The sequence below is a fragment of the Ranitomeya imitator genome, chromosome 3 (genome assembly GCF_032444005.1).
Source record: "Ranitomeya imitator isolate aRanImi1 chromosome 3, aRanImi1.pri, whole genome shotgun sequence".
NCBI classification, from domain to species: domain Eukaryota; kingdom Metazoa; phylum Chordata; class Amphibia; order Anura; family Dendrobatidae; genus Ranitomeya; species Ranitomeya imitator.
Genome location: NC_091284.1, coordinates 706,848,206 through 707,424,921, shown reverse-complemented (window position 1 = coordinate 707,424,921; position 576,716 = coordinate 706,848,206). Strand labels below are relative to the sequence as shown.

General features: G+C 43.8%; 1 protein-coding gene across 2 annotated transcripts; it reads right to left on the bottom strand.

The window, feature by feature from the left end:
* Positions 1-224,002: 224,002 nt before the first annotated feature.
* LOC138670889 (electroneutral sodium bicarbonate exchanger 1) lies at positions 224,003-570,458 on the bottom strand. Of its 2 annotated transcripts, XM_069758639.1 has the most exons (25): positions 570,146-570,458; positions 411,631-411,712; positions 368,774-368,920; positions 368,105-368,240; positions 351,669-351,829; positions 322,961-323,149; positions 321,082-321,173; positions 317,090-317,247; positions 306,669-306,756; positions 306,064-306,210; positions 303,855-303,955; positions 296,548-296,722; positions 295,952-296,085; positions 281,783-282,028; positions 277,756-277,861; positions 262,846-263,007; positions 261,308-261,421; positions 259,141-259,302; positions 252,380-252,631; positions 250,401-250,469; positions 240,928-241,101; positions 238,658-238,795; positions 233,121-233,221; positions 231,353-231,454; positions 224,003-227,970 (listed from the first exon to the last, which is right to left on the bottom strand). In XM_069758639.1, the coding sequence occupies exons 1-25, from the start codon at positions 570,188-570,190 to the stop codon at positions 227,958-227,960; spliced, it is 3,294 nt and encodes a 1,097-aa protein (XP_069614740.1). In that variant the 5' UTR covers positions 570,191-570,458; the 3' UTR covers positions 224,003-227,957. The 2 variants fall into 2 exon arrangements, with proteins under 2 accessions (XP_069614740.1, XP_069614741.1); XM_069758640.1 differs by lacking the exon at positions 262,846-263,007 and having other exon boundaries at positions 570,146-570,301.
* Positions 570,459-576,716: the final 6,258 nt, after the last annotated feature.

Sequence of the window (576,716 nt, the reverse complement as noted above, 5' to 3'; positions counted from 1 at the left end):
ATTTGACATTGTCGCAGGAGAAGGCTCAACGTTTCGCTAACCGCCGGTGCTGTGTGGGTCCCCGACTTCATGTTGGGGATTTGGTTTGGTTTTCGTCTCGTTATGTTCCTATGAAGGTTTCCTCTCCTAAGTTTAAGCCTCGTTTCATTGGTCCGTATAAGATTTCTGAGGTTCTCAATCCTGTGTCATTTCGTTTGGCCCTTCCTGCTTCTTTTGCCATCCATAATGTGTTCCATAGGTCGTTATTGCGGAGATACGTGGCGCCTGTGGTTCCATCCGTTGATCCTCCTGCCCCGGTGTTGGTTGAGGGGGAGTTGGAGTATGTGGTGGAGAAGATTTTGGATTCTCGTGTTTCTAGACGGAAACTCCAGTACCTGGTCAAGTGGAAGGGTTATGGTCAGGAAGATAATTCCTGGGTTTTTGCCTCTGATGTTCATGCTGCCGATCTGGTTCGTGCCTTTCATTTGGCTCATCCTGGTTGGCCTGGGGGCTCTGGTGAGGGTTCGGTGACCCCTCCTCAAGGGGGGGGTACTGTTGTGAATTCTGTTGTCGGGCTCTCTCCTGTGGTCATGAATGGTACTTCGGCTGGTTCTGTCCATGGACTTCCTCTGGTGGGTGTTTCTAAGTTTCCTTCCACAGGTGACAAGGTTAATTCGTTAGCTGGCTGCTCTATTTAACTCCACTTAGATCTTTGCTCCATGCCACCTGTCAATGTTCCAGTATTGGTCTAGTTCACTCCTGGATCGTTCTTGTGACCTGTCTTCCCAGCAGAAGCTAAGTTCCAGCTTGTATTTCTTTGGTTTGCTATTTTTCTGTCCAGCTTGCTATTTTTATTGTTGTCTTGCTTGCTGGAAGCTCTGGGACGCAGAGGGAGCGCCTCCGCACCGTGAGTCGGTGCGGCGGGTCTTTTTGCGCCCTCTGCGTGGTCTTTTTGTAGGTTTTTGTGCTGAGCGCAAAGTAACCTTTCCTATCCTCGGTCTGTTCAGTAAGTCGGGCCTCACTTTGCTAAATCTATTTCATCTCTGTGTTTGTATTTTCATCTTTACTCACAGTCATTATATGTGGGGGGCTGCCTTTTCCTTTGGGGAATTTCTCTGAGGCAAGGTAGGCTTTATTTTTCTATCTTCAGGGCTAGCTAGTTCCTTAGGCTGTGCCGAGTTGCATAGAGAGCGTTAGGCGCAATCCACGGCTATTTCTAGTGTGTTTGATAGGATTAGGGATTGCGGTCGGCCGAGTTCCCACGTTCCAGAGCTCGTCCTTTATTATCAGTAACTATCAGGTCATTCCGTGTGCTCTTAACCACCAGGTCCATTATTGTCCAGACCACCAGGTCATAACAGGCCACCCAATCATCCTGATCAGCAGACACAAAGCATCTCAAATAAGTCTCCAAAGTCTGATTAGTTTGCTCGGTCTGGCCATTTGTCTGAGGATGAAATGCAGAAGAAAAAGACAAATCAATGCCCAGCTTAGCACAAAAGGCCCGCCAAAACCTAGAAACAAACTGGGAACCTCTGTCGGACACAATATTTTCCGGAATACCATGCAAACGAACCACATGCTGAAAAAACAACGGAACCAAATCAGAAGAGGAAGGCAATTTAGGCAAAGGCACCAAATGAACCATCTTAGAGAACCGGTCACAAACAACCCAGATAACAGACATCTTCTGGGAGACCGGAAGATCAGAAATAAAATCCATAGAAATATGCGTCCAGGGCCTCTCAGGGACTGGCAATAGCAAAAGCAACCCACTAGAACGGGAACAACAAGGCTTGGCTCGCGCACAAGTCCCACAGGACTGCACAAAAGAACGCACATCATGCGACAAAGAAGGCCACCAAAAGGACCTACCAACCAAGTCTCTGGTACCAAAAATGCCAGGATGACCAGCCAACATGGAACAGTGAACCTCAGAAATCACTCTACTAGTCCATCTGTCAGGAACAAACAGTTTCCCCACAGGACAGCGGTCAGGTTTGTCAGCCTGAAACTCCTGAAGAACCCGTCGTAAATCAGGGGAAATGGCCGAAAGGACCACCCCTTCTTTCAGAATACTGACCGGTTCTAAGACCTCAGGAGAATCAGGCAAAGAACTCCTAGAGAGGCCCATCGAGCCTGTCTAGGATTCAGCCGTTTGGCAGGCTCAAGGTAAATCAGATTCTTATGATCGGTCAAGACCACAATACGGTGCTTAGCTCCTTCAAGCCAATGTCGCCACTCCTCAAATGCCCACTTCATAGCCAACAACTCCCGATTGCCGACATCATAATTGCGTTCAGCAGGCGAAAACTTACGGGAAAAGAAGGCACACGGTTTCATTAAGGAACCAACAGGATCCCTCTGAGACAAAATGGCCCCTGCCCCAATCTCAGAAGCGTCAACCTCAACCTGAAACGGAAGAGAAACATCCGGTTGGCGCAACACCGGAGCAGAAGTAAATCGACGTTTAAGCTCCTGAAAGGCAGAGACAGCCGCAGAGGACCAATTCGCCACATCAGCGCCTTTCTTCGTCAAATCGGTCAAGGGTTTAACAACGCTGGAAAAATTAGCAATGAAACGGCGATAAAAATTTGCAAAACCCAAAAATTTCTGAAGACTCTTCACGGATGTGGGCTGAATCCAATCATGAGTGGCCTGAACCTTAACCGGATCCATCTCTATAGACGAGGGAGAAAAAATGAAGCCCAAAAAAAGAAACCTTCTGCACCCCAAAGAGACACTTAGACCCTTTCACAAACAAAGCATTGTCACGGAGGATCTGAAATACCATCCTGACCTGTTGCACATGAGACTCCCAATCATCGGAAAAAATCAAAATATCGTCCAAATATACAATCAAGAATTTATCAAGATAAGTCCGGAAGATATCATGCATGAAGGACTGAAAAACAGATGGAGCATTAGAGAGTCCGAATGGCATCACAAGGTATTCAAAATGGCCTTCGGGCGTGTTAAACGCAGTTTTCCATTCATCACCATGCTTAATACAAACAAGATTATATGCCCCCCGAAGGTCAATCTTCGGAAACCAACTAGCTCCCTTAATCCTAGCAAACAAATCGGAAAGCAAAGGTAAAGGGTATTGAAACTTGACCGTGATCTTATTCAAGAGGCGATAATCAATACAGGGTCTCAAGGAACCATCTTTTTTAGCAACAAAAAAGAACCCCGCTCCCAACGGTGAAGAAGATGGTCGAATATGCCCTTTCTCCAAAGACTCCTTAATATAGCTCCGCATGGCGGTATGTTCAGGCACAGACAGGTTGAAAAGTCGACCCTTAGGAAACTTGCAGCCTGGAATCAAGTCAATAGCACAATTGCAGTCCCTGTGCGGTGGAAGGGAACTGGACTTGGGCTCATCGAATACATCCTGAAAATCAGACAAAAACTTTAGAATTTCAGAAGAGGAAGAAGAGGAGATTGACATCTGGGGAACATCATTATGAACCCCCTGATAACCCCAACTAGTCACAGACATGGACTTCCAATCCAACACAGGATTATGTACCTGCAACCACAGAAAACCCAACACGATAGCATCATGCAAATTATGCAACACCAGAAATCGACAATCTTCCTGATGGGCTGGCGCCATGCGCATGGTCACCTGTGTCCAAAACTGGGGCTTATTTTTAGCCAAGGGTGTAGCATCAATGCCCCTTAAAGGAATAGGGTTCTGCAAAGGCTGCAAGGGAAAACCACAACGCTTGGCAAACTCAAAGTCCATTAAGTTGAAGGCGGCGCCTGAATCCACAAACGCCATGACAGAAAATGATGACAATGAGCAGATCAGGGACACAGATAACAAAAATTTAGGTTGTACAGTACTGATGGTAATTGAACTGGCGATCCTCTTTGTCCACTTAGGGCAGACAGAAATGACATGAGAAGCGTCGCCACAATAATAACACAACCTATTTTGACGTCTGAAACCTTGTCGTTCCGTTCTAGACAGAATCCTATCACACTGCATTGGCTCAGGAATCTGCTCTGAGGACAACGCCACAGCACGCACAGTTCTGCGTTCCCGCAAGCGCCGGTCAATCTGAATGGCCAGAGACATAGAATCACTCAGACCGGAAGGCGTGGGAAACCCCACCATAACATCTTTAACGGATTCAAAAAGACCCTTTCTGAAAATTGCCGCCAAAGCAACATTATTCCATTTAGTCAACACTGACCATTTTCTGAATTTCTGACAATACAATTCTGCCGCCTCTTGACCCTGAGACAGGGCCAACAAGGTCTTCTCAGCTTGATCCACAGAATTGGGTTCATCATATAACAATCCCAAAGCCTGAAAAATGGAGTCTACATCAAGCAAAGCCGGATTCCCAGATTCCAGGGAAAATGCCCAATCCTGTGGGTTTCCTGCAAACCTAAATACCCCAGTCAGATTTGCAATCAGCAGATACACCTGTCCAGAACTGCAGGCCAGGGACAACTGCATTACCACCTACAGCCACCGGAGGGAGCCTAAAAGCAGAATTCACAACAGTGAGACAATTGGGGGTTCGAAGTGCTCACCACACATCTAGATAAGTTCCTTGGGTGGTCTAGTTTAAAAAATTAGGCCACTTGTGAAGGTTTCCACTGTTTAGGCACATCAGGGGGCTCTCCAAACGTCATGAGGTCTGATCTCAATTCCAGCCAATTTTTGCATTGAAAAGTCAAATGGCGCTCCTTCCCTTTCGAGCCTTGCCATGCACCCAAACAGTGGTTTATCCCCACATATGGGGTATCAGCGTAATCAGGACAAACTGCTCAACATCTTTTGGGGTCCAATTATTCCTGTTACCCTTAGGAAAATAAAAATTTGGGGACAATAAAATCATTTTTGTTTAAAACATATGATTTTTTTTTTTTTATGGCTCTACATTATAAACTTCTGTGAAGCACTTGGGGGTTCACAGTGCTCACCACACACCTAGATAAGTTCCTTAAGGGGTCTACTTTCCAAAATGGTGTCATTTGTGGGGGGTTTCCACTGTTTAGGCACATCAGGGGCTCTGCAAACACAACATGGCATCCGATCTCAATTCCTGCCAATTTTGCATTGAAAAGTCAAACGGCGCTCCTTCCCTTCCGAGCTCTGCCATGCACCCAAATAGTAGTTTACTCCCACATATGGGGTATCAGCGTACTCAGGACAAATTGCACAACAACTTTTAGGGAGGTCCAATTTCTCGGGATACCCTTGGGAAAATAAAAAATAACAGGCTAAAAGGTAATTTTTGTGTAAAAAAAATGATTTTTTTATTTTCACAGCTCTACATTATAAAATTTAGTGAAACAATTGGGGGTTCAAAGTGCTCACCACACATCTAGATAAGTTCCTTGGGTGGTCTAGTTTCCAAAATGGGGTCACTTGTGAGGGTTTCCACTGTTTAGGCACATCAGGGGCTCTCCAAACGAGACCTGTGGTCTGATCTCAATTCCAGCCAATTCTGCGTTCAAATAGTCAAACGGTGCTCCTTCTCTTTGGAGCTCTTCCATGTGCCCAAACAGTGGTTTACCCCCACATATGGGGTATCAACGTAATCAGGACAAATTGCACAACAACATATGGGGTCCAATTGCTCCTGTCATCATTAATCAAGTAAAACAAATTGGATCTGAAGTAAATTTTTTGTGAAAAACAGTTACATTTTTAAACATTCCAAAAATTCCTGTGAATCACCTGAAGGATTAATAAACTTATTGAATGTGGTTTTGAGCACCTTGAGGGGTGCAATTTTTAGAATGGTGTCACTTTTTGGTATTTTCTACCATATAGACCCCTCAAAGTGACTTTAAATGTGATGTGGTCCCTTAAAAAAAATCTGGTAAAAATGAGAAATTCGCTGGTTAACTTTTAACCCTTATAACTTCCTAACAAAAAAAGTTGGTTCCGAAATTGTGCTGAAGTAAAGTAGACATGTGGGAAATGTTACTTATTATTTAAAAAAATCAAATTTGGAAAATTGCGAAATTTTCAAAATTTTCACCAAATTTCCATTTTTTCACAAATAAACGCAAGTCGTATCAAATAAATTTTACCACTATCATGAAGTACATTATGTCTCGAAAAAACAATGTCTGAATCACCAGGTTCTGTTGAAGCGTTCCAGAGTTACAACCTCATAAACGGACAGTGGTCAGAATTGTAAAAATTGTCCTGGTCATTAACATGCAAACCACCCTTGGGGGTAAAGGGGTTAAGGGAATGTGTCAAATACATTTCTTTTAAATGACCATTAATGCCACATAGAAGGAACAAACACTGTCACAACATGGCTGGACCACATATTACCATCTCATAGTGACCGAATACTACAATACTGATCAATAATTTAAAAAAAAACACAATACTAATATTACCATGTGTCATTATACACAAGAGCTCTGTAAATAGTACACAGTGTATAGTGTAAGTGTACAGGTAATAGAGTCACTAACCAGTGACATTATACACAAGAGTTTTGTATATAGTGTCAGTGTACAGGTAATAAAGGGATCGCCAGTGACATTATACACAGGAGCTCTGTATATAGTGTATAGTGTAAGTGTACAGGTAACAAAATTACTTACCAGTGATGTCTGTAGTTGAAGATGTTCATCTTCGCTTTTCTTCTTCATCCAGCTTAGAATGCCATCATTTCTTCCAGCCAGGACTCGCCTCATCACTGAACATAATGTTCTGTGTAAACTGAGGGTCCTGTTCCAATTTTTGTTTTGCCCATTCTGCAAATTCAGCACGCATATTTGGGTCACCCACCATTCCCATTTTATTTAGGTATACCCATATAAATGGTCCACCCTGTACTTTTAACCAATGCAGGAGTTCGTGAAACCAGATGCCGAAATCTTTTTTTTCCCTCTCTGTCGCAGTATCCCCATCACATAATTTATGTTATAGTTCAACTGAGCTTTACCAGAGACTCAGAGTGGTGTATTTCTTCTCCTGCATGGGGTTGATCAAACAAATGCAGGCAGCAACACACATGGGAGAAAAGAACACGCTGTCCTCTCCTCTCTGATCTTTACAGCTACTGGTAGACGCACAGCAGAACGGAGTTAATTATCGTTACAAAACCCTTCCAGATCTCATCTCACGGCAGTTAGTGTGGGGGGGAGGATGTCAGATGACAGCATTATAGATGAGATCTGAAAGTATTTGTAATGGCACATACCTCCAAACTTACTGTGTAGAAATACAGCTGAGCTGAGTTGTTTCAAAACTTTTCCAGATCTTATCTCAGCGCAGTCCATGTGGGGTGAGGGTGACAGCTGACAGCATCATGAGTTAAGATCTGGAAGTATTTGTAATGACACATACCTCCACAGTTACTGTGTGGGGATACAACTGAGCCGAGTCATGTGTCATTGTTATTCCAGTTCTTTTTGCAAGTCTTTGTCATGTCCCACAATTTGGGAATCATCAAGTATTGTATCATCATTGTATTGTTGCTGTTACATTGCTATGGAATCAGGTTTGCTTTTTAGAAGTTTGTTCTGTCTCCATGTAGTCCAGTTTTGATATAAGTAACTTCTCCCTTCTTCCCCAGCTAGTGTTTGTGTAAGAACTGGTCAATACAGATATCCATAGAAATGCTGTCTAGGGAGCCCCACTCTCGTAGCCCAATTATGGCGTCAGAATAGTCTATGTACCATATCTTGCTTTCAAAGGAATTAACAGCCATGTAAGAAAAAAAAATTAAGAATTATTGATAGTAAAGTGTGGACAATCTTGACAGTTTGTGAACCCATTAGAATTTTCCATATTTCTTCACAAATTCAACCAAAAACTACATCAGATTTTCACATAAGTCCTTAAATTAAGTAAGGAGAACCAAATCAAATAAATTAGTAAAAAATATTAGACTTTAGCATTTTTTTTAAAATGGGAAAAATGATGCAGTGTCCCAAATACTGCCTACTTACTGCACACATGACTGGAATGCAACTGTATGGAAAGCAACTAAGTGCACCCCACAGCCAGGACTCCACACTCCTTGCTGCTACCACTCACCATTTTGATAGGCCAGCACGATACCTGCCCTGGTCACACACTAAGGCTACGTTCACATTAGCGTCATGCAACGCAGCGTCGCCGACGCAACGCACGACGCATTGGAAACGCACGCAAAAACGCACCTTTTTTGACGCAAGCGTCGGACGGATGCGTCGTAAAACGCAGCGTTTTTGTTGCGTTTTTGTTGCGTTTTTACAAAAAACGCAGCGTTTTACGACGCATGCGTTGTCAAACACTGATTAGATCTTTACACACAATTTAGTGTCTAGACACTAGATAACACCACCAATGAATAGAAGAGGGTGGGTTTAGTGTCTAGACAATCGATAATGCCACCAATGGGTAGATGGGGGTGGGTATTAATGTAATAGTGGTATATATACCCCGGCATACATTATTTCCAACCATAGAGCATCAAGATGGATCGTCCCATGGAGAGTATCTACCTCACTTTTCAGCTGGAATTAGCCCTTGCTATAGCTTATGCTTTTGCCTGTCATGAACAGAGGAGAAGAGACAAACTACGGAGAAGGAGTCGTCGGCGTTTTTGGCTACACCCTATAGTGGAAGTCCGAGAGAGTCGTGGAGCCTACCATTGTCTGTTTGGCGAATTAAATGAGAACCAGGACAAATACTTCGAATACACCAGGATGTCAAAAGACAGCTTCCGATATCTGCTGCGTCTGGTGGAAGGAACCATTTCCAGGCAGGACACGCAGCTCCGTAAATCGATTTCCCCTGAGGAACGTCTGCTGGTGACTCTACGGTACGTAATGGAATGTGAAGGATTTATATGTCCTTGCCATTTTTTAAAGTAACGTGTTTTGTTTTTGTGGGGTGGGGGATTGTAATTAAAAATGAAAAATTCTTTCATACCAATTTAATTAATTATATTTATTTATTTATCTTCTTGTCAGTTTCCTGGCTACCGGAGAGACATTGAGATCACTGCATTTCCAGTTTCGGATTGGAGTCTCAACACTGTCGGGTATTATTGCCGACACTTGCCGCGCATTGTGGGACAACCTCCGGGAGGAATTTTTACCCATCCCTACAAGAGAAATATGGCTTGCCAACGCCCAAAAATTTGAACAAGTGTGTTCTTTCCCTAACTGTATTGGAGCCGTGGATGGGAAGCACATTAGGATTACCAAGCCTTCAAGAAGTGGATCTCTTTTTTTTAATTATAAAAAATACTTTTCCACCGTGCTGATGGCAATTGCAGGTGCGGACTGCAGGTTTCTCGCTGTGGACATTGGAGCTTTTGGTCGTGCAAATGATTCACGGACATTTAAGGAGTCTGATATGGGCCGAAGATTGTACAATAACAATTTTAATTTCCCCCAGCCACGACCTCTTCCCAACACCGACGGCCCGGCCCTGCCATTTGTTGTTGTTGGTGATGAGGCTTTTCAAATGAGTGGCAACCTACTTAAACCTTACTCAAGTCGTGGGTTGGACCGCACCAAAACTATATTTAATTACAGACTGTCCAGGGCCAGAAGAACTGTGGAGTGCGCCTTTGGCATCCTGGTCTCCAAATGGCGTATCTTAGGATCCGCCATAAATTTGAAAATTGAGACAGTGGATGAGGTGGTGAAGGCGTGTGTGGTTCTCCACAATTTTATTATTGATAAAGAGAGAGTCAACGTGGAACTTGATGAACCCATACCAAATCCATTGCCTGATTATCAAGCTCATCCTCTGCGGACAACTGTGGAGATTGCTCATATGAGGGACCAATTTGTTGCATACTTTGTTTCTGATGTTGGCCGTGTTTCATGGCAAGATCAAATGGTTTAATTCTTCGTGTTATGATGCCATGTAAACACCGTGTAGTCCATGTCATTTAACCATCCTATGTTTGGTTATTGTTATAATGTCCCCTGATTTTCTAATGCGTTGTGTTTTGAAATAAAGTTCTTGTGCCTTTCCGTTTTCACCAAACAAATCTCCCATACAATTTTTCATAGTAATAGAATTGTAAAATCCAATATTGAAAGTAATGTGTGTCACACAAAATTTGTGTGTTCCATAGTTTTGACGTATAATAACATAATCGGCTCCCACCTTGTCAACCATTTTTAATCCTGCAGACTATTTGCATATGGAACCTGGCTTGACAAGGAGGGAGACGATCATGTTTGCAAAACTCTACAGAGTTAACACTATTGTACTCAGGATGCTAGAATTTGTCCAGAGTAAAATAGTGGCGACACTGTGAACATTGCTTCCACCTCACCTGACCAATAATCTTAAGGTACATTAATAAAAGTATTATCCAACGATACCGACCAGTGATACGACTGGATCGAGATCGTTGTTTAGTTGTCGCGTGGTTGCTGGAGAGCTGTCACACAGACAGCTCTCCAGCGACCAAAAAAGAGCAAGTCCCGTGTAATCTGGGTAAAAGCGCTTTGCCATAATCACGATGTTTACCATTGTAAATGTAATTTTAAAAATTACAAAAAAACCTTACACTTCGGTGTGTGAAACGTCCATCGCCGTCAACTTCCCGTACTGTGGCAGCCCTAAAGCACAGCACAGCGTTTATTATTAAGTCAACGGTGTGCTCAGCTTTACGGGCGGTAATCACAGTGTCAGTGTGGAAAGATGACGGCGAGGGACGTGGTAGACACCTTTTTATATTTGTGGGGTATTGTTCACTTTTTATTTGAGTGTTTAAAACAGTGCACTAGTAAACCCAATATTCCCTTGTTTAAAACAAAGACATCGCTGGATTGGTGTCTAGCTCGCCAATCCAACAATGACAGCGTCTGATCAGTTACCCAAAAAAAATTCCAAATCATTCGCTGACACCAAAAAACTCACAGCAGGGGCTCAATCGTTTTACGATTTCAGAAAAGATAACGTTGGTTACACATAAAAAACCAACTTTATCTATACTGAAATCATTGTGTGATGGTACATTGTAAACTTGACATATTGAGCAATGCTGTTTGTGTTTGTAACATCTGAGTACAATGAGCGACAGCCCTATAAAAAAAGGAAAAAAAAATTGATACAATATTGTCACACATTGCACATCAGGTGTTACAAAGACAAGATTTGTGTGTACGGCGCAAGGTGTGATTTGGTGCAAACTTTATTTGAGACAATAAAAACCAAATTTTTTTTGAAAAAATATAACAAATTTATTTAGGGTCCAAAAATAAAATTGGGGAAAATGTTTTTATGGGGTACCAATATCCGCAACTAAAGGGGATTCATATCCCACAGTTTTTTGGGGTGTAAAGGAGAACGAGGAGGAGGACGAGGGGGAAGAAGCAGCATACTCTATCACACTAGACGGGATGCCGACATCAATCCAGGCAGTGGATGGTGGCGAGACTTGGAAAGTAGCAGGTGAGGGAGGAGGAGGGACGACCAGTGTCCTTGGCTGGCTACTCCGGCTCCGGGTCGACCCAGGCTGTGTTGATGGTGTACTCCTCGTTGACCCAGGCTGGGTACTGGGTGTACTCCGTGTAGACCCAGCCTGGGTACTTGGTGTGCTCCGGGTCGACCCGGGGTGTTTTCTGGTGGTACTTTTGGGAGCAGCCATAGCCAAGGATGTAGTGCTTGTTGTCGTCGTCGTCTTCTTCTTCTTTTTCCTCCTCTCTCCCTCTGGGTGGGGGTCGGCTTCCCGTCTGTGTCCCCTTGAAGGCCTGTCAGGCTCAGAACTTTGGGGCTCTGTTCTGTGGTGGCGGTGGCGGTGGCGGTGGCCCTCGGCACGCGGAGCTCTGTGGTGGTGCTCTGCAGCAGGAGTCGGAGTCATGGCAGCCAGCGATGGTACTGCGGGCATATTTGTCGCTGACTGCATGACCCGAGCCTGCTGCAGAGCACTGACATATAAATTGTTGCAGCCCTGCATGAACGAAATCTGGAGTTCCGGCGTAAGATGTTCAACCATGCCGTTGTGAATGGCACTAAAAAAATGTTTGGCCGGCCTCGAGAGATCCGTTTCCATGTTTTCAAGACGCCGTTCGATATTGCACATTTTATCGCACAGCGCCTTGAAACCATTCTGAAATACGGTGCTCAGATGTAAAAATTCGGACATGGGCGCCCTGTCCGAGGCCCGCTGACGCTGTCGGGAAGACCCAAAGGAAGGAGCGACAGAGGCCTCGGCCAGGGGAACATCTGATGGACCGGCTGCCGGTTCGCCAGATTGTGTTGGTGCAGACCTGCTCTCGCTGTGGGATGGCTGCGACTGTTCAGATGGCGCTTCACAAAGGACCGCTCTTGAGGGTCGGATAGTCTCGCGGGTGCTGCTGTGTGTTCTGTGAAAACATAAGGAAACCATTAGTATACAAAATATCACATTTCACATGCGTCATTAAACTTTACCGCCAGGTATCCATTGCCGCCATGAATATTAAACTATTTTTAATATTGACACTGCATATGCACCATCAATATTAAAAAAAAAGGTATTTATTTATTTCTAAATAGTCACCCATGGTTGTGGTTTGCAACGCCAGACAATTATGCTAACGTTGGAACTGCCATGACGTCACGGTCATGTGACCGAGACGTCATCACAGGTCCTGCGAGCTGAGCAACCATGGGAACATAACCTGCCTTGCAGTTGAAGGTATGCCGTATCTATTATATTTTACTTTTTTGTGTATAAAAAATTGTGGATACACATGTATAGCCACTATACTACTCCACTATTAAATATTGGCTGGGCTTGGCCAATCTACTATTTTTATGTATACTTCAGATTTTAGTGAAATTGCTAAAAGTCAAGCTCACCATTGTTGTAATCCCAGAAGGGAGCCGCTGTGTCAAGTGTGAGAAGACCAGAAATGAATTACAAATTCAAGGTCAACGAGGTGTGGAAAGTAAAAACAAAATTCACTTTAATCAAAAGCAGAGGATGAAACATCTGCACAATACAATAAAAACACTATCTATGCGTTTCAGGTCTGATGTTCCCTGTCACCTGAAACGCGTAGATAGTGTCTATTGCATTGTGCTGATGTTTCATCCTCTGCTTATGATTGAAGTGGATAAAAGTATGTATTTTTTACTTTTCACACCTCGGTGAACTTGCCTTTTTTTCTTCACTTCTATACTTGGGACTTGCCAAAATAAATGGCTGGGCAATAAGCAACGTGGCTGGAATGTAGTATGTGAATATGCATGTTGTAAAAACTAGGTGTGTGCATAGGTACTATACTTACTCTCTGCTTTCAAGGACCGGTCGCAAGAACTGCAGTATACGGTTATACTTGTACACCGAGGTCCTTGAAGCGGCAGCACCACTACGAGTCTGTCCCTCCTTTTTCAGGCCCCTCCGGAAGCGGTCCTTCATGGAGCGCCATCTGGTCTTCAATTGTTTAACTGTGTATTAAAAATAAAAAATAAAAAAGGTTTTAGATAATATATTGAAAACGATTACGCAACCGTGTGCAATCCCAATAGAAGACATCACAGACGGTTGTGTAATCCTGGCATGATGGGTCACAGCAGCATTTTGGAAATACTTACGGAAACTAGCTTTAGCCTTGGAGGAAGCGCTGTCGAAGCCATCCCACAGCGATTGTGCCACCTCCAACCACAGACGCCACAATATGCCCTGGTCCGCGTGCTGGGGGTCACAGCTGTCCCAAAACGGGCCCCGTGCTTCTATTGATGCCACCATAAGGTCGATATTAAGTGGCTCATCCAGGGCCCGTTGTGAAACCTAAAAAAAAATAGAAAATATTAATGTTTGAAAGGTAAAAACAATTGTCCCTACCTCCTCCACCGCCACCTACTACACACAACACCACAACCTCCCACCACCCCCCATATCCACAAAAAAAAAAAAAAAAAGGTTTGAAAGAAATACTTACGCTCCGTCCTGCAACCACAGCTTGGCCCCGTGGTCCCTGCTGCTGCTCCCTCTGTTCCTCCTGGTCCTCCTCCTCACTTGAAGAAGCCTGCAAAATAGTTTACCAAAAAGTTGAGTGACCCATCTACAAATGACAGCGAATATAGTAAGCAATAGTAGATCATGTACTCACTGGACTCCTCAGCGGTGGGGTGTCGCTGGAATCACTGCCGCTGGCCATGACTAATAATGCAAATCTGAAATAAAGAACAAAAAAACATTGATACTATGCTCCTATGCACAATCCAGCAATAAATAAAAAAAAAAAAGAAAAGTCATTTAAACCACAAAGAACATTGCACTCCAAAGGTACCTTCACACATAACGATATTGTTAACGATATCGTTGCTATTTGTGACGTAGCAACGATATCGTTAATGAAATCGTTATGTGTGACAGCGACCAACGATCAGGCCCCTGCTGGGAGATCGTTGGTCGCTGAATAAAGTCCAGAACTTTATTTCGTCGCTGGACTCCCTGGAGACATCGCTGGATCGGCGTGTGTGACACCGATCCAGCGATGTCTTCACTGGTAACCAGGGTAAACATCGGGTAACTAAGCGCAGGCCCTGGTTACCATGCTAAAAGTAAAAAAAAACAAACAGTACATACTTACCTACAGCTGTCTGTCCTCCAGCGCTGCGCTCTGCACTCCTCCTGTACTGGCTGTGAGCCGGAAAGCAGAGCGGTGACGTCACCGCTCTGCTTTCCGGCTCCCAGACAGTACAGGAGGAGAGCAGAGAAGCAGAGCGCAGCGCTGGAGGACAGACGGCTGTAGGTAAGTATGTACTGTTTGTTTTTTTTTACTTTTAGCATGGTAACCAGGGTAAACATCGGGTTACTAAGCGCGGCCCTGCGCTTAGTTACCCGATGTTTACCCTGGTTACCGGCATCGTTGGTCGCTGGAGAGCGGTCTGTGTGACAGCTCTCCAGCGACCAAACAGCGACGCTGCAGCGATTCGGATCGTTGTCGGTATCGCTGCAGCGTCGCTAAATGTGAAGGGGCCTCAACTGAACTAACGCTGAGCAAACAACACTGCCACATTGATTAAATTAAAGAAACAATGGCAGAGACAACCCAATGGCAGAGTACAAAAGCCTAAAGATAAGAAAACTAATCTACAACAGACCCAATGTAGTAATCACAAAAAAGGTTTTTTTTTTTTTTTTTTTTTAAAAGTACAGAATGCACGGAGCAACACAAAAAACACAATATTTTTTTGGGAAGTAATACATTAACAACACCCAAAAATTAAGGGCATAAACATTAATAACACACCGTACTTTACAATAAAACAGACAGGGCCGGAGACAATAAAAGGGCATACAACGCCATACATCACAACCATAAACATACAACAATGTCTTTACACAACCACAGTGCTGAACATAATACACATCTTGCAATAAAAAATTAATAAATGTAATAAAAGGGCGCAGAATCATTCTATACTACCATACTTTAATATAAAACCGACAGGGCCGGAGACTATTAAACGCCATTATATAACGCAAGAATAAAACATCACAACTGAATTCAAAAAACACCACCAAACCAAAAAATGGAAACGAAAAATCTATCCTAGAAAGAACAATAATCAAGGCCGCAGACAATGAAACGCCATCCTATACAACGCCATACATCACAACCAGACTAAAAATACCACAATATCTTTAACCACAATGCAGAATATAAAACACAACTTGCAAAAATAATTTTAAAAAACATGTAGAAAATGCAGAGAATCATTCTATACTTACATCTCTGGACAGCGGATGAGAAGACTGTAGTAGGAGTAGATGTACTCTGTAGTGTAGCCTGCAGCAGAAGTGACAAACAATCCAACATTTTCTTTATATATGGGGGATGTTTTTCTCACTGTTTGCACTGTCTAGACACTGTCTAGACACTTTTTTGTTTCTTTTTATCTAACGACGCATGCGTCGCACAACGCACGCAAAACGCACACCCGCGACGCAAGTGCGTCGTCAATACGTTTCAATGGGAAATTATAACGCATTGACGACGCACGAGCGACGCAAGTGCGACGCGCTTTTTTTTTGACGCTACAAAAATGCTACATGTAGCGTCTCCGACACCACCCAGGTGCGGTGAAACGACGCATGCGTCGTGCGTTTTACCGAAAACACACGACAACGCAACGCATGCGTCCCCAATGATAAAGATAGGGGCGCATGACGCATGCGTTGCCGTGCGTCGGCGACGCTGCGTCGCGTGACGCTAATGTGAACGTAGCCTAATACATGCCACATTTTCCCAAGCACCTGAGAGGCACTCTTCTCTACTGGCTTACGCAAGGTAAAGCCAGGCTAGACATACCGTTTTCAGGGTGGTGAGTGCATTTAGAGCTGCAAGAAACAGAGTCCCTAATATTAGATTTCATATATGAAAAAAAGACTAAGATGTTATAAAAAGAGGAAATAACAAAAAGACATACACCAAAAGCAAAACAGTACAAAACAAACAGGATTAAATACAGAAACATCTTATGGATAGGATCAGTAAGATCTACTGCTGGAGGAGATCACAGCAGAAATCAGAACAGATTTACAATTCTCCTGGATCTGACAATGAGTTTCTGTGTGCGGTATATGGTCATATGCACAGTCTAGGGTGACAGTGAAAAAAATGTTGTGCAAATTCTTAGGTCTCCCCCCAGGGATTAAATCCCTTTGGTGTGATTGTAACATCCACAAAACTTCGTAACACTGCAAAATTGTTTACTTGTGACTCAGTCATCACAAAGCTAACAATTATTTGTAATGTCTTGCAACAAAGTAAATGTTAAATTTTACAGTAGTTTCATGGTTTCACTTTTTTATTAATGAAACATGCTTTATTTGGTTTATTTGGACAGTCATGACAATTCTTCTCCACACAGTGAAGAATAAACTGTTTCTGGTTTTCTTGAGTGCTCAGTGACAAATTGAATGTTCTCATGAGTGGAATGGAGTGTTCGGCGGCATCATTCATAATTTTAAATCTGGCAACTTTTTAGGATTCATTGATGTAACTTGCATTAGTGTGCCACAGACAAGGATCTTGATGAAGAAAATCTTGGTGTAATGCTGCTGCAGTGCAGTATAGTGCAACCTCCACCTGGGGATGCTGGTGAGGGAAGAGAGGTTGCCCACACAGCGTAACACTACTGAGCAGCAGCACACGTGCCACCTGGTGGCGAAAGAGTGGTCAGATGAGCCGAGTCAGAAACAGTCAGGACAAGAAGTACCAGAGGTCACAGCAATGCATGTCATCAAATACAAGCCAGAAGTCAGAGCCAGACGGGAGCAGATATAACCGAGATGATAGGCAGTTAAATAGATCAGAAGACAAGTCGGGTCACATTCCAAAAAGTCCAAGAACAGGGAGCGAACACTAAGACAAGCGGGATGGCAGGAAAGGGAAATCACGAGAACAGAGTAAACGGGCAGAGGACAAAACACAGTATCAAGGGGTCAGCTGCTCTAGCCTGGGAGCATGAACTATCACTGACATTGGTCTTTAGGCCACAGCAGACTGAAACAGCCACACCGAACCCAAAATGAGGCAGAGAAGGTTAATCCCCGCAGGACCAGACCGGGGAGAGAATAACAAGAAACAAACCCCGGCCAGGATCATAGCACTTGGTTTATTTCCAGTGCAACTAACAGATTTTTTGTGTTGGTCGACATGAAGTGATGAAACTTTCCATGTGACACAAAGTCTCCAACAAGCTGCACTCAAATTGAGCAGACATTGTTGCCTTCCTTCTGCAGAGTCAGTAACATCTCAACCTTTTCTGAGGTTGGAACTTGTTATGATCCGGTGACCTTGGAGCAGCATGATAACTTTCACTGGAGAAGGTGGTCACTAGGGTTGAGCGACCTTTACTTTTATAGGATCGGGTCGGGTTTCACGAAACCCGACTTTTTCAAAAGTCGGGTCGAGTGAAATCGGCCGATCCTATAAAAAAGTCGGGGTCGGGGTCGGACGAAACTCGAAACCCAATGCAGTGCATTGGGTTTCCATGGTTCCCAGGGTCTGAAGGAGCAGAAACTCTCCTTCAGGCCCTGCGATCCATATTTTAGTGTAAAATAAAGAATTAAAATAAAAAATATCGCAATACTTCCCCTCTGACGCGCCCTGGTACTAATCGGGAACCTTCCTTCCTTAGAATCAGCCTTCCAGGACCTTGCGGTGACGTCGCGGTGACGTCGCGGCTTGTGATTGGCCGCGCGGCCGCCCATGTGACCGCTCACGCGACCTATCACAAGCCGCGACGTCACCGCTGACGTCACCGAAGGTCCTGGAAGGGCTGATTCTTAGGAAGGAAGGCTGTCGGAAAGAAGCAGGGCGCGTCCGAGGGTGAGTATATTCTTATTAGGTATATACTCACCCTCGGACGCGCCCTGCTTCTTTATTTGTAATGAATGTTTATTTGTAATGTGGTTTTGACTTACTCTATTTTTTTGGTAAATAATGATTTTATTATTTTCATTGTTTTGAAGCTTCTTGGCAATAATATAAAGAAGACGCGACAGGACAACACTCGGTGGATGCCATATCTGTGTTTTCAATTGAAAAAAAACTTTCAGTTAACTACTTGCAGGAGAAAGTTTTTGTAGCTGGTGGCCAATTTTTGTACTGTACCAGATTTTTGTTGTATGTGTTTGTTTTTAATGTTAAAATGTCTGCATTTGATATCTCTCCAGTATTTTCTTTTTTATAAGCAAAATACTTATTTTTATATTTTCTGATGTTTTATACCGGAGTGTTCCTCGGGGCACGCTTATAAAGTGTCTTATATATGTGTTTCTAATGAGTCACATTTGTCATGTCTCATGACTTGAGAAATCATTTAATATTTGCATTGCTTGTGTTTGTTCCTTCTTTCTAGGCAGAAGTTTGCCTTTCCCTGTATTTTGTCCCAACTCTCTCACTGTAGTCTTGTGATGTATATTTGTTCTCGCCCTTATTCTCCATTTTGTTATCATTCCTCCATCTGTATGCATCCTACTACATGTCCTCTGTTGAATATTCCTTTTTACCTGCTACTTTCATCATAATACAAGAATTTCAGTTAAAGCAACTCTCTTTTCCTGGAGTCTTCTTACATGAGATCGTGGCTGAGTTAAGCTGTCTGATTAATCGGTATGAACGTGAGTACAGGTGAATACGGAAGCGCCTAAAAAGAAGGGTCTATCCAGGCACCACTACATTCTACATATCCATGAGTCAGAATAACATTATATTTTTTTTCTAATTGTTGCTCTAAGAGATCTCAAAGATTTCATGGTTTGGAAATGATTGTTATGCCTTTACTGTCTTATATAAAAAAAAACTGAATGGACACTTGTCAGCTCTTCTCAGGTGAAATGTTAGCAAGTTCCGTCTGTTGGGCCATTATTCTAGGTCATACCCCCAGATCTGTGAACTGAGCAGTAAGGAAAATTAGCTGGTCTAAGAAGCATATCCATCTTTCCTACTTAAACACTTTCTTCATTGCTACTTAATGTTTTATATTTTAAAGCCATTGTAAGATTTTATAGAAGGAACTGATTGTAATTAGCACCATAGGTATCATCAGATTTTGAGGACAGTGGGCAATCATTCAGCACTTTTTTGTAGGCATACATCCTCTCCCCAGCAACCTGTATGCATTTGACATGACATTATTTGTTCCTGTTATTGCATTACTTTCTTCATTGATTCCTTTTGCATAATTTATATGTAGTTTTAGTGCTGGTTTTGTACTCTGAGCTTGTTGCCCTGTGCACAATATTTTAAGACAGACTGAAATGTCAAGTTTGTTCTGTCAAAAGCAGTAGTGTTTCAAAATAGATAAAAAACAACATAAAGACTACATTCTAGAGCTGCTGTTATACTTATAAAGACAGTAAAATGTGATAACAACTATTAGCAGGTCATCTTTAGTATGTAGGTTTGATGAATCGGTGAGTGGTTGTATTGTATTGTGTGTGGTATTGTTATTAGTATTGTGAACTTTATTAAAATGTTTGCCTTCTGATTCAGTGTTTACTTTTCTTAATTTCCAAAATGCTTGATTTCTTTGAAGGTTGTGTCTTCTGTCTTTACACACTTCTTTCTTAACCCCTTCCCAACATGCGCCATATATGTACAGTGCTGTGGGATCACATGAGCTCACACCAAGCACCGTCACGATCAAATGTGGGTGTCAACTCAATATGAGAGGTGACGCCCTGCTAGCATTGATCGTGGGCGTTTAGCCCCTCTGATGCTGCTGTGAATAGTGACAGTGACAACAATGGGCATCGCAGAGGGTGGTAGCTCCCTCTCTGCTCCCATGATCACAATGCGTATGCCATTGCTTTGTGCCGACGGTCTCCATGGTGACCCCGGGATGAAAGATGGCTGCAAGGTCACCCAGGGACTATGGCCTTGGCCTTTAAGCTCTTTGAGAGTAGGAGCTGAAATGCCTCCTCCATGCCTGCAAGACGCTGATCTGATGCCCTGCAATTTAAATGCATTGCAAAGTATGAGATCAGGAAACATAGATGTCCCATACTGGGACAAGGTAAAAATGTATAGGCTCGTCCAAGGTTGCCTCCCCCTGTTTGATGCGGCGATGAGCCTGCAACTTTTCTCCGATCCACCCATGGCTGTTAACATCTTAAATGCTGTTGTCAATCTCTGACAGCAGCATTTAACATACCTGTGCCGGAAGCGTATCATAAACCCCCGCCCATCGGCATACACGGGCAGCAGTGGTCTGGTCAGTGGAGGTCTAGTGGAAGGAGTGACCGCAGACAGGCCTCAAAGGCCGAACATAAAAAAATTGGCCTTGCTGTAGGCAATTTGAAATTGGTTCCATGGGTTACACGGGCAGCAGTGGTCTGGTCAGTGGAGGTCTAGTGGAAGGAGTGACCGCAGACAGGCCTCAAAGGCCTAACATAAAAAAATTGGCCTTGCTGTAGGCAATTTGAAATTGGTTCCATGGGTTACACGGGCAGCAGTGGTCTGGTCAGTGGAGGTCTAGTGGAAGGAGTGACCGCAGACAGGCCTCAAAGGCCTAACATAAAAAAATTGGCCTTGCTGTTGGCAATTTGAAATTGGTTCCATGGGTTACACGGGCAGCAGTGGTCTGGTCAGTGGAGGTCTAGTGGAAGGAGTGACCACAGACAGGCCTCAAAGGCCTAACATAAAAAAATTGGCCTTGCTGTAGGCAATTTGAAATTGGTTCCATGGGTTACACGGGCAGCAGTGGTCTGGTCAGTGGAGGTCTAGTGGAAGGAGTGACCGCAGACAGGCCTCAAAGGCCTAACATAAAAAAATTGGCCTTGCTGTTGGCAATTTGAAATTGGTTCCATGGGTTACACGGGCAGCAGTGGTCTGGTCAGTGGAGGTCTAGTGGAAGGAGTGACCGCAGACAGGCCTCAAAGGCCTAACACCAAAAAATTGGCCTTGCTTTAGGCAATTAGAAATTGGTTCCAGGGGTACACGGGCAGCAGTGGTCTGGTCAGTGGAGGTCTAGTGGAAGGAGTGACCGCAGACAGGCCTCAAAGGCCTAACATAAAAAAATTGGCCTTGGTGTTGGCAATTTGAAATTGGTTCCATGGGTTACACGGGCAGCAGTGGTCTGGTCAGTGGAGGTCTAGTGGAAGGAGTGACCGCAGACAGGCCTCAAAGGCCTAACATAAAAAAATTGGCCTTGCTGTAGGCAATTTGAAATTGGTTCCATGGGTTACACGGGCAGCAGTGGTCTGGTCAGTGGAGGTCTAGTGGAAGGAGTGACTGCAGACAGGCCTCAAAGGCCTAACATAAAAAAATTGGCCTTGCTGTTGGCAATTTGAAATTGGTTCCATGGGTTACACGGGCAGCAGTGGTCTGGTCAGTGGAGGTCTAGTGGAAGGAGTGGCCGCAGACAGGCCTCAAAGGCCTAACATAAAAAAATTGGCCTTGCTGTAGGCAATTTGAAATTGGTTCCATGGGTTACACGGGCAGCAGTGGTCTGGTCAGTGGAGGTCTAGTGGAAGGAGTGACCGCAGACAGGCCTCAAAGGCCTAACATAAAAAAATTGGCCTTGCTGTTGGCAATTTGAAATTGGTTCCATGGGTTACACGGGCAGCAGTGGTCTGGTCAGTGGAGGTCTAGTGGAAGGAGTGACCGCAGACAGGCCTCAAAGGCCTAACACCAAAAAATTGGCCTTGCTGTAGGCAATTTGAAATTGGCTCCATGGGTACACGGGCAGTAGGGTTGAGCGACCTTGATCTTTTTAGAGTCGAGTCGTGTTTCGCGAAACCCGACTATCTTAGAAGTCGAGTCAAGTGGAATCGGCCGATTATGGCGAAAAGTCGGGTATCGCCCGAAACACGAAACCCAATGCAAGTCAATGGGGGAGCATAGTCGGCAGTGAATGGAGGCCAGGAAAACACCTACACTGCCCATTTTAATGGCAAAAACATCCATCCTTGTTACAGAAGCTTGTCAATCGTAATTTAGCTTATAATAATTGGAAGGCATTTGAAATTGGGGGTCATTTGGCTAAAGTTGTGGGGGGTAGGGCTGGTTCAAGTAATTAGTGGGCCCAGTAAATCTGGACCACGTCACGGCAGTGGAGCAGGGAGAGGTAAGTATTTCAACTTTGCAAGTGCTGTGATCCTGAGCAAGCAGGGGGGGCCCACTCGTTGGCATTGGCACTGGCACAGAGCCCCTCAAAGTACAGCGGTGTGTTTGCACGGCGGGGGCGCCTCCCACCGGCAGCAACACTTTTGCATACTATGAGAGGCCCTGTGCCAGTGACGTCGCCAACTAGTATTCCTCCCCCCACCTGATGAAGGAACCTGCACTTTCATCTGCACTTTCCTCTTTGTCCCCGTGTAAGGTGGTATGGTATGCGGGAAGAGGAACCTGACTTTCAGCAGGGTCACAATCTTGCTGTGTAGCGTGCACGGGGAATTTGGCGTTATGGGTCAATGTACCAGCAGACTCATCTATCACTGGCTGGGCAATTGGCAGGATGAGGAGGAAACACAGATATAGGCCCAAAGAATAAAGTTGGCTAAATGCAGTTCAAAATTGGTAACACAGGACTAACCAGGGGGCATTGCAGTGGAGGACAACTGGAATGAGAGGCTGACACAGAGAGTAGGCCCAAATCAGTAAGTAGTCGAAATGCAGTTCAAAATTGGCAACCGTAGTAAACAGGCGGCACAGCTTTCTTCAGTGGAGGAGAACAGCAAGGAGCGGCAGACACCGATAGTAGGCCCCAACCCAACTAGTAGGCCAAATGCAGTCTAACATTAACAACTACTTAACGAGAGCCTGAAAATGGAATTTCAGGACAGGAAACCAGGAGAACAGCAAGGAGTGGCAGACACCAATAGTAGGCCCCAAACCAACTTGTACGCCAAATGCAGTTGTTCCATTTAACCACAATTTAATGAGAGCCTGAAGATAGACGTTCAGGAAAGGCAACCTGGAGAACACCTTGGAGTGTAACACACCATCTCTCTACACCCCATACCCAATTTGTAGGCCTAATGCAGCGTAGTTTCCAACAACTACTAAACGAGAGCATGAAGATCGAAGCAATGGAGAGAAAACCTGGGGAACACCTTGGAGTGGAACACACCATCTCTCTACACCCCATACCCAATTTGTAGGCCTAATGCAGCGTAGTTTCCAACAACTACTAAACGAGAGCCGGAAGATCGAAGCTCAGGAAAGGCAACCTGGAGAACACCTTGGAGTGGAACACACCATCTCTCTACACCCCATACCCAATTTATAGGCCTAATGCAGTGTAGTTTCCAACAACTACTAAACGAGAGCCGGAAGATCGAAGCTCAGGAAAGGCAACCTGGAGAACACCTTGGAGTGGAACACACCATCTCTCTACACCCCATACCCAATTTGTAGGCCTAATGCAGTGTAGTTTCCAACAACTACTAAACGAGAGCATGAAGATCGAAGCAATGGAGAGGAAAACTGGGGAACACCTTGGAGTGTAACACACCATCTCTCTACACCCCATACCCAATTTGTAGGCCTAATGGAGTGTAGTTTCCAACAACTACTAAACGAGAGCCGGAAGATCGAAGCTCAGGAAAGGCAACCTGGAGAACACCTTGGAGTAGAACACACCATCTCTCTACACCCCATACCCAATTTGTAGGCCTAATGCAGCGTAGTTTCCAACAACTACTAAACGAGAGCATTAAGATCGAAGCAATGGCGAGGAAACCTGGGGCACACCTTGGGGAGGCAGACACCGTTAGTAGGCCCTACCAAAGTTGTACCCCCAATGCAGTTTTAAAATTCCTAGAGGCTGAAAACAAGACTATTGACGCTCAGCTTTTTTCAAAGGAACACAGCTGAATTGAGTGGCGCAGACAGACACAGGTAGTAGGACTTAACCCAAAAATGTGGCTCACTGCAGCTTAAAAAAGTTACAGGGGTACACAAGCAGCAGTGCTCTGGGCAGTGGAGGACAATTTCAATAGTGGACCGCAGACAGACTTTGTACGCCTACTATTAAAAAAAGGATGCTCTATGCAATTAAAAATAGGTTCCAGGGGTCCACGGGCAGCAGTGGTGTGGTCAGTGGACGAGTATTGGAAGGAGGGACTGCAGACAGGCGTAGTATGCCTAACATAACAAAATTATCCTGTAGACACTGTAAAATTGGTTCCAGGGGTACACGGGCAGCAGTGGTGTGGTCAGTGGAGGCCTAGTGGAAGGAGTGACCGCAAACAGGCATCGAAGGCCTAACATAATAACAGATGGCTGTAGGCAATTTTAAATTGGTTCCAGGGGTACACGGGCAGCAGTGGTGTGGTCAGTGGAGGCCTAGTGGAAGGAGTGACCGCAAACAGGCATCGAAGGCCTAACATAATAACAGATGGCTGTAGGCAATTTTAAATTGGTTCCAGGGGTACACGGGCAGCAGTGGTGTGGTCAGTGGAGGCTTAGTGGAAGGAGGGACCGCAGACAGGCTTCGAAGGCCCAACATAACAAAAATGTCAATACAATGGTATTGTCAGTGCCAGGCATTGAAGGATGTCAGCGCATAGACTAAACATTGGTGGAGCTGTGAGAGATAATTTTGCAAGTGGTAGAGCACTGTTTGAGCTGGGGGGGGGGAACTGTCTTGTGGCTGGCGGTACAGGCCCAGGGCCCCTCATATTACAACGGTGTGTCTGACGTTGGGTGCGCACCACCACCGCCAGAGACACTTTATTGTACTATGAGGGACCCAGTGGCAGTGCCGTCGACCAAAAGCGGGCACACCCACCTCTTCAGACAAACAGCACTCTCACGGGTGCTGGCGCCAAGTGGCGATACCACGGCCCCGTGTGGGGAGTTTGGCCATTTAGTGAGGTGTAAACATGTCGTATGCTGGACAATCAGGTGCAGAAAATTACGAGATTGGAAAAGTCATTCAGAATAGTCCACAGGCAAGACCTTTTCATAGGAAAGCTAGGTGTCAGCCGGGCAAGGTGGGGCAAAAGATTTCGAAATCCAGTTGTGGTTCATTTTAATGAAGGTTAGATCATCTACATTTTGGGTAGCCAGACGAGTCCTTTTTTCTGTTAGTATTGAACCTGCAGCACTGAATACTCTTTCTGATAGGACACTAGCTGCCGGGCAAGCAAGCTCCTGCAATGCATATTCTGCCAATTCTGGCCAGGTGTCTAATTTGGATGCCCAGTAATCAAATGGGAATGACGGTTGAGGGAGAACGTCGATAAGGGATGAAAAATAGTTTGTAACCATACTGGACAAATGTTGTCTCCTGTCACTTTGAATTGATGCTGCAGTACCTGTCCTGTCTGCGGTCATAGCAAAATCACTCCACAACCTGGTCAGAAAACCCCTCTGGCCAACGCCACTTCTGATTTCTGCCCCTCTAACACCTCTGGTCTGCTGGCCCCTGCAGCTCGTGTGAGAACGATCACGGGCGCTGTGTGCAGGGAATGCCAGAAGCAAACTGTCAACAAGAGTTGATTGTTTGGTTGCTAATATTATTTCCAAGTTGTCATGTGGCATTATATTTTGCAATTTGCCTTTATAGCGAGGATCAAGGAGGCAGGCCAACCAGTAATCGTCATCGTTCATCATTTTAGTAATGCGTGTGTCCCTTTTGAGGATACGTAAGGCATAATCCGCCATGTGGGCCAAAGTTCCAGTTCTCAAATCTGCGGTTGTGCTTGGTTGAGGGGCAGTTTCAGGCAAATCCACGTCACTTGTGTCCCTCCAAAAACCAGAACCCGGCCTTGCCGCGCCAACAATTTCCAGTGGCCCCGGAAAAGCTTCCTCATTAAAAATATAATCATCCCCATCATCCTCCTCGTCCTCCTCCTCCTCTTCGCCCGCTACCTCGTCCTGTACACTGCCCTGGCCAGACAATGGCTGACTGTCATCAAGGCTTTCCTCTTCCTCAGCTGCAGACGCCTGATCCTTTATGTGCGTCAAACTTTGCATCAGCAGACGCATTAGGGGGATGCTCATGCTTATTATGGCGTTGTCTGCACTAACCAGCCGTGTGCATTCCTCAAAACACTGAAGGACTTGACACATGTCTTGAATCTTCGACCACTGCACACCTGACAACTCCATGTCTGCCATCCTACTGCCTGCCCGTGTATGTGTATCCTCCCACAAAAACATAACAGCCCGCCTCTGTTCACACAGTCTCTGAAGCATGTGCAGTGTTGAGTTCCACCTTGTTGCAACGTCTATGATTAGGCGATGCTGGGGAAGGTTCAAAGAACGCTGATAGGTCTGCATACGGCTGGAGTGTACGGGCGAACGGCGGATATGTGAGCAAAGTCCACGCACTTTGAGGAGCAGGTCGGATAACCCCGGATAACTTTTCAGGAAGCACTGCACCACCAGGTTTAAGGTGTGAGCCAGGCAAGGAATGTGTTTCAGTTGGGAAAGGGAGATGGCAGCCATGAAATTCCTTCCGTTATCACTCACTACCTTGCCTGCCTCAAGATCTACAGTGCCCAGCCACGACTGCGTTTCTTTCTGCAAGAACTCGGACAGAACTTCCGCGGTGTGTCTGTTGTCGCCCAAACACTTCATAGCCAATACAGCCTGCTGACGTTTGCCAGTAGCTGCCCCATAATGGGAGACCTGGTGTGCAACAGTGGCAGCTGCGGATGGAGTGGTTGTGCGACTGCAGTCTGTGGACGAGCTCTCGCTTCTGCAGGAGGACGAGGAGGAGGAGGAGGGGGTGCGAACGGCTACAGCCAACTGTTTCCTAGACCGTGGGCTAGGCAGAACTGTCCCAAACTTGCTGTCCCCTGTGGACCCTGCATCCACAACATTCACCCAGTGTGCCGTGATGGACACGTAACGTCCCTGGCCATGTCTACTGGTCCATGCATCTGTTGTCAGGTGCACCTTTGTGCTCACAGATTGCCTGAGTGCATGGACGATGCGCTCTTTAACATGCTGGTGGAGGGCTGGGATGGCTTTTCTGGAAAAAAAGTGTCGACTGGGTAGCTCGTAGCGTGGTACAGCGTAGTCCATCAGGGCTTTGAAAGCTTCGCTTTCAACTAACCGGTAGGGCATCATCTCTAACGAGATTAGTCTAGCTATGTGGGCGTTCAAACCCTGTGTATGCGGATGCAAGGCTAAGTACTTCCTTTTTCTAACCATAGTCTCATGTAGGGTGAGCTGGACTGGAGAGCTGGAGATCGTGGAACTAGCGGGGGTGCCGGTGGGCATGGCAGACTGAGAGACGGTGGGAGATGGTATTTGTTGCCGCCGGTGCCCTAGATGCAGTGTTTCCTACTACGAAACTGGTGATTCCCTGACCCTGACTGCTTTGGCCTGGCAAAGAAACCTGCACAGATACTGCAGGTGGTGCGCAAAATGGTGGCCCTACACTGCCGGAAGGGATGTTGCGTTGATGACTAGCTTCATTGGCCGAGGGTGCTACAACCTTAAGGGACGTTTGGTAGTTAGTCCAAGCTTGCAAATGCATGGTGGTTAAATGTCTATGCATGCAACTTGTATTGAGACTTTTCAGATTCTGCCCTCTGCTTAAAGTAGTTGAACATTTTTGACAGATGACTTTGCGCTGATCAATTGGATGTTGTTTAAAAAAATGCCAGACTGCACTCTTTCTAGCATCGGATACCTTTTCAGGCATTGCAGACTGAGCTTTAACCGGATGGCCACGCTGTCCTCCAACAGGTTTTAGCTTTGCCACGCGTTTTGGGCAAGATACGGGCCCGGCAGATGGAACCTGTTGCGATGTTGATGCCTGCTGCGGCCCCTCCTCCTCCGCTTCAGAACTGCTGCCGCCTGCACCCTGTTCCCCCAATGGCTGCCAATCGGGGTCAAGAACTGGGTCATCTATTACCTCTTCTTGTAGCTCGTGTGCAACTTCGTCTGTGTCACCGTGTCGGTCGGTGGTATAGCGTTCGTGATGGGGCAACATAGTCTCATCAGGGTCTGATTCTTGATCATTACCCTGCGAGGGCAATGTTGTGGTCTGAGTCAAAGGACCAGCATAGTAGTCTGGCTGTGGCTGTGCATCAGTGCACTCCATGTCAGATTCAACTTGTAATTGGCATGGACTGTTAACTGCTTCACTTTCTAAGCCAGGGACGGTATGTGTAAAGAGCTCCATGGAGTAACCCGTTGTGTCGCCTGCTGCATTCTTCTCTGTTGTTGTTTTTGCTGAAGAGGACAAGGAAGCGACTTGTCCCTGACCGTGAACATCCACTAACGACGCGCTGCTTTTACATTTACCAGTTTCACGAGAGGAGGCAAAAGAGCTAGAGGCTGAGTCAGCAAGATAAGCCAAAACTTGCTCTTGCTGCTCCGGCTTTAAAAGCGGTTTTCCTACTCCCAGAAAAGGGAGCGTTCGAGGCCTTGTGTAGCCAGACGACGAACCTGGCTCCACAGCTCCAGACTTAGGTGCAATATTTTTTTTCCCACGACCACCTGATGCTCCACCACTACCACTACCCTCATTACCAGCTGACAATGAACGCCCCCGGCCACGACCTCTTCCACCAGACTTCCTCATTGTTTTAAAAACGTAAACAAACTAACGGTATTTGTTGCTGTCACACAACTTACACGGTGAGCTATAACTTCAGTATGATTTAGCTACCCCTTTACAGGTGGGTGAGACCACAACGAAAATCAGGCACAATGTTACACACTCTGTTTTTGGTGGCACCAAATGAGAGAGATACCACACACGCAGGACTGTCACTGAAGCACAAATGTAAATATTAATCTCCCACTGTTTTTTTTTTTGTTTGTTTGTTTTTTCAGGGAGACTTTAGAAACAAAATAAAATAAAATGATTTTTTCAGGAAGAATTTAGAAACCAAATAAAATAAAATGATTTTTTCAGGGAGAATTTAGAAAACAAATAAAACAAAAAATAGGCTTTCTATGGCCCACTGAGTGAGAGATGACGCACACAGGAGTCAGGAGTGGCACACAAGCCCAGAGGCCAATATTGTTCTCCCAATGATTGATGTAGTGATTTTTTCAGGTAGATTTTGGAACCCAAATCAAGGAAAAAAAATAATAGGCTTTCTATGGCCCACAATTGGAGAGAGAGAGAGAGATGGCACACCCAGGAGTCAAGACTGGCACACAAGCAGAAAGGGCAATATTAATCTCCCACTGATTTTTTTTTTTTTTTTTTTTCAGGGAGACTTTAGAAAAAGAAAATAATTAAAAAAAATGATTTTTTTCAGGAAGAATTTAGAAACCAAATAAAATAAAATGATTTTTTCAGGGAGAATTTAGAAAACAAATAAAACAAAAAATAGGCTTTCTATGGCCCACTGAGTGAGAGATGACGCACACAGGAGTCAGGAGTGGCACACAAGCCCAGAGGCCAATATTAATCTCCCACTTTTTTTTTTTTTTTTCAGGGAAAATTTATAAACCCAATAAAAAAAATTATAAATAGGCATTCTATGGCCCACTATCTGAGAGAGAGAGATGGCACGCTTAGGACTGGCACACAAGCCCAAAGGCCAATATTAATCTCCCTTTTTTTTTCAGGGAGAATTTATAAAACCAAAAAAAAAATAATAAATAGGCTTTCTATGGCCCACTATTTGTGAGAGAGATGGCACGCTCAGGACTGGCACACAAGCCCAGAGGCCAATATTAATCTCCCACTTTTTTTTTTTTTTTTCAGGGAAAATTTATAAACCCAATAAAAAAAATAATAAATAGGCTTTCTATGGCCCACTATCTGAGAGAGAGAGATGGCACGCTCAGGACTGGCACACAAGCCCAAAGGCCAATATTAATCTCCCTTTTTTTTTCAGGGAGAATTTATAAAACCAAAAAAAAATAAATAAATAGGCTTTCTATGGCCCACTATTTGTGAGAGAGATGGCACGCTTAGGACTGGCACACAAGCCCAATGGCCAATATTAATCTCCCACTGATTGATTTATTGATTTTTTCAGGTAGAATTTAGAACCCAAATAAAGCAAAAAAAAAAAAATAGGCTTTCTATGGCCCACTGAGTGAGTGATGATGCACACAGGAGTCAGGAGTGGCACACAAGCCCTGAGGCCAATATTTTTCTCCCACTGATTGATGTAGTGATTTTTTCAGGTAGATTTTGGAACCCAAATCAAGCAAAAAAATAAATAGGCTTTCTATGGCCCACTGAGTGAGAGATGGCACAGACAGGGATGGCACTCTAGCAGAAATGCCAATCTTAATCTCCCACAAAAAAAAAAAAAAAAAAAGGAACTGTCCTTCAATTACTATCTCCCTGCAGTAATCTCAGCCAGGTATGGCAGGCAGCAATAAGGAGTGGACTGATGCACAAATTAAATAAAAAGTGTGGACAAACAAACAAGATAGCTGTGCAGAAAGGAAGGAACAAGAGGATTTGTCCTTTGAAAAAAGCAGTTGGTTTGCACAGCGGCGTACACACAGCAATGCAGCTATCAGGGAGCCTTCTAGGGCAGCCCAATGAGCTACAGCGCTGAGGAAAAAAAAAAAATGTAGCTTCCACTGTCCCTGCACACCGAAGGTGGTGTTGGACAGTGCAAATCGCTGCAGCACAAGCGGTTTGGTGGTTAATGGACCCTGCCTAACGCTATCCCTGCTTCTGACGAAGCGGCAGCAACCTCTCCCTAAGCTCAGATCAGCAGCAGTAACATGGCTGTCGGCAGGAACGCCCCTTTATAGCCCCTGTGACGCCGCAGACAGCAAGCCAATCACTGCAATGCCCTTCTCTAAGATGGTGGGGACCAGGACCTATGTCATCACGCTGCCCACACTCTGCGTTTACCTTCATTGGCTGAGAAATGGAGCTTTTCGTGTCATTGAAACGCGACTTTGGCGCGAAAGTCGCGTACCGCATGGCCGACCCCGCACAGGGGTCGGATCGGGTTTCATGAAACCCGACTTTGCCAAAAGTCGGCGACTTTTGAAAATGAACGACCCGTTTCGCTCAACCCTAGTGGTCACTATACTGACCGCAATCCTGAACTTAACACAGCAACTAGAAGTAGCCGTGGAGTGTACCTAACAATCCTAGACACCTCGTCACAGCCGGAGGACTAAATACCCCTAAAGATGGAAATAGGAATACTATCTTGCCTCAGAGCAGAACCCCAAAGAATAGGCAGCCCCCCACAAATATTGGCGGTGAGTCGGAGAGTGAAAAACATACACAGGCAGAAAAACAGGATTTAGCACAGGAGGCCACTCTAGCTAAATAGGACAGGATAGGACAGAGTTCTGTGCGTTCAGTATTAAAACCCTTCAAAAATATCCACAGCAGAATATACAAAAACTTCCTACATCTAACTAAAGATGTAAGAGCGTATATCTGCAACTCCAGCGAATACTACAATCAGAGCAGGAATACAAACAAAAACAAGCACACAGCAGTGTGCCACAGACACAAAAAACCAAACACTTATCTTTGCTGAATTTGGCAGCTAGCAGGAGAAGCCAGAAAGTGATCAAACACTTAACAAGGAACATTGCCAACTGGCAAGGGCTAATGAATCCTGCACACTTAAATATCCCAGTCAGAACAGCAATTAGCAGATACGCCTGGCCAGGACTGTGACTCAGAGACCACTGCATTCCCACCTACAACCACTGGAGGGAACCCAAGAGCAGAATTCACAACAGAACTTCATTGTCAGGTTCATCTTGACTATAAGATGCACCCCCCATTTTCCTCCACATTTTTGGAGAAGAAAAGTGCATCTCACAGTCTGAAAAATACGGTAATTTAAAAAAAATACCAGATTTGTACTGTCCCGGCCTGTAATCTTGTTCGGACTCCAGTAGCTGCTGGTTAAAACAGAAACACATGAGCCATGCACATAGTGAGCAGGCCTGTAGGGACACTGTTCACACCACCAGGAGACAAACCACGCAAATAAAGGCACAGTATGGCTGTGTGCACACGTTGCGTTTTTTCACGTTTTTTCGCTATAAAAACGCATAAAAACATATGAATGCATCCCATCAATTATAATGCATTCTGCAATTTTTTGTGCACATGATGCGCTTTTTCCGCAAAAAAAAACGCTTCGCGGTAAAAAAACGCATCATGTTCATTAATTTTCCAGATTTTTCACGTTTTTTCCGCTATTTAATGCTTTGGGAAGCTCTGGAAAAACACATCAAGACGCACAAAAAACGCATCAAAACGCACAAAAAACATGTCAAAAACAAGAGAAAAACTCGAAAAAACGCATGCAGATTTCTTGCAGAAAATGTCCGGTTTTCTTCAGGAACTTTCTGCAAGAAATCCTGACGTGTGCTCATACCCTAAAACCAAAAAATACTAATAAAAAGATGGAAAAACACAGGGTATTTGGTTAATACGTTGTTTGCAAAAATTGTGTATTAAGCCGCTCTACCAAGCGTCAAGGTATACCCATATTAGAGCAGTCCTAACTAATGTATGTAATCCCTATCTGATGTATTTAAAAACCTAGCCATATGTATAATACCTGTATGAGCAGGATTCAGAAAGGTAATGTCCAATGTGGACACGCAGCATAGAATGGCTTTTATGTGCACGGCTCAGTAGCTGTGGATCTGCTGGATCTAGGCAATTTTCACATTTGCATCAAGAGGCAGGCAGGACGTCGGGGTGCAGAAATTAAGACTGCAACAGAGGACCAGGTTGGACTCCAAACCAGGGCAGCACAAATTATTATTATTATTATTATTATTTATTGTTATAGCGCCATTTATATTCCATGGCGCTTTACATGTGAGGAGGGGTATACATAATAAAAACAAGTGCAATAATCTTAAACAATACAAGTCATAACTGGTACAGGAGGAGTGAGGACCCTGCCTGCGAGGGCTCACAATCTACAAGGGTTAGGTGAGAATACAGTAGGTGAGGATAGAGCTGGTCATGCAGCGGTTTGGTCAACACTAGTGGCAATGATGATATACCTTGCTCTAAAAATGTTTTAAATTGTTTGATCATTAACTTGGCGACTAATTGACGGACTTTACATAGAATGTGCACACATTATTTACATACTGATTCACACACAACACATAGAATTGTAAGCTAATTATGCAGTGTTCATTTCACTCAGCAAGATGTAAGTGTTGGGAATTTCATTGATCGGTAGTAAGGCAAGATTCTTCACTTCACATACTTTAGGAACGATTTATAAAGTTGATGACCTGAAGGAATCCAATGCTTTGATAAGCTACAAACAACTATCCCTTTGCTCCATCTCAATGACTGATGCTCCGCAGTTCAAACGTTTCTTAAGGTTAGTTTGTAAATATAACTGAAATGCTTGGATAGATAAGTAGCAGCTTCAATTGACCTTGTAATCTGCATGGAAAGTGATGACCACTGGAGAAATTCGACTAAATTGGAATTCTTTTTTCTCATAAACTATTGGCTACTTATAAATAAAAACCTCAAGGGCCGATTCATCGAGACTGCCATAGCACATGCTCACAATCTCCCAGACTAGATGGAGTACCAGAATGGTCTGCCATTTAATTAATTTGTCACTTCTGGGTGGTGTGCGCCTCCTTGTGCTGTGCCCTAAATGCTAGGACAGTGGGCATGGTCACACACTGTCCCTCCCCAGCTCCTCCTGACGAACTCCACCCATTTCTACAGAACTGATTCCATCTGGCATAAAAATGCTAAACGTTGGAGAATTTTTGCACAACTTCACATTGCATCAAATTATTGCTACTTTTCAAAGCTTTGATGAATCAGCGCCTTAGCGTTGATAATACAGTATGGACTACTGATAATATGTAATAATAATAATAATAATTTTTATTTATATAGCGCCAACATATTCCGCAGCACTTTACAATTAAGCGGGGACATGTACAGACAATAAATTCAGTAAATAGGGGGACACAATTGGTGAAAAGTGCTTGTTATTTCAGGTCTGGCAATTATAATAAATAGGGATTTTCACATAAAGCTGCATGATTCGGTCATCAGCCCGTGCGTTTAAGTGCAATAGTCAAGTATCAAGTGCAGTTATCATGTGCATGGAGGGTGTGGAGACAGATGAATAGTAGGGTGCAGATTCAGATGCAGATAATATTTGGAAGGAGGGAACAGGACAAAGTTAGTTTACTGAGTAGTTGATGTGGTAAGCTTGTTTGAATAGATGGGCTTTTAAAGCACGCTAGAATAGGTCGGGGCTAGGTATCAGTCTGATCATCTGGGGAAGTGCATTCCAGAGAGCTGGCGCAGCATGAGAGAAGTCTTGGAGACGGAGGTGCGAGGTTCGGATTACGGGGGATGCTAGTCTTAGGTCATTTGTAGAACAGAGGGCACGTGTAGGGCGATAGACAGTGATGAGAGAGGTGATATAAGGCAGTGCAGAACTGTGGAGAGTTTTGTGGGTGAGAGAGATGAGTTTATACTGGACCCCGTAGTGAATGAGTAGCCAGTGTAATGACTGGCACAAGATAGAGGCATCGGTGAAGCGGCTGGACAGAAATATGACCCTGGCTGCCACATTCAAGATGGATTGGAGAGGAGAAAGTCTGGTAAGAGGGAGACAGATTAGAAGAGAGTTACAGTAGTCCAGACAAGAATGAATAAGAGCGACAGTAAGAGTCTTAGCAGTTTCAAAGGTGAGAAAAGGTCGGATTCTGGAGATGTTTTTAAGATGCAGGTGACAGGAGCGAGTGAGTGATCGGATATAGGGAGTAAAGGAAAGTTTGGTGTCGAATATGACCCCAAGCCAGCAGGCATGCTGCTTAGGAGTTATGGTTAAACCCTCCAGGGTAATTTCGATGTTGGGTAGAGTGAGGTTAGTAGAAGGGAGAAACACAAGTAGTTCAGTTTTGGAGAGATTTTGTTTCAGATAGAGGGAGGACATGATGTTAGAGACAGCAGAGAGACAATCCTTGGTATTTTGAATTAGGGTAGGGGTGATGTCGGGGGAAGAAGTGTATAATTGGGTGTCGTCAGCATAGAGATGGTATTGGAACCCAAATCTGCTGATTGTTTGTCCAATAGGGGCAGTGTATAGAGAGAAGAGGAGGGGGCCTAGGACTGAGCCCTGCGGAACCTCGATAGTAAGGGGACAAGGAGAGGAAGAGGAGTCGGCAAAAGATACAGTGAAGGAGCGGTCAGAGAGGTAGGAGGAGAACCAGGAGAGGGCTGTGTCCTTGAGGCCTATGGAGCGGAGCATAGTGAGAAGGAGCTGGTGATCCACAGTGTCAAATGTGGCAGATAGATCCAGGAGAATCAGCAGAGAGCAATGACCTTTGGATTTAGCTGTTATTAGATCATTAGAGAATTTAGTGAGGGCAGTTTCAGTGGAGTGTAAAGAGCAAAAACCAGATTGTAAGGGGTCGAGAAGAGAGTTATCTGAGAGATAGCGGATTAGACGGGAGTGGACCAAGCGTTCCAGGAGTTTAGAGATGAAGGAAAGGTTAGAGACAGGTCTGTAGTTAGCAGTGCAGTTCTGGTCCAGGGATGGCTTTTTAAGTAAAGGGGTTATGATAGCATGTTTAAATGAGGAGGGAAAGATACCTGAAGAAAGAGAGAGGTTAAATATTTTAGTCAGTTGAGTGGTGACCACTGGTGAGAGAGACTGCAATAGAGGTGAAGGAATAGGATCACTGTTGCAGGTTGTAGGCCGAGCCGAAGTGAGGAGCTTGGAAGCTTCTTCTTCTGAAACAGGCTCAAAGATGTCTAATGAGCTTGAGGTGCGGCAGGGAAGGGGATCCAGGCACTGAGGAGATTGGGCTGAGATATCCTGATGGATGTGGTTGATTTTTTTCTAGGGCCTGTACTTTAGGTTTCAGGAGGGAGTTTAAGGTTTCAAAAAGTCGTTTGGGGTTGTCGGATAGTAAGGTGATGAGGGTGGTGAAGTAGGATTGTTTTGCCAGAGAAAGGGCATAGTTATAGGTTTTGAGAGATTTTCTCCACAGCCGCTCTGCACACCTTGAGCAACGCTGAAGAAAGCATGTTTGTATAGTGTGCCAGGGCTGCCGTTGTCTGTGTCGGGTCTTTCTGCGTGTAGAAGGTGCTGATGAAAATACAGGATGAACTGCCAACAAGATAATGTGGATAATTTGGGTATGATAATACAGTGTGGATTATTGATAATACATTATGGGCTACTAATTATAAAATATGGACGGATAATATTATATCGGACTTTTTATAATGTATTATGAATTGTTGAAAAGGTAGTATAGATTATTGATAATAGCATATGGCTTTTTAATAAAATAGAACAAGCGACTACTACTGATATTAATATAATATGGGCTATTGTTAATATAGTATGGAATATTGATAATACAGTAAAGGCCATTGGTATTATAGTATGGGCTATGATGGATTTGCGTAGTATAATATGGTCACATGAAAACATAGTATGTACAAATGATAATATAGAAAATACAATAATATGAGTTCTTGATAAACCCATATGAACTTTTGATAAAATAATATGAACTGTGGATAAAATAGCTTGATCGATTAATAATATAGTATAAACTATTGATTATGTAGTTCCATTGTATTTGGATACAATAATATTTACATTTACACTCTATTAAAATGCAATTTTACTTTCTTTGGTTTCTTCTAATATTCTAACTAGCATAAAAATTATTTTTTTTTAATTTATTTAATTGATAAAGGCTTATTAAAAAATCTAAAAATTGGTTTCTGTAATTTAAGATCATTTTCCTACTTCACAGCTAAGGGCTCTATGAAGCTGTCATGCTCCAGTCGGTAGCGCCTCGGACAGTTTGTGCATTGCGCTCCGAGATCAAACCGATTTGCAAGGACGTCTGAATGAGCCCTATCTCTGAAAGTAAGATACTTCGTCAGCGGGTTGGTTTCTAATGCAGTTGGCCCTTGCGTATGTTTGTAAGATTTTGAGAAATTGGTTGTGATTACAAGAAACAATGAAGACATTCGGTGGTAAAATTGAACAAAATATTTTGGTGCTGTAAAATAAAAAAAATAACTTAATAAAAACAGTCATTATTTTCTGTTTAGAGGAATGATTAATATGCAAATGGCCAATGTATAGCATGAGTAGACATTGCATTAAACGGGTTGTCCAATGCTAGGACAAGCCCTTCACAATCGGAATGTTTTCCTCCGTTAAAATAAAAACGCTTATTCTCACCTCCGGTACCAGTATTTGCATTGCCAGGGCTCATGCCCAATCAGTGTTGGCGTCAGTGTCCCCGCCTACGTATAAGTAATCAAGGGGAAGTGAGACCTGCAGTTGGCTGCGCACGCCCTGTTCATTACTTATATGCCTATTTGAGGACAGCACCTTTAATTTTTGTAATTTTTGTAACCACCGATCGACCAAACCACTGCATGACCAGCTCTATCCTCGCCTACTGTATTCTCACCCATCTTTTGTAGATGTTAGGGCAAGTTAGGTTAGGCTATGTGTTGAACTAGATGGACTTAAAGTCTTCCTTCAACCTTAATAACTATGTAATAACTATGTAATGTAATTGTGAGCCTTCGCGGGCAGGGTCCTCTCTCCTCCTGTACCAGTTATGACTTGTATTGTTTAAGATTATTGTACCTGTTTTTATTATGTACACCCCTCCTCACATGTAAAGCGCCATGGAATAAATGGCACTATAACAATAAAAAATAATAATAATATTATTCAGATTTTTCAGACCACCCATCAAGCATTGCGCTACATAACTGTTCCTGATGCTACTTACCAAATAATAAGAATTATATATCCCTCAATTAATAGCAGCCATATGGATAATGTGAAGGGCAAAAAGCAACAAAATGGTCACAAGTCTGGGATAACAGTTCTTCAAATTCCACAAATTCTTCTGAAAGCTGAGCTGGGGACTTCAAAGCACAATGAATAAACCAGAACAACATTGGTTCCATGAAGGAAGAGATAAGAGAATGTTGTTGTATGTGTCTTAACATGATTTGTGCCCTACACATACCAGGCATTTGTAGCAACTAGTATCACTGGAAAAGAAGGGTCAACAACTGGATTTCATCTATCAGAATTGATATTTAGTGACGACATCTTGTTGTTCTTAAAGTTTACAAGTTCAGATCTTTATTTGTAGCTTCTCCACAGAGGACGCATAGGCTCCACGATTTACTGTTAAATATTGCGTGGGGCTGAGGCTTATCGAAAACCACCAACCATTCTCCCAAATGATCCTAATAATACTGCTGCTTTAGCCTAAAATGCAGTGGGGTACGATGACAAGCGAAGGGTGACTTGTGCTGTTTGAGTTGACACATGATAGTAAAATGTTTAACCCTGCCTTGACATATGAAGTACAGTTACGTCATATATCGGGTCCCTGATTTTGTTGCGGGCTTACAAGCCGCTTCTTTCCTGGCAGATGATGGCTGAATTATTCAGCTTCGCCGGCGGTTGTTAACATCTTACATGCCGCTGTCAATCGCTGACGATTCTCCTGTGAAATCCAGCATTTAGATAGCTTTCATAGGAGACCGTGATTTTTGCTATACATAGCACAGGCGATCAGATTATTGCAGCTTCAAGTCCCCTAAGGGGACTATTAAATATAGTAAAAAGTGAGAAAAAAATGTTTTTAAAAACATGAAGAAAAAAATACAAAAATTAAAAATCACCCCCATTTGTCCCATTAAAAATAAAGAAATAGAAAAATACAAAATACACGTATTTAGTATTTATGCCTTTATAAAAAAATCAGACCTATCAAAATATAAAACAAATTTATCCAATCAGTCAATAGCGCAACGAGAAAAAAACATTGTATCAACCTCAAAATTATATCAATAAAACATCAGTTCAGGGTTCAAAAAATAAGCGCTCACACAGCCCCATATCCTGAATTATTTTATTTTTTTGCGCAAATTTTCACATTTTTTTTTCACCACGTGAAAAGAAAAATATGTATGCATGTTTGTGGCCTGCAAAGTTACACTGACCTGGAGAATCATATTGCCAGGTCAGTTTTACCATACAGTGAAAACGGTAAAAAAAAACAAAAAACAAAAGCAATTTCAACGCACTTTGATTTTTTTTCCTGCTTTGCAGTGTACGACATGATAAAATGAATGATGTCACTCAAAGTACAACATGTCAGACAGAAAAACAAGCACATATGGCTATATTGATGGAAAAATAAAAACATAATGGCTCTTGGAGAAGGTGGAGAAAAAAAAAAACGTTAAATAGCCCGGCCATGAAGGTTTTTAATGTTGGCATTCAATGTAAAGATATTTTACCATTTTTTTACCATCTGCTTCACCAACCTTTGAAGCAGATCTGTCATCAGATTGACAATACAGACAACATACATTATTAAATAGATCTCTTAGAACTAGTGGAGCTGGTTAAATTTGACATATATGCAGTATGTCCTATGCGGTAATTCACAAACTGTGATTGTGTTAGATGGCAGCATGTTATCAATGGCAATTTTTTTTACCTATGGTGAAAATACTTATTACATGCAGTAGGACTCTTAAACCTGATGAAGCAGCTGTACTTACCTTGAAAATCCATGTCAGAATGGCTGTATCGTTCTTTATTAAAGTATAAAATCTGTCTCTACCAATTTAGCCTGATTGACAGCTTTTTTGTATCACACCACCCTGCTGCTGCTGAGATCTCATACTGCTCAGTACAAGCTGCCACTGTTAGTCAGGCCTTGCAGGCAGAGGCTGAATATAGTTGGGCTCATGAACATTCTCATTTTTTAAGTGAATTAATAAAATGCTAATTTTATGATCAGGATTATACTGCCATTCTGCCTCATCAGGTCTAAAGGCCCCTTCACATTTAGCGACGCTGCAGCGATACCGACAACGATTCGGATCGCTGCAGCGTCGCTGTTTGGTCGCTGGAGAGCTGTCACACAGACCGCTCTCCAGCGACCAACGATGCCGGTAACCAGGGTAAACATCGGGTAACTAAGCGCAGGGCCGCGCTTAGTAACCCGATGTTTACCCTGGTTACCATGCTAAAAGTAAAAAAAAACAAACACTAGATACTTACCTACAGCCGTCTGTCCTCCAGCGCTGCGCTCTGCTTCTCTGCTCTCCTCCTGTACTGGCTGTGAGCCGGAAAGCAGAGCGGTGACGTCACCGCTCTGCTTTCCGGCTCACAGACAGTACAGGAGGAGAGCAGAGCACAGCGCTGGAGGACAGACAGCAGTAGGTAAGTATCTAGTGTTTGTTTTTTTTTACTTTTAGCATGGTAACCAGGGTAAACATCGGGTTACTAAGCGCGGCCCTGCGCTTAGTTACCCGATGTTTACCCTGGTTACCAGTGAAGACATCGCTGGATCGGTGTCACACACGCCGATCCAGCGATGTCTCCAGGGAGTCCAGCGACGAAATAAAGTTCTGGACTTTATTCAGCGACCAACGATCTCCCAGCAGGGGCCTGATCGTTGGTCGCTGTCACACATAACGATTTCATTAACGATATCGTTGCTACGTCACAAATAGCAACGATATCGTTAACAATATCGTTATGTGTGAAGGTACCTTAAGAGATCTACTTAATATTGTATGCAGTTTATATTGTGAAATCTAGTGACCGCTGCGATTTTAATAGTCTCAGTACAAACAGCCCTAATACACATAGGAGAACACAATAAAGCAATTACAAATCAGATGAGACATGTACACAGGCAATCCTTCACCATAGGTAAAAAATGGAAATAACTGTCATTGATAACATGCTGCCATCTAATACAATCACCATGTGTGACGAGAAGAGCCGAGGACATACTGCATATGTGCCAAAGGTCCCAATTTATTCAGGACTGTCCTGATTTTTCAGAAACCGTCCCACCAAATTTGCTGCACCTGAGGTTATACAAACTCTGTCCACAAATGGTTGTTTTAGGTAGGGTTGGGGTGGAGCTAGGCATTAGATTATAATGTCCTAAAAGGAAATTTCTTACCATGCTTTTGCTACCCCATCTGGAGTAGTATGATGTAGGGACAGACAACCTAATTCCAGCAATGTGTCAATTATTGGGCTGCTTGCTGCAATTTTGATTAAAAATTGTTCTATCTGCTGCACCTCTACTAGTTCCCTGAATGCTGAGCTCTCTATAACCCCGCCCACATCACTGATTGGCTGATTTCTGTGTACACAGTGCGTAGGCAAAAAAGATGTCTGCTGTGGGGGCGGAGTTGGACTACCTGGCAGCAGGTTTACTTGTCCTCCAGTAATAATCACCTGCAGATAAACACAGTGATTTTATAAAAACTACAGCAAGCAGCCCAGTAAGTGACACATCGGTTTGAATTGGGGTCTCTGTCTCTACATTATGCTGCTCTCAGATTAGGTAGCAAAAATCTGGTTACAGATTCCCTTTAAGTTAATAACATGAATGTGAGTAGCTATAATATGCTGGTGTTCTATTCATAATGAATGATAGGAACACAATGGATAATAAATGGACATAAATATTAGTTAATCCATAAATATATACACACACACAAAGCAAATGGGACTTCCTCTTAGTAATCCACTGCTCCACTGGAAAACTTTAGAAATGTCCTCTTTCCAAACTGACGTGCCAGTTTACAGATAACCCTCGCCTGATTCACTTCACTGCATATGTGGCTAGCATAGTTTTAATTAGACTGTATGGCAGGGAGTATGATTCTATACTACCCAGAGTTCCTATTGATAGGGACAGGACTATAATAAGCAATCAGTACTTACCTCCAGCAGAAGAGCTGCTATCATAGCTTAAAGGTGAAATCGACATAAATGCTGTATCGGTATGGCACAATAGTAAGTTGTATCATCATCATCAATCATAGAGATAAACAAGTCAATCCAGTACTTTTGCAATTTGCAGTTTGATATGTAGCTATTTTTGTAAAATTGATTTAATAAAATATAGAGGTTAAAAATTGGAAAATGGAACCTGAAATTTCTTGCAGTGGCTTAAGAGTCTCAAGTGTACAGTCAGTTTTGAGATTAATGTTTATTTTCACAGAGCTTGCGGCTTCAGTTTTTACGGTGGCAATTTGCATCTCGAGATTGTTATTAAGAGTGATCAGGTGAACTGCAAAAACTTGTTAAGTCATAACATTTACTTAATTTCTTAACTTCCATGAAATGACCTGCTTACACATTTCAGTGATCTTGCTCGCTCAGACAAAAGTGTTTACCAAGGACAAGAGAGGTAATATTATGCTGCCATGCTGATTGAAATACAGGTGCTTCTCACAAAATTAGAATATCAACAAAAAGTAATTTATTTCAGTTCTTCAACATAAAAAGTGAAACTCATATAATATGTCATTGCAAACAGAGTGATCTATTTCAAGTGTTTATTTCTGTTAATGTTGATGATTACGTCTTACTGCCAATGAAAAACCAAGTCATTATCTCAGTAAATTAGAATACCGTATATACTCGAGTATAAGCCGAGATTTTCAGCCCAAATTTTTGGGCTGAAAGTGCCCCTCTCGGCTTATACTCGAGTCAAGGTGGGTGGCAGGGTCGGCGGGTGAGGGGGTGAGGGCGCTGAGGCATACTCACCTAGTCCCAGCGATCCTGGCGCTGTCCCTGCCATCCCATGGTCTTCTGTGTTGCAGCGTCTTCCCCTCTTCAGCGGTCACGTGGGACCGCTCATTACAGAAATGAATAAGCGGCTCCACCTCCCATAGGGGTGGAGCCGCCTATTCATTTCTCTAATCAGCGCTGCCGGTGACCGCTGATTAGAGAAAGAAGCTGCGGCCCCGAAGACCAGCTGTGACAGGCAGAGGGAGTCGGACGCCAGGACCAGGTAAGTAAGTAATAGTCACCTGTCCACGTTCCAGCCGCCGGGCGTCGCTCCATCTTCCCGGCGTCTCTGCGCTCTGACTGTTCAGGTCAGAGGGCGCGATGACACATATAGTGTGCGCGGCGCCCTCTGCCTGATCAGTCAGTGCAGAGACGCCGGGAAGATGGAGGCGCCGGGACCGGACACTGGGAGCTGCAAGCAAGAGAGGTGAGTATGGCGTTTTTTTTTTTTTTTACTGCAGCAGCAGCGGCCATGGCAGAGCTTTATATAGGGAACAATGAACGGTGCAGAGCACTGTATGGGGCACAGCTATAGGGAACAATGAACGGTGCAGAGCACTATATGAGGCACAGCTATAGGGACAATCATGAATGGTGCAGAGCACTGTATGGGGCACAGCTATAGGGAACAATTAACGGTGCAGAGCACTGTATGGGGCACAGCTATAGGGAACAATGAACGGTGCAGAGCACTATATGGGGCACAGCTATGGGGCAATAATGAACATACAGAGCACTATATGGCACAGCTATGGGGCAAGAATGATCTATTTTTATTTTTTGAAATTCACTGGTAAATGCTGCATTTCCACCCTAGGCTTATACTCGAGTCAATAAGTTTTCCCAGTTTTTTGTGGCAAAATTAGGGGGGTCGGCTTATACTCGGGTCGGCTTATACTCGAGTATATACGGTAATTAACAAAAAACACCTGCAAAGGCTTCCTAAGCGTTTAAAATGGTCCCTTAGTCTGTTTCAGTTGGCTCCACAATCATGGGAAAGACTGCTGACTTGACAGATGTCCAGAAGGCAATCATTGACACACTTAACAAGGCACAAGGAGGGTAAGCCACGAAAAGTCATTGCTAAAGAAGTTGGCTATACACAGAATGCTGTATCCAAGCATATTAATGGAAAGTTATGTGGAAGGAAAAAGTGTAGTAGAAAAATGTGCACAAGCAACCAGGATAACCGCAACCTTGAAAGGATTGTTAAGAAATAGCCATTCAAAAATATGGGGGAGTGTTGTGAATTCTGTGGGAGAGCTCCCTCCTGTGGTCACAAGTGGTACTTCGGCTGATTCTCTCTGGGAGCTTCCGTTTGTGGAGGAAACTGGTACTGCTGCTTCTGAGTTTCCTCCCTCAGGTGATCTGGTGAGGTCGTTAGGTGCTTCTCTACTTAACCCCACCTAATGCTTTGATTCATGCTTCCTGTCAATGTTCCAGTGTTGGACTTGTGTTTCTCTGGATCATTCCTGTGGCCTGCTGCTCTGCATGGCTAAGTGCTTCTTTGCTATTTTTTCTGTCCAGCTTGTCTATTTGTTTTGCTGGAAGCTCTGGGACGCAAAGGGTGTACCTCCGTGCCGTTAGTTCGGTACGGAGGGTCTTTTTGCCCCTTTGCGTGGTTTTCTTTAGGGTTTTGTGTAGACCGCAAAGTTATCTTTCCTATCCTCGTTCTGTCTAGAATATCGGGCCTCACTTTGCTGAATCTATTTCATCCCTACGTTTGTCTTTTCATCTTACTCACAGTCATTATATGTGGGGGGCTGCCTTTTCCTTTGGGGTATTTCTCTGAGGCAAGGTAGGCTTATTTTTTCTATCTTCAGGCTAGTTAGTTTCTCAGGCTGTGCCGAGTTGCATAGGTAGCGTTAGGCGCAATCCACGGCTGCCTCTAGTTGTGTTTGGAGAGGATCAGGGATTGCGGTCTGCAGAGTTCCCACGTCTCAGAGCTCATTCTATTATTTTGGGTTATTGTCAGATCACTGTATGTGCTCTGACCTCCATGTCCATTGTGATACGGAATTGCCTTTCACAACAGTACAGGAAGCCAAAAGTACTAATGATTCTCAATAGAGGGAAAAAAGAAGTTCTGAGACCATTTTTTTTTTCTTGGCTTTGTGTTTTGTCTTTTTTTTCCCCTAGACATTTGGGTGGTTCAGTACACAGATGTAGCGATGGACATTAGAAGTCTGTCTTCATTTGTGGATCAGCTCTCGGCAAGAGTACAAAAGATTCAAGACACTATTGATCAGAAATCTATGTTAGAACCAAGAATTCCTATTCCTGATTTGTTTTTTGGAGATAGAACTAAGTTTCTGAGTTTCAAAAATAATTGTAAGTTATTTCTGGCCTTGAAACCTTGTTCCTCTGGTGATCCAGTTCAACAGGTTTTGATTATTATTTCTTTTTTGCGCGGCGACCCTCAGGACTGGGCATTTTCTCTTGCGCCAGGAGATCCTGCATTGAGTAATATCAATGCGTTTTTCCTGGCGCTCGGATTGCTGTACGATGAGCCTAATTCAGTGGATCAGGCAGAAAAGAATTTGCTGGCTCTTTGTCAGGGTCAGGATGAGATAGAGGTATATTGCCAGAAATTTAGAAAATGGTCAGTGCTCACTCAATGGAATGAATCTGCGCTGGCAGCTATGTTCAGAAAGGGTCTCTCTGAAGCCCTTAAGGATGTCATGGTGGGATTTCCTATGCCTGCTGGTTTGAATGAGTCTATGTCTTTGGCTATTCAGATTGGTCGACGCTTGCGTGAGCGTAAATCTGTGCACCATTTGGCGGTATTACCTGAGCTTAAACCTGAGCCTATGCAGTGCGATAGGACTTTGACCAGAGTTGAACGGCAAGAACACAGACGTCTGAATGGGCTGTGTTTCTACTGTGGTGATTCCACTCATGCTATCTCTGATTGTCCTAAGCGCACTAAGCGGTTCGCTAGGTCTGCCACCATTGGTACGGTACAGTCAAAATTTCTTCTGTCCGTTACCTTGATCTGCTCTTGGTCATCATATTCTGTCATGGCGTTTGTGGATTCAGGCGCTGCTCTGAATTTGATGGACTTGGAATATGCTAAGCGTTGTGGGTTTTTCTTGGAGTGTCCTATTCCATTGATATTGGTATTGATACTACGCCTTTGGCCAAGAATAAGCCTCAATACTGGACCCAGCTGACCATGTGCATGGCTCCTGCACATCAGGAGGATATTCGCTTTCTGGTGTTGCATAATCTGCATGATGTGGTCGTGTTGGGGTTGCCATGGCTACAAGCCCATAATCCAGTATTGGATTGGAAATCCATGTCGGTGTCCAGCTGGGGTTGTCAGGGGGTACATGGTGATGTTCCATTTTTGTCAATTTCGTCATCCACCCCTTCTGAGGTTCCAGAGTTCTTGTCTGATTACCGGGATGTATTTGATGAGCCCAAGTCCGATGCCCTACCTCCGCATAGGGATTGTGATTGTGCTATCAATTTGATTCCTGGTGGTAAATTCCCAAAAGGTCAACTGTTTAATTTATCCGTGCCTGAGCACACCGCTATGCGCAGTTATGTGAAGGAATCCCTGGAGAAGGGGCATATTCGCCCGTCATCGTCGCCATTAGGAGCAGGGTTCTTTTTTGTAGCCAAAAAGGATGGTTCGCTGAGACCTTGTATAGATTATCGCCTTCTTAATAAGATCACTGTTAAATTTCAGTACCCCTTGCCTTTGTTATCTGATTTGTTTGCTCGGATTAAGGGGGCTAGTTGGTTCACCAAGATTGATCTTCGTGGTGCGTATAATCTGGTGCGAATCAGGCGAGGCGATGAATGGAAAACTGCATTTAATACGCCCGAGGGTCATTTTGAGTATCTAGAGATGCCATTCGGACTTGCCAATGCTCCATCAGTGTTTCAGTCCTTTATGCATGACATCTTCCGAGAATATCTGGATAAATTCCTGATTGTGTACTTGGATGACATTTTGATCTTCTCGGATGATTGGGAGTCTCATGTGAAACAGGTCAGAACGGTTTTTCAGGTCCTGCGTGCTAACTCTTTGTTTGTGAAGGGATAAGAGTGTCTCTTTGGTGTGCAGAAGGTTTCATTTTTGGGGTTCATCTTTTCCCCTTCTACTATCGAGATGGATCCTGTTAAGGTCCAAGCCATCCATGATTGGACTCAGCCGACATCTCTGAAAAGTCTGCAAAAGTTCCTGGGCTTTGCTAATTTTTATCGTCGCTTCATCTGCAATTTTTCTAGTATTGCCAAACCATTGACCGATTTGACCAAGAAGGGTGCTGATTTGGTCAATTGGTCTTCTGCTGCTGTGGAAGCTTTTCAAGAGTTGAAGCGTCGTTTTTTTTCTGCCCCTGTGTTGTGTCAACCTGATGTTTCTCTTCCGTTCCAGGTTGAGGTTGATGCTTCTGAGATTGGAGCAGGGGCTGTTTTGTCGCAGAGAGGTTCTGATTGTTCAGTGATGAAACCATGCGCTTTTTTTTCCAGGAAGTTTTCGCCTGCTGAGCGGAATTATGATGTGGGCAACCGAGAGTTGCTGGCCATGAAGTGGGCATTCGAGGAGTGGCGTCATTGGCTTGAGGGAGCTAAGCATCGCGTGGTGGTATTGACTGATCATAAGAACCTGACTTATCTCGAGTCTGCTAAGTGTTTGAATCCTAGACAGGCTCGTTGGTCGCTGTTTTTCGCCCGTTTTGACTTTGTGATTTCGTACCTTCCGGGCTCTAAAAATGTGAAGGCGGATGCTCTGTCTAGGAATTTTGTGCCCGACTCTCCAGGTTTATCTGAGCCGGCAGGTATCCTCAAGGAAGGAGTAATTATGTCTGCCATCTCCCCTGATTTGCGGCGGGTCCTGCAAAAATTTCAGGCTAATAAACCTGATCGTTGTCCAGCGGAGAAACTGTTCGTCCCGGATAGGTGGACTAATAAAGTGATCTCTGAGGTTCATTGTTCGGTGTTGGCTGGTCATCCTGGAATCTTTGGTACCAGAGAGTTAGTGGCTAGATCCTTTTGGTGGCCATCTCTGTCGCGGGATGTGCGTTCTTTTGTGCAGTCCTGTGGGATTTGTGCTCGGGCTAAGCCCTGCTGTTCTCGTGCCAGTGGGTTGCTTTTGCCCTTGCCGGTCCCGAAGAGACCTTGGACACATATCTCTATGGATTTTATTTCGGATCTTCCCGTCTCTCAAAAGATGTCAGTCATTTGGGTGGTCTGTGATCGTTTTTCTAAGATGGTCCATCTGGTACCCTTGTCCAAGTTGCCTTCCTCCTCTGATTTGGTGCCATTGTTCTTCCAGCATGTGGTTCGTTTGCATGGCATTCCAGAGAATATCGTTTCTGACAGAGGTTCCCAGTTTGTTTCGAGGTTTTGGCGAGCCTTTTGTGGTAGGATGGGCATTGACTTGTCTTTTTCCTCGGCTTTTCATCCTCAGACTAATGGCCAGACCGAACGAACCAATCAGACCTTGGAAACCTATCTGAGATGCTTTGTTTCTGCCGATCAGGATGACTGGGTGTCCTTTTTGCCTTTGGCTGAGTTCGCCCTTAATAATCGGGCCAGCTCGGCTACCTTGGTTTCGCCATTTTTCTGCAATTCTGGGTTCCATCCTCGTTTCTCTTCAGGACAGGTTGAGTCTTCGGACTGTCCTGGTGTGGATACTGTGGTGGACAGGTTGCAGCAGATTTGGACTCATGTAGTGGACAATTTGACCTTGTCCCAGGAGAAGGCTCAACGTTTCGCTAATCGCAGACGCCGTGTGGGTCCCCGACTTCGTGTTGGGGATCTGGTTTGGTTATCTTCTCGTCATATTCCTATGAAGGTTTCCTCTCCGAAGTTTAAACCTCGTTTCATTGGTCCTTAGAGATTTCTGAGGTTATTAATCCTGTGTCTTTTCGTCTGACCCTCCCAGATTCTTTTTTCATACATAACGTCTTCCATAGGTCATTGTTGCGGAGATACGTGGCACCTATGGTTCCATCTGTTGAGCCTCCTGCCCCGGTTTTGGTGGAGGGGGAATTGGAGTATATTGTGGAGAAGATTTTGGATTCTCGTGTTTCAAGACGGAAACTCCAGTATCTGGTTAAATGGAAGGGTTATGCTCAGGAGGATAATTCCTGGGTTTTTGCCTCTGATGTCCATGCTCCTGATCTTGTTCGTGCCTTTCATGTGGCTCATCCTGGTCGGCCTGGGGGCTCTGGTGAGGGATCGGTGACCCCTCCTCAAGGGGGGGGTACTGTTGTGAATTCTGTGGCAGAGCTCCCTCCTGTGGTCACAAGTGGTACTTCGGCTGATTCTCTCTGGGAGCTTCCGTTTGTGGAGGAAACTGGTACTGCTGCTTCTGAGTTTCCTCCCTCAGGTGATCTGGTGAGGTCGTTAGGTGCTTCTCTACTTAACCCCACCTAATGCTTTGATTCATGCTTCCTGTCAATGTTCCAGTGTTGGACTTGTGTTTCTCTGGATCATACCTGTGGCCTGCTGCTCTGCATAGCTAAGTGCTTCTTTGCTATTTTTTCTGTCCAGCTTGTCCATTTGTTTTGCTGGAAGCTCTGGGACGCAAAGGGTGTACCTCCGTGCCGTTAGTTCGGTACGGAGGGTCTTTTTGCCCCTTTGCGTGGTTTTCTTTAGGGTTTTGTGTAGACCGCAAAGTTATCTTTCCTATCCTCGTTCTGTCTAGAATATCGGGCCTCACTTTGCTGAATCTATTTCATCCCTACGTTTGTCTTTTCATCTTACTCACAGTCATTATATGTGGGGGGCTGCCTTTTCCTTTGGGGTATTTCTCTGAGGCAAGGTAGGCTTATTTTTTCTATCTTCAGGCTAGTTAGTTTCTCAGGCTGTGCCGAGTTGCATAGGTAGCGTTAGGCGCAATCCACGGCTGCCTCTAGTTGTGTTTGGAGAGGATCAGGGATTGCGGTCTGCAGAGTTCCCACGTCTCAGAGCTCGTTCTATTATTTTGGGTTATTGTCAGATCACTGTATGTGCTCTGACCTCCATGTCCATTGTGATACGGAATTGCCTTTCACAACAGGGGAGGTTCACAAGGAGTGGACTGCTGCTGGAGTCATTGCCTCAAGAGTCACCACACACAGACATATCCAGGACATGAGCTACAAGTGTCACATTCCTTGTGTCAAGCCACTCATGACCAATAGACAATGCCAGAAGCTTTTTTACCTGGGCCAAGGAAAAGAACTGTACTGTTGCTCAGTGGTCCAAGGTGTTGTTTTCAGATGAGAGTAAATTTTGCATTTCATTTGTAAATCAAGGTCCCAGAGTCTGGAGGAAGAGTGGAGAGGCCACAATCCAGGCTGCTGGAGGTCTAGTGTGAAGTTTCCACAATTAGTGATGGTTTGGGAGCCATGTCATCTGCTGGTGTAGGTCCACTGTGTTTTATGAATTTTACAGCACTTCATGCTTTCCTCTACCAATGAGCTTTTTGGAGATGGAAATGTAATTCTCCAGCCGGACTTGGCACCTGTCTGTGCTGTGAAAAGTACCAATGCCTGGTTTAAAAACAACAGTGTCACTGTGCTTGATTGGCCAGTAAACTCGTCTGACCTCAACCCCATAGAGAATCTCTGGGGTATTGTCAAGAGGAAGATGAGAGACACCAGATCCAACAATGCAGACGAGCTGAAGGCTGCTATCAAAGCAACCTGGGATTCCATAACACCTCAGCAATGCCACAGGCTGATCGGCTCCATGCCATGCCGCATTGATGCTGTAAATGATACAAAGGAAGCCCCAACTAAGTATTGAGTGAATTTACTGAACATACATTTCAATAGGCCAACATTTCAGATTTTAAAATCCTTTTTCAAGCTGGTGTTATAAAGTATTCTAATTTACTGAGATATTGACTTTTGGCATTTCATTTGCTGAAAGCCATAATCATCAACATTAATAGAAATAAACACTTGAAATAGGTCACTCTGTAATGACTCTATATGATATATGTGTTTCAATTTTTGTATTGAAGATAATAATAATAAATTAACTTTGTGATGATATCCTAATGTTGTGAGAAGCACCTGTATAAGCGGAGACTGGTTGATTTAAAATGGGGATGGTGCTTAAAATCGGAGCTTTCTTCTGTTAACTATGGTTACCTACAGCGAATCATGTCCAGTCACCATTGTTTTTCATCAAAAGGGCTTTACAGGCAAAAATATTGCTGCATATAAGCTTGCTCCTAAATCAACTATTTTATCGTAGCATCAAGAACTTCAAATAGAGAGGCTAAGTTGCTGTTAATAAGGTTTCAGAGCGGCCAAGAAAGTCCAACAAACATCAGGACTGTCTCCTAAAGAGGATTCAGCTCCTGAATTGTTTCAACACAACTTCAGAGCTTGCTCAGGAATGTCAGCAGGCAGATGTCACTGAACCGGCATGCACAGCAAGGCGAAGGCTGGCCTGGTGTCAAGAATGGCAGCAAAGCAGCCACTTTTCTTTAAGAAAAATATTAAAGACAAACTGACATTCTGCAGGAAGTACTGTGATAAAACTATATATTATTGGGGCAAATTTCTTCCTCTTTAGACATTGGCATCTGGAAGAATGATTATCTGGAGATGAAAAGATGAGTGCTTCCATGAGTCCTGAGCCATGCCAACAGTAAAGCATCTGACATCATTCATGTTGGGAGTTGGTTTTCATCCAGGGCGTGGACTCACTCATAATTTTGGCAAAGAACACTGCCAAGAATAAAGAATGTTATCTAAACATCCTCCAAGAGAAATGTGTCTCAACAATCCAAGAGAAATTTTATGACGAGCAAAGCATTTTCCAGCATGATGGAGCATCATGTCACGGTGAACAAAACATTGAAATTTTGAATCTATGGAAGAAAACTCCCCAGATCTCAATCCCAGTGAGGGCCAATCTTCTGTCATCAAAATGCGAGTGGACAAACAAAAATTCTGATAAACTCCAAGCACTGATTAGGCAAGAACAGGCTGCGATTAGTCAGGATTTCACCTAAAAGCGGATATCGAGCATGCCAGGCAAATTGACGAAGTCTTAAAAAATAACGGTCAATAATGTAAAAATATTGATCTATTTGCCAACAAAAGTTTAAACACTTATGAAATGCTCATAATGGAACTTCTGTATACTACAGAAACACTTGGTTCTAAGAACACTGAGGAAGCAAACTCTGCGAAAACAAAAATTTGTGTCAGTTTCTAAACTTTGGGCCCCACACTGCATTTTTTGTTACTGCTAGGGATGCTACCATTGAAAATATCAAGGCCCAATATCTTCATCATTAAAATCCTCTACATGCTACCTATTACATACAATACAATCTTGTCTACAAACTTAGGCAAGTGGGAGGGGGAAGAGGGAATGTGTCTACTTATTACTGTACATATATAGTACATATATGTACATATTATTGTAATGTATTATTGCCAATTTTGTAGACACCATTAATTTAGTACAAGTTCACCAGTGTGAGTCCAATGTAATAACACTCTGGGATGGTGATTGTTGATAAATCGGTAATTTTGGGCCACTTTAATGGACTTATTTGCAAGGATATCTGAATATAGGATCATCTATACTCATCTGATGGACAAGCCTTGCTATAGCAAATATTTACAGCTTTACACCTTGTATGATTTTAGTGATAGTTGTACCTATTGTACTTTGCTCCAGCTTCTAAATCTACTATATTTCGACAGGAATAGGTTTGTCATCATTACAGAAATTAACTTTCTTGGTGTGAACAAGTTGTATCTTAATTCCGTGTTTCTATAAAAATACCAGTAGCGCTTCAACCCTGAAGACACTCGGCAGCAAGTAATGATACAATTCCACCTTTTTGTATCGAAATCTATATACAGAAGTAAAAAGCAAGTACGGTAATACCTGCGCTGAGTGACAAAAAATCCTCCAAACCACACGAATTATGTTCTCAATAAAATTTTTTTTTTTTTTTTTTTTTATAGGTTACCATACCAGAATAACAAGAGCATAACCGTGGTGTGGACAAGTGTTCTTATTTCATAAGGTACCAGGAGCGTTTTGGTTGTCAAATAGATAAGTATAACCAATTGTTACCCTTGAATAATCAATAGAACTCACCGGCTCCTTGTGGTGATCTTTACTGAATCATGTCCGTTATATCCATAGTATAGAAGAAACTGGCAGGCTTCCTCCAATTGTCCTATTAGGCTATATCCACTGCGGTTGTAGTCTTCAGATGAAGCCACTCTGGGTTGAGTCCGCTGCGTCCGTAGTTCCGGTGGATTTGGTCCTCGCTGCTCTCCTTAGCCTAGTCACGTGTTTATCCACGTGACCGTGACGTCACGGAAGGTCCTGCTTCGGCAGAGAACCCAGCGGCTACTCCAGCGCTCATTAGTCCTAAGCGGGGAGCGTGCTTTGAGCGTTCTGCCGCCGGCCGGGGCAGCGCACAGAGCGGCTCCACCTGAAGATACACACCGGAACTACGGACGCAGCGGACTCAACCCAGAGTGGCTTCATCTGAAGACTACAACCGCAGTGGATATAGCCTAATAGGACAATTGGAGGAAGCCTGCCAGTTTCTTCTATACTATGGATATAACGGACATGATTCAGTAAAGATCACCACAAGGAGCCGATGAGTTCTATTGATTATTCAAGGGTAACAATTGGTTATACTTATCTATTTGACAACCAAAACGCTCCTGGTACCTTATGAAATAAGAACACTTGTCCACACCACGGTTATGCTCTTGTTATTCTGGTATGGTAACCTATAAAAAAAAAAAAAAAAAAAAAAAATTTTTATTGAGAACATAATTCGTGTGGTTTGGAGGATTTTTTGTCACTCAGCGCAGGTATTACTTGCTTTTTACTTCTGTATCTTAATTCCACCTAAGGGAACAGAAAATATAGTGCAATCATGAAAGCTTAGCCAAAAATGACAGATCTGCTTAAAAGTATCAAGTAAGGAGGTCACTGGATGATGGTGCTAAAAGCAGAATTGTTGTAATTATGTCTTTTATCTCCTCAAATTATCCCTACAAGCCGACATTGATGTTCTTAAACACAAGTGACATATATCCTAAACAATATGTGACCAAATTCTCAAACAGTAACAAGCCCAGTCACAACAGGGCCCATTAGGTTCAACAGAGACGATTCCATTTGCAGTTCCTTTCCAAATTACTTTTGTTCTTATTTCACAGATAACCTGTTAATCTTTAATATTGATCAATTAGTCTATATGACTAATGAGAACAGAACTTACAATACCATAATTGAACGTAGCTAGACAGTAAGCCTTCAAAATAATTTCCTCGGATTGGCCAATAAGCCTCAAACTCTATATAAAGTTTGTAAAGATGAAAATAGCCTGCTCGCCATTGGGGCTTGGACCTCGCCACTGTCATGGTGCACCTTGTCAATCCAAAGAAAGAATTGTTTGACTCCAGAAATGTATTTTAAAATTTTGTCAATGCTTTCTTCCAACCTACATATAATGCTAACCACTATACCAAAATTATAAGGTTTATCTGAGAATGGAAAATCCCGAGTGTAATAATGACTAATATAGACTAGAGATATACCCTGGTCTGGTGTCCTCTCCAGTACTGCATGGCAGTTGGACCAGAGAAATGCACACTTCTATGGATAGCAACCTGGGCATCTTTTCATGCATTCTTATTGATTTTGCATCCCAAATTATCCACTGTAAACTTGTACAGCGTGTGTTTATGTAACGCCGCTGGGTTTATACCTTTTTCTTCGGCGTTACTTTTGCATGTCTCTGCTTTAACCCTTGCTCCTCTCCCCCTAACTTGCAGGGATACTGTTGTCTGTTACCTGTATGGACGCTGCTCATTTCCATGTCCCGGCTGCGTAGCTGTACATGTGGTGTGATGTCTTTGCTCTGCTGCATGGCCACTGGCATGTGCGGTCCCTGGCTGCTGCTGTAGAAGCTAGCCACGACTTGCGAGGTCCTCTGCAGCTAGTGCATGACTTTCCACGTGTGTCCAGGCTAGCATTCGCTGCCAGGTGCCCTAAGCCACAGTTCCTGTGCTGACTGTGCTGTAATGGTTTCTGTTTGTGCTTAGGGTGTGCGCGGCCACACCTACCCTGCTTTTATTAGGGTTTGAGTGTGCACCTGTGTTGCTTCCTCAGCTTATTGCAGAGGAGCAGCTCCTATATAAACTCCCTCTTTCCTGTTTGGCATTGCCAGAGCATTGCATTGTGTTTCTGTGTCTTGCCTTGTGAGGTATCCGGCTCCCGTTCTGTCTGCAGTATATTCTGGGAGAGCTGATACCTGTCTTCCGCCTGTTCTGGGGGCAGAGTACCCAGATCCGCCTATTCTGAAGGCTGTATATCCAGATCCGTTTGTATCTTGTATACCCGCCTGTTCTGGGGGCAGAGTACCCAGATCCACCTATCCTGGAGGCTGCATATCCAGATCCATTTGTGTTTAGTTTTTCCGCCTAATCTGGGGGCAGAGTACCCAGACCCGCCTATTCTGGAGGCTGCATATCCAGTACCTGATCCTGTCTGAACTGTGTCCAATGTGTTGTAGTCCTGAAGTCCTTTGTGTCTGACACCCTGCACCCAGTGACTGAACTTTCAGGGCTCATCTTTTAAAGATGGAGTTCGGTGTTCTTGCTGAGCTTTTACTATGCTGTGCTTAGCCTTCCATGCGGTGCTAATCCTGTCTGGCCCAGTTCCAGTCTGGCGGTGCTTGCACCATCACGCTTGAGTTCCTTCCTAGGTCCGATGCCCGGAGCCTGACGGCCGTAGCTAGGAACCTGATGACCTCTGCTACCTGGTCCTGTGCCATCCATGTCCCAGCCGATGACCTGGGCTGCTATGCCAGTGTCCCGATGTCTATCCGGTATTCCTGATGCCCTTCCTGTGTCCGATGACCTGATGCCCTGGGCTGCCACGCCAGTGTCCCAGATGTCCTGATGTCCTGCCTGTGTCTGATGTCCTGATGTCCTGCCTGTGTCCGATGTCCTGCCTGTGTCTGATGTCCTGCCTGTGACCCGATGTTCCACCGGTTCCCTGGGGTCCACCCTGTGATGACGTCTGTCCTTGGTCTGTGTCTGATGTTTTCCTGCTGAGCCAGTGTTATGCCTGAGGTCTGAGAGAGGCTGTACTAGTAAGCCCATGCCAGATAACCCTGGACTGCATCAACCCGTGATGACCCTTGCCATCGTCAGAAGTCCGTCTGAGGTCGGTGTCTGATGTTCTCCTGCTCAGCCTGTGCTGCGCCTGAGGCCTGAGAGAGAGGCCGTCCTAGCATGCCCGTGCCAGATAACCCTAGACTTCATCAACCCATGATGTCCTCCTGCCTTCGTTTGTTATCATGAGACATGTACTCTACTCTGATGTGTGGAATCAGGATCCTGACATTGTTTTGCTATATAGTGTTTTCATTTGAGTAAACTTTGTTTCTTCATACCTGAAGTTGTGCGGTGTAATCTAGTTCTGCATACCACCATCTTGTCCACATGCTCAGCTGCCACAGACCCTGCTCACTGCCCTTCCCTAGTCTGGGTTAGTTCAGGTAACTATGTGGTCCAGTGGGTCAACATTCCGTTCCCACTAGGGACGCTCGCCCCACGTCGCTATGTCTGGCGATTTGGTGGCGTCAGCTCGGCCACGTCTGTGGTCTCAGCCGTAACAGTTTAACCAACTTAAATGGCAAAATAATTAAGCTATATTGTTAGGGATAAAGAATAATCCAGTTATCAAATTTGCCAAGCCGTTTGAATTCTAAGTTTTGAAACTTTACATTAGAACCTTGAAAACCGAGGCCAATGATGTGATAAAAATGATTCTTGGAATCAGGAACTTCAGACAGTTCTTAAAGACTTATCCTTAAAGAGAATCTGTCATCGGGTATAACAGGTTGAGTTTTTGTTCTTATTTAATTCCTTCTGCTCCTCAGAGCATTCTGCTTTTTTCTTCTTTATCTACATATGGAACAAGAGATATGATTCTTTTCATTTAGCAATAATCTTTATGGTCTAACTAAGGGTTCATTGCTCATAAGATTCTCTGGTGGCATGTTTTAGGCTACTCTATACTATTATCCTGAGCAACACCATCTTGGTAAAAACTATAAAAAGTAGCACTAAATAAAAAGTACCATATCTCTAAAACCAAAAGGTGAAATAAAGAAAAAAACAAAAAAAAATCCAAAATTCTCATACAAGATGCAGGAATAAAAGAGCAAAGATTCCTGCAATAGTGAAAGAGCAAAAACTCACATATCGTATATACTCGAGTATAAGCCAAGTATTACTGGCTTCCTATTGCCCAGAGACTCCAGTTCAAAACCCTCACACTGACATACAAAGCCATCCACAACCTGTCTCCTCCATACATCTGTGACATGGTCTCCAGGTACCTACCTACACGCAACCTCCGATCCTCCCAAGACCTCCTTCTCTACTCCCCTCTCATCTCTTCTTCCCATAACTGCATCCAAGACTTCTCCCGTGCTTCCCCCATACTCTGGAACTCTCTACCCCAACACATCAGACTCGCGCCTACCATAGAAACCTTCAAAAAGAACCTGAAGACTCATCTCTTCCGACAAGCCTACAGCCTGCAGTGATCCTCAACCTACTGAACAGCTGCACAGCCAGCTCTTCCCTCTCCTAGTGTATCCTCACCCACCCCCTGCAGACTGTGAGCCCTCACGGGCAGGGTCCTCCCTCCTTATGTACTCGTGTGCCTTGTTATCTGCTCATGTTTAATGTATTTGTCTATATTTGCCCCGTATTCACATGTAAAGCGCCATGGAATAAATGGCGCTATAAAAATGTATAATAATAATAATAATAATTTTCAGCCCAAATTTTTGGGCTGAAAGTGCCACTCTCGGCTTATACTCGAGTCACGGTGGGTGGCAGGGTCGGCGGATGAGGGGGAGAGGGCGCTGAGGCATACTTACCTAGTCCCAGCGATCCTGGCGCTCCCCCTGCCGTCCCACGGTCTTCGGGTGCTGCAGCTCTTCCCCTCTTCAGCAGTCACGTGGGACCGCTCATTAGAGAAATGAATATGGACTCCACTCCCATAGGGGTGGAACCGCATATTCATTTCTCTAATCAGCGGTAACGGTGACCGCTGATAGAGGAAGCTGCGGCACCGAAGACCATCTGTCCGGGAGAAGGAGCGGGACGCCGGGAGCAGGTAAGTATTACATATTCACCTGTCCACATTCCACCCGACGGGCGTCGCTCCATCTTCCCTGCGCCGCTCCATCTTCCCTGCGTCTCTCCGCTCTGACTGTGCAGGTCAGAGGGCGCGATGACGCATATAGTGTGCACGGCGCCCTCTGCCTGATCAGTCAGTGCGGAGACGCCGGGACCGGACGCCGGGAGCTGCAAGCAAGAGAGGTGAGTATGGCATTTTTTTTTTAATTGCAGCAGCAGCAGCAATGGCACAGCTTTCTATGGTACATCAATGGGGCAATAATGAACGGTGCAGAGCACTATATGGCACAGCTATGGGACAAAAATGAACGGTGCAGAGCACTATATGGCACAGCTATGGGGCAATAATGAACGGTGCAGAGCACTATATGGCACAGCTATGGGGCAATAATGAAAGGTGCAGAGCACTATATGGCACAGCTATGGGGCAATAATGAATGGTGCAGAGCACTATATGACACAGCTATGGGACAAAAATGAACGGTGCAGAGCACTATATGGCACAGCTGTGGGACAAAAATGAACGGTGCAGAGCACTATATGGCACAGCTATGGGGCAAGAATGAACGGTGCAGAGCACTATATGGCACAGCTATGGGACAAAAATGAATGGTGCAGAGCACTATATGGCACAGCTATGGGATAAAAATGAATAGTGCAGAGCACTATATGGCACAGCTATGGGACAATAATAAACGGTGCAGAGCACTATATGGCACAGCTATGGGGCAATAATGAACGGTGCAGAGCACTATATGGCACAGCTATGGGACAAAAATGAATGGTGCAGAGCACTATATGGCACAGCTATGGGATAAAAATGAATAGTGCAGAGCACTATATGGCACAGCTATGGGACAATAATAAACGGTGCAGAGCACTATATGGCACAGCTATGGGGCAATAATGAACGGTGCAGAGCACTATATGGCACAGCTATGGGGCAATAATGAACGGTGCAGAGCACTATATGGCACAGCTATGGGACAAAAATGAACGGTGCAGAGCACTATATGGCACAGCTATGGGGCAAGAATGAACGGTGCAGAGCACTATATGGCACAGCTATGGGGCAAGAATGAACGGTGCAGAGAACTATATGGCACAGCTATGGGGCAATAATGAACGGTGCAGAGCACTATATGGCACAGCTATGGGGCAATAATGAATGGTGCAGAGCACTATATGGCACAGCTATGGGGCAATAATAAACGGTGCAGAGCACTATATGGCACAGCTATGGGGCAATAATGAACGGTGCAGAGCCCTATACGGCACAGCTATGGTGCAAGAATGAACGGTGCAGAGCACTATATGGCACAGCTATGGGGCAAGAATGAACGGTGCAGAGCACTATATGGCACAGCTATGGGACAAAAATGAACGGTACAGAGCACTATATGGCACAGCTATGGGGCAAGAATGAACAGTGCAGAGCACTATATGGCACAGCTATGGGGCAATAATGAACGGTGCAGAGCACTATATGGCACAGCTATGGGGCAAGAATGAACGGTGCAGAGCACTATATGGCACAGCTATGGGGCAAGAATGAACAGTGCAGAGCACTATATGGCACAGCTATGGGGCAATAATGAACGGTGCAGAGCACTATATGGCACAGCTATGGGGCAATAATGAATGGTGCAGAGCACTATATGGCACAGCTATGGGGCAATAATAAACGGTGCAGAGCATTGTATATGGGGCACAGCTTTATATGGAGCATCTGTGGGGCAATATTGAACTATATGGAGCATTATATGGGGCTCCTGAATTAATATGGATATTCAAAAACACTTAACCTACTGATGTCTCAATTAATTTTACTTTTATTGGTATCTATTTTTATTTTTGACATTCACCGGTAGCTGCTCCATTTTCCACCCTAGGCTTATACTCGAGTCAATAAGTTTTCCCAGTTTTTTGTGGCAAAATTAGGGGGTCGGCTTATACTCAGGTCGGGTTATACTCAAGTATATACGGTACCTTTGAACTGGTAACATATCTTTAAAGGGAGTCTGTCACCCCAAAAATCATATCTGAGCTAAGCCCACCAGCATCAGGGACTTATCTACAGCATTCTTTAATGCTGCTGATAAGCCCCCAATGTAACCTGAAAGATGAGAAATAAAGGTTAGATTATACTCACCCAGATGCGGTCCTGCTGCGGTCCGGGTCTGATAAATAATAATAATAATCTTTATTTTTATATAGCGCTAACATATTCCGCAGCGCTTTACAGGTTGCACACATTATCATCACTGTCCCCCGATGGGGCTCACAATCTAAATTCCCTATCAGTATGTCTTTGGAATGTGGGAGGAAACCGGAGTACCCGGAGGAAACCCATGCAAACACGGAGAGAACATACAAACTCTTTGCAGATGTTGTCCTTAGTGGGGCTTGAACCCAGGACTCCAGCGCTGCAGTGCTATCCACTGCGCCACCGTGCTGCCCTGTAGATGGGCGTCGCAGTCCAGTCCAGTCCAGCACCTCCTATCTTCATCCGATGACGTCCTCTTCTTGCAGCGGCTCCAGCACAAGTGTACTTTGTCTGCACTGTTGAGGGCAGAGCAAAGTACTGCAGTGCGCAGGCTCTGGGAAAGGTAAGAGAGGCCCAGCACCTGCGCACTACAGTACTTTGCTCTGCATGTCCTTTTTTTTGTTCCTGTATGTGACTACCCACCAGCACCAGGTGACCAGGTACTCATTGATCTACAAGTTGTCCTTTTCCACAACATCATTGCTGTGCTGCTAATCTTGATCTATGACTTACACTTAGAGAATCCACCTCACCAAGTGAGCCCATAACAGACAGGGTAAGAGAGATAAACATCTCGGTTCTGCTGCATTCTCATGTTTTATTTCATCTAGTGCTGGTTTCACAGCTATACTGTTCAGAACTGCTGAATGACCTCTATGGTGCTGCTGCTTTTGAGCATATGCTACACAAAAAGATAAGGTTCAGGAATACCTAGTGAAACTGTGTACTGTGAATGGGAGACATCATAGCAGCCAATGTTCACACATTAGCTCAGAGACAACTGAAAATTAGAGGTAGAGCCTTAAGGCAAAACTACCAAAAAATACAGGATGTAAATTATAAAATGGCTAGAAATAGTGTTACTCCTCAAATACACATACATAATAGCTTATTCTGAAAAGTTGCCTAAAACAAAAGGTTAATTTTAACTGAATAAAAGTGACTATTTGTATTGGACTTGGATCTCTGCTCAGGCCAGAATAGATAAATGGTGTAGATGTTGCAGCTCCCCAGGTCCAGTGGCCTCTTTGCTGCATAAGAAGACACCAGTGTTATAATAATATAATAATAATAATAATCTTTATTTTTATACAGCACTAACATATTCCGCAACGCTTTACAGCTTGCACACATTATCATCGCTGTCCCCGATGGAGCTCACAATCTAAATTCCCTATCAGTATGTCTTTGGAATGTGGAAGGAAAGCTTAGAACCCAGAGGAAACCCACGCAAACACGAGGAGAACATATAAACTCCTTGCAGATGTCGTCCTTGGTGGGATTTGAACCCAGGACTCCATCGCTGCACTGAGCTAAATAGCATATAGGAAACAGTAACTAAAATTTTAATTTAGGTCCATGGGCTTATCCCCTTCATGACCTTTGATTTATATATACATCAAAGGTCGTGTCCCTGACTTTGATGTGGGTTTGCACAGAATTAAGCTTTTTGGGCCGCAGCAACATTGCAATACAATGCAATAAGACATCATATCTGCTCCAAAATGGTATCAATAAAAACATCAGCTCTTTCAAATTTCTGAATTACCTTTCACCATTTAAATTAAAAAAAAAAACCTATAAATATTTGGTATCTGCATACTCAAACCTACCTGGAGAATCATATTTCCAGGTCAGTTTTACCATATAGTGAACATGGTAAATAAAAAACAAAATGTGGAATTGCACTTATTTTGCCATTTCAATGCACTTGGAATTTTTTTTCTTGCTTTTCAGTTCATCGCATGATAAAATGAATGGTGTCATTCAAAAGTAGAACTCATACCGCAAAAAAAGACCTCATATGGCTATCGAGGCAGAAATATAAAAAAGTTGTGGCTTTTGGAAGAAGGGAAGGAAAAAACAAAAGCGCATAAACAGAAAAGGAAGGGGTTAAGTAACAACACTGACTGTGATCTAGAAAATTAAGAACCAAGAACATTTAAAACTTCTATAAATTCTTATGTGATAATGTGTCCCTATTAAATACACTACTCTCCTTAATTATTATTATTATCAATATCTGAACAAATTATATAGAAACTAGAATGCATTTGGCCTGTTCTCATCACTTTAGTGTCTTCGAAAAAAATATCAGTACTTACATTTATAATGCAAATTAAAAAAAAAAAATTAAAGTCCCAACTCATAGAACACAAATTATATACCCGAGTATAAGCCCATTTTTTTAGGCTGAAATTGCCCCTCTCGGCTTATACTCGAGTCACACCCAGGGGTCGGCAGGGGAGGGGGAGCTGCAGCTGTCTAATAATACTCACCTGCTCCTGGCACGGTCCTTGCAGTCCCTGGTTCTCCGGGCGCTGACAGCTTCTTCCTGTAGTGAGCGGTCACATAGTACCGCTAATTACAGTAATGAATATGGACTCCCATAGTGGTAGAGCTGCATATTCATTACTGTAATGAGCGGTACCATGTGACCGGTCAATATAGGAAGAAGCTGTCAGCGCCTGGAGAACCAGGGACCTGCAGGGATCGCGCCAGGAGCAGGTGAGAATAACGGGGGCATATTCACCTGTCCCGCATTCCACCGTCAGCGCCGCTCCGTCTTCTGCGCCCTCTGCCCTCTGCAGTGGAGCTCAGGTCAGAGGGTGCGATGAACAGTCAGTGCGGAGGACGGTGAATATACAGCGGCGCTCAGCGGTGGAACGGGAAAGGTGAGTATAGCAAGTGCCTGAGCGACGAGAGGTGAGTATGTGATTTTTTTTATCGCAGTAACAGCATATGGGGCAAATATCTCTATGGAGCATCTTATGGGGCCATGTGCAGCGTTATATGGGGGAAAATATAATCTCTATGGAGCATCTTATGGGGCTATGTGTAGCGTTATATGGGGGCAAATATCATCTCTATGGAGCATCTTATGGGGCCATGTGCAGCGTTATATGGGGGCAAATATCTGCCACGTGCAGAGTTATATGGGGCAAATATCTCTGGAGCATCTTATGGGGCCATAATCAACATTTTTGCAGCATTATATGGGGCATATTTTAATATGGAGCATCTTATAGGGCCCATCATAAACTGTATAGAGCATTACATGAGGCGTATTTTGCATGGAGCACCTTATGAGGCTCATCAACTGTATGGAGCATTATATGGGGCTCCTGATTCAATATGGATATTCAAAAACACTTAAGCTACTGATGTCTCAATTAATTTTACTTTTATTAGTATCTATTTTTTTTTTACATTTACTAGTAGCTGCTGCATTTTCCACCCTAGGCTTATACTTCAGTCATTAAGTTTTCCCATTTTTTTGTGGCAAAATTAGGGGTCTCGGCTTATACTCGGGTCGGTTATACTCGAGTATATACGTTAAATGTCCAGAAACAGTCCCAAAATATCCAGTTTTCACCATTTTGTTAGGATACACCCTTTGTGTGGTCAGGTTTGATGGCCTGTTGGCAAGTATGGAAGTATTACCTTTAACAGAAGGCTCTGACATAGGATACTTTATTGATGTACAGTGGCATACAAAGCTAAAATGGAAACTTTTTTGGCTTCCGTTAGGTGATTAATAGTGATGAGCGAGTGTGCTCGTTTTCTGAGCATGCTCAGGTGTTCTCCAAGTATTTTGGGCGTGCTCGTAGATTGTTTGTGTCCCCACAGCTGCATGATTTTGGGCTGTTAGACAACCTGAACACATGCAGGGATTGCTTGGTTGTTAGGGAATCCCCACGTGTTCAGGCTGTCTAGCAGCTGCAAATCATGCAGCTGCGGGAAATCAATCATAATCTACGAGCACACCTAAGATTCTCAGAGAACACCTGAGCATGCTCGGAAAACCGGAGTAACGAGCACACTCGCTCATCACTAGTGATTAGGGCCCTATGGATATGTTTGCCATATACGCCAGGAGCTTTTATGGACTTTTTCTGAAACCCTGGGCTCTATCATAATGTGAGCAGAGCCTTCCACACTATTCTGAATGCTGTCATGCATATGAGCAGGAAACATTTATTGAATAAATACGGATTGACAGATTAGTCAGCCTCGATAGTGGCTTCTGGCTTACATGTCAACATCCTGCAGCTTTAATATATATCAATTTTATATTCCATATACTTTATTTGTTAACCCACCTAATCTCCCATCACTTTATTCTCAATCCAGGATAATAATCAGTTAAACGAGTCATAATAAAAATTTTAGCTGAAACATCCTGAGTATCCCCGTGCAGATGGATTTCATTTATGAACAAATACATGACGCAGCGCTGACTGTTCTCCGATCAATAGCATGTTTTACAAGTAATCCAGTCATACCAGTAAACTGTATTAACATCAACATCTAACATCAAAGCAATTATTAAACCTTCTGAAAGCATGGCTCAGAGAGTGCCTCTAGCAAACCGCAAGCCATAATCCCTTTGCCTCACAGTGCACGGTTTTAAGCACTCTTTTAATCCACCAGAAACAATGACTGCTTCATACTTGGACAAGCAGCACAAAAGGAACCTAGCGATCCGTCAAACAAAGCAGCTGGGCTGGCAGGTAAGAATAGACAGAGGCTTGTGCAACCAGGCAGGCAGAGAGGAGAGCAGGAGTCAGGCAAATGTCTTTCATTTGACACTCATGTTTCAATGTCACACATAAGCACCACACCTGCAACAATGGATTGCTGGGCTGTTGATTACAGTAGGTTTTAATATCATGGGTGTTAGGTTGATTGTTCAGAACTGTCCAAAAAAAAGAAGGTCCAATAAACTAAGAATTGGTGATAATGGAGACATGATATTAGTTTGTCTTTAGTAGTGTTACTTCTATATAAAATGTAATTGGGCTCATAAATTATATGCAACTGTGAAAAAAACATTAGAATTAATTATGCTCTGTACAAATCTATGACAGTAATTCTGTTCTTTGAAAGCCAGGGATGGATCCATCGCCTGGCCAATACTAATGTACCTGACTGACACTTTTGACTTATAACAGGTCACTGTGTTATGGTGTCTGAAATTTTATTAAAAAACATAACGCACTAACTATGAGAGAATCTGAAATGGAGTTTCCAACTCAGATGTGAACTAAAACTTATTTGAGCGAAGACAATTCCACAGAGACCAAATAATTTACCTCAGAAAATCGGAGAGACCACAGCAATCCAATCAGGAAAACTGAGAGACCTCATAATTTCCCTCAGAAACACTGAGACCACAGAATATTCATCTCAGAAAAAATGAGAGTCCACAGAATTCCACTCAGAAACACTGTGAGACAACAGAATATTCATCTCAGCAACACTGAGAGACCACTGAATATTCATCTCAGAAACACTGAGACCACAGAATATACATCTCAGAAACACTAAAGGTACCTTCACACTGAACAACATTACAACGATAACGATAGCGATCCGTGACGTTGCAGCATCCTGGATAGCGATATCGTTGTGTTTGACACGCAGCAGCTATCTGGATCCTGCTGTGACATCGCTGGTCGGAGCTAAAAGGCCAGCACCTTATTTCGACGCTGGATTACCCGCTGACATCGCTGAATCAGCGTGTGTGACGCCGATCCAGCGATGTCTTCACTGGTAACCAGGGTAAATATCGGGTTACTAAGCGCAGGGCCGTGCTTAGTAACCCAATGTTTACCCTAGTTACCATTGTAAATGTAAAAAAAAAAAAACACATACTCACATTCCGGTGTCTGTCACGTCCCCGGCGTCCGCTTCCCTGCACTCCTCCTGCATCCTGTGTCAGCGCCGGCCGTAAAGCCGAGCACAGCGGTGACGTCACCGCTCTGCTTTATGGCTGGCGCTTACACTGGATGCAGGAGGAGTGCAGGGAAGCGGACGCCGGGGACGTGACAGGCACCGGAATGTAAGTATGTAGTGTTTTTTTTTTTACATTTACAATGGTAACCAGGGTAAACATTGGGTTACTAAGCACGGCCCTGCGCTTAGTAACCTGATGTTTACCCTGGTTACCCGGGGACTTCGGCATCGTTGGTCGCTGGAGAGCTGTCTGTGTGACAGCTCTCCAGCGACCACACAAGGACTTTCCAACGATCACGGCCAGGTCGTATCGCTGGTCGTGATCGTTGGAAAGTTGCTGAGTGTGACGGTACCTTAAGAGATCACAGGATATTTATCTCAGAAACACTGAGACCACTGAATATTCATCTCAGAAACACTGAGACCACTGAATATTCATCTCAGAAACACAGAGACAACAGAACATTCATATCAGAAACACTGAAAGACCACAGGATATTCATCTCAGAAACACTCAGACCACAGAATATTAATCTCAGGAAAAATGAGAGATCACAGAGTTCATCTCAAACTGAGAGACCACAGATTTTACCTAAAAAAAAACAACAAATCAAACCAGGAATTGATTCATCATATGATGAATACCAAAATCTGTAATTTTACTTGAAAATATATTTTGTTCTGATAATATTTTGCTTCAATCAGCAACCGTTCTTCTGGGTTTTTTTTTTTTGTTTTGGAAAATCCTAGGGAATCTGAGAGTATCTGTGATAAAGCCTGCAACTTACTTCAGAACTATATGGGACGAGAGTGCACCTCAGATTTTACCTGACTTGCTTGCTCAAAAGCATGAGACCCTGTATTTCTTGTGCCATTAGTCATCATAATCCTGCTAGTAAGACATTTATTTCTGTGGATGTCAGAGGATGCCGCAGGGTATTTGTTTATACAGTGGATAGGGCAGAGCAAGACTTTGCAGGGCAAATTAATATTATCATCTGTAGAAAGCAAAATCTTGAGGGATTCTTAGATTTTTTATTTTACATGCAAAAAGAGCAATGTCAGATATGCCCATCATAATACTATACAATCCTCCAGTGGGCTCATCTTCTGAATTAATAATAGGCTCCAAAGTTCAGCTAAATGCAATTTGAAGTGATTTTGATTTGTGTGATTAAAAAAGCAAAAAGAATAAAGATTAAATTTAAAAAAATGGACGAATAATACAAGATGATAAGTGTAGATTGAAAATAATGGGTAAAGAGTGAGGAATAAAACAGCTGAAAAAAAAAGTCACTTGATCTGTCAGAAGTTTGCCTAAGAAAAACGAAGAGAGAGAGCCAACTATAAAGTCCAATCGTAGTATGGTGAACAAATCAATAGTATTTATCAATTTCCATAATAGACAGGTAGTAATAATAGGAACAACAAATACAGGGGGCACATTAGAATACATGAGTTATATATTAAATAGAGAAGAGACCTAATGTAATTATGTGAAAATCAATCCAAGAATGGAGTAGTAATACTTACAAAGACAATATGGGTCTCACTCTCTTGGATGGCATCCTCCCCTATGCACATTTTGTCCCGAAGGCAACTCAAGTTGTTATCATGTGCTTTCTATACTATCCTAAAGATTATTGATATTCACATCATGGATTTATGTTGAGATTCACGGGAGCTGTTTTGAACCGAAGCTGTTTTTGCACTAAGCGCTTTATTACTTGACCTTTATTCTATACAACTCCTTGTATGCACTTTATCATTATGTGGTTGTTCCTTATCCATTATTTATTTATTTTCATTAATTATAACTTTACATTAATATTGAGATTGGCACTTTATATTTGGCCTGATTACATCCTATTGTTCATGGTCAATTTTTCTTTTCTGTGTGGCCTTGTTTTTAATTCTTTGTATTCTACCTATTATAGAAATTAATAAATACTTTTGATTTTTTCACCATACTACGATTGGACTTCATGGACGGCTTTCTCTCTTTGTTTTTCTGTGGTTTTCCGACTGTCCATATGTGATTACATAAGTCCAGCTTTCCGGTTGAAGGGGTATTATTAAATCCACACGATACGCTTATCGCTGAAACATATTGGCACCACGCCACTGTGAGCATTTCTATGTTTTTGTTTTTTGTTTTATACTCAGAAGTTTGCCTAAGAATAGTAGGCACAGGAGTATTCGTGGTAGCAGGAGCACTGCCATTGTGCAACCCGGGCATCAAAACTAGAACATCATAATTATTCCAGTGTAAAAAAAATTAATAAAAGAAAAATGTATAAAACTTAAATGGCAATGTGTATGAACTAAAAACTGACCCCAAAAGATATTATAATCTGCAAAACTTCAGGCCTCATACAAGTACATCATCTTAAAAAAAAATGTGTGATCGATAGAGGCAAAATAAAAAAAATGTGTTTTGCTCGTAAAAGCTAAGACACTTGTCTACGATAACCTGACTCATAACTTAACCGCATGTATCTGAAAATGTGTGAGGTTATTCATGTGAGTAAAGATCTTGTTAGGGCTAGCGGAACGCACCGAGTAGAAATAGATATTTATTATAAATTGTGCGTTCGCAGCCCGGGGTCCACCGTGCAGGGAGAACCTGTTGCTAGTGAATGGTGGCACTGTTTGGCGGTATAGACTAGCTCTGTTACCTCACAGAGCAGCCGCGAGAGGAAAGCACTGCGCCCTGTTAGCCTCACAGGAGCACAAGCTTACTGCCAAGCTGATAGCAGTCTGTGGTTATACAACATGCAATCTCCTCACCGGAGAAGCCGGTATTCTAGGGGCTTATTTCAGCCGGGTCCCTGAACACTCTCATACAATCTCCTCACCGGAGGTGCCGGTATTCTAGGGGCTTATTTCAGCCGGGTCCCTGAACACACTTATGCATAACCACACTGGCGCAAAGCACATATGACTTGATACTAGCGCATGGCCGTGCGGCCATGCGAGCCTTAAATAGTTGCAGCATGTTTAGGACCTTACAAAGAAGGACCAATGGAGTGCTGCAGCACCTGAGCATGTGACCCTGGATCTCCACTGAGAGATCTCGCCCTGGGCATGCTCAGAGTGCAAAACAGGATTTAGTCCTAGCAGCTACAAGGACCTTAGCTGCAGTATCTGATCATGTGACCCTCGATCTCCACTGAGAGATCTTACTCAGGGCATGCTCAGAATGTGAAAAGCAGGACTTAGCCCCAGAAGCATCCGCTCGCTGCTGCCCAGCACTGACTTCAATAGGAGAAGCAGGAAACGCAGCAGTAACTCTTAGCACAGAGTCAGACTGAGCGAGACGCTGGGATCGACGTCTCCGCTGAGCAGGTTCCACTGCGGCAGGAGAAGAATGGGAGACCGCAGCGGAGATGGCCCGAGATTCCCCCTGTGCAGAGGCAGGAACTCGACCCCTAACATCACCCCCCCTCCTAGGGCCCCCCCTCCTTGGGCCTCGCTACGTTCGAAGGCAGCAATGAGCTGCGGAGCCCGAATGTGCTCAGCAGGCTCCCAGGACCTATCCTCAGGGCCGTAACCCTTCCAGTCCACCAAATACATTTTTTTGCCACTTACCACCTTGCACCCCAAAATAGCGTTTACCTCGTAATCGTCCGTAGACGAACCCGATGTCCCAGCAGATGACTCAGAAAACCAAGACATATACACGGGTTTCAAGAGGGACACATGAAAGGTGTCGGTGATACCCAGGCGTGGCGGAAGGGCCAAACGATAGACCACAGGATTAACCTGTTCGAGGACCTTGAATGGACCCAAGTAGCGAGGAGCAAACTTAGTGGACTCAACTCGCAGCCTGATGTTACGGGCGGAGAGCCACACCAAGTCGCCAGGAGCAAAGGTCGGAGCGGGGCGCCGATGTGCATCGGCGGAAGACCTCATTCTCTCCTTGGAGGCCCGAATGGCATCCTGAGTGCGGTCCCAAATATCCCGTGCCTCCACAGCCCAGTCTGCCACCCTGAAGTCGGTGGAAGACACGGGCATAGGCACAGGTACCCGTGGATGCTGACCATAGTTGAGGAGGAATGGCGTTTGTCCAGTGGAGTCAGCTACGGCATTGTTCAGTGCAAACTCTGCCCACGATAGCAAGGATGCCCAGTCATCCTGCCTGGCTGAAACAAAATGTCGCAGGTATGTGACCAAGGTCTGGTTGGCCCTCTCTACCAACCCATTCGTCTCGGGATGATATGCGGAAGAGAGATTCAACTCAATGCTGAGAAGACAACAAAGCTCTCTCCAGAACCGAGACGCAAACTGGGGACCCCGGTCACTGACAATTTTGTCTGGCATACCATGTAGGCGGAAGATGTGTTTTATGAACAACGCTGCCAAGGCCCGTGCAGAAGGTAACCGTGGTAGCGGCACCAAATGCACCATTTTTGAGAAATGATCGGTGATGACCCAAATGATGGTACAGCCGCGAGACTTGAGTAAACCCACAACAAAGTCCATCCCGACCATCTCCCAGGGCCTATCTGCCACCGGCAAGGGATAGAGTAACCCAGCTGGCCTTTGACGAGGAGATTTATTTTTGGCACAGGAGACACACGCTTGAATATAATCTCTGACATCCCGGACCATATGTGGCCACCAGTACGTCCTCGCCAGTAGCTCAGATGTCCTCTTTGTCCCAAAGTTTCCACCCACCCTGGACGAATGAGCCCAAGAGAGAACCTCCGGTCGCAAATTAATGGGCACAAAAGTCTTGCCGGGAGGCACAGACTCAAGCGAAACCGGCGCTACGGTTCTCAGGCTCTCTGAAGGGACAATAAGCCGAGGCTCCCTCTCCTCCTCCTCAGATGACACAACAGAGCGAGAGAGAGCGTCTGCACGAATGTTCTTCTCCCCAGCGAGATAATGAAGGGTGAAGTGGAACCGGGAGAAGAACAAGGACCATCTGGCCTGGCGAGAATTTAGCCGCTGGGCTGTTTGCAGGTATAACAAATTTTTGTGGTCCGTGAAGACCTGAAAGGGAAAACGAGCCCCCTCCAAGAGATGTCTCCACTCCGAGAAAGCCAGCTTCATCGCTAGCAACTCCCTGTCCCCAATGGAATAATTCCTCTCCGCAGGTGTGAAGGTCTTGGAGAAGAAGAAGCACGGATGCTTCCGACCTTGAGCATCCTTTTGGAAGAGGACTGCTCCTGCACCAACGGAAGAGGCATCCACCTCCATTATGAACGGCTTATCAACATCGGGACGATGCAAGATGGGAGCGCTAGCAAAACGGGATTTAATAGAAGAAAAGGCCCTGGAGACCTCTTCAGACCACAATTTGGGATTCGCTCCCTTCTTGGTGAGGGCTACCAAGGGAGCTACCAAAGTTGAGAAGTGGGGAATGAACTGGCGGTAATAATTAATGAACCCCATAAAGCGCTGCACCGCTTTAAGAGAATGGGGTTCTTGCCAGTCCATCACAGCCTGTAGTTTGGCAGGATCGATAGCCAATCCCTGGGCGGAGATGATATAGCCCAGGAAAGGTAAAGACTCCTGCTCAAACATACACTTCTTCAACTTTGCGTAGAGAGAATTTGCCCGTAAGAGGTCGAAGACTCTGCCAACATCTCTCCGGTGGGAGTCAATATCTGGAGAAAAGATGAGAATATCATCCAGATAGACTACGACCGAGGTGGAAAGCATATCCCGGAAGATGTCGTTGACAAAGTCTTGGAAAACGGCTGGGGCATTACAGAGCCCGAAGGGCATCACCAGATACTCATAGTGCCCATCTCTGGTGTTAAACGCCATCTTCCATTCGTCCCCCTCACGGATGGGAATCAGGTTATAAGCACCCCGCAGATCCAATTTGGTAAATACCTTAGCTCCCCTTAGCCTATCAAAAAGCTCAGAAATCAGGGGCAGCGGATACTTATTTTTAACGGTGATGGCGTTAAGACCCCTGTAATCTATGCAAGGACGTAATTCTCCATTCTTCTTCTGCACGAAGAAGAACCCTGCCCCTGCTGGTGACACTGACTTCCTAATGAACCCTCTTGCCAAATTCTCCTGGATGTATTGGGACATGGCCTCCGTTTCCGGAAGAGAGAGGGGATAGACACGTCCCCGAGGAGGTTCTGCTCCAGGCAAGAGATCTATAGGACAGTCATAGGGGCGGTGAGGTGGAAGGGTCTCCGCAGCCTTTTTGGAGAAGACGTCTGCATAGGACCAATAGTATTTGGGGAGAGAAGAGAGATCTGCGGGTATCTCAGTGGTGGAAACCTGAACGCACTCTTTCACACATCTGCCCTTACAGGATTCACTCCAACCCAATATCCTCCCAGAGGACCACTCAATATGTGGAGAGTGGAAACGGAGCCAGGGTATTCCCAGCAGAATCTCATCCATTCCCTCGGGAAGGACAAGAAGGGAAACTATCTCCTGGTGGGATGGGGACATAGCTAACGTGAGAGGGACAGTCTGGTGTGTGATCTGAGATGGAAGTGTTGACCCGTTCACTACTCTGACAGTCACCGGTTTGGCGAGCATCACCAGAGGTATTGCATGGCGCAGAGCAAAAGCCGAGGACATGAAATTCCCCTCAGCTCCGGAGTCCACACAAAGCTCGACTGTCAGAGAGTGAGAGCTTAATATGATTGTCCCCTTGAAGGACAGCTTGGAGGAAAAAGCCGCTGTGTCTAAAGAACCTCCTCCAAGGGTCACTAGACACGGTCGTTTACCCAACCGCCGTGGACATTTATTGGGTACTCGAGCAGTCCGAGACTTAGGTCCCGCTCGAGAGACCTCCATGGCCTCATGGGAGTCGGACGCCTGAACGGAAGATTCTTGTCAGGTCGCCATTATCACCGCCGTGGCCCCTGCTGTCCGCTTTTACTTACCGCTCCTCGGCGTTCCGGCACGCTCCTGTTCCTGCACCGCCTTCTCTGCTCGCTCTCCCAGCTCCTGCTTCCTGTCGGGCGCGCGCGCACTAGGGTGTCCTGCGCGTCCACAGCGCCCTCTACTGGGAGCACTTGTATGCGCACTCTGCCTTTTTCTTTGGACACTCTTTCCCCTGCTCTCTGTGGTCCTGGAGGACCATGACCCGGAAGGTATGCTGCCACTCTGCATTTAAGGCCGCCTCTTCCTTTTGGCTGTGCCTGTCTGTCATTTGTTTTCTGGCAAATGCCTCTGGCTCCCTCGCTTCCTAGCATACCTTACGTTCTTCCTGCTGCTTGTCTCTGTCTTTTCGTTTCTGTGTATTATCATTAACTGTCTCCGTGCTTCCCTGGCAGCTCTAAGTTCTCCTGTACCTTCGTTTCTTCCCGGTGTTCCAGATCCTCTGCCTAGTCCTTCCGCCATCGTCTCCTGCGCTTCCGTGGTCTCGTGTCTCCATCCTGTCTTCCGGTTTGTCCTTCCATTCTCTGTCTGTCTTGTCAGTTCCCGTTACCCGTTCCGCTTCTCCTTCTTCGTTCTCTTTTCCGCCGTCCCTGCCCTGACCTTTTCCTTTCCTTGTACTTTGGTACCGGCTGCCGTTCAGTAGTCTCCCCTGGGCCTGCTCCTAACGCTCCCTGTATAGGGGGCGGTCCACCTGGTCCACTCGTCCTGGGGAGGTTCGCTGTTTCGGTCCAGTGGGTCCACTTATCTCGCTTTCCTGGTCCCTAAGCGTAACAATTCTAGAGGTCTGGCAAAGGTGGGAGCCAGCCGAAACCTCTGCCTACACTGGGCCCGCTCCAACCTCCGCTCGTTAAAACGGAGGTCGATGCGGGCAGATAGAGAAATAAGCTCCTCCAGTGTGGCGGGAATCTCCCTGGTGGTCAAGGCGTCCTTCACATGGTCTGCCAGTCCTCTCCAGAACACCGGAATAAGGACTTTATCCGGCCACTCCAGCTCCGAGACCAGAGTCCGGAATTGAACGGCGAACTGGCTGACCATGGACGAACCCTGGGTTGTAGCCAACAATTGGAGCGCGGTATCGTGGGTGACACGAGGTCCCAAAAAGACCTGTTTCAGAGCGTCCAAGAAGAGAGGAGCACTCTGTACCACACGATCATTGCGCTCCCATAGCGGCGTTGCCCACTCCAACGCCCTGCCCGAAAAAAGGGATAAAATAAATCCCACTTTCGCCCATTCCGTAGGAAAACGTGCAGCCAGAAGCTCAAGATGTAAAGAGCACTGACTCACGAATCCCCGACATTGTTTACTGTCACCAGCAAACTTGTCTGGAAGCGGGAGACGGGATAAAGTCGGAGCAGGGGTGGCAGAGGACAAACTGGCTGCAGCTACACTTGCAGCCTGAACAGCGACTGCGGTAACATCCACAGCTGAGGTTGTGCGCTCGAGAGCCGCCAACCTACCCTCCAGCTGCTGGATGTACCGCTGTAAACGCTCACCGTCCGCCATTTACTAGCCAGACCCTGGTGCTAGTATACTGTTAGGGCTAGCGGAACGCACCGAGTAGAAATAGATATTTATTATAAATGGTGCGTTCGCAGCCCGGGGTCCACCGTGCAGGGAGAACCTGCTGCTAGTGAATGGTGGCACTGTTTGGCGGTATAGACTAGCTCTGTTACCTCACAGAGCAGCCGCGAGAGGAAAGCACTGCGCCCTGTTAGCCTCACAGGAGCACAAGCTTACTGCCAAGCTGATAGCAGTCTGTGGTTATACAACATGCAATCTCCTCACCGGAGAAGCCGGTATTCTAGGGGCTTATTTCAGCCGGGTCCCTGAACACTCTCATACAATCTCCTCACCGGAGGTGCCGGTATTCTAGGGGCTTATTTCAGCCGGGTCCCTGAACACACTTATGCATAACCACACTGGCGCAAAGCACATATGACTTGATACTAGCGCATGGCCGTGCGGCCATGCGAGCCTTAAATAGTTGCAGCATGTTTAGGACCTTACAAAGAAGGACCAATGGAGTGCTGCAGCACCTGAGCATGTGACCCTGGATCTCCACTGAGAGATCTCGCCCTGGGCATGCTCAGAGTGCAAAACAGGATTTAGTCCTAGCAGCTACAAGGACCTTAGCTGCAGTATCTGATCATGTGACCCTCGATCTCCACTGAGAGATCTTACTCAGGGCATGCTCAGAATGTGAAAAGCAGGACTTAGCCCCAGAAGCGTCCGCTCGCTGCTGCCCAGCACTGACTTCAATAGGAGAAGCAGGAAACGCAGCAGTAACTCTTAGCACAGAGTCAGACTGAGCGAGACGCTGGGATCGACGTCTCCGCTGAGCAGGTTCCACTGCGGCAGGAGAAGAATGGGAGACCGCAGCGGAGATGGCCCGAGATTCCCCCTGTGCAGAGGCAGGAACTCGACCCCTAACAGATCTTGCAATATTCTATCATTTGCTGTTAGCTAGCTATTACACTCTACATCAGTGTTAGGGCTCACTCAGATGTCATTTTTTTATGGATAGCACTTCTACCTATGATAGTCTGTCAGCCTCTTCACATATCAATGTTTGATTGTGGACCATGCACACCAAAATGTGGAGACATGTCCAATTTGGATTTAAATCATGGATCAAACATGCCAATGTGAGTCTATGGGTTTGTGGACCAATCAGACAATATTCAGTGTTTAGCACTGCAGCCTTGCAGCGCTGGGGTCCTGGGTTCAAATCCATCCAAGGATGACATCTGCAAGGAGTTTGTATGCTCTCCCTGTGTTTCCCGGGTTTCTTCCTGGTTCTCAGGTTTCCTCCCACACTCCAAAGACATATTGCTGTTTCCCGGGTTTCTTCCGGGTACTCCGGTTTCCTCCCACACTCCAAAGACATACTGATAGGTAAATCTATATTGCGAGACCCAATGGGGACAGTGGCGATTTTGTCTGTAAAGCGCTGTGGAAATAATGGCACTGTATAAGTGAGTAACAAATAAATAAATACTCAGATGCCATCTCTTTGCTAATTTTTTTTTTAATTAATGGGAGAAATGTGAGAAACTTTCTCATGCAAAAAAACTAATGAAGCTCTGATAGAAAAACTCACACACAGTCCAAACACTGCTGAAAATCTGTTCCAAAACACTGATGAATGTTGGAGCACTTTTTGTGTGCAAGAAAGTTAATTGATGTATGAATGGGGTCTTACTAAATTTTAATGGCCAAGTCCCCAAAACAGGACCCCATAGGTAGAACCTGTGACAAACCCCAATACATTACAAATAATTGTAACACAATGTTAGGTGTCGAGTTCCTGCCCCTGCACAGAGGGAATCTCGAACCATGTCCTCTGCAGTCTCCCATTCTTCCCCAGCCACAGTGGAGTCTGCTCCACAGAGACGTCAATCCCAGCGTCTGGCTCAAGCTGATACTGTGCGGCTGCTGCTCCAGGTTCAGCCTTTGTAACCAGCATTAATCAGCAGCGAGCAGACATTCCAGGGACTAAGTCCTGCTTTTCATCTACTGAGCATGCCTGTGGGACGACCTCTTATTGGAGGTCGGAGTTCACATGCTCAGGTCCTGCAGCAGCTCTGATTGGACCACTGGGAAGGTCCCGGAAGGCTACATCTATAAAATGCTTGCTTGGCCATTCGCTAGTATAAACCTGTAATCGTATGTGTGTAGTTGTATGCCTGTTCTGGCGATTGCTCCTTAATCATTCCCATTTCTAGAGTTGTTGAATGTTCACGAATGTTGGAGCTACCTAACGCCTGACAGTGCTATCCTTAACACAAGAGCACGATCCTTACTGCACCTAACCAGCAGCGACCACCAGTGCGGCGCTGTGCGCAATTAGAGGGTGTAAGGGTGGTTAGTGGCATCTGCCAGTGCGGCGCTGTACGCACTCTGTGCAGTAATCTTTAATTAGTCCTGACAACCGGTCAGTGTAGGGTGGGAACTCCTGCTTGATCTCAGCATCTGACTCAGGGCATCCTAAGGCGCGGGCTCAAAAGGCACCGAGGGTCAGAGCGGGTTCAATTACCAGCATAGTGGGGGTGAATTTCAGGGATCCCACTAGCATCCATCTGCTGCACCCTGTGACTGCTAACAGGGCGCAATGTTTCCGTAGTTTCCGTGTGACTCTGTGAAGCAACAGAGTTCGCATCAGTTCATACCGGGTGACGGAACCCAAGTTTAGTCCATCGTAGTACCGCCATATAGTGCCGCCATTACCTAGCAGCAGGTTCCACCTCTGCACGGTGGGCCCCGGGCTGCGAACGTACTTTTTATTATCTTTATATTTGTTCGGTGCATTCCGCCAGCTCTAACATTATACTAGCGCCAGGGTCTGGCTAGTAATGGCAGACGAACAGCGACTACAGTGGTACCTCCAGCAGCTGGAGGGCAGGTTGGCCTCTCTCGAGCGCACAACCTCAGCCGTGGATGTTACCGCATTTGCTGTTCAGGCTGCTAACGTGGTTGCATCTAGTTTGTCCACTGCCACCCCTGCTCTGACATTATCATTTGCTGGTGACAGTAAGGTGTGTCGGGTATTCGTGAGCCAGTGTGCTATACATCTTGAGCTCCTGGCTGCACATTTTCCCGCCGAGCAGGCTAAGGTGGGATTTATTATATCCCTCCTGTCGGACAGGGCATTGGAGTGAGCTACGACGCTGTTGGATGATCATGTGGTGCAGAGTGCTCTGCGGTTCTTAAGCACTCTGAAACAGGTCTTTTTGGGACCTTGTGTCACCCATGATACCACGCTCCAACTGCTGGCATTGACACAGGGTTCATCCATGGTCAGCCATTTTGCTGTCCACTTCCAGACTTTGGCATCTGAGCTGGAGTGGCTGGATAAAGCCCTCATCCCTGTATTCTGGAGGGGACTAGCTGACCATGTGAAGGACGCCTTGGCCACCAGGGAGATTCCTACTACACTGGAGGAGCTAATAGCAATATCTACCCACATCGACCTTTGTTTTAATGAGCGATGGTTGGAGCGAGCCCAGTGTAGGCAGAGGTTTTGGCTGGCTCCCACCTTCACCAAACCTCTGGAATCTCTAGTCCAGGTGTCTGAGCCACATGAGACCATGGAGGTGACACGAGCGGGGGCTAAGTCCCGGACCACTCGTTCACTCAAGGTCTGTCCTATCTGCCAGCAGCCGGGACATTATGCCAGAAAATGTCCCCAGCGGTCAGGAAAAACGTCAGTGTCTAGTAGTTGTAGGAAGAGGTACACTAGACACGGCGACATTTTCCTCCAAATTGTCCTTCAAGGGGACAATTACCATAGGCCATCCACTCATACGGTAGAGCTTTGCGTGGATTCTTGGGAGGAGGGAAACTTCATGTCTTCTGCCTTCACCCAACAGCACACAATACCCCTGGTGATGCTCGCCAAACCAGTGGCTGTAAGAGTGGTGAATGGACCGAGACTGCCCGCACAGATAGCACACCAGACCATCCCATTTACTCTTTCTATGTCGCCATCCCATCAGGAGATTATCTCTTTACTTGTCATTCATTAGGGAATTAATGAGGTCCTGTTAGGGATACCTTGGCTATGGTACCACTTTGGTTGCGGGGGGTGAGGGTATTTTCTAAGCTTGATCTGCGGGGTGCTTACAACCTGATTCACATCCGTGAGGGGGACGAATGGAAGACAGCATTTAACACCAGGGATGGGCACTATGAATACCTGGTGATGCCCTTCGGGCTCTGTAATGCTCCTGCTGTTTTCCAAGACTTTGTGAACGATATCTTCCGGGAAATGCTCACCACCTTGGTCGTAGTCTATCTGGATGATATTCTCATCTATTCTCCAGATATAGACTCCCACCAGAGAGATGTTTGCAAAGTTTTTGACCTCTTACGGGCAGACTCCCTCTATGCCAAGTTGGAGAAGTGTGTGTTTGAGCAGGAGTCCTTGCCTTTCCTGGGCTATATCATCTCCGCCCGGGGATTGGCCATAGATCCTGCCAAGCTACAGGCTGTGATGGACTGGCAGGAACCCCATTCTCTCAAAGCGGTGCAGCGCTTTATGGGGTTCATCAACTATTATCGCCAGTTCATTCCCTACTTCTCAACCTTGGTAGCTCCCCTGGTTGCCCTCACCAAGAAGGGATCTAATCCCAAATTGTGGTCGGAGGTCGTCTCCAAGGCCTTCCTCTCTATCAACTCACACTTCGCTAGTGCTCCCATTTTACATCGCCCCGATGTTGATAAACCATTTATCATGGAGGTTGATGCCTCTTCTGTCAGTGCTGTAGCAGTCCTTTTCCAGAAGGATGCTCAAGGTCGGAAGCATCCTTGCTTCTTCTTTTCCAAGACCTTCTCTCCGGCAGAGAGGAATTATTCCATCGGGGACAGGGAGTTGCTAGCCATGAAGTTGGCCTTTTCAGAGTGGAGACACTTCCTGGAGGGGGCTCGCTATTCCTTCCAAGTATTCACCGACCACAAAAATTTGGTATATTTACAAACCGCCCAGCGGCTAAATTCTTGGCTAGGCCAGATGGTCCCTGTTCTTCTCCCGGTTCCACTTCACCCTCCATTTTCTCTCCGGGGAGAAGAACACTCGTACTGATGCTCTTTCCCTGTCCTTAGTGTCATCAGAGGAGGAGGAGCCTCAGCTTACTGTCCCTTCAGAGAGCCCGAGAACTGTGGCCCCGATTTCTCTAGAGTCTGTGCCTCCAGGCAAGACTTTTGTTCCACCTAATTTGCGACCGGAGGTTCTCTCTTGGGCCCACTTCTCCAGGGTGGGTGGACATTTTGGGACCAAGAGGACATACTGGTGGCCGCATATGGCCTGTGACATCGGAGACTATTTTTCGGGCGTGGGTCTCCTGCGCCCAGAATCAGTCTCCTCGGCAACAGCCTGCTGGGCTACTTTACCCCCTGCTGGTGGCAGACAGGCCCTGGGAAATGGCCGGGATGGACCTTGTGGTGGGCTTATGCAAACCTCATAGCTGAACCGTTATCTGGGTAGTCACCGACCATTTTTCAAAAATGGTGCACTTGGTGCCTCTTCCACGGCTACCTTCTGCATGGCCCTTGGCGGCGTTGTTTATTAAGCATGTTTTCCGCCTTCATGGTATGCCAGACAAAATCATCAGTGACCGGGGTCCGCAGTTTGCATCTCGGTTCTGGAGAGAGCTCTGTCGTCTACTCAGCATTGAGCTGAATCTCTCTTCAGCGTATCATCCTGAGATTAATGGGTTGGCAGAGAGGGCCAACCAGACTCTGGTCACATACCTGCAACATTTTGTTTCGGCCAGGCAGGATGACTGGGCATCCTTGCTACCGTGGGCAGAGTTTGCACTGAACAACACTGTAGACGACTCCACTGGTCAGACTCCATTCCTCCTTAAATACAGCCAGCAACCACGTGTCCCTGTGCCCATGCCCATGTCGTCCACCGATTCTAGGGTGGCAGACTGGGCGGTGGAGGCACGTGACATTTGGGACCACACACAGGATGCCATCCAGGCTTCCAATGAGAGAATGAGGGTCTCCGCCAATGCACATCGCGCCCCGCTGTGACCTTTGCTCCTGATTACTTAATGTGGCTCTCCGCCCATAACATCAGGCTGCGAGTTGAATCCACTAAGTTTGCGCCTCTCTACATTGGTCCCTTCAAGGTCCTGGAACAAGTCAATCCTGAGGTCTTTCGGTTGGCCCTTCCTCCACGCCTAGGTATCACCGACACCTTTCATGTGTCCCTCCTAAAACCCGTTCACATGTCCCGGTTTTCTGAGTCATCTGCTGGGACATCGGGCTCGTCCATGGACGATTACGAGGTGAATGCTATTGTTGGTTGTAAGCTGGTACGTGGCAAAAAGTATTATCGGGTGGATTGGAAGGGTCTTGGCCCAGAGAACAGGACCTGGGAGCCTATTGAGCACATTCGGGTTCCTCAGCTCTTTGCTGCCTTTGAGCGTAGCGAGGCCCAAGGAAGGGGGTAATGTTAGGTGTCAAGTTCCCGCCCCTGCACAGGGGGAATCTCGAACCATGTCCTCTGCGGTCTCCCATTCTTCCCCAGCCGCAGTGGAGTCTGCTCAGCAGAGACATCGGTCCCAGCATTTGGCTCAAACTGATACTGTTACGGCTGCTACCCCAGGTTCAGCCTTTGTAACCAGCGGCGAGCAGACGTTCCAGGGACTAAGTCCTGCTTTTCATCTACTGAGCATGCCTGTGGGGCGACCTCTCATTGGAGGTCGGAGGTCACATGCTCAGGTCCTGCAGCGTCTCTAATTGGACCACTAGGAAGGTCCTGGAAGGCTATATCTATAAAAAGATCGCATGGCCACTCAGCCATGCGCTAGTATAAACCTGTAATCGTGTGTGTGTGTGGTTGTATGCCTGTTCTGGTGATTGCTCCTTAATCATTCCCATTCCTAGAGTTGTTAAATGTTCGCGAATGTTGGAGCTACCTAGCACCTGACAGTGCTATCCTTAACACAAGAGCACGATCCTTACTGCGCCTAACCAGCAGTGATCACCAGTGTGGCACCATGCGCAATTAGAGCGCTTTCCTAACCCTTGTAAGGGTGGTTAGTGGTGTCCGCCAGTGCGGCGCTGTACGCACTCTATGCAGTAATCTTTAATTAGCCCTGACAACCGGTCAGTGTAGGGTGGGAACTCCTGCTTGATCTCAGCATCTGACTCAGGGCGTCCTCAGACGCGGGCTCAAAAGCTACCGAGGGTCAGAGCGGGATCAATCACCAGCATAGTAGGGGTGAATTTCAGGGATCCCACTAGCGTCCATCTGCTGCACCCTGTGACTGCAAACAGGGCGCAGCTTATCCTTAGTTTCCCTGCGACTCTGTGAAGCAACAGAGTTCGCATCAGTTCATACCAGGTGACGGAGCCCGAGTTAAGTCCGGCGTAGTACCGCCATATAGTGCCGCCATTACCTAGCAGCAAGTTCCATCTCTGCACGGTGGACCCCGGGCTGCGAACGCACCTTTTATCTTTATATTTATTTGGTGCGTTCCGCCAGCCATAACACACAATAACTTGGTAAAGTCTTAAACCCTTCACCCTCCAGCCTTTTTTCACTTTCATAACCAGACCAATTTTTTCAATTCTCACCAGTGTCACTTTATGAGGTAACAACTCTAGAACACATCAACATATCCCAGTGATTCTGAGCTTGTTTTTTCATGACATGTTGTACTTCATATCAGTGGTAAGTTTAGGTCGATATGATTCGTGTTTATTTATAAAAATAACAAAAATTTAAAAAAAATGGAAAATTTAGCAATTTTCACATTTATAATTTTTATGCCCTTAAACCAGATAGCTATAGTACACAAAATAGAAATAAATAAGATTTACAACATGATTACTTGATATCAGCATTCTTTTAAGCATTTTTTTTCCTAGGGAGTTAGAAGAGCTAAAAGTTTGTCAGCAATTTCTAATTTTTCCAACAAAATTTACAAAACAGATTTTTTTATGGACCACTTCCCTTTTGATATGATTTCGAGGGCCATATGTGACTGAAAATATTCAAAAGTAGCACCATTTAAAAAAACTACACCCCTCAAAACCACATTCAAGATGTTTATTAACCCTTCAGGGGCTTCACCAGAATTAAAGAAATGTGGAAGGAAAAAATGAAAATTATACCTTTTCCCACCAAAATATTGATTGGGCACCAAATTTTCAAAAGGGTAACAGGAGAAAATGAGCTAAAGAATTTGTTGTGCAGTTGTGGTGGAAAACTACTGTTTGGGCGCAGGACAGGGCTTGGAAGGGAAGGATCATCATTTCACTTTAGAAACTGAAAAGTGGCTGCAATATGTAGAGGACACCATTTTGCGTTTGAAGAACCTCTGATGTTGTAAAACAGTGGAAACACCCCACAAGTGAAACCATTTTTGGATACTACTCCCCTCAAGGAACATATATAGAGGTGTGGTTAGCATCTTGAACCTGCAGGGGCTTCATAAATAACATTGAGACGTGAAAATAAAAAATCACACTATTCCCACAAATATGTTGTTTTAACTACAAATTGTTTTTTTCACATGGGTAACAGTAGAAAATGGAACCCAAAATATGTTGTGAGTACACGCATACCTCATATGTGAAGGAAAACTACTGTTTGGAAGCACAACAGGGCTTGGAGGGGAAGGAGCACCATTTGACTTTAGAAGCTGAAAAGTGGCTGGAATACATAGAGGACACCATGCTGTGTTTGCAGAACCTCTGATGTGCCTAAATAGTGGAAATCCCTCCCCCAAGTCCCCCCATTTTTGCAACAACACCCCTCAAGAAACTTTTCTAGAGGTTTGGTGAGCACCTTGAACACACAGGTGCTTCACAGAAGTTTATAACATTGAACCATGAAAATGAAAAAAATAATTTTTTCCTCAAAAATGTTGCTACATGTGGGGATAAACTACTGTTTGGGCACACGGCAGGGCTCGGAAGGCAAAGAGTACCAATTGACTTTTGGAGTGCAATTTTGACTGGAATAGATTGCAGATGACATGTAAAAAGTGCCAATGACACGCCAACACAGCACACAACTGACCTCATTTTGGAAAGTACACCTCTTGAGGAATTCATCTAGAGATGTAGTGAGCATTTATAACCCTCAGGCAATTCACAGAATTTTATGACATTGGGCTGAGTCAATGGAAAATTACCATTTTTCCCCTCTATAATGTTGGTTTGGCCCCAAGTTTTCAGTTTTCAAAATGGTTAATAGGAGAAAATGGACCATACAATTTATTACATAATTCCTCCTGAGTACACCAATACCCCATATGTGGGCAAGGACTACCGTATTTTTCACACCATAAGATGCACTTTTTCCCTCCAAAATTGAGAGGCAAATAGGGGGTGCGTCTTAAGGTGTGAACGCAGGCTTACCGGGGGGTTGCGGCAGTGGAATCGGCGGTGGCACCTGAGCAGGCTCCCTTCCTCAGGATGCAGGAAGCAGAAATGTGTCCTCCGCGGCCTGGTGTCCATGCTGCTTTCCAGTGTCCACGCCACGGCCTGGTGTAAACTGTGAGCGCATCACCGGTTTCCCTGCAGCCATCTTTCTGAAGCCATGGACCGCCGGAGGATTCAGGAAAATGGCCACCGGAGACCTCGCGTGTGCAGATTGAGATCTCGGCAGCACTCAGCTTCAGGAAAATGGCCACATGGAAACCAGTAATGCGCTGACCATGGACACCGGACCGTGGCGTGGACGCCGGGCCATGACGTGTACACTGGGCTGTAGCGTGGACACTGGACAGCAAAGTGGACACATTTCTGCCACCGGCATCCTTAGGAATGGACCCTGCTCTGGTGCTCTGCCTCACCGCTGACACCGGACCCGCAGCATCGCACCCCAGGATTGTAGAATTGGCCCACTTCTGCCGCCGCTGGCTTCCGGAGGAAGGGACCATGCCTCCTGTGACCCTGCTGTACCACCAATGGCCCTCAGGTAAGATACCTTAAATTCAGACAATAAGATGGACCTCCATCTCATAAAAATCTTTTTTCTGCTATTTTCCACCCCAAAATTTGGGGTGCGTCTTATGGTCCGGTGCATATTATAGTCTGAAAAATACGGTACTTTTGAGGCTCAGTGGGAAGGGAAGAAGCACCATATTTGAGTTTAAATTTTGCTGGGATGGTTTGAGGGTGCCATGTCATATTGGCAGAACCCTCAATAAGTGACCCCATTTTACAAACTATACAGTACCTCTCCATGAATTCATCTAAGGGTGCAGTGATCATATCAACACTACAGGTGTGCCACAGAATTATTTACCATTGGACAGTAAAGGCAAAAACAGTGTCCAGTACATTGTAGTGCCCATACATTGTAGTACTCAGCCAGTGCTTCTGGAGACATTGACCTCGTAAATTAGGCGGGTTCACTATGCTACAGAAATGCTAAACGAAATCTGGTTTAGGCATAATATGAGTCTCAGAAGGGAGAGGGCATTTGCTTTTGGAAGAGCAGAATTCACTGGATTTCTTTTGACGGTGAGGAGCCATAACACTTTTCCAGATCCTTTGTGCTACTAGTAAATCTCGAAAAGACATGATTCAGAAGAAATACTTGAGGAATCTATTCACTATAATGAGGCAGCAAAGATACTCTGGACTTCGTCTGGCCTCTGTTCAGTGGTGTCCTTTTCGGAGGTGCACAAAACTGTTGCAGACCACACTTTTATGCACACTTAAAAAGACGGACACTGCCAAACCATAGGCCAGAGAGAGTCCGCAGTTTCTCCATCTGCCTCTTTATAAGAAATCTTCCATCTGGGTGTATGCCTAAATCATGTATTTCAGAGATTTACATGGAAACCCTGGTGTAAGTACCCAGCGTAGAGCTCAGGATAAATGTGAGCTGAATGATTTTTGGGAGGCAGAATGAACAAATCAGCAGCAGGTTAAGAACTGGTTCTAATAATTTTTTATGCCATTCCTTGTGCGGTATAACTGTTTCAACGACTTTATTCTTTGTGTTGGTGCGATTATTTTGAGAGCTATAATTTTTCTATATTTCTGCCTCCAGAGTCATGTGATGTCTTGTTTTTTTGCAGGATGAGTTGATGTTTTTATTGGTACTATTTTCGGGCACATAACATTTTTTGATTGTTTTCTGTTCAGACCATGACACATGGGTACATCAAAAGTCATGAAAAGGTTAAAAGGGTTGGCCATCTTTGAGAAAAAACATTTTTTAATGCAAATTAATGTATTTTAGGTTAAAAGTAATGTTTGCAATTTGGTGACATTACAAATGTTTACTTCTGTTGGGGCATGTGCATACATTGCAGATTTGTTGCATTTATGTCAGTTTTTTCTGCTCCGATTTGTCACAAAATCTGAAAGGTTTCCTGTTGGGCACAAAGTGAATGAGAATCCTGAAGTGTCATGCACACGTTGCTTATTTGTGACTTGTAGATTGTCAAGCGATTCACAAGTCTTTGCAGCATGTCAATTCTGTGAGCGTTTTGCTGCAGATTTCACTCATACTAATGAGTGGGGGAAAATCTGCCTGAAAAAAATATGGCAACAACACACGCTGTGTTTTTCCTGCCAAGAGATGCAGAAATTTCTGCACCAAAAGCCTAACTTGTGAACACACGTTAAACGTCAGAGGGAGCTCAGACAGATTCTCAGGTAAAGAGCTTGGCCGCTTTCCTTAGTCCAGCTTTCCTCCATGTATGCAGCATTATATGGGACCCATTATTCTGTATGGAGCATTATATGGGGCCCATTATTCTGTATGCTGCATTATTATATGGGGCCCATTATTCTGTATGCAGCATTAAATGGGGCCTATTATTCTGTATGTAGCATTAGATGGGCCCATTATTCTGTATGCAGCATTAAATGGGGCTCATTATACTGTATGCAGCATTATATGGGGTCCATTATTCAGTAATGCATTATATGGGGCCCATTATTCTGTATGCTGCATTATATGGGGCCCATTATTCTGTATGCAGCATTAAATGGGGCTCATTATACTGTATGCAGCATTATATGGGGCCCATTATTCAGTATGCAGCATTATATGGGGCTTATTATTCAGTATGCTGCATTAAATGGGGCTCATTATACTGAATACAGCATTATAAGGGGCCCATTATTCTGTATGCAGCATTAAATGGGGCTCATGATACTGTATGCTGCATTATATGGGGCTCATGATACTGTATGCAGCATTATATGGGGCCATTATTCAGTATGCAGCATTATATGGGACCCATTATTCTGTATGGAGCATTATATAGGGCCCATTATTCTGTATGCTGCATTATATGGGGCCCATTATTCTGTATGCTGCATTATATGGGACCCATTATTCTGTATGCAGCATTAAATGGGGCTCATTATACTGTATGCAGCATTATATGGGGCCCATTATTCAGTATACAGCATTATATGGGGCCCATTATTCTGTATGCAGCATTAAATGGGGCTCATTATACTGTATGCTGCATTAAATGGGGCTCATGATACTGTATGCTGCATTATATGGGGCTCATGATACTGTATGCAGCATTATATGGTGCCATTATTCAGTATGCAGCATTATATGGGACCCATTATTCTGTATGCTGCATTATTATATGGGGCCCATTATTCTGTATGCAGCATTAAATGGGGCCTATTATTCTGTATGTAGCATTATATGGGCCAATTATTCTGTATGCAGCACCACTTTCTCAAGGGGATGTTGAGAAAGCGGTGCTATATGCACGCGAAACGCGCGTCGGGGTATTACCACCTAGCCCAGGGCACTACTCATCTTGTCTAGGTAAGAACCTGCCCAATATGGGCTCTCTACTTACCTTTCCACTGCAGGATATTATTTTTTGGGTGGTTCTTAACCTTGACTCATTCATTAGCACACTAACACCATTTAGCATCACAGAATGCATGGGATTTGTGCAATATTGATGTATTAGTGGGTAGTTTCTCCATGGGTTCTGTTTCCTGAATGCGGTCATGTCACATTCTAAAAAATTTTTTTGTTAAATAACTCTAATAAAAATGTAAACTTTTTTTATTTAATCCACCGGTGTACTGCTTATTCTCCTATATCTCTCTAATATTTAGCATTTGGAAGAAAGAAAGTCACAAAATATACAGAGATCAGCAAAAACATTGCACAATCTGCTTTTACCCTTCCATTTCCAAATGTTATGATTGAACTATATATTAACCACATAAGAAACACGGATTCATTTATTGAAATACAGTATAATTAGGGAAGCAGAAAATATAGCCATTCCCCTTCCTATACTGCCCCCGGGTGGTGAAAAGTGATATTGTTTTCAGATTGCCATGAATACTAAAAGGAAACTAATTTTTTTTTAAAGTTTTTCTAAATCCATTATTATTATTATAATTTTATTTTTATTTTTTTTGTAAGATGCTATGTAAAAAAAAAGTCACTGACTATTTCGGTAATCCTTAATTCTGTTGTAACCCGATTTGTCAGTACCAACGCAGTGGAATGACTGCTGGAGCACATTGAGAACATCAGTTTATACCCCTGGTAAGTATAGGAAAGTCATGTTTTATATTATTTTAATAGCATAATTGTAAAGCAAAGAAAGGTTAGGAGGAGAAACATTCTGGATGTATTGTTTCAGATGTTTGTTTTAAGTTGATATTTTAATTTTTGTAAAATATATCTTTGTACTAATACAGATGGAGAAATGCGACAGTCCCAGGTTTCCGGATATTCGGATAGGGTCCAACCTCGCAGAATTATAATGGAAAGGCAATCCGGCACTTCAATGAATGAGCTTAAGTAAAGTCCACTAAAAGGGGATATTCAGGACTTTACAAAAAATGTACCTAAGCACTAACAGCCAGGTAATTGCAACTTACCTTCCTGTTGTGCACGGCGCCCTTCTTCTCCGGCACACAGCGGTCTGAGATCGCTCCTGCCGGGGATTCAGAAGCCTTTGCTGACGTCATGTCTACAGAGCTGAGGCTTCTTTTCCGCTCCACTCTGTTGACAGGGCGGGACTTCCGAGGTCATTCTGATTGACAGCTAGATCCCTGCTGCCTAACTGGAGGATCAGTCGGAATGACCTCGGAAGTTCCGCCCCGTTGCATCCGTAGAGGCAGCTGAGTCCCCGGCAGGAGCGGTGTGTGACTGTTCTGTGCCTCTGGAAGAACTGTACCGTGCACAACAGGCAGGTAAGTTGCAATCACCCGCCTGTTAGTGCTTGGATAATTTTTTTGTTATGTCCCAGGTATCCCTTTTAAATCACACAGTCCAATAAGGTGCACAAAAACATGACATTTAGGGCCATATGGCCTTTATCAAACATGTATCGGACTTGCCAGTAAATTAAATGGCGCAGAGAGGAATGCAAACCCTGTTGCTGTGGAAGGTGCCTGTATATAAACTCTCAAAAAAAAAATTTATATATCAAAGTTATTTGGATTAGTTGTAATGTTGGCTCATCAAAAAACTAATACCTATAAAAATTACCTTTTATTGAGTATTTTTTTTTTAATTTATAAAGTGAAAAACCAAACAAGTAGAAAAAGACTAAAATGTATTGGTGATCTGTGACCACTACTTGATACAGCAGCAGGGGTACTCAAAGGCCTATATGACCCTAATTCACCCTAACTGAACCCCTGCCTGACAGCGGAGGTTAGCACCCTCTTGAAACACAAATGGCGCCCCCACTCAACAACGGCTTGCCCTAAATTCCCGAGAAATCCCTATGGTAGGGAAAACCACAACAACCACATATCACAATAGTTTCCCAACCCCAAAAATACCTATGCTTTCGAAACATTAAATATACAGTCGAGGGATTAGAGATGTGGGCCTAAATAGTGATAAGCCACCGTGACAAAAATAACAATAGGTACCAAAGAAACAAAGAAAAACCAAAAACTAGATAAATGTCTTATTAGTGGTTAGTTTGTTAAAGTTTATTAGGTGGAACCAAAAAAGGTGGGGGGGGGGAATGTATATTTCTTACCCTCCATAATCTTTTGAGTACCCATGCTGCTGTGGTCTAGTGGTCATAGATCAGCAATAGATTTTTGTTTTTTTTCTACTTGTTTGGTTTTCACTTTTTAATTTTGTGGTTTTTTTTTTTTGGTTTTTTTTTATATACTCAATAAAAGGTAATTTTTAGAGGTATTTGTATATAAAGGCATATAGGCCAGGGTCTGGATTGAAACAATGCGGAAACCACATGGGGAACAATTTTCAAAGACTGGAATACACTATTCTAAAGAATAAATTGGTAAAATTAACATTGTTGATTGTGTATACAATTACCGTATGTGCATAATTCATAATTATGGTCTTTATGCCTTTTTTCAAACACAATGCCTAGAAGTTAAGATAACAAATTCTAATGACAAGTTTGAGTTCTTATAACACCTCCTTCCCTTTTTAATATAATTTCTGGAGTGTTTGTTGTGGTTTTTACCAAAGTGGTAAAACACTTAAAGAGAACCTGACATCAGAAAATCGCATATTAGCATAACCACAGGCATCTGCTGGCAATTATGGGATAATTACAATAGTGTTTGTAGCTAAACTATGTGTTTGTGGTTTTGCTAGAGTTAGAAATTAAAAACCTGTTCCTCTGTGTGCAAGTCTTTGGGATGGCACAGTATCCTGTCGGAGTCATCTTTTAAAAAAACGACCGTTGCCTTTGATTGATCGCTTTAGTCTGCCGACGACAGCATACATACTTATAGGATGGATGCAGGACCAGAATGCCTCTTTAATGCGCAGTGAGCCACGCAGTACACACTTCAGGCTCACCAAACTTATTGCAACATGACGCTTGAATCCTGTAAGTGTATGCACTGGATTTCATGGACATGTGCATTGATGTCAGTACAGCGCCCCAGGGTCCTGGTCGTTGCAGTAATGTCATTCTTCCACCAGGGGGAGTGATGTTACTTCTGAGGGCAATAAAGGAAATCACCTTACCAGGTATCACAAACCACATAACACACTTCACACTCTAAGCAATTCTAGACTGCCCATATGATGATGTCATGTGTCTGTAAGCTTCTTATAGGTGTTTTGGCAACATCTGAGTTAAATAGAGACACACCTGTGTATGTATTTTAATGCATACCTGGAACACACTGCTTCTTTGTGAGTTTCATGTGAAAGTATCAAGAAATCAGCCAAGAGAATTGAGAACTTGCCCAAGTCGGCTCATCCTTGGGTACAATTTCAAGATACCTGAAAGTGCCTCGTTCATCTGTACAAACATGTTGTGAATTCTGTGGCAGAGCTCCCTCCTGTGGCCACAAGTGGTACTTCGGCTGGTTCTCTCTGTGAGCTTCCGTTGGTGGAGGAAAGTGGTACTGAGGCTTCTGAGTTTCCTTCCTCAGGTAATGTGGTGAAGTCGTTAGGTGCTTCTCTATTTAACTCCACCTAGTGCTTTGATCCTGGCCGCCAGTCAATGTTCTAGTATTGGACCTGTTTCCTCCTGGATCGTTCCTGTGGCCTGCTGCTCTGCATAGCTAAGTTCCTCTTTGCTATTTGTTTGCTGTTTTTTTCTGTCCAGCTTGTCAATTTGTTTTTTACTGCTTGCTGGAAGCTCTGGGACGCAGAGGGTGTACCTCCGTGCCGTTAATTCGGTACGGAGGGTCTTTTTGCCCCTTTGCGTGGTTTTTGTAGGGTTTTGTGTTGACCGCAAAGTTACCTTTCCTATCCTCGCTCTGTTCAGAAAGTTGGGCCTCACTTTGCTAAATCTATTTCATCTCTACGTTTGTCTTTTCATCTTAACTCACAGTCATTATATGTGGGGGCTGCCTTTTCCTTTGGGGTATTTCTCTGAGGCAAGGTAGGCTTATTTTCTATCTTCAGGCTAGCTAGTTTCTCAGGCCGTGCCGAGTTGCATAGGCAGCATTAGGCGCAATCCACGGCTGCCTTTAGTGTGGTTGGAGAGGATTAGGGATTGCGGTCAACAGAGTTCCCACGTCTCAGAGCTCGTTCTTGTTTTTTGGGTTATTGCCAGGTCACTGTATGTGCGCTGACCTCTATGTCCATTGTGGTACTGAATTACCTTTCATAACACAAACAATTATACGCAAGTACAAACAAGATGGGAATATCCTGCGATCATCATACTGCTCAGGAAGGAGATTGGTTCTGTGTCCCAGAGATGAATGTACTTTGGTCCGACGTGCATATCAACCCAAGGACAAAAGCAAAATACCTTGTGAAGATGATGGCTGAAGCTGTTAAGATGATGTCAATATTCACATTGAAAGGAGTACTGTAACGACATTGGCTGAAAGGCCACTCTGCCAGGAAGAAGCCATTACCCCAAAAGAAACATAGAAAAGCCAGATTAATGTTTGCAAATGCACACAGGAACAAAGACCTTAATTTTTAATAATGACCATCTTTACGTTTGGAGGAAGCTTGGAAGCCTAAGAACACCATCCCAACTGTGAAACATGGGGGGTGGCAGCTTCATGTTATGGGGTTGTTTTGCTTGAGGAGGGACTGGTGCACTTTACAAAATAGATGGCACCATGAGAAAAGAAGATTATGTGTCAATACTGAAGCAACATCTCAAGACATCAGCTAGGAATTTAAAGCTTGGGTGGAAATGGGTCTTCCTAACGGACAATGACCTGAAGCATACTGCCAAAATAGTAACAAAGTAGCTTAAGGATAACAAAGTCAATGTTTTGGAGTGGCCATCACAAGACACTGATCTTAATCCTATTGAAAATTCATGGGCAAAGCTGAAAAGGCGGGTGCGAGCAAGGCGACCTACAAACATGGATCAGTTACACCAGTTTTGTCAGGAGGAATGGGCCCAAATTTCAACCAACTATTGTGAGAAGCTTGTGAAAGGTTTATTCTAATTTCATGTCAGATACTGAGAAAAACAAGCATATGTGGCTTTTTATATAGTGTATGTAAACTTCTAGCTTCAACTGTATATACTTTAATACAAGCAATCTGACTACATAGGCCCGGCAACTGAACTAACTGATTACATAGACACATGAACGGAACCAAGATCACTACACAGATATGGGAAAGAAAAGGAGCTTACTACAGAGATATGGGAAGAGAACAGAGCTTACTACAGAGATATGTGAACAGAACAAAGCTTCCTACAGAGATATGGGGACAGAAATGTGCTTACTAAGTCTACTACATGGATACAGCAACAGAGCCAAGCTGCCTACATAGATATGGGAAAAGAACCAAGATTACTGCATACATATGGTACTAGTATCCAGATGACTACATAGATACGGTAACAGAGCCAAGCTTACTGCATAGATATGGTACCAGAACCAAGCTGACTGTTTAGATATGGTACTAACTGATCTTACTATAAAGATATTGGAAAATAACCAACTTACTGCATAGAAGCAGGAGCAAAATCAAGTTACTTATATACAGTACCATAAGCCAGCTCACTACATATTCAAAAGTTTCCTATTGGGGCCTTTTGAACACCATCTTTGAAAAAATACCTTTTGGAAACTTTATTTTCAGTCTTAAAAAATATTTTCAGACTCGGTGAAAGGATATGCCTGTTTACTCTCTGCGCTTGTCACATCACTGCTCCATATGCAGTTTGCAGAGAGGCAATCACATGCCAACCTCTTTCATTTCAGATAAACCCAACTGAAACAATGAGAGAAGCAGAAGAGAAAGTGTTTGTCTCTATAAAAATTGCATATGTAGCGGTGATGTGAAGCCGTGATTTTCTTTTTCATTAAATTTGCAAAAATTTCTATATTTCTGTTTTTTTCAGTCAAAATGGGGTGCAAAGTGTACATTAATATGAAAAAATGAACTTTTTTGAATTTACCAAATGGCTGCAACGAAACAAAAAGTGAAAAATTTAAAGGGGTCTGAATACTTTCCGTACCCACTGTATATGTAGCGCCACTGAAGGTCCAGTCACCACAGAAGTTCTGCATCTCATCCAGAGGTGTGATACTCCAACTCTCTGGTAAGGAGGGAACATTGTACAGAACTCTAACACTCGCACACAACAGACACCAGTTTAGATGGGGCATCTGGGTGCACCCTTAAGGAGGATGGCCTCATCCCAATCTGGATAGGAAAGGGTGTTGGGGAGTGGGTGGAGAAGGTAGGAAATAGGGGGGAGCTAGGCACACACAGTGAGACAGAGGGAGTTGGAGAAACGAAGTGGAGCTGAGCTGACGTAAGGGTCTGCAGCTCCTAACAGGCTGAAGGGAGAAAGCAATAAACTCCCGTGAAGCAAGAAGGGGTTCCAGTGGCACGGGAAGTGCAGAAGCCACCCGTGGGGCCCATATCCAGAAGTGAAGGAACCAGGCCGCAGTAGGGAACCGGCCCCTGAATTAGTGGGAAAACTTCAGGTTCCAGCTAACAATCCGGAGGCTGCTGTGATTGCAGGTGCATCAGCCACATTTGCACCTACTCGCTGAAAAGGTGAACACAGAGGGTCCAAGGGACAGAGTATGTCACCCGGTAAGACCCACATTCCCCGGCTTGGGACACTGGGTGGCAAGCGCAGGGCTGGAGAGGAGATAACCAGCACAGAAAGATGGCCAGGAGAGGCACATAAAAGAGGAGTTCTGGAAAGGTGCCCAACTTTCCAGAGTTTTCTGGACTTCACACCTGGAGAACACAGCACCCCGGCTGGGGAACCTAAATTGTGAGTAAAACCGTGAGAACTGCAACTTGCTGTGTCCTTTCATTTCTTTCCGGCATCACCTACTCTGCTCTTCTACCTGTTACTAGCAACATTGCCACCCACACCACTAACTGCCCTGGGGACCAAGCTCTACCTGTGAAGAGCTATGACTAGGGTTGAGCGAAACGGGTCGTTCATTTTCAAAAGTCGCCGACTTTTGGCAAAGTCGGGTTTCATGAAACCCGATCCGACCCCTGTGCGGGGTCGGCCATGCGGTACGCGACTTTCGCGCCAAAGTCGCGTTTCAATGACGCGAAAAGCGCCATTTCTCAGCCAATGAAGGTAAACGCAGAGTGTGGGCAGCGTGATGACATAGGTCCTGGTCCCCACCATCTTAGAGAAGGGCATTGCAGTGATTGGCTTGCTGTCTGCGGCGTCACAGGGGCTATAAAGGGGAGTTCCTGCCGACCGCCATGTTACTGCTGCTGATCTGAGCTTAGGGAGAGGTTGCTGCCGCTTCGTCAGAAGCAGGGATAGCGTTAGGCAGGGTCCATTAACCACCAAACCGCTTGTGCTGTAGCGATTTCCACTGCCCAACACCACCTTCGGTGTGCAGGGACAGTGGAAGCTACATTTTTTTTTTTTTTTCCCCTCAGCGCTGTAGCTCATTGGGCTGCCCTAGAAGGCTCCCTGATAGCTGCATTGCTGTGTGTACGCCGCTGTGCAAACCAACTGCTTTTTTCAAAGCACAAATCCTCTTGTTCCTTCCTTTCTGCACAGCTATCTTTTTGGTTTGTACACACTTTTTATTTAATTTGTGCATCAGTCCACTCCTTATTGCTGCCTGCCATACCTGGCTGAGATTACTGCAGGGAGATAGTAATTGAAGGACACTCCCTGTTTTTTTTGTTTTTTTTTGTGGGAGATTAAGATTGACATTTCTACTAGAGTGCCATCCCTGTCTGTGTCATCTCTCACTCAGTGGGCCATAGAAAGCCTATTTATTTTTTTGCTTGATTTGGGTTATAAAATCTACCTGAGAAAATCACTACATCAATCAGTGGGAGAAAAATATTGGCCTCAGGGCTTGTGTGCCACTCTTGACTCCTGTGTGTATCATCACTCACTCAGTGGGCCATAGAAAGCCTATTTATTTTTTTGCTTGATTTTGGTTCTAAAATCTACCTGAAAAAATCACTACATCAATCAGTGGGAGAAAAATATTGGCCTCAGGGCTTGTGTGCCACTCCTGACTCCTGTGTGCATCATCACTCACTCAGTGGGCCATAGAAAGCCCTTTTTCTTTTTTTTTTTTGCTTTATTTGGGTTCTAAATTCTACCTGAAAAAATCAATAAATCAATCAGTGGGAGATTAATATTGGCCTTTGGGCTTGTGTGCCAGTCCTAAGCGTGCCATCTCTCTCTCTCAGATAGTGGGCCATAGAAAGCCTATTTATTTTTATTTTTTTTTATTGGGTTTATAAATTTTCCCTGGAAAAAAAAAAAGTGGGAGATTAATGTTGGCCTCTGGGCTTGTGTGCCAGTCCTAAGCGTGCCATCTCTCTCTGTCTCTCAGATAGTGGGCCATAGAAAGCCTATTTATTATTTTTTTTATTGGGTTTATAAATTTTCCCTGGAACAAAAAAAAAAAAGTGGGAGATAAATATTGGCCTCTGGGCTTGTGTGCCACTCCTGACTCCTGTGTGCGTCATCTCTCACTCAGTGGGCCATAGAAAGCCTTTTTTTGTTTTATTTGTTTTCTAAATTCTCCCTGAAAAAATCATTTTATTTTCTTTGGTTTCTAAATTCTTCCTGAAAAAATCATTTTATTCTATTTTTTTTTTTTCCTAAAGTCTCCCTGAAAAAAACAAAAAAAAACAAAACAAATCAGTGGGAGATTAATATTGCCCTTTCTGCTTGTGTGCCAGTCTTGACTCCTGGGTGTGCCATCTCTCTCTCTCTCTCCAATTGTGGGCCATAGAAAGCCTATTTATTTTTTTGCTTGATTTTGGTTCTAAAATCTACCTGAAAAAATCACTACATCAATCAGTGGGAGAAAAATATTGGCCTCAGGGCTTGTGTGCCACTCCTGACTCCTGTGTGCATCATCACTCACTCAGTGGGCCATAGAAAGCCCATTTTTTTTTTTTTTTGCTTTATTTGGGTTCTAAATTCTACCTGAAAAAATCAATAAATCAATCAGTGGGAGATTAATATTGGCCTTTGGGCTTGTGTGCCAGTCCTAAGCGTGCCATCTCTCTCTCTCAGATAGTGGGCCATAGAAAGCCTATTTATTTTTTTTTTTTTTATTGGGTTTATAAATTTTCCCTGGAAAAAAAAAAAAAAGTGGGAGATTAATATTGGCCTCTGGGCTTGTGTGCCAGTCCTGAGCGTGCCATCTCTCTCACAAATAGTGGGCCATAGAAAGCCTATTTATTTTTTTTTTTTTGGTTTTATAAATTCTCCCTTAAAAAAAAAAGGGAGATTAATATTGGCCTTTGGGCTTGTGTGCCAGTCCTAAGCGTGCCATCTCTCTCTGTCTCTCAGATAGTGGGCCATAGAAAGCCTATTTATTATTTTTTTTATTGGGTTTATAAATTTTCCCTGGAACAAAAAAAAAAAGTGGGAGATAAATATTGGCCTCTGGGCTTGTGTGCCACTCCTGACTCCTGTGTGCGTCATCTCTCACTCAGTGGGCCATAGAAAGCCTTTTTTTGTTTTATTTGTTTTCTAAATTCTCCCTGAAAAAATCATTTTATTTTCTTTGGTTTCTAAATTCTTCCTAAAAAAATCATTTTATTCTATTTTTTTTTTTCCTAAAGTCTCCCTGAAAAAACAAACAAAAAAAAAACAAATCAGTGGGAGATTAATATTGCCCTTTCTGCTTGTGTGCCAGTCTTGACTCCTGGGTGTGCCATCTCTCTCTCTCTCTCTCCAATTGTCGGCCATAGAAAGCCTATTATTTTTTTAGCTTGATTTGGGTTCCAAAATCTACCTGAAAAAATCACTACATCAATCAGTGGGAGATAAATATTGGCCTCTGGGCTTGTGTGCCACTCCTGACTCCTGTGTGCGTCATCTCTCACTCAGTGGGCCATAGAAAGCCTTTTTTTGTTTTATTTGTTTTCTAAATTCTCCCTGAAAAAATCATTTTATTTTATTTGGTTTCTAAATTCTTCCTGAAAAAATCATTTTATTCTATTTTTTTTTTCCTAAAGTCTCCCTGAAAAAAAAAAAAAAAAAAAAATCAGTGGGAGATTAATATTGCCCTTTCTGCTTGTGTGCTAGTCTTGACTCCTGGGTGTGCCATCTCTCTCTCTCTCTCTCCAATTGTGGGCCATAGAAAGCCTATTATTTTTTTAGCTTGAATTGGGTTCCAAAATCTACCTGAAAAAATCACTACATCAATCAGTAGGAGATAAATATTGGCCTCTGGGCTTGTGTGCCACTCCTGACTCCTGTGTGCGTCATCTCTCACTCAGTGGGCCATAGAAAGCCTTTTTTTGTTTTATTTGTTTTCTAAATTCTCCCTTAAAAAATCATTTTATTTTCTTTGGTTTCTAAATTCTTCCTGAAAAAATCATTTTATTCTATTTTTTTTTTTCCTAAAGTCTCCCTGAAAAAAAAAAAAAAAAACAAATCAGTGGGAGATTAATATTGCCCTTTCTGCTTGTGTGCCAGTCTTGACTCCTGGGTGTGCCATCTCTCTCTCTCTCCAATTGTGGGCCATAGAAAGCCTATTATTTTTTTAGCTTGATTTGGGTTCCAAAATCTACCTGAAAAAATCACTACATCAATCAGTGGGAGATAAATATTGGCCTCTGGGCTTGTGTGCCACTCCTGACTCCTGTGTGCGTCATCTCTCACTCAGTGGGCCATAGAAAGCCTTTTTTGTTTTATTTGTTTTCTAAATTCTCCCTGAAAAAATCATTTTATTTTATTTGGTTTCTAAATTCTTCCTGAAAAAATCATTTTATTCTATTTTTTTTTTCCTAAAGTCTCCCTGAAAAACAAAAACAAATCAGTGGGAGATTAATATTGCCCTTTCTGCTTGTGTGCCAGTTTTGACTCCTGGGTGTGCCATCTCTCTCTCTCTCTCCAATTGTGGGCCATAGAAAGCCTATTATTTTTTTAGCTTGATTTGGGTTCCAAAATCTACCTGAAAAAATCACTACATCAATCAGTGGGAGATAAATATTGGCCTCTGGGCTTGTGTGCCACTCCTGACTCCTGTGTGCGTCATCTCTCACTCAGTGGGCCATAGAAAGCCTTTTTTTGTTTTATTTGTTTTCTAAATTCTCCCTGAAAAAATCATTTTATTTTATTTGGTTTCTAAATTCTTCCTGAAAAAATCATTTTATTCTATTTTTTTTTTCCTAAAGTCTCCCTGAAAAAACAAAAAACAAAAAACAAATCAGTGGGAGATTAATATTGCCCTTTCTGCTTGTGTGCCAGTCTTGACTCCTGGGTGTGCCATCTCTCTCTCTCTCTCTCTCCAATTGTGGGCCATAGAAAGCCTATTATTTTTTTTAGCTTGATTTGGGTTCCAAAATCTACCTAAAAAAATCACTACATCAATCAGTGGGAGATAAATATTGGCCTCTGGGCTTGTGTGCCACTCCTGACTCCTGTGTGCGTCATCTCTCACTCAGTGGGCCATAGAAAGCCTTTTTTTGTTTTATTTGTTTTCTAAATTCTCCCTGAAAAAATCATTTTATTTTCTTTGGTTTCTAAATTCTTCTTGAAAAAATCATTTTATTCTATTTTTTTTTTTTCCTAAAGTCTCCCTGAAAAAAAAAAAAAAATCAAATCAGTGGGAGATTAATATTTACATTTGTGCTTCAGTGACAGTCCTGCGTGTGTGGCATCTCTCTCATTTGTTGCCACCAACAACAGAGTGTGTAACATTGTGCCTGATTTTCGTTGTGGTCTCACTCACCTGTAAAGGGGTAGCTAAATCATACTGAAGTTATAGCTCACCGTGTAATTTGTGTGACAGGAACAAATACCGTTAGTTTGTTTACGTTTTTAAAACAATGAGGAAGTATGGTGGAAGAGGTCGTGGCCGGGGGCGTTCATTGTCAGCTGGTAATAAGGGTAGTGGTAGTGGTGGAGCATCAGCTGGTCGTGGGAAAAAAAATATTGCACCTAAGTCTGGAGCTGTGGAGCCAGGTTCGTCGTCTGGCTACACAAGGCCTCGAACGCTCCCTTTTCTGGGAGTAGGAAAACCGCTTTTAAAGCCGGAGCAGCAAGAGCAAGTTTTGGCTTATCTTGCTGACTCAGCCTCTAGCTCTTTTGCCTCCTCTCGTGAAACTGGTAAATGTCAAAGCAGCGTGTCGTTAGTGGATGTTCACGGTCAGGGACAAGTCGCTTCCTTGTCCTCTTCAGCAAAAACAACAACAGAGAAGAATGCAGCAGGCGACACAACGGGTTACTCCATGGAGCTCTTTACACATACCGTCCCTGGCTTAGAAAGTGAAGCAGTTAACAGTCCATGCCCATTACAAGTTGAATCTGACATGGAGTGCACTGATGCACAGCCACAGCCAGACTACTATGCTGGTCCTTTGACTCAGACCACAACATTGCCCTCGCAGGGTGCTGATCAAGAATCAGACCCTGATGAGACTATGTTTCCCCATCACGAACACTATACCACCGACCGACACGGTGACACAGACGAAGTTGCACACGAGCTACAAGAAGAGGTAATAGATGACCCAGTTCTTGACCCCGATTGGCAGCCATTGGGGGAACAGGGTGCAGGCGGCAGCAGTTCTGAAGCGGAGGAGGAGGGGCCGCAGCAGGCATCAACATCGCAACAGGTTCCATCTGCCGGGCCCGTATCTTGCCCAAAACACGTGGCAAAGCTAAAACCTGTTGGAGGACAGCGTGACCATCCGGTTAAAGCTCAGTCTGCAATGCCTGAAAAGGTATCCGATGCTAGAAAGAGTGCAGTCTGGCATTTTTTTAAACAACATCCAATTGATCAGCGCAAAGTCATCTGTCAAAAATGTTCAACTACCTTAAGCAGAGGACAGAATCTGAAAAGTCTCAATACAAGTTGCATGCATAGACATTTAACCACCATGCATTTGCAAGCCTGGACTAACTACCAAACGTCCCTTAAGGTTGTAGCACCCTCGGCCAATGAAGCTAGTCAGCAACGCAACATCCCTTCCGGCAGTGTAGGGCCACCATTTTCCGCACCACCTGCAGTATCTGTGCAGGTTTCTTTGCCAGGCCAAAGCCGTCAGGGTCAGGGAATCACCAGTTTTGTAGTAGGAAACACTGCATCTAGGGCACCGGTGGCAACAATACCATCTCCCACCGTCTCTCAGTCTGCCATGTCCACCGGCACCCCCGCTAGTTCCACGATCTCCAGCTCTCCAGTCCAGCTCACCCTACATGAGACTATGGTTAGAAAAAGGAAGTACTTAGCCTCGCATCCGCGTACACAGGGTTTGAACGCACACATAGCTAGACTAATCTCGTTAGAGATGATGCCCTACCGGTTAGTTGAAAGCGAAGCTTTCAAAGCCCTGATGGACTACGCTGTACCACGCTACGAGCTACCCAGTCGACACTTTTTTTCCAGAAAAGCCATCCCAGCCCTCCACCAGCATGTTAAAGAGCGCATCGTCCATGCACTCAGGCAATCTGTGAGCACAAAGGTGCACCTGACAACAGATGCATGGACCAGTAGGCATGGCCAGGGACGTTACGTGTCCATCACGGCACACTGGGTAAATGTGGTGGATGCAGGGTCCACAGGGGACAGCAAGTTTGGGACAGTTCTGCCTAGCCCACGATCTAGGAAACAATTGGCTGTAGCCGTTCGCACCCCCTCCTCCTCCTCTTCGTCCTCCTGCAGAAGCGAGAGCTCGTCCACAGACCGCAGTCGCACAACCACTCCATCCGCAGCTGCCACTGTTGCACACCAGGTCTCCCATTATGGGGCAGCTACTGGCAAACGTCAGCAGGCTGTATTGGCTATGAAGTGTTTGGGCGACAACAGACACACCGCGGAAGTTCTGTCCGAGTTCTTGCAGAAAGAAACGCAGTCGTGGCTGGGCACTGTAGATCTTGAGGCAGGCAAGGTAGTGAGTGATAACGGAAGGAATTTCATGGCTGCCATCTCCCTTTCCCAACTGAAACACATTCCTTGCCTGGCTCACACCTTAAACCTGGTGGTGCAGTGCTTCCTGAAAAGTTATCCGGGGTTATCCGACCTGCTCCTCAAAGTGCGTGGACTTTGCTCACATATCCGCCGTTCGCCCGTACACTCCAGCCGTATGCAGACCTATCAGCGTTCTTTGAACCTTCCCCAGCATCGCCTAATCATAGACGTTGCAACAAGGTGGAACTCAACACTGCACATGCTTCAGAGACTGTGTGAACAGAGGCGGGCTGTTATGTTTTTGTGGGAGGATACACATACACGGGCAGGCAGTAGGATGGCAGACATGGAGTTGTCAGGTGTGCAGTGGTCGAAGATTCAAGACATGTGTCAAGTCCTTCAGTGTTTTGAGGAATGCACACGGCTGGTTAGTGCAGACAACGCCATAATAAGCATGAGCATCCCCCTAATGCGTCTGCTGATGCAAAGTTTGACGCACATAAAGGATCAGGCGTCTGCAACTGAGGAAGAGGAAAGCCTTGATGACAGTCAGCCATTGTCTGGCCAGGGCAGTGTACAGGACGAGGTAGCGGGCGAAGAGGAGGAGGAGGACGAGGAGGATGATGGGGATGATTATATTTTTAATGAGGAAGCTTTTCCGGGGCCACTGGAAATTGGTGGCGCGGCAAGGCCGGGTTCTGGTTTTTTGAGGGACACAAGTGACGTGGATTTGCCTGAAACTGCCCCTCAACCAAGCACAACCGCAGATTTGAGAACTGGAACTTTGGCCCACATGGCGGATTATGCCTTACGTATCCTCAAAAGGGACACACGCATAACTAAAATGATGAATGATGACGATTACTGGTTGGCCTGCCTCCTTGATCCTCGCTATAAAGGCAAATTGCAAAATATAATGCCACATGAGAACTTGGAACTAATATTAGCAACCAAACAATCAACTCTTGTTGACCGTTTGCTTCTGGCATTCCCTGCACACAGCGCCCGTGATCGTTCTCACACGAGCTGCAGGGGCCAGCAGACCAGAGGAGTTAGAGGGGCAGAAATCAGAAGTGGCGTTGGCCAGAGGGGTTTTCTGACCAGGTTGTGGAGTGATTTTGCTATGACCGCAGACAGGACAGGTACTGCAGCATCAATTCAAAGTGACAGGAGACAACATTTGTCCAGTATGGTTACAAACTATTTTTCATCCCTTATCGATGTTCTCCCTCAACCGTCATTCCCATTTGATTACTGGGCATCAAAATTAGACACCTGGCCAGAACTGGCAGAATATGCATTGCAGGAGCTTGCTTGCCCGGCAGCTAGTGTCCTATCAGAAAGAGTATTCAGTGCTGCAGGTTCAATACTAACAGAAAAAAGGACTCGTCTGGCTACCCAAAATGTAGATGATCTAACCTTCATTAAAATGAACCACAACTGGATTTCGAAATCTTTTGCCCCACCTTGCCCGGCTGACACCTAGCTTTCCTATGAAAAGGTCTTGCCTGTGGACTATTCTGAATGCCTTTTCCAATCTCGTAATTTTCTGCACCTGATTGTCCAGCATACGACATGTTTACACCTCACTAAATGGCCAAACTCCCCACACGGGGCCGTGGTATCGACACTTGGCGACAGCACCCGTGAGAGTGCAGTTTGTCTGAAGAGGTGGGTGAGCCCGCTTTTGGTCGACGGCACTGCCACTGGGTCCCTCCTAGTACAATAAAGTGTCTCTGGCGGTGGTGGTGCGCACCCAACGTCAGACACACCGTTGTAATATGAGGGGCCCTGGGCCTGTACCGCCGGCCACAAGACAGTTTCCCCCCACCCCAGCTCAAACAGTGCTCTACCACTTGCAAAATTATCTCACAGCTCCACCAATGTTTAGTCTATGCGCTGACATCCTTCAATGCCTGCCACTGACAATACCATTGTATTGACATTTTTATTATGTTAGGCCTTCGATGCCTGTCTGTGGTCACTCCTTCCACTAGGCCTCCACTGACCACACCACTGCTGCCCGTGTACCCCTGGAACCAATTTAAAATTGCCTACAGCCATGTGTTATTATTTTAGGCCTTCGATGCCTGTCTGCGGTGACTCCTTCCACTAGGCCTCCACTGACCACACCACTGCTGCCCGTGTACCCCTGGAACCAATTTAAAATTGCCTACAGCCATGTGTTATTATTTTAGGCCTTCGATGCCTGTCTGCGGTCACTCCTTCCACTAGGCCTCCACTGACCACACCACTGCTGCCCGTGTACCCCTGTAACCAATTTAAAATTGCCTACAGCCATGTGTTATTATTTTAGGCCTTCGATGCCCGTCTGCGGTGACTCCTTCCACTAGGCCTCCACTGACCACACCACTGCTGCCCGTGTACCCCTGGAACCAATTTAAAATTGCCTACAGCCATGTGTTATTATTTTAGGCCTTCGATGCCTGTCTGCGGTGACTCCTTCCACTAGGCCTCCACTGACCACACCACTGCTGCCCGTGTACCCCTGGAACCAATTTAAAATTGCCTACAGCCATGTGTTATTATTTTAGGCCTTCGATGCCTGTCTGCGGTCACTCCTTCCACTAGGCCTCCACTGACCACACCACTGCTGCCCGTGTACCCCTGTAACCAATTTAAAATTGCCTACAGCCATGTGTTATTATTTTAGGCCTTCGATGCCTGTCTGCGGTGACTCCTTCCACTAGGCCTCCACTGACCACACCACTGCTGCCCGTGTACCCCTGGAACCAATTTAAAATTGCCTACAGCCATGTGTTATTATTTTAGGCCTTCGATGCCTGTCTGCGGTCACTCCTTCCACTAGGCCTCCACTGACCACACCACTGCTGCCCGTGTACCCCTGTAACCAATTTAAAATTGCCTACAGCCATGTGTTATTATTTTAGGCCTTCGATGCCTGTCTGCGGTGACTCCTTCCACTAGGCCTCCACTGACCACACCACTGCTGCCCGTGTACCCCTGGAACCAATTTAAAATTGCCTACAGCCATGTGTTATTATTTTAGGCCTTCGATGCCTGTCTGCGGTCACTCCTTCCACTAGGCCTCCACTGACCACACCACTGCTGCCCGTGTACCCCTGGAACCAATTTAAAATTGCCTACAGCCATGTGTTATTATTTTAGGCCTTCGATGCCTGTCTGCGGTGACTCCTTCCACTAGGCCTCCACTGACCACACCACTGCTGCCCGTGTACCCCTGGAACCAATTTAAAATTGCCTACAGCCATGTGTTATTATTTTAGGCCTTCGATGCCTGTCTGCGGTCACTCCTTCCACTAGTCCTCCACTGACCACACCACTGCTGCCTGTGTACCCCTGGAACCAATTTAAAATTGCCTACAGCCATGTGTTATTATTTTAGGCCTTCGATGCCTGTCTGCGGTCACTCCTTCCACTAGGCCTCCACTGACCACACCACTGCTGCCCGTGTACCCCTGTAACCAATTTAAAATTGCCTACAGCCATGTGTTATTATTTTAGGCCTTCGATGCCTGTCTGTGGTCACTCCTTCCACTAGGCCTCCACTGACCACACCACTGCTGCCCGTGTAGCCCTGGAACCAATTTAAAATTGCCTACACCTATGTGTTATTATTTTAGGCCTTCGATGCCTGTCTGCGGTAACTCCTTCCACTAGGCCTCCACTGACCACACCACTGCTGCCTGTGTACCCCTGGAACCAATTTAAAATTGCCTACAGCCATGTGTTATTATTTTAGGCCTTCGATGCCTGTCTGCGGTCACTCCTTCCACTAGGCCTCCACTGACCACACCACTGCTGCCCGTGTACCCCTGGAACCAATTTAAAATTGCCTACAGCCATGTGTTATTATTTTAGGCCTTCGATGCCTGTCTGTGGTCACTCCTTCCACTAGGCCTCCACTGACCACACCACTGCTGCCCGTGTACCCCTGGAACCAATTTAAAATTGCCTACAGCCATGTGTTATTATTTTAGGCCTTCGATGCCTGTCTGCGGTCACTCCTTCCACTAGGCCTCCACTGACCACACCACTGCTGCCCGTGTACCCCTGGAACCAATTTAAAATTGCCTACAGCCATGTGTTATTATTTTAGGCCTTCGATGCCTGTCTGTGGTCACTCCTTCCACTAGGCCTCCACTGACCACACCACTGCTGCCCGTGTACCCCTGGAACCAATTTAAAATTGCCTACAGCCATGTGTTATTATTTTAGGCCTTCGATGCCTGTCTGCGGTCACTCCTTCCACTAGGCCTCCACTGACCACACCACTGCTGCCCGTGTACCCCTGTAACCAATTTAAAATTGCCTACAGCCATGTGTTATTATTTTAGGCCTTCGATGCCTGTCTGCGGTGACTCCTTCCACTAGGCCTCCACTGACCACACCACTGCTGCCCGTGTACCCCTGGAACCAACATCAGAAAATATAAAAATAAGTATTTTGCTTATAAAAAAGAAAATACTGGAGAGATATCAAATGCAGACATTTTAACATTAAAAACAAACACATACAACAAAAATCTGGTACAGTACTAAAAATGGCCACCAGCTTCAATAACTTTCTCCTGCAAGTAGTTAACTGAAAGGTTTTTTCAATTTTAAACACAGATATGGCATCCACCGAGTGTTGTCCTGTCGCGTCTTCTTTATATTATTGCCAAGAAGATGCAAAACAATGAAAATAATAAAATCATTATTTACCAAAAAAATAGAGTAAGTCAAAACCACATTGCAAATAAACATTCATTACAAATAAAGAAGCAGGGCGCGTCCGAGGGTGAGTATATACCTAATAAGAATATAATCACCCTCGGACGCGCCCTGCTTCTTTCCGACAGCCTTCCTTCCTAAGAATCAGCCCTTCCGTGGTGTAGAGAGAGGGTTTGTTACACTCCAAGGTGTTCCCCAGGTTGCCTTTCCTGAGCTTCGATCTTCCGGCTCTCGTTTAGTAGTTGTTGGAAACTACGCTGCATTGGGCCTACAAATTGGGTATGGGGTGTAGAGAGATGGTGTGTTCCACTCCAAGGTGTTCCCCAGGTTGCCTTTCCTGAGCTTCGATCTTCCGGCTCTCGTTTAGTAGTTGTTGGAAACTACGCTGCATTAGGCCTACAAATTGGGTATGGGGTGTAGAGAGATGGTGTGTTCCACTGTAGAGAGATGGTGTGTTCCACTCCAAGGTGTTCCCCAGGTTTCCTCTCCATTGCTTCGATCTTCCGGCTCTCGTTTAGTAGTTGTTGGAAACTACGCTGCATTAGGCCTTCAAATTGGGTATGGGGTGTAGAGAGATGGTGTGTTACACTCCAAGGTGTTCCCCAGGTTTCCTCTCCATTGCTTCGATCTTCCGGCTCTCGTTTAGTAGTTGTTGGAAACTACGCTGCATTGGGCCTACAAATTGGGTATGGGGTGTAGAGAGATGGTGTGTTCCACTCCAAGGTGTTCTCCAGGTTGCCTTTCCTGAGCTTCGATCTTCCGGCTCTCGTTTAGTAGTTGTTGGAAACTACGCTGCATTAGGCCTACAAATTGGGTATGGGGTGTAGAGAGATGGTGTGTTACACTCCAAGGTGTTCCCCAGGTTTCCTCTCCATTGCTTCGATCTTCCGGCTCTCGTTTAGTAGTTGTTGGAAACTACGCTGCATTAGGCCTACAAATTGGGTATGGGGTGTAGAGAGATGGTGTGTTCCACTGTAGAGAGATGGTGTGTTCCACTCCAAGGTGTTCCCCAGGTTTCCTCGCCAATGCTTCGATCATCATGCTCTCGTTTAGTAGTTGTTGGAAACTACGCTGCATTAGGCCTACAAATTGGGTATGGGGTGTAGAGAGATGGTGTGTTCCACTCCAAGGTGTTCTCCAGGTTGCCTTTCCTGAACTTCTATCTTCAGGCTCTCATTAAATTGTGGTTAAACGGAACAACTGCATTTGGCGTACTAGTTGGTTTGGGGCCTACTATCGGTGTCTGCCGCTCCTTGCTGTTCTCCTGGTTTCCTGTCCTGAAATTCCGTTTTCAGGCGCTCGTTAAGTAGTTGTTAATGTTAGACTGCATTTGGCCTACTAGTTGGGTTGGGGCCTACTATCGGTGTCTGCCACTCCTTGCTGTTCTCCTCCACTGAACAAAGCTGTGCCGCCTGTTTACTACTGTTGCCAATTTTGAACTGCATTTCGAGTACTTACTGATTTGGGCCTACTCTCTGTGTCAGCCTCTCATTCCAGTTGTCCTCCACTGCAATGCCCCCTGATTAGTCCTGTGTTACCAATTTTGAACTGCATTTAGCCCACTTTATTCTTTGGGCCTATATCTGTGTTTCCTCCTCATCCTGCCCATTGCCCAGCCAGTGATAGATGAGTCTGCTGGTACATTGACCCATAACGCAACATTTCCCGTGCACGCTACACTGCAAGATTGTGACCCTGCTGAAAGTCAGGTCCCCCTTCCCGCATACCATACCACCTTACACGGGGACAAACAGGAAGGTGCAGATGAAAGTGCAGGTTCCTTCATCAGGTGGGGGGAGGAATACTAGTTGGCGACGTCACTGGCACAGGGCCTCTCATGGTACGCAAAAGTGTTGCTGCCGGTGGGAGGCGCCCCCGCCGTGCAAACACACCGCTGTACTTTGAGGGGCCCTGTGCCAGTGCCAATGCCAACGAGTGGGCCCCCCCTGCTTGCTTAGGTTCACAGCACTTGCAAAGTTGAAATACTTACCTCTCCCTGCTCCACTGCCGTGACGTGGTCCAGATTTCCTGGGCCCACTAATTACTTGAACCAGCCCTACCCACCACAACTTTAGCCAAATGACCCCCAATTTCAAATGCCTTCCAATTATTATAAGGTAAATTACGCTTGACAAGCTTCATTAAGAAGAATGGATGGTTTTGACATTAAAATGGGCACTCTAGGTGTTTTCCTGGCCCCCACTCACTGCCGACTATGCTGCCCCATTGACTTGCATTGGGTTTCGTGTTTCGGTCGATCCCGACTTTACGTCATAATCGGCCGATTTCACTCGACCCGACTTTTGAGATAGTCGGGTTTCGCGAAACCCGGCTCGACTCTAAAAAGGTCAAGGTCGCTCAACTCTAGCTATGACAACTTAGCTGCATTATCATCTGCCCCATAGGACTGTACAGCAGCATCGGCTAACACCTTTATTTCCGAGTACCACAGGTGACGTCACAAACAATTCCTTTATACAGCCTCCTATATACAGTATGAGTACGGTATTATACACTATAATGGCCACATAATGCTCCATACAGTATATAATGGCTCCATATATTGCTCCATACAGTATATAATAGGCCCATATAATGTTCCATACAGTTTAAAATGGCTCACATATGGCTCAATACAGTATAATGGCCCAATATATTGTACCCTACAATATAATGGCCACATATAATGCACCATACAGTATAATAGGCCCCATATAACGCTCCATATAGCATAATGTGCTCCATATAATGCTCCATACAGTATCTAATTGGCCCCATGTATTGCTCCATATGGTATAATGGTCCCATGTATTGTTCCGTACAGTATATAATGGGATGCATATATTGCTCTATACTAGAGTTGAGCGACCTTTACTTTTTTAGGATCGAGTCGGGTTTCGTGAAACCCGACTTTCTCAAAAGTCGGGTCAGGTGAAATCGGACAATTATTGCGAAAAGTCGGGGTTCGGCCGAAACACGAAACCCAATGAAAGTCAATGGGGAATCAAAGTCGGCAGTGAGTGGAGGACAGGAAAACACCTACAGTGTCCATTTTAATGCCAAAAACATAAATTCGTATTACTGAAGCTTGTCAATCTTAATTTACTTTATAATAATAGTTAGGGATTGAAAACAGGGGCTCTTTTGGCTAAAGTTGTGGGGGCGTAGGGCTGGCTCAAGATTTTCGTGGGCCCGGGAAACATGGAATACGTCACGGCAGTGGAGCAGGGAGAGGTAAGTATTTCAACTTTGCAAGCAGGGGGGCCCACTAGTTGTCACTGGCACTGGCACAGGGCCCCTCATAGTACGGTGGTGTGTTTGACGGCGGGCGGCACCTCCCACTGCCAGAGACACTTTTGCATACTATGAGGGGCCCTGTGCCAGTGCCATCGTGTATGCCCCCCCACCTGATGAAGGAACCTGCACTTTCATCTGCACCTTCCTCTTTGTCCCCATGTAAGGTGGTATAGTATGCAGGAAGGGGAACCTGATTTTCAGCAGGGTCAGATTCTGGCTGTGTAGAGTGCAAGGGGAATGTAGTTTTCTGGGTCAATGTACCAGCAGACTCATCTAGCAGTGGCTGGGCAATGGGCAGGATGAGGAGGAAACACAGATATAGGCCCAAAATAAAAAAGTAGGCTAAAGGCAGTTCAAAATTGGTAACAGGAGTAGACAGGCGGCATTGCTTTGTTCAGTGGAGGACAACTGTAACCAGTGGCTGACACAGTTACTAGGCCCAAATAAGTAAGTAGGCTAAATGCAGTTCAAAATTGGTAACAGGAGTAGACAGGCGGCATTGCTTTGTTCAGTGGAGTAGAAAAGCAAGGAGCGGCAGACACCGTTAGTAGGCCCAACCAAACAAGTAGGCCAAATGAAGTTTAATATCTGAAACAGTGAAAATTGAGGCTCAGCAATGTTCAGTAGAGGAGAAAAGCAAGGAGCGGCAGACACCGTTAGTAGGCCCAACCAAACAAGTAGGCCAAATGCAGTTTAATATCTGAAACGGTGAAAATTGAGGCTCAGCTTTGTTCAGTGGAGGAGAAAAGCAAGGAGCGGCAGACACCGTTAGTAGGCCCAACCAAAAAGTAGGCCAAATGCAGTTTAATATCTGAAAGGGTGAAAATTGAGGCTCAGCTTTGTTCAGTGGAGGAGAAAAGCAAGGAGCGGCAGACACCGTTAGAAGGCCCAACCAATTAAGTAGGCCAAATGCAGTTTAATATCTGAAAGGGTGAAAATTGAGGCTCAGCTTTGTTCAGTGGAGGAGAAAAGCAAGGAGCGGCAGACACTGTTAGTAGGCCCAACAAAACCAGTAGGCCAAATGCAGTTTAATATCTGAAAGGGTGAAAATTGAGGCTCAGCTTTGTTCAGTGGAGGAGAACTGTAATGGGAGGCAGACACAGTTAGTAGGCCTAAATAAGTAAGTAGGCTAAATGCAGTTCAAAATTGGTAACTGGAGTACACAGGCGGCATAGCTTTGTTCAATGGAGGACAGCTGTAATGAGTGGTGCAGACAGACTTAGTAGGCCTAAAATAAAAAAGTAGGCTAAATGCTGTTAAAAATTGGTAAGAGGAGTACACAGGTAGCACAGCTTTTATGAGCGGAGGAGGACAACTGTTATGAGAGGCTCAAACAGACTTAGTAGGCCTAAAATAAAAAAAGTTGGCTAAATGCAGTTCAAAATTGGTAAGAGGAGTACACAGGCGGCATTGCTTTTTTCAGCGGAGGAGGACAACTGTTATGAGAGGCTCACACAGACTAAGTAGGCCTAAAATAAAAAAGTAGGCTAAATGCAGTTAAAAATTGGTAACAGGACTAACCAGGCAGCATAGCTAGGTACTGGGGTGGACTCCTCTGCTGAGTAGCAGACAGTGGTAGTAGGCGCAAAGTGTTAACTGGTCTAAAAGGAGGCCAAGGCCCCTGTATGTTTTAACTATCATCTTTCATTTCAATAAATTTGAATTGGCAGTGCCATTGAAGGATTTAACAGCACAGACTACACAGTGGTGGAGCAGGGAGAAGTAAGTAGTATTGTAAGTGGTAGAGCACTGTTCGAGCTGGGGGGGAACACTCTCTCGTGGGTGGCGGTACTGGCACAGGCCCCTTCATATTACGACGGTGTGTCGGACGTTGAGTGTGCACCACCACCGTCAGAGACACTTCATTGTACTATGAGGGACCCTGTGCCCGTGCCATCGCCCAAAAGTGGGCACACCCACCTGTCCAGGCAAACGGTTAGCGCACGGGTGCTTGCGCAAAGTGGTGACCACGGCCCTGTGGGGGGAGTCAGCCTATTTAGGGAGGTATAAAAATGGCCTATGGTGGACATTCAGCAGCTGTAAATGGAGGAATTAAAGCAGTCAGTAAGAGGAGGCCAAAAGCAAGACATTTTTCAGGCAAGCTACGTGTCAGCAGGGGAAGGTGGGGCAAAATAATTAGAAATCCATGATTGGTTCATTTTAATGAAGATTAGATCCCCAACATTTCGGGTAGCCAGACAAGTCCTTTTTTCAGTCAGTATTGAACCAGCAGCACTGAAGACTCTTTCTGATAGCACACTAGCAGCTGGGCAAGCAAGCTCCTTTAATGCATATTCTGCCAATTCAGGCCAGGTGTCTATTTTTGATGCCCAGTAATCAAAGGGGAATGACCTGTGAGGGAGAACATCGATAAGGGAGGAAAAATAGTTCGTAACCATACTGGACAAATGCTGTCTCCTGTCATTTTGAATCGATGCAGCAGTACCTGTCGTGTCTGCGGTCATTGCGAAATCACTCCACAACCTGGTCAGAAAACCCCTCTGTCCAACGCCACTTCGGAGTTGTGCACCTCTAACACCTCCGCCATGTTGCCCCCTACAGCTCATGTGAGAACCATCACCGCTGCTGTGTGCTGGGAATGCCTGAACCAAACGGTCTACAAGAGTTGCTTGTTTGGTAGCCAATATTTGCTCAAGGTTCTCATGTGGCATGATATTTTGTAATTTCCCTTTTATATCGTGGATCCAGGAGGCATGCCAACCAGTAATCGTCATCGGTCATCATTTATATAATACGGGGGTCCCTTTTTAGGATACGCAAGGCATAATCAGCCATGTGGACCAATGTTCCAGGTGTCAATTCACTGCTTGTGCTGGGTTGAGGAGCACTTTCTTGCAAATCAACATCACTTGTCTCCCGCAAAAACCCTCTACCTGACCTTGCAATGCCACCAGTTTCTATTGCCCCTTGAGAAGCATCCTCCTCCCATAAATATTCATCCCCATCATCATCCTCCTCCTCTTCGTCTGCCCCCTCGTCCAGGAGAGTTCTCTGAGCAGACAATGGCTGACTGTCATCAAGGCTTCCCTCCTTCTCGGCCGCAGACGCCTGCTCCTTAATGTGCGTCAAACTTTGCATCAGCAGACGCATTAGGGGGATGCTCATGCTTATAATGGCGTCGTCGGCACTTACCAGCCGTGTGCATTCCTCAAAACACTGAAGGACTTGACAGAGGTCTTGGAGCTTCGACCACTGCACACTAGACAACTCCATGTCTGCCATCCAGCTGCCTTCCCGTGTATGTGTATCCTCCCACAAATACATTACAGCACGTCTCTGTTCGCACAGCCTCAGAAGCATGTGCAGTGTGGAGTTCCACCTTGTTGCAACGTCGATTATTAGGCGGTGCTGGGGGAGCTTCAACGATCACTGATGGTTCAGCATAAGGCAGGAGTGTACGGGCGACCGGCGGATGTGCGAGCAAAGTCTTCGCACCTTCAGGAGCAGGGCTGGTAACCCCGGATAATTTTTCAGGAAGCACTGCACCACCAGGTTTAAGGTGTGAGCCAGGCAAGGAATGTGTTTCAGTTCTGAAAGGGCTATGGCAGCCATAAAATTCCTTCTGTTATCACTGACTACCTTGCCTGCCTCAAGATGTACACTGCCCAGCCATGACTGAGTTTCTTGCCGCAAGTACTCAGCCAGTACTTCCGCGGTGTGTCTGTTGTCGCCCAAACACTTCATTTCCAACACAGCCTGCTGACGCTTACCACTAGCTGTTCCATAATGTGACACCTCGTGTGCAACAGTGGCAGCTGCGGATGGAGTGGTCGGGCGACTGCGCTCTGTGGACGAGCTTTCGCTTCTGGAGGAGGAGGAGGGGTGTCGAACGACTACTGAAAACTGTTTCCTATACCGTGGGCTAGGCAGAACTGTCCCACTATGGCTGTCCCCTGTGGACCCTGCATCCACCACATTTACCCAGTGCGCCATGATGGACACGTAACGTCCCTGGCCATGCCTACTGGTCCATGCATCAGTTGTGAGGTGCACCTTTCTACTGACTGATTGCCTGAGTGCATGGACAATGCGGTCTTTGACATGCTGGTGGAGGGCTGGGATGGCTTTTCTCGCAAAGAAGTGTCGACTGGGTAGGTCATAGCGTGGTACTGTGTAGGCCATCAGGGCTTTGAAAGCTTAGCTTTCAACCAACCGGTAGGGCATCATCTCTAACGAGATTAGTCTAGCAATGTGGGCGTTCAAACCCTGTGTACGCAGATGAGAGGATGAGAGTCTCTTGTAGGGTGAGCTGGACTGGAGAGCTGCATATGGTGGAACTAGCGGGGGTGGTGGTGGACATGGCAGATTGAAAGATGGTTGGTGATGGTATTCTTGATGTTGGCCTACCTACAGTGTTTCCTACCAAGAACCTTGTGATTGGCCTTGCGACGATACCTCCACATTTGCTGTTGGTGGTGTCCTAACCGGTGGGCTTACAGTGAGGGAAGCAATGTAGCGTTGCTGACTACCTTCATTCTGAGCGAGTGCACCAATGGTACGGGACGTTTGGTAGTTAGTCCAGGCTTGCAAGTGCATGCTGGTTAAATGTCTACGCATGCACATTGTATTTAAATTTTGGACATTCTTCCCTCTGCTAAAGGTCTGAGCATTTCTTACAGATAACTTTACGCAGATCATTCGGATCTTGGTTAAAAAATTGCCACACTGCACTCTTCCTACTATTGAATACCTTTTCAGGCATTGCACGCTTTTCTCCTTTCACCGGGTGGTCACGCTGCCCTAAAAGTGTTTTTGGTTTGTCAAACATTTTTAGCCAGATACGGGCCTGCCAGATGAAAGCGGTTGCGATGTAGATGCCTGCTGCGGATCATCCTCCTCCGCTTCAAAGCTACTGCCAGTGGCACCCTGTTCCCCCAATGGCTGCCAATCTGGGTCAACAACTGGGTCATCTATCACCTCCTCTTCAATGTCATGTGCACCTTCCTCTGTGTCACCGTGTAAGGTGCTATAGCGTTCGTGACGGGGCACAATAGTCTCATCAGGGTCAGATTCTGGCTCAGTACACTGCGAGGGCAATGTAGTGATCTGAGTCAATGGAACAGCATAATAATCTAGCTGTGGCTGTGCATCTGTGCACTCCATGTCCAATTCATCTTGTAATGGGCTGTTAACTATTTCCCTTTATAACCCTGGCACGGTATGTGTAAAGAGCTCCATGGAGTAAACTGTAGTGTCGCCTGCCTCATCCTTCACTTTTGCTTTGGGTGAAGGATACAAGGAAGCGACTTGGTACTGACCGGGAGCATCCACTGATGACTCGCTGCTTTTATATTTTGAACTTTCGGAAGAGGAGATGAAAGAGCTAGAGGCTGAGTCAGCAAGGAAAGCCAAAACTTTTTCCTGCTGCCCCGGCTTTAAAAGCAGTTTTCCTACTCCCAGATAAGGGAGCCTTCGAGGCCTTGTGTAGCCAGACTTTGACGCTGGCTCAACACCTCCAGCCTTAGGTGCTATTTTGCTTTTCCCACTACCACCAGATGCTCCACCACCACCACCATCAGTACCAGCTGGCAACGACCGCCCATGGCCTCTTCCACCAGACTTCCTCATTTTTGGGGAAAATCTAACCAAAATAACAACAGTTATATGTTACTGTAAAACAAGGTAGAAGGTGTATATAAACTTGTTGTTAATTTAAATCTCACTTTTTTTTGGGGGGGAGACTGCAGCAAAATACAGGCCCTGTGTATTACACTACACAATGTCAGTGGCACAACGTGACTGGCAGATATACGACAAACAGAACGGACGTATAGACGCTTGTTGGCAATTTAAATCTCACTTTTTTTGGGGGGAGTCTGCGGCAAAAAACAGGCCCTGTGTATTACACTACACAATGTAAGTGGCAGAAAGTAGCTGGAAGATATATTAAAAAATATAGGGGCTGTAGTACAATTTCAATCTCCCTACAATAGTCAAAGGACAAGTATGGCAGCAATAAAAAGGACTGCTGCACACAAACGTGTGGACAAAGAAACAAGAGAACTGTGCAGAAAGGAACAACAGGATTTTTGCTTTTAAAAAAGCAGTTGGTTTGCACAGTGGCGTACAAACAGCAATGCCGCTATCAGGGAGCCTTATAGGGCAGCCTAATAAGCTACAGCGCTGATGCACAAAAAAACAAACTCCACTGTCCCTGCAAACAAAAGGTGGTGTTGGACAGTGGAAATTGCTACAGCACAAGCAGTTTCGGGGTTAATCTTCCCTCCCTAACTATATCCCTTCTTCTGATGAAGCTGCGGCAACCTCTCCCTATGCTAAGATCGGCAGAAGTAAGATGGCGGTCGGCGTGCACGCCCCTTTATAGCCCTGTGACGCCGCAGAAAGCAAGCCAATCACTGTCATGCCGAGTGACAGTCTGTTCACCGAGACCTATGTCATCACGCTGCCAACACTCTGCGTCCGCCTTCATTGGATGAGAAATGGCGCTGAAAGCGTCATACGAAACGCGACTTTGGCGCGAAGATCGTCAACATCATGGCCGATCCCACACTAGGATCGGGTCGGGTTTCAAGAAACCCGACTTTGCCAAAAGTCGGCGATTTTTGAAATTGTCCGATCCGTTTCGCTCAACCCTACTCCATACATTATAATGGGCCCAATATAATGCCCTATACAGTATCTAATGGGCCCCATGTATTGCTCCATATGGTATAATGGCCCCATATAATGCTCCGTACAGTATATAATGCGATGCATATATTGCTCTATATGGTGTAATGGGCCCATTGTAATGCTCCATACAGTACAATGGCCCCATATATTGCTCCATACAGTATAATAAGCCCCATATAATGCTCCATAAAGTATAATCGGCCCCATGTATTGTTCCATGTAGAATGCAATGGTGCCAGCTTCCAATCTTCTAATATATTTGGGGCAGACACAAACATCTACTATATAATTGTCTAAGGGTCACTTCCGTCTGTCTGTCTGTCCTTCTGTCACGGTTATTTATTCGCCGATTGGTCTCGGCAGCTGCCTGTCATAGCTGCCGCGACGGCCACAGTCCGGAAAAAAATGGCCGCTCCTTCCTCCCCACAGTCAGTGCCCGTCATCCGCATACTCCCCTCCGGTCAGCGCTCACACAGGGTTAATGGCAGCGTTGACCGCGGTGTAACGCATTCGGCTAACGCTGCTATTTACCCTGTGTGACCACCTTTTTACTATTCATGCTGCCTATGCAGCATGAATAGTAAAAATATCTAATGTTAAAAATAATAAAAAAATTGTTACATACTCACCCTCCGGTGGCCCCCCGGATCAGGAACCGGCCTTTTCCGCTCCGCGCGACGCCCCGGTGACCGCTGCATGCATTGCGGTCTCGCGAGATGATGACCTACGGTCTCGCGAGACCGCTACGTCATCATCGCGCGAGACCGCAATGCAAGCTTCAGACCGGACCGCGTGCCAAGCATCGGGAACCGGCCGCTTCGATCCGGAGGCTCCAGGAGGTGAGTATGTAACTATTTTTTATTTTAATTCTTTTTTTTAACAGGGATATGGTGCATACTATGTGACTGGCCAATATACTACGTGACTGGGCAGTATACTATGTGGCTCTGTGCTGTATACTATGTGACTGTGCTGTATACTACGTGACTGGGCAGTATACTACGTGGCTCTGTGCTTTATACTACGTGTCTCTGTGCTGTATACTATGTGGCTCTGTGCGTAGCTGGGCAATATACTATGTGGCTGGGCAATATACTATGTGGGTGGCCAATATACTACGTGGCTGGGCAATATACTATGTGACTGGGCAATATACTACGTGAACTACGTGGCTGGGCAATATACTATGTGGCTGGGCAATATACTACGTGGCTGGGCAATATACTATGTGACTGGGCAATATACTACGTGGCTGGGCAATATACTACGTGGCTGGGCAATATACTACGTGGGCTGTGCAATATACTACGTGGACATACATATTCTAGAATACCCGATGCGTTAGAATCGGGGCACCATCTAATCTAGTTCTATGACTAAAAAATCTCATTATAATAGAAGCCTGACATACTTATGCACAGATTGCAACAGGGCCAAATAAGTCAGGCTAAAGTAGCACAAAAAAGATATATATATATATATATATATATATATATATATATATATATATATATATATATATATATATACTGTATATATATATATATATATATATATATATATATATATATATCTTTTTTGTGCTACTTTAGCCTGACTTATTTGGCCCTGTTGCAATCTGTGCATAAGTATGTCAGGCTTCTATTATAATGAGATTTTTTAGTCATAGAACTTTCATGCACTTTCGAGGTATAATATGACATATTATACTGACCTCTAATGCTGCCTCTTTGCCTTTGGTGGTCCTCAGTTGTTCATATTATTTATATATGTTTCTTCTTATTGCTGTTTTTATTTTCACGATAGTGCTGTCACTCTTGTACACAGTGCCATCTATCTGCCATTCACTTTACAATAAAGGCAATTTTTTTATTTATATATATATGTCCCATAATTTTTTACATTGGCTATCCATGTTCAGTGGTTTTCTTTGGTAATGGAGGTGTGTTTGGCACATGCATGGAGAGTGTTTGGGAGTCTTGTCAGTGTGGACAGATTTCCATGTGTCCAGGCTGGACACTACAGAGTGGGCTGTGTGCAGGGAAGGAGTAGTTTTCCTGCGTGTGGCTTGAGACCAAACATGCTTGCTGGACATTGCACAGCCTGGGTAAGGAGTGCCGGCTAGTCTGAGCCAGAGGAAGGAGGTCTGTGAGATACCTCTGGAGTGGACGGTCTGATAACCATCAGTGATACTAACCGGAATCAGTGAGAAACTGTTTATGGGATACCTCTGAGGATAAGAGGTGTCCAGAAACCTATGTGGCCGACATTAACAGGTAATGGACAGGAATCCGTGTTATGCTGACCGGGATCAGTAAGAGACTGTGTTTCCTATAGGGCTGAATGTTTAACGGACATTGTACTTGCGGTTGCATACTACTTGGTTCCTGAGCAGCAGTTTATGCTGTTTACTATAAACCAAATGGACCTTTTTAAACCCTGAGTGTCCCAGTGTAGCCTCAGCGACCAGCAAAGTGAGTGTCCCCCAACACACTCAGTAAGCGTTGCATCACATATGGTGCTAGACTGCGGGCAACGGTCCAGGAAGCACGTGTGGACGTGATTGCTGTAACTCGGCGGGGTTACAACGTTTGCTGTTGATTGGCGGGTCCACGTAGTTTGTTGTGCAGAGTCTTGTGGAGAGTAGCTGCAGGTGCAGCAAGAGGTTCTGCAGTAGCAGGAGCTGCAGTTGCAACAGCAGCGACTTGTGATCGGCACCCGGAGGTGCTGGTGGTTTGTGGCTGCAGCAGGAGCTATGGTAGTACCAGCAGGAGCTGGTGAGGTATCGTGAGAGGACATTGGTCCAGATCGTGCAGACTCCTAAAGGGTCTGTGCCGGCCCAAAGAGACTTATTGGTGGACTGTGCAAACTGGTGCCTGAGAGTACCATGGGGAGTCCACAGGGTGTACCCCAGGGAAGGAGTGGTGTCCTTAAAAGATGTGGTGTCCATAAAAGGGGGTGGTAACCCAAACAGGGATAGTATCCCAAAAGGGGTGGAATCCCAGGGAATGGTAGTTTCCCAAAAAGGGGCGGAGCATCCCGAAGGGGTGCAGCAGACGAACTATTGCCCGGGGCAAGAGAATTATGTGTGTCCAGTCTGCTATGTGAACTATCCACCCGGCGAGAGTTTATGGGAATGTGCTCCATGGATGCGTAAGAAGGAAATGTGCGGACTGGTGTATTCTGGGAGCCCAGTGACTCTAGTGAGGGTTGCGCCCGAGGGATTTGAAATACCCAATAGGAAGGTCAGGGTCACCTGCATCAATGGACGCACTAAGGACTATTCAGTGGCCAGGGTGGTCCTCAAGACGGCCAGGGACATTGCAATCCATGATGTCGCTATAGTCTCAAACTTAACCTGTCCGGTGATAATAGGCTGGGACTCTGGGCTGTTCTCAGACTTGTGGGAGAGGGAAACTTCTCTACAGCAGGAGAATGGAGGGTTCTCGGCTGGTGGGGTTGCATAATTAAAAGCAGCAATACCTCCCAAAGTTGATGGGTCAGAAGTCGGGTTTACCAGTTGGAAGGGTGCGCCTGCTCAACTTACGGACATGATGTCACCTGATGTGTACAACAAGATGACTGTTAGTGATGTGGTAAATAAAATGTGTGGAGCGGACACCTGGTTAGAAAGCAACTGGAGGATTCACCATGTTGTGGGGTATGAGACAGACTCTGGGGGTGTCTGTGACATGTCATTGCCAGTAGCAATCACTAAAGGTGACAGATACAAATGGCAAGACTTCCTCCCGGCACCGGAGGTGTAAAGGGTGCAAAGAAGTTGAACCAGTTGCACCTTGTGAAGAAAGGAATAAAGGAAAAACAGTGTCTTGGGCTTTTGTTCCAGATATGGATTTTCTTCCAGACTGTACAAGGAAGATGGATGCGTTCATGTTGTCCCTAGCAACCGCTAGGTTGGAGTCGGATGACCGGTCGGTGGAGGAAGTGATAGGAGAAGGAATCCTGGAGAGCGCTGGTGGAGCGAGAGTCCACGAAGGTCACGGAGAACAGACCTGCACTAGACCGATATCTGAGGTGGCAGAAAAAGGTGAGATGATGGAAGATGGTGAAGGCTCCAAAGGTCCAGACACTGAAGAGGGGACCAAACTGCCAGAAAACTCCTCAGAGAAAGCAAGCTCAACTGGTCATGAGGATAGTGGAGCAGGAGTTCCCATATTCACTTAAAGCAGTCCAATAATAGATCCACCGCGAGTGACGCTGGAGACAAAAACAGGGCCATAATTGAAGACTCCAAAAACCCTGAGGGGGAAGAAGTGGATGAAGCCACCAAAGAAGTGGGGCCTGAAGCAGATAACTTCTTGAGTGATGAAAGCTCAACCAATCCAGAGGATGGAGGATCAAGGGGACAGTAGAAACCCTTGAAGCAAGAGAAGATTAGGAGACAGGCTAGTGCTGAGTGCTAAGTGGGTGCCTTGTAGAAAGATGTGTCTGAGCTCAGAGGTCGCCTGGCAGAAAGCCAGTCGATGAATACAGCAGCCTTGAGGAAGATGGAGCAGCAGGTGTCTATCCTGGCCAAACATGTGGAAGCAGGTGACATTCAGAGGAAGATGACCCTGAGAACTGAACAAGATGGGTGTCTAATGACAACAGGAGAGAAAGAGACTTCACTGTTTAAATGCTTGATAGACGTACCTGAAGACCAGAGAGAGGCATGTGGCAGGGTGTCTATGCATGAAAAGTTCAAGAAGGCCATGGGGGTGTGTAAGGTGAACTGGACCCCGGAAACTAGTCAGTTAGTGATACTGTCAACAAATAATGTCACAGAGAAGAGAGTAGCTACCCTGGGAGACATGCACTTGAGATATGTGCGTACAAAGTGGATGATCCAATTGAGGAATGAAGACACTGCTAGGCAGCTGGAGCATGTGAGGAAAGCTTGGAGTCTTCGGGAAGCTATAATACAGGTGCCTATTCCTATGGTGGAAAGAGTCATTGGACGGAAAGGTCAAGCCATGCAAGAGATGGTGGATAAGTCTGGAGTGGTGAGGTTGAAAAATCCAGGTGTCCATGAAGACCAGTTACCCTGGGAAAAGGGTATGGTTCCCTTCTTCGCTGTGAGAACAGTGGAGAGTCTTAGCAAAATACAGACCCTTCTGGAATATCATGTGGCATATCTAAGAGAGATGGAGCAGTTAAGGCTTGAAAGACTGCGCCTTACAGGACTGCTTTGCCAAATCGGTGGAAGATGGCAGCCACCTTCAACCCAAGTTACGGGGAAAAGAATGGGCTCTCCAAGTAATGGGACTGTTGACAGACAAGGACATCTAGCAAGAAGTAGCAGATCTACTGTCAGTACAAAGCTGAGAGACCTGGACAGTAGTCCCTGTAGCGTACTAGATAGGGCAGATACAGACCAGACGGTAGGTTCCACTGTGAGTCTCACGGCCGCACAAACCTTGGGAGGCGATCATGGGGAGAGGTGGTGGCTAAAAAGGGTCTGATGACACGGATAGTCTGTGACTCAAGGGCTGGAGCCTAAGGCCAGACAGTAATTATGTGAGCAAGGGAATTTACCTACAGACCGACCGCTGGGGTAGAGGGAGGCCGAATGCAGTTATGACTCTGAAATGTGAGCCGACAAAGTCCGATAGTGCGTTGGTCACACACAGAAATTTAATGACAGTGTTAGACCACGTCTCAGGAGCTGATGCTCAAAATCGACAGAGAATGCCCTTTCAACTGGTAGGGCAAGGTGACATGGGTACCCGATCTCAGGGCCCCTGGTTTATGACAAATAGATCAGACTGTGTTTGTGGGGCACTTTTGTTGGCATCATACTTTATGTATGGGGGCAATGAAAGGGCAATCTAGGGGCTTCAATATGAGGAAAATTACTATGTAAATCCTGTAAAGTTGTGAGGTATGCTCTTATGTGACTTCACCGAATATTAAGTTTTTATTTTTAGAGGGTGATGGGGCCCAATTAGAACTTCTGTTATGGGATGCCATGATTTCTTTGTACACCCCAGCCTGCAAGGAAACACCAAACGCTCGAGTCATGTGGTCTGTCTCTTAAGATTTATTAATTAAAATGTACTTTGTTTGTGGGACAACCCCTTTAAGTGTGTTTCCATATTAGATTATAAGGAAAAACTTCCTTAATTGTTTTAATTTTGTTTCTCTGTATATTCGAGTTTGACATCCCTGACTTTGGTGAAAAAAAATGTGAAAATTTATAAGGTAAAAAAAAAAAATTAGTTTTGTCTTGTCACCATTTTACGAGACACATAACGCTTACAATTTTTGGTATGTGGGACTGTGTGAGGGCTTATTTTTTCACTCTGAGCTGATGTTTTTATTGATACCATTTTGGAGCAGATACAATGTTTTCAATGCCTGTTATTGCATTTTTTTTGCATTGTCACGGCAGACAAAAAAAATGTAATTCTGGAGTTTCGATTTTTTTCTCATTACATTATTTACTGATGAAAAAATTATTTTATTTTTATAGATTGGACTTTTACAAAAACAGAGATACTAAATATGGGTTGTTGTTTTTTTCCAAATTTTTAATGAGGGAGAAGCGGTGTGATTTAAACATATCATATATTTTTTCCATAGTTTTAAAAACTTATTTCTCACTTTTTACTGTATTTGTTAGTCCCTTTTAGGTCTTAATTTCACTTGTACGATACATAGCATTGCATTAGAACTGCTATGTATAGCTAAAATCATGATCTCCTATAAACACCAGGAGAATTGTCGTGGCAAGCACGGGGGTCTTCAGCAAATTTCCGGCTGTTGTTCAACCCATCAGTGTCCCACAATCACCTCACGGGTGTGCCAGTGGGAGTGTGGGATCATGTGCTCCCTGCCGATGTGTGTTAAATGCTGTTATCAGAGATTGACAGCGGCATTTGACAGGTTAACAATTGTAGATGGAGCTCCGCTGTTAGAGACAGATGATGGCTGTATGTCACACGTTGGGAAGGGGTAAAGGGAACAGGTCACCAGGTTTTTCCCTATATAAACTATAACCACCACCTTTCAGCTACACAAAAAGCTGTCCTGCGAGATCCTAGCCACCCCACAAACCTAAGCAAATATCTCATTCTCCCACACCTTAAGGTAATCTGTAGGGTCCAGTCTGATGAGCATCATGCCATATTGAGTGCCTCCTCTTACCCCACAATTGCCATCCTCCTGCCTTTATTGATGTGGCTGATGCCTTCTATGTTACCAGAAGTCTGTTGCAGCTGCGCAGCTCCTGATCTCTCCCTTCCAGGTGAGAGAATTGAACAAACTGTGGATGACATAGGAGACGTGAGCCATGTCAATCAAGGCACAAGACAAGATGAATTGTCTGGCCAGGCATGTCCTACACGTCTTAACAATGACATTTTACCAGGCAGCTAATCTAAAGAAGAGATCAGATGCTGGACGGTAGAAAGTGGTTCCCAGGACTCCTGTTCAGCGGGCACTTGACTGGGTCCTGATAATTGATTCGCACCAACTCTAGAAGTTTGCTTATAGTGTGTGCTTGAGTATAATTTCATTTTCTAGAAAACTCTAAAATGCACGCTTTATACATGGACATGTTGAGAAACTTAACACAAGGCAGGGTAATGCTGGAGTGGTGGTTTAGGACAGGAAATTCAAATGACAGGTTCCTTTTCATCTGTCTCCTGTGCATGATGCTATTCACTATATTATATTCATTATAAAACAGAGGCCATCAATATGATTTCTATTAGAAAAGCTGTATACTATTTATATTCTGTATCTTCAGGCAGTGCATTTTTGAATACTTTCACAAAGTGACATTTAGGAAAAAAGAATTATCGTCATACTTCCAGTTAATGATCAATTACTACTGACACGTGAACTTAATTTACTACAATCTACACTTATATAAGTGAAGATTAATTGACCTATGCCACCAGAGTATAAATATAGTAATGAGCAAAAAAACTGTGTTATACAGTATATGTACCTGCACTTAGGCAGGCAAAGAAATCTGCATTACAGACTTCATAACATGTAGGACACAAGGAGTTATCTATGTTTTGGAATGCCCCTGTGGGAAACAGTATGTAGGGCGCACGAAACGTCCCCTATATATTAGGATCAACGAACACCTTAGGAACATACGTAACAAATATGACGCACACCCACTATCTAAGCATTTCCTCATTCACCATGAAGGATCTATACGGGGCATTAAAGTCATGGGAATTAAAGTAGTGCAACAGGACTGGCGCAATGGGGACTTTATTAAGCAAATGTCCCGGGAGGAAACTAGACACATTTTCGAACTGGATACATTAAAGCCAAGGGGCCTGAATAATGAGGTGGAACTCTTTGCTTTTAATTGAACCTATGAGAAAGGAGACCATCGCTATAAAAAGCCAGCACACGCAGAGGGAGCCAACCCTGATGAAGGAAACCGAAGCTTTTCCGAAACGCGTTGGTTTTTGGCTCCCACAGCGCACCGTAGCATCATCCAGGGCACCACGTGACTCATGAGCACGTGACCCGAACGTCACTGCAGGTCCTGCACAGCATCGCACAGGACTCCACACAGGCCGCGCGAGCGCTCGTCACGGGCCGGGACGGCGCCTGCATAAGCTGCCTGAGGACTGCTCAAGACAACGCTCAACCAAGCTAAGTAATACGCTTCTACTCTGCTTTTATACTTACAAGTTACGGACATCTGTAGTGCAATCGTCTACCTGATTCCTCCTTGCAGTAACTCACATGACAGGTACTGGACTTCCATTTGTTATACACCTGAAGCACTCACTGGAGTTACGTATGTACACATACTATTTATGTCAGGTAGTACACTGCCTGGGGTGGAGGTTCACCAGCCCCCCCTTATGCTATATAGCTTCATATATATAGGCATTTAACAGTACTGCAGAGCTCAGATTCTTTTCGATTGTGCTTTTAATATTACTATTATTTTATTCTTAGTGGCCCACTATTTTTATTTACGTATTTTGACATATTTTGACATATTACCTTTCTTTGTACTATCTCCCACTCTAGTCCCTGCATACGAGTAACTAGAGTTGAGCGACCTTGACCTTTTTAGAGTCGAGCCGGGTTTCGCGAAACCCGACTATCTCAAAAGTCGGGTCGAGTGAAATCGGCCGATTATGACGTAAAGTCGGGATCGACCGAAACACGAAACCCAATGCAAGTCAATGGGGCAGCATAGTCGGCAGTGAGTGGGGGCCAGGAAAACACCTAGAGTGCCCATTTTAATGTCAAAACCATCCATTCTTCTTAATGAAGCTTGTCAAGCGTAATTTACCTTATAATAATTGGAAGGCATTTGAAATTGGGGGTCATTTGGCTAAAGTTGTGGTGGGTAGGGCTGGTTCAAGTAATTAGTGGGCCCAGGAAATCTGGACCACGTCACGGCAGTGGAGCAGGGAGAGGTAAGTATTTCAACTTTGCAAGTGCTGTGAACCTGAGCAAGCAGGGGGGGCCCACTCGTTGGCATTGGCACTGGCACAGGGCCCCTCAAAGTACAGCGGTGTGTTTGCACGGCGGGGGCGCCTCCCACCGGCAGCAACACTTTTGCATACTATGAGAGGCCCTGTGCCAGTGACGTCGCCAACTAGTATTCCTCCCCCCCACCTGATGAAGGAACCTGCACTTTCATCTGCACCTTCCTCTTTGTCCCCGTGTAAGGTGGTATGGTATGCGGGAAGAGCAACCTGACTTTCAGCAGGGTCACAATGTTGTTGTGTAGCGTGCACGGGGAATGTTGCGTTATGGGTCAATGTACCAGCAGACTCATCTATCACTGGCTGGGCAATGGGCAGGATGAGGAGGAAACACAGATATAGGCCCAAAGAATAAAGTTGGCTAAATGCAGTTCAAAATTGGTAACACAGGAATAACCAGGGGGCATTGCAGTGGAGGACAACTGGAATGAGAGGCTGACACAGAGAGTAGGCCCAAATCAGTAAGTAGTCGAAATGCAGTTCAAAATTGGCAACCGTAGTAAACAGGCGGCACAGCTTTGTTCAGTGGAGGAGAACAGCAAGGAGTGGCAGACACCGATAGTAGGCCCCAACCCAACTAGTAGGCAAAATGCAGTCTAACATTAACAACTACTTAACGAGCGCCTGAAAACGGAATTTCAGGACAGGAAACCAGGAGAACAGCAAGGAGTGGCAGACACCGATAGTAGGCCCCAAACCAACTAGTACGCCAAATGCAGTTGTTCCGTTTAACCACAATTTAATGAGAGCCTGAAGATAGAAGTTCAGGAAAGGCAACCTGGAGAACACCTTGGAGTGGAACACACCATCTCTCTACACCCCATACCCAATTTGTAGGCCTAATGCAGTGTAGTTTCCAAGAACTACTAAACGAGAGCCGGAAGATCGAAGCTCAGGAAAGGCAACCTGGAGAACACCTTGGAGTGGAACACACCATCTCTCTACACCCCATACCCAATTTGTAGGCCTAATGCAGTGTAGTTTCCAACAACTACTAAACGAGAGCATGAAGATCGAAGCATTGGCGAGGAAACCTGGGGAACACCTTGGAGTGGAACACACCATCTCTCTACACCCCATACCCAATTTGTAGGCCTAATGCAGTGTAGTTTCCAAGAACTACTAAACGAGAGCCGGAAGATCGAAGCTCAGGAAAGGCAACCTGGAAAACACCTTGGAGTGGAACACACCATCTCTCTACACCCCATACCCAATTTGTAGGCCTAATGCAGCGTAGTTTCCAACAACTACTAAACGAGAGCATGATGATCGAAGCATTGGCGAGGAAACCTGGGGAACACCTTGGAGTGGAACACACCATCTCTCTACAGTGGAACACACCATCTCTCTACACCCCATACCCAATTTGTAGGCCTAAAGCAGCGTAGTTTCCAACAACTACTAAACGAGAGTCGGAAGATCGAAGCTCAGGAAAGGCAACCTGGGGAACACCTTGGAGTGGAACACACCATCTCTCTACACCCCATACCCAATTTGTAGGCCCAATGCAGCGTAGTTTCCAACAACTACTAAACGAGAGCCGGAAGATCGAAGCTCAGGAAAGGCAACCTGGGGAACACCTTGGAGTGTAACAAACCCTCTCTCTACACCACGGAAGGGCTGATTCTTAGGAAGGAAGGCTGTCGGAAAGAAGCAGGGCGCGTCCGAGGGTGATTATATTCTTATTAGGTATATACTCACCCTCGGACGCGCCCTGCTTCTTTATTTGTAATGAATGTTTATTTGCAATGTGGTTTTGACTTACTCTATTTTTTTGGTAAATAATGATTTTATTATTTTCATTGTTTTGCATCTTCTTGGCAATAATATAAAGAAGACGCGACAGGACAACACTCGGTGGATGCCATATCTGTGTTTAAAATTGAAAAAAACCTTTCAGTTAACTACTTGCAGGAGAAAGTTATTGTAGCTGGTGGCCATTTTTAGTACTGTACCAGATTTTTGTTGTATGTGTTTGTTTTTAATGTTAAAATGTCTGCATTTGATATCTCTCCAGTATTTTCTTTTTTATAAGCAAAATACTTATTTTTATATTTTCTGATGTTGGTTCCAGGGGTACACGGGCAGCAGTGGTGTGGTCAGTGGAGGCCTAGTGGAAGGAGTGACCGCAGACAGGCATCAAAGGCCTAAAATAATAACACATGGCTGTAGGCAATTTTAAATTGGTTCCAGGGGTACACGGGCAGCAGTGGTGTGGTCAGTGGATGCCTAGTGGAAGGAGTGACCGCAGACAGGCATCGAAGGCCTAAAATAATAACACATGGCTGTAGGCAATTTTAAATTGGTTCCAGGGGTACACGGGCAGCAGTGGTGTGGTCAGTGGATGCCTAGTGGAAGGAGTGACCGCAGACAGGCATCGAAGGCCTAAAATAATAACACATGGCTGTAGGCAATTTTAAATTGGTTCCAGGGGTACACGGGCAGCAGTGCCCTGGTCAGTGTAGTAGTAGTTGAAAGAATGGACCGCAGACAGGCATCGAAGGCCTAAAATAAAAAAATTGGGCTGGCTGTAGGCAATTTTAAATTGGTTCCAGGGGTACACGGGCAGCAGTGGTGTGGTCAGTGGAGGCCTAGTGGAAGGAGTGACCGCAGACAGGCATCGAAGGCCTAAAATAATAACACATGGCTGTAGGCAATTTTAAATTGGTTCCAGGGGTACACGGGCAGCAGTGGTGTGGTCAGTGGAGGCCTAGTGAAAGGAGTGACCACAGACAGGCATCGAAGGCCTAAAATAATAACACATGGCTGTAGGCAATTTTAAATTGGTTCCAGGGGTACACGGGCAGCAGTGCCCTGGTCAGTGTAGTAGTAGTTGAAAGAATGGACCGCAGACAGGCATCGAAGGCCTAAAATAAAAAAATTGGGCTGGCTGTAGGCAATTTTAAATTGGTTCCAGGGGTACACGGGCAGCAGTGGTGTGGTCAGTGGAGGCCTAGTGGAAGGAGTCACCGCAGACAGGCATCGAAGGCCTAAAATAATAACACATGGCTGTAGGCAATTTTAAATTGGTTCCAGGGGTACACGGGCAGCAGTGCCCTGGTCAGTGTAGTAGTAGTTGAAAGAATGGACCGCAGATAGGCATCGAAGGCCTAAAATAAAAAAATTGGGCTGGCTGTAGGCAATTTTAAATTGGTTCCAGGGGTACACGGGCAGCAGTGCCCTGGTCAGTGTAGTAGTAGTTGAAAGAATGGACCGCAGACAGGCATCGAAGGCCTAAAATAAAAAAATTGGGCTGGCTGTAGGCAATTTTAAATTGGTTCCAGGGGTACACGGGCAGCAGTGGTGTGGTCAGTGGAGGCCTAGTGGAAGGAGTCACCGCAGACAGGCATCGAAGGCCTAAAATAATAACACATGGCTGTAGGCAATTTTAAATTGGTTCCAGGGGTACACGGGCAGCAGTGGTGTGGTCAGTGGAGGCCTAGTGGAAGGAGTGACCGCAGACAGGCATCGAAGGCCTAAAATAATCACACATGGCTGTAGGCAATTTTAAATTGGTTCCAGGGGTACACGGGCAGCAGTGGTGTGGTCAGTGGAGGCCTAGTGGAAGGAGTGACCGCAGACAGGCATCGAAGGCCTAAAATAATAACACATGGCTGTAGGCAATTCTAAATTGGTTACAGGGGTACACGGGCAGCAGTGGTGTGGTCAGTGGAGGCCTAGTGGAAGGAGTGACCGCAGACAGGCATCGAAGGCCTAAAATAATAACACATGGCTGTAGGCAATTTTAAATTGGTTCCAGGGGTACACGGGCAGCTGTGGTGTGGTCAGTGGAGGCCTAGTGGAAGGAGTGACCGCAGACAGGCATCGAAGGCCTAACATAACAAAAATGTCAATACAATGGTATTGTCAGTGGCAGGCATTGAAGGATGTCAGCGCATAGACTAAACATTGGTGGAGCTGTGAGATAATTTTGCAAGTGGTAGAGCACTGTTTGAGCTGGGGTGGGGGGAAACTGTCTTGTGGCCGGCGGTACAGGCCCAGGGCCCCTCATATTACAACGGTGTGTCTGACGTTGGGTGCGCACCACCACCGCCAGAGACACTTTATTGTACTAGGAGGGACCCAGTGGCAGTGCCGTCGACCAAAAGCGGGCTCACCCACCTCTTCAGACAAACTGCACTCTCACGGGTGCTGTCGCCAAGTGTCGATACCACGGCCCCGTGTGGGGAGTTTGGCCATTTAGTGAGGTGTAAACATGTCGTATGCTGGACAATCAGGTGCAGAAAATTACGAGATTGGAAAAGGCATTCAGAATAGTCCACAGGCAAGACCTTTTCATAGGAAAGCTAGGTGTCAGCCGGGCAAGGTGGGGCAAAAGATTTCGAAATCCAGTTGTGGTTCATTTTAATGAAGGTTAGATCATCTACATTTTGGGTAGCCAGACGAGTCCTTTTTTCTGTTAGTATTGAACCTGCAGCACTGAATACTCTTTCTGATAGGACACTAGCTGCCGGGCAAGCAAGCTCCTGCAATGCATATTCTGCCAATTCTGGCCAGGTGTCTAATTTTGATGCCCAGTAATCAAATGGGAATGACGGTTGAGGGAGAACATCGATAAGGGATGAAAAATAGTTTGTAACCATACTGGACAAATGTTGTCTCCTGTCACTTTGAATTGATGCTGCAGTACCTGTCCTGTCTGCGGTCATAGCAAAATCACTCCACAACCTGGTCAGAAAACCCCTCTGGCCAACGCCACTTCTGATTTCTGCCCCTCTAACTCCTCTGGTCTGCTGGCCCCTGCAGCTCGTGTGAGAACGATCACGGGCGCTGTGTGCAGGGAATGCCAGAAGCAAACGGTCAACAAGAGTTGATTGTTTGGTTGCTAATATTAGTTCCAAGTTCTCATGTGGCATTATATTTTGCAATTTGCCTTTATATCGAGGATCAAGGAGGCAGGCCAACCAGTAATCGTCATCATTCATCATTTTAGTTATGCGTGTGTCCCTTTTGAGGATACGTAAGGCATAATCCGCCATGTGGGCCAAAGTTCCAGTTCTCAAATCTGCGGTTGTGCTTGGTTGAGGGGCAGTTTCAGGCAAATCCACGTCACTTGTGTCACTCAAAAAACCAGAACCCGGCCTTGCCGCGCCACCAATTTCCAGTGGCCCCGGAAAAGCTTCCTCATTAAAAATATAATCATCCCCATCATCCTCCTCGTCCTCCTCCTCCTCTTCGCCCGCTACCTCGTCCTGTACACTGCCCTGGCCAGACAATGGCTGACTGTCATCAAGGCTTTCCTCTTCCTCAGCTGCAGACGCCTGATCCTTTATGTGCGTCAAACTTTGCATCAGCAGACGCATTAGGGGGATGCTCATGCTTATTATGGCATTGTCTGCACTAACCAGCCGTGTGCATTCCTCAAAACACTGAAGGACTTGACACATGTCTTGAATCTTCGACCACTGCACACCTGACAACTCCATGTCTGCCATCCTACTGCCTGCCCGTGTATGTGTATCCTCCCACAAAAACATAACAGCCCGCCTCTGTTCACACAGTCTCTGAAGCATGTGCAGTGTTGAGTTCCACCTTGTTGCAACGTCTATGATTAGGCGATGCTGGGGAAGGTTCAAAGAACGCTGATAGGTCTGCATATGGCTGGAGTGTACGGGCGAACGGCGGATATGTGAGCAAAGTCCACGCACTTTGAGGAGCAGGTCGGATAACCCCGGATAACTTTTCAGGAAGCACTGCACCACCAGGTTTAAGGTGTGAGCCAGGCAAGGAATGTGTTTCAGTTGGGAAAGGGAGATGGCAGCCATGAAATTCCTTCCGTTATCACTCACTACCTTGCCTGCCTCAAGATCTACAGTGCCCAGCCACGACTGCGTTTCTTTCTGCAAGAACTCGGACAGAACTTCCGCGGTGTGTCTGTTGTCGCCCAAACACTTCATAGCCAATACAGCCTGCTGACGTTTGCCAGTAGCTGCCCCATAATGGGAGACCTGGTGTGCAACAGTGGCAGCTGCGGATGGAGTGGTTGTGCGACTGCGGTCTGTGGACGAGCTCTCGCTTCTGCAGGAGGACGAAGAGGAGGAGGAGGGGGTGCGAACGGCTACAGCCAATTGTTTCCTAGACCGTGGGCTAGGCAGAACTGTCCCAAACTTGCTGTCCCCTGTGGACCCTGCATCCACCACATTTACCCAGTGTGCCGTGATGGACACGTAACGTCCCTGGCCATGCCTACTGGTCCATGCATCTGTTGTCAGGTGCACCTTTGTGCTCACAGATTGCCTGAGTGCATGGACGATGCGCTCTTTAACATGCTGGTGGAGGGCTGGGATGGCTTTTCTGGAAAAAAAGTGTCGACTGGGTAGCTCGTAGCGTGGTCCAGCGTAGTCCATCAGGGCTTTGAAAGCTTCGCTTTCAACTAACCGGTAGGGCATCATCTCTAACGAGATTAGTCTAGCTATGTGTGCGTTCAAACCCTGTGTACGCGGATGCGAGGCTAAGTACTTCCTTTTTCTAACCATAGTCTCATGTACGGTGAGCTGGACTGGAGAGCTGGAGATCGTGGAACTAGCGGGGGTGCCGGTGGACATGGCAGACTGAGAGACGGTGGGAGATGGTATTGTTGCCACCGGTGCCCTAGATGCAGTGTTTCCTACTACGAAACTGGTGATTCCCTGACCCTGACGGCTTTGGCCTGGCAAAGAAACCTGCACAGATACTGCAGGTGGTGCGGAAAATGGTGGCCCTACACTGCCGGAAGGGATGTTGCGTTGCTGACTAGCTTCATTGGCCGAGGGTGCTACAACCTTAAGGGACGTTTGGTAGTTAGTCCAGGCTTGCAAATGCATGGTGGTTAAATGTCTATGCATGCAACTTGTATTGAGACTTTTCAGATTCTGTCCTCTGCTTAAGGTAGTTGAACATTTTTGACAGATGACTTTGCGCTGATCAATTGGATGTTGTTTAAAAAAATGCCAGACTGCACTCTTTCTAGCATCGGATACCTTTTCAGGCATTGCAGACTGAGCTTTAACCGGATGGCCACGCTGTCCTCTAACAGGTTTTAGCTTTGCCACGCGTTTTGGGCAAGATACGGGCCCGGCAGATGGAACCTGTTGCGATGTTGATGCCTGCTGCGGCCCCTCCTCCTCCGCTTCAGAACTGCTGCCGCCTGCACCCTGTTCCCCCAATGGCTGCCAATCGGGGTCAAGAACTGGGTCATCTATTACCTCTTCTTGTAGCTCGTGTGCAACTTCGTCTGTGTCACCGTGTCGGTCGGTGGTATAGCGTTCGTGATGGGGCAACATAGTCTCATCAGGGTCTGATTCTTGATCAGCACCCTGCGAGGGCAATGTTGTGGTCTGAGTCAAAGGACCAGCATAGTAGTCTGGCTGTGGCTGTGCATCAGTGCACTCCATGTCAGATTCAACTTGTAATGGGCATGGACTGTTAACTGCTTCACTTTCTAAGCCAGGGACGGTATGTGTAAAGAGCTCCATGGAGTAACCCGTTGTGTCGCCTGCTGCATTCTTCTCTGTTGTTGTTTTTGCTGAAGAGGACAAGGAAGCGACTTGTCCCTGACCGTGAACATCCACTAACGACACGCTGCTTTGACATTTACCAGTTTCACGAGAGGAGGCAAAAGAGCTAGAGGCTGAGTCAGCAAGATAAGCCAAAACTTGCTCTTGCTGCTCCGGCTTTAAAAGCGGTTTTCCTACTCCCAGAAAAGGGAGCGTTCGAGGCCTTGTGTAGCCAGACGACGAACCTGGCTCCACAGCTCCAGACTTAGGTGCAATATTTTTTTTCCCACGACCAGCTGATGCTCCACCACTACCACTACCCTCATTACCAGCTGACAATGAACGCCCCCGGCCACGACCTCTTCCACCATACTTCCTCATTGTTTTAAAAACGTAAACAAACTAACGGTATTTGTTGCTGTCACACAAATTACACGGTGAGCTATAACTTCAGTATGATTTAGCTACCCCTTTACAGGTGAGTGAGACCACAACGAAAATCAGGCACAATGTTACACACTCTGTTGTTGGTGGCAACAAATGAGAGAGATGCCACACACGCAGGACTGTCACTGAAGCACAAATGTAAATATTAATCTCCCACTGATTTGATTTTTTTTTTTTTTTTCAGGGAGACTTTAGGAAAAAAAAAAAATAGAATAAAATGATTTTTTCAGGAAGAATTTAGAAACCAAAGAAAATAAAATGATTTTTTCAGGGAGAATTTAGAAAACAAATAAAACAAAAAAAGGCTTTCTATGGCCCACTGAGTGAGAGATGACGCACACAGGAGTCAGGAGTGGCACACAAGCCCAGAGGCCAATATTTATCTCCCACTGATTGATGTAGTGATTTTTTCAGGTAGATTTTGGAACCCAAATCAAGCTAAAAAAAATAATAGGCTTTCTACGGCCCACAATTGGAGAGAGAGAGAGAGATGGCACACCCAGGAGTCAAGACTGGCACACAAGCAGAAAGGGCAATATTAATCTCCCACTGATTTGCTTTTTTTTTTTTTTCAGGGAGACTTTAGGAAAAAAAAAATAGAATAAAATGATTTTTTCAGGAAGAATTTAGAAACCAAATAAAATAAAATGATTTTTTCAGGGAGAATTTAGAAAACAAATAAAACAAAAAAAGGCTTTCTATGGCCCACTGAGTGAGAGATGACGCACACAGGAGTCAGGAGTGGCACACAAGCCCAGAGGCCAATATTTATCTCCCACTTTTTTTTTTTTTGTTCCAGGGAAAATTTATAAACCCAATAAAAAAAATAATAAATAGGCTTTCTATGGCCCACTATCTGAGAGACAGAGAGAGATGGCACGCTTAGGACTGGCACACAAGCCCAAAGGCCAATATTAATCTCCCTTTTTTTTTGTAAGGGAGAATTTATAAAACCAAAAAAAAATAAATAAATAGGCTTTCTATGGCCCACTATTTGTGAGAGAGATGGCACGCTCAGGACTGGCACACAAGCCCAGAGGCCAATATTAATCTCCCACTGATTGATTTATTGATTTTTTCAGGTAGAATTTAGAACCCAAATAAAGCAAAAAAAAAAAAGGGCTTTCTATGGCCCACTGAGTGAGTGATGATGCACACAGGAGTCAAGAGTGGCACACAAGCCCTGAGGCCAATATTTTTCTCCCACTGATTGATGTAGTGATTTTTTCAGGTAGATTTTATAACCCAAATCAAGCAAAAAAATAAATAGGCTTTCTATGGCCCACTGAGTGATGACACAGACAGGGATGGCACTCTAGCAGAAATGTCAATCTTAATCTCCCACAAAAAAAAAAAAAAAAACAGGGAGTGTCCTTCAATTACTATCTCCCTGCAGTAATCTCAGCCAGGTATGGCAGGCAGCAATAAGGAGTGGACTGATGCACAAATTAAATAAAAAGTGTGTACAAACCAAAAAGATAGCTGTGCAGAAAGGAAGGAACAAGAGGATTTGTGCTTTGAAAAAAGCAGTTGGTTTGCACAGCGGCGTACACACAGCAATGCAGCTATTAGGGAGCCTTCTAGGGCAGCCCAATGAGCTACAGCGCTGAGGGGGAAAAAAAAAAAATGTAGCTTCCACTGTCCCTGCACACCGAAGGTGGTGTTGGGCAGTGGAAATCGCTACAGCACAAGCGGTTTGGTGGTTAATGGACCCTGCCTAACGCTATCCCTGCTTCTGACGAAGCGGCAGCAACCTCTCCCTAAGCTCAGATCAGCAGCAGTAACATGGCGGTCGGCGGGAACTCCCCCTTATAGCCCCTGTGACGCCGCAGACAGCAAGCCAATCACTGCAATGCCCTTCTCTAAGATGGTGGGGACCAGGACCTATGTCATCACGCTGCCCACACTCTGCGTTTACCTTCATTGGCTGAGAAATGGCGCTTTTCGCGTCATTGAAACGCGACTTTGGCGCGAAAGTCGCGTACCGCATGGCCGACCCCGCACAGGGGTCGGATCGGGTTTCATGAAACCCGACTTTGCCAAAAGTCGGCGACTTTTGAAAATGAACGACCCGTTTCGCTCAACCCTACGAGTAACCCCAGCTGTGTCACACATGCCCTAACCGGACTTCCCATTACTCTACTTATCAGGTAATCACCCACCGTGTATGCTTACTACAGCACCCTGTTAGGCTAAGCGCAGGTACATATACTGTATAACACAGTTTTTTTGCTTGTTACTTCCCTCTCTCTCCTCTGTGTGGTGAGGAGCAGTACCCGCAGCTACCGTTATCCATCCCACTAGCGCTGCTAATACACTATTGTATCTAAATATAGTAATGGCTTAATTAAAAAAGTGGCAAGTTATTCATTTTAAACTTCCCTTAGAGAACACAATATGATCGCATGTGTTCTTGAAGGAAATTAATTTACTACCTTACCGGTGCCCTCCGTTCTGCTAATGACCTGATGTTAGCATCCTCAATAATCAGAACCTCCCACTCCCGTCTCCAAGACTTTTCACGTGCTGCGCCAATTCTTTGGATGCACTACCCAGGTGCATACGATTAATCCCCAATCTCCATAGTTTTAAGCGTGCCCTAAAAACGCACTTCTTCAGACTGGCCTACCGCCTCTACGCATTAACCTAACTATCCCTGTGTTGCCCATTCAAAATCTTTACCTTAACCAGGTTCCTCGCATCATGTTCTCACATGCTTTATGCATTTAATAGCCCTCTGTGTCTGTACTGTTACATACTTAGGCTGACAACCGGTTCATGCAGCTTTACATGAACACCCAATTCTTACACTATGGCTGGTCCAAAAAATGAATGCAATTGCTACCATCCACCTTTTGTGTCTCCCCTTTCCTTCATAGATTGTAAGCATGCGAGCAGGGCCCTCATTCCTCTTGGTATCTGTTTTCGGTCTATGTGTTTATTGTAATACTGTAATGTCAATTGTATGCACAAGTCCCCTCTAAAATGTAAAGTGCTGCGAAATATGTCGGCGCTATAGAAAATAAATTATTATTGTTGTTATTATTATAATCTCTCAAAAAATGGATTCTCTGTTAGGGTCAGAGTTAAAGAGAAAGACTCTTTAGCAAGGTAAGGATAGTGCTTGCATATACAGCTCTGGGAAAAATTAAGAGACCACTGCAAAATGTTTTGTCTGATTTTTCTCTTTATAGGTATATTTTTGAGTAAAATGTAAATTGTTCATTTATTCTATAAACTTCTGACAACATGTCTCCTAATTTCCAAGCAATACATTTTGTATTTTTTTTAGGAAGAGGAGAAACAGTCAAAATTAAAAAAAGAACCCAGTGCTTTCAGACTGCAAATAATGCAAAGAAAAGAAGTTCATAATCATTTAGAAACAACATTACTTATGTTTTAGCTCAGGAAGAGTTCAGAAATCAATATTTTGTGGAATAACCATGATTTTTAATCACAGCTTTCATGCATCTTGGCATGCTTTCCACCAGTCTTTCACACTGCTTTTGGAGCAAAAACTTAAGCAGTTCTTCTTTGTTGATGGCTTGTGACTATCCATCATCCTCTTCATTACATTCCAGAGGTTTTCAATAGGGTTCAGGTCTGGAGATTGGGCTGCCCATGACAGGGTTTTGATGTGGTGGTCTCTTAATTTTTTCCAGAGCTGTATCCGTTAGGTTTTTTTTACCAAAAAGAAATCACTTGCACCAAAGGAATAACTTAAAGTTCATGTGCCGAATGCAAAATCTGTAGGGCTCCCAACTCCCATGTTAATTAAAAAAAATAATTGTTTTCTTTGAAACCTGGCCAAAGCTCACCACTGGTTCTAGAATCATCTTGGTCCTACATCTGTTAATCAGAACAAAAAAATATATAAGAAGGTTAAAACTAAAGAAAGAGCAAAAGTGGCAATTGTTTCATGGTCTACACAAGTCAGCCTTTTCCTCCGCTTTCCAGATACTAATTGTCAAGATATTGCAGCCCAGGAAGGTCACGTTAAACCACCTGCAGTAATCTTTGTGTCAAACTGAACTCTGCTGCCACCATTACCTGAACAATTACTCGATTGACTGACGATGAACGGAGGAGGCCGCAGACTGTTTCCACTAATAGGTCAGCTATCAGGAAACTAACAGTAAGTGTATGATATATACACTTCAGATTCCAGTGCATGGAATATATTTATATACCTCCGATACAGTCACTGAAAACTCCATGATAACTCTAGCACTGCAAACAATAGGCAGTGTATATAAAAAATATACCAAAGATGTTACAAAGGGGACAAAACAATACAGCATATACAGTAAATAAAATAAAAAGGAATAATGGAAGAAACTTACTACGCAGCTCACAGAGATGAGTCAACTTAGCTGAAAGAGAGCACTTCAATTTAGGGGACGTTCAGCTAACGTAATTCATGCATAGAGAGTGTATCTCTGCAAGAACTAAAGATCAAAATTTGGCTTGGCTTTTTATCAGTACCTGAGTTACACCCACACACCCCTGTGATGACACCATGTGGGCCGGGCTGTGGGATGTCTTCACCTCTTTAGGGTTTTATGAAATCATCAACTTACGCAATAAATTCACTCCTGATGATCTCAAAAGTTCGAGTTCTTTCCCCAGAGATCAAAAATGACATGCTGTGGTCAGTTATCTTGCCACTAAAGATTTGTGGCTTATAGGCAGGCAGAAATCACAGTTATGAAAAAACATGCATACTCTTCCCCAATTAAGCCTGAAGTCGAAAATGTATGTCCCATCACTATCGGATTTATACAAGTCCCAATATTCATATTTTTTTTATCAGAGCCTCAGCTTCTGCCAAGATGTTTTGATGAAAAGAATGTGCACCTGTGGAGAACAATAGCTATCTCTAAAGGGTGTGAGATTGGAGCTTTAATCCTCTCAAAACTAAAAAGCCTTTTGCTGTTTTAACTATTTGTCCAATCCCCTGAAAAGAGTTATCCTGTCTATTCTAAATCAAAATTATCCATCCAAACTTTACCTCTTTGTCCATGCACAACAAACAACCTCCCTGACACTACAGAGGTGGTCCTTTGCTTCACAAAGGGGCTGCCTGCATGTTGGTTCACTTCTCTTTGTGTCCAATGTAAGTCTATTTTCTAAGAGTATATTTAGTATGTAGTGGCGCTATTGTGGATGCACAAAATCAGCTGCAAGTATAACCCTAAACCACCTAGGGAAATATAGATACTACAAGAAAAAAATCTACTGTACTTACGCTATATAAAATGCATAGATTAAACACCAATGTAATGTGGTTACCTGTAAGATAGGAGTCAGCTTTATGGGGTCAGCTTTTATGAGATTTTGGTGCTAAATAGGTGCGGATAGGGATATGTCGATCTGAAAAAAAAAAAAAAGGACTTAAAATTCCAAATAATGAAAACTAACTAGAAGGTATACTGCTGTATATAGATGGACATATCAAAAAGGGGAGAAAGCAGATGTTGTGGTGAAAAGGTAAATGCTAAGAACTAAAGGATGTGTTCCCCTATTAAAAAAAAAATATATATATATATATATTTATATATATATATAAGGACACGTGCAATGGAGCAATATGGTGGCTAGATATACAGTCTAAAATGTAAAAGTTCAGTACCTGTGTCCAGGCACAAGTGTAGCTCGATCCACAAAATGTAAAAACAACCTTGCTGGAGATGAAAAGAAGGCTTTCATATACTTATCTTCACTTCCTGGGCAGAAGACTGGTGTATGCGTCCTGAGCGCACTGTCCCGGCCGGTGACAGGCGCTCGAGCGGTAGGAAGTGAGGAGAACGGTGCGCGATGCTTAGTTTCACTGCAGCTGGCAGGACCTGTGCAGCGTTCGGGTGACTCAGAAGTCACGTGGTGACTCTGTAAGTAGTACAGAGCACTGTAGGAGCCAAAATACAACCAACGCGTTTTGGAATAACAACGGATTCCTGCATTAGGGTTGGCTCCTCCTGTGTTAAAGGGCTTTATATACCCACAGCTCCACTTGTGGATATCAGTCAAATGCAAACAGTTCGACTTCATTATTTAATCCTTTGGGTTTAAGAGTGTCCAGCTCAAAGATATAGCGGGTTTCCTCCCTGGACTTCTGTTTAATGTAATCGCCATTGCGCCAGTCTCTTTGAACCACCTTAATTCCAGTTACCTTTACTAAATAGATAAGGGATGTTTGTCATTTTTTTTTCTTATATTGTGTAGGTGTTTGTTAATTCTCCTACACAGGGGGCGTTTGGTTCGCCCTACATACATCTTCCTACAGGGGCATTCAATAACATAAATTACTCCCTGTGTAGTGCATGTAATAAAATCTGTGATTTGTTGTTGTGCACCATTTTGGGATAGTACAGATTTTTGTTTTGCCCGATGTAATAGTTTACACATTTTACATTTGTGACATGGGAAGAAGAATAATTTTATTAACTAGATTGTGGCCCGATTCTAACGCATCGGGTATTCTAGAATATGCATGTCCCCGTAGTATATGGACAATGATGATTCCAGAATTTGCGGCAGACTGTGCCCGTTGCTGATTGGTTGAGGCAACCTTTATGACATCATCGTCGCCATTCTGTGCCCGTCGCTGATTGGTCGAGGCGTGGCGGCCTCGACCAATCAGAGACGCGGGATTTCCAGGACAGACAGACAGACGGAAAAACCCTTAGACAATTATATATATAGATTGTCTAAAGGGTCCCACATAGTTGTCAGATGGAGCCGGGTTCTGTACAGTGGGGGCAATAAAGGTGCCCAGATTGCGTGTTTTCTTGAATACAAAGCTCGGATGGTTAGGTAGTTTATCACCAATCACTCTGTCATCTTTCAAGAGTGCCCAGTGTTTTTTGACAATTTTTCTGAGTAATTGGGTATTTGAATTATATTGAGTGATGATTGGAATAGACGCCTTATCCTTATTCTTAGCCAGATACTTGTCATCCTTCTTATGGTCACAAAGGAGTTGTTCCCTAGGGATATCTCTCACATTGTCCCTTGTTTCTATTAGGTGATTATAATCATAGCCCTTATTTAAAAATATTTTACTAAGGGTATCGGCTTCTCTATCGTAATCTAAATTTTTAGAGCAGTTTGTACAGAGAGGATATTCCATTCGGGTTATTCGTCGGGGATGGTCTAAACCATGCAGTAAATCAAGATCTGATTTATTAAAACCAAAAAATCAGTTGCCAACATCGACTACAGTGACATTTATATCATCTTACAATGAGAAGTGGAAATCTATGAGACAAGCCCTCTCTAAATTTTGGCCTATTATCATGAACGATCCAGTCTTGGCCAAGAGTATCCCTACAACTCCAACTATCACATATAGGAGATCTCAGAGTTTGAAGGACATGTTGGTCCATAGCCAATATAAGGGTGTCACTACACAAAACTTTTTGGACTCCAGAGGGACAAAATGGGGATTTTTTCCTTGTAAGAAATGTCTGGCCTGTACAAATATGGATAGGGCTAAGGATTTAAAAAATACACAAGGCAATGCAGTTTTTCAAATTACACATAATATCACTTGTAGCACAGACCACGTGATATATTATACTACGTGTCCGTGCCCTTCAATATATATTGGCATGACCACCAGACAACTCAAAATACGGACTAGGGAACATGTCCGTGATATATCCAATGCTCGTGAGGTCAAAGATTTTGCATCTCTGAAACCAATACCTCGACATTTTAAATCTGTCCACAACTGTGACTATAGCCTATTGAGGGTTATTGGTATTGATAGGATTCTTAAAGATTCAAGAGGCGGCAATGTTAAAACCAAATTTGCCCAACTAGAGACAAAATGGATTTCCAGGATAGGCTCACTTCAACCCAATGGTTTAAACGAAGTTATGAGTTTCACTCCCTCTTTAAAAATTGAATAATTAATTGGGATTTAATGGTGCTTATTTATATACTGCTTCTCTTTTTTATTTTTCTATCTTTTATCTATTAATTGTATAAGAATTATCCTTCTTGCATATACTTTACGTATTCTAATTGTATGTGTTGTCCTCTTTTTCAGTTTTATATGCTTTGCATCCTTGAATTTGTACTGACCAGTTGCTGTATTTCTACTCTTCACTCACGATGTTGCCCTTTTAGGTCTTACTCTTCTACTCAAGAAAAGAACTTTAATATTTTTAATCATTCTATGTGGAATTATTAGGTATTATTTATATATTTATTATAAAAAATTCTCTATATTATATTTTTTCACTATTGTATATTCTATTATATAAAACTAGTTTTTCTCTTTTACTTATTGTGTATTCCAATACAGTAACTGTATATTATATTTAATTTGTTTTATATAACTTTCATGGGTGTATTTTACCATTGTTATTGTACTCACATGCACTTTTAGTATTATTGTATTGCTATTGTTGTATATTTTTTTCTTTTCATTTGCTTCATTAGCCTTCTCACATAGTCTTACATATTCACTCCGTGTCCACCCATCACTCACCATGTTTCATCTCTTGGTCTTTCCACAAAGCCTCACACATTCACTCAGTGTCCTCACCATGTTTCCTCTCAGCATTTCTTGGTCTGTACTTCTTACTTGCTGCGCAGCGCGCTCGCGCCTGCCGGCCTCTCCAGGTTGCCGTGGTAATGCGTCCCTTTGCGTCGTCCTCTCCGTCCCCTCTCCTGACGCGTAGGACGGGACTTGATGACGTGGGACGCTGGACCCGCTGCTTCCTGCTGTGTGCTCGATGGATGCTAGCACCATGACAACCGCTGCATTTAAAAAGCCGGCACTGCGTTCCCCTCACTACCACGACCCCCAGGAATATGCTACGTTGCGAAACGCGCGTCGGGGTTTTCCTCCTCATGGCAATCCATAGGTGTGCAGGTAACAACATGATGCTACTGCCTCTTCAATAATTTCTTCATCTTTAGGTGTCCCCTAATATATTTATATCTATATTTAGTCTAATTAATGCACTTCCACTTTATTAGGACTTATTACCTTATTATATAGATATTATAACTAGCACATGGCACAGTATTCATATACCTTTTAATATGTATATTTTGGAGGCCATATATGCACACTCTTGTGGCTGACATATTTATACTCTATAGGCAGTTCTGTGTATATTCTGTGGAAACCTTCCATTACATCCCAGGGCCTGCTGGTGCACCGTTGCTCCATACCTGTTGCATTATTCGTTCTTTGATTTATATTTGACTGGTATTCTTACTTATGCTATGGATTGCCCTGAGTTCATTCTGCCTTGTTTCAATTCCCTTCTTGTATAATTATGATGATCTTTATTTTTAATTTATTATGAATAAAATATCTTGAATTTTATCTTTTGGGTTTGCACTTCCCTTCTTCTTTGGTTTATGTAATTTTGGAAGTACACCATATGAATTTATTGGTCTATGGTCTTTGGATATTTGCATGACATTTCCTTGTATAGTCCAGAAAAAAAATAATCTGGACTTTTGTAGGACAAATTATGGAGAAAAAAAATAACCCAAGGCTGAATTACTCATGGATGCAACTACTGCAATACTACAACTCTCAGCATGCCCTGCCAGCCTGCAGACAGATCATCAGACGTGGTAATGCCCACAGGCGGGAATCATACTGGCACATGAATAAGGCTAAGCTCACATAAAGCAGCCCGTTCAACACATGCGTTAAACGAGCTGCATTAATGCAAGTGCCGAAATGTGATCGCGCTAGTGCAGATAGAGCTAGGAGATGCGTCCCAGGGTCTGTCACTCAATGACAGCACATCGCTAGCGCACGCCCATTTTGGCTGTGCGCTAGCAATGGGCTAGGGCTTAATGGCGGTGTTAACGGACTGCGTTACACCGCGTTATGCCGCGGTGTAACGCAGTCCGTCTAATGGACTGCCTATAACGTCATGTGAACTTAGCCTGATGCACAAACTCCCAGCGCTGCGAGATGCCGGATGTCATCCTGCTCTTCTCTTATTCCAGCTGCACCAGGGGATTTTATACAGGGGATTAGGGAAGTGCAGGAGAAATGGGAGACTAGTCACATTGTTATGGCTGCGACCACAGACACGGCCAAGGCGACGCCTCCAAGTCGCAAGACATAACGACGTGGGGTGAGCGTCCCTAGTGGGAACGGAATGTGGACCCACTGGACCACATAGAGCTACCTGGACCTACCCAGACTAGGGAAGGGCAGTGAGCAGGGTCTGTGGCAGCTGAGCATGTGGACAAGATGGCAATATGCAGAACTAGATTACACCGCACAACTTCAGGTATGAAGAAACAAAGTTTACTCAAATAAAAACACTACATAACAAAACATAATGTCAGGATCTCGACTCCACACATCTGAGAAGGGTACACGTCTCAGGATAACAGACGAAGGCAGGAGGACATCATGGGTTAATGAAGTCCAGGGTTATCTGGCACGGGCATGCTAGGATGGCCTCTCTCTCAGGCCTCAGGTGCAGCACAGGCTCAGCAGGAGAACATCAGACACTGACCTCAGACGGACTTCTGACGATGGCAAGGGTCATCACGGGTTGATGCAGTCCAGGGTCATCTGGCATGGGCTTACTAGAACAGCCTCTCTCTCAGGCCTCAGGCTCAGCAGGAGAACATCAGACACTGACCTTGGACAGATGTTAGACGATGGCAGGGGTCATCATGGGTTGATGCAGTCCAGGGTCATCTGGCACGGGCTTACTAGAACGGCCTCTCTCAGACCTCAGGCATAGCACTGGCTCAGCAGGAGAACATCAGACACCGACCCAGGACAGACGTCATCACAGGGTGGACCCCAGGGAACCAGTGGAACATCGGGTCACAGGCAGGACATCAGGACATCAGACGCAGGCTGGACATCAGGACATTGGACGCAGGCTGGACATCAGGACATCAGGTCATTGGACACAGGATAGACATCTGGGACACTGGCGTGGCAGCCCAGGTAATTGGCTGGGACACTGGCGTGGCAGCCCAGGGCATCAGGACACAGGAAGGACATCAGGACATCAGACACAGGCTGGACATCAGGAATACTGGATAGACATCTGGGACACTGGCGTGGCAGCCCAGGTCATCGGCTGGGACACGGATGGCACAGGACCAGGTTAGCAGTAGTCATCAGGTTCCTAGCTACGGCTGTCAGGCTCTGGGCATCGGACCTAGGAAGGAACTCAAGCATGATGGTGCAAGCACCGCCAGACAGGAACTGGGCCAGACGGGGATAGCACCGCATAAAAGGCTGAGCACAGCATAGTAAGAGCTCAGCAAGAACACCGGACTCCATCTTTAAAAGATGAGCCCTGAAAGTTCAGTCACTGCGTGCGGGGTGTCAGACACAAAAGTTCTTCAGGAACATAACAGAGGACACAGTTCAGACAGGGTCAGGTACTGGATATGCAGCCTCCAGGATAGGCGGGTCTGAGTACTCTGTCCCCAGATTAGGTGGAAAAACACAAACAGATCTGGATATGCAGCCTCCAGGATAGGCGGATCTGGGTACTCTGCCCCCAGAACAGGCAGAAGACAGGTATCAGCTCTCCCAGAACATACTGCAGACAGAACGGGAGCTGGATACCTAACTGACAAGGCAAGACAAAGAAACACAATGCAATGCTCTAGCAACGCCCAACAGGAAAGAGGGAGTTTATATAGAAGCTGCCCCTCAGTGATAGGCTGAGGAAAGCAACACAGGTGCACACTCAAACCTTGATAAAAGCAGGGTAGGTGTGGCCGCGCACACCCTAAGCACAAACAGAAACCATTACAGCACAGATAGCACAGGAACTGTGGCTTAGGGCACCTGGCAGTGACTGCTAGCCTGAACACACGTGGAAAGTCATGCGCCAGCTGCAGAGGACCTTGCAAGCTGTGGATAGCTTCCACAGCGGCAGCCAGGGACCGCACATGCGGGTGGTCATGCAGCAGGGCAAAGACATCACAGCGCATGAACAGCTACGCAGCAACACAGGGAACTGAGTCTTATCAATACAGATAACAGACTACAGTATCCCTACAAGTTAGGGGGAGAGGAGCAAGGGTTAAAGCAGAGACATGCAAAAGTAACGCTGAATAAACCAGAGCAAAAAAGGGGAGAAGCCAGCGCAGCCTAAGGTTAAGACGCAATACATAAAGTGCAAATGCACATATTAATTTCTAACTGTATTATTAAAATGAGACATTTAGCAAACAATTGATCAATTCTTTGAGCCACCCCGCCTCTTCACGGCAATCTCATATTGGGGCAGTCCTACACTACGTTTTTTATATTCGCTGTGCCATAAAGGCCTCATAAATGAACTAAAAGCAAGACCACATTAAAAGCATGCTGTACCTGGAGCATTACTGAGTCACCCCCATGGCGCAAGAGTAGGCAAGCGAGGATAAAGGTTGACCAGGTCCAGACAGACATTTCGGATCCAACCTCCACACTGCTCATCCAGAGCCACAGATGAAGAGTGAGACAGGCTGAGGAACAGGTGCATAATTAAACAAAGCCTGAGGCAGGGCAGGGCTGCTGTGTGTGTGTACAGCAGCCTATCAATCACTGAGACACAGAAAGAATGGCGCACATAACCAGGCGCGGCGCACGGCAACAGTGGTGGTCAGCCACTTACCAATAACAGAGCAAAAAAACGGGAGAAGCCAGCGCAGTCTAAGGTTAAGACGCAATACATAAAGTGCAAATGCCCCAATATGAGATTGCCGTGAAGAGGCGGGGTGGCTCAAAGAATTGATCAACTGTTTGCTAAATGTCTCATTTTGATAATACAGTTAGAAATTAATATGTGTATTTGCACTTTATGTATTGCGTCTTAACCTTAGGCTGCGCTGGCTTCTCCCTTCTTTTGCGCTGAATAAACCAGGTATAAACCCAGCGGCGTTACACACATCCCGCACCTAATGCCATGTGTGATGCCTTCTGCTACACACCTGTGCTAAATGCAGAAAGTTCTACTCATCACACACATCCCAGAACGGACAACACAGTGTAACAATTCACATGCCAGAACATTGACAGGATGCAAATTCCACCAACAAGTATGAGGGCGCGCACCCTGTGCTGCACCGCCAGGTATGTATGACGGGCACACACTGAGTGCTGCATCAATAAGTATGTATGGTGGGCACACAGTGGGTGCTGCACCAAGAGTACACCGTCCGGCAGCATGGAGCAAACCCACAATCACTGTTTATGCAAAACTGAACAGGAAAGCATCATTTAATTTACACTATGCCTCCTGGCAATGTGCTGAAAATCTGGTATTGCACTGCAGATGGAATAGAGCTGAATTTGTCATCTGGCACAAATTATAGAGCACAACATCGATCAAAGTGCATAATTCTGTATTTTGAATCAGAGTGGCTGATCCAGCTCTGCTACATCCCTGTATCCAACTCTGCTGCAATGTAAATCATGAATAAATGAGACACATACACAACACGCCACTTTGTAACATGATGGAAATCCAGGGATACTCTGCACTATAAGAGTATAGGCACAAAGTTAAATTCCAAATCCATCTCTGCTACATCTGTATGACCCCAGCACACAGCGCTGCCGTGCAACAGCCTCAGCCCTGCTGCTACTAATGCCCAAAGCATGCAGTTACTGCACACAAGGGATGTCAGGGGACGGAACATTGGACAGTCTCACTTGTCGGAGTCTGGAACGATCATGAGCCGGAAGCAAGCCGGGACTGTGATCCGGGGGGGGGGGCTGACTCACTTCATTAGTAGCTGTGACTCGGGGGTCCTGCTCTGAGCGAGTGGTCATGCAGTCAGACTCAGAGATCAGCCCGGGCTGTATAGGCTGCACCGCAGGTATCAGTGCGACCCACAGGGGACCCGGCGAAACGCAGCGTGCAGGTATCAGTGCGCGCTGCGTGGTATCAGGCAGGCCCGGGTGCACTCACTGCAGGCTGGGATGCAGAGCCTCCGTGGCGGCGCTGCATAAGTACCGAATCGCGGCTCTTAATCTCCCCGGTTTGGGGAACCGGCTGCTTTTCTAACAAGCGGTTCCATCGAACCGGGGAGAACCGGCTGAATTCCACCCATGGTTATAGCCAAGTCTGTAGCCTACACCCTGGCTAAAAGTACACTCAGCAACCTGAACAGAAAACTGCAAACCGCCCTTCTCATTTGGCCAGCCCCTCTATCCCCCCAGTCTTTGAAAGCGGTCATAAGTCACATATAGTTCACTGTCAGCTTTGTGATCAGACAAACCATCTATCTTTCCAAACCACCACCAACGTTGTCCGCTGAAACAAGGAATAGCTGCAGCACACAACAATCCTTCCAAGTAGAATAGGCCTCAGGCCTAATTTGTTCACAGGCCAACAGCAGCTCCACACACCTCTTTTGATTCACTCCTGACTGTTCTTGACTTTCCCTCCTTGCAGTCCCTTTGTGACTCTTCACATCAGCGTCATTACTCACATCTTCCCAGCATCTCCTGGCTCTCCCCAGCATCATCCACTATCTGTACTTTCCTCTGCAACAAACAGCCAAGATAACAACAGCAAGCTACTGCATATCGTGACCTGCCATTTGGGATTCTGTAGATGCAAATATATTGAATATCCTTTAAATCAACGAATGGGAGAAGCTTGCCCTGGACAGTCCAGTCTGCAAAGCATGGTCACACCTAGGGGCCTGTGCAGCTGAAGACAGTAGAATCTTTGCAGCAAAACTAAAACGAGATCTGCGCAAGACACAAGCAATTTCTACTGTCCTGACCACATATACTAACTTATGTTCCGTATGTGAGTGAGCCATCAGGCCCGGGATTGGCCTCAGTCACCTCCGGACCTACAGTCACTCATCCTCCTCTAAAACCTGAAGTCATGGTCATCTTCAACTACGAAGGATGAACAAAATCCTGTAAATGAAACCGTATTATCTACACAGCTAACAGAAACAAGATATTTTGCAGCAGCACAGACAAGAGCACAAGCTACTGATCAGTCTTCCAGATAAGCCTAATGAGATTATGGGAACAGGTAAAAATTTAAAGGAAACGTCTTTAATTCAAAATTAGTAGATGGAGGATATATGTTCAGTTCTTTACAGATTTGTGCTTTACATTGTCAAGCAAAACTTTAAACTTATGCCCTGTGTGCTGGATAGAGGAAGTTAGAATTAGTAAAGCTGATACAATTAGAAATTTAAAGAACGGTAACGTTTTTAGTAGTTTATTGTATTTTAACACTATTTTTCATATAACATACTGCTCAACCTCTCTCATGACATTTATCTACGTAATTATATTAATAATCTTTCAAAATTCCTCTGGGGTAATGAGCTTTTGGACATATGCGTCAGTCTGACTAATTGGCTCAACCTTTCGCAGAGGGCTTCAGGGGCTACAGAATGGATTAAACAGAGCAATGGTTGTTTGGTGGATTGATGTCACCTGTATTTATTTTCATCCTTGTTATCCTTATTTATCTAACATACTGATATATTCTAACAAAACTAATGACCATATGAATAAAAAAACAGGAAGCAATTGTATTAGTGTAAGATACCACTTTTTGATATCTCAAGAGTCAGATAGGAACTTTGCTGCTCTGAGAATACTTTATTCATATGTACAGTGTGGGGAAAGTATTTGATCCCTTGCTGATTTTGTAAGTTGCCCACTGACAAAGTCATGAACAGACTATAATTTTAAGGGTAGGTTAATTTTAACATTGAGAGATAGAATATCAAAAATACAATCTAGAAAATCACATTGTATAAATTATGTAAATTTATTTGCATTTTGCACTGAGAAATAAGTATTTGATCCCCTACCAACCATTAAGAGTTTTGGCTCCTACAGACTAGTTAGATGCTCCTAATCAACACTTTACCTGCATTAAAGACAGCTGTCTAAGGCCTGTCCCACACGTCCAGATAATTCCGGTACCGGTAAAATCGGTACCGGAATTATCCGTGTCTGTGTGTCCGTGTGCTTACGTAGCACATCAGTGTGGCACACGTGCGGCAGCCGTGTGCCGCCCGTGTGCCGACTGAGGACCACACGGACCGTGCAGGATACAGCGCTACAGTTAAGCGCTGTCCCCTGCGTGCGGTGCTAAAGCCGGTATTCATCCCTTCTTCCCAGCAGCGTTCGCAGGAGAGAAGGAATTAATAATTTTTATTTTCTTTCCCCTTAAAAATAAAGTTTGTGCGTCCCCTCCTGCCTCCCATCCCCTGTGCGCCCCCCGCTTGCCAGGAAATACTCACTGACACCCAGCTCCAGCGATGTCTCCTCTCAGCGCCAGCAGCAGGCCCTGTGTGAGCGGTCACGTGGTCCCGCTCATTACAGTGAGGAATATGCACACATGATCCCTCTATCTAACCACCATCTACTCACTTTCTTATCCCTGTCCTCCTCACCTGTCACCCATGTCCAGCAACATGCACACCCCCGCAGAAACCTCACACACCTTGACACCCACACGCTCTCTGACTCTATCCTACCACTGGCATCCATATCCTCACTACACGAAACTGCCACTGCCACTAGTTTCTACAATGCCACTCCCGCATCAGCCATCGACTCGGTCATCCCTGTCATGCATAGCAGAGTGGGACAAATCAAGAGACAACCCTGGCACAATAACATAACTAAAAAGTGTTGGCAAGTATCCAGAATTGCAGAAAGGCGTTGGAAGAAAACGCATTCGCAACATGATTTGACTGCACTCAAACAAGCAACACTTGCATTTGAATCAGCGCTCACTTCTGCTAAACAGGCCTACTTTACATCCCTTGTATCTTCTTTATCCCACAACCCCAAACAGTTGTTCAACACTTAACTCTCTCCTCCGTCCACCACTGCCCCCTCTGAGTTCCCTAATCGTTGCCGAGGACTTTGCCACGGACTTCAAAAATAAGATAGACCAAACAAGGCAATTCTCTTCAAACTATCACTAACTTCTGGTACCTTCATCTCTGCTTTCAAGCATGCCAAAATCACACCTATCCTCAAAAAGCCATCCCTTGACCCAAGCACTATGTCCAGCTATCGCCCCATATGTTTGCTCCCATTTGCTTCCAAACTCCTTGAGCAGCACATCCATGCTGAACATTCCTCTCTCTTTGCATGTAACTCTCTCTTTGACAACCTACAATCTGGCTTTCGTCCCCACCATTCCACTGAGACTGCCCTGACCAAAATTACTAACGACCTACTTACAGCCAAAGCTAACAGACAATTCTCTATACTCCTCCTTCTAGACCTGCCCTCTGCCTTCAAGACAGTTGACCACTGCCTCCTACTACAGATCCTCTCTTCCTTTGCTGTCAAAGATTTTGCCCTATCTTGGATCTTCTCATACCTTACCAACTGCACATTTAGTGTTTCCTACTCCCATACTACCTATTCATCTTGCCTCCTCTCTGTTGGTGTCCCTCAAGGCTCTGTCCTAGGACCCTTACTTTTCTCAATCTATACACTTGACCTGGGACAACTCAAAGTCCTATGGCTTCCAGTACCATCTATATGCTGATGACACTCAGATCTACCTCTCTGGCCCAGATGTCACCTCTCTGCTCTCCAGAATCCCAGAGTGTCTATCAGCCATATCCTCCTTCTTCCCCTATAACCCTTCTATATCACTTCCTCAAGCTCAATGTGGACAAATCTGAACTAATTATCTTTCCTCCATCTCGCATATCTTCCCTACCTGACCTATATATCAAAATAAATGAAATTGCACTTTCCCCTGTCCCTGAAATCCGCTGCCTCTGAGTAACCCTTGACTCTGCCCTGTCCTTCAAACCGCACATCCAAGCTCTCGCTACTTCCTGTCACCTCCAGCTCAAAAATATTTCCAGAATCTGTCCTTTCCTCAACCCTCACTCTACCAAAAATGCTTGTGCATGCCCTAATCATCTCCCGCCTCGACTACTTCTACATCCTCCACTTTGGCCTACTTTCTAACACTCTTGCAACCCTCCATTCCATCCTTAACTCTCCTTCTCTCTTCCATGCTTATTCGCTCCTCACCCAATCGCCTCCAAGACTTCTCCCAAATATCCCCATCCTCTGGAATTCTGTGCCCAAACATGTCCGATTATCCACTACATTTGGATCCTTCAAAAGAAACCTGAAAACCCACCTTTTCAAGAAAGCTTACAACCTCTAATGACCACACGGCCACCTTAACACCAGCAACCCCCGACCTACTGTCTCCTTCCCCATAATCCTGTAGAATGTAAGCCCGCAAGGGCTGGGTCCTCTTCCCTCTGTACCAGTCTGTCATAATTAGTTTGTTTACTGTAAGTTATATTTGTATTTTGCTGCAACCCCTTCTCATGTACAGCACCATGGAACGAATGGTGCTATATAAATAAATAATAGTAATAATAATATTCACCAGAGACGTACATAGAAGTCATGTTGCTCCATTGAAAAAGTATAACGCACTCCCCATAGCCCTCCACATAATATAATGTATCTTACAGTCATCCATGTAGTATAATGCACCTCCATTGACATCCATAAAGTATAATGCACAGACCATAGTCATCCATGTACTAGTATGGCCAGTGATTTTTTTTAAATACGGTAAATAGATACTCCCATAGAATGTAAGTCCGCAAGGACAGGGTCCTCTCCCCTCTGTATCAGTCTGTCAATGTAAACCTGCTTACTGTAATCAATATCTATAACCTTATATGTAACTCCTTTCTCATGTACAGCACCATGGAATTAATGGTGCTATATAAATAAATAATAATAATAATAAATAATACTTTTCCTTCACGCATCCTCTTGTGAAGTCGGCAGTTGACTTTGGTATGCGACAGAAATGTGTAACATCACCGCCATGTGCAAGCCAGTGTTAGATGCTTGCCTCTGATTGGATGGCAGTTTGTATTGTGGGGCATGGACCCAATGTGTCTGTGCGCCGCAATACCGAGGATGCACATCCAGTTGAAGTTTCTGCTGGCATCGGCGAGCTGGCACCTGACCATCATTGCACTGCTGGGTGTCAAGCAACTGATTGGGCTACCAAGATATAAACTGTGCAAGGCAAGGACCAAGTAGCAGGCTGACTACTGAACAAGTGTGTGTGTTCTCTACTTTTAAGTCAATAAATACTTTCATTTTAACACTCAATCACAACTTTCCCCACTATGAGAAACTGCGTCACAGCATGTTCCTGGAGCTGCAGATCTTCAGGAGGAGCTGTACTTTTCTCTACCGATTTCTTTCCACATAGGAACTTTCTTATGTTTGAATTTATATGTGCTGGCCTCAACTCAATCTCTATGCTTTCAAAAACTAAAACCGCTTTGCACGAAAAACTTTATTTAACTGAAAAAATTAACAGTCTATTTGAAAACTATGACATTTTATGGTAAAGCTGCATGCTGCATGTTTTGGCCACAGTGTCGCTGCCAATTGTGCATTTTACAGGATATGCCATTAATGCCATCCCTTCACGCAAATGGGGCTCCATGAATTCTCACCCACTGTTTGGAGAATGTGTATATTGGACATTTGTGAATGAGGATCAGGTACTATTTTCATAAAGCTGTAGTGTAGGGCCTTTTAGGGTGTATTTTTTCTTGGGTCCTTTGCACCCCATTTGGCTGAGCAGAATTATTTTCTAGTGGGCCCTTGGCACCCCAGTCTGACACAGGTTACACTCTTGCTTCTATAGCTACACAATTAGACTTATCTTATTTTATATAATTTTTACAGAAGACATTATAGTTTATTCATGTTGTATTGCATTAAAGAGTTGCAGGAAGCAAAATACACAGCAAAAATGTAAGCATCATTTTCCAGACCAACTTTAAAGGGAACTCATAAGCAAGTTTTGCATGTATAAATTATTCACATTATAAACCACACTGTACTGTAAGATAGAGGACAGGGAGAATTGCACATGTGCAGGCTTAAAGAGGTTGGCAACTACTTTTGTGAAGGAACAAATTATGAAAGATTCTCCATTTTGTGCTTTGACTCCATTTTGTTGTTGGTTAAAGATAAATTCTGTTATTTACTTAGGTAGAAGGTTACAGCTGCTATGAACTAACTGTCCTGTTTCTCACGAAGATAATATTTTGTTATTCAGCTAGTCTATGGTTCATAATTGGTATAAAGACCTTGAGTGTTCTAATTGGAGCCGAGCCAGATAAGAGACTCGTGGGGGTATCGCTATACAAGACTGAGGCATCTGTTAATATGTTTTTCTATGCCAAAAAGACACGACCATATCTGTAGTTCCCATTTTTCCTGTATCCTCATGGGTTAAGTTTTTCCTGTATTCTAATAGGTTAAGAACTGTGAACGTGTTCTTATGCTGATTGGTTGAAGTATAATTTCTATGACTATGAAAAGTCAGACAATAAACAGGGGCACAGAGATCTGCTCGATCCCCCACACAGAGGCACGAGTCTCCGTCTGGTCATTTTCAGTTGCCGGCAACTCCCTTTAGATTAATTTGGAAATCACTGAGTCAACCGTGAAGGATCACTTTAGATCCTCCCTCAACAGCTTGGCGCCCGAAAACGTGGGGCCACAACCAGGAACGCCTCTGCCCCCCGGAGGACAACAAGACAAAGGACCCTCGGAGCGGACACAGGCACTGGAAAATTGGGACTGATCATCCCCCACAACAACCACGGTAAGTTGGCAGTTATACTGTCCAGACTGACCGTTTGGTGTGGTTTTCCTGTGTTTGTTGCTGCAAGGAGGATCTGAGGTTTGTCCCCGATGGTGGGTGATTTTTGGGTGGAATCATATAGAGGTGTAGTTCCGTTGGGAGCCCAGTGCTCGAACCGTTCCTCATAAGGGACGGACACCCCGGATTGACCAGTGATGTAATTCTCTTTATAGTCAAAATATCCTGAATTCCTGATCATTGTTAGAATCAGGCGCGGTGAGGTGATCGAAGATTGGGTAGGATACGTAACTCAGGAATATATAGAAGTATACAATATATATATCCAGAGGTATTCGGAGGGATGTCTAAGACGCCCTCCTCCTTTCACTGAGTACCGCGTTTTTGGGTTGTCCCAGTGGGGGACAGGTAAACCTAGTGGAATAGACTATATACGGCCGCTCTGGTACTATGCACGACAAAGTAAGGATATTTAACTCTAAAGGAGAATCATGTTTCCATGGAAGTAAGAGAAGACTTTGAATTTGTGTGTTGAATCTGATATTGTTAGCCCAAAGATGGGGAAAATATTCTCAATCATTGGTTTTTCTAAGGTGGTCTGGTTTTTCATATGAATTGTGTAATGAAGGTTTTGTAGAAATTAATTGAGTCTGAGAACTGCTGTATTCTGTTTCTGTGTGAAATTTGGGATGGGAGGGGTCAAACATCTGCGCTATTGCTTTCTTTTGTGTTGAGGAATGCTGTGATGTTCTTATCTGTGTTTCTGGTATGGAGGGGGCGAGTCGCTGCGTCCTCTCGGAATTTTCTATCCTTGTGTTGTGTAGTATGTGCAATAGTACAATGTTGTATTGAATTAGAAAGAAATATCAAGCTCAAGTTGGAATTTGAAAGTGAAAGAATTGTGCCTATTTTAGAAGAAAACATGTAAGAGATTGTTTGGTTATCAGTGTAAGTGATTGAAAGATTGGTAAAAGATTCACCTGCTTCAAGTTGAGTGGTTGATATATAGCAAATTAAGGATTGACAGAGAAAGTGAATTCGGATCTGTTTTTGTTACGTTGAAAAAAAAAAAAAAAAAAGGAAAGTTGTCTATTACTATGACAAAAAAAAAAAACAACTGGATGTTTGTGGTGCAGGAAGGAACTGAGAAAGTGACTGAGATTAATGTGTTGGGAAAGCAAACAATAAGAAATTTGGTACAGGGGCTCCTGTTAGGTAATATGGTCCCTCCCCAGGAAATTAATTCTCTTCTCCCGACTGTAAGCTCTGTGCCCCTTAACCCCAAGGCACCAATATATCCTAGACTGCCGAGAAGTTCTATGGGCGTCTTATGGTAGTGTTTAAAGATCTGGGGTTTTCACTGTATAATAAAGCCCATTCACACGTTTTTGTGGTAGCTTTGATGTCCGAGTTTTAAATCTGAATTGAAAGAGGCAATAATGTCAGTTAGACCTGACATCGAGAATTCCACTCCGGACGATGCATTAAAAGTAGTACAAAGTTTCCAGAAGAACTTAACCCATTCTGTATCAGCAGCTGCAGCGATCTTTACTCGCTCTCCAGCACCCCCCCGCCCGCCTCCCCCCCTCCGCCCCAGCTGCAAGGACACAGCTCCCAGCTCGGTTCCTTAGCAGTGGCCCAAGCAGAAGATCTCAGCTCCAGCCCCCCCCCCTCCCTTACACAAATCCAGTCTTACGCTCCAATATCTATTTTAACCCTGTGTCTGGAAATCTCCCTCGCCATGTTAATTCTCAGACAAAGACAATATGATGGATGTATAAGTGCACCTGAGCAGACTTAGAGAGTTGGTGAGCCAAGATGATGGTCAAATGGTATTTATGTTATATAACCCCTATGCAGATGAGTATAATGAGATGTGTATCTTACATGCCCTTCCCACGGTTATGATGGCCCTGATAGGCCCAGATTCACCCCAATAATACCTGTAAAACCAGTAAAAGTGTTTCTCAAACCTGGTGCCCCCTTTTCCCAAAGTCCATCAGTACCCTTTGAAACATGATCAGGAGCGGGGCCTCAAGGGGCAAATACAAACGTTATTCGATAATGGTGCCCTGGTACCCTGTGTTTCTCCATGTAACACGCCCTTGATTCCCGTTAAGAAAAAGACCCCACCCGGCCAACCCCCTGTGTACCGGCTGGTACAAGACCTACGGGCAGTTAATGCAGCTACTGTTCTAGAAACTCCAGTAGTGCCTAATCCATATACTCTTGTCCCAGATATCTCAGGATGCTGCTTGGTTCAGTTATCGACCTCGCCAATGCCTTCTTCAGCATTCCATTACACCCAGATTGCCAGTTTGTTTGCATTCACTTATCAGGGACGACAATTGATGTGGACAGTTATGCCACAAGGGGCCCAAAACAGTCCCAATCAGTTTGCAAAAAAAATATGGGCGAGTGTCTTTAACCCTGTCAGTTAGAATATCCCTATGTCACGTTGCACAGACAGAGCAGGAAGCCATTGTTGCCACTGCTAGTTTTCACAAGTATCTGGCAGATCTGAACTGTCGGGTTTCGGCCTAGAAACTTCGGTTCTGCCTTGGTCAAGTGATATTTTTGGGTCACTGTCTCCTTCAGGGTGCCAGACACCTCACAGAAGAAAGAAAAATAGCCGTCAGCTACAAAGGATGAGACTGAGCTCCAGCGTTTCCTTGGACTATGTATTTATTGTTGTCAGTGGATACCGGACACATCCCGCATAATGCTACCTCTCTACAAGGCCCTGAAAGACTGTTCAAGATATGCTGATGATTTTGGCAGATTCCACACCGGATAAGCTGTTACCACGGAAGATACTGTATTGCTCGGAGCTGCACTCCCTCCCTCCCTGTCAGGACAAGAAGCAGAACTTCAGGATCTGTCTACTGCATGTACTTTGGCCAAAGACAGGCGGGCTAATATATACGGACTCACAGTATGCATTTGGTATTGCTCATGATTTTGAAGCCCTATGGACCAATCGAGGGTTTGTTACTACCGCCGGGACTCAGTGAAGAATGTTGAAGCTGTTAAAGCCCTCATGGACTCAATCAAATTACCTACCCAGGTGGCCATTATCAAAGTTAAGGAGCATGGTAATATGGAACAGGCCACAGACTGTTGGTAACACCTTTGCGGATATGCAAGCAAAAGCCGCTGCTCTCCTACCCGTTGAACTGACCATACCAGCTATGGTGACCACACGCTCTCAGCATAAACAGTTACAAGAAACACTGACTCTACAGGAACCTGATGATCTATGCCAGACTGAGGTTTTCTGCCGGACCCCGGGAGACCGCTTAATGACGATGCAGAGAATGTCTCCAAAGGAAGAAGTGAAGCAGTGGAAAGCTGATGGAGCACGTATGGACAATGGTCGCTGGAAAAAGGACCAACTTGTGTGTCTCCCTAAGCGGATGTACCCTGCTATTGCCACGTGGGCGCATGGGCCCACACATCGAGGTATCTGTCAGACCTGCAATCCCGGTCAACTTCAACGTGTAACCCCGAAGCACCTTGCTAAGCCAGACTATCCTTTCCAAAGGCTCCAGGTGGACCTCACGTTGCCTAAGTCTGGAAGGTATGAATATTGTCTGGTGGTTGTCGATATGTTCTCCAGTTGGCCAGAAGTATTCCCCGTTACCAACGTGACTGCAAAGATCACAGCAAAGAAACTGGTAATGGAAGTTATATGCAGATATGGTGTTCCAGAAGTTGTTGAAAGTGACCAAGGCCCGGACTTTTCTTCTCATGTGTATCAGGAGGTTCTGACAATGCTTGGATCTACTGTAGCCCTCCATACTCCGTACCATCCACAATCTAGTAGGAAAATTAAGAGGCTGAAAGGCACACTGAAGGGACAATTGACCAAAATGATGCAGGAGACTACGGCTCTATGGCCAGGGCTCTTACACATTCGTACTACCCCTATTGCAAAACATGGCCTGTCCCCTAATGAGATATTGTTTGGTGCTAGGCCCCCAGTTGCAAATTTCAGTCTCAGTAGTTATCAGAAGAAACTGTCCGTGCTGTTCAATATGTTATTCATCTTAGTAAAAATGTTGCTAACACCCATGTTTTAGTTTCTTCTTCCCTTCCAGATTCAGCAGAAACCGACACTTGTCACAATTTGAAGCCTGGTGGTTTTATGGTCGTGAAAAGCTATGTCAGAAAACACGGACTAGAACCCTTGTATGATGGTCCCTACCAAGTCCTCCTCATTATTCCTATGTCAGTAAAGCTGGAAGGAAGGCCGACGTGGATCCACGTATCGCACTGCAAGCCGGTCAAACAGACTAGTAGCAAATAAGGGGACATAATGTTTTAGTTTTTCGTATTTCCATATAATAATATTGGTAACCGCATGGGACAGCCTAAATTCTCCAACGTCCTTGAATAATAAGTTTGTACAATATCATGAAAAATTAATAGTACAGATGGGTATAGCCAATAAAATTGTCAGTTCTATTTTCATTTACCCTATGATTACACAAATGTGGGATAAATTGGTTAGGGCCACAGATTGTCCAGATGATCAAATTTGGGATATATTGGATATACTTAATACCACTGCCTGTGTTATGAATCTGTTGAAGGGTTTAAAGCCCACTGATTGCTCAGATTATGTCCCACTAATTCATGAAGCACCTAAACTAAAGGTCCCAGGAGGAATAACCGTATTAGCTGATAATTATACCTGTTATAATTCCCACGACACTACAGGTACACCAGTAGGGGTCTTCGAGACAGGTTTCTGTAAAGAGAACAATTCCCTGGATACTGACTTGCTAGCTAATCATACACAGTATATGTACGACATTTATTGGTTATGTGGAAATGGTAAGCTCCGTCCTAGGTTGCCTAATGCCTGGACAGGTCAATGCACCCTTTTTAAACTAGCTATGCAGTTCAAGATTTTACCTTGGGATCCAGAGACACCTGATGAATATACCCGAAAGAGGAGAAGTCTCGATCAGCTCCACATGAGTTATGAAGAAGATCCATTGGTATATGTCAATGGCATTGGAGTGCCAAGGGGGGTGCCTGACCAATTTAAAGCCCAGAACCAGATCTATGCTAGCTTTGCTTTATTAATCCACAAGTGCAGATTAATAAAAATGTTGATGGGATCAATTACATATATTACAGTGAACAAAGGTTTGTCAATTTTACCTGTGATGCTTTCCAAGGTATAGTTGAGGAGTTGAGCCCTAACACTAGAATGACCCTCCAAAACCGACTCGCCCTTGATATGATCTTAGCTGAGGAAGGAGGAGTCTGTGGGATGGTGGGAGAGGAATGTTGTACCTATACCCCTCAGAACTCTGGGGTAAGTGGAAAGACCATGATAGCCCTTAAAAATATAAATGGGTTAGCAGCAGAATTAAAATCTAATGTTGGAGTAGACACATCTTTCTTTTCCGGCTGGTTGGGTGGGCTCAAAGGATTCTTTCAACAAGCTTGTCTGGTACTGATTGCCTTTCTTGTAGTTGGATCGATAATCCTCTGTTGTGTTATTCCCCTGTATAAAAAGGTTATCACTGAGGCAACTCCGACTGGCACCTTCCTCAACCAAGAAGTAGACTCACCAGAGTATGATGGCACTGATCCAGGGGAGATCCCCAAGTACGTCCCCCTCAAGAAGTTAGACAAAACCCCTTACTCTCAGATGATGCTAAGAGATTTAGTTTAGGGACAGCGGGAGAACTCCATGTGAAGCTAGTGAAGGGTTCAGCTGCCTGGAGGCCTCTCGCAAGGGGAGAGCTTCTGAGGTGTCTGGATGAAGCAATCCACCTCCCCTTTCCCTATCACATGGACAGTCTCGAAGGAACTTTCTTTTTAGGGAAAAACTTAGTGTTTAGGGGGGATTGTCAAGTTGAAAATATATATCTTTATACTCTTTTGTACTTTTATATATTCTTATGCTGTGAAACAATAAGTTTTTCCCCTTATGTTTGCTAATGCAAATTTAACTGTATTTAAGATGGCTGCCAGTATTCACATAAGTTAGAAGATATTCAAAGATTTAGAGATTAATATGATAAAGACAATGACCGTAATAAGGACAGTTGGTGGGCAGACACCTTCTCCTTTCTTAATCCAGCCAATTGGTTTGAGGGACTTGCGGCTGGATAGCTGGATTCTTGCAAAGTTTGTTACATGTCACTGCCTTTATCCTTGTCATATATGTAATACTAAAACTTGTTCTTTGGTGTATTTCTGTATGTATTAGGAAATTCTGCACTAAGACAACTAATGATGAAACCAAAAGCGTTGCCACGCCTGCTTTTCTCTACACCGATTTCACAAAGTTACCTGATGAAGATGTTGAAGCCAAGCGCATGGCTATCTTCAAAAGATCCCCACCACTGTTATCAACAATTGTTATTCATAAATTCTAGTATACAGGGGGGACGGGTACGCCGCAACAGCCATGGCTGGTAACATGGCACCAGTCATGTGAAGACCAGTGCCCCTCGAGCTTATAGCTTGGGATAGTACCTCTGATGCTGGATATTAATTAACAAAATTTATCTAGGGGGGAATGTGAAGGAACAAATTATGAAAGATTCTCCATTTTGTGCTTTGACTCCATTTTGTTGTTGGTTAAAGATAAATTCTGTTATTTACTTAGGTAAAAGGTTACAGCTGCTATGAACTAACTGTCCTGTTTCTCACGAAGATAATATTTTGTTATTCAGCTAGTCTATGGTTCAGAATTGGTATAAAGACCTTGAGTGTTCTAATTGGAGCCGAGCCAGATAAGAGACTCGTGGGGGTATCGCTATACAAGACTGAGGCATCTGTTAATATGTTTTTCTATGCCAAAAAGACACGACCATATCTGTAGTTCCCATTTTTCCTGTATCCTCATGGGTTAAGTTTTTCCTGTATTCTTATAGGTTAAGAACTGTGAACGTGTTCTTATGCTGATTGGTTGAAGTATAATTTCTATGACTATGAAAAGTCAGACAATAAACAGGGGCACAGAGATCTGCTCGATCCCCCACACAGAGGCACGAGTCTCCGTCTGGTCATTTTCAGTTGCCGGCAACTCCCTTTAGATTAATTTGGAAATCACTGAGTCAACCGTGAAGGATCACTTTAGATCCTCCCTCAACACTTTTACATTGATGACCTATCGGATCGGCGGGGATTTAGCAACTGGTACCCTGGCCCTGCCGATCAGCTGTTATAGGTGGCTGTGGTGGCTCTCGGTCGTAGGTACTCACTTGCTGAGCTGCTCCATCTTCTGGTAGTGGCTGAGGCTTGGTACTGCACATTCGCCACCTATTCAAATCAATAGGAGGCGGATGTGCGGTACCCTGCACTGGCTACTGTCAGAAGACGGCCAGTTCCACAAGTGAGTACTTTCAGCCTTCAGCCGCCACCGCCACTGATAACATACCAATACTGATAAAATACTGATCAAATACTGAACATGTGAACGTATAACACAGACAATTATTGCATCTCAATACTCGGACTGGCCATCGTCTCTCCTGACCCAAATGTGACAGCATGTATTTCTATGCATCTCTCAAGCTGGGGTCAAGAGAGCTGCTGCAAGTCTGTGCACTGTGATACGATCGTTGTCCACTTCAGGGCTGTGGAGTTGGTAAGACAAACCTATGACTCCGACTCCACAGCACTGCCTCACTACTGAGCATGTACATAAAGTGCAGCACAGACTCATCTCAACTAAAATCGTTAGATCAGGAATAGAATGGCATTTATAGGACATTTCATAATTTTCTCAAATTCTTATGAAAAAAATTACAGCACATCCTGCATTGTACTATTGTACCCAATTTATTAAATATTTTAGGAGTCTGAGTCGGTTCAGTTTATATAGACTCCGACAAAATGGTCACTAACTCCGACTCCACGACTCCAACTCCACAGCCCTAGTACGTGTTAGCCGTAGTCTGACTGCCCCCTTATGAAGGTCAGGTTGATGTTGTAAGGGTCGTTCCCAGGGCCGTAGTCATGGCTGAGGACACCTGGGCATCAGTGTCCTGGCCTCCCCTCACAGAAACATGTTCTCCATTTGTCAGCATACCTGTGCCTTCAGGTCCAGCTCCTTCAATTTCCCTTTTCTGCTGTGGGAGATCCTCTCCAGATGAGTCAGGAGAAACTGAGACACAGTCCAAATCAACTTCAACAATAACATACGATACGATACGATACAATACACTTTATTGATCCCGTGGGAAATTATGGTATCCCAGCAGCACAACTTAAATCATAAAAATCATAAAGGAATTACATAGTTGACATGACAGTTTGTTGACAGAAGAACATTATACATTAGAATAGGACATACACAACGAGTGAACTGAAATGTAGAGAAATAAGTAGACATTCACCTTGGTGGTTTAACCCTAATGTTATTATTGTACATTCCCATAGCAGTTGGCACAAACGATTTCCTATATTTTTCCTTCTTACACCTCAGAAGTATTAGCCGGTTACTGAAGGTGCTCTTCTGTCTGATGAATAGCTCATATAATGGATGTGCATTATTGTTCATAATTGCCATACACTTTTTCAGAGTTCTTCTCTCCACTACCTCCCCAAAAGAGTACAGATTACAGCCCACAGCAGAACTTGCCTTCTTGATAATCTTATTCAGCTTATTAGCATCAGAGGCCCGCACACTACTACCCCAGCACGTGATTGCAAAAAAGATGGCACTTGCCACTACAGATTGGTAGAACATTTCTAACATTTTGCTGCACACATTAAAAGACCTCAGTTTCCTTAGGAAATACAATCTGCTCATCCCCTTCTTGTAGACAAACTCTGAGTGGCATCTCCAGTCCAGTTTGCTATCCAAATGGACCCCCAAATATTTGTAACTCTCCACCTGCTCTACCTCCTGACCAGCAATAGTGATCGGTAAGCATTCCAACTTAATCCTGCTATAGTTGGCCACCAACTCCTTAGTTTTCTTAACATTTAGTTGCAGATAGTTACCATTGCACCAATCCATGAAATTCGACACCACACTTCTGTATTCCTCATCCCCCTGATCCCCCCTAATGCATCCCACAACCACGGAGTCATCCGAAAATTTTTGAAGGTGGCAAAGTTCAGATTTATACTGAAAGTCTGAAGTATACAGTGTGAATAGAAAGGGTGCAAGCACCGTTCCCTGGGGGGCACCTACACTGCTCAATAATCTGCTTGACACAACTGCTCCCATCTGTACAAACTGTGGCCGATCTGATAGGTAGTCAGTTATCCAATTTCTCATCCCCTCCTCAACCTTCATATCAGTCATCTTTTTGTGTAGTAAAAGTGGCTGCAGGGAGTTAAATGCACTCGAGAAATCGAAGAACATCGCTCGCACCGTGGTTCCGTCAATCTCCAGAAATGAATGTACCCTATGTAACAGAGAAAGAATAGCATCATCCACCCCCAATCTATGTCGGTAGGCAAACTGAAGGGGATCGATAAAAGCATTGACCCTTGGTCTTAAGTGAGCAAGCACTAATCTTTCCAAGGCCTTCATAGCGTGAGATGTTAAGGCTACAGGACGATAGTCATTTAGGGTTGCAGGAGAAGAAGTCTTGGGTACCGGCACCAGACAGGAAGTTTTCCATAGCACAGGTACCCTCTGTGTTTGTATACTTCCATTAAATAGGCGCGTAAAGACAGTACACAGCTGGTCTGCACAAACTTTAAGGACACGTGAGCTGAGTCCATCAGGTCCTGCAGCTTTACCAATGTTAAGTGACTTAAACTGCCTCCTCACATCATTTTCGGATACTCTAAAATTAGTCTGCTCATCCTCCAATATCGATGTTGCAGAATTTGCACCCAGGTCCCCTCCACTATCAGTTGGCACATGTACACATGTACTGCTGAACCTGTTGAAATACTCATTCATCTCATTAGCCTTGTCCATTGTTCCTGGATCATTTTCAGGCCTCAGCTTAAGCCCAGTCAGTAATTTCATTCCTGCCCAAACCTCTCTGGTATTATTGTGGGACAGTTTATTTTCAAGTTTAATTCTGAAGGCTTCCTGGGCCTCCTTTATTTTATGCTTCAATTCATGCTGTATCATTTTAATTTCCTCTTTGTCACCTACTTTAAATGCCTTTTTTTTCCTGTTGAGCAAATGCTTCAATTCCTTTGTTATCCATGGCTTGTTGTTTGCAAAACACCTAATCTTTTTAGTCGGCACCAGCATATCAGTGCAGAAGTTAATGTAGTCAGTCACTCTGCCAACCACTTCATTAACATTTGTATACTCGTCCATTGTCCCAAGCAGCACATCCCAGTCTGTAAGATGAAAGCAATCCTGCAAAGCCTGTTCATTTGTTGGACACCACATTCTAACTGATTTAAAGGTAGCCGGCTGTTTTTTAACAACAGGTTGGTAGACTGGTGACAATAGTACAAGATTGTGATCAGACTTCCCCAAGGGCGGCAGGGTAGACGATGAATAAGCATTCTTGACATTCGCATAGAGTAAGTCTAAAGTAATATTGTCACGTGTTGTACATTTCACAAATTGATAGAATTTAGGTAAGGCAGTAGAAATTTTAGCCCGGTTAAAATCCCCAGAGATTACAGTAAGCGAGTTGGGGTGTTTCAGCAGGAGCCGAGCAATGACTCCTGACAGCACTTCACCTGCAGCCTCATGGTTTGCAGTTGGTGGTATGTACAACACTATTGCAGTAACAAGCGAGAATTCTCTAGGAATATAGTAAGGTCTGAGGCCAACAGCTAGCAATTCAATGTTCGGACAACAATGGCGCTCCCTTACTGTCACATGCCCCTGATTGCACCAACCATTGTTTATGTAGAGTATAACTCCACCGCCCTTTTTTTTGCCGCTCTTCATAGTGTCTCTATCCGCCCGGACCATGTGAAATCCTGGTACTGAGACACTTGAGTCTGGGATCTCGCCACGTAACCATGTTTCAGTAAAACACATCAAACTGCATTCCTTGTATTCCCTCTGGGTCCGTATTAATGCCAGCAGTTCATCCGACTTATTACCCAGTGATTGAACATTCCCCATGATGATGGACGGAACTACAGGTTTAAACCGTCTTCGCCTTGCCTTAAGTTTTTTGCCCGCTCTGCAGCCTCTGTAGGGTCGCCTTACCTCACACGGGACATGTGGTCTGCCCACTGCAGGAGAAGACATTAGCCTGCGCAGCTCCAGAAGTCGTCCCCTTGAGTAAGCAACACGTTTATGAACAGACTTAGGGACATCAATCAAAACCTTGCCCATGTTAGTCGCACTAAGCCTGTCCGTGTAGGGAGGCACACAGTGCACTGCTCCAGACATAACTGTACCAATTCCCAGACAGGTAGTGGCCGCCTGGCAGTAGGTGCGTATAATACCAGTCCTAGGTTGCAAGGTGATCACAAATGCACTGTAAATCCAGATAGCTGCGGGTAGCAGCAAACATCCAAGGAAAACCTTCCAGGGGAGCCAAGGATCAGAAGCATACATCCAGAAAGCTGTGGGTAGCAGTATGCATCCAGGGGAAACAAATCAGAGGATCCCAGAAGCAACCAGCCAAGGGGAAATCCAAGGGTTCAGCATAAATCCAAGGGTTCAGCATAAATCCAAGGGAAGCATTCCAGCAGATCCAAGTTCAGAAGGAGAAGGTACTGGGGAAAAGAAATTCCTTAGGAGTACCAAAAAAGCTGAGGTTCAGAAAGAAAGAGGTTCACACATAACAAAAATAATTCCAAAATAAAATAAAGTAAAATAAAACAAAACAAAACAAAACTATTGCTGCTGCAATGGGCTGCCACTAGCACGGCGCCTTATTGTCCTCATCCAGCAGAGAGCAGACAGACACGTCTGCTCTCCTTGGTGTCCAAGGTGGTCACCAAGGTTGTCAACATCTTTACTGGTTCCCTTACACTGCACATCCAAAGACTTCACAATCTTTACAATAGGTTTCACAAAACAATATTCCCTTTCTTTCCCTGCGTTACTCTCGCGATCATAAAGCACGGGCCCGGGTCGGATTATCCTGATGGTTCCTCAGCATTTTCTTTGTGCAGCTCTGCTACGGGTATGCTTCGCCCCAGATACAAGATCATTAATCTCCAGAGTATAAAGCCACTGAAAGAGTACTGCCTTTCTGTTCTGCCTTCTGCCTTTGCACCACGTCTTTACTGTACGTGCTCACTGCTTCCATGGGATCCCTTGACCCCAGTTTTAAGGGTTTCTGCCCAAACTCACATTCTGAGTCTTCAAACTGTTCTAACCCGCTGATTATCTGTACTGTAGCTGTGGATGATGACAGTATCAGTACCTGCTAAAGGGGAAAAGCAAAAGGGAACATAATCCTTCATCCCCTTACAGTGTCATAACTCTTTTCAGCAAAAAGTAAAAGATGAGGCACCCATTTTCTTTGCCGTGGTCTTGTTTGTCAAGGTGCTTAGAATCTATAGTATACTTGTGATGAGGATTTATGCCTTTTAGGCTGGTTTCAGACTTGCGTTTTGATCTGCAGCATTTTAAACGTAAACGCATTTAAACGCATTTGGTACAAAAATGCGTTTAAATGCTGCGTTTTTTAGGCGCATGCGTTTTTGCATGTTTTAATGCAAACGCGGCGTTTTGACGCGTTTACAAGTGTTTATTCCTGCGTTTGCGTTTTTGAAACACATGATGAGAAGTGTGTGACAGCTGCCAATCATCAAAATCAACTAGAATACCCACTATAAACAGAAATACCTAGGGTTAGGGTTAGGATCCCTATTAACCCTAGGGGTCCTAACCCTAACCCTAAAACACAAACTCTAACCCTAACCCTAAAACACAAACTCTAACCCTAAAACACAAACTCTAACCCTAACCCAAACTCTAACACAAACCCTAACCCTAACCCAAACTCTAACCCAAACCCTAACACAAACCCTAACCCTAGGGATCCTAACCCTAACCCTTAGGGTTAGGATCCCTAGGGTTAGGGTCTGTGTTAGGGTCTGTGTTAGGGTTTGTGTTAGGGTTTGTGTTAGGGTTAGAGTTTGGGTTAGGGTTAGGGTGTTTTCTTGTGTTTTTCTATAAAAACGCATGCAAACGCATGTGCTTAAAAATGCATGCGCTTACATAGACATCTGTTGTGAATTCTGTGGCAGAGTTCACTCCTGTGGTCACAAGTGGTACTTCGGCTGATTCTCTTTGGGATCTTCCGTTTGTGGAGGAAAGTGGTACTGCAGCTTCTGAGTTTCCTCCCTCAGGTGATCTGGTGAGCTCGTTGGCTTTTTCTCTACTTAACTCCACCTGATGCTTTGATCTATGCTTCCTGTCAATGTTTCAGTGTTGGACTGGTTTTTTCCCTGGATCATTCCTGTGGCCTGCTGCTCTGCAAAGCTAAGTTTTGCTTATGTTATTTTGTTGCTATTTTTCAGTCCAGCTTGCTTAATTGGTTTTTCTCGCCTGCTGGAAGCTCTGTGACGCAGAGGGACGACCTCCGTACCGTTAGTCGGTGCGGAGGGTCTTTTTGTCCCCTCTGCGTGGTTATTTATAGGTTTTTGTGCTGACCGCAAAGTTATCTTCTCTATCCTCTATTCAGCTAGTCGGGCCTCACTTTGCTAAATCTGTTTCATCTCTATGTTTGTGTTTTCATCTTACTCACAGCCATTATATGTGGGGGGCTGCCTTTTCCTTTGGGGAATTTCTCTGAGGCAAGGTAGGCTTATTTTTCTATCTTCAGGAATAGCTAGTTTCTCAGGCTGTGACGAGGCGCCTAGGTTCTGGTCAGGAGCGCTCCACGGCTACCTTTAGTGTGGTTTGATAGGATCAGGGATTGCGGTCTGCAGAGTTCCCACGTCTCAGAGCTCGTTCTTTATTTTTGGGTTATTGTCAGATCACTGTATGTGCTCTGACCTCCATGTCCATTGTGATTCTGAATTGCCTTTCACAACAGACATCAATACGTTTTTTTGCCGCGAAAAAACGCATGCTTTTTTTGCGGCAAAAAAACGCCGCAAAAATTACTACATGTTGCATTTCTGCAACACAACGCATGCAGAGAAAAAACGCATGCGTTGCAAAAACGCGTCAAAACACATGCAAAAAACGCATGCGTTTTTAATGTTAAATATAGGGAAAAAAATGCATGCTTTTTTTGCGTTTTTTACCGCAAAAGCGCAAAAAAAAAAAACGCAAATGTGAAACCAGCCTTACTCTGAAATATTTAGGACTTTAATTCTACCTTGGGGAGTTGAATTTAATAAGGAACCCATGACTCGATCTGACAACTTCCAATGACCTTTTATCTTGTCTAGTTAATATGATTAGTCTAGCTACTTCTTGTTGATGATGCAAAGGGCCACATTCCCACCCTGTGAAGTGCAGAAGAAGGAGTGGCAATTATAATGACTTGAGGACTAAAATGAGACGTACTCATGACCTACCTGTCATCTGGGAGTCTGGTGACTGCATAAAAGGACAATACATGGAAAGCCGAGCAGACACCATCCACTAAAGGAGAGAAAACCAGAAGAGTCGTAATAAAGCTCTTTACAAGGTAAGTTAATGAGATCATGATGTTATATCTCCAAATCAGTTTTACTATATAGATATGGACAGAAAGTTTACTTTTTTTATAATCTATCTTTTATTTGTAGATGTATTGAAACAAATATGAAAAAAAGTTAAAAAAATATATAAATTTAAAGTCAGCAAATCCTCTTGATAATTTATTTACTATATGTTATGAATACTATAAATATATAATTCACGTTAACTCATAGTAACTATCAAAACACTAAGGACATAATAAAGCTAATAAGTACTCAATATTCATAATCTGCTGATTGTCATACCATATTAGAAAATGTATACTAATATTTTCATGCCTTCAATGCTTTTCCTCAGCTTACCAGATGAAAAAGACACAATTAACATACGTAACAGCTGCAATAATCTTGGTTATGGCTCCAGGAAGTTTGCAGATTTTGGTAAGAGATTCTTCAGATGAAACAAGGTAAGACTGTGTTTTATAAAGAAATATATATAGGTCATTTAACCCCTTAATGACTAGTGGTACTTTTGGTTTTGCATTTTCATTTTTTGCTCCCCTTCTTCCCAGAGCCATAACTTTTTTATTTTTTGGTCAAAATGGCCATGCGAGGGCTAGTTTTTTGAAGGACGAGTTCTACTTTTGAATGACACCATTGGTTTTCCATGTCATGTACTCGAAAATGTGAAAAAATTGCAAGTGCGGTGAAATTGCAAAAAAAGTTCAATCCCACAGTTTTTTTTTAACGAGTTCATAGAAACTAAACATGTATAGGCTCTTTTTTTATTTTAGTGGTGAAAAAAAATTCCAAAGTTCGTTTAAAAAAAAAAAATTGCGCCATTTTGCGATACCCGTAACTTCTCCATATCTCGTGGTCTCGAGTTGGGTGAGGGCTTATTTTTTGCTTGCCGACCTGACGTTTTTAATGATACCATTCTGGTGCAGATGCAAACTTTTGATTGACCGTTATTGCATTTTAATGCAATGTTGCAGCAACCAAAAAAACCTATTACTGGGGTTTTGACTTTTTTTTCTCTTTACGCCATTTAGCGATCGGGTTAATTCTTTTTTATTTTGATAAATCGGGCGATTCTGAAAGTGGTGATACCAAATATGTGGATGTTGGATTTATTTTTTATTGTTTTATTTTTAATAGGGCGAAAAGGGGGTGATTTGAACTTTTATTTATTTTTTATATATATTTTTAAAAACATTTTCTTTTAACTTTTGACATGCTTCAATAGTCTCCATGGGAGACTACACGCTGCCATAACCCTGTTGGCTCTTCTACATACAGGTGATGATCAGATCGCCTGTATGTAGCAGAATTGCTGACTTGCTATGAGCACAGAGTGGCGCTCTTAGCAATCTGCAGTTACAACCATAGAGGTCTGCTGGGGACTAGTGATGGGCGAGTAGCATTGTTGCACAGGTCTCCCCGAGCATGCTCGGGTGATCTTTGAGTATTTTGGTGTGCTCGGAGATGAGGAATGCCTGTTTGTTAGGGAATTCTCACACGTATTCAGCCTGTCCAGCAGCCGTAAATCATGCAGCTGAGGCGAAGAAAATTAAATCACCGAGCACGCCAAAATACTCGGAGATCACCCGAGCGTGTCCGGGAAGACCGGAGCAATGAGTATACTCGCTCATCACTACTGGGGACCTCTGGTTGTCATGCCAACCCATCGGTAACCCGCAATCACGTGATGGGGTCACTGATGGGCGGGATTTCTGGGGTGCTTGCCAGAAGCGCACGTTAAATGCCACTGTCAGAGTTTGACAGCGGCATTTGACTAGTTAACACCCACAGGTAGATCACGATTCCACCCATGGCTGTTAAAGGCATATGTCAGCTGTTGAAAACAGCGCTGGAGCCCACATCAAAGGGAAGGAGTCTGACATCGGCGTACTATTATGCACGTCGGAAAGGGGTTAAAGAATAACTATATTTTCAAGTAACTTTTCAGATTAAGCTGTTATGTGTGCACATGACGTATATCCTAACCAGTTTTTCCCTTTGTAGTCGCTATCTCTGAATTTACAATCGACTCTGAGCTGGGCAGAGGAGATTAGCTGCTATGATGTCTCCCGTGCATGTGTAGGGCAGAATACCGATCGGTGGGTGCTGACAGGGCTGCTGAGGCAGAGCCTGTTGTTGCAGGGGGAAGGAAATTGAAGACAGAAGGGACCCATGACCTGCATAGAGGGGGCGTGGTGAGCCAGGACAGTATAAGGGGTTTTGCATGGGAGAAGAAAAGTAGCTCCTGCCAGAGTGAAGTAATAGTAAGGACCTGCGTCGCACCGCGAATAACGATAGGCTTGCGCGGCAGTGTTAAGGGGCGATTGCAGAAAGGAGTTGGAAACATCATTGGGCATGCAGAGGAATGCATGCCGAGCGGGAGACTGCTGTGAAATACTTTTGGATGCAGAGCAGCGTGACAGACTAGGGGCTCAGCGGGTCAGACCCGTGATTGTCCGCTGCCGCCAGACGTTCAGTAAGATTAGAAAGTTCAGTAAGATCTTCCTATATTTGCCTGTTTCCTTACCCAGCTCCTCTCTCTTCCACCCCTCTCCATGGAGCATAATAGGGGGTGTATCTTGACACCTCACTGTGCTGGCAGTCTGTCTTGTCTTGGGTCCAATACTTTTGGATGCAGAGCAGCGGTCTGGATGCAGACCGGTGACTGCCCGCTGCCGACACAAGAGAGAAGACCGACATATTAGGCGGGGAAGCCAGAAGACCTCAGCACCGGCCTTAGCCGGCAGCCAGCATTCAATCCAAAGGAAGTGACAGTCGCCCGACTCACGCTAAGTGAACTTGACTTACATATAAATTGCCACCTTAAGTTGCTGTTCTTTTTGTATTCCTTAGCTTTAACTTGATTTATCCCCTGTTGCTCCCTGCGAATAGATCTATCCCTGTAACGATTAAATTAAACAATTGCTTTCCCCTGTTAACTCTTGCTCTGTGCCTCTGTGTCGCTGCATCCAATTATTTGTGTTACACATGCACAGCAAGAGATTTCCTGCTCTTCATTCCTCAGGTAGCACACAGACCGAATCAGCAGTAGCATAGAGGAAATGATATAGCAGTACTGGGCACTACAGTTGCTTATCCAGCTATGGGATGAGGTAGAAGACTTGTTAGAAAGCTCAGTATGATCTTTCTGTGTCTGCCTGTTTCCTCACGCAGCTCCTCTTTCTTCCACCCCTGTCCATGGAGCATAATAGGAGGAGCATCTTGACACTTCATTGTGCTGGCACAGTCTGTCTTGTCTTGAGCAAGATGGAGTTGAGTCAATGGTGAGTTCAGGAAGCAAAATGGAGGGGAATAAGTGTCCCATAAGTGGAGAAAGAAGCATGTACTACTCAGTTTTGTAAAATATGTTGAAAGTACAATTATTTTTTAAACTCTACAGATGGGCAATCCATTTCAAGTCTGAAGGATTCAGTTACTAGACATGATTTTAAGCATTTGGTATACAATATAAAGCATCTTATATTGTCCCACTATCAATGAGAGCTTTATATAGTTTTGGTGTCCTATATGGTAACAGAATTCTCAGGCTGTGTCATGCACAAGGGCTTGGATTCAACTGTTAACCGTGCACCCTATATTTGTACTCTTTAACTGTATTTTTACTCTATTGCTGAGCACAAAGCCTGATCTATGTAGTATTATCCAGATAAAATCTGCTGTTTCCATTCATTAATATTAGTTTCAGTTCATTTTCCTTGCAGTCTATTGGCAAATACTAGATACCACATAGCCTGATCCAAATTTTTTATATTTTTTAGACATTTTTTACTACAACACGGAAAAATATATGTTTAAAGTGACATAAAATGTGCCAAATGCCTTGTATTACATTGTACATTTTATATTTTTCCATGATTGTTTGATTGGCTTGATGTATATCCTATGCTAATCATGTACATAAGACGGTAATAATAATTTTATTTTGGACTTACAGTAGCTTTCTACATTACATTATGAAACATTTGGAATATGGAATTCTGATCTATAGTGTGAAATTCATAGTAATTTACCAACTTTAAGATTGAAAATCAATAACTATTGTGTGGGGGGAAAGCTTTAACCCAGTTGCGGACAGCAAATATAGGAAACTTCCAGTGGTGGAACTAGAGTCTGATGGGCCCTGGTACAAGATTGGTATGGGCCAGTAGCGTAGCTATCAGCGGGCAGAGGGGGCGGTCGCCCAGGGCCCTGTGCTCTGAGGGGGCCAACCTGGAGCTATGCTACTGTAACTGCATCGGTGCGCGCAGAATTAATCTCCCTGCTCTGCCGCTATGGGGCCCCTGAGCAGGCGGGGGGCCCGGTGCCAGCAGTGGGCCCCCCGCCGTCATCGCATGGTCAGCTGTATTGGCAACTAGCTGATACAGCTCACCGCATTGATGAGGGAAGGAGCGCTGTGCTGCGCTCCTTCCCCCATCATCCCCCTGTCAGCGTCTGATGTCACTCGCAGAAGCCGACACGGACAGTGGGCACAGTGACGTCACTGCCCTGCGCCCGCTGTCAGGACAAGAGCGGGAGCAGGGAGCACCGCTGGAACAAGGAGGAAGAGAGGTGAGTATTGTGGTTTTTTTATGGGGCTGCCTTATACACTACAGGATCTGCCTATGGGGGGCTGCTGCCTAATACACTACAGGATTTGACTATGGGGGGGGGCTGCTGCCTAATACACTATGATCTGACTGTGGGGGGCTGCTGCCTAATACACTATAGGATCTGCCTATGGGGGGCTGCTGCCTAATACACTATAGGATTTGAGTATGGGGGGCTGCTGCCTAATACACTACTGGATCTGACAATGGGGGGGCTGCTGCCTAATACACTACAGGATCTGACTATGGGGGGCTGCAGCCTAATACACTACATGATCTGCCTATGGGGGTGTTGCCTAATACACTACAGGATCTGCCTATGGGGGTGCTGAATAATACTACAGGATCTGGCCATGGGGGGGCGCTGCTTTATACACTACAGGATGTGCCTATGGGGGGGTGCTGCCTTATACCACAGGGTCTGCCTATAGGGGTACTGTCTTGTACTATATTGGGCACTATCTGGCACATTATACTATATGGAGGTTATCTATGGGGCCATCATACAGTGTGGGGATTACAGTGTTGGAGCCATCAAACAGTATGGAGTCTACTAAGGGGTCAGTATACTGTGTGGGTGGTACTATACAGTTAGGGGGCATTATACTGTGTATAGGGGAGCTGTACAGGGGGAGACTTGGGACATTATTAAATGTAAAGTGGGCACTTATTGTTATAGGGGAACTCGGGTTACTGTGACTATCAAAGGGGCACACAGGGCATTATTACTTTCTAGGGGGTAAAATATGGGCAGTGTTTTCCAGGGCACTTGAACCTGGCATTACTATATTAGAGGGGGTGCTTTAGAATTTACACAGCAGGGGCAGTAATAGGGACACATACGGCAGCAGCGGCTAAGTATTGGGGTATCAGGTGCAGTAATAGGGACACATACGGCAGCAGCGGCTCAGTATTGGGATATCAAGTTGTGAGATCTTTTGGAACACCTGGAGTGGACATGACAATGAACCTCCCAAGGGTGAGCTGACCAGGTAGACCACCCCCTATACAGGGAGCGTTAGAGGCAGACCCTAGGGAGACTATTGCCGCAGAAGCTGGAACCCGGAGACAGGTAGCACGAGGTACAAAATAGAGATGCTGGGCGTAGGATGGACAGAGCGGGGTAAGATGAAGTACAGTTTGGTAAGAGCTGAGTACAGGCGAGACCAAAGGAGCACTGGGAAGGGGAAGACACAAAGGAAGCAGGACAGGACAGAGACACCAGACTAACAGAGTACGGAGCGGACACTGGGAAGGCTGGACTGGACGAGCACACAAGGAAGCCTGGGAAAGGCAGAGAAGCTGAACTGGCTGGACAGAGCAGAGACTCAGAACAGACAGTGCAAAGACAAAGGTGGACCTGAGTCACAGAAGCACAAGTGACAGACAGGCAAGGAGCAGAGGAAGGAATCACCTTAAATACATGGAGTGCTGAAGGACTTCCGGGTCACGGTCCTCCAGGATCACAGAGAGGAGATACAGAGTGCCTGTAAATCAGAAAGAGGAAGTGCTGGACTGGGTGGTGCACATGTCTGTACAGGTAATACGAGGTACAAAATAGAGAAGTTGGGCATAGGACGGACAGAGCGGGGTAAGATGAAGTACAGTTTGGTAAGAGCTGAGTACAGGCGAGACCAAAGGAGCACTGGAAAGGGGAAGACACAAAGGAAGCAGGACAGAACAGAGACACCAGACTAACAGAGTACGGAAAAGTCACAGAGAAAAAAGCAGAGATGTTTTACCTGCTGAAGCCTCCAACCAAATGTACCAGCAGGGCGCAGCGAACCCGATAAATGATGGCAAACACACAGGTGCAAAAAATACAGATGAAACAACCACTTTCAATCCAGTGTTGGCTGTTTGGCATTAGTGCACAAAAAGATAAGAGATACTAGTCTGTATATGGCATAATTCACACACGCAATGCAGAGCATCTGGTTTACAGCCTATTAGTAACGCACATGCTTTTATTCAATGCTTAGCGTTAGGACTGGCAAATTGTAAGGACCCTTGACGTGGGTTGCCAGCTTACGTATTGAGGCCCCGATATAAACGAATACCTTACATACATTGATATGTGGTTTTCTTTTTGCACTTTATCTTGCTGGGCGCAGTCGGACCAAGATGGCTCTGTAAACTATTGGCCCCTGTTCGCACAGCATGCATTTTGTAGCACTGGGCAGCCCGCCTGCATGTGCGTTACTAATAGGCTGTAAACCAGATGCTCTGCATTGTTTGTGTGAATTATGCCATATACAGACTAGTATCTCTTATCTTTTTGTGCACTAATGCCAAACAGCCAACACTGGATTGAAAGTGGTTGTTTCATCTGTATTTTTTGCACCTGTGTGTTTGCCATCATTTATCGGGTCCGCTGTGCCCTGCTGGTGCATTAGGTTGGAGGCTTCAGCAGGTAAAACATCTCTGCTTTTTTCTCTGTGACTTTTTTGAATTTTTTGGAGGATTTTTAAGTCCTCTTTTTGTGTCGGTGAGCTTTTATTTAACAGAGTACGGAGCAGACACTAGGAAGGCTGGACTGGACGAGGAGACAAGGAAACCTGGGAAAGGCAGAGAAGCTGAACTGGCTGGACAGAGTGGGGACTCAGTACAGGCAGTGCAAAGACAAAGGTGGACCTGAGTCACAGAAGCACAAATGACAGACAGGCAAGGAGCAGAGGAAGGAATCGCCTTAAATTCATGGAGTGCTGAAGGACTTCCGGGTCACGATCCTCCAGGATCACAGAGAGGAGATACAGAGTGCCTGTAAATCAGAAAGAGGAAGTGCTGAACTGGGCGGTGCGCACGCTGTTGTGAATTCTGTTGTCGAACTCCCTCCTGTGGTCGTGAATGGTACTTCGGCGAGTTCTGTCTATGGGCTCCCTCTGGTGGCTGTGAGTGAAGCTGCTGCTTCTGAGGTTCCTTACACAGGTGACGTGGTTTATCCTTTGGTTGACTGCTCTATTTAACTCCTCTCAGATCGTTACTCCATGCCAGCTGTCAATGTTTTTGCATTGGTTCAGTTCGCTCCTGGATCTCTCTGGTGACCTGCCTTCTCCTGCAGAAGCTAAGTTCCTGATAGTCATTATTTGTTCACTGTTTTCTTGTCCAGCTGGTTTTCATGATTTTGTCTTGCTAGCTGGAAGCTCTGGGATGCAGAATGGCCCCTCCGCACCGTGAGTCGGTACGGAGGTCTTTTTTGCACACTCTGCGTGGTCTTTTGTAGATTTTGTGCTGATCGCAAAGTTACCTTTCCTATCCTCTGTCTATTTAGTAAGACGTTTATTCTCAGTGAGGTAGGTCAAGCGAAGGACCTCGTATAAGAGAGATGCCGTAAAGTGGCTACGAGGTACACATAAATATGGCCATTTTTATGCGCTAAAAGCTCTCATTTTTCATATTTCTAGTGCAGTAATGCAGTTCAAATTTCGTGTTTTCAAGTTTGCATGTTTTGGCGCTGCAGTGTGCTGCCCTTTTTACTTAACTATATACGAGTTGGCGACTCTGGGTTCAGCACCTGTTCACACTCAGTCTATGTTTGGATGTGCAGGTCAGGTTTTTGAAATGTATTCTTTAGCCTTCTGATCGTGCACTCCCAGCCTCCTAGCCACAGGTGTTTTAATTATAGTAGGTCCAATACCCCTCCACAGAAAGAGAGAATTTGAGTCCAAGAAGAGGTTTCACATGTACCCATTCAGATGGAGACGTTTATTCTCAGTGAGGTAGGTCAAGCGTAGGACCTCGTATAAGAGAGATGCCGTAAAGTGGCTACGAGGTACACATAAATATGGCCATTTTTATGCGCTAAAAGCTCTCATTTTTCATATTTCTAGTGCAGTAATGCAGTTCAAATTTCGTGTTTTCAAGTTTGCATGTTTTGGCGCTGCAGTGTGCTGCCCTTTTTACTTAACTATATACGAGTTGGCGACTCTGGGTTCAGCACCTGTTCACACTCAGTCTATGTTTGGATGTGCAAGTCAGGTTTTTGAAATGTATTCTTTAGCCTTCTGATCGTGCACTCCCCGCCTCCTAGCCACAGGTGTTTTAATTATAGTAGGTCCAATACCCCTCCACAGAAAGAGAGAATTTGAGTCCAAGAAGAGGTTTCACATGTACCCATTCAGATGGAGACGTTTATTCTCAGTGAGGTAGGTCAAGCGTAGGACCTCGTATAAGAGAGATGCCGTAAAGTGGCTACGAGGTACACATAAATATGGCCATTTTTATGCGCTAAAAGCTCTCATTTTTCATATTTCTAGTGCAGTAATGCAGTTCAAATTTCGTGTTTTCAAGTTTGCATGTTTTGGCGCTGCAGTGTGCTGCCCTTTTTACTTAACTATATACGAGTTGGCGACTCTGGGTTCAGCACCTGTTCACACTCAGTCTATGTTTGGATGTGCAGGTCAGGTTTTTGAAATGTATTCTTTAGCCTTCTGATCGTGCACTCCCCGCCTCCTAGCCACAGGTGTTTTAATTATAGTAGGTCCAATACCCCTCCACAGAAAGAGAGAATTTGAGTCCAAGAAGAGGTTTCACATGTACCCATTCAGATGGAGACGTTTATTCTCAGTGAGGTAGGTCAAGCGTAGGACCTCGTATAAGAAAGATGCCGTAAAGTGGCTACGAGGTACACATAAATATGGCCATTTTTATGCGCTAAAAGCTCTCATTTTTCATATTTCTAGTGCAGTAATGCAGTTCAAATTTCGTGTTTTCAAGTTTGCATGTTTTGGCGCTTGCAGTGTGCTGCCCTTTTTACTTAACTATATACGAGTTGGCGACTCTGGGTTCAGCACCTGTTCACACTCAGTCTATGTTTGGATGTGCAGGTCAGGTTTTTGAAATGTATTCTTTAGCCTTCTGATCGTGCACTCCCCGCCTCCTAGCCACAGGTGTTTTAATTATAGTAGGTCCAATACCCCTCCACAGAAAGAGAGAATTTGAGTCCAAGAAGAGGTTTCACATGTACCCATTTAGATGGAGACGTTTATTCTCAGTGAGGTAGGTCAAGCGTAGGACCTCGTATAAGAGAGATGCCGTAAAGTGGCTACGAGGTACACATAAATATGGCCATTTTTATGCGCTAAAAGCTCTCATTTTTCATATTTCTAGTGCAGTAATGCAGTTCAAATTTCGTGTTTTCAAGTTTGCATGTTTTGGCGCTGCAGTGTGCAGCCCTTTTTACTTAACTATTTAGTAAGTCTGGCCTCCCTTTGCTGAAACCTGTTTCATTTCTGCGTTTAAATATAACAGAAAGCATGGAAAGTCTACTTCTAAAGCAGATAGATGAAGCTGCAACCCATAATGAGGTCCTGGTTATGGGGGACTTTAACTACCCGGATATTAACTGGGAAACAGAAACCTGTGAAACCCATAAAGGCAACAGGTTTCTGCTAATAACCAAGAAAAATTATCTTTCACAATTGGTGCAGAATCCAACCAGAGGAGCAGCACTTTTAGACCTAATACTATCTAATAGACCTGACAGAATAACAAATCTGCAGGTGGTTGGGCATTTAGGAAATAGCGACCACAATATTGTGCAGTTTCACCTGTGTTTCACTAGGGGGACTTGTCAGGGAGTCACAAAAACACTGAACTTTAGGAAGGCAAAGTTTGAACAGCTTAGAGATGCCCTTAATCTGGTAGACTGGGACAATATCCTCAGAAATGAGAATACAGATAATAAATGGGAAATGTTTAAGAACATCCTAAATAGGCAGTGTAAGCGGTTTATACCTTGTGGGAATAAAAGGACTAGAAATAGGAAAAACCCAATGTGGCTAAACAAAGAAGTAAGACAGGCAATTAACAGTAAAAAGAAAGCATTTGCACTACTAAAGCAGGATGGCACCATTGAAGCTCTAAAAAACTATAGGGAGAAAAATACTTTATCTAAAAAACTAATTAAAGCTGCCAAAAAGGAAACAGAGAAGCACATTGCTAAGGAGAGTAAAACTAATCCCAAACTGTTCTTCAACTATATCAATAGTAAAAGAATAAAAACTGAAAATGTAGGCCCCTTAAAAAATAGTGAGGAAAGAATGGTTGTAGATGACGAGGAAAAAGCTAACATATTAAACACCTTCTTCTCCACGGTATTCACGGTGGAAAATGAAATGCTAGGTGAAATCCCAAGAAACAATGAAAACCCTATATTAAGGGTCACCAATCTAACCCAAGAAGAGGTGCGAAACCGGCTAAATAAGATTAAAATAGATAAATCTCCGGGTCCGGATGGCATACACCCACGAGTACTAAGAGAACTAAGTAATGTAATAGATAAACCATTATTTCTTATTTTTAGTGACTCTATAGCGACAGGGTCTGTTCCGCAGGACTGGCGCATAGCAAATGTGGTGCCAATATTCAAAAAGGGCTCTAAAAGTGAACCTGGAAATTATAGGCCAGTAAGTCTAACCTCTATTGTTGGTAAAATATTTGAAGGGTTTCTGAGGGATGTTATTCTGGATTATCTCAATGAGAATAACTGTTTAACTCCATATCAGCATGGGTTTATGAGAAATCGCTCCTGTCAAACCAATCTAATCAGTTTTTATGAAGAGGTAAGCTATAGACTGGACCACGGTGAGTCATTGGACGTGGTATATCTCGATTTTTCCAAAGCGTTTGATACCGTGCCGCACAAGAGGTTGGTACACAAAATGAGAATGCTTGGTCTGGGGGAAAATGTGTGTAAATGGGTTAGTAACTGGCTTAGTGATAGAAAGCAGAGGGTGGTTATAAATGGTATAGTCTCTAACTGGGTCGCTGTGACCAGTGGGGTACCGCAGGGGTCAGTATTGGGACCTGTTCTCTTCAACATATTCATTAATGATCTGGTAGAAGGTTTACACAGTAAAATATCGATATTTGCAGATGATACAAAACTATGTAAAGCAGTTAATACAAGAGAAGATAGTATTCTGCTACAGATGGATCTGGATAAGTTGGAAACTTGGGCTGAAAGGTGGCAGATGAGGTTTAACAATGATAAATGTAAGGTTATACACATGGGAAGAGGGAATCAATATCACCATTACACACTGAACGGGAAACCACTGGGTAAATCTGACAGGGAGAAGGACTTGGGGATCCTAGTTAATGATAAACTTACCTGGAGCAGCCAGTGCCAGGCAGCAGCTGCCAAGGCAAACAGGATCATGGGGTGCATTAAAAGAGGTCTGGATACACATGATGAGAGCATTATACTGCCTCTGTACAAATCCCTAGTTAGACCGCACATGGAGTACTGTGTCCAGTTTTGGGCACCGGTGCTCAGGAAGGATATAATGGAACTAGAGAGAGTACAAAGGAGGGCAACAAAATTAATAAAGGGGATGGGAGAACTACAATACCCAGATAGATTAGCGAAATTAGGATTATTTAGTCTAGAAAAAAGACGACTGAGGGGCGATCTAATAACCATGTATAAGTATATAAGGGGACAATACAAATATCTCGCTGAGGATCTGTTTATACCAAGGAAGGTGACGGGCACAAGGGGGCATTCTTTGCGTCTGGAGGAGAGAAGGTTTTTCCACCAACATAGAAGAGGATTCTTTACTGTTAGGGCAGTGAGAATCTGGAATTGCTTGCCTGAGGAGGTGGTGATGGCGAACTCAGTCGAGGGGTTCAAGAGAGGCCTGGATGTCTTCCTGGAGCAGAACAATATTGTATCATACAATTATTAGGTTCTGTAGAAGGACGTAGATCTGGGTATTTATTATGATGGAATATAGGCTGAACTGGATGGACAAATGTCTTTTTTCGGCCTAACTATGTTACTATGTTACTATGTTACTAAGGTAGGCTTTATTTTCTATCTCTAGGGCTAGATAGTTCTTAGGCTGTGACGAGGCGCCTAGGTCTGGTCAGGAGCGCTCCACGGCTATTTCTAGTGTGTGTGATAGGATTAGGGCTTGCGGTCAGCAGAGCTCCCACATCCCAGATCTCGTCTTGTATGAGGTTTAACTATCAGGTCATTCCGGGTGCTCCTAACCACCAGGTCACAACAGCACGCACACCCGACGAGAACCAGGGAGTGGAGAAGAATGAAGGAGAGGATGCGCACCTGCAGGAGGAGCGCGCCGTAGCAGGTAAGTATGAGCGGGGGGAGCGGCAGTGGTCCCGGCAGCAGGCACAACCGCAGGAGTGTCCGTGACACAGGTGCAGGAATAGGGACACATACAGCAGCAGCGGCTCAGTATTGGGATATCAGATGCAGTAATAAGGACATATACGGCTACAGCGGCTCAGTATTGGGGTATCAGGTGCAGTAATAGAGACACATACGGCAGTAGCAGCTCAGTATTGGGGTATCAGGTGCCGTAATAGAGACACATACGGCAGCAGCGGCTCAGTATTGGGGTATCAGGTGCAGTTACAGGGACACATACGGCAGCAGCGGCTCAGTATTGGGGTATCAGGTGCAGTAATAGGGACACATACGGCAGCAGCGGCTCAGTATTGGGGTATCAGATGCAGTAATAAGGACACATACGGCTACAGCGGCTCAGTATTGGGGTATCAGGTGCAGTAATAGAGACACATACGGCAGCAGCGGCTCTGTATTGGGGTATCAGGTGCAGTAATAAGGACACATACAGCAGCAGCGGCTCAGTATTGGGGTATCAGGTGTAGTAATAGGGACACATATGGCACCAGCGGCTCAGTATTGGGGTATCAACATGACGAGGAGTTTGTGCAGGTTTGGAATAGATGATGATGGGGCTGGAATGTGAGAAGTGAAATGTGTCTTTGTTGTTTTCTCTGCAGACGAGTCCTGGCTGGAAGAAGTTGTCATGCCGGTCTTGGCCAGATGGAAAAGATGGGAAAAGTGAACAATTTCATCAGAAAGGATGTCAGCGGTAAGACATTATCTGCAACTGTGCTGTGATCTCTTATATGTTCTGTAGGACTGTATTTACCACTGATCGTATGGTGGTAATATCTATGTTGGTTCTCCTCCACTATTAGGGCGTGTCACCGAATTGTAATCAAGGTTACCTGATTAGGGGCCCACTCAGAAGCTTTGCCCCCCCCCCGAACCAAAACCCTAGCTACGCTTCTGGTATGGGCCCCTCTCTATCCTGGGATATACAGTGGGGAAAATAAGTATTTGATACACTGCCTACATTTTACAACTTTTCCCACCTACAAAGAGTGGAGAGGTCTGTAATTTTTATTGTAGGTACACCATCTGTGAGAGACAGAATCTAAAAAATAAATCCATAAAAATTATTGTTTGATTTTTACATAATTAACCCCTTTATCCCTGAGGGTGGTTTGCACATTAATGACTTGGCCAATTTTCATAATTCTGACCACTGTCATTTTATGAGGTCTAGAACACTTCAACGGATCCTGGTGATTCTGACAATGTTTCTTTGTGACATATTGTACTTCTTGATAGTGGTAAAATTGCTTCAGTATGACTTGCATTCATATGTGAAAAAATGGAAATTTGGTAAAAATTTGGAACATTTTGCAATTCTCCAACTTTGAATTTTTATGCCCTCAAATCACAGAGAAATGTCACACAAAATAGTTAATAAATAAAATTTTTCACATGTCTACTTTACATCAGCACAATTTTGGAACCACCTTTTTTGTTACAAAGTTATAAGTGTTAAAAGTTGACCGTCAATTTTTCATTTTTCCATCAAAATTTACAAAATCATTTTTTTTAGGGACCACATCATATTTGAGGGGTGCATATGATAGAAGATACCCAAAAGTGACACCATTCTTTAAACTGCACCCATCAAGGTGCTCAAAACCACATTCAAGAAGTTTATTAACCCTTCGGGTGTTTCACAGGAATTTTTTGAAAAAAAAAATTAACATTTAATTTTTGTAACAAAATATTTACTTCACATCCAATTTTTTATTTTGACAAGGGTAACATGAAAAAGGATGCCAAAATTTGTTGTGTAATTTCTCCTGAGCATGCCGATACCACATATGAGGGAAACAAACACTATGGGCGCACAACAGAGCTCGAAAGGGAAGGAGCACCATTTGACTTTTTGAATGCAAAATTTGCAGGAACAATTGGCGGATGCCATGTCACGTTTGGAGAGCGTCTGTTGTGCCTAAACAATGAAAATCCCCCAAATGTGACACCATGTTGGAAACTAGACCCCTCAGGGAACTGATGTAGATGTGTAGTGAGCACATTAAACCCTCGGGTGCTTCACAGAAGTTTACAACGTTGAGCCGTAAACATTAAAAAAAAAAATTCCTCACAAATATGTTTTTAGCACAAAATATTGCATTTTCATAAAGGCAACAAGGGAAATTGCACCATACAATTTGTTGTGCGATTTCTCCAGAGTACTCTGATACCCAATATGAGGGAGAAAACTACTGTTTGGGCGCACAGCAGGGCTCGGAAGGGAAGGAGTATCATTTGACGTTTTGAATGTGAAATTTCCTGGAATCATTAGCGGATGCTATATCTCATTTGGAAAGCCCCTGATGTGCCTAAACAGTTAAAACCCCCACAAGTGACCCATTTTAGAAACTAGACCCATCAAGGCTTGTATTTTGATGTGTTGTGAGCACATTGAACACCCAGTTGCTTCACAGAAGTTTATAACGTTGAGCAGTGAAAATTAAAAAAAAATTCACCACAAAAAGGTTAATTTGGCCCCAAATTTTGCATTTTCATAAGGGTAACAGGAGAAATTGCACCATCCAGCTTCTTGTGGATTTCTCCTGAGTACGCCAATACTCCATATGTGGAGGAATACTACTTTTTAAGCACAGTGCAAAGCTCAGAAGGGAAGAGGCGCCATATTGGAGTTCAGATTTTGCTAGAATGGTTTGAGGGTGCCATGTCACATTGGCAGAGCCCCTAGGGTGCCAGGATAAAACCCCCCTATATGTGAATTCATTTTATAAACTACACTCCCCAATGAATTCATCTAATGGTGCAGTGATCATATTGACACTACATGTGCTTCACAGAATTGTATGCCACTGAGTGGTGAAGAAAGATTAAATTACATTTTTACCACTAAAATGTTGTTTTAGCCCCAAGTTTTTAATTTTTCTAAGGGCTAATAGGATTTTTTTTTACAACAAACTGATATCCATTTTTTCCTGAGTGCGCCAATTCCCTACATGTAATCGGGAAATATTTTTCAGGCACAGTGCAAAGCTTAGAAGGCTAGGAGCCCCAGATTTACCATTGGGCAGTGAAGAAAAAATAACTACATTTTAACAACCAACATTTTGTTTTAGCCTCAGATTTTACATTTTCACACAAGAAGTGGGTAAAAATGGCATCAAAATTTGTCCCACAATTTCTACTGAATGTGACAATACCCCATATATGGCTGTATAGTACTACTTAGCCATACTGAGAGACTCAGGCTGAATGGAGAGCTATTTGCCTTCTGGAGCTCAGATTTTCCTAGAACAGTTTGCAGACTCTATAAACAGAGCCCCTAATTACTAGAAGAGCAGAATCCCCCCTCAAGTGACCCCATTTTGGAAACTATACCCCTTGTGGAATTTATCTACATTTATTTTCCCAAAACAAGCAGCAATGAATGTTGCTGAGGCTTCCCCTCCTTGTGGAGTATATCAATGATTGCCTTCTGGACATCTGTCAAGTCCGCAGTCTTCCCCATGATTGTGGAACCTACTGAAACAGACTAAGGAACCTTTTTAAATGCTGGAAATGGAAATTTAATTCTCCAGCAGGACTTGACACTTGTCCACACTGCCAAAAGTAGCAATACCCGGTTTAAAAACAACAGTATCACTGTGCTTGATTGGTCAGCGAACTCACCTGGCCATAATCCCATAGAGAATCTATGGGGTGTTGTCAAGAAGAAGATGAGACACCAGACCCAACAATGCAAGACGAGCTGAAGGCTGCTATCAAAGCAACCTGGGCTTCCATAACACCTCAGCAGTGCCACAGGCTGATCGCCTCTATGCCATGCCGCATTGATGCAGTAATTGATGCAAAAGGAGCCCCGACCAAGTATTGAGTGCATTTACTTATCATACATTTCAGTAGGCCAACATTTTGGATTTTAAAATCATTTTTAAGCTGGTGTTATAAAGTATTCTAATATACTGAGATAATGACTTTTGGGTTTTCATTGGCTGTAAACTATAATCATGAACATTAACAGAAATAAACACTTGAGATAGATCACTCTGTTTGTAATGACTCTATATAATATATAAATTTAACTTATTGTGTTGAATAACTAAAATAAATTAACTTTTTGATGATATTCTAATTTATTGAGAAGCGCCTCTATGTCCCGCATCCTGGCCCTATCCTGGTATATATGTCCCTTTTCCTGGCCCCATATATATATATCCACCATCCTGCAACCGCTGTATGTTACGCCCCTGGTTACATCTATTTTATACCTCACAAAGCAGAGGAACAGGGTGAGTTTTTCTGCCCTAGCACATGCACTGTGGAAATAAAAAAAGATGAATTGGGGCTTGCACTCTGTACAGTAGTGTACGTATGGATTGTGCCTTCTATGCAGTCAAACTCCATTGAAAAGAGATATTTTCCTCTAGATGCAAAATAATCCATATAAAATCAGAGGCATGGGGAGGTAGAGTATAGAGCTCATGCACCTTTAGGGAAGCCCTAGAACAATTTGTCCATGAGCACTAGTTATATCATGTCATTAAACAATTAATTATATTAGTAAATTGTTTTTATTTTTTAACTTTCATTGTTTAATATTCTGGTTACAGGTGGCAACAGTACCAGGCCCAAGTTTTCACATCAAACATTAAGCGGCATGCTGAAGGAACCTTCTCCAGTGACCTTACAAGATACTTGGACAAGAAGAAAGCAAAGGACTTCGTGCAGTGGTTGATGAACAAAAAACGATTCAGGTGAACATATATTAGGAGTTACTCAGAAAATGGTTAAATATTTAGAATTGAGAGTCCTCAGTGGTTGATACCTTTTAATGGCTAACTGAAAAGATGGTAACAAATTGCAAGCTTTCGAGACTACATACGTCTCTTCATCAGGCAAAGACTAAAACAAATTCTGAAGAATCACATACAGTTAGGGCCAGAAATATTTGGACAGTGACACAATTTTCGCGAGTTGGGCTCTGCATGCCACCACATTGGATTTGAAATGAAACCTCTACAACAGAATTCAAGTGCAGATTGTAACGTTTAATTTGAAGGGTTGAACAAAAATATCTGATAGAAAATGTAGGAATTGTACACATTTCTTTACAAACACTCCACATTTTAGGAGGTCAAAAGTAATTGGACAAATAAACATAACCCAAACAAAATATTTTTATTTTCAATATTTTGTTGCAAATCCTTTGGAGGCAATCACTGCCTTAAGTCTGGAACCCATGGACATCACCAAACGCTGGGTTTCCTCCTTCTTAATGCTTTGCCAGGCCTTTACAGCCGCAGCCTTCAGGTCTTGCTTGTTTGTGGGTCTTTCCGTCTTAAGTCTGGATTTGAGCAAGTGAAATGCATGCTCAATTGGGTTTAGATCTGGAGATTGACTTGGCCATTGCAGAATGTTCCACTTTTTGGCACTCATGAACTCCTGGGTAGCTTTGGCTGTATGCTTGGGGTCATTGTCCATCTGTACTATGAAGCGCCGTCCAATCAACTTTGCAGCATTTGGCTGAATCTGGGCTGAAAGTATATCCCGGTACACTTCAGAATTCATCCGGCTACTCTTGTCTGCTCTTATGTCATCAATAAACACAAGTGACCCAGTGCCATTGAAAGCCATGCATGCCCATGCCATCACGTTGCCTCCACCATGTTTTACAGAGGATGTGGTGTGCCTTGGATCATGTGCCGTTCCCTTTCTTCTCCAAACTTTTTTCTTCCCATCATTCTGGTACAGGTTGATCTTTGTCTCATCTGTCCATAGAATACTTTTCCAGAACTGAGCTGGCTTCTTGAGGTGTTTTTCTGCAAATTTAACTCTGGCCTGTCTATTTTTGGTATTGATGAATGGTTTGCATCTAGATGTGAACCCTTTGTATTTACTGTCATGGAGTCTTCTCTTTACTGTTGACTTAGAGACAGATACACCTACTTCACTGAGAGTGTTCTGGACTTCAGTTGATGTTGTGAACGGGTTCTTCTTCACCAAATTAAGTATGCGGCGATCATCCACCACTGTTGTCATCCGTGGACGCCCAGGCCTTTTTGAGTTCCCAAGCTCACCAGTCAATTCCTTTTTTCTCAGAATGTACCCAACTGTTGATTTTGCTACTCCAAGCATGTCTGCTATCTCTCTGATGGATTTTTTCTTTTTTTTCAGCCTCAGGATGTTCTTCTTCACCTCAATTGAGAGTTCCTTTGACCGCATGTTGTCTGCTCACAGCAACAGCTTCCAAATGCAAAACCACACACCTGGAATCCACCCCTGACCTTTTAACTACTTCATTGATTACAGGTTAACGAGGGAGACGCCTTCAGAGTTAATTGCAGCCCTTAGAGTCCATTGTCCAATTACTTTTGGTCCCTTGAAAAAGAGGACGCTATGCATTACAGAGCTATGATTCCTAAACCCTTTCTCCGATTTGGATGTGGAAACTATCATATTGCAGCTGGGAGTGTGCACTTTCAGCCCATATTATATATATAATTGTATTTCTGAACATGTTTTTGTAAACAGTTAAAATAACAAAACTTGTGTCACTGTCCAAATATTTCTGGCCCTAACTGTATTTATGCACAACATAGTATAGAAAAAAAAGCAGAGGGGAAAAGAAAAAACCATGGATAAGCCATGTTTTTTTCTTTCCCCTCTCCTTTTTTTTTTTTCTATACTATGTTGTGCATAAATATGTGATTCTTCAGAATTTGTTTTAGTCTTTGCCTGATGAAGAGACGTATGTAGTCTCGAAAGCTTGCAATTTGTTACCATCTTTTCAGTTAGCCATTAAAAGGTATCAACCACTGAGGACTCTCAATTCTAAATATTTTTCTATCTACTGGCTAACACGGTACCAAGATATATTTCTTTCCTGTATCAGAAAATGGTAAAACTATTTTAATTTTGTATTTTTTGTTTATGTTGCTTGACATATTATTTAACAGCAGACAAAACTAGAATTATTATTTAATAGAAACACACGTGTGCCGGCAGTGAAGCAAAATTCCTCACATTCTCACTAAGGAGCCCCAGAAGCTTTCAGTTGCTCCTCTGCAAATTTGTCACCATGGAGAGATGCTTTAGTTATCCTGTGGCTCCAGAACTACCATGTAGGGAGGGGGTAGTCAGCAGTAAATTCCTTTTACTGATTAATTAAATATCTTTCCAAAAATGTAATGAGGCAGAACCATTACTTTGTTAGAAGAAATTGTTTGGACACTGAATTTTTTTTCACTATGACAATTCTGCAGATTCATATCAACTTCCTTTTATGTGAATGACTGTATTGAAGCTAAAAATTATATTTTGTCTATATTTAATAACTCTTCCAATGGGAAAAAAAGCTGTTTGACTGGTGCCATCAGTTGAAGGTAGTAACCAGTCAATGCCAATCCTTTACAGAACCTTGCTACATGACTTCTTTCTGCTCCTAAAGACCATCATATTCAGGAAGCCGTTTCAGGGTTCTTGGATATTCATTGACTGGGTGAAACCCCTTTGTTGGAGGTGTAGGGGGTACCGTTTCTCCTTGCATTACCTGTGGCATCTTGACTGTCTCTACAATGAAAAATGGCAAATAAAGTGCAGAGCTTGTAAAATTTTACTGTGGAATTTGAAAAAAATGTCCTTGTATTTCATTTTATAAATTGGAAAATATTGCACAAATCCTAACATTGTCTACAACTATTGATTTTTGTCTACAACATTTTCTTAACAGTGATAGCAAAAGGTACATTGGCAGTGACATGAAGCTTCCAGAGCTCCCATCCGATGCTTCCTTTCTTGGGTAAGATTTGTTTATTAATAAATGTTATCAAAGTGATAATATATAGGTATTCTCTTTCTTAAAGGGTTTTTTTTTCTCTGTGTTTTGACAACCATGGTAGAATGATATAATACATTTTTAACTTAATGGGGGAAGTTATTCTTTTGCTCTCAGTGGGAAAACAAGATAATAATCTTGTAGTTATGATAACTTTTAATAGCTAACAAACATTACATAAATCATGTTACAAAGCAAGCTTTCAAGACTTCTTGGGTCTCTTCTTCAGGCAAGTATCTGAAGAAACACAAATATATACACAAAAAAGGAGAGGCATGGCATAATAAATTAACTTTTAAATAAACAAACAAACTGAGCTCAGAGAATGAATACATAATTGGATTAGACTAGTGGTGTCAAAGTTTTATAGACCCAATATAGACCCAATAGCCATGTAAGATCAGAAGCCTGGTGCCCTCACTGTCTCAGGAGCAGATTCCTCAGATTTTGTATGCAAATTAAATTCTATAGACTCCTAGGACTTGAATTCTATAGCACCATCTACTGAAAGCTGCAATTCTACAAGTCATCCTTTAAGGCCATGTTCACACAGTGCGTTTTTTACTGCGGAACCGCCGCGATTTTGCCGCTGCGGCTCCGCAGCTGTTTTTCATGCAGGGTACAGTACACTGTACCCTATGGAAAAAAGGAACCACTGTGCACATGATGCGGGAATCTGGAAAAAAAGCCGCGCAGAATAGCCGCGGTAAAAAAGAAGTACCATGTCACTTCTTTTTGCAAAACTGCAGCGGTTCAGCACCCATTGACCTCCATTGTGAGGTCAAACCCGCAGTAAAACCCGCAGATGAAAAATATATCTGCGGGTTTTACTGCGGTTTGTGGTGCAGAACCGCTGCAGTGTGGCTGCCCCCCGTGCCCCAATCCCACCCCCCCATGCTCCGATGCCACCCCCGAGCTCCGACGCCCCCCCGTGCCCTCATCTCCCCCCCTTATACTTACCCGGCCTCCCGGTGTCCGTCCGGCCGTCTTTTCCCTGGGCGCCGCCATCTTGCAAAATGGCGGGCGCATGCGCAGTGCGCCCGCCGAATCTGCCGGCCGGCAGATTCGTTTCAAAGTGCATTTTGATCACTGAGATATAACCTATCTCAGTGATCAAAATAAAAAAAATAGTAAATGACACCCCCCCCCCTTTGTCACCCCCATAGGTAGGGACAATAAAAAAATTAAGAATTTTTTTTTTTCCACTAAGGTTAGAATAGGGTTAGGGTTAGGGGTAGGGTTAGGGGTAGGGTTAGGGGTAGGGTTAGGGTCTAAAAAACTTCCAAGAAAACACACAGACTCTGCATAGAAAACTGCATCAAAAAACGCATCAAAAAACGCACCAAAAAAGCACCAAAAAAAGGACCTGCGTTTTCTGCCAAGAGCTGCGGTTTTTAGTCCTGAAAAAAAAGGAGGGAAATCAGGAACGTGTGAACATAGCCTAACGGTTCTTGAAATGTGACTTAAAATAAAAGCCCAATCAGAATCCGTGTGTGATCTGCCTCTCCCACCTGTGACAGTACTGTCCTTTAAGTCGCTGTGTGTACTCTGCATCCATATCTATGAGAGTACTCTCCTTTAAGCCCATGTGTGTATTCTGCACCCATATCTGTGAGAGTACTGTCTTTTAAGCTGCTGTGTTTATCTAGACTAGTGTGTTTTTAGTAGACTGGGAAAAAATAATTTGCAGCAGCTGTCTAGTTGCCATTTCTAGGCACAAGAAAATTTTTTTCTCTGGACTAGTGTTTGTTTTATAGGTGTGTGGGAAATAAATAATTGGCATCAACAGTCTCATTGCCATTTCTAGGCAAAAAAAATATTTTTTTTAGGAGCGTGGTGTGTTTTCTTGTACTGTTGCAAATAAATAAATCTACTCTTTGCAAGTACTGTTTAAAAAAAACACTTCCAAAAATGCAGGGAGCATTCAATCGTGGTGGTGCCATCAATGGATTCCGTCTTTTGACAGACAGCGGCAGATCCTGCTCCCATAGGCTTCCATTACAGCCAACGACGGACGGTGTAGGATCCGTTACTGTCTGACTTTTTGACGTACACAAAATACATTACTTTGTCGATTGTCTCTGGCCGACGGACAAAGACATAACGACGGATCCATCAAACGACGGATGAAATGGAAGGCCATCTGTCACAATTCGTCGCTAATACAAGTTAGCAACATTTGCTGGATCCGTTTTTATGTAAAAAAGACAGATTGCAACTGATGGCAAAAAACTGATGTTTGAAAGAGGCCTAAGCCTCTGTGTGCACTCTTCAACACTACCTGTGGGGTACTGTGCCCCATTGTCTGGGTGTGAAATTTATAATCAGCTTTCTCAGGGAAATGTGAAAATATGCTTTGTGGGTGAAATTTGTTATCACTTATCAGCTTATGTGGATGAAATGTGGAAACACTTGGTGAAATTTGTTATCACATTCTATGGGTGAAATGTAGAAGCATGCTCTGTGGGTGAAATTTGTTATATTCTGTGGCATGCAGGAGATCGGTTCACGCGGCTGTCCAGAGAGGTAGACACAGTAACGCTGTCTCTAAATTTTTCACTGGTTTATTTAGGTATACTGTATATAATCTAAAAGGAAATTGCACTGGCGCTTAACACGCCATATATTCACAGCTGCCTAGTTTGGTTAGGAACTACCACCTGTTACCCGGGAGTAAACGTGTGTAAAATATAATTTAAGTAAACTAAAATTTAATTTTTGATTAAAAAATTTGAATTTTGAGTGTAACTTATAAAGGAAGCAAGAAGAGACAAAAATAGGGACTCAGATACACCCTGTATTAGATATAAAGAATGTGTGTAAGGCCCTCCTGTTCAAATTGTCATGTAGTGGTACTCCTAGACTCAAAGGCTATGCATTAAGTGCAAAGCCTGCCAAAAAAACTACAAGCAGGGTCATCCATATACCCTTCAAGGCACCAACTGTACTGCCTTTTTCAACTATAGTGAACAAAATATAGTTGTAGTACTACAACACTCATAAAAGCTCTGGCTCTGCACACAGTGCAAAGTCTGCCTAAAATTATAAGCAGGGTCATCCATACACTCTTCAAGGCATCAACTGTAGAACCTCATTAAAATATTGTTACAAAGTGTAGTTGCGGTATTTGTACGCTCATAAATGTTCTTCAGACAATGCAAAGTCTGCCAAAAAATACAAGCAGGGTCATCCCTACAACCTTCAAGGCACCAACTGTGCTGCCTCATTCAAATATTGTGGACAAAGTGTAGTTGTGGTACTTCTACACTCATAAAAGCTCTGCACACAGTGCGAAGCCTGCCAAAAATTGCAGACTGAGTCATCCACAGACCCTTCAAGGCATCAACTGTACTGCCTTATTAAAATATTGTGAGCAAGGTGTAATTGTGACACTAAAAATTCTCTTAGACAAGATGCTAGAGGCAGGGCAGCACAATGCTTCTAAGGCATAGAGGGACAACTCATGCCAGATATCCAGCTTTGAGACCCAAAAATTGAAGGTCGAAGAGGAATTAGTGAGTACATTGGTTTTGTCGGCCAGGTATTGCTTGACCAGCTTTAAAAACTTTCCCCCTTGACAAAAATACCCGGTAATCAGGCCCTGGACGCTGGGATGGTCCCATGAAAATTGGCCCAGGCCTTTAACAGTGTACCCCTTCCTATGCTGTGTGTCTAGCTTTGGATGATGGGAATTTTTTCATCATATTTTCAACAATAGACTTCTGATATAGCACCATTTTAGAAGACCTCTCCACCTCACAAAGGAGAGATGCTAAATTCTAATTGTAGCATGGGTCTGGCAGGGTGAACAACCAGTGCTTTTTTTTTGGCCAAGATAAATATAATGCTAGGGTCACGAGAGAGGCAGCAGTTCATAAAGTCTGCTATATGTGCCAAAGTCCCTACAGCCAACATTTCTTTGTGTCCACCATGCTGGTGCCTCGGTTTCCTCCTTCTTATGCCCCTCCTCAACCCATCCATGTAGGAGAGACAGGATGAAGGTTGAGTTGGTACTAGCCTCTGTTGCACTAGTAACCAGCTTCTGTTCCTCCTCCTCAACCTCCTCATTGTTACACAATCTTCGTTGAGTAGAAAAGATGAAGCTGGGCTTGGTAATGGCTCCTTGTCTCATGTCTTCCTCCAGCTCCACCTGGTCCGCATCCATAGCTTCATGCTTAATTATGAGCAGCGACTGTTTATGTAGGCACAGAAGTGGAATCATTGTGCTGACTATGGTGTCATCATCGCTGGCATTTGCACGCGTTGCTCCAGCACTGCTGGAACGGCAGTAGCTGTATCCAACTTGCAGAAAGGGCAGTTGATGAGACGCACCTTGACAAGAAGCTTGGGCAAATCTGGGTATGTTTTCAAAAACAGCTGAACTACCAATGTGAGAACGTGTGCCAAGCATGGTACGTGTGTGAGCTTGCCATGCTTCAGAGCTGCCACCAAGTTACGCCCATTATCACACACGAGGATACCTGGTTGGAGGTTCAGTGGCAAAAGCCACAGATCTGTCTGGTCTTTTATTCCTTTAAGTAACTTGGTCACCGTGTGCAGTTTATCTTCTAGACAAATTAGCTTCAGCAGAACCTGTTGCTGCTTCACTGAGGTATTGTTGCAGAGCATCCAGCTGATGTGGATGACGTGCTTTGAGATATACTTTGGAGATGGAGTATGAGGATCAGCAGGAGGTTGTGCACAAGCGCTTATCCACATGTTGGTCGTTGACTGGACAATCCTAGTAACAGCGTTAGTAAGGTCATGGGTGATGTTCCTGGACATGTGCTGGTACAAGGGGGGACGCCACACTGGGAGAAAAAGTGGTGGCTGGGGACCAAGTACCGAGGGACGGCTGCCACCATGAATCAGCAGAAATCCTGCTTGTCAAAAATCCTTAACGACAACATTTCCACTGCAAGCCTGGAAATGTGCCCATTTCACGTTTGGGCCTGAGGGTGGATACAAACTTTCTCTTTCATACCAAGGCCTGGGGTAGGGACAGATGAACACTTTGCTGGGACAAGGATTTGGAAGTGTCTGATGATGGTGCATCAGAATGTGCAAGGACTGGTGTAGGGCAAGAGGCATCTGCACCAGTGTCTTGGACAGAGGATTGGGAAGCACCTAGCACAGAGGAAGAGGGAGATGTGTCAACTGATAATACCAATTGTGGACCCAAGCATTTGGCTCAACTAGCTGGGTGGTTAGATGACATGTGCCTGATTATGCTGATGGTATTTAGGCTCTTAGTGGTCAGGCCTTTGTTGATCTCAGCATGGTACAGGTTGAAAATAACTTTTTTTTTGTCTCAGAACTCTCTTTGAAAAACTCCCAGACTGAGGAGCACATAATTCTTTGATGGAGAAATTCAGGAGTGTCGGTGGTCTGTGGAACAGATGCTCATCTTCTCCCTCTGGTCACTCCACTTCCTGTTTCGGTTCTTCTGATCTTTCCCCCTCAGCACTGCTGGCCTTGCTATGCATGTCAGATTCCCAGGTTGGGTCGGTAACTTCGTCATCCACCACCTCGTTTTCCACCGCTGCACCTAAGTCCTCCTGTCTTAGTGACTTAACAACAACCTGACTTATTGGCAACTGTGTGTCATCATCATTTTCCTCCCTTGAAAAAATTAGCCATTCCCCACTCTCATGTTCTTATAAGTTTTGTGCATCACTAAACAGCATCTCCTTCTGTCCCTCTTAGAACATGCAGGGTGAGAGGCCACAATCAAGAAAGTGGTATACCATGCCTCCCTGCAAAGTGGGACAGGAACCTATGTGTCGTGGATGGGCAGGTTTCTTGTGCTGCAGCAATAGGCGTGGTCTCACCTGTCACACATACTTGGCATCTGTGTGCACCATCATCACTTCCACTTCCTCGTCCCTTACTGCATGCCTTACGCATTTTCTAATTGCCACGTCTCTGGAAAACAAGTTTTTTTTATTGAAACTACACATCTTTAATGAACCAAAAAAAAATGGTCAACTCTAGCAGATCAAGCAGTTTTTAAAAATTTTACACTACTGTAATTTTACACAAAGCACTGTATGGATGACAAGAGTCAATTTTTGGAACCAAAAAATTTGGTCGACTGTTGCAGGCCAAGCCGTTTTAAACATTTTAAACCGCAATTTTACACGGAGCATGTTAAACTTTATGGATATGAACTTAATCCCCCCCACAAAAAAAAAATCTGGTCTTGTGTAGCTGCTATATATTTTGCAACAGTAAAGTCCTCAGCCCTGCCTAGAGCTTTTATTCTACCACTCTCCCTGCGACTGTTCCTACGCTAAATGCAGAATGTATCTGATACAAACAGCAAAGCACTGGATTAGCCCCTAGAAGGTCTGTTAGTATGATGGTTCTGAATCAGCACAAGTGTCAATGCTAGAGGACTCTGATAAGTTCAACTGTGCACACACAGCCCTGGACAAATATTCTCTCCCTTCAATATGAACTGTCCCATAGCTGTGCAATGGCATGAATGTGCTGAGCGCGGTGGCGTCTGCCTTTTATAACTTCTGATGAGGTAATGTGGCCGGCCAATCACAATAATGCCACTAGCAAGATGGCTACGGCATTAGAGTGACAGGCAGGCAATCCCCACCTGTCTATTTGCCATGTAACAGGTGCTACACATGTGGGGTGGGGATAAAAGCATTACTTCAGAGTATCAGACAATGCTCAATGATTGCCGAGCACCCAGATACTCGAGTGATATCCGAGGATCACCAAGCATGGTCACTCAGCCTTAACCTTCTCTATTAAAACTATGTATGCAAGTTAAAACATGATAGGAGTCAGTTCCTTAATATGCACAATTCACAGCCACTTCTATGCAAAAGTAATTGGACACACCATCATTGAAGCTTCAGCCATCTCACAAGAAAACCCTGTAGACCAGGGGTCCCCAACTCCAGTCCTCAAGGCCCACCAACAGGTCATGTTTTCAGGATTTCCTTTGCATTGCACAGGTGATGCAATTATTACCTGGGCAAGACTAAGGAAATCCTGAAAACATGACATGTTGGTGGGCCTTGAGGACTGGAGTTGGGGACCCCTGCTGAAGACCATTCAAAATGTTATAGTTGGCTTTATGAATCCACAAAATGTTTCCACAAGCCATGCTTCTTTTGATAGGACTTTACTTCGCTATGAAAGTCCAAGAAAAAAGGCCAAAAAAAGTGCACTTACCCGTGTTCAGTGGTCACAATATTTATTCGGACATTTTTACCAAAAATATGCAGGGAGGGATGTGAATAAAGCGGACAACGGCCGTTTCGTGCCTCAGCACTTCAATGGGTCCTACCTAGTGTAGGCACCTAGTGTAGGACCCGTTGAAGTGCTGAGGCACGAAACGCCCGTTGTCCGCTTTATTCACATCCCTCCCTGCATATTTTTGGTAAAAATGTCCGAATAAATATTGTGACCACTGAACACGGGTAAGTGCACTTTTTTTGGCCTTTTTTCTTGGACTTTCATGTTGTTCTGCTTAAGTTGCACCCCGTTTTAATATAAAGGAATTCTTTCGGTTCTCTCCTGAACAAAGGGTCGTTTTGATAATAGGGTCTTACCATTGCAGCAGTGCGGGGTATCATTGTTCTGTTTTTTGCCTCTTTACTTCGCTATGCTCCCTTTCCTTCTCTGGAATGTGAGTTTTTTTGAGGGGCTCCATATAATGATGGGGCACCTTAGTATTATACACAATAAACTTTTTGGGAGAAATCAAAGGTTTTACTATGTGCTCAGGAGATTTGTCAATTCTTTCAGGAGTCTACAGTAGGAGCAGTCCACTTTTTTGGATAGTCTCTCAGATGTTACAGGAATTTTATCGAGAATATTCTAGACTCAGTCCTAAGCAAAATAGTTTCCTGTTCAGTGGCCAAGAGGGCACTAAAAAGTCAAAATAAATCAATTAGTTGATTACTCTTCTGGAACTATATTGTGATCCAAGAAGTATCGTTTCTCCTTGCGGAGAGTGACATGATAAGCATGTCGAGGTGAGGAGACTTAAAGCTGCAATGCTCCTCTGGGAAATATGCAAATTGCCAATAGGTGGCACTAGAGTTCTAGTTCTCTTCCTCTCTGAAGAGACAATTTGCATATTTCCCAGAGGAGCATTGCGGCTTTAAGTCTCCTCACCTCGACATGCCTATCATGTCACTCTCCGTAAGGAGAAACGATACTTCTTGGATCCCGGTCAGACGCCTCTCAATCAGCAAAACCAGATCTCCACTTTGCACTGCCGAGGGGCAGTACCCCGAAACACAGTGTCTGCAAATTGAGATTATGGTTTGGCTATTATCCTAAGTCATGTGACAAGGCTCGATAAAGGGTCGACATTGACTGTTAGGATTGCTACTTCCAATAGGTGGCACTAGAGTTCTAGTTCTCTTCTTCTCTGAAGAGACAATTTGGAAATATATTGTAAAATTGTTATGACTGCCAAAGCACATTCACACAGGCAACACATAAACCAGGAAGACAAATACCTTAACTTGACAGGTCCCTGTTCAGACTGGTAACCAAACCTTCTCTGACCCTGGTCTGTCCCTGCCTGACCATGGAGGTTGGCATCCTAAGATAACATTGCCCCCATTCGATGGCTGCTTTCCCTGAATGTCATTAGCAGAACTAGGATCGCTAGGGTAGCAGTTCCCTAAGTAATAGAGAAATCACACACAAAACTACTGCAACCAACACAAACTACAGCAAAGTGAATGAATCCAACAAAGTGTATTACTAGCAGGAAAAACTAGTAAGAGAAGGTAATTTTATCTGCACCTGAAAGGTGATAGTTCAGACAAACAGAATAAATGAAAAACACATGTTACCCAAAACCACCAGAAACAAAGATAACAGAACAAAAACACCCAAACAAAAGGTGTATCTGTTGTGGCTCAGTGGAAAGAGACACCAACCACAAAATCAATGGTTCGAATTCAGAAGCATGACAACAAGTTGTGACAGATTCTTCTTTCTTAGATTGCAAATTAGAATTAGCAAGTGATATCATCATACTTTAGACAAAAAAAAAACAGGACTAGAACCAATATAACAAGAAAAATAGCCGAGCACAGGATATGTGTTGTGAATTCTGCTCTTGGGTTCCCTCCAGTGGTTGTAGGTGGGAATGCAGTTGTCTCTGAGTCACAGTCCTGGCCAGGCATATCCGCTGATTGCTGTTCTGACTGGGATATTTAAGTGTGCAGGATTCTTTAGCCCTTGCCAGTTGTCAATGTTTCTTCTGAAGTGTTGGATCACTTTCTGGCTTCTCCTGCTCAGCTGTCAATTCAGCAAAGATAAGTGTCTGTTTTTTGTTTCAGTGGCACACATGCAGTGTGCTTATATTCTGTGCTATTCATTTGTTTTTCTCTTGTCCAGCTTAGACTGTGTAAGTGTTTTCTCGGACTTGTTGGATTCTCTGGAGATGCAGATATATGCTCCACATCTTTAGCTAGATGGTGGAGTTTTTGTATTTTCTGCTGTGGATATTTTTGAAAGGATTTTTAATACTGACCGCTTAGTATCCTGTCCTATCCTTTCCTATTTAGCTAGTGTGTGCCTCATTTGCTAAATCCTGTTTTCTGCCTACGTGTCTTTTCCTTTACTACTCACAGTCAATACTTGTGGGGGGCTGCCTATCCTTTGGGGTTCTGCTCTGAGGCAAGGTAGAAATTCCTATTTCCATCTATAGGGATATTTAGTCCTCCGGCTGTGTCGAGGTGTCTAGGTTTTGTTAGGCACACCCCACGGCTACTTCTAGTTGCGGTGATAAGATCAGGGTTTGCTGTCAGTATAGTTACCACCTACTCCAGTGTAAGTTTTCATGCTGCTCCAAGGCCACCTGATCATAACAGTACAACTGGCCAATAATGAGTTAAATGCATCTCAGAAGAAGTGAAGAAAGGTCTTGAGCCATTTTTTTTTCTTTAGTCTACTTTGTCTTCTCCTCCCTCTTAATCTCTGGGTGGCTGAAGAGCCTTGTGCTAGCATGAATGTTCAGGAATTAGCTTCTCGTGTAGACCAGCTTGCTGCTCGGGTACAAGGTATTTCTGATTATATTGTTCAGACTCCGGTTTTAGAACCGAAGATTCCTACTCCTGATTTGTTTTTTGGTGACAGGTCCAAATTTTTGAGTTTTAAAAACAGCTGTAAACGGTTTTTTGCTTTGAGACCTCGATCCTCCGGTGATTCCATTCAGCGAGTAAAAATTGTCATTTCCCTGCTGCGTGGCGACCCGCAGGATTGGGCATTTTCCCTGGAATCTGGGAATCCGGCTTTGCTTGATGTACAGGTCCTTCTCAAAAAATTAGCATATAGTGTTAAATTTCATTATTTACCATAATGTAATGATTACAATTAAACTTTCATATATTATAGATTCATTATCCACCAACTGAAATTTGTCAGGTCTTTTATTGTTTTAATACTGATGATTTTGGCATACAACTCCTGATAACCCAAAAAACCTGTCTCAATAAATTAGCATATCAAGAAAAGGTTCTCTAAACGACCTATTACCCTAATCTTCTGAATCAACTAATTAACTCTAAACACATGCAAAAGATACCTGAGGCTTTTATAAACTCCCTGCCTGGTTCATTACTCAAAACCCCCATCATGGGTAAGACTAGCGACCTGACAGATGTCAAGAAGGCCATCATTGACACCCTCAAGCAAGAGGGTAAGACCCAGAAAGAAATTTCTCAACAAATAGGCTGTTCCCAGAGTGCTGTATCAAGGCACCTCAATGGTAAGTCTGTTGGAAGGAAACAATGTGGCAGAAAACGCTGTACAACGAGAAGAGGAGACCAGACCCTGAGGAAGATTGTGGAGAAGGACCGATTCCAGACCTTGGGGAACCTGAGGAAGCAGTGGACTGAGTCTGGTGTGGAAACATCCAGAGCCACCGTGCACAGGCGTGTGCAGGAAATGGGCTACAGGTGCCGCATTCCCCAGGTAAAGCCACTTTTGAACCATAAACAGCGGCAGAGGCGCCCGACCTGGGCTACAGAGAAGCAGCACTGGACTGTTGCTAAGTGGTCCCAAGTACTTTTTTCTGATGAAAGCAAATTTTGCATGTCATTCGGAAATCAAGGTGCCAGAGTCTGGAGGAAGACTGGGGAGAAGGAAATGCCAAAATGCCTGAAGTCCAGTGTCAAGTACCCACAGTCAGTGATGGTGTGGGGTGCCATGTCAGCTGCTGGTGTTGGTCCACTGTGTTTCATCAAGGGCAGGGTCAATGCAGCTAGCTATCAGGAGATTTTGGAGCACTTCATGCTTCCATCGGCTGAAATGCTTTATGGAGATGAAGATTTCATTTTTCAGCACGACCTGGCACCTGCTCACAGTGCCAAAACCACTGGTAAATGGTTTACTGACCATGGTATTACTGTGCTCAATTGGCCTGCCAACTCTCCTGACCTGAACCCCATAGAGAATCTGTGGGATATTGTGAAGAGAAAGTTGAGAGACGCAAGACCCAACACTCTGGATGAGCTTAAGGCCGCTATTGAAGCATCCTGGGCCTCCATAACATCTCAGCAGTGTCACAGGCTGATTGCCTCCATGCCACGCCGCATTGAAGCAGTCATTTCTGCCAAAGGATTCCCGACCAAGTATTGAGTGCATAACTGAACATTATTATTTGATGGTTTTTTTGTTTGTTATTAAAAAACACTTTTATTTGATTGGATGGGTGAAATATGCTAATTTATTGAGACAGGTTTTTTGGGTTATCAGGAGTTGTATGCCAAAATCATCAGTATTAAAACAATAAAAGACCTGACAAATTTCAGTTGGTGGATAATGAATCTATAATATCTGAAAGTTTAATTGTAATCATTACATTATGGTAAATAATGAAATTTAACACTATATGCTAATTTTTTGAGAAGGACCTGTAGACTCCTTTTTTCAGGCCTTGGGATTGTTATATGATGAACCTAATTCTGTGGATCAAGCTGAAAAGACCTTGTTGGCCCTGTCTCAAGGTCAAGAGGCGGCAGAATTGTATTGTCAGAAATTCAGAAAATGGTCGGTGTTGACTGAATGGAATAATGATGCTTTGGCGGCAATTTTCAGAAAGGGTCTTTCTGAATCCGTTAAAGATGTCATGGTGGGGTTTCCCACGCCTTCCGGTCTGAGTGATTCTATGTCTCTGGCCATTCAGATTGACCGGCGCTTGCAAATTCCTGAGCCAATGCAGTGTGATAGGATTCTGTCTAGAATGGAACGACAAGGTTTCAGACGTCAGAATAGGTTGTGTTATTATTGTGGCGACGCTTCTCATGTCATTTCTGTCTGTCCTAAGCAGACAAAGAGGATTGCCAGTTCAATTACCATCAGTACTGTACAACCTAAATTGTTATTATCTGTGTCCTTGATCTGCTCATTGTCATCATTTTCTGTCATGGCGTTTGTGGATTCAGGCGCCGCCTTGAACTTAATGGACTTCGAGTTTGCCAAGCATTGTGGTTTTCCCTTGCAGCCTTTGCAGAACCCTATTCCTTTAAGGGGCATTGATGCTACACCCTTGGCTAAAAATAAATCCCAGTTTTGGACACAGGTTACGATGCGCATGGCGCCAGCCCATCAGGAAGATTGTCGATTTCTGGTGTTGCATAATTTGCATGATGCTATCGTGCTGGGTTTTCTGTGGTTGCAGGTACATAATCCTGTGTTGGATTGGAAGTCCATGTCTGTGACTAGTTGGGGTTGTCAGGGGGTTCATAATAATATTCCTTTGATGTCAATCTCCCCTTCTTCCTCTTCTGAAATTCCAGAGTTTTTGTCTGATTTTCAGGATGTATTCGATGAGCCCAAGTCCAGTTTCCTTCCACCGCACAGGGACTGCGATTGTGCTATTGACTTGATTCCAGGCTGTAAGTTTCCTAAGGGTCGACTTTTCAATCTGTCTGTGCCTGAACATACCGCCATGCGGAGCTATATTAAGGAGTCTTTGGAGAAAGGGCATATTCGGCCATCTTCTTCACCGTTGCGGGGTTCTTTTTTGTTGCTAAAAAAGATGGTTCCTTGAGACCCTGTATAGATTATCGCCTCTTGAATAAAATCACGGTCAAGTTTCAATACCCTTTACCTTTGCTTTCCGATTTGTTTGCTAGGATTAAGGGAGCTAGTTGGTTTACTACGATTGACCTTCGGGGGGCATATAATCTTGTTCGTATTAAGCAGGGTGATGAAAGGAAAACTGCGTTTAACACGCCTGAAGGCCATTTTGAATACCTTGTGATGCCATTCGGACTCTCTAATGCTCCATCTGTTTTTCAGTCCTTCATGCATGATATCTTCCGGACTTATCTTGATAAATTCTTGATTATATATTTGGACGATATTTTGATTTTTTTCAGATGATTGGGAGTCTCATGTGCAACAGGTCAGGATGGTATTTCAGATCCTTCGTGACAATGCTTTGTTTGTGAAAGGGTCTAAGTGTCTCTTTGGGGTGCAGAAGGTTTCTTTTTTAGGCTTTATTTTTTCTCCCTCGTCTATAGAGATGGATCCGGTTAAGGTTCAGGCCATTCATGATTGGATTCAGCCCACATCCGTGAAGAGCCTTCAGAAATTTTTGGGTTTTGCAAATTTTTATCGCCGTTTCATTGCTAATTTTTCCAGTGTGGTTAAACCCTTGACCGATTTGACGAAGAAAGGCGCTGATGTGGCGAATTGGTCCTCTGCGGCTGTTTCTGCCTTTCAGGAGCTTAAACGTCGATTTACTTCTGCTCCGGTGTTGCGCCAACCGGATGTTTCTCTTCCATTTCAGGTTGAGGTTGACGCTTCTGAGATTGGGGCAGGGGCTGTTTTGTCTCAGAGGGATCCTGTTGGTTCCTTGATGAAACCGTGTGCCTTCTTTTCCCGTAAGTTTTCGCCTGCTGAACGCAATTATAATGTCGGCAATCGGGAGTTGTTGGCTATGAAGTGGGCGTTTGAGGAGTGGCAACATTGGCTTGAGGGAGCTATGCACCGTATTGTGGTCTTGACCGATCATAACAATCTTATTTACCTCGAGTCTGCCAAACGGCTGAATCCTAGCCAGGCTCGATGGTCCTTGTTTTTTTCCCGTTTTGATTTCGTGGTCTCGTACCTTCCGGGTTCTAAGAATATTAAGGCTGATGCCCTCTCTAGGAGTTTTTTGCCTGATTCTCCTGAGGTCTTAGAACCTGTCGGTATTCTGAAAGAAGGGGTGGTCCTTTCTGCCATTTCCCCTGATTTACGACGGGTTCTTCAGGAATTTCAAGCTAACAAACCTGACCGCTGTCCTGTGGGGAAACTGTTTGTTCCTGACAGATGGACTAGTAGAGTGATTTCTGAGGTTCACTGTTCCGTGTTGGCTGGTCATCCTGGCATTTTTGGTACCAGAGACTTGGTTGGTAGGTCCTTTTGGTGGCCTTCTTTGTCGCGTGATGTGTGTTTTTTTGTGCAGTCCTGTGGGACTTGTGCGCGGGCCAAGCCTTGTTGTTCCCGTGCTAGTGGGTTGCTTTTGCCATTGCCAGTCCCTGAGAGGCCCTGGACGCATATTTCAATGGATTTTATTTCTGATCTTCCGGTCTCCCAGAAAATATCTGTTATCTGGGTTGTTTGTGACCGGTTCTGTAAGATGGTTCATTTGGTGCCTTTGCCTAAATTGCCTTCCTCTTCAGATTTGGTTCCCTTGTGTTTTCAGCATGTGGTTCGTTTGCATGGGATTCCGGAGAATATTGTGTCTGACAGAGGTTCCCAGTTTGTTTCGAGGTTTTGGCGGGCCTTTTGTGCTAGGCTGGGCATTGATTTGTCTTTTTCTTCTGCATTTCATCCTCAGACAAATGGCCAGACCAAGCGAACTAATCAGACTTTGGAAACTTATTTGAGATGCTTTGTGTCTGCTGATCAGGATGATTGGGTGGCCTTCTTGCCATTGGCCGAGTTTGCCCTTAATAATCGAGCTAGTTCGGCTACTTTGGTTTCGCCTTTCTTTTGTAATTTTGGTTTTCATCCTCGTTTTTCTTCTGGGCAGGTTGAGCCTTCTGACTGTCCTGGTGTGGATTCTGTGGTTGACAGGTTGCAGCAGATTTGGGCTCATGTAGTGGACAATTTGGTGTTGTCTCAGGAGAAGGCTCAACGTTTTGCTAACCGTCGTCGGTGTGTTGGTTCCCGGCTTCGGGTTGGGGATCTGGTCTGGCTATCTTCCCGTCATGTTCCTATGAAGGTTTCTTCCCCTAAGTTTAAGCCTCGGTTTATTGGTCCTTATAAGATTTCTGAGATTATTAATCCAGTGTCTTTTCGTTTGGCGCTTCCGGCCTCTTTTGCTATCCATAATGTCTTCCATAGATCTTTATTGCGGAAATATGTGGTGCCCGTTGTTCCCTCTGTTGATCCTCCGGCCCCTGTGTTGGTTGATGGTGAGTTGGAGTATGTGGTTGAGAAGATTTTGGATTCTCGTTTTTCGAGGCGGAGGCTTCAGTACCTTGTCAAATGGAAGGGTTATGGTCAGGAGGATAATTCTTGGGTTTTTGCCTCTGATGTCCATGCTGCTGATTTGGTCCGTGCCTTTCATCTTGCTCATCCTGATCGTCCTGGAGGCCCTGGTGAGGGTTCGGTGACCCCTCCTCAAGGGGGGGGGGGTACTGTTGTGAATTCTGCTCTTGGGTTCCTGTTATGACCTGGTGGTTAAGAGGCCACACTGAAATGACCTAATGGCTAAAACGCAACATGGAACGAGCTCTGAGAAGGTGGTATCTCTACTGACCGCAGTCCCTAATCCTAACAACACAACTAGAAATAGCCGTGGGATGTTCCTGACACTCCCTAAACACCTCGTCACAGCCTCAGATATAACTACCACTAAAGAGGGAAATAGAAAGCTATCTTGCCTCAGAGAAACCCCCAAAAGGAAAGACAGCCCCCCACAAATATTGACTGTGAAAGGAGATGGAAATGACGAACACAGAAATGAAATTAGATTTCAGCAAAGGGAGGCCAAAACTAAACTAGATCGACAGAGAGCAAAGGATACTGTGCGGTCAGTATTAAAAACTACAAAATCCATGCAGAGTTTACAAAAATGAACTCCACACCGACTCACGGTGTGGAGGGGCAAATCTGCTTTCCCAGAGCTTCCAGCTAGCCTGAATAAGACATAGTGACAAGCTGGACAAAAGAGACAAAATGCAAAGCAATAGAGTCCAAGCAAATGGACAAACAAAACTAGCAAAACGTATCTTTTGCAGACAAGGACTGGCCATATGAGAAATCCAAGGAAAGAAACAAATCCAACCAAGAACATTGACAGCAGGCATGGACTAAAGCCCAGAGCAGGTTTAAATAACAAACCCAGGCAAGGCGATTAGTGAAGGCAGCTGCCACAGCTACCTAAAGGAGCAGCAGTTCCACTTGAAACCACCAGAGGGAGCCCAAGGGCAGAACTCGCAAAAATACCATTAGCAACCACAGGAGGGAGCTCCAGAACGGAACTCACAACAGTACCCCCCCCCTTGAGGAGGGGTCACCGAACCCTCACCAGAGCTCCCAGGCCGATCAGGACGAGCCAAATGGAAAGCATGAACCAAATCGGGAGCATGAACATCGGAGGCAAAAACCCAAGAATTATCCTCCTGGCCATAACCCTTCCACTTGACCAGATACTGAAGCTTCCGCCTCGAAAAACGAGAATCCAAAATCTTCTCTACCACATATTCCAATTCCCCCTCAACCAACACCGGAGCAGGAGGATCAACGTAGGGAACCATAGGTACCACATATCTCCGCAACAAGGATCTATGGAACACATTATGAATGGAAAAGGAAGCTGGAAGGACCAAACAAAAAGACACTGGATTGATAATTTCAGAAATCTTATAAGGCCCAATAAAGCAAGGCTTGAACTTAGGGGAGGAAACCTTCATAGGAACATGACGAGAAGACAACCAGACCAAATCCCCAACACGAAGCCGGGGACCAACACACCGACGACGGTTAGCAAAACACTGAGCCTTCTCCTGAGACAACGTCAAATTGTCCAACACATGAGTCCAAATTTGCTGCAACCTGTCCACCATGGAATCCACACCAGGACAGTCAGAAGGCTAAAGCTGCCCTGAAGAAAAACGAGGATGAAAACCAAAGTTACAAAAAAAAGGCGAAACCAAGGTAGCCGAACTAGCCCAATTATTAAGGGCAAACTCGGCCAACGGCAAAAAGGTCACCCAATCATCCTGATAAGCAGACTTGAAGAATCTCAAATAGGTTTCCAAGGTCTGATTGGTTCGCTCCGTTTGGCCATTTGTCTGAGTATGGAATGCAGAACAAAAAGACAAATCAATGCCCATTCTAGCACAAAAGGACCGCCAAAACCTAGAAACGAACTGGGAACCTGTCAGACACAATATTCTCCGGAATACCATGCAAACGTGAAAAAATAATGGAACCAAATCAGAAGAGGAAGGCAACTTAGGCAACGGCACCAAATGGACCATCTTAGAAAACCGGTCACAAACCACCCAGATGACAGACATCTTCTGAGAAGCAGGAAGATCAGAAATTAAATCCATGGAAATATGCGTCCAGGGCCTCTCAGGAATAGGCAAAGGCAAAAGCAACCCGCTGGCACGGGAACAGCAAGGCTTAGCCCGAGCACAGGTCTGCACAAACGAACGCACATCCCGCGACAAGGAAGGCCACCAAAAGGACCTAGCCACCAAATCTCTGGTACCGAAAATCCCAGGGTGACCAGCCAACACCGAACAATGAACCTCAGAAATTACCCTACTAGTCCATCTATCAGGAACAAACAATTTCCCCACAGGACAGCGGTCAGGTTTATCAGCCTGAAACTCCTGAAGTACCCGCCGTAAATCAGGGGAGATGGCAGAAAGAATCATCCCCTCCTTGAGGATCCCAGCCGGCTCAAGAACTCCCGGAGAATCAGGCAAAAAACTCCTAGAAAGGGCATCAGCCTTCACATTCTTAGATCCAGGAATATACGAGACCACAAAATCAAAACGTGAGAAAAACAAAGACCACCGAGCCTGTCTAGGATTCAACCGCTTAGCAGACTCGAGGTAAATCAGATTCTTGTGATCAGTCAAGACCACCACGCGATGCTTGGCTCCCTCAAGCCAATGTCGCCACTCCTCAAATGCCCACTTCATAGCCAGCAACTCCCGATTGCCGACATAATTACGCTCAGAAGACGAAAATTTTCTGGAGAAGAAGGCACAAGGTTTCATCAAAGAGCCATCAGAATTTCTCTGAGACAAAACGGCCCCTGCCCCAATCTCAGAAGCATCAACCTCAACCTGAAAAGGGAGAGAAACATCTGGCTGACGCAACACAGGGGCAGAAGTAAAACGACGTTTAAGCTCCTGAAAGGCCTCAACAGCCGCAGAGGACCAATTCACCACATCAGCGCCCTTCCTCGTCAAATCGGTCAGAGGCTTCACCACACTAGAAAAATTAGCAATAAAGCGACGATAAAAATTGGCAAAGCCCAAAAATTTCTGAAGGCTCTTTACAGATGTAGGTTGAGTCCAATCATGAATGGCCTGGACTTTAACAGGGTCCTTTTCAATAGCCGAGGGAGAAAAAATTAAACCCCAAAAAAAAAACCTCTGAACTCCAAAGAGGCACTTAGACCACATCACAAACAACACATTAGTACGAAGGACCTGAAACACCATCCTAACCTGCTTCACATGAGACTCCCAATCATCGGAGAAAACCAAAATATCATCCAAATACACAATCATAAATGTATCCAAATAATTCCGGAAGATATCATGCATAAAGGACTGAAATACCGATGGAGCATTAGAGAGCCCGAATGGCATTACAAGATATTCAAAATGGCCTTCAGGCGTATTAAATGCTGTTTTCCATTCATCACCTTATTTAATACGCACAAGATTATACGCCCCTCGGAGGTCGATTTTAGTAAACCAACTAGCACCCTTAATCCGAGCAAACAAATCAGAAAGCAAAGGTAACGGATACTGGAATTTGACAGTGATCTTATTGAGAAGGCGATAATCTATACAGGGTCTCAAGGAGCCATCCTTCTTGGCAACAAAGAAAAATCCCGCTCCCAACGGTGACGAAGACGGGCGAATATGCCCTTTCTCCAAGGACTCCTTTACATAACTCCGCATAGCGGCATGCTCTGGCACAGACAGATTGAAAAGTCGGCCCTTAGGGAACTTACAGCCAGGAATCAAATTAATGGCACAATCGCAGTCCCTATGAGGAGGCAGGGGACTGGACTTGGGCTCATCAAATACATCCTGGAAATCCGACAAAAACTCAGGAACTTCAGAAGAAGGGGACGAGGAAATGGACATCAAAGGAATATCACTATGTATCCCCTGACAACCCCAACTAGTCACAGACATAGATCTCCAATCCAGCACTGGATTATGTTCCTGTAACCATGGAAAACCCAGCACAACAACATCATGCAAATTATGCAACACCAAAAAACGAATATTTTCCTGATGTGCTGGAGCCATGCACATGGTTAACTGTGTCCAGTACTGAGGTTTATTCTTGGCCAATGGTGTAGCATCAATCCCCCTCAAGGGAATAGGACTCTGCAAAGGTTCCAAGGAAAAACCACAGCGCCTGGCAAATTCTAAGTCCATTAAGTTCAGGGCAGTGCCAGAATCCACAAATGCCATAACAGAAAAGGACGACAATGAGCAAATCAGGGTAACAGACAAGAGAAATTTAGGCTGCACAGTACTAATGGTAACAGACCTAGGGGCCCTCCTAGTACGCTTAGGGCAGTCAGGAATAGCATGAGCTGAATCACCACAGTAAAAACACAGGCCATTCTGACGTCTGAATTTCTGCCTTTCTGCTCTAGTCAAAATCCTATCACATTGCATAGGCTCAGGACTTTGCTCAGAGGACACTGCCATATGGTGCACCGCCTTACGCTCACGCAAGCGCCGATCAATCTGAATAGCTAGAGACATAGATTCGCTCAAACCGGTAGGCGTAGGAAAGCCCACCATAACATCTTTAAGGGTTTCAGAAAGACCTTTTCTGAAAATAGCAGCCAGCGCCTCTTCATTCAATTTAGTGAGCACAGACCATTTTGTAAATTTCTGGCAATATAACTCTGCCGCTTCCTGACCCTGACACAGGGCCAACAGTGTTTTCTCAGCATGCTCTACAGAGTTAGGTTCGTCATACAGCAATCCGAGCGCCTGAAAGAATGCATCTACATTCAATAATGCCGGATTACCTGTTTCAAGAGCAAATGCCCAGTCTTGAGGATCACCACGCAGTAAGGATATGATGATTTTCACTTGCTGAATGGGATCACCAGAAGAACGGGGTTTCAAAGCAAAAAACAATTTGCAGCTATTTTTAAAGTTCAAAAACTTGGATCTGTCCCCAAAAAACAAATCAGGAGTAGGAATTCTGGGCTCTAAAGCCGGAGTCTGGACAACATAGTTCTGGATACTCTGTACTCTTGCAGCAAGTTGATCCACATGAGAAAACAAACCCTGAACATCCATGCCAAAACATATATCCAGCACCACCCAGATATCAAGAGGAAAAAGAAGACAGAATAGAGCACAGAAAAAAAAATGGTTCAGAACTCTTCTTTTTTCCTTCTTTTGAGATGCATTCAATTCTTTCTTGGCCTGCTGTACTGTTATGACCTGGTGGTTAAGAGGCCACACTGAAATGACCTGGTGGCTAAAACGCAACATCGAACGAGCTCTGAGAAGGTGGTATCTCTACTGACCGCAGTCCCTAATCCTAACAACACAACTAGAAATAGCCGTGGGATGTTCCTGACACTCCCTAGACATCTCGTCACAGCCTCAGATATAACTACCCCTAAAGAAGGAAATAGAAAGCTATCTTGCCTCAGAGAAACCCCCAAAAGGAAAGACAGCCCCCCACAAATATTGACTGTGAAAGGAGAGGGAAATGACAAACACAGAAATGAAATTAGAGTTCAGCAAAGAGAGGCCAAAAGTAAACTAGATAGACAGAGAGCAAAGGATACTGTGCGGTCAGTATTAAAAACTACAAAATCCACGCAGAGTTTACAAAAATGAACTCCACACTGACTCACGGTGTGGAGGGGCAAATCTGCTTTCCCAGAGCTTCCAGCTAGCCTGAATAAGACATAGTGACAAGCTGGACAAAAGAGACAAAATGCAAAGCAATAGAGTCCAAGCAAATGGACAAACAAAACTAGCAAAACTTATCTTTTGCAGACAAGGACTGGCCATATGAGAAATACAAGGAAAGAAACAAATCCAACCAAGAACATTGACAGCAGGCATGGACTAAAGCCCAGAGCAAGGCGATTAGTGAAGGCAGCTGCCACAGCTACCTAACGGAGCAGCAGTTCCACTTCAAACCACCAGAGGGAGCCCAAGGGCAGAACTCGCAAAAATACCATTAGCAACCACAGGAGGGAGCTCCAGAACGGAACTCACAACAGGTTCCCTCCAGTGGTTGTAGGTGGGAATGCAGTTGTCTCTGAGTCACAGTCCTGGCCAGGTGTATCCGCTGATTGCTGTTCTGACTGGGATATTTAAGTGTGCAGGATTCTTTAGCCCTTGCCAGTTGTCAATGTTTCTTCTGAAGTGTTGGATCACTTTCTGGCTTCTCCTGCTCACCTGTCAATTCAGCAAAGATAAGTGTCTGGTTTTTGTTTCAGTGGCACACATGCAGTGTGCTTATATTCTGTGCTATTCATTTGTTTTTCTCTTGTCCAGCTTAGACTGTGTCAGTGTTTTCTCGGTCTTGTTGGATTCTCTGGAGATGCAGATATACGCTCCACATCTTTAGTTAGATGGTGGAGTTTTTGTATTTTCTGCCGTGGATATTTTTGGAAGGATTTTTTAATACTGACCGCTTAGTATCCTGTCCTATCCTTTCCTATTTAGCTAGTGTGTGCCTCATTTGCTAAATCCTGTTTTCTGCCTACGTGTGTCTTTTCCTCTACTACTCACAGTCAATATTTGTGGGGGGCTGCCTATCCTTTGGGGTTCTGCTCTGAGGCAAGGTAGAAATTCCTATTTCCATCTATAGGGGTATTTAGTCATCCGGCTGTGTCGAGGTGTCTAGGTTTTGTTAGGCACACCCCACAGCTACTTCTAGCTGCGGTGATAAGATCAGGGTTTGCGGTCAGTATAGTTACCACCTACTCCAGTGTAAGTTTTCATGCTGCTCCAAGGTCACCTGATCATAACATATGCCTACATGTGAAGGCAGGCAGACATGGTCACCTGGATTACATCTTTTTGTCGGCTGCTTGAGCTACATCTAAAAAAGCAATGGTTTAAATAGCAATCTGGTGTTTTTGTACCTGTGAGCAGGAGAGCCACGATCAAATCAGCTAAGCTGTACCAGAGAGAAACAGAGGCCATGGCACATGGCAGGGAATGCAATTGCCTAGTAAATGACAGTACAGGAGCAAACAGTAGTAACAAATAGAAAATGTTTTTGGAAATTGTGATGAATTGCAACCATGATGTATATTAGAGAGTTGTATAACTCTTCATGTATACAGTAGCTATATCTAATTTTACATTGAATGGAAAGCATATTTAAAATGATTGTATGCGAAAGGAAAAACATGTCTCTTATTCTCCAAAAACAGCACCACTAATGTCAATAGGCTGTGTCTGGACTGCTGCTGAACTCCAGACTAGTGATTTAAATTCAGTTTTGCAGAACCATTAAGCAGCATAGGCGCTGAGTGGACTCTAAAACAAGCTGACAAACTGTATCAATACCTTGTGAAATCTGGCATTAAGGGATCTTCCAAGATTATTAATTCATATGAATGGGCCACAACGAATGATGTAATGGGCCACAATGAAGGATGGAGGAGATATAGTCACTGCAAAAAGGCCAGCACTGGAGTAGAATGTAATTCAAAAAGTAATGTTTATGTCCTCATTATATTTAATTTTCCTTGCTAATATATATATGTCGACCTGTCATTGGCTACAGCAGAACAAAGTGAGGGTTCTGGAGTGGCCATCTCAGTCTCCTGACCACAATATCATTGAGCCACTCAGGGGAGATCTCAAGAGCGCAGTTCATGCTAGACAACCCAGCAATTTACAGGAACTGGAGGGTTTTTGCCAAGAAGAGTGGGCAGCTTTACCATCTGAAAAAAATAAAGAACCTTATCCAGAACTACCACAAAAGATTTCAAGCTGTCATGGATGTTAGAGGGGGCAATACACGGTATTAAGAAATGGGGTATGTGAACTTTTGATCAGGGTCATTTGGATGTTTTGGGTTGTCATCATGATTTAAAAAGAGAAAACACAATAGTTTGACAATATATGGCTACATCCAACAACTAACCGTGAGTGGAGAAAAAGTTTTGGTATTATCATTCATATTCTCTGAAATAAGGCCAAGAAAGCAAACATTCTGCCGAGGTATGTAAACTTTTGAGCACAACTGTATACTTAAAGTCTATTAAATCTCCTCCAATCTCACAGAAAGCAGAAAAAACATAAAAGATTATATTACAGTATATGAACTCAGCTACAAATACTGATGTAAAGGTTATACAGTATATACTTGGTGTACTCCAGGGTAAGGCTATGTGCGCACGTATTCTGGTCCACTGCGGATTTTTGCGCAGCGGATTTGATAAATCTGCAGGGCAAAAATGCTGCGTTTTTGCTGCAGATTTACCGCGGTTTTCACTGCGGTTTTACAACTGCGGTTTTTCATAGGAGCAGCTGTAAAACCTCTGTGGAATCTGCAGGAAGAAGTGACATGCTGCGGAATGTAAACCCACTGTACATCTGAATAAAATATACCCCATCTATGTGAAGAACAGGGCCATAATCATTCACTGTTAGGGAACTGCTCAGTTCGTTTGATTCAATTCTATGTAGGCTCCATAAATTGCTGAGCAAGCATGGTCCAGAGGAGAGAACCACTAAGTATTTGCCTATTCTCTCTCTGCCCTGTAGGGTTGGGGTAACTTCAAAGATTTGTCAATGCTCTTCATACACTTACTAATTTATTTCTTCCGTGCAGCATAATATATAATAGAAAACTACCTCCCTGCAAAACAATTGTATTACTATATTTGAATAGTAATATATAAATATATATACACTGCTCAAAAAAATAAAGGGAACACTAAAATACCACCTCCTAGATATCACTGAATGAAATATTTTAGTTGCAAATCTTTATTCATTACATAGTGGAATGTGTTGAAAACAATAAAACAAAAATGATCACTGTAAATCAAAATGAATATTCCATGAAGGTCTGGATTTGGAATGATCATTATCAAAGTTGAAAATCAAATGATAGGCTGATCCAACTTCAGTGTCAATGCCTCAAGACAAGGAAATGATGTTCAGTTGTGTGTGCATTGCCTCCATGTGCATGTATGACCTCCCTACAATGCCTGGGCATGCTCCTGATGAGGCAGCGGATGGTCTCCTGAGGGATCTCCTCCCAGAACCTGGACTAAAGCATCCAACAACTCCTGGACAGTCTGTGGTGCAACACGTTAGTGGATGGTGTGAGACATGATGTCCCAGATGTGCTCAATCAGATTCAGGTTTGGGGAACGGGCGGGCCAGTCCATAGCTTCAATGCCTTTATCTTGCAGGAAATGCTGACACACTCCAGCCACATGAGGTCTGGCATTGTCCTGCATTAGGAGGAACCCAGGGCCAACCGCACCAGCATATGGTCTCAAAAGGGGTCTGAGGATCTCATCTCGGTACCTAATGGCAGTCAGGCTACCTCTGGCGAGCACATGGAGGGCTGTGCGGCCCTCCAAAGAAATGCCACACCACACCATTACTGACCCACTGCCAAACTGGTCATGCTGAAGGATGTTGCAGGCAGATGGCTCTCCATGGTGTCTCCAGACTCATGTGCTCAGTGTGAACCTGCTTTCATCTGTGAAGAGCACAGGGTGCCAGTGGTGAATTTGCCAATCCCGATGTTCTGTGGCAAATGCCAATCGTCCTGCAAGGTGTTGGACTGTGAGCACAACCCCCATCTGTGGACGTCGGGCACTCAGACCATCCTCATGGAGTCGGTTTCTAACCGTTTGTACAGACACATGCACATTTGTGGCCTGCTGGAGCTCATTTTGCAGGACTCTGGCAGTGCTCCTACTGTTCCTCCTTGCACAAAGGCTGAGGTAGCGGTCCTGCTGCTGGGTTGTTGCCCTCCTACGGCCCCCTCCACGTCTCCTGGTGTACTGGCCTGTCTCCTGGTAGCACCTACAGCCTCTGGACACTACGCTGACAGATAGCAAACCTTCTTGCCACAGCTCACATTGATGTGCCATCCTGGATGAGCTGCACTACCGGAGCCACTTGTGTGGGTTGTATAGTCTGTCTCATGCTATGTTATAAGGTAATTCAGTACCACAATGGACATAGGAGTCAGAGCACATACAGTGACCTGACAATAACCCAAAAACATAGAACGAGCTCTGAGATGTGGAAACTCTGCTGACCGCAATCCCTAATCCTCTCCAACACAACTAGAGGCAGCCGTGGATTGCGCCTAACGCTCCCTATGCAACTCGGCACAGCCTGAGAAACTAGCTAGCCTGAAGATAGAAAATAAGCCTACCTTGCCTCAGAGAAATACCCCAAAGGAAAAGGCAGCCCCCACATATAATGACTGAGTTAAGATGAAAAGACAAACGTAGAGATGAAATAGATTTAGCAAAGTGAGGCCCGACTTTCTGAACAGAGCGAGGATAGGAAAGGTAACTTTGCGGTCAACACAAAACCCTACAAACAACCACGCAAAGGGGGCAAAAAGACCCTCCGTACCGAACTAACGGCACGGAGGTACACCCTCTGCGTCCCAGAGCTTCCAGCAAGCACGAGAAAACAAATAAGCAAGCTGGACAGAAAAAAACAGCAAACAAAAAGCAAAAGCGGAACTTAGCTATACAGAGCAGCAGGCCACAGGAACGCTCCAGGAGGAAACAGGTCCAATACTAGAACATTGACTGGAAGCCAGGATCAAAGAACTAGGTGGAGTTAAATAGAGCAGCACCTAACGACTTCACCACAACACTTGAGGAAGGAAACTCAGAAGCCGCAGTACCACTTTCCTCCACCAACGGAAGCTCACAGAGAGAATCAGCCGAAGTACCACTTGTGACCACAGGAGGGAGCTCTGCCACAGAATTCACAACATGCTACGAGTGTGAAAGCACAAACAACATTCAAAAGTGACCAAAACATCAGACAGAAAGCATTGGTACTGAGATGTGGTCTGTAGTCCCCACCTGGAGAACCACTCTGAGTGTGTCTTGATAATTGCCAATAATTTCCATCTGTTGTCTATTCCATTTGCACAACAGGATACAAAATTGTTTGTCAGTGTTGCTTTCTAAGTGGACAGTTTGATTTCACAGAAGTTTGATTTACTTGGAGTTATATTCTGTTGTTTAAGTGTTCCCTTTATTTTTTTGAGCAGCCAAATAAAAAAACCGGAGGAAAGATCCTGGATAGCAGGAATGCGTCACCAAGGCGGCTAGCCTCGGTGATGTAAAGTCTGTACCAGTAGTACTAGGTTTTTATTTGACTGTATTTTGGATTCAGGATTTAGGAGCAACCAAAAGAGCCTAAGAGAGAAAGGGCGCTCTTATTCTCCAGTCTGGATCTTACAGGTTTAATAGCTGGCAGCTGGGTTAGCAGAGTGTGTGGTGTTGGAGCTGGAGAAAGACCGTCGATTTTGGACAGTCTATGCAAGATTGAGAATTGCCTGTAAATCCAAGTTGGTGAGACTGGTTTGATTTACTTTGCTTTACCCAGAGAAAGGGTTTTGTTATTCAATTGTGCTGAAGAAAGGACCGTTTGTAATGCATTTGTGCTGCAGAAAGGCTGCTTTCAATTTGGAGCTGTAAAGTTTATGAAGGGCAATAAACTTTATTCTGTTTTGATATAAACATTCTGTGCCTCTGTGTATCCAAGTGGCTACTAGAGAATAGAAATCCCCCACAATATACAGGTCCTTCTCAAAAAATTAGCATATAGTGCTAATTTTCATTATTTACCATAATGTAATGATTACAATTAAACTTTCATATATTATAGATTCATTATCCACCAACTGAAATTTGTCAGGTCTTTTATTGTTTTAATACTGATGATTTTGGCATACAACTCCTGATAACCCAAAAAACCTGTCTCAATAAATTAGCATATTTCACCCATCCAATCAAATAAAAGTGTTTTTTAATAACAAACAAAAAAAACAACAAATAATAATGTTCAGTTATGCACTCAATACTTGGTCGGGAATCCTTTGGCAGAAATGACTGCTTCAATGCGGCGTGGCATGGAGGCAATCAGCCTGTGACACTGCTGAGATGTTATGGAGGCCCAGGATGCTTCAATAGCGGCCTTAAGCTCATCCAGAGTGTTGGGTCTTGCGTCTCTCAACTTTCTCTTCACAATATCCCACAGATTCTCTATGGGGTTCAGGTCAGGAGAGTTGGCAGGCCAATTGAGCACAGTAATACCATGGTCAGTAAACCATTTACCAGTGGTTTTGGCACTGTGAGCAGGTGCCAGGTCGTGCTGAAAAATGAAATCTTCATCTCCATAAAGCATTTCAGCCGATGGAAGCATGAAGTGCTCCAAAATCTCCTGATAGCTAGCTGCATTGACCCTGCCCTTGATGAAACACAGTGGACCAACACCAGCAGCTGACATGGCACCCCACACCATCACTGACTGTGGGTACTTGACACTGGACTTCAGGCATTTTGGCATTTCCTTCTCCCCAGTCTTCCTCCAGACTCTGGCACCTTGATTTCCGAATGACATGCAAAATTTGCTTTCATCAGAAAAAAGTACTTGGGACCACTTAGCAACAGTCCAGTGCTGCTTCTCTGTAGCTCAAAAGTGGCTTTACCTGGGGAATGCGGCACCTGTAGCCCATTTCCTGCACACGCCTGTGCACGGTGGCTCTGGATGTTTCCACACCAGACTCAGTCCACTGCTTCCTCAGGTTCCCCAAGGTCTGGAATCGGTCCTTCTCCACAATCTTCCTCAGGATCCGGTCTCCTCTTCTCGTTGTACAGCGTTTTCTGCCACATTGTTTCCTTCCAACAGACTTACCATTGAGGTGCCTTGATACAGCACTCTGGGAACAGCCTATTTGTTGAGAAATTTCTTTCTGGGTCTTACCCTCTTGCTTGAGGGTGTCAATGATGGCCTTCTTGACATCTGTCAGGTCGCTAGTCTTACCCATGATGGGGGTTTTGAGTAATGAACCAGGCAGGGAGTTTATAAAAGCCTCAGGTATCTTTTGCATGTGTTTAGAGTTAATTAGTTGATTCAGAAGATTAGGGTAATAGGTCGTTTAGAGAACCTTTTCTTGATATGCTAATTTATTGAGACAGGTTTTTTGGGTTATCAGGAGTTGTATGCCAAAATCATCAGTATTAAAACAATAAAAGACCTGACAAATTTCAGTTGGTGGATAATGAATCTATAATATATGAAAGTTTAATTGTAATCATTACATTATGGTAAATAATGAAATTTAACACTATATGCTAATTTTTTGAGAAGGACCTGTATGTAAGTACATGTAGAGGTATTGACAGTCATCATGTGTTATTAAATTGTCAAAATTTATCTTTTAAATAATAAATATATTAGTAACATAGAATAAATTATATATTTTCAGATATGACTGATAATGGGACGGCGCCAGAACCTTTTTATAGGTAAAATAAAAGGAACAACAAATCCGATCCTACAATCCACAGTGCTGTGCATATTATATCCTGGAATTGAAGGGGATTATTTCCCAGTATTGTACATGTTTTATAGCTTCCAATTGTAACTACTCACCTTTATTCAAAGTCAAAGGACGTATTGTGTCTAGGTTATCGTATATTATCTTCCACCTGAAAGCTCTTTGACTAATGAATATTACCGTATGTGTTGCGTATTTAAAAAAAAAAAAATCATTATATATGCAGATGTAAACCTTACTTGCAATGTAATAAAAGAATCTTATGTCTTCTGATAGTACAAAAGTATTTAATTATTGCCTATGCTATATCTACTTTTTTAATGTATTTTTAGTTGAAATTACATGTACAAATGCCCAGGCTCTTAAGTTTATCACTAAAGATAGTGTATAAAAATAAAAAAAGGAGGCATAATTAGGAGATAATAATAATTCCGGTTATTTCAAAGTACGGTATTAGCTAAGCAAATGAAGAGCATTCACTTATAGTTAATCTAAAGCCATAATGGAGATTGTGGTTCCCTTCCGCACTTCATTATTACCGGTTTCAGTCATTATTGTTTAAAATATAAATTAAAGGGACACTGTCACCTGAATTTGGAGGGAACAATCTTCAGCCATGGAGGCGGGGTTTTGGGGCTTTTGATTCACCCTTTCCTTACCCGCTGGCTGCATGCTGGCTGCAATATTGGATTGAAGTTCATTCTCTGTCCTTCATAGTACACGCCTGGGCAAGGCACACCCATCATTCATCTGCACTGCCCCATTGAATAACATTGGTCCAAGTGCTGTTCGTTTTTTTTCACAGATAGCACTTGGACCCAAAATACGGTCATGTGAACAATCCTATAAGTTGTTGAATCTTTATCTTTATTCTTCTTCTCATCAAATTCATCACTGCTTATAAGTCCCAAGTACTGAATAGCTGTGTTTTGTTGCCAAATAAAAAAGCCACACATTGTCAAGTTTTGTCTATTTATTAAATGTTGCCAATCATTTTATATTATGCACCCTCAACTAAAGTACACAGTGTATGCGAGTAGTGTTGAAGAGGCAAATCCCGAACTTATACATATTGGTCTCCCACATGACAACTGCCTCAAGAAGTCATCATTGTGAAGGTCAATGTCTGCAAACACCCCACTAAGGAAATGGAGGTCCTTCAGCTAGCATGAGACTGATGTCCGGTTTGACTCCTCATTAAGAGTAATTCTCTGTCTTCTTATGAAACGGTGGAGTCAGGTGGTGGCTGTTGTCACAGACGTTCTCAAATAATTTAAGCATTAAACAAAATTAAATAATTGGTGCCACCCACTAGTTGCAAAGAATTTCACAGGTCTACTAAAATGATCAAAATTGACCATTTATTCCACAAACAGATAGTTCTTGTTGTATTAGCTGAGATTATAAACTACTGTAGACATTTTTCTGTCTTCATTACATCAAGAACAATGCACAGAACAATAAAATAGAGAGTGTACTGTATTATACAATTATTTGAAAGCCTGTCAAGTCTATACACAGTCATCACACATGTGCTTTGCTGGTACCCTAGAACCTGCCCAAAGTGAAACAACATTTCTGATTGTCACACACGTAGGAAACAAGTATAATGTATTATTATACGGAGACAACTTTTGTAATACTCATACACACTGAAATCACTGCAATATTTTGTTAAGGATTTGTCTCTTCACATTACACCAACAGATGGTACATTACATACATGTTTTTTTTTCTTTTTTCTTTTTTTACTTGTACTCAAGAAAAACAACAGTTACACCCAACTCCGACAAAACTTGGACAGTGGAAGACACAACCACAACCACTTGCTAAGTATGAGTGAGAGACAGAAGAGCAACCAGGTTCAGGAAAAGTGTTTTAACGTGTGGAAGAACTTAGGACATCTACTGTTTGGTCAACTCTCCAATATAGGGTTAGGCTCTCTGGAAACATCTTGTAGAAGGTTCAATGATGGCCTTTCAGATCAAAGACTTCTGACTCTTCAGGTAATGAAAAGATTAACATTTTATCTATGCATAGAAGGCTAACCATGGTGGACTAATTTCAAGAGAGAGCAAAGGACTAACTACTATGCCATGATCACACGTGACAGTAGTATATAATGCCTCATTACGTAACCTGGTTGTTCAGCTATGAGTAGACACAGTGTTTGGAGAAGAATGGCTAAAAGCACATATCTGCATCTTACCAACACCTCAAGGGAAAAGTAGAATAAAAAAAACACATTGCTTTTACATCACTCACAACAAGAATTGTTTCTACAGTCTTTAAAACAAAATAAATATATTTCATTATCTCTAAAACAAAATAATCTATATTTCTACTAGTGGTTAAGGAAGAAACGCTCATTGTGCCAGCACCATATTTGTATTCCTTCCTTATTAAGGGACCACCAACCTGCTCGAGTGAAGAGGTAATCTTGTGGGGAGTGGGACAAAGACCTGCCTTGACATGGATGTCTACATCTGAGCGAGAAGGTTTTTATATTTCATAGTGGCTTTGGTAGGCAGAGTGCCTTAAGTTCCCTTCACTGAGCTCAGCTCAAGAAGATCGAGTAGTAATTTATTATAAAAGATGTGTGGAGGCTATTTAGTGTTTAATCATACTCAGCTACTAAAGTCAAGAGGGAACAGGGCACCCGTCTGGAGGAGACGAAAGGTTCCTCACAGTTCAACATTCTGTGTTGAGTGAATAGATTAGCTCCCAACACTGGTATCAATATACATATGTCCAAATCTTGATCCATATTTATTCACCCTATAACCCAAGAACGTTTTAAATGTATGAAGACATGAAATAATATAGTTGTAATATTGCTGATACTTTGAAAAAATGACCTAATGTATGGTACACAGGATGTCGGCCTAAAGTCTCATCATCCTTATCCACCCAGTCTACTTATATCTAATAGAGTTGTTTGTTTCAGTCAGCTAAATCTTACCCAAATGTTACATGCTGAAGACTATTGACAGGGCATTAAAAAATAAAAAAAGCAATGGCTTATTGAGCTTAGTTCATAGTAAAAGAGAGTTTAACAAAAAAGTAAATTAAAAGAATATTGTTAATTTATTTTTAAATTTGCCATGGATTTGGGTACTAGACATGAGATCTGGGCTTGCCTAAGCGTACACAAGTTCAGCTAGCGGAGTGTACTTAATCATAGAACACCTTTACTGGAGATAAGAAATCTACTCACTTGCCATAAATATCTAATTATTTTCCCTGATATAAATGCTGCCATTCTCCAGAATCTTGCGTCTTTCTTTTGTTCCTGCGCCCCTTTATTCCGGCAGAAGCTCCGGAACAAAAGATAAATTCTCCCCTTTTTAAAAATCTGGTCTCAAAGTTTCTATAGAAAGGAATTAAAGGGAACCTGTCACCCCCAAAATTGATGGTGAGGTAAGCTCACCGTCATCAGGGGCTTATTTACAGCATATTCTGTAATGCTCTAGAAAAGCCCCCGATGTTACCTGAAAGAGGAGAAAAATACGTTAGATTATACTCACCCAGGGGTGGTCCCGCTCCGATGGGTGTCGCAGGTCCGATCCGGGGCCTCCCATCTTCATTCCAAGACGTCCTCTTCTGGTCTTCATGCCGCGGCTCCGGCGCAGGCGTATTTTGTCTGCCCTGTTGAGGGCGAGCGAAGTACTGCAGTGCGCAGGCATCGTAAAGGTCAGAGAGGCCCGGCGCCTGCGCACTGCAGTGCTTTGCTCTGCCCTCAACAGGGCAGACAAACTACGCCTGCGCTGGAGCCGCGGCGTGAAGACCAGAAGAGGACGTCATGGAATGAAGATAGGGGGCGCCGGAGCGGACCTGAGACGCCCATCGGACCGGACTACCCGGTGAGTATAATCTAACATATTTTTCAGGAAACATCGGGGGCTTATCTACAGCATTACAGAATGCTGTAGATAAGCCCCTGATGACAGTGAGCTTACCTCACCATCGATTTTGGGGGTGACAGGTTCCCTTTAAGGACTAAGCGCTCTTGACTAAAAAAAACTAGATTTATATACAGGGAAGATAGGGCCATATTTCACTAGAACAAAGCCAGGTTAATGAGAACACTGGTATTTACAAAAAAAATAACATTTATGGCAAGTGACAGGTCTGCTTTAAAGCAATCGTATCAAACTATTGTGAAACTAAAATTACCAGCATGCCCTCACAGCTGGTGATTGGTTGGAGGCCACTGCCTTACAAGGGAACCTGTCATACTGAAAATAGTACTTGATCTGATAAATAGTTTTACACCTTTTTGGTGAAAAGCTTTAGTAAAACGTGCATTTTATTAATTGGTGTTTATCTGCCAGTGGGCGGTCCTATTCGGTGCATGCAGAGATAGCTGTCAATCACTGGTAGGACCGCCCACTGGACACATTCATACATTCACCAAGGATCTTAATGAAAAAGATACAGGTAATTCTGAATATTTTCCAACAAACCTGTATATCCTTCCCCTCAGCTTCTCCCTCTCTATACCATGTTGTCCACATATCAGACTGCATGTACAACGTGACAGGTTCTTTTTAATAAGAATATATCAATATGAAAAACTAATTAAAAGAAAGCCATCAATTTGACATTGTAAAAGAGTAATGATTAAGAGTGTAATTTCACGCACCGAGCTGCCCCTAAATGCCAATCAGGAGGGCTGAGAACAAGGCATTTCCGTATTGTATAAAGCTATGTCTGGGGTCGTACGATGTCTCTCAGGCAGCCAGTAGCAGTGAAAAGGATCAGGACACACAGATGTGTCCTCCCTCACCTTTCTGTTAATTTTGTTAAGGAAGTCTCAGTAAGTTTTTCTTCCCTAAACCCTCCTAATTATGCATGTGATGTGGTGCAAGTGTATGACAATTCTTACCGATCACTGTCTCCTCTGGTCCTCTTCTGGCCCACAGAAGCTCTAGAGCTTTGCCAGCTTGCCATATGTGAGGCAGTCTTTTTTTCAATGTAAGCCTATGAGAACCAAAACGCGGTTACCTAGACTTACGTTGAGAAAGCCACACATTATCCCCCCTCTGGTATCCTGCCAATCTATTTTCAGGTCTCATGGGCCAGAAGAGGACCGGAGCAGCAGTGGAAATTGGTGACAATGGCAATCAGTAAGCACAGTAACACTTCCACTGCATCACATACATAATTAGGAGGTTTTAGGAAAAAATAAAATTACCGAGACTTCTACTTTAAAGACTACGTAAACCTTGAATGCTATTGAAGAGAATGAAAAATTACAAGCAGATCAGTCGGGGGCCGGGATTTAAGACCCCCACCTATCATTCCAAACACACCATGTGAGCTGAACAGCTTAGGAGACAGGTGCTGCCTGAGCATGCTTACAGAGCAGAGTTTAGGATTCAGTAGACAGCATGAGCTTCAAGCTTGCTATGAAATCCGTATTCTACTCTGTGCGCGCACTCAAACAGCTGTTGGGCGCTTCTGTCTCTTGAGCTGCGCAATTGACAGAAGTGAGTGTGTCAGGAAGCGGACCCCCACCAATCTGCTTGTAATTAAGGGGACACAAAATGTAAAAAAAAAAAAAGGTATAAAAAGGTTTAGTTACTTTTTAAAAGGTTCCAAACTCTCATGACATTAAATCCTCAACAGGGTGCAACTCGCACCCTAACCACTGGGTGGCCATACATAGAAAAAAGATATAGCATAATCGTCTCCTGACACAGTATCACAAGATCAAATGAAAAGCTGATCGTCTTGCACCACTCACTGCAAGATATCTCAAGACAAAAGAAAAGGACACATCTTTACACTTGATTTAGAAACTAGTGTCAGATCGCATCTCATAATCCCTTTCAGAGCTCCAGACTGACTGAAGATCGCATGATATTCCTTGTTTGGCTTCACAAAACCAAAACATGCTTTCTCTTACTACTTTAGGACTAGTGCATGATACTGATGCCCTTTTTAATAGTTCTGTTCTTTAATAGTGTTCCATCTCAACGTTTGAATCAAGAATTGTGTGAAGTGTTAAGCCGTGCCCCTGATCCGATTAACTAGTTAGTCTACTAATGTGTAGTCGCACAAGCTCTGCCCCCGCTGTGACCCAGTTCTATAGACAATCTCACAAAACATGAGGTTATTGGGAGGAGTATAGAATGTTAATGTACAGAAAATGAATAATTAACAGACAGTCAAGCAACTTCACCTTATATTGTTTGTTACTTAGAACATCAACTAAAAATATAACAGTAGTAAACTGTCACAAACCAAGTCGAGTAATAAAAATACAAGTACATATTTACAAATCCATATGTAAATGACATAACAATAAAATTAATTAAAAAAAATAAAGGGACTGTGGCATCAGAAAATAATCTATTAAAATCAAGAGTTTTTCTTTTCATTTTCTGCATCAAAAGTATATAATGTATGGAAATGTATTGCATATTATACATATATATATATATTATGAAAAATGCAATTTCCACAGTGGCCACAAGGCATTATACTAGACCGTTCAAGGAAGACGCTTGCAGGGGCAGCGCTCATCTCTGCATGCTGGGTATTTATTTTTTTTTACAATGCACACTGACAGTGCGCTCTCTTCATCGCTTCTAATCAGAGCCAGAGAAAGAGCGCACTGTCACTGCGTACATTGCCCAGTGACAAAAATCTACTGAGGATATGTTGGATCTGACAACCATCGCATGCTCAGTAGAGCAGAGACTAGCTCAGCCCCTGAAACGGAAGACACTTATGACGCTTCTTTTCAGAGAGGGGGCATAGGCTGCGGCAGTGACCCCAGCCTCTGCCCCCTGATGACACCGAGTATCCCAGCTTGCACTGGGATACTGAAACGAAGCGTCATAAAAAAGGAAGTAGGAAAAAAATATAAATAAAGCAGTTATTATATTTAGGGAACAGTAAAGATTTTTTTTTATTAAAGTAACGGTATGTTAGGGAATAGATCTCGGCACTAAATCGATAGGCATTTAGGATGGAAATTAATTTGTTTCTGGACCACTTTTAGTGGCAGTGTGAAAATTACTAAAATTTCTGCATTTTTTTTAATCTAGGTAGTGATATAGAAAATTGAAAAATTATGCATTTAACATAACCAACCTGATTTAAACAGTCATTTTCGGAAGACACATTCCCTCCAATTGCTAGCAAGACAGAAGAGAGCTGCCACTTAATATAAGCAAATAGAGGACTTTCTTTGAAAAAAATTTGATTGTTATAGATATTAATTGCTGTTATTTAGTTATTCTGCATTCTGTGACTGTTCTCAGTTACATGTCCAGTAAATGGAGTTTCTATATCTGGGATTCTTCGCTAAGGGGTCAGGCATAACTTGGTAAAAGAGGGGGACAGTTATGTAATTTGTAATTGTTATTATTCCGTGTAAATCTGGCAGATGATGGGTGTAGTGTTGCTTCAGTTGCACAGTTCTGGTCACCTGAACCTGCTTTAAATTATTTTAACAAAACTATAGCAACTCTTATTGCATACAGAAAAATACTGTGAAAATCAAGGACAATTTACGTAGAATTTTTAAAATAAAAATCTAGATTTCACCGAAATTGTAAATCACAACAACTTGTGTGAGTGCTAATTTGCCTATAACTTTAGGTTGAAATGCACCCACAGTGATACACTATGCCAGATGTCCAATTTATACACGGCCTACAGATGCACAGATATTCACGTAAGCATGTGCCATAGACAACACCAAGAGCCTGTGACAAATAACTGCTGATTATATATATTCATCTCGGTCTAGAATCCCTCGGCTAATGCTGGTAATAGGATATATATTTACAGGACACCGTGGCCACATGCCTAAAATGCAGGGTAAAGAACACAAAATATTAAGAAAAATAGCTTCAAAAAGAGGCGAACAAAAACAACATTAGTCTCTGCACTCTTATTGCCAAGTCAGTAAAGAGGAAAATAAAAAGAGGGGGCACACGAAAACTAAAAATATATATAGTCTATTACTTTGCCACTAGGTGCAAAATTAATTATTTACTTCACCAGTTTAAAATAAAAGCAGCAACCTGTCAAATGTTAGAGTAACGGCCATCTTGGAACCATTTTTTTTAATTGCCCTAATGTTCTACCATTTTGTCTGCAGCTCCAATGTACTTATTCGTCTCCACGGTAACAGACTACAAAGTCTGTGTAGTCTGATATTGTAATCCCTCTTTGCTTTGCTTGTTGCTAGCATACATTTTTTAGGTTGTCAAGAAGAACGGGACAGATAGATGCAAGTAAGACTGTAAGAGCAAACTACTGGTCAGGTGTGTTAGTGGTCTGTAACCATGGAGACCCATAGGACTACACACACAAGACAGGAGAAGATTTTAATCACTATAGCTATAGAAAAAAATTGGGTTGCAAAGACGTAACTAGCCTAAGCTCAGATGTAGAAGGGCTGAAATTGTCATCAATATTCTGGAGATTTCACCAAGATACAGATAATCTAGAAGCGTACTTTGACCAAAATCGCTGGATCTTTTAAGCCCCCCATCAGGATTGCCCTCAAAACAGTAAGGGCACTCCTTTTTTTTTTTTTTTAACAAGCCCCCCTACCCCTCGAATAGGCCGGCATGCTGCACAGCCCAATGAAAAAAGCACTATTGGATAGTATATAGTTTTTCTGCAGCCCTATGTAAAACCACAGGTATTAAATACATTGTAATATCATGGCACAACATCCTTAAAAGAAAAATTGTCATCAGGAAATTAGCCCCCTAACTAAAGGCAATTTTGCAAATGCCCCATAATGCTTATTAAATGCATACTTTCACGTAGTATTTAGTTTGGAAATCAAAGAAGAATCCATGTCTGAAGGGTTAATCACTGGTGCAGTGGGCGGAGAGTGCACATTCAACTCTCATACTGGTCTCATTTTCCAGCCCCGCCACCGGCCTCGTGTCTTTGACCGACAGGTCACTCTTCTCTCGTCCCCTACCAAGATTGTGTGCAGGTGCCGAATCATTGCCAGTAGTCGTCTCATGAACACACCAGTCGTCACCGAGAGCCGACTCATCGATCTGCGCATGCACTGCCCCCTCTGATGAGATGCCTCCAGGCAGTAATTCTGGGCAGGTGCCTAGACAATCTCAAAAGAAGGTGGTGGCACATGCGCAGATTGTTTGACCGGCTCTTGCAACATCATCAGGAGCTTACTGTATGCGCGCAGCAATGACTAATGAGGCAACCCTGGGCAATGATTCAGCGCCTGCGCAGAATCTCGGGCAGGGAAAGAGAGAACAGTAACCTGTCAGTAAAAAGCTTAAGGCAGGCAGGGAAATGAGATAGGCAAGAGATGAAGGTGCACTGTCTGCCCACTGCACTTGTCATTAAAACTTCAGTTATGGATTGCTTTACAATTATCAAATTGAGGCCCAATGGAGGGCCTTTACATACATGCCTTTAGTTAGGGGGTCTAATTTTGTGATGACCGATCCCCGTTAATGACAAATTCAACACTACTAAATCTTCAGGCTTCATTCTCTATCTGAATGAGAAAAATGCTGTAAATCATAGACATCCAATATACAGGCAGATCCCATTATAGCTGTGTACTGATTGATTATAGCAGAGTACACAACCCAAGGTCAAGCCGCTACCTGCGGTCTAGATGTGGTGAACCTGTATTCTACAAGTCGACCAGCCAATTACCGCCTCTGTGAATAGATTTTGTTGTACAAAGCCTTAGAGTATACTCGTGTAGTAGCAGTATATAGGAACACTTGTCTTTTAGATGGCAAATACTAGAATTGATAATATACAGTCTGAGTGTAACCCCACACTGGGGTGAGCGGATATTGTGAGATTCTCAGAACCCTTCTTGACAGGCTTTCACTGAATCCATGTAAAGTGCCAGGTCTACATTGCCATGGCGGATACTCAGTCTTTCCATGTGCTCTGATGGCACCGGATGATGCCAACTCGTTAAAGCACACACTGAAAATAAATTAGAAAAATTATATATCTATATAAGAAAAACATCTGATGGCTTTAACATGGATCCTTCGTGTGAAGAAAATATAGGGAACTCCTTTCAAAAGCAGTATGCCACATTTGGGTCTTGGCCTTTCCCTGAGTCATCACGCTGTCCTTCACATGCCAAGACGTCTATTTAAAAATGCTGCAAACAAAACAGAAATTAAACGATTAGAAATAGCAAAAACTAATTATCATGTAAGTAGTAATTTTTATACAAATATGACAATCCTGATGGAGGAAGGCAGTACTAATGTCATTTCTAATATCAGGTAGGTGGCGATCAACACGTCAGCTTAAAAAACAAACAAACAAAAAAAAACATAAAAAATAAATTTGTAAAAGTAGATCTTTTAAGGTCTATTTCCATATTTTGATGAATGAGAGTTCATAATTATTCTCATCATCGGTCCATGTAAACATGCCCTGATACTTCATATAGACCAGCCCCGATACCTCATATAGACAAGCCCCGATATTCCTTGTAGACATGCCCCGATACTCCATGTAGACATGCCCAGATACTCCATGTAGACATGCCCCGATACTCAATATAGACATGCCCAGATACTCCATGAAGACATGTCCCGATACTCAATATAGACATGCCCCGATACTCAATATAGACATAACCCCGATACTCAATGTAGACATGCCCCGATACTCTATGTAGACATGCCCCGATACTCAATATAGACATGCCCCGATACTCCATGTAGACATGTCCCGATACTCCATGTAGACATGTCCCGATACTCCATGTAGACATGCCCCGATACTCCATGTAGACATGCCCCGATACTCAATATAGACATGCCCCGATACTCCATGTAGACATGCCCCGATACTCAATATAGACATGTCCCGATACTCCATGTAGACATGTCCCGATACTCCATGTAGACATGTCCCGATACTCCATGTAGACATGCCCCGATACTCCATGTAGACATGCCCCGATACTCCATGTAGACATGCCCCGATACTCAATATAGACATGCCCCGATACTCCATGAAGACATGCTCCGATACTCCATGAAGACATGTCCCGATACTCCATGTAGACATGCCCCGATACTCAGTATAGGCATGCCCAGATACTCCATGAAAACATGTCCCGATACTCCATGTAGACATGCCCCGATACTCAATATAGACATGCCCCGATACTCAATATAGACATGCCGCGATACTCAATATAGACATGCCCCGATACTCAATATAGACATGCCCCGATACTCCATGTAGACATGCCCCGATACTCAATATAGACATGCCCCGATACTCAATATAGACATGTCCCGATACTCCATGTAGACATGCCCCGATACTCCATGTAGACATGCCCCGATACTCAATATAGACATGCCCCGATACTCCATGAAGACATGTCCCGATACTCCATGTAGACATGCCCCGATACTCAATATAGACATGCCCAGATACTCCATGAAGACATGTCCCGATACTCCATGTAGACATGCCCCGATACTCCATGTAGACATGCCCCGATACTCAATATAGACATGCCCCGATACTCAATATAGACATGCCCCGATACTCAATATAGACATGCCCCGATACTCCATGTAGACATGCCCCGATACTCAATATAGACATGCCCCGATACTCAATATAGACATGTCCCGATACTCCATGTAGACATGCCCCGATACTCCATGTAGACATGCCCCGATACTCAATATAGACATGCCCCGATACTCAATATAGACATGCCCCGATACTCCATGAAGACATGTCCCGATACTCAATATAGACATGCCCCGATACGCCATGTAGACATGTCCCGATACTCCATGTAGACATGTCCCGATACTCCATGTAGACATGCCCCGATACTCCATGTAGATATGTCCCGATACTCCATATAGACATGCTATGCTACTCCACATAGACATACCCCGATACTCCATTACACCATATAGACATGTCCCAATACTCCATATAGACATGTACGATATTCCACATAGACATGCCCCGATACTCCATATAGACAATCACCGATACTCCATGTAGACATACCCCGATACTCCATATAGACATGCTATGCTACTCCACATAGACATGTCCCGATACTCCATATAGACATGTCCCGATACTCCATATAGACATGTATGATACTTCACATAGACATGCCCTGATTCTCCACACAGATGGAGCGCCTGCTAGGACCGTGGGGTGGGGTACTCGGGCCGTGTCAGATAGTTCTTAAAGGGGATGTGTCATTGCAGCAGTGACCCAGTCCGTGGCTCTGGGCGTCCAATATTAGAGTCAATAAAATGGGAATAAAGTTTATGGGAAAAGGGGAATTGTTTGTGACGCCACCTGTGGTATTCGGCAAATAGGAGATGTTAGCCGATGCTGCTTGAAGAGATCGCTGGGGTTGATGATGATGCAGCAGTGTTGTTACAGCTCTCCACAGGTAGAGCTACATCCCAGGGCAGTGATGGTGTTAAAGGTGATGATGGTGGTTGTAGTGCAGGGTAAGAGACACAGTAATAATTCAGAGGACACAGAAGGGTGCAGTTTCCACACGTTTACTCAGTTCTTAGTTGTAGTCCCCAGCCTGGGTGCTGTGTCTTCTAGGTCTGTGGTCCAGCCAGCTCAAGTAAATTGGGTGCACCTTACAGAACCCCCTTTCTATGTTCCCTTCCTAGCCGTCTCGCTGCGCTGGCTCTCACCCTTCTGCCCTGCGCCTTTACCCACAGTGCCCCAATTCAGCAGCCTCAGATCTTGTCGGGTGACACTCTCTGTTGGTCCCCTGGATCCTATGTGGCTGCCTTTTCAGTGAATGTGTTGGAAGTGGCTGCAGCACATGCAGATGATGCAGCCTCCGGCTGGCTAGCTGAGTCTTGTAGTCCTCCACTAGTCTTTGGGGGCCGGTTCCCCACTGCGACCTGGTCCCTCCACCTGGCTATGATCAGCGTGGATGCGGGCCCCACGGGTGGATTGCTCACTACCCGTGCCCCTAGGAACCCTTCTTTCTCTTCTGAAGCTTCTTTCTCTCTACTCTTCTATCTCTAGCTCCCTCTGACAGGAAGCCTTTTTCTACACGTCTCACTCCTTCTACTTCCTCTCACAATCTCCCTCTAGCCCCCTCTGACAGGGAGCTCCTTCTTAGCACATCTTACTGCTTCTCCGTCCTCTCACGATCTGACTAACTTTCCCTCCTAATTAGCGCCTCCCCTACTCTACCTACCCCACCCACTCCTCCAACACCCTTTCCTATCCAGCCTGGGATGAGGCCTTCCGCCCCAAGGGTACACCCAGATGCTCCGACTGAACTGGTGTGTGTTAGATGTGAGTGTTAGAGTCCTGGGTATTGCTCCCTCCTTACCGGAGAGTGGAATACCACACCTCTGGGTGAGGTGCAGCATCTCTGTGGTGGCTGGACCCCAAGGGCGCCACATAGACATACCCCGATACTCCATACAGACATGCCCCGATACTCCATATAGACTTTCAGATCTCCCACAGTACATGAGGGATCTAAGGATTTTTCTCACCTTCTCTCCTTTGACTTTGAGCTTTCAGTGTTCATGCTAAGAGCTTTCCACACAGTAGTTTTAGGCATCTCATCAGAGATATTAATATCAGATGGATCGCATCTAAAAAGGAAACACAGGAGGTAATGGGAACATCAACAATAGGTTTTACTTTGGGAACGGAACCTGCTACCTGCCTCTCACATCATGACTTTATACGGGTGAAGAAAAAAAAAAAAATTTTCCTTTTTCAACATTTTTCACCACAAACGGCATGTGCTTTGTAAAAATAATAAAATCAACTGCACTCCCCTTCTCCTACTGCACCAATGGCCCTCAATTACCAGAGCCAGTAAGTAATCACTGGTAGTAGTGTGACCGCTGCATCCAATCACTGGGGCCATCGACATCGGAACCAGTGCTGAGCCTATAGCAGAACCAAGTAGCTACAAAAGGGATTTGTGAATATTTAAATCCTAATAATGCCAATTGCTGTCGAGACAGATGCCTATTTCCACGGTGAGTTTGAATGATCCACAAAAAAAGTGCAAAATCCACAAGTGCATAAATCATCAAAAAGAAGAAAAAAGCACTATAAACTTCTGACACTTCCCATTATGATGCCCTTGGTTCCCTGCCACTATCTATATCCTGACGGCCAGCAATAAGTCATATAAACATGTGGCTGCATTATCGCTGGAGACCACTATACAGAGACAAGTGTGCACTAGGAGGAGGGGCAGAACGTGAATACAATGATTTTTTTTGCTCAGCAGTTTGTGTCAGCTGTGGAAAACGTACAACAAAATCAGAACAAATCAGCGCTGATTTTCTAGCAGATTTTCGATCCTATTTGATCCTGCATTATTCAAAGTAAATCTGACCCATGTGAATGTACCAATCTATCTCTCTTCTCTTAAAGGGAATCTGTCACCAGATTTTTGCTACCCCATCTGAGAGCAGAATGATGTAGGGGCAGATGCCCTGATACCAGAGATCTATCACTTATTAGGTTGCTTGCTGCAGTTTTGATAAAATCATAGTTTTATCCGCTGACCACACCACTCATTGGCAGTTTTCTGTGTACACTGTGCACAGACGGAATTCTGTTAACCAGTGGTGGGGGGCGTGGTTATAGAGCCCTCATAAATATGGAGGACTGCCTGGCAGCAGGTTTACTAGTCCTCCAGTGACAATTTCATGCTGATAAAACAGTGATTTTATCAAAACTACAGCAAGCAGCCCAGTAAATGAAACATTGTTAAAATCAGGGTCTCTGTCTGCATATTATGCTGTTCTCAGATTAGTTGGCAAAAAACTGGGGACAGATTCCCTTTAAGTGGCAACTCTTATCTATCCAGGGACCTTCTATACCTGTCACTCAGAGCAAAAGGGAGGGTTTGGGAGGATTCATAGCAGAAAGCTCAGGACACCTCTAAGTAAGGGAAGGCACGGCAGACACTTTGCATCATGGGACCAAGTACATTGCAACCTTTTTTGTAGGGTCATACGACTAGCATGACTGCCCACTAGGGTGGGTTTTAACTGCTTTACATCAGCGCTGTCAACAGTATTAAAGGGTCAGAAATACTGCAAATTGTCTTCAAGGGAACAATTATACTGAACGTCTGTTACAATCTATTACAATAAAATGGCATATATAATGAGAACGTTAGCTAAAGACATGGCAGCTGAAGATTGTTTTTTTTTTTTCTAGATTTTTCCAAGAAAAAAAAAAAAACACCAAAAAAAAGTGTAGGGTAGGTGGGGTGGGATTGTGGCGGCTTACCTTGAATTATTGTTTTTTCCAGGGCTGCCTAATAATTTTCTGGTTTCTAAGGGAAGCTGTACTCCTTTGTCATCCGAAGCCTGCAACATCTTCTCGGCTTCCTATAAAAAGTTTGCAGTAAATAATGACGTGCATTATGTATGCCTTATATTTAGGAATGTTGGACTATAGATGTATAGGTGTCACGCACGCGCCCAGACTGGTTGGCGCGGGCATACGGGGGTGTGGCCCCACTGGACCACAGACCAAACTTCCCTGGAAGGGGCGTAACTAAGTAGCTTCCTAGGTGTTCGCTGGAGCCTCTGATGGTGAGGTCAGACTTGTGCAATAGGAAGCTACCAGGTGCCACTCCAGGGTGATGTCTGGCTGTGGCTGCTGATCCCACTAAGGAACGGAGCGGGCACGGCTGGCACTCTGGCTGACAGGCGGGCACAGCTGGGACACAGGCAGGCAGACGGGTACAACAGAGACACTGGCGGGCAGGCGGACACGGCTGGGACACAGGCAGGCAGACGGGTACAACAGAGACACTGGCGGGCAGGCGGACACGGTTGGCTCTCTGGTAGGCAGGCAGGTACGGCTGGAACATAGGAAGACCCGGTAGGGACCGGTCTGCAGGCAGGTATGTGAAACAGGATGGAACCTGTTCAGACAGGAGGACTAAGTAACAAGTAGAAGGTGGAACTAAGAGAAGAGAAGGAGAAGGCAGAGCCAAGGGCGGAGCCGCAAGAGGCGGAGCCAAGGGCGGAGACGCTGGAGGCGGAGCCAAGAGCGGATACGCTGGAGGCGGAGCCAAGAGCGGAGACGCTGGAGGCGGAGCCAAGAGCGGAGACGCTGGAGGCGGAGCCAAGAGCGGAGACGCTGGAGGCGGAGCCAAGAGCGGAGACGCTGGAGGCGGAGACGCTGGAGGCAGAGCCAAGAACGGAGACGCTAGAGGCAGAGCCAAGAGCGGAGACGCTGGAGGCGGAGCCAAGAGCGGAGACGCTGGAGGCGGAGCCAAGAGCGGAGACGCTGGAGGTAACGCCAAGAGCGGAGACGCTGGAGGTAACGCCAAGAGCGGAGACGCTGGAGGTGGAGCCAAGAGCAGAGACGGAGCCAAGTGCAGAAACACAGGAGGCGGAGCCAGATAGAACCGCAAAGAGCGGAGCCAGATAGAACCGCAAAGAGCGGAGCCACAGAGCAAAGCCAGAGAGTGCGAAGCAAGGACTGAGTGCAGAGCCGCAAGAGTGCGGAGTGTAAGCAGACTGAGAACACAAGGAAAGACAAAGCTGGGAAGGAAGCCACAGAAAAGGAGACCGATAAAAGACAAAGTACAGACAAGGCAATGGAACAAGACACAGGGACAAAGACACAGGGACCAGGATATTCTGCCTCCTGGAGGGCGGACTACAAGATCAAGGCAATAGCACAGAGAAAAGCCTCCAGAGAGGGAGTAACTCAGAGCAAGGCCAGGCAAACTCAGCAGCTAAACACTAACTGAGCTAACACATTGCACAGGCCCAGACCACAGGGTGGAGCTGCACTATATACAGGAGGCCTCTTGGTAATTGGTCAGGAACTGATTAGACAGATGCACCTGATTCCTATAAGAACCAGAGAGTTCAGGCGCCGGCCCCCTATACACATAGCCATGAGGCATGCAGAGAGCAGAGACACAGAACATGGAGCTGGCATGAAACAGAAACCACATCATGACCTGGAGCAGTGGGTAAGATAGTGTGAGAGATGTGAGGCCATGACGTGATGCCAGCAGAGTTGTTACAATAGGATTAGTTGGGATCCAAGACGTATCGTTTCTCCTTGCGGAGAGTGACATGATAAGCATGTCGAGGTGAGGAGACTTAAAGCCGCAATGCTCCTCTGGGAAATATGCAAATTGTCTCTTCAGAGAGGAAGAGGACTAGAACTCTAGTGCCACCTATTGGAAGTAGCAATCCTAACAGTCGATGTCGACCCTTTAACGAGCCTTGTCACACGACTTAGGATAAAAGCCAAACCAGAATCTCAATTTGCAGACAGTGTGTTTCGGGGTACTTGTCATGTGACAAGGCTCGTTAAAGGGTCGACATTGACTGTTAGGAGAGAACAGGGAGAAGGACTTGGGGATCCTAGTTAATGATAAACTTACCTGGAGCAGCCAGTGCCAGACAGCAGCTGCCAAGGCAAACAGGATCATGGGGTGCATTAAAAGAGGTCTGGATACACATGATGAGAGCATTATACTGCCTCTGTACAAATCCCTAGTTAGACCGCACATGGAGTACGGTGTCCAGTTTTGGGCACCGGTGCTCAAGAAGGATATAATGGAACTAGAGAGAGTACAAAGGAGGGCAACAAAATTAATAAAGGGGATGGGAGAACTACAATACCCAGATAGATTAGCGAAATTAGGATTATTTAGTCTAGAAAAAAAGACGACTGAGGGGCGATCTAATAAACATGTATAGGTATATAAGGGGACAATACAAATATCTCGCTGAGGATCTGTTTATACCAAGGAAGGTGACGGGCACAAGAGGGCATTCTTTGCGTCTGGAGGAGAGAAGGTTTTTCCACCAACACAGAAGAGGATTATTTACTGTTAGGGCGGTGAGAATCTGGAATTGCTTGCCTGAGGAGGTGGTGATGGCGAACTCAGTCGAGGGGTTCAAGAGAGGCCTGGATGTGTTCCTGGAGCAGAACAATATTGTATCATACAATTATTAGGTTCTGTAGAAGGACGTAGATCTGGGGATTTATTATGATGGAATATAGGCTGAACTGGATGGACAAATGTCTTTTTTCAGCCTTACTATGTTACTATGTTACTTCCAATAGGTGGCACTAGAGTTCTAGTCCTCTTCCTCTCTGAAGAGACAATTTGCATATTTCCCAGAGGAGCGTTGCGGCTTTAAGTCTCCTCACCTCGACATGCTTAACATGTCACTCTCCGCAAGGAGAAATGATACTTCTTGGATCCCGGTCAGACGCCTCTCGATCAGCCAAACCAGATCTCTACTTTGCACTGACGAGGGGCAGTACCCCAAAACACAGTGTCTACAAATTGAGATTCTGCTTTGGCTATTAGGATTGCTACTTCCAATAGGTGGCACTAGAGTTCTAGTCCTCTTCCTCTCTGAAGAGACAATTAAGATTAGTTGAGAAGTTAAGAAATAACTTGAATGTGTGACATTACTAGAGTAACACCATTACTGGAATCTTTACAGCTTTTATTGCACTGTAGTGACATCTGGTGGTAGAAATGGGTAGTACCTTTAATAAAAATTGAGGGAATTCATCACAATAGGAATTACTGAAGTCAGTTTTGCTTGAGGCTGGGACACAGTTATTTGCACAAAATGTATCAAAAAGTTTAACAATGTTTGATAAATCTGATTGCCTCATTAGATACTTCTTCCCAGAACAGATATTTCACACTTTTTCCACCACCCCTTATTGGAATAAGTTTGTAACTTAAAAAAGTAAACACAAAAATGGAAAAATGTTGCACATTTTTGCGCAAAAATAGCATGCTGCAAAATTTGAGTCCTTCTGATGTAAAAAGATTTGCCAAAACTCGGGATGAATTTTCCAGCTTTTATCTTGAGACCAGTGTTGGAAATGCATCTATAACCACTGAGGAGAAACGGTGTGTGGTGTACATAAAGGAAACGGATTCACAAGCAAAACTGGATTAAAAAATTAATCTCATGAGAAATTCTCCCCACAGTGTACCAGAACCAGAGTAATGTGAATTCAGATCATGTGCCTCATGTACTGTCACCAGTGGAGTAACAGGAGTCCGAAGGACCCCAGTACAAAATTTGGACATGGCCCACATGTTAATCAGATATATGGGCCTTTGTAGTGTTTTAAATCCTATAGAGACAAACGTGTTGACCTCCGTTCCCCATTATGTAGCAATGGCCCCATCCTGGCTGGCATATATGCCCCTCATCCTGGGCCCATTCTGGTATATATGTCCCCCATCCTGGGCCCTTTCCTTGTATATACAGTGGGGGAAATAAGTATTTGATCCCTTGCTGATTTTGTAAGTTTGCCCACTGACATGAACAGTCTATAATTTTAAAGGTAGGTTAATTTTAACATTGAAAGATAGAATATCAAAAATAAAATCCAGAAAGCCACATTGAATAAATTACATAAATTTATTTGCATTTTGCAGTGAGAAATAAGTATTTGATCCCCTACCAACCATTAAGGCTATGTGCACACGTTGCGGATTCCCTGCGGATCCGCAGCATTTTTTGAGGTACAGAAACGCTGCAGATCCGCAATTGATTTACAGTACAATGTAAATTAATGAGAAAAAAAAATGCTGTGCACACTTTGCGGAAATCCGCTGCGGAAACGCTGCGGTTTAAAAGAAGTAGCACGTCACTTCTTTTTTGTGAATCTGCAGCATTTTTGTACCCATTCCATTATAGGAAACCGCAGGGGTAAAAAGCGCATCAAATCCGCAAGAAAACTGCAGCAAAAACGCACAAAAAACGCTGCGGAACTGCACAAAAAAACGCGACAAATCCGCAGGTGCGTTTTCTGCCAGGAGAGGCAGAATCCGCACCAGAAATTCCTAAGCCTAATCCGCAAAGTGTGCACAAAGCCTAAAAGTTCTGGCTCCTACAGACCAGTTAGACGCTCCTAATCACCTCATTACCTGTATTGAAGGCAGCTGTCTTACATAGTCACCTTTATAAAAGACTCCTGTCCACCCATCCTGATATATATGTCCTTCATCATGGGCCCATCCTAGTATATAGGTCTCCCATCCCCGGATGCATATCCCACTGAAATCGGTCACCAACCTGCGCGCGCCCGGTCGCAGTCGCACTCTCTGCGACCACGATCATTATGCCCTTGATTGTCATATTGAATGAGTAATGGAAGCAGACTACTGTGCATAGGATATGCAAAATATCCATAAAAATTCTTGGAAAGTGAAATTGTGTATAGGTTTAGGCAATTCAATGACAGCCTTAGACCAAGTTTACAGCTCGACCAAAACACACTCACGTTATTTAATATGCAAAGCTATTGAGAAGTAAGCCGAACGTTGTAATCCAAACGCCTTCATTTAGACTCATGACAATTTTCACATATATAGTGCATGAAGTTATACAGGTTCTAATCTGGTACAGGGTCCTTTCAGCTATGCAGTCTACAACTGCATGCCCAAAAATAACAAAAACGTGCCAGGATTAAAGGAAATACAATTATTTATTTTAATACAATTAGTTTTATTGAATAATGCAAACAAATCTATGCATATTCAGCAGGTGAAATAAGTATTGGGCACGTCACCAATTTCCTAAGTAAATAGATTTCTAAAGGTGATATTAACATGAAATTCTCACCAGATGTCGGTAACAACCCATCCAAACTACACAGGCAAAGAAATCAAACCATAGATGTCCATAAAGTAAGTTGTGTAATGATGAGAAATGACACACGGTTGTGCCGCTGGGAGCTCCTGAACACCCTAGCGTCGCCATTCTTTGTATCTCATGTGTTCTATTTTACAAGCCTCCATCCCTTACCTCCAGCTCCTTGGCTTTGTTTTTCGCATCTTCCAGCTTCTTCTTCTTACTTTCCGGCATCAGGTCGTCCAGCCAGCTCAGCTCCCGGTTAGTGAAGCAGAAATCCATTACTTTGCGGACGAACACCAGAGCGAGGACCTGTCACAGGCAAGCAGTCACCGGCATTACTAGAGGCAGGAACGTGCAGCAGGAATTATACACGATATTTCCCAGGCTCCGAGGGTGTTGCACGTACATTGCCCAACATGTCATTATCACTATGTTACACAACACCGCCACACTCACACCTAATAATCATCATATCAGACGTGACACGTTTTCTTTTAACTTCAGTTCTATGGGAAAGCTTCCAGATAATTCCTTTGTTTAGGTTTCTGTACTTGGACAACAAACAAACGTGCCAATTAGAGTCCTTGTCCCTGTACAGACGTGTCCTGAGTGTAAACAGGACATTAAAGCGCCGATTGGTTCTTGTTTATGGGCAGAAATCCTCGGGCGATATAAGAAGCAGTACTGATACTGACAAAGGTTCACACCCAGACACAAACCTGAAGGATCCCAAGTAAGGGCTCGTCTACACGACCCTAAAAATTGGATGAGTGCTCTTTGTCGTATTGAGGGCTAGCAGTCATCCCACTGTTATTCTATGGGGCCGCGCACATTTGATTTTTTTCTCGAACTGACAACATGCACGAGTTGCGTACGATTATCCGATTGCACCCAGCCACTCACGTCTATGGGTCAGTGAAAAAAACAGACTGTACTCAATGGAGAAGATAGAGATTTTTTTTTATTCTCCTCATCTGAGAAAATCGTATCACACTCTGATAAAATTCTGATTAGCATAATCAGACCGATTATCTCAGATGAGAGACAATCGGTCGTGTGACCCTAGCCTTAATGTGATCTGTCAGGATTAGTGAAAAGCGAACGTGGTCAGATAAGGTGTTATCCAAGCACGCTCATGTGCTAACCGAGTTACTTCGGGGGCTCGAATAATATGTTCGAGTCCCCATACCTGCATGTCTGATAAGCAGGAAATCCCTGCATGTGTTGCGGTTGTCGAACAGACACGAGACATGCAGCCGTGGGGACTTGAACAGATTTTTCGAGCACGCCGAAGACACTTGGTTAGCACCCGAGCATGATCGGATAACGCCTTATCCAAGCGCGTTCACTCATCACTAGTCAGGACCAATAATACCATAATATAAACTAAATATACATGAATATACGCAGAGACTGACAACTTATTTATGAAGCTTCTAGGGAAAGAAATAAAGTAGTTATCTGGTAACACCCCAATTATTTATTAGGTTTCTCCCCAAGGAGAAGCTCCAGGGAAAACTAAACCTTCCTTTGTTTGCTGGGAAGTTCTTCAGTATGACTGAGCCCCGGCCTGGCAACAGACGCCTCAAACAGTGAGAATTTGGGAGCGGGTGACATGCCACCAGAACTTGTAGCCTTAGCATTTCTCAGGGTAATAAGGAAATTGGGGAGAGGTTGTTTAATCGGTGGTGGGAGATTTTGGGAATTGACTTCTTACATAAAGAATTGACAGAATTGAGGAGAGAGAGCGAGGTTTGAGGAATGGGATTTGTCGTTCTCGTTTGTACGTTTTATAAAAAATGTTCAATGATTAAAGAAAACCAACGTCTTTTTTAGAAACTAAGGGCTCAGGCAAGACAGTATCACAGCTTAGTTATGTATGGATATGTAAGAGGACAGCAACAGGGGTATAGAGATTACATCTGGTATAATAAAATTGCTGCATTTTTCCATATCGGGAGCTATAACATTGCAATAGTAGAGAATATCCCTGTATAGTTCCCTATATGGTCCTACAGAGCCTCTAGACCGGCTCGGACTGGCTCACAACAGAATCGGTGAATTCCCCGGTAGGCCCCCATCTGTTATGTATTAGTATCAATTGGCATAATGAACTTGATTCACTATGTACAGTCAATGGCAGCATCTCATCATTTATCAAAAAAACTGTCCAGAATATTATTATATAGAAGCAGATGTACATCTGTGAATGAGGAAAATGTAATATTTGCATGTACCTAAACAGTGGCCCCCAGAGTCGTGTTACCGGTGGGCCCTTGGCACCTCAGTCTGACACTGCCTGTAGGAATATAGTTATTGTCTCTATGCTTATGAACGGTTAACAGTTCTGTGCCAGTGTGCATGAGCCCTAAAATTTACTACAAACGCACATTTAAGCAGAAAAGTCAGCTGTTTTTCCAAAATATCAAGACATATTTTACCATCATAGGAAACACAATTGCAGCTGGAGAAGCCTTAATAACCCAAAGTAGAACCAGACACGTGAGCTGGATGATCGTGAACAGATGGACTTTGCGTAGAGGAACGTGCCGCAGGTAGATGAAGTCCGGCTGGTGTTTGGCCGGCATCGCAAACAGAAGGAGACGGTCGAAGAACTGCAAATAAAGAAAAATCAAACATGATATAATCCATTCTCCAAAGAAACAGCGATCTGATACTTCGGAAATATGTCTTATTAATATAGTAATTTTATGTCAGTCTCTGTAGCAGAAACAGATTTTCCTTGGATTCAGCAGCTGTCTTATTTTAGCAGATCATAGCTTTGATTACTAAAATAGTTTTTTTTTTTTTACCTAAAAATATGTTTTAATTTAAAATGCTTCTATTTTTCCAAATATGTTTTCTACTAGTGTATAATATTGGAAAACAATGACTATGTTACTAGCGCCACACATATCCGTAGGCTCTGTCTGGTACTGCAACTCATCCCATTCACCTGAGCGGAGCGGAGTTTCAACACTATAAATTTACCTTGGGCAAGACTAGAACAGCTCCTGGAAGACAGGAGATTTAGGCTGAGTATTCACAGTGGATTTTACATTGAATTCTGCATGTAAAATCCATTCATATTATTCAGAATTTTTTATATGCCTTTTTTGCTGTTAAAAAAAACATGAAAAAAGGAATCAAAACAATTCCAGGTCAGTTTATTAACCTGCGGATTTAGGGTATGGATTGACTAACAAAGGGGCAATCGTTGCATGTGTTGCAAATGTCAAATAACTATGAGACATGCAGCTGCAGAAACTCAAACATATTATTCGAGCATACCGACGACACTCGGATATCACGCAAGCATGCTCGGATAACACCTTATCGCTTCTTGAAGTATGTTTGAGGTCATTGGAAGACTCATGACCTAGGACACAAACACAACTTTCTATAAGGCTTCTTTCACACTTGCGTCGGTACGGGCCGTCGCAATGCGTCGGCCCGACGTACGTTGTGCAAATTCGGCACAACGTGGGCAGCGGATGCAGTTTTTCAACGCATCCGCTGCCCATTCTATGTCCCGGGGAGGAGGGGGCGGGAGTTCCGGCCGTGCATGCGCGGTAGGAAATGGCGGACACGTCGTACGAAAAAACGTTACATTGAACGTTTTTTCGTGCCGACGGTCTGCCAAAACACGACGCATCCAGTTAACGACGGATGCGACGTATGGCCATACGTCGCGATCCGTCGTCAATACAAGTCTATGGGGAAAAAACGCATCCTGCGGGCACATTTGCAGGATCCGTTTTTTCCGCAAAACGACGCATTGCGACGGATCTACCACGACACAAGTGTGAAAGAGGCCTAACACTGGGCACTACACTGGGACCCAAAATCCTTTGGTAATGTCCAGGTTTCATGATGCTTTGCACACAGTCAAAGCACCCAGTGCCAGAAGCATCATAACAACCCAAAACATCTTTGAACCTTGCTTACCCAGAAGGATTTTGGCTCACTCATTTACATTTTGGAAAACTGTAGCCTAGCTTTTGTATGTGTCTGTGAGCAGTGGAGTCCTCCTGGGTCTCATCCAATAGAATTTAATTTTAGGAGAGTGTGATTTCTTTGGAACTTGATGGGGGTGCTTATACACCATCCAGACTATCCTGTGTTGCAACCTTTCATCAATTTTTCTATGCCAACCATGTCCAGGGAGATAAGCTACAGTACCATGAGTTGAAAACTTCTTGATTATGTTGCTCACATAGGATAAAGGAATATTAAGATCTCTAGAGATAGATTTGTAACCTTGAGATTATTGATATTTTTCAACAATTTTGGTTTACATGTTCTCAGACAGTTCTCTTCTCCTCTTTCTGCTCTCCGTGCTTAGTGAGGCACACGCAGACAGACAATACAAAGATTGAATCAACCTCTCCCCTTTTAATCTAGTTTCAGGTGTGATTTTCATATTGCCCATACCTGTTACTTGCCACAGGTGAGTTTGAATGAGCATCACATGCTTGAAATAAAGTTGTTTACGCACAAGTTTGTAAAGGTGCCAACAATTTTGTCTGGTAAATTTTTGGGGTTTTGTGTAAAATTCATGTCCAATTTGCCTTTTTTTTCCAGTGTTTTTTTTGTGTTGTTCCAATACACACAAAGGAAATAAACGTGTACAACAAAACATGTATAATTACAATAATTCTCTGGGAGAAATACTTCATTTTCTGGAATACTTTCGGTTATAACTGTATAAAATGCTATCTTTATTCTAGAAGTCATAAATATATGAAACAGTTTTTACAAAAGAATTATTTAAAATTCTGATAGCCAAAGAAAGCGGTGTACAGGCTTATTTTTAGTAGCATAAAGTTTGTATTTTTATACTTTGGGGTATATATAACTTTTTGATCACACTTTTTTTTTGCTTTGGAAGGGGGTGGGGGGGAATGAACAAAAACCTTGTTAGACAGTGGGACAGAGGGGATGGTGTTTTGAGGATGAAGTGCAGTGTTAGTTTTCCGCCACACACATCGCAAACTAGGATGAATCTACACAGACACACAATCAGGTATGAAATGGACACGCCATTTCTCTGGACCTGGACATAGTATGACAGATTTAAAAGTCTTAATACTAAAAGGTCGTTTTAAGGATGACAGGGAAAGAAAAAATTGGGAATTCAAACTAATGAAGATGTTCAATTCTTTGACACTAGGACTCAATTGAACACCTGGATTTATGAGTCACTACATGGATATAATTCACATCTCCACGAGACGGACTCCAGACAACTAAGAACATTCCCACTGCCTCTCCATTTGTAAGAAAATGCCTAATTTGATTTCCTTGGCTTATCTTTAGAAGGCATCGCACTTTCCACCTCCCTGAACAAATGTCCTACTGTAGTATTCTTTAAATGTTGTGTTTTTTTTATTAATCTATTTGTAATCTTGCCTGAAGAAGGAGCCACTGTGCTCTGAAAGCTTGCAAACATATTATTTTCTGGTTAGCCAATAATGGTATCACTCCTAGAATACTTTTGTCATCATTGGGAAGAAAAGTATTCACACCTATTTTTCTGGCTAACACTGTACCACAATACAATTTGTTATTGATTTATCCCAAAAAGTTTTACTTTGGTCTCAGATGACCAGAGCTTCAAAGCTTCTTCCACATGCTAGCATCCCACAATCAAACATGGTGGTGGCATCATCATGTTTTGCGGATGCTTTTCTTCAGCAGGGACAGGAAAGCTGGTCAGAGTTGATGGGAAGATGGATGGAGCTAAATACAGGGCAATCCTAGAGGAAAACCTAGTCTGCAAAAGACTTGAGACGGGGGCCTATGTTCATCTTCCAGCAGGCAAACACCATGAACATACTGCCAAAGCTACAAGGAATGGCTTAAATCAAAGTATATTCATGTGTGTTAATGGCCGATTCACAGTCCAAACCTAAATCCCATTGAGAACTGGAGGCAAGACTTGGATGGAGCTGTCTGTGAACAGCAATTTTCAACTTCACTGAAGAATGGACAAACATTTCAGCATCTAAATGTGCCATACCGGTAGAGACATACCCCAAAAGACTTGCTGCAGTAATTGCAGCGAATGGTGGTCCTACAAAGTATTGACTCAGAGGGACTGAATACAAATGCATGTCACAAATTTCAGATTTATAATTTTTAATTATTTATAATATATATATATACATATATGGATATATGTTGCATTTCGCTGGCCATAGCTCCGAGTTTGGCCCTGCTAGCTATGGAGGTAATGAGCAGCTGTGCAGCTAGCTAGAGTGTAATGTATCTTACTGGAGACTTTCCAAGAGCAATTACTCAGACACTAGGGACCATTTACCTGCAGGAGGGAATAATGGCCTGCCAATCTTCCTGAGCCATGACAGACATAATCCGTCTTTCCTCCAATAAAGACAAAATGTGCTGCCTCTTGATCTCCTGTGAGCTGATGCTCCATGTAGCGCACTAATGTATGTGTGCTGGCGTGCAAGCTTGCTGGATACAGCAGGATGAAGAACAATAAAGAGAATTTGGCAGAAATTCCAGCAGGGTTAATTATTAAAGATGATACCGCTATAAAGAGATTCACAATGTACCCTCGGATGTCCTCTGTTTTTTTTCATGAAGCTCAAATATCTGCATTAGTCTGGGTCTTACACATTTATTAGGCAGTTATTAAGGTTCCACATACAATGAGCCTGCACAGAAATACATAGTCCCTTAAACTATGTACTACGCAGCCAGAAGCGTTCAATGTGCTGCCTTATCATCCAGTAACATTCCCCTTTAATGGTACGGACATCTCTGCTCGTTGTTATCTGCTGCCTATCATCCTGCAACATTGCCTTTAATGTACCTGGTGAATGTTTGCTAAATTCATTTGTTGCACTGTATTACTTACTGCTGAACATCCATGCCGAGGTCACAGGAGATATTATCGTGTTTAAGGTGTTAGAGCATATGGTTGCAGCCAGGCTCAGTGCCTTTGGTCATGTAACCTCCCCTGGGGTGTTGGACAATTGCTAATGTATCCCAAATAAGGACCCACAGTCCCTCTCACCTGATCCTTTACTCAGTCCTATAAATTTAGAAACATCTTAAGGGGTGCACGCGTGTGGGGTCAGGCACGCCGCGCATTCCTGCAGCAAAGCATTACGCAGCTAAGCATAAAGACGCCGCAGTTACTTCAATGGCCGTTAGTCACGGCATGAGTCAGGACTACACTCTAAGTATCTGTCTCTTTTGGGTATGTCTGTGTAAGCACTTCTTATTACTTGGACCTAGCTTTTCTATTAACCCATCTTACTCCTTCACCATGTTTACCCATGCCCTTACAGTGTTTGCTCCACTAATCCTCTCTCTCCTTCGCTATCACAAACCCCAGTACTCTCTAACCTAATAATCATCTCCCCTTCCCTCTTACCTCCCCACCTGTCCTCCTCTGCTGACCTGCTCCTCAACCTCAAATCTGTCCTAATAAAACATAAAACAAGCCGGCCACTCTCTTTCTCCCACCTGCTCTCCTTTTCTCTGCTTCTCCTCACTGCTGGAGACATATCTCCCACCACTCATACCTCCCATTACTACCCCCTCCTTCCGCTCCCTATCTAATATGAACTACCGCAATCTTTCCAACATAAAACCCATGCCCCTGACGCCAACCCCCCTGCTCCCTCTCTCTTGGACCACTCTGGAATGCCCGCTCAATCTGCAATAAGCTTCATGTGAATCACAACCTTTTTCCCTCTCGCAATCTTGCCTTCCTCGGCCTCACAGAAACATGGCTAACACACTCTGACACCGCCTCCCCTGCTGCGCTGTGTTACGGAGACCTCTACTTCACCCACACCCCTCGCCACGGCAACAGACATGGTGGAGGAGTGGGTCTTCTCCTTTCTTCAATCTGCACCTTTAACACAATCCCAACTCTTCCCTCCCTTATCCTCCCCTCTTTTGAAGTCCACTCTGTCCGCATCTACTCTCCCTCCAACCTCCAAGTGGCCATCATATACCAACCTCCAGGCCCGGCCACTGCCTTTATTGACCAATTCTCCACCTGGCTTCTTCACTTTCTCTCTGCTGACATTCCCACCATCATCATGGGTGACTTCAACATCCCCATTGATACCCTTCAGTCAACAGCCTCCAAACTTCTGTCCCTTACTTCATCCTTTGGACTTACTCAGTGGTCCTCCGCAGCCACCCACACAGACGGACATACACTAGACCTCGTCTTCACCCGTCTCTGCACTCTAACTTCACCACTTCCCCTCTCCCTCTATCCGACCACCATCTGCTCACCTTCTCATCCCTGTCCTCCTCACCGGTCACCCATGTCCAGCAACATGCGCACCCCCACAGAAACCTTGCACACCTAGACACCCACACACTCTCTGACTCTATCCTACCACTGGCATCCATATCCTCACTCCACGACACAGACAGTGCCGCTGCGTTCTACAATGCCACTCTCGCATCAGCTATTGACACGGTTGCCCCTCTCGTCCATGGCAGAGTGCGACGTATCAATAAACAACCTTGACACAATAACACCACTAAAAAGCTCCGGCAAGTGTCCAGGGTTGCAGAGCGGCGTTGGAAGAAAACACACTCGCAAGATGACTTCACTGCATTCAAATTCAAACAGGCAACACTCGATTTTAAATCTGCTCTTTCCTCTGCTAAACAGACCTAGTTCACAACCCTCATATCTTCCCTATCCTACAAACCCAAAGTTATTCAAAACCTTTAACTCCCTCCTCTGCCCCCACTGCCCCATCAAACCTCCATCATATCTGCTGAGTACTTTGCCACACACTTTAAAAATAAGATCGACCAGACAAGGCAAGTCTTCATTGTTCAACCACCACAACCCCTTTGTATACCAGACCAATGCCCAAACCCCATAACCTCCCTACCCAACATCACTGAAGGGGGGCTTAATTGTCTCCTCTCTGAATCGCACCCCATCACCTGTGCGCTCGACCCCATCCCATCCCACCTCCTCCCCAACTTCACCACCACACTTATCCCATCCCTAACCCACCTCTTCAACCTATCACTAACTTCTGGCACCTTCCCTTCTGCTATCAAACATGCCACAATCATGCCTATCCTTAAAAAGCCAACCATCGATCCAACTGCTATGTCCAGCTATCGCCCAATATCGCTGCTCCCATTCGCTTCCAAACTCCTGGAGCAGCACGTCCACTCTGAACTTTCCTCCCACCTCTCATCTAACTTGCTCTTTGAAAATCTACAATTTGGTTTCCGCCCCCATCACTCAACTGAGACAGCCCTGACCAAAATCACTAACAACCGACTTACCGCCAAAGCTAAAGGACAATACTCTGTACTCCTCCTTCTAGACCTGTCCTCAGCTTTTGACACAGTTGACCACTGCCTCCTACTACAGATCCTCTCCTCCTTTGGCATCAAAGGCCTCGCCCTATCCTGGATCTCCTCGTACCTTTCCAACAGCACATTCAGCGTCTCCCACTCCCACACTACCTCCTCATCCCACCCTCTCTCTGTTGGAGTCCCCCAAGGCTCTGCTCTAGGAACCCTACTCTTCTCAATCTATACACTTGGCCTGGGACAACTCAAAGTCCCATGGACTCCAGTACCACCTCTATGCTGATAACACTCAGACCTACCTCTCTAGCCCAGACGTCACCGCTCTGCTGTCCAGAATCCCAGAGTATCTATCAGCCATATCCTCCTTCTTCTCGCTTCCTCAAACTCATTGTGGAAAAATCTGAATTCATCATCTTTCCTCCATCCCATAGATCTTCCTTACCTGACCTATCTATCGCAATCAACGACATAATGCTTTCTCCCGTACCGGAAGTCCGCTGCCTCGGAGTAACCTTTGACTCTGCCCTGTCCTTCAAACCGCAGATCCAAGCTCTGTCCACCTCCTATTGCCTCCAGCTCAAAAATATCTCCATAATCCATCCTTTCCTCAACGTTAATCTACTAAAATACTTGTGCATAAGCTCATCATCTCCCGCCTTGACTACTGCAACATCCTTTTCTGCAGCCTCCCTGCTAACACCATTGCTCCTCTCCAGTCCATCCTTAACTCTGCTGCCCGACTAATTCATCTCTCCTCGCTACTCCTTCACTTCTCCCCTCTGCAAATCTCTTCACTGGCTCCTATTCCCTCAGCGTATCCAGTTCAACTTACTAATACTGACCTACAAAGCCATCCATAACCTGTCTCCTCCATATATCTCTGAACTAATCTCCCAATATCTTCCCTCACGTAATCTCCGATCCTCCCAAGACCTCCTTCTCTCCTCCACACTTATTCGCTCCTCATCCAACCACCTCCAAGACTTCTCCAGAATATCCCCCATTATCTGGAATTCTCTGCCCCAACACGTCCGACTATCAACCACATTCGGATCCTTCAGACGGAACCTGAAAACCCATCTATTCAGGAAAGCCTACATCCTGCACTGACCACGCTGCCTCCTCATCACTGCCGGAGATACTGCCTCACCAACACCGGAGCTCCTGCAACCCTCAACCTATTGTCTCCTTCCCCTTAATCCTGTAGAATGTAAGCCCGCAAGGGCAGGGTCCTCGCCCCTCTGTATCAGTCAGTCATTGTTAGTTTGTTTACTGTAAGTGATATCTGTAACTTGTATGTAACCCATTCTCATGTACAGCACCATGGCATCAATGGTGCTATATAAATAAATAATAAATAATAATAAATATCATAGAATGTTAAGAGTTGGAAGAGACCACCAGGGTCATCGTGTCCAACTCCCTGCTCAATACAGAATTCAATAAATCATCTCAAACAGATGTCTGTTTGATGATTTCCATTGAAGGAGAACTCACCACCTCTCGTGGCAGCCTGTTCCACTCATTCATCACCCTCACTGTCAAAACGTTTTTCCTAATACCTCATCTGTATCTTCTCCCTTTCAGTTTCATTCCATGTCTTCTTGTGTTTCCATGTGCAAATGAGAATAAGGATGATCCCTCTACACTGTGACATCCTTTCAAATATATGTAGACGGCTATTAAGTCTCCTCTTAACCTTCTTTTTGGCAGGCTAAACATTCCCAGATCTTTAACTGCTCCTCGTAGGACATACTTTTCAGTCCGCTCACCATCCTGGTAGCTCTCATATTGTTCAGTTTTTGATATTGTTTTTAAAAAGCGGTGCCCAGAACTGGACACAGAATTCCAGATGAGGCCTCACCAAGGAAGAGTAGTGGGGGTTTATTACTTCACTTGGTCTAGACTTTATGCTTCTCTTAATACATCCTAAAATTGTATTTGCCTTTTTTGCTGCTCCATCACACTGTTGACTCATGTGCAGTCTGTGATCTTTAAGTATACCCAAGTCTTTTTCACATGTGCTGATACTTAGTTCTATTCCTACCATTCTGTAGATGTAATTTTCATTTTTTTATGATGACTCCTTCTCATACCACATTACATATCTGAGAGAAAACAACATCCGATCTGATTTTTGTCATAAAGTAGAGATCCATTGGTTATTACTCTATACAATCCGTCACGTGAACATAAAGAGGTGCAGCTCCGCTTTAGTGTGTCCCTTAATGTCTAATTCCATGCTATTGTTCTTCCTTGCCTATTTATATTGTATATAACATATCTGATAGGAGCCATGTAGAGTATATTGTTATAAAGCACCAGGAAAGTAAAACTTCAATGGAAAATCCTGGAAGCTTTTCTAATCAACTTTGGCAAGACAATGTTGACTGCTTTTTTTTATATTTAAAAAGTCCCTGGCTCCTTGACCTAAAAAGGTTACTTACTAATAAAAAAAACCTAATGCAGGTTACATAAGAATATGGATGTCCTTCCATCAAATCTGTGCAGAGAAAGCTCTGCTCAAAACACTTAACAATATTAATAATGCTGGTAATAATTAAAGTACATTTACCTGAATGCCTCTTAACGACGACACCCCCATATACAAGAATACTCCATAGAGTACTGGCATCGGTATAAACTGGAAAACAAGGACAAATGATGGAAAATGTAGTATTTTTCAGTGGTTTAAAAATATTACAAAATATACGGATTATGTTTTTTTGAGCTGCGTTCAAGACCAGAGTATTTTCAGCCCATGTGGCAAAAAAAAAAAAAAAAAAAAAGAACGGCTGCAAACAATATTTTAAATGTACAAGACCCTTTACAGTTTTCCATGTTACAGAACTGCAAAGTATCCGCGAAAATTGGATGTTATATAGTGCCGCATGGGATCGGATTCTTTTCACACACAGGTAGACATACTTGGACGAATCTTATCTGACACATTGAAGAAACGAGTGCATGTTGGGGTTTTTTTCAAATGCAGATTCAGTCCATGGAAAAAAAGCTAATTTGCACTGTCCCATTGAATAACATTGGCCTGAGTGCTGTCGATCTTTCACTGGCAAGACCAAAAATACGGTTGTCTGAACTTGGCCTAACTGGGATTTTCATAATGAGACTATATATTACTATCAATACGTTAAACATATCATATTTTCCAGCACCAACTTATAAGAGTCTGTTCACATAATGCAATATTAGTGCAACAATTAGACCAGGAACTCAGAAAAGGATAAAAAAAGAACTTTATTGTCTTCTACCCATTTACCCATTTGTAATTTTTACCAAAAGTTTAGTTTGAGATAATGAGAGGTCATCATTGTGATCATTCTAGCCAGTATTATTAGTATATCCCTACAATATCCAGTACTACACAAGAACCGTGCACACTGCACGGTGTACAAACTGATAGTCTCACCGTGCAAACAACTCTATGTCTAATAATAATCATTTTATTTATATAGCGCCAACATATTCCGCAGCGCTTTACAAATTATAGAGGGGATTTGTACAGACAATAGACATTAGGTCAGTGATAGTGATACGCAGAGACTGGCCCCTAATATCTTATAATAATTGTTTGGGTTATAATTTTTATTTCCTCGACACCTTATACCGCTTATAACAAAATTATAATGCATCTTTAGTCCAGCAATATGGAAAGAGCATGAAATCTTTATTGAATAAAAATTTGTTACATCAAAAAATGAGGTATGGAGTCTACTCGCTTCGAAAAGGTTATCCCGCTTTTAATCATGGCATGGTGTTACTCTGTTATAATATGTTTTAATCAATATTCAATAAAGAAGATGTTATGCTCTATCCTTGTGATTGGACTAAAGATTCATCTCGTATTTTCATTGGCAGGAGCATGGTCCGTGCCTTGGATTAAGCCTATCCATACTTGATGGCCCACAAATTAGGCTTCTAATCCCAAAATCCTCTATGATGGAGGAGTAGTAGGGGGGACAAAAATACATTGAGGATACCAGACATTTTTCGAATAAAAGTGTGTTCTTAGACTTAGAAATTCAAAAATACAAAATACAGGAAACAAAAATCCTATGTTGATTTTTAACTCTTCAGGAAAGAAGACTTCATGACTTTAAACCTCGTCTCTGTGAACTGTGGATCTGCAGCTGGATCAACTTCTTCCATCCCTGTGTCTAACTAACGGCACGCGGTGGTGTGGATTCTGTGCAGATCAAGCGCCATTGAGGGGTGATCTGGTTTTACCCTTTCTTTCTATTCATATGAAGAAGGGAACAAGATCCCTATGGCTTTTATCCTGTGCAGCAGCTTTTACATTTCTATGCCGAGCAGAGAACTTTATTCTGTTCCGTTCACGTGCGTGATGCGCTGAAGCCCCTTCATTCTGAGGACTGGGGATGGATCTAGTAAGTCAGACCCCCAATAGTTAGACAGTGATGTACTAAGGTCTATTTCATAGGAATCTAATTAGCCATTTTTAGGATGTGAGGGAACCTATGCAAGCACTGGAATAATGCAAAATGCGTGGAGACATTGACATACTCAATAATTTACCTTCAGCACAGTAGTCATAAACACAGAGCAACCCATAAGCACGAAGATCATCAAGCCGGTCACTCTCTGTTCCCTGATACCAAGAAATTTGGGCTGTTCTCCTGGAGCAGAACATTCAGATTCCAATTTAAGACTATTAACATGGGTAATGGAGAGGACGGTTGCAGCCACAAACCATGGTAATCCCATGATAGAGCAGATTCCCAGCATCAGCCCCACCATCAGCAGATCCAAGTGGTAGCCACATCCTTTCTGTGAAATGGAAATAATATGTACGAGCTTTAGTAATGTAAGGCAAAATATATCCCATCATTTACATAGTACCTTACACTGTATATCATCGTTACTTAGCATGTTACGTTAATGTTGCTTTATGAACCATACCAGTGGTATCCTTGGCATTAAAGAGTATTGGGTCTGAAAAGTACTTCAATCACAACACCAACAGAACTTTGCACTTTTTTTTCCCACCATCTATAAAATGCCTAAAGAGGAAGTCCGCTATTTTAAAAGATATCCTTAAAAGGGTCATCCAATAAACAATAGATATTAAAGGGAAGGTGCCATTAAAAAATTTTTTTTCAGAAATTGTAAAAATGTAAAGAATTAATGATTACATTTTCTTAAAAAATATTATCATTTGTTTATAATTTAGTAAAATATGAAAAATAATTTGAAAAGTTTTGGAATTTCCACTTTTCAACACTAGGGGGAGCAGCTACTGAAATTTCAGAAAAACCTAGTGTACAACTAGCTCACATTACTGCACTGCAGTAATTATGGGCGGAGTCTGCTGACGTGTGTGATGTCTCCTCTCCTCCCCTTCTGGGTGTTTGCTAAGGGATTAGAGAGGATGATAGTCAGGAACCCAGTGAGCAGCCATTTTGTTGGTGACTGCAGAGTATGGCTGCCGTCACACTATCAGTATTTGGTCAGTATTTTACATCAGTATTTGTAAGACAAAACCAGGAGTGGAACAATTAGAGGAAAAGTATAATAGAAACATATGCACCACTTCTGTATTTATCACCCACTCCTGGTTTTAGCTACAAATACTGAGGTAAAATACTGACCAAATACTGATAGTGGACGGCAGCCTTAGGCTACTTTCACACTAGCGTTGTTGGCTGTACGTTGCAATGCGTCGTTCAGGAGAAAAAACACATCCTGCAAAGTTGTCTACAGGATGCGTTTTTTACCCATAGACTAACATTACCGACGTATTGCCACACGTCGCAACTGTCGTGCGACGGTTGCGTCATGTTTTGGTGGACCGCCGCCACAAAAAAAGTTACATGTAACGTTTGTGCATCGAGTCCACCATTTTCGACTGCGCATGCACGGCAGAAACTCCGCACCATCCTCCCCAGACCTTACAATGGGGCAGCGGAAGCGTCGTAAGACTGCTTCTGCTGCCCACATCGGACATTTCTTTCACAGCATGCGTCGGGCCCGTACCGACGCTAGTGTGAAAGCAACCTTATACTGACAAGTAGACGGTCACCGAGGATGGCAGGCAGCAAGGATTCTGGGAGATATGTGGTGGAGGGAGCAGGGTGACAGCAGCACAGAGTATTTCAGGAGAGCAGTGTGCTGGTCTATGGGGGCCCCCTGTTCGGTGTGCGGAGCAGCCAGGGATTGTACATAGAGCGCTGTCTTTTATACACATGGATGGACCATCTGCTTCACAGAAATCCAGGAAACATTTCTGCCGATTGATGGCCTGATCTGATCCAGACTTTGCATGCAGACCCCATTCCCCTCCTCAGATCCTGTCTTCTCCATCCTGTCCTGGCAATATGTGAAAGCGAGGCAACAGGCGCAGTCTGGGGTGACGCTGGGAAGGAAATGTAGCCATATAGTAACGATAAAAATGAGACCCCTCTCTTCAGCTGCCTCACCAGCCCTGACTGCACCTAACTGGAGGTCATGCTGCCCCCTCTATTACCCCAGACCCGCGTGCAGGTGCTCAGCCAGAACCACCATAGAATGGGTCCGCTTTCTGAAGATAATACTGCCATGGTGTTCTCACATAATACCGCCATATAGATCACACACAATACTATCAAACAGATCACACAATACGGTCATACAGTTCTCACATAATACCACCATATAGATCACACATAATACCGCCAGTGTTCTCACATACTGCCATATAGATCACACATAATACTGCCATAGTGTTCTCACATAATACCGCCATATAGATCACACATAATACTGCCATAGTGTTCTCACATAATACCGCCTTATAGATCACACAATACCGCCAGTGTTCTCACATACCACCATATAGATCACACATAATACTGCCATAGTGTTCTCACATAATACCGCCATATAGATCACACATAATACCGCCAGTGTTCTCACATACCGCCATATAGATCACACATAATACTGCCATAGTGTTCTCACATAATTCCGCCATATAGATCACACATAATGCTGCCAGTGTTCACATAATACCGCCATATAGATCACACACAATACCACCATATAATTCTCACAATACTGATCAAGCATAATACCACCATACAGATCACATAATACCGTCATATAGATCTCACATAATGCCATAATACAGTATGACGCCCGCAGATCCTGTTATCACACGCATTGAGTTGTGTGTGCAATGGGGAAAGATATGCAGGGGGGAGAGGAGTGCATAGAAGTGGATTAGATACACGGTTCACCAGACAGTATCACACAGGAGAGGATTAGATACACGGCTCAGCAGACAGTATCACACAGGAGAGGATTAGATACACGGCTCACCAGACAGTATCACACAGGAGAGGATTAGATACACGGCTCACCAGACAGTATCACACAGGAGAGGATTAGATACACGGCTCAGCAGTCAGTATTCCACAGGATTAGATACACAGGTCAGCACAGGATAGGATTAGATACACGGCTCAGCAGACAGTATTACACAGGAGAGGATTAGATACACGGCTCAGCAGAGAGTATCACACAGGATAGGATTAGATACACGGCTCAGCAGTCAGTATTCCACAGGAGGATTAGATACACAGGTCAGCACAGGATAGGATTAGATACACGGCTCAGCAGACAGTATCACACAGGAGAGGATTAGATACACGGCTCAGCAGTCAGTATTCCACAGGAGGATTAGATACACAGGTCAGCACAGGATAGGATTAGATACACGGCTCAGCAGACAGTATTACACAGGAGAGGATTAGATACACGGCTCAGCAGACAGTATCACACAGGAGAGGATTAGATACACGGCTCAGCAGTCAGTATTCCACAGGATTAGATACACAGGTCAGCACAGGATAGGATTAGATACACGGCTCAGCAGACACTATCACACAGGATAGGATTAGATACATGGCTCAGCACAGTATAGTGATAGATGCACGGTCTGATGTCCTGTGAGGAGCTGCAGTGAGAGGTCGAGCAGCACAGAGCCTCCCCATCCCCCTCTGTTACCTCTCTGCAGCTCCTGATAAGAGAACATCAGACCACAGCATTCCTTCACCCTCTCTAGCGATTCTAGAGATTCAGCCACACACCAGGCAGCAGAGGACAGGGTATGGCCGCTGACAGTGTGAGGGGAGACAGATGTAGCTGCCCCTCCAACAGCGCAGCTCTCAGTCACAGTGGAGCTCACAGTCAGGTACACTCCACTGTAGGCTGAAGCAAGATGGCGCCGATCTCCTGCCTCTGCTGTGATGTGGAGACAGCCCAGGGGGCGTGGCCACATCAGAGCAGAGAGCAGACAATGCTAGCTATGGGGTCGGCTCCCGACTGCAGATGTCTATGTCCAGGGCTGCCGTATGTGCAGACTGTAAGTGTCGTGCAGCTACACTTACAGTCCTGCAAATGAAAATGGCGGCGCCCAGTGGCAGAAAAAAAAATGAATAAAAAAAAAACAATAAATACTATGCACTTGAAAATAACTTATAAAAATAAGGAATTAAAGAGTTTTTTTTTTTTTTTTTTTTTTTACAATATTAAAACGCGGCACCTTCCCTTTAAATATCCAAAGCATAGGTGATAAATCTATGGTTGCTGAGAATCTGACCACTGGGACCCCCATTATCCAAGAGGAGGGGGGTTTCAAAGTCCCCAATGTGAATGAAAAGATGCTGAGCATGTGCGGCAACTTCTCCAAAGACAGTTAAAGGGAATCTGTCAGCAGGTTTTTTCTATGTAATCTGAGAACAGTATAATGTAAGTGTTAAAACCCAGAATTCAGCAATGCGTCTTCTCCTAAATCACGCTGCTCTCCGATGAGGGAGCAAAAACCTGCTGACAGATTCCCTTTAGTGATGAACCGGTTGCACATGCTCAGTCATGCTCTCTTCAAGAAGTAGCTTACCCCTCTCCTTTTCTCTGGATCAGACGGTGTTTGAGCAGCTGTGCACCCCACAATCCTACATTTACCCTGTGGATAGGTGATAAATGTTGTTCATGGGACAACCTCTTTAAAAGGCCCAGGTGGGTGCAGGAAAGGAGCTTCTCCTTCACGCTCAGTACTGGCACCAACATCCGGAGGGGAACGTCATGTGCTCGCTGCAGCCAATCAGCAGCAGTCGTCACATTCTGTCTGAACAGGAAGAGATGTTTCATATTGTTTTGACAGAATGTGAAGGCTGCAGCCAATCAGCTGTCTAGTCGTAACATTAAAAATGGAAAATTCTCAGTAGGAATTTCAGACAATGTATATTGGCAAGTACGGTAATTTATCTCCTAATTACGCACTTTAATTCCATACTTCTTATAACCTAGACAACCACTCTAAGGCCTCATGCATGTGGCAGATCAGCATGCGGGACGCTGTACAGAGGAACATGCAGTCCCTGCAGGTCAGTTTTATAGATCCATAGCTGTATCTTCACGCTGCACTGTATCTGCTTTGTACAGTAACATATTACGGAATAATCCTCATCTAGAGGTGAACATAGGAGAACTGGCCATTCCATGGAATCCAACGGAACAAGCCATACATATAGAACCCAACAGAAAAAATTCTATATCCCGCTGTATAAATACAAAAATAAAAATAAACTTGGAGGTTATACAACGCCGTGATCAGTGCTTGTGCATAAACCAAGTAAAATCAAACCATGTAGATGTATCCTGGGGAGAGTAGGTCAACGTTCGTTATATAGGACCTGTCACTTGTCATAAATAAGTCATTTCTTTTTACTACGGTTATCTTGAATCTGCTTATGTTTTGTTCCCGACATATGGTCACCTCTTTTCTATATATAAATCTAGTCTTGTTATCCACCTGGGTGTGGTCAAGATCAAAGAACAGTGAAAGCCCACTAGGCCATATCTAAGGAACGGAGATGCCCAGGAATAGAAGAAAAACATTGCAAGATTCTGGAGAACAGCAGCAATTGCAGCAAGTAAGTTAGAAATTTACATATTTATGGCAAGTGACAGGTGCTTTTTAACCCCTTCATGACCTTGGGGTTTTTCCGTGTTCGTTTTTCACTCCTCTCCTTCCCAGAGCCATAACTTTTTTATTTTTCCGTCAATTTGGCCATGTGAGGGCTTATTTTTTGCGGGACGAGTTGTACTTTTGAACGACATCATTGGTTTTAGCATGTCGTGTACTAGAAAACGGGAAAAAAGTTCCAAGTGCGGTGAAATTGCAAAAAAAAGTGCAATCCCACACTTGTTTTTTGTTTGGCTTTTTCGCTAGGTTCACTAAATGCTAAAACTGACCTGCCATTATGATTCTCCAGGTCAGTATGAGTTCATAGACACCTAACATGACTAGGTTATTTTTTTATCTAAGTGGTGAAAAAAAATTCCAAACTTTGCTAAAAAAAAAAAAAAAAAAAAAAAGGCGCCATTTTCCGATACCCGTAGCGTCTCCATTTTTCGTGATCTGGGGTCGGTTGAGGGCTTATTTTTTGCGTGCCGAGATGACGTTTTTAATGATAGCATTTCGGTGCAGATACGTTCTTTTGATCGCCCGTTATTGCATTTTAATGCAATGTCGCGGCAACAAAAAAAACGTAATTCTGGCGTTTTGAATTTTTTTCCCGCTACGCTGTTTAGCGATCAGGTTAATGCTTTTTTTTAGTTGATAGATCGGGCGATTCTGAGCGCGGCGATACCAAATATGCGTAGATTTTATATTTTTTTTATTGATTTATTTTGATTGGGGCGAAAGGGGGGTGATTTAAACTTTTATATATATTTTTTTTTTTTTTTACATTTTTTTCAACTTTTTTTTTTTAACTTTTGCCATGCTTCAATAGCCTCCATGGGAGGCCGCTGCTATGTAGCAGAAATGGAGGTGTGCTGTGAGAGCCGACCACAGGGTGGCGCTCACAGCCACCGGTCATCAGTAAGCATAGAGGTCTCAAGGACCTCTATGGTTACAATGGAGACGCATCGCCGACCCCCGATCATGTGACCGGGGTCGGCGATGACGTCATTTCCGGCCGCCCGGCCGGATGCGGTAGTTAAATGTCGCTGTCTGCGTTTGACAGCGGCATTTAACTAGTTAATAGGTGCGGGCAGATCGCGATTCTGCCCGCGCCTATTACGGGCACATGTCAGCTGTTCAAAACAGCTGACATGTCCCGGCTTTGGTGCGGGCTCACCGCGGAGCCCTGCATCAAAGCAGGGGATCTGACCTCGGACGTACTATCCCGTCCGAGGTCTGATAGGGGTTAAACACAAAGGATAAATCTCCCATAAAGTACATGTTTTACCTAAAAGCACCATGCTCCAAATAATATTAAGCTATAAATTACCTTAAGTTTATGCTCCTTTCTGTTGATAATCACAGCAGTAATCTGTTGGTCCATGAATATTAAAATGGTGCACAAGAGGGCAGGGATTACTGTAGGGAACACTGTCCACCAGGGGTTTGTTCCAATAGGGTTAACAAACCAACCTCTGTCGTCTCTGGTTGGCTATAATAGATAAAAAAAAATTATACATAGCTCAAAAAAATAAAGGGAACACAAACAACAGAACATAACTCCAAGTAAATCAAACTTCTGTGAAATCAAACTGTCCACTTAGGAAGCAACACTGATTGACAATCAATTTCACATGCTGTTGTGCAAATGGAATAGACAACAGAAGGAAATTATTGGCAATTATCAAGACACCCTCAATAAAGGAGTGGTTCTGCAGGTGGGGACCACAGACCACATCTCAGTACCAATGCTTTCTGGCTGATGTTTTGGTCACTTTTGAACGCTGGTTGTGCTTTCACCCTTGTGGTAGCATGAGAGGGACTCTACAACCCACACAAGTGGCTCAGGTAGTGCAGCTCATCCAGGATGGCACATCAATGCAAGCTGTGGCAAGAAGGTTTGCTGTATCTGTCAGCGTAGTGTTCAGAGGCTAGAGGCGCTACCAGTAGACAGGCCAGAACACCAGGAGACATGGAGGGGGCTGTAGGAGAGCAACAACCCAGCAGTAGGACCGCTACCTCAGCCTTTGTGCAAGGAGGAACAGGAGGGGCACTGCCGAGCACTGAAAAATGATCTCCAGCAGGCCACAAATGTGCATGTGTCTGCACAAACAGTTAGAAACTGACTCCATGAGGATGGCCTGAGTGCCTGACGTCCACACATGGGGGTTGTGCTCTTCACAGATGAAAGCAGGTTCACACTCAGCACATGTGACAGACGTGACAGAGTCTGGAGACGCCGTGGAGAGCGATCTGCTGCCTGCAACATCCTTCAGCATGACCGGTTTGGCAGTGGGTCAGTAATGGTGTGGGGTGGAATTTCTTTGGAGGGCCGCACAGCCCTCCATGTGCTCACGAGAGGTAGCCTGACTGCCATTAGGTACCGAGATGAGATCCTCAGACCCCTTGTGAGACCATATGCTGGTGCAGTTGGCCCTGGGTTTCTCCTAATGCAGGACAATGCCAGACCTCATGTGGCTGGGGTGTGTCAGCAGTTCCAGCAAGATGAAGGCATTGGAGCTATGAACTGGCTCACCCGTTCCCCAGACTTGAATCCAATTGAACACATCTGTGACACAATGTCTCGCATCATCCACCAACGTCACGTTGCACCACAGACTGTCCAGGAGTTGGCAGATGCTTTAGTCCAGGTCTGGGAGGAGATCTCTCAGGAGACCATCTGCCACCTCATCACGAGCATGCCCAGGCGTTGTAGGGAGGTCATACAGGCACGTGAAGGCCAAACATACTACTGAGGATCAGCCTGTAACTTAATTTTCCACTTTGATTTTGAGCATCATTCCAACTCCAGACCTCCGTGGGATATTAGTTGTGATTTACGTTGATCCTTTTTAGGTTTTATTGCTTTCAACACATTCCACTATGTAATGAATAAAGATTTACAACTGCAATATTTTATTCAGTGATATCTAGGATGTGGGATTTTAGTGTTTCCTTTATTTTTTTGAGCAGTGTATATACTATATACTGGTTTGTTACACACTGCTACTCAATGCATGAAATGTAAAAATGTATATCGATGGGATTTCAAGGAACAGAATACCATAATTATCCGATATTTAATTAGCTTTTTTTTTTCCAAGAAATAGTGCCACTCTTGTCCATGGTGTGTGACAGGTATCGCAGTTCAGCCCCAATCAAAGTCATGAGTCTGAACTGTAATACCAGACTCAGCCCATGGACATAGGAACAATGATGGAACGCAAAACATCTACAGCCTTTAACATATCCCAGTGGTATTATGTAAAACACATACTCTTACCATACCGCTATCCTATAGAATCCTATCTTTATCCAACAGATGGAAGAAATATAATACAGGCCCAGCCTAATATTATCTACTAATCCGTCAGAAAGTAAATGGATCAAGCTTCCTTCCTTAAACAGATGTGGCTGAAACGTTAAACGCCTCTGAGTTAGAATGAAGGAGGAAAATTATAAAAAAAAAAAAAAAAATGATTTCCTTACACAATTACCTTAAATACATTTGGAACTTGAAGCTTTGGTGAGGGCACTCCAATTAAATAATCCAAAATCACCATGGTCAAGATTGTGAGGAACACTGCAAAGTCGCTGACCATCGATCGCACCTAAGTACGAAAATGTACAGTTTTATTATTAGAACAATTTTAGAAATAAATTATTTTTCTGTCCAGAAATGGACTTGCTAGTTGCTACGGCACAAGAAAACAAACCATAGCAATATGTTGTCTGTGATAATAGGAAATACGGAGGGCACCACACACTGATTAATCAGCCAGAGAGTTCACCATGGGCTTGGAAACAACATGAAAAGACATAGAAAAAACATCATGCCCATATATTGGGAACACCTCAGATTATATAAAAGTCAAAAAAGCTTTATTGGTAGGAATACACAGCACAAACAACAAACACTAAAATACAAACAGATACCTATGCAAGAAACCATACCCTAGTATAGGGGAAATGATGACTAGCACCTAGAGTCCCCTTCCCCCCTTATTTTTCACACAGAAAACAATATGCAAATAATGTGCAAAAAATGCAAACGAGCAAAATATGTGGCAAATACTGGCTCCTAAGTAATGAACCATACAGGTCTCAATATGCATATATCCAGACACAATGTGCAGATGGAAAATATATACGCCTAAACCGATGTTAAATAACATCCTTGCAAGGAAAATGCAATGCATAATCTGAGGTGTTCCCAATATATGGGCATGATCTTTTTTCTATGTGTTTTCAATATGTTGTCTGTGGGTACATGTATCACAAAGACGCTAAATGACAGCTCTGCCAAGGAGGAGAAGAAGAAGAAGTAGGAGAAGAAGAAGAAGAAGGAGAAGAAGGAGGAGGAGGAGGAGAAGAAGAAGGAGGGGGAAGAGGAGAAGGAAGAGGAGAAGGAAGAGGAGAAGGAAGAGGAGAAGGAAGAGGAGAAGGAAGAGGAGAAGGAAGAGGAGAAGGAAGAGGAGAAGGAAGAGGAGAAGGAAGAGGAGAAGGAAGAGGAGAAGGAAGAGGAGAAGGAAGAGGAGAAGGAAGAGGAGAGGGAGGAGGAGAAGCAGAAGAAGAAATTTGTGTAGTTATTCAGGACAGGTCCATTACAGATGGATTGTAGACTAACTGAGTATACCTATATGCAGTTGTAGACAAAATGGACCATATTGCTTCCTTCCAAATACCAATAATCTCTATAGGTTGTTATCTAGACTGGACACTTGGAGACTTCTCACGTTAGATTTCACAAGGGTAAAGCTACCCAACAGCCATCTCTCCTGACTCCCTCATACACATGAGCACTTAGCTTAGTATGAGCATTCATGTGTTGTCAATGGGAAGAGAGGAGGAACCTATTCCTGGACTTTTCTCTCCCTAAAAAAACTAAACAGAAAGCTCATCCATCTCTCAGGGAAGGGTGGGTGGTTCTAGGGGTCCCCATACACATCAGATGTCAAATGTGTATGGGGCCTTAACAATCTTCTCATATGGTGCAATTACGCAGTTACAGTTAGATATAAAAAAAATTACCCACCTTGGTAGGAAAGTAGCGACTTGTTTTAAAGGTTTTCAACATGCCGGACAGTGCAAATGTGGTAAAAAACAGAATGCAGGACCAGAAGAGGACATCTGGAGTGTACGGTCCATGTTGTCCGCAGGCAGGACCCACAAACTCTCCATGCATCATTTTACAATTCTTAAAAATAAATGTAAGAGTACTCTCAGACAAGCTATCTCATTACAGTCTTTATTTTAGGTGGAGGGGATTGTTCTTGATAAAACAACAGCACAATAGTGTATATATTCAGTTGGGTCCAGAAATATTTGGACAGTGACCGAATCTTTGTGATTTGGGCTCTGCATACCACTATTTTTTATTTAAAATTAAACAACTGAGATGCAATTGAAGTGTAGACTTTCAGATTTAATTAAAGCGATTCAACAAATTATCTTGTGAAATGTTTAGGAATTGCAACCATTTTTCTACAAAGTCTCAGCTTCAGGGCTCAAAAGTAATCAGACAAATTAACTTTATCATAAATAAAATGTTCATTTTTATTACTTTGTAGAGAATCCTTTGCAGGCAATGACTGTCTGAAGTCTGGAAGCCATGGAAGTCACCAAACGCTGGGTTTCCGCCTTTGTGAAGCGGTCAGGCTTTTACTGCAGCTGACTTCAGTTGTTGCTCTTTTGTGAGTCTTTCTACTTTAAGTTTTGCCTTAAACATGTGACATGCTACTCAATGGGGGTTGAGATGGGGTGATTGACTTAACCATTGTAGAATATTCCACTTTTTTGCTTTAAAAAAAAAACATCTTGGGTTGTTTTCGTAGTATGTTTTGGATCATTGTCCATCTGTACTGTGAAGTAGCATCCAATCAACCTTGCTGCATTTAGCTGAATCTCAGCAGAGCTTATATCACTGTGCACTTCAGAATTTATCAGGTGGCTTCTGTCTACAATCACATCATGAATAAACACTAGTGACTCAGTGCCATTGGAAGCCATGCAAGCCCATGCCGTCTCACTGGGTCCACCATATTTTTTTTTTTTTTATTCGTTTATTTATTAAACATAGAATGAAATTACAGCATACATATTTGTCCTTGTCGTTAATCTGAGTGGTTACATTACAGGGATTGAAAAAGACAGAACATACATATGCCAATCATTTCACATATAGAAAACGTATGTACTAAATTATGAAACAGTCAGAACATAGGGTTCTTAAACTACAACCAAACTAAACCTCCAGAACTACTAAGCTGCCACTTAACCAAAGTTGAATACATTATTTATTTTGTTCCTTTCCCATTGCGCAATATTTGCAGATCAAAAGGACCAGGTAAACCACATTTCTCCCAATTAGTCAGATCACAGAGTGAGATGAGAGGCGTTCCATCTATCCCAAATTTTGCTGAACTTAGACGGGCAGCCCCTATTTTGATAAAGAGTGCGCTCATAGGGGACAACTGCATTTACCAGTTCAATCCAGGACCTAACGGAGGGGGGTGAGTTCCCCATCCACCGCAGAGCTAGTAACTTCCTTGCCAAGAAAAGTGTTTCTCGTAGAAAAATCCCCGTATAGTGTTCCCAGGCCTCCTCGTCCCACACTCCAAACAGGCAAATTAAGGGTTCAAGAGGAATCGGAATTGACAGTATTGAAGCTAATAATGACGTCACCTCCCTCCAGTAATGAGAGACTATGGGGCACTGCCATATCATGTGCGTAAAATCAGCGTCAGGTGAGTGGCAACGCAAACATTCCGACGTCGAGTATCGACCCATCCGACAAAGTCTCAACGGAGTCAAGTATGACTGGTGGATTATATATAATTGGGTCATCTTATTATTGGCTGATGGGGAGACTCTAAGGGGGGATTCCAAAATATCCTCCCATTCCTCACTTTGCATATCAGGAATAAGCCCCTCCCATTTGCCTCTCACCGAATCCACAACAGAGTTCGTTCCCGCTGATAGCAGATATGTGTATAGGGACGAGATAAGACCCTGAGGTCCCTGGGACTTAAGAATACCTATCAGAGGTAAAGATGAGATGTTACGGTTCATCCCCTCATTCCTGACAAATGACTGAACGGCAGATCTGAGCTGCAGGTATCGAAAAAATTGAGACCTTGGAAGGTCATACTTATTTTGTAGTTGTTCTAAGGACAAAAAAAACCCCTGATCATATAAGTCTCCCATCAAAAGAACCCCGTAGGAAACCCAAAATTTTGTAGATGGGTGATTCACCAGCGTCGGGAAATAACTATTATCCCACAGAGGCATCTCGGCCACAATGTCTCCAAATCCAGTAACTTTTTTAATTTTCTTCCAAGTGGATCGCGCCAATCGAATCATGGGCAGCAAACTAGGAGCACTTATTTTCCCCGATTCCAGAATACCCAACGGACATTTAGCACCAACAGAACTAACTAAGTGACTTTCAGAATTAGGGAGATAGTTATGAGGCATCCATTTACATAATGCTTTAGCCTGTCCCGCCAAATAGTATAAAAAAAATCTGGCACTGCCGCTCCCCCCTCCTGTTTAGGTCTTTGCAAAGTAGTTAGTTTGAGCTTGGGCCTGCTTTTCCCCCACACAAATGAAGTAACGTGAGAATTTAAACTGGTAAAGAAGAATTTTGGTACAGTTACTGCACTATGTTGAAGGCAATAGTTTAATTTAGGGAGCAAAATCATTTTTATGAGATTAATGCAGCCTGCTAGGGACAGTGGAAGCTTAGGGTACCGTCACACTATAACATTTCGATCGCTACGACGGTACGATTCGTGACGTTCCAGCGATATCGTTACGATATCGCTGTGTCTGACACGCAGCAGCGATCAGGGATCCTGCTGAGAATCGTACGTCGTAGCAGATCGTTTAGAACTTTCTTTCATCGCTGGATCTCCCGCTGTCATCGCTAGATCGGTGTGTGTGACACTGATCTAGCGATGCGATCCAGCGATGCGTTCGCTTGTAACCAGGGTAAACATCGGGTAACTAAGCGCAGGACCGCGCTTAGTTACCCGATGTTTACCCTGGTTACAAGCGTTAAACTAAAAAAAAAACAAACAGCACATACTTACATTCTGGTGTCCGTCAGGTCCCTTGCCGTCTGCTTCCCGCACTGTGACTGCCGGCCGTAAAGTGAAAGCAGAGCACAGCGGCTGTGCTTTCACTTTCACTTTACGGCCGGCAGTCACTGAGTGCGGGAAGCAGACTGCAAGGGACCTGACGGACACCAGAATGTAAGTATGTGCTGTTTGTTTTTTTTTAGTTTAACGCTTGTAACCAGGGTAAACATCGGGTAACTAAGCGCGGTCCTGCGCTTAGTTACCCGATGTTTACCCTGGTTACCCGGGGACCTCGGCATCGTTGGTCGCTGGAGAGCTGTCTGTGTGACTGCTCCCCAGCGACCACACTACGATTTACCTACGATCACGGCCAGGTCATATCGATGGTCGTGATCGTAGGTAAATCGTATAGTGTGACGGTACCCTTACTCCAAGATGCAAATTTCAATTTAGTGTATTCCAACAGGGGGAGAACATTGAGCTGTAGATCCGACCCACTGCACTGGGACATGTAAATACCCAGGTACTTAAATTCAGACACTATGGGCAGTAAAGAAAGAGTATTAAGATTGGGTGCTGGGAGTTGAGATAAAGGCAATAGGGCAGATTTATCCCAATTAATATATAGGCCTGAGAACCCACTAAATTTATCTATGGTAGCAATTATTTTTGGCAACGTTTCTTCTGCCCTATCCATGAATATTATCATATCGTCAGCATATAAACCAATGATGTCGGTGCGGTCCGCTATTCTAATACCATCAATACCAGGGGTTGAGCGCAAACGCACAGCCAATGCCTCTATTGCTAGAGCAAATAGGGCCGGAGAGAGGGGACACCCTTGACGGGTTCCCCTATATAGTGAAAAAGGTTCAGACATAGAGCCGTTGACAACTATACGGGCCTTGGGCTTCAGATACAACACACCAACCCATTTCAAAAATTTCTCCCCAAAGCCATATTTCTGCAGACAAGCGGACAAAAAGGGCCATTCAAGTGAGTCGAACGCCTTGGCTGCGTCCAGCAACGCCAATGCCCAGGCACTGTCTGGTAACAAAGAACTGTACTGAATCACCGACTGGACCCGTCTAATATTTATGGAGGTGCTCTTACCGGGTATAAAGCCAGTTTGATCTGGATGTATAATATCTAGTATAATGGAGTTCAACCTGGTAGCCAGTATCTTAGCAAGGATCTTGTAATCCACATTTACCAAGGATATGGGACGATAGGATCCGCATTACAAAGGATCTTTCCCCTCCTTCTTAAGTACAATAATATGTGCCTCATAAAAAGTATCAGGTAGACACCCTCACTTCCATATCTCTTTAAATACTTTCAATAAAAGCGGAGCCAGTATCCCCCGGTATCTCCTATACAACTCTACAGGGAAGCCATCTGGCCCAGGGGCCTTCCCAGCGGCCATATCTGTTATAGCTTGCTCCACTTCCTCCAGGGTAAATTCAGCGTCCATAAAGGTCCGCTGGGCGGAACTCAGCACAGGGAATGTTATATCGGACAAATATCCCAGACAATCGGAAACACCAAAACCGCTCTTAGATTCATACAGCCCCTTATAATAGTTATAAAAACATTGAAGTATTCCCTCAGTAGTGGAATTCAATGAGCCGTCCGGTGAGCGAATTTGTAATATCATGTTAGATGTGTTGTGTTGACGCACCAAGTAGGCCAGAAATTTCCCCGCCTGATTTCCCATTTCAAAGTACGATTGTCGCGTAAAAAACAACTTACGCTTAGACTTGGTGTCTATGTGTTGGGCGTATAGTCTTTGCAGAGTCAACCACTCAACCCTATTATCATTAGTCTGGTCAGCTGTATATGCTGCCTCAGCATTTCTCAAACGTTGTTCAATCTCATCGTCCTCCCTCGATGTTACCCTTTTAATATATGAGATTGTAGAAGACAGACAGCCCCTTAGATATGCCTTAAGTGTATCCCAAAATAAATTAATATTCTGAAGTTCTGAGTGGGACTGAATGAAGCAGTTCAGCTGGTCAACTGTCCTATCGTCCGAATCCATTAGTTTAAGCCAAAAGGGATTCAATTTCCATACTCTACCATTATTCAATGTCCCAAACACAAGTTTAAGAATAATCGGACTGTGGTCTGAGGTCCCTCTATTACCGTGTTCCACACTATCCACCCACCGCACTAGGTCGCCGGACCCGAAGATATAATCTATGCGAGAGAGGGAACTTCTAGTGGATGAGTGGCAGGTATATCCCCTCTCCCCGGGGTGATGCATCCTCCATAGATCTATCCAGCCGCTACCTTCCATGAACAGTGCCAACTGAGTCGGGGTCGAGGAAGAAGAAGAAGACAAAGGTTCCCCAGGCGACCCATCTCCCAATCGCATTCTATCTAAATTACTGTCCATAACTAAGTTGAAGTCACCCATACAAATAACATGTGCGTCTGGGTAGCTTAATGCAAAGCTCATTGCCATCTTAAGTACTGAAGTATTAGCCGGGGGGGGGGGGTTATATATGCATAGTATGACGTATTCGCGGGAATTAATTAATGCATGGACAAAAACAAAACGTCCCTCTAAATCTCGCCGAGACGTCTGGGCCTCCCATTGGACATCTTTGTGTACCAATAGTGATACCCCTCTCGAGTAGCTAGTGTGAAACGCGTGAGCATACCACTGTACCCAAGGTTTCTGTACACCTCTGGCTGTATCTCTGGTCAGATGTGTCTCTACCAGGGCCACAATATGAGGATGATATCGTCTAATTTGAGAGAACACCTTGATTTTCTTCCGGGGTGATTTAATACCCCGTATGTTCCATGTCATGTATATCAATTCAGACCCCATATCCAGCCATTAAAAAACATGGTATGCATTGATGGTGAGAAAAGTCCGCTAATTACGCATGGGAAGTCATAATGGCTTTGGAGGCGGCTCTTACCCAAATACCTACTAAAACTAATTAAATCTAACAAAAAAGAAAAACAACAACTTAAAAACTGAACAGTAGAGGAGTAAGATCCTATACTCCTACAGTCAAATATAAAAGGGGATACCCTCACTGAATCCAGCGTCCGGTATTGTTAACAACCTCAGCACCCACTTAGAGAGCTCCATTTATGTTACCATTAGACAAGGAGCATAAATTAGGAGTCTTTCACATTAGACACCCCGTGAGACCGCAACCATTCGGCCGCCTCCGCCGGATCCGTGAAGAATAAGGTGGAACCATCATGAACAATGCGCAGTCGAGCCGGATAAAGCATGGAGTAGATGATACTCTTATCTCTAAGTTGTTTCTTGATGTCCATGAACCGCGCCCGCTGTTTTTGGAGTTCCATGGAGAAATCTGGAAAAATCGATATGGTAGCATTGTTGAATTTAATAGGGCCCTTCTGTCGCGCCAAACGAAGAACAGCATCTCTGTCCCTACAGTTGAGAAGACGTGCCAGGAAGGGTCGGGGTGGAGTTCCAGGGGGAAGAGGTCTCGTTGGGACCCTATGGGCCCTCTCCACTGCAAATGTTGAAGAAAATTCGCCCCCCAGGGAGGCCTTAAGCCAGTCCTCCAGAAATTGTTTGGGTTGCTGACCCTCCGAACGCTCCGGCAGACCGATAATTCGAATATTATTGTGACGCAATCTGTTCTCCAGATCATCTGCCTTTTGTTTCCAGGCGTTTACAGAGCCAGCGGCTTTTGTCAACTTAGCCTCCATAGGGGTGATGGTATCCTCTATGTGAGACACTCTTGTTTCAACCTCCGAAATACGCCCTCTCATAGCTTGCATATCATGCCGCAGACGACCCATCTCAGTATGCACATCCTCTATTTTTTCTGTGAGAGATGATCTAGTGAGGGATATAGCTTGCATTAGCTGCTCTGATGCCTGTTTAAGAGTCAGTTCATCTTGTTCTCCCTCCTCATTACTATCAGAAAGACGATTTTTACGCTGGGTCTGTGCAGGGTTATTTCTGAGAGTGCGTGCATTATCAGAAGGATCCTCCCTGGCGTACTTCCTTAGTTTGTCAGCAGCCCCTGTTCCCTTAGAGTGATGCATGGCAGGCAGCTAGAAGGGCTCCACTGGTTAATTGCAGTTATATACGTATATAGTGCACTCTCCAATTCCAGTCACAACAGAGTTAAATGTAGGGCTATATTCCAGAGAGACCACTAGATAGGCAGCTGGGATATTGAGAGTGATATAGGCAGCAGTTTTAATATGCACCCGGACTCTGTATGTTAGAGCAGATCCACAGTCTACACAGGGGGAACAGCAGAGCGAGGGGGGGGAGGGTTAACCCCTCTAGAGTTATGGCGCTGGCAGTAGAAGTACTTGTATGGCAGGGGGCACGGGGCCCAATCTTTCAGGGCACACACACCGCGCCACCTCATTATTTCAGGCTAGTCTCTCACCTCCTGAGCTGCGCCGCAGATATGACTGAGAGCGCCGCTTCCCCACTGTCAGGGCGCGCGCTGCAGTGATGCGCCCCCCGCAGACACCGCCGTCCACCTCCGGTCTTCCTGCTCCTGCTCACCGGTGCTCTCCAGCGCTCACCGCTAAGGTCCGGAGATCGCCGACTCCAAGAGGGAGGATGCCCGGCACCAAGAAAAGCCGGCGCTGCGTCTGGTCCTCTCAGCGCGTGCACTCAGAAAATGGCCGCCGCTGCACGTGGAGTCTGCCGCCCGTCCAGGCCACCACAGCTCCTATCGTCCCAAACCTTCACAGTGGCCATCCGAAGGGTCCACAGGGTTCCTGAGACTATGGGGTACCAGTACCAACCGGCACAGTATGTCAATTAAGGGTCCAAATGGCAGGATAGGCTCAGGATTGCTGGAGCTCACATAAGGTGCGTCTTTCCTCCTCAGTTACATAGCCACACCCCCCTGGGTCCACCATATTTTACAGAGGATTTGGTGTGCTTTGGATCATGAACCGTTCCAAGACTTCTCCATACTTTTTCCTTATCATTCTGGTGTGGGGTGACCTTCCTTTCAGCAGTACAAAGAATGCTTTTTCAGAAGTGGGCTGGCGTCTTTAGAAGTTTTTTTTGTCAAAGTCTAATCAGGCTTTTCTACTTTTAACGCCGATTAATGGTTTGCACCTTGTGATGAACCCTCTGTATTTGCGGTCATGAAGTCTTCGCTTTATGGTAGACTTAGATACAGAAACACCTACTTCCTGCAGAGTGTTCTTCACTTGGTTGAATTCTGTGAAAGAGTTTTTATTCACCATTGAAAGGATTCTGGGATCATCCAGCACTGCTGTCTTCTGTAGATGTCCAGGCCTTTTTGAGTTCCTAAGCTCATAAAGTGCCCTTTTTTTCTGCAGAATGTACCAAACAGTTGATTTGGCCACTCCACCATTTCTGCTATCTCTTGATGGATTTCTTTTTTTCATCTCTTACTCTTCCATTGAGAGCTACTTTGACCACATATTGTGGGTTCACAGCAACAGCTTACAAGTGCAACACCTGGAATCAGCTCCAGACCTTTTATCTGCTTAGGCAGAACAATAATGTGGAAAAAGACGAGGTCACCAACATTATTAATTTAACCCAATGAGGGTATACTCATATGTAGAAAGAATGGGACCAAGAATAGGACAATAATGGACAAACTGCAATACTAAAGACCAAAAACAACCAAAGAAAGGAAGCAGCAAACAGTCCAAATATATGAAAAATTGCAAAAAAAACTTTATTAACAATAATGCCAGATAAAAACATGACAGAGGGAAAACAATCCCCGCGCTACACATAGCATGCACCTGAACGGGCAGGGGATAGGTGCCTACAGTACAAAAAAATACATACACTTACTAACCCTACAAAAAGACTCAAAAGGAATCAATAATTGTGTAGGACTTGCCTAATGTGGCTAAATATACACAGAACAATATAGTCCATAATTTTGTAACAACACCCATGCACAATGTATAGTGTATGTATACAAAAAAAGGCATCAGCCGAAACGTGCGTCGGGGTGAACAGGGGTGTGGTGCCAGTCCATACTTGGGATATTTCTAAGCTACCCGGTATGTATACACTATAGATTGTGCATGGGTCTTGTTACAAAATTATGGACTATATTGTTCTGTGTATATTTAGCCACATTAGGCAAGTCCTGCACAATTATTGATTCCTTTTGAGTCTTTTTGTAGGGTTAGTAAGTGTATATATTTTTTATACTGTAGGCACCTATCCCCTGCCCGTTCAGGTGCATGCTATGTGTAGCGCGGGGATTGTTTTCCCTCTGTCATGTTTTTATCTAGCATTATTGTTAATAAAGTTTTTTGCAATTTTTCATATATTTGGACTGTTAGTCCGGTTCACTATGTATTGATTTAGGCCTTCGCCGGATTTTTTTGGAGAGTCTGAAAACTATACATTTTTGGAAAGGTTATAGTATAAGCAATACGAAAAACAATGTTTCCATTTGCCCCGAGTCCCACGTGACCGCCATATTGGATTTGACAAAATGGCTGACGTAAAACCAATTTTCGTTAATATCTCAGCTTATAAATAACATAAAAATAAAATTTGACAGCTAAACATACATTTTAGGGCTAAGAAATGCAATATTACTAGTTGCAGATGTGTTTTAGATATTTACTACAGCAGTTTTTTATAATTAATTAGTATTGACATAATAATACATAATGACAGGAATCACATGTTTTTTTTTTCTTTTATTACAGGAGTTGAACATGACAGACAAACCACAAGCTACTGAAGTCACTTGTGAAGGTGAGGCACCTATCAACTGGAAGCTATGTATGCTCTGTCAGTCTTCCAATGGCAATGAGAAGTTGGTGCAAAATCCTCGGATACAGTCTTACCAGCGCGTTTTGGACATAGTAGCAGAGAGGGCAAGTTTACAAGATGGCAACTATGTTGATATCCATCGACGGATTAGCAACAGGAAAGACACAATCGCTACACATCAGGCAGTCTACCATCGAAGTTGTTACACAAATGCAATTAACAACGACCAAATACAACGAGCCCGGGACCGTTATGCACATGCATTAGCTACTGGTAGCCACATTACCAAGAAACGAGGATTAAAAAGAGGACGTGCTGAAATGGACGAATCAGGTTCATTAACATCTGACTCTTCATCACCATTCACGAGGTCACATACAGTGGGGCAAAAAAGTATTTAGTCAGTCAGCAATAGTGCAAGTTCCACCACTTAAAAAGATGAGAGGCGTCTGTAATTTACATCATAAGTAGACCTCAACTATGGGAGACAAACTGAGAAAAAAAAATCCAGAAAATCACATTGTCTGTTTTTTTAACATTTTATTTGCATATTATGGTGGAAAATAAGTATTTGGTCAGAAACAAAATTTCATCTCAATACTTTGTAATATATCCTTTGTTGGCAATGACAGAGGTCAAATGTTTTCTGTAAGTCTTCACAAGGTTGCCACACACTGTTGTTGGTATGTTGGCCCATTCCTCCATGCAGATCTCCTCTAGAGCAGTGATGTTTTTGGCTTTTCGCTTGGCAACACGGACTTTCAACTCCCTCCAAAGGTTTTCTATAGGGTTGAGATCTGGAGACTGGCTAGGCCACTCCAGGACCTTGAAATGCTTCTTACGAAGCCACTCCTTCGTTGCCCTGGCGGTGTGCTTTGGATCATTGTCATGTTCAAAGACCCAGCCACGTTTCATCTTCAATGCCCTTGCTGATGTAAGGAGGTTTGCACTCAAAATCTCACGATACATGGCCTCATTCATTCTTTCATGTACCCGGATCAGTCGTCCTGGCCCCTTTGCAGAGAAACAGCCCCAAAGCATGATGTTTCCACCACCATGCTTTACAGTAGGTATGGTGTTTGATGGATGCAACTCAGTATTCTTTTTCCTCCAAACACGACAGGTTGTGTTTCTACCAAACAGTCCAGTTTGGTTTCATCAGACCATAGGACATTCTCCCAAAACTCCTCTGGATCATCCAAATGCTCTCTAGCAAACTTCAGACGGGCCCGGACATGTACTGGCTTAAGCAGTGGGACACGTCTGGCACTGCAGGATCTGAGTCCATGGTGGCGTAGTGTGTTACTTATGGTAGGCCTTGTTACATTGGTCCCAGCTCTCTGCAGTTCATTCACTAAGTCCCCCCGCGTGGTTCTGGGATTTTTGCTCACCGTTCTTGTGATCATTCTGACCCCAGGGGGTGGGATTTTGCGTGGAGCCCCAGATCGAGGGAGATTATCAGTGGTCTTGTATGTCTTCCATTTTCTAATTATTGCTTCCACTGTTGATTTCTTCACTCCAAGCTGGTTGGCTATTGCAGATTCAGTCTTCCCAGCCTGGTGCAGGGCTACAATTTTGTTTCTGGTGTCCTTTGACAGCTCTTTGGTCTTCACCATAGTGGAGTTTGGAGTCAGACTGTTTGAGGGTGTGCACAGGTGTCTTTTTATACTGATAAGAAGTTTAAACAGGTGCCATTACTACAGGTAATGAGAGGAGGAAAGAGGAGACTCTTAAAGAAGAAGTTACAGGTCTGTGAGAGCCAGAAATCTTGATTGTTTGTTTCTGACCAAATACTTATTTTCCACCATAATATGCAAAAAAAATGATAAAAAAACAGACAAAGTGATTTTATGGATTTTTTTTTTCTCAGTTTGTCTCCCATAGTTGAGGTCTAACTATGATGTAAATTACAGACGCCTCTCATCTTTTTAAGTGGTGGAACTTGCACTATTGCTGACTGACTAAATACTTTTTTGCCCCACTGTACATGGCCACTGGATAAGGAAAAATGTTTCTTTTGTCAGAACGATGAGAATGAGAAGCTTTATAATGTGAGGACAGTCAACGCAGGGAAATCGTTGAAACAAGCTATTGAAACATCAGATAATTTAACACTGAAAACAAGACTGAACACATGCATTGCACCAGGGGATGCACATTCTATTGACGTCCGGTACCACAAAAGCTGTTGGACAAAGCATGTTTTTCATGGACAACGAGAACGTAGTACCAACAGAACAGACCACAAAGAACCCTTATTACAACGTGCAAGTCTGCTAGAGTTGATAAACCTAGTGGATATTCAAACACAGAACCAATCATATCTATCTATACAAGATATCGAAACCACTTATTTGAATATGCTTGGTATAGAAGGCGTGGAAAATCACAAACCTACATTCACTAGAAAGTGGCTCAAAGAAATTATAATGAATGCCTTGCCACATCTGAAATCCTGTCTTTCAAAAAACAGAAGGGAATCAGCAGTTCTTTATTCACCAGAAGCCTGTGAGGAAATCATGGTTAATTCTGCAATGGAATGTCGTAGTGATGATGCAGACAACATGCAGACAATCTACAAAGCAGCACAGTTAATTAGGAAAAGCATTGCTAATTTTACAACGGAAGTCAATGATAAAAACACCATAACGGTCACTAGTGACATAAACGACGTTCCAGCAGAATTATATTCCGCTATCCGTTGGATCATAACAGGGCCGATTGACAGCCTTGAAACTCAAAGAAGGACCAAAATTGTTGACCGAGCAGCACTCACTATGAGTCAGAACATCATGTATGAATTCAAATCAAAAGCTTTCGACTGAAAAAGAAGTGAGCAAAACTATGTTGTCAACTCTTGCTACCTTCGTATGTTTTGCTTACTCTCCAAAAGGCATTTTTATTAAGAATATTCCCGAACTGCGATGGCATCTATTTTGCAAGCATATGGCAGAAAGTGACAGGTTACCTCCTACACTCGGAGCTCTAAAACAACATGTCCTCAGAGTCCATATCCAAGCCAGAGTGTGGGGACAAGCTAACATTGCTTTGCAGGATTCTCAGCTGGATCCCGAGAAGAATGGCTATCACAAAGGGTTGGATGGACAGTTGAAACCAACCATGACAGATGTTCTTCCAGCTCCAAAAGCAATAATCGAGATGATTAGTTGTCAATGCAAACATGACTGTTCTTCTTCAAGGTGTTCGTGCCGAAAAAATAACTTATCCTGTACCGATCTTTGTCAGTGTGACAGCGAGTGTATGAATGACGAGGACACTCAGACCAAATATGAAACTGATGATGACAGTGATGGTGGCGATATGTAAAGACACTCTGGTTGTTCAAAAGTTAAAAACATTAACTCTCTGCTTTTCGAGTTCGAAAATTTGTTCAAATATAAACCGATACAATTTGTAGTCGTATATAGAGTATTTATTTGGATACCACTGCATTTCTTAGTACTCAAAATGTATGTTTAGCTGTCAAAATTTAAGTTTTACGTTACTTACAAGCTGAGATATTAACAAAAATCGATGTAAATCAGCCATTTTGTAAAATCCAAGATGGCGGCCACTTAGGACTCGGGGCAAATGGAAACATTGTTTTTCTTATTGCTTATACCATAGCCTTTCCAAAAATGTACATATTTGAAACTCTCCAGAAAATTCCGGCGAAATTACATAGTGAACCGGGCTATGTTTACTGATTCCTTTCTTTGGTTGTTTTTGGTCTTTTATCTGCTAACAGATGATGGATTAATGAGTGAATAGCCCATGCAGCCCATTAAAGAGCTTTTGAGATAATTGTCCAATTACCTTTGGTCTCTTTAAAAAAGGGCAGCTTCATATTAAAGAGATGTAATTCCTAAACCCTTATTCTAATTAGGATGTGAATACCCTTAAATTAAAGCAGAAAGTCCTTTATTGATTATATTCCTGTATCTTAAATATGTTTTGCTAAACAGATAGAATTACAAAACCCGTGTCACTGTCTATATATTTCTCGACCTAACTGTATATTGCTCTTCATTTGCAAAGTATAATATTATGAAGATGTGGGTAGGCTAGTGCCTTTTACTAATCAATTTGCAAGCCACAATAAAGACTAATCTTACAACACTAGGCAAACAGTTAAAGAATTAGCAATTAAGGATTGGCCAGGAAGCAACTGATAAAATGTATATCAGGTCAATTGTACAAAGGGTCAGACCTTTAACATGACAGACCAAAGTGGAAGGTCAGAGGGGTACTTTAAATAAAAAAGGAGAAACAGAATGGGCTTGAAAAAAGTGGCCAAGTTCACCGGATCATGTAATGTACACTTCCATTTTTCACAGACAATAACTTTTTTAATGATGGATGGTTAGCTGACATCTATGTTATGCATTTGTTGGACAAACGATGCTTTGGCCGATTGTCCAGCTGCCATAACTCTCAGCCGACTCTCCCATTACACAGAAGCGCTGGTTCGGCCAAAGGCTCCTGTGTTCTCTGAGAAAGTCACTGACAGACATGTTGGCTGGCAGCTTATCTCTTGGAGAACAATACCTGATTGAAATATCCCCCTACCGAATGTGAATGGGGCCTTCAGCCCAAAGAATAAGTGAACTTAGATTTCGGTTCGGGTGGTCACTTTACACAAATCCATTTATATGGGAGATACATTGTGGGGACTAAGACAACTGAAAAGCCATGCACACTTAGCTAAACCGAGCATGCATGATGGAGGTGTCAGGGGGAATAAGTAGCGGCAAAGACTATTTTACAGCTCTATTCTGTCTCTGAAATCTGTAGAAAAGTGATGTTATGACTTCTTAAGAAAACTGCCAGGTATTAGTTAGGTCTGCCCCAAATTCTTGATATTGACATGCATCTGACCTCAAAGGCTGATGTGATCTTATAGAATCTATCCTCAAGTTAAAGACCATGCTTGATGGAGAGACCCAAGTAATCTCTAAATCTTGCTACCTGACACTTTTCACTTAATAATTAAGACATACATACTAACCACTGAGGAGTCTCAGTTTGTATTTTATCTATTGACTGACACAAAACAAAGATAATTGTCTGTACAGCAAATGATCAGTGTAATACTACGTTATGTACTTACACTAACTGTGAGGTTGGCCCACTGATCTTCAGAAAGGCTGATGTTATTTTCCCTCCAGAACATCAAGGTCTTGTTAGATGGAGCTTCTGGAGCAGCACACTTACAGCTAAACACAAGAAATATGGAGGATGTCTAACTTTTTTTCCTGAATAAATTAATTAATTAATGATTATCAATAACACATCTCCGATCAATCAGATCTTACATTATTGTCTTAAAGGGTTGTTCAACTTTGGTTCCCACTGCGCCTACACAGATCAAAGTAAACTAACTGGTTTCCCTAGGATATGTCACTGGCATGAAGGTGAATACAGAGGCGTATAATGCTAGCATCACACCCTGCACAAGTACCAACAAGTGCAGTATGCAGAGACTGGACAGAGTACAGAGGAAATACGTTCAAATACCCACAGTCATGTCCACCGGTGGACACAGATAGAAGAGGCAATGTGCCTCAAGTAAAAGATTGCTGTGAAGTCCTGTCGTAATTTACAAAACGTTTTTTTGGCAGAAATTATGATGAACCTGTTGGCCCTTCCTAAGCAGCACCCACTTTTCAAAAATTTGGCAGAGCTGATAAGGTGTAAAAACGCCAAAAGTTGTAACATTTTTGCACACCTACAGGTTGTACTAACGCTTTGTGACATTTCAAGCAGTTTTAAACTACAAAACTGGCTAAAACTGCTGGATGAATTGGGGACCTTTAAGTATGCTATTAATTCTGTTGCCCCAATAACATCTGTTCCAAATCAAGGAACATATAGTATATGAACATTTCTATCCTCTAAAGTCTCACAATCCTCTTTTCAAACTATCCCGTAAACCACAGAGGTGGGACGGGTGAATACTAGAGGGTCCATATTATGATGATCGCCTGCAGTATCTAATTTATACTCCCGTTCAATAAGAGGGGGTCAATACATTATTGTCTTTGCAGCTTTATTTGCAGTAAAAATGGTTCTGATAGTGACTTTTTTAATTTATTTCTGCTGTGGTTTTTTGTTATCCAGATGTTTCAGCTTAATTCATTATTTGCAACTTTTTCAAAACGTCTCCAAATTTTTGTACAATTGTATTCCAGGACCCTCTGCAACCGTCTAATTTTTTTGCACATTTAAAGACATTTTAATTGTTTATTGAAAGATTTTTTTGCCCAAAAAGCAATAAAGAGCAAAAAAAAATAAATTTTAATTTGTGCCAGTTCATTACACGCTGTCTGCTCATTTTGATATATTTGGCACAAAATCACCCAGTGCAAAAAAGTAAGATAAAAAAAAAAAAAAAAAAATGAAAAGCGCACCATGATGAATTGGGGACTAGCTGTATAGATCAATATGCCTCCTTTCTCTCCTTAGAAAATTCGATTATTTGCGACCATTCCTCTAGAATCTGCTGTAAAACAGAGCGACATTTGCAGACGGCTGTTACAGGGTTCTTGGCCACCCTCAGTACAGAGTATAGTTCGGATTGGCTACGTAACAACCATAGAGACTGGGGAAGTAGTGCCGCTCCCTAAGGCCGGGTGCAGAGGATCCGGAAGTGGCAGCATGTTCGTTGCGTCCAAAGCGCTACTGTCTATTGAACGTAGGTGAATCCGCATGTGATCACTGAACCGTGCGGATTCACCGCGTCCCATACATTCTATGGGTGACATTTCTCTTGCAGAGGCTCGCGTCTCCACAAGAGAAATTGACATGCTGTGGTCTGGAAAGACGTGCCGCATGTCTGTCTCCGTAGGTGAGCAGCGGATGTCTGTGAACGCATAATGGGAATGGGATTTCTTGAAATCCCATCCACTATGCCGTAGCATCTGGACACTGCACAAGTACGCAGCATCCAACCCGCTGCGTTTACTGCTCGTCTGCACCTACCCTAAGGAGCCTGCTAGTTAGCAGATAGGTGTCCTACATTTTGGTTTGGATTATTTTCTTAATTATGTTGCAGGACAATTTAAAAAGATGGACAGTGACCAATAAGGTAACATAACATAGTAACATAGTAACATAGTTAGTAAGGCCGAAAAAAGACATTTGTCCATCCAGTTCAGCCTATATTCCATCATAATAAATACCCAGATCTACGTCCTTCTACAGAACCTAATTGTATGATACAATATTGTTCTGCTCCAGGAAGACATCCAGGCCTCTCTTGAACCCCTCAACTGAGTTCGCCATCACCACCTCCTCAGGCAAGCAATTCCAGATTCTCACTGCCCTAACAGTAAAGAATCCTCTTCTATGTTGGTGGAAAAACCTTCTCTCCTCCAGACGCAAAGAATGCCCCCTTGTGCCCGTCACCTTCCTTGGTATAAACAGATCCTCAGCGAGATATTTGTATTGTCCCCTTATATACTTATACATGGTTATTAGATCGCCCCTCAGTCGTCTTTTTTCTAGACTAAATAATCCTAATTTCGCTAATCTATCTGGGTATTGTAGTTCTCCCATCCCCTTTATTAATTTTGTTGCCCTCCTTTGTACTCTCTCTAGTTCCATTATATCCTTCCTGAGCACCGGTGCCCAAAACTGGACACAGTACTCCATGTGCGGTCTAACTAGGGATTTGTACAGAGGCAGTATAATGCTCTCATCATGTGTATCCAGACCTCTTTTAATGCACCCCATGATCCTGTTTGCCTTGGCAGCTGCTGCCTGGCACTGGCTGCTCCAGGTAAGTTTATCATTAACTAGGATCCCCAAGTCCTTCTCCCTGTCAGATTTACCCAGTGGTTTCAGATACTTCCTTAGATAGCAGTCAGGGTTGTCAAACTGATTTTTTTGGGGGGATAACTTATCAAAAAAACATGGGATAACCAATATTTTTTACTGACACTTTGCAAAACCAAAATAAACCTTTAAAAAACTACACCATTTTTTTCTCATGTGCTATGTATCATGTTTATGAATGTAGTTTGTTTAGTCAGATACTCGCCGTCCACTGTCTTCTCGCGGTATCAGCTCCGCTCCGAGACTAAGTCATGTCTTTTATGAACTGATGAATCACACAGTCCTGGCTGTGAGGAGCAGAGGTCACTTTATGAACATTCTCAATGTAAGTCTGTGTGAATTCACTACCAGGCTCTGTAGCTTCGTTCGGAGTACCGTAGCCTTTGGCTGGGATCACACATGCGAGAAATACGGCCGAGACTCGCATGTTAATACCCGGCATTGCCGCCGTCACTCAGGAGAGGCGCGTGCAGCCGCATAGCAATACATGCAGCCGCACGCTCCGCCTCTGAGTGACAGCGGCAATGCCGGGTATTAACATGCGAGACTCGGACTTAGGCCGGGGTCACACATTTCCCGCATGTTTGATCCCGGCCTTACACTGAGATTGTTACTTACGTTTTAAAACACTCATCTGCAGGTTTCGGAGTCTGTCACGTGACGCCGGAGCACGGCTGATATGGGAGAACAAGGTGTTTGGGGAGTATGTTACTACACTAACTACTATCACATGATAGCTAGCACAAGGGAAAATAAAAAAAAATTCACCGGAGTGGTAATTTAAGGTTTGAAGTGGTGCCATATTCATTAAGAGGAGCACGCCACTTAATTCAACGACTCTTCTGAGCGACGTGCACCAGAAATGCTACTACAGTCAGGGACTCCACTAACATTTCTGGTGTACGGCAGATTTGATGAATCTGGTGGGTGCGTGTGGCCACGCCCTGTCAGGTCCACCTATTTTAGAGTAGCCTGGGTGTGAAAACACAAAAAGTATATACATTTTTCAACTTTTCAAAGCTTTTAAGCCACTTTAGGTCTACAGCTCATAATTCTGATATGAACACATTACCTACACTGTCTATGATTTGAAAAATGATAATTACAGTCATAACAATCTGTCTCCAATAACAAAAAATAAATCACAAACACATCAAATTACCATTTTGGACAAGGTTAAAAAAGTGACTTATTTTTATAGCCTTTCCAGGAATTTCTGGAAGGGAGCTAATTTGCATCTTGTTCCCCAACTCACATCATGAGATATGTTATGTACATTAGCAGAAAGGTAAAACACTCACTAATAAAGAGTTAGTTCGTCCAGTTGACTGTGCATGTGAACAGGATAGGTCTCTCCCAAATGTATCAGCTTCTCTATGGCTTCATAGATAAAAATAATACAAATCAGCGAGGCGAAGGCTTCCTCTGTAAAGCGTGTGATGTAACAAACCAAAGAGCTGGCATCGGTGGCGACCAGAACAATGCAGAGGAAAGCTGTCCACAGCCCAATGCACGCTCTCAGTGATAGATAGGACAGGTCATGGTCTCTAGGAAAGAAGCCAGGCAGATAACAGTTATTATAATGGGAAGAGGCAGGCGGCACTTGCTCACAGGGTGAATAATTATAATAAAAGACAAACATGCTCATGAATCAGGTAACATTATGTCTGGAAGAAAGTGGCAGTAGAGCTCTGAAATTTGTAGGGAATTGCTATTCAATCCAATGGAGATTTCCCCTTCAAAAGGAAATCGAGTCATTCTGATTATGGTCCCGTCTGATATATGGAATCGTTCTGTACTTTGTTGTGATCCTTTCAAAAACCAAACAATGAAATATTCTAGTAAGGACACAAAAGACTTCAATACACACAGCTGAAAACAAAAATGACATTTTAAAGGAGATGACAATTGATCCAGATATTACTTTGTGGATTTTTCACAGAAGAAAAATATCAAATATCTAAAGGAAAAAGAAAACTTCTACATCTCAGGAAAAATACACATTTATATTAATCAAAGGTGGCATTATGTGTTACATAAAAAAGACGTGATGGCAAAGAACAAGGAAATGGAAATATCAATGTTATGTTTCCTATTAGGGACAAACACGTAAGTCAATGAGCAATTTAGAAGAGGACTAGTGATGGTGGGAAAGAAACACAGTGTCTATATCAACAATGGTTCTGCCCCATAATGCAAACAACCGTAGGAGGGTGATTGTTCCCCTTTGACCAATAGAAAGATTATTATGATGTTCTGCTCAATGCACCGTCTTCTCAAAATCTAAAGATCAAGATAGTACATACTGCATTGTTACAAGCAGAAGCCAACAGCTCTCATTCACTGACATCCAGAACCACACACCGTGCACACATTCTTCCATAAAACAGTGTTATCATATGGAGCCATTTCAAGCAGCACATGGTATCATCTGCTGAATTCTGCATTGTGATGCTCTAAGTAAGCATTCAAGTGCATAGCCATATTAACCCCTTCTCACAGCAGTCATTTATTGTTTCCTTTTTGTCTTCCATGAGCCAATATGTATCCATTAAAGAGAATCTGTCATCAGGATTTCACCTTCCAAACTATTCACATGTGCATGTAGCTCTTTCAAAATCAAGTCCAGCAATACCTTTACATTGCCAGTCCGTTCCACCATTACTGGGAAATCAGTGTTTGAATTAATATACAAATGAGGCCGTAGATTTATTTGTTATTCTGAAGCCTCTGTCACTTCAGCTCTATTCTCTGCGCAGTGCTGCTTTCTCCTGGTTTACTTATGGCTCCTTTGCCTGAAGTCAACAGCATAGAGGCGGTCAGTGAAGCTGGAGGAGGCAGCGCTGAGCAGAGAGAGCTGGAGTGACAGAGGCTTTAGATCTACAAAAGTCTTTCAGCCTCATGTGTATATGAATTCACTTGCTGATTTCTCAGTAATTGAAGAACGGACTGACCATATAAAGGTATTGCTTAATTTGAAAGAGCTTCCATGTAGTAAGTATTGAATTAAAGCTTACCCCATAAAGGCTATTAGCCAGTGAAATTAATCACTATAATTCTCATAAGGGGAGGAATTGAACAATACCTTCCCCCATGTGAGACTGCCTATTTAACAACAGACTTAAACAAAAACAGGGGAGAACTTGCTTAATAATTACCCCCGTCATAATAGCCCTCAGCAGTGGAGAAAGAGGGGGGGCTGTAATGGGCGCAGCTTGATGGAAGCCCCCACATGACTGTGTTGCCGAGAGGGGGGTTTGGAGTTTTGAATGAAAACAGGGATCGTAAGGGGATTGGTGGGAATTTTGAATAGGGGGTGTTCTTAGTGGAGCAAGGAGGCGGGGGCTGGAATAAGTGCAGGAAGGATCACTTGTGCGGTGAATCACGAGGAGAGAAGACCTGTCACAGCTACTCACCATGTCCTCCATAGACAGGCTCGTGGAGCAACTGCGCAGGGAATCCAGGTCCAGGAGCGACGGATGGCTGGAGGAGCAGCTCACCAGGCTGCTGGGCGACAGCGGGAGCCGGGGCAGCAGGACCAGGAGGACGCGGCCCCCAGAAAGGTTGTCCCCAGAGATTACACCGCGCGGCAGGCGCAGGCTGCGGAGCCCCTCCGGGGACCCTGCGAGGGCTGTGGGACGCGGCGCGACCATCCCGCCCGCTCCCCCCTCCAGCAGGAATCCACCTGGCGGCTCTGCCGGCGCGAGTCGGCGGCGTGGAGCGGGGACCAGTCAGGCGCGGCCTGAGGCCAGGGAGCAGAGGAAGTGCGGCGCCCTCTCAGTGGCGCTAGGAACAGCCGGAGCACAGCGCGGGCAGCAGCGGCAACAGCGACAGGGGGAGCAAGGAGCCCAGCGACGCCAGCGGTGATCGGGAGTTCCAGGGCAGCGGGTGCAGCGGCGGGCTCACCTCCCCCAGGTGGGCCTGGCAGAGGCACCGGACGGCAGAACAGGGCGACGGGCAGGCTGGCATCGGCGGTTCAACTGGGCTCGGGACGAAGAGGTCGTGTGGCGGGTGCCGGTCGGGCCAGTATTGCAGGAGGCCGAAGTGGATTACAAACAGCCGTCAGGTCATGATCCGCCAGGAGGTCCAGCAACAGGAGCGTTTCGCCAGTCTCGGTCCCCCCTGGTGACGTGGAGGCCAGGGGCGCGGGCCTGGGGCACCTCAGCGGCAGCGACGACCCCGGATCTGGGAGCGAGCATCCAGACGATGGCGAGCAGCGGGATTCCGGAGACACAGCTGGTGGGGACACAGCACCTGCGCAGCCTCGTGAGTATATGTCTATTCCTCTTTCGGTGCTGGGTACGGCGGGGTTAGTGGAAGGGGTAGGGGAGGCTGGTTCAGGGTTTCCTGGCGTTAGAGAGCTTTTGGCGGGTATGTCGCATATTTTGAGGAGATTGGACGCAGCAGGCAGCGTGGGAGGGTCACCCGCGGGGGCTTGGTTGGTGGATTCTGGTAACACAGCCGGGGGTGGGGGGCCCTGGCGAGTTAGCGAGGTCTGGGGCTGCCACGTCGGCTCAGGCAGCTGGGGTGTCAGTGTCGGTTCAAACGGAGACGGGTAAGAAGGATGAGGTAAAATTAGACGATCGGGCAAAAGGGGAAGTTTACGTGTGTTTTGAGGGTCCCCTCGGTGCCCATCTAAAGAAGGAGGTGAAGGAGAAGATTTGGAAGGACGAATTTGTGGAGATTTTCTCCCTCCTCCCTTTGGAAAAATTTAATTTGGACAAAGGGAGGAAAGATGATAGCAAAAAGGAGGAGGAAGAAAAAAGGCGTTGGCACTCGATTCCGCAAACGTTTGTAAATTGGCAACAGGCTTTTGCTATCTTGGCCAGTGTGAGAGGAGAAAAATTCCCGGAGAATTGCTCGGGTCTTTTCTGTTATTTTGATTCTATTGGGGAGGCACATCGTACGTATGGGGGCCAGGCTTGGCTGCATTACGATGAGCAATTTAGGCAGCGGAAGGCGGTTAGGCCCGAGATAAAATGGGATCAAAAGGACATTGGATTGTGGTTGAAGGTGATGGCCCCTGTGCGGTACGGGCAGTCTTTTCAAGGGGGTGGGGGGTAGTAGTCAGCAGTCAGGACAAGGGGGAGGAGGAGGACAGGGATCACAGGGGGCAAAAGAAAAAACGGGCACATGCTGGCAGTTTAATGACGGCCAGTGCAAGTATGGCAATACCTGCAAGTTCAAGCACGTATGCTCCCATTGTAGCGGAGCCTCACACGGGGCTTCAAAATGTTTCAAAAAAGCAAGGGGCAAGCCAGCGGTGGGTATCGGTCATGGGGGTGACGCCGGTGAGGCTTCAAAAGATGGCCCCTTATCTAAGTAGATATCCAGACCGGTTGAAGGCGGTGGTTATTAGGGACGGTTTTGCTGAAGGTTTTAGGATTCCTCGCCCGAATCATGTGGTCCCCTTTTCTACAAAAAATCTGAGGTCAGCAAGTTTGCATGCGGATGTTGTTTCGATTAAGTTAGCAAAAGAGGTGGAGTTAGGGAGAATGGCGGGCCCGTTTAGTTTGCTGCCTATGGAAGGGGTGATTGTTTCTCCATTGGGGGTGGTGCCCAAGAAGGAGCCGAATAAGTTTTGTTTAATTCAGCATCTGTCGTACCCGAAAGGTTGTTCGGTTAACGATGGCATTGCGGAGGAATTATGCTCGGTTGTATACACGTCGTTCGACGCGGCAGTGCAGTGCGTTCGTATGTACGGAGCGGGGGCCTTGATGGCAAAGACAGACATCGAGTCTGCCTTTCGGCTTCTGCCGGTGCATCCGGAGAGCATTCCGTTACTAGGTTGTTTTTGGAAAGGAGGTTTTTATTTGGACAGGTGTTTGCCGATGGGCTGTTCGATTTCTTGTTCGTTGTTTGAAACTTTCAGTACTTTTCTGGAATGGGTTGTTAGAGACATTTCTGATGTTCCTTCGGTCATTCATTACTTGGATGATTTTTTGTTTGTGGGTCCCCCGGACTCTGCGGTGTGCGGAAATTTATTGGCCACCATGGAATGGGTGGCCGGGCATTTCGGGGTCCCTTTGGCGCAGGAGAAAACAGAGGGCCCCTGTACGGTTTTAAGTTTTCTCGGGATTCTTATCGATTCTAGAAAAATGGAATGCAGGTTGCCTGATGACAAATTGTTGTTGCTGAAGCAGGAGGTGTCCAGAATCGGAAAATTGAGGAAAGTGACGTTGAAGGGGTTGCAGTCGTTGCTAGGTCGCCTGAATTTTGCGTGCCGTATCATGCCTATGGGCCGGATTTTTTGCCGAAGGTTGTCCAGGGCTACGGCGGGAGTCCGTGCAGCTCATCATTTCATACGCTTGAGCAGGGAGCACAGGGATGATCTGTTGGTTTGGCAGCGTTTCCTGGAGAATTATAATGGCAGGGCATTGATTCAGCAGGAGGATTTGAGGAGGATTTGAATGCCTTTGATTGTGAAATTTATACGGACGCAGCGGGGGGAGCCGGTTATGGGGCCTACTGCGGAGGCAAATGGAGCGTCGGAGTGTGACCGTAAGAGTGGCGACGAAACGGGCTTACCAAAAATTTGGATTATGAAGCTGCATGGGAGATGTGGGAAGGTTGGTTGGTCCAATGCGGCCCAGTTGAGTCTGACGGCGATAGGACTATGGCTTTGCTGGCATTGATGGGTAAGGCGGCCAAATGGGGATGGTCCGTGTCGAGGTTAAATAAAGTTATTGCGGGTCTGGCCTTTGGTTTTCGTTTGCAAGGTTCAGCTGGTGTGACAAAAGATTTTTTGATAAGGCTTTGAAGGGTTTCAGGAAAGGCAATGTGTCTTTTGATAAGCGCAGGCCGATTTCTTTTGGGATGCTGGAACGGCTCGGGGAGGCTTTGGGCGGTATTTGTAGTTCTCAGTTTGAGGTCTTATTGCTTCGGTTAGCTTTTTCTTTAGCGTTCTTTAGGGCTTTGCGCTTGGGGGAGCTGGTGTCCCCGAATAAAGATAAGGCGGGTGGTCTGTTAGCGGAAGATGTTGATTTTTGGGCAGAGGGTATTGTTTTTTGGATCAGGCGTTCTAAGACTGATCAGCTCGGTAGGGGTAGGCGAGTGGTGCTGGGAAGAGTTGGCGGTAGCGGGATGTGCCCGCAGCACTGTTTGGAGTCTTACTGGGGTCTGTAGCCACTGAGGGCAGGCCCTTTGTTACGACACCAGAACGGGAAATTCTTGTCGCGCTTCCAATTTACGGCGCTATTGAAGAGGGGTTTGGGATTGCTGCGTGTTGACCCGAGGAATTTCGGGTCGCACCCGTTTCGAATTGGTGCTGCGTCCGAGGCTGATGATCTGGGCTTGGGCGCGGATGTGATCAAGAGAATAGGCAGATGGAGTTCGAATCGTTATCTGTCTTATGTTAGGCATTAAGTCTGGGGGTAATGGTGGCGAGTTATGTTATGGTGTTAATCGTTGTTATGTTTTTTCAGGTCGAACCTCCCTCCTGGCCTGGATTGTCGGACATTCATTTGGTCACTGGGGTGCGCTTCGGGCGGACGCTAGGCCAAATGGTAGGCAATTAGGCTTTGTACGGGATTCTGTGGTTATTAGATGGTTGGGCTTTCGGCGTATGTTATAAGGGAGGTTGTTGGCGGAAGTTGCCAATGCCGCCAGACTTGATCGCCCCCCGGACATTTTGGTGGTTCATCTTGGAGGAAATAATTTGGGAATGAGGCCAGTGAGGGAATTGATTTGAGACATCCGTTTCGATTTCCTAAGGTTGTGGGTATCTTTCCCGGGTGTTGTGACGGTTTGGTCGGACATTGTGCCACGGCGGAAGTGGCGGAATGCACGTTCCCATAAAGGGATTAATAGAGCCCGGGTGAAGCTGAATAGGGCGGTGGCGAGTTTTGTGTCTCGGAACGGGGGTACGGCCGTGAGACATTTGGAGCTGGAGGCTGGGGTTGGCAATTATTGGAGGGATGATGGAGTGCACCTTAATGATGTTGGCATGGACTTATGGGCGCTCGGTCTACAGGAAGGAGTGTAAAGAGCTTTGGTGGTGGTGGGGCACTCACGAGCCTGAGGTGGTCAGGGCTGTTCGTGTGTGGCGGGGGGTGGGGTTCTTGGAGTTGGTGATGACGTTTTATGGGGTTGATCTGGCTTTTGTTTACGGGCTCTGGACGGGGAGTTTACCTTGGGAGCTTTGGGGTTTGGTTTGCCCGAAATGGGTTACAAGGTGCCCTTGAGCTGGTGGTTACGGCTGAGGGTAAAGAAGTGTTTGGTTTTTCAGGTTTGGTGGTGGCTTTATGCCTATTTTTGAGCCAGATTTCTTAGCCCCAAGAACCCTCCCCTCAAGGTTTTTACATATGGTATACATGTTGTTATTCATGTTATTGTTTGTTTTAATAAAATGGCCGCTGTGGCCAAATTATCCAAAGAAATTTACGTGTTGTGTCTTAATTTTAATGTTTAGCAAGAGGAGGGGAGAATGGTTCCTGGGTATGGGGGGTTAGGAAGATTGGGTACGGAGAAGACCCAGTTTTGGCGATACGCGGTCATGTATCAACAGTTACACTGCATGAAGAGGAGATATGATCACTTCATATGACTAATATATTAAGTTAGGACATCATAAGTTTACGTGCACTCTGTAATTTTAAATAACCACTATTACGATTATTATAATTTAATCATTAAAAGTTATGTTTTATCAAATCTCAGAATCATTAGTTAGGGTTTATTTGCCATTCAACAATTTGTAAAATGTATTTCAAGGCAACAAAACTTGTTTTGTGGCTGAGAGCCAAGACTTTTCTATTTTTCCATTGAGGTTTGTTTTTTTTTTTTGGCAGGTTGAGTTGTAATCATTATTGAGACCATTCTGTGGTCCGTGCTCCACCATGCACGATAAATACGGTAATTTTAATAGTTCACACCATCACTGCCAAAGTTTTACCAGTTATATAGCTTTTATGTTGTTTATATTTTTATGCATACTTTTTTTTTTTTACTATTTTACTCACCTCTAGGGGACTTTGAACTGTGAGTTATGGTATAATATTTAGCAAAATGTCTGTATTGTAATATGATATCCAGTCAGTGTTATCCTCTGATTAAAGAGGGGGGGGGGGGGGTATACAGTGGTGTGGACGAATAGGAAGAATGGAAGGTAGCCCTTCAAAGCATTTATTGATAAAAAAGCTGGACGTATCCTCTGGATGGCAGACCTAAGGTTTTTTTTTTTCTTAAACTCCTGGCTGCCATAACAATCCATCATGCCCCCAATATAGGTTTGCGAGGGGTATGACTATGGCATGTACCGGTAATTCAATCCCACCTGTTGCAGCGGAAGCCCATCTTGATATTACATTTGACTCCCAATGTGTATGGAGTAAGCCTGCTCCATACAAAGTTTTCTGACTTCCTACAGTATATGTTCCATAGATTTATTTTTATATGGAGCATTCATAAAGCAATTGTTGAGGGCCTTACAGTACCTTTCTACACCTTAAATTTCTTATGAAGAAACACAAAGATTTAAAGGGAATCTGTTTAGTAGGATCAACCCTCCTAAGCTGCCTATATTGATCTATGGGCCAGACATTGATCTGCATGAGCATCAGCCTCCAGGGATTATTCTAAATGAAAATGACTGACAGTCTTCTCTCCTGCTCTACATGTCTCACAATGTTAACGCCTCCTTTCATTTATCATAAGCTCTGGAGGCAGATTCTCAGGGAATCAGTGTCCGGCCCATAGATAACAGCTTATTTACATATTAATAAAAATGTGGATTTCTCTGGAATAAGAAATCGGATCTCAGATATCAAGGTTTCATTTTATTCATCTTCCTATGACCTGCATGCCCATTTAGACAGCTTAGGAGGGTTAATCGTACTGACAGATGGCCTTTAACCCCTTTCTGACATAGGATGTACTATCCCGTCGAGGTGGGGTGGGCCCCCATGACCACGGACGGGACAGAACGTCCAGCGCGATCGGCGGCGCTCACGGGTGTCAGCTGTTTATCGCAGCTGACATCCGGCACTATGTGCCAGGAGCGGTCACGGACCGCTCCCGGCACATTAACCCCCGGCACACCGCGATCAAAGATGATCGCGATGTGCCGGCGGTATAGGGACGCTTCCCGCAGGGAGGGGGCTCCCTGCGGGCTTCCCTGAGCCCCCCGCAGCAACGCGATGTGATCGCGTTGCTGCGAGGGTCTCACCTCCCTCCCTGCTTCCTCCAGCCCCGGATCCAAGATGGCCGCGGATCCGGGTCCTGCAGGGAGGGAGGTGGCTTCACAGAGCCTGCTCAGAGCAGGCACTGTGAAGGCTGCAGCGCTGCATGTCAGATCAGTGATCTGACAGAGTGCTGTGCACACTGTCAGATCACTGATCTGTGATGTCCCCCCCGGGACAATGTAAAAAAGTAAAAAAAAATTTTTCAAAATGTGTAAAAAGAAATAAAAAAAAATATTCCTAAATAATGAAAAAAAAAAAATATATATTATTCCCCTAAATACATTTCTTTATCTAAATAAAAAAAAAACAATAAAAGTACACATATTTAGTATCGCCGCGTCCGTAACGACCCGACCTATAAAACTGGCCCACTAGTTAACCCCTTCAGTAAACACCGTAAGAAAAAAAAAAAAAAAAAACGAGGCAAAAAACAACGCTTTATTATCATACCGCCGAACAAAAAGTGGAATAACACGCGATCAAAAAGACAGGTATAAATAACCATGATACCGCTGAAAGCGTCATCTTGTCCCGCAAAAAACGAGCCGCCATACAGCATCATCAGCAAAAAAAAAAAAAAAGTTATAGTCCTGAGAATAAAGCGATGCAAAAATAATTATTTTTTCTATAAAATAGTTTTTATCGTATAAAAGCGCCAAAACATAAAAAAATGATATAAATGAGGTGTCGCTGTAATCGTACTGACCCGAAGAATAAAACTGCTTTATCAATTTTACCAAACGCGGAACGGTATAAACGCCTCCCCCAAAAGAAATTCATGAATAGCTGGTTTTTGGTCATTCTGCCTCGCAAAAATCGGAATAAAAAGCGATCAAAAAATGTAACGTGCCCGAAAATGTTACCAATAAAAACGTCAACTCGTCCCGCAAAAAACAAGACCTCACATGACTCTGAACCAAAATATGGAAAAATTATAGCTCTCAAAATGTGGTAACGCAAAAAATATTTTTTGCAATAAAAAGCGTCTTTCAGTGTGTGACGGCTGCCAATCATAAAAATCCGCTAAAAAACCCGCTATAAAAGTAAATCAAACCCCCCTTCATAACCCCCTTAGTTAGGGAAAAATTAAAAAAATGTATTTATTTCCATTTTTCCATTAGGGTTAGGGCTAGGGCTAGGGTTAGGGCTAGGGTTAGGGTTAGGGCTAGGGTTAGGGCTAGGGCTATGGTTAGGGCTAGGGTTAAGGCTAGGGTTAAGGCTACAGTTAGGATTGGGGCTAAAGTTAGGGTTAGGGCTATGGTTAGGGCTAGGGTTAGGGCTACAGTTTGGGTTGGGGCTAGGGTTAAGGCTACAGTTAGGGTTGGGGCTAAAGTTACGGTTAGGGTTTAGATTACATTTACAGTTGGGAATAGGGTTGGGATTAGGGTTAGGTGTGTGTCAGGATTAGAGGTGTTGTTAGGGTTACTGTTGGGATTAGGGTTAGGGGTGTGTTTGGATTAGGGTTTCAGTTATAATTGGGGGGTTTCCACTGTTTAGGCACATCAGGGGCTCTCCAAACGCGACATGGCGTCCGATCTCAATTCCAGCCAATTCTGCGTTGAAAAAGTAAAACAGTGCTCCTTCCCTTCCGAGCTCTCCCGTGTGCCCAAACAGGGGTTTACCCCAACATATGGGGTATCAGCGTACTCAGGACAAATAGGACAACAACTTTTGGGGTCCAATTTCTCCTGTTACCCTTGGGAAAATACAAAACTGGGGGCTAAAAAATAATTTTTGTGGGAAAAAAAAGGATTTTTTATTTTCACGGCTCTGCGTTATAAACTGTAGTGAAACACTTGGGGGTTCAAAGTTCTCACAACACATCTAGATAAGTTCCATGGGGTCTAGTTTCCAATATGGGGTCACTTGTGGGGGATTTCTACTGTTTAGGTACATTAGGGGTTCTGCAAACGCAATGTGACGCCTGCAGACCATTCCATCTAAGTCTGCATTCCAAATGGCACTCCTTCCCTTCCGAGCCCTCCCATGCGCCCAAACGGTGGTTCCCCCCAAATATGGTGTATCATCGCACTCAGGACAAATTGGGCCACAAATTTTGGGGTCCACTTTCTCCTGTTACCCTCGGGAAAATACAAAACTGGGGGCTAAAAAAATAATTTTTGTGGGAAAAATTTTTTGTTTTATTTTTACGGCTCTGCATTATAAACTTCTGTGAAGCACTTGGTGGGTCAAAGTGCTCACCACATATCTAGATAAGTTCCTTAGGGGGTCTACTTTCCAAAATGGTGTCACTTGTGGGGGGTTTCAATGTTTAGGCACATCAGTGGCTCTCCAAACGCAACATGGCGTCCCATCTCAATTCCTGTCAATTTTGCATTGAAAAGTCAAACGGCGCTCCTTCCCTTCCGAGCTCTCCCATCCGCCCAAACAGTGGTTTACCCCCACATGTGGGGTATTGTCGTGCTCAGGACAAATTGTACAACAATGTTTGGGGTCTATTTTGTCCTGTTACCCTTGGTAAAATTAAACAAATTGGAGCTGAATTAAATTTTTTGTGAAAAAAAGTTAAATGTTCATTTTTTTTTAAACATTCAAAAAATTCCTGTGAAGCACCAGAAGGGTTAATAAACTTCTTGAATATGGTTTTGAGCACCTTGAGGGGTGTAGTTTTTAGAATGGTGTCACACTTGGGTATTTTCTATCATATAGACCCCTCAAAATGACTTCAAATGAGATGTGGTCCCTAAAATAAAATGGTGTTGTAGAAATGAGAAATTGCTGGTCAACTTTTAACCCTTATAACTCCCTAACAAAAAAAATTTTGGTTCCAAAATTGTGCTGATGTAAAGTAGACATGTGGGAAATGTTACTTATTAAGTATTTTGTGTGACATATCTCTGTGATTTAATTGCATAAAAATTCAAAGTTGGAAAATTGCGAAATTTTCAAAATTTTCGCCATATTTCCGTTTTTTTCACAAATAAACGCAGGTAATCTCAAAGAAATTTTACCATTGTCATGAAGTACAATATGTCACGAGAAAACAATGTCAGAATCACTGGGATCCGTTGAAGCGTTCCAGAGTTATAACCTCACAAATGGACAGTGGTCAGAATTGTAAAAATTGGCCCGGTCATTAACGTGCAAACCACCCTTGGGGGTAAAGGGGTTAATTGGTTTTCATTTTCTTTTTTTATATTTAATTTTTTATATCAAATGGTTCCATGCAGCCGAAGGTGCTTTTCTACGGTGCCTCCATGTGGCACCAAATTCTCCAAAAGAAGCAATGTTTCCGTAGAAGAATGTCTGCATAATATAACATTTGAAGGAACAAGCTGGAATTTTGTTTTATCACAGCTATCTTATGAATTCAAGCAAAAATATCTTTACACCATGTTCCAAATTATTATGCAAATTACATTTTTCTCGGACTTTCCTAAATGGTCGGTGCAAATGACAGTCAATCTAATAAAAGTCATCACCCGTTAGATACAAATTTTATTGAAGAAACTTCCCAATGATAACAGTATAATCTCCAAAATGAATAAAAACTCAAAATGCACTGTTCAAAATTATTAGGCACAGTAGAATTTCTATACATTTGATATGTTTTAAAGAACTGAAAATGCTCATTTGTGGAATTTGCAGCATTAGGAGGTCATATTCACTGAACAAAAATGCTATTTAACTCCAAAACATCCTAAAAGCCAAGTTACATGTTAACATAGGACCCCTTCTTTGATATCACCTTCACAATTCTTGCATCCATTGAACTTGTGAGGTTTTGGAGAGTTTCTGCTGGTATTTCTTTGCATGAAGTCAGAATAGCCTTCCAGAGCTGCTGTTTTGATGTGAACTCACTCCCACCCTCTTAGATCTTGTGCTGGATGATACTCCAAAGGTTCTCTATAGGGTTGAGGTCAGGGGAAGGTGGTGGCTACACCATGAGTTTATCTCCTCTTATGCCCATAGCAGCCAATGACTTGGAGGTATTCATTGCAGCATGAGATGGGGCATTGTCATGCATGAAGATGATTTTGCTCCTGAAGGCACGTTTCTGCTTTTTATACCATGGAAGAAAGTGGTCAGTCAGAAACTCTATATACTTTGCAGAGGTCATTTTCACACCTTCAGGAAACTTAAAGGGCCCTACCAGCTGTTTCCCCATGATTCCGGCCCAAAACATGACTCCTCCACCTCCTTGCAGACGTCGCAGCTTTATTGGGACATGGTGACCATCCACCAACCATCCACTACTCCATCCATCTGGACCATCCAGGGTTGCTCGACACTCATAAGTAAACAAGACTGTTTGAAAATTAGTCTTCATGTATGTCTGAGCCCACTGCAACCGTTTCTGCTTGTGAACACTGTTTAGGGGTGACCGAATAGTAGGTTTATGAACCAAAGCAAGCCTTTGAAAGATCCTACACCTTGAGGTTCGAGGGACTCCAGAGGCACCAGCAGCTTCAAATATCTCTTTGTTGGTTTGTAATGTCTCTTTAGCAGCTGCTCTCTTAATCCGATGAACTTGCCAGGCAGAAACCTTCCTCATTATGCCTTTATCAGCACGAACACGTCTGTGCTCAGATTCATCCACAAATCTCTTAACAGTACGATGATCACGCTTAATTTTTCAGGAAATATCTAATGTTTTCATCCCTTGACCAAGGTATTGCACTATTTGATGCTTTTCGGCAGCAGAGAGATATACTTTTTCTTTACCACGTTACTTGAAAACTGTGGCCTGCTTAATAATGTGGAACATCATTTTTTAAGTAGTTTTCCTTTAATTATAATCACCTGGAAAACTAATTATCACATGTGTTTAAGATTGATTTCAGTGATCTATTGAGCCCTGAGACACAATACCATCCATGAGTTTATTTGAAAAACAAAACAATTAAATCTTTATGACACCTAAATCCAATCTGTATAATAATTTGGAACACAGTATATATGCATGTGTGATATTGGAGGTACAGTATGGGGCCCATTTACTTGTACAGGGCACCGTGTTGCCAGTCTATCCACACAGACCACAAATGCAGGACATAGACAAAAATATAGAGTCGTAGCTTATTAACATGAAAGCACTTTGTGGTCCAAATGGTTTAAATTTATGTGCTGTGTTCGATACGTCATTAATCCTTAGAACACTGACCGAAAAAGGAACATAATACATAATATATGACACATGAGGGTGAATACTCCATATTTTTTATTCTGTGTACGATTACGTTCTTACTAAACTGTGCATAATCTGATTTTATTCCAGAATCAGACTTCAATTCTCTAATATATCAAACATGAGAAAATTCCTCTTACTTGCAAAACTTGAAAAGAATTTTCTCGAACACCAAGACAGGTCCTGTGCTCCCCAAAATGGTGAGGGGTTGTCCAGCAAACAAGGAATAGGCGATTCCGGTCATAGAAGCACCAAACAAGGATTCTATTGCACTCTGTAGGGGCACAAACACCAGTTTATTCGGAGTACATGGTGGACAACACGTCAATACAAATCTAATGTAAAAGACACATAAAACAGCGGTGAGGATGGGGAGATGGGATTGAATTGCTGCAATATATTACTAGAAGTGATTTGCCCACGCTGGTAAATTAAGATTGTTATGTATCAGTGTCACAGTGACATAATTGGGAATATTCATTAATCTGTATATTACAACCAGCATTAAGATTGTGGAGAAAGCTAAGCTGTAAAGCCATTAATTGGTCATTACACAGAACGCAGATCCGTTCGGTGCTTAAAATAAAGCCAAAGATCGGGATTATCCTGATTAGAGGTAAGTGATGGCAGTTTAACAGCTGATCTAATGAGCAAGGTTTTCTAGGCGGGCTTGTAATCAACATGAAGATAGGTGAGGATGGATCTAGTCAGAATTAGGCACATGGAATTTCCTTACTATTCGACCTTCTGTCGCTTCTCCAAGTAAACCCCCAAATGTGATGACCGGAGACATGCAAGCACAGTATAGGAAGAGGAAAGAAGCCACACACTGCAAGCTCAGCGCATCCCTGTAGTCACTCCAGTACCAAGGAGCTTTCCTTTTTATGTCTACCACCAGACCGCCAAATAGCCTGCAATGAATAATAGAGAGGGGGCTTCACTGCCAGGCAGATCACCGGGGGCAAAACTATACTGTGGAAAGGCTGGAATCTGAGAAGAACCCTCCTGTCATCGTGCCCGTCACTGGCGGAGGCCATACACAATGCTACTAATCAAATGATGGGCCGAGAGCAACTGGGGGCCATCACATAGGCCTCCTGCACTCACTGTACTGCATGTATGTATGGCATTTATAGTCACGGCAACGATACATCATAGAAATACATTGGTAATATACTCAGATTCTTAGAAGTGGAACATTTTCTGACTAAAAAGTAGAGATTTTTTGCCTTTTTTCTCTATAGTTATGGCTCATCTCTTCTCTCTAGGTACAGTAACTAATATATACATACACATTATCACTAATATCAATATACAAGTACACATGTACAGACGTGTCTCAGTGATATCGCAGCCACAGTCACTAATGAACCTCATCTGTAGGCAGCACATATGTGGGTGAGCCCAATGAGCCAGATCATGAATCAGGCCTAGATCATTCCCCACACCTCAGTGTCCTAGACCGATGAACATGGGACAGGCACTAAAGGCCTCATTCAGACGTCCGTGTCGCACATTCATGTGCTGTCCGTTTTTTCACAGACAGAATGCATACCCATTATAATCTATGGTGCTCTTCACAAGTCAGTATTTTTACATGGTCCGTGTAATTGTGCAAAACCGACAGAGGTATGTTTGTTTGTTTTTTTTCAAGCATCATGGATGAAAAGGGCCAATATAAGTCTATAGATCAGTGAAAGACACATACAGCACATGGATGACATTAGTGTACAGTCTGTGTGCTGTCCGTATTTAACACTGCAAAGGATAAGATTGGTAATTTATTTATTTATCCATCTGTGAAAATCACTGAGGACACACTGATGGTAAAAACAGACCAAACACTGATGACATACTGATGGTAAAAACAGACCAAACACTGATGACAAACTGATGGTAAAAACAGACCAAACACTGATGACAAACTGATGGTAAAAACAGACCAAACACTGATGACACACTGATGGTATAAACAGACCAAACACTGATGACACACTGATGGTATAAACGGACACACGGTCCTTACACCGATGACATACTGATGGTAAAAACAAACTAAACACTGATGACATACTGATGGAAAAAAAGAGACCAAACACTGATGAGACACTGATGGTAAAAACAGACCAAACACTGATGACACACTGATGGTATAAACAGACCAAACACTGATGACACACTGATGGTATAAACAGACCAAACACTGATGACACACTGATGGTATAAACGGACACACGGTCCTTACACTGATGACATACTGATGGTAAAAACAAACTAAACACTAATGACATTCTGATGGAAAAAAAGAGACCAAACACTGATGAGACACTGATGGTAAAAACAGACCAAACACTGATGACACACTGATGGTATAAACAGACCAAACACTGATGATACACCGACGGTAAAAACAGACCAAACACTGATGATAAAAACAGACCAAACACTGATGACATACTGATGGTATAAACAGACCAAACACTGATGACACACTGATGGTATAAACAGACCAAACACTGATGACACACTGATGGTATAAACAGACACACGGTCCTTACACTGATGACATACAGATGGTAAAAACAAACTAAACACTGATGACATACTGATGGAAAAAATGGACCAAACACTGATGACACACTGATGGTAAAAACAGACCAAACACTGATGACATACTGATGGTATAAACAGACCAAACACTGATGACATACTGATGGTATAAATAGACCAAACACTGATGACACACTGATGGTATAAACAGACCAAACACTGATGATACACTGATGGTAAAAACAGACCAAACACTGATGATAAAAACAGACCAAACACTGATGATAAAAACAGACCAAACACTGATGACATACTGATGGTAAAAACAGACCAAACACTGATGACACACTGATGGTATAAACAGACCAAACACTGATGACACACTGATGGTATAAACAGACCAAACACTGATGGTATAAACGGACACACGGTCCTTACACTGATGACATACAGATGGTAAAAACAAACTAAACACTGATGACATACTGATGGAAAAAATGGACCAAACACTGATGGTAAAAACAGACCAAACACTGATGACACACTGATGGTATAAACGGACACACGGTCCTTACACTGATGACATACTGATGGTAAAAACAAACTAAACACTGATGACATACTGATGGAAAAAAAGAGACCAAACACTGATGAGACACTGATGGTAAAAACACACCAAACACTGATGACACACTGATGGTATAAACAGACCAAACACTGATGATACACCGACGGTAAAAACAGACCAAACACTGATGATAAAAACAGACCAAACACTGATGACATACTGATGGTATAAACAGACCAAACACTGATGACAAACTGATGGTATAAACAGACCAAACACTGATGACACACTGATGGTATAAACAGACCAAACACTGATGACACACCGACGGTAAAAACAGACCAAACACTGATGATAAAAACAGACCAAACACTGATGACATACTGATGGTATAAACAGACCAAACACTGATGACACACTGATGGTATAAACAGACCAAACACTGATGACACACTGATGGTATAAACGGACACATGGTCCTTACACTGATGACATACAGATGGTAAAAACAAACTAAACACTGATGACATACTGATGGAAAAAATGGACCAAACACTGATGACACACTGATGGTAAAAACAGACCAAACACTGATGACATACTGATGGTATAAACAGACCAAACACTGATGACACACTGATGGTATAAACAGACCAAACACTGATGATAAAAACAGACCAAACACTGATCATAAAAACAGACCAAACACTGATGACATACTGATGGTATAAACAGACCAAACACTGATGACACACTGATGGTATAAACAGACCAAACACTGATGACACACTGATGGTAAAAACAGACCAAACACTGATGATAAAAACAGACCAAACACTGATGACATACTGATGGTAAAAACAGACCAAACACTGATGACACACTGATGGTATAAACAGACCAAACACTGATGACACACTGATGGTATAAACAGACCAAACACTGATGGTATAAACGGACACACGGTCCTTACACTGATGACATACAGATGGTAAAAACAAACTAAACACTGATGACATACTGATGGAAAAAATGGACCAAACACTGATGACATACTGATGGTAAAAACAGACGAAACACTGATGACACACTGATGGTAAAAATGGACCAAACACTGATGATAAAAACAGACCAAACACTGATGACATACTGATGGTAAAAACAGACGAAACACTGATGACACACTGATGGTAAAAATGGACCAAACACTGATGATAAAAACAGACCAAACACTGATGAGACACTGATGGTAAAAACAGACCAAACACTGATGACACACTGATGGTATAAACAGACCAAACACTGATGACACACTGATGGTATAAACAGACCAAACACTGATGACACACTGATGGTATAAACAGACCAAACACTGATGACACACTGATGGTATAAACGGACACACGGTCCTTACACTGATGACATACAGATGGTAAAAACAAACTAAACACTGATGACATACTGATGGAAAAAATGGACCAAACACTGATGACATACTGATGGTAAAAACAGACGAAACACTGATGACACACTGATGGTAAAAATGGACCAAACACAGATGACATACTGATGGTGGAAACGGACCTTACACTGATGATATACTGATGACACACTGATCCAAAGCACTGACGGTACAAACAGGCACACGGATCGCACACTGATCCATAACACTGAGGAAACTGGCACCAATTTTTCATGTAGGTGTTTAAATAAGGACGTGTGAAAAAGGCCAAGAGAGTATATAATATTGGGGTCAATTGAAATTAGGATTTTCAGATTTTGAGTGGCGAAAGGGCACATTTCTATGTAGTTGTTGTATCAAGCTTTTATCAGTTTGTTTGTTGTGTGCCTGTTTTTACCATTGGGGTGGCATCCACTTTTTATGTACGCAAAAAAATAAAGGTTCCATACGTCTCCTATCCATTAGATCCGTGTTTCCCAAACTCCAAACCTCACGTCCCCACCCCCCAACAGATCATGTCTTCAGGCTTCCCTCATTGCACAAGTGAGAACCTGCGATCATCTAATTCACTGATTATAATGCCATCACTAAGGAAATTGAGAGAACATGATATGTTGGCGTGAGGGGGGCTGTGAGGACTGGAGCTGGGCAACACTGTACTATACAGTAAAAATCAAACAGCCCTAGGAGGCTACACTGATGACATCCGTGTCATGCCCGATTGTTTTTTTTTTTCTTTTTCCTTGACTCATTGACATGAATTGGCAATGTGTGATTTGCATGTTGAATCGAAGTCTGACATGTCTCTATTTTTTTAATCAATTTTATGTTTTGAGTCTTGTGAGATTCTAGACTAGCAATGGACTATAATTACTATCCAATATACAGTGTGTCCATAAAGTCATGGTGCACTTTTGCCCAGTAACTGGAAAGCAACAAATAATGATAGAAATGTGAAATCTGCTCCAAATAAAAGAAAAACTCTCCCAGTTTCATACTGTTAAATATGCTTATTTTGCACATTTACTTAAATCAGGACTCTTTACCAGCTGCGTTACTCTTAAAGAAAAAACTGTCATGATATTTTCATAAAAAACGTAGTGGTTTATTGAATTGTCCACAGAAAAAACACATTGCAGCAAAACACAAAAGAGGTAAAATAGTTACAAACAGTTTGTCCATTTGTTCCTCATTTTTCTTGAAATGGTAAAAAGCGTCTTTCTGTCATGGAGTAGAATTCATCATGGCTACCAGTTGCTCATTTCTTCTGTGTTGTCTGATGTCCATGGAAAATGATGGAGAAGCAGGCAAGAGGTGACCCCCACGTCACAACCCCCTCCTCCTCCTAAGGCTGCCGTCACACTAGCAGTATTTGGTCAGTATTTTATATCAGTATTTGTAAGCCAAAACCAGGAGTGGGTGATAAATGCAGAAGTGGAGCATATGTTTCTATTATACCTTTCCTCTAATTGTTCCTGGTTTTGGCTTACAAATACTGAGGTAAAATACTGACCAAATACTGCTAGTGTGACGGCAGCCTAAGAGCTGTGATTATAAATGTGTCCCACACACCACGTGTTCTCTCTATATGGTATTGACTTATACTCTGAGCTATATATACAGAAATAGCTTTTTGTAATGTGCTCAGTACAGAATTGAGAATAAGAATAATTCAATTAATATTTAACACATACCTATTCAGTACAGTTCGATGTGGGCTCCAATTGTTACCCTACACATATCCAAATGATAACATAAGCTTGTGGTTGCATGATGTCACAGACCGGGCAGTGTATTAATCAGAGTTCAGTTTATCAGGGGTTAATCTGACTGGAGGCTCAGCAACAGCTTAAAATAGTTTGTGTGGTTTGATTGGTTCTTGTTATCTCTCCTCATGAACAGGTCAGATATGATTGGGCTGGGCCAGAGAAAGGGTGCCAAAATGTAAACTATAAAAGTGCACCATGACTTTACGGACACACTGTAGTGCCGGATTAAAGGAATTTTTCTTTACTACTTGAAGCAATGTGGTTTTATGTAAGAAATAATAGGCAATAACGGCCCCGGGGTTAGAATCAGGGAACTGCTTGCCTCTTGACTCAATTCTGACTTTATAGATAAAGACATACGGTGGATAAGATGTTATTGGAGCATGCTCATGTGCTAACCGAGTGTCTTCGGCGTGCTGAAATAATGTTTGAGTCCCTGCGTCTGTATGTCTCACAGCTGTTCGTCAGCCGCAACACATGCAGAGATTGCCTAACAAACAGCCGTGGGGACTCAAACATATTTTTCGAGCACGCCGAAGACATTCGGTTGGCACATGAGCATGCTCCAATAACATCTTATCCCATCACGTTTGCTCATCACTACAATCTACCAATGACAAGGTGACATAGTAAATGAGCTTATACACTTTTGATCAAAATTGTAAACCAAGTACTTCATTTTTCTATAATATAAACAATAGTGGAATTCATGCATTCATTAATTGCAGAGTGAGGTTACATCATGTTTGTACCGATAGAGGTAATGAGTAATGCTGCACTGCTTTAATTTAGAAATGGAGTATTAGGGTAGGTGCACACGGTCAGTAATTGGCAGCGCAGTGGACGCAGCACATGTCCACTGTTGTCCAAAGCGCTGCTGGCTTTTGAACGCATGTGATCACTGAACCGTCCACTGCATGGCTGACATTTATTTTGCGGGAGACTCACATCTCTGCAAAATAAATAGACATGCTGCGGTCTGGAAAGACGCACCGCATGTCCGTCTCCACAGGTGATCTGAGGATGTCTGTGCACGCATAGTGGACATGGGATTTCATGAAATCCCATCCACTATGGTGTAAAATCTGGACGCTGCGGATGTATGTAGCTTCCAACCCACAGCGTTTCCCGACAGTGGGAACATACCACAACATTGGGAAGATTATATTACCAAGAATTAACAATTCTGGATCACCTTTCCTTAGAACTTTGTATTGTGCTATCCCTCTGCTATTCCTCCAGGAAAGAATCAATATACTGACAACTGGGCATTGACGTTTGCCTTGTAGATAGGGAATGATGCCACATAAGACTCCTAGAACTGAGCAAATAAGTTATATAACCCTATGACAAGCGGAATAACTGAGGATTAGCACAATGCAATTACTATTTTATGAAGAATGCAAAGATATAAGAAGAAATTCATTTACAGATTGAAGATGCTGAAACTTCCACATATTTGATGTTACATAGAGTTTGCAGATTGAGATGTGTGCGGCATTTCATAAAAATGTCACCTCTGCGCCCCCATCACATCTATCCTGCAGATTCTGGCTGCCATGTACATCCTGATTCTAGAAGACCCTTGTAATCAGAACACAGTGTATGGCCGAGTCGGCCCGTGACCCTGCTCTCCTGGGTGTACGCGGGGCTTCTGCCGCTGGATCACAATACTACACCCCACACTCACTGACCTCCCCGTGCGCTGAAGTTCAGGTCCGCTGTGCTCTTGCTCCGGCTCAGGATCCACATGGCAGACATTTCCATTGGGGACCCCCGGCATCTTCCTTTTCTCCTGAAGGATGATTATGCAATAAAACCTTTTACAGTGAGATGCAATGATGGAGGAACACATCGCCGCTTACCCAGTTACCGTTGTGTGAATAGCACATTGATTAATTATACGCAAACGGTCAGGGGTTTTATAGAACTGCAACGCAACCTCGGTTCATTACACGGATAGATGAGCAACCCCATTGCTATAAAATATGGCATAACGATGCCGGCTAAATCATAGATTTCTCTTGGATAGATGTAGCCAGGGCAAATTCTCCTGTTTTTTGAGGCAATACACCTTGCACATAATTTTTGATTTTATGGGTTGCTTCAAGTGTTAACATTTTATCATGCAAAGGCTACCAGAGGGTTAAAGCAATAAATGGACATGGTACTCAACTTTTTCTGCACCATCATCGGCTCTCCATTGCGGCCATAGTTTCCTTTACAGACTATGACATCATATCTACAGTACGCATCACCGATGCAGCCAATCAATAAGCTCAGCATTTCGTGCCATCTACATTGGCTGAGATGATGAGGTCAGTGATTGACTGCAGTGGTGATGTGCACTGTAGTCATAAGTTGACTGTCGCAGCCTGTAAACAGACACTGGGGCAGTTGCAGAGCGCTATTGGGCTGTATTAGCCCAATTTATTGTTTTAACCCTCTGCCAGTCTATGGATGATAAAATATTAAAACCAGAAAAGCCCTTTAAGCAACTTTCTAAATAGTTTTTATTACAATTGTTCTACTGTTTTGCTGCCTCAGACTTTTGCAAGTCCTTTTCAAGGTGAGTGCTTTTGCAAAACTGGTACAAATCTGTCAAATCTTCTCGCTGGATCTCTCTACCCCCCTTTCCCTCTCTGTGTTAGAGATAGCAGAAGGGAGATAGAGGGGTTGTACAAAGATTTGCAGCAGAGAGAGGGAGAGTATCTTGGAGGGCACAGAAAACAGGCCATCTACTAGGGGAAAAGCACGGAGAGGAAATTCAAGTGGCAGAGCAGTGCTGACACACCAAAGGAAGTGAAGACAGTAGTACTGTGGATACATCCAGACCTCACATCCAGCCTATATTACTGGGAGAGACACTCCGACAACAGAAAAATCTGAAGCTAGGATCTGGCTGAAAATTGCATATCAGGGGCTCCTGAAATGAATGACGCACTGAAGATTGCAGACTGAAGCTTAATGAAATGTTACCTTCAAGGAGTTGTCTAGGACTATCTTGTTTTGATTTTTTAACTATGGGCTTAAAAACTAACAGGCAGGTAATTGCTAACCGAGGCAACTAACTGGCTCTTCTACGCGGCTCCGGCTCACCCTCTTCCAGCATGCGTGACTGCTGGCGTCATGCTGTTTGGTAGCCGAATCCTCAGTTAGACAAAGGGGATCCGGCTGTCAATCAGCATGACGACGGCAGTCTCTCCCCATTTACGGAGCACAGTGGAAGAGAAACTGCTGCTCTGACAACGTGATGTCAGTGGAAGCAGCTTATCGCCGGCAGGAGTGGTCTGTGATCCCCCTCTACCGGTAGAGAACAGCGCCAGATACAACTGGCAGGTAGTTAGAAACTACCTGCCTGTTAGATCTTAGGCTCATTGTAAAAAAAATAGTCCTGGATAACCATGAACATAGGTATTTTTTGTTTCTATGGCCGTTAGGCTTTTTAACTCCTCTATAGCACTTAGGAGAAATAATCTCTGTGCATGTGATAAAAAACTGGAAACAAATGGGTTAATTTGCGCTGCCGTTTAAGAATGACGAGATCTAGAATCCAACTGTAAGCGGTTTATTGGTCAACGGGTTTCAAAATTTTACAACTTCTTGATCAGGACAAACCACAATATCAAATATCATATTGTGGTTTGTCCTGATGAAGAAGATGTAACACTTTGAAACGCGTTGACCAATAAACCGCTTACAATTGGATTCTAGATCTCGTCATTTCCAGTTTTTATCCTGTATGAGGCGGCAATTAGTTTCAAGCTATGGATCTATAGGTGATTAAGCCTCGATATATCTATAGAGGACCAGTGATGCTTTACACCAATTATGTTTGCACTTTCTGGATGTTACAGTAAATGTTTTTCAGCACGATGAAGATCCGGTCATGCTGACACTCACTTGAGAAGGAACGTTCTTTGGTGGCTCGATTCTGATGGATGGGTCCCATTCTCCTGGTGGGAGCACAGTTACTTGATCCAAGAACTCGTCAATCCCAGCTAACAAGTCTCCTCTGTCCTTCGCTTTGTAAGCAACATCATGGAAAATCTTTAAACGCATTAATAGTTTATGACGGTAATTGGCAAGGATGCCGGTTGACATTTTATACAATCCTGCCATCAGGGTCAGATTTGGCTTTTAAAACCTCATTATAATACATAACTCAGGCTTCTCTGCGCCATTCATGATGCCCTTTCCTTAGTAGCCACAACCATATGATTTAACTCACTTTGAGGCATTAAGGACACACACACAGTATTACATAATGATTCTGAACAATTAAAGCATTTTTTGCTCAATTCCAATCAAGTAAATAGGTAAATATAGAGCAAAGACTGACCCTGGTGAGAGGCTCTTGTCAAAACCAATGAAACTAATCATATAGAACAATGCGTTATCAAAAGAAAGAAATATTATGCAACATATGCCAGATTACCCAAAACTTCACCCCAAGCTATGTTATCCTCACATATAGACACATTAGGTTAACATACAGAATACCATACCTCATCTGTCATTATGGTAGCCATTGATCGGCCAATCTCATGGTATTGTTGTGCTTTTCCTACTGGCCCCAGCAAGATAAATAAAAATCTGAAAGACAAATGGTGAAACAGAAGAAAATGACAAACATTGCCAAATCTTTCAGATTAAAGTGGTATTCCTATTTTGTCCATTTATATCCTATCCATATCTATGCCATAAATGTATATTACATGCATCATTCTAAAGAAGAGGGCCCAATGTGTGCCGCTGTCTGTGGAGACGTGGTCGGAATTGTCAGTCATTTATAAGGGAATTCCAACAACCTCTCCACTGAACACAAAGCATGATTGGGTCCCGCACCTGAAATAGATGCTGGTCCCATTAGTTAGACTTGGATCTACTGTACTTTTATGGTATATCCTGTATATACGTGAAATGTATAAGATGGAAGCATCCTTGTCACGAGTTTACCGCAACAGAGAGGAGCCAGAAGACCGCAGTGTTTGATTTCTCCTACTCCTGATTGGAAGTACTTTACCTTCACATTAAACAGTGCAAGTTTATTTTAGCAGTGCAGGGGTTAATCTGCATTGTTGAGAATTCCTGAAGGATTTCCTGTGTTAAGGCTCAGCTGTACATTGTTAGCCATTCCCATTTACTATATAATCTAGGCCCTGGCTAGCACTCATTGTCAGAGTAGCTTATGCTGCATAGCTGGAGGTTGTTGGAGGTTTGTTATTGGAGAAGGTGTGTGATGGCTTTATCTGTGACTGTTGCAAGGTTTGGAGTGTGTGATAGTTCCCCTCTTCCCTGGGTGTGGAAAGGGTACAGACTGAGGGTGGACTAAGGAGCTAAGGCAAGGTACATGGCTCTGGCGTCTTCACCATCAGAAGTAATCCGGGGAACAGGGCAACGACAGAGTTGTGACAACCCCATTATTTTAGTTCTTTTTAAGCTCTGTTCACACCCGCACTTTGAGAACTGGTTCTCCATTTTTCAATTTGGAAACCTGCTGTGATTTTTGTTTTGTTGAAAAAAATGGAACTAGACAGAAGCCAGAAAGTCAATGATCAGTTACTTCGTGCAGTTGAAAAAAGATAAAACTACATCAAGTTCAAGCTCCACAAAACAGAACATCGAAAGGGAATTTAAAAATGCTGGCGTGAACATAGCCTTACATAAATAATTTAATTTATTTTGGGGATACTACATTTCCAATTTTCTTTTACTTTGCAATATAGTTTACAACTGAATGCTAAAATGAATCCACAGGGGGCGTGGCTACTAAGAAAAAGCCTGAGCGTGCGTGTAAGCAGACAGACTTGACGGGAAGAAGCAGCGCGTGGCAGGGACCAGAGAGTGCTCTGACTCTTGAGCACCAGAATAGCGCAGGCCCTAGCTCAGGCTCCCTGCAGTAACTCAAAGACTGTGACCAGAATTTTGCCGTGTGCCCGCTGGCTCCTGCGAAGCAAGGTGCCAGGAGCTTCAGGCCTGTGAGTGACTCAGGAAGGATCTGGTGACTTACCATGAAATGTGCTCTGATTCCCTAATGTACATCTGTCGAGCCACATTGGGCTCCGTTATTGTTGTGGACTGTACTGCACCCTGTGCAGCAAACCCTGGACCAAGGAACTCGTTAAAGACGCCGAGGACAAGCCGCCACCATCAGGATTCGACAAAAGGACACTCACAGAACTACACCTGATCCACCCCACGTGGACTGTGTTGGCGCCACTGTCGACTCTTCAGTCTGGAAGCAGTCAGATCGCTAAGTTAACCCTTGAGAACTGTTGATATTTCTATTCCTTACTTTACCCACATCCCATATACCAACTGTTAAAGCCCTGTTTATCCTATCTCCTCCATGTGTGGAGTATACCCCTGTTTCAGTAAAATTAAGTTAACTCTTGCTCTGTCTCCTGCCAGTTACTGCATCCCGCAACCTGCTCCCACTCGGCATAGTTGGCAGGATGCAGTCCAACAGCATGGAGGCAGCAGAGCAAGCAGATGGGGAGCCCCAATGTTCAGCAGATCCCTGGGAGCAATGTTAAATAATCTCCCGAAATTTTCTGGAAGCAACACTCTGCTTTGGGGCTGGAATGAGCGGGTCAGGGGAATGATGAGAATGCACCCCATGACCCCGGCGTTAGAGGCAGAGGTTGCCATGTTGGCTCTGGACGGAGAAGCGAGCAATTCTGTTATGCTCAGACTTCCCCGAGAGCGGGACAATTTTGACAAGGTGATTCAAATACTTAAAGAAACACATGGAAACCCCACGGATGTAGGGGAACCGCGTATGCGGTTATTTAACCATGTTCAAAGAGAGGGGAGATTGTGACCCAGTACATGAATGTGCTACAGGAGATACTGCAATCAAGAAGACAGTGTAGGCATAGGGTCTACTGACGTAGTATTGTGAGATCAGTTGGTGACGGGCTTGAGAGATGCACTACTGAAACAGGCTTTGCGGGAGCGCTTGCAGGTTAAACCCATGCATGACCTTTCTAGAAGTGGGGAGCCAAGTGAGCGCGTGCAAACAGGAGCAGGGGTTTACGGTCCTGACGAAGAAGGTCTGGAGCGGGGAGGTATCTGTGACCATGGTCACTGAACCAGCATGGGTAGAAGAGTTGCGGAAAGAGATCCAGGATATACGAGAAGAATTGTCTGAGCCAAAGAAAAAACCCACAGCATCATCCAACTTGTCCAGGGGCAGAACTGGCCCTGAGCCCCGTCGGGAAATGAGGACGTCCTGCAGAGAACTGCCTACATGCTACAACTGTGGTGAGACTGGACATTTGGCTCATGGTTGTGTACGACGGGGGCGACCCCTCCAACACCGTCCGTTAAACTAGGAGGCTCCGTGGCTGGGGGATGCCGCCCGGAGCCTGAACAGTGAAGAATGAGAATTAGAAGTCCCACAAGTCTAGTTTCCATGCGTCATCTCATTTAGGCTAAAATGGATGGCTGGGCTATTCCCTGTTTGGTTGACACCGGCTCTCCAGTGACCGACGATGCCTGAGACATACCTCAGACGACACTTCCCCAAAACGATGCGGCCAGATATTAAAATTGGCGGCTGCTAATCATTTTCCCATCTTGGTCGAAGGGGTGGTCTGGATGCAAATCACCATTTGCGGCAAAGACCTGGGTCGGAAGGGAGTAGTGTTGACCGGCGGAGATGCAGGCAATTTATATAAAAAATAAAGATTAATTGTCATGCTGTCACTCTGGGGATGAACGTATTGAAGGAACTGGGGAGTCTTCTTATCAACGAGCCAACGGATGTGTTCTTGAAACAGTGGAGCCCTCGTACTCCTCAAAGGAGAGTGTTGCAGCAATTGATTCGTATGGCCCAAGCCCAAGAAACCTCTAGTGATGGGAAGACGATGGGAAAAGTGATCGTTCCAGCCGCAGCCAACCTTGTTCTGCCACCGGGCCAAACTGTGTTCACCCTGCCCGTCCGAGCTTGCACTACCTTGGAGGGAGTTGAGATTCAGATAGAGCCAGCTTTCATGGAGCAGCTACTTCCAAGCAACCTCCAGGGCTCCTCATGCGCGAGCTGTGCACGATGGAACTGTACCTGTACGATGTGTTAACTTGGGGGAAGGTAACCTCATGCTTCCACTCAGGAGTGAAGTGGCACAAATTCTGGGCATGCCGGAAGAACTTTTACCACCACAGGCTGTTCAACTAACAGTGAAACAGGTAGATCCGTGGACATATCTACTGAAACAGAACCCCAGCACCTACAGGAGGTAGGAAAAAATGCACGCTGAACTCATGGAAATTTCACATCAACAATGGGTGGAAGCTCTGCTAGGGCGATATCAGGACGTATTTGCCCACCATGATTATGATTTCGGCTGCACTGCGGCAATCACTCATGAAATTCCCACTGGAAATGCCGCCTCTATTAGAGAACGAGATCGACAGATCCCACCACAAATGTAGCAAGAGGTAAAGGGGATGCTGCACACATGCTAAAGAGTGGTGTTATTCAAGAAAGCCAGAGTCCATGGGCGGCTCCCATTGTGCTGGTGCGGAAAAAAAGGTGGGACTCTGCGTTTCTGTGTGGACTATCGGAAATTGAATGCCTGCACTGCATGAGATTCATATCCCCCCGGAACCTTTCAGTGACTCATGCAGAGGTGTCTAGGTGATTTAAATTTGAGGCCACTCTCATCGATCTGGACAATATCATTGTATACGCTGCTGTTTGAGGAACATCTGCAAAGGCTGGAACAGGTGTTGAGTTGTCTTCAGAAAGATGGCCTGAAAGTGAAGCCTCAGAAGTGTCATATGTTTGGCACTCAAACTGAATATCTAGGCTGATTCTCAGTCTCAGCTGAAGGGGTGAGGCCGTCTTGTGAAAAGGTCGCAGCGGTACAGGAGTGGTCCACTCCCAAGACTGTGAAAGATGTTCGGGCATTCCTGGGGCTTACCGGGTACCATCGGCGATTTGTAAAGAACTTCACCCACATTGTGAACCCTGCTGGAACTGCTGAAGGAGTGCTATCTGGTGCGAAAAACAAGACAATTCAGTGGGGAGAACGCCAGGAGGGGGTGTTTCGAGCTTTGAAGATGGTTCTGACTGAGGCACCGGTGCTGGCCTACGCAGATTTTTCCCTACTATTTATACTCCCCACCGACGGAAGTCTGAGTGGGATCGGAGTGGTGTTATCGCAGATTCAGGGTGGAAAAGAGAGAGTGATCGTCTACGCGAACTGGTCCCTCCATGACTCTGAACAGAATCCTGATAACTACAGTTCATTTAAGCTGGAGCTGCTGGCATTAATGTAGGCCATGACTGAGAAATTTGTGGAGTACTTGTCCGGGTCCAAAGTCCTGGTCCGCACCGACAACAACCGTTTGGCTCACTTGGAAAACGCAAGGCTAGGGGCCATGGAAAAGCGCTGGGTGACTCAGATGGCGAAGTATCAATATAGAATCGCCTACAAGATGGAGGCAGCGAACACTCACTCCTTATCCTTTATGAAGAACTAGACGCTGAAGAAATCCTTGAGTTCTGTGATTCCACCAGGATGATGGCGGCTACGCAGGAACAGATTCAGACAGCCTTACGAGAAGGCATTCTGGGATAACTCTGATGAGAGGGTTCGACAACAGGAAGTTATAGAATTTGCTCAAATGAGACAGTGGATAAGCTTAAACAACTACCCAGTCAGAGAGAAAGAGACACACTGTCCCTACGGACTCTGCAGATCCTTCGATACTGGGAAAGGCTCCACCTCAAAGATGGACTGTTATATCCGAAGAGTCAGCTGCAAGAAGAACTGGGAGTTACCTGGCAAGTGGCGATTCCTGAAACGCTGCTGCATAAGGTGGTCACGAAGGCATTTCGGTCAAGAGAAGATCTTCCGGTGGCTACAAAAGCTAGTCTACCACCCTCAACTAAAAGCGGTGGTGGAAGAAGAATGTCGGAAATGCAGAAGCTGTGACTTAGCTAAACCTCCTGAAGATTGAGGTCCCACGCGGACCATTGTGACTTCTTCCCCCCTGGAAGTATTAATGATAGATTATCTGACAATAGGTCCAGTCTCCCATGGATATCAACACTGCCTGGTGATGACTGACCACTTCACCAAATTTACTGTTGTGACTCCAGCTCAGGATAAAACTGCTGAATCAGTGGCACAAGCCATTTGCCGAAATTTCATTCAAGTGTACGGCTGCCCGAAGAGAATCCACACCAATCAAGGTGCCTGTTTCCAGGGGCGAGTGATGGAAGCTTTACAACGCATATATCTGCTTGGCAAGTCCCGGACGAGGCCCTACCACCCTCAATGAAATGGAGCCTGTGAACGGTTCAACTGTACTCTGATTCAGATATTGAGGATGCTAGAGGAAGACAGAAAGGCCCGTTGGCCTCAATTCGTAGCTGAATTAGTTTGGGTATACAATAACATAGTATATCGCACCACCAGGTACACACCACATACCCTGCAATTCAGACGACCAGGAAGAGAGACTACTGAGCTAGAATTGGATCCAGAAGAGGACTACCCGCAGACGGGCGGGGGCCACCTTGGTTCGAGAATGTCGTCACCGGCTGCAGACATTACACCAACTTGTGCAGACTAAGTTTTGGGAACTAGAGCATACAGAGACAGCTCCTCTGCGAGGGACAGCTCTTCATTTTAGAGACCATGTGTTGGTCTGAGACAAGCTAGAGCACCAATGGGAAAAAACTGTGTATCGAGTAAAACGAAGGATCAGTACTGAAGGTCCAGTCTTCGATGTTCAATCTGAGGGAGAGAAAGATACCTCTAATCGAGTGGCCCATCGGAACATGCTACGTCCTTGCTTCTCAAGAGATCTTGATCAAGTGGAGAAGGTGCAGAGTGCTCCCGAAGAACCTCCTCCAGCAGATGTTGATTGTGAAGAAGAAGAATTCCCAGAACTACTACAAGTAGTCACAGAAGAGGGGCAGGCACCTGAAGTTCCTGAAGTAGCTCTGTTCGGATCAGGCGCGTCCCCACCCTCACCTATTCAACCTGACTCGACTACTCAGCCTGATTCGACTACTCCATCTGACTTACGGCACACTGAATGAACAACGGCCGGAATACCTCCTAACAAATACAACCAAGACCAATTTATTTGGCAAAGGATCGTCCAAGGAATAGGGAAATGTCAACGCTTGTTATGAGGAATGGCGAGCAAAAAGAGGGAGTGTAAGAAGAAGATCCGGAACGGGGGTACCTCTCTTGTGCTGGGTCCAGAACTGTCGGAGCTGTCTCCTCTGTTTTCCAGGGAGAAGTGTAGAGACCCATACTGACCTTTGCATGACGGAGCAGAGGATGTGACTACTAAGAAAAAGCTTGAGTGCGTAAGCAGACAGACTTGGCGGGAAGAAGCAGCGCGTGGCAGGGACCAAAGGGTGCTCAGACTCCTGAGCACCGGAATAGCGCAGGCCCATGCTCGGGATTCCCTGCAGTAACTCACAAAAACTGTGACTGACCAGAATCTTGTTGTGTGCCCGCTGGCTCTTGCAACGCAAGTTGCCAGAGGCTCTGGGCCCATGAGTGACACACATGCACCGCTCAGGAAGGACAGGGTGAATTACCGTGAACTGTGCTCTGATTCCCCGGTGTACATCTGTAGAGCCACGTTGGGCTCCGTTAGTGTTGTGGACTGTACTGCACCCCGTGCAGCAAACCTTGGACCGAGGAACTCGTTAAAGACACCGAGGACAAGCCGCCGCTGTCATGATTTGACTTAAGGACACCCACAGAACTACACTGGATCTACCCCGAGCTGACCGTGTTGGCGCCATCATACCCACTGTGGACTCTTCAGTCAAGAAGCCATTGGACTGATAAGTTAACCCTTGAGAACTGTTGTTCTTTCTATTCCTTACTTTACCCACATCCCGTATACCAACTCTTAAACCCCTGTTTATCCTATCTCCTCCCTTTGTGGAGTATACCCTTGTTTCAGTAAAATTAAGTTAACTCTTGCTCTGTCTCCTGTTTGTTACTGCATCCCGTAACCTGCTCACATGACATTTATCAGTCTCTCACATCATTCGAAAGAACTTTTGAGCCCACTGTACTTTACAGCAATCCTTTAAGGGGTTGCCCCATAAATAAAGTGCATTTTAATTTTATAGCTTTTGGATAGATGGCATCACACTTGACTCTAGACTATTTTAGTATAATGAGGAGTTCATGGTCAACTCAATACTGCAAGGTGCCTAGGTTCAGTGGATGCACAACGAACCTAAATTATTACCAATCCACCACTGTGCTTCACATTTAGCATGAGATGTCTGCACTGATATGTTATCTTTAGATGGCATTATAATCAAACCCCTCAATATTTGTTTTGTCTGTCCAAAGGACATTGCTCCAAACAGGCTCTCCATACATGTGTTGTGACTGTCACACAGCCGAGACACATGCAGCTGCGGCGCCGGACACCTGATTATCGGAAGCACTCCAGGTACCCCAGTTCCCGATGCAGCTATTTGGGAAGGGCTATAGCTATTTGGATAACCTCTTATCTGATGCTATTCGATCATCACTACTGACAACCCTTCCAAAGCCATACTTGTCAATTTTTTCTAATTGTGCAGGTATGAACTCGAACATTTAACATGCTAATTGAGGCCTTTAGATCTGTAGTTCTTGATTTTTTTTTTTACATTCTCTTTTCTCATTGCATTGTCTGATGTAGGGGTGAATTTACTAGGACATCCATTCATGGGAACATTGTCAAATGTCTTGAATTTTTTCCACTTGTGAATAACCTTTCTCAGAGCAAAATGACAGACTCCAAATAGTTTGGGAATGGCCTTCTAACCCTTCCCAGATTGATGGGAATCAACAATTGTTTGTCTAAGGGTTTGCTCACACGAGCGTATACATCGGAGGAGTGCTATCCAATGTTTTATCGAATAACACTTGGACCAGTGTTATACTATTGGGCAGTGCTGATCAGCATTTTTTTTTCTCGTGCCCATTGGATATGAGAAAAAAAATTGCAGCCTCTTGTGAGTTGATGCGCAAATCGGAAAACAATCAACCATTCAAGTCTATGGGTGCATGTAAAACATCGAACAACACTTGGATGACATTTGAGTACGTCCGATTTCCGCAGACTCACAGAATGGAGAAGATGGAGACATTTTGTTCTCCACACCTGTGATACTGTTCACTTATCCGAGAGAATCAGATCACACTACGCTGACAGTCTGATCAAACTCTCATCAGACTATCATTTACATAATAGATCCGATTCTCTCGCAGAGAGAATCAACGCTCGTGTGACCATAGCCCAAGTTCATTGCTGAGGTTAAAACACACCTGAATATTCCAGGCCCACAAAATGCCAACATTTCACCTTTTACAGCAGCGGTCACATTTGCTGATGAACAATTTAATCAAAGTAATTTGTTCTGCGGCATCTGGCTGCTACTTACCCTCCTAATTCCTACAAAAGGCATTAAGGGTGCACTTAATTATGTACATACTGTGTCTGCATTTTAGCCGAGTTTTTGCAAAATAAATAATGACAGGGTAATTTATCATGTACTACTGTTCATCTGAGGTTACATTTACCTAATTTGAAGACCTTATAAGGACCACATTTTTTTTAAAATATGTCCCGATATGGAAAACTGTAAAATTCAAAGAGGGTCTACTACGTCTGAGTGTTCGCCTCCAGTAGGTGTACACACCTGAAAATGATGCACGGCAGAGCACATGTTGACTTTGTCAGCACCATTATCGTCAATGGCCCCGTCAGTGCATACACCAGAAACCCCTTTTACAGGGGTTCACATGCAAACCTACGACGGGACCACTGAACGAGGGCAAGCACCATAACACCATGTGAGTCAGATCCTCTCCATCTAAAGTCTAATATCAGTTGTTCTTCATACTGGTTCAGCCTTATATGTTAGAGTTGGAAGGGACCTCATGGGTCATCGTGTCCTACCCCCTGCTCAATGCAGGATTCACTAAACCGTCTCAGACAGATGTCTGTTCAGCCTCTGAAGACTTCCATGTAAGGAGAATTCACCACCTCTCGTGGCAGTCTGGTCCACTCCTTGATCACCCTCACTGTCCAAAGTTTTTTTCTAATATCTAATCTGCATCTTCTCCCTTTCAGTTTTATGAAGGAAAGAGGCTTCCCATTGTGTGACAATTTTCTGTGAAGATCAAGTCTTCGTTAGAACTGGCAGATGAATAAAGTCACTTGCCATTTTCAGTGTATATAGCCCCCGAGATGTAATTGCCCATTTAATGTCACCTTAAAGGGACAAATTTCTTCCAATCCACAGATTATCCCTAAACAACTTCTTTTTTTTATATATTTGGCAAAATATAAACTTAATTAATCAGAGTTTATCTTCCAACCTCAATATGTACGTAATTATGTCATAAATAAAAGGGTAATTTGGCAGCTTGGTACGGGATAATGAGACTGTTTGGCTGGAAGAATGCAATGAAAGTGGAATTAGATCTCAGCAGCGATAGCCTAACAGAAAGAGAACAAATCAAATATATCAGTCAGGAGCTGGCACGAAACAGGCAATTAGGATGGAAATAAATGAAACTATTTTTGTGAACCTGCTAGTAAGTCATATAAATAGGTACAATAGGAAATAGACAAAAAGATCGCTCCTTTATCATGCATCTAGAATAGTGAGTGCTTGGGTAGCGGACACTGCCATGTTATGTTAGCGCCTGCTAAGAATTAGGAAGGGACAGGTTTTCACTTGCCTCTTATTTTCCGTAGCCTTTATGATGATGCCCTAAAATGTGGCAACAAAGCGTAATTCTCGGTTTGTAGAGGCATTGTATTTGTGAATGCACAAAATATAAATGTACACCTCATGACTGTCATCAGATGCTTCCTCAAGAACCAACTCATGAGTGATCGGTTATTTGATGGCACGAACGGTCTCTCTTACCTAGTGGGAATAGGGACTTCTGTCAGTCCAGTAAGAAGAACTGCTGGAGATAGACGGACAAAGGCTACGATTGGTCTTTCTAAGAAATCCAGTTCTCCAACAAGCACGTTGGAGGCTTCTGCTCCGGTAGGTATTTTTTTCATAAAATGAAGATCCACCTTGAAAAGTCACAAAATTAATACAAGATCAACAATATAAACACCAAGAAATATAAATTATGATTATAATAAATATAGGAATTCTTCATTTTTCTTTTTGTCATGCGCTTTGGAGAACAGTCAGTGTATACATTTCGGTAAGGAAGTACCGAAGGAAGTAAAACCAGTACACTGTGTAAAGTTAAAGGGAACCGGTCACCCCCAAATTCGAAGATGAGCTAAGCCCACCGGCATCAGGGGCTTATCTACAGCATTCTGTAATGCTGTAGATAAGCCCCCGATGTATCTTGAAAGATGAGAAAATGAGGTTAGATTATACTCACCCAGGGGCGGTCCCGGTTCTGTTCTGGTCTGATGGGCGTCGCGGTCCGGGTCCGGCGACTCCCATCTTCTTACGATGACGTCCTCCTCTTGTCTTCACGCTGCGGCTCCGGCGTGCTTTGTTTGCCCCGTTGATTGCCCCGTTGAGGGCAGAGCAAAGTACTGCAGTGCGCAGGCGCTGGGCCTCTCTGATCTTTCCTGGCGCCTGCGCACTGCAGTACTTTGCTCTGCCCTCAACAAGGCAGACAAAGTACGCCGGAGCTGCAGCGTGAAGACAAGAGGACGTCATCCTTTGAAGATGAGAGGCCCTGGACCGGACTGCGACGCCCATCGGACCGGACCGCAGCGGGTGAGTATAATCTAACCTCTTTTTCTCATCTTTCAGGTTACATCGGGGGCTTATCTACAGCATTCTGTAATGCTCGTGTGAGCATTCTGTAATGCTGTAGATAAGCCCCTGATGCCGGTGGGCTTAGCTCACCTTCGATTTTGGAGGTGACAGGTTCCCTTTAACCAGTTAGCCACCAGCAGCGAGGCGCGGGAGCGCCACAGAGATACACCAGCTACTAGGTCCCCAACCTGATTGGACATTATCCAATCTATCGAATACCATTATCTCTATACAACAGCAATTCCCACATCCCTCGGGGATCTTTCAATCTACATATTATTTCTATTTCCAAGGGAGGGTCGAAACGTCAATATAATTTTCAGTCACTTACTGCATATTTGTTTTGTTCCCCTACTTCTGTTTTGTGAATAAAACCTTATGATTTGCATAGAAAATCCTATATAGAGTGTGCTGTGTATTCTAAATTCCTTCTGTATGAAATGAAAGGCACCACTCCTTGCGGGGTTTTTTTTATAGCAGTACTGGAGTGGTGCAACTAATCTAAGTTCCCTGCCCCTAGTCTCATACTTACTAGCTGCCGTCTTCATCTGTTCCCAGCAATGATTTGGTCGGTCTTCTGTAGTTTGTGACCTGCCGGATGGCTCCAGTGTTTGCTGGGCTAGTCGCAAGTTACAACTCAATGTAGGTCTACGAGAGCTGGAAAGAGGGTCTTGTGACTGTTCCCTCTGACTACTGGTCAGTCAGAAGTTGTGGTCACAAGATGGCAGATTGGCATCAGAGTGGCGTGGGGAGGAGCTGAAGATGGCGGCTGGTGAGTATAATACTGGGGTCACGGAACTTAGAATAATGGCCCCACTACAGCTGGAGTGGTGCTTTAAAGACGTATGGTATAGAATTTAGAATTTTTTACTAAGATCTTTTTAAAGAGAGCACAAAATACTCACACTGCAAGGACAAGGGCCCCGGCAGAGAAGATGGTTGCCTACAGAGCCACTAAGGGATGTAAAGCAATTTATAGATAAAAAAATAAAAGTTTTTGATCCATGAGTTGAAGCGGTAAGGGAGGAGATGAAGGGAAATGAGAATTATTATAAATAAGAACGCAATGGATTGGTGCAAGCTAGTGGGGATATTATAAGGTCACGTGTAAACAGATTTTTTTGAGATGTTTCTTATGGAAATTGCTTTAGGAAACACTCCTTTTTTGCTGAGTATTTGGAGGAGTTTTTCATTTCCTGAGCAGGATTGGAGGAGATTTAGAAGCAGTTTTAAAGAGCCTTTTTCCAAAGGGTATGAGCACACGGCATCTCATAGACGACAGCACACCTGCATAGCTGTCGAAGCAGAAGATGCTTTCAGAAAACACCGGTGGTTTTTCCTGAAGCATTGTCTTTGTCCTATTGATACTTTTGCAGTGGTTTTGCCGCTAGCGTCTTTTTTTTCCTTATATATAGAATAGTAGCAACTTACAAGTGGAAGCCACCTTAAAAATGGCCAGGTCAATTTTTTTGGCCACTTCATGGCTGTGGATGCCCAAATCAGTTAAAAGAAGTCGAAAGATATGGATTATGTGCACAGCAAGTTGTTTTGACATGATCATTGTTTTTAATATTCATTGAGCTCCTCTCCAACTGGGTTCCAGACGGAATTCGCCTAAATAAAAGGTCACATGCACAAACTCTAAAAGTGATTTTTGCAGCCTTTCGATGGCACAGTGGGAGGAATGGAATTCATCAGGAACTTACTTAAAAAAGTGACTTGTACTCTTTTTCCCTACAAGGCATTTTTTAAAACCTGAAGTGGAATACAATGCTCAAAACACTGAACATATGACAAGCAAAGTGACTTTACAACAGAAATGAATGGGAAGGGTCTTTCAAGCGTTCAAGCAATTTTTTAGGTGTTTTTTGGAGCAGACCCGTTCCAAAAAAAAAGCATGTGCACATGCCCTAAGAGTGATTGGCCACTCAACAGCGATCCTGCTTTACCTCAGGTCCTGAAGGTAGGAGGGTCTTTCTGAAACTTCTCATAAATATATAGAAGATTTTTCAGGAAGCAGTAACATAAGTGGGACTTAGACCCAGCAGACTGGCGCTACAAGGCTGCGCCTGAAATGCTAACCAACAAGATTGCTAAATATATTCTAAGACAAAATAGAAGATATACAATAGAAAACAGAGGAACCTTTATTGTAAACTGTTTATTTTGATTCTACCTCTTCAATATTCTTAATCTCAGCTTTGTTTTAGTCTTTTGATCCAGGGGGACCAGGCAGTGCAAGCACTTTGTCTGACAAAGACATGCAAAAGTGCTGCACTCAGGGTTTTCTCAAATTGACAAGACTGGTCAACTGTTTAGATAAAGGCTTCAACAACACAGGGAGTATGTCATGAGGTATCCAGGGTGTTAGGGGTAAGACAAAGGAAATGGGGGCAGACGGAACTGCAAGAATAGAAAGTCCGCTCTGGCGTTCATCTGGCAGCACAACATCTGTCACCACCCTCACAATGAACTATGATTTCCAAAATGAAAAAAACACAAGAGATCCAAACTTTCATTCTTATTAGCTCAATGATATGCACACATACCTCCCCTTGATGAGCTCATGTCGGGGATGGTTGTGGGATGTGCTAGGTCTTTCAGAATTGTATGAAAGCTCCAACTATTGGACAGTTATTGAGTTGGAGGGGTTAGAATGGCCATACGGTGGTGATTGAGTGAATTTGTTATTTCCATCCCTTCGGAAATATATCTCCCATAAATACTGGATCAATGCAAAATCTCAATATTCATATTTGGACACTGGAGACAGTGTATAACTGCAATTGTCCAGTTTTTCTTTGAAGAGAACAAGAGTCACCTCTGAAGGTGTTAGATTTACACTTCTCTGCCTCTTGAATATAGGGATCTGAGACTTCTGCAAAGCATTTCTATGCTGTAATTACCTGATCATTGCAAGGGGTTCCAACTTCAAGGAAGGTTTGAGTGTCATTTCTCTCTCTTACTTAAACTGTTTTAATTATTTTTTCTCTCCCCTAGGTATAATTAGTTTCTCTATTTCCAGCTATAATTAATTCCATATGTTCAATGTTAGGGGGACATGTCATCTCCCTGGAGTTATACAAAATCTTCAACCTGGACGTGTAACAGATGATACCCACCTTGCTAAGATCAACAGCACTGCTGTTGTCATGGTTTCCTCCATTTTTAACATCTAATGTAGAGGGGGTAGGTTGTGGAGAAACTGACAGAGCTGTGGGACAATAATAGTTATGTTAATAACATAGACGGGGAACACAGAAAATGTATTAATGGTTGTTCATACACATTTTTCATGGGTTTCCAGCATTGAGCCGTGACTCCCATTCACAGCCAGCAATGTGTTTTCTTTTAAACAGCATCTGTCATCTTCAATAATCATGGCGTCACCTCCGGATAAGCGCTCGCTCTAACCGCTGCTGCCGGCTTATGAGATCCTGAGCAATGCTGCACGTCCTCACCTCTGCTACTGCCAATGTGTCAATGATACAGGAAAAATAAAAGGGCTGTCCACTTATAGACATTTTTTTCTTCCTTTGGGCTACAAAAAATATTTTTTTCAACTAGTTTCACTAAAGCACCTCTCCAGGTTTTTTTTTATTATAGCGCCGCAGTGATGCTACTAATCTACGTACCCTACCCCTAGTATTATACTTACCAGCCGCCATCTTCATCTGTTCCCAGCACCGCTCCAGTGTTTGCTGGACGAGCCGGAAGTCACTACTCAATCTGTGAGAGCCAGTACGAGCGTCTAATTGACGTATACGTGTCCGTCAGTAAGAATTTGTGGTCACAAGATGGTTCTATTGACTGGAGTAGTGCTGGGAACAGGTGAAGACGGCAGATGGTAAGTAGAATACTAGGGTCAAGGAACGCTGATGTAGCACCACTCCAGAGCTGAAAACAAACAAAAAAAACTGGAGTGGTGCTGTCAACATTTTGTGCCCTTTTTGCTTTCTATAGTCTCTGTGTTGCACTGTCTATTACTGGCTGCAAAATTAACTGAGAATCCACCGGTGAGCTCATTCTTACAGTCTAACAGGAAAGTTTGTAACTCTTTTATATATCTTTTTCTGAACGCCTCTCTGCTGATTTTTGACTGCAGACCACATCAAAATTGAAAGTGCAAAGAAACAGTCTGCAAAAGCAAAACATTTTGTAATGAAAACCAACTGTAAAATAATTTTTAGCCCCAAATACATGCACATTTGAGAAAAGCAAAAAAAAAAATTGCCCTAAAGGGCGGACCACTCCGTCATTTCCCCCACAAAAATGTCTCCTGTGCTGCACCTACACTGTAACACTTCAGACTAGAGATGGCCATACACACAACTAGAAGATCATTTTTACCATTTTGGATGTTTAGATTTTCTCCATTATTCACTGGTATTGGCACGTGTGGGGATGGTTTTAATTTCCTAATCTAACTTCCTAATCTGGCAGTTTAGTCTAACGATCCGACGTAACAGTCTGTGAAAGCTCTACGGATGAAATCACTTTTCTTAAAGGGTATTCCCATCTCCAAGATCCTATCCCACTATGTAGTAGGTGTAATAATAATAATATTAGAAAATACCTCCATTTAGAAATATAGTATAGTTCTTCTGATTTGCTATGTTTCTTTCCCCATATGCAGGACCTTAGATATCCATTGGTTACGACCACTAGCAACCAGCTGTCACTTTATCAGTGGACATAACCATGGATACCTAAGGTCCTGCAATGCCTGCACATGAGGAAAGACACAGTGAATCAGAAGAACTATACTACATGTCTAAGTGAATTTATATTTGCTAATATTATTACTATCGCATCGACTATATATTGGGATAAAATCTTGGAGATGGGAATACCTCTTTAAAGACAAACCCAACGTCATCTGCTCAATTGTGATGGTTAACGGCTACATGTTTTATTACTGTAAAATCCAAATGCTGAGCTGAAATCCATCCAGGCTCGTGATCCGTGTAGAATTATTACAATAACCGGCCGGTTACTTACTATTTTTGTCTAGTAAATGAGGCTCCGACTGCTTCTTGCCAACTTCTGCGAACGAGCGCACCATAGGAATGAGATTGTTACGTTTCTTCTCAATTTGATGATGATGTTTTTTCAGAAGTGCTTCCTTTATTTTTACTCTCATATTGTCTCCCATTTCCCCAGCGGAATCGTGATGATCCAAGATCATATCTGATGGCATAGATGATAAAGAAAGCACAATGGGTACGGCAGTGAAAACACCAGAGAACTTCATCATATTTCTTACATAGATCCACCTGTGTTCTTGGGCTGATCACATTCCAGTACTCAATGATGCAGATCGTAAATGACTCTAAGGCTATGTTCACACTGTGTGTTTATGCTCTGCTTTTTTTCTCTTGGCAGCAAAGAAGCTGCTTACAAAGAAAACATATATAATATAATATTATATATATATATATATATACACCAAAAAAGAAAAGGAACAGCACAGAAATACTTATCTTCAGGTGCAGAGCCCCAAGACGATCTGTCCAGCGATCATCCACATTTATAAATATCCAAAAATGAGGCAGCACTCCGTAGCAAATGTCAAAAAACGTGCAGGGTTTAATATACCCACATGTTGTGGCGACGTTTCAGCTCGCAATGAGCTTTTCTCAAGCAGTGAGTAAGTCTCTGTGCCCTATATTTATACATGGCTCAATCATCCTTAATTGTGTTCCACCTTATACATTCAGTTCAGTGTTTCTCAATTATAAAGTGCATACGTGCAATATATCTTGTGCAATTAATACATATACAGTACAGTGCCTCTTACTTTGCTCCGTGGACACATGCTCTGCGTGGAGGACGCCATTCTCTTCAGCGTCTCATAGTATCAACTGCGCATGTCTGGCTACGTCACTACTACAGAATAGACGGCCGGCCAATCATCTAGTCTGTACGGCACATTCACAACGCGCCTGCGCGAGTCAGCGCCATCTTTGTTGGGGCTTGTTTCCACAGTGCTCTTTGTAGGAGAGCACTCAGACTACGCATGCGCAGATAGCTTGCTGAAGATTCTCACATCTTCCCATATATTCGTTCACTTCGCTATAATCCTCACAGCAGGACCCAGGTTAAACAAACCTTTTCAATATATTATGTCACGCCATATGGACCTATGTACAGGTGCATCTTCCCACCCTGACCCTCCGGACGGCACCTTACTCAGGCTGTCTCCGGGGGTCATGCGCTACAGCGACCCAGCGACTTAACCCTTTAAGGCCAAGCCGCTGCAGCCACCCACGCAAAAGGTGATAGCACCCTAGTCCTGGCTACCGCTTTACTTCTATATGTCCCCACGTGAAGAAGCGACAAATGGCAGCATATTTGATTGGCATGCCATCTATTCTCCTATATAGATAAAAATTAGAAAGATATAATTGTTTCACAATGATTTATTGAAATAATAATGTACATTAAATTTATTCTAAGTGTATATACTGAATTTGATTATCCTCCACACAGTCATGTTCCACTTGGCATCAATTTTCATATCTCGGTGCATCTAAAAAATAAATAAATAATACAGCAATGAATAAACATATACAAAAAACATGCAATCCTTAAAAATTGGGTATCTCAAAACTAAACAGAAACACCAACATATCTACGGAACTTCATATTATACTGTTAGATTCAGCAACCATACTAAGATATTCATTCATATGCTCCCATGTATACTAAAATCTACATTTAACCCCTTTGGTTTAAGGGTGTTCAACTCATAGATTCACATGAGCTCCTTTTTCTTCAACATCTGTTCCCTGTCACCCCCTCTACTCTGTGACACAAGCCCCAACAAAGATGGCACTGACTCGCGCAGGCGCGTTGTGAATGTGCCGTACAGACTAGATGATTGGCCGGCCGTCTATTCTGTAGTAGTGACGTAGCCAGACATGCGCAGTTGATACTATGAGACGCTGAAGAGAATGGCGTCCTCCACGCAGAGCATGTGTCCACGGAGCAAAGTAAGAGGCACTGTACAGCTATGTATCATGTATATGTATTAATTGCACAAGATATATTGCACGTATGCACTTTATAATTGAGAAACACTGAACTGAATGTATAAGGTGGAACACAATTAAGGATGATTGAGCCATGTATAAATATAGGGCACATAGACTTACTCACTGCTTGAGAAAAGCTCATTGCGAGCTGAAACGTCGCCACAACATGTGGGTATATTAAACCCTGCACGTTTTTTGACATTTGCTATGGAGTGCTGCCTCATTTTTGGATATATATATATATATATATATATATATATATATATATATATATATATATACTAGCTGAAGAGCCCGGCGTTGCCTGGGCATAGTAAATATCTGTGGTTAGTTATAGCACCTCACTTCTCTTATTTTCCCATCACACCTCTCATTTTCCCAATCACATCTTAAATTTTCCCCCTCACATCTCTCATTTTCTCCCTCACACCTCTCATTTTCTCCCTCACTCCTCTCATTCCCCCCTAACACTTGTCATTTCGACCTCACATCTGTCATTTTCCGATCACTCCACTATTTTCCCTCGCTCCTCTCATTTTGCACTCACACCTTTTCATTTTCACCTCACACCCCTCATTTTCACCTCAGTATATACATGTTTGCATCTCCCTTATATATAGTATACACCTGTATGTCATCTCCTGTATATAGTATATACCTGTATGTCATCTCCCCTGTATATAGTATATACCTGTATGTCATCTTCTATATATAGTATATACCTGTATGTCATCTCCTCCTGTATATAGTATATACCTGTATGTCATCTCCTCCTGTATATAGTACATACTTGTAGGTCATCTGCTCCTGTATATAGTATATACCTGTGTGTCATCTCCTCCTGTATATAGTTTATACCTGTATGTCATCTCCTCCTCTATATAGTATATACCTGTGTGCCATCTCTCCTGTATATAGTATATATCTGTGTGTCATCTCCTCCTGTATATAGTATATACCTGTGTGTCATCTCCTCCTGTATTAGACCTCGTTCACACGTTATTTGCTCAGTATTTTTACCTCAGTATTTGTAAGCTAAATTGGCAGCCTGATAAATCCCCAGCCAACAGGAAGCCCTCCCCCTGGCAGTATATATTATCTCACACATACACCTAATAGAAAGGTCATGTGACTGACAGCTGCCGTATTTCCTATATGGTACATTTGTTGCTCTTGTAGTTTGTCTGCTTATTAATCAGATTTTTATTTTTGAAGGATAATACCAGACTTTTGTGTGTCTTAGGGTGAGTTTCGTTTCTCAAATTGTGTGTGTTGAGTTGCGTGTGGTGACATGCATGTAGCGACTTTTGTGAGATGAGTTTTGTGTGGCAACATGCGTGTAGCAACTTTTTGTGTGTCGAGTTGCATGTGACAGGTTAGTGTAGCAAGTTGTGTGCAGCAAGATTGCACATGGCGAGTTTTGCGCATGGCGAGTTTTATGTGTGGTGCCTTTTGAGTATGTGCAAGTTTTGTGTGAGGCAACTTTTGCATGTGTTGCAACTTTTGTGCATGTGGCTATTTTTCCGCGTGTGCAAGTTTTGCGTGTGGCGAGTTTTGCGTGAGCCTAGTTTTTGCATGTGGCGAGTTTTGCGCGTGGCGAGTTTTGAGTGGCGACTTTTGTGTTTCGACTTATGTGGCGAGGTTGGTGTATGTGTGGTGAAATGTGTGCTGAGGGTGGTATATGTGTTCAAGCACGTGGTAGTGTGTGGCTCATTTTGTGTGTGTGTTCATATCCCCGTGTGTGGTGAGTATCCCATGTCGGGGCCCCACCTTAGCAACTGTACGGTATATACTCTTTGGCGCCATCGCTTTTGTTCACATCTGGCAGCTGTCAATTTGCCTCCAAAACTTTTCCTTTCACTTTTCCCCATTATGTAGATAGGGGCAAAATTGTTTGGTGAATTGGAAAGCGCGGGGTTAAAATCTCACCTCACAACATAGCCTATGACGCTCTCGGGGTCCAGACGTGTGACTGCAAAATTTTGTGGCTGTAGCTGCGACGCCTCCAACACTTTTCCTTTCACTTTTTTCCCCATTATGTAGATAGGGGCAAAATTGTTTGGTGAATTGGAACGCGCGGGGTTAAAATTTCGCCTCACAACATAGCCTATGACGCTCTCGCGGTCCAGACGTGTGACTGTGCAAAATTTTGTGGCTGTAACTGCGACGGTGCAGATGCCAATTCCGGACATACATACACACACACATACACACATTCAGCTTTATATATATACTAGCTGAAGAGCCCAGCGTTGCCTGGGCATAGTAAATATCTGTGGTTAGTTATAGCACGTCACTTCTCTTATTTTCCCAATCACATCTTTAATTTTCCCCCTCACATCTCTCATTTTCTCCCTCACACCTCTCATTTTCTCCCTCACTCCTCTCATTCCCGCCTAACACTTGTCATTTCGACCTCACATCTGTCATTTTCCGATCACTACACTATTTTCCCTCACTCCTCTCATTTGGCACTCACACCTTTTCATTTTCACCTCACACCTCTCATTTTCACCACAGTATATACATGTTTGTCATCTCCCTTATATATAGTATACACCTGTATGTCATCTCCTGTATATAGTATATACCTGTATGTCATCTCCTCCTATATATAGTATATACCTGTATGTCATCTCCTTCTATATATAGTATATACCTGTATGTCATCTCCTCCTATATATAGTATATACCTGTATGTCATCTCCTTCTATATATAGTATATACCTGTATGTCATCTCCTCCTGTATATAGTATATAGCTGTGTGTCATCTCCCCTGTATATAGTATATATCTGTGTGTCATCTCCTCCTGTATATAGTATATACCTGTATGTCATCTTCTATATATAGCACATACCTGTATGTCATCTCCTCCTGTATATAGTATATAGCTGTAGGTAATCTGCTCCTGTATATAGTATATACCTGTGTGTCATCTCCTCCTGTATATAGTATATACCTGTATGTTATCTCCTCCTGTATATAGTATGTACCTGTATGTCATCTCCTCCTCTATATAGTATATACCTGTGTGTCATCTCTCCTGTATATAGTATATATCTGTGTGTCATCTCCCCTGTATATAGTATATACCTGTGTGATCTCCTGTATTATACCTCGTTAACACGTTATTTGCTCAGTATTTTTACCTCAGTATTTGTAAGATAAATTGGCAGCCTGATAAATCCCTAGCCAACAGGAAGCCCTCCCCCTGGCAGTATATATTAGCTCACACATACACATAATAGACAGGTCATGTGACTGACAGCTGCCGTATTTCCTATATGGTACATTTGTTGCTCTTGTAGTTTGTCTGCTTATTAATCAGAATTTTATTTTTGAAGGCTAATACCAGACTTGTGTGTGTTTTAGGGCGAGTTTCGTTTGTCAAGTTGTGTGTGTTGAGTTTTGTGTGGCAACATGCGTGTAGCAACTTTTTGTGTGTCGAGTTGCATGTGACAGGTTAGTGTAGCAAGTTGTGTGCAGCAAGTTTTGCGCATGGCGAGATTTGCGCGTGGTGAGTTTTATGTTTGGTGCCTTTTGAGTATGTGTAAGTTTTGTGTGAGGCAACTTTTGCATGTGTTGCAAATTTTGTGCATATGGCAATTTTTCCGCACGTGCAAGTTTTGCGTGTGGCGAGTTTTCCATGAGGTGAGTTTTGCACTTGTGGCGAGTTTTGCGTGAGCCTATTTTTTGCATGTGGCGAGTTTTGCGCATGGTGAGTTTTGAGCGGCGACTTTTGTGTTTCGACTTTTATGTGGCGAGGTTGGCGTATGTGTGGTGAAATGTGTGCTGAGGGTGGTATATGTGTTCAAGCACGTGGTAGTGTATGGCGCATTTTGTGTGTGTGTTCATATCCCCGTGTGGTGAGTATCCCATGTCGGGGTCCTACCTTAGCAACTGTACGGTATATATTCTTTGGCGCCATCGCTCTCACTCTTTAAGTCCCCCTTGTTCACATCTGGCAGCTGTCAATTTGCCTCCAACACTTTTCCTTTCACTTTTTCCCCATTATGTAGATAGGGGCAAAATTGTTTGGTGAATTGGAAAGCGCGGGGTTAAAATTTCACCTCACAACGTAGCCTATGACGCTCTCAGGGTCCAGATGTGTGACTGTGCAAAATTTTGTGGCTGTAGCTGCGACGGTGCAGATGCCAATCCCGGACATACACACACACATACACACACATTCAGCTTTATATAGTAGATATATATATATATATATATACACAGTTAGGGCCATATATATTTGGACAGAGACAACATTTTTCTAATTTTGGTTATAGACATTACCACAATTAATTTTATACACAACAATTCAGATGCAGTTGAGGTTCCGACTTTCAGCTTTCATTTGAGGGTATCCACATTAAAATTGGATGAAGAGTTTAGGAGTTTCAGCTCCTTAACATGTGCCAACCTGTTTTTAAAGGGACCAAAAGTAATTGGACAATTGACTCCATGGCTATTTCATGGACAGGTGTGGGCAATCCCTTCTTTATGTCATTCTCAATTAAACAGATAAAAGGCCTGGAGTTGATTTGAGGTGTGGTGTTTGCATTTGGAAGGTTTTGCTGTAAAGTAAACATGCGGTCAAAGGAACTCTCCATGCAGGTGAAACAAGCCATCCTTAAACTGCGAAAACAGAAAAAACCCATCCGAGAAATTGCTACAATATTAGGAGTGTCAAAATCTACAGTTTGGTACATCCTGAGAAATAAAGAAAGCACTGGTGAACTCATCAATGCAAAAAGACCTGGGCGCCAAGGAAGACAACAGTGGTGGATGATCGCAGAATAATCTCCATGGTGAAGAGAAACCCCTTCACAACAGCCAACCAAGTGACCAACACTCTCCAGGAGGTCGGCGTATCAAAATTCAAATCTACCATAAAGAGAAGACAGCATGAAAGTAAATACAGAGGGTTCACTGCACGGTGCAAGCCACTCATAAGCATCAAGAATAAAAAGGTTAGACTGGACTTTGCTAAAAAACATCTAAAAAAGCCAGCACAGTTCTGGAAGAACATTCTTTGGACAGATGAAACCAAGATCAACCTCTACCAGAATGATGGAAAGAGAAAAGTATGGTAAAGGCGTGGTACAGCTCATGATCCAAAGCATACCACATCATCTGTAAAACACGGCGGAGGCAGTGTGATGGCCTGGGCATGCATGGCTTCCAGTGGCACTGGGTCACTAGTGTTTATTGATGATGTGACACAGGACAGAAGCAGCCGAATGAATTCTGAGGTCTTCAGAGCCATACTGTGTGCTCAGATCCATCCAAATGCAGCCAAACTGATTTTCGTCATTTCATACTACAGATGGACAATGACCCAAAACATAAAGCCAAAGCAACCCAGGAGTTTATTAAAGCAAAGAAGTGGAATATTCTTGAATGGCCAATTCAGTCACCTGATCTCAACCCAATTGAGCATGCATTTCACTTGTTAAAGACTAAACTTCAGACAGAAAGGCCCACAAACAAACAGCAACTGAAAACCACCGCAGAGAAGGCCTGGCAGAGCATCGAAAAAGGAGGAAACACAGTGTCTGGTGATGTCCATGAGTTCAAGACTTCAGGCAGTCATTGCCAACAAAGGGTTTTCAACCAAGTACTAAAAATGAACATTTTATTTAAAATTATTGAATCTGTCCAATTACTTTTGGTCTCTCTAAAAACAGGATGGCACATGTTAAGGAGCTGAAACTCCTAAACCCTTCATCCAATTTTAATGTGGATACCCTCAAATGAAAGCTGAAAGTCTGAACTTCAACTGTATCTGAATTGTTTTGTGTAAAATTCATTGTGGTAATGTCTATAACCAAAGTAAGAAAAATGTTGTCTCTGTCCAAATATATATGGACCTAACTGTATATATATATCCATATTACGGCGCTGTATTGCACAGTGCTGCTTGAATAGGGCTGCCATAGAGGTGTATGCCAACTCTTCTGTATCTAAGCCTCTAATTTCATACTACAGACTACAGAGGGGTTCTGGATGAATCCAACTGACACAAGCTCCTGGCATACAATATCAGATGCCACATGTATGGGGTTTGGAGTCTGACAGAGCACGATCGGCACTGCAGTTCACCAAGGCAGAACACAGAGGTCAAACATGTGCATAGGACCAGCAAGGTCCGCCTCACCAAGATCAGCTGGTGAAGTTCACCCAGAATGTGTCCACCAAGAATAATTGAAGGGGCATGGCTAGGGTCTTAAAGTGGTTGACTCAAGCTTGGAAGTTATTCCCTATCCACAGAATAAGGGATTACTTCCTGATCGCTGGGGGAGATGAACACTGGGACACCCACTGACTATGAGAACTGGGTGGTCTGAAGTGCCCCATGTGAACGGAGTGGTGGTCAATCATGCACACTGCCCTCTATTCATTCATAATGGGAGTGCTGGGGATAACTGAGCACTACGCTCCACTGGTCTTCGGCACTCCCATAAGAACGAATGGAGAGCAAACCACCATTCCAACCATCGGGAAATTATTCCCTATCCAAAAGATAGGGGATACTTCCCAAACTTCAGAATGCTGCGCTAAGATATTCAGTGGCTGAAGTCTTAGGACATATTGCCTGTTTTCCAATAAATATACATATGAATCCTACCTATCGACCAATGGCCAGTACGGTTAGTGGAAGTGCAACTTCTTCTAGTTTTGGGAGGGACATTTGCGAGTAATGGAAGTTTATGAGATTTTTGCTATACAGCAAGATTCGATATTCATAAACTTTTGCTGAGTGTTGCTTATAAAGAATGTTTTTTCAGATGCTCAAGTCATATCTGACCTGGATGGTCACATTTATTTTATTTTGTTATGGGCTCAAAAGTGGCCAGTTTTTGATCTTAGTTTCCACTGAAACTCTGCATTTTCCAGTTTTTTGTTCAATCTGCCATATGATTGCATTTTTTGTTCTTTACCAAGGGGGTAAACTACGGAAGAATACAGAGCAGCCTAAACATGTGCTCCCAGAGATTCCTGTGAGCCGTGCCCCCTTTGTAAACACCTTAAGAATTAGTAGCTAAAGAAAATTTGAATACTCAAGGGATCAGGACAAAAACAAGAGCAAAAATTGGCCACTTTTTACATGGTGGCAGGCCCCTTTAAAAAAAAATTGTAGTCTTTTTTCTGAAAAATCTCTTAAAAGTGCTAGCCACTAGGTGTCTACCCTCTGTATAACTTTCTGTCCACTGCCTGCTGTAAAGTGTAATCCATGTCTATAGTCAGACACCCCCGAGATGGTGGAAAGGTCTTTGTCAGTAAGCTCTTCTGTCTCCAAATTACACATGAGCAGCACAGAGAGGTGTGCTTCTAGTTTGGGGAAGGAATAATACATTGTTGGGAAGTGAGGTTGAGGAAGTTCCTGCACCTGTAATGCTGGTAGAATGCAGATAAGTAGTAACAACCAGCTCAAAACATCAAGCTACAAAACATGAGAACCATTACAGATCATAGACATATTAGGTTGGTGGGTGCAGTTTTAACTTATAGGGAGGGGTGAAGGCAGCAAGGCCATGCTTTTCTACAGGTGCTGTGTGAAAGGACAGGCTTTTTAACCTAGCACTGCAGAAGACTCTTCCACTGACTAAATCCTATGACTGCCTTATGTACCGAACTCTTACAGAGAGAATACATTGTAATAATCTCACTCCTGATTGCGTCTAATGCGGATTTCTAGGCACAAAACGCATAAGGGAAAGTAATATTGTCCGTGACTTCAGATGGAGCCATTTAATGAGGCAGCACACAGCGACCTCCGCGATTCTATGCTAACCATGTCCTGTGCCTGGCTGCGGCTCAGACAGAGCTTCTTAGGACCCGATCCAAGCCCTCGGGGTGATCTTGGGTGTTCGTGCATTTACTTAGCTAATTGCAGCAAACAAGTCATTTGCTCTTCCTTATACATACAGCCTTCATTAGAATGAAGCACATCTAATGCTACGTTCACATTTGCGTTGTTGGGCGCAGCGTCGTCGACGGATACCGACGCATGCATCATGCGTCCCTATCTTTAACATGGGGGGGCACATGGACATGCGCCGGTATGCGTTGCAATGCGTTTTACGACGCATGCGTCATTTTGACGCACCAGACAGGGCGCGGACGACGCTACTTGTAGCGTTTTCCCTGCGCCGAAATTCCTGTACTTTACGATTTTATGACAACGCATGCGTCAAAAAACGCTGCGTTGTGTATATACGTTGTGGGTTGCGTCTACGACACTGCTCCCAACAACGCAAATGTGAACGTAGCTTTACCCAACACCATGATGACTTTATTATCAGGCGGCAATGTTTGCTGGCTACAGACACCAGTACATACTAGCCACAGCTGCCTACCATCGGCACTGGGGCCCCTGCTGAGTTGACATTTGCACGTTAGCCATAAAGAAACCTAACAAATTGTAAAACTGCTATTCCCACAGGTCAGTAGAGAAAAATGCTAATAGGAGTTACAATTCATCAGAGAATAGTTGTCACACGAGCACCAATTTCTGCACAGAAATTGTTTTTTCCGACGCAAATTTCCTTGCACCGTCCCATCCGCTTTGCTCAAAACCTGCAACTGTCCCCTTAGTATTCTGACATTTCTATCTATTAACTCCTTACCATGATTCACACACCTCAGGTCCTTCACATACAGACATTACTGAAAGTAAGTGTATATCTCCAATATATTCACCACCAAGAAATATTAACTTGTCATTTAAAGGACATGAAAATCTATTACATCGCTTAAAAAAGAAAAATTCTATGTTAGAATTATTAGCTAAAGATTATCACTATCTTCATTCACTTTTAGTTTGAATCCTGAATTTTCTCTTGTGGGAGTATCTCTCTCTGTAATACAGGCTGGATGTGAGATCTATGCATAGACAAGGTGCTGAAATCTTTATTTTATTTCGGACTTGACCAAAAAGCTAACTATAATGATTCCCACCTTTTATATTTTATATATGGAGCACTGCCTTTTACAGTATGCAGTGGGGAAATTAAGTATTTGATACACTGACGATTTTGCAAGTTTAACCCACCTAAAAAGAATGTAATTTTTATTGTAGGTACAATTAGTGATGAGTGAGAACTAGGGTTGAGCGAAACGGGTCGTTCATTTTCAAAAGTCGCCGACTTTTGGCAAAGTCGGGTTTCATGAAACCCGATCCGACCCCTGTGCGGGGTCGGCCATGCGGTACGCGACTTTCGCGCCAAAGTCGCGTTTCAATGACGCGAAAAGCGCCATTTCTCAGCCAATGAAGGTAAACGCAGAGTGTGGGCAGCGTGATGACATAGGTCCTGGTCCCCACCATCTTAGAGAAGGGCATTGCAGTGATTGGCTTGCTGTCCGCGGCGTCACAGGGGCTATAAAGGGGCGTTCCCGCCGACCGCCATGTTACTGCTGCTGATCTGAGCTTAGGGAGAGGTTGCTGCCGCTTCGTCAGAAGCAGGGATAGCGTTAGGCAGGGTCCATTAACCACCAAACCGCTTGTGCTGTAGCGATTTCCACTGCCCAACACCACCTTCGGTGTGCAGGGATAGTGGAAGCTACATTTTTTTTTTTTCCTCAGCGCTGTAGCTCATTGGGCTGCCCTAGAAGGCTCCCTGATAGCTGCATTGCTGTGTGTACGCCGCTGTGCAAACCAACTGCTTTTTTCAAAGCACAAATCCTCTTGTTCCTTCCTTTCTGCACAGCTATCTTTTTTGTTTGTACACACTTTTTATTTAATTTGTGCATCAGTCCACTCCTTATTGCTGCCTGCCATACCTGGCTGAGATTACTGCAGGGAGATAGTAATTGAAGGACAGTTCCTTTTTTTTTTTTTTGTGGGAGATTAAGATTGGCATTTCTGCTAGAGTGCCATCCCTGTCTGTGTCATCTCTCACTCAGTGGGCCATAGAAAGCCTATTTATTTTTTTGCTTGATTTGGGTTCTAAAATCTACCTAAAAAAATCACTACATCAATCAGTGGGAGAAAAATATTGGCCTCAGGGCTTGTGTGCCACTCTTGACTCCTGTGTGTGCCATCTCTCAGTGGGCCATAGAAAGCCTATTTATTTTTTTGCTTGATTTGGGTTCTAAAATCTACCTGAAAAAATCACTACATCAATCAGTGGGAGAAAAATATTAGCCTCAGGGCTTGTGTGCCACTCCTGACTCCTGTGTGTGCCATCTCTCACTCAGTGGGCCATAGAAAGCCTATTAATTTTTTTGCTTGATTTGGGTTCTAAAGTCTACCTGAAAAAAATCAATAAATCAATCAGTGGGAGATTAATATTGGCCTTTGGGCTTGTGTGCCAGTCCTAAGCGTGCCATCTCTCTCTCTCAGATAGTGGGCCATAGAAAGCCTATTTATTATTTTTTTTATTGGGTTTATAAATTTTCCCTGGAAAAAAAAAAAAAAAGTGGGAGATTAATATTGGCCTCTGGGCTTATGTGCCAGTCCTGAGCGTGCCATCTCTCTCACAAATAGTGGGCCATAGAAAGCCTATTTATTTTTTGGGTTGATTTGGGTTCTAAATTCTACCTGAAAAAAATCAATAAATCAATCAGTGGGAGATAAATATTGGCCTCTGGGCTTGTGTGCCACTCCTGACTCCTGTGTGCGTCATCTCTCACTCAGTGGGCCCTAGAAAGCCTATTTTTTGTTTTATTTGTTTTCTAAATTCTCCCTGAAAAAATCATTTTATTTTATTTGGTTTCTAAATTATTCCTGAAAAAATCATTTTTTTTTGTATTTTTTTTTCTAAAGTCTCCCTGAAAAAAAAAAAAAAAATCAAATCAGTGGGAGATTAATATTGCCCTTTCTGCTTGTGTGCCAGTCTTGACTCCTGGGTGTGCCATCTCGCTCTCTCCAATTGTGGGCCATAGAAAGCCTATTAATTTTTTTGCTTGATTTGGGTTCCAAAATCTACCTGAAAAAATCACTAAATCAATCAGTGGGAGATAAATATTGGCCTCTGGGCTTGTGTGCCACTCCTGACTTCTGTGTGCGTCCTCTCTCACTCAGTGGGCCCTACAAAGCCTATTTTTTATTTGTTTTCTAAATTCTCCCTGAAACAATCATTTTATTTTATTTTGTTTCTAAATTCTTCCTGAAAAATTCATTTTTTTGTATTTTTTTTTCTAAAGTCTCCCTGAAAAAAAAAAAAAAATCAAATCAGTGGGAGATTAATATTGCCCTTTCTGCTTGTGTGCCAGTCTTGACTCCTGGGTGTGCCATCTCTCTCTCTCCAATTGTGGGCCATAGAAAGCCTATTAATTTTTTTGCTTGATTTGGGTTCCAAAATCTACCTGAAAAAAATCACTAAATCAATCAGTGGGAGATAAATATTGGCCTCTGGGCTTGTGTGCCACTCCTGACTCCTGTGTGCGTCCTCTCTCTCACTCAGTGGGCCCTACAAAGCCTATTTTTTTTTTTATTTGTTTTCTAAATTCTCCCTGAATCATTTTATTTTATTTTGTTTCTAAATTCTTCCTGAAAAATTCATTTTTTTGTATTTTTTTTTTCTAAAGTCTCCCTGAAAAAAAAAAAAAAATCAAATCAGTGGGAGATTAATATTTACATTTGCGCTTCAGTGACAGTCCTGCGTGTGTGGCATCTCTCTCATTTGTTGCCACCAACAACAGAGTGTGTAACATTGTGCCTGATTTTCGTTGTGGTCTCACCCACCTGTAAAGGGGTAGCTAAATCATACTGAAGTTATAGCTCACCGTGTAAGTTGTGTGACAGCAACAAATACCGTTAGTTTGGTAACGTTTTTAAAACAATGAGGAAGTCTGGTGGAAGAGGTCGTGGCCGGGGGCGTTCATTGTCAGCTGGTAATGAGGGTAGTGGTAGTGGTGGAGCATCAGGTGGTCGTGGGAAAAAAAATATTGCACCTAAGTCTGGAGCTGTGGAGCCAGGTTCGTCGTCTGGCTACACAAGGCCTCGAACGCTCCCTTTTCTGGGAGTAGGAAAACCGCTTTTAAAGCCGGAGCAGCAAGAGCAAGTTTTGGCTTATCTTGCTGACTCAGCCTCTAGCTCTTTTGCCTCCTCTCGTGAAACTGGTAAAAGTAAAAGCAGCGCGTCGTTAGTGGATGTTCACGGTCAGGGACAAGTCGCTTCCTTGTCCTCTTCAGCAAAAACAACAACAGAGAAGAATGCAGCAGGCGACACAACGGGTTACTCCATGGAGCTCTTTACACATACCGTCCCTGGCTTAGAAAGTGAAGCAGTTAACAGTCCATGCCCATTACAAGTTGAATCTGACATGGAGTGCACTGATGCACAGCCACAGCCAGACTACTATGCTGGTCCTTTGACTCAGACCACAACATTGCCCTCACAGGGTAATGATCAAGAATCAGACCCTGATGAGACTATGTTGCCCCATCACGAACGCTATACCACCGACCGACACGGTGACACAGACGAAGTTGCACACGAGCTACAAGAAGAGGTAATAGATGACCCAGTTCTTGACCCCGATTGGCAGCCATTGGGGGAACAGGGTGCAGGCGGCAGCAGTTCTGAAGCGGAGGAGGAGGGGCCGCAGCAGGCATCAACATCGCAACAGGTTCCATCTGCCGGGCCCGTATCTTGCCCAAAACGCGTGGCAAAGCCAAAACCTGTTGGAGGACAGCGTGGCCATCCGGTTAAAGCTCAGTCTGCAATGCCTGAAAAGGTATCCGATGCTAGAAAGAGTGCAGTCTGGCATTTTTTTTAAACAACATCCAATTGATCAGCGCAAAGTCATCTGTCAAAAATGTTCAACTACCTTAAGCAGAGGGCAGAATCTGAAAAGTCTCAATACAAGTTGCATGCATAGACATTTAACCACCATGCATTTGCAAGCTTGGACTAACTACCAAACGTCCCTTAAGGTTGTAGCACCCTCGGCCAATGAAGCTAGTCATCAACGCAACATCCCTTCCGGCAGTGTAGGGCCACCATTTTCTGCACCACCTGCAGTATCTGTGCAGGTTTCTTTGCCAGGCCAAAGCAGTCAGGGTCAGGGAATCACCAGTTTCGTAGTAGGAAACACTGCATCTAGGGCACCGGCGGCAACAATACCATCTCCCACCGTCTCTCAGTCTGCCATGTCCACCGGCACCCCCGCTAGTTCCACGATCTCCAGCTCTCCAGTCCAGCTCACCCTACATGAGACTATGGTTAGAAAAAGGAAGTACTTAGCCTCGCATCCGCGTACACAGGGTTTGAACGCACACATAGCTAGACTAATCTCGTTAGAGATGATGCCCTACCGGTTAGTTGAAAGCGAAGCTTTCAAAGCCCTGATGGACTACGCTGTACCACGCTACGAGCTACCCAGTCGACACTTTTTTTCCAGAAAAGCCATCCCAGCCCTCCACCAGCATGTTAAAGAGCGCATCGTCCATGCACTCAAGCAATCTGTGAGCACAAAGGTGCACCTGACAACAGATGCATGGACCAGTAGGCATGGCCAGGGACGTTACGTGTCCATCACGGCACACTGGGTAAATGTGGTGGATGCAGGGTCCACAGGGGACAGCAAGTTTGGGACAGTTCTGCCTAGCCCACGGTCTAGGAAACAGTTGGCTGTAGCCGTTCGCACCCCCTCCTCCTCCTCCTCCTGCAAAAGCGAGACCTCGTCCACAGACCGCAGTCGCACAACCACTCCATCCGCAGCTGCCACTGTTGCACACCAGGTCTCCCATTATGGGGCAGCTACTGGCAAACGTCAGCAGGCTGTATTGGCTATGAAGTGTTTGGGCGACAACAGACACACCGCTGAAGTTCTGTCCGAGTTCTTGCAGAAAGAAACGCAGTCGTGGCTGGGCACTGTAGATCTTGAGGCAGGCAAGGTAGTGAGTGATAACGGAAGGAATTTCATGGCTGCCATCTCCCTTTCCCAACTGAAACACATTCCTTGCCTGGCTCACACCTTAAACCTGGTGGTGCAGTGCTTCCTGAAAAGTTATCCGGGGTTATCCGACCTGCTCCTCAAAGTGCGTGGACTTTGCTCACATATCCGCCGTTCGCCCGTACACTCCAGCCGTATGCAGACCTATCAGCGTTCTTTGAACCTTCCCCAGCATCGCCTAATCATAGACGTTGCAACAAGGTGGAACTCAACACTGCACATGCTTCAGAGACTGTGTGAACAGAGGCGGGCTGTTATGTTTTTGTGGGAGGATACACATACACGGGCAGGCAGTAGGATGGCAGACATGGAGTTGTCAGGTGTGCAGTGGTCGAAGATTCAAGACATGTGTCAAGTCCTTCAGTGTTTTGAGGAATGCACACGGCTGGTTAGTGCAGACAACGCCATAATAAGCATGAGCATCCCCCTAATGCGTCTGCTGATGCAAAGTTTGACGCACATAAAGGATCAGGCGTGTGCAGCTGAGGAAGAGGAAAGCCTTGATGACAGTCAGCCATTGTCTGGCCAGGGCAGTGTACAGGACGAGGTAGCGGGCGAACAGGAGGAGGAGGACGAGGAGGATGATGGGGATGATTATATTTTTAATGAGGAAGCTTTTCCGGGGCCAGTGGAAATTGTTGGCGCGGCAAGGCCGGGTTCTGGTTTTTGGAGGGACACAAGTGACGTGGATTTGCCTGAAACTGCCCCTCAACCAAGCACAACCACAGATTTGAGAACTGGAACTTTGGGCCACATGGCGGATTATGCCTTACGTATCCTCAAAAGGGACACACGCATAACAAAAATGATGAACGATGACGATTACTGGTTGGCCTGCCTCCTTGATCCTCGCTATAAAGGCAAATTGCAAAATATAATGCCACATGAGAACTTGGAACTAATATTAGCAACCAAACAATCAACTCTTATTGACCGTTTGCTTCTGGGATTCCCTGCACACAGCGCCCGTGATCGTTCTAACACGAGCTGCAGGGGCCAGCAGACCAGAGGTGTTAGAGGGGCAGAAATCAGAAGTGGCGTTGGCCAGAGGGGTTTTCTGACCAGGTTGTGGAGTGATTTTGCTATGACCGCAGACAGGACAGGTACTGCAGCATCAATTCAAAGTGACAGGAGACAACATTTGTCCAGTATGGTTACTAACTATTTTTCATCCCTTATCGACGTTCTCCCTCAACCGTCATTCCCATTTGATTACTGGGCATCAAAATTAGACACCTGGCCAGAATTGGCAGAATATGCATTGCAGGAGCTTGCTTGCCCGGCAGCTAGTGTCCTATCAGAAAGAGTATTCAGTGCTGCAGGTTCAATACTAACTGAAAAAAGGACTCGTCTGGCTACCCAAAATGTAGATGATCTAACCTTCATTAAAATGAACCACAACTGGATTTCGAAATCTTTTGCCCCACCTTGCCCGGCTGACACCTAGCTTTCCTATGTAAAGGTCTTGCCTGTGGACTATTCTGAACGACTTTTCCAATCTTGTAATTTGCAGCACCTGATTGTCCAGCATCCGACATGTTAACACCTCCCTAAATGGCCAAAGTCCCCACACGGGGCCGTGGTATCGCCACTTGGCGCCAGCACCCGTGAGAGTACTGTTTGTCGGAAGAGGTGGGTGTGCCCGCTTTTGGTCGACGGCACTGCCACTAGGTCCCTCATAGTACAATAAAGTGTCTGGCGGTGGTGGTGCGCACCCAACGTCAGACACACCGTTGTAATATGAGGGGCCCTGGGCCTGTACCGCCGGCCACAAGACAGTCCCCCCCCAGGTCAAACAGTGCTCTACGACTTGCAAAATTTTTTCTCACAGCTCCACCAATGTTTAGTCTATGCGCTGACATCCTTCAATGCCTGGCACTGTCAATACCATTGTATTGACATTTTTCTTATGTTAGGCCTTCGAAGCCTGTCTGCGGTCACTCCTTCCACTAGGCCTCCACTGACCTGTCTACTGCTGCCCGTGTTCCCCTGGAACCAATTTTAAATTGCCTACAGCCAGCCCAATTTATTATGTTAGGGCTTCGAAGCCTGTCTGCGGTCCCTCCTTCCACTAGGCCTCCACTGACCTGTCTACTGCTGCCCGTGTTCCCCTGGAACCAATTTTAAATTGCCTACAGCCAGCCCAATTTATTATATTAGGGCTTCGAAGCCTGTCTGCGGTCCCTCCTTGCACTAGGCCTCCACTGACCTGTCTACTGCTGCCCGTGTTCCCCTGGAACCAATTTTAAATTGCCTACAGCCAGCCCAATTTATTATGTTAGGGCTTCGAAGCCTGTCTGCGGTCCCTCCTTCCACTAGGCCTCCACTGACCTGTCTACTGCCGCCCGTGTTCCCCTGGAACCAATTTTAAATTGCCTACAGCCAGCCCAATTTATTATGTTAGGGCTTCGAAGCCTGTCTGCGGTCCCTCCTTCCACTAGGCCTCCACTGACCTGTCTACTGCTGCCCGTGTTCCCCTGGAACCAATTTTAAATTGCCTACAGCCAGCCCAATTTATTATGTTAGGGCTTCGAAGCCTGTCTGCGGTCCCTCCTTCCACTAGGCCTCCACTGACCTGTCTACTGCCGCCCGTGTTCCCCTGGAACCAATTTTAAATTGCCTACAGCCAGCCCAATTTATTATGTTAGGGCTTCAAAGCCTGTCTGTGGTCCCTCCTTCCACTAGGCCTCCACTGACCTGTCTACTGCTGCCCGTGTTCCCCTGGAACCAATTTTAAATTGCCTACAGCCAGCCAAATTTATTATGTTAGGGCTTCGAAGCCTGTCTGCGGTCCCTCCTTCCACTAGGCCTCCACTGACCTGTCTACTGCTGTCCGTGTTCCCCTGGAACCAATTGTAAATTGCCTACATCCCAATTTTTGTTATGTTAGGCCTTCGAAGCCTGTCTGCGGCCCGTTCTTTCCACTACTACTACACTGACCAGGCCACTGCTGCCCGTGTTCCCCTGGAACCAATTTTAAATTGCCTACAGCCAGCCCAATTTATTATGTTAGGGCTTCGAAGCCTGTCTGCGGTCCCTCCTTCCACTAGGCCTCCACTGACCTGTCTACTGCCGCCCGTGTTCCCCTGGAACCAATTTTAAATTGCCTACAGCCAGCCCAATTTATTATGTTAGGCCTTCAAAGCCTGTCTGCGGTCCCTCCTTCCACTAGGCCTCCACTGACCTGTCTACTGCTGCCCGTGTACCCCTTGAACCAACATCAGAAAATATAAAAATAAGTATTTTGCTTATAAAAAAGAAAATACTGGAGAGATATCAAATGCAGACATTTTAACATTAAAAACAAACACATACAACAAAAATCTGGTACAGTACTAAAAATGGCCACCAGCTACAATAACTTTCTCCTGCAAGTAGTTAACTGAAAGTTTTTTTCAATTTAAAACACAGATATGGCATCCACCGAGTGTTGTCCTGTCGCGTCTTCTTTATATTATTGCCAAGAAGATGCAAAACAATGAAAATAATAAAATCATTATTTACCAAAAAAATAGAGTAAGTCAAAACCACATTGCAAATAAACATTCATTACAAATAAAGAAGCAGGGCGCGTCCGAGGGTGATTATATACCTAATAAGAATATAATCACCCTCGGACGCGCCCTGCTTCTTTCAGACAGCCTTCCTTCCTAAGAATCAGCCCTTCCGTGGTGTAGAGAGAGGGTGTGTTACACTCCAAGGTGTTCCCCAGGTTTCCTTGCCATTGCTTCGGTCTTCCGACTCTCGTTTAGTAGTTGTAGAAAACTACACTGCATTAGGCCTACAAAATGGGTATCGGGTGGAGAGAGATGGTGTGTTACACTCCAAGGTGTTCCCCAGGTTTCCTTGCCATTGCTTCGGTCTTCAGACTCTCGTTTAGTAGTTGTAGAAAACTACACTGCATTAGGCCTACAAAATGTGTATCGGGTGGAGAGAGATGGTGTGTTACACTCCAAGGTGTTCCCCAGGTTTCCTTGCCATTGCTTCGGTCTTCCGACTCTCGTTTAGTAGTTGTAGAAAACTACACTGCATTAGGCCTACAAAATGGGTATCGGGTGGAGAGAGATGGTGTGTTACACTCCAAGGTGTTCCCCAGGTTTCCTTGCCATTGCTTCGGTCTTCCGACTCTCGTTCAGTAGTTGTAGAAAACTACACTGCATTAGGCCTACAAAATGGGTATCGGGTGGAGAGAGATGGTGTGTTACACTCCAAGGTGTTCCCCAGGTTTCCTTGCCATTGCTTCGGTCTTCAGACTCTCGTTTAGTAGTTGTAGAAAACTACACTGCATTAGGCCTACAAAATGGGTATCGGGTGGAGAGAGATGGTGTGTTACACTCCAAGGTGTTCCCCAGGTTTCCTTGCCATTGCTTCGGTCTTCCGACTCTCGTTCAGTAGTTGTAGAAAACTACACTGCATTAGGCCTACAAAATGGGTATCGGGTGGAGAGAGATGGTGTGTTACACTCCAAGGTGTTCTCCAGGTTGCCTTTCCAGAGCTTCGATCTTAATGCTCTCGTTTAGTAGTTGTTGGAAACTACGCTGCATTAGGCCTCCAAATTGGCTATGGGGTGGAGAGAGATGGTGTGTTACACTCCAAGGTGTTCTCCAGGTTGCCTTTCCTGAGCTTCTATCTTCAGGCTCTCGTTAAATTGTGGTTAAATGGAACAACTGCATTTGGCGTACTAGTTGGTTTGGGGTCTACTAACAGTGTCTGCCGCTCCTTGCTGTTCTCCTGGTTTCCTGTCCTGAAATTCCGTTTTCAGGCGCTCGTTAAGTAGTTGTTAATGTTAGACTGCATTTGGCCTACTAGTTGGGTTGGGGCCTACTATCGGTGTCTGCCACTCCTTGCTGTTCTCCTCCACTGAACAAAGCTGTGCCGCCTGTTTACTACGGTTGCCAATTTTGAACTGCATTTCGACTACTTACTGATTTGGGCCTACTCTCTGTGTCAGCCTCTCATTCCAGTTGTCCTCCACTGCAATGCCCCCTGGTTATTCCTGTGTTACCAATTTTGAACTGCATTTAGCCAACTTTATTCTTTGGGCCTATATCTGTGTTTCCTCCTCATCCTGCCCATTGCCCAGCCAGTGATAGATGAGTCTGCTGGTACATTGACCCATAACGCAACATTCCCCGTGCACGCTACACAACAACATTGTGACCCTGCTGAAAGTCAGGTTGCTCTTCCCGCATACCATACCACCTTACACGGGGACAAAGAGGAAGGTGCAGATGAAAGTGCAGGTTCCTTCATCAGGTGGGGGGAGGAATACTAGTTGGCGAAGTCACTGGCACAGGGCCTCTCATAGTACGCAAAAGTGTTGCTGCCGGTGGGAGGCGCCCCCGCCGTGCAAACACACCGCTGTACTTTGAGGGGCCCTGTGCCAGTGCCAATGCCAACGAGTGGGCCCCCCCTGCTTGCTCAGGTTCACAGCACTTGCAAAGTTGAAATACTTACCTCTCCCTGCTCCACTGCCGTGACGTGGTCCAGATTTCCTGGGCCCACTAATTACTTGAACCAGCCCTACCCACCACAACTTTAGCCAAATGACCCCCAATTTCAAATGCCTTCCAATTATTATAAGGTTAATTACGCTTGACAAGCTTCATTAAGAAGAATAGATGGTTTTGACATTAAAATGGGCACTCTAGGTGTTTTCCTGGCCCCCACTCACTGCCGACTATGCTGCCCCATTGACTTGCATTGGGTTTCGTGTTTCGGTCGATCCCGACTTTACGTCATAATCGGCCGATTTCACTCGACCCGACTTTTGAGATAGTCGGGTTTCGCGAAACCCGGCTCGACTCTAAAAAGGTCAAGGTCGCTCAACTCTAGTGAGAACTAAAAAATACTCGGAGGACACTGCTCGGGAAAACTCGAGCAACGAGTATACTCGCTCATCACTAGGTACAATTCAACTGTGACAGAATTTAAAAATAAAAAAACAAAAAATCACGTTGTGTGATTATTAAATAACTAAATTGAATTTATTGCATGGAATACGTATTTAATCACCTACCAACCAGCAAGAATTCTGGCTCTTACAGACCTGTTAAGTTTTTGTTTAAAGAAGTCTCCTGCTCTACACTCATTTCCAGTATTAATTGGACCTTTTTTAACTCGTTACCTGTATAAAAGACACTTGTCCACACAATCAATCACATTCCAACCTCTCCACCATGGCCAAGATCAAAGATCTGTCTAAGGACAGAAGGGACAAAATTGTAGATCTGCATAAGTACAGGACAATAGGCAAGTAGCGTGACGAGAAGGCAACAACTGTTGGCACAATTATAACAAAATGGAAGAAACACAAGATGACTGTCAATCATCCTCAGTCTGGTTCTCCATTAAAAGATCTTGCCTCGTGGGGTAAAGATGATACTGAGTAAGGTCAACAATCAGCCCAGAACTACTCAGGAGGGCTAGATGACAAGAAGAGGGCTGGGAACACAGTCTCAAACATTACTGTTAGTAACACACTACTGGATTAAAATCCTACAGGGTACGGAAGGTTCCCCTGCTCACACCAGCACTTCTCCAGGTCCATTGGAAGTTTGCTAATGACCATCTGGATGATCCAGAGGAGGCATGGGAGAAGGTCATGTGGTCAGATGAGACCAAAATAGAACTTTTTGGTATCAACTTCACTCGCCATGTTTGGAGGAAGAAGGCGGACGAGTACAACCACAAGAACACTGTCCCAACCGTGAAGCATGGTGGGGGAAACCTCATGCTTTGGTGTTGCTTTTCTGTAAAGGTGACTGGACGACTGCACCGTTTTGAAGGGAGGATGGATGGGGTCATGTATCGCGAGATTTTGGCAAACAACCTCCATCCTTCAGTAAGTGCATTGAAGAGGAGTCGTGGTTGGGTCTTCCATATCAATGACACAAAACACACAGCCAGGGCAACAAAGGAGTGGCTCTGTAAGAAGCATTTCAAGGTCCTGGAGTGGCCTAGCCATTCTCCAGACCTGAACCCAATATAAAATCTTTGGAGCAAATTGAAAATCAGACTTGGTCAAGAACTACAGGAAACGTCTGACCTCTGTAATTGCAAACAAAGGTTTCAGCACCAAATATTAAGTTCTGTTTTTCTATCGTATCAAATACTTATTTCATGAAATAAAATGCAAATTAATTATGTAAAAATCATACAATGTGATATTCTGGATTTTTTTTTTAGATTCCGTCTTTCAAACTTGAAGTGTACCTACGATGAAAATTACACACCTCTCAATTCTTTGTAGGTGCGAAAACTTGAAAAATCGTCAGGGTATCAAATTGTATATGCTTTTTTTTATTTTTTATCAGACAACGCTGTTTTGTGGGATCACACAGGTCTAATAGACCTGACAGAATAACAAATCTGCAGGTGGTTGGGCATTTAGGAAATAGCGACCACAATATTGTGCAGTTTCACCTGTCTTTCACTAGGGGGACTTGTCAGGGAGTCACAAAAACATTGAACTTTAGGAAGGCAAAGTTTGAACAGCTTAGAGATGCCCTTAATCTGGTAGACTGGGACAATATCCTCAGAAATGAGAATACAGATAATAAATGGGAAATGTTTAAGAACATCCTAAATAGGCAGTGTAAGCGGTTTATACCTTGTGGGAATAAAAGGACTAGAAATAGGAAAAACCCAATGTGGCTAAACAAAGAAGTAAGACAGGCAATTAACAGTAAAAAGAAAGCATTTGCACTACTAAAGCAGGATGGCACCATTGAAGCTCTAAAAAACTATAGGGAGAAAAATACTTTATCTAAAAAACTAATTAAAGCTGCCAAAAAGGAAACAGAGAAGCACATTGCTAAGGAGAGTAAAACTAATCCCAAACTGTTCTTCAACTATATCAATAGTAAAAGAATAAAAACTGAAAATGTAGGCCCCTTAAAAAATAGTGAGGAAAGAATGGTTGTAGATGACGAGGAAAAAGCTAACATATTAAACACCTTCTTCTCCACGGTATTCACGGTGGAAAATGAAATGCTAGGTGAAATCCCAAGAAACAATGAAAACCCTATATTAAGGGTCACCAATCTAACCCAAGAAGAGGTGCGAAACCGGCTAAATAAGATTAAAATAGATAAATCTCCGGGTCCGGATGGCATACACCCACGAGTACTAAGAGAACTAAGTAATGTAATAGATAAACCATTATTTCTTATTTTTAGTGACTCTATAGCGACAGGGTCTGTTCCGCAGGACTGGCGCATAGCAAATGTGGTGCCAATATTCAAAAAGGGCTCTAAAAGTGAACCTGGAAATTATAGGCCAGTAAGTCTAACCTCTATTGTTGGTAAAATATTTGAAGGGTTTCTGAAGGATGTTATTCTGGATTATCTCAATGAGAATAACTGTTTAACTCCATATCAGCATGGGTTTATGAGAAATCGCTCCTGTCAAACCAATCTAATCAGTTTTTATGAAGAGGTAAGCTATAGGCTGGACCACGGTGAGTCATTGGACGTGGTATATCTCGATTTTTCCAAAGCGTTTGATACCGTGCCGCACAAGAGGTTGGTACACAAAATGAGAATGCTTGGTCTGGGGGAAAATGTGTGTAAATGGGTTAGTAACTGGCTTAGTGATAGAAAGCAGAGGGTGGTTATAAATGGTATAGTCTCTAACTGGGTCGCTGTGACCAGTGGGGTACCGCAGGGGTCAGTATTGGGACCTGTTCTCTTCAACATATTCATTAATGATCTGGTAGAAGGTTTACACAGTAAAATATCGATATTTGCAGATGATACAAAACTATGTAAAGCAGTTAATACAAGAGAAGATAGTATTCTGCTACAGATGGATCTGGATAAGTTGGAAACTTGGGCTGAAAGGTGGCAGATGAGGTTTAACAATGATAAATGTAAGGTTATACACATGGGAAGAGGGAATCAAAATCACCATTACACACTGAACGGGAAACCACTGGGTAAATCTGACAGGGAGAAGGACTTGGGGATCCTAGTTAATGATAAACTTACCTGGAGCAGCCAGTGCCAGGCAGCAGCTGCCAAGGCAAACAGGATCATGGGGTGCATTAAAAGAGGTCTGGATACACATGATGAGAGCATTATACTGCCTCTGTACAAATCCCTAGTTAGACCGCACATGGAGTACTGTGTCCAGTTTTGGGCACCGGTGCTCAGGAAGGATATAATGGAACTAGAGAGAGTACAAAGGAGGGCAACAAAATTAATAAAGGGGATGGGAGAACTACAATACCCAGATAGATTAGCGAAATTAGCATTATTTAGTCTAGAAAAAAGACGACTGAGGGGCGATCTAATAACCATGTATAAGTATATAAGGGGACAATACAAATATCTCGCTGAGGATCTGTTTATACCAAGGAAGGTGACGGGCACAAGAGGGCATTCTTTGCGTCTGGAGGAGAGAAGGTTTTTCCACCAACATAGAATAGGATTCTTTACTGTTAGGGCAGTGAGAATCTGGAATTGCTTGCCTGAGGAGGTGGTGATGGCGAACTCAGTCGAGGGGTTCAAGAGAGGCCTGGATGTCTTCCTGGAGCAGAACAATATTGTATCATACAATTATTAGGTTCTGTAGAAGGACGTAGATCTGGGTATTTATTATAATGGAATATAGGCTGAACTGGATGGACAAATGTCTTTTTTCTGCCTTACTAACTATGTTACTATGTATGTTACTATGTTACATTACTGCGGATGAGCGAACCATTATTCATTCACTTGAAATGCATTTACATGAAACATGGGGACAATGCGAGTTTTAGGATTCAACTACACAATCGCAATACTCAAGTGAGTCTTCAAAGAAGATGCTGGATCACATTAAAGGATTCAGATAATCTCCCTATGGCCACTTAATAATGTCTCCGAGCCTAGAAAGAAGCAATCACTTGTTTAGCTTTGATAAATGTGTGTTTCTATCCTGTGCACAAAATACCAACGACACTACCTCCTCTTCACAGAAACATCAAAGTGCACCTCCATACTCCCGCCATGCTGTAACAATATAAAGCGAGATGCACATCGAATATTCATCTCACACATTCCATAAACTTTGATTTGTCACCTCTCCCGACACATCTGTTCTGGTACTGCGCTGTACAATCCATAAAATAACAATTCTGGGGCATCTTTTTTTCATAGAAATAAACATCGTACTGTTCCCCGATTAGAAATATATGAATAAACTGACAATTAGGTGTTACCATTCCCCATACCTGTGGGACATGACCCTATACAATCTGATACCGCCCAGTCAGTGACACATAATATTCCCAAGGAGGATTTCCAAGAAGAACAATAATATGCAAATTGCCTTTTCAGAGAAAAAGAGGACTTGAACTCTATAGCGCCACCTGTTGGAAGTAGCGATCCTACAAGTCACAATCAACCCTTTAACGAGTCGTGCAATATGACTTAGGATAAAAGCCAAATCAGTATCTCAATTCGCAGACACGGTGTTTCGGGCTGTTGGCCCTCGTCAGTGCAAGGCATGCGAACTGACTTGGCTAAGTGAGAGGCTCTGGACTGAGGTCTAAGGCTACTTTCACACTAGCGTTAACTGCAATCCGTCACAATGCGTCGTTTTGCAGAAAAAACACATCCTGCAAAAGTGTTTGCAAGATGCGTTTTTTCTCCATTGACTAACATTACGCGACGCATTGCGACTGATTGCCACACGTCGCAACCGTCGCGCGACGGTTGCGCCGTGTTTCGGCCGACCGTCGGCCGCAAAAAACGTTCCATGTAACATTTTTTGCAGCCGACGGACCGTCTTTTCCGACCGCGCATGCGCGGCCGGAACTCCTCCCCCACCTCCCCGCACCTCACAATGGGGCAGCGGATGCGCTGAAAAGCAGCATCCGCTGCACCCGTTGTGCGGCGGAGGCAACGCTAGCGTCGGTAACCTCGGCCCGACGCACTGCGACGGGCCGGGCCCGACGCTAGTGTGAAAGAAGCCTAAGGCGTAATCCTAAGTCATATTACAAGACTCGTTAAAGGGTTGATTATGACTTGTAGGATCGCTACTTCCAACAGGTGGTGCTATAGGGTTCAAGTCCTCTTTTGATCTGAAGAGGCAATTTGCATATTAAATTTCCCAGAGGAACATTGCACAGCGAATAAGCCTCCTTACCTTGACAAGCCAGAGTTGGTATGTCACTCTCCTCAAGGAGAAACCTTACCCCTTAGATCTCAAGAAGAACAGGACAAGGAGAAGTTGCTCCAGAATTGCTATTTCTTGGAGGAACACAAGTATTGTCGGGAATTATACAGTATTGTATTATTACTGTTATACTCCTTGGCAATCAGGTTTGCTTTTTGAAGTTTGTGCTGTACTCTAGCTCTGACATAGATAACCCCCTCCATTCTTCTTGGTTAGCATGCAGTCAGCCATCATTGTCTCATGTCGTCCTCTGTATATCTCTGGCTAAGAATCATCTTTTCACCTGCAGCTTTTTATCTATTATGCATAATACAAGAATTCAGCTTGAGAATAATCCTTTTCTGGAATCTTCATGCGTTCCTCTGCAGTCGAGTTAAGCTATCTGATGAAATTCTTGGTGTGAGTACTGGCTAAAGACAGAGATCCATAAAAACCCAATTTAAGAAGCCCCACACTTGTGGCCCAGACATGAAGTCATAGCAAGTATCCAATAAAAAAAAAAAAGACGTGTCCGAAGACCTGGCGGGTCCATTTTAGACTTCTTTGACTTTCAATTTCATCTAAACCTTCTGCCTGATCATTTGGGATAACTTGCTATATTTTTGTTGTTGTAAAGAGGCAATGTATACTTGTCTAAATTCATGATGCGCCACTTTATTTTGGATTCACGAATGTAAGGATTCAATGCAAATGGTTTATATCTCTTATGTCTAAATAGCTGTACGTAGCATTCTCAGTGTAAAAGTAAAATATTCCTCCTACTCTACCTTCCACAGAAGTTACTTTTCATAAAGTAGTATGAATAAGCCTTTATCACATTTCGCTCTTCTATTAACATTAGGCGACATGCTCAATTTTGAAAAACAAAGTTAACAAACAATGCTAAGGTCGCTAAACCAATGCTCCTTAAAAATGCACTTGGTAAGTGCTCGCCTCAAAATCCCAATAGAGAAGGTCTTGATGTCGGACTAGAGGTGGACTTGGCTGACCTGCTCTAGATTGTAAAGTGCTATAAATTGATAAACTGATTAGCGCTGCTGGACGCACTATTAAAGGGAATCTGTTTTGCTATTTAATCTGAGAGCAGAATGATGACAGAGCCAGATTCCAGCGACGTTTCTCTTACTGGATTGTTTGGTGCAGTTTTGATAGAATCCCTGTTTTTTCTGCTGTAAATGTAGCAGTAGACAGAAAGCTGAGCCATGTATAACCCCATCCCCAACCCGAGTGGCAGCTAACCATGTACACTCTAAATTGCCAGCAAGCTTTACACAGATTACACAGATAAGCAGGACTGGCTTGCACATGACACCTAGTCCTGCAGTGATGATCTCCTGCTAATAAAACGCTGACTGTATTGAAATGACAGCAAGCTGCTGAACAAGTGACATATCCCTGGAATCAGGCTCTCTGCCTCTAAATTACGCTGCTATCAGATTAAATAGCAAGAAACCTGCTTTTAGATTTCCTTTAAAATACAGGGTACACAATGTTTTTAACCATCAAATGCCATATTGTTTTTCAATTCTTTCCCATGCCGTGCACACAACTAGCACAAGAGAAATAAAAAGTTGGAACTTCCGACACAAGATAAGTATTATACCTGCTATTTCCTCTATGGTGTTTGCCCGCATGTCCAGCTGAACCGTTCCATTTATAATACAGCTCCTCAGTTCAAAAAGGCTATGTAGAGAGAGAGTGGCGACATACGGTTTACTCCAGCGTTCTCCTCCATCTTCTACGTCTTCCTCAAACTTTAACCACCTGAAGTTACAAGGAAACCGAAGATGCATGTAAATTAGTAAAAAGTCAATTTTCCACTATTTTTAGAAAAAAAACAACTTTGGCTGACAGCACGGGAAGGACTCATTCACATATCAGTGTTTCTCATAAGTCTGCTGTCACTTAGGGAAAAACACTCGACACTCGGAAATTAGAGAATATTTTGAATATATTTTTTTTAAAGTGAAGGGAATCCAAAAAGTCAAGACGTTTCTGTCAAGTGACCTTCATCACTGCAAGTGACAGATATTATGGCCATGCGTGTGGAAATGTTGTGAAATTAGAAGCCAAAGAATTTTGCATCCGATAGTGGATTTATGCTTAGAAATGAGATCCCGCATATGTCGGGTGGTTTCCCCAACATGCGAGACCTGACGGGCACTTAATTACGTAAACAACAAAAGAAGAGTCACATGAAAAATAATCGATTGGATAGGTTTGTAGGTGGTGGATCTTATCGCCTCTGAGAATATTGTTCCATTGACGGCTATGTGAACAAGGGAAGGTACCTCATTTGGGTACTTATTGGGTTTCATGGTTGCCATTACTCGCAGCTCCTGCGTGCGCCAAAAAACCAATGTATACATGTTCACCATCGGGGTTACAAGCTCCAGGGACTTTCCAGAAGTTTTCTCTTTCAGATTTTTACCACGCTGTATCAGTTCTGGCAAAAATTAAGTGACCACTGCAAAATGTCCAGTTTGTCGGATTTTTCTCTTTATAGGTATATTTTTGAGTAAAATCTAAAATGTTCTTTTATTCTATAAACTTCTGACAACATGTCTCCGAAATTCCAAGCAATAAATTTTGTATTTTTTTTCTGACAAAGAAAAATAGTAAAAATTAGAAGAAGAAAAAACCCAGTGCTTTCAGACCTCAAGTAATGCAAAGAAAAAGTTCATAATCATTTAGAAACAACAATAATAATGTTTTAACTCAGGCAGAGTTCAGAAATCAATATTTTGTGGAATAACCATGATTTGTAATCACAGCTTTCATGCGTCTTGGCATGCTTTCCACCTGTCTTTCACACTGATTCTGGCGCAAAAATGTAAGCAGTTCTTCTTTGTCTGATGGCTTGTGACTATCCATCATCCTCTTGATTACATTCCAGAGGTTCTCAATGGGGTTCAGGTCTGGAGATTGGGCTGCCCATGACAGGGTTTTGATGTGGTGGTCTCTTAATGTTTACCAGAGCTGTTCATGTATAAGCTTCTGATGCAAATTTTCTCTATAGCATCACCCTTGTCTTACTGAACCTGATATTATCTGGGCTTTTTTGAGGACTGCTCCCACACAAAGACAAAGCAGTCATCAAAGTAAAAGGTGGCTTCTTTGAAGAACCTAGAATATAAGACATATTTTCAGTTGTTTCACACTTTTTTGTTAAGTATATAATTCCACATGTCTAAATTCATAGATTTGATGCCTTCAGTGCAGTGTGAATTTTCAATTTTCTTAGCCATGAAAATACAGAAAAATCTTTAAATGAGAAGGTGTGACCAAACTTTTGGTCTGTACTGTGTATCCATATAATTTTTGCTCTAGCTATATGAACTGTTCATTGGGTTATTCATTATATTTTTTAAAAGCCAGCATATGACAGATATGAATGCTGGTCTCTGTTGGGACTCTACTTTCAGTATATGTACTAAACCTGAAGCCAAAATGTAATATGTATAGATAGCGAGTGACTTTGATTTTTATGTATATGAAGACTTTATGTCAATTCTAAAATGATTTTCACATATTAGGATTCTTTATCCAAACTGTCTCGAATTTATTCTACAGTAATCAAACTGTTTGCCTCGTTCTTATGAAGTCATCTAGAAATCAGGCTTAAGAGATATGGAGCAGAGGATCCCATCTGTCTGTCGCCCTCATCTCGCCTCCCACACAACTATATTTATTACATTGTTCTCTTATGGGTTGGAACATAGAAGTTTCGTTTCTATTTTTTACCCTGGCGCTCAGGAATTCTCTTCTTAATGAGATCAATGTGATAATTGCTTCGACAATTGAATTCTGCAGAGCTGTAAGTGCTCTCATTTTCGTGATACCATTTGGACTGTGCATAAGTGTCAATGACACCACTGCTAAATAAGCGCTAATAAAAAAAGGTGTTCCCGCCTAGTGTTTACAATGGTGAAGTGTGTAGTGAACCATAGCGGATATCATTTAGGTTTCAATTAGCTCTCTGTCATACCAGGTGTAAAATATAAGAAATCTCAACATAATTTGATACTACAAGGCATTTATATGTTCAAGGCTAAAAGCCATATATTAATCCCTACCAGAATTAGGAAGTTAATCAACTTCCTGGGAAAGCATCGGCTTGTGTGAAGGGAGCTTCAGTCGCGTCTGTTAACCATTTAGATGCTGCTGTGAATTTCTGACATCAGTATTTAAAAGGAACGTGAGCTTGTGCTCAGGCGCATCAGCTTCCACTGCCACACCAACCTCCCCGCAACACTATCGCAGAGGAACGATGTGTTATCATGACAGTCAGGAACCTGTCGAAGGGCCCATAGCTGCTAACATGGTATTCCTATTCATTTCAACCACAGGCAGAGAGATATAGGTGTCTAAGACACTACATACTGCAATAATGTGGTTCACAGGTGATACTGTAACCTCTGGACTTCATAGCCTTATCCTCTTATCCTGAAAAATCCACATATTGCTACATGAATAATAGATGAAATGAAATTAGGCCATAGGTATGATACACAGCGATGACCCAAAGAAAGGATAATACACATTATATCTATGTACAAAGGTTTAACATTAGGGTATCAGCACAGAAATACTCAGTTATGTCAAAGAACAAGTATAAAAATATTAAATGGTTATTGCACACACTATATCAGGATAAGTATAATTCATACAGTGAGTGACGTCACAGTACTGGTATAATGCACACTGATATCACAGTACAGAGTTGTCGAGCACACGGATATCACAGTACAGAGTTGTCGAGCACACTTGTGGCACCCCAGGAATCCGGATGCCACAGTGGTACTGCCTGCCTCCCGGGGAGGGTGATGCCATGCCTGGAAGTGAGCAGGAATCCCCTTGGCAGGTAACACTTACATACAACACTTTTCTGACTCCAGGCCAGAAGGGGGTGCTCTAAACTCGGTCTCAGGGAAGCTTCCCTATAAGTTCTGGTCTGGAGGAGAAGGTAAAGTCAGTCTGTGTGAGACAGTGAAGGGAGAAGAAGCTAAGGAGAGAGAAACTGGGAGTGGAGCTGCGACTGAGCTCATCCACAGGATTAAGCGCAAGAAACTGGACATCGGGGTCCGAGGTTGTGTGGGAACTGTATGCCCCACAGCTGAAACTGGAGGGCAGGGGATTGCCGGTCTTCTGGCCCATCTAACACCCGAAGGCACAGCAACAGATTAGAGCCTGGAGTCACCAAGAGAAAGGGACACCTGTAAAAAGGCTCGAGCTGCCTGCCATGTGGGTAGTGTCCCACCTGAGGGGCAGATTGAGAGAGAGGGACTTGAGGAAAGCTGAGGCATCAAGAACCTAGAATTCAGTGCAGAAGGGAAGGCTTCCAACCCCACCTGACTAGGGGGATTCCGAACTGCTTCCAGGCTGCCCGAATTTCAAAGATCACCTGTAAACTGTACCCCGGACTGCACTGTCAATTAAAAGGTAAAGAGACTGTGAATCCTGTGTCCTCCAATTATTTCCTGCATCCCAACATCTACAACCCCTCATAGACTGTCCTGGTAGCCCTGGGGCCTCTGCTCCACCTGTGGGGAGCGAAACCATCTAAGCTGCATTACCATCGGCCCCAGCAGATCCCTTTAAGCAGTGTTGGCCATCCCTGGCCGAGTACCACAGGTGGCGTCACGAACATTACTACATTAGACTTTATTTCCCACTACACTTTATCTCCTTTTATTGGATGCCCAGGGCCACGGACCGGGTCACTGCCGACGTGACTTCCCCTTTAACCCCTTCCCGACTTTCACCCGATCTGCAGGGACAGGGGGAGTGGTACTTTAGCCCAGAGGGGGGCTACGATCACTCGGATTTTTCAAAAATCGTGGGGAAAAATCTCACACAAATTCGCAACGTGGGCACATTGCCTTAGGGATAGGGTTGGAATTAGACTTAGGGTTGGAATTAGGGTTAGAGCTGGAAATAGGGTTAAGATTAGGCTTGTGGTTAGGGTTATGGATAGGGTTAGGGGTGTGTTGGGGTTAAAGTTGTGGTTAGGGTTGGGATTAGGGTTAGGGTTGGAATTAGGGTTAGGATTAGGGTTGGGAATAGGGTTACGGGTGTGTTGGGGTTAGGGTTGTGGTTAGGGGTGTGTTGGGGTTAGTGTTGAAGTTAGAATTGAGGGGTTTCCACTGTTTAGGCACATCAGGGGTCTCCAAACGCAACATGGCGCCACCATTGCTTCCAGCCAATCTTGTGTTCAAAAAGTCAAATGGTGCTCCCTCCCTTCCGAGCCCCGACGTGCGTCCAAACAGTGGTTTACCCCCACATATGGGGTACCAGCGTACTCAGGACAAACTGGGCAACAACTATTGGGGTCCAATTTCTCCTGTTACCCTTGCGAAAATAAAAAATTGCTTGCTAAAACATAATTTTTGAGGAAAGAAAAATTATTTATTATTTTTATGGCTCTGCGTTATAAACTTTTGTGAAGCACTTGGGGGATGAAAGTGCTCACCACATATCTAGATAAGTTCCTTGGGGGGTCTAGTTTCCAAAATGGGGTCACTTGTGGGGGGTTTCTACTGTTTAGGCACATCAGGGGCTCTGCAAATGCAATGTGACGCCCGCAGACCATTCCATCAAAGTCTGTGTTTCAAAAGTCACTACTTCCCTTCTGAGCCCCGACGTGTGCCCAAACAGTGGTCCCCCCCCACATACTCAGGACAAACTGGACAACAACTTTTGGGGTCCAATTTCTCCTGTTACTCTTGTGAAAATAAAAAATTGCGGGCTAAAAAAATTATTTTTGAGGAAAGAAAAATGATTTTTTATTTTCACGGCTCTGCGTTATAAACTTCTATGAAGCACTTGGGGGTTTAAAGTGGTCACCGCACATCTAGATTAGTTCCATGGGAGGTCTAGTTTCCAAAATGGGGTCACATGTGGGGGAGCTCCAATGTTTAGGCACACAGGGCCTCTCCAAACGCTACATGGTATCCGCTAACGATTGGAGCTAATTTTTCATTCAAAAAGTCAAATGGCACTCCTTCCCTTCCGAGCCCTGCCGCGTGCCCAAACAGTGGTTTACCCCCACATGTGAGGTATCAGTGTACTCAGGAGAATTTGCCAATAAATTTTAGTATCCATTTTTTCCTGTTGCCCATGTGAAAATGAAAAAATTGAGACTAAAATAATTTTTTTTGTGAAAAAAAAGTACTTTTTCATTTTTATGGATCAATTTATGAAGCACCTGGGGGTTCAAAGTGCTCACTATGCATCTAGATAAGCTCCTTGGGGGGTCTAGTTTCCAAAATGGGGTCACTTGTGGGGAAGCTCCAATGTTTAGGCACACAGGGGCTCTCCAAACGCGACATGGTATCCGCTAAAGATTGGAGCCAATTTTTCATTGAAAAAGTCAATTGGCGCTCCTTCCCTTCAGAGCCCTGTCGTGCGCCCAGACAGTGGTTCCCCCCCACATATGAGGTATCGGCGTACTCAGGATAAATTGTACAATAACTTTTGGGGTCAAGTTTCTCTCTTTACCCTTGGGAAAATAAAAAAATTGTTGCTAAAACATCATTTTTGTGACTAAAAAGTTAAATGTTTATTTTTTCCTTCCATGTTGCTTCTGCTGCTGTGAAGTACCTGAAGGGTTAATAAACTTCTTGAATGTGGTTTTGAGTACCTTGAGGGGTGTCGTTTTTAGAATGGTGTCACTTTTGGGTATTTTCAGCCATACAGACCCCTCAAACTGACTTCAAATGTGAGGTGGTCCCTAAAAATAATGGTTTTGTAAATTTCGTTGTAAAAATGAGAAATCGCTGGTCAAATTTTAACCCTTATAACTTCCTAGCAAAAAAAAAAAAATTTTTTTTCCAAAATTGTGCTGATGTAAAGTAGACATGTGGGAAATTTTATTTATTAACTATTCTGTGTCACATAATAAAAATTCAAAATTTGAAAATTGCAAAATTTTCAAAATTTTAAGCCAAATTTCCTTTTTTTTCACAAATAAACACAAAAATTATTGACCTAAATTTACCACTAACATGAAGCCCAATATGTCACGAAAAAACAATCTCAGAACCGTTGGGATCCGTTGAAGCGTTCCCAAGTTATTACCTCATAAAGGGACACTGGTCAGAATTGCAAAAAACAGCCAGGTCATTAAGGTCAAAATAGGCTGGGTCATGAAGGGGTTAAGAACTGTGCCGACCTGGTACCGAGTATCCCACGTTCCTAGCGGGTGCTCCACACTGATATCACAGTACTGACATAACACTGCTCTTCCTTTTAGTGTCAGATTGGCCATTGGGCCTCTTATGGCTTTAGGGCCTAGGTGTAATTGTATAAGGTCATTCGCTCCCTACTATTGAATTTGTGGCTATTGCAGAACTGTGACTTACAATATTACATCACAGAATCATTTATTCGGGGTACAGTAACATAAGATTTTTGCTTTTTCTTCCCTACAGTTCTTGGGGCTTTCCAGACTGAAGAGTTAAGTCGGTCGTGACTCTATGTGAGTGCAGACTGCCGAATCGGGACACTGCGCAATGCATACACTGCCACGATTCCCCTTCAAAGTGCGGCTGGGCAGTCACATGACGGCCTGTATGTGACTTCAACCTGGAAATCCCATTTACTTTGGAGCTCACTAGCAATGAAATGTTTAAGTGAAAGATCCTGCTTCCTAAAAAGCCAATTAACCCGTCAGTATGTTTTCGGAATGTAGAAGGAAAATGTATGAGCGCTGAGTCATCCTTATCTTAAAATAGTAGCTGGCCAGTACATTCTGCTTTAGATACATCAGCAACACATTCATCAAGGTGATAACAAACAATTTTAAAGCATTGTCTAAATCTACAAGATAAAGAACAATGCACTGCGAATTTACCATGTACAATATTAATAATGAAAGATGAGCAAAAATAATCAACAATTGCATTTAGCAGGAGGCATAATGGATACATAGGTAATACAGAGCGAGACTTGACATTGTTGTGTTTTACCTAATATTCAGGGTCTAAAGAGGAATATTCCTTGTGGAGTATGCGAGGACGAAGTAAGGAGACTTAAAGGTCATGCAATATTTCTCTGTGAATTTTAATAGGCAAATAACCTACAGAGAGAAAGATCACTAGAACTCTAATGCCACCTATTGGATGTAGCAATCCTAAAAAGTAAACATTAACCCCTCATCCCCTTTACTCCCGAGGGTGGTTTGCACGTTAATGACCAGGCCAATTTTTACAATTCTGACCACTGTTCCTTTATGAGGTAACAAGTCTGGAACGATTCAATGGATCCCGGTGATTCTCAGATGTTTTCTCGTGACACATTGTACTCCATGATAGTGGTAAAATTTCTTTGATATGACTTGCTTTTATTTGTGAAAAAAAATGGAAATTTGGTGAAACTTTTGCAATTTTCCAACTTTGATTTTTCATGCCGTTAAATCACACAATTCACACAAAATACTTATAAGTAACATTTCCCACATGTCTACTTTACATCAGCACAAATTTGGAAACAAAAAGGTTTTTTTTGTTAGGAAGTTATAAGGGTTAAAAGTTGACCAGCGATTTCTCATTTTTACAACACCATTTGAAGTCACTTTGAGGGGTCAATATGATACAAAATACCCCCAGTGACAGCAATCTAAAAACTGCACCCCTCAAGGTGCTCAAAACCACATTCAAGAAGTTTATTAACCCTCTAGGTGCTTCACAGGAATTTTTTGAATGTTTAAAAAAAAAATGAACATTTAACTTTTTTTCCACAATATTTTTTACTTCAGATCCCAATTTTTTTTTCCCCAAGAGTAACAGACGAAATTGGTTGTGCAATTTGTCCTGAGTACGCTGATACCCCATATGTGGGGGTAAGCCACTGTTTGGGCGCATGACAGAGCTTGGAAGGGAAGGAGCGCCGTTTTCAATGCAAAATTGGCTGGAAATGAGATCGGACACCATGATGCCTTTGGAGAGCCCCTGATGGGCCTAAACAGTGGAAACCCCCCTCAAGTGACACCATTTTGGAAACTAGACCCCCCCCCCCACAGGGGGCTTATCTAGATGTGTGGTGAGCATTTTAAACCCCCAAGTGCTTCACAGAAGTTTATTATGTAGAGCTGTGAAAATGAAAAATCATATTTTTTCCACAAAAATGATCTTTTCACCCTCAATTTTTTTAATTTAACCGAGGGTAACAGGAGAAATTGGACTCCAAAAATTAATGTGCAATTTCTCGAGTACACCTATACCCCATATGTGGGGGAAAACTACTTTTGAGGCACAGTGCAAAGCTCAGAAGGGAAGAGGCGCCATACTGGAGTTCAGATTTTGCTGGAATGGTTTGAGGGTACCATATCACATTGGCAGAGTCACTGAGGTGCCAGAACAACAGAAACCCCCTATATGTGAACTCATTTTACAAACTACATTCCCCAATAAATTGACCTAGGGACGCAGAAATGCCTCACAGAACTTTATACCACTGAGCGGTGAAGAAAAAATAAATTACATTTTTACCACTAAAATGTTGTTTTAGCCCCAAGTTTAACATTTTTCTAAGGGCTAATAGGATTTTTTTTTTTTTTTTTACAACAACCTGAGGTCCATTTTTTCCTGAGTGCGCTAATACCCTACATGTAATTGGGAAATATTTTTCAGACACAGTGCAAAGCTCAGAAGGCTAGGAAAGCAAGATTTTAAGGTTACGGTTTGCAGGTGCCATGACCCACTGGGAGAGCCCATGAGGGCCAGAACAGCAGAACCCCCATAAATGACCCCATTTTACGAATTACACCTCTCAATGAATTCATATAGGGGTACAGTGATCATATTAACACCATGGGTGTGTCACAGAATTTTATACCATTGGGCAATGAAGACAAAATAACTACATTTAGCGAAGTCTCCCTAAGCTAGAAGATCGTTGGATACAGCCGGGACCAGCTGCTTCGAAAGCATCACCAAACCAGGGATTCAAGCTTCAGGAGGCTAATTTGCATATTCCAGGTGCCTTCTGGGAGAAGCGAAGTCTCCCTAAGCTAGAAGATCGTTGGATACAGCCGGGACCAGCTGCTTCGAAAGCATCACCAAACCAGGGATTCAAGCTTCAGGAGGCTAATTTGCATATTCCAGGTGCCTTCTGGGAGAAGCGAAGTCTCCCTAAGCTAGAAGATCGTTGGATACAGCCGGGACCAGCTGCTTCGAAAGCATCACCAAACCAGGGATTCAAGCTTCAGGAGGCTAATTTGCATATTCCAGGTGCCTTCTGGGAGAAGCGAAGTCTCCCTAAGCTAGAAGATCGTTGGATACAGCCGGGACCAGCTGCTTCGAAAGCATCACCAAACCAGGGATTCAAGCTTCAGGAGGCTAATTTGCATATTCCAGGTGCCTTCTGGGAGAAGCGAAGTCTCCCTAAGCTAGAAGATCGTTGGATACAGCCGGGACCAGCTGCTTCGAAAGCATCACCAAACCAGGGATTCAAGCTTCAGGAGGCTAATTTGCATATTCCAGGTGCCTTCTGGGAGAAGCGAAGTCTCCCTAAGCTAGAAGATCGTTGGATACAGCCGGGACCAGCTGCTTCGAAAGCATCACCAAACCGCGCGCCTTACGGCGCGTGAATTTTTGCCTGTAGGACATTATTGCAAGAGAGCTTGGCTGAGTAGATTACACAAGAAGGAAAACACACAGCAAGTCAGCAGGATCTAGGAGCAACATGGCAGATGTGACAACCTACATGGTGAGCTGCAGCATGTGCTACATGTTCACAGATCGACCAGAAGAAGAATCCAATTTCACCTGTCAGAAGTGTAGACTAGTGGCCCTTTTAGAAGAAAAGGTGCGGGGTCTGGAAGAAAGAATAGCAACTTTGAAACTCATCAAAGAGAATGAAGACTTTCTAGACAGAACAGAAGCATCTCTACTGGTCACAGAAGGTGCAAAAAGTGTCAGAGAACCTCCAAAAGCAGATGAGTGGAAGCATGTGACCAAAAGAAGCAAGAAGACCATGGAGAAATCACCAACCACACAACTGAAGAACCGATATCAAATCTTTGTAGAGGATGAAGATGGCACACCTAAGAATGAAGCAATACCAGCAAGCAAAAAAGAAAAGGGCACACAGCAACAAGTGACAGCAAAAAGTACAGCCAAGAAGCAACGAAGAGTGGTGGTGGTGGGAGACTCACTACTGAGAGGCACCGAAGCAGCCATCTGCAGACCGGACATAACTGCAAGAGAAGTATGCTGCCTTCCAGGTGCGATGATCAAGGATGTGACCGATAGGATACCAAAGCTCTTCAGCTCCAAGGACGTCCACCCATTTCTTCTGATACATGTTGGCACCAATGACACGGCAAGGAAGGACCTACCGACAATCTGCAAGGACTTTGAAGAGTTGGGGAAGAAAGTAAAGGAACTGGATGCACAGGTAGTTTTTTCTTCTATCCTTCCAGTAGACGGGCATGGCACCAGGAGATGGAACAGGATCCTTGATGCAAACAACTGGCTAAGACGATGGTGCAGACAACAAGGATTTGGATTCCTGGACCACGGTGTGAATTACTGGTATGATGGACTCCTCGCCAGAGACGGACTACACCTCAACAAACCTGGGAAACACACATTCGCCAGAAGACTCGCTACACTCATCAGGAGGGCGTTAAACTAGAAGAAGAGGGGACGGGAAGAAAAACATTAGACTCGAACAAAGACGACCCAGGAAAACATACTCAGAAGGGAGGTAAGAACATTTCTAAAACAATCCACAGTGAGGAGATTGGAACAAAACAAAATCCTCTAAACTGCATGCTCGCAAACGCCAGAAGCCTGACAAACAAGATGGAAGAACTAGAAGCAGAAATATCTACAGGTAACTTTGACATAGTGGGAATAACCGAGACATGGTTAGATGAAAGCTATGACTGGGCAGTTAACTTACAGGGTTACAGTCTGTTTAGAAAGGATCGTAAAAATCGGAGAGGAGGAGGGGTTTGTCTCTATGTAAAGTCTTGTCTAAAGTCCACTTTAAGGGAGGATATTAGCGAAGGGAATGAGGATGTCGAGTCCATATGGGTTGAAATTCATGGAGGGAAAAATGGTAACAAAATTCTCATTGGGGTCTGTTACAAACCCCCAAATATAACAGAAAGCATGGAAAGTCTACTTCTAAAGCAGATAGATGAAGCTGCAACCCATAATGAGGTCCTGGTTATGGGGGACTTTAACTACCCGGATATTAACTGGGAAACAGAAACCTGTGAAACCCATAAAGGCAACAGGTTTCTGCTAATAACCAAGAAAAATTATCTTTCACAATTGGTGCAGAATCCAACCAGAGGAGCAGCACTTTTAGACCTAATACTATCTAATAGACCTGACAGAATAACAAATCTGCAGGTGGTTGGGCATTTAGGAAATAGCGACCACAATATTGTGCAGTTTCACCTGTCTTTCACTAGGGGGACTTGTCAGGGAGTCACAAAAACATTGAACTTTAGGAAGGCAAAGTTTGAACAGCTTAGAGATGCCCTTAATCTGGTAGACTGGGACAATATCCTCAGAAATGAGAATACAGATAATAAATGGGAAATGTTTAAGAACATCCTAAATAGGCAGTGTAAGCGGTTTATACCTTGTGGGAATAAAAGGACTAGAAATAGGAAAAACCCAATGTGGCTAAACAAAGAAGTAAGACAGGCAATTAACAGTAAAAAGAAAGCATTTGCACTACTAAAGCAGGATGGCACCATTGAAGCTCTAAAAAACTATAGGGAGAAAAATACTTTATCTAAAAAACTAATTAAAGCTGCCAAAAAGGAAACAGAGAAGCACATTGCTAAGGAGAGTAAAACTAATCCCAAACTGTTCTTCAACTATATCAATAGTAAAAGAATAAAAACTGAAAATGTAGGCCCCTTAAAAAATAGTGAGGAAAGAATGGTTGTAGATGACGAGGAAAAAGCTAACATATTAAACACCTTCTTCTCCACGGTATTCACAGTGGAAAATGAAATGCTAGGTGAAATCCCAAGAAACAATGAAAACCCTATATTAAGGGTCACCAATCTAACCCAAGAAGAGGTGCGAAACCGGCTAAATAAGATTAAAATAGATAAATCTCCGGGTCCGGATGGCATACACCCACGAGTACTAAGAGAACTAAGTAATGTAATAGATAAACCATTATTTCTTATTTTTAGTGACTCTATAGCGACAGGGTCTGTTCCGCAGGACTGGCGCATAGCAAATGTGGTGCCAATATTCAAAAAGGGCTCTAAAAGTGAACCTGGAAATTATAGGCCAGTAAGTCTAACCTCTATTGTTGGTAAAATATTTGAAGGGTTTCTGAGGGATGTTATTCTGGATTATCTCAATGAGAATAACTGTTTAACTCCATATCAGCATGGGTTTATGAGAAATCGCTCCTGTCAAACCAATCTAATCAGTTTTTATGAAGAGGTAAGCTATAGACTGGACCACGGTGAGTCATTGGACGTGGTATATCTCGATTTTTCCAAAGCGTTTGATACCGTGCCGCACAAGAGGTTGGTACACAAAATGAGAATGCTTGGTCTGGGGGAAAATGTGTGTAAATGGGTTAGTAACTGGCTTAGTGATAGAAAGCAGAGGGTGGTTATAAATGGTATAGTCTCTAACTGGGTCGCTGTGACCAGTGGGGTACCGCAGGGGTCAGTATTGGGACCTGTTCTCTTCAACATATTCATTAATGATCTGGTAGAAGGTTTACACAGTAAAATATCGATATTTGCAGATGATACAAAACTATGTAAAGCAGTTAATACAAGAGAAGATAGTATTCTGCTACAGATGGATCTGGATAAGTTGGAAACTTGGGCTGAAAGGTGGCAGATGAGGTTTAACAATGATAAATGTAAGGTTATACACATGGGAAGAGGGAATCAATATCACCATTACACACTGAACGGGAAACCACTGGGTAAATCTGACAGGGAGAAGGACTTGGGGATCCTAGTTAATGATAAACTTACCTGGAGCAGCCAGTGCCAGGCAGCAGCTGCCAAGGCAAACAGGATCATGGGGTGCATTAAAAGAGGTCTGGATACACATGATGAGAGCATTATACTGCCTCTGTACAAATCCCTAGTTAGACCGCACATGGAGTACTGTGTCCAGTTTTGGGCACCGGTGTTCAGGAAGGATATAATGGAACTAGAGAGAGTACAAAGGAGGGCAACAAAATTAATAAAGGGGATGGGAGAACTACAATACCCAGATAGATTAGCGAAATTAGGATTATTTAGTCTAGAAAAAAGACGACTGAGGGGCGATCTAATAACCATGTATAAGTATATAAGGGGACAATACAAATATCTCGCTGAGGATCTGTTTATACCAAGGAAGGTGACGGGCACAAGGGGGCATTCTTTGCGTCTGGAGGAGAGAAGGTTTTTCCACCAACATAGAAGAGGATTCTTTACTGTTAGGGCAGTGAGAATCTGGAATTGCTTGCCTGAGGAGGTGGTGATGGCGAACTCAGTCGAGGGGTTCAAGAGAGGCCTGGATGTCTTCCTGGAGCAGAACAATATTGTATCATACAATTATTAGGTTCTGTAGAAGGACGTAGATCTGGGTACTTATTATGATGGAATATAGGCTGAACTGGATGGACAAATGTCTTTTTTCGGCCTTACTAACTATGTTACTATGTTACTATGTTACTATGTTACATTTTTACCACCAAAATTCTGTTTTAGCCAAAGATTTTACATTTCCACACAAGAAGTGGGTAAAAATGGCACCAAAATCTGTCCCAAATTTCTGCTGAACGTGGCAATACCCCATATGCGTCTGTACAGTACAACTTAGCCATAGGGAGAGACTCAGGAGGAACGGAGGGCTATTTGCTGAATTAAGTGAATGGGTCTGTGCACATGTGAGTGTGTTCCCACGGACCGTGTGTCCATGGGCAAAACACGCTGACATGTCCGTTTTTAATGTCAGCATGGGCTGCAAAAGGTCCCACACACATGCACACGCATAACACACATGGATGTCATCCATGTGACACGCATCAGCACTGGGGAAGAAGCGTTACAGTAAGCGCTGTTCTCCGGCACGGAGTGCTGAACATGGCTCTCATCCTTCTCCCTTGCTCTGCTGGCGATCGGCGTGAGCAGGGGAGAATGATGAGTTACATTTACGTGATAACAGAGACTGCAGGCCGCCTGCGCTATAAATAAATAAATGAAAAAATTGGCGTGGGTTCCCCTGTATTTTCTATAACCAGCCAGGCAAAACTCTCAGCTGGGGGCTGCAACCCTCAGCTGTCAGCTTTAGCAAGGTTGGTTATAAAGAATAGAGGGGTCACCATGCCAATTTTTTTAACTATTTAAATAAATAATAAAAAAATAAATGGCTTCGGTTCCCCCCCATTTTTGACAGCCAGCCTAGCTAAAACTCACAGCTGGGGGCTGGTTTTCCCAGGCTAGTAAGGGGCCATGAATATTGCCCCCCCCCCCTCCCAGCCTAAAAATAGCAGCCTTCAGCTGCCCAGAAAAAGCACATCTATTAGATGCGACAATTCCCACTTGCCCTGTAGCTGGAAAGTGGAGTTCATATTTGTGGGGTTGAAGTCACCTTTGTATTGTCATGTGACATCAAGACCACGGCTTAGTAATGGAGAAGTGTCTATAAGACGCCTATCCATGACTAATCCAATCGTTGCATGGTAAATAAAGACACAGCCAGAATAAAGTCTGTTATTAGAAATAAAACAAAACACAGTTTTCCATTTTTATTTCACAATAACAAACACAGTTATACTCACTAAAAGCCTATTCCACCGAAGCCCTTGTTCTCCTGTAATAAACCAAAAATAAAAAAACAACAATATCCCTCACCTATCTGTAGTTCTGTCCCATGCCATAATGCATGTCTGGGGAATAATTAGTTTCAACCTGGATGGTGCCAAGATGCGACCGCCCAGGCTGAGAACCACTGGTGGATGAGAGCGCACCGTCAGTGACCGGTGGTAACATCATAGAGGTTACTTCCGGTCATGGAGGATATGTTCCCAGCCTCGACGAGCTGTGCCGAGATCCCTGCTAGCACTGTGAGCGCAAAGGTGACATCGTGAGCGATCATCAATGCAAATCAGGTCTCATTTGGCTAAATGAGAGGATCATGTGGCAATGTTCGCTGAATGGGTTAATTTCCACTATTAGGATAACTAGATTCAATAAGTGCCACTAGAGCTCTAGTCCTCTTTCTCTTTGAAGAGACTATTTGGATATTAAAATCACAAGAGAAGCATTGCATAGAATTATGTCTCCTTACACTGGCTTGGCACCCTCCACAAGGAGAAATGTTGTCTTTTAGACCCTGTCAGAGGTCTCTTACTTAGTCAAATCAGATCCCCTGCTTTGATCAGATCCACTGATGAGTGGCAAGCAGCCCTAAACATGTGTCTGCAAATGGAGTGTATGGTTTAGCTTCTTATCCTAAGTCATGTGGCAAGATTGATTAAAGGGTCAATAGTGACTTTTAGGATTGCTACCTTCAGTTAGTGACACTAGAGTTCTTGCCCTCTTCCTCTCTTAAGAGACTATTTGTATACTATCTAATACTGTCGCTATGTCCAGTGTAGAATTAAAAGGTTTGTCCAGGACTTTGATAAAGATGATCTATCCAAGGGAAAGACCATCAATATATTTAGAAATGCAGCATCGGTCACCCCTACTAATTAGCAATTTGCAGCTTGCGCTTTGACCGGGTGTAGACAGTGTATGGAGCTGGAACAGCTCGGCTCCATACACTGTGTAATAGCTGTTCTCAGGTAAAGCTTAGCTCTTATTGAGGTGGATGGCACAGAGCTGCAATATTTTACAATGGCCACTACAGAGTGTATAGAGCCTAGATCTTCCAGATCTGTACACTGTCTATATCCAACTATAGTGGGATCTGCCAACAGATGATCATGGGCGGGAGTGTCAGATACCCACTAATAATATCCTACAGCACCTGTAGAAGGTAATATTTTAGATCGCATAATACATTATTTACTTGCGTGATTCTTAGTTATTTTTACCTTGCCGTCTCTTTCCATTCAGCATCCTCTCCATCTTTAACACAGATTTCATCCAATTCTGTAAAAAGCTCATGGGGCACATGTTCTTCATCCTCTTCTGTCCCAAGGATGAACTGCACTCTTTGGGATGGTGTGTCTACAAGAATGATAAGGGTATACTTTTTTACTTTAGCCATTACTTATATTCAGGGAGACACCAGTGATATTCACATTCTCTCTTGTGAAGGCTTGGAAATATAGCAGTCGGCTAACTTTTTCTCTGGTGCTGTTGGAAGATATTTGGTGTTAACTCTCTGATTCTGCTCAAAATAAGTTGCTTCCCCCTTGTTTGTCACCCTTCTTCTCTTTAGTGTACAGTGGAGACTGACCAGTGCTCATCTCCCCCCACTTAGTCTTCCAACACTTGCGTGACAGCGGGCCATGTATACCTGGATTGGGGAAATATATCTACCAGGATGGGGAATATTAGTACAGAATTTAACACTTTTTTTGCTTCAATTTTTTTTAATTTTCCTCCTCTAAAACCTAGATATGTCTTATGGTCCGCTGCGCCTTATAGTCTGAAAAATGCAAAATATAACTATGTAGTCCAACTATTCAAAGACAAATGTTAATACGTCTGATCAGAAGAGGCTAATCTGGTTATGTGATTGCAAAATGACTACATACCATGAGCTAGTGACTCATCATGGCCTTCCTCTTGTATAACTCCCTTCATGCGGTCTCGTTTTCTGTGCTTCTGTCCATGAGTTCGATGATGTCTATGGCTTTGCCGACCCAGTGGCATCCGAACGCCAACATACAATGTTCTGTGCCCTAAATACAGAATATGAGATAATATTTAATACATTAATTCTTATTAACAGGGTCCCCAGCTACTATCAAGCTCTATCATTATTATATGTGCAATATCTTAAAAACATTTAATGTATTGGTTTCCAGAAGACCTTTATGAGTAGACCAATCAGACAAACAGTCAACTAAGGCTAGTTATATACATTAAACAAATGTCAAATGCTTTCATCTGATAATTATTTTTAGGCTTGCATATTTGTTGAAGGGGAACAAGACACTGCCAGATCTCTTGCCAGCTGTTTACTTCCCGTAAGAGCAAAGATTTTGGCAAGTTTAACACACCAAATCCTTCTGATCTTAAAAATCTGCTATTAGAAGAAAAGTGCACATCTACCAGTCCAGTTGAAGCCTTTTAAAAGTGATATTTGCACTACCTCCCCTGTAGGTGGGTCTTTTAACATTGTGGCCATTGCTACTTGTTTTACCGCCTTTGGATGAATTTTAGAAAAATTGCCTAAATCATACGGGCTGTTGAAATTAGTTGTACTGTTCAAAAACATTCAATGTAAAAAATGAATGGTATTGATTTAAACTACTTTAACATTGATAACCTATCCTTAGGATAGGTCATTCAAGTATGATCAGTGGGGTGCCGATAGTTGCTGATAGTTGTCAGAAGTGCTCATAGTGTCCAACCCCCTCCTCAATGCAGGATTCACTAAACCATCTTGGACAGATGTCTATCCAGCCTCTGTTTCAACACGTCCATTGTTCTAACTTATCTAGATCCTTCTGAATCCTTTGTCTTCTCTAGTGTTAAGGTACCGTCACATTAAGTGACGCTGCAGCGATATAGACAACGATACCGCTCGCTGCGTCGCTGTTTAGGTCGCTAGGAGACGTCAAACACTGTAACAGCTGAACGATGCAGGAGCGATCCAGTGACGTACTTATCGTTCTCGCTGGTTGTTCGCTCCATGAAAAACCATTGCAGGCATCTTTGCTTTTGCTGTCAAACATGACGAATCACGCCAACCTGACGACCAAATAAAGTTCCGGACTTTCAGCTATGACCAGCGATATCACAGCGGGATCCTGATCGCTGCTGCGTGACAAACACAACGAGATCGCTATCCAGGATGCTGCAACGTCACAGATCGTTGTCGTTCTCGTTGGTAAGTTGCTTAATGTGATGGTACCTTTAGCTATCCCTCCAAGCTTTGCATCATATGCAAATTTAATCAGTTTACCTTCAGTTCCCTTATCTAGATCGTTTATAAAAATATTGAACAACACTGGGGCCAGGACAGAGCCTTGTCGTACTCCACTTGAAACACTCTTCCAATTGGATGTGTAACTCTTTGAATATGATCACTGAGCCAGTTATGAATCCACTTAAACTGTAGCCTTGTCAATCCCATACTTTGTCATTTTTTCAATAAGGATAGTATGAGATACTTTATCAACCGCTCTGCTGAAGTCGAGATATGCTAAATCTACCGCATTTCCCTGATCCACCCAGTCAGTTATTCCATCATAGAAGGAAATTAATTATTCTAGCATGACTGGTTTGCTACAAACCCATGGCGGCTCTGGTTAACTACTATATTATTATCCAAGTCCTTACATATATGCTGTTTAGTAATTTGTTCAAATTTCTTTCATGGAATAGAAGTAAGGCTCACTGGCCTGTAATTTCCTGTCTACTTTCCTTAATTGAAGATAGGGACAACATTTTCCCTTCTCCAATATTCTTGGACTTCTCCTGTTTTCCAGGATTTTTCAAAGATTCTGGCTAAATATTCTAACTCTTTCAATACCCTAGGATATACAATGTGTACCAAATTATTTTGCAAATTGGATTCAAGGTTCATAAAGATTTAATTATTTTGTTTTTCAAATAAACTTGTGGATGGTATTGTGTTTCAGGGATCAATGGATCACTGAAATCAATCCTAAACACATGTGATAATTAGTTTTCCAAGTGATTCTAATTAAAGGAAAGCTACTTAAAAATTATGTTCCACATTATTAAGCAGGCCACAGGTTTCAAGCAATATGGGAAATAAAAAGCATCTCTCTGCTGCTGAAAAGTGTTAAATAGTGCAATGCCTTGGACAAGGTATGAAAACATTAGATATTCCACGAAAACTTAAGAGTGATCATCATACTGTGAAGAGATTTGTGACAAACAGAGCACAGAGAGTTCATGCAGATAAAGGCATATTGAGGAAGGTTTCTGCCAAATTAAATGGATTAAGAGAGCAGCTGCTAAAATACCAATACAAAGCAGCAAACAGTTATTTGAAGCTGCTGGTGCCTCTGGGGTCCCTCGAACCTCCAGGTGTAGGATCCTTCAAAGGCTTACTGTGGTGCATAAACCTACTATTCGGCCACCCCTAAACAGTGTTGACAAGCAGAAACTGTTGCAGTGGGCCCAGACATACATGAAGAATAGTTTTCAAACAGTCTTGTTTACTGATGAGTGTCGAGCAACCCTGGATGGTCCAGATAGATGGAGTAGTGGATGGTTGGTGGATGGCCACCATGTCCCAACAAGGCTGCGACGTCAGCAAGGAGGTGGAGGAGTCATGTTTTGGGCCGGAATAAGGGGAAACAGCTGGTAAGGCCCTTTAAGGCTCCTGAAGGTGTGAAAATGAACTCTGCAAAGTATATAGAATTTCTGACTGACAACTTTCTTCCATGGTATAAAAAGCAGATACGTGCCTTCAGGAGCAAAATCGTCTTCATGCATGACAATGCACCAAAGAATACCTCTGAGTCATTGGCTGCTATGGGCATAAAAGGAGATAAACTCATGGTGTGGCCACCATCTTCCCGGAGAACCTTTGGAGTATCATCAAGCAAAAGATCTATTAGGGTGGGAGGCAGTTCATATCAAAACAGCAGCTCTGGGAGGCTATTCTGACTTCATGCAAAGAAATACAAGCAGAAACTCTCCGAAAACTCACAAGTTCAATGGATGCAAGAATTGTGAAGGTGATATCAAAGAAGGGATCCTATGTTAACATGTAACTTGACAAACATAGAGATTGGAACAGCACCAGGGCTCGCCTTCTGGTTCTATGCCCCTTTGCTTATTTCACCGATATATACCAATTGCGTTTTCCAGATAAAGCTACTGGATACGGTGCTCTGCTCAATAAGTAACAGTAAGCTTCATATCTCATCAAAGGATAATAAAAGAAGCGGCACTCACCAGTTTGCTGAAAAAAGTTTCTTTAATGCAGCCTTAATCCATGCTTACAGGCTATTCAGACACGTTGCAGGTGATTCACAATCACCTGCAACGTGTCTGAATAGCCTGTAAGCATGGATTAAGGCTGCATTAAAGACACTTTTTTCAGCAAACTGGTGAGTGCCGCTTCTTTTATTATCCTTTGATGAGATATGAAGCTAACATGTAACTTGGCCTGTTAGGTTGTTTTGGAGTTAAATAGCTTTTTTGTTCAGTAAATGTGAACTCCTAATGCTGCAAATTCCACAAATGAGCATTTTCAGTTCTTTAAAACATATCAAATGTTTAGACATTCTACTGTGCCTAATAGTTTTTATTCATTTTGGAGATTATACTGTTATCATTGGGAGGTTTCTTCAATAAAATTTGATGTATAATCTAACAGGTGATGACTTTTATTAGACTCACTGTCATTTGCACCAACCATTTAGGAAAATCCGAGAAAAATATAATTTGCGTAATAATTTGGAACATGGTGTAATTCATTTAGGTAAGATAAGTGTTCCCTCATCATCTCTCTTTATAGATTGTGTGGATTCTTACCGAGTATAAGCCGACCTGAGTATAAGCCGACCCCCCTAATTTTGCCACAAAAAACTGTGAAAACTTAATGACTCGAGTATAAGCCTAGGGTGGGAAATGCAGCAGCTACCGGTAAATGTCAAAAGTAAAAATAGATACCAATAAAAGTAAAATTAATTGAGACATCAGTAGGTTAAGTGTTTTTGAATATCCATATTGAATCAGGAGCCCCATATAATGCTCCATAAAGTTTACGATGGCCCCATAAGATGTTCCATATTAAAATATGCCCCATATAATCCTGCATAAAGGTCAATAAAGGCCCCATAAGATGCTCCATAGACACATTTGCCCCATATAATGCTGCACAAATGCTGATTATGGCCCCATAAGATGCTCTATAAAGATATTTGCCCCACATAGTGCTGCACAAACCTTGATTATGGCCCTATAAGATGCTCCATACAGACACTTGCCCCATATACCGTAATGCTCCACAAACGTTAATTATGGCCCCATACAGACACTTGTCCCATATAGTGCTGCACAAATGTTATGGCCCCATAGATGCTCCATACAATCACTTGCCCCATATAGTGCTGCACAAACGTTATGGCCCCATATAGTGCTGCACAAACGTTATGGCCCCGTAGATGCTCCATACAAACACTTTCCCCATATAGTGCTGCACAAACGTTATGGCCCCATATAGTGCTGCACAAACGTTATGGCCCCATAGATGCTCCATACAAAACACTTGCCCCATATAGTGCTGCACAAACGTTATGGCCCCATAGATGCTCCATACAGACACTTGCCCCATTTGCTGTTGCTGCGATAAAAAAAAAAAAAAAAAATCACATACTCACCTCTCCGTCGCTCAGACCCCCGGCACTTTCAATAGTTAAATGCTCCTCGTTCCGGCGCCACTCCATGTTCAGCACTGACGTTCAGCAGAGGGCGCGCACTAGCCACGTCACCGCGCCCTCTGACCTGAGTGTCACTGCTGAAGACAGAGCGGCGCCGGACGAGGAAAGGTGACTATCGCGCAGCGCAGTGCTCCCCTCCCCGATATACTCACCTGGTCCTGGCGCTGTGCAGGTCCCTGCTTCCCCGACCCCGCAGCTTCATCATGTACTGAGCTGTCACCGTTACCGCTCATTACAGTAATGAATATGCGGCTCCACCTCCATAGGAGGTGGAGCCGCATATTCATTACTGTAATGAGCGGTACCAGGAAGAAGCTGCTGCAGGGACCTGCAAGGACCACGCCTGGAGTAGGTGAGTATTATTAGACAACCCCCGCTCCCCCTCACCTGCCGACCCCTGGGTATGACTCGAGTATAAGCCGAGAGGGGGACTTTCAGCCCAAAAAAGTGGGCAGAAAATTTCGGCTTATATTCGAGTATATACGGCATATTATCTTGATGACACCGCAAAAATCAGTTGATGTTACATTTGCTTTCTTAGAGAACACAGATGCACAATAGGAACTTAAAAGTTTGGCTTTCTCAACATAATTTTTGACCAATTCACCTTCTTCATCCTTTAAAAATCCTATAGCAAAATCCTTTTTACTGCTTTTGGTCTCCCTTGCAAGCCTCACTTCATTACTGGCTTTAGCTCTTCTAACACTTGCTCTGCATTCCTGCAAACAGCATTCTTGTTTAGATATGGCCCCCTCATTCCATTTAATATACATTTCTTTTTTTCTTTTTAACAAATGATTAAGTTCTGTGTTCATCCATCCAGGTCTCTTTAAATGTTTCCACTCCATTCTCCTTTTCGGGATTGTTACCGATTGTACAGTGAGAATTTCATTTAGCAAAATCTCCCATCCTTCTTGGACATTTCCGTCCTTTAGAACATCCAGCTTTGAACCTTCCCCTACCCTCTTTTCGAGTCGATTAAAATCTGCTCTGGCCTTCCTTCTTTTCTAATCTAAAATTAAATGATAGCATGATTGCTGCCTCCTAAATTACCAGCCACCTTTTTACTTTCTCAACCATTTCTTCCCAGATGGTAAGAATTAGGTCCAAGATTGCAGATCCTCTTGTTCAGCTTCTACCTTTTCATAAATAAAGTTGACAGCCAGAGAAGATAATAATTTTCTGGACCCAGTACATTTGCCTCACTGAGATTCCCAACAAATATCTGGATAGTTAAAATCTGCCATGATCACTTTGTCGCACATTTTTGAGAACAGAGACATCTGATGTAAAAAATAGTTCATCCATATTTTCAGTCTGTCCAGGTGGCTTATACTAAACACCTAAAATATTGTTCTTTCTGTTCCTCTCTCCTTGTATACTCTGATCCTTGGTTAAAGGGAATCTGTTACCCCCAAATCATGGGTGAGGTAAGCCCACCAGCATCGGGGGCTTATCTACAGCAATCTGGAATGCTGTAGATAAGCCCCCGATGTATCCTAAAAGATGAGAAAAAGACGTTAGATTATACTCACCCAGGGGCATTCCCGTTGTTGGTCCGGGTCTGGCGCCTCCCATCTTCATCAGATGACGTCCTCTTCAGAAGGCAGAGCAAAGTACTACAGTGCGCAGGCGCCAGGCCTCTCTGACCTTTCCCGGCACCTGCGCACTGCAGTACTTTGCTCTGCCCTCAACAGGGCAGAACAAGTACGCGTGCGCTAGAGCTGCAGCGTAAAGACCCAATGAGGATATCATCTGATGAAGATGCGAGGCGCCGCACCCAGAGCAACAGTGGGAACGCCCCTGGGTGAGTATAATCTAACGTCTTTTTTTCATCTTTTAGGATACATTGGGGGCTTATCTACAGCATTCCAGAATGCTGTAGATAAGCCCCTGATGCCGGTGGGCTTACCTCACCCGCGATATTGGGGGTGACCGGTTCCCTTTAAACAAAAGCCTTTTAAGGCCGCAATCAGACGTCAGTGTTTTTGAAGTGGATTTTTGAGTGGATTCACCCCCACCCCACACTCAATGTGAACATAGCCTGAATCCATCTCTGTCAATTTTTATTTTTTCTAATCCATAAAAGACAATTTCTTAAAAGGGAGTGCCTCATGAAGACCATACAAGGGGTTTTTCTATAAAGGAGAGCAAAATTTCTTTTTTTTTTTCTTAGGGGTGTTGAAAGAGATTCAGCTGATTGCCCCAATCATTCAGCTGATTTTCTGAAGTGAAAATCTCTTCAAATTGGCAGTTTTTGTTCTCCATCAGGGCTCATATACATGGCCATCTTTGGATTTGTACATATACAGCTGTATATAGCGCTGTGCATGTGTATACATTTAATTTCATATAAAAGGTACATAATAGTTTGTACCCAACACCAAGGAAAAAAAAAATCAAAACATGCTCAATTATATGCCCACATAACCCCATAATATGCCGTATGGAGAAGTGACAAAGAGAACCTAACGCTTCATATACAACTATGACCATGACTTCTTGGTCTTCATTGCACAAATACATTCAATTACAAGAAAGGAAAAAATGTTCACACACTTAAAATTTGACCAAATCAACTATAAACTACAAAAATCACGCCAACAGCAAATAAAAAAAGGATGATGAATGCAGATAACTTACATCTATTCTAACCCTGAGCTCATTTAAAACTGTCCACTTTCCACTTGATAGAAACTTGATTTATATCAAGTTTATCATTAGTGAAACACAACATGAGGCAGAGGAAGCCGGAGAAGGAAGGACAGAATACACTGAGCTGTCGGGAATGGAACATTTTCCATCTGTCCAAAAACTGCAAGCAGAGATTTTCAAGGTTAATTGTTTTTTAAGTTGTTTGTCAATTTGAAAGCTGTTGTGACACATTAGATAATTACAGTAAATCCAAAGTAGGATGTTTGTCCTGGGAAAGGGATTTTTCCAAAACAGCTAAATGAATAACTAACAAATGAAGTTTTGGGCAGGGCTGCCAACAAATTTGACATCTTGGTAGTTTAGTCAAAACATTTACAATAGATGGAATACTTTAAAGGGAATCAGTCACCCACCGGGACGTATATGACCTATTCATATGGGCATACAGGTGAAAGAAATGTTACACTAGTCTTACCTGTATGCCTCATATTAGTGGTCTTGTTCTTGAGAAATCTTATATTCTTTCCTCATGCTAATAATTTCTTCCAGGCTCCGGGGCGCATGGAGCCTGGAAGAAATCCCTGCCTCCTGTCTTCATTGTAATACTACCCCCTCCCATGCACATCAGTTGTGGTGCCGACATCCCGCACCTGCGCCCTGTACGGTTTTCACAATATGTACCTTTTCCAACCTTCTGTGGGCATTGCATTCAGGGATCTTCTGCACAGATGCTGCCGACTTCCGGTCCACTGACCTCCGGAGTGTGCAACGATAAGGTGCTCTCCCCACTTCCTCTCTGCATAGTCATGGCTACGTACACATGGTTCCTAGCGATGACTAACAGTCATCGCTAGGAACCATGTGTACATAGTGATGACTATGCAGGGAGGAAGTGGGGAGAGGAACTTATCATTGCGCACTCCAGAGGTCACAGTGACTGGCATACGCAGAAGATCCCAGAATGGAGTGCCCATAGAAGAGAGTTAAAGGTATGTATTGTGGAGGGAGTGTAGAGTGCAGGCACGGATTCTGACCCCAGTACTGACGTGCATGGGAGGGGGATGATATTATAATCAAGACAGGATGGTTTGGGGTGAGCTGGACCGCAGAGTGAAGGCAAAAGGGCCAACAAGTGATAAGCATCTCTGGGAACACCTCCAAGATTGTTGGAAGACCATTCCCAGTGACTACCTCTTGAAGCTCATCAAGAGAATGCCAAGAGTGTGCAAAGCAGTCATCAAAGCAAAAGGTGGCTACTTTGAATAACCTAGAATATAAGACATATTTTCAGTTGTTTCACACTTTTTTGTTAAGTACGGTATATAATTCCACATGTGTTAATTCATAGTTTTGATGCCTTCAGTGTGAATTTACAAAAAAAATCCCCCCCCCTTTTAACACATACCCCGATTTATGATGCACAGATACGGCAGAGAAATGTATAGTACAATGCCAGATTTCACTTCTTACATGAGTGACAGCTATTGTAAATTCTGCAGTGTATATATACAGGAGAGGTGCTGTGCAGTGTATATATACAGGAGGAAAGGTGCTGTGCAGTGTATATATACAGGACAGGAGGAGTGGTACTGTGCAGTGTATATATACAGGAGGAGCGGTGCTGTGCAGTGTATATATACGGGGGAGAGGTGCTGTGCAGTGTCGTGAGCAGGGCGTTGTTGTATCAGAAAATCTTTTCTGTTTTGAGTTTTTCTATGAAACAAAGACTTTTCTACATAAACGTTGTTTGGTTTTGCGGCCCTAACAGATCTGTACTACAAAGTAACAGGCGGCTCGGGCATTAATGAGGGACCTGATGCTGAATCCTTTCCACAAACCCTAATGACCCAATTAGTGCCCCATCATTAGAAGCTCATTAAACGCCTCCCTGTCCCGAGCAGTCATGTACAGTATGGGGGGATCCTGCAGCCCACCCCCTGACTGCTTCATACCATACACTGCCCTCTGTCGCGCTCACTATTTTCCTGTGCATTTCTCCTTCATCGTTACCCCATGTTACACTTGTCACCCCCCACTACAGAGTAGCAGGGCAGCTAATGTCACAGGTCACCCCCTCCCGGACCCTAATGGCAGCAGGAAATGTCTGCTCCTCTATTGGGTTGGAACCTGATTTAATCAAGGAATAATGTGGATTTGTTGCCGATGGCTGCAGGGGAAGGGTTAAATGATGCCATGTCCGTGGTGGGAGCAGTGGCAGCTGCTGGGACCTGGACAGACACAACCAATGTTGCTGTGACTGCACAGTGTGACCTGGAGGAGAGAAGCTGAGACTCCGGAGCAGAAATCACCCACATGCCAGCACTGGGCAGAGTCCCGCCACGGGGCCCCAACGGACAGCCAAAGCTCAGTTTTATCCATGGCAGCAGCTCCCCTTCCTCCTGGCATCTGGTTAACCCCATTTATGCGGGTCGGATTGTTATCTTTAAGGTTTAGCAATAACCTTCATACAGATGGGAAGGGGCTAAGCTTCTTCCTACCCCACTGGTGCAGGTTTGGTGCAGGCAGCATGCATGTATTCTGGGAGATCTGGGTGGCTGCAGGTTGCAGGCTGCACCCCACCAGCTGCTCCTCCAGACATCACCCACATTTTTAGGCAGCGGAGACAGACAGCAGCAGACTGAGCCACAAGACCAACTGCAACCACTGCTGGATACCTTTGCACTCACTCAGGCACTGATAGGAGCTCCTCCGGAATCTGCCTGATAAGTTCAGCTCAGCACTGCAGCCAGCCAGGGGCGGAGATCAGAGCAGGAGAACGTGCTCTCCACACCCACAAGCAATGTCACACTGGCTGCCTTCTCTTAACCCCTATGTGTGACTGCCTGGCTGCACTGACTGAGTGAGAAGATGCTTGTGTCAGAGCTGGCACATAGGGGTTAAGAGAACGCAGCCAGCAGTGACATTGTGGGCGGAGAGAGCATGTTCTTCTGCTCTGCTCTCCCAGCTGTATCTATGACAGTGTGAGTGGGCCCCCCTCTCTCCCCAGGACCCCGGCATTTGCCCAGGTGCGCCGGGTGCTGACGCCGGCCCTGACCCTCCTAATTAGGACCAGAGTAGTACCACACCTATTTTGGGCCAGTTCTGCCAGGTATCTATTGGCCAATACTACTACGGGCAGATGAAGGATGCAGGAGTGAAGTGAACCATAAATAGTAGCAAATTATATATATATATATATATATATATATATATCTATATATATAGATATATATATAGATATATATATATATATATATATATATCAATATCAAATATTGGTGATGCTCTTAGAAACAACAAGGGACTAATCAAATCAGAGTCTTAGCAACACAACCTGCCCAGAGCGGCAAAGGAATGACAAGAGGTTGTCCCCAGGAAAGTATCTGTTATCCTTGTACTAATTAGGTGTTAATGTGATGTGCATACAACACGAAATCAACTAAGGGTACCGTCACACTATAACATTTCGATCGCTACGACGGTACGATTCGTGACGTTCCAGCGATATCGTTACGATATCGCTGTGTCTGACACGCAGCAGCGATCAGGGATCCTGCTGAGAATCGTACGTCGTAGCAGATCGTTTAGAACTTTCTTTCATCGCTGGATCTCCCGCTGTCATCGCTAGATCGGTGTGTGTGACACCGATCTAGCGATGCGACCGCGCTTAGTTACCCGATGTTTACCCTGGTTACAAGCGTTAAACTAAAAAAAAAAAAAAAACAGCACATACTTACATTCTGGTGTCCGTCAGGTCCCTTGCCGTCTGCTTCCCGCACTGTGACTGCCGGCCGTAAAGTGAAAGCAGAGCACAGCGGCTGTGCTTTCACTTTCACTTTACGGCCGGCAGTCACTGAGTGCAGGAAGCAGACTGCAAGGGACCTGACGGACACCAGAATGTAAGTATGTGCTGTTTGTTTTTTTTTAGTTTAACGCTTGTAACCAGGGTAAACATCAGGTAACTAAGCGCGGTCCTGCGCTTAGTTACCCGATGTTTACCCTGGTTACCCAGGGACCTCGGCATCGTTGGTCGCTGGAGAGCTGTCTGTGTGACAGCTCCCCAGCGACCACACTACGATTTACCTACGATCACGGCCAGGTCATATCGCTGGTCGTGATCGTAGGTAAATCGTATAGTGTGACGGTACCCTTAGAGTCTCAAATACTGACACAAAAACATCAAGCTGTTTAGAGAGGCATAGGATGCAGAGCATACCCCAGGGCAGGGATGTGACTGCTGCTCCTAGCAACAATTAGTATTAGGAGTAATGTGACTATACATAAGAATATTAAGGGGTTGTCCCATGAACAAAGTTCATTTTAATCAACAGATCTTAGAATAATAATAACTTCCACAATTGTATGTGTTTAACCCCTTAAAGACAGTGGGATTTTCAGTTTTTGCGTTTCCGTTTTTTGCTCACTGTCTTCCCAGAGCCATATCTTTTTATTTTTCCGTCAGTATGGCCATGTGAAGGCTTGATTTTTGCAGGACGAGTTGTACTTTTGAATGACACCGTTGATTTTACAATATCGTGTACTGGAAAACGGGAAAAAAATTCAAAGGGTGGTGAAATAGCAAAAAAAAAGTGCAATTCCAAATTTTTTTATTTTTTTATTTTTTAAACCATGTTCACCAAATGCTAAAACTGACCTACTATTATGATTCTCCAGGTCATTACGAGTTCTCAGATACCAAACATGCATAGATTCTGTTTTACTTAAGTGGTGAAAAAAAATCAAAAGCTTGCAAACATAAAAAAATGCCATTTTCCGAGACCCATAACGTTTCCATTTTCGTGATCTGGGGCTGGGTGAGGGCTTATTTTTTGCGTGCTGAGCTGACATTTTTATTGATACCATTTTGGTGTAGATACAATGATGTTACTGTATTTTATTGCAATGTTGGAGCAATAAAAAAACCACCAAAATTCTGTCATTTTGAATTTTTTTCTCGTTACGATGTTTACTATTCGTATTATTTTTCTATTTTGATAGATCAGGCGTTTCTGAACGCGGTTACACCAAATGTGTATTTTTGATAGTTTTTAATTGTTTTATTTTGAATGGGGAGAATAAGGGGCAATTTAAACTTTTATACAATTGTCCTCAAAACTTTACATACCCCAGCAGAACTATTGCTTTCTTGTCTTTTTTTTCAGAGAATATGAATGATAACACCAAAACTTTTTCTCCATTCGTGGTTAGTGGTTGGGTGAAGCCATTTATTGTCAAACTACTGTGTTTTCTCTAATCATAATGACAACCCAAAACATCCAAATGACCCTTATCAAAAGTTCACATACCCCATTTCTTAATACCATGTATTGCCCCCTCTAACATCAATGACAGCTTGAAGTCTTTTGTGGTAGTTGTGGATGATGTTCTTTATTTTCTCAGACGGTAAAGCTGCCCACTCTTCTTGGCAAAAAGCCTCCAGTTCCTGTAAATTCCTGGGCTGTTTAGCATGAACTGTGCGAGGCTGCTAAAGGCAACAAATGCACCACTGGGTGTGTTATGTTATCTATCCTTTGCCTCTGTAAAACACATTCATGGTTTTTGATGCAGTGTTTGAGATTGAAATTTGACTTAATGATGTATACCCAATCAGACTGACTCAAAAGACATTTGGTTTGTAAGGATACATTCCTGGTTACGTGACAATTCGCTTTTCTAAGGCTACTTTCACACTAGCGTTTTTTTGCAATACATCGCAATGCGTCGTCTATGGGAAAAAACGCATCCTGCAAAGTTGTTTGCAGGATGCGTTTTTGCCCCATAGATTAACATTAGCGACGCATTGCGACGCATTGCCACACGTCGCAACCGTCGTGCGACGGTTGCGCCGTGTTGTGGCGGACCGCCGGGAGCAAAAAAAACGCTACATGTAACGTTTTTTGCTGCCGACGGACTGCTTTTTCTGACCGCGCATGCGCGGCCGGAACTCCTCCCCCACCTCCCCGCATCTCACAATGGGGCAGCAGATGCGATGAAAATCTGCATCCGCTGCACCCGTTGTGCGGCGCAAAAAAACGCTAGCGTCGGTAACCTCGGCCCGTCGCACTGCGACGGGCCGAGCCCGATGCTAGTGTGAAAGCAGCCTTAGCCGTGTCCCGATTTACTCCAAATCTACAAAGTAATCTATAGACGAGTTGTAGATCTTTTCAAAATGGTGTGCTATGCGTTTCCCAGATCCTAATAAGGAGGGCAGTTCTCGTGCAACACTCGAACCTCATTGGAGAGAAAACAAGGAGAGCTGCTACCTTGGATCTAATCCTCAGAAACAGGGAGGAAATGGTTGAGGAGGTAAGAGTGGCTGGGTCCCTAGGAGGTAGCGACCATGCTATTTTAGAATTTTGGATATCTAGACCTGTGAAGACTCAGACATCAAGGTTAGATTTCTGAAAGGACAGATTATAAGGGACTCAGAAATAGAATTGGAGGGATCCAATGGCTGGATATCCTTAAGGACAAAAATGTCCAGGAAGGATGGGAAATCTTGAAAAATGAGATTCTCAAAGCACAATCATTAACAATTCCGAAAAGACGGAAGAGTAGGAAGCATTTAAGGAAACCAGGATGAATGAAAACAGAACTTAAACACATGCTAAAAAGGAAGAAAAATGTTTATCAACTGGAAAGAGGGAGGCATATCTAAAGAAGAATATAATGCCGTCTGTAGAACCTGCAGGGCACGAATCAGATTATCTAAAGCCAATAATGAATTAAGGCTTGCAAGAGCTGTCAAAAGCAATAAAAAAGGATTTTGGGAATACGTCAAAAGAAAAAGAAAAGTCAAAGATGCTATAGGATTTTTACAGGATGAAAATGATGAAATGGTAAGAAAGGATATTGAGAAGGCCGAACTTTTAAATTCCTATTTTGCATCTGTTTTCTCTCAGAAAGAAAATGTATCATCAACTGATTTTCACTGTTCTATTAAGGGAATAGAAGAATCCAGGATATCTATAAACAGAAAGATAGTGAGGAGAAAATTAGCTAACATAAATGAATTCAAGTCTCCAGGTCCAGATGAATTACACCCCAGAGTATTGAAGGAGATAGCAGAAGAAATTTTTGAACCACTCTCCATAATCTTTGAAAATTCTTGGAGAACAGGAGAAGTCCCAGAAGACTGGAGAAGAGCAAATGTTGTTCCTATCTTTAAAAACGGGAAGAAGGTGAACCCAGAGAACTATAGGCCGGCGAGTCTGACGTCTATACCAGGAAAGATCTTTGAACAAATTATTAAACAACATGTATGTAAGTAACTGGATAAGAATGAAGTGATTAAACAGAGTCAGAATGGGTTTGCAACTAATAAGTCATGTCAGACTAACTTAATTTCCTTCTATGACAGAATCACTGACTGGGTGGATCAGGGAAATGCTGTAGATATAGTATATCTTGACTTCAGCAAAGCATTTGACAAAGTATCTCACACAATCCTTATTGAAAAAATGACTAAGTATGGAATGGACAAGGCAACTGTTAGGTGGATTCATAACTGGCTTAGTGATCGGACCCAAAGAGTATTCGTAAATGGCTGCACATCCAGTTGGAAGAATGTCTCAAGTGGGGTAACACAGGGCTCTGTCCTTGGCCCTGTATTGTTCAACATCTTTATCAATGATTTAGATGAAGGAATTGAGGGTAAACTGATTAAATTTGCTGATGACACAAAGCTAGGAGGGATAGCTAATACTAGAGAACAGCGAGAGAGGATTCAAAAAGATATAAAAAACTGGAGCAGTGGGCAGCAATTAACAAAATAATTTTTAACAGGAAAAATGCAAAGTGCTACATCTGGGTAATAAAAATGAAAAAAAAAAATACAGAATGGGTGGAACAGGGCTAAGCAACAGCACATGTGAAAAAGACTTGGGTATACTAATAGATCACAGACTAAACATGAGTCAACAGTGTGATGCAGCAGCAAAAAGGGCAAATACAATTCTGGGGTGTATTAACAGAAGTATACAGCCTAGACCACATGAAGTCATTATTGCCCTCTACTCCTCTTTGGTCAGACCTCATCTAGAATACTGTGTCCAGTTTTGGGCACCACATTTTAAAAAAACATCAACAAACTGGAGCAAGTTCAGAGAAGAGCAACCAGAATGGTGACCGGTCTGCAAACCATGTCCTATGAGGAACCTTTTCAGGATTTGGGAATGTTTAGCTTGCAAAAAAGAAGACTGAGAAGAGCGTTAATAGTTGTCTACAAATATCTCAAGGGCTGTCACATTGTAGAAGGATCATCTTTATTCTCATTTGCACAAGGAAAGTCTAGAAGCAATGGGATGAAATTGAATGGGAGGAGACACAGATTCGATATTAGAAAAAACTTTTTGACAGTTAGGGTGATCAATGAGTGGAAACGGCTGCCACTAGGGGTGGTGAGTTCTCCTTCAATGGAAGCCTTCAAACAGAGGCTGGTCGGACACCTGTCTGGGATGATTTAGTGAATTCTGCTTTGAGCAGGGGGTTGGACCAGATGACCCAGGAGGTACCTTCCAACTCTAACATTCTAGAATTTATATTGTTTGTGTGATATTTACTCCATTGAGCTTATTATATTCCGCATTTAATTAAAAGTTATATATTTGGGAGTTTTCTTCCCAGGTTCCAGAGGCACATTCTCTGCATTGCGGGAGGGGGGGGTTAAGTGGTCAAACCCCCCAGCGAATAGCATGCTATACCTTATCCTAGGATAGGAGATTACTATTAGGATTGACCCTTTAACAGAGTCCTTTGTTTGGTACCATTATCTATTAACCCAAGTCAAACCATGTAAAATTTAGTTTCTCCTGTGATAGAGATTCAAAAAAATTTCAAATTGTGTTCTGGTTCCCCCACAAATCGAGGACATGTGAGTAATGTATTATCTGAGGATATCTTCTTTTAAGCTTCTAATAATGCAGATGTAACCAGGGGGTATTTAGTGGTCTTTACTGTAGACAATTTACAGAAATCTTGACTGGCAGGAGATTCATTCTGCCCAAACTGCGAGCTGCATGCATCAGACACGAAGTACGTTACTGCAGCAATGTACGTTTTACTCTGAAACGCTGCGGCATATCAGAGAGAACATTATCTGATAAACTGCTTGTCGACAATGCATTGTGGATAACCTATCCGAGGCAAGTCTCATGTGGCTTCTCTCCATCTCCCCTCACTGCCCCTTGCCAGTTATTACTCAAAGAAAACCTGTCATATCCCCAAACTTTTAACATGCAGATATATTATAAATCTGAAGCTTAATAGGGTTAAAATGCTGCTAGACCTCCTCACTGAAAATGTGGCTACTCGGAGAAATTTAACTTAATTTTTCCTGGGAATCGTCCGCTTTCGGTCATATAGGAGTGACATGTTCGTTTTTTCTGGTGTCACGGATGAAGAGGGTCAATACAAGTCTATGGGTCATGAAAGACACGTACAGCACACCATCGGAATCCATGTACAGTCCATGTGCTGTATGTGTCCTGTTCGTGTTTAACATTGCAAAGTATAGGAGAAGCTTTGTAATTTATTTTCTCTATCCACGAAAAACACTGATGACTCGGATGGTAAAAACGGACATACTGATGTACAAGACCGATGAAACTAGTACCATTTTATGATGGATGTGTGAATGAGTCCTTAATAAGAGTAACTTCCAGGCACATGTGATCCTTTAACAATATACCTATAGAAGCCTACAAAAGGAGAACCAGCCATTGATGCCCCACAAATGCCCCCAAAGAAGAAGTGTGACAGTCAGATGCTCTCTAAACAGTGAGATACCTATAAATGCCCCTAAAAAATGCCCAACAGAGATGCTTCCTAACATGGCAACTAAACAGGCCCCAACCCTACAATAATTCTGTCTACGGATTCCACCTGCCAGCCACGTTCTCTGAATTTACCCACCATTTACCCACCAATGGATATTACTTGGTGTAGCGCTGCCTCTGGCCAGTGATGGTAATCCACTGGTCAATAGTAGTGACTGCCATTATACAGTCCCTCAGCTAAGCTATAAAATGATGGTCCAAGGAAATTCTACTCTGCAAGAAGAGCCTAAATGCCTTCCATCATATCATATAGTGTATAGCTTTTATATGACAAAACCTAAGATGGAAACAAAATAGCATATACCCTGTTGTAAGTAAATAGTAATGGAAATAACATAAGGTACTTAGTAAATTCTGTTTTTGATTAAAAAAAAAAAAACACATAAAAACCATCCCACCGCAACAAGGTGTACCCAATCGGGATGGTCCTAACAGTCGAATAGCTTTTATATGTCAAAATATAGAACCCAACATGCTGTTCCCTGTTCAATCCAAAAGAATCACCTCTGTGGGAAATGAAATCTAAGTGTGAACATAACATTTACAAAAAGACTACATCCAATAAGACAATGCCTCTAAAGAAAAAAAGGCGATATTTACTCTCCCTCTAAATTTAGAAATACTGCAGACTGCGGAAATAACGATTACATTTAATGTGCCGCCGTAAATAGTGGAATAAACGAGAATAAAATCCTCTTAGCAATAAAATGCTTGTTGAAAGCATTGTGCTGCGGGAAATGACCTAGTGTTCATTTCGCTGCTGCTTTTCTTCTGCGCAGGGTTTTAAAATAGTCAGAGCTAAAGAATAATCATCTGTCAGTAGGACGGGGATAAAAATGTGTCACTGAAAGTCTAAATCCACCCAGAGATATATTCTGCACTTACTGCTTAGTCTGCCATGTACTTGGTGTTACTGGATGTATGAAAATGTTTATGTAACCGGCCGATCTCTGCAGGAAGGGCGGCTATTATTAGAGATCAGTCTATAACACAGGCAGCTCAATAGCTTGGAGAGGTGGAAAATAGCACATTAATCGCTTTGATTAGTTATACAAGACGTGGGAGTAATGTGCTCGCGTCACTCCGATCCCACGGTAATGACGTGTAGAGGACATCAGGGTGTACAGACCAAATGCACAGAAGAATAGAAGCTTAAACGTGGGGATACAGATGTAGAACATGAGACAGTGTTGCAACTAATAAGGTGATATTATGGGGATTTTCTAGAATTAATGGAGTTGTCCAAGAGACGCACTGCAGTACTTGGTAGCGGCTGCAACATAATGTACGTAGCGATGCACCCCGCCACTGCCAAATGTGAAACCAGCTGGTTGGTCCGGTGTCGAGAATCAGACTCCCACTGATCTCATATAGGCTAGGTCATCAATGTGTTAGTTCTGGATAACTCCTGTAAATTACTTTTACGGTACTCCCCCAGACTTGGCAGCTGTAAAAGTAACAAAATGAGCGTTACTAACCACCGTCGCTCCAGCACTGCCTTTCTGCCGCTGCACATGGCAACATCAAGGCGACTCCACATGTGGCCGCTGGGCTCAGTGGTCTCGTGCCGACTAAATCCGCATCACCACTGAGCCAAGATTGGCTGTAACTGACCTGTGCTGTAGATGGGTCATCACCGCTGCAGCCTGTCAATTAACACTAGGGGATGCAGCAGAGGGGCAGCACTGGAGCTGCCGTAGGTTAGTACAGTTCATGCCCCAACCAGGGAAGTACAAAAAGTTAATGTTGGGAAACTCTTTATTTTGTGGGCTTGTGCACACAGAGTTTTGGAGAGAACACATTATACATCAAATATTCATTGTGGGAACGTAGCTTTTAAGGGAACCTGTTACCAGGAATGACGCTGTTGACCTGTAGATATAGAGTTAATCTGCAGGTTAACAGCGTTATCATGCTGCCCGGCGCCTGCACGCGGCCAAATGCCGCAGGGAGAAAATGATCTTTATTCTCCTCATCAGCATTCGTTATTCAGTCATAGGGGCGGCACCGGTTCTGTCACAGAGAGGCCACTGTAGCCATGCGGCCGGCCGGCAGTCAGGGCCGGAGGCGCGGTCACAGTGGCCGCTCAGAGCGGTGACTGTACCGCCGCCGCCCTCATGACTGAATACCGAATGCTGGTGGGGAGAATAAAGATCATTCGGCAGCATGAGATAGGCTTTTTTTTTTTTAGATTATTAAGAAGTGATTAACTCAAAGTCACATTTTCTTACCAACAGACTGGGGACACCCCTGCGGCGATAATTAGGGACCCCCAGTGTTACAAAGCTCCGATATACAATAGCGGCACAATATGATAGAATATGCCTTCTGCAGCTATGCATTATTTATTGCGGCCAATTGGCTTGGCACTATGTCAAGCTGTGTTGCCATGGAAACATAAATAAACAATAATGCAAAGTCAGACAATGCCACAATGATTTCCTGAAAGGTCTACAGTAAGTCGCAGTAGGAAACAGCGAAATACAATAAATCGTTGGAGGAGGGGAACAACAGAAAACAATCAATTCCTAAAATGCTGCTATGTAAATGTGTTCTTCAGCAAAATAAAAAAAAAATATATGTAAATGCCTCCAAATTGTCCAAATTTAAAAAAAAACATTTCACAACGGATTGGTTTTAAAAAGGTACAGGTTACCGCAACCAGGCCAATGTTTACGCTTTAAAATCATCTTAAAGGAATTGTCCAGGCATCCAATACTAATGACCTATCCATCAATATCAGATGGGTAGAGTCCGACACTCGACAACCCAACCAGCTGTGGCGGCTGGATGTAAACATCGAACACAGATGTAAGGCACAGCGCCGATCAATGGGTATCAGCTACGGACAAGAACAGCACATCAGCTGCTTGTCAAGAAAACGGTGTGCAGCATCGTCTATACGTTGAATGGAGATCTGCTGTACAGCTCTGTTTAAGGTTTACATCTGGCCACTGAAGAAGCCAACAACAGCTGAGAGGTGGGATCATCAGGTGTTGGACCCCTGCTTATCTCATACTGATGACCAATCCTAAGGATGTGTTATCGATAGGAGATGCCCAGGCAGCCCCTCTAACTCATCTACACCTTCGTCAGGTTTCACATATCCGTGTCTTGCAGTCTGTACTCGGACCGTGATGCACAGACTGACCTATGATATAGGCCTAAGAGGCAGCACAGGTTAGGTCAGGAGACCTGTGGCCAGGCCGCACATCGTTGTCCAAGTACCGACTGAGGAACAGATGTGTGAAACCAGCCTTAACGTGAGTCTGTCAGCCCAAAACTCAAATCATTTATACATTCATATAGGGGGCCCTAAGTCCCATAAAATCATATCTGTAGTGAAGATTTTACTTTTATATACAGTATATAAAAAACAAACAAAAAAAAAAAAACATTTTATTTGATATAAAAATAATGGGGCTTTGCTGCACCAAGAGGTCAGTGTACCTTTCCGCCTCTCAATTACAGTAATCCGCTGCTGCCCTTATGTTGACTGACTTCACTTGCTTTGGACCGCTGCCTGAATAAAATCCTCAGCCCGGAACACATTGACACTGCACTGTCCTCATTCCCCTTTCCCAACTTCAGAAGCCACTTGCTGCACATAGGATCACACAATGGCAGGCAGCTGATACTGACCGGAGACAAGGATAAGAGCGTGAACAGACTGACACTGTGTGCAACTCTTTCTCCTGTCAGCATCAGCGGTCCAGTACGGTGTGATTTTAGGTGTAGTGAGTAACCGCTGCAGAAAGGTGAGGCCTGAGAAAGCACTGGCACTGTGATTGCACTCAGCTCTGGCAGAGTCAGTGTGTGCATTCCTATCCCTCTCCTGTCAATATTGTCCATCTGCTACTGTGCGATCCTGTTAGCAGCAAGTGGAAGATAGCAGACACAAAAGATATGATAATATTCTTGCACACACTGTCACTATATGGGCTCTCAACTTTTGCATGGCTAAAAATTCAATTCAGTCAGCTCTACAAAGTGAATACTGTCAATCAACATAAGGAGAGGTTCAGATGATTACTTTTGGGAAGACAGAAAGCTGCACTGTTGGGGGGACCCAAAAAAATGACATGGGGTCTCGCCTATTTTAATAACCAGCAAAGGCAAAGCAGAGAGCTGCGGACTGATATTAATAGGCTGGGAAGGGCCATGGATATTGTCCCCTTCCTAGCCTAATAAGACCAGCCCTGAGCCACCACAGAAACGGCGTATCCATTAGATGTGCAAAATCTAGTAGTGACATCACCGCTCATCAGTCCATTGGCCTTGTGAGAATCGGCCACTGTGAACTGGGGTAACCTCATCGACATCACCTCAGTTAACATCTGCCAAGTCTCGCCAAGTACAGTGTCTGGTGCAGCAGCCGCTGCAGGGTCTGTCTATGGAGCTGCACTCTCTGAACGGGCCTCTACAGACTGGACGAAGAAGACGGGGATCATCATGACACCTACATTTCGATTGCGGTGGACCCCTGAGGATTTTTTGTTTGTTTTGGTAATAAATGGGTAAAGAGGAAACTTGTAGGGGAATGCCTTTTTCAACTAAAATACTTTTTTGTGTATGCATATATTTGTTTTGACTACAGTTTTAGTAATGGGGGTGTCTAGCAGACAACTCTCCATTATTAACCCCTGGGCTTGATGTCAGCGGAAATTACAAAACTGACATCAACCCCAAAACTATTACCCCAATTGCCACGGCAATCGGGAAGAGCCGAGGCTAAGCGCATATAATGAGGCGGTTAACGACGGCTCGTATTATGCTGGGAAGTGACCAATATCCATGGCCCTTTCCAGCCTATTAACATGAGCCCTCAGCTGTCTGATTTGCCTTATCTCATTATTAAAAATAGGGGAGACCCCATATCACATTTTTCTTACGGTCCCCCCATTTTTAACCCCTTAACGACCAGAGGTAATTTTGGTTTTGCATTTTAATTTTTTGCTCCCGTTCTTCCCAGAGCCATAACTTTTTTATTTTTTGGTCAAAATGGCCTTGTGAGTGCTTGTTTCTTGCTTGATGAGTGGTACTCTTGAACAACAACATTGTTTTTAACATATTGTGTACTGGAAAACGGGAAAAAAATGTGGTGAAATTACAAATAAAACTGTAAACCCTCAGTTGGTTTTTGTTTTTTGTTTTTTACCATGTTGACCGAACGCTAAAACTGACCTGCCATTATGATTCTCCAGGTCATTACGAGTTCATAGACGCCAATCATGCCCAGGTTTTTTTTTATTTAAGTGGTGAAAATTTTTTCCAAAGTTTGTTAAAAAAAAAAAAAAAAAGGTGACATATTCCGATTCCCCTAGCGTCTCCATTTTTCGTGATCTCGGGTTGAGTGAGAGCTTATTTTTTGCATGCCGAGCTGACGTTTTTGCATTTTAATGCAATGTTGCGGCGACAAAAAAAAGACTAAATTCTTGCGTTTTTACTTTATTTCTCTTTATGCCGTTTGGCGATCGAGTTAATTATTTTTTACATTGATAGCTCGGGCGATTCTGAATGCGGTGATACCAAATATGTGTATGTTTTATTTTTTTTATTGTTATATTTTGATTGGGACGAAAGGGAGGTGATTTGAACTTTTATATTTTTCAATTTTTTTTTTAATATTTTTAAACATTTTTTTTATTTTGGCATGCTTTAATAGTCTCCATGGGAGACTAGAAGCTGCCATAATCTGAGCAGCTCTGCTACATACAAGCGATGTTCAGATCGCCTGTATGTAGCAGAATTGCTCACTTGCTATGACTGCCGACCACCGGACGGTGCTCATAGCAATCTGGCAGTGACAACCATAGAGGTCTGCAGGAGACCTCTGGTTGTAATGCCAACCAATCGGTGACCCGAGATCACGTGACAGGGTCACCGATAGGCGAGATTTCCGGCGTGCTTGCCAGAAGTATGCGTTAAATGCCGCTGTCAGAGATTGACAGCAGCATTTAACTAGTTAACAACCGTGGGTGGATCGCGATTCCACCCGCGATTGTTAGTCACATGTCAGCTGTTCAAAACTTGCCCCTTTCCAGTTTAATAAAACCAGATCATAGCTGTCTGCTTTCTCTTGGCTGGTTATAAAAATAGGGGGGCACCTAACATTTTTTTATTTATTTATTAACAAGTACAGTAAAATACACATGCAAGGCACTGCTACACTCCTCCACTGGGACCTCAACCTCGTGGTTCAAAATTGTCTTTTCTTTTTTTATTCAATGCTATTTTAACCCCTTCAAGACCCAGCCTATTTTGACCTTAAAGACCTTGCCGTTTTTTGCAATTCTGACCAGTGTCCCTTTATGAGGTAATAACTCAGGAACGCTTCAACGGATCCTAGCGGTTCTGAGATTGTTTTTTCGTGACATATTGGGCTTCATGTTAGTGGTAAATTTAGGTCAATAAATTCTGCATTTATTTGTGATAAACACGGAAATTTGGCGAAAATTTTGAAAATTTCGCAATTTTCACATTTTGAATTTTTATTCTGTTAAACCAGAGAGATATGTGACACAAAATAGTTAATAAATAACATTTCCCACATGTTTACTTTACATCAGCACAATTTTGGAAACAAAATTTTTTTTTGTTAGGAAGTTATAAGGGTTAAAATTCGACCAGCGATTTGTCATTTTTACAACGAAATTTACAAAACCATTTTTTTTAGGGACCACCTCACATTTGAAGTCAGTTTGAGGGGTCTATATGGCTGAAAATACCCAAAAGTGACACCATTCTAAAAACTGCACCCCTCAAGGTACTCAAAACCACATTCAAGAAGTTTATTAACCCTTCAGGTGCTTCACAGCAGCAGAAGCAACATGGAAGGAAAAAATGAACATTTAACTTTTTAGTCACAAAAATTATCTTTTAGCAACAATTTTTTTATTTTCCCAATGGTAAAAGGAGAAACTGAACCACGAAAGTTATTGTCCAATTTGTCCTGAGTACGCTGATACCTCATATGTGGGGGTAAACCACTGTTTTGGCGCACGGCAGGGCTTGGAAGGGAAGGAGCGCCATTTGACTTTTTGAATCAAAAATTGGCTCCACTCTTTAGCGGACACCATGTCACGTTTGGAGAGCCCCCGTGTGCCTAAAAATTGGAGCTCCCCCACAAGTGACCCCATTTTGGAAACTAGACGCCCCAAGGAACTTATCTAGATGCATAGTGAGCACTTTGAACCCCCAGGTGCTTCACAAATTGATCCGTAAAAATGAAAAAGTACTTTTTTTTCACAAAAAAATTATTTTAGCCTCAATTTTTTCATTTTCACATGGGCAACAGGATAAAATGGATCCTAAAATGTGTTGGGCAATTTCTCCTGAGTACACCAATACCTCACATGTGGAGGTAAACCACTGTTTGGGCACATGGTAAGGCTCGGAAGGGAAGGAGCGCCATTTGACTTTTTGAATGAAAAATTATTTCCATCGTTAGCGGACACCATGTCGCGTTTGGATAGCTCCTGTGTGCCTAAACATTGGCGCTCCCCCACAAGTGACCCCATTTTGGAAACTAGACCCCCCAAGGAACTAATTTAGATGCCTAGTGAGCACTTTAAACCCTCAGGTGCTTCACAAATTGATCTGTAAAAATGAAAAAGTAATTTTTTTTCACAAAAAAATTATTTTCGCCTCAATTTTTTCATTTTCACATGGGCAGTAGGATAAAACGGATCATAAAATTTGTTGGGCAATTTCTCCCGAGTACGCCGATACCTCATATGTGGGGGTAAACCACTGTTTGGGCACTCGGCAGGGCTCGGAAGAGAAGGCGCGCCATTTGACTTTTTGAATGGAAAATTAGCTCCAATTGTTAGCGGACACCATGTCGCGTTTGGAGAGCCCCTGTGTGCCTAAACATTGGAGCTCCCGCACAAGTGACCCCATTTTGGAAACTAGACCCCCCAAGGAACTTATCTAGATGCATATTGAGCACTTTAAACCCCCAGGTGCTTCACAGAAGTTTATAACGCAGAGCCATGAAAATAAAAAATAATTTTTCTTTCCTCAAAAATGATTTTTTAGCCTGGAATTTCCTATTTTGCCAAGGATAATAGGAGAAATTGGACCCCAAATATTGTTGTCCAGTTTGTCCTGAGTACGCTGATACCCCATATGTGGGGGTAAACCACTGTTTGGGCGCACGGCAGGGCTCGGAAGGGATGGCACGCCATTTGGCTTTTTAAATGGAAAATTAGCTCCAATCATTAGCGGACACCATGTCACGTTTGGAGAGCCCCTGTGTGCCTAAACATTGGAGATCCCCCAGAAATGACACCATTTTAGAAACTAGACCCCCAAAGGAACTAATCTAGATGTGTGGTGAGGACTTTGAACCCCCAAGTGCTTCACAGAAGTTTATAACGCAGAGCCATGAAAATAAAAAAAAAAATTATTTTCTCAAAAATGATCTTTTAGCCTGCAATTTTTTATTTTCCCAAGGGTAACAGGAGAAATTTGACCCCAAAAGTTGTTGTCCAGTTTCTCCTGAGTACGCTGATACCCCATATGTGGGGGTAAATCACTGTTTGGGCACATGCCGGGGCTCGGAAGTGAAGTAGTGACGTTTTGAAATGCAGACTTTGATGGAATGCTCTGTGGGCGTCACGTTGCGTTTGCAGAGCCCCTGATGTGGCTTAACAGTAGAAACCCCCCACAAGTGACCCCATTTTGGAAACTAGACCCCCAAAGGAACTTATCTAGATGTGTGGTGAGCACTTTGAACCCCCAAGTGCTTCATAGAAGTTTATAATGCAGAGCCGTGAAAATAATAAATACGTTTTCTTTCCTCAAAAATAATTATTTAGCCCAGAATTTTTTAATTTTCCCAAGGGTAACAGGAGAAATTTGACCCCAATATTTGTTGTCCAGTTTCTCCTGAGTACGGTGATACCCCATATGTGGGGGTAAACTACTGTTTGGGCACATGCCGGGGCTTGGAATTGAAGTAGTGACGTTTTGAAATGCAGACTTTGATGGAATGCTCTGCGGGCGTCACGTTGCGTTTGCAGAGCACCTGATGTGCCTAAACAGTAGAAACCCCCCACAAGTGACCCCATTTTGGAAACTAGACCCTGAAAGGAACTTATCTAGATGTGTGGTGAGCACTTTGAACCCCCAAGTGCTTCATAGAAGTTTATAATGCAGAGCCGTGAAAATAAAAAATCATTAATTTTCCCAAGGGTAACAGGAGAAATTTGACCCCAAAAGTTGTTGTCCAGTTTCTCCTGAGTACGCTGATACCCCATATGTGGGGGTAAACCACTGTTTGGGCACACGTCGGGGCTCAGAAGGGAAGTAGTGACTTTTGAAATGCAGACTTTGATGGAATGGTCTGCGGGTGTCACGTTGCGTTTGCAGAGCCCCTGGTGTGCCTAAACAGTAGAAACCCCCCACAAGTGACCCCATTTTAGAAACTAGACCCCCCAAGGAACTTATCTAGATATGTGGTGAGCACTTTGAACCCCCAAGTGCTTCACAGACGTTTACAACGCAGAGCCGTGAAAATAAAAAATTATTTTTCTTTCCTCAAAAATTATGTTTTAGCAAGCATTTGTTTAGATTCACAAGGGTAACAGGAGAAATTGGACCCCAGTAATTGTTGCGCAGTTTGTCCTGAGTATGCTGGTACCCCATATGTGGGGGTAAACCACTGTTTGGGCACACGTCAGGGCTCGGAAGTGAGGGAGCACCATTTGACTTTTTGAATACGAGATTGGCTGGAATCAATGGTGGCGCCATGTTGCGTTTGGAGACCCCTGATGTGCCTAAACAGTGGTAACCCCTCAATTCTAACTCCAACACTAACCCCAACACACCCCTAACCCTAATCCCAACTGTAGCCATAACCCTAAACACAACCCTAACCGCAACACACCCCTAACCACAACCCTAACCCCAACACACCCCTAACCATAACCACAACCCTAATTCCAACCCTAACCCTAAGGCTATGTGCCCACGTTGCGGATTCGTGTGAGATATTTCCGCACCATTTTTGAAAAATCTGCGGGTAAAAGGCACTGCGTTTTACCTGCGGATTTTCCGCGGATTTCCAGTGTTTTTTGTGCGGATTTCACCTGCGGATTCCTATTGAGGAACAGGTGTAAAACGCTGCGGAATCCGCACAAAGAATTGACATGCTGCGGAAAATACAACGCAGCATTCCTGCGCGGTATTTTCCGCACCATGGGCACAGCGGATTTGGTTTCCATATGTTTACATGGTACTGTAAACCTGATGGAACACTGCTGCGAATCCGCAGCCAAATCCGCACCGTGTGCACATAGCCTAATTCTAAAGGTATGTGCACACGCTGCGGAAAACGCTGCGGATCCGCAGCAGTTTCCCATGAGTGTACAGTTCAATGTAAACCTACGGGAAACAAAAATCGCTGTGCCCATGCTGCGGAAAAACTGCACGGAAACGCAGCAGTTTACATTCCGCAGCATGTCACTTCTTTGTGCGGATTCCGCAGCGGTTTTACAACTGCTCCAATAGAAAATCGCAATTGTAAAACCGCAGTGAAATGCGCAGAAAAAAACGCGGTAAATCCGCCATAAATCCGCAGCGGTTTAGCACTGCGGATTTATCAAATCCGCAGCGGAAAAATCCGGAGAGGACCAGAATACGTGTGCACATTCCTAACCCTAACCCTAGCCCTAACCCTAACCCTACCCCTAGCCCTAACCCTAGCACTAACCCTAGCCCTACCCCTACCCCTACCCCTAACCCTACCCCTAACCCTAACCCTACCCCTAGCCCTAACCCTACCCCTACCCCTAACCCTAACCCTATTCTAACATTAGTGGAAAAAAAAAAATTTCTTTATTTTTTTATTGTCCCTACCTATGGGGGTGACAAAGGGGGGGGTCATTTATTATTTTTTTTATTTTGATCACTGAGATAGATTATATCTCAGTGATCAAAATGCACTTTGGAACGAATCTGCCGGCCGGCAGATTCGGCGGGCGCAGTGCGCATGCGCCCGCCATTTTGGAAGATGGCGGCGCCCGGGAGAAGACGGACGGGACCACGGCTGGATCGGTAAGTATGATAGGGTGGGGGGGGACCACGGGGGGGGGGGGGATCGGAGCACGGGGGGGGAATCGGAGCGCGGGAGGGGTGGAACGGAGCGCGGGGGGCGTGGAATGGAGCACGGGGGGGCTGGAATGGAGCACGGGGGGGTGGAACGGAGCACGGGGGGGGTGGATCGGAGTGCAGGGGGGGTGATTGGAGCACGGGGGGGTGATTGGAGCACGGGGGGAGCGGACACGAGCACGGGGGGGAGCGGAGCACAGGGCGGAGGGGAGCCGGAGCAGTGTACCGGCCAGATCGGGGGGGTGGGGGGGCGATCGGAGGGGTGGGGTGGGGGCACACTAGTATTTCCAGCCATGGCCGATGATATTTCAGCATCGGCCATGGCTGGATTGTAATATTTCACCCGTTATAATGGGTGAAATATTACAAATCGCTCTGATTGGCAGTTTCACTTTCAACAGCCAATCAGAGCGATTGTAGCCACGAGGGGGTGAAGCCACCCCCCCTGGGCTAAACTACCACTCCCCCTGTCCCTGCAGATCGGGTGAAATGGGAGTTAACCCTTTCACCCGATCTGCAGGGACGCGATCTTTCCATGACGCCGCATAGGCGTCATGGGTCGGAATGGCACCGACTTTCATGACGCCTACGTGGCGTCATGGGTCGGGAAGGGGTTAAGCTATTTTCCGAACCACATTTGTTTGCAGGGCAATCCTCCTGCTCTTATCCCCATTTTGCTTCCTTTTGAAGCCACCTAGTACTTATTACAACCATTTTACAGCTCCAAAAAGATTTGGTCACCATTGACTTCTGGTAGACGGGTTCCCATTGTTTTAAATGGAATTTGGGTTCTAGTTGAGGTTTGGGTACAGTTCTGGCACTTGAACCGAACTTTAGAATGAAGTCCAGTTTGGTTCCAGAACCCAAAATTCCACAGGTCCGCTCATACTTATCCACAGGTCCACTCATCCCTAACCAAGACCCGATCAAAGTGCTGATCCTTGGCTGTCCAAGTTCAGGGACCTTCACCAGCTTTAAACTGTAGAGAACCAGGAAACCTAGCAGTTCCATCATTGTAGGGCAAATTAAACATTATAAAATTACCCTTTGGACAGACCTCTGTGTTCTTAAGAGCCAGAGATGATCTATGTTTGCTGTTTAAATAAGGGACAACAAGGGATTCCCACACAATAGGTAAGAAAATATAAATAAAGAAGTTAGAAACTTGTAAATTCCTAAATTATTGTCAGCAGTTTTGAAGACATTGAAGAGCATTCTGTGGTCATTTTGTTAATAAACTAGTATACAAATAAGTTAACTGCCGGCTGTTATAAACAGAAGCGGTCTTGAAAATATTGAGTACAACAAAAAAATTATTAGAAGATTGCAGAACTCTGCATTATACAATTATTAAGCATTCTTTACATGCTTTAAAGACACTTATTGTAAGCAATACCATGTTTTAATAAATTTATATAAAACATGTCAAATTACGGACTCCCGATAAATTTGTAAAAAAGCAGCAGACTACAGTTTTCTGTACTATTGAGTAAAATCTAATGTATACGACCCCAAAAGTGGTCAATGAGACTCTCCAGATCTGGCCATGTTGGTTCAGGAGACAGTTATACATGTGCACTGAGAGTTGAGAGTTCATGTGTTTTCTAGAGGCAAAAAAGTGAAAGCTGATGCCAGACTCCTTTGGCAGGGGCTTACCTCCATTGTCAAACAAAATGCTACATGGGCAACGAAGATAAATATCACAAAGTGTCACAATATTGTATATAAAAGGATGTTGTAGCTTTGTCCTTCAGCTCACGCTGGGGGCTAAACCACCCCTTTTTTCTCTCTGGCTCGCTTTGTCTCTTTGTGTTGAATGTATGGTAGAAGAGGGTTTTATTGCCGGGCCATAAATTCCAGGCTCGACGAAAGTCACTCGCCCCCTCCCGACTGCACGAGCTGGAACTGGTAAAAATGGCTCCAAAATCCATGGAAGTCCTTTGTTCCATTATGATAAGATATTGGGCTAATGTGTTAGGCTAGAAAAAGGAAAAATATATATTCTTTACGTCCCTCGGCGGATCTATCCGCCACTCTAAACATGAGCTTCTAACTCCATCAGGTAAAAAAGTAGGGATTTCTCGGTAATTATGCATCACAAATAGGACATATTTGATCTCATTAGAATGCCAATGTTAAGACGAGATGAATGCTGGGTTTGTTATGTCTATGACATGTTCTGTAGCGGAGTTACAAGCATTAGACAAATTTAGGGTAAAGTTAGTTAAACTAAAGAGGTAGGAGGGATGGGGTAATCCAACCCCTTTTAGTGATGTCACCAGGTTGAGCTATAAGTGTTTTGCCAGACCCCAGCAGTGAGGCTGTCTGCTGGAAGCCATGTGAGTCTGACCTGAAGAGCTGTTCCTAATGCACTGGGACAGATGGAAACCCCCACTAGCCTGGTTGCCTGAACTGATCTGAACACATGTAAGTGTTAATTCTCATTTAACCCGTGTATTTTATAATTACATTGTACATATTTTTTTCAATTGTCTCATATTGTAACATCTTTTATAAGCACTGCCTAATTTTAACGGAGTAAAATATATAAATTACTAGTTCGTTCTTCCTGTTCTAAAACGTACCCTAAGTCTCCTGAAGGGAATTACGCTACTGTTTTGGGTTAGCTTCGGACCCGTTTATTCGAAGCTGGTGGCAGCTTACCGTGTGCCGGCCTTTGGGTGTTGTTGTAGTGACTGCGGCATTGATAATTATTGTTCCTGCCTGAGTGGGAGTAGTTTATCGCGTCGCTGCAGCGTGCCCAATAACCAGTACATAGCAGGCAGCCTTTCTGGCGACTAATTACCCCAGGTGCAGTACCTAATCTGACCTGAGAGTAAGGGGGGCACCAGAGAGCTGCAAGTTTTAAATGGAACTGTATGCGGGATATACATAAATCCCTGCAGTTCGTGGTATATTGAAGAGCAGTGGGATACCTAGAATAAGCCCCTGCTGTAAACTAAGAGGTCAATAGCCTTGTGTGTGTTTTTTCATCACATTGTGGAGTGGAGGGATAACTAAGATAAGCCCCCCTGCACATGTGATAGCCATGTGTTGGCCTAAAGTCACCCCGATCTGTGACGTGGGGGTGACGGTCACGGTGTGAATCGTGACATATTGGTGGCAAGGCGGTGGGATCTTAGAGCATTAGTGATTTGGTTTGAGCGATCATTCCTCTCACTAAAAACTTGCAAAGTTCTTGTGAGAACTCTGCGCAAATAAGTTTGGAGAATGAACTCAGTGTTTATTAGTCCTGAGACAATTGTGTGTATTGGTAATTATCCCTTCCCTTTCTCTTTGTTTTTCTGTCTTATCTTTTATTTGGCAACCATGGTTGGGCTGGGAGAAACCTTTTATGAACAGCAGACCAGAGACACCCTTATTGCCTTATGCAAGTCACAACACTTTGACTTTGCAAGCAAAAACAAAGCCCAACTGGTCGCAGACCTGGTGCAATGGGAAGCCGCTCTAGACAACTCTCAGAGCCCAGTGGCCGCAGAAGCCAGCACAAGCGAACATGGTGCTGCATCAGAGGTCCAACCATTGAATACGGGCCCGACTAGCAACCAGGGCGAATTGGACCCCCACCTGCAGGCGGCCTTGAAAGAATTCCCCACTGACGACCATGAGGAACGTCGGCAGCTGATTCAGCAATACCGGCAGGAGGCTGAGAGCCGAGCGAGAGGCCCACCGAGCCGAGCGGCAAGCGGAGCGGGAGTACCAGCTGCAGATGGCCCAACTGCAAATGCAGGGGTCGTCCCACTCCAGCCGTGAGCCCAGCAGCGCTCAGACACCGAAGCCCCGGCCCGAGCACTTTCCTGTGATGGAAAAGGATGGGGACTTGGACACGTTTCTGCGGGCCTTTGAGAAAGCCTGCAGACAGTACCGGCTGCCTACAGACCAATGGGCACGATAGCTGACACCAGGGCTGAGAGGCAAAGCTCTGGAGGCATTTGCTGCCCTCCCTCAAGAACAAGATGGAGACTATGAGGCCATCAAGCAGGCCCTGATAACCAAGTACCAGCTTACACCCGAATTGTACCGTAGAAAGTTCCGGACCCTCCAACATGGCCCACACGACAGTTACAGTGATGTGGCACATGGGCTGGGGACCCACTTTGACCGGTGGACCCAAGGACTGTCAGTGACCACCTTTGCACAGCTGTGAGACCTGATGATCAAAGACCAGTTCTTACATCTTTGCCCAGCTGAGGTGCGACAGTTCGTGATGGACAGAGAACCCAAAGACGTGACGAAAGCAGCGCAGATTGCCAATGCCTATGAGGCCAACCATAGATTGGAAGTGCGGAAGCCAGTCACCACCAGCTGGAGAGGGGGTAAGCCTGCAACCAACGCCAGTACCCCTGCCAGCCAACTCCCCAGAAGTCCTGTCCCCGTGGCCAACAACACCAGACCTACCACCGAACCTCGCCACTGTTACCACTGCAGTCGGCCTGGTGATATCAGTACCTACTGTCCAGACAAGCTGAAGAACCCCCCAGCCAAGGCCCCAGGGCCTAATGCAGCAGTTCTTTTGGTGGGTGGTGTGGTTGGGTGTGTGACAACGTACAGCACGTCACAGTGGGAGGCCATGTTGCTACAGGCCTCAAGGACACCGGGGCTGAACGAACCCTCATCCGACCCGAACTGGCGGCCCCTGAAGAAATCATTCCGGGGAAAACCCTAACTGTCACTGGGATTGGGGGCATCAGCTGTCCCTTACCGATGGCCCGGGTTTATGTTGATTGGGGTGCCGGGAGCGGGGTGAAGGAAGTGGGGCTGTCTGATAATTTGCCCACTGATGTTTTGTTGGGGACTGATTTGGGGAGGATGGTTGCATACTACGTTCCTGACACCCCTCCCAAATCTACTAATGAGGGTAAGGTTAACCCTGATGATGATGATGATGATGATGATAATGATGATGGGAAATCGCATGTGTTACCTGACCATGCTTTATCTTGTAATGATGCATCTAATAACCATTTTTTCCCTAGGATTGATGGTGAAAATGTTGTACCTGTGCCAACTGAACCTGATAACCATTTTTCTGCAAAGGTTAATGTGTCCATAGGTACAGGCGTGCTCAGCCACGTCGCTCTGCGGAGTGAGACGGCTGAGGAACCCCTAGCAGTGGCAAGTGTCGGTGCTACAGGAAATGGGGAGATGCATGGGAACCGTGAGAAAGGCAACGCCATGAAATTGACCAGTGCCACCGAGGAAGGAAACTGGCCCATAAGTAGCACTGACCCTGAAGTGTTGGGGGTGGATGGGGAGGTAGAGCCCATACCAGCACCGGCTGATGGGTCTGTAGAAACCCCCGGGGAGACAGCCTACGTAGCTGCTGTCACCCGCAGTCAGAGTGCCCGGAAAGCAGATAACTGTCTGCCTTCCGGACCCTCCTCAGTCATCAGTGTGACTGAACCAGAGTTGGACCCAGAGCAGGTCCAGGAGGGTTCCCGTGGGGAAGAGACCCTGACACCGCTTCTGGCTTCCCCTAGCCAGGAGTTTCAGGCCACTCTGCGCACAGATGCGAGCCTAGAGAGTTTGAGACAACTCGCCGAGACGCCCACCTCCGGGACTGAGAAGGAGAGGGTGTTCAGGGAACGAGGAAGGTTGTACCGGGAGACAGTACCCGGAGAATCCCATAAGGAGTGTTTGAGAGTAAGACAGCTGGTCGTCCTGCAGCAATTCCGGGGTGAGTTGTTACGGATTGCCCATGAGATCCCGTTAGCTGGACACTTGGGGATCAGCAAAACTAAGGCCCGGCTGTCTCAACACTTCTATTGGCCTAAGATGGGGACAGATGTGTCAAACTACTGCTGCTCCTGTATCACTTGTCAAAGAGTGGGGAAGGCGGGGCCTGCTCTTAAGGCTCCCCTGATCCCTTTACCAGTGATAGAGGAGCCTTTCGAGAGAATCGCGGTGGACATTGTGGGCCCGCTGGCCGTCCCCAGCAGCTCTGGAAAGCAATACATCCTTACTGTGGTAAACTACGCTACCCGGTACCCAGAGGCAGTAGCTCTGTCGTCAACTAGGGCAGATAAGGTGGCGGATGCCCTGTTGGCCATCTTTTCACGTGTAGGATTTCCCAGAGAAATGCTTACTGATCAAGGGACCCAATTTATGTCTCGCCTAATGGAGGCTCTCTGTAAGAGAATGCAGGTGAAGCACCTGGTATCGAGTGCGTATCACCCACAGACCAATGGCTTGTGTGAACGCTTCAATGGTACCCTCAAACAGATGCTACGCATGCTGGTTGAGACCCAAGGGCACGACTGGGAGCGGTACCTCCCACACCTGCTATTCGCTTACCGAGAGGTTCGGCAGGCCTCGACGGGGTTCTCCCCCTTCGAGCTCCTGTACCGCAGGCGAGTCCGGGGACCCCTTGGGTTGGTAAGAGAATCCCCGGAAGAGGAGCCGAACCCTTCTGAAGTGTCCATAGTGGGGTATGTCATGCGCTTCCGCGACAAGATGCAGACCTTGACGCAGTTGGTGCATGACATGACGCAGGCTCAGGCTGACCAGAAGCACTGGTACGACCAGAACGCCCGGGAGCGGACCTACCACGTCTGTCAAAAGGTGTGGGTGCTGGTCCCCGTACCAAAGGATAAGCTTCATGCAGCATGGGAGGGCCCGTACGTCGTCCACCAACAGCTCAACCCGGTCACCTACGTGGTCACGCTTGAGCATGCTCGGGGTAGGCGAAAGGCCTTTCACGTCAACATGATGAAGGCTCATCACGAACGTGAGCCTTTCGTCCTACCGGTCTGCAGCTTACCCGAAGACGGGGAGGAAGACACCCTCCTGGACATGCTGGCCCAAGCCAAGGCCGGTGGGTCCATCGAGGACGTGGAGGTAAGCGCCTCGTTAACTGAACCCCAGCGGTTGCAGTTGCAAACCACACTAAAACCCTTCCGGGTCGTGTTCTCCAACCGACCTGGGAGGACTGAGTTAGCAGTCCACGAGGTGGACACCGGGAATCACGCCCCACTACGGCGAACACCCTATCGAATCTCTGACCAGGTGCAGCAAATTATGCGCCAGGAGATCGATGAGATGTTACAGCTGGGGGTGATTCGACGGTCAAAGAGCGCGTGGGCCTCACCTGTAGTTCTCGTGCCAAAGAAGGACCGGACCACCCGGTTCTGCGTGGACTACAGGGGGCTCAACGCCATCACAGCCTCTGACGCGTACCCAATGCCGCGCATCAAGGAGCTGCTGGATAGGTTAGCTGGCGCAGATTACCTAACAATAATGGATCTGAGTAGAGGATACTGGCAGATTCCCCTGAGCCCCGAGGCGCAGGAGAAGTCCGCCTTTATCACGCCCTTCGGACTGTACGAGTCCACGGTCATGCCCTTCGGCATGAAGAATGCCCCTGCCACTTTCCAGCGGATGGTCAACCTCCTGCTTCAGGGACTGGAGAAATACGCCGTGGCGTACTTGGATGACATTGCCATCTTCAGTTCCTCCTGGGATGAACACCTGCAGCATCTCGAGGTGATGTTCAGGCGAATTCACCGAGCAGGACTGACTATCAAGCCGGGAAAGTGCCAGATGGGCATGAGGGAGGTCCACTACCTGGGGCACTGGGTAGGCGGAGGCACCCTAAAGCCAGAGCCTGAGAAAGTGGAAGTGATCGTGAACTGGCCCACCCCCAGGACCAAGAAACAGGTGATGTCCTTCCTGGGCACTGCAGGGTACTCTAGGCGCTTCGTACAGCACTATAGTAGCCTGGCAAAACCCTTGACGGACCTCACCAGGAAGAAGCTACCACATCGTCAACTGGACCGACGGCTTCCAGGCATTGAAAATAGCACTGTGCAACGCCCCTGTGTTGAAAGCAGTCGACAGCAGTCGACCGTTCTTGGTGCAGACCGACGCCAGCGAGTTTGGCCTTGGCGAATTTGGCCTTGGTACTGTGCTCAGCCAGGTTGACTCGGAGGACCAAGAGCACCCCGTGTTATACCTGAGCCAGAAACTTTTGCCGAGGGAAGTGGCCTACTCCCTCATCGAGAAGAAGTGCCTGGCCATAGTCTGGGCCCTGCAGCGCTTGCAGCACTACTTGTACGGTCGCACCTTCACTGTGGTGACAGACCACCACCCTCTGCGCTGGCTAAACGCCATGGGTGGAACCAACGGCAGGTTGCTACGCTGGAGCCTTGCCCTTCAGCAGTTTGACTTCACCATTGAACACAAAACCGGCAGGGAGCATGGAAATGCAGATGGACTGTCCCGCCAGGGTGAACCTACTGAGGGGTTCTACCTCCGTAGCGCACACCAAAAGGGGGAGATGTCACGATATTGTATGAAATATAAAAGGATGTTGTAGCTTTGTCCTTCAGCTCACGCTGGGGGCTAAACCACCCCTTTTTTCTCTCTGGCTCGCTTTGTCTCTTTGTGTTGGAATGTATGGTAGAAGAGGGTTTTATTGCCGGGCCCTAAATTCCAGGCTCGACGAAAGTCACTCGCCCCCTCCCGACTGCACGAGCTGGAACTGGTAAAAATGGCTCCAAAATCCATGGAAGTCCTTTGTTCCATTATGATAAGATGTTAGGCTAGAAAAAGGAAAAATATATATTCTTTACATCCCTCGGCGGATCTATCCGCCACTCTAAACATGAGCTTCTAACTCCATCAGGTAAAAAAGTAGGGATTTCTCGGTAATTATGCATCACAAATAGGACATATTTGATCTCATTAGAATGCAAATGTTAAGACGAGATGAATGCTGGGTTTGTTATGTCTATGACATGTTCTGTAGCGGAGTTACAAGCATTAGACAAATTTAGGGTAAAGTTAGTTAAACTAAAGGGGTAGGAGGGACGGGGTAATCCAACCCCTTTTAGTGATGTCACCAGGTTGAGCTATAAGTGTTTTGCCAGACCCCAGCAGTGAGGCTGTCTGCTGGAAGCCATGTGAGTCTGACCTGAAGAGCTGTTCCTAATGCACTGGGACAGATGGAAACCCCCACTAGCCTGGTTGCCTGAACTGATCTGAACACATGTAAGTGTTAATTCTCATTTAACCCCTGTGTATTTTATAATTACCTTGTACATATTTTTTTCAATTGTCTCATATTGTAACATCTTTTATAAGCACTGCCTAATTTTAACGGAGTAAAATATATAAAATTACTAGTTAGTTCTTCCTGTTCTAAAACGTACCCTAAGTCTCCTGAAGGGAATTACGCTACTGTTTTGGGTTAGCTTCGGACCCGTTTAATCGAAGCTGGTGGCAGCTTACCGTGTGCCGGCCTTTGGGTGTTGTAGAGACTGCGGCGTTGATAATTATTGTTCCTGCCTGAGTGGGAGTAGTTTATCGCGTCGCTGCAGCGTGCCCAATAACCAGTACATAGCAGGCAGCCTTTCTGGCGACTAATTACCCCAGGTGCAGTACCTAATCTGACCTGAGAGTAAGGGGGCGCCAGAGAGCTGCAAGTTTTAAATGGAACTGTAAGCGGGATATACATAAATCCCTGCAGTTCGTGGTATATTGAAGAGCAGTGGGATACCTAGAATAAGCCCCTGCTGTAAACTAAGAGGTCAATAGCCTTGTGTGTGTTTTTTCATCACATTGTGGAGTGGAGGGATAACTAAGATAAGCCCCCCTGCACATGTGATAGCCATGTGTTGGCCTAAAGTCACCCCGATCGGTGACGTGGGGGTGATGGTCACGGTGTGAATCGTGACACAAAGTAATATGAACACCTGTAACAATCTGAAAAGGAGAAAAAAAATACATAATTTTTTGTCTGGATTCCAACACAGTATTTTTTATTTTCTGGAAGAAAACCGTGACAAGGTATTTGATGCGAGTAGGAGAATTTTTTTTAAGAAAAATTAGAGCAAAAAGTGGAGCAATGGCAGTGGCTCTTATCTGGACTGTGGGATGCATACAAGTTAAGGAACAAAAAAAAAAAGGAACAAAAAAAAAAGGAACAAAAAAAAAACTTCCCTTATTCGTCAAAGCCAATAATTGGGTGGTTTGGGGTAGTGTATTTTATCTTGATAATCTAAGGTAAAAATGGGAATTTTTTTTCTAATTAGACAAAGACTCTGTTGGCCTTGGGTATGTCGGTGGGGTTAACATACTGTTCCCTGATGGTCTAGTATAAAATATTAAACCCCATTGACTGTAGACTATTAGACGGTGGAACTATTTTTTTGCTAAATAAAAAGGGAGTATTCTATGCTTATACAACCCCTTGCAAAAATTATGGAATCACCGGCATTGGAGGATCTTCATTCAGTTGTTTAATTTTGTAGAAAAAAAGCAGATCACAGACATGGCACAAAACTAATGTCATATCAAATGGCAACTTTCTGGCTTTAAGAAACACTAAAAGAAATCAAGAACAAAACATGTGGTAGTCTGTAATGGTTACTTTTTTAACCAAGCACAGGGGAAAAATTATGGAATCACCCTGTAAATTTTCATAGCCAAAACCAACACCTGCATCAAATTAGATCTGCTCGTTAGTCTGCATCTAAAAAGCAGTGATCACACCTTGGAGAGATGTTGCACCAAGTGGACTGACATGAATCATGGCTCCAACATGAGAGGTGTCAATTGAAACAAAGAAGAGGATTATCAAACTTTTAAAAGAGGGTAAATCATCAATGTTGCAAAAGATGTTGGTTGTTCACAGTTAGCGGTGTCTAAAATCTGGACCAACTAAAAACAACTTGGGAAGGTTGTTAAAGGCAAACAAAATGGTAGACCAAGGAAGACATCAAAGCATCAAGACCGGAAACTTCAAGCCATATGTCTCAAACAGGAATTGCACAACAAATGAGGAACGAATGGGTGGAAACTGGAGTCAACGTCTGTGACCGAACTGTAAGAAACCGCCTAAAGGAAATGGGATTTACATACAGAAAAGCTAAACGAAAGCCATCATTAACACCTAAACAGAAAAAAACTAGGTTATAGTGGGCTAAGGAAAAGCAATCGTGGACTGTGGATGACTGAATGAAAGTCATATTCAGTGATGAATCACGAATCTGCATTGGGCAAAGTGATGATGCTGGAAGTTTTGTTTGGTGCCGTTCCAATGAGATTCATAAAGATGACTGCCTAAAGAGAACATGCAAATTTCCACAGTCATTGATGATATGGGCTGCATGTCAGGTAAAGGCACTGGGGAGATGGCTGTCATTTCATCTTCAATAAATGTATAAGTTTATGTTGATATTTTGGACATTTTTCTCATCCCTTCAATTGAAAGGATGTTTGGGGATGATGAAATCATTTTTCAAGATGATAATGCATCCTGCCATAGAGCAAAAATTGTGAAAACATTCCTTGAAAAAAGACACATAAGGTCAATGTCATGGCCTGCAAATAGTCCGGATCTCAATCCAATTGAAAATCTTTGGTGGAAGTTGAAGAAAATGGTCCATGACAAGGCTCCAACCTGCAAAGCTGATCTGGCGACAGCAATCAGAGAAAGTTGGAGCCAGATTGATGAAGAGTCCTGTGTGACACTCATTAAGTCCATGCCTCAGCGACTGCAAGCTGTTATAAAAGCCAGAGGTGGTGCAACAAAATACTAGTGATGTGGTGGAGTGTTTTTTTTGTTTGTTTGTTTTTCATGATTCCTTAATTTTTACCTCAGAATTGAGTGACTCCATAACTTTTTCCCTATGCAGGTTAAAAAAAGTAACCATTACTGACTACTGACTTTTGTTCTTGATTTCTTTTAGTGTTTCTTAAAGCCAGAAAGTTGGCATTAGAAATGACTTTAGTTTTGCGCCATGTCTGTGATCTTTTTTCTACAAAATTAAACAACTGAATGAACATCCTTTAAGGCCGGTGATTCCATAATTTTTGCCAGGGGTTGTATTACCTTATTGGCTGCTGGGGAAACCTTATGTTGTGCTGTTTTCATCTCAATGTGGTATTTTTATGGCTTTTCTACCTATGTTCTTCCAATTATCAAAGACAATATCACATACCACAATCACAGAGTATGTTCTTTGCAGACTGTTTGTGCAATTTTGGGGGTCTTGTAAAATGACAAGCCTTTATCCATTTAAATTATACAAAAATTAAGATTTTAAAAGCCTCTTTGGTTGTCCAGTTGAACTGGATTTCTAATCTCAAGAGTCTGTACAGCTCTGTCTGGGATGTTAAAGCTCACCAAACATATAGGCTGCACCTTGAAGGGTATTCTGGTAAGTCATCGCCTATTCACAGGATCAGATAAGAACTTTTGGGTCGTGGGGGTCCAACTGCTGGGCACCCCCCTCCAATTGCCGAATGGGGCACTTTTATCCTGATTAGAAATAAACGGCAGTGATCATGATCGACAACAGCTCCATTCATTTTCTATGGTCCTGCTGTAGAACTGCACTTGGTTTTCTCCGGCAGTCCCATACATAATGAAAGGAGTGGTGGTTGTACATTTCCACTCCACTCTAACTTGGGATACAATTCTGATGATTGATGGAGGTCCCCAGTGGTCAGCCCTTACTGATATAGAAGTTATCCCGTATCCTGTGAACAGGTGATAAAGCGGTATTTTAGTTGGAAAAACTTAAGTCATGTATAGGGTTAAACGTGTGCCCACTTGAACAATATAAAGTAGCATATTGCCCCTCTGTGCAATCCCACCCAGTCCCCAAATCAGTGACCTCACCAGCAGAGCACTGTAAGTCTAATTAACATACAGTACAGACCAAAAGTTTGGACACACCTTCTCATTTAAAGATTTTTATGTACTTTCATGACTATGAAAATTGCACATTCACACTGAAGGCATCAAAACTATGAATTAACACATGTGGAATTATATACTTAACAAAAAAATGTGAAACAACTGAAAATATGTCTTATATTCTAGGTTCTTCAAAGTAGCCACCTTTTCCTTTGATGACTGGCGGCCATCTTCCCGAAGCCGAGTGCTGCCGAGATTTCAATCTGCGCACGCGCGGCTTCCATTTTCCTGAAGCCCACGGCTTCAGGAAGATGGCCGCAGGGAAATCAGTGATGCATTCTGCTCACCGTGGACACCGGGTTGCAGCACCACCACATTTCTGCCACAGGTATCCTGAAAAAGGGACCCTGCTCAGGAGCACTCCGCACCGCCCACCATCGCAGCATCGCCACACCTCTGCCGCAACCCCCCGGTAAGCCAGCGTTTGCAATATAGGACGCACCCCCCATTTTTCTCCCAAATTTTTTGGGGAAAAAGTGTGTCTTATCGTCTGAAAAATTCAGTAAGTGATACATTGCTGGAATAGGCCTCTCTCTGTCCCTACTTCATGTACCATCAGCTAACATGGCAAAAGCCTTCTGACCGATTCCCATTAATAGGTATTATTCCCATTAATAGGTATTCACCATGTACCATATTGCAGTGATATGTAAATTTCCCCTTAGCAGGGTCCATTCCACCAGGTCTAAGTCCGGGTTCACATTAGCGTTTCTGTGCGCAGAGCAGGATCCGCATACATCCGCATGCGTCATGCATACATATTTAACATTATGTATGCAGGGACAGGCTTTTGCATGCGGATGCGGTTTCGCGGTGTGCGGCGGTGTCCAGCGAACGCAACAGATTGCATTTTTTGAGGCCTCAAATATTGAGCAATCATGCGCATACGGATGAATGCGGATGAGTGCGTCAAAAAAATGCATTACTGTCTATGGGAACGCATTGGTACGTAAGGACATGCATTCACATGCGTTCGATACGCATGAGTACTTTATACTGCGCATGTCCAGAAAATGATGTCACTGCCTCCACCATGTGTATAAAAAATGCAAACGCATGTACACACAGCGTTTTTGTTGGTGTCATGTGCAAGATGATGCGCAGGTGTAAGCATGCTTTTTCATGCATTTTGGCATAAGTTTGCGCATGCAGATGATGCGCTGCGCACAGAAACGCTAATGTGAACCTAGCCTGACTACAGACATAGGTCTACTTTGACAACAAAAATAGGTAGAAGTGGTTACTGCGCTCAAAGCTGTATGCAGGCTTCGTTATGTGTTACTTGTTGCAGAACCGTATAGATCCTTGCTGTGAACAAAAGCAGAATTCGACTAAAAACGCAGCAGTGTTTGCAACATGTACCTTGGAGTCTGCCATTATGTCTGTTTTTAAGATGATCCTAAACTACTGTGCCTATTGGTGAATTGGGCCCCGATGTATATTGAGTATTTCAGCATGGGATTTCAAGGCTTTTGGTTTCTATGTCATATAAAGCAACCTAAGCAAAAGGCTCACTCTGCTTGAAAGTAGTAAGAACATTTTTAACCATCATGCACAGTTACCACGAGGACACATGATGTGTAGAGGGTCTCCGTGGTCTTTAAATGGAAATCTGATGTACAAAGTGAGAATATACTAAAGCCACCATCTGCATAATATACTTGGTCACATTTTCTTGCATTTTATCTCACCTTCAAGCTCTTCTTTTTCATAATGGATATTGAGGATGGAGCTGGTTCCACCTTGGTCCACAACAGCTTCTTCATCAGATCTCTGTAAAATAATAAAGTGTCATAATTAAAATAACATGATGTAATAATATAGTACAAGTACATACGTCATGATAATTGTTGTCTTTAACTTAGAGGTTATTATACATTGAAAACGTACAGTGAAATTTGTAAAACTACAAGAGTAAATAATCCCAGCGTTTTATGGTTATTGACAGTTCACCATAACATTTTTATGAGATGCCATGGTTTTCTAATCCTGTACAATCCTTTTAATATGTGGCACCAGCACTTTAAGCATGGGGAAGAAGAACTCCAGTCCTAAGGGCCCGAACACAGGTACGTCGATAAAAAGGAAAATTAAAAAAAATTATTAAGGGGTTATCCACAACTATTTAATGTTTTTTTTATTTCGACTATGGGCCTAAATGAAACAGGCAGGTACTTGATAACTACCTGTCTGCTCTTCCCATCGCTAACTCAGAGCAGTCACCGACTGCTACTGCCAGCAATTCAGTTGCTTCACGTCAACAGAGCAGCTCCTCCTCTTCCAGGCTGCTCTGTCGACGGTGCGTCACTGCAGACGTCATGCTGATTTGACAGAGGACTGCCCACAGTTAGGCAATGGGGAGTTGGCATTCAATCAGCATAACATCGGCAGTCATGGCCTGCAACAGAGCAGAGTGGAAGAGAAGCAGCTGCTCTGTTTGACAAGATGTCTGCATAAGCCACTGAATTGCCGGCAGGAGTGGTCTGTTACCGCTCTGTGCCGGCAGAGATCGGTGGTGGTCAAAACAAGCAGGTAGTTAGGAGCTACCTCCTTGTAAGTTTTTAGGCCAATAGTAAAAATGGAATATTTAATAGTCCTGGAAAAACGCTTTAACTAGTAGAGGTGTGATAGTAGAGACTTTAACTTTCAAGATAAAATAACTGATTTACAAATATATACGGTACCTTCTTTAGCCACTGAAACTGAAGCACATTTCTTAAAAAATAAACAATTTTTAAAAAATAATCCACATAATATTCTACATTTGTTGAACTCTGTCATAGAAAATTAATATAATTGATATGTAATCATCCCTTAGCAAACGTAGCAAAGCCGACATCTGTGTCGTGTAGTTACGGTAAATTTGAGAAGTATTTAGACATGATTATATCTCAATAAAATGGAAAATGCGCTGCGATAACAAGACGTCGCATGAAGCAGTCCATATGAAATCTGGAAGATTAATAAGCTATACTAAAACAAAAGAAGTACACCGAACGGATATGAATGCCCTGTACACAGTAGATTTCTCCCTGACAGATGCTACAATACTTTCTTTGATGTTTTTAATGGATTGTTAAAACCTCACATCGGGACCCAGATCTACTAACTACCAGCCAAACCTTGGCACTTGGCAATCAGGCAGATTTATCACCTCTTGCAGACAACCATATTTCTGTTCTGAGTGAGATCCAATAAAATATCAGATCACACTCGGACCAATGTTATTTAACATTAGATCACACTCAGACCAATGTTATTCTACATCAGATCGCAGTCAGACCAAAGTTATTCTACATCAGATCACAGTCGGACCAATGTTATTCTACATCAGATCACAGTCAGACCAATGTTATTCTACATCAGATCACAGTCGGACCAATGTTATTCTACATCAGATCACAGTCGGACCAATGTTATTCTACATCAGATCGCAGTCAGACCAATGTTATTCTACATCAGATCGCAGTCAGACCAATGTTATTCTACATCAGATCGCAGTCAGACCAATGTTATTCTACATCAGATCACAGTCAGATCAATGTTATTCTACATCAGATCGCACTCGGACCAATGTTATTCTACATCAGATCACAGTCGGACCAATGTTATTCTACATCAGATCGCACTCGGACCAATGTTATTCTACATCAGATCGCAGTCAGACCAATGTTATTCTACATCAGATCGCAGTCAGACCAATGTTATTCTACATCAGATCACAGTCGGACCAATGTTATTCTACATCAGATCACAGTCAGACCAATGTTATTCTACATCAGATCGCAGTCAGACCAATGTTATTCTACATCAGATCACAGTCGTACCAATGTTATTCTACATCAGATCACAGTCGGACCAATGTTATTCTACATCAGATCACAGTCAGACCAATGTTATTCTACATCAGATCGCAGTCAGACCAATGTTATTCTACATCAGATCGCAGTCAGACCAATGTTATTCTACATCAGATCACAGTCGGACCAATGTTATTCTACATCAGATCACAGTCAGACCAATGTTATTCTACATCAGATCGCACTCGGACCAATGTTATTCTACATCAGATCGCAGTCAGACCAATGTTATTCTACATCAGATCGCAGTCAGACCAATGTTATTCTACATCAGATCACAGTCAGATCAATGTTATTCTACATCAGATCGCACTCGGACCAATGTTATTCTACATCAGATCACAGTCGGACCAATGTTATTCTACATCAGATCACAGTCGGACCAATGTTATTCTACATCAGATCGCAGTCAGACCAATGTTATTCTACATCAGATCGCACTCGGACCAATGTTATTCTACATCAGATCGCAGTCAGACCAATGTTATTCTACATCAGATCGCAGTCAGACCAATGTTATTCTACATCAGATCACAGTCGGACCAATGTTATTCTACATCAGATCACAGTCAGACCAATGTTATTCTACATCAGATCGCAGTCAGACCAATGTTATTCTACATCAGATCACAGTCGGACCAATGTTATTCTACATCAGATCGCACTCGGACCAATGTTATTCTACATCAGATCACAGTCGGACCAATGTTTTTCTACATCAGATCGCACTCGGACCAATGTTATTCTACATCAGATCGCACTCGGACTAATGTTATTCTACATCAGATCGCACTCGGACCAATGTTATTCTACATCAGATCACAGTCGGACCAATGTTATTCTACATCAGATCACACTCGGACCAATGTTATTCTACATCAGATCGCAGTCAGACCAATGTTATTCTACATCAGATCGCAGTCAGACCAATGTTATTCTACATCAGATCACAGTCAGATCAATGTTATTCTACATCAGATCACAGTCGGACCAATGTTATTCTACATCAGATCGCACTCGGACCAATGTTATTCTACATCAGATCGCAGTCAGACCAATGTTATTCTACATCAGATCGCAGTCAGACCAATGTTATTCTACATCAGATCACAGTCAGATCAATGTTATTCTACATCAGATCGCACTCGGACCAATGTTATTCTACATCAGATCACAGTCGGACCAATGTTATTCTACATCAGATCGCACTCGGACCAATGTTATTCTACATCAGATCGCAGTCAGACCAATGTTATTCTACATCAGATCTCAGTCGGACCAATGTTATTCTACATCAGATCTCAGTCGGACCAATGTTATTCTACATCAGATCACAGTCAGACCAATGTTATTCTACATCAGATCGCACTCGGACCAATGTTATTCTACATCAGATCACAGTCAGACCAATGTTATTCTACATCAGATCGCACTCGGACCAATGTTATTCTACATCAGATCACAGTCAGACCAATGTTATTCTACATCAGATCGCACTCGGACCAATGTTATTCTACATCAGATCACAGTCAGACCAATGTTATTCTACATCAGATCGCACTCGGACCAATGTTATTCTACATCAGATCGCACTCGGACCAAAGCTATTCTACATCAGATCACAGTCGGACCAATGTTATTCTACATCAGATCGCAGTCAGACCAATGTTATTCTACATCAGATCGCACTCGGACCAATGTTATTCTACATCAGATCACAGTCGGACCAATGTTATTCTACATCAGATCACAGTCAGACCAATGTTATTCTACATCAGATCGCACTCGGACCAATGTTATTCTACATCAGATCACAGTCAGACCAATGTTATTCTACATCAGATCGCACTCGGACCAATGTTATTCTACATCAGATCGCACTCGGACCAAAGTTATTCTACATCAGATCGCACTCGGACCAAAGTTATTCTACATCAGATCACAGTCGGACCAATGTTATTCTACATCAGATCGCAGTCAGACCAATGTTATTCCACATCAGATCGCACTCAGACCAATGTTATTCTACATCAGATCTCAGTCGGACTAATGTTATTCTACATCAGATCTCAGTCAGACCAATGTTATTCTACATCAGATCGCAGTCAGACCAATGTTATTCTACATCAGATCTCAGTCGGACTAATGTTATTCTACATCAGATCTCAGTCAGACCAATGTTATTCTACATCAGATCGCAGTCAGACCAATGTTATTCTACATCAGATCTCAGTCGGACTAATGTTATTCTACATCAGATCTCAGTCAGACCAATGTTATTCTACATCAGATCGCAGTCAGACCAATGTTATTCTACATCAGATCTCAGTCGGACCAATGTTATTCTACATCAGATCGCAGTCGGACTAATGTTATTCTACATCAGATCGCAGTCGGACCAATGTTATTCTACATCAGATCTCAGTCGGACCAATGTTATTCTACATCAGATCTTAGTCGGACTAATGTTATTCTACATCAGATCGCAGTCGGACCAATGTTATTCTACATCAGATCTCATCTCAGTCGGACCAATGTTATTCTACATCAGATCTTAGTCGGACTAATGTTATTCTACATCAGATCGCACTCGGACCAATGTTATTCTACATCAGATCGCACTCGAACCAAAGTTATTCTACATCAGATCACAGTCGGACCAATGTTATTCTACATCAGATCGCAGTCAGACCAATGTTATTCTACATCAGATCGCAGTCAGACCAATGTTATTCTACATCAGATCGCAGTCAGACCAATGTTATTCCACATCAGATCGCACTCGGACCAAAGTTATTCTACATCAGATCTCAGTCGGACTAATGTTATTCTACATCAGATCTCAGTCAGACCAATGTTATTCTACATCAGATCGCAGTCAGACCAATGTTATTCTACATCAGATCGCAGTCGGACCAATGTTATTCTACATCAGATCACAGTCGGACCAATGTTATTCTACATCAGATCACAGTCGGACCAATGTTATTCTACATCAGATCGCAGTCAGACCAATGTTATTCTACATCAGATCACAGTCGGACCAAAGTTATTCTACATCAGATCACAGTCGGGCCAATGTTATTCTCCATCAGATCACAGTCGGACCAAAGTTATTCTACATCAGATCGCAGTCGGACCAATGTTATTCTACATCAGATCGCAGTCGGACCAATGCTATTCTACATCAGATCGCAGTCGGACCAAAGTTATTCTACATCAGATCACAGTCGGACCAATGTTATTCTACATCAGATCGCAGTCGGACCAATGTTATTCTACATCAGATCGCAGTCAGACCAATGTTATTCTACATCAGATCGCAGTCGGACTAATCTTATTTTATTGGACCATGCACATGTCTGATTTTTACCTTGGACCAAATCTGTCTGGGGAAAAAAAACTTGGTATGCAGGATTTGCATTTGTAAATGTAATCGATCTCGGCCATGCAAGTCAATAAGTCCGTGGGAAAAAATCAGTTCACACTCGGATTTCCATCTTCTCCTCATCTTAGAGAATCGGATCAAACTGTGATCAAACTCTGGTTAACATAATGGGATCGATTTTATCGGACTAGAGGGATAGGGCGAACCTAACCTTTGTGTCACAATTCGGTTTCTCCTTCAGTACAGCAAGTGTTTTTCCATTTTGATCAAAAATCAGTTAAATGTATTTAGCCAAATGGTCAAATCAAAATCTATGTACAAATCAAGTGTGCAGACTATAGTAAGAGGGGTTATGCAAACCAAGAAGCACAGCAATTGGGGCTTAGGATCGCCCGGGATTAGGAGAGGAACAGGTATGGAACATGTCTGGTTATTTATGTTGAAAAGAGCATACGGTGATACGTAAAGGGGTTATCCAGGACTTGTTTTCCACTTATTGGCAGGCAGCTGCTAACTGGCTGTTCTGCCCTGCGATGATATCTGTGACTGCTCCTGTTGGCGATTCTCCTGCTTCTAGTGACATCACGTCGACAGAGCAGTCAGGCAGCGGGGAGCCTACATTGAATCAACGTGATGTCGGCAGTGACGCCCTGTCGACACACTTTGCACCATCATAGTATTATACTCCTGTAGTTTAAAGTGTTGTTTCAGATGAAAAATCTGGCATCTATGCGTGATAACAGTGTATCTGATTATTATATGACTTGCATCCTGCACCACTTAGTAGTTTCCCCTTCTGCAGGTTCCACACCCACCTGTAAGTTTTTCATTGTGAGCGGAGATTTAAAAAGAGGCAGTCCCATATCCTATCCCAATATGTAGTAGGTGTAATAATAATAATATGATCAAATACCTCCAATTAGAAATGTTCAATAGTTCTTCTGATTCTCTATGTCACTTACCCCATGTGCAGGGCATTGCAGTTACTTAGGTATCCATGGTTACGATGACTCAGTTACCTTCTAGTGGTCGTAACCATGGATACCTAATCTGTTGCAGGAAAAAACAAAATCCAGCTCACCATACCGACATTCCCAAGAGCTCGGAGCACGGAACCGCTGTGTCAGGGCGTAGACGAACAGGAAAGAGAAGGAGATCCAGCTCAACGAAATAGTGAAAAATCCATAGTTTATTTCACTTAAAATATAGTGAAAGGACAAAACATCAGCATACAAAAAAATATTATAAAACCAAGGTCAACGCGTTTCCGGTGACTAAGCACCCTTAATCATGATCAAGGGTGCTTAGTCACCGGAAACGCGTTGACCTTGGTTTTATAATATTTTTTTGTATGCTGATGTTTTGTCCTTTCACTATATTTTAAGTGAAATAAACTATGGATTTTTCACTATTTCGTTGAGCTGGATCTCCTTCTCTTTCCTATACCTAATCTGTTGCAATGCCCTGCACATGGGGTTAGGGACATAGCTTATCAGAAGAACTATACTACATTCTAATTGGAGGTATTTGCTATTATTATTATTATTATTATTACTATTATTACACAGGGCTCTAAAAGTGAACCCGGAAATTATAGGCCAGTAAGTCTAACCTCTATTGTTGGTAAAATATTTGAAGGGTTTCTGAGGGATGTTATTCTGGATTATCTCAATGAGAATAACTGTTTAACTCCATATCAGCATGGGTTTATGAGAAATCGCTCCTGTCAAACCAATCTAATCAGTTTTTATGAAGAGGTAAGCTATAGGCTGGACCACGGTGAGTCATTGGACGTGGTATATCTCGATTTTTCCAAAGCGTTTGTTACCGTGCCGCACAAGAGGTTGGTACACAAAATGAGAATGCTTGGTCTGGGGGAAAATGTGTGTAAATCACTGGCTTAGTGATAGAAAGCAGAGGGTGGTTATAAATGGTATAGTCTCTAACTGGGTCGCTGTGACCAGTGGGGTACCGCAGGGGTCGGTATTGGGACCTGTTCTCTTCAACATATTCATTAATGATCTGGTAGAAGGTTTACACAGTAAAATATCGATATTTGCAGATGATACAAAACTATGTAAAGCAGTTAATACAAGAGAAGATAGTATTCTGCTACAGATGGATCTGGATAGGTTGGAAACCTGGGCTGAAAGGTGGCAGATGAGGTTTAACAATGATAAATGTAAGGTTATACACATGGGAAGAAGGAATCAATATCACCATTACACACTGAACGGGAAACCACTGGGTAAATCTGACAGGGAGAAGGACTTGGGGATCCTAGTTAATGATAAACTTACCTGGAGCAGCCAGTGCCAGGCAGCAGCTGCCAAGGCAAACAGGATCATGGGGTGCATTAAAAGAGGTCTGGATACACATGATGAGAGCATTATACTGCCTCTGTACAAATCCCTAGTTAGACCGCACATGGAGTACTGTGTCCAGTTTTGGGCACCGGTGCTCAGGAAGGATATAATGGAACTAGAGAGAGTACAAAGGAGGGCAACAAAATTAATTAAGGGGATGGGAGAACTACAATACCCAGATAGATTAGCGAAATTAGGATTATTTAGTCTAGAAAAAAGACGACTGAGGGGCGATCTAATAACCATGTATAAGTATATAAGGGGACAATACAAATATCTCGCTGAGGATCTGTTTATACCAAGGAAGGTGACGGGCACAAGGGGGCATTCTTTGCGTCTGGAGGAGAGAAGGTTTTTCCACCAACATAGAAGAGGATTCTTTACTGTTAGGGCAGTGAGAATCTGGAATTGCTTGCCTGAGGAGGTGGTGATGGCGAACTCAGTCGAGGGGTTCAAGAGAGGCCTGGATGTCTTCCTGGAGCAGAACAATATTGTATCATACAATTATTAGGTTCTGTAGAAGGACGTAAATCTGGGGATTTATTATGATGGAATATAGGCTGAACTGGATGGACAAATGTCTTTTTTCGGCCTCACTAACCATGTTACTATGTTACACCAACTACATATTGGGATTGGATCTGGAGATGAGAATACCCCTTTAACTACTGTGACATTTTTCAATCTACTCTGGGGGTTCTTAGATGCGTGCAGTTACATAATAACCTAGTTTAGCAGAGCATGAAGTCTCATTATCTTGATAATAATGTCTCATTTCTCATAAATTCTGCAGTTAGACAAGGATACAGTCCACACTAATGAGACTGAAGCTTACAAAGCAAAATAATAATTAATGTCAGTAGAAATGTTGCCACTATTGGCCGGAGGATAAAGAGCCCAGTATTCACTTACTATTCTGCCACTACAATTAGCGTCAGATCCAAGGTGGTGGTGAAGGATTTGTCTGAAAGGGTAACCGTGCTTACAAGTAACTATTAAGAGTAGGGTGCCCTACATGAGGAATATCACCAATATATGACTTGGGCACATCCTGCATTCTCACCAGTTTTCCCCTCGCCATGCTTTATCTGTAATTTACAATCCATTGGTATCGGGGGAGAGGAGCTGCTGGGATTTCTATCATAGACCGCACAGAGGGGGGGAACTTCGCCTGCTCTTCCATATAGGCAAAAATTCACAGAGAAAGTCACATAAACGATATAAGGGTATCCAAATAGACATACATATGTAGTAACAGAAAAATGACCAGTTCAATGATTAATGCATCTTTAGTAGATCGCTAATTAAAAATACCCAAATACCACAAAATTATACATATAAGCAGGGAAACAAGAGGATCCCCTCAAAAATCAATACGGTAGGACATGAAAAAGGCAGCTATGTATCACTGTAAGACCCTGATACTTAGTTGCCTGGGGCATGGATGTTGGCACCCAAAAATTGGGTAATGGCGCCCACTCTCAAAGTAGGCTAACCTCTATTATTCCCTGAAGAGGCTAGAAAAGGCAAATTAGTAATAATGACATATTGATAATCCTCCAGGAAAAACACACCGGACAGCATACAGTATATAATCATATATAGGAGTATACCTCCATAATGTAAAAAGGAGTACGTTCTGCCATTACGTGGCAGTGGGCCCCATCAGGCCTTGGACGCAAGTGTGACGGCCCAAGAAAATGACCATAGATGCAACAAGCAGTTACAGAAGAAATCACAACACATAAGCAAAAACTATTGATCTTACAGATAAAACACTGGAGGTCCAAATAATAAGACGATCGCCCTATTATTTAAGTTCAAAGGGAGAAGTCATCTTTACCGATGATACATAAACATCATGTTAGACATAGTATTGATAAAAAAAAAAATCTGTGTTTACAGGGATTTCCCCTTCAATTTTTCAATCCAAAATCCTTATACCGCTTTAAAAATAAACCTGTTACACCCCTCCCCAGGTCCAGTGCGTCAATGCCCAGTGAACATCTCTGCAGTAAATCACTGGTCTCAGCAGCCCGTGCCGTATCAGCAGAGCCTCTGAGCGCGGTGTTTTGCTGCGGCGGTGTTCTGATAGCACAGGAGCAGCGGTGCAGATGCACCGTTGGGCCTGGGTTGGACTCCGTTTTATTATTTGCAATACAGGAACCTGGATTATGGAGAGAATGATGAAAGGGGAAAGTTTCAGTTGTTAATAACGTTCGTAGTTCAAATCCCACCAATAGTTTATATGTTCTCCCCGTGTTCTCCGGTTTCCTCCAACACGCTAAAGACATATTGATAGGGAATCTAGGTTGTGAGCCCCAATGGGGACAGAGATGACGATGTCTGTAAAGCGCTGCGGAATATGATGGCGCTGTCTATATAAGTAACACTTAATAATAGTAAGAATTCAAGATACGGTACTTTAAAATGAAACCTTTCTGCTCTTTTTTGGTGATCACCTCTTGTCTATAGGTTAGAATGAAACGTGACAGAGGGAATGGAGAAAAAAAGCTTTGAAAACTAACAACATTTTTGCACAAATTCTAAGGCAGCACAAAAAAATTGATGACTTTTGGCATTTTCACGCCATTTTTTCCCAGCACCGATAGAGTGGGTGGAGCTGGGCAGAGTATAGAGGCGTGACAGGGCTTGGAGACTCCCAGTCATCAAATTCATAAACATTGCTGTTCCTTAGGCCACAAATCTAACTCCAGCTCAGACTGTGGTCTGAGGTAGGCACTCACACCACTTTGTGGCTCGCCTGATTCATTTAGAGACGTGAGCCTCGTAAATAGTCAAGCGCTTCGTGCTCCAGCCTGCCTACGAGAATATCGTCGGTCTCGATGGATCAGGCCTGACCGTTTTGTTTGAACTTTTAAACCACAGACATGTCGGTCTGCAGAGGAGCTGAATACACAAATATAGGATTGATCCTTTTTATGTTGGATGCTTTGGAGCCAGAAAACACATGGAAGAGTCAACTAATTGGCATAAAGACATCGCAGCTCCCATCTCCTGCAAGTCCAAGGAGATGATTCAATTTATGCTCCTGGGTATTCACACTATTGCCTACACATTGTAGTAGTACTCCGAGAAAATACATTATATTAAAATACAATGATAATGATGGTAAAACAAGTAAATATATGAGATGAATTGTTAGGCCGGGGTCACACTTGCGAGTGCAATGCGAGAAACTCGCATGAGTCTCTCGCCTCAATACCCGGCACTGCCGCCGGCACTCGGGACCGGAGAGTTCAGCTACATAGAAATACATGCAGCAGCAGACTCCGGTCTTGAGTGCGGGCGGCAGTGCCGGGTTTTGATTCGAGAGACTCGTGCGAGTTTCTCACGTTGCACTCGCAAGTGTGACCCCGGCCTTAGGGACAGACTTTTTGGAGGTTGATTTGTAAAAGTGGATATTTGCCATTTCCTAAAAGGGTGTTTTGTTCTTTTCAGTACAAAGGCAAATTTCTATTACCTTATTGAAATTCCCATTACACTGTACGTCTAACCTGTATTGTAGCTATAACTAAATAACTTCTGTACATAATCGGGCAAGGCAAAAAATGCAGAAGCTTAACTTTGTCCTTTAAGCAGACCCAACATGGATACCTTTACAAATTTCTTTGCCTTCTTTCGAACGCGACCTTCAACTCATTGCCACACAAAGAAAAAGGAAATCAATTGCGCTCGCCTTTTCTGCAAATCATTTCCAATTACAGCTTCCTCGTGCCGAGATCAAAGCCAAGCGGCATCATTGTGGAAAGGGCCTACGTAGGCCTGACTTCAGTGTCGGAAGGTTTCCAAGCATCTTTTATAAAGGCCATTCTACTATAAATGGAGATAAATGTGTTCAAATTACCGTAGTTAAGCAATAGTGATGAGCGAACGTGCTCAGATAAGGTGTTATACGAACATGCTCATGTGCCGAATGTCTTCGGGGTGCTCGAAAAATACGTTTGAGTCCTCGCAGCTGCATGTCTCACGGCTGTTCGACAGAAGCAACACATACATGGATTCCCTGCTTGTTAGACATTCCCTGCATGTGTTTGGGCAGTCTAATAGCCACGAGACATGCAGAAGCGGGGACTCGAATATATTTTTTGAGCACGCTGAAGACACTCTGTCTTCATACTCCGATAACATTTTATCCGAGCACGTTCACTCATCACTATTAATCAACCTACTACTACTGACCTAATGACCAACTATAGCCTCAGTTCCTGGGCCCTAGAACATTTTCTTCAGGTTTCAGTCATTGGATGAAGAAGGTCATGATTCGGGGCTCAGGCCCATATGTGATATTCACACATGGAAAAGTGATGAAGTCTCTTCAAGTTTAAATTTGCAATTGAAAACGTTTTTTTAAGTTCTCTATGTGCTTGAAGGACTCAAGTTTTCTCAAGGGCATGTGCTATAACATGGCTATATTTTTAGCTCCGTCTTACGGTGCATCAGCTGTATGTAAAGACATAAATTGATTTTCAGTTAAATATATCTCTGGTACAGCAGTTTATAGATTTTACTTCACATCTGGATATATAACACTTGACATTGAATGTCACCCGAGTTATCTGTATAAAAGGAACCTGACAGCAGGCATTGCATATACCTCATATAAATGCATGAAATCAAGCAAATCAACATGCTCAATTTTTAAGCACAGATATTATTGGCATTAGAATGGGAGAAAATATAGAAAAGGCTCAGTTCTTAAAGAGGTTTTACAGGATTTTTTTCTAATATTAGAAAATTACAACACATGATATAAAATAATAAAATAGGCATTACCAATCTATTAGAACCCCTGCCATTCTGGAATCATACCATCTCAAATGGTCCAACATCAATGATACCACGTTTATCATGCTTACGAATGTAATTACTGGCATCAGGGGCGTACATAGAAATCATGGGGCAACATAGCACAAGTTCTAATTGGCCTCCGCACACAAAAAAAAATAATATTCTGTGGGGTGGGAGAAGAGCATATCTTACAACTGTGCAAAGTCATTTTGTTTCTATGGCAGCAGCTTAATATCCCCATGGACTAAAATACCCCTTTAATGGCGTTCTTAAAGTAGGACGCCAACAAATGTGCCCCCCAAATACAGTAAGATTCCCCCATGGTACCCTCAACTCATAGTATGATGACCCTACAGTACCCCAAGCAAAGTATGATACCTCCACAGAGACCCCACACATGGTATGAGGGCCCCGATACATAACTCCACACAATGAGGACCCTGACACAGCCTTCCACACGGTATAATGGCCCCACACAGCTCTATACACAGTATAATAGCCCTCCATAAGGCATTGTGGCTCTCCATATAGTATAGTGGCCCCCAAAACTCTCCACACAGTATGCTGGCCTTCACATATTGTAATGGCCCCCACATAGCCCTCCAAACAGTTTAATGTCCATCCACACAACCCTTAACACAATATAATGGCCCCCACACAACCAGTCACGATGTATAGCAGCCTCCTCATAGCTCTCCAAAAGGTATAGTGTCCCCCACGGAGCCCTCCAAATAGTATAATGACTCTCACATAGCCCTCCATCTAGTATGATAGCCCCTCACATAGACCTCCAACTAGTATAATGGCCACCAAAATAGCCAACAAAATAGTATAATAGCTCCCCAAAGAGCCCCGATCTCTGCAGTGTATGATCTAAAGGTTTGCACTGCTGGGCACAGCGGTTGTGATATAGTATTTTCATCAAGCCCGTTGCGATGAGCGATCAGACGCACATAAAAACTGATGGAGGGGTAAGCTATCGACTCGGTCTTCCATTACTGCGTTCAACTGTATCTGCATCCAGGATGCGGATGCACAATTGAAAAATGCGATGCCGGGCACTGGGGCTCCCCAACTCACAGACCCATTGCAACCACATGGTCTGCCACTATTAGCGGAATGCCTCTGACTGGCAAGTTATTTTCACATGGATAGCAGGAGGAATTGGACCCCAAAATGTGTTGTATAATTTCTCCCGAGTATTTCAGAAATTTACACTGAAAATCCAGTGTAGACACTCGGGGTAGAGCATAGGATAAATATAAGTTTATGTTCTGTCTGGAAGTATTCGAGTGCCATGTTCCATAAATGATTCATTTAAAAGCAACTACACCCTTATTATGGTGTCATATAGTAACACATGCCACTGCAGTATGTGACCCTACCTTGTGCTCTGCCCCGTGGGTAAATATTGGAAGCAGATAAATCTCTGTACTGCACAGCTGTTCAACCGTAAAAATATATTTATTCAGGAACAAAGGTAACACAGCTTACAACTGGTATTTTCACATAGCTTAGGATCTTAGCATCTTGTTTGTCAGCTTTTAAAATGGGAAAGTGAAAGCGTGCTTCAGCTACACACTAACTAGAAACTTCCTGTTTTTTCATTTTATTTTTAACAGTGAATTATTGACAATATAATACTATTGCTGGAGACAAACATATGTACTATTAAACAGTAGTAAATAGTAGTTGATAGAATATACCGTATATCAGTGTTCCCCAAGTTCGGTCCTCAGGAGCCACCAACGGGTCATGTTTTCAGGATTTCCTTAGTAATGCCCAGGTAAGAACTCCATAATCTAGATAGGCATCAATTCCATCACCTGGGCCAAACTAAGGAAGTCCTAAAAACACGACCTGTTGGTGGCTCTTGAGGACTAGAGTTGGGTAACACTGCCGTATATACTCGAGTATAAGCCGACCCCCCTAACTTTGCCACAAAAAACTGGGAAAACTTAATGACTCGAGTATAAGCCTAGGGTGGAAAATGCAGCAGCTACCGTTAAATTTCAAAAATAAAAATAGATACCAATAAAAGTAAAATTAATTGAGACATCAGTAGTTTAAGTGATTTGAATATCCATATTGAATCAGGAGCCCCATATAAAGCTCTATACAGTTTATGATGGCCCCATAAGATGCTCCATATTAAAATATGCCCCATATAATGCTGCACAAATGTTGATTATGACCCTATAAGATGCTCCATAGACACATTTGCCCCATACAATGCTGCACAAATGTGGATTATGGCCCCATAAGATGCTCCATAGAGATATTTGCCCCATATAATGCTGCACATGGCCCCATAAGATGCTCCATAGAGATATTTGCCCCATATAATGCTGCACATGGCCCCATAAGATGCTCCATAGAGATATTTGCCCCATATAATGCTGCACATGGCCCCATAAGATGCTCCATAGAGATATTTGCCCCATATAATGCTGCACATGGCCCCATACAGATATTTGCCCCATATAATGCTGCACATAGCCCCATAAGATGCTCCACAGAAATATTTGCCCCATATAATGCAGCACATGGCCCCATAAGGCTACTTTCACACTAGCGTCGTACTCGGCCCGTCGCAGTGCGTCGGGCCGACGTACCGACGCTAGCAGTGAATGCGCTGCACAACGGGGGCAGCGGATGCATTTTTCCAGCGCATCCGCTGCCCCATTGTGAGTTGCGGGGAGATGGGGGCGGAGTTCCGGCCGTGCATGCGCGGTCGGAAATGGCGGACACAACGCTGCAAAAAACGTTACATGTAACGTTTTTTGCTGCCGACGGTCCACCACAACACGGATGCATTTTTCTCCTAAACGATGCATTGTGACGTGCAGTGCATGACGCAAGTGTGAAAGTAGCCTAAGATGCTCCATACAGATATTTGCCCCATATAATGCTGCACATGGCCCCATAAGATGCTCCATACAGATATTTGCCCCATATAATGCTGCACATGGCCCCATAAGATGCTCTATACAGATATTTGCCCCATATAATGCTGCACATGGCCCCATACAGATATTTGCCCCATATAATGCTGCACATGGCCCCATACAGATATTTGCCCACATATAACGCTGCACATGGCCCCATAAGATGTTCCATACAGACATTTGCCCATATGCTGTTGCTGCGATTAAAAAAAAAAAAAAATTCACATACTCACTTCTCAGGCCCACTTGCTATACTCACCTTTCTGGTTCCACTGTCGACGCCGCTGTGTCTTCCCCGTCCTGTGCACTGAAGTTCAGACAGAGGGTGGCACGCACTAATCGCGTCATCACGCCCTCTGACCTGAGCATTACTGCAGAGGACACAGAAGACACAGCGGCACCGACGGTAAAACGGGGAGCAGGTGAATATCGCACACTGCGTTATACTCACCTGCTCCTGGCACGGTCCCTGCACGTCTGTTCCACGGCAGCTTCTTCCTGTAGTGAGCGGTCACATGGTACCGCTCATTACAGTAATGAATACGCAGCTCCACCCCTATGGGAGTGGAGTCCATATTCATTACTGTAATGAGCGGTACCATGTGACCGCTCACTACAGGAAGAAGCTGTCAGCGCCGGGGAACCAGGAAGGTGCAGGGACCGCGCCAGGAGCAGGTGAGTATTATTACCCAGCTCCGCTCCCCTGCCGACCCCAGGGTATGACTCGAGTATAAGCCAAGAGTTACTTTCAGCCCAAAAAAGTGGGCTGAAAATCTCAGCTTATACTCGAGTATATACAGTATACAATAATAAGCATTATTCCAACACCCCCACTCAACAATTACTAGTCCTGTTAGTCCCACAGTGGTTCTGAATTCTACAAACTTGGCTCTTGGAAGTGGCTTTGTCATAACATCAGCTGTCATATGGTCAGTCTTGCAAAAACAAACTTAATTATTTCACGTTCTATCAAATCATGCAGGCGATGATGTTTAACATCAATGTTTTTGGTCCTCACATTGATTTTTTTCACTGCATGCCAATTTAATGCATCCTTGGTTGTCTTCATAAATAATAGTCGGTTGAGTTGAGGGCTTAGCAAGATTGCCTAACAATTGGTTTAACTAATCTGCGCTCTTGACTTGAGTGGGCTGCAGACACATACTCTGCTGCTGTAGGTAAAAAGGCTACCTACACACACCGGTTTTCTGCTAAACCAAGAAATTGAACTTTCTCCAAGCTTAAACACGTAGCCGCTTGTCGATTTATAATCGCTTAAGTCACCAGCCCAGTCTGCATCCACATAGCATGTAAATTTTAGATCCCAAATTGCAGATGTATTTCTTGACTCACTTTCAAATATTGAAGAACTCTCTTAACGACATTCCAGTGTTTTTGAAGTGTTTTTTTTTCACAAATCTGCAGAGAATTCCAATTGTTGCTGCAATATCCGGTTGAGTCATAGTTTCTATCTATAGAAGTGCCCCCACTGCCTCTCTGTATTTCTCTTTGGATCTAGATTCATAGATAATATGTCACATTTCCAAGGTCTTAGTTTCAAGATGCTGATTCACAATATTAGTCATATATGCAATTTCGGTTTTCTCTTGATAAACCATAATCACATAGTTCACATATTGGAGAATATACATCCACTTTCCATCTGTACATTGTGTGTATAAACATGGATCTGCTTAACCTCTTAAATCTTTCTTCTAATAACACTGTCCATTTTGGTGCTCCATGCTCTTACCGATTTCTTATGACCATAGATTTTTGTAGTTTGCAAACGAGATTCTCTTCACCATCTTTGAGATAACTCTCAGGTTGAGTCATTTACAAGTCCTCTTCAATGTCACCATTTAAACAGGCAGTATTGATGACCAAATGTGACAACAGAATATAACTCCAATAAATCAAACTTCTGTAAAATCAAACTGCCCACTTAGGAAGCAACACTGTTTGACAATCAATTTCACATGCTGTTGTGCAAATGGAATAGACAACAGATGGAAATTATTGGCAATTATCAAGACACACTCAAAAAAGGAGTGCTTTTGCAGGTGGGGACCACAGACCACATCTCAGTACCAATGCTTTCTGGTTGATGTTTTGGTCACTTTTTAATAGTGGTTGTGCTTTCACACTCGTGCTAGCATGAGACGGACTCTACTACCCACACAAATGGCTCAGGTAGTGCAGCTCATCCAGGTTGGCACATCAATGCGAGCTGTGGCAAGAAGGATATCTGGGTCTGTCAGCGTAGAGTCCCGAGGCTGGAGGCGCTACCAGGAGACAGGCCAGTACACCAGGAGACATGGAGGGGGCCATAGGAGGGCAACAACCCAGCAGCAGGACCGCTACCTCAGCCTCTGTGCAAGGAGTACCAGGAGGAGCACTGCCAAAGCCTTGCAAAATAACCTCCAGCAGGCCACAAATGTGCATGTGTCTGCACAAATGGTTAGAAACAGACTCCATGAGGATGGCCTGAGCGCCGTCCACAGATGGGGGTTGTGTTCACAGCCCAACACAGTGCAGGACGCTTGCCATTTGCCACAGAACACCAGGATTAGCAAATTCGCCACTGGCGCCCTGTGCTCTTCACAGATGAAAGCAGGTTGACACTGAGCACATGTGACAGACGTGACAGAATCTGGAGGCACCGTGGAGAGTGATCTGCTGCCTGCAACCTCCTTCAGCATGACCAGTTTGGCAGTGGGTCAGTAATGGTGTGGGGTGGCATTTCTTTGGAGGGCTGCAGAGCCCTTCATGTGCTCGCCAGAGGTAGCCTGACTACCATTAGATACGGAGATGAGATCCTCAGACCCCTTGTGAGACCATATGCTGGTGTGGTTGGCCCTGGGTTCCTCCTAATGCAGGACAATGCCAGACCTCATGTGGCTGGAGTGTTCCAGCAGTTCTTGCAAGATGAAGGCATTGAAGCTATAGCCCATTCCCCAGACCTGAATCCGATTGAATACATCTGGGACATCATGTCTCGCACCATCCACCAACGTCACGCTGCACACAGACTGTCCAGGTGTTGGCGGAGGCTTTAGTCCATGTCTGGGAGGAGATCCCTCAGGAGACCATCCGTCGCCTCATCACGAGCATGCCTAGGCATAGTAGGGAGGTCATACAGGCACGTGGAGGCCACACGCACTACTGAGCATCATTTCCTTGTCTTGAGGCATTTCCACTGAAGTTGGATCAGCCTGTAACTTCATTTTCCACTTTCATTTTGAGCTTCATTCCAATTCCAGACCTCCGTGGGATATTAGTTGTGATTTACGTTGATCATTTTTAAGTTTTATTGTTCTCAACACATTCCACTATGTAATGAATACAGATTTACAACTGGAATATTTCATTGAGGGATATCTAGGATGTGGGATTTTAGTGTTCCCTTTATTTTTTTGAGCAGTGTACTTTAGCAAGATATATTTCAAGTTTCTCTGGAACTTCATCTTTGCTGTGAAGCAGATAGACAACTGTATATCTTGAATAATCATCAATAAACGTGAGAAAATAGCTCTTCTTTCCAGGGGTTTGAATACTATTTGGATAACAAACATCTGTGTGTATTAAGTCCAGAAGCTGTTATGATTTTGTAGTACTATTCTTAGGAAAGGATTTTCTTTATATTTTCCCTTTAAGACAGATAATGAAATGCACTCGGACTACATAGATCAACTGTAACACCATCAAAAGTTGTTTTTGAACTATCTTTCTTATTGCTTCTGGGTCTCTATGTGCAAGATACCTATGCCATGCATGGATACAATTCTTGTGCTGTTAATGTTTAGTAGTGCATACACTTTCCCTGCATGTTAGCTGGTACAACTCATCTTTGACTTTACCTTCTGCTTGCGTGACCTTTTGAGATGACAGATGTCATCTTTACATGTAACTTTATTTACTTGTCTTGTGAGTTTCTTCACAGATTAGAGATGGCTTTCAAGACTAGGGACATAGAGCACATCCTTTTCTGTGATCTTTCTGCTTTGTGTTGGGTATTCATCTCCTATTCCCTCTGAATCTTACAGAGTCTATATATCAGGCATGCTTTGATGTACTTGCATTAACAGTAAATGCAGTTGCAGTACTTGAAGTGTCATATTCTTCAGTAATGGCACTTTTAACCCTTTGATGATTATTTTGCTTTTTCAGTTGATTCATTCTAGCTTTCCAGACTCTGTAGTCAGCTTTTAGGTGCCCTGATCTGATTTTTGCAGACAAAACAATCACGTTTCCTTTAAATTACTTTTATTTTTGGGTAGATATTGGGTTTTCAAGCGTATTCTACTTTGGATACCCCACTGCTGCTTAACACTTTATGTCTTTCACTTTTACTCATCTACAAGCTTTTCTCTGACATACTCCACTGTAAGCTCACAATCTGGGCACGCATCTAGTGCAGTTACAAGTGTGTCATAGCTTTCTGGTACACCGTTTAGTAGTACTGCAGAAACATGGAAATCCTTTAGATCTTCCCCAATGAACCGCAATTGCTCCACAATTTTTAGAGTATTTCTTATATAATTCTGCATATCTTCGCCCTTATTTAGCTTAGACTGATTCAGCTTTCTCATTAAATAGAGCTTATTGCTGAGATTTATCTTTTCATGCACTTTCTGCGGTTGTTCTCACATTTCTTTTGCAGTTTCACATTTACATACATGCTCAAACTGATCAACATCTATACTAAGGGAGATATTTTTTTTTTTAACTTTCTCTACCCAGTTTTCTGGTATTGGGTCAGGACTAGATTTCTGCGTGGATTTCCACATACCTTCTCTTAGCAGCCTCTTTACCTTGAATTTTCAGGATTGGTAGTTCCATGTTAGTCAGATATGGCACTGTGAACTTCATACAGCTGCTGCTAGTGGCCATCTTTGCTTCTTCTTAGTACATGGTTGTTCTTTCTCCGTTCTCTGGTTCTTTGGGATTCTGGGCCCATAACTTGTTGGCAGCGGATTCATCTCTGTACTGTCCAGCCGTTCATCAGTGAATATATATTTATTCAGGAAGAATGATAAAGTTTACAACCGATATTTCTTGCAGCCTAGGCGCTTAGAATTTATCTGTCAGATCGCAATGTCTGCTCCAGCTACACACACACACACACACACTCTAAGAGAACAGGAACTTCCTGAGATTTTTTCTTTACATTGAATTTTTGGCAATATAACCCTATTGCTGGAGAGAGGAACTCATGCACTATTAAACAGTATTAAATAGTAATTGATGCCATATATACAATAATAAGAATTACTTCAAAAGTTAAGCAAAAAAAAAAACCTCTCTATGCCCAAATAATAAGTGGACTCTGTCCATAAGCCCTCTTTACTCCCCTTCAGGCTATGCATTAGTGAATATGTAAGAATTACCGTAAGCCAGTGATACACCCTCAATCCTTTATTGCTAAATAAATAGAAAACTTGGGTGACAAACTATGTTCCTGTGTAGAGTATCTCATTCCTGTCAGCCTCGTTTCTTTTTACACTATAATTGTATGATTACTGAACATTTTTCGAGCAGAAAGTCGGTTTTGTATTAGTAGCAATACAAGGTGACAGATTTAGCGGTACATCTTGAACAAAGCACAGCACGCCGCAGCACAGATTTTCTTTCCTTTCAGCCTGAGCGGAGAAGCTAGATTACTGAACATTTGGGAACTGCACTAAAAGGCACAGCAAGATGCTAAATAGTTTGTCAAAGAGTAAATGTAAGGTTTGCCCAGTGATCAGGAGCAGCAGATAATTCCACAGGACTCCGGCAAGTAGGATTTGCTATAGCCCTGGGGAGCACTACATAATTATCACCCAAAGTAAATTTAGATATAGTACAAGGATTGCCAAAAAGAGACGCTCTAATAGCTTGCAAGGAATGGAACATTCTGATAATTACAGCAATTATATTGGGTTTTCTTCTCAAGACGAGGATGGGAGATCACTGGTTAAGAGGTCTGTGTTCTTTAAGACATTCGCCTCGTAATCTGTCACTAAAAACAAGATTTTAGGATGTATAAAAAAAGAATGAAAATCCAGCGATCCTAACGTATTATTACTCAATCACTGGTGGGGCCACATCTAGAATATGGGATCCAGTTTTGGGCTCCAAAGGATATTCAGAAGTTAGAGTCAGTTCAAAGGGGGACAACAAGATTATTACATGGGATGGAAGGCCTGTAATATGACAGGTTGGAAAAGTGATGCTTGTTTAGCTTAGAAAAAGGAGGTATCATTTATATGTATAACTATATGTGTGGCCAGTACTAAGGATTGGCATATGACTTATTCCTTCCAAAGATAATACTAAAGACCAGGGGACACTCATTACAGGTGGAAGAAAGGTGATTCCGACAGCTACGGTATTTTTCAGATTACAAAATTTGGGGGGAAAATGGGTGTGCGCCTTATAATACGGATATACCTTACCGGCCGCGGTGGAACAGAGTCCCAAGGTCGCTGCTGGAGGAGGCAAAAGTGGAGCATTGCTGCCGGGGGCGGCGCATTCGCAGATGGAAATCTCGGCACCAAGATCTCAGGAGATGAGATCTCTGCGCTGAGATCTCATCTCCTAAGATCTCCATCTGTGAATGCGCCGCCTCTGGCAGCCATTTGCATGAAGTTCACCGCACAGAGCCCCCACACCACCGAACACCCGCAGCGGCACACATCGGAACACCCCCTCATCTCAGCCTGTGGCCTACAACAACGCTCCACTGTAAAACACTGCATTTCTTCAACAAAATGACACAAGTAACATCACGTGTGAACATATAGTTACAGAGGTGGCTGCAAGTGAACCAACTTATTGCATTATTTCAGTTCTGAAAAATACGTGCAACTATATAAAAAGCTATAAAAATCCTACACAAACCACTCACAGCTACCCTCAACATCATGCAGCTATTATGTCTTTTCCTCTTCCCTTGGGAACAGCTGTCACCTTCCTTGGGATTACACCATTAATAATAAAAAGGTACGGCATGTCCCAAGTGGTCTCTGTTTTCAGCAGCATGACTGCATATGACGTAAAAGAGCTTGGAAGAAAATATGGAAAAGCAAGAAAAAAAGCAAAACCTGCTTAACATCAAATATGGGAGCATGGTAATTGAGCTGTACAGTAAGGGTGGTCTGCACATGGTTAATGCATCTGTCGCCAGACACAAATCACAAATGATAGCCGGCTCTGTCCTCCTGGACATAAGTAGATAGGGCATGCTGAAATACATTTTCGGCATCTGATAATTTTTGTACTAACTGGATGGCAAGAAATGTAAAAGAAATATCAGAATATTCTACAAGGCTGAGTACAGGGGACGTCTGAGGGTAGCCCTTGGTCATGGCAGCTGATCCATGGAGGTCACAGAAGTCAGACAAAGAGGATCACCTAGCCAACTTTCACACTTTGACTCAGTTTTTAGGAATGCTCGTTGGCAACAAAGATTTTTTTTCTTTGCAACACACCATTCAATTGAATAGGACCTTGCAACAAAAATTGAGAAGCGGCCACATCAAACCTACACTTATCAATAACGTATGTTGACGGCACTCTGCATTACCAAAAAGCAATTAAGATCTGCCGAAAGCAAAAAAAAAAAAAAAAACATACTGTATGTAAAACTACACATGACTATATCAATACACTTGTCAAAGTCAAATACCAGAAAGTACCAAAAACAAAGCAGCTTTATTTAACATCTGACATACTAAAAATAGGCAAAAACCACAGCATTAAAGACGTGATAAAAATGCAAGTAATCAATGCTGCAAAAAATCTACAGTATCAAAAATTCACCAAACACTCGGCGTGGGAACATTTCGGTGAAATAACGAAATGCGATTCAGGCCTAATACAGTAGTTTGCAAAAGTATTCACCATCCTTGGCTTTTTTTGTGTGTTTTGATACCTCACAACCTGAAATTTCACTGGGTTTTTTTTGAGGGTTTACATCAGTTCATGTAAAGAACATGCCTACAACTATGAACATTTGGTTTTCTTTTTATTGTGAAGCAAACAGCAAATAGGACAAAATAACTGAAAACTTAAGTGTGCATAACTGTTGACCCCCCAAAAGTCCCCTGCAAACTTCAATTCTGATCACAGATTCTCAATTGGATTAAGGTCTGGGCTTTGATTAGGCCTCTCCAAAACATTTACATGTTTCCCCTTAAACCACTTGAGTGTTGCTTTAGCATTATGCTTTGGGTCATTGTCTTGTTGGAAAGTGAACCTCTGTTACAGTCTCAAATCACTGACAGGCTGAAAAAGGTTTTGCTTAATGCCTGTATTTTGCACCATCCATTTTCCCCTTGAATGGGACCATTTTCCGCTGCTTCTGCTTCCAAAAAACATCCCTACCGAATGATGCTACCACCACCATGTTTCAACTTAGGGATTGTGTTCTTGAGGTGATGAGTTGTTTTGGTTTAGTGCCAGGCATAGAATTTCCCTTGGTGGCCAAAAAGTTCAATTTTGGCCTCATCTGACCCCAGCCCCTTCCTCCATACCTTTTGGGAGTCTGCCACATGTCTTTTGGCAAACTCAAAATGAGCCTTACAATTGTGAGTAACTAAAGTTTTTTTTTGTGCCCACTCTTATATAAAGGACCACCTCTATGGAGTGTACAGCTTACTGTGGTCGTGTGGACAGATACTCCAGTCTAGGCTTGGGAACTCTGCAACTCCTTCAGGGTTACCTTTTGGTCTCTGTGCTGCCTCTCTAAATAATGAAAAATCACCGAAACAAAAATACTCCAATGTACTATATAAAACATAACTTTTTAATATTTTCAATAAATTAATCCAAAATGAATAATAAACACCATCAAAGTGTCAGAGGACACTTATAAGAACAACTCAGGAGGTGCCTATCTCTACACTATCCTACAGTTACCCTACCTGACTGCGGAGGTTGGCACCCTAGATCCTGCCCAATGGTGCCCCCACTCGTCGATGTTTCACCCTGCTGGCCCTGTTTGTGATGCAGGGGAAATAAAAAGATGGTAAAAGAAATGAAAAAAAAAGAAGATATTTGGTTTGTAATATATTTAAATATCAGGGTCCAATCACTTGGCTATTATGGACAGATTGCATATGTAGACATATGTTGTAATCAGCTTATCCCTAGTCTTAAGCTTCCTGTAGAGGAAATTATTGCTTTATCTGAGGCAGGAATGGATTACCTGCTCATTCATAGATTAATAGATTATCTATCCCTCGATGAACAGGAATTAGCTTAATGGTACAGTGAATTGGCTTGATAGTACAGAAAATGTGTTAGAGTGTTTCAAGCTAGAGGTGGATGAGGTAAGAAATTACCACACATGGTTTCCAAATCACGCCATAGATTTTAGGTGGATAACAAGTAAGTGGTCTATGATGATATTCTATCAAATCCAATGCATTAGTCAAGGTATCAGTTTTTCACATAAATATGGTGCTATGTAATAACTTATAGGTTTGATGAATAAACTTTATCGGTAGCAGAAAATGGCCACTTTGGTAGTCAGCGCTGAAATAGGGAAAACATAGGATCATAATAACAGTAAATAACCAAAAACAGACAGGATTAAAACTTATATTTTATATAGTACATTGGAGTATTTTTGTTTCGGTGAATTTTCTAGTTTATGTGGATACTCCCCTACCTTCTTCTTCTGTGAAATCAGATTTATACAACAGCTCTCTGAATAATGTCCTCCTTTCCCGGGCTGAGAGTTTTGGTGGGCGGCCCTCTCTTGGCAGGTTTGTTGTGGTACCATGTTCTTTCCATTTTATGATAGTGGACTTTATGGTGCTCTGAGGAATCATCAGCAATTGGGATATATTTTTTTTTATTTTTCATAATCCAACCCTGACTTGCATGTCTCAACAACTTTGTCCCTGACTTGTTTGGAGATCTCCTTGGTCTTCATGGTGTTTGGTTAGTGGTGACTCTTGTTAATGGTACTGCAGCCTCTGTGGCCTTTCAGAAAAAGTGTGTATATACGGAGACGCTGTGACCCTTTGATTACACAGAGGTGGACTTTCTTTCATTAAGCATGTGACTTATGAAGATAATTACTTGCACCAGAAATTTTTAGGGGCTTCATAGCAAAAGGGTGAATACGTATGCACATGCCAATTGTTAGTTATTGTATCCCATAAATTTTATTTATGCCTATATTTTTCTCACTTCACCAACTTAGACTATTTACTGCAGATGCATCACATTCAAATCGGATTGCAAATATATTTAAGCACAGGTTGTAAAGTAATGGCAAAAAGACAAGGGGGTGAATACTTTTCCAAGGCACTATACATCATTATTTCTTGGAACTGCTTCCTATACAGGCAAGAACAACCTGATAAGTACTGGCATTCAGCAGTGTTTAAAAAGCTTTTCTCTTCAACATAAATTGGTAAAATTGCGTGGTTTTAAAAAATAGTATTTCAATTTACCTCTCTAAAAAATCCTCTGTTCTCAAAAAACAGTGGGATTACTCATTTATTTTTAGAGCACCATTAATTCCATGGTGATGTACACGAAAAGGGGTTACATACAAAATACAAATATAAATTACAGTGAGCAGACTCACCATGAAAAACAGGTGCAGAGGGGGAGAGGGCCCTGTTCTTGTGGGCTTACAGGGTAATGGGGAAGGAGACAGTAGGTTGGGGGTTGAATCAGCTCATGTGGAGGAGAGGTGACAGTGGTGTCTTGCAGGCTGTAAGTTTTCTTGAAGAGATGAGTTTTCGACTTCCGTCTGAAACTTCCAAATGTGTTGGATAATCGGACGTGTTGGGGCACAGAATTTCAGAGGATGGGGGAACTGGGAAGACGTTCTGAAGGCAATTGGGTGAGGAACGTATAAGTGTGGATGAGAGAAGGAGGTCTTGGGTGGACCAGAGATTATGCATTGGAAGATATTGGGAGATTAGTTCGGGAATATACGGAGGAGACAGATTATGGACAGCCGTGTAAGTCAAAGTTAATAGTTTGAATCGGATACGTTGGGGAAATGGGAACTAATGTATGGATTTTCAGTGGTGAGAAGTAGAGGTGTATTAGTTGGGCAGCACAGATGAGCACAGAATGGAGAGTAGTGTTAACAGGGAGGCCCCAGAGGAGGATATTGCAGTTGTCGAGGTGATGATGAGCGCATGCACTAACATTTTTTAGATTCAGAATTAAAGAAAAGGACAGATTTTGCAAATATTTTTGAGCTGGAGGCGGCAGGAGATGTTAAAAACTGGGATGTGCGGTTTGAAGGATAGGGCAGAGTTGAGGGTTACTTCGAAGCAGCGGACTCCTGGTACAGGGGGAAAGGATGATGTCAATTATATTGTTACTGCTCGATGCCTAGGTTACTAACCACCTCTGCAGTTTATCTGAGGTGGCCCGTTTCCTGGGCAAGGAGCACGAACTTGAAATCTCTTTGCTATAGAGAATGCAAGCATAGCTCTAATTTGGCCGGAAAGGAAGATGCAGCCAACATCAATCTCCATATGTTCCTCTAAAGCTGCAGAAGCAAAGCAGCATCTGCTTGCAACATGATAGAGAGTACAACTTGGGGGCAGCCATGCCACTGGTCCGGAATGTCAATCGTTAGGAGCGCACCACCCCTCAACAAGCAAAAAGTTGGAAGACAGGGGAGCTGTGTGCTCCTGAACTGCAATGATGAGAATAACAAACTCAAGGGGTAGCTTTGCAGAATGCAGTCTGCAGCTCAGAGCATCCTATACATTATACACAGCGCTGGAAATACAGGTGGTCATGAAATACTTATTATTTGCTGACAACGCTACAGGACATCCCCAGGAAACCTGAAATCTCCCACAGCCCTGTTATTATGAAAGACTTCCAAATAAAAGGGAATAATATTATACCAGGTAATTTCTAACAACACAATCAAAAAGGTGGACATGTCTCCTGATATTTAACGTTTGGCAAATACATTAACACGTATTAAAAAGAAAACAGATGGTTTTAATGCTTTTGGAACAGAATTTCTGGTTTATTGTTTCCGGATTAGGTACAGAACACTCAATAAGTAAAGAACATAATAACAAACAAAACAACAAGAAAACGTCAAAACATAAAATGGATCTTTAATTATAGGTTATGACTAATACATTAATAGGTTATCTGGCCCAGCTCCCAGATTTTATATCAGCATTTAGCATTGAAGGTTTTAGAATTAATGAAAAGCACTTAAAAAGATTAATCTGAGTAATTCTAGAGAAGAGAGGCAAATCCTACATTACCATGTTCACTCAAATCAATACAGCAGATCGGATAATTTACCCTTTATTTTGGCACTTTACATTAATAGCTAGAGAGGATTTTAAAAACACGGTCTGTGAATTCTTAGCGACAAACCTGTCATCAATTTGAAGTACAGTTATATGAAAAAGTTTGGGCACCCCTACTAATCTTAAGCTTAACGTTTTATAAAAAAAAATTTTTTTTTTTGCAACAGCTATTTCAGTTTCATATATCTAATAGCTGTTGGACACAGTAATGTTTCTGCCTTGAAATGAGGTTTATTGTACTAACAGAAAATGTGCAATCTGCATTCAAACAAAATTTGACAGGTGCATAAGTATGGGCACCCTTATAATTTTCTTGTTTTAAATACTCCTACCTACTTTTTACTGACTTACTAAAGCACTTTTTTTGGTTTTCTAACCTCATTGAGCTTTGAACTTCATAGCTAGGTGTATGCAATCATGAGAAAAGCTACTTAAAGTGGCCACTTGCAAGTTGTTCTCCTGTTTGAATCTCCTCTGAAGAGTGGCATCATGGGCTCCTCAAAACAACTGTCTAATGACCTGAAAACAAAGATTATTCAACATAGTTGTTCAGGGGAAGGATACAAAAAGCTGTCTCAGAGATTTAACCTGTCAATTTCCACTGTGAGGAACATAGTAAGGAAATGGAAGAACGCAGGTACAGTTCTTGTAAAGGCCAGAAGTGGCAGGCCAAGAAAAACATCAGAAAGGCAGAGAAGAATGGTGAGATCAGTCAAGGACAATCCTCAGACCACCTCCAGAGAGCTGCAGCATCAACTTGCTGCAGATGGTGTCACTGTGCATCGGTCAACTATACAACGCACTTTGAACAAGGTGAAGCTGAATGGGAGAGTGATGCGAAAGAAGCCGTTTCTGCAAGCACGCCACAAACAGAGTCGGCTGAGGTATGCCGAAGCACATTTGGAGAAGCCAATTTCTTTTTGGAAGAAGGTCCAGTGGACTGATGAAACCAAGATTGAGTTGTTTGGTCATACAAAAAGGAGTTATGCATGGCGGCCAAAAAAAAACACAGCATTCCAAGAAAAACACTTGCTACCCACAGTAACATTTGGTGGAGGTTCCATCATGCTTTGGGGCTGTGTGGCCAATGGCGGCACCCGGAATCTTGTTAAAATTGAGGGACGCATGGATTCCTCTCAGTATCAGCAGATTCTTGACAATAACGTTCATGAATCAGTGACAAAGTTGAAGTTACGCAGGGGATGGATCTTTCAGCAAGACAATGATCCAAAACACTGCTCCAAATCTACTCAGGCATTCATGCAGAGGAACAATTAAACTGTTCTGGAATGGCCATCCCAGTCTCCAGACCTGAATATCATTGAACATCTGTGGGATCATTTGAAGAGGACTGTCCATGCTCGGCGACTATCAAACTTAACTGAACTGGAATTGTTTTGTAAAGAGGAATGGTCAAAAATACCTTCATCCAGGATCCAGGAACTCATTAAGAGCTACAGGAAGCGACTAGAGGCTGTTATTTTTGCAAAAGGAGGATCTACGAAATATTAATGTCACTTTTCTGGTGGGGTACCCATACTTATGCACCTGTCAAATTTTGTTTGAATGCAGATTGCACATTTTCTGTTAGTACAATCAACCTCATTTCAAGGCAGAAACATTACTGTGTCCAACAGTTATTAGATATATGAAACCGAAATAGCTGTTGCAAAAAAAAAAACAATTTTTATAAAACATTAAGCTTAAGATTAATAGGGGTGCCCAAACTTTTTCATATAACTGTATATATGTGTATATATATACATATATATATATATGTGTGTGTATGTATGTGTGCATGTACCTGTATATATGTGTGTGTGTGTATTGTAAGATTGCTCTCACTTCGTGTATTGGGGGACACTCGCTTGGCACAGGATTAACGTAGTCAGGCACAATTTTTCGCTTAAACACAGTCTATACGGTTTATTAAAGTGTCATAAACCGGGTTGTGCACAGTTCACTTTATACATTTCATCAAACACAATAGGCACCAACTGGTGATATTAACTTGCAGCTTTGTCTTAAACACTTCATTTACGGCTTTGTTTCACAGACACTAAACATGCTGGACCTCTCACTTCGTCCAGTTAACATGGGTGTCTGTACGCCGTACTCTTCACCAATGTCCCAAGTCACATACAGCGCATATGACACTGGGTCGCGGTCTCTAAACACGCCGAACCTCACTCCGTTCAGTCACTGTGGGAGACCACACAGTTCATGAAATATCACAAGCACCAACAGTCTGTATAGGTACCTGAGTGGAGCTCCTGCTCCACCTGCTGACTCTTTGTCAGTCCACTCCTCCGGGAAAGCTGCCTCACAGGGATCACCAACTTGCCTGGGCGGCATATCTTAGTCAGTCCAGACCCACCGAAGGACGGTAGCTTCCCCAACATAGACCATCCAGAATCAGAGTCTTACTGTGCGGTATTCAGGGATCCGGTCCTACTCCCAGAACCTCCCGACACACCAGCATGACCTCTTCAGGACTCCTACTCCCAGGACTTCTAACACATGAACCGCACATGTGACCTGTCCAGGTGCTATTCAGGACCTCGTCCAACACCCCAGGCATATGACCTGTGCAGGTACTATACAGGACCTCGTCCAACACCCCAGGCATATAACCTGTCCAGGTGTAATTCAGGACATCAGTCCAATACCCCAGGCATATGACCTGTCCAGGTGCTATTCAAAACGTCAGTCCAACACCCCAGGCCACTAGTAAGTCCAAAGCCCCACCATGTGCTCTTCGGGACTCCTACTCCCAGGAAATCCAACACAGGTTGTTCAGTGTGCTATTCAGGACTCCTACTCCCAGGAACTCCAACACATACTTCCAGGACCTTCACCACTCAGGTCCAAACACTGGAACCACACAGGAACATGTGACCCACACCCTGGTCACATTATATACCCTTAACCACTCCCCTGGGTGGGAGTGTGGATGTGTGGCTAGTTTGTCCTGCCCATCTCACACAACTAGCCTAGTAAGCAGGGGTGTCAAACTGCATTCCTCGAGGGCTGCAAACAGGTCATGTTTTCCTGGTACTGCACAGGTGATAATTTAATCACCAACTCATTATTTGTGTAGGTGATTAAATTATCACCTGTGCAGTACAAGGAAATCCTGAAAACATGACCTGTTTGCAGCCCTCGCGGAATGCAGTTTGACACCCCTGCTAGTAAGTCTCCCTTACAACTACACCATACATATACACACTCTTGAGAGACTACAGGTCCCAGAACAACAACATTGCATCAGACTTACCACGCAGACTCCCTCTGTGACACATATCGGCCATTCACAACACAGCCAGTCACTGTTTCACGATTATCACAATAGATATGCCTCCATGCACATCCCAAGGAGCACTCACAGCGCCCCCTAGCTGTCACCAGACAAACGTGTGAATGCTAAAGCCAATTGGGCGAGTATAATAAATATATATTTTTTTTTTTTTTTAATTTATTTCTTGGCCATGCTGGAGGCTTTTTTTATTTTAGAAAAATTCAACTCCATCAATGCTACTGACCGAGGAGGTAAGTGGCTAGATGTACCTCTATTTCAACCAATAAGTATATACATACAAAACTACAACTCTGCAATATTGCTCCAGAAAGTATACAAACAACGTAAGAATCACTACAATGAAACGATGTGTGCCAGTGCAGAAAATAAATCACAACTAGTTTACAAAGGAATCTCTCAACTGTATGTGCGCCTCTCTGACTATTGAAAAAGCTGGAAGCACAAAACATACAACAAATATACCGTAGCTCAAATCCTTATGGCACCCTGACATAATAGTAAATCAAGGTCCTCGGCTTGTTGAGGCACCATGAAGTACAATAGTGCCAAGGTGAATAAGCAGCCAGTGCCACAGTGCCCACGCAATCACTGGCAGGAGCCGAGCCCTACTATAGTCCTGGAGAAAATGCTAATCCTGGCTGCTGGCCGTTAACTCGCTCAGAGCTGCGATCAAATCTGATCATAGCACTATACAAGGGGTAGAACCCCTTTATAGCCATTATAGCCAGGTACATATATCTATGCACAACGACAATATTCTCTATGCAGTACAGTATGATCAGATATTGTAACAAATGATAGTAAATAAAAGCCGCTTTATGAAAATGCATAAAGATATAATAAAGTCAAGAAATGAATAAAAAAAATACAAAGATTCCACTTATTGGGCTCATCAGAGGACTGGCAAACCTGCCGCCAGGTAGTCCACCATATTCATGAGCTGAATGACCCCGCCCACACCACTGATTGGCAACTTAATCATTCATCATGCCAGTAGATTTCCATTTCTTGGTGTTTGCACAAGACCCAGACACAATATAGCTCATAATGGGTACGTCGCGTGGAAAAACAGACAGATCATGGATGTGAAGTACGGGCGTGTGAATGAGGCCTTACCATTCAATGCGCTCGTATTCTGCTGATCCTTTGCCAAGTTACCATCGGCACATAAGTATCTCAAATAGTCTATTTCTACCTGTAGTATGTAACTCCGGGTCTAGGCGGCATATATTAATCTTCATACCATATGTACATTCTAGGATAATTCTTTATCACTACTTTAACCTTCAGCCAGATTGTTTCGAAGACCTAAAAAAATGACATTCAAAACTATATACCGGTAATTACAGTAAAACATGGTGTATATAAATGGATATCCATCTGTTTCCTTTGTGATACCTTCTATGTGCTCTCTAGCTAACAGACTTCTCTTTCTGAAGAACAAGAAATGGTTGCCAATGGTAACTATCCAAAGACATGAAGGAGGAAGAGGCCACGACACGTGTTCTTAGGGCAGAATATAGCTAGTTATCTATATACACAGCAAGCATTTTGGATTAACAATGCAGACAGACCCATTTTATCTTTTCATACTGACTATGCTGTCATCGGAGCTGGAGAAGTTTTGAGCCTTTGGGTACAAATTGCAACAGCTTTTCCGCAAGGATCTGAGCATGGACAATCCACAGCTGATTTCAATACCAGCCGTGTGAACGCGCTGGTTACCCGCTACAAACAACCGTTAGGCAGATTTTTAAATCTGCAGTATGTCATTTCTGATGAGGAAAGAGCAAAGATTTGAGATGGATTTTCCCTATTTACTTGAGATTACCCACAGATCCACTGCACATCTGTACTCCACGCTTTACAGATCTCGATCTTGCACCTTAGTGATACATACTATGTGCTGCCACCAGAAAAATGTACACCCGTCCCATCATCACTGGGGGAAGGATAGAGAGACCAGCAAGGAACCAGATAAGGGTGAGCACTAAAGCTGACCAAAAAGACCCTGGCTCCATGGCTGCCGGACCAGAGTACGCCTCCTACCTGAGGCACCCTTAGCGCCTTTTTCTGATAGATTTGCCCTGCGCCACTACACCGTTGCACATCCGTAATCTTCTACCCCAATACTGCTCTACACCCTACTGACTTATGAGAAACACTTGCAATTTCTGTTTTTGACTGAGGGTAAACTGATGTTCGAAAGCAGAAAAACAGCCTGAAGAATGATCTGCCATTGCCTGGCGGCAAGTGGTCGTGGTTTTGGCTGCATCAGACTACGATGGTTAACACCTTCCCGACCTGTGACACAGCGTATGCGTCATGAAAGTCGGTACCAATCCGACCTGCGACGCATATGCTGTATCACAGAATGATCGCATCCCTGCAGGCCGGGTGAAAGGGTTAACTGTAATTTCACCTGACCTGCAGGGACAGGGGGAGTGGTACTTCAGCCCAATGAAAATTGGTGAAATATTACAATCCAGCCATGGCCAATGCTGCAATATCATAGGCCTTGGCTGGAGACCGCGATCTGCCCCCGCCACTGATCCACCGCCCCCCACCTGTCCTCCGCTCCCAGAGAACTAGGATTAGGGTTAGAACTAGGATTAGAACTAGGGTTAGAACTAGGGTTGGGGATACCACTAGGGTTAGAACTAGGGTTAGGGTTAGAACTAGGGTTAGGGTTAGAACTAGGGTTAGGGTTAGAACTAGGGTTAGGGTTAGGGTTAGAACTAGGGTTAGGGTTAGAACTAGGGTTAGGGTTAGAACTAGGGTTAGGGTTAGAACTAGGGTTAGAACTAGGGTTAGAACTAGGGTCAGGGTTAAGACTGAGGTTAGGGTTAGAATTAGGGTTATAATTAGGCTATGTGCACACGGTGCAGATTGGGTTGAGGATCCGCAGCGGATTGGCCGAGGATTGGTGAGGAAAATACCGCGCGTTGTATTTTCCGCAGCATGTCAATTCATTGTGCGAATTTCGCAGCATTTTACACCTGTTCCTCAATAGGAATCCGCAGGTGAAATCCGCGGTAAATCCGCAGGTAAAACGCAATGCGTTTTACATGCGGATTTTTCTAAAACTGTGCGAAAAAATCCTCACACGAATCCGCAACGTGGGCACATAGCCTTAGGGTTAGGGTTGGAAATAGGGTTAAGATTAGGGTTAGGGGTGTATTGGGGTTAGTGTTAGGCTTGTGGTTAGGGTTATGGTTAGGGTTGGGATTAGGGGTGTGTTGGGGTTAGGGATGTGATTAGGGTTATGGCTAGAGTTGGGATTAGGGTAGGGGTGTGTTGGGGTTAGTGTTGGAGTTAGAATTGAGTTTAGGCACATCACGGGTCTCCAAATGTGACATGGCGCCACCATTGATTACAGCCAATCTTGCGTTCAAAAAGTCAAATGGTGCTCCCTCCCTTCCGAGCCCTGACGTGCGCCCAAACAGTGGTTTACCCAAACATATGGGGCATCAGCGTACTCAGGAAAAAATTGCACAACAACTTTGGGGGTCCTATTTATCTTGTTACCCTTGGGAAAATAAAAAATTGCGGGCTAAAAACTTATTTTTCTGGGGAAAAAAATGATTTTTTATTTTCACAGCTCTGCATTATAAATTTCTGTGAAGCACTTGGGTTCAAAGTGCTCACCACACATCTAGATAAGTTCCTTGAGGGGTCTAGTTTCAAAAATGGGGTCAATTGTGGGAGGTTTCTATTGTTTAGGCACATCAGGGGCTCTGCAAACGTTAACATAAAGTCCGCACACCATTCCATCAAAGTCTGCATTCCAAAACATCACTACTTCCCTTCCGAGCCCTGACGTGTGCCCAAACAGTGGTTTACGCCCACATATGGGGTATTAGCGTACTCAGGACAAACTGGACAACAACTTTGGGGGTCCAATATCTCCTGTTACTCTTGTGAAAATAAAAAATTGCGGGCTAAAAAATTATTTTTGAGGAAAGAAAAATTATTTTTTTATTTTCATGGCTCTGTGCTATAAACTTCTGTGAAGCACTTGGGGGCTTAAAGTGGTCACCGCACATCTATATTAGTTCCTTGGGAGGTCTAGTTTCCAAAATGGGGTCACTTATTGGGGAGCTCCAATGTTTAGGTACACAGGGGCTCTCCAAACGCGACATGGTGTCCGCTAACGATTGGAGCTAATTTTTCATTCAAAAGTCAAATGGCGCTTCTTCCTTTCAGAGCTTTGCCATGTGCCTAAATAGTGGTTTACCCCCACATGTGATGTATCCGTGTACTCAGGAGAAATTGCCCAACAAATTTTAGGAGCCATTTTATCCCGCTGCCCATGTGAAAAAGAAAATATTGAAGCTAAAAGAAATTTTTTGTGAAAAAAAGTACTTTTTCATTTTTACGGATCAATTCGTGAAGCACCTGGGGGTTCAAAGAGCTCACTATGCATCTAGATAAGTTCCCTGGGGGGTCTAGTTTCCAAAATTGGGTCACTTATGGGGGAGCTCCAATATTTAGGCACACAGGGGCTCTCTAAATGCGACATGGTGTCTGCTAAAGATTGGAGCCAATTTTTCATTCAAAAAATCAAATGGCGCTCCTTTTCTTCCGAGCTCTGTCGTGCGCCCAAACAGTGGTTTCCCCCCACATATGGGGTATCGGCGTACTCAGGACAAATTGTACAATAACGGGGGTCCAGTTTCTCCTTTTACCCTTGGGAAAATAAAAAAAATGTTGCTAAAAGATCATTTTTGTGACTAAAAAGTTAAATGTTAATTTTTTCCTTCCACGTTGCTTCTGCTGCTGTGAAGCACCTGAAGGGTTAATAAACTTCTTGTATGTGGGTTTGAGCACCTTGAGGGGTGCAGTTTTTAGAATGGTGTCACTTTTGGGTACTTTCGGCCATATAGACCCCTCAAACTAACTTCCAATGTGTGGTGGTCCCTTAAAAAAAAATGATTTTGTAAATTTTGTTGTAAAAATGAGAAATCGCTGGTCAAATTTTAACCCTTATAACTTCCTAGCAAAAAAAAATGTTGTTTCCAAAATTGTGCTGCTGTAAAGTAGACATGAGGGTAATGTTATTTATTAACTATTTTGTGTCACATAACTCTCTGGTTTAACAGAATAAAAATTCAAAATTTGAAAATTACAAAATTTTCGCCAAACTTCCAGTTTTTTCACAAATAAACTCAAAAATTATCGACCTAAATTTACTACTAACATGAAGCCCAATATGTCACGAAAAAACAATCTCAGAATTGCTAGGATCCATTGAAGCGTTCCTGAGTTATTACCTCATAAAGGGACACTGGTCAGAATTGGAAAAAAACATGTTAAACATGTGTTGATCTATCAGAAAATACACTGCTCAAAAAAATGAAGGGAACGCTTAAACAGAATATAACTCCAAGTAAATCAAAGTTCTGTGAAATCAAACTGTCCACTTAGGAAGCAACACTCTGACACTCAATTTCACATGCTGTTGTGAAAATGGAATAGACAACAGATGAAAATTATTGGCAATTATCAAGACACATTCAATAAAGGAGTGCTTCTGCAGGTGGGGACCACAGACCACATCTCAGTACCAATGCTTTCTGGCTGATGTTTTGGTCACTTTTGAATGTTGGTTGTGCTTTCACACTCATGGTAGCAGGAGACGGACTCTACAACCCACACAAGTGGCTCAGGTAGTGCAGCTCATCCAGGATGGCACATCAATGCGAGCTGTGGCAAGAAGGTTTGCTGTGTCTGTCAGCATAGTGTCCAGAGGCTGGAGGCGCTACCAGGAGAGGCCAGTACACCAGGAGATGTGGAGGCCGTAGGAGGGCAACAACCCAGCAGCAGGACCGCTACCTCAGCCTCTGTGCAAGGAGGAACAGGAGGAGCATTGCCAAAGCTCTGCAAAATGACCTTCAGCAGGTCACAAATGTGCATGTGTCTGCACAAATGGTTAGAATCTGACTCCATGAGGATGGTCTGAGTGCCTGACATCCACAGATGAGGGTTGTGCTCACAGCCCAACACCATGCAGGACGCTTGGTATTTGCCACAGAACACCAGGATTGGCAAATTTGCCACTAGCGTCCTGTGCTCTTCACAGATGAAAGCAGGTTCACACTGAGCACATGTGACAGAGCCAGAAGACCCCGTTTTGGCAGTGGGTCAGTAATGGTGTGGGATGGCATTTCTTTGGAGGACCGCACAATGCTCCATGTGCTCGCCAGAGGTAGCCTGACTGCTGTTAGGTACCGAGATGAGATCCTCAGATCCCTTGTGAGACCATATGATGGTGCGGTTGGCCCTGGGTTCCTCCTAATGCAGGACAATGCCAGACCTCATGTGGCTGGAGTGTGTCAGCAGTACATATTTAGTAGGGATCCCTTTGGGAACCTAAAGTGCAGGCTCTTTTTATTGAGTGGAGGCAAATGATCCAGATCACCAAAAAACAGCCGGACTGCCCATCACTACTACTAACAGGAAGCTATTGTGAATAAGGCAGGATGTAATCAACCCAGAAGCAGTAATCTGTGACAGATCAATTCTGCCAGTATAGTGGTGCCCAGGCCATTGGTTAAATGTCACTTTACCAGAAAGATCCAAAAATTTAAAGCACTACGCAAATATACTCAGTGGACATTTTCATTTGCAGGAGGCATAAAATGGTTAGGAGGCATACATTTTTTTATCCAGTAGGTTTTCAATGCACATAACAATGGGAAGATTTCCAGTAGCTCGGTGCTGCCATCTACAGCAGAGTAACTGTGTTTTTCATCATTTAGATTTTTACAGTTTTTAAGTTACCATGTGCAATCCAATATAAAGGGGAATACCACCAGCTACTTTCCGACCAATTACACCATTAATTAAAAGTGTCACTCCCACTTTCATAGATGGGTGTATTATCAGAAAAAAACAAGCCGTTTTGTATTGTATTAATATTTGCTGCCATTTTTTAGATTGTGTATGTTCAGCTATAGTGTTCGACTACTACTGAACTGGCGGTCGGTCTCCCGAGCTGTAAAGCAAGGAAAAGTGCGAATATTTCAAGAATGGATGAAAATGCTAATAAGCAGCAAATGTCAAAAAGTGCTCGTATTAACAAGCTCTATCAAACAACACCCGATTATGAAGATGGGATTACCACTTCATTAGTGACCATATAGCACAGCGACAGCACGACTGTTGTGAATCACAAAGCTGAACAGAAGGACACAGATGTGAGTGCAGTTCAAATGGTGAACAGACGCATCGTGCGAGTCTCATTTAGCCCAATTTACGGTAATTAATCAAGCTATCTTCCATGGGACTCAGCCGGATAGTACGTGCAGACACACGGTCTTCATATGAATTGCGCCATTTACAATTAACAAGTTCATGGGGAACAATATAGACTAACAAAACAAAAATTCATTCATGAACCTTCCTGCTGCTACTGCACAGCTGCTCTGTCCCTCTCAATATTGGAAGTCATGACCTTCTATCCATCAGTCACCTGATGTAGTGTAGTGTTTCAAGGAATCCAACCCAAACGGTTAAAATCTAATATGTTTCAGACCATAAACTTAAAGGTGTTTTCTGGTATTTTTAGCAAAATTCCCATGAGGAAGAAACAGTATAAAATAGAAGTAAACTAGTCTTAACCAAATCAAAGGATTTACCCACTACTAGGACAACCTTTTTGCAATCTGAATTTTGCCCCATAAAAATAAAAATACCTATACCCCCCACCGATGCCAATGCTGATCCGGCGGGGTCGGCACTCGCATTCCTGAAGCTCACGCGAGGTTGTCATGTTGTGATCCCTGCCCCAATCAGCGCTGGCATTACTGTCTCTGCCTTCAGACGTATAGGTAATCAAGAGGAGATAAGCAGCCGCAGGTCTGACTTCCTCTTGGATTACTTATACGTACAAAGGCTGAGACGATAACGCCAACGCTGACTGGAGGCATATATCACGTGACATGACCTCACATGAGCCCCTGGAAAGCGAGTGCTGACACTGCTGGAATAGCGCTGCAGGTGACTATAGATGTTTTTATTTTAACGGTGGCAAACATTCAGATTGAAAACGGGTTGTCCTAGTAGTGGACAACCCTATTAATACCTTCTGGTCTAGCAGTAAACTTCCTGCAGTGGTTACATTTGAGATCACTAATTGGTCAGCACGTCAGAGGTGCAGGAAGTATGCAGGGCATAAGCATGTGAATCCAATGAGGGGGCACTGGAGCCAGTTGGGATAAAAGGGAAGAGTACAAGTTACTTATTTTATAACTTTTCTTCCTCATGGGCAACTTCACTAGATTCTGGAATAATCAACCGTTTTGTTTTCTGGTAAACAACTCCACTTTTGTCCAAAATCTACCTCACAAGGGTGTCACATGCCCCTGGAGGACTTGGAGTTAGACGGTCACGTTGGGTAATGAATCGCAGTCCTTTTTAGACAAGGTGTGATTACTGTCCTAATTTAAATGGATTTCCCTTTCCTTCAGTGCTATGAGGGTTAAGAACTCTTTCCATGCTGTCTGAGACAATATAGCCTGCTTGTTCTCAACTGCAACTGCTTACCCTTTACTCCCTCTATAAATTCAGACTCTGGGTGGGTCTGTGTGCTAAAGCTTAGTAGTTGAAGTTTGGAATTGGAGTTGTGGTGTTCTGTAGTTCTCTGTTGTACATGTGTGTTTATCTCCTGTTCCCTTTTCCCATTCAGTTTATTCCTCCCTGTCCCTAACCTCCTCCCTATTTTTGGTTACTGCTTTTGTATTATAGAGGTTTTCAGTTATCTCTGTCTCGTCTGTCTGGTTTACCTTTCATTTCTGTCCCATGCCTCATGGGGTGGGGGAGGGGACAGATTAGGGTTTTTACAGGAGCATAGTAAGGTGGGAGACTTGGGCCTCTCTACCTTTCAGAGTACCCCTGGGGTAGGGCTAGTTAGTGTCCCAGCAAAAAGGGCAGTTTGAGGCTCCTCTTCCTTATTGAAGACCATTACAGTGTGACAATCCAATATTGAAGGTAGGCCAGTTCAATTAACTGCTCTTTCAGACATCAATTTTTTGTATGTATGCTATCTACTAAATCATGGATCTATTGCAGATTGTTCGCAAAAAAAAAAAAAAAATGATGGAAACATCCCTTACTTTGATGCACACTAAGGATCAAACTCACCAGTCACTGGCCCCGTGAAAGAAAATGAATGGCCTACACATGTGATCTGTATTTTACTGTTCAATGGGCATAAGAAGCTAACAAGTTTTTATTTTCAAAAGAATTGTTAAAACTGAAGTTTAGACTAAAAATGGATCCAGCACACTGAAAAAAAAATCCACTGTTTACACATGAGAAAAATAAATGTTTTGCGAAACTAGCCTTTTAACATATCAGCCAAGCGAAAACAAGGTAAAAGAATAGGTAGAAGGTAAAAGACATACCTATATGGGCCGATCACTAGCCTGCAGGGTCTATTTCTTAATTATCAAATATCCCATTAGATTTTACTGATAATTCGGTGTGTGCAAAGATAAAAGTGGACGTGAAAGGGTTCTGCTCCCTCCCAGTATCCTTGTCCTTTACTGGCCTTGAAAATAGCAACATCTGCTTTGAATTCGGTAACATACTGCCCCAAAACAATCTTTCCATTAGAGAGGAAATATGAGATTACCGATTTGCACAACACACATTTATATCAGAAAACGGTATTTTAATCAGGTTTGCATCTAAGTTAAGCTAAAAAGAGCCATTGTGGATTAAATATGGGGATTAGCAGGGGTATTACTGAAATATCGTTAGCAGTGCACAACATAAGCTTGGCGATATGTCTCATGCATGTTGGAATGCTTCACAGAACAGGACTTTCTAAATGCATTCATTTTAAAGTCACGTTTTGAATCTTGTTGCTCTATTTTCTTGGGCTTTGTCTAAGTACTCACAATGCAAAAATAAAAAATGTCTCATTTATTATATTTACAGACATAAACAGAATTGTTGGTATCCTTCTGTTGAACTAAGACAAATCAGGCCATTTTTCTTAGTTTTTTTCAACATTTATCTGTTGAACCAAAATTCAAAAGCAATGTTTGATTTTCATTAGTTGATATTCAGTATAGAAATTGAAAATAAAAATTACTTGTCAATTACAAGTTATTTCAGTGACCAATCTGGGTTTTCCTTACTGAAGAAGGGCACAAACACTTTTATCCACGTCTGTAAATTTAATTAAATAGATGCAGAATTGAAGGAATACTACAACTATTATTTTTAGGAATATACTGAGGGGCACCATATTGGAGACTACCTTCCTGTATTGTCTGCAGAGAAGTAGAGTCGGGTTAGGGCAATTTATTGTACCCGCAAAGAAAAATGTTATACATTAACCTCTTTGTGACATCGGGCGTATATTTACGCTGATGTCGGACTCCCTCCCGTTGATGTGGGCTCCGGCGGTGAGCCAACATCTTTCCAGACATCACGAGCCACCCGCGGCTATTAACCAATTAAATGCCGCTGTCAAACTCTGACAGCGGCATTTAACAAGCGCTTCCGGCAATCGTGCCGGAAATATGCCCACCATTGACCCGCGTCACGTTATCATGGGTCACCGATGTGTTGGCATGACAACTGGAGGTCTCCTGGAGACCAATATGGTTATCAGTGTCATATTGTTGTGAGAGCCGACCACTGGGTGAGTAATTCTGCTATATACAGGCGATATGATCATCGCCTCTATATAGCAGAGCCGATCGGGTTATGGCAGCTTCTAGTCTCACATGGAGACCATTGAAGCCTGCCCTTCCCCCAAAAGAAATGTGGAATATGCGCATATTCCTCACTGTAATGAGCGGGACCACGTGAACGCTCACACAGCACAGGCTGCAGCCGCTGAGAGGAGACATCGCTGGAGCTGGGAGAGTATTTCCCGGCAGGCAAGCGGATGGGGGGGGGGGGGGGCCACAGGGGATTGGAGGCGGGACGGGACGCAAAAACTTTATTTTTAAGGGAGAAGAAAAAAAAAAGATTATTCATTCCTTCTTTCCAGCGAACACTGCTGGGAAAAAGGGATGAATTCCGGCTTCAGCACCACACGCGGGGGGCACAGCGCTTACAGTAGCGCTGTCTCCTGCACGGCACACGGACAACATCCGTGTGCAGTGCGTGTTTTACACGGACCCATTGACTTTAATGGGTCCGTGTGATCCGTGCGCTCCCACGAACACTGACATGTCTCCGTGTTTTCCAAACGGACACACGGTCCGTGAAAACACGCAGACATGTGCAGAGACACATTGATTTTAATGTGTCTACATGAGTCAGTGTCTCCGGTCCATGAGGAAACGGTCACCTCACGTACTGGAGCCACTGACGTGTGAAACCGGCCTTACAAGCAAAATGTGAAATTGTTATGTTGGGTAGAAAACCAGCCCCTAGAATTCTTTAGCGAAACGGCCATATCTGTGGTTCTATGAAAAAAAATCAATGGGCGTAGCAAAGGAGGTTAATTCTTCAATGATGTGTCCTCCTTTTGTTTTGGACACAGTGATAGCCAGAGATTGGTCTGGAGACGACATGGGCAACGCTATGAAGAGACCGTCACAAGAGGTTGTTACACCAGTCCTACTCTTAGGATTATGACATGGGGTGGCATAATGTACGGTAGCCAGGTATTCTTCATTCCAGGTATACTAACAGCTCGGTGCTACATTGATTTGGTGAAACCAGTGGTACGGCCATTTCTCCAAAGTATTACATGAGTTATTTTCTAACAAGAGATCAACAGCCCACATGTTGCTTTTGCCAGTATGAGCAGCCTCTATAGCCTAATCAAACTACAATGGCCGCCTGTAAGATCTCCTATTAAGCACAATTGGTATATTGTTGGGCAGCAATTGCATTAAGAAGTGCCAGCAGTGGATCTTGATGATTTGCCTAAGTGCATTCAGGTTGATAATACCTACCTCAGACAACCTTTAAAAGCACCACTCCAGTGTTATGTTTTTTTCACCGCTGGAGTGGCACTTTAAATGCAAATCCCCTGTATCCGGTCATATACTCACCCTCCGGTGTCTTCATCGCTTTTCAGCGCCACTCCGGTCCTGTGGCAACCTCCTGTGAGCGCAGCTTCTGACTGTCCGGAAGTCTGAAGCTACATTACAAGCTCTCAATGCAAGTCAATGAGAGCCAGAACGGGGCTCTCATAGACTTATATTGATTACTGACGTCCACCTCGCACCACATCCGCGTGCAGTACGTGCTTACATGGACCCATTGACTTGAATGGGTCCGTGTGATCCGTGCAGCTGCACAAAAACAGAAATGTCTACGTGTGGGTCACTCGGACACAAGGTCTGTGAAAAAAAACACAGACATGTGCGCAGACCCGATCATTTGAAAGGGTCTGCGTGTGTCAGTGTCTTCGGTACGTGTGAAAACGGTCACCAAACGTACTGGAGACACGGACATGTGAAAGAGGCCTAAGGCTGGGAGCTGAGGTGTGCAGTAAGAACCTTGATCTCACAAGGATCCTCACAGGCAGGTGCAGGCAAGAAGACTCTTAGCCACCAGGGTCACCTGTTGCCTGGTAATGCAGGGTGTACGCCCCTGAATTAAACATTGATTACTGAAAACAGAGTTGCAGGAATGACCCCTCACTGGAGTCTTACAACAGACTGTAACCATGGCCTGTGATTGGGGGTTTAGATATAGTTCATAGTTTTCTTTGACAATTCTATTGCTACTGCCATGGGCATGTTACTATCACACACATGCATCAACATAAGTCACATTTTAACCCCTTAGTGAACCAGCCAATTTTGTCCTTAATGACCAGACCAAATTTTCTACAATCTGACCGGTGTCACTTTATGAGGTAATAACTGGGATGCTGAGACTTTTTTTTTTTTTTTAGACATATTGAACTTCATGATAGTAGTAAAATTTGTTCGATAGGACTTGCGTTTATTTGTAAAAATATGGCGAAAATTTAGAAAATGTCGCAATTTCAAACTTTTAATTCTTATGCCCATAAATCAGAGACTCATGTCGCATAATAGTTAATAAATAACATTTCCCACATATTTAATTTACAACAGAATCATTTTTTAAACATTTTTTTTTGTTAGGACGTTATAAGGGTTAAAAGTTGACCAGCAATTTCTCATTTTTCCAACAAAATCATTTTTTTTTTAGGGACCACATCACATTTGAAGTGACTTCGGAGGGTCTATATGACAGAAAATACCCAAAAGTGACACTGTTCTAAGACCTGCACCCCTCAAAGTCCTCAAAACCACATTCAAGAAGTTTATTAACCCTTCAGGTGATTCACAGAAACTAAAGCAATGTGGAAGGAAAAAAATCAAAATTTTACTTTAACCCCAATTTTTTTTTTTTCACAAGTGTAACAAAATAAAATGGACCCCCAAATTTATTGTGCAATTTCTCCTTAGTACTTCAGTACCCCATATGTGGGGCAAAACTATTGTTTGGGCGCACAGCAGGGCTCAGAAGGAGCACTGTTTGACTTTTTGAACTAAAAAAATTGATGGAATCGAGAGCGGACGGCACCATGTCGCTTTTCGAGAGCCACTGATGTCCCTAAACCAGTGGTCCCCATCTCCAGGCCTCGAGGGCCACCAACAGTGCAGGTTTTCAGAATTTCCTTAGTATTGCACAGGGGTTGGAATCATCACCTGTGCAGATGATCACATTACCACCGATGCAATACTAAAGAAATCGTGAAAACCTGCACTGTTGGCGGCCCTCGAGGCCTGGAGTTGGGGACCCCTGCCCTAAACAGTGGAAACCCCCACCATTTTGGAAGCTACACCCCTGACGGAATATATCTAAATGTGTGCTGAGCACCCTGAACCCCCAAGTGCTTCACAGAAGTTTATAATGTAGAGCCATGAAAATAAAAAAAAGCACATTTTTACCACAAAATGTAGTTTTAGCCCCAAATTTTTTATTTTGACTAGGGTAACAGGAAAAAATTGATCCCAAAATTTGTTGTGCAATTTCTCTTGAGTGCACCAATACCCCATTAAAGGGGAAAAACAATTGTTTTGGAGCACGACAGGGCTCGGAAAGGAAGGCGTTTTGGAATGCAGACTTTGATGGAACGGTCTGCGTGCATCATGTCACATGTGGAGAGCCCCTAATGTACCTAAACAGCAGAAATGCCCCACAAGTGACCCCACTTTGGAAACTATACCCCTCAAGGATTTTATCCAGGGGTGTAGTGAGCATTTTGAACCCACATGTACTACACAGAATTTGATAACATTAGATCGCCATATGGAATTTTTTATTTATTTTTTTCACAAAAATTTAGTTTTAGCCCCAAATTTTTAATTTTCACAATGGGTAATAGGTGAAAACGGACTGCCTAATTTGTTATGCAATCTTTCCTAAAAGCAATGATACCCCATATGTGGTCAAAAACTTGGCATGGCAGAGCTAGGAAAGGACAGAGCGCTATTGTCTGGAATAGATTGTGAATACCATGTTGCATTTGGAGAGCCCCATGAAATGCGAAAACAGGAGAACCCCCCCCCCCACACACACACACACACAGGTGACCCCATTTTGGAAATTAGACCCCTCAAGTAATTCATCTAGGGGTGTACTGAGCATATTAACCTATAGGTGATTCACTTTATAACATTTAGATGTGAGGGAAAAAAATTATTTTTTTTCCACTAAAATACTGTTTTAGAACCAAATGTATAATTTACACTTGGGGTAACTGGAGAAATTGGACCCCACAATTTTTTTTTTTGCAATTTCTGCCGAATGTGGCAGTACCCCATATGTGGTTTTACACTTCTGTTGGAGCACATTGCAGGGCTCAGATGGGAAGTAGTTTTTTATCATCGCCATATTTTGAGAGTTGTAACTTTTTTATTTTGTGGCGAACAGAGCTGTATGGGGACTTATTTTTTACGAGACGAGTTGCAAATTTTAGTGATACCATTTATGGGAACATAATATTTTTTGAGCGCTTTTTATTAAGATTTTACAAACACAGAAAATCAGCAATTTGGTTATTGTTTTTATTTTTCGCGCCGTTCACTGTGCAGTAAAAGTGATAAGACCCATTGGTTCATTGGGTCGTTGTGAATACAGCAATACTATATTTATATTGGTTTTTTTTAATGCTTTGCTACTTTTATAGACTCCTGTGGGTATTTGTAACCACTTTTGTTTTTAAATGGTTTAAAAAAAAAATGCTTTTGTGGTTTTATGTGTCCCAATAAAATTTGTTAATTTTTGGTGATCCCTGCTTTTTGGCTTTTTTCTTGTCTTTGGTTAGATTATTACTTTTATAGACTAAAAACAATATTTTACAAAAATGAATTTGTTTTTGCATCGTCATATTTTAAGAGCTGTAACTTTTTTATTTGATTACCGAATGAGCCATACTGGGACTTGCTTTTTTTAAAAGCAGGACGATTTGGTGTTCTCATTTACACTATTTTTTCATTTATATAATTTTTTCTTATCGCTTTTTATTCACTTTTTTCTGAGTCACTATGATGAAAAAAGCAACATTTTTGGTGTTTTAGTCTTATTTTTTTTAGGTGTTCGCCATACTGAATAAATAACGTGCCAGTTTAATAGAGCGGGTCATTCCAAACGCAGAGATACTAATTGTGTACGTTTTTTCCTTTATTTTTGTTTCATTACAAATGTTGCATTTTGAGTGGCAAAATACCTTTTCGCAATTTGTGTGCTTTTTTCGTGTGGTTCTTTCTTTCAAACTTTTTTACATATTTTATTTTAGTAAAATAAAATATTAGCAGCTCATTCACCAGTGGTTTTCAGCCAGGATGGTCACATTTTTACACCATCCAGGTTGAAAACTATTTAGTCCCCAGACATGGATTACAACGTGGCACAGAACGACGGACAGGCAGGGTTGTGGAGTCGGAGTTAGTTTTGGTTGGAGTCAGAGTCGGTAGAAATGTACCGACTCCAGCTTTAAAAAAAATGTATTAATATTTCATAATTGAACTTTCATATGAATTTTATAAATGTTACTCAAATATATGGTCTATCAAACTATGAACAACAGTGATAGGCAGTTCTGCTGGAGATAGAGACATTTCTTACTTCTTGTGTATCACTGTTCTCCACTGCCCTTATCTAATCTTATACTTGGTTAACCTCATGCTGCCCCAATCCCCCTGCTTACAATGTATGAAACTGAAAGTGAAAATGTGTTGCAAATTCTTAGTAGTAAAGCTCCTCCTCTAGACTAGATGTTTGGTGTGCGTCTTCCAAGCATCTCACAGCTGCTACTCAGATGAGGAAGACTGTAAGAAGTATTATCCTTTCAACAAACTTTGCATCAGTTAACTGCGAGTACATGAGGAATAACAGTATTACTGACCACTATATCAGTTGTACGACCCGGCAATAATTTTGTACAATTGTTTTTAGGAAAAACAATTGTCATTTGGATTGTGAATGCAGAATTAAAAACCTGAGGTTGTTCTCTGCTCTCAAAATGATTAGATCAGATTTGAGGGCATCCATGAAAGAGGATCTGACAGAGGCAATACTTTTTCTGAGGACAAATTTATAGATTTCTTCTTATTAACTGCATAACAGTGTTTATTGCATATTTACTTACAAGAGTTTAGAAAAGTTTATAAAAGTTATTTGCTATATTCTAATTGTATTCTAATAAACATAGTTTTTGCTCTAAGTGGTCTGATTACTTATATGATGGTGAGAAACTGAATAAGCACAATGTTAATATTTGACAACAGAAAATTTATTGTTACAAATTGGCCATTTATGAAGGAGTCGGAGCCGGAGTCGGAAGCTGATAAAATCCAGGAGTCGGAGTCGCAACTGTGGCTTACCGACTCCACAGCCCTGCGGACAGGTATGGTATATTGTTGCTTTTTTATTTTATTTTTATTACAGGAGATTGAGGGCGTCGGGGAATTAGGCCTTGCAGTAAGTATGGTTTAATTTAGAATATTAAAGGAGTCTGTGTAATTTTGTTAAAAAAAGGATTTTATTCAGTCTTTAACATCCTGTATAGGATTAGTAATTTATAGGTGTCTTGTAGACACCTCTCCATTACAAAGCCGTGTGTTATGATCCGGTGGTTTGGACAAATAATGGACCTGATTGTTTCAGATAATAAGGACGAGCTCTGGGACGTGGGAACTCTGCTGCAATCCCTAAACCTATCAAAACACACTAGAAATAGCCGTGGATTGCGCCTAACGCTCCCTATGCAACTCGGCACAGCCTAAGAAACTAGCTAGCCCTGAAGATAGAAAAATAAAGCCTACCTTGCCTCAGAGAAATTCCCCAAAGGAAAAGGCAGCCCCACACATATAATGACTGTGAGTAAAGATGAAAATACAAACACAGATGAAATAGATTTAGCAAAGTGAGGCCCGACTTATTGAACAGACCGAGGATAGAAAAGGTTACTTTGCGGTCAGCACAAAAACCTACAAAAAACCACGCAGAGAGTGCAGGGAAAAATACCTTCCGCACCGACTCACGGTGCGGAAGGCGCCCCTCTGCGTCCCAGAGCTTCCAGCAAGCAAGGCAATATTGACAAAAGCAAGCTGGACAGAAAAAATAGGAAACAAGCAAAATAGCACAGAGGAACTTAGCTTCTGCTGGAGCAACAGGAACTCAGAACGATCCAGGAGCGAACTAGAGCCATAGTACAACATTGACAGCTGGCATAGGGCAAAGATCTAAGTGGAGTTAAATAGAGCAGCCCACTAACGAATTAGCCTCGTCACCTGTGGAAGGAAACTCAAACACCCACAGGCACCAGAGAAAGTCCATGGACAGAACCAGCCGAAGTACCATTCATGACCACAGGAGGGAGCCTGACAACAGAATTCACAACAGCCGTGTTGATGTCATTTGACATTACAGAGGTGACATCAACCCCACAAATATGAACCCCACTTGTCACAGCTACAGGGCAAGTGGGAAGAGCCAGGCAAAGCGCCAGAATAGGTGCATCTAATAGATGTGCCTTTTCTGAGCAGCTGTGGGCTGATGTTTTAAGGCCACTTACCAGCCTGCAACCCTCAGCTGTGAGCTTTACCAAGGCCAGTTGTCAAAAATGAAGGGGAACCCACGCCATTTTTTTAAATTTAATTAAATAATTTAAAAAACAGCATAGGGAACCCTCTATTCTTGAGAACCAACCTTGCAGAAGCTGACAGCTGAGGGTTGCAGCCCCCAGCTGTGAGTTTTGTCTGGTTGGTTCAGCAAACCAGACATTCATTTCGTTAGATCGCTGATGGCGGCTGTGGAATACGCCGATCATCAGCTCCTGCTGTCACTGTTATTAGTCAGATGATGGGGGTAAGAGTCCCAAAATCCCCCACCTGCTGTCATCATTCGGGCTTTATTATAACTCATCGTTCTCCTCTGCTCGCGCCGATCGCCGGTAGAGCAGGGAAGAATGATGAGAGCCGGCTTCAGCACCTGCACCGGGAAACAGCGCTTACTCTAAAGCTTCTTCCCCGGCGGCCGTCAGTGTAGTACTGATGCGGCACACGGTTGCCACATGTGTGCCGCAAGTAGTACACACACAGACACGGATATCTCCGGTACTGGAAATATCAGGACACGTGAAACCGACTTTACGCGATCTCTACCCAACTGATACAGACTTCACCCAGATATATCTCCAGTAATGTATTGTGACTTCAGAGCTTACATTCCAGAATTAAAACTCAATTGCCTGGATAATTCACCGACAAGTTAAAATACTCAAACTTAATGTAATGTACATAAAATAAAGCAAGAAGAGCAGAAAGTTACAAATCAATAAAGTACGGTAATTTAGTACTATTCAGTATCAGAGTAAAATACAGTCTGCTCCTTGGTTGGCAAGAACTGTTTAAAAACAATTCCTAAATAATAAATAATTGAAAGCACATAGCTATTATGATCAAATGGCTTATTATTATAGATGATGCCACATTTTAGACCCGCTGTCAGCAATTGTTCTACCAAAATCTGCCATTGCTGTCTATAGCAATGTGCAGTGATGTCATTGGCAGCTACGGGAAATGCCAATATTTTTGTTTAACTCAATATACCTGTAGACAAACCGTGTATATAAGTACAGGACATGATTTCTGCTTTTCACAGCTTTTCACTACCAACAACAAGGATCAATAGGTTTTCTTGTTTTCCTCGCAGACTAGAGGTATAAAGCGTCAAATGTGACCCGATGTGATTTGTACCATCAAGGCACAAGGCAAGAATTTGGAATATACAAAATATTACAGGATTAAACGTTGTCTCATGGATAAGGGACACAGGAAAGCTTGATTTGAGGAGCAGAACATTAAAGCAATTAGGAATGGAAGTTTGGTTAATAGCTTGGGTTTTCTGTTCACTAATGTTTAAATAGAAGCTACAAATTTCAATGGGCACTATAGAGAAGAGGACTCTTTTTTTAGCAAGCATGATGTTACAAAGCGTTCCTATTCAAGAGTGCTGAAAATGGGTCCAAGACCCACAAATATTATGGTATTTTGTGATTTGATACCTCACTGTTTTGTGCTGAACTGCCCAGGACTGTGTTATTTGAGGCTAATTAGTATATGTTTCCATTAACCTCACATCAGTGGAGATGGTACTTGTGTCCCAAGTTACTTTTTTTTGATTGTGCAAATGTCATGTTTATTATTGTGCCTTCACTGGGTGGTGGGTGGGATTACTAGGGTGCCAAATGGTTGCTAAAGTGAAAGTCTAAGGCTACTTTCACACTAGCGTTTTCTGCAATCCGTCACAATGCGTCGTTTTGCAGAAAAAACGCATCCTGCTTGCAGGATGCGTTTTTTCCCCATAGACTTGTATTGACGACGCATTTGCGACGGATTGCTACACGTCGCATCCGTCGAGCGACGGATGCGTCGTGCTTTTGTGGACCGTCAAGAGCAAAAAACGCTACATGTAAAGTTTTTTGCTCCTGACTGACCGCTTTTTCCGACCGCGCATGCGCGGCCTGAACTCCGCCCCACCTCCCCGCACCTTACAATGGGGCAGCGGATGCGCCGGAGAAATGCATCCGCTGCCTCCATTGTGCAGTACGTTAAACGCTAGCGTCGGAATCTCTCCCCGACGCATTGCGACGGGGAGATTCCGACGCTAGTGTGAAAGTAGCCTTAGGTGTTGCTCTTCAAGTGCGAGGTATAAGTTGCGAAAGTGATCACAATTGGTTAGCAGCTCCTTGGGAGTTACAGTGGCATGTAGACGTTTGAGCAAACTTGCTCAAAATTACTGTTATTGTGAACAGTTAAGCAAGTTGAAGATGAAAGGCCTAAAGTTAAAGAGGTTGCTCAGTCCAAATCAATAAGTTTACAATCACTCTGTATGACTGCTAACTTATGGATTCCCCCAGCACGTGCACAGTCCATTGAGGGGATTCGCTGGTTTCAAACCTGGGACCGGAGAGTATGTATAAGTTATACATATACCCAGCCAGTGGGTGTGGCCTTGCCCTGTTCACTTGCATTGAATTAGGCCACGCCCCATGTAGTGATGCAGCCGGACAGTGGGCGTGGCCGGCTTGAGGCTTGGCTACCCAAAATATAAGGATATGCAGAGTGAGGCCTTGCCAACTGCCTGGGAGTATGAATAACTCATACATACTCTCCGGGACTGAAACTGGCGAATCTTTGCAGTTAAAAAAGAAAATAGAAATAAATTACATAAACATAAATATTTGGAATTTTTAACATTTTAAAAACTTACAAAAAGAAAAATGGGCTGATTCAAAAGTATGGCTACTATTGGAGATTTCTGTGCTCAGATAACTTTGACCAAGGTTGAAGACCTTAATTAGCCTGTTTGGGTTATGGCTTGTTCACCATCATCGTTAGGAAAGGCCAGGTGATGCATATTTCCCAGCTTTATAAAAACCAAGCCTCCTCTAAGCAACTACCTAGCACTCTGAAAAAGAAAATGGTGGAGGCCCACAAAGCAGGAGAAGGCTATGAGAAGATAGCACAGCGTTTTTAAGTTGCCCTTTCATCAGTTCAAAATGTAGTTAAGAGATGGCAGTTAACATGTACAGTGAAGGTCAAGTTAAGGTCAGGAAGACCATGCAAAACCAAGATTTCAGTCATAGCAGATCACAGGATTTCTAAAGAGGCAAATCAGAACCCTCACTTGACAGCAAAAGACCTTCAGAAAAATTTATCAGACTCTGGAGTTGTGATATATTGTTCTACTATTCAGAGACATCGGCACAAATATGGCCTTCATGGAAGAGTCATCAGAAGAAAACCTCTCCTGTGTCCTCACTAGAGGTGAGCAAATTTGTCAATGTTCGGTTTACGATCGCCGTCGATTATTGTATGTGCAATATTTGCCAAATATAGCTTAATGCCATTAGAGTCAATGGGAGTAGAAATGAGCAAATATGTTCGGAAACAATCATCAACCATAAATTTGGTACAAAGAGACTACAAATATTGCACTAATATGGCAAATTTGGATTTGTGATCACTTTCAAACATATTCGGTTATCTCTAGTCCTCACCAAAAAAATTTAAAAAACCTGATGCATTTTGGAAACAAGTCCTGTGGACCAATGAGTTTAAAAAAGAACTCTTTGGCCACAATGATCAAAAGTATGTGCGAACAAAAATAAGAGCAAAGAATTTCAGAAAAAGAATATCTTGGCAACCATTAAGCATGGGGGTGGATCAATCATGCTTTTGGGGTGTGCTGCAGCCAATGGCACAGGGAACATTTTACGGGAAGAGGATGGAATAGATTAAATGAAATTTCAACATATTTTTGATGCAAACATAACACCATCTGTAAAAAAGCTGAAGTTGAAAAGAGGATGGCTTCTACAAATGAATAATGATCCTAAACATATGTCAAAATTCACCATAGGATACCTCAAAAGGTGTAAGCTGAAGGTGTCAGAGTGGCCCTCACAGTCCCATGATCTGAGCATCATTGAAAATCAGTGGCTAGACCTCAAAACAGTAGTGCATCCAAGACGCCCCAGAAATCTCACAGAACTGGAAGAATTTTCCAAGGAAGAATTTATGAACATCGCTCAAAGAAGAATTGAAAGACTCTTGGCTGGCTATAAAAAGCGTTTTTTATAAGCTGTGATACTTTCACAAGGGGGTGCTACTAGGTACTAACCTTGCAGGGTGCCCAAACTTTAGCATCGGCCCATATTCCTTTTTGTAATTTTTAAAATATAAAAGATGACAATACACTACCGTTCAAAAGTTTAGGGTCACTTAGAATTTTCCTTATTTTTGAAAGAAAAGCAGTGTTTTCCAATGAAGCTAACATTAAATGATTCAGAAATACACGCTATACATTGTTAATGTGGTAAATGACTATTCTAGCTGCAAATGTCTGGTTTGTAATGCAATATCTTCATAGGTGTATAGAGGCCCATTTCCAACAACTATCAGTGTTCGTATGGTACTTTGTGTTTGCTAACTGTGTAAGAAGGCTAATGGATGGTTAGAATACCCTTTAAAACCCTTGTGCAAGTATGTTAGCACAGCTGAAAACAGTTTGGCTGATTAGAGAACCTAAAATGAACAGAAATCCAGTCTGGTGTCGGCACTCCAGAAAATTGTAACATGTGATAGATCGGCTTATTTAAAAACAAAAAAAAATTTTTATTCTGAAGTGTACAAAATAAAAACAACGCGTTTTGGCTTAAAAAAAAAGCCTTCATCAGGTAAAATATACTGGTAAACTGGGAGATTTATACAAGGTAAAAGATTTTGAATAAGGAAGGCTATCACTCCATTTTGCAATGCCATACCTTGTGGAGAGCGCTTGATTGAAGCCAATTTCATCCTGCAACAGGACAATGACCCAAAGCAGACCTCCAAATTATGCAAGAACTATTTAATTAAGAAGCAGGCAGCTGGTATTCTATCTGTAATGGAGCGGCCAGCGCAGTCACCAGATCTCAACCCATTAAGCTGCTGTGGTAGCAGCTTGACCACATGGTACGCACAAAGTTACCATGAAGCCAAGCCAACTTGTGGGAAGGGCTTCTGGAAGCATGGGGTGAAATTTCTCCAGATTACCTCAGAAAATTAACTGCTAGAATGCCAAAGGTCTGCAATGCTGTAATTGCTGAAAAGGGAGCACTCTTTGACGAAAGCAAAGTTTGAAGGAGAAAATTATTACAAATAAAAATCTTTTTTGCGAACCTTGTCAATGCCTGGACTAGATTTTACATTCATTTGGCAACTCATTTGATTAATAAAAGTATGAGTTTTCATGGAAAACATAAAATTGTCTGGGTGACCCTAAACTTTTGAATGGCAGTGTATATACGGTACATTTTCTTTTGCGTAAAATACAAAGGAAATGTGTAATTTTTAACTTTAGGCTTTTTAGAGCTTATTTAATCTTCAACTTGCTTAACTTTGAAATAACAGTAATTTTGCCAAGGAGTGCTTTTGCACGCAGCCCATGAGTCAGTCACAAAAAGTATAAAGGCTTCAGTCTTCTCTTCTCATGGGTCAGATGTAGAGGGTATGTGGGCAAGAACGAGCCATATTACTGCTTGGTTAACCAGAGTTTCAGAAAAAGTGGGGATCAGAGCACCTCCTAATTTGTGTGACAGCGTAGGGTAAATAAAGAGTAATGGAAGCCATCAGCCCTGCATTACTGAAGCCCTTACTTGGCGTAGCAGAAGAGTAAGACCAAACCAGCTATAAAATGGAGGAAACTAAGCAGGTCAAGATTGCGTATGACTGTCTGCCAGCTAGGTGCATTAGCTCCAGGTCTAGCAAACAGGTATGAAGAGTGCATCTCAAAATGGTGAATATTTGAGTAGCCCTGCACAGAAGAGCAGATCTGGATGCACATATACTGGTCTAAGGGGTTTAGAGATGTTTTAGGTATGGGGGATGATATTACCTGTTAGAGGAGGTTCTTGAACCTGGATGCCACAGTGTGTTGGGAGTCCTTGATGAGAGAATACTGAATTGGAGCATTGTGGTAACCCCTGGATCTCAGTGTACTGCTTTTGGAGTGATTTCTGTGGAAAAGCTTCGGTAATCATTATACCCATATTGGGGGCTTTGGTTGACACTACGTTGAGGGGGACAAGAGCAGGAGGTTGTCCATGAGCCCCTCTCAGTGCTGAATGTGGCTCTCTAGGTCAAAAAGGCTGGGGACCGCTGGTGTATGGGCAAGGAATCCATAGATTCAGCAGTGCCTGCGAAGCGTGTGAGAAAGAGTTTCACTCATATAAAGCAATGAGTAAGTGCAAAAAAGCAGAATGTTGCCATCAGTTTTTTTTTGTGTGTGGAAAAAAAGCAGGCCCAGTAGGATGTGAAACCCAATTATTTTTGTGACTTTCTCAAATTTACCCCCAAATGCCTGTTTCCTCACCTGAGGAAGGCAATTAGTATTAATACAGTTCAATTTAATGAGAAAAAGAGGTTAGATTATACTCACCTTGTGGGGCGGTCCGGTCCGATGGGCATCGCGGTCCGGTCTGGGGTCTCCCATCTTCATTCCATGACGTCCTCTTCTGGTCTTCACGCTGCGGCTCTGGCGCAGGCGTACTTTGTCTGCCCTGTTGAGGGCAGAGCAAAGCACTGCAGCGCGCAGGTGGCGGGCCTCTCTGACCTTTCCCAGCGCCTGCGCACTGCAGTACTTTGCTCTGCCCTCAACAGGGCAGACAATGTACGCCTGCGCCGAAGCTGCAGCGTGAAGACAAGAAGAGGATGTCATTGTAAGAAGATAGGAGGCCCGGACCGCGATGCCCATCGGATTGGACCGCCCCCTCCAGGTGAGTATAATCGAACCTCTTTTTCTCATCTTTCAGGATACATCGGCGGCTTATAAATAGCATTACAGAATGCTGTAGATAAGCCCCTGGTGCCGGTGGGCTTAGCTCATCTTCGGGGGTGACAGGTTCCCTTCAATTAGTGATATGTATTAAAGTAAACAATGCCAGACCAATGTCTGAACAGTACCTGACCAACTCAAGGGCAGACCAATGTGTGAAAGCAGACAGTGCCTGACCTACAAAATGCACTGCCAATGTCTTAGGTAAATATTCCCAAGCAAGTTAATGTTTCTACATTTTCAATTGTGTACTTTTTCATGAACTTTTTTGTTCAGAATGGTCACTATTTTTTCAGACATAAAAATCTTTTTCCACTAAATAATTTTATCAAATTGCCCTTTTTTCCAAAAATGTTTTATATTTTCACATAAGTCTTGCACTGGTGTCCTAAAACCTTGTATTGTTCATGCTTGTATGGCAAAAGTAAAGCTGAAATTTTGGATCCTAAAAAGCCCAACAAAAAAAGCAAACAAAACCTGTTTTTGCCTGCAGCTTTTTTACTGCCAAGAGATCAGATGTTGGCTGCAGAAAAAAAAACGGCAAAAAAGCAATGTGTGAACATAGCCTACAGCTCCAAGTGACTTATTCTATGTTTTGCCTGCACCACCCTGTTTGGAGAGACAGGCTACCTAAAGTATATTAAATTAATCCTATTAAATTAATGACTGAAAAAACAAACAATTATAAAGAATTGTATATAATGTTCTCCAAATTAAAAAAATGCCTCACCTGGTTGTGATAGCAGTTAGCAGCAAATATAGTACAGTACTATACACAAAGTCCCCACTACATATTACACCCTCTATAATTAAGCACACAGTGACTTATCTATCTGCGGTACGTCCATAGAATGAATTATTAACATCCAATTTTCATTTACGACTTATTCTACAGAGTAAATCCTAGCCAAGGAACAGAAAACTCACTTACAGCGACACCATCGCAGGAGAGTTCTTCTTTTATAAAACATTGATGCAACAAGTCTGACGAGGCATCTTGAGAGCATGAGTACACGAAATTTAACCCATCTCTTCTTCTGACCAAAGATGTGGGTTCAGATCGAGATGGACAAGTAAGAACAATTTGTTCATATATTATTTATCCCAAGGATACAAATGTAATTGAAGGCCCTTAGAAAAGAACAAATATCTGAACTGGAGGTAGCAAAGGTTTAAATAATGGCTCATATGTTATTCCTTCCTGCATTGCAGCCTTGGGTGAACTCTAGAAAATAATAGTTTATAGAACAGCTTTGATACTAAAAAGAGCTGCCTTTTCAGTTTAGTTCTAGCTCCGCCATGCCAGGCTCGCTAGTGAATTTTAATTTCTATAGCACACCAACACGCATGCGTAGTAGAACAAATCCACCACGCATCCACTCAGGAAGCCTGGCTACTCCTCGGGCACATTCGTCATTGAATGTACATAACGTCAGTTATGGAGTCGCATACATTGCCAAGACTGGAAAAGAAGGCAGACTTCTGAACAGGATGTCAAAAGGAAATTGCAAAACTGGAGCGTCAAGTCATTGGCATGGGATATCTGGCAATTTAGGGATGTGGAATGTCTTACCCTGTTCTTGCCCCTGAAGACAACAACTGTGACATGTGTATGGTGTCATGTAGTTTTACATATAATAGTGATGTGCTCTTATGTACCGTATATACTCGAGTATAAGCCGAGACCCCTAACTTTGCCACAAAAAACTGGGAAAACATAATGACTGGAGTATAAGCCTAGGGTGGAAAATGCAGCAGCTACCGGTAAATGTCAAAAATAAAAATAGATACCAGTAAAAGTAAAATTAATTGAGACATCAGTAGGTTAAGTGTTTTTGAATATTCATATTGAATTAGGAGCCCCATATAATGCTCCATGCAGTTCATGATGGGCCCCATAAAATGTTCCATACAAAATATGGCCCATATAATGCTCCAAAAAGTCCTGCATCAGAAGGAAACCAGCGCCCAGTGCACCTGCATATGGTCTCACAATGGGTCTGAGACACTCAATCCCAGTACCTAATGGCAGTCAGGGTACCCCTGGCTGGCACAGAGGGCTGTGCGGCCCTCCAAAATAATGCCTCCCCACACCATTACTGACCCACTGCCAATCCGGTCATGCAGGAGCAGAATGTTGCCATTTCCAGACTCTGTCACATCAGTCACATGTGCTCAGAATGAACCTGCTCTCATCCATGAAGAGCACAGGGTGCCAATGTTGAATTTGCCAATCTTGTTCTCTGACAAATGCAAATCACCCTGCACGGTGTTGGGATGCAAGCACAACACCCACTTGTGGACATCGGGTCCTCATACCACCCTCATGGAGTCGGTTTCTGACAGTTTGACCAGACATGGATGTTAGTGGCTTACTGAAGGTGTACAGGCCTGTCTCCTGGTATCTGTTCCATGATCTGGACACTGTGCTCATAGACACAGCTACCCTTCATGCCACAGCTCACATTGATATACAATCCTGGATGATCTGCATTACGTGAGCAACTTCTGTGGCTACTGTACTTTAGGTGTGAGAGCAATGACAAAATGCAAAAATGACCAAAACAACAGCCAAAAAGGATGAGAACAGAGAAATGGTCTGTGGTCACCCCCTGAAGAATCACTCCTTTATAGGGGTGTCTTGCTAATTGTATATCATTTCTACCTGTTGTCTGTTCCATTTGCACGACAGCAGGAGAAATTGATTCCCAATCAGTGTTGCTTCATAACTGGACACGGTGATTTCACATTAGTGTGACAGACTTGGAGTTGCATTGTGTTGTCTACGTGTTCATTTTGATGGGAGTGCTTCATTAACATAAAAACTGGATTTAACAGTAAGCCATTTTCCGATGACACATTCCCTATAAAGGACACCTGCAATCAACCAGTCTTATGACAGGTTTATGTTTCAGTGTTAAGTAGTTGGTTACTAAGAAGATTAGGAATTTGTACTAGTGAAGGCAATTACCCTCCTTGGCAAACAAAGCCGGAATATAGACCGGACGTCAACGTCATGCAATATGAACAATATGAAGAATTTCCATCTGCATTGTGTGCAGCAGAGAACAAGAACAGGCTGCAATTGTCTCCAAATTTATGTGAAAAATACTCTCCAGTTTGCAGAAAGCACTTGGGCATGCGACTATTACATGGAGGTTGCACGGCTATTTTCAGATCTTCCTGTGTCGCTGATAGTGAAGAAGGTGCTGTTGGGACCTTCAGAGCAATTCTGTCTATAAGGCTATGTGCACAGGTTGCGGATTTTTCACATTTTTTCAGCAGTTTTCCGCTGCAAAAAAAGCTTAAAAAACGCTTACATTAAGCATCCTATCATTTTTAATGCATTCTGCAATTTTTGTGCACATGTTGCGTTATTTTTCCACAATAAAAACGCATTGCGGAATAAAAAGCAGCATGTTCATTAATTTTGCGGATTTCCTGCAATATTATTGCATTGGGAAGCTCTGGAAAAAAATTCGAAAAATCTGCAAAAAAAATGCACAAAAAAAAACGAGAAAAATACGTGTGCGGATTTCCTGCAAAAGTAGTCTGGATTTGCTCCGGAAAATTCTGCACACTTTCCTGAACGTGGGCACATAGCCCAATACTCCTATCATCAAATAGTATTACCTCTTTGTTCATATGCAAACTGCCTCTTCAGAAAGGAAGAGGACTTGAACTCTAGAGTGCCACCTGTTGGCAGTAGCGATCCTACAAGTCATTATGGACCCTTTAACAAGTCTTGGAATAGGACTTAGGATAAAAGCCAAATCAGAATCTCAATTTGCATCTCTGAAGAGGCAGTTCGCATATTAAATTTCCCAGAGGAGCATTGTACGGCGAATAAGCCTCCTGACATTGGCATGCCAGGGCCGGTATGTCACTCTCGGCAAAGAGAAACATTACCCCTTAGTCCTATTTCTTAAAAAACTTTAATCAGTAACAAAGTATTTCTGCTATATCACAGGTTTTCTTTACCCTAAAATAATGACAATTGCTCCAGAACTTCATGTCGATGAACATGACTTGACTGGGCTTTTGGTATTCCACTTTACGAAAATGGACCGCCCAGAAGTTGACATCAAATCCAAACTTTTGTCAGATCCCATATTGTGTATCATGAAATTAAATGCTTTCTTGGTTTTGGTGTAGCCTAAAAGACTTAATTTTTTTTCTACTGGAATTTTCACAAACTTGGGAATGTCTACACTTTTCCAGAGGTCCATGATAAATATTAAAATATATTTAACTTCAGCTTTTTGTAATGTATTGTACATAGTCTGTTAAGAGTCTTGTGCTTGGGTGCGAGGAAGACACAGGAGACAGAGGTTTAGTTATAACTTGCTTGTATTACTTCATACAAGTAGGTCACAGGGAAAAGGGCTTCACACAATTGCAGGTACACAGGCAGGAGACACGGCAGATGGCACGGCAGGTCGGAGTAAACATTAACCCCTTCCCGACCCATGACGCCACGTAGGCGTCATGAAACATATTCATTAATGATCTGGTAGAAGGTTTACACAGTAAAATATCGATATTTGCAGATGATACAAAACTATGTAAAGCAGTTAATACAAGAGAAGATAGTATTCTGCTACAGATGGATCTGGATAAGTTGGAAACTTGGGCTGAAAGGTGGCAGATGAGGTTTAACAATGATAAATGTAAGGTTATACACATGGGAAGAGGGAATCAATATCACCATTACACACTGAACGGGAAACCACTGGGTAAATCTGACAGGGAGAAGGACTTGGGGATCCTAGTTAATGATAAACTTACCTGGAGCAGCCAGTGCCAGGCAGCAGCTGCCAAGGCAAACAGGATCATGGGGTGCATTAAAAGAGGTCTGGATACACATGATGAGAGCATTATACTGCCTCTGTACAAATCCCTAGTTAGACCGCACATGGAGTACTGTGTCCAGTTTTGGGCACCGGTGCTCAGGAAGGATATAATGGAACTAGAGAGAGTACAAAGGAGGGCAACAAAATTAATAAAGGGGATGGGAGAACTACAATACCCAGATAGATTAGCGAAATTAGGATTATTTAGTCTAGAAAAAAGACGACTGAGGGGCGATCTAATAACCATGTATAAGTATATAAGGGGACAATACAAATATCTCGCTGAGGATCTGTTTATACCAAGGAAGGTGACGGGCACAAGGGGGCATTCTTTGCGTCTGGAGGAGAGAAGGTTTTTCCACCAACATAGAAGAGGATTCTTTACTGTTAGGGCAGTGAGAATCTGGAATTGCTTGCCTGAGGAGGTGGTGATGGCGAACTCAGTCGAGGGGTTCAAGAGAGGCCTGGATGTCTTCCTGGAGCAGAACAATATTGTATCATACAATTATTAGGTTCTGTAGAAGGACGTAGATCTGGGTATTTATTATAATGGAATATAGGCTGAACTGGATGGACAAATGTCTTTTTTCGGCCTTACTAACTATGTTACTATGTTACTATGAAAGTCGGTGCCAATCCGACCCATGACGCCTATGTGGCGTCATGGAAAGATCGCGTCCCTGCAGATCGGGTGAAAGGGTTAACTCCCATTTCACCCGATCTGCAGGGACAGGGGGAGTGGTAGTTTAGCCCAGGGGGGGTGGCTTCACCCCCTCGTGGCTACGATCGCTCTGATTGGCTGTTGAAAGTGAAACTGCCAATCAGAGCGATTTGTAATATTTCACCTATTATAACGGGTGAAATATTACAATCCAGCCATGGCCGATGCTGAAATATCATCGGCCATGGCTGGAAATACTAATGTGCCCCCACCCCACCGATCGCCCCCCCAGCCCCCCGATCTGGCCGGTACACTGCTCCGGCTCCCCTCCGTCCAGTGCTCCGCTCCCCCCCGTGCTCTTGTCCGCTCCCCCCGTGCTCCAATCACCCCCCCGTGCTCCAATCACCCCACCCCCCCCGGTGCTCCGTTCCACCACCCCGTGCTCCGTTCCACGTCCCCCGTGCTCTGTTCCACCCCTCCCGCAGTCCGATTCCCCCTCCCCCCCCCCCGTGCTCCGATCCCCCCCCCCCCCCATCATACTTACCGATCCAGCCGGGGTCCCGTCCGTCTTCTCCCTGGGCGCCGCCATCTTCTAAAATGGCGGGCGCATGCGCAGTGATAGATTATATCTCAGTGATCAAAATAAAAAAAATAATAAATGACCCCCCCCTTTGTCACCCCCATAGGTAGGGACAATAAAAAAATAAAGACATTTTTTTTTCCACTAATGTTAGAATAGGGTTAGGGTTAGGGGTAGGGTTAGGGGTAGGGGTAGGGTTAGGGGTAGGGTTAGGGTTAGGGGTAGGGTTAGGGTTAGGGGTAAAGTTAGGGGTAGGGGTAGGGTTAGGGGTAGGGTTAGGGGTAGGGGTAGGGGTAGGGTTAGGGTTAGGGGTAGGGTTAGGGTTTGGGTTTCGGTATGTGCACACGTATTCTTGTCCTCTGCAGATTTTTCCGCTGCGGATTTATGGCGGATTTACCGCGGTTTTTCTGCGCATTTCACTGCGGTTTTACAACTGCGATTTTCTATTGGAGCAATTGTAAAACCGCTGCGGAATCCGCACAAAGAAGTGACATGCTGCGGAATGTAAACCGCTGCGTTTCCGTGCAGTTTTTCCGCAGCATGGGCACAGCGATTTTTGTTTCCCGTAGGTTTACATTGAACTGTAAACTCATGGGAAACTGCTGCGGATCCGCAGCGTTTTCTGCAGCGTGTGCACATACCTTTAGAATTAGGCTATGTGCACACTGTGCGGATTTGGCTGCGGATTGGCCGCTGCGGATTCGCAGCAGTGTTCCATCAGGTTTACAGTACCATGTAAACATATGAAAAACCAAATCCGCTGTGCCCATGGTGCGGAAAATACCGCGCGGAAACGCTGCGTTGTATTTTCCGCAGCATGTCAATTCTTTGTGCGGATTCCGCAGCGTTTTACACCTGTTCCTCAATAGGAATCCGCAGGTGAAATCCGCACAAAAAACACTGGAAATCCGCGGAAAATCCGCAGGTAAAACGCAGTGCCTTTTACCCGCCGATTTTTCAAAAATGGTGCGGAAATATCTCACACGAATCCGCAACGTGGGCACATAGCCTTAGGGTTAGGGTTGGGTTGGAATTAGGGTTGGGATTAGGGTTAGGGTTGGAATTAGGGTTGTGATTAGGGTTATGGCTACAGTTGAGATTAGAGTTAGGGGTGTGTTGGGGTTAGTGTTGGAGTTAGAATTGAGGGGTTTCCACTGTTTAGGCACATCAGGGGTCTCCAAACGCAACATGGCGCCACCATTGATTCCAGCCAATCTCGTATTCAAAAAGTCAAATGGTGCTCCCTCACTTCCGAGCCCTGACGTGTGCCCAAACAGTGGTTTACTCCCACATATGGGGTACCAGCATACTCAGGACAAACTGCGCAACAATTACTGGGGTCCAATTTCTCCTGTTACCCTTGTGAATCTAAAAAAATGCTTGCTAAAACATAATTTTTGAGGAAAGAAAAATGATTTTTTATTTTCACCGCTCTGCGTTGTAAACGTCTGTGAAGCACTTGGGGGTTCAAAGTGCTCACCACATATCTAGATAAGTTCCTTGGGGGGTCTAGTTTCTAAAATGGGGTCAATTGTGGCGGTTTCTACTGTTTAGGCACACCAGGGGCTCTTCAAACGCAACGTGACACCCGCAGACCATTCCATCAAAGTCTGCATTTCAAAAGTCACTACTTCCCTTCTGAGCCCCGTCGTGTGCCCAAACAGTGGTTTACCCCCACTCATGGGGTATCAGCGTACTCAGGAGAAACTGGACAACAACTTTTGGGGTCCAATTTCTCCTGTAACCCTTGGGAAAATAAAAAATTCTGGGCTAAATAATTATTTTTGAGGAAAGAAAACGTATTTATTATTTTCACGGCTCTGCATTATAAACTTCTATGAAGCACTTGGGGGTTCAAAGTGCTCACCACACATCTAGATAAGTTCCTTTCGGGGTCTAGTTTCCAAAATGGGGTCACTTGTGGGGGGTTTCTACTGTTTAGGCACATCAGGGGCTCTGCAAACGCAACGTGACGCCCGCAGAGCATTCCATCAAAGTCTGCATTTCAAAACGTCACTACTTCAATTCCAAGCCCCGGCATGTGCCCAAACAGTAGTTTACCCCCACATATGGGGTATCAGCGTACTCAGGAGAAACTGGACAACAACTTTTGGGGTCCAATTTCTCCTGTAACCCTTGGGAAAATAAAAAATTCTGGGCTAAATAATTATTTTTGAGGAAAGAAAACGTATTTATTATTTTCACGGCTCTGCATTATAAACTTCTATGAAGCACTTGGGGGTTCAAAGTGCTCACCACACATCTGGATAAGTTCCTTTCAGGGTCTAGTTTCCAAAATGGGGTCACTTGTGGGGGGTTTCTACTGTTTAGGCACATCAGGGGCTCTGCAAACGCAACGTGACGCCCGCAGAGCATTCCATCAAAGTCTGCATTTCAAAACATCACTACTTCAATTCCAAGCCCCGGCATGTGCCCAAACAGTGATTTACCCCCACATATGGGGTATCAGCGTACTCAGGAGAAACTGGACAACAACTTTTGGGGTCAAATTTCTCCTGTTACCCTTGGGAAAATAAAAAATTGCAGGCTAAAAGATCATTTTTGAGCAAATAATTTTTTTTTTTTATTTTCATGGCTCTGCGTTATAAACTTCTGTGAAGCACTTGGGGGTTCAAAGTCCTCACCACACATCTAGATTAGTTCCTTTGGGGTTCTAGTTTCCAAAATGGTGTCATTTCTGGGGGATCTCCAATGTTTAGGCACACAGGGGCTCTCCAAACGTGACATGGTGTCCGCTAATGATTGGAGCTAATTTTCCATTTAAAAAGCCAAATGGCGTGCCATCCCTTCCGAGCCCTGCCGTGCGCCCAAACAGTGGTTTACCCCCACATATGGGGTATCAGCGTACTCAGGACAAACTGGACAACAATATTTGGGGTCCAGTTTCTCCTATTATCCTTGGCAAAATAGGAAATTCCAGGCTAAAAAATCATTTTTGAGGAAAGAAAAATTATTTTTTATTTTCATGGCTCTGCGTTATAAACTTCTGTGAAGCACCTGGGGGTTTAAAGTGCTCAATATGCATCTAGATAAGTTTTTTGGGGGGTCTAGTTTCCAAAATGGGGTCACTTGTGGGGGAGCTCCAATGTTTAGGCACACAGGGGCTCTCCAAACGCGACATGGTGTCCGCTAACAATTGGAGCTAATTTTCCATTCAAAAAGTCAAATGGCGCGCCTTCCCTTCCGAGCCCTGCCGAGTGCCCAAACAGTGGTTTACCCCCACATATGAGGTATCGACGTACTCGGGAGAAATTGCCCAACAAATTTTATGATCCATTTTATCCTACTGCCCATGTGAAAATGAAAAAATTGAGGCTAAAAGAATTTTTTTGTGAAAAAAAAGTACTTTTTCATTTTTACGGATCAATTTGTGAAGCACCTGGGGGTTCAAAGTGCTCACTATGCATCTAGATAAGTTCCTTGGGGCGTCTAGTTTCCAAAATGGGGTCACTTGTGCGGGAGCTCCAATTTTTAGGCACACGGGGGCTCTCCAAACGTGACATGGTGTCCGCTAAAGAGTGGAGCCAATTTTTGATTCAAAAAGTCAAATGGTGCTCCCTCACTTCCGAGCCCTGACGTGTGCCCAAACAGTGGTTTACTCCCACATATGGGGTACCAGCATACTCAGGACAAACTGCGCAACAATTACTGGGGTCCAATTTCTCCTGTTACCCTTGTGAATCTAAAAAAATGCTTGCTAAAACATAATTTTTGAGGAAAGAAAAATGATTTTTTATTTTCACCGCTCTGCGTTGTAAACGTCTGTGAAGCACTTGGGGGTTCAAAGTGCTCACCACATATCTAGATAAGTTCCTTGGGGGGTCTAGTTTCTAAAATGGGGTCAATTGTGGCAGTTTCTACTGTTTAGGCACACCAGGGGCTCTTCAAACGCAACGTGACACCCGCAGACCATTCCATCAAAGTCTGCATTTCAAAAGTCACTACTTCCCTTCTGAGCCCCGTCGTGTGCCCAAACAGTGGTTTACCCCCACTCATGGGGTATCAGCGTACTCAGGAGAAACTGGACAACAACTTTTGGGGTCCAATTTCTCCTGTAACCCTTGGGAAAATAAAAAATTCTGGGCTAAATAATTATTTTTGAGGAAAGAAAACGTATTTATTATTTTCACGGCTCTGCATTATAAACTTCTATGAAGCACTTGGGGGTTCAAAGTGCTCACCACACATCTAGATAAGTTCCTTTCGGGGTCTAGTTTCCAAAATGGGGTCACTTGTGGGGGGTTTCTACTGTTTAGGCACATCAGGGGCTCTGCAAACGCAACGTGACGCCCGCAGAGCATTCCATCAAAGTCTGCATTTCAAAACGTCACTACTTCAATTCCAAGCCCCGGCATGTGCCCAAACAGTAGTTTACCCCCACATATGGGGTATCAGCGTACTCAGGAGAAACTGGACAACAACTTTTGGGGTCCAATTTCTCCTGTAACCCTTGGGAAAATAAAAAATTCTGGGCTAAATAATTATTTTTGAGGAAAGAAAACGTATTTATTATTTTCACGGCTCTGCATTATAAACTTCTATGAAGCACTTGGGGGTTCAAAGTGCTCACCACACATCTGGATAAGTTCCTTTCAGGGTCTAGTTTCCAAAATGGGGTCACTTGTGGGGGGTTTCTACTGTTTAGGCACATCAGGGGCTCTGCAAACGCAACGTGACGCCCGCAGAGCATTCCATCAAAGTCTGCATTTCAAAACATCACTACTTCAATTCCAAGCCCCGGCATGTGCCCAAACAGTGATTTACCCCCACATATGGGGTATCAGCGTACTCAGGAGAAACTGGACAACAACTTTTGGGGTCAAATTTCTCCTGTTACCCTTGGGAAAATAAAAAATTGCAGGCTAAAAGATCATTTTTGAGCAAATAATTTTTTTTTTTTATTTTCATGGCTCTGCGTTATAAACTTCTGTGAAGCACTTGGGGGTTCAAAGTCCTCACCACACATCTAGATTAGTTCCTTTGGGGTTCTAGTTTCCAAAATGGTGTCATTTCTGGGGGATCTCCAATGTTTAGGCACACAGGGGCTCTCCAAACGTGACATGGTGTCCGCTAATGATTGGAGCTAATTTTCCATTTAAAAAGCCAAATGGCGTGCCATCCCTTCCGAGCCCTGCCGTGCGCCCAAACAGTGGTTTACCCCCACATATGGGGTATCAGCGTACTCAGGACAAACTGGACAACAATATTTGGGGTCCAGTTTCTCCTATTATCCTTGGCAAAATAGGAAATTCCAGGCTAAAAAATCATTTTTGAGGAAAGAAAAATTATTTTTTATTTTCATGGCTCTGCGTTATAAACTTCTGTGAAGCACCTGGGGGTTTAAAGTGCTCAATATGCATCTAGATAAGTTTTTTGGGGGGTCTAGTTTCCAAAATGGGGTCACTTGTGGGGGAGCTCCAATGTTTAGGCACACAGGGGCTCTCCAAACGCGACATGGTGTCCGCTAACAATTGGAGCTAATTTTCCATTCAAAAAGTCAAATGGCGCGCCTTCCCTTCCGAGCCCTGCCGAGTGCCCAAACAGTGGTTTACCCCCACATATGAGGTATCGACGTACTCGGGAGAAATTGCCCAACAAATTTTATGATCCATTTTATCCTACTGCCCATGTGAAAATGAAAAAATTGAGGCTAAAAGAATTTTTTTGTGAAAAAAAAGTACTTTTTCATTTTTACGGATCAATTTGTGAAGCACCTGGGGGTTCAAAGTGCTCACTATGCATCTAGATAAGTTCCTTGGGGCGTCTAGTTTCCAAAATGGGGTCACTTGTGCGGGAGCTCCAATTTTTAGGCACACGGGGGCTCTCCAAACGTGACATGGTGTCCGCTAAAGAGTGGAGCCAATTTTTGATTCAAAAAGTCAAATGGCGCTCCTTCCCTTCCAAGCCCTGCCGTGCGCCCAAACAGTGGTTTACCCCCACATATGAGGTATCAGCGTACTCAGGACAAATTGGACAACAACTTTCGTGGTTCAGTTTCTCCTTTTACCATTGGGAAAATAAAAAAATTGTTGCTAAAAGATAATTTTTGTGACTAAAAAGTTAAATGTTCATTTTTTCCTTCCATGTTGCTTCTGCTGCTGTGAAGCACCTGAAGGGTTAATAAACTTCTTGAATGTGGTTTTGAGTACCTTGAGGGGTGCAGTTTTTAGAATGGTGTCACTTTTGGGTATTTTCAGCCATATAGACCCCTCAAACTGACTTCAAATGTGAGGTGGTCCCTAAAAAAAATGGTTTTGTAAATTTCGTTGTAAAAATGACAAATCGCTGGTCAAATTTTAACCCTTATAACTTCCTAACAAAAAAAAATTTTGTTTCCAAAATTGTGCTGATGTAAAGTAAACATGTGGGAAATGTTATTTATTAACTATTTTGTGTCACATATCTCTCTGGTTTAACAGAATAAAAATTCAAAATGTGAAAATTGCTAAATTTTCAAAATTTTCGCCAAATTTCCGTTTTTATCACAAATAAACGCAGAATTTATTGACCTAAATTTACCACTAACATGAAGCCCAATATGTCACGAAAAAACAATCTCAGAACCGCTAGGATCCGTTGAAGCGTTCCTGAGTTATTACCTCATAAAGGGACACAGGTCAGAATTGCAAAAAACGGCAAGGTCTTTAAGGTCAAAATAGGCTGGGTCATGAAGGGGTTAAAGGGAACCTGTCACCCCGTTTTTTCAGATTGAGCTATAAATACTGTTAAATAGGGCCTGCGCTGTGTGTTACTATAGTGTATGTAGTGTACCCTGATTCCCCATGTATGCTGAGAAATACATTACCAAAGTCGCCGTTTTCGCCTGTCAATCAGGCTGGTCAGGTCGGGTGGGCGTGTTCACAGCGCTCTTTTCTTCCCCAGCTTTCCGTTGGTGGCGTAGTGGTGTGCGCATGTCCAATTTCCGAATTCCCTGCGCCCACGTGAAGACACAGCGCGCGATCTGCGCTGTCATCCCTTTCATCGGTGGGGGCGGCCATCTTCCTGGGGCCGCGCGTGCGCAGATGGAGTGCTCTGCTGCACGGGGCTTCAGGAAAATGGCCGCGGGATGCAAACTCGGCTTTGGGAAAATGGCCGCCGCGATCTCTTGTGCGCACGCGCGGCATCCCGCGGCCATTTTCCTGAAGCCCCGTGCAGCAGAGCACTCCATCTGCGCACGCGCGGCCCCAGGAAGATGGCCGCCCCCACCGATGAAAGGGATGACAGCGCAGATCGCGCGCTGTCTTCACGTGGGCGCAGGGAATTCGGAAATTGGACATGCGCACACCACTACGCCACCAACGGAAAGCTGGGGAAGAAAAGAGCGCTGTGAACATGCCCACCCGACCTGACCAGCCTGACTGACAGGCGAAAACGGCGACTTTGGTAATGTATTTCTCAGCATACATGGGGAATCAGGGTACACTACATACACTATAGTAACACACAGCGCAGGCCCTATTTAACAGTATTTATAGCTCAATCTGAAAAAACGGGGTGACAGATTCCCTTTAAGTCCAACATTTAGCACAAACTGGTTCCAAGTCTCTCTGTTACTTCCCTTGCAAATGTAGATCAGCATGCAGCAGAGCTCCAGTGTCCAGAGATCCTCAGTAGTAGATGGAGAGTCCAAGGCTTCCAGGAGCAGGTCACAGGCTGACTGCAGACATGATTCAGAAGCACTGATTGAACAGCTGAGGCTGCTTAAAAAGGCAAGAGGCTGAGAACAGGGCGGAAACACAGAAGCTAGAAACTCCATACTGACTCAGGGCAAAGTAGCTGCAGCAGGACAAAGCAAAATGGCCGACGGAAAAACCAGGTTACAATAACAGAAAATCACAGCAGATATAACAAAGACCGAGAACCTTACATTACTCCCCCCTTAGGGACAGCCTCTGGATGACCTCAGACCAGGCTTGTCTGGGTACCTCTGATGGAATTGGCGGAGTAAGCGAGGAGCATTGATGTTATCAACCGGTTCCCATGAGTTGTCCTCAACTGGGTAGCCCTGCCATTTAATCAGGTATTGTAGCTGATTTCTATATAACCTGGAATCCAGAATCTTCTCCACCACAAATTCCTCCTGACCATCAATCAGCACTGGATCAGGTTGAGGAGAAGAACGTCCAGGAAACGTATTAGGTACTGCTGCCTTTAGTAGAGAAACGTGAAAGACAGGATGAATTCTCATAGTTCTGGGCAGTTGAAGACGACAAGCAGCGGCACTTACAATCTTATTGATCTTGTAGGGTCCAATGTACTTATGTCCCAATTTGGACGATGGGATTCTCAATTTAAGATTTTTAGTTGATAGCCAGACAGAGTCTCCTACCTTGAAGGTTGGTGCGGGTTTACGAAATTTATCTGCTGCTCTCTTATACCTTTCCTGAGCCAATTCCAGATTTTCCTTTAGAAGAACAATATTCTGTTGTAAAGACTTGATTCTTTCAGCCTCAGCTGGCAATGGCGTATCTATGGGAAATTGAGGAAGAATGTTAGGATGATAACCAAGATTAGCGTAAAAAGGAGACTGTTTAGTGGAAGCGCTCTGAGAGTTATTATAAGAGAACTCGGCCAGTGGAAGTAAATCCACCCAATCATCCTGTAGGTGGCAGATAAAGCAGCGAAGATACTGCTCCAGGGTCTGATTAGTCCGTTCTGTTTGTCCATTTGTCTGGGGATGAAAAGCAGAAGAAAGGTTTATTTTAATGTCCAATGCGGCACAGAAATTCTGCCAAAACCTTGAAGTGAATTGCACCCCTCGATCAGAAATAACTTCATCCGGTACTCCATGCAAGCGAAACACGTTTTGAATCATTAAATCTGATGTCTGTTTAGCAGTGGGTAAGCCGACGCAGGGAATAAAGTGAGCCGCCTTTGTTAACCGATCTACTACCACTAAAATGGTGTTCTTCCCTTGAGAGGTTGGTAACTCCACAATGAAATCCATGGAAATGGATCCCCATGGACGGGAAGGGGTGGGTAGGGGTTGCAATAGACCTGTTGGCGAGGAACGTTGTGTCTTGCATCTCGCACAAACTTCACATGAGGTGACAGTTTAGAACGTCCTTTCTGCAAGTGGGCCACCAAAAGAAACGTGAAAGAAATTCCTGTGTCTTTAGAATTCCTCTATGCCCAGCAATCTTAGAATCGTGGATGAGTTGCATTACTCTTAATCTGACCGTTTCAGGAATATACAGGCGTTGCCCCTGAAACCACACACCACTCTTATAAACAAGGCTTACGTCTCTAGGAGGTTGTGCCAGCAAAGAATCTGAATGGTATGCGTCGTTGATGTCCTTAAGTAGGTCTTGATTATGAATCACTCCCAGGAATCTAGAATCAGGAAGAATAGTCTTAGGAGGAGTAGATGGACGGGTCTCCGTTGAATGGATCCTAGAGAGTGCATCAGCCTTTCCATTGCGTGATCCTGGCCTGTAAGAGATTACGAAATCAAATTGGTTTAAGAAAAGATTCCAACGGGCCTGGCGAGGAGTCAGGCACTTAGCCGACCTTATAAATTCAAGGTTGCGGTGGTCAGTTAGGACGACTATTTGCTGTGCAGCACCCTGAAGAAGGTGTCTCCATTCCTTGAATGCGGCAATAATAGCTAGCAATTCTCTATTGCCTACATCATAGTTCCTCTCAGCCGCAGATAACCGCTGGGAAAAGAAAGCACAGGGATGCAAGACACTCTTCTCACCTGTTCTCTGGGAGAGTATAGCTCCGATGGCACAGTCTGAGGCATCCACCTCTATTATAAAAGCAAGTTCAGGGTTGGGATGCACTAGGATAGGTGCTGTGGTGAATTTATCCTTCAGACTGGAAAATGCTTCTTGGGCTTCAGGGGTCCAAGTGAAGCTAACCTCTTTCCGGGTAAGTTGTGTGATAGGTTTCACTACCTCAGAAAAATTTCTAATAAAACGCCTGTAGAAATTGGCAAACCCGATGAAGCGCTGCACTTCCTTCACATTCCTGGGAACTGGCCAATTCTTGATGGCTTGGGTTTTGCTTTCATCCATACTAATTCCCTGTGTAGACATTACATACCCCAGAAATTGAATTTCGTTCCAATGGAATTCACACTTCTCCAGTTTAATGTAAAGATGGTTCTGTCGTAGACGTTCTAAGACCATTCTCACGTGTCCATGATGCTCCTCTGTGGAGTTAGAAAAAATTAAAATGTCATCCAGATAAATCACCACGAATGTATCTAAGAGATCCCTGAAAATGTAATTCACTAAGTGTTGAAAAGTGGCTGGGGCGTTACACAGACCGAACGGCATAACTAGATATTCAAAGTGTCCGTAGCGTGACCTGAATGCAGTCTTCCATTCATCCCCAGGTCTAATACGGACCAAATTATAGGCCCCTCGGAGACCCAGTTTAGAAAAAATCTTGGCATGCCGTACTCTCTCCAATAGCTCAGGGATCAATGGCAGTGGGTAACGGTTTCTAATAGTGACCTTATTGAGTTCCCGATAATCTATGCAGGGTCTAAGAGATCCATCTTTTTTCTTCACAAAGAAGATGGGTGCACCTGCAGGAGATGAAGAGTGGCGTATGAAGCCCTTGGCTAGATTTTCGTCAATATAGTCCTTCAACGCCTTTAGTTCGGGCCCTGCCAGAGGGTAGATTTTACCAAAGGGTATTCCTGCTCCGGGCAATAATTCAATCGGACAATCGTATGGACGATGAGTGGGAAGCTGGTCAGCGTTCCTCTTGTTACATACATCCGCATACTCCTGGTATATAGCTGGTAGTTCAGAGTTTGACGTGGGTATCTTAGGAACCGAACAAGCTGAAACTTTGGGACCCATCTGTTTCTCTGGAAAATGCAGCTCCTTGGTCTCCCAGTTAATTGTAGGGTTTTGAGCCTGCAGCCATGGTAGCCCTAGAATAATGGGGAAGTGAGAAGAGATGAGCAAAAAAAGACAGCCTCTCCTGATGATCCTTACCCATAAAGACCTTCAAAGGCTCTGTTTCCTGATCCACTGGCCCAGAGGTTAGCAGCGGACCATCCACAGTCTCCATCTGTAAAGGGGTAGCCTTCTTCACTGAGCGTATCCCATGTTTCTGGGCAAAGGAGATGTCCATAAAATTACCGCTTGCCCCTGAGTCAATCATAGCAGAGCTAGACACCCAGACCGAGTCAACCCAGAGCTTGATGGAAAGAAAACAATGAGACTTGTTCTTCTTACAGCTCAGCTGGGACACTGCTGAGGAAACTTGAAAAACTGCGGCATTTACACAGTCATCAGAATCTGAAATAACGGAGTTTAAGTCCGAGAAATCAACGTCTATAGCTGCAGACCTTTCTGGAGCCTGAGGTTCGGACATGACTGATCTCCTTTCGCAACACTCACAGTGAATGACTGCTGCAGTAGTCTTACGAGAACGGCTGGGGCAGTTTATAATGAAGTGCCCTGACTTACCGCAATAGAAACACAGATTTTCTTTTAGGCGATGTTCTTTGCGTGCATCACTAACCCGTCTCTGTAAAGAGTCCACCTGCATGGGTTCAGGTTCTGGTTCCCGTGTGATCCTGCTCAGAGGTTCCCTAGCTGGGGAGGAAGGTAGGAAATGGTTAATGCGATTACTTTCAGACCATCTCTCCTGTCTGCGTTCAGTAAGACGGGCATCAATGCGGATGCAGTAGTTAATAAAGTCACCTAACGCATTGGGAGGGTCAGCACGCGCAAGTTCATCCTTAATCATGGGAGACAGCCCTTTCCGGAAGATAGATTTTTTGGCGGAACTGTCCCAAGTGGTATCGAGGGCCCATCTCTTGAAATCCAAGGCATATTCGGCTACTGAGCGCTTACCTTGGCGCAAAGTTAACATGGCTGCTTCAGCTGTCGCACCTCGGTTAGGGTCATCAAACACCTGCCCCATGGCTAAAACGAAAGCATCCAGATTATTCAAGCACTCATCTTCAGTCTCAATCAGGGGATTTGCCCACATCAGAGCTTTGTTAGAGAGCAGCATGATTATAGTAAGCACTTTGGATCGTTCTGAGGTAAATTGCGAAGCATGTGCAGAAAAAAAAAAGTTTGCATTGGTTTATAAACCCCCTGAATTTTTCACGTTCACCACCAAAACGAAAAGGGGGTAACTTGGGAAACCCAGAACCTGGAGGTGGGGATGGTGCCTGGACTCGTTCCTCCAGAGCCTCAATCCTGGCTCGTAAATCCTGGGTATTTTGTCCGAAAACTTGCAGATTGTGATTGTTAAGATCCTGTAGACTTGTAAAGCGGGTCTTTAAAGCCTGTATATCCACAAGGATTGTATCGGTGACTTCACACAATTCCTTTACGCGAGCCTCCATCTTTCCAGATCCTTTAAGGCAGAAGTGCTAGAAAAGAAAAAGGCGCACATTAGTGTTTACCCGTGGTAACACACCTGACTGGAAAGAAGTGAATGCGCTCACCTGAAATGGTTGTGAGAAGTCACAACCACTGTCATCACAGAAGGAATATACAGATACACGGTCCACAGCAGACTCGGCGTCATCAGACCCAGCAGACTCTAAAGTTGGCTTCTGAATCTTGTAATGTATTGTACATAGTCTGTTAAGAGTCTTGTGCTTGGGTGCGAGGAAGACACAGGAGACAGAGGTTTAGTTATAACTTGCTTGTATTACTTCATACAAGTAGGTCACAGGGAAAAGGGCTTCACACAATTGCAGGTACACAGGCAGGAGACACGGCAGATGGCACGGCAGGTCGGAGTAAACATTAAGTCCAACATTTAGCACAAACTTGTTCCAAGTCTCTCTCTGTTACTTCCCTTGCAAATGTAGACCAGCATGCAGCAGAGTTCCAGTGTCCAGAGATCCTCAGTAGTAGATGGAGAGTCCAAGGCTTCCAGGAGCAGGTCACAGGCTGACTGCAGACATGATTCAGAAGCACTGATTGAACAGCTGAGGCTGCTTAAAAAGGCAAGAGGCTGAGAACAGGGCGGAAACACAGAAGCTAGAAACTCCATACTGACTCGGGGCAAAGTAGCTGCAGCAGGACAAAGCAAAATGGCCGACGGAAAAACCAGGTTACAATAACAGAAAATCACAGCAGATATAACAAAGAGACCGAGAACCTTACATTTTTAGTGTACTTTTGAACACAAAATAATAGTAAAATGGAAGTAAATTATGTTGCTAAACCAGAAGGGCAAAGCAACATACACTCCTGACAAAAGTGCCTTCTGCTTAGCTGGAATTGTGGATTCTGCACAGAAGCAGTAAGTAATTACCCCCTTATAAAATAACATAAAATAGAATGAAATGCTAAAAGATAGTGAACACAATTCTATTTGTTCCTCATTAAAGGGAATCTGTCACGATACTCATATACGATTTTTGGAGTATCTGTAAAGCTGTAGATAAGCCCCTGATGTAACCTGAAATATAAGAAAAACAGGTTAGATTATACTCACCAAGGGGAGGTCCCGCTGCGGTCCAGGTCCGATGGGCGTCACTGTCCGGGTCCGGCGTCTCCAAGCTTCATACGAAGACGTCCTCTTCTGGTCTTCCTGCCGCGGCTGGGAAATGTCAGAGAGGCGCGGCGCCTGTGCACTGCAGTACTTTGCTCTGCCCTCAACAGGCCAGAAAAAAATACGCCTACCCCGAGGCCGCGGCAGGAAGACAAGAAGAGGACGTCATCGTATGAAGATGCGAGGCGCCAGACCCGGACCACGATGCCTATCGGACCCGGACCGCACCGGGACCGCCCCTGGGTGAGTATAATCTAACCTGTTTTTCTTAGTTGTTGCTGTTTTCTTGTTATAGCCTATAGGTCCTGCAGTGATTAGCTTCCCTGACCTATCCCCTCTCTGAAGGTGGTTTGTTAGGTAGCTCCTCCACCTTGCCTGAGCTTAGCTTTTGTTGGAGGTAGCAACTTGTGCTCTGGCTAGGTGTTGTTTTGCTCCGTTCATCCTGTTACTGACATGGCTTGTCTTCTCAACCTGTCTGATCTTTCTGAGCCTGAGCTCGGCTATGTATCATGAGCTTCTGCTGCCACCCCCGACCTCGGCCTGACTACACTTCTGTGTATGCCCCGCTGTACTCCACATTCCTGCCTTGACCCTTAGGTCAGCTACTGCAAGTCCAAGGACTACCATGGAGTGGCATATGGTGACTACCTGTGGCCCAAGCCTATCCTCACCATCGGAGGCTCTAGTGAAAACCGGGTAGTCACTTAGTCACGCCCCTCCAGGACAAGTCCGGACCATGTCGCAGTGGGTCCACACCCACCATCATCACAAAGGGGTTATCCAGTCATCTTACAAAAGTCTGCAGTCACTATGTGACTTCTGAATCCTGACAGCAGTACTGGTATTGCCTGTGAGGGCAGGCGATCAAGTGAATGTAAGTATGTGATTTGCATATATATACAGCCACATTTCAACTAGATGTGCCTGGCTTCTCTCAATACAATTGCATTGAGAAAAGCAGGGCAAGTCTAGTGAGAAGCACATGAGCGAATGTATGCAAACTTTACAATTGCTGCAGGTCCAACCGCTCGGATCCCCAATGATCCTGAGAACCAGGGCACTGAAGAACCCTATGTGAATGAAGCGGTGGTGGATCATGCAAACTGATGCTATATTCATTCTTATGGGAGCACCAAAGACTAGTCAAAAATGTAGGTCATAGGAAGCTGAATACAATGAAAACTTGATATTAGTGATCCTATACCTTATTTCAGAAAAATCCATGTTTTTCTGATACATAAATTAGCGGTTTAGGTCGACGGGCTGGACACTGATCTGAATGATAATCTGCCTCCAGAGCTTTTTTTTTTTTTTTACATGAAAGGGGGAAGTTACCAGTGTGATGTATAATGGCCCCTCTCTGCTCTCCTGATCTCACTGCAGAGCTGTGTGGGATTATAACACATCTGACACATCTGTAGGTTCCTCTCAGCTTCAGCTTCCATCTTACAGGCAGCTGGTGTTGCAATGCAGAGCTGTGAGAGCTGCAGCTGCTAACGTGTTTGTTCTGAGACAAAGTTCAGTTCTACTATTGTGTGTCCTTACATGTCTCACACTGTTAACACCTCCTTTCATTTACAATAAGCTCTGGAGGCAGATTCTCAAGGAGATCACTGTCTAGACCACAGTCATGAACAGCTCAATTACATATGAGAAAAAACATGGATTTATCTGGAATAAGACATCGGGTGGCAGATTTCACTTTCTTCAGTTAACTATGGCATACATTTAGATGGCTTGGGAGGGTTGATCCAAGGTGACCGGTTCCCTTTTGGGGAACCTGTCACCACCAACAAAAAAAAAAAGCTATTTACCTGCAGATAGGGTGGTACTCTGCAGGTAAGTAGCGTATAATCATATCTGGATGGTTTACTGGAGCAGCAGCTACAGGGAGAAAATGAAGTTTTATTATCTTTGAAGCTGCTCACTTCCGGTCATCAGGGCGGTGCAAGGGCTGTTACAGTCACCGTTCACTAAACTGTAAACATGCTGTAATCATTCCCTGACACACTGATTGACAGCCTGAGTGTGTTTAGGATGCATTTGTAGAGGTATTTGTAGTGTGTGTACAGAGCAGGCTGTCAATGTGGCGGGGAGTGATTACCGCCACGCTCTCTATGTAGTGAGAAGTGACTCCAACTGATACCTAAATAACGCCAATGACTGGAGACATCAGAGGATGTAACTTAACTTTCTCCCTATAGCTGCTGCACTAGTAAGCCTGCTAGATATGTTTACGGTACATGCTGCTTACCTGCAGATTACCTACACTGTGTTCCAAATTATTATGCAAATTATATTTTTCTCGGATTTTCCTAAATGGTTGGTGCAAATGACAGTCAGTCTAATAAAAGTCATCACCCGTTAGATTATACATCGAATTTTATTGAAGAAACCTCCCAATGATAACAGTATAATCTCCAAAATAAATAAAGACTCAAAATGCATTGTTCCAAATTATTAGGCACAGTAGAATTTCTAAAGAACTGAAAATGCTCATTTGTGGAATTTGCAGCATTAGGAGGTCACATTCACTGAACAAAACAGCCATTTAACTCCAAAACCTCCTAACAGGCCAAGTTACATGTTAACATAGGAGCCCTTCTTTGATATCACCTTCACAATTCTTGCATCCATTGAACTTGTGAGTTTTTGGAAAGTTTCTGTTTTATTTCTTTGCATGAAGTCAGAATAGCCTCCCAGAGCTGCTGTTTTGATGTGAACTGCCTCCCACCCTCCTAGATCTTTTGCTTGATGATACTCCAAAGGTTCTCCGTACGGTTGAGGTCAGGTGAAGATGGTGGCCACACCATGAGTTTATCTCCTTTTATGCCCATAGCAGCCAATGACTCAGAGGTATTCTTTGCAGCATAAGATGGGGCATTGTCATGCATGAAGATGATTTTGCTCCTGAAGGCACGTTTCTGCTTTTTAGACCATGGAAGAAAGTTGTCAGAAACTCTAAATACTTTGCAGAGGTAATTTTCACACCTTCAGGAACCTTAAAGCGTCCTACCAGCTGTTTCTCCATTATTCTGGCCCAAAATGTGACTCCTCCACCTCCTTGCTGACGTCACAGCCTTGTTGGAACATGGTGGCAATCCTCCAACCATCCACTACTCCATCCATCTGGACCATCCAGGGTTGCTTGACACTCACCAGTAAACAAGACTGTTTGGAAATTAGTGTTTATGTATGTCTGGGCCTACTTTAACCATTTCTGCTTGTGAACACTGTTTAAGGTTGGCTGAATACTAGGTTTATGCACCACAGCAAGCCTTTGAAGGATCCTACACCTTGAGGTTCGAGGGACTGTAGAGGCACCAGCAGCTTCAAATAACTGTTTGCTGCTTTGTAATGGTATTTTGGCAGCTGCTCTCAATCCCATGAATTTGTCTGGCAGAAACCTTCCTCATTATGCCTTTATCTGCATGAACTCTGTCTGTGCTCTGTTTCAGTCACAAATCTCTTCACAGTATGATGATCACTCTTAAGTTTTCGTGGAATATCTAATGTTTTCATACCTTGTCCAAGGCATTGCACTATTTAATGCTTTTCAGCAGCAGAGAGATCCTTTTTAGTTCCCATATTACTTGAAACCTGTGGCCTGCTTAATAATGTGGAACATCATTTTTAAGTAGTTTTCCTTTAATTAGAATCACCTGGAAAACTAATTATCACATGTGTTTAAGATTGATTTCAGTGATCCATTGAGCCCTGAGACACAATACCATCCATGAGTTTATTTGAAAAACAATTAAATCTTTATGACACTTAAATACAATTTGCATAATAATTTGGAACACTGTATATCTGCATGTAAAGAGCAATTTTGTAGTTGACAGGTTCCCTATAAAAGGAAATTTCCGTTGAATAACGCTACTTTTAGTTTGAATAAGTCGGATGCTTTTCTAAAGCAAAATTAAATTTTTTCCTACTAAATATAATTATCGCCTACATATCGGAAATTTGATAATTCTATTACTGCGAAACTGAGGTCTCGAATTTCTGTGACTGAAGCCGTAGTGTGCACACTTGATCAGCACTCAGGTAACTTCCATGCTACTAACAGAAATGGCTACCATTACCATGAAAGTAAATGGAGCAGTGGTCACGCATGCACACTACTCCTCCATCATTTAGCCAGTTAACTAAAAACCACAGCCTTTTAAAGCCAGGTACCCACGATCCGAAACTAGCAGTTCTTTGGACGCAGGGCATGTTTGATGCGTCCAAAGCATTGCCATTTATTCAACGCAGGAGATTCTGCATTTGCTCACTGAACGGTGCGGATTCACTGCGTCCAATACATTGAACGATGCACTTTTTCTTCCATTCTAAAAACTGTCACATAATGGGATCTATATGGACCCAATCATAATCCACAAGGACCGTCTGCTTCTGTTTACATACAACGAATACATCTTGGACATTAATTCTGATTGTCTGAACAGCCAAACTAAATGTACAAAAGCAAGTGTGAACATAATGTACTGAACCTGATGGGATAGACACCAACTCTTGGTTTCTGTGGTTTTCAGCTTGGACGGTCACATCATGGCACCATCCAGGATGTAAACCACATATCGCAGATACGGATTACGGCTAGTGATGAGCGAGTGTGCTCGTTTCTCGAGTATTCCATGCATGCTAGGGTGTTCTCCGACTGTCTTGGGCATGCTTGTAGATTATGTTTGAGTAACGAGCACACTCACTTATCACTAATTACGGTGTCTTCACTTCAGACAGGTGAGGAATATGGGTGTTTATTATTTTTCCTTTTTTACAGGAGTAAAAGGGCTTTAATGGAATGGGCATAAGGTAAGTATTTAGTATAAGGTGAGGATTTTATTCTGGCGGTGTCTTTTTTACAATCTAACTATGAGGTTAGTAATGGAAAGGCGTCTTATAGACGCCTCTCCATTACTAACCGGTGAGCTTGATGTCAACGGCCATAAAATAGCTGACATAAACCCCACAACAATTACCCCACTTTCCACTGCAACAAGGCAAGTGGGAAGAGCCGGGCAAAGCGACAGAATTGACGCATCTAATAGATGCACCTTTTCTGTCAACTGACAGCGTGGGAACCGCAGCTCTCTGACCGGCGGTAAGAATCTTACCGCTGATCAGAGCCGCCAGTGTTTCTCTCGCTTATATTCAAAGAATAAACAATTCACAGCACCTCATAGCAAATAAAGGGTTAACTATTACCCACAAAAGAGGCACAAGTCATTTCCAGAGAGTCCTTCCAGGAAAACATCCAAACATTCAAATAGAAAATGAAGACCGCGCCCCATACGTTGGTGAAAAATCACAGTTCCTTTATTCTGCCCTCTGTGGCGACGTTTCGATCTACATCATCTTTTTCAATAAACGTCGCCACAGAGGACAGAATAAAGGAACTGCGATTTTTACCAGCGTATGAGGCGCTGTCTTCATTTTCTATTTGAATGTTTGAGTGTTTCTCTTGCTCTCATGCAGATGACCGTATGGGAAACACCTGATTTTCGGGGTGCCGAACAAGAACAGTAACATGGACTTCCTGGAGATGTCAGTGTTCGTAGTGTCCATGCCCGAACACTAGGTGTTCGGTACGGACCATGAACTTTACTGCTCAGGTTTGCCTATCTCTAGTTGTGACCTATTAATTGACCAAGTTTGGATTTTCCAATACACATCTGACATCCACTGTGTACTCCATGTCATAAATGTACATGAGACCAAGAGGTATAAGTGTTTCAACAAATGAAGGTTAGGTGAAGGACACACAGGTGCAAAATACAGATATAGTGTGAGGGGGGGGGGGGATTTATCATTGCCCCATGACTTTTCTGTGGTAAAAAAGGTGAAAATTATAGCACTTGCCATGTTTATGCCATAATTTGCAACTCTTTGGTCTCAATTCATCAGTGTTTATGCCAGTAAACATTTTGTGAAGTCGTAAAGTTTTTGTGCAATACAAAGTTCCATGTACTGTAGATATTGCGGATTTTATCATTTTCACGCAAAATTCAGGCAGCTCTCCCAAAATAGATGGAGCCTGGGTGAAATTGGGTATGGTCACTCATATTTATTATTATGATTGCTTATAGAACACCATCATAATCCGCAACCACTTTACATATACTATCATCACTGTCTCCATTAGGGAATCTATTTGATCGTGAGCCCCATCAGTAAGTCTTTGGAGTGTGGGAGGAAAGCGGAGAACTCAGAGGAAACCCACACAAACACAGGGAGAACATACAAACTCCTTGCAGATGTTATCCTTGGTGGGATTTGAAGCCAGGAACCCCATCATCGCAAAGCAACAGTGTTAACCACGGAGCCACCATGCTGCCTATGCTACTCTAATTTACAACGAGTGCATACCTTGACTGGCTAGGCAAATGGAGGTGCACGCCACTTTTAAGAAGCACCTCTCCATGAATCAGGGGCATATGACTCCACCACAACAGTTATTTTTTTCAGCCGCTTATGCCAGTGTTTAGACACGCAGGTGGAGCTTAGTGGAGGTCGTGAGGCCACGAATAGCACAAACACAATTACTATAATTCATGCCATGCGTAGATTTGATTTTCTGCTGTCCACACAGCAAAGAATGCTCCCCATTTAGTAAGAGACGAGTGTCTCTTAATAATTTAGGTATAGCTTACTCTTAACACTTGCGTAAAAACACTAATTTTAAGAAATCCCCCCTACTATATGTATCAGACCTGTGTCTTGTAAAGAGCAAAGTCCCTGCTTGCTAGTCACTTGACTATGACAGATTTTGAAGATCTTGAAAACCATGAGAAATGAATGCAAAATGTACATGGGTCCTTCATACATGGACAAAATGAAAAACCCCGATGTGTCCGATAGTGGTTTTAGGCCACGTTCACACGTTCAGTATTTGGTCAGTATTTTACCTCAGCATTTGTAAGCCAAACCCAGGAGTGGAACAATCAGAGGAAAAGTATCATAGAAACATGTCACCACTTTATTCCTGGTTTTGGCTTACAAATGAGGTAAAAAGCTCATCAAATACTCATCGTGTGCACGTGGCCTTATTTTGCAATGGTCCGTAAACCCGTTATTTGAACATCCCTAATGAATCAAAGTGGCTCGTGTGGTATCAGATTGTAACGGCGACTGACATGTATGTAAAATACGAGCCCTAAGATGAACCTTTCCCGATCTCCATAACAAGCTTTGTGTTTCCTACTACACGGCTAAACCTGCTACAGATACCGTAGAGAAGAAATATCAAAGATTTAGCTCAGTGATGAAATATTTAGAGCATGTATGAAGTAATCATGATACAGCAGCAACAACAGGAACAAGAGAAACACAATATATATGTGGGAATCGTGCGATTATTTAATGCTCATCTAGAACAGACCACGAGGTGGATCTACTGGGTAATTCTTCCAAGAAGCAGCAGATCTGCCCAGCAACAAGCTGCACCAATACAGCCCTACAGCTGGCTCTTATAGCCACTTCTGCTCATACTCAACACTTTCTGTTAGTTATATTGGCAGAAAATTAATGGTTCACAAGAATAGATAGAAATAGTAACTGCACAATGTGTCTCGGCATTACCAGGATTCTGCTGCATCTCCTGAATGTTAAGCAGCTGCATTGCACAGAGTGATCCCAGAATACGACCCGCTGCGGCTCTGATTGCCATCACGGATGCACTGCTACAATAATATTTGCTCCGCTGACAACTAGGATTTACACTGAAGGAAAGCAAACAATCCGCCACTGATGATTTGGGGCTCTACATGCTGGGAGTTGTGGTTCATACACAAGTTGTTTCATGGTTAAGCTACAAAGAAATATGATGAATAAAACAAAAGTTCTGAAGATGACTGGAAGGTCAGTGTGATGTCAGTCACTACTCACGGATAAACCATGAGGATGGGAAGTCAAGAGGTCCGGGGTCAAAAGCCAAGAGAGTACGCCAGATAGAAGGGTTGTCAGGAAAGAGTACGAGGTCAGAATTACAAGAAGGTAGCGGATGACGACAAAAGGGCTAGGCAAACAAGTGGTCAAGACAAATCCAAGGTCGAGCAGCAAAGATCAGAATACCAGACAAGGAGCACAGAGCAAGAATACACCTCATGAGCAAAGCAACAACTGGCAGAAATCAAAGGCAGAGAGCTGGTTAAATAGCCACGTAATTACACTGGACAAGAACATGCATGGATGAGGCCCCAGCATACCCCGGTCCTGACTGGACGGCTAAATGGTCACTCCAGACATTGACAGCTCAACATGCCCCAGCATCCGATTAGGCGGCTGAGCTGTCCACCACCATACTGACAGCTCAGCACACTCATTCCTATATTGGACAGCAGAACTGTCATTCCTTGCGTCCAGACATTCTGATGAGGAATCGTGACAGTTGGTTAATGACTAAGGGACGAACAACATGGCTAGGAGCACAGTAGGCCAGCGTTTTCAGGATACTGATGTCACTTCTTGTTATTGACTGGTAGACATCACAGCAGTTGGCTTCAATTTCTGTGGTGAGACAACCTCTTTTGTGAATACACTGTATGTACAGTTGTGCTCAAAAGTTTACATAACCCGGCCAAATTTTTGCTGTCTTGGCCTTTTTTCAGAGAACATGAAACAACACCAAAACTTTTTCTCCACTCATGGTTAGTGGTTGGGTGAAGCCATTTATTGTCAAACTGTCATTGGCTACAGCAGAACAAAGTGAAGGTTCTGGAGTGGCCATCTCAGTCCTCTGACTTCAATATCATTTAGCCACTCTGGGGAGATAAAGTGCGTAGTTCATACTAGACAGCCCAGGAATTTACAGGAACTGGAGGCTTTTTGCCAAGAGTGGGCAGCTTTACCATATGAGAAAATAAAGAACCTTATCGATAACTACCACAAAAGACTTCAAGCTGTCATTGATGTTAGAGGGGCAAAACACGGTATTAAGAAATGGGGTATGTGAACTTTTGATCAGGGTAATTTATAGGTTTTGGGTTGTCATTATGATTTAAAAAGAGATAACAGTAGTTTGACAATAAATGGCTTCACCCAACCACTAACCATGAGTGGAGGAAAAGTTTTGGTGTTATCATTCATATTCTCTGATAAAAGACCAAGAAAGCAAAAATTCTGCCGGAGTATGTAAGTGCAGCGCCCCAGAGTCCTGGTCGTTGCAGTAATGTCGTTCTTCCACCAGGGGGAGCTAAGTAACATCTGATGGCACCAAAGGAGTTCACCCTGCCAGGTATCACAGCCACACACACATTTCACACGCCAGCCACCAGGGCGAGCTAAGGGTTCTATCTATTAGGCCACTCCTCACACTTGGGTAAAACTGGGGGTTTGGTTAGGAAGTGAGTTCAGTTGGAGTTGGAGCCAGGAGGAGGAGATGAGCAGACTGGGCTTGGCCCAGGAAGGAAAGAAGGACACGGAGCTGCGCCTGCGCCTGATTGCGGCAGCTTCCAAGGAAAGGACAAGAAAGGAAGTGTGTCGTAGTGAGTGAGAAACGAAGTCGTAGCAACAGGAGTATAACACCAGTGGGAGACCAGCTAGAAGCAGGCTGCCTCCCACTGAGCGCAGATCCGGTAGCCGGAGCACCGAGGGAGTAATAGACTCTATGCTTTACTTCAGAGACCGGCAGGACAGTCTATTCCAAGTCAGCTGCCCGATCTAAGAACCTAAGCAGACAAGGTGGCAACGCGGAGGAGGGGCGACGCTAAGGTCCCTATAAAATAGACTCAGGCCACCACCGTCATACGGGTTGGTCCTATCGATCTGGGGGACCGAGAGAAGAGTAACAAGAGTGAGGACCCTATGAGAGCTAATGCACATAGGGACCTACTACGTTACTGTGCGCAAGGGGAAGGCTACTGATTTCCACCTGGATAGGGGGACTCTGGAATTGCCATCAGACCGGCCAGACTCTGCCTTCCCGGTCATCCGGCACCCTGGACTGTGGATGCTGAAACCTTCAGTAAAGGTAAAGAAACTGCACCCATTGTGTCCTCATTATTCACAGCGCCTTGCACCATCCACCATCAACATCTACACTTCTGGAAAGCCCTGGGGATATACTTCACCTGTGGGAAGGTATACCATCTAGCTGCGGACCCCTAAGCAGCGTCGGTCACCCTGACCGAATACCACAGGTGGCGTCACGAACACTTGACAAACTTACATCACCTTTAATTGGGCGCCCCTCATAGGGCCACGGTCCGGGTCGGGCCACCGCGACATCCCCGCTGGAGAAGGGAACTGAAGGACCCGGTACCGAGTACCCCATTGCCCTGCGCCTGGGGGCGATCCATAAACTTTTGAGCACAACTGTACCTTGTGATAAGAGATAACTTTCTGATTAGGTTACCCTTCAGCCAGGACTCTAAAGAAAATAGAGTTAGGTTTCATGGAGCCGAGTTCAAGCACTTAGTAACATAGTAACATAGTTATTAAAGGGAACCAGTCAATCCCCCTCCCCCCACAAGCGTTTGTAACTAAAAGAGCCACCTTGTGCAGCACTAATGCTGCGTTTGGACAAGGTGGCTCTTTTAGTTATGCTCCTTGCATGCGCTGAAAAACACACTTAACTTATAAAATGTGCCCCCTCATACCGTGAAATCGCCAGAGAGGCGGGACTTTCCTCATCAGACACAGCACAGCCGTCATTCATACCCCCTTGGCGCCGGGCGCCGCCTCCTCAGCGTTATTTGAATCTGTCCCGGAGCCTGCGCTGTTATGTTATCCCTTGGGCATGCGCAGTTAGTGCTGCCCGTCTTCTGACATCATTTGGTGTCAGGCTGACTGCGCCTGTGCGGCCGCGCTGCCCGTGATCCTGCCCCGCAGTGTCTTCTGATTTATTCACACTGCGACGCTGGGATTCATGGGCATGCGCAGTGCATATCTTCGCCTCTCACTCATCTCCCTCCGCCTTCTTCAGACTGTGCGGCATCTGCTGATCTCTAATCACCGTGGCATGTAATTTGGGATCAGCTGACGCCGCTAAAATGTATCCAGTCCCCTCAAATTTAAGTAATGAATCACTCATTACAACATCATATGGCAGAGAGTTCCATAGTCTCACTGCTCTTACAGTAAAGAATCCGCTTCTTATTATGCTTAAACCTTCTTTCCTTCAGACGTAGAGGATGCCCCCTTGTCTCTGTCTCAGGTCTATGATTAAAAAGATCATCAGAAAGGTCTTTGTACTGTCCCTTCATATATTTATACATTAACATAAGATCACCCCTTAGCCTTCGTTTTTCCAAACTAAATAGCCCCAAGTGTAATAATCTATCTCGGTATTGCAGACCCCCCAGTCCTCTAATAATCTTGGTCGCTCTTCTCTGCACCCGCTCTAGTTCAGCTATGTCTTTCTTATACAGCGGAGACCAGAACTGTACACAGTATTCTAAGTGTGGTCGCACTAGTGACTTGCATAGAGGTAAAATTATGTTCTCCTCATGAGCATCTATGCCTCTTTTAATGCATCCCATTATTTTATTTGCCTTTGTAGCAGCTGCCTGACACTGGCCACTAAATGTGAGTTTGTCATCTACCCATACTCCCAGGTCTTTTTCATTGACGGTTTTGCCCAGAGTTTTAAAGTTAAGCACATAGTTATACATCTTATTACTTCTACCCAAGTGCATGACCTTACATTTATCCCCATTAAAGCTCATTTGCCATTTATCAGCCCAAGCTTCTAGTTTACATAAATCATCCTGTAATATAAAATTGTCCTCCTCTGTATTGATTACCCTGCAGAGTTTAGTGTCATCTGCAAATATTGAAATTCCACTCTGTATGCCCCCTACAAGATCATTAATAAATATGTTAAAAAGAAGAGGGCCCAATACTGACCCCTGTGGTACCCCACTGCTAACCGCGACCCAGTCCGAGTGTGTTCCATTAATAACCACCCTTTGTTTCCTATCCCTGAGCCAGCTCTTAACCCACTTACACATATTTTCCCCTATCCCCATTATTCTCATTTTATGTATTAACCTTTTGTGTGGCACCGTATCAAAAGCTTTTGAAAAGTCCATATACACTACATCCACTGGGTTCCCTTGGTCCAGTCCGAAACTTACATCTTCAGAGAAATTGATGAGATTAGTCTGACAGGAACGGTCCCTAGTAAACCCGTGCTGATACTGGGTCATGAGGTTATTCCTTTGTCAGATTGGGACAGCCGTTGAGAAACTTGTGAGCTCATTTACATAGTCTTAGGTTATAAAAGGAATCTGTCAGCAGGTTTTTGCTGTGCAATCTGGCAAAAGCATGGTGTATGGGCTGAGACTCTGATTCCAGCGATGTATCACTTAGATTACTAGGTGAAGCAGTCATGATAGGTTCAGTTTTCTCTGAGGCAGACTGAGCAGAGCTCAGTTGTTGATCTGTGTATAACCCACACATACCACAACTTTCTGTGTACAATGTACAGTGACAGAGTTGCAAATCAGTGGTGCAGGAGTGGTTGGACTAGAAGGCACGGGCAGCTAGTCCTGTAGTGATAATCTCCTGCTAATAAAACATCGATTGTATTGGAACAGCAAAACACTGCCCAGTACGTGACATCACTGTAAACAGACTCTCTTCCGCTACATTATGATGCTGTCAGATTATATAGCAAAAACGTGTTAAGCAGATCCCTTTTAAACATTTTTCCTTATCTGATGCTGTAGACGGTTTACTAGGCATAAACCATCTGAGACACACACAGGCAGACAATGAAAAAACATCTTAATTAACGGTGCGATGCTTATAAAATAATACATGGGCTCTAGCTGTCCATAAAAGGGTTATTACCAGAATCAAAAGTTATTTCCTATTCAGAGGCCAGAGAAAGTATAGTACAGCACGCGGCAATATCCGGCAAGCACAGACAATGAATGAAGCTGAGGGCGACCATGCGTACCTCCGCTCCATTCAATACAGGGCTTTGCACAGCCCAGTTCTCAGGATCCATAAGATCCCAGCAGTTTGACCCCGAGGATTCAGTAAATTAACTTTCATTTGATAACTTTTGATACTGGGAATAACGCTTCAAAGACACAATCAGAATGGTAGTTGTAGCTTCCCAACATCATAAGTTGCAGACCTCAGCCATAAATCATGTCTGTAGCCACCTCAATATACAGGAGCCTTTCCTCTAAATACAATATCATGACACTTTTGTACTTAAAAGGGAATCTGTCACCCCATTTTTCGCCTATAAGCCTATAAAGTATAAGAAGCCTGGCGCCTGCGCACTGCAGTACTTTACGCTGCCCTCAACAGGGGAGACAAAGTACGCCGGAGCCGAAGCCGAAGCAGGAAGCAAAGAAGAGGACGTCATTGCATGAAGATGGGAAGCCCCGAACCGCCCCTGGGTGAGTATAATCTACCGTACTTGTTTTTCTTATCTTTCAGGTTACATCGGGGGGCTTATCTACCTCATTCCAGAATGCTGTAGATAAGCCCCTAATAGCAGTGGCCGCAGCTTATAGGCGAAAAATTAGGTGATAAGGCCCCGTCACACATAGCGAGATCGCTAGCGAGATCGCTGCTGAGTCACAAGTTTTGTGACGCAAAAGCGATCTCAGTAGCGATCTCGCTATGTGTGACACGTAGCAGCGATCAGGCACCTGCTGTGAGATCGCTGCTCGTGTCGGAATGGCCTGGGCCATTTTTTGATCGTTGAGGTCCCGCTGACATCGCTGAATCGGCGTGTGTGACGCCGATTCAGCGATGTCTTCGCTGGTAACCAGGGTAAACATCGGGTTACTAAGTGCAGGGCCGCGCTTAGTAACCCGATGTTTTCCCTGGTTACCATCGTTAAAGTAAAAAAAACAAACGCTACATACTTACCTTCCGCTGTCTGTCCCCGGCGCTTTGCTTCTCTGCTCTGGCTGTGAGCGCCGGCCAGCCGGAAAGCACAGCGGTGACGTCACCGCTCTGCTTTCCGGCCGCTGTGCTCACAGCCAGAGCAGAGAAGCAGAGCGCCGGGGACAGACAGCGGTAGGTAAGTATGTAGCGTTTGTTTTTTTTACTTTAACGATGGTAACCAGGGTAAACATCGGGTTACTAAGCGCGGCCCTGCGCTTAGTAACCCGATGTTTACCCTGGTTACCGGGGACCTCGGGATCGTTGGTCGCTGGAGAGCTGTCTGTGTGACAGCTCTCCAGCGACCAAACAGCGACGCTGCAGCGATCCGGATCGTTGTCGGTATCACTGCAGCGTCGCTAAAGTGTGACGGTACCTTTAGATTCCCTTTAAGGAATCTGTCAGGTTTTTGCTACCTCACCTGAGAGCAGCATAATGCAGGAAAAGAAACCATGAATCCAACAATGTATCACCTTGTTTACTGGGTGCAGCAGTTATGACACAAACAGACTTTTTAGATGTATCATGTAGCAGGGCTCAGAAAGCAAACCCCGCAGACACCAGGCTCTCCATGGACATAGTCTATTGACAGTGAGCTGCTTATCACAGGAGCTGGCGTAGTCAGTAGTCAAGTCTAGCAGTCGTGAGATCTAGTCCAGCATTCACAAGACCTAGTCCAGAAGTGATAATCTTTCAGTGATAAAACCTTAATTGACTTTGACTGATTTTAATTGAAATTGACTTTCCTCTTTAAAAGAAATCTGTCAGCAGGTTTCAGCAATGTAATCTGAGGACAGCATGATGTAGGGGTTAAAACTTACAAGTAAACAAAACACGGCCTGATAAGTGATGTATTGCTGAATTCAGGGTTTTAACCCCTACATCATGCTGTCCTCAGATTACATTGCTGAAACCTGCTGACAGATTTCTTTTAAAGAGGAAAGTCAATTCGGAGTGCCCATTTTCTGTCACGTTTGATCTATAATCGGAGCAGAAAGCCGTGTGACCGGATACATATAAATATACACATCCTTATAGATACACTCATTTTATCCAATTCAGACAGTGCAGCTAAATACAAATGATTGACCAGTAAACACCAATAAAAAAAAGTCCCAACCCTTATAGGAAATGCAAATAACCCATATGCTTGATGATTTTCAATATTTCCAGATGTTTCAGTGCAAAGGCTTTAAAATAGTAATAACTCGGAGACGTTCTTGTCCCTTTTAAAGTGCAGGTGAATAGAACACCTCGTACCAGACTTTATTATTGTCCAGTGGTATGTGCACACGTTCAGGATTTGTGGCAGAAATTTTCTGCCAGAAATCCGTATGCGTTTTTACGCGTTTTTTACAAAAAAATTTTGTTTGTTTTTTCTCCAGAGCTTTCCCAATGCATTAAATAGCGGGAAAAACGTGAAAAATCCGTAAAATTAATGAACATGCTGCTTGCTTTTTTTTTACCGCGATGCGTTTTTTTCGCGGAAAAAAACGCATCATGTGCACAAAAATTGTGGAATCCATTATAAATGATGGAATGCATATGTATGCGTTTTTATCGAGTTTTAATCTAAAAAAAAAAAAAAAAAAACGAAAAAAACGGAAAAATCCTGTACGTGTGCACATACCCTAACAATAAGGCTGTGTGCACATATTGCGTTTTTTCACTATAAAACGCAATAAAAACGCATAAAAAATGCAGACATGCATCCTATCATTTAGAATGCATTCTGCAATTTTTGTGCACATGATGTTTTTTTCCGAGAAAAAACGCATCGCGGTAAAAAAATGCAGCATGTTCATTAATTTTGCGTTTTTTTCGTGTTTTTCCCGCTATATAATGCATTGGGAAAGCTCCGGAGGAAAAAAGCGCAAAAAAACCCACGGGAAAAACGCAAAAAAAAACGCATGCGGATTTCTTGCAGAAAATGTCCGTTTTTCTTCAGGAATTTTCTGCAAGAAATTCTTACGTGTGCACCTACCCTAAAAGCTATTAAATAGTCTCCATCTTTAGAAATCTTAAAATATGAATATAAAAGAATTTGCCTTTTATTTCAATTACAAGCCTAAAAACGCGCTTACCAGTCAGGCACAATTGGGGAGACGTGTGTGTGCTTTTTTCTAAACGGTCAGGATTTTGCAGGTTTTCCCACCTACAATAATGGAGAGATCTGTAATTTTTATTGTAGGTACATTTCACCTGTGAGACAGAATGCTCACAAGGCTGATGGCTTCAGATTTTTCTTCTGAGACTGGATGACCCTTTTAACCCCTTCACGCCACAGCCCATTTTCGCTTTTGCATTTTTGTTTTTTGCTCCCCTTCTTCCCAGAGCCATAACTTTTTTTGTTTTTTTTTCCATCAATATGGCCATGTGAGGGCTTCTCTTTTGCACGTCGAGTTGTACTTTTGAACAACGCCATTGGTTTTATCAAATTGTTTACTGAAAATGGGGAAAAAAAAATTTCAAGTGCGGTGAAATTGCAAAAAAAAAAGTGCAATTCTACCTCAAACCGTTCTTCTGTTATTCATCCTGGAAATTTACACTTACAAGAGTGTAAAAAATATTTTCCTTGTCAATGAATCAGTACAGATTGGCCAGTGTCAGAATAAGGCCGGGATCACACATGCGAGAAACACGTCCGTGTCTCGCATGTGAAACCCAAGCTCTGGTGCCGGCACTTGGGAGCGGAGCGTGCGGCTCCATGTGTTGCTATGCGGCCGCACGCTCCGCTCTGGAGTGCCGGCGACAGAGCTTGGTTTTCACATGCGAGACACGGACGTGTTTCTCGCATGTGTGATCCCGGCCTAGGTAGGAAAATTGTCTCTTCAGAGAGGAAGAGGACTTGAACTCTAGTGCCGCCTATTGGAAATAGCAATCCTACAAGTCAATACTGACCCTCTAATGAGCCTTGCAAAAGGACTTCGGATGAAAGTTTCTATTTAGAGTCCTGTCTGAAGATACAATTTGCATATTTATTTTCCCAGAGGAGCATGCATGACATACAGTATATTAGTCTCCTCATACTGGCATGCCAGACCTAGAATGTCACTCTCCACAAGGAGAAACCTTACCCCTTAGATTTGTTAATAAGTAGGGACACCCAACTTACTAGTAACACCCAATTGTCAATTTATTCATAAATACCTAGCAATGTTTAGAATATTTAATCCAACCTCTCAAATTTATAACTGCACTTTACAGCAATAATTATGCAATGAGTGCGATTTCCATAAAAAACATTGCTAAAAGGAGAGTGTGATGTAATGTAACGAATAATGACTCCCCCATAGCACATGTTCATTCTCGGAGAAGCCCACAAACAATGGTGCACAGTCACAAACAAGCTACTTTGAAGAATAATCAAGGCCGCACTAATATGTTCTGAACGATGTCCATGAACTGGAAAGAAGAGAAAACAAAACCGCAATGTACGGGAAGAACAGGTGCCCCAAATAGCAAGAAACAGAGACAATGTCACAGCTAAAGGTATTGGGATGGGAAGCACAGACCTTCCACCAAGATCATGGAGAAATACTAATCCTGTTATCCTAAAGCTAAACCCCATGTGATCTTGTCTCATCACAAACACAAGGGCATATGGACATGTCATAGGGGTCCCTTGTACGGTACCCACAGTTTTGTGTCTGTAAGAGCAGCCATCCGTGAATTACATAGACTTCCACATCAAGACGCATTTGTTCAGACTGGCCTACCGCCTCAACGGATTAACCTAACTAACCCTGTGTGGCCCATTCAACAAACTTCAACCATAACCAGGTTCCTCACATCATGTTCTCACACGTTTTATGCAGTTAATAGCCCTCTGTGTCTGTACTGTTACATACTTAGGCCAATAACCGATTCATCCAGCTTTACATGAACACCCGATTATTACACTACGGCTGGTCCGAACAACGAAACAATTGTTACCATCCACCTCTCGTGTCTCCCTTTTTCCTCACAGATTGTAAGCTTGCGAGCAGGACCCTCACTCCTCTTGGTATCCGTTTTGATCTGTGTTTATGGTTATACTGTAATCTCTATTGTCTGTACAAGTCCCCTCTATAATTTGTAAAGCGCTGCAGAATCTCATAGATGTACCTTTTCTGGGCAGCTGCGGGCTGCTATTTTTAGGCTGGGGGGGCCTATATCAATGGCCCTTTACCAGCCTGAGAATACCAGCCTCCAGCTGTGAGCCTTAGCAAGTCTGGTTGTCTAAAGGTACCTTCACACATAACGATATCGTTGCTTTTTGTGACGTAGCAACGATATCGTTAAGGAAATCGTTATGTGTGACAGCGACCAACGATCAGGCCCCTGCTGGGAGATCGTAGGTTGCTGAACAAAGTCCAGAACTTTATTTTGTCGCTGGATCTCCCGTGGACATCGCTGGATCGGCGTGTGTGACACCGATCCAGCGATGTCTTCACTGGTAACCAGGGTAAACATCGGGTAACTAAGCGCAGGGCCGCGCTTAGTAACCCGATGTTTACCCTGGTTACCAGCGTAAAAGTAAAAAATAAAAAAAACACGTCACCGCTCTGCTTTCCGGCCGCTGTGCTCACAGCCAGTACAGGAGGAGTGCAGAGAAGCAGAGCGCCGGGGACAGACAGCGGTAGGCAAGTATGTAGTGTTTGTTTTTTTTTACTTTTACGCTGGTAACCAGGGTAAACATCGGGTTACTAAGCGCGGCCCTGCGCTTAGTAACCCGATGTTTACCCTGGTTACCCGGGGACTTCGGGATCGTTGGTCGCTGGAGAGCTGTCTGTGTGACAGCTCTCCAGCGACCAAACAGCGACGCTGCAGCGATCCGGATCGTTGTCGGTATCGCTGCAGCGTCGCTAAATGTGAAGGGGCCTTAAAATGAGGGGACCCCATGCCGTTTCTTTAAATTATTTAAACAATTTAAAAAAAAAAAGCGTGAAGACCCCTCTATTCTTGATCACTAGCCTTGCTGAAACTGTATGTTAGAAGGGTCTTTTAATGGGGTTTTCTTCTAACTGGCTAAATGTGATAATATCCGCTCATTATCTCTCCTGCAGCAGCTCTTCCTACTTCTTAACTGACTTGCAAGATTTATATACATCTCTACATATCCAGTGAATGTACCGCATATACTCGAGTATAAGCCGACCCGAGAATAAGCCGACCCCCCCTAATTTTGCCACAAAAAACTGGGAAAACTTATTGACTCGAGTATAAGCCTAGGGTGAAAAATGCAGAAGCTACCAGTGAATTTCAAAAATAAAAATAGATGCTCCATACCGTTCATTATGGCCCCATAGCTGTGCCATATAGTGCTCTGCACCGTTCATTATTGCCCCATAGATGTGCAATATAGTGCTCTGCGCCGTTCATTATTGTCCCATAGCTGTGCCATATAGTGCTCTGCACCGTTCATTATTGCCCCATAGCTGTGCCATATAGTGCTCTGCACCGTTCATTATTGCCCCATAGCTGTGCTGCACCGTTCATTATTGCCCCATAGCTGTGCCATATAGTGCTCTGCACCGTTCATTATTGCCCCATAGCTGTGCCATATAGTGCTCTGCACCGTTCATTATTGCCCCATAGCTGTGCCATATAGTGCCCTGCGCCGTTCATTATTGCCCCATAGCTGTGCCATATAGTGCTCTGCGCCGTTCATTATTGCCCCATAGCTGTGCCATATAGTGCTCTGCGCCGTTCATTATTGCCCCATAGCTGTGCCATATAGTGCTCTGCGCCGTTCATTATTGCCCCATAGCTGTGCCATATAGTGCACTGCGCCATTCATTATTGCCCCATAGCTGTGCCATATAGTGCTCTGCTCCGTTCATTATTGCCCCATAGCTGTGCCATATAGTGCTCTGCGCCGTTCATTATTGCCCCATAGCTGTGCCATATAGTGCTCTGCGCCGTTCATTATTGCCCCATAGCTGCCATATAGTGCTCTGCACCGTTCATTATTGCCCCATAGCTGTGCCATATAGTGCTCTGCACCGTTCATTATTGCCCCATAGCTGCCATATAGTGCTCTGCACCATTCATTATTGCCCCATAGCTGCCATATAGTGCTCTGCGCCGTTCATTATTGCCCCATAGCTGCCATATAGTACTCTGCACCGTTCATTATTGCCCCATAGCTGTGCCATATAGTACTCTGCGCCGTTCATTATTGCCCCATAGCTGTGCCATAGAAAGCTGTGCCATTGCTGCTGCTGCTGCAATTAAAAAAAAAAAAAAGCCATACTCACCTCTCGCTGCCACAGCTCCCAGCGTCCAGTACCGGCGTCTCTCTGCACTGACTGATCAGGCAGAGGGCGCCGCGCACACTATATGAGTCATCGCGCCCTCTGACCTGAACAGTCAGAGCAAGAGGACGCGAAGACAGAGCGGCGCCCGGCGGGTGGAACGCGGGCAGGTGAATACATACTTACCTGGTCCCAGCGTCCGGCTCCTTCTTCCGCACAGCTGGTCTTCGGTGCCGCAGCCTCTTTCTCTATCAGCGGTCACCGGCACCGCTGATTAGAGAAATTAATATGCGGCTCCACCCCTATGGGAGGTGGAGCCGCATATTCATTTCTCTAATCAGCGGTCCCATGTGACCGCTGACAGGAAGAGCTGCAGCACCGAAGACCGTGTGACAGGCAGAGGGAGCGTCAGGACCGCCGGGACTAGGTAAGTATGCCTCAGCGCCCTCTCCCCCTCACCCGCCGACCCTGCCGCCCACCGTGACTCGAGTATAAGCCGAGAGGGGCACTTTCAGCCCAAAATTGGGCTGAAAATCTCGGCTTATACTCGAGTATATACTGTATACAATTGTGGTCACTACCAAGCATACCTTTCACTTGTGTGGTCTAATGATGGTGGCATTACATACTAGCAGAGTAAAAAGGGGGATGTGGGATAAACAGTATAATAATAAAAAAGCAAACTATTTTTTCCTTTTTTGTATGTATATTAGAATCTGCTACTATTCACGCTAGAGATGAGCGAATTTGCTCGGGTTCCCTCTTTTTCGGCAAGCTATGGTGCTCATCTCTAAGTCACACATATATTTAGTACACTGCATGTTTTGTCTTTTTTTACCAGATGCCATTTCATGGAGTAGCACAGTTCTCAGACCAAGTTTCACCAGCAATTTTTATCTGAGTTTCCATCACAGTTTGGTCCGATTCTCATCAGTTTTTCTCATATGTGAAATAAAAAGTTTCTCCACTTTATTTTAACAGTCCATGGAAATCCGACCACACAGGGTATTCAAATCTTGTTTTACTCATGAACCCATAAACGTGTGTGACGACAGAGCATTTTATTTTAATTAACCAGATGTCCAGTTTAAGTAAGCTAGGAGGAAGCTGACTTTTGAATTCATCTATTTCTTTTTGGTTGGTCAAGAAAACACAGACTTTTGTGAGTATAAGCCTGTAATATTGACTTTTAATTTGTCATTTGTCGTAACATATTGTGCGGTTTTCCAGGATGACTAAACAATGTTTGTTGATATTTTAAGTACACATTGTCCAGGCCAACTAGCTTGTTGACTTGCAAAACAGAGGAGTAAAAACAAAGCAAATTGATTAAAAAGTTAAAAAATGCAAGTCAACCTCATCACATCTTTCTCTTCACCTCTAGATGTTGGCTTGAAGGACAGTTAACTATAAGACCGGTGTCACACTCAGTGTAGGGAAATACGATCCGTATTTTACATGCGTAATACACAGAAATTATCCCAAAACAGTAATCCATATGTCATCTGTAGGCAGGGTGTGGCAGCGTATTTTGCGCATGTAAACCTCCATATGTAATCCGTATGGCATCCGTACAGCGAGATTTTCTCGCCGGCTTGCAAAATGGACATAGAATGGATCCATGGGCTCAAATATTCGTGAAAACATATATACAGTCTAAATACAGTCTAAATATATATACAGTCTAAATATCTATCTATATATATATAAATATATATATAGATAGATTAGTGAAATTAGGATTATTTAGTCTAGAAAAAAGACGACTGAGGGGCGATCTAATAACCATGTATAAGTATATAAGGGGACAATACAAATATCTCGCTGAGGATCTGTTTATACCAAGGAAGGTGACGGGCACAAGGGGGCATTCTTTGCGTCTGGAGGAGAGAAGGTTTTTCCACCAACACAGAAGAGGATTCTTTACTGTTAGGGCAGTGAGAATCTGGAATTGCTTGCCTGAGGAGGTGGTGATGGCGAACTCAGTCGAGGGGTTCAAGAGAGGCCTGGATGTCTTCCTGGAGCAGAACAATATTGTATCATACAATTATTAGGTTCTGTAGAAGGACGTAGATCTGGGGATTTATTATGATGGAATATAGGCTGAACTGGATGGACAAATGTCTTTTTTCGGCCTTACTAACTATGTTACTATATATATATATATATATATATATATATATATATATATATATATATATATATATATATATATATATATATATATACACACATACATATACATATATATATATATATATATATATATATATATATATAGCGCTAGGTAGCAGAAATACGTACGCTACTCACCTGGTAGCAGTGTTTTTTCAGGAGCCATGACAGCACAACGAGAGAGGGGATCCGCCCTTCAGGGACAGGAAACCGACAGACATAAAAGGGCGATACCTCTCTCCCACGTAAGTTGGTCCCAGAGCATGAGAGGACCACCTTGGTTAATAACACAGATGCAGCATATAAACAAATACATTTTATTATGTAAGTGAACATGTAATTTTAAGGAAAACCGAAAGGGTGTTGAATCATCCAAAAAATAGGGTAGGGAATCTAAGGGTGCTGTCATGGCTCCTGAAAAAACACTGCTACCAGGTGAGTAGCGTACGTATTTATTCAGTCGCCATGACAGCACAACGAGAGACTTTCAGAGAAAACAAGGAAGACTAGGGGGGATAATAGCTTCCAGCACCCTTCTCCCAAACGTAAGGTCTGAGGAACTACCCAGATCTAATCTGTAGTGTTTAAGAAAGGTAGAAGGAGAAGACCATGTGGCCGCCTTACATATGTCTTCGATCGATACTTCTGACCTCTCTGCCCAGGAAGATGCTACAGCCCGCGTGGAGTGTGCCTTTATACCATCTAGAACTTCGTTGCCACCTGCTGTATAAGCGAGAGAGATCGCCTCCCTGATCCATCTGGTTAGAGTGTTTTTAGATACTCCAAGACCTTTCCTCCCCCCTTGATAGGCTACAAACAAAGAGTTATCTTTTTTCCAGGCATCTGAAACTGCAATATATCTAAGGAGGCATCTTCTTACATCTAAGCAATGAAATTTACGTTCTTTATCATTAGCAGGGTTGGAGCAAAATGAGGGTAGGACTACCTCCTGTACCCTGTGGAATTTTGACGCAACTTTTGGAAGATAGAGGGGATCGGGTTTCAAGATTACTCTATCCTCCCTGAACTGTATGTATGGTGGATGTCTGGAAAGTGCCTGCAGATCACTAACCCTTCTAGCAGATGTGAGTGCAACCAAGAGGGCTGTTTTGATTGAAAGGATTTTTACAGGAATGGTATCGATAGGCTCGAATGGGGCTTGCGTTAGGGCTGAGAGAACCAGATTCAGATCCCATGGGACTAACCTTTGTTTAATGATTGGTCTGGACCTAGTGACTGCTTTGAAAAATCTGGATATCCAGTGATTACTGGCTAAGTTAAGATTGTATAGTGCCCCCAGAGCCGACACTTGTACTCAGAGTACTTGTGGCCAAGCCCATCTCTAGTCCTTTCTGTAAAAATTCAAGAATCTGGTTTATACATGGTTTCTGGTCAATTTGAGCCCCTGAACATGATAGAAATTTTCTCCACACTCTAACATAGATGTTCATTGTAGAGTGTTTCCTACTTTTAAGGAGTGTATTTACTAAATTCTGAGAGAATCCCTTCCCCCTCAGTAAAGACCTTTCAAGTTCCATGCCGCTAGGTGTAAGTTGGCTACTCGTGGATGGAGAATTGGGCCTTGGGAGAGTAGATCTGGCAGTTCTGGGAGAATCCATGGTTGGCAGACAGACATCTTCCTCAGCCAAGGAAACCATGGCCTCTTGGGCCAGAATGGGGCTATCAAGATTACCTGGGCCCTGTCCTCCCGAATCTTCCTCAGAACTAATGGTATTAGGTTTAGAGGGGGAAAGGCATATGCGAGACTGAAGCGCCAAGATATTAGTAGAGCGTCCACAGCATATGGGTTGTCTTTTGGATTTAGGGAGCAGAACTGGTGCAATTTTTTGTTCCCCCTGCTGGCAAAAAGGTCTATCTCTGGACAACCCCATAACTGAATGATCTGCTTGAAGACGGCTGGATTTAGCGACCACTCTCCCTGTCTGAGTCTGTTGCGGCTTAAGTAGTCGGCTTTGGTATTGATACTTCCTCTTATATGAAGAGCCGTCAGAGAGAGAAGATGTTCTTCGGCCACCTGAAAAATATGATTTGCGACCTTCATCAATGAACTGGATCGTGTACCACCTTGACGATTAATGTAGGTCACGGTTACCCGATTGTCCGATAATAGTCTGATGTGTCGACCCTGTAGGGGTACAAGGAATTTATTTAAGGCATGTTTTACAGCCAACAGCTCTTTTAGATTGGAGGAGGAGTCCTCTTCAGACTGAGGCCATAGCCCCTGAACCCAATCCTCCCCTAAGTGAGCCCCCCATCCCTTAGGGCTAGCATCCGTAGTCAATACTCTAGAAACATGATTTATCCAAGGGACCCCCCTATGTAGATTTGAAGTGTGAGTCCACCAAACAAGTGAATGTGTAGTCTCCGCAGAAAGTGTAAATTTACTATCGAGGTGAGCCCCTAGACGACGGGAATTGTGTAAAACGTCCCATTGTAGTGTCCTTGTGTGGAACTGGGCCCAGAGGACCGCCGGGATGCAAGACGTAAGAGTGCCCAAGAGAGACATTGCACTTCTAACCGACACTAAGGGATTGCCAATCGCCCCGGTGACCAGCCGTTGAACCTTAGCTACCTTTGCGTCCGGCAGGCGACACTCCTGCCGACTAGAGTCTACAATAAATCCCAGAAACTCTTGTATTTTTAGGGGTTGAAGACGTGACTTTTTGAGATTGATTATCCAGCCCAAGTCGTTCAAAGCTCTCATCACTTTTTCTAGCTGGTCCTTGCAATGTGATTCTGATTGACCCACATTTAGTAAATCATCTAGGTATGGGATTACTAATATGTCTTGTTCATGTAAGTGCGCCATAACCTCCACCATGATTTTTGTGAACACCCGGGGTGCAACTGCGACTCCGAAGGGAAGTGCCTGATATTGGAAATGTTCTATCGTGCCAGCTAGTGAAACCGCCACCCTAAGAAACTTTTGATGATCTACATGTATTGGAACATGGTAGTAGGCGTCTTTGAGATCTAAGACAACCATAAAACAATGGTTAAAGAGTAACTTTATTGCCGTTTTAACCGACTCCATCTTGAAGGAGGGAACCAACAAAAAATTGTTCAGGCCTTTCAAATTAATAATAGTGCGATATGAACCGTCAGGTTTTTTGATCAGGAATAGAGGGGAATAAAACCCCCTACCTTCCTCTCCTGTAGGGACTCTGACCAAAACTTTCTTTTGTTGAAGTTCCCGGACCTCAGACTCCAGCGCCAACTGCTCTGTAGAGGAGGAACGAACAGGTGTCAACATAAACTTGTCCCGAGGAATATGGTGGAAGTCAAACTTTAGGCCTTTTTCCACGATGCCTAGAATCCATGGGCTACTCGTGATCCATACCCAGGCCGGGTAGAAGGCCGAAAGCCTACCCCCCACCTGGTCCGCCAGTCATTGCGGTTTCTTAAATTCTCGTGAAGGATTAAACATAAATCCTTTACCCCTCCTTCTGTTGCTGTCGTATCTGGTAGATTCCCTGTTAGAATCTCTATACGGCCTTCTACGGCTAGACCATCCTCTATTGTAGTCCCGTCTGTAAAAGGGTCTTCCTAGGAAAGGGAAGCGTTTTTTATTATCCCCTGCTTTTCCAATAATTCATCTAGGACCGGTCCGAATAAGTGAGCTCCTTCACAGGGAATGCTACATAACTTTGTTCTGGCCTGTAAGTCCCCTGGCCAGCATTTTATCCATAGCGCTCTCCGGGCTGCGTTAGATAACGCTGAGGACCTGGCGGCCAACCTGACCGAGTCTGCTGATGCGTCCGAAAGGAAAGCTGCCGCATCCTGGATTATAGGCATAGAGGATAATATTTCAGTTCTGGGAACCTTATCCTTGAGCTGATCTTCGAGGTGTCCTAACCATACCATCAAGGACCGGGCTGTACAGGTGGCTGCTATAGCTGGTCTCAAGGACCCAGCCGAAGTCTCCCAGGCTCCTTTAAGAAAAATATCAGCTTTCCGGTCTAATGGGTCCTTTAGGTTCCCCAAGTCGTCAAAGGGGAGAGATGTTTTCTTGCATGCTTTGGCGACTGCCGCATCCAGCTTCGGAATTTTATCCCATGAGGATGAAGCCTCCTCCTCAAAGGGATATCTTCTTTTAAATGCAGGCGGAAGTGACCCCTTTCTCTCGGGTTTCTTCCATTCTTTTGAAATTAGCGATTTAATCTTGTCAACCACTGGAAAGGCTCTACGGGACTTCCTCTCAATACCTTTGAACATAACATCCTGAATGGAGCATTCCGACTGGGCGTCCTCTATCCCCATTGTACTGTTAACTGCTTTAACAAGATGGTTAACCCTATCCAGGGACAAACAGGCCCGACTAGACTCCAGATCTTCAGAGGAGGAGGAAGACGGGAGGGACCCAGAGCTCAGCTCACCCGAGTCCGAATTTACATCAGATAAAGGGGATGACCTTTCAACTTCCGTCACCCGAGACCTGGACTTTACAGAACTTCTCACTTCATGTCTAACCATCTCTCTAATTGTGGAGGTCAGATCAGGAGCCTCTTCCTCCAGCAAACGTTGTATACATGTTTTGCACAATTTCTTTAAATGCCCGTCCGGAAGTGGCTCTGCACATTCGGCACACTGCCTATGTTTGGCCTTAGTTAAACGTTTCCTCCCCTAATAAGGAGAGAGGGAAAATAAGGGGAACAAATAATCACTAAGTGAACTTTCACGAAGATCACTTACCCCGCCAGTAATGAGTGGCACCGTAGATGGGGGGTCCTTCGCAGCTGGCAATTCCTTACGGCTTGAGGACTTTGGTCTTAAAATCTGAGCCTCCTTAGCTCCACCAGCGCGGCTACTGCCACTAGACCGACGCTGGGAGCTCCTCCGAGGCTTCTCTGACTGCTGAAGCTCCTGCTGCTGCTGCTGGTGCTGCTGCTGCTGGCTGCTCTGTGTTCCTTCTTGCGACTCCATTACGGAATGGAATAGGAACACCAGCCACAATGTGTGCAGCGTTAAAAAGGCCCCCAGGGTACCGCCCCCGATGGGGGTTAGCAGGGAATCCTAGGTGCCGCCTTAATCGATGAGGGACCGCCACCGCTCCGTGCTGCGCCGCCCCCGCCCGACAGAAAAAATTCCGTCAGACCATCCCCGAAGCCCGGACTGCCCCCAGCTGGGCGCCGCCATTGGCCGGGAAAAACGGCGCTACTGCGGATGCCCGGCCACGTCATTCGGCCGCGCCGCTCGCCGCGTCATCCGGACACGCCCCTTCCGGACGCGGCAGCGGCGCCAAGCAGACACGCGGACCAGGCCAGCAGCAGACACCTCACCGGACCGATACCGACCCCCGTCAGGCACAGACGGCTTCCGAGGACCCAGCAGCCGCACCGAGCGTAGACTCCCACTACTCCAGATCCTCCACAGGTACCCCTTTGCTGCGGACACCACAGAAGCCAGCCTATATGTCTGAGGCTGCTTCCTCCTGCTACCACCTACACCAACAGTCCCCCTGCCGTGTGGTGCTTCCTGCCCCCTGATCAGGCCGAGGTAGGGGGCCCCCGCTACCAGTATCGGCCTGCCAGGGGTGGGGACGTGTCATACCTTCGACCTTCTTCACAGGCCTGTCTGAAGAGGTTCCGCTGTCAGGGACAGGAAACCAACTGACGTGGGAGAGAGGTACCGCCCTTTTATGTCTGTAGGTTTCCTGTCCCTGAAGGGCGGATCCCCTCTCTCGTTGTGCTGTCATGGCGACTGAATAAAAGCCGGTAATTCAATTGCCGGCTTTTGCCATCTCCTTCCCAAACCCGACATGATATGAGACATAAATAAAGGGTTAATGCCACCTTGCTATTGTAAAGTGACATTAAGCCAGGGTAATAATGGAGAGGCGTCAATAAGACACCTATCCATTATTAATCTAATAGTAGTAAATGGTTAATAAAACACACACACAAACCCAACAGGATATGAGACATGGTTTACATACAGTAAACCATTTCATATCCCTTTTTTTTTTTTGGCATATTCCTCACTACTGATGTTAGTTGTGTGTGTGCAAAATTTGGGGGCTCTAGCTGTTAAAATAAAGGGTTAATTCACGGAAAACAAACTGGCGTGGGTTCCCGTGCAATTTATTCCGCCAAAGTGGGAAAGCCAGTGACTGAGGGCAGATGTTAATATCCTAGAGAGGGACCATGGTTATTGGCCCCCCCGGCTAAAATCATCTGCCCCAGCCACCCCAGAAAAGGCACATCTGTAAGATGCACCTATTCTGGCACTTGGCCACTCTCTTCCCACTCCCCTGTAGCGGTGGGATATGGGGTAATGAAGCGTTAATGCCACCTTGCTATTGTAATATTCGTGAAAACATATATACAGTCTAAATATATATATATATATATATATATATATATATATATATATATATATATATATATATATATATATATATATATATATATAGCGCTAGGTAGCAGAAAAGCCGGTAATTCAATTGCCAGCTTTTGCTATCTCCTTCCCAAACCCGACATGATATGAGACATAAATAAAGGGTTAATGCCACCTTGCTATTGTAAAGTGACATTAAGCCTAGTTAATAATGGAGAGGTGTCAATAAGACACATATCCATTATTAATCCAAAAGTAGTAAATGGTTAAGAAAACACACACAAAAAAATAACTCTAGCATGAGAAACTGTTAAGAAAAATTCCCACGCTAGAGTTCATAAGAGTTTATACCAGCAGGGGGCGCAGCACCGCAAGTCTACGATGCTACGTTCCCCTGCTTCCCATTCATTCCCCAGTTTTCACTGCAAGGAGCAGCTGCATTAGCAGAGCTCCTGGCTGTAAAAATTTTTAACCCCTTCAGATGGATTTACAGCATGGGACGTGACTGAGCGATGGAATGGTATGGGATATTGTTGCTTTTTTCTTTTTTTTCTTTTACAGAACGAGGGGCGTCATTTGGATTAAGAGTATAATAAACTATTACAACACCCTGTGTCTTTATTTCAATAAAATACTTGTTTCTGAATGTGTGTGTTTTATTAACCATTTACTACTATTGGATTAATAATGGATAGGTGTCTTATTGACACCTCTCCATTATTAATCAGGCTTAATGTCACCTTACAATAGCAAGGTGACATTAACCCTTTATTACCCCATATCCCACCGCTAAGATGCCAGAATAGGCGCATCTTACAGATATGCCTTTTCTGGGGTGGCTGGGGGCAGATGTTTTTAGCCAGGGGGGGGTCCTATAACCATGGTCCCTCTATAGGCTATTAATATCTGCCCTCAGTCACTGGCTTTCCCACTCTGGCGGAGAAAAATGCGCGGGAGCCCGTGCCAGTTTTTTCCGTGAATTAACCCTTTCTTTTAACAGCAAGAGCCGTGTGAGACTGCTAAGTCATCTGGGTAATTTCGCAATGCATCCTGGGAACGGAAGATGGCGGCAGCCGCGCGCTCATCGCCTGCGCCAGATCTGAAGGTGAGTATGTTACAACTACAAGGCGCCCTCGGATCCGAAGGTAAGTATGTTTATTTTTTAACCTGTGACATACGTGGCTGGGCAATATACTACGTCACTGTGCAATATACTATGTGGCTCTGCGCTGTATACTACGCCGCTGTGCAATATACTACGTGGCTCTGTGCTGTATACTACGTAGCTGGGCAATATACTACGTGACTGGGCAATATACTACGTGGCTCTGTGCTGTATACTACGTCACTGTGCAATATACTACGTGGCTGTGCAATATACTACATGGCTGGGCAATATACTGCGTGGCTCTGGGCAATATACTACGTGGCTGGGCAATATACTACGTGGCTGGGCAATATACTACGTGGCTGGGCAATATACTAGGTGGCTGGGCAATATACTAGGTGGCTGGGCAATATACTAGGTGGCTGGGCAATATACTAGGTGGCTGGGCAATATACTAGGTGGCTGGGCAATATACTAGGTGGCTGGGCAATATACTAGGTGGCTGGGCAATATACTAGGTGGCTGGGCAATATACTAGGTGGCTGGGCAATATACTAGGTGGCTGGGCAATATACTAGGTGGCTGGGCAATATACTAGGTGGCTGGGCAATATACTAGGTGGCTGGGCAATATACTAGGTGGCTGGGCAATATACTAGGTAGCTGGGCAATATACTACGTGGCTGGGCAATATACTACGTGGCTGGGCAATATACTACGTGGCTGGGCAATATACTACGTGGCTGGGCAATATACTATGTCACTGTGCAATATACTACGTGGCTGGGCAATATACTACATGGGCTGTGCAATATACTACGTGGACATGCATATTCTAGAATACCCGATGAGTTAGAATCGGGCCACCATCTAGTGTGTGTGTATATATATGTATATACATATGTATATATATATATATATATATATATATATATATATATATATATATATACATACATATATATACACACACGCACACACATATACATATACATATATACACATATATATACATACACTATGTGTAGACATTTATTCTATCTATTCCATTCTAACCTGTCAGTGTGATTTTACTGTACACCGCACTGAATTGCCGGCTTTTCTATAGAACACCGGTGCGTATTTCTCGCAAGTCACACTGATGGTCCGCGTGTAATCCGTATTTTTATCGCCCCCATAGACTTTCAGTGGCGGATTTTTTGCGCAATACACTGACAAACACAGCATGCTGCGATTTTCTCAGCCCGTAAAATACGGCAGAGAAATATATGACAGATAGGAGCTGCCCTATAGAGAATCATTGGTCCGTGTGCAATGCGTAGTTTTTGCGCCTCTCAGTCTGTAAAACTCTCTAGTGTGACGCTGGCCTAAGGAGAGGATATGCGCCTCTATAACATAATACATCCTGATATCCAAGAGATCCAGGGATTTTTTACAAAACCACAACCAGGAACACTCTACAGGATAGCTGCCAGATCATGACTATCACGAAGGGCACAGATTTGACATTCTATAGGATGCCAGACTATGGCCCCAGGTGAAATAATACAGATCTGTTCCATTGACCATCATTGAACCATGGATATATTTGGGTTAGTCAGGATTTGGACTAACTGGTCACCTGAACCCAGGGCTGGACTGGGACTAAAATTCAACCCTGGCATTTGAAGTTACACAGGCCCACTTGTCGCATGGTGACTGTGTAATATCTTAGTACACTTGTAGGTCACAAGAAGTAAAGGGAGTGTAACACGACTATATAACATATAATCACAGCTGTATCGAGCATTACAGCTCAGCCCCATAGAATGTAATGCAGCACAGCCCCCATAGAATGTAATGCAGCTCAGCCCCCATAGAATGTAATACAGCACAGCCCCCATAGAATGTAATACAGCACAGCCTCCATAGAATGTAATGCAGCTCAGCCCCATAGAATGTAATGCAGCACAGCCCCCATAGAATGTAATGCAGCCAGCCCCCATAGAATGTAATGCAGCCAGCCTCATAGAACGTAATGCAGCCAGCCCCCATAGAATGTAATGCAGTACCGCCCCATAGAATGTAATGCTGCACAGCCCCCATAGAATGTGATACAGCACAGCCCCCACAGAAAGTAATGCAGCACAGCCCCCATAGAATGTAATGCAGCCAGCCCCATAGAACGTAATGCAGCACAGCCCCCATAGAATGTAATGCAGCCAGCCCCATAGAACGTAATGCAGCCAGCCCCCATAGAATGTAATGCAGTACCGCCCCATAGAATGTAATGCTGCACAGCCCCCATAGAATGTAATACAGTCAGTCCCCATAGAATGTAATGGAGCACAGCCCCATAGAATGTAATTCAGCACAGCCCCGATAGAATGTAATAGAGCACAGCCCCATAGAATGTAATACAGCACAGCCCCCATAGAATGTAATACAGCACAGCCCCCATAGAATGTAATACAGCACAGCCCCCATAGAATGTAATGCAGCCAGCCCGCATAGAACGTAATGCAGCCAGTCCCCATAGAACGTAATGCAGCACAGCCCCCATAGAATGTAATGCAGCCCCACAATCCAATTATCACTCATTGATATATATATATAATAAAAATTAAAAAAAACACTCTACTCACCCTTCCTCTTGCCCAGCGCTGCTCCTGGCTCCGGTCTCAGCTGCTGCAGTCTGCCCGCCCCACACACAGCAGGTGAGCGATGATATGACGTCATCGCACACCTGCTGTGTCAGAGGCAAAGCAGGGAATGATGGGCAAGGGAGCGTCAGCAGACGCTCTCTCCTCCATCATTGCATTCAACTGTACCGGCGTCTATGATGCCGGTATAGTTGAATGCGGGGCGGGGAGTGTGCCGACAGCTGGGGGAGTGTGCAGACAGCTGGGGGAGTGTGCAGACAGCGGCACACTCGAGCGACCCACTACTTCCACCGGCCCTTCTGGCATTTGCCAGAACTGCCCGATGGCCAGTCCGGCCCTGCCTGAACCCCATGGATACGTTTGGAGCAGTAAGGATTTTAAACCATCGGTCACCTGAGCCCCATGGATACATTTGGGAAAGCCAGGAATGGGACCCACCGGTCACCTGGCTCCACAGAGAAATTCGTAAAAGCCAGGCTGTGACCCTCCAGTCAACTGGCCTTGTACCTCAATAGACTGTCAGCTTCCTAAGCTTGTCATTACCTCCTCTCTGTACGTGCCAGAAGTGGAGTAGTTGGTCCTGGAAGCTCTGAAGTCACAGCTGCTCTTATCCTGGCGAGTCAGAGGAAGGGTGATACTCTGTAATATGCACCATCTTGGGTATTTTGCTGGGACTGTTCTATGTGTTATTTGCCTGTTTTGTGGTTCAATAAAGTATTGCCATGCTGTTTTACACTCACCCTGTGTTGTCTGAGTAGCATTATGACCACGGTAAAAGGAGAGATAGGCCTTCGGTGGCCGATCCCTGGTCCATGCGGTTTTGGCTAGAGGACAAGGGCGCCCACTGACCCCCGCGTATCCACAACGTGGATTGCTGATTTTCATCTGACAATGGGATCACCATCAGACGTCTCTACAATTTTGTGCAGACCGAGAAAAATAACGGACATAAGAACAGCACCATTCTCAATTATAGATACAAGTGTTTTCAGGTAAAAACTCAAGACAGCACTCATCGGCAAAAAAATGACATGTGAATGAGCCCTTAGCGTTAAATAATATCACTGACCCTCTCTGGAACCAACAATATAATAATTAGGGAAAATAAGGTAAAAAGGGAATTTCCTCATAAATTTTAAACTTATCTACAATGTACAACAGATAACCTCACACACGGATACAAAGTATCCAAACACACCACTCACAAAATGAGTGTTAAAGAGATAACAAATTTCCCCCTTGAGAAAGCGGTACGCGAAACGCGCGTCGGGGTGCTTGTGATACTGAGGACGGGCGTACTATATGGGTATGCGTCAGCTATTATATATTCATTGACTTATCTAGGCATTTGCACTGTGCACTTTATGGCCAGCTCGGCCAGGCTTTATACAATGCATGTTGATGTGTTAGCGTCTTTACATGAAGCACATGATCCCAGAGCCTGGATGTATTCTCTTTATCCTATTTTGTGCAATATACTCGGGTAAAAACTCTTTCCTCTTACTTAGTACTGTGACATGTTATTTATGATATTTCTATCAATTATACTTCTAATAAAATTTGTTATCTCTTTAAAACTCATTTTGTGAGTGGTGTGTTTGGATACTTTGTATCCGTGTGTGAGGTAATTGTAAGTCTACACACCCCTATACCTTTATGCTTCTTGGGAAGTCTTTCCATGGTGAAGGTCCCTATATATTAGCATTAATATGTTTATGGACACTTTTGTAAATGTACAACAGATGTAGGTCCCTTCGCTGGGACACACATTTATCTTGAGATTGGGCTCGGTCATTAAAGTGGTAGCCATACACTACCGATCAAAAGTTTAGGGTCACTTAGAAATGTCCTTATTTTTGAAAGAAAAGCACAATTTTTTCCAATGAAGCTAACATGAAATGATTCACAAATACACTCTATACATTGTTAATGTGGTAAATGACTATTCTAGCTGCGAACGTCTGGTTTGTAATGTAATATCTTCATAGGTGTATAGAGGCCCATTTCCAACAACCATCACTCCAGTGTTCTTATGGTACTTTGTGTTTGCTAACTGTGTTAGAAGGCTAATGGATGGTTAGAATACCCTCAAAAACCCTTGTGCAAGTATGTTAGCACAGCTGAAAACAGTTTGGCTGATTAGAGAACCTACAAACCTGACTTTCCTTTGAGCTAGTTGAAAATCTGGAGCATTACATTTGTTGTTGGTTACATTAAACTCTCAAAACGGCCAGAAAAAAAAAGAACTTTCATGTGAAACTTGACAGTCTATTTTTGTTCTTAGAAATGAAGGCTATTCCATGAGAGAAATTGCCAAGAAACTGAAGATTCCCCACAACAGTGTGTACTACTCCCTTCAGAGGAGAGCACAAACAGGCTCCACCCAGATTAGAAAGAGAAGTGGGAGGCCCGCTGCACAACTGAGCAACAAGACAAGTACATTAGAGTCTGTAGTTTGAGAAATCGACGCCTCACAGTTCCTCAACTGGCAGCTTCATTAAATAGTACATGCAAAATTCCAATGTCAACTTCTACAGTGAAGAGGCGACTCCGGGATGCTGGCTTTCAGGGCATATCTGAGACTGGCTCATAAAAGGAAAAGATTAATATGGGCAAAAGAACACAGACATTGGACAGAGGAAGATTGGAAAAAAAAGTGTTAAGGACAGACGAATCCAAGTTTGAGGTGTTTGGATCACACAGAAGAACATTTCTGAGACGCAGAATAACTGAAAAGATGCTGGAAGAGTGTCTCACGCCATCTGTCAAGCATGGTGGAGGTAATATGATGGTCTGGAGTTGCTTTCGTGCTGCTAAAGTTGGAGATTTGTACAAAGTAAAAGGGATTTTGAATAAGGAAGGCTATCACTCCATTTTGCAATGCCTTGCCATACCCTGTGGACAGCGCTTAATTGGAGCCAATTTCATCCTACAACAGGACAATGACCCAAAGCACACCTCCAAATTATGCAAGAACTATTTAGGGAAGAAGCAGGCAGCTGGTTTTCTATCTGTAATGGTGTGGCCAGCGCAGTCACCAGATCTCAACCCCATTGAGCTGTTTTGGGAGCAGCCTGACCGTATGGTGCGCAAAAAGCGCCCATCAAGCCAAACCAACTTGTGGGAGGGGCTTTTGGAAGCATGGGGTGAAATTTCTCCAAATTACCTCAGCAAATTAACTGCTAGAATGCCAAAGGTCTGCAATGCTGTAATTGCTGCAAAGGGAGAATTCCTTGACGAAAGCAAAGTTTGAAGGAGAAAATTATTATTTCAAATAAAAATCTTTTTTTCGAACCTTGTCAATGTCTGGACTAGATTTCAAATGTATTTGGCAACTCATTTGATTAATAAAAGTATGAGTTATCATGGAAAACGCACAATTGTCTGGGTGACCCTAAACTTTTGAACAGTAGTGTATATGTGTGGCCCTCTCCATTTAACCCCTTTCTGACATTGGGTGTAATAGTATGCCCATGTCAGACTACCCATTTGATGCAGGCTCCGGCGCTGAGCCAGCACCTTTCCAAGCACATGACAGCTGATCTATAGAGTTGACATGTGCCCGCAACAGCCGTTGGTGGAATTACGATCCACCCGCGGCTGTTAACTAGTTAAATGCCGCTGTCAATTTCTAACTTGTGCTTACCGGAAGTGCATCACTAATCCCACCCTTCCCATCGCGGATCACCAATGAGTCAGCATGACAACCAGAGGTCTGCAGCAGACCTCTATGGTTGTCATTGCTATGAGTGCCGCCCCGTTTTTGGCGCTCATAGCAAGTGAGCATTTCTGCTACACACAGGCGATCTGATCATTGCCTGTGTATAGCAGAGGTGATCAAAGTACTGCAGCTTCTAGTATCTCATGGAGACTTTTGAAACATGCAAAAAGTAAAAAAAAAAGTTTTAAAAATATTTAAAAAAAATATATAAAAGTTCAAATCACCCCCCTTTCGCTCCACTCAAAACAAAATAAAAAAAATGTAATTAAATATACACGTTTGGTATTGCCGCATTCAAAATCGCCTGGTCTATCAATATAAAAAAAAAAAAAACAACCCGATCGCTAAACGACGTAACGAGAAAAAAAATTCAAAACATCAGAATTACTTTTTATTGGTCGGCGATGAAAGGATCGTATCTACACCAAAATGGTATCAATAAAAACATCAGCTCAGCATGCAAAAAGTAAGCCCTCACCCAACCACAGATCCTGAAAAATGGAGAGGCTACAGGTCTTGGAAAATGGCGTTGGTTTGTTTTTTTTAATTTGGATTTTTTTCACCACTTAAAAAAGAACCTAGCCATGTTTGGAGTCTATGAATTCATAATGACATGGAGAAACAAAGGCAGGTCAGTTTTAGCATATAGTCAACATGGTAAAAAAAAAAACTGTAGAATTGCACTTTTTTGCAATTTCACAGCACTTGGATTTTTTTTTCCCAGTACACGATCTGTTAAAATCAATGGTGTCGTTCAAAAGTACAACTTGTCACGCAAAAAACAAGCCCTCACATGGTCATATTGACCGAAAATTATAAACGTTATAGCTCTAGGAAGAATGGGAGCGAAAAACGGAGTTTCAAAAACGCAAATACCCCTGGTCGTTAAGGGGTTAATTCTGTGGGAGTTCCAAAAATTGAATAGACAATTCTAAAGAGACAACATAACTGCGGACCACCCAACAATACAGAAGTAGTAGTAGTGTCCAAGTGCATCCATCACTCCAATGCACAGTGTGCACAGTCACTGAACTAGAGAAAAAGGACATTTCTGTATACTCAATAGCCAATCTGCATCATTATTTCCTCTAAAGCAACAGACACCATAATCACATTGACCCCATTACAGGTGCTTTCTGGTGCATGTTTCATCCATTATATCATAGAGCCATCTTTCGTAGGAATTTTGGAATGACAAAATGCAGGTGTGAAGAATTACTTGCTCTCCATCAGATCCTGACCACTAACGTGCACATTGAGGACATCCATGATCTTCAAGAGTTGCCACCAACCCCTTCCTTCATCCCTTGGCCTCCCTAACTGTAAGACTATTAGGCAACTTTAATGCATTCCATCTTATCAGAATTTCCAAAACAGTGAGGGACTATTTCTGTACGTGATTTAACAATATGGTTAGAAATAGATTAAAATGCTACAAGCAAAACAGCTGGTAGAGTAATTGTTCCGGATAGGACTATGTCTGGGCCTTCTCAGAAGTGCCTATGAAGTGACGCCAAGTACGATAAGCTCTGAGTGGGGATCATTTTATCTCCACAAAGGAATCCTTGTACTTCAATGTGAAGATGCCAGACAACCAGCGGAGGTCACAACAAGTGTCTCCGAGTAATTGGATCTCTGCTATTGAAGGGTGCAGCTTTCTCTGTCGCAATGTAGTGGATTTGTTTCAGGCTACAAAAGATTCGTCCGATGAACTTCAGCCTAGAGGTGAGAAAATGAGATATGAACAGTACCAAGCTTATTTGAAATGAGACAGCCTTGATGGCTGCTATAGCTGCCAGGGCATTGTTGTAGGTGCAAAAGTCTCCCTATCGTAGAGGCAGATCATGTCGTAGCCTTGGGGCACATGGAGAGAGGGCATCCTGGCCCTTCACTACTGATGGGTGAGAACCTGTGTAACTCTCGCTTCCAGAATAACTACCGTATATTGCTAGTAACAAAAGGAAACAAGTACCACATATTTCAATGAAATGAATAAACTGCATTATAGTCTGCATTCTGCACTGTAGTCTAGATGCTGATACTGGAGATTTATGAGGTTTGCAGCACTATACATATTGGGCCAGAATGGCGTAAAAAGCTTTGAAAAGTCACAGTTTTGACACATCTGGAGATTGCACTATAATGATGTGACTTTTGGTGTTCACACACCGTTTGCACCCAGCTCCGGCAAATTGGGCAGAGTTGGGGTGGGATGGGAAGTGACAACCGCCACTTGTCAAAGTCATGGCAAGTGGCGGCATTCGCTACACCACAAATCTTATTCTGGCACAGCCTGGAGTAATATTTCTTACGAGGCACATACAGAAGTGCATGCCACTCGCATCTCCTCATCAAGACCAGCGTGAACAACGCTGGTTTTGATATATCGGGCCCATTGTTTTTGCACAGGGTGGCACAACCAGAATAATTATGGTTTGTCCATTCTCTTTCCCTCTTTCATTTGTCCTTTTTCTGCAAACAAGTAAAATCACTGACATCTGAATGAAGCCTTACTCGGGACGCGACTAGTTCGACACGGTCCCCAGATGGCTTCTTCCCCCACTGCTCCCGTTGATTTACAGTTCTCTCTCTAAGTACACACACGTGAGAATCTGTCAATCACCTGGATCATGGTGGAGAGAAGCTGGCCGGGGGGCCGCATCACACTTGTCAGGTCTCTCCCTATAGTCTCCAGCTAACTATGTATTAATTGAAAGGATGCAGTGTTTCAGAATAAAACATACCTGGCTCCAATAGCGCATCCAAGCTCCAACCACGTGCATAAACAATGGATCTACTGCAGATTACACCAATAAAATAGCTGCAAACTTGTGGCAATGTGTTACATGTGGGTTTTTCTGCAAATTGTGGCCGGGGGAAGGGGAGAGCCATGCATACCAGGACAGGACGTGGGTGAGCCATCCATACCAGGAGAGGACGGGGGAAGCCACACATAGCAGGACTGGATGGGAGGCGAGCCATGCATAGCAGGACAGGACGGGGAAGCCACGCATACCAGGACAGGACAGGGGAGCCACGCATACCAGGACAGGGGAGCCGCGCATAGCAGGACACGACAGGGGAGTGAGCCATGCATAGCAGGACAGGACGGGGAACCCACACATAGCAGGACAGGATGAGGGAACAATGCATACCCAGCTTATACTTGAGTTTTCCGTGGCAAAATTTGTTGCCTCGGCTTATACTCGGGTCGGCACATACTAGAGTATATACAGTAGGTTATTACTAATGTGCCTGGGTTAGGATCACGGTGGGCTAATATATGATATGTGCATTTCCAAAACTTGATTTGGATTGGCGGTCCTTCGTTGCATTACAAGGGTCTAATATTTATATGCTTTTGACAGGTTAATGCCACGCATTTAAGATCTTGTTTGTAACAACACTATTGGGGATGTCTTACCATAGTCTTGGGAGTTATGTTACGTGTCTAACCACTAACGTTGCTTTAGATCATTACATGCCAGTCCTATATTGCCTTTGCATATACCTCTACAATCTCATCTATTATCTGCCTTATTTTTTTATTAGTTGGTGTGTATTTGCAGTTGCTGTGGTCCGCCGTCCGCCCCTGGCACAACCATAGGACAAAAGCACACTTTTTCTGTACTACTGGTCACTTACCTTTTTGACCTTCTTTTCCTTATAAAGTCTAATAGGGCCAAATAGAAAGAGATGACGTCCAAGCCAAGGCGCCATTGTGCAGATGTAGGGGTTAGTTATTTCGATATAGGGTACGGATTCCGCTTCCCTTACATGAGCGACTTTTATGGCACACTGGCTAATTTGGATGTTTGTTTGTTATATATATTATGCAACTCCTATATGGGGTTTAGTTGAATCTTGGGTTGTTATTAGCATTTCTCTAAGGAGATTATTGATGAATATAGCCTCTACCTTACTTCCTTCACCTACTAGGGTCCTACCGGGTCAGATAGGGAAAGTCGACGTCCAAGCGGGGGGCGTCATTGCTTAGGTTAAAGGGACTGTCACCTGAATTTGGCGGGCTATGTAAATGCCCTGTGTCCGGTCCGATGGGCGGTGTTTCCTCTTCTTTCATTCACCCCTTCCTTTCCTGCTGGCCGCAATATTTTTTTGAATTTGAGTAGGTTTCCTCCGTAGTTCACTCGTGCGCAAAGCAATCTTGCCTTGCGCACGCGCAGTATGCTTTGCCCAACTGCACGCAAAGCCAAAAAGCATTAGTGTGCATGCGCCGGCACACTATGTCCCGGAAGTATTTCGCTGTGTTCCGTGACATAGTGCGGTGGCACAAAATTTACAAAACCATTTTTTTGGGGGACCACCTCACATTTGAAGTCAGTTTGAGGGGTCTATATGGCTGAAAATACCCAAAAGTGACACTATTCTAAAAACTGCACCCCTCAAGGTGCTCAAAACCACATTCAAGAAGTTTATTAACCCTTCAGGTGTTTCAGCAGAAGCAACATGGAAGGAAAAAATGAACATTTAACTTTTTAGTCACAAAAATGATCTTTTAGCAACAATTTTTTTTATTTTCCCATGGGTAAAAGGAGAAACTAGACCTTGAAAGTTGTTGTCCAATTTGTCCTGAGTACGCTGAAACCCCATACAGTACAGACCAAAAGTTTGGACACACCTTCTCATTTAAAGATTTTTCTGTATTTTCATGACTATGAAAATTGTACATTCACACTGAAGTCATCAAAACTATGAATTAACACATGTGGAATTATATACTTAACAAAAAAAGTGTGAAACAACTGAAATTGTGTCTTATATTCTAGGTTCTTCAAAGTAGCCACCTTTTGCTTTGATGACTGCTTTGCACATTCTTGCCATTCTCTTGATGAGCTTCAAGAGGTAGTCACCGGGAATGGTTTTCACTTCACAGGTGTGCCCTGTCAGGTTTAATAAGTGGGATTTCTTGCCTTATAAATAGGGTTGGGACCATCAGTTGTGTTGTGCAGAAGTCTGGTGGATACACATGTAGCCGATAGTCCTGCTGAATAGACTGTTAGAAATTGTATTATGGCAAGAAAAAAGCAGCTAAGTAAAGAAAAACGAGTGGCCATCATTACTTTAAGAAATGAAGGTCAGTCAGTCTGAAAAATTGGAAAAACTTTGAAAGTGTCCCGAAGTGCAGTTGCAAAAACCATCAAGCGCTACAAAGAAACTGGCTCACATGAGGACCGGCCCAGGAAAGGAAGACCAAGAGTCACCTCTGCTTCTGAGGATAAGTTTATCCGAGTCACCAGCCTCAGAAATCGCAGGTTAACAGCAGCTCAGATTAGAGACCAGGTCAATGCTACACAGAGTTCTAGCAGCAGACACTTCTATACAACAACTGTTAGGAGGAGACTTTGTGAAGCAGGCCTTCATGGTAAAATAGCTGCTAGGAAACCACTGCTAAGGATAGGCACCAAGCAGAATGGACTTGTTTGGGCTAAAGAACCCAAGGAATGGACATTAGACCAGTGGAAATCTGTGCTTTGGTCTGATGATTCCAAATTTGAGATCTTTGGTTCCAACCACCGTGTCTTTGTGCGACGCAGAAAAGGTGAACGGATGGACTCTACATGCCTGGTTCTCACCGTGAAGAATGGAGGAGGAGGTGTGAGGCTGTGTAAGGGCTATCTGACCAAGAAGGAGAGTGATGGGGTGCTACACCAGTTGACCTGGCCTCCACAGTCACCAGAGCTGAACCCAGTCGAGATGGTTTGGGGTGAACTGGACCGCAGAGTGAAGGCAAAAGGGCCAACAAGTGCTAACCATCTCTGGGAACTCCTTCAAGATTGTTGGAAGACCATTCCCGGTGACTACCTCTTGAAGCTCATCAAGAGAATTCCAAGAGTGTGCAAAGCAGTCATAAAAGCAAAAGGTGGCTACTTTGAAGAACCTAGAATATCTACTATATAATTGTCTAAGGGTCACTTCCGTCTTTCTGTCGGTCCCGGATATTCATTGGTCGCGGCCTGTCATGGAATCCAAGTCGCTGATTGGTCGTGGCAAAACGCCCACGACCAATCAGAGACAGCCACAGTCCGGCGGCAATATGGCCGCTCTTTACTCCCCGCAGTCATTGCCCGCTCCATACTCCCCTCCAGTCATCCAGTTACCCCTCACACAGGGTTAATGCCAGCGTTACCGGAGCGCGGTGTAACGCACTCCGGTTACGCAGCTATTAACCCTGTGTGGCCAACTTTTACTATTGATGCTGCATATGCAGCATCAATAGTAAAAAGATGTAATGTTACAAATAATAATTAAAAAAAACTTTATTCTCACCCTCCGACGTGTCACCCTGTCCTCGGCAGTGCAAGCGGCAGGTTCCGGTCCTAAGGATGGTATGCGAGAAGGACCTGCCACGACGTCACGGTCGTGTGACCGCAATGTCATCACAGGTCCTGCGCTCATACCAACCCTGGGAGCGAAAGCTGCCGAGTGCACCGCACACAGGCGACAGAACTACAAGGGGCCCTCAGAAGGTGATTATGTTTATTTTTTAACCTGTTACATACCTGGCTGGGCAATATACTACGTAGCTGGGCAATATACTACGTGGCTGGGAAATATACTACGTGGCTGGGAAATATACCACGTGGCTGGGCAATATACTACGTGGCTGGGCAATATACTACGTGGACATGCATATTCTAGAATACCCGATGCGTTCGAATCGGGCCACCATCTAGTAAGACAATTTCAGTTTCACACTTTTTTGTTAAGCATATATGTAATTCCACATGCGTTAATTCATAGTTTTGATGCCTTCAGTGTGGATGTACAATTTTTATAGTAATGCAAATACAGAAAAATCTTTAAACGAGAAGGTGTGTCCAAACTTTTGGTCTGTACTGTACGTAGGGGGGACCACTGTTTGGGCACACGATAGGGGTCAGTAGGGAAGGAGCGGCATTTGACTTTTTAAATGAAAAACTGGCTCCAATCTTTAGCGTACACCATGTTGCGTTTGAAGAGACCCTGTGTGCCTAAACATTGGAGCTCCCCTACAAGTGAACCCCATTTTCGAAACTAGACCCCCAAGCGCTTCACAGAAGTTTATAACGCAGAGCCGTGAAAATAAAAAATAATTTTTCTTTCCTCAAAAAATTACTTTTTAGCCCGCAATTTTTTTATTTTCACAAGGGTAACAGGAGAAATTGAAACCCAAAAGTTGTTGTCCAGTTTGTCCTGAGTGCGCGGATACCCCATATATGGGGGTAAACCACTATTTGGGCACATGTCAGGGCTCAGAAGGGAAGTAGTGACGTTTTGGAATGCAGACTTTGATGGAATGGTCTGCGGGCGTCATTTTACATTTGCAGAGCCCCTGATGTGCCTAAACAGTAGAAACCACCCAGAAGTGACCCCATTTTGGAAACTAGACCTCCCAAGGAACTTATCTAGATGTGTAACATAGTAACATAGTAACATAGTTAGTAAGGCCGAAAAAATACATTTGTCCATCCAGTTCAACCTATATTCCATCATAATAAATCCCCAGATCTACGTCCTTCTACAGAACCTAATAATTGTATGATACAATATTGTTCTGCTCCAGGAAGACATCCAGGCCTCTCTTGAATCCCTCGACTGAGTTCGCCATCACCACCTCCTCAGGCAAGCAATTCCAGAATCTCACTGCCCTAACAGTAAAGAATCCTCTTCTATGTTGGTGGAAAAACCTTCTCTCCTCCAGACGCAAAGAATGCCCCCTTGTGCCCGTCACCTTCCTTGGTATAAACAGATCCTCAGCGAGATATTTGTATTGTCCCCTTATATACTTATACATGGTTATTAGATCGCCCCTCAGTCGTCTTTTTTCTAGACTAAATAATCCTAATTTCGCTAATCTATCTGGGTATTGTAGTTCTCCCATCCCATTTATTAATTTTGTTGCCCTCCTTTGTACTCTTTCTAGTTCCATTATATCCTTCCTGAGCACCGGTGCCCAAAACTGGACACAGTACTCCATGTGCGGTCTAACTAGGGATTTGTACAGAGGCAGTATAATGCTCTCATCATGTGTATCCAGACCTCTTTTAATGCACCCCATGATCCTGTTTGCCTTGGCAGCTGCTGCCTGGCACTGGCTGCTCCAGGTAAGTTTATCATTAACTAGGATCACCAAGTCCTTCTCCCTGTCAGAATTACCCAGTGGTTTCCCGTTCAGTGTGTAATGGTGATATTGATTCCTTCTTCCCATGTGTATAACCTTACATTTATCATTGTTAAACCTCATCTGCCACCTTTCAGCCCAAGTTTCCAACTTATCCAGATCCATCTGTAGCAGAATACTATCTTCTCTTGTATTAACTGCTTTACATAGTTTTGTATCATCTGCAAATATCGATATTTTACTGTGTAAACCTTCTACCAGATCATTAATGAATATGTTGAAGAGAACAGGTCCCAATACCGACCCCTGCGGTACCCCACTGGTGACAGCGACCCAGTTAGAGACTATACCATTTATAACCACCCTCTGCTTTCTATCACTAAGCCAGTTACTAACCCATTTACACACATTTTCCCCCAGACCAAGCATTCTCATTTTGTGTACCAACCTCTTGTGCGGCACGGTATCAAACGCTTTGGAAAAATTGAGATATACCACGTCCAATGACTCACCGTGGTCCAGCCTATAGCTTACCTCTTCATAAAAACTGATTAGATTGGTTTGACAGGAGCGATTTCTCAAACCCATGCTGATATGGAGTTAAACAGTTATTCTCATTGAGATAATCCAGAATAACATCCCTCAGAAACCCTTCAAATATTTTACCTACAATAGAGGTTAGACTTACTGGCCTATAATTTCCACGTTCACTTTTAGAGCCCTTTTTGAATATTGGCATCACATTTGCTATGCGCCAGTCCTGCGGAACAGACCCCGTCGCTATAGAGCAGGGTGGATAAAAATCAATGTTTTTTTTTTTAAAAAATAAAAAAAATAAAATAAAAAATCGGATTTTTTTTTTATTTAAATCGGATTTTTTTCAATAAACTGCTTTTTGAGGAAAATATTTTACCATCCAAAGGTTCTTCCTTCATGAGATAAAGCTGAGTTGTTTAACTCAGTAGAATAAAGGCTGTATATGTGTAACATTCACAATGCCATGCTCTTCCAGAGGTTTCTGTAGGATTAGTGGGCAGTTTCTCTCCTATATTATCACAGACGCTCGCTTTACTTACGCAGTTCTCAAAACTGAATTTGACTCCGCAGAGGTCCCAGCCTCATCTTCATCACCGCACTTCTCATGATGTTGCCTCATTCGCACCACCAGGCCTTGCATCTCTTTGTTGCATCGTTTGCATTTTGCACGCATGCCTGCCTTACCGATAGGCGAAGGAGCTTCATTAAAATATTCCCAAACTGGGTCTCTTTTACGGCCTGCTGCCATTATAAGGAAAGAATGTAATAAACCTCAGATCGTACACACAAACAGATCCAGACTTGTCTGTCTGTGGCTATGCTGCAGTATTGTGCTCAAAGTTTCACTTTCATTTTCTTGTCTGCTTGCCCTTCCTCCTCCTCACACTTAGATTCACATTCTTCTTGTGTTGTGCAGATCTATTCCACTCCAAACAATCAGAAACATATTGTCTAACTTCTTGGACTTGGCACTGAAGGGGTTGATTCTGTATTCATAGGTTTGTAGAACAATAGGATTAAGGTCTTTTTCTCAACTCTGTTCATGTTGCAACATTTTTGCCGTGAAGAAGAGGCTGGGACCTCTGCGGAGTCAAATTCAGTTAGGTAGAAACTTTGATTTAAATCCCTGCTATAGAGTCCCTAAAAATAAGAAATAATGGTTTATCTATAACATTACTTAGTTCTCTTAGTACTCGCAGGTGTTTGCCATCCGGACCCGGAGATTTATCTATTTTAATCTTATTTAGCCGGTTTCGCACCTCTTCTTGGGTTAGATTGGTGACCCTTAATATAGGGTTTTCATTGTTTCTTGGGATTTCACCTAGCATTTCATTTTCCACCGTGAATACCGTGGAGAAGAAGGTGTTTAATATGTTAGCTTTTTCCTCGTCATCTACAACCATTCTTTCCTCACTATTTTTTAAGGGGCCTACATTTTCAGTTTTTATTCTTTTACTATTGATATAGTTGAAGAACAGTTTGGGATTAGTTTTACTCTCCTTAGCAATGCGCTTCTCGGTTTCCTTTTTGGCAGCTTTAATTAGTGTTTTAGATAAAGTATTTTTCTCCCTATAGTTTTTTAGAGCTTCAATGGTGCCATCCTGCATTGGTAGTGCAAATGCTTTCTTTTTACTGTTAATTGCCTGTCTTAAGGTACCGTCACACTAGACGATATCGCTAGCGATCCGTGACGTTGCAGCGTCCTGGCTAGCGATATCGTCCAGTGTGACAGGCAGCAGCGATGAGGCCCCTGCTGTGATATCGCTGGTCGGGGAAGAAAGTCCAGAACTTTATTTCGTCGCTGGACCTCCCGCTGACATCGCTGAATCGGTGTGTGTGTCTTCGCTGGTAACCAGGGTAAACATCGGGTTACAAAGCGCAGGGCCGCGCTTAGTAACCCGATGTTTACCCTGGTTACCATCGTTAAAGTAAAAAAAACAACCACTACATACTTACCTACCGCTGTCTGTCCCCGGCGCTCTGCTTCTCTGCACTCCTCCTGTACTGGCTGTGAGCACAGCGGCCGGAATGCAGAGCAGTGACGTCACCGCTCTGCTTTCCGGCTGCCCGGCGCTCACAGCCAGAGCAGAGAAGCACAGCGCCGGGGACAGACAGCGGTAGGTAAGTATGTAGTGGTTGTTTTTTTTACTTTAACGATGGTAACCAGGGTAAACATCGGGTTACTAAGCGCGGCCCTGCGCTTAGTAACTCGATGTTTACCCTGGTTACCGGCATCGTTGGTCGCTGGAGAGCTGTCTGTGTGACAGCTCTCCAGCGACCAAACAGCGACGCTGCAGCGATCCGGATCGTTGTCGGCATCGCTGCAGCGTCGCTTAGTGTGACGGTACCTTTACTTCTTTGTTTAGCCACATTGGGTTTTTCCTATTTCTAGTCCTTTTATTCCCACAAGGTATACACCGCTTACAGTGCCTATTTAGGATGTTCTTAAACATTTTCCATTTATTATCTGTATTCTTATTTCTGAGGATATTGTCCCAGTCTACCAGATTAAGGGCATCTCTAAGCTGGTCAAACTTTGCCTTCCTAAAGTTCAGTGTTTTTGTGACTCCCTGACAAGTCCCCCTAGTGAAAGACAGGTGAAACTGTACAATATTGTGGTCGCTATTTCCTAGATGCCCGACCACCTGCAGATTTGTTATTCTGTCAGGTCTATTAGATAGTATTAGGTCTAAAAGTGCTGCTCCTCTGGTTGGATTCTGCACCAATTGTGAAAGATAATTTTTCTTGGTTATTAGCAGAAACCTGTTGCCTTTATGGGTTTCACAGGTTTCTGTTTCCCAGTTAATATCCGGGTAGTTAAAGTCCCCCATAACCAGGACCTCATTATGGGTTGCAGCTTCATCTATCTGCTTTAGAAGTAGACTTTCCATGGTTTCTGTTATATTTGGGGGTTTGTAACAGACCCCAATGAGAATTTTGTTACCATTTTTCCCTCCATGAATTTCGACCCATATGGACTCGACATCCTCATTCCCTTCGCTAATATCCTCCCTTAAAGTGGACTTTAGACAAGACTTTACATAGAGACAAACCCCTCCTCCTCTCCGATTTTTACGATCCTTTCTAAACAGACTGTAACCCTGTAAGTTAACTGCCCAGTCATAGCTTTCATCTAACCATGTCTCGGTTATTCCCACTATGTCAAAGTTACCTGTAGATATTTCTGCTTCTAATTCTTCCATCTTGTTTGTCAGGCTTCTGGCGTTTGCAAGCATGCAGTTTAGAGGATTTTGTTTTGTTCCAATCTCCTCGCTGTGGATTGTTTTAGAAATGTTCTTACCTCCGTTCTGAGTATGTTTTCCTGGGTCTTCTTTGTTCGAGTCTAATGTTTTTCTTCCCGCCCCCCCGTGTGGTGAGCACTTTGAACCCCCAAGTGCTTCACAGAGGTTTATAACGCAGAGCCGTGAAAAAAATAATTTTTTAGCCCCCAATTTTTTATTTTCCCAAGGGAAACAGGAGAAATTAGACCCCCAAAGTTGTTGTGCAATTTTCCTGAGTATGCTTATGCTCCATATGTTTGGGTAAACCATTGTTTGGGTGCACATCAGGGCTCAGAAGGGATGGAGCACCATTTGAACAGAAGATTGGCTGGAATCAATGGTGGTGCTATGTCGCGTTTTGAGACCCCTGATGTGCCTAAACAGTGGAAACCCCTCAATTCTAACACCAACACTAACCCCTCACACACACCCCTAACCCTAATCCCAACACACCCCTAACCCTAATCCCAACCCTAACCATAACTACAAGCCTAACTAACTACAGCACACCCCTAACCTTAACCCTAATTCCAACCCTAACCCTAACTTCAACCTCAACCCTAATCCCAACCCTAACTCTATTTCCAACCCTAACCCTAAGGCTATGTGCCCACGTTGCAGATTCGTGTGCGGATTTTTCCGCACAGTTTTTGAAAAATCCACAGGTAAATCGCACTGCGTTACCATGGATTTCCTGCTTTTTTGTGAGGATTTCACCTGCAGATTTCTATTGAGGAGCAGGTGTAAAACATTGCGGAATTGACATGCTGTGGAAAATGCAACGCAGTGTTTCCGCACGGTGTTTTCCACACCATGGGACACAGTGGATTTGATTTTCCATAAGTTTACATGGTACTGTAAACCGAATGGAAAACTGCTGCAAATCCGCAGAAGCCAATCTGCTGCGGATCCGCAGCCAAATCCGCACCGTGTGCACATAGACTAATTCTAACCCCAACCCTAATTCCAACCATAACCCCAATTCCAACCCTAACCCTAATTCCAACCCTAACCCTAGTGGAAAAATAAAAATAACTATATTTTCTATATTTCATTATTTTCCTTACCTATGAGGTGATAAAGGGGGAATATTTACTATTTTTTTTTTATTTTGATCACTGTGATAGGGTCTATCACAGTGATCAAATTGTACCTCGAATGAATGAACGAATCTGCCGGCTGGCAGATTTGGCGGGCGCAACGCGTAGTATGCTCCTGCCATTTTGGAAGATGGCGGCACCCATCGGAGAAGGACAGATGGACACCGGGAGGGACACCTGGACTCGGGTGGTACAGGGGGTGGGATCGGAGCACGGGGAGCGGAGGACAGGACAGAGGGGAGAGGAGTGCAGCAGAGGACAGGACGGAGGGGAGGAAAGACTGATGGCGGCGGCAGATCGCCACCGTCAGTCGGTGGTGGGGGCAGAGAGCGGTCTCCAGCCGTGGCCGATGATATTCCAGCTTCGGCCATGGCTGGATTGTAATATTTCACCAAGCTTCATTGGTGAAATATTACGATTGGCTGTTGAAAGTGAAAGAGTCAATCAGAGCTCCCCCCCTCCCCGGGCTCAAGTACAAGTCCCCCTGTTCCTGCAGGTCGGGTGAAATTTCAGTTAACCCTTTCACCCGACCTGCAAGAACGCGATCATTCTGTGACACAGCATATGCGTCACAGGTCGGATTGGCACCGTCTTTCATGACGCATACGCTGCGTTACAAGTTGGGAAGGGGTTAAGTCTGTGACCCTGCTATGTGCTATGTAATGGCTGTGTCTGATTGTGCAGCGACATGGTCTGATCATACAGTGGCATGTAAAGTTTGAGCACCCCTGATTAAAATGACTTATGAACAATTAACACTAGAACTACCGAATGTTTCATAATATCTATAACGGCCATTAGGGGCCATTTTGACCCCCATTCAAAAGTACTAACTCTCGAGTAAAAATAACTTTTGCCAAAAAAATTAAAGAACATTTATTTTTACTTAGTAGGAACAGTGATGAGATCCAGTACATCAGTTTATTATTATTATACATTTTTATAGAACCATTTATTCTATGGCGCTTTACATGTGAAAAGGGGGCAAATGTAGACAAATACAATAAACGTGAGCAAAAAACAAGGCACTAACAGGTACAGAAGGAGGGAGGACCCTGCCCGCGAGGGCTCACAGTCTGCAGGCTTTAAACACATTTTCCTCTTAAATGGTAGCATCCGGCATCCAACAGTTAACACAAACGGTACCTTTTTCCACTTTCCCAGTTCATTTACCACAGACTGGTTTGTTACAGCTTGCACAAGTTTCAATCATTTTGTTTTTGTTGCATCTTCCAACTGCACATTTTCGACACGTACTGATTTCTTGTCTTGTTGTCCAGACATTGCAGATGAAGGGCCACTTCTTGATTCCAAATGATTCTTGCAAAGCTCTAATGCCAGCTGAAGAATTCACTCCTGTCTGCTAATTCGACTCCCAGCTTCTGTTCCATAGAGTGTTCTTGCGTTTACAGCTGCCAGATCAGGTATATTACAAAACACCTGAACAGGCCATCGGCAGGCTCCAGATTGTGTGGTGTACTTTAGAGCCATCTGGTCTACTGTGTCCACTCCAACCTTTGTTTTATTGTAAAAGGTTACTGTTTACGGGGTATTTTTCTTGTCGTTTCCAACTTCTACATCTGGGTGAAGGCTTCTGAGCAAAATAACATTATTTGGCTTACCTTGGTAAACTGTACAATTGTTTTTTGCCAAAGCTGATATATCTATCTATATAATTGTCTAAGAGGTACTTCCGTCTGTCTGTCTGCAACTTCCGTAACGGAAATCCCGCGTCGCTGATTGGCCGCGGCCGGCAGGCCACGACCAATCAGCGACAGGCTTAGTATGGCAGCGAATTGGCCCCTCCCTACTCTAGTCAGTGCCCCCTCCCTACTCCCGTCCAGTCAGTGCCAGTGTGTCACCCCATCCCGGACCAACTTTTTACTATTGATGCTGCCTATGCATCATCAATAGTAAAAAGATATAATGTTAAAAATAATTTTAAAAAATTAAAACATTGTGCTATTCTCACCTTCCGTTGTCCACCGATGCGCGCGATGCTGCAGCCAGCTTCCGTTCCCAGTGATGCATTCCGAAATTACCCAGATGACTTAGCGGTCTCGCATCATTGCAAACGGAAGCTGGCGGCAGCATCGCGTGCATCGGCACAGCTTCGCTGGACGCCGGAGGGTGAGTGTATAACTATGTTTTTTTATTTGTTTTTGTTTTTTTAACAGGTATATGGTGCCGACAACGCTATATACTGCGTGGGCAGTGTTATACATACTGCGTGGGCAGTGTTATACATACTGCGTGGGCAGTGTTATACATACTGCGTGGGCAGTGTTATACATACTGCGTGGGCAGTGTTATACATACTGCGTGGGCAGTGTTATACATACTGCGTGGGCAGTGTTATACATACTGCGTGGGCAGTGTTATACATACTGCGTGGGTAGTGTTATACATACTGCGTGGGCAGTGTTATACATACTGCGTGGGCAGTGTTATACATACTGCGTGGGCTGTGTTATATTTTACGTGGGCGGTGTTATATACACTGTGTGCAGAATTATTAGGCAAGTTGTATTTTGATCACATGATACTTTTTATACATGTTGTCCTACTCCAAGCTGTTCAGACTTGAGAGCCAACTATCAATTAAGTAAATCAGGTGATGTGCATCTCTGTAATGAGGAGGGGTGTTGTCTAATGACATCAAAACCCTATATAAGGTGTGCTTAATTATTAGGCAACTTCCTTTCCTTTGGCAAAATGGGTCAGAAGAGAGATTTGACGGGCTCTGAAAAGTGCAAAATTGTGAGATGTCTTGCAGAGGGATGCAGCAGTCTTGAAATTGCCAAACTTTTGAAGCGTGATCACTGAACAATCAAACGTTTTATGGCAAATAGCCAACAGGGTCGCAAGAAGCGTGTTGGGCAAAAAAGGCGCAAAATAACTGTCCATGAATTGAGGAAAATCAAGTGTGAAGCTGCCAAGATGCCATTTGCCACCAGTTTTGCCATATTTCATAGCTGCAACGTTACTGGAGTAACAAAAAGCACAAGGTGTGCGATACTCAGGGACAAGGCCAAGGTAAGGAAGGCGGAAAAACGACCACCTTTGAACAAGAATCATAAGACAAAACATCAAGACTGGGCCAAGAAATATCTTAAGACTGAGTTTTCAAAGGTTTTATGGACTGATGAAATGAGAGTGACTCTTGATGGGCCAGATGGATGGGCCAGAGGCTGGATCCGTAAAGGGCAGAGAGCTCCACTCCGACTCAGACACCAGCAAGGTTGAGGTGGGGTACTCGTATGGGCTGGTATCATGAAAGATGAACTTGTGGGACCTTTTCCGGTTGAGGATGGAGTGAAGCTCAACTCCCAGACCTACTGCCAGTTTTTCAAGCAGTTTCTGGAAGACAACTTCTTTAAGCAGTGGTACAGGAAGAAGTCGGTATCGTTCAAGAAAAACATGATTTTCATGCAGGACAATGCTCCATCACATGCCTCCAACTCCTCCACAGCGTGGGTGGCCAGTAAATGTCTCAAAGAATAAAAAAATAATGACGTGGCCTCCTTGTTCACCTGATCTGAACCCCATAGAGAACCTGTGGTCCCTCATAAAATGTGAGATCCATAGGGAGGGAAAACAGTACACCTCTCGGAACAGTGTCTGGGAGGCTGTGGTGGCTGCTGCACGCAATGTTGATCGTAAACAGATCAATCAACTGACTATACTGCGTGGGCTGTGCTATATACTGCGTGGGCTGTGCTGTATACTATGTGGTTGCTATATACATACATATTGTAGAATACCCGATGCGTTAATACAGGCCACGCAATATATAACAGTAGCCACACAGTATATAACAGCCCTGTACTATATAACACAGCCCACGCAGTATATAGCAGCTACGCAGTATATAACACAGGCGACGTAGTATATAACACTGGCCACGTAATATATAGTACAGCCCATGCAGTATATAGCAACCACGTAGTATATAACACTGCCCATGTAGTATATAACAGTGGCCACGTAATATATAGCACAGCCCACGCAGTATACAGCACAGCCCACATAGTATATAACACTGCCTATGTAGTATATAGCAGCCACGCGGTATCTAACACAGCCCACGTAGTATACAGCAGTGTGGGCACCATATCCCTGTTAAAAAAAATAATTAAAATAAAAAATAGTTATATACTCACCCCTGGGATCCAGCGAAGCTCCGGCGATACGCGCACGGCTGCTGCCATCTTCCGTTCCCAGGATGCATTGAAAAATTACCCAGATGGGTAATTTCGCAATGCATCGCCGGGAACGGAAGATGGCGGTCGGCGCGTGCGGCTCGGCGGACTATGGAGGGTGAGAATAGCAGTTTTTTTGTTTTTTTTATCATTACATTTCATTTACTATTGATGCCGCATAGGCAGCATCAGTAGTAAAAAATATCTATCTATCTATTTATATATAACAAGAAAAAGTTAGAGCAGCACAAAAAAATAACAAATTAGGATGAAAAGCCCCTCTGGCATTGGCCAGACCTTAATTTAGAAATCCTCAAAAAATCGGAGGCAGAACATCATTCAGAGTGAATAAAGGAGCTTCTGTTTATTAGCCCATCACTGCGATGTTTCTGTTAAAAAAAGAAAGAACCTTTTTCAACCTTAAAAAAGGTTCTCATTTATTGAACCGAAACGTCGCCATGATGGGCTAATAAACAGAAGCTTCTATAAATATACATACCGTATATATTCAAGTATAAGCCGACCCGAGTATAAGCCGACCCCCCTAATTTTGATACAAAAAACTGGGAAAACTTAATGACTCGAGTATAAGCCTAGGGTGGGAAATTCAGCAGCTACCGGTAAATGTCAAAAATAAAAATAGATAAAAGTAAAATTAATTGAGACATCAGTAGGTTACGTGTTTTTGAATATCCATATTGAATCAGGAGCTCCATATAATGCTCCATAAAGTTTATGATGGGCCCCATAAGAATTATTCTTTTTTGCAATTTCACCGCACTTTAATTTTTTTTTCCCGTTTCCAGTACATGATATGCTAAAACCAATTATGTTGTTCAAAAGTGCAACTTGTCCCGTTAAAAAACAAGCCCTCATATGGCCATTTTGACTGGAAAATAAAAATGATATGGCTCTGGGAAGAAGGGAAGCAAAAAATGAAAACGCAAAAACAAAAATACCTCCAGTCGTTAAGGAGTTAATATAAGGCTATGGACACACTGGCATTATGGCTTCAATTTTTCAAAAGCCACCTTTAGCTATAATCTACTTTGTGACAAATCCTGACATCCTTTGACTGAAAAGAACCTACAACAGATTTAACCTTTCTTAAAATGGCAAAGATTTTGCAAAACAACAAGTTAGGCTACTTTCACACTGGCGTTTTTTTTAATACGTCGCAATGCGTCGTTTAGGGGAAAAAACGCATCCTGCAAAGTTGTTTGCAGGATGCGTTTTTGCCCCATAGAGTTACATTACCGACGCATTGCGACATATTGACACACGTCGCAACCGTCTTGCGACAGTTGCGCCGTGTTGTGGCGGACCGCCGGGAGCAAAAAACGTTAAATGTAACGTTTTTTGCAGCCGACGGACCGCTTTTTCCGACCGCGCATGCGCGGCCGGAACTCCGCCCCCACCTCCCCGCACCTCACAATGGGGCAGCGGATGTGCCGGAGAAATGCATCCGCTGCACCCGTTGTGCGGCACAACAAACGCTAGCGTCGGAATCTCGACGCTAGTGTGAAAGTAGCCTTATAGTGATGCAAAAAAGTGAAACTGGACACCAAAAACAAGAGCTATTGAACATTTAAAGTTAAAGGGAATCTGTCACCTGTTTTTTGCTAAGGAATCTGAATGAAGTGTGATGTGGTGACAAAGACCCCGTTTCCAGTGATGTGTCACTTACTGGTCTGCATGTTGTCATGTTGACGAAAATCACTTTTCATAGCAGTAGATCTACCAGTTCTCCAAATGCTGAGCTCTGTATAACCTCGCGCACACCACTGACTGAAAGCTATGTACACTGTGCATAGGCAGAAAGCGACCAATCAGTGGTGGGGGCGTGGTTACACAGTACGAGGACTACTCTGTAGCGACAACTAGTCTTCTAGTGGTAATTATCCTGCTGATAAAACACATTAAATTGAAACAACAATGTACAGTCTTGTAAGTTTCACATTGTTGGAATCGGGGTCTCTGCCCCTACATAATGCTGCTCTCAGATTCAATAGAAAAAACTACTGACAGATTCCCTTTAAGTGTTAAGGATTAGGCCGGCTTCACACTCAGCGTATGAAAATACGGTCCGTATATTACGGCCGTAATACGCTGAAAAGTCCCGAAAATAGTGGTCCGTAGCTCCTCCGTAGGCAGGGTGTGTCAGCGTCTTTTGCGCATGGCATCCTCCGTATGTAATCCGTATGGCATCCGTACTGCGTGGTTTTTTCTCGCAGGCTTGCAAAACCAACATACCGCTATAGAAGTGATCCATGTGTCCCAAAAAGAAAAAAAAAAATTATATATATATATATATATATATATATATATATATATATATATATATATATATATATATATATATATATATATATATATATATATATATATATATATGTCAGTGAGACACATATATGTATATATATTAATATTTTTTCCAGCGCTATACAGCTTGAAAGCCGGTAATTCAATTACCGGCTTTTTCTTTCTCCTTCCTAAAACCCGACATGATTTGAGACATGGTTTACATACAGTAAACCATGTCTTCTCTCCTTTTTTTTTTTGCAGATTCCACACTACTAATGTCAGTAGTGTGTGTATGCAAAATTTGGCCGTTCTATCTACTAAATTAAAGGGTTAAATGGCGGAAAAAATTGGCGTGGGCTCCCGCATAATTTTCTCCGCCAGAGTAGTAAAGCCAGTGACTGAGGGCAGATATTAATAGCCTGGAGAGGGTCCATGGTTATTGCCCCCCCCCCTGGCTAAAAACATCTGCCCCCAGCCACCCCAGAAAAGGCACATCTGGAAGATGCGCCTATTCTGGCACTTCGCCACTCTCTTCCCATTCCCGTGTAGCGGTGGGATATGGGGTAATGAAGGGTTAATGCCACCTTGCTATTGTAAGGTGACATTAAGCGTAATTAATAATGGAGAGGCGTCAATTATGACACCTATCCATTATTAATCCAATTGTAGTAAAGGGTTAAATAAAACACAAACACATTATTTAAAATTATTTTAATGAAATAAAAACAATGGTTGTTGGAGTATTTTATTCTACGCCCAATCCAGTCACTGAAGACCCTCGTTCTGTAAGTAAAAAAACATAATAAACCAACAATATCCTTACCCTCCGCTGATCTGTAACGTCCAACGATGTAAATCCATCTGAAGGGGTTAAAATATTTTGCAGCCACGAGCTTTGCTAATGCAATGATGCTCATGGCTGCAAAAACCCCGGAAAATGAAGGTAAAGTAGGTCAATGACCTATATTTAGCTTCATTTGCGGTGAGGCGCCCTCTGCTGGATGTTCCTAGATCGTGGGAACTTTCCTAGAAAGCTCCCAGGCTTTCTAGGTAAGTTCCCACGATCTATGAACAGCCAGCAGAGGGCGCCTCACCGCAAATGAAGCTAAATATAGATCATTGACCTATATTTACCTTCATTCCCTGGGGTTTTGCAGCAAGGAGCAGCCTGCATTAGCGGAACTCCTGGCTGCAAAATGTTTTAACCCTTTCAGAAGGATTTACATCGTTGGACTTTACAGATCTGCGGAAGGTAAGTATATTGTTGGTTTATTATGTTTTTTCTTTTACAGAACGAGGGTCTTCAGTGATTGGATTGGGCGTTAAATAAAATATTACAACAACCATTGTTTTTATTTCATTAAAATAATTTTTAATAATGTGTGTGTGTTTTTTTTAACCCTTTCATTCAATTGGATTAATAATGGATAGGTGTCATAATTGACGCCTCTCCATTATTAATTAGGCTTAATGTCACCTTACAATAGCAAGGTGGCATTAACCCTTCATTACCCCATATCCCACCGCTACACGGGAATGGGAAGAGAGTGGCGAAGTGCCAGAATAGGCGCATCTTCCAGATGTGCCTTTTCTGGGGTGGCTGGGGGCAGATGTTTTTAGCCAGGGGGGGGGCCAATAACCGTGGACCCTCTCCAGGCTATTAATATCTGCCCTCAGTCACTGGCTTTACTACTCTGGCGGAGAAAATTGTGCGGGAGCCCACACCAATTTTTTCCGCCATTTAACCCTTTAATTTAGTAGATAGAACGGCCAAATTTTGCAGATACACACTACTGACATTAGTAGTGTGGAATCTGCAAAAAAAAAAAAGGAGAGAAGACATGGTTTACTGTATGTAAACCATGTCTCAAATCATGTCGGGTTTTAGGAAGGAGAAAGAAAAAGCCGGTAACTGAATTACCGGCTTTCAAGCTGTATAGCGCTGGAATAAATATTAATATATATACATATATGTGTCTCACTGACATTATATATATATATATATATACCTATTCTATGTGTACACATTTATTCTACCTATTCTACTGTAAGCTGTCAGTGTGATTTTACTGTACACCGCACTGAATTACCGGCTTTTCTCTCTAACAGCGCTGCGTATTTCTCGCAAGTCACACTGCTTGTCCGTGTGTAATCCGTATTTTTCACGCTTCCATAGACTTTCATTGGCGTATTTCTTGTGCAGTACGGTGACAAACGCAGCATGCTGCGATTTTGTACGGCCGTAGAAAGCCGTATAATACTGATCAGTAAAATACGGCAGATAGGAGCAGGGGCATAGAGAATAATTGTGCCGTATTTTTTGCGAGTTTTACGGACGTAGTTTCTGCGCTCTTACGTCCGTAAAACTCGCAAGTGTGAAGCCGGCCTTACCCGTCATCACCCCAAAAAGTGATTATTGTTTGCTCTTATTTTATTTCTTCTGCTCCCCTGATTCCTGAGGGGGTTTCTTTAACCCATATGGTTCTAGAGATACAAGTTTTTTATTCAGTGTCAATTTTATGGTCTTTCCAAGAGGTTTTGTTCACAGGGTAATAATGCAGAGCAGCCTAAATCCACCAGAGAATCCTGTGAGCAACAGCACTTTGTAAAGACAGTAAAAATTAGCACCAAATAAAAAGGCCCCTATCTCTGAAACCATATGGCAGATTTATAAGGGAAAAAAGGATTACTAAGAGGCGATATAGGAATAAAATAGTTGCAAAACAATCCACTTTTTCACAGGTTTTCTTAAGAGGTACTTTTTTGGGGGGACTGTAAGACGCACCGGACCATAAGACACACCCCAAATTTTCAGAAGGAAAATGTGGGGGGAAAAAAAATAATGTGTCAAATGGGAGTCCGTCTTACAGTCCTGAATTCAGCTTACCCGGGGGTACGGGGGATTGGCAGCGCTGGTGGAATCACAGGGGGTGTTTTGTGGTCCAGCGATAGGACCCAGACTGGGCAGATTTGCAGGTGCTCGGCAGTGAGGGGGGCTACGGCTACATTTTGTGAAAGCCTGAAGCCCCCACACTCCTATTGCCTCGATGCAGTGGCCTCCGGGAAAATGGAGCATGCGCAGATTGTGATCTCGGCAACAAGCTCTCGTCCCGAGATCTCGGGAGCCGAGATCTCAGTCTGCACATGCTCTGCCTCCGACGGCCATTTTCCCAGAGGCCAGATTGATTCCCCAGGCGCAGACTGAGTTCTCAGTAACGAGCTCTCGCCCAAGATCTCGGGAGACGTGATCTCGGAGCCGAGATCTCAATCTACGCATGTGCCGGCCATTTTCACGGAGGCCACAGCATCGACGCAATTGAAGTGCAGGGCCTTCGGTCTTTCACAAAATGTCGCCCCCCCACCACCACCACCGCGCACCACCGAGCACCGCCAAATCTGCCGCACCAAGCTGGGATGGGAGCGAGATCATCGCCCTGCAGCGTCGGACCACCGAAAGAATCGCCCGACTCCTGCTGCCACTACGCTAACTGTAAGTACATTCCAACTAGAAGACGCACCTCCTTTTCCCCAAAAAATTCTTTGGGAAAAAAGTGTGTCTTATAGTCCGAAAAATACGTTAACTTTTTGAAAAGTGATATCTGCCTTGTGTGATTGTATCTATATGCATCGGGGATGGACACATCATTGGGGCCCAAAAGATAAGGGGGCCACTTCGGCCTCCAAAGCAGGTGGAACTGCGCAATCTGATGAACTATTAGACTGCAAAGGGCCCATATATTGTTCTTGCACCAGGGGCTCCATCTGTCCATGTCCGCCATCGGTATGCGTGCATGATCATCAGGATTTCCAAATCCTTAGAGCTTGTCATTTTATGAAGTTCACAGGAGCATGCACATGAGCTTTCATAAAATTGCATCCACATTGCTGCTTCAGTAATCGGCATCGCATTATCCTTTGGAAAATAGGCTGCGCGGGCCCTCCGGGGGCACGGACCCTGAAGGATAGAATAGAACTAGGAGTAACTATTAGTCAAATCCACAATCTACGCAATATGCAAAGCTAGGCTTCAAAATACCAATAACGGACTGTATATGTCTCCCCTAACACCTGAAATGGCTTTCTCCATCATCTGTCCTTCCACGATGCACACGAGCCAGGCAGCACGGATACGGCTTTGGCTTTATCCACTGCCGTTAGTGGGTTAACGACTCACATTAAAATGGAAACTGATAATACATGTGACACGTTTAAACGAGGTCATGGGAATGTATTAGAATATATTATTTATACTTATTATTCTAAGCAAGTGAGCCGTCATCCCCGGGGTAAAGGAAGGTCACATTCCCGATACAGATCCCTTGTGTGTCCTTCCGTCATGTTCCCATCTCTCCACACAATCGGGGCAAGGATAGGAAATGGCAGGTGCGTGTCATACCAGATATACGCTATTACAGTCACATAACACTCAGGGCATATCACAACATCGGAATGAAAGGTTACAACATACAGTATTGGGCAAAAGTTATAAATAGGTGTAGAAAAAATGCTGCAAAGTAAAAAAAAGTTATAAAAAAATAAAATGTTAATTGATTTAATTGATGAGAAAAAATAAACTATTAACACAAGTGAATGAACGAAAGAGAAATCTATATCAAATCAATATTGAACGAAGTTGGGTATTTTAGAAGTTTATAATCAGGTGTATTGCTAATCAATTGTACCAAATGTGAGGCAGTGACCCCTGTTACAGCTAGGGGGCGCTGATTGTGCTCCCCAGAATGCGCACAGAGGCGTATGAAGGCCATAGGTTGTGCATGGATTTCCAGTCCGGGTTTTTCATGTGGCTGAAAGCCACAGATTTGTTTGCTAAAAACCCTGCAGTAAAGGGTATGGGTGTTTCAGGTGTGAGGTGCAACATCAGTGTCAGTCTGGTGTGTGCTGGTGTGCAGAGCAGAGGCCTGCAGAGCGCTAGCTGAGTGCATGGAAGCAGCACAGGCCAGCGGAGCCAGAACTCAGAGCAGCTGAATAGCCTGGCACCCGCAGCGTATACAGTGATACAAATTGTCCATGGCACTGGTCTCGGATGTGGACAGTCCTGTGCCTGGAGGTGGATGTCAGTGCCCGAAAGAGGACTCATGGGTAACGATTGCAAACATGTGGATATGGTGCCCAGCTGCTATCTCGAGGATATCCTGGACTGTGTACGGCTGTGTGAGTAGAGAGACCGTGATACAGTGATGAAGGACACCCATGGGAACACGTCAGAGGAGGTCTGGCGTGTGTAGTGTCTGCAACATATGAGGCAGAGTATGGAGACTAATATGGCGTGCGGTCGCCCCACGGATATTGGACAAGGAGAGGTCCGACGTGTTTAGGGACTGCAATCTAAAAGCCATATGATATGTAGTGCTATGAACTGGTGTGAACTGAACACTGATAATATACAGTACACTGAAGTTATATGCATTTGTGTAAATTGGACGTTAATGCTGTGAAGAAACACATTAAAGAGACTTTGTGTTGGAACTTTGTGGGTCACTGCCTCTTCACTGCGTACGGTGCTACCGCAGCATCACACAAGCTAGTAATGATGATCATCATTTTCAAATGTAGGTTGAAACACCGTCATTAACTGAAACTGAACTAATGAGAGAAAGCCAAACTCTGCTACAAAGGTGAGGTTGTGGAAGACAGTTTCATGTTACACAATTGCAGATAGAACACAGCAACAAGACACAAGGTAGTTATACTGCATCAGCAAGGTCCCCCTGAGGCAAAGATTTCAATATGTGCTGTTCAAGTTTTTTTTCAGGACGCACCAAGAAATAGGCAACATTGATGATCGCAGAAGCAGTGGTCGGCCAATGAAACTTGGAAAGATGTAAGATACTGAAGTGGTTTTCATGGAATAACTGTGGACAAAAGCCTCCCCCCCCCACCCAACAAATCTTCAAAATGGAAACAAGGCTAAGTGACTCAAACTAGGCACAGAACATAGGAACTGGGGCACAGAAAAATGGAAGCCGTTGCACTGTACTAATGTCAAAATTTGAGATAGGCCTCTGAAGAACTGGAGTTGGGGATTTGTTCAGGATTTATGATGTCCTCAATGCTAAGAAATACAAGCAGAAACTTATCCACCATGTAGGATCATTAGCGAGATGTCTGGTTCAAAATGTATTCTACAGGAGAACAACGACCCCAAATACACAGCCAATGACATTAAGAAATATTTTCACCATGAAAGGTCAACAAAAAATCCTGGAAGTGATCATACGGCCCCACAGAGCCCTGACCTCAACATGGAGTCTGTGTGGGATTATATGAAGAGATAGAAACATTTGTGCAAGCGACATCCAGAGTAGATCTGTGGTTAGTTCTCCAAGCTCTCGCTGTGTGAGCAAAAGCCTCTTAAGGGTTCGTGCACCCAACAGTTTTTTGGTCCCAGTCCTGTCCTTGGAAAAAAAATGAAAAGCACTCGGACCAATGTTATTCAATGAAGCAGTGCAGAGTGAGTGATTTTTTTCACAGCCCAAATCACAACATTGCTCTAGTTTCTTCCAGAAATTGGATGAGACTCACCCAATTCAAGTCTATGGGTGGTTAACCCCTTCATGACCATGGGATTTTTCGTTTTTCCGTGTTCGTTTTTCACTCCCCTCCTTCCCAGAGCCATAACTTTTTTATTTTTCCGTCAATTTGGCCATGTGAGGGCTTATTTTTTGCGAGACGAGTTGTACTTTTGAACGACATCATTGGTTTTAGCATGTCGTGTACTAGAAAACGGGAAAAAAAATTCCAAGTGCGGTGAAATTGCAAAAAAAAGTGCAGTCCCACACTTGTTTTTTGTTTGGCTTTTTTGCTAGGTTCACTAAATGCTAAAACTGACCTGCCATTATGATTCTCCAGGTCAGTACGAGTTCGTAGACACCTGACATGACTAGGTTATTTTTATCTAAGTGGTGAAAAAAAAATCCAAACTTTGCTTAAAAAATAAATAAAAAATTGCGCCATTTTCCGATACTCGTAGCGTCTCCATTTTTCGTGATTGGGGTCCGTTGAGGGCTTATTTTTTGCGTGCCGAGATGACTTTTTAATGATAGAATTTCAGTGCAGATACGTTCTTTTTAATCGCCCGTTATTGCATTTTAATGCAATGCCGCTGCGACCAAAAAAACGTAATTCTGGTGTTTCGAATTTTTTTTCCGCTACGCTGTTTCGCGATCAGGTTAATGCTTTTTTTTAATTGATAGAACGGGCGATTCTGAGCGCGGTGATACCAAATATGTGTAGATTTGATATTTTTTTTATTGATTTATTTTGATTGGGGCGAAAGGGGGGTGATTTAAACTTTTATATTTTTTTTATTTTTTTAACATTTTTTTCAACTTTTTTTTTTTACTTTTGCCATGCTTCAATAGCCTTTATGGGAGGCTAGAAGCAGGCACAACGCGATCGCCTCTGCTACATAGCAGCGATCTGCTGATCGCTGCTATGTAGCAGAAATGCAGGTGTGCTGTGAGCGCTGACCACAGGGTGGCGCTCACAGCCACCGGCGATCAGTAACCATAGAGGTCTCAAGGACCTCTATGGTTACAATGGAGACGCATCGCCAACCCCCGATCATGTGACGGGGGTCGGCGATGACGTCATTTCCGGCCGCCCGGCCAGAAGCGGTAGTTAAATGCCGCTGTCTGCGTTTGACAGCGGCATTTAACTAGTTAATAGGTGCGGGCAGATCGCGATTCTGCCCGCGCCTATTACAGGCACATGTCAGCTGTTCAAAACAGCTGACATGTCCCGGCTTTGATGCGGGCTCACTGCGGAGCCCTGCATCAAAGCAGGGGATCTGACCTTGGACGTACTATCCCGTCCAAGGTCAGATAGGGGTTAAAGCAGGGCTGTGGAGTCGGTAAGCCACAGTTGCGACTCCGACTCAGACTCCTGGATTTTATCAGGTTCCGACTCCTTCAAAAATGGCCAATTCGTAACAATAAATTTACTGTTGTAAAATATGAACATAGTGCTTATTCAGTTTCTCACCATCATATAAGTAATCAGACCACTTGGTAATACGGTTATTCCTCATGTACTCACAGTTAACTGATGCAAAGTTTGTTGAAAGGATAATACTTCTTACAGTCTTCCTCTTCTGAGTAGCAGCTGTGAGATGCTTGGAAGACGCACACCAAACATCTAGTCTAGAGGAGGAGCTTTACTACTAAGAATTTGCAACACATTTTCACTTTCAGTTTCATACATTGTAAGTAGGGGGGTTGGGGCAGCATGAGGTTAACCAAGTATAAGATTAGATAAGGGCAGTGGAGAACAGTGATACACAAGAAGTAAGAAATGTCTCTATCTCCAGCTGAACTGCCTATCACTGTTGTTCATAGTTTGATAGAACATATATTTGAGTAACATTTATAAAATTCATATGAAAGTTCAATTATGAAATATTAATACATTTTTTTTTTTAAAGCTGGAGTTGGAGTCGGTACATTTCTACCGACTCCAACCAAAACGGACTCCGACTCCACAGCCCTGGGTTAAAGATAAAAAAAAAAATGTTGATGCTGCATCGAGCCACAGTATAACATCGGATTTTTATGGATATACTGCAATTCTGTAACATAGGAAACTGTAAATGGTCTTGGAAATGATTATAAAAAATGGCAGAAAAGTAAATCGCCCCACTTTTCTGGATTTTTCATACGCTTGCATGAACATGCCCTAACGATGACTATTTAGCGAGTTTTTTTATATTAGAGATTTTTGTCAGCACTGTTCCATCTATTAGATCATTTAGATTATTTGCGTTTTTTTCTTCTCATTGCAGTTTTCAAAGCGATTTTCTGTTCACATGCGTTTTTATAGAATGCTGCATTTTCTTGGCTCTTTTTGGTATGTCATGTTTTAAATAGAGCTTTTTTTTTTTTTTTTTTTTGCTTTTTAGACTTTTGTCAAGCCTGGCATTTGGCTTTGACAAAACTCTATTCGTATAGTCAGGTGTGGATTGCATGCATTTTTTACCAGCGGATTTTTCGAATCTAATGCAATTCTATGTGGAAACCCCGCACATGAAACTCGGCGTACTCTTCAGAGAAATTGACATGTTGAGGATTTGAAACACGAACCACAGGTCAATATTCATTGTGTAATAGCAAACAAACAAAGAAACACACCCTTTTCACAGCGCAAGCGGCACCTTACACAAGGATGTCTCTTGGGTCGAAACGTCCCTGATACCACGTGCTTACACCCAACACCACGTTACTGTGCTACATGCACAAATACATTTTCATTTTTCTTAAATCTTCGAGTATGGTTGTTTTTTTTTCTTTTTAATCCAAGAACAAAGCACAGTGGGCAGGAGATTTCTATAAAACCCACTTTGCTCGAACGGCAAGACGCCACATCTTTGGCGCAGAGAAAATACATGGCATATCTACCCAAATTGTACACCCACACAAAATATATTTTATATATCTACTATTGTAAATGTTGCAGATTTTTCTTTCTACCTTCATGACTCTTTAGTCGCACTCTGCTTACAATCAAGCCAGAAACTTATTTAATGGAAAATTTTCTACATGCAGTAAAAGTGACATTTTGCTTCCTTTATGTAACGGGAAATAGTAAATTACTTTAGCTGTGCAAATCTTAAGTTTTATGGTGGCTACGCAGCTGTAGTTATATACACTATTGTTCAAAAGTTTAGGGTCACCCAGACAATTTTGTGTTTTCCATGGTAACTCATACTTTTATTAATCAAATGAGTTACCAAATGAATTGAAAATCTAGTCCAGACATTGACAAGGTTCGAAAAAAAGATTTTTATTTGAAATAATAATTTTTTCCTTCAAACTTTGCTTTCGTCAAAGAATGCTCCCTTTGCCGCAATTACAGCATTGCAGACCTTTGGCATTCTAGCAGTTAATTTTCTGAGGTAATTTGGAGAAATTTCACCCCATGCTTCCAGAAGCCCCTCCCACAAGTTGGTTTGGCTTGCCGGGCACTTTTTGGGTACCATACGGTCAAGCTGCTCCCACAACAGCTCAATGGGGCTGAGATCTGGTGACTGTGCTGGCCGCTCCATTACAGATAGAATACCAGCAGCCTGCTTCTTCCCTAAATAGTTCTTGCATAATTTGGAGGTGTGCTTTGGGTCATTGTCCTGTTGTAGGATGAAATTGGCTCCAATGAAGCGCTGTCCACAGGGTATGACATGGCGTTGCAAAATGGAGTGATAGCCTTCCTTTTTCAAAATCCCTTTTACTTGTACAAATCTCCCACTTTACCAGCACCAAAGCAACCCCAGATGATCACATTACCTCCACCATGCTTGACAGATGGCGTGAGTCACTCTTCCAGCATCTTTTCAGTTGTTCTGCATCTCAGAAATGTTCTTCTGTGTGATCCAAACACCTCAAACTTGGATTTGTCTGTCTATAACCCTTTTTTCCAATCTTCCTCTGTCCAAGGTCTGTGTTCTTTTGCCCATATTAATCTTTTCCTTTTATTACCCAGTCTCAGATATGGCTTTTTCTTTGCCACTCTGCCCTGAAGGCCAGCATCCCGGAGTCACCTCTTCACTGTAGATGTTGACATTGGTGTTTTGCGTGTACTATTTAATGAAGCTGCCAGTTGAGGACCTGTGAGGCGTCGATTTCTCAACCTACAGACTCTATTGCACTTGTCCTGTTGCTCAGTTGTGCAGCGGGGCCTCTCACCTCTCTTTCTACTCTGGTTAGAGCCTGTTTGTGCTCTCCTCTGAAGGGAGTAGTACACACCGTTGTAGGAAATCTTCAGTTTCTTGGCAATTTCTTACATAGAAAAGCCTTCATTTCTAAGAACAAGAATAGACAGTCGAGTTTCACATGGAAGTTCTTTTTTTTCTGGCCATTTTGAGGGTTTAATGGAACCAACAAATGTAATGCTCCAGATTCTCAACTACCGTAAAGGTACCTTCATACATAACGATATCGTAAACTATATCGTTGCTTTTTGTGACGTAGCAACGATATCGTTAAGGAAATCGTTCTGTGTGACAGCGACCAACGATCAGGCCCCTGCTGGGAGATCGTTGGTCGCTGAGGAAAGTCCAGAACTTTATTTTGTCGCTGGACTTCCCGTTGACATCGCTGGATCGGCGTGTGTGACACCGATCCAGCGATGTCTTCACTGGTAACCAGGGTAAACATCGGGTTACTAAGCGCAGGGCCACGCTTAGTAACCCGATGTTTACCCTGGTTACCAGCGTAAAAGTAAAAAAAAAAAAAACACTACATACTTACCTACCGCTGTCTGTCCCCGGCGCTCTGCTTCTCTGCACTCCTCCTGCACTGGCTGTGAGCGTCGGTCAGCCGGAAAGCAGAGCGGTGATGTCACCGCTCTGCTTTCCGGCCGCTGTGCTCACAGCCAGTGCAGGAGGAGTGCAGAGAAGCACTGTTTGTTTTTTTTACTTTTACGCTGGTAACCAGGGTAAACATCGGGTTACTAAGCGCGGCCCTGCGCTTAGTAACCCGATGTTTACCCTGGTTACCCGGGGACCTCGGGATCATTGGTCGCTGGAGAGCTGTCTGTGTGACAGCTCTCCAGCGACCAAACAGCGACGCTGCAGCGATCGACATCGTTGTCGGTATCGCTGCAGCGTCGCTGAGTGTGAAGGTACCTTAACTCAAAGGAAGGTCAGGTTTATAGGATCTCTAATCAGCCAAACTGCTTTCAGCTGTGCTAACATACTTGACAAGGGTTTTCAAGGGTATTCTAACCATCCATTAGCCTTCTTACACAGTTAGCAAACACTAAAGTACCATAAGAACACTGGAGTGATGGTTGTTGGAAATGGGCCTCTATACACCTCTACACACCTATGAAGGTATTGCATTACAAACCAGACATTTTGCAGCTAGAATAGTCATTTACCACATCAGCAATATATAGAGTGTATTTCTGAATCATTTAGGCTATGTGCACATGTTCAGGATTTCTCGCAGAAAATTCCTGAGAATTCCGGACATTTTCTGCAAGAAATTCGCAAGAAAACCGCATGTGTTTTTGCCGCGCTTTTGACGCGTTTTTGCCGCGTTTTTTTCCGGACACTTCCCAATGCATTTTGGAGTGGGAAATCCGCAAAAAAGACGGAAAATTAATGAACATGCTGCGTTTTTTGCCGCGATGCGTTTTTTTCACGGAAAAAAACGCATCATGTGCACAAAACATGCGGAATTCATTCTAAATGATGGGATGCTTATTGTATGCGTTTTTTTTGCGGTTTTATCGGGAAAAACCACGAAAAACCCGCGAAAAAAACGCAACGTGTGCACACAGCCTTAATGTTAGCTTCATTGGAAAAAAACTGTGCTTTTCTTTCAAAAATAAGGAAATTTATAAGTGACCCTAAACTTTTGAACGGTAGTGTATACTGGATGTATTGCAGATTTTCTCTCTCCATATTGGGCAGGCTCTTCCCATGTGATGTACGCTCCACACCAGAAATGAATGATAACTCTCACCCCTGCTACTCTCCTCTCATGAAGCCTTGCCGACAGAGAAAAAAATTACGTTGCAGTTGCATCCTCCTTCTCCTATTCTGTTTATTGACTTTTGGGGACTAAAAGGATGCCTGAATATGAGGGTATGTGCACACGTTGCGGATTTGGCTGCAGATATTTCTGCACAGAATCCGCATCTCTGGGCAGAAAACGCAGGCCAAAATGGTTGCAGATTTAATGCGGAATTGATGTGGATTTCTTGCGGATTGTCTTGCGTTTTTTGATGTGCGGATTTGCCTTACTCAATAGGTGCAGAAAAGCTGCGTTTCCACACAAAGAATTGACATCTGCGGAAAATAAACTGCTGAGTTTCTGTGCAGAATTTTCTGCAGCATGTGTGCAGCGGTTTTTGCTTTCCATAGGTTTACATGGTACTGTACATCGCATGGAAATCTGCTGCGGATCCGCAGGGCCAAATCCGCAAAGAGTGCACATACCCTTAAAGAGAATATGCAAATTGCTGACCTACCTTTCATTTAGGTAATAAGGAAAGATTTGGCAAAAACAACACTAATCAGCTATAATTAGCTTTGGCAGCCTCCAGAAGTGAGTACAAAGGACAGAGCTGCAAAGCACAATTCCATTCAGTGTGTAGCTGTGGTCCGGTCCGATAGGTGTCGCGATCTGGTCCGAGGCCTCCCATCTTCTTACGATGACGTCCTCTTCTTGTATTCATGCTCCGGCGCAAGTGTACTGTGTCTGCCCTGGTGAGGGCAGAGCAAAGTACTGCAGTGCGCAGGCACCGGCCCTCTCTGATCTTTCCCGGCGCCTGCGCACTGCAGTACTGTGCTCTGGCCTCAACAGGGCAGACAAAGTACGCCTGCGCTGGAGCTACAGTGTGAAGACAAGAAGAGGACGTCATCATAAGAAGATAGGAGGCCCCGGACCGGACCGCGCCGCCCATCGGACCAGAACTGCAGCAGGACCGCCCCTGGGTGAGTATAATCTAACTTTTTTTTCTTATCTTTCAGGATACATCGGGGGCTTATCTACAGCATTCCAGAATGCTGCAGATAAGCCCCTGATGCTGGTGGGCTTAGCTCACCTTCCATTTTGGGGGTGACAGGTTCCCTTTGAAGGATACATATTTGCGACTAATTTTTCTCTCCATCTGCTAAAAATTAAGACACTTCTGCTCACTTATTTTACTTTCTTGTTTACAGACGAATTCAATAAAAAATGTACATAATTAAAAAATGAAGAAACTTTGCTAATAGTTACTAATAACATTTTTCTACTTTCTCGATCTACAGATTACCGCACGCATTTGAAAACCCCCCCCATGAGTGATGCCATTTTAAAAACAGTGCCCCTCAAAAGATTCACAATTGCTGTCAGGTAGTTTATTAACCGTTCAGGTGCTTTTCAGGAACTAATGCAAAGTGGAATGACAGGAAAGAAAAAATATTTGTGCCACCTAATTGTTGGTAACTTCTGAACAGATCACTACAGCGGGCAAACTCTAAGGCCATCATTTGGCTGTGAATTGCGATGGCAAACATCGTGACCAGTGTCACAATCTCAGGGTGCCGATGGGGTTAAATCTGGAGTCCCCGATATGGATGCCATAGTCATTATTTACAGCAGCATCAAAGGGGTTAAACGGCCATGGTGGATGTCAGCACAGATTGTGGCTGATGCATCAGGGTGTCAGATATACAGTAGTGTACAGCTGCTGCATTTTCACCCATAGGGGGCGCTATTCCCTTATAGCTCAGGTCAGTAAAAAGACCTATGGCTGGTCACTAAGGGGTTTAAAAAATGGGCGCAAATTTAACCCCTTTCTGACATCGGACGTACTATCCCGTCGAGGTGGGGTGGGCCCCTATGACCACGGACGGGATAGTACGTCCAGCGCGATCGGCGGCGCTCACGGGGGGAGCGCGGCCGATCGCGGCCGGGTGTCAGCTGCCTATCACAGCTGACATCCGGCACTATGTGCCAGGAGCGGTCACGGACCGCCCCCGGCACATTAACCCCTGGCACACCGCGATCAAAGATGATCGCGATGTGCCGGCGGTGCAGGGAAGCATCGCGCAGGGAGGGGGCTCCCTGCGGGCTTCCCTTAGCCCCCCGCTGCAACGCGATGTGATCGCGTTGCTGCGAGGGTCTTACCTCCCTCTCTGCCTGCTCCAGACCCGGATCCAAGATGGCCGCGGATCCGGGTCCTGCAGGGAGGGAGGTGGCTTCACAGAGCCTGCTCAGAGCAGGCACTGTGAAGCAGCCTGCACTGCTATCAGATCGGTGATCTGACAGAGTGCTGTGCACACTGTCAGATCACTGATCTGTGATGTCCCCCTCTGGGACAAAGTAAAAAAGTTAAAAAAAAAATTTCCAAATGTAAAAAAAAATTAAAAAAAATATTCCTAAATAATGAAAAAAAAAAATATTATTCCCATAAATACATTTCTCCCATAAATACATTATCTAAATAAAATAAAACAATAAAAGTACATATATTTAGTATCGCCGCGTCCGTAACGGCCCGACCTATAAAACTGGCCCACTAGTTAACCCATTCAGTAAACACCGTAAGAAAAAAAAAACGAGGCAAAAAACAACGCTTTATTATCATACCGCCGAACAAAAAGTGGAATAACACGCGATCAAAAGGACAGATATAAATTACCATGGTACCGCTGAAAGCGTCATCTTGTCCCGCAAAAAACGAGCCGCCATACAGCATCAAAACCAAAAAAATAAAAAAGTTATAGTCCTGAGAATAAAGCGATAACAAAATAATTATTTTTTCTATAAAATAGTTTTTATCGTATAAAAGCGCCAAAACATAAAAAAATGATATAAATGAGGTGTCGCTGTAATCGTACTGACCCGAAGAATAAAACTGCTTTATCAATTTTACCAAACGCGGAACGGTATAAACGCCTCCCCCAAAAGAAATTCATGAATAGCTGGTTTTTGGTCATTCTGCCTCACAAAAATCGGAATAAAAAGCGATCAAAGAATGTCACGTGCCCGAAAATGTTACCAATAAAAACGTCAACTCGTCCCGCAAAAAACAAGACCTCACATGACTCTGTGGACCAAAATATGGAAAAATTATAGCTCTCAAAATGTGGTAACGCAAAAAATATTTTTTGCAATAAAAAGCGTCTTTCAGTGTGTGACGGCTGCCAATCATAAAAATCCGCTAAAAAACCCACTATAAAAGTAAATCAAACCCCCCTTCATCACCCCCTTAGTTAGGGAAAAATTAAAAAAATGTATTTATTTCCATTTTCCCATTAGGGCTAGGGCTAGGGTTAGGGCTAGGGTTAGGGCTACAGTTTGGGTTGGGGCTAAAGTTACAGTTAGGGTTTAGATTACATTTACAGTTGGGAATAGGGTTGGGATTAGGGTTAGGGGTGTGTCAGGGTTAGAGGTGTGGTTAGGGTTAACGTTGGAATTAGGGTTAGGGGAGTGTTTGGATTAGGGTTTCAGTTATAATTGGGGGGTTTCCACTGTTTAGGCACATCAGGGGCTCTCCAAAAGCGACATGGCGTCTGATCTCAATTCCAGCCAATTCTGCGTTGAAAAAGTAAAACAGTGCTTCTTCCCTTCCGAGCTCTCCCGTGTGCCCAAACAGGGGTTTACCCCAACATATGGGGTATCAGCATACTCAGGACAAATAGGACAACAACTGTTGGGGTCCAATTTCTCCTGTTACCCTTGGGAAAATACAAAACTGGGGGCTAAAAAATAATTTTTGTGGGAAAAAAAAGATTTTTTATTTTTACGGCTCTGCGTTATAAACTGTAGTGAAACACTTGGGGGTTCAAAGTTCTCACAACACATCTAGATAAGTTTGTGGGGGGGTCTAGTTTCCAATATGGGGTCACTTGTGGGGGGTTTCTACTGTTTAGGTACATTAGGGGCTCTGCAAATGCAATGTGACACCTGCAGACCATTCCATCTAAGTCTGCATTCCAAATGGAGCTCCTTCCCTTCCGAGCCCTCCCATGCGCCCAAATAGTGGTTCCCCCCTCCCCCACATATGGGGTATCAGCGCACTCAGGACAAATTGGACAACAAATTTTGGGGTCCAATTTCTCCTGTTACCCTCGGGAAAATACAAAACTGGGGGCTAAAAAATAATTTTTGTGGAAAAAATTTTTGTTTTATTTTTACGGCTCTCCATTATAAACTTCTGTGAAGCCCTTGGTGGGTCAAAGCGCTCACCACACATCTAGATAAGTTCCTTAGGGGGTCTACTTTCCAAAATGGTGTCACTTGTGGGGGGTTTCAATGTTTAGGCACATCAGTGGCTCTCCAAACGCAACATGGCGTCTCATCTCAATTCCTGTCAATTTTGCATTGAAAAGTCAAACGGCGCTCCTTCCCTTCCGAGCTCTCCCATCCGCCCAAACAGTGGTTTATCCCCACATATGGGGTATCAGCGTACTCAGGTCATATTGTACAACAACTTTTGGGGTCCAATTTCTTCTCTTACCCTTGGAAAAATAAAAGATTGGGGGCGAAAAGATAATTTTTGTGAAAAATATGATTTTTTATTTTTACGGTTCTACATTATAAACTTCTGTGAAGCACTTGGTGGGTCAAAGTGCTCACCACACCTCTAGATAAGTTCCTTAGGGGGTCTACTTTCCAAAATGGTGTCACTTGTGGGGGGTTTCAATGTTTAGGCACATCAGTGGCTCTCCAAACGAAACATGGCGTCCCATCTCAATTCCAGTCAATTTTGCATTGAAAAGTCAAATGGCGCTCCTTCGCTTCCGAGCTGTGCCATGCGCCCAAACAGTGGTTTACCCCCACATGTGGGGTATTGGCGTACTCAGGACAAATTGTACAACAATGTTTGGGGTCCATTTTCTCCTGTTACCCTTGGTAAAATAAAACAAATTGAAGCTGAATTAAATTTTTTGTGAAAAAAAGTTAAATGTTCATTTTTATTTAAACATTCAAAAAATTCCTGCGAAGCACCAGAAGGGTTAATAAACTTCTTGAATGTGGTTTTGAGCACCTTGAGGGGTGTAGTTTTTAGAATGGTGTCACACTTGGGTATTTTCTATCATATAGACCCCTCAAAATGGCTTCAAATGAGATGTGGTCCCTAAAAAAAAAATGGTGTTGTAGAAATGAGAAATTGCTGGTCAACTTTTAACTCCCTAACAAAAAAAAATTTTGGTTCCAAAATTGTGCTGATGTAAAGTAGACATGTGGGAAATGTTACTTATTAAGTATTTTGTGTGACATATCTCTGTGATTTAATTGCATAAAAATTCAAAGTTGGAAAATTGCGAAATATTCATAATTTTCGCCAAATTTCCGTTTTTTAACAAATAAACGCAGGTACTATCAAATAATTTTTACCATTGTCATGAAGTACAATATGTCGCGAGAAAACAATGTCAGATTCACTGGGATCCGTTGAAGCGTTCCAGAGTTATAACCTCATAAAGGGACAGTGGTCAGAATTGTAAAAATTGGCCCGGTCATTAAAGTGCAAACCACCCTTGGGGGTAAAGGGGTTAAAAAAAGAATAAGGCGCAAATGAAAAACATCAAAAACTAGACCAAAAAAAACGGGAAAATGCAAAAATGAAATTGAGCCCATAATTTAACCCTATAGTCAATTCTTTTCTTTGTTGTAAACAGTTGTCAATTGACACATTCACCTGTGCTACCTCTTGCCATCACATGTACACATCTTATTCTTAGTTCCCTAATTATCTTACCTAACTATGATTATGGTGTATACATATAAAACAAATACATATGATGATCATGTCTTACTCAAGCCACCTGACCACTGCAGCCAATCACAAGCTGCAGTGCAGGTGCAGACACATCACTGGTGCAACCTGTGCGGCCACACAAGGACCCAGGAGGTAAGGGAGCCCATTTCTAATGCCAAAGCAGATGCACTTTTGCATTTTTAGGAGCACTTGGGCTGCAAAGGGCCAATATATAGTGTTCTTGCACACGGGCCCTTTTCTGCCTGTGTCTGCTGGTGCTGCAGTGGTCCTGTTGCTAGTGGAACAGTGACATCTCCTCTTCTTGTATCAGCACAGACCATGAAGTGTCTTGCGCTGGATGTAGGTGGTGATGGTACCTAGTCATCTTTTAGGATATGTGCATATGGTGTATTGTTCAGGCAAATTCAATCTGGAATCCGTCTGAAAAGGTGCTCAATAGTGATGGTCGAACGTGCACGGATAAGGTGCTTGTATATTGTTCATTCTCCCCTTGGTCGAGACTTTGTTTATACATGTGTATCCGGAATGTCAGTTTTTGTTAAATCTAAATTTATTCAGTGTATTTTCACAGCATTTCAACCTGACCACATGGATCACAGATCACGTGAGAAAACGTGGCCCACAAAATTAGATGAGGTGTTTGATGAGGACCCATTTGTGGTTTTTAACTCAAGAGATAAGGAGGATTCGGTCACTAAACTCAAACAGAAAAACATGGATGTGGTGGAATAAGGTGTTTCTTGAGCAGCATATAGCCAGAGGTCTTATACCCAGAGGCCTCTGCATTCAGGTGTTTCCCTCATTCACGATTGACGCTGAAAATTTACAAATAACAGTGGGAGGACCTCTCCAAGTTTTCTAGGGCTATATGGATTTACTGATTAAGTTAAATGAAACGTCTCTAAGAGAAGTGGAGACTGAGATAGTCTCCATTCATGATAGCCTTGTGAGCAAGCTAACTACAGAGGCAGCATCTAAACTCAATAAGGAACTTGACGGTGATTTCTTGAAGTGGGAGGAGATATTTCTTCGTTTTAGATGCCAATATCAGAGAGATATGTGAGATTTCGCAAGTAACCGAGTCTACAGGTGGAGGGAAAAAAAAAAAAAACAGGGACCTAATCAAGCTACACCCAAAATTCACCGCAACTCATTCTCATCCGCATCATGTATTGATGAGTAGTCATCTACTAGCAACCATTCTGGTTTCTGTCACAACCAGAGATTGGGACTGGGAAGACATGTTATCAAGAAGGGTAAAGCTCATATTAAGAGGAAACTGACTCCCCCCTCAATCAATGGAGAAAAAACCCAAGGCAAGGAATAACTTACAGGAAATAAACCTGTCCAACCATACATTATCCAGGGCCCAGATAGAGGTTCTCAGTTTGGGTTTGACCTTTGTTCCTACAAATATCTTCAACTTTTTTTTTTCAGCTATGAAGGATCTCCAATTATTCTTGAGGAAGGTCGTTTTACGCAAATTGCACACGAAATCAGCAGGTGCTGATAACTAGAGTTAAGTATGTTCAGGTTCCCTTTTATTCGGCAAGCTATAGTGCTTACCGAATAAGCCGCAGAGGGAACCTGGCTTCCTGAAACGTGCCGGCTGATCAGCGCCGCAGCTGCATGTGTCGCGGCTGTGTCACTGTCACAGCACATGCATGGAAAACCCAACAAACATTGCCGAATAAGAGGGAACCCGAACATATTCGCTTAACTAGTGATAACCTTAACACAACAATGGAACGGGAGCCCCTATCTATTCTGGAGGAACTTGAGAGTGAAAGCTCTCCTACTTCTAGAGGTACCTTTCCTACCTCTGTTGTGCCTATATCTACCACATCCCCCCCCCCCTTTCCCTATGCCTACAAATAGAGATATTCAATAAATTAGTTATAGAGGACCTTAAAACAATCCCTAGTAACAAAATATGGGTCAATCGCACTAGAGCACAGTGCAGCGCGCTTATGAACTTAAGTCAATACATAACGTAGTCATCAAAGCGGCGGGTAAGGCGGGGGGGAAATGTGGTCATCTGGCCAACAGTGATGTACAAAAAGGAATCCTTTTGCCAACTGAAAGATCGTGAGGCATACGTTTGATTCCCACAGAATCCAGTAGATAAGCTCTCGAGAACTTTATATGAGATTATTGATAGGGCTTTTACACAGGGCATCATCTCCAAAAAGATTTGTGAGGGCCTATGGGTCAAGAATCCGGTAGTCCGTACCTTTCACCGAAGATCCAGAAGGACCCCACTGTTCCCCCAGGACGTCTGGTTGTCTCCGACAATGAAGGGCTATGCGACCCAGTCTGTAAATTTATAGAACATTATTTGCACCCCATGGAGTAATTATATATGAGCATCAGACACCTGGATGGACTAGAGGCCGTGGAGTTTGTTGGTCCTAGAACTCTTACATTTTGTGTTGACACAATTTCTTTACTTTTAAGGACCGTTTTTCCTTCGACAACGCCAAACTGCGATGGCCAGTGGGAGAAGGTGATTTTCGGGAATTTTGCATGCGCCGAATCCAAGGCACAGTGCTTGTACAGATATATTGATGACATATTCATCATATGGCAGGGTTGTGAGCCGGGCCTTTGTGATTTCATCCATGAACTGAGCTAGAATAAACGCAACATAATGATGTATAAAATTGCCTTGACAGAGATGGAATTTTTAAACATGAAAATCATAGTAGATGCTACACGTACCATCCAGACTGATGTTTTCCAGAAAGAAACATCAGTCAATGCTCTACTACATGTAACATCTGCACATACATCCTCGACTATAGAAGCTGTCCCGACTGGACAGTTTTTGAGGATGAAAAGGGTTTGTTCATCGGATGAGATCTTTGAAGGTCAGGTTTGCGACGTCTATACGAGGTTTCACGAACGTTGTTACAGTAACAGGAGCATAAAAGAGGTCATCTTCGTGCCAGGAGGGCTTCACGTGACCAGCTGCTCAGTAGAATACCGACCAGTGTTAAGAAAGACCCACTTTTTAGGTTAATTTCGATCTATAACAATCAGTGGCAGAATATCCACCAGGTCTTACAGACAAACTGGTCGATACTCAAACAGCCTATCCTCAATCAAATTTTACCCGACCGCCTGCTCCTCACTGCCAGAAACTAAAGGACCTACTGGTTAGGAGTCACTATGTGGCCAACCCCTCTAACCCTTTTAGCACTGGGAGAGAGAGGTGGGGTTGTTATCCCTGTGAATCTTGTGTGGCATGTAGAAATATCACAAGTGCCACCTCCTTCTCCTCTTGACTGATGAGAGTAGGGACTACTGGATTACGTGCTACATTACATGTGGTACTATTCATGTTGTCTACAATGCCACATGCACTTGCAATCTAATTTATATAGAGCTCTCTTCATGGGAGTTCCGTATTAGGGCAACGGAGCATATGAGGGACATTATGGCAGCCAGAAACACGATTGACATCTCAGACTTGAAGACGATCCCTAGGCATTTCAAGCTGTGCCATGACTGCAACCTGGCCACATTACAAACACGCGGCATGGATTGGGTGCATTGCAGAATCAGAAGTGGTGATCTCAAAGGCGTCCTGGTACAGCTTGAGTGTCGCTGGATCGTCTCCCTGGGAACCACATCCCCTCACGGCCTTAATGAAAAATTGTCCTTTGTCTTCTTGTTATAAAAGATGTTGATGAACGTATTCATCCTCTCTCTTATTTTAATACTGTATGTTGTTCATGATTATAATTGCATTTATTATTTAGTACTTCATTCCTGCACTTATTTGATGGAGACCTTTCCATTTTGCTGAAGGAACACCCTGCGCTTTCTTCTCCCCCCTTTCCCTTCCCATCCACCTCTTCCATATTCTTTCCTTCCCCCTTTCCTCATTGCATTGTGACATCCACAGATGGCATTTGGAGGATCATCTTGGATACCAGCAATTACACACGTCGGTCATAGACCCTAGGATATTGTCTCTTTATATTCTCATGCCATGTCTCTTGTCTTATCGTTTTTCCCGTGGAGTATGTATATTAGTGACTGTTATTCTTTGCTAACATACTTGTATTTTCTATATATTTACCATGTATGTTGGTTAATATTTGTCCCCACCTTAAAGGCCCCCCGCCCCCAAGTCGAGATGGCTGTTGCACTGCGTGCATGCGCCGTGGTGCCTGCTCCTCTCACGTCTCCAAAGGCATCCTGCTGGCCCAGTGCGGGTCACTGGCGTAACAGGAATTTTTTCCTTTGACCCGTGTAAGGGGTGTACAAGGACAGGTTTGTGCCCCACTTCTCTCGCCCGTGTTTCTACACCTCTGAGAAGCTGGTACTTTTAATATGTCTTATAATGCTGTTATATTGTGTATGTCCGATATGTGGTACGTGTATTTTAAAATTGCTATACTATGTAATGTGCTGAATATATATATATATATATATATATATATATATATATATATATATATATATATATATATATATATATATATATTTATTTATTTTTTTCCCCCTGTATTGTGTAGATGTGGAAAAAGAGTGAGATACAGTTTTAGCCCTCTGGGGAAGAGGGGGGCACAATAAGGCCGGGATCACACACAGCGAGATACGGCCGAGACTCGCAGGTTAAAACCAAGCTTTGGCACCGGCACTCCAGAGCGGAGCGTGCGGTCGCATAGCAATACATGGAGCCGCACGCTCCACTCCGGAGTGCCGGAGCCAGAGCTTGTTTTTAACCTGCGAGACTCGGTCGTATATATCGCTGTAGTGTGACTCCGGCCTAAGAGTTAGATATAACAATAGGATCTAGTTAGTTAAAAGGGGCCAAATGGGCGTAAGCTGGGGGAACTTCCTGAAGCTAGTCAGAGAAGGCTGAGAGCCAGGACAGGGCAGTTGTGTCCCCCAACTTTCAAGCTGGAAGCCAGGCCGTCCAAGGCCTATGGGCTGATAGTCACTTGGTGGTGGAGGAATACATGGCAGCATGAAGATGGTAGCAGACCGAGAAGGACCCTAATGTGCAAGTAATTGGACCACCAAGTGCACCATAGAAGGGACTATATGTTTATGAGATGGATGACCAGGGTGTGCCTGTACAGCCACCCTCAGCCACGACTAACCCCCTGGCTTCCCTTTCACCCACACCGATGCCTGAATTGCCTAAAAAACAGGCAATCGCTGCATGTGTTGCGGCGTCGAACAGCCGCAAGACATGCAACCACAGACACTCAAACAAATTTTTCGAACACAACAAAAATTCTCACGGTGCTAGCAGTGATCTAATTGAGGTCACCGCAGTTCATCAGGCCACTCACAATGAGCTGCCAGTGGGAACCGCAGCTTCAGTGACCGGCGGTAATCTCTATGATGTCACCGCATGTCACTGAAGATGCGCTCTCAGCAGCTCATTGTCTTCTGGATTTCAGACTGGACGGTCGCATCATGCCACTGTTCAGTTTGAAATCCAGATGTAGCAGAGATGGATTACGGCATGGGACTGTATGGATTACCTTCTCGTCGGGACAGGTGAGGAATATAGTTATTATTTCTGGTGTTTTACAGGGGACATGGGCATCGGAGTATTATCTTCTTGTCGGTCAAGTGAGGAATATGGTTGTTCATTATGTTTTGCTTTTTTAGGTAGGAACCCAAGCCAATTTTCTTTTTATTTAATTCTTAATTTTACACAGGAGGTACACAGAGGCTACTGAATACAACTTCCATCATTGTTGCCTGGTCATCCTAATCTCAGGGAGACCAGGTGACAACGATAAGAACTGCCTTCAGCATGCGGCACCTGGGAACAGCTAACTGCACTGCTTTTCCCAGGCACCGGAACGTGTCACACGGACAGCAAACAGATATATGGATGTCACATCAGTACATACGGATGGCACATGGACATGAACATCAGATCTCACCAGTACTGATTTTTCCTGGGCAGGAATCACCAGGTTGTGAGAAGGAGGTCTTAAAGATAAACAACGCGGGCAATTTCAAGAAGCGGTCTTCTGCTTCCAGTTGGTACAAGTGCACCATGTAAGCGTACTCTAACAGATCCAAGCCCCTTGTGAACTTTTACTTTATGCATAGGAAAAAAATAAAAAAAAAACAGATGTGTGAGCTCAGCTTAGGCACATCTATATATATAATTGTCTAAGGGTTTTTCCGTCTGTCTGTCTGTCCTGGAAATCCCGCGTCTCTGATTGGTCGAGGCCGCCAGCGACGATGATGTCATAAAGGACGTAGACATCCCGCGTCTGATTGGTCGAGGCCGCCAGGCCTCGACCAATCAGCAACGGGCACAGCGACGATGATGTCATAAAGGATGTAGAAATCCCACGTTTCTGATTCAGCGACAGGCACAGTATCGACATAGATGTCATAATGGTTGCCATGGCGACGATGTCATAAAGGTTGCCTCGACCAATCAGCGACGGGCACAGTCTGCCGCGAATTCTGGAATCATCATTGTCCATATACTACGGGGACATGCATATTCTAGAAAACCCGATGCGTTAGAATCGGGCCACAATCTAGTATTATATAAACATTTAGTATTTTTAAAAGTTCTATGTTGAGATGACCATTTTAACAGAATCCTGGTATCAGGACTTAAACATATGGGGGTTCTCATAGCTGGCCTAATATTACTAAACTAAGCGAGTGACATTGCGCTTGGTGGCCTCTTAAAGTGCCATGCAGTGGGCTGGAAAACAGCTTAGTATACACGCCCTTTGTGTGAGCCCCCAAAACAATTCAACTGAACCAAAATCACATGATATTTTGCTGCCATTACAAAGGTTCGAGATATAGATAGCATGAAGCATTGGCCACCATTGCAAGCTGTTCAATTTCAGACTGAGCTTCAGCATAAAAAGTTATGTTGTGATGAAGAACACAAGATGGAGAACAGTCTTAATATCCCAATTAAACTGCCGGAAACATTTGTTTCCATGATATGAGCCATAAATTGTCATAACCTTATGATAATCAGGAATATTAAGCTATGTAGTATTTCTGGCCATTATGTGGTCCCATAAAAATGGCCAATAACAAAGCAGTCCATTTGTTATCACTGAACTCCAGCAGAACGAGTATATTTAGATACATTATATACACATCCATCCATCTAATGCAAACGAGGGCAATTATCATCTGGAAACAAAGCAAAAACCTAAGAGTCCTTGAAGAAAGATTCCTGAAGTGGCCAATAAAGCAGAGAGCCAGCAGGTCCGTGTGGAAACCATTTCATGGAGCGGACTAGGACTTGCTGTACACTCGGGAACAATGTACCAGGGTGGTCTTATCCACAAAGGACAACCTGAGGCCGGAGTGGGGGACATGTGGCTTGGTATGGGAGATAAACAACCTGGCCTAAGGGGACATCACCACCATCATGTCTGCTTGGCTATCTAGTGACAGGAACAGCAGGCAATATGCAGACCCCTGGTAACAAAACAGGTCAGGTGGGCTTTGTTCCGCACAAGCTCTCCATCTGTGAAGAGACATCTCCTGCAGCACAGAGAGCGACAACACCGGGCTCTCCAATGACCTCCACACAAGGTGACATTACCAAGAGGAACGCACAGGCCGCCGTGTACAGAACATGCCCCCAGCTCATCCCCAGCACCAACAGTGGACCTGCAGAGTATGCCCACACCTGAAGCAGGGTGCCATGGCCGCCAACAAAACAGCATACAACATGACAATTAGGAAACAACCAAATCCTGTACATGGGGCGGCTTCTAGATCACTTTCTGGGATTTATTCTCCATATTGACTAGGAAGCAGGCAGCGTCATCAAAATGGATCGCACTGGCAGGAAAACAAGAGTGGGCATCTCTGAAGGTCCCACACAAAGCAGGGCATTGTGTCTGCACATCTCACTGCCCACAGTGCCCAGCGTCTGCACTGCAGTACTTACTGATCCTCTCAGTACAGGACCCGATTTCTCATCACCCCTGCCCACATGCCCCACTGTGACATCACCTCTACCCTCATCACCCATACCCACATGCCCCACTGTACACATCACCTCTGCCCACAGTACAGATCACCCCTGCCCACATGTCCCACTGTGACATCACCTCTACCCTCATCACCCATACCCACATGCCCCAATGCACACATCACCTCTGCCCACAGTACAGATCACCCCTGCCCACATGCCCCACTGTGACATCACCTCTACCCTCATCACCCATACCCACATGCCCCACTGTGACATCACCTCTACCCTCATCACCCCTGCCCACATGCCCCACTGTGACATCACCTCTACCCTCATCACCCATACCCACATGCCCCACTGTACACATCACCTCTGCCCACAGTACAGATCACCCCTGCCCACATGCCCCACTGTGACATCACCTCTACCCTCATCACCCATACCCACATGCCCCATTGCACACATCACCTCTGCCCACAGTACAGATCACCCCTGCCCACATGTCCCACTGTGACATCACCTCTACCCTCATCACCCCTGCTCACATGCCCCACTGTACACATCACCTCTGCCCACAGTACAGATCACCCCTGCCCACATGCCCCATACCCACATGCCTCACTGCCCACCTCTACTTTACCCTCATCACCCCTGCCCACATGCCCCACTGTCCCCTGTACACATCACGGCTGCCCACTGCACTACCCACATGCCCCACTGTACACACGACCCTACCCACATCACCCCTGCCCACATGCCTGACTCTACACATGGCCCTAGCCTCATCTCCCCTGCCCTCTGCCCCTGTAATAGGCTTGCAGCACACATTTCTGCGTGGCAGGATGATGCACAGCCTGGAGACCCGTTGCCAGCATCTCTCCCTGGTGCCACCCCCAGCTCTGCACAGAGGGGGCATGCAGGCACCGTGCTGCTTACCTGGTAGCTGAGGGCACTCTCGGGCTCGCTGCTTCCTGCGGGCATGGCTGCCGCCTTGTTATAGCCGGAGCTGCTCCTGGTAATTGCTAATTCTCCTTCTGCTTGTGCTCGTGCAGAGAAGATGTCCTCCAGACTCCCATGGAATAGGAAGACGCTGCTGCTGTCACTGCTCAGGGCATAGTAGCTACAGCCGTGCCATCCGCGGGCAGCAGCGGTCACAGCAGCCGGAGCCCGGCCGGCACGATGGAGCTATGCAGGTGCAGCGGCGGCGAGCAGCAACATAGGGAATGACGATCCCGGCGCGTCCTGCTGCGAGGCGGAGGCGGGGCCGAGCATACTGACCACGCCCATCACACGCCTGATTGGTTCCAGCTGAACCTGTCACTCTCCGCTAAGTGATGGGCGCGTGTCACCTATTACCCAGGTGACAGCCGCGTCCTGCCCAGAGTGTCCGCACTGCCGGGGATGTGACACCCGCAACTAAAGGGTTAACTCATTTTTGCGACTTGTCGGTGTTGTTGCTGGGTTACATGACTGCAAGAACCAAGAGACTAAAGTCATAGTGACTTTCCGTGTGACCAGGGCCGGTTTTAGGCAAAGTGGGGCCCTGGGCAAAAGTTTAAAATGGGGCCCGGCCCAAATGCTCACATATTGCACATCACACATTCGGTGTTATTTACAAGCGCTGAGTTCAGGCCGCTACACGAGCGGTAAATCCGCGATAAGTCTGCAGCAAAAACGCAACGTTTTTGCCCTGCAGATTTATCAAATCCACTGTGGAAAAATCCACAGTGGACGATTCTACGTGTGCACGTACCCTAATAGATCACTAACAGATCACCATAAAGTATGTTATCAGTAGCACTTCTACAGTTTACACCGGCGATGTGCTGCTGAGAACAAGGATTTCTGTTCCCACATAAATAATCCAATCACTTGATGACTATGCTGCATTTTGCTTGTTTAGTATAATACACCTCATAGTACTCCGTATATTATAATGTGCACCACAGTCCTTCATATTGTAAAATGCACAACACATAGTCCTCCATATAATATAATATGCCCATAGTCCTCCATATAGTATAATACACTCCCTATAGTCCTCTATATAATAGAATACATTCCCCATAGTCTTCCATATAGTATAATACACTCCCCATAGTCCTCCATATAGTATATTACATTCCCCATAGGCCTCCATATAGTATAATACACTCCCATAGTCCTCCATATAGTATAATACACTCCCCATAGTCCTCCATATAGCACAATACACTCCTCATTGCCCTCTATATAGTATAAGGGTCTGTTTCCACGTGCAGGAAACGCTGCGTGTCTGACGCTGCATAGAGCCGCAGCGTCAGGCACGCAGCGTCCAGATGTTACAGCATAGTGGAGGGGATTTAATGAAATCCTGTCTCCACTATGCGTGGTAACACGCACGCGGCGGCCCTGCGACTCCGGACATGCTGCGCGTCTTTTCAGATCGCAGCATGTCCGTATATCTTGCGGCGACGCTGCGTCGCCGCAAGATATAGCACAGGGCCCTATGGTGGGGAGCGATGATCCCGGATGTGTGCTGTGAACACATCCGGCATCATCGCGTCCCAGAAAGGGGGCGGGGCTTACCGCAGAGCGGCTAAGCCGCTCCGGCGATACCGTCGGCCATCCTGATCGTGGACACATACCCTAATACACTCTCCATAGTCCTCCATATAGTATAATACACTCCCCATAGTCCTCCATATAGCACAATACACTCCTCATTGCCCTCTATATAATATATCACATTCCCCATAGGCCTCCATATAGTTTAATACACTCCCCATAGTCCTCCATATAGTATAATACACTCCCCATAGTCCTCCATATAGTATATTACATTCCGCATAGGCCTCTATATAGTATAATATACTCCCCATAGTCCTCCATATAGTATAATACACTCCTCATTGCCCTCTATATAGTATAATACACTCTCCATAGGCCTCCATATAGTATAATTATCATGCCCTCAGCTGCAGGTTCGGTCTCTGCTGTGAAGGGAGACCGGCACCTTTCACACAGCTCCACTGGTACTACTCACCCTGTCCGTGGTTCCAGACGATCAGCGGCTCCTTTCTCTGCTAAGAACCTGCATCCTCTTGGCAGGTCTCCTGGAAATGCTCTTAGGAGGCTTCCTGCACATACTTAAAACAGCAGAACACCTGTTCTCTATTAAGGCTCTCTGTGCTATGATGCTCTGTGCATAAAAGGCATCCTCCCATTATGGGAGGTGCCTGGACAATGTGTTCATTCTATTGTTTATGGACCGCTGCTCAGTTCACACTCTGCTGTGCTCTGCTCTGCTCTGCTCTGCTCTGCAAAGTGTAGTTTACTTTTGGTTTTCTAATCCCTCTGTCTCCTCAGTATCCTCCGCTGGCAGTCCCTATTCTGGATCCTTCTGGACTCCCCGGTTTCCACTCCAGGCTGACTGAGCTGCTCCTCGCAGAACTATCCTGATACTGCTGCCGGCTGGATCAGCCTTTCCGAAACTACACAGAGCTTCCAGGATCCTCTTCACTGATTGAGCTTGAATTCCACCGTCTTGTTTATATGGTCTGTACGGGTCGTCCCTCTGGTCCGGGTACTGCGGCATTTAGGCCATCTGGTGTTGTGACGGGGGAATCCCTGTATAGGGGTACACCTAGCCCGGTGCTCCACTACGTGGTTCAGTGTTGTGGTCCAGAGGGTTCTTCTCTCAGGCACCTCTTTCTGTTTGTTTAAAACTTCATTTAATTAAATACCTTTGCATTTTGAAGCCATTCTCCTGTCTCTTGTGTACCGGGTATACAGCTGCCACTGCTCCATCAGTGGTCTAGTGAGTCCACTATATTTCCCCATGCCCTGTGGGCGTAACAATAATACACTCCCCATAGGCCTCTATATAGTATATTACATTCCCCTTAGGCCTCCATATAGTATAATACACTCCCCATAGTCCTCCATATAGTATAATACACTCCTCAGTCCTCCATATAGTATAATACACTCCTCATAGTCTTCCATATATTAAAATACACTCCTCAGTCCTCCATATAGTATTATACACTTCCCATAGTTCTCCATTTAGTATAATACACTCCTCATAGTTCTCCATATATTAAAATACACTCCTCAGTCCTCCATATAGTATTATACACTCCTCTTTGCCCTCTATATAGTATAATATACTCTCCATAGGCCTACATATAGTATAAAACACTCCCCATTGGCCTCCATATAGTATATTACATTCTCCATAGGCCTCCATATAGAATATTACATTCCCCATAGGCCTCCATATAGTATAATACACTCCCCATAGTCCTCCATATAGTATATGACATTCCCCATAGGCCTCCATATAGTATAATACACTCCCATAGTCCTCCATATAGTATAATACACTCCCCATAGTCCTCCATGTAGCACAATACACTCCTCATTGCCCTCTATATAGTATAATACACTCTCCATAGGCCTCCATATAGTATAATACACTCCTCATAGGCCTCCATATAATATAATACAATCCTCAGTCCTCCATATAGTATAATACACTCCTCATAGTCCTCCATATATTAAAATACACTCCTCAGTCCTCCATATAGTATTATACACTTCCCATAGTCCTCCATATAGTATAATACACTTCTCATAGTCCTCCATATATTAAAATACACTCCTCAGTCTTCCATATAGTATTATACACTTACCATAGTCCTCCATACAGTATAATACACTCCTCATAGTCTTCCATATATTAAAATACACTCCTCAATCTTCCATATAGTATTATACACTTCCCATAGTCCTTCATACAGTATAATACACTCCTCATAGTCCTCCATATATTAAAATACACTCCTCAATCTTCCATATAGTATTATACACTTCCCATAGTCCTCCATATAGTATAATACACTCCTCATAGTCCTCCATATATTAAAATACACTCCTCAGTCCTCCATATAGTATAATACACTCCTCATAGATCTCCATATATTAAAATGCACTGCTCAGTCCTCCATATAGTATAATACACTCCCCATAATCCTCCATATAGTATAATACTGTCACGATCCAATTTTGGATTTGTGGCAGATCTGTTTGCTTCTGTTTAATACCTTTTTTCCTTTTTGGTCATCGGGGGTTAATGCAGGTTTTTCCCCCTCTGGTGGCCGCTCATGTTATTGCATTGCTTCTGGCTCAGCTGATGTTTGTAGTGACCACTGTTATGACCTGGTGGTCAGGACAATAATGGACCTGGTGGTTAAGAGCACACGGAATGACCTGATAGTTACTGATAATATAGGACGAGCTCTGAGACGTGGGAACTCTGCTGACCGCAATCCCTAATCCTATCACACACACTAGAAATAGCCGTGGATTGCTCCTAACGCTCCCTATGCAACTCGACACAGCCTAAGGAACTAGCTAGCCCCAAAAATAGAAAAATAAAGCCTACCTTGGCTCAGAGAAATTCCCCAAATGAAAATGCAGCCCCCCACATATAATGACTGTGAGTAAAGATGAAAATTACAAACACAGAGATGAAATAGATTTAGCAAAGTGAGGCTCGACTTACTGAACAGACAGAGGATAGGAAAGGTAGCTTTGCGGTCAGCACAAAAAACTACAAAAAGACCACGCAGAGGGGCAAAAAGACCCTCCGCACCGACTCACGGTGCGGAGGCGCTCCCTCTGCATCCCAGAGCTTCCAACAAGCAAGACAACAATCAAAATAGCAAGCTGGACAGAAAAATAGCAAACCAGAGAAAAACAAGCAGGAACTTAGCTTCTGCTGGGAAGACAGGTCACAAGAACGATCCAGGAGTGAACAAGACCAATACTGGAACATTGACAGGTGGCATGGAGCAATGATCTAGGTGGAGTTAAATAGAGCAGCCAGCTAACGAATTAACCTCGTCACCTGTGGAAGGAACCTCAGAAGCCGCAGCCCCACTCACCACCACCAGAGGAAGCCCATGGACAGAACCAGCCGAAGTACCATTCATGACCACAGGAGGGAGCTTGACAACAGAATTCACAACAGTACCCCCCCCTTGAGGAGGGGTCACCGAACCCTCACCAGAGCCCCCAGGCCGACCAGGACGAGCCAAATGAAAGGCACGAACCAGATCGGCAGCATGAACATCGGAGGCAAAGACCCAGGAATTATCTTCCTGACCATAACCCTTCCAATTGACCAGGTACTGGAGTTTCCATCTCGAAATACGAGAATCCAAAATCTTCTCCACCACATACTCCAACTCCCCCTCAACCAACACCGGGGCAGGAGGATCAACGGATGGAACCACAGGCGCCACGTATCTCCGCAACAATGACCTATGGAATACATTATGGATGGAAAAAGAAGCTGGAAGGGTCAAACGAAACGACACAGGATTGAGAACCTCAGAAATCTTATACGGACCAATGAAACGAGGCTTAAACTTAGGAGAGGAAACCTTCATAGGAACATAACGAGACGACAACCAAACCAAATCCCCAACACGAAGTCGGGGACCCACACAGCACCGGCGGTTAGCGAAACGTTGAGCCTTCTCCTGGGACAATGTCAAATTGTCCACCACATGAGTCCAAATCTGCTGCAACCTATCCACCACAGTATCTACACCAGGACAGTCCGAAGACAACCTGCCCTGAAGAGAAACGAGGATGGAAACCAGAATTACAGAAAAACGGCGAAACCAAAGTAGCCGAGCTGGCCCGATTATTAAGGGCGAACTCAGCCAAAGGCAAAAAGGACACCCAATCATCCTGATCAGCAGAAACAAAGCATCTCAGATATGTTTCCAAAGTCTGATTAGTTCGTTCGGTTTGGCCATTGTCTGAGGATGGAAAGCCGAGGAAAAAGACAAATCAATGCCCATCCTAGCACAAAAGGCTCGCCAAAACCTCGAAACAAACTGGGAACCTCTGTCCGAAACGATGTTCTCCGGAATGCCATGTAAACGAACCACATGCTGGAAAAACAATGGCACCAAATCAGAGGAGGAAGGCAATTTAGACAAGGGTACCAAATGGACCATCTTAGAGAAGCGATCACAAACGACCCAAATGACCGACATCTTTTGAGAGACAGGGAGATCCGAAATAAAATCCATAGAGATATGCGTCCAGGGCCTCTTCGGGACCGGCAAGGGCAAAAGCAACCCACTGGCACGAGAACAGCAGGGCTTAGCCCGAGCACAAGTCCCACAGGACTGCACAAAAGAACGCACATCCCGCGACAAAGACGGCCACCAAAAGGATCTAGCCACCAAATCTCTGGTACCAAAGATTCCCGGATGACCAGCCAACACCGAACAATGAACCTCAGAGATAACTCTACTAGTCCATTTATCAGGGACAAACAGTTTCTCTGCTGGGCAACGGTCAGGTCTATCAGCCTGAAATTTTTGTAGCACCCGCCGCAAATCAGGGGAGATGGCAGACAAAATTACCCCCTCTTTGAGAATACCCGCCGGCTCAGGAACACCCGGAGAGTCGGGCACAAAACTCCTTGACAGGGCATCAGCCT

What these genes read in the sequence shown, in the direction of transcription:
- LOC138670889 (XM_069758639.1), bottom strand. Translation starts at nt 570,190, where the DNA reads ATGCCCGCAGGAAGCAGCGAGCCCGAGAGTGCCCTCAGCTACCAG. An exon ending in GAAGTCCCTATTCCCACTAG is followed by an intron (nt 306,757 to 317,089) that starts GTAAGAGAGACC and finishes TTTGTCTTTCAG; the next exon opens with ATTTTTATTTATCTTGCTGG. An exon ending in GAACTTCAGCGCACGGGGAG is followed by an intron (nt 296,723 to 303,854) that starts GTCAGTGAGTGT and finishes TATTCATTGCAG; the next exon opens with GCTATTTGGCGGTCTGGTGG.